Source organism: Miniopterus natalensis, chromosome 5, assembly GCF_054644295.1.
Source record: "Miniopterus natalensis isolate mMinNat1 chromosome 5, mMinNat1.hap1, whole genome shotgun sequence".
Taxonomy (NCBI): Eukaryota; Metazoa; Chordata; class Mammalia; order Chiroptera; family Miniopteridae; genus Miniopterus; species Miniopterus natalensis.
The window spans coordinates 21888195-22381925 of NC_142085.1; the positions used below are offsets into that span (position 1 = coordinate 21888195).

At 39.6% G+C, this 493731-nt stretch overlaps 1 protein-coding gene and 1 pseudogene across 1 annotated transcript; one reads left to right on the plus strand and one right to left on the minus strand.

The window, feature by feature from the left end:
- Positions 1-90345: 90345 nt before the first annotated feature.
- On the minus strand, positions 90346-467684 carry PKHD1 (PKHD1 ciliary IPT domain containing fibrocystin/polyductin). Its single transcript, XM_087817135.1, is given in 70 exon segments — positions 90346-90800; positions 102600-102722; positions 104788-104946; positions 112123-112230; positions 116707-116794; positions 118033-118168; positions 128598-129612; positions 192790-192947; positions 194499-194667; positions 195371-196249; positions 200329-200481; positions 201839-201993; positions 215015-215102; positions 217787-217900; positions 231484-231621; positions 256645-256773; positions 263676-263741; positions 275225-275420; positions 276760-276937; positions 287888-288134; positions 290460-290595; positions 296221-296355; positions 301422-301527; positions 302817-302929; positions 309573-309703; positions 309967-310023; positions 312206-312331; positions 314378-314569; positions 316822-316979; positions 317387-317597; positions 331030-331085; positions 331087-331147; positions 337539-337751; positions 355386-355542; positions 396727-396877; positions 402254-402473; positions 407585-407728; positions 409486-411093; positions 412494-412561; positions 413260-413455; positions 417474-417609; positions 419549-419679; positions 425878-426153; positions 426652-426757; positions 428307-428429; positions 429338-429522; positions 431823-431950; positions 433905-434043; positions 436736-436911; positions 437663-437793; positions 439251-439393; positions 440815-440905; positions 440999-441088; positions 442091-442369; positions 443340-443454; positions 446445-446586; positions 448863-448958; positions 449797-449898; positions 451932-452002; positions 452861-452900; positions 453407-453471; positions 454461-454535; positions 455681-455759; positions 459032-459089; positions 461562-461672; positions 461761-461769; positions 462765-462873; positions 465270-465414; positions 465978-466055; positions 467609-467684. Coding segments are annotated over 70 exon segments (12483 nt in total). The 5' UTR covers positions 467670-467684.
- A 9650-nt stretch (positions 467685-477334) lies between these two features.
- On the plus strand, positions 477335-477670 carry LOC107534650 (type III endosome membrane protein TEMP pseudogene; annotated as a pseudogene).
- Positions 477671-493731: the final 16061 nt, after the last annotated feature.

A 493731-nucleotide genomic window follows, 5' to 3' on the forward strand; every position in this document is an offset into this window, starting at 1 on the left:
GATATATCTGAGCTCCCTAAGCCTGTGCTTCCGTCTGGATCTGGGCTAGGGGGACTGCCATGAAATCGGAGCTCAAAGGCGTGGGCCTGTATCCATCGAGAGGCCGCCGTGGGCAAAGCTCTGCTAGGTGCCTGGTGAGGAGAGAGGAGACAGTCTGTCCTTGTCTTTAAAAAGCTGTCCTGAAAGAGACTTTGCAGAGTGAGGTTTGGCCTTTAAGAATCGGCTCTTCTAGCTGGAGAGATAAAACATGACCACATGAAGAGGAACTAAATTATAAATTTCAGCTGAAACGACAGCATCAGCAGAGGAAAGGTGAATTTCCAAGCTGGAAAGCGCCCGGAAACCCTGAATGAGGGAGTGGGCTTGCTGTGAGCCCCAGAGGACTGGCGTGGTTGACACAAACGGAGTGGACAGGGGAACAGTTGTCTCAACAGCAAGGCAGGACTAAGAAAGCATAGGATGCGGTTCACTGGGCAGTCGCTGTGCGGGGGTGACTGGTACCGGGAGGCGAGCTGGTGGCAAATTTAGGAAATTCAGCTCGGGGGAGGGGGTTCCAGAGACCTTCGTTTTCTCCTGAGACTGCTGTAAAGGGTCATTGCCAGCTATGGACTGTTTCTAAGATGAGATAGGAACACTTCCTTCTAGCCTTTCCCGATGGTGGGAGATGCTGTTTGTAAAGCACTTAAAATAGGCAGCCCATTCAAAATGGCCCTGGCCAGTGTTGCTCAGTGGTTAGAGCACCATCCCCTGCATCTAAAGGTCATGTGTTCCATTCCTTGCTCAGGGCATGTACCCAGGTTTCAGGTTAGATCCCCAGTCAGGGTGTGTGCCTGAGGCAACCGATAGCTGTGTTTCCCTCTCTCTCCCTCTCCTCTCTCTCTTTAGAATCAATGAAAAGCGTATCCTCAGGTGAAGATTAAAAAGCAACAACAACAAAAAATAAGAAAGATACTGTCTTATTATTTTAAACCGAGCCAGCTCTGTTTAATGAAGCAGTTTCTCACCTAAGCTGCTCCCTGGTGTTCACCAGACAGTTTAGGAAGCAGCATGAAGTCTCTGCCGGGCCCAAGGCGATTACTGAGCACAGTGAAGCAACAACTTCTGGAATGGTCCCCCAGTGGCCCTCCAGGGTCCTGTATTCCACGCGGTGTCCATTGTCTCCCAGGGAAAGGGCTGCATCAACAGTCATAATCAGCACACCCAGCGTACGAGAGTTGCTGAACATCACAATGCTTAACACAGCCCCTTTAGACTTTCTGGAATGGAAAGCAGGCAGGTGAGGAGGGGCAAGCTGCTGGGATCCAGAGGGCTCGGTGCTGGGGTGCCTCTGGCACAGGAAACCTCACAATGTGAAGTCAATGTGCCTAATACTACTTCAGTCAACTACTGTGCATCTCAGTTTTGACCCCTCCTTGTGTCATGTCGCTGGTATGAGGGTCATACTTCAGGAAAAGGAGCTGCAGGTGTCATGTTTGAGATGACTGCATATACATTCACCAGCTGCCTTGTGTGCGCTCAGTGTGAGGCCATAGGCTCATCTGAGCATCGCAACCAAGGCAAAGCGATCATACGCATTTACTATTTAATTTTTTCCCCCTTTTTATTGAATTTATTGGAGTGATACTGGTTAACAAAATTATACAGGTTTCAGCTCCACATTTCTACAATACATCATCCGCACACTCTATTGTGGGTTCACCCCCCCAAGTCAAGTCTCTGTCACCTTTTATCCCTCCTATACCCTCCTCTACCTCCCCCTTCTTCCTCCCCTCAGCAATCACCACACTGTGACCCATGTCCATGAGTTTTTTCTCTCTTTATTGTCTTTTTTGCTCAATCCCTCCACACCCCCATGGAGTCCCTCTCCAACGGCTGTCAGCCTGCTCTCTCTATGAGTCTGTCCCTATTTTGCTTGTTAGTTCATTAGTTTCCACATATGAGTGAAATCATATGGCACTTGTCTTTTTATCTTTTAAAAAGAAACACATCTTCAAATGTGTTTTATGAGGTCATTTTCTCAACTTTACCATCCCATCTTATTCCAGAAACCATCACCATTTGAATGGTTTGCCTGGGAATAAAAGCCCAGTTTCAAGGAGGCCTGTTTTGCAGACATGAGCATGCTGCTCTGCAAGTCCACATATCAGAGCCGGTACTGAGTCGCTTGTTCTACCTTTAGATCAGGGAAATGTGAGTTGGCAGGGAGAGTTTCCTGTGGAAACAACTAAAAGAATGAATAAAGTACCTGTAGAGAGCTGCAGAGAATATTTCAGATAAAGACAATAGGCAATTGTTAGGTAACTGAGCCCAGTTTCTCCAACCAGCGGTCCAGGGAGGGCAGGCCCAGGACCCTGCAGGCCTCCGGGGCAGAACCCCTTCCTCTTCCGTGGAGACAGCAAGGCTCATCCTAAGCCGATGGGGAGAACCCCACCCCTGACACACACTGACCTTAGGATGTGTAAGTCTTAGCTCAGGTTACTGGGAAGAAGATGAGGGGGAAATGATGGAAATCATTGTACCATACAAGCTTCAAAATGATGAGACTCCTTTAGCTGCTTCCCTCCTCGTGACTGGGCCAAAACGGAGAAATGCAGAGTCCCAGAAATCCATGGAGGGGGTAGTTATTCAGAGATCTTACTGGCCTTCTCTCCCATCCCATTTCCCCACCACCCACAGCCCTAGAGAGAGAACTATACAACTAATAAGCCCCTTTGTTCATTTCTCAGGTGGAGAGAAACCTCCCTGTTGACAGTGCCAATGCTTTCAAAGGTGAGGACAAGTGTCAGGCAAGGTGGAGTGGTCGGGTAGCATTCTTCACCAGCCTCGGTTCCACCTTTCCTTCCCGTTCCCTCGCTTTCTCTCAGCAGTGGATTGCCAAATGAGGACACTCTTCTAAAAAGCCACAGTGCCACCTGGCCTGATGCTCCAGCGTCTGAAATGGGGCTGGAGGCAGACTGAAGCCATATCTCTGGTGGGTTATCTTCTCAGGGTCCTTGAAGAAAAACTTTTCGAGGCCATTAGCAGTTTCTCAGAATTTCCATAGTCTTCACTTGCTCTGAGGTATCTTGAAATCTCATGGCTTCTCTTTAGGTAGTGCTTTTGAAACAGCAGTGACAACTCATCAACCCGTCCTGATTAGCAATAAAAAAAAAACCCAAAAACCAAAAACACAGGGATGGAGGGAGGAAGGGAGGGGTCGACAATAAGGAGAAGAAAAACAACACAGTATAGAAAAAATATATCAGAATATATGACATATAAAGTGGGTGGCTATTGCTCAGTGAAACTGTGTTTTGTTCCACAGACATACAAACACACACATGTGAAGATGCGTGTTTATGGGGGGAGGCACTGGATCATTCTTTAAAATTCTGTTTATTACTGAAAGTCTCACTCAAAATGTTTGAAAGACACAACTCGGGTAAATAAAATGTTCCCAGGGAATCATGACATATAAACAGGCCCCTAGCTCAGCGACACATTTCTATTGAGCCTCAGGGTACAATCTTTACTTTCTCTGACTTTATTCAACAAATGGTACCCCGATGCCCCCTAAACTTAATGGCCGGACGATTTAATCATGTGTACTATAGTCACATTGACTCATGCCTAAATCAAGTGTACTCACTTCTACTAAGATTCCATAAATGGGAAGGAAACCAGTCCACATTTAATAATGTTGCTTTTTAAAGAGTTTAATATTCCTTGTGATTGAAATATTTGCACCAGGCTAGAGCATTGCCTAAGTACTTGCCCTGGGCTAAGCATATTTAGATGTGCCAGGTCGCTTTATTTCATGTCTGTCTAAGACAGGAGCTGCGGTGTGAGCCTAAATGCACCAGTTCTGATCTGCCCAGCAGGCTTGGTGAGGGGGCAGGGCCCAGCCACTAGATACTAATTGACGTAGAGGGCTGAGAAAACATCTGCGAAAGAACACAGCCCCAGAAATAAAGGACCTTGTCAAGACAAACATGACCGAGACACAAAGCTCTAGTCATCTGAGTACATTGTCCTTCCGCCTTGCCTCTTGGCCAGAAGAGCAACTGAGTCATATTTGAATCCTATGAAGCCCTAGTGCTACGGGAGGAAGCAGGAAAAATAACAGTGAGCAAGAACAAATTTCGTTTAATTAAAAGTTTATGCAAAGCAGCAGTGCCCTGGCATCCTCTTAGCAGGGCATGCCATGGATAAAGACACAAGTCGCATTTCCCCCATCTCCTAGCAGGTGCTCACGTGGCTGTGACACCATTACAGTGCCCGTGCTTTGGCATCAGTGCCAAGCAGGAATCTGTGGTGTCCAGAGGAAAACAACTGTGTGCAGTGGCCAAGGTCATACCAACAAAAAGTGTCAGTGGTACCCAGCAGAAGCAGTGGGTGACAACTGATTGAATATTCAAGAGCATATGTGAAACACCCTCTTTAAACTCCCAAGTTTAATTTAAAAATGGGGCTTTGGAACAGTCTGGTGTCCTACATGGAATGGTGAGAGAAACAGCCAAAGACATACAGGCTACTCATATTTTCTAGAGGAAGATTAAATGACAAAAAACACCTATAAATTAAATGTTTCCTTCAAGTGCCCTTTGGAGAATACAACCTATCATAGTTTCACTACTTGTTTTCCTACACTACTAATAAGGACTACACAGCATGTACAAGGAGACACTCTACATAATTGGAAGCTACATACAGACATACAGATCAGAGAATCTGGGTCACAAAGGAGGAAAAGCTTCAGACTTCCCTGGACATGCACTAAGGAGAAAACATTGCTTCAGGCAAGCTCCGATAAGTTACTAGGGGAAGAAATATGAATTGATTATTTCCAGATTCATTAGTTTACAGCTGACTCCAAAGGTGCAAAGAGGTGTCAGAGCATTTGAAAATTAAAATGATCGAATATTAGTTTCTTAAGCTCTGGCTGCAAGGAATTTCAGCAATATTAGATATCAAAGTGAGATATCTAGTTCACTTGCTGGAGTGTTCTCTGTTTATCTCCCAACAAGGTAATATCTTGATAGTAGATAATGTAACGTTTTAAGTCATTTTTTTCCTAGTTTTACCTTTGTGTCACTTCCCAATTTTGAGTGAGAACTACTTTAATCTCATTGGGGAGGGGGAGGCAAAAGGCTCTGATTGTTTTTATTTTTGCACATCTTTTTGTATGCTATGATCTTGTGACCTGAAATTATCAACCAGTAGGGCAGTTGAGGCCAATGGCACCTGAGTATTAAGCTCGTTCCCTCCTGTTACACTCTGGGTCTTGATACATTACACACATGTTGAGCAAAAGCTACCAAAGAGGGATGGACATCAAAATAAGCATGGCCCCCTGATCTTTCAGGTTGGAGAATGCATTTAGTAAACTGAAGGAGAGAATTACTCTACTGGGTTACACATACAATAAGTGCAGCCAAAATTTTAAAAGCATGCAGGCGAGCCTCTTAAATATGGAATGCATCCTTGTTCAACATCATTTGTTAAGTGCCTACCATATGCAAAGCACTGTGCTGACTATAAAATAGACAAATCTGGGTCAATAGAGCTGTGTTCTTGGGCACTTGTGATGAGTAGAGACCAAGTAAAAATACCAGCCATGACAATTAGGCAAATTATGATAAATTATACAAAAATTTGACAAGGGCTTTGTAAAGAGGTAGGAAAAGACCAGGATAGTAGAGAATCCCAAAGAGTAAAAGAGTCAACGGAGGAGCCTGTGATCCAAATAATTAAATGCTTCAGAGTTTAACTTAAAGGAAAATAAAGAAAGATTGTTATTTTGAGTTGTACTCCATCCACTTTTTACAAATGAGGTAACTGAGATGTAAAGAATTTAAATAGTTTGCTTAGGTTCCAATTGCCAGAAAATAGCAGACCCAGAACTGAAACGTGTCTATTTGACTATAAAGTGTGAATCTTTAAGAAATATTGAGAATTCTGCTGAAGTTAACCAGCAAAAACTGCAGAGGACCAAATCAGTATATATATTTTTTAACTTTCTGCAATAACTTGTAGTAGCCTGGAAACTAGAGCAGAGGAAGTAATTAGGGGATTTACCCAGCATTGAAAAAAAGCGTAAGTTTAGGAATTGAGAAATCTAATGGTGGAATTGGTTTGTGGGGCTGAATCCTGGTTGCAAAATGAAAGAATAGCAGGAAAAGGTGAGCTGACAAAATTGAGTGAATGTGGTTGGATCTTATGGAAGGTGAAGAACACGGCTAATAGGAGCGAGAGAGTGGAGCAGGTATATTCAGAGAGAGCTATTCCAGAGTTTAAGATCACACAGGTGGAGCAGTTGCAAAGTGACGATGTCTGAAATGTAGACATTCAGGCTGGTGTCTGCGGAAAGAGGAAAATATGAGGTCATTGAGTCTAAAAACTGAAGTCAGGGCAATAGAAGTGATGCAGTGAAAATCCACAGGAACCATTTAGAGATGGAGGTTAGACATTACTCTTGCACTCGACAAGCCAGAAAGGCTCTTATTTTTGCTTGGAGCAAGCATTAGGGTAGGCTTGGGATGCAAATTGGACGTAGGAAACTCTCTTTTTTATAGTGTTAGCCTATAAACCTTATGATTGGATTGGGGGAATTGGGGGGGGAAACACACCCATATTCATCTTGTTAGTCACTACCGTTCAATTCTTAATGACCTGCTCCACCATTTTCACTCACTAGGTCATTTTGTTTTCCATGAATATACAGGTATCCCCCTCCTTTGGAAAGTTTACTTCACTTTTACGAAAGACCTACATTAATACCTGTTTCTGCTCACTGAAAGAAGTCCAAAGAGGATTTTTGCTTTTACCAAAAAATATGGTGAAGTCAGTCTGGCCAGCATGGCTCAGCGGTTTAGCATCGACCTAGGATCCAGGAGATCGGGGTTCGATTCCCAGTCAGGGCACATGTCCGGGCTATGGGCTCGATCCCCGGTCGGGGGCATGCAGGAGGCAGCCAATCAACGGCTCTCATCATTGATGTTTCTATCTCTCTCTCCCTCTCTCTTCCTCTCTCTGAAATCAATAAAGATATATTAAAAAAATATACATTGAAGTCAACGTGTTTGTCTTGCAGCAGCCTTTATAGAGGCAGTGGGCATCCAGGCAGTGAGGGTGGCCCCGCCAAGTCCTTCCCAGGAACTACACTCAGCATCAAGCCACCGGAGCTTTGAGCTTGTCTGTAAGCATCTGTGCTTCATCTCAATCTGTTTTGTGTCACCTTTAGCAAGAAATGTCTTAAGATAATTGCTTCTTTGCTTTACACTCTTTGGATTTACCAACAATTTCATAGGAGTGCTCTACTTTTGGATAGTCGGGGACACCTGTATAAGAGAAACTCAGACACAAAGAAATTGTCACAGAGGGCGAGCTGCACCTCTTTACAAGAAGCTTAAGCCCAATTTCAAACATGACGCCATAGCTCCTGGACCTATCATTAAAGCAAAATTCTTAGAACTATATTCCAACTCAGAGAAAAAAATATTGAGCACTTTCTTCGTGCTAACTACTGTGCTACTACTTTACATAGTGTGGGAGAGAGCTTCCAAACCAGCTGCCAATGATTTCTGCCTCCTGGTAGTAGTGGCCACGTTCAATTTTCTTTGACTTGAGAATGGGCTGGATCTAGTGATCCACTTCTAATAAGTACAATATGGCAAAAGTGATGCGATGGCATTTCTGAGGTTAGGTTACAAAAGATTGTGACTTCTGTCTTGCTTGCACTGTCTTTTTTTGCCTCTCACTTGCTCATACTGATGAACTGACCTGCCACTTTGGGAAGACCCTATGGAGACAAACACTGCCAAGCAAGCAATGGGAGGTGGCCTCTGACCACCAGCCAGCGAGTAATGAAGGCCATCAGGCCAACAACCCTGCCAACAGCTGTGTGAGTGAGATTAGAAGTAGACCCTTCTCCCGTTCAGCCTTGAGGGGACCACTGCCCCAGTCAACGCTTAGATTCTGAGTGAAGACGCTCAGAGAGAAACTGTGATGTAATAAATGTTGTTTTTAAGACACAAAATTGTGAAGGATGAGGTAATTTGTTACGCAGACAGATAACTAATTAACATGGAGCATTTTGGTTAACAATAACACTATGTGGTGAGTATCATTAAGTCTATGTTCTTGGTGAGAACACCGAGGTTTACAGGTATTAAGTGATTGCCCAAGATTATATAGTTGGTGGTAGAGCTGAGATATTAACCAAAATATGTGGTTTTTCTCTCTAACACAGTGCTGCATGTAACACAGCTAGCAATAGGCAGCATGGTCATAAAATGTACACTTGTAGCAAATCATTTTCCTGATTTTATGTTATTGTGTAGTCAGTGCCCCAACAGGATTGAAGTCATTCATCTTAAGACAAACTATCACAGTGCAAAGTTTTATGGTCCCCAAAAGTCTTCATCTCCATTAAACCTATTTTGGGGACTAAACTGCAATTTCTTTAAAAAGCCCAGAGGGTGTGGTAACCTTTCATTTCAAAAAGTAGTGGGAAATATGTCACCTGATCATTCAATGACCTCTGGTGGAGAATCTGATGACAATAAATGCAGCTCAGTGCAAAATGTTTTCTAGAGTTTTGTCCTATACTTAATCTTTTTAACCTCAAAAACTCAACCCAAAATATTGCCTCTTTTTCTGGTAATTCTTGAGATTCTGTGTATGGTATAAATCTACATATAGTAAAAAAAAGACAGATTTGAATTCTCTGTGTGTTCAGACAAGGTTAAGTGTGCTGGAACCCACTTCTTTCTTTTAACCTCTGCCTTGAAATGTGCTTTTTAAATCTACCACTTTCTAAAAGTTACTGGCATGAAAAATGGTGGGATTTTTTATAATTTCTAAAAAAAATTTTGTTTACTAAGAAAGTAAAACATAACTTACTATTAGAAGCAGCTCCTTGGATGCTGGTGTCTGATGGTCATAATATTAAAATTTCTTCAGTAGGTAATAAATGTTGGTGATAAACATGGAGTGTGTGTTTGTGTGTATGTGTGTGTGTGTAACTCAGGTGCCTGTGAATACCTATGATTATATGTGCTGTCTTTGTAGTTTTTTTTACTATCTCTTATAATCACTTCTGACCGAGTAAGTTTCCCTAAAACCTTCTCTAATTCTTTACACTTCTTTCCGTTTCCACTACAAAATTATAAGAAAAATTCAAAGCTGTAAGGTAGATAAACTGTTCTCCCAAAACTCCACTTTTAAAAACATTAACGAGGCTCAGAAAGGACAGGCTAGCTCTAGGTCAGGGACCAGAAGTAGTTTCTGTCACTTATTGAGACAGGCACTGTCTTAAAAGCTTAGCTTGCATAAAATCACGGGCTTATCCAGACAGTAGCACCTGGAGGCACTATTAGTATCCCCACTTTGTACATGAGGAAACTGAGGACAGAAGAGTTAAGTAACTTGTAAAAAGTCACAAGGGATGGAGCCAGGATTACTAATCCTATGGTCATAACTTCTCCACTCAGAAATCAGCATTTTTTTTTTACAACCCCTTTCGTGTAAATCTAGACCTATCTGTACTTTTTAGTCCCAGATATTGACTACATGTGCTTAATCTTGAGGAGGATTCTGAAACTGTCAACTACCTCTTTTCTATCCTAACGGTTGTATTTTATGTGTTCACAATAGCATATTATAGATATAAGAGCTTTTGTACAACACCAGCTAAGATGTCAATCTTAATACTTAACTCTAACCCACATTGTATAAGCATAACTTATGTGTTTCCACCAAAGATATATACAGCTTTACTTGTGATACATAAACCACGATCTACAAAGTCTGAGATTATATCATAAATGCCTTTGTCTGGCAATAAACACAAGCATATGTGTGTAACTCACCACTTTGAAACCTCCATATATAGCTTTTCAAAAGTCTGACAACAATAAACATTTGGAGAAAAAAAGGTAATTTAAGTATGATGAAAGTAACTCCATTCCATCAACAAACAATATGCACATGCAATATGCACATATCATTAACTCTTTTATTTGTGTTCCCAAAACTAACCCTTCTTCACATCTTCTAGAATCCGTCATATCTAGGCTAGGATGTCCTAAAGACAAATTTGTTATTGGAGTTTTTAATAGTTTTTATTACTGTCGTCTTGCCACTCAACTTCTATGTCACAGAATTAAATATGAGACAATTAAATTTTTTCTGAAAACTTTGGATGAGGGGGCAAAGAGAGGGTGTATCCTTGCCTTAGGTCTGGTTCACTACGCAATCATTTCAACACGTATGCAAAAAGTTCTTAAATTGTGTAAGGCATTTTGTGGAATTAAAGAGAAAAGGTAAGACAACTTGACCACATTCAATAATTTTATAATTTTTTGGGATGGGATATTTTTATGATATATTGGGTAAAGAATTAGGCACCGAGCAATTGTGAGATCACATGCAAAACAAGAGGGCTTATGTTATTTATACTTTCCTGAATAGACTGCTGTAAGATCATGGATCTAAAAAATGGCTGAGGACCTCAAGAGAGCTAATTCTCCATTCAGTTAGCCATTTATCATATACTGTGAAATGCTTGTGTACCAGACACTTTGGAGGAGTCAAGGAGACATGGATGAAAGCCTGACGGTGTAGCAAAATATAGGCATATCAACAATCAAAGCTGGATAATTTCCTTCCCCCATATGCATTCTCTTCCTAACCCAGCTCTGCTCTCATCTGTGCTGGCATCACTGCACATAGAAGTGATGACACTTAATCTTTACCTACCCACATTTTGAAATTAGAAGCTATTTTTCTGGAAATGCGGATCCTTTAACTATTCTTGTTTTTTTGTTTGTTTGTTTGGTTGGTTTGGTTTTGTTTTGTTTTTTTAGTGAAATCATTTACTAATCAATGGGGATCAGAATCTCTAAACTTTGCCTTCATGTTCAACCCCATGTGCCTGTCCCCTTGCTTCTAACTCTGCATAAAGAGATGAATGTTGAATTGCCAATATCCGTAATGCTCCCTGGGTTGGCTGAAGGGTGACCGGTACTACCCCAAAATTCCCATTATACACACTTGTTTCACACTTAGTTTGAATTTTAAGCCTGTGGTTTAAGAGAAAATATGTCTGTACACTTCTGATTACATCTCATTCATTTTTAGTGCCAAAGAGTGACACTTTAATGTCATAGGAGAAAAAAATGTAAGCTGGAGTCAGGCATAAAAGATGCAAACTGTAAGAAATAACCAGTCCATTTTCTGGATATTAAAGCTAAACCCTTTCCCACTTTTTCCTCCTGAAATCTGAGCAGAGGCCAGTTTGTCAGCATCCCTCAGAGCCAATGCACAAACTAAAAGACAATCTGGCTAACTCTGCCTACCCATTAAACGAGGTGTGTTCATTTTTTAGCTTGAAAGTTAGGAAAAGATGCTACAAAGTTCTAAAAACTCTCTTCCAACCTTCCATCTACAACCTCATGTCAGGGAGAGGGAGAAGAGAGAAAGATTGCCACCAGCCTACCTCAAACAGGCAGAAAACCCAGAAACTCTGGTTTTCGGCTATAAATCTCACTTCCACAAAGGCCTTGGAGCAGGACTTCACCTCTGCCTGAGATCCCGACCCCACCACCATCTCAACTACCCCAAAGATATGTAAGGGAGGTGAAGTCAGTGCTCACTCCCTCAGTACTATTTTCTCCTTTTATGACCTCTTTTGAAAGTGTGGCCTCCTTTTCTTGGGTCATGGAGGCCGTTTTCTTTTGCTTCTTTAGTCTCTTTCTGAGTGTGTGAGGGTCAATGAACGTCAGGAAGCACGTGGAAGAGTGTGGAGGCAGAAAATCGCAAGCCCACCTCATTTCAAATCCTTACTCTGACCACATTGCCTTGGAGTGTGGCACATGTGAAAGAATGTAAAAATGAAGGACATTTATAAAAACCTGGACTCGAGTTTGTCTGATCAAAATGCTGAATGAATGCTGACTGACTAGAAAACAGAAGCGTTTAGAGTGGTTTTCACTTTGGGTCATTCTCAGCGTATGTCATTTGCTGTAAAGAAGGGCAGCCCAAGTTGAATAGAATCAGATGGTGATTTAATTCCAATCTCTAAGAAGAAAGAAGGGTTAGAGTGAGATGGTTTTTGTTTTTGTTTTCTTGTTTCAGTTTCTGAAACTCCTGTAATTATGTGCAATTACCTGTTATGTCGGAAATTGGTTCTCAAAGATGTAGAACCTACTTTGTGTTCTTTAAAAAAAAAACCTGTACAAAATATGCAATTTAAGAAGGAAACAGTTTGAGTGTGGAGAAAAATGAGGCTACAGCTGTAGGATTTTGTTATGCTTTTAGTACCAAATCACAAAACCCATTAAATTATTTATCCTACAGGCAGGCGTTGTACTGCAAACGTTGAATACAATTGCAGATTCCAGGAAAAGAAATGCGTGCATTTTAATTGCCTCTGATTTAAACACCCCCTAATTTCATTAGCCTTAATTTTTTTCTTCTTCAAGAAATAAAAGAGTTTATTTTTGGTACTAGGACACAAATGACTAATATTTTTCCTTTTCTTAGAGAAGCAGGCTATTGCAGATCAAGTCTGTATAGAGGAGCACATGTCCACATGTGCACACAAGGAAGCTGCATACACATGCATGGCACGTTCCCCCGTATATACAATCTGCAAATGCCCCCAAAGAATTCACGGGGCACCTATCATATTCTGAGCTCCTCATACATGCATATAGATTGGTTTACTGTATTTCACTTCCATTGTTTCTCCTGCTGCTATGTTACAAATGAAGGTATCCTCCAGGAGTCCTGTTTAACAAGCAGATTATTGTCCCCAGATGAAGAAAATGTAAATTTATCAAACGTTGGGTAGCATGGGATGGGAGGGGGGCTCTCTCCAGTCATACTTTTGGGTTCATTTGAAAAATCTTGGCTTTGCCCTCCTCTGTAATTAAAACTCTTCTGTCTTAAGATTTATCGGTGCAGTAGTGAGCACATTTTCAAAATGTTTCTTTACAGCAGCTATTGGAAATCTCTTAACTCTGCCTCGGGCAGGATGCCTTGGCGGCTGTACTTTTTGGGGTCTATTCTGCCCATGATAAATGAGCTTAACTTCAAAGATAAGTTACAATAACTCTTGGAGGGGAAACCCTTATTACTGTTAATATACATTACTTTCTATCACCGCTTTTCAAATACTGTCGCTCGGAAAAGAAACCACGTAAGACCGCTTACCTCTTCCCCTGTCAACAGAGTCAAGGTATGCATATGTGAAATTTAATTGAAAAATTCGGTAATTACTCCCCAAGTCACAGCTACTTTCTTTGTGTGCAGGGAGATGGGTGTATTGAATAATATTCAGTCCAGTGATGCCACCTACACATATGCATGAGCAAAACCCAAAGTCAGATAATATCTGTGTAGTTTACTATCTGATTCCATCAGTACTGTGCGAACTTGACCCAACTCCGAGACTCCTTGAAGTGAGAGTTTTCATGTCAGTCGAATGGTACAGGATCTCTAAAAAGATACGTGTTTTTAATGTGATTTTGCTCATTTCATAGTATATTTCTTCCTTTCGGAGCCCATCTTGTTTCCAGAAATTTTGTGCTCCAGCCCTTTCTCTAAAAGTACGCTTCCTGGCATTGTTTACAAAGGAGAATCTCGAGGGAAAAGGAAACAGGTTTCTGTGGCCTGGGTCTGCCGCGCTAGTGCATGTCCCTTCCCTGGCCATCCCTCGGTGCCCCTAGTTCTCCTGGCTCATGACTGTGTGCAGCCCTCCCCGGGCTGTCAGCAAGGCGACGCGTAAATGGATGGGGGCTGCAGATCGGAGCCTGGCCTTTCTCCTTCCAAAGGGTTAAAGTGAAAAGGGGGCTTGTTGAAACTGGGGAGTCCGTACGGTGGGGGCATGAGGGAAGGGAGAAAGGAAAAAGAAAAGGTTAGTGTTTTCTGTCTGTTAAAGGGAGAATTCTGCTCTGAAACCAAATTGGTCATGCATTCCAGAAGCGTTTCCTGGCTGAGGGAGGCTGCCCCGAGCACCTGCCTGGCCTTTGTGCTGGGCCTGCCCTGCTCTGCTCCGGCCCTTTCTTTACGCTGGGCGGATCTGTCCCTTATTAGGGACCGGCTGCTCCCGGGCCCAGGCTGTGCGCCTCGGAGGGCATGGGGGACACACGCAGCCTGCGTCTCCACCCAGCGCATCCTGCACACACAGCTTTGTTTTTGATCTCTGAGCTCTTCAGAAAAAATGATGTGAATTCCTAATGACATCATGTTGAAGTCCACCAAACAAATGAGACCATCTGAACCCAGGGTACAGATGGGTTAACATCCCAAGCTGAAGAGTAAGAAATACAAAGAAAGGGTGGGAGCTAGGGGCTCGACGTTTCAGAAGCCTGGGAGGAAAAGGGGAGCAGAGCCGGCGGGCTGCAGGTGAAATCTATTAGCTCCCCAACACTGCGGGGAAGTAATCGGACGTGCTCTGTGGGCCCGGGAGCAACCCCCCGTGTCCCAGCTGTGCTTCTCTCTACCGCACAGAGCACCTCCGTGGGTTTATGCCCTGGACAGCCTCAGCACTGAGGAAGGACACCTTCTGCAGAAATGATGCCATAGCCTTGCTACCGCATGCTTCAACTCGTTTTTTTATTTTAAAGGCATGTTGCTTAAGAGGCAAATGCATCGTGAACAGTTTTTTAAGTGCATACTTTAAGGGATTAATCCGTTTCTCTTTCATCTGGTCATTTTGTTTTCTGCTTCATTCAAAAAATCTGTAATGCACAGAAGGGAAAAAAAACACCAGAAGTTTTTTTACTGCATTTTTTAAACTGTGTGTACATCCAAGGGAACCTCGCTGTGATAAAATCCAGTTGTGGGGGATTCACATTGCCCTGTGGCTATCTGTTCAGATGAATGAAAGGTGGCCTTTGTAACCAAATCCCTCAACCCTGGGGTCACCCTCTCTGGCCCTCCAGAACTGTCCTACTGAGCATTAGGCAGACAGACAGGCTTTAAATATGTTGGATTTGACATTTTTGCTGATGCATCTGAATAGATGTTAATTATAAGAAAAATTAGAAAAGTAATCATGTATTTGGTGCAGAAGATATTTATTAAATTTCAGTGTTTATTGCATCTTTTAGTCAAAAGGTTTGGTTAGGAAGAGCACATGACAAAGACTTACACAGAGCACCCCTACCCCCTTGTGGCACAATGGGACTTGTAAAATGGGAATTTCAATCTTTTTTCGGACTGTTGAGACTTTTGAACTCAGATGCACCTTGATTAGACTTGCAGCACTGTTAGTTCTGTTAAAGATCAGAGCAGGTAAAAAGACAACTGCTCCCCTCTCTGAGAGAAGGGAAAGTGTCTGACAGATTTTGCTTCTAGACTATTTCTGTTTTATTTTGGTTCTAGGTTAGAGTACATTAAAATTTATGTGGCCTATTTAACCATCAGGCATCCTGGCTAAAGATACAGACCTCATCATTTATTTAATAACACATATTTTTTTATCCCAATCAAAATAAATAAAAATGTCATAGTTTCTAAAAAGTCTCTTACAACTATTAATTAATTCGATGCTCCTAATCACTCCAGGTGGTAGTTTGTAGCTGTTCTCATTTTGCAGGTGAGGAAACTGGCACTTGGAAATTTTAAAAGCCTTGACTAAAATGGCATCATGCTCAACAGAACTATTTCAGGGTAATACAGTTGGACAGGAAGAAGTCAAAACTTGAACCTAGGTTTTCAAAAACTAAGACTGAGACTCTGTGGTATACCACCCTGTACCTCATATTTTTAAAATTTCTCATCCATTTATCACCTGAACTATATAATTTAGCACATTGAGCTCTCATGCACAGTCCTCACTACCTTCCTCATCTCCAAGGTCTTCGTGTGCTTTTTTGCCCAAACTTCTGCTTATTCTTGGAAACTCTGAAATGTCACCTTTGTGAAGACATTTCTGATTTCCACAAGCAGCCATTCATTTCCCCTATTTTCTCTCTGCATTTCATTCATTCCCTATTTTAGCAGTTACCATGTTGCATTGGCATTATCATTATATTCATCTATATCTCCCCCTAGATGTGAGTGCCCTCAGGGAGAGATCTTGTCTCATGCATGTCTGTGTCCCAGAATTCACTATACTATCTGTTGGGAGATGCTTAGGGCTCCATGTGATAAGCTGAGTCACCCTTACTGACAAGTAAGCCCCTTGTCTGTAGTGTTGGTATATGGGAACTCTAAAAGAGGCCTCTGTGCATAAGTTCCAGGATTGTTTCTCATACTCCACCTGGTTCCCTTATGCTTTCTTATCTTTAATGTAGCAGACATCAGTTACCCAGGATGGCTCTAACTTCAGTTCATTCACCCATTCATTCACTCACTTACATGTTTCAACAAATACTGAGTACTTCTTCCAGGGTAGGTGCTATGCTAAGTGCTAGGCCTACAGAGGCCAAGAAGATAAAATTAAAATTAAAATAGCTTCTGACCTTGAGAAACTGAAAGGATAGTAGAAAGGCAGCAAACACATACATATGATCAAGAGTATAACCTAGGCAATATTTTCTATGGAAAGAGAAATCTATCATGTTTTCTGGAAGAAATTATATCTAAGTAGTATTCTGATACATGAGTAGGCATCAGCTGGACAGAGGGCAAGGGCACAACAAGGGGAGATGTGGAAACAGCTCTGTAATCAGAAGGATGAGAGTGGGAAGACATACAGAAGCTCTCAGAAAATACAGCACAGTCAAGGTATTGCAAGAAGTTCATATGGCAGTTATGATCTTAAGGAGGAAGACAGTGAATGATGAAGTTGTTAAAGATGCCAGAAAACCCATCGTGAAATACTTTGTGAGTCATACAAAAAATATTATTCTGAAAATAATATTTATTAAATGAAAACAATGAGGAGCCAATGAAGGATATTAAGGAGGAATTGCAATCATAATTTCTTTTTTTAGAACATTCACTTGGATAAAATTGTGTAGCACACCAGAAAGGTCAGACTTGTCAGAAGACTATTTGGTGGGAAAGCAAAAAATTGAAGGCCAGGAAACAATTGGGATGTTATACCAACCTGGGTAACAATTCAGGTGATAATTGATGAGAGAAAGAACTAAGAGCATGGGAGCTCCAAAACATATTTATAAAATTTAATTTATTTAGGGAGCAAAGAGAAGTTCCTGGGGAAAACAAACAAACAAACAAACAAACAAACAAAAACATACATGCTGGCAGAAGAAATAAGTGAAGGGGGAAAAGAGAGAAAACAATAGAAGACCCACTCGAAATAAGCCTGAAAACCAAAGTTGCAAAACATGAAAAATCAAATGCTAAAAAACAGAAAAATTAAAGCCAGCTAAATTCATTTGAGATAGCATTCTGAAAAAGGCTTCGAACTATGTGTGTCTGAGATTTTCAAAGAGATAAATTTTAAAAAATAGAAATGAAAAATAGGTAGAACTTAAAGCAAAACAAATATGAAAAAGGTCATTTAAAGCCTGGATGGCATGGCTCAGCAGTTGAGCAGTTGACCTATGATGCAGAAGGTTGAGGTTTGATTCCTGGTCAGGGCACATGCTGGGGTTGAGGGCTCGATCCCCAGCACAGGGCATGCAGGAGGCAGCTGATCAATGACTCATCATTGATGTTTCTATATCTCTCTCCCTCCCTCCTCCTCTCCCTGAAATCAATTTAAAAAAAGGCCATTTAGAAATTTTACAAATGAAATATATTGTCATTTCAGTAAAAAAAAAAATTAATAAATGAAATAAACTCTGGACTTGAATATTAAGGAAAGAATAACTGTACTAAAGTAGTAACACAGAACTCAGCGCCAAGAGATAAGAAGATAAAAATATAAAATAGCCGTTACAGTTTACTGAGGAAAGATTGAGTGGCTCTGTTGTGTCTAATCATACTTCCCATAGAAGAAAATGCTGAGAATAGCAGAGAAGTAATAAATACCACAGAATATTCCAAAATTTAAAAAAAATCTAAATCACCAAGTAAGATAAATAACAATAAATCTACATCTATACACATTATAGTGAAAATTTAGTATATCAAAGACAAAGAAAACTGAAAAACTGTTCAGAAGAAAAAAATATATTATTATAAAATGAATAAAAATTAGGTTGACTGAAGACTTCCTATAAGCAGCAATAAATGCCAAAGCCAATGGAATAGTACCTTCAACGCACTGAAGGAAAATAATTACCAACCTAGAGTTTTATATCCAGGGGTATTATAATTCAAGCTTGCAGACTGAAAAAGAAAAATATTTTAAACATACAAAACTAGGAGAGTTTACCCCCAAATCCCCCAAACCACCATTAAGTGATGTTCTTAAGCAAGAATAGTGACTTAAGGTGGAAAGCAAGGGAAAATAAAAATAACAGCTTATAATTACTGAATATTTATTCTCTGCTGAGCACATTCTGAGTGATTACATTATTAGCTGAATGAAATCTTATAAAAATCCAATAAGATAGGCACTATTATTATCCCCATTCTATAATTGAGAAAACCGAGTCACAAAAAGATATATAACTTTCCCACAACTAAGAACAGACAACCTCAGCAGACTGGCTCTAGGAGACACATGCTTAACTACTGTACACACTTCTGTAAGCAGAAGATAAAGAGGAACATAGAAATTGATGGGGCATATTGCTAACTGTAATTACTAGATATAAAAATAACTTTTTTAAGCTTGTAAAAATATTGATAGAAGGCAATGAAGTGGAGACAAGTTGAAGACAACTATTGCTGCATAGGACAGTAGTTAGAGGGAGATGTGGATCAGGAGCATTGAAAATGGGGGGATAGATGTTTGAAATGTTGAAGACAGTGGGTAAGGGGCAAAGTGTCAGAGCCAGCAGGAGGAACTGAGGCCCAAGGCATAGGAAGCCTTCCTTGACTATTCCTCCACTTTTTGATCTCTCCTCCTTGGATTCCTATGAACTTTAGGATCTTAATTACCCTCATTAGCAGGTAATTATAGATTGAAGGCTTCTTGTTTTTATTATCATAATACTATCACCTTGTTATCCTCAAATAAACTGTAAGGTCTCTGAGGCTACTGGCTAAAGTGATACCAAATAATTAATTTTTTGTTGTTTTTCTCTAAAGTTCCAACAACTTACTACACTGCATGGTGTTTTTCGCTGCCTTGTATCTGCTTAGAGTTACTCAGCTCACAGGAACCCCCCTGATCATCTCTGGTCTCCTTGTCTGAAAGGCCCTAAGCAATGGCTAGGAAACTGGTTCCCTAGTTTCCTCCAAACTCCTCTGTTGGCACTCTAATATGACCTACCAAATGAGTTCAGGTGGGGCATCAGGGGTTAAAAGGAAGCACCCATAAGGTCCCTCAGAACTAAAAAGTTTTATCTGCACAACGCACAAGCATCTCCAAGAATGCCCTACAGCTTCCAAGAACACTTGAGAGATCCACGGGCACAGCTGGTGAAGTGTCCTGTAGGATCCGCTTGCACTTCCTGAGACCCATCGGTGAGTATGCCACTGACCTCATGCTCTTGGAAACAATCCACTAATCCCATCTAGATGCCTGGTGGACTCCACTAGCACCTCCCAAAAGTGTCCTGTGTGTTCTTCAGGCTTTTTTTTTTCCAGAAGGGCATTGTGCTTCATCAACTATCCTGCCATTGTGCCAGTTTGTCAGGAGCTCAGTGAAGCTGGAAAGGGCTGAGCTGCCAGGTGTCAGAGTAGCTGACTAACACAAAAAGTCAAAATGAAAGTAACAACAAAGCCTTTAATCACTGACTACTATAGCATAAACAAGAAGCTGAACCAGACAATACCGACTCCACCTTCTTCCATTTCCCCCACTGAATGGCACTGGTTGAAGATCAGGTGGATCAACACAGACATGGGTTAGTCTCACAGCCAAAGGAGCCTTAAACAAAAGGCTCCTGCAGTTTCATGGGCTTGGGATAGAATAAAGGAATGAAGGTATGCCTAAGAGCCTGGCCAGCCAGGGGAGCCTGAGTCCTTGACTATAACTTCTTCACATTGCAGTGCATTGGCTGTGCACCAAATCTGGTGTTGGGGGTGGGAGGACAGCTTTCCAATGGGGTGTGCCAGGTAAAGCCTTTGTAATTGTGTTTAGTCAGGCCTAAAAATCCACATATGGGTTTTGGCTAGGAGCTAGACTCCTTACCTAGCACAGGATCTTTTTTTTTTTTTTTTTTTAATACATGTCTTTATTGATTTTGGAGAGGAAGGGAGAGGGAGAAAGAGAGATAGAAATATCAATGATGAGAGAGTCATTGATTGACTGTCTCCTGCACGCCCCCCACTGGGGATCCAGCCTGAAACCGTGACCGGGAATTGACCTCAATCTCCTGGATCATAGGTTGATGCTCAACTGCTGGCTGGGCTAGCACATGATCTTTTGGGGGAACCCCTCTCCTCTCCATGTGGCCCTGGTGAATTTGTCAATCACCATCCATCATCTCCTCTCCCTGACCTCCACTTCCACAACTGGCCAACGCTAGACCAATTATAGTACCTTATTTCCCAGAATGCAGTGGCTGGTCTGAAGGATGGGAGTGGAATCTAAGCTCAGCAAATGGGAGTCTTTGCCCAAAACTGTCAAAATGTTGTGTTGGAGAAAGTAGTTAACTCTTCAACTCGGGTCACGAGCTCTTGGTGTTGCCAGAGCCATCATCCCTGCCAGAGCAGAGAGCTCGCCTGACAACACAACCAACACACAGTGAGAAGACAAGCCAAGTGATGGAGAGAGAGCTAAAACTCTGGTTAGAATGGCCCTTGAATAATCCAGATATACCAACTCATAAACTCCTTTTGTTTTTTGTTGAAGGAGGGTGAGTTTCTATCACTTAAAACTAACTAGACTTGACTAATACTTCTTTCAGTAGTCCCTTCGACTATCAATGCCTCCTTCACACCCCACTCCAACCTCCCTTCCAACCATCACCACACACTCCATTCTCTCAATTCATTCTAAACAACAGTCCTGTATCCAAGTATCCTAGTCTGCCATCAACCAATACAGTCAAAGGCATACACTCCTCTTATTAAATATCAACTACAAATTCCAGATGAATATAGACTCAACTAAGCTTCTGGATTGGGAAGATGATTTTGAAGTGAAATCTCTTCCTGGTGTTTCTTAAAATAATAAGAGGTTGAAGACTGTAATTTTTTTTGGAGGGGGGGAACAGTTTTCTATCAATGGTTTTGGTTTTCATAAATAGCGCTGTGAGTTAGGTCTTAAAATGTGATCCAAAAGGGAATTACCACATATAATTAGGCATTCTGTCAGAGTAAGTGCACAACTACCCAACAAATCACTGACAAGATTAACTTGCATATTATTTCATTAAATCAGAGGACTATTACATATTAACATAGATTAAACCATGAAGATGTGCAGATTATATGGATATTATAATCTACATTGGAAAACACTAGGTTTCTTTTTAAATGAAAAGTTACTTATAGATTTAAGTTTTCCGCCTAATACGTTCTGCTGGATTATTCAAGAATAATAATTTTTAAAACAAATTTAATGTCTTTTGTATAGTTTTTGAGCAAATCTTTCATTGATTTTTCCATCTCTCTAGGGATAGATAGCCTTTTAAATTAAGGAATGCCTTTATTAGCCCCATGATGTGTAGTAAACTATGCAGAAAATTTTAAAATGTCATATGTGCTGCTGATAAAGTTGATATCCACCACCATTGAGATAGTGGGAAGTATATTCTTCTGATTTAAGTGATGAAATGCCATTTATTAATAAGAGGAGTCTAGGGGCATTCATAGGAGTCATTGTAGGTCAGGGACAGTTTAGGACACCAGAGTTGATGGGCCCATCTCTTTCTCTTGCTTTCTGACTCACTTGCTCACCAAAAGCAGTTTCCATCTGGCTAAAGGCAATTGGGGGGTCCCTTTATATGACTATGATGCTAAACCCTAGAGCCACTTCCCCTGAGTCATAAAGCTCTGTGACTAAAAGTATGGTAACTGTATTTTCTAAACACCTACTTGGAAATCTGTTCTGACAAGTTTAATTATCAGACAAGAAGTTTAGAAACTGCACCTGAAATTTGTGGTTGTAGGACTACTAACATTTATTTTATCTATGAATTATGGGTATTAATTTAATGTACTGCTCATCAAATTTATTTTGAGTCCTGAATTGTTTTCTGTAACACAGGTTGCTATGCTATGGATCTAGTGGAGAGTGGAAAAGAGCCTGCTTTGGTGTATGTGATAATAAATGATCTCTACAGGCTACTATGTCTGATGCTTTTTCTTATTTAGTTGCCGCAGCAATCATACAAGGTCATTACTCTCATTACACTGATTTTACAACTGAAGGAACTAAGGCATAAGGAGCTGTGATACAGTGCAAGGTCACACAGCTAGTACATGGCAGGCTTGGCTGCAGACCAGAAAGCCTGACTCTACGGATCGCATTTTTAATTACTGTACTATATGGCCTCTATTTAACATTTCCTGAACGCTGGTTGTGTGTTGAATACTCACCATGATGACCCACATATAAATGCTTGAATATAAATCACTGCACAGTGTTGGAAATTTTTGCAGAGCTGATGCCCTTCTACGGAGCTCATAGGCCGGGCCATCGCTAAATTGCGGTGTGACTCCAGGTATCATCAGGTCAGTATCCTGTTCTATGAATCGGCCACAGAGAGAAGACGCAGTCCCTCACAGAGAGGTTAATGGCACAGTCAATCAGGTTAGCTGGCCTCATAAGCTCTTCCCTGGGAATAAGCCAGGTGCTTGAGGAAGCTGAATGCTTCTTTCAGCCGATTACAGCAATTTGGGGCAAATTCACTCCTATGACCTAAATGTTCACATAGCAGACTAAAAACCCCGACACCTGCCCATCGCAGGTAGCACTCCACGCATCCCGCCCCTCTAGCCCCCTGTGGTTCATCGTGGTGAGATAACGGTTCCAGCAAGAGAGCTCGCTCCTAATAAGGTTGTGCGTTTTGATTTTTTTTTCTGTAACTTCCCTGAAAGCTAAAAACAGTCTAACAGTAAAGCAAGTCCGTGCTACGATCAACGTTTTTCACTCTGATTCTAACTTGCAGTTTTTAATATTGCAGCATGTTTTACATTTTGTTCACCCACTCATTCACAAAATATGTACTGAGAATACATCATATGCATGGAACTGTGGCAGCTAATGTGAGAGATTGCAACCTCTGCTTCGTGGAATGGTCAGGAAGGGAAAACCTAATGATCTGCTCTTGGGCAGAAGTTATTAAACATCCAGTACACATTTTAACTTGTTTTTAGTCAGAGAGAAGGAAACATGCAGTTCTATTTTTTAAAAAAAGGGACCATGTGTTAGGCATTGTGATAAGTTCTTTACATGTAGCTGATCTTCACTTCAATATTATGAAATTGATACTATTTTTCATTATTATAGTTTACAAATAAGAAAATGAAAGCTCAGAAATTGAGAAGGCAGGTCCAGTTCAAGTTCACACAGCTAAGGGGGGGTGAGCAGTCTGGCTCCAGAGCTCGTGTTCTTGTTGATAACTAGAATCTCCTCTTCATTCTAGCAATGCTGGGAATAGATTGTTTGTAAAAATTGTCAGAAAGAGCCACTGAAAAAGTAATAATCTTGAACCCTAATTTATTAAACCTGATTGTTAGGGAGAAACTTTAAGAGAATGGACTGTGGAGCAGCCATGTTTTAATTCCCTCATAGACAGTGCATTTATTAGGAGTTAGCATATAATGTCTGAATTCTTTCCCCAGTCAGAATTCAAAGATAGGGGATGGCCAGATAGATAGATAGATAGATAGATAGATAGATAGATAGATAGATAAATTATAGATAGATAGATGATAGATAGATAGATAGATAGATAGATAGATAGATGATAGATAGATAGATAGTATTTAGTTAGTTTAGAAAGATAGATAAAAGATGATAGATAGATGATAGATAGATGATAGATAGATGATAGATAGATGATAGATAGATGATAGATAGGTATAGATAGATAGATAGATGAATAGATAGATAGATAGATAGATAGATAGATAGATAGATAGATAGATGATAGATAGATAGATAGATAGATAATAGATAGATGATAGATAAATTATATTAAAAAGAAAGGAAGGCAATGGGAGGAAAAGGTCATAATTACATTTAGGAAAATAATTGGATATTTAAACCTAGAAGTGCCATGGGGTTTGCTCACTGGATCTTATTGAAGGTAACACTATTGTCCAGAACATGGCAGCCCAGGGATGAAAATAGTAATTTTTATCTCTCTGGTTACCGCTCGCATTTGATACAGGGAAATCACCAGCTCCACTGTTTCTGGAAGCTATAAAGATATCTCACCCTTAGTAACAGAAGTCCTCTTTGAGGACTTTCAGCCTTCACTGAGTCCGAGGAGTCTACACACTAACTCCACGAGGAGAGGGTCTGTGTCTGATCCTGGTGTTTGTGTACCCAGGACCCAGCGCCTAGTCATAGTATGTGCCCAATATATGTTAAGCAGAATTGAATTTTCCGTAAGATACTTTCTCTGAAGCCTGCTTTGCTTGTCAGTCATCAGCAGTGTCTGCCTAATCTGCAATAATATTCCTCTTGATTTCCATAGCGATGAGTAGGGGTCTCCTTTTCATCATTTGGTGGACGATTTCCCAAAGCCTCTTGCTCATGTTTCCTACAGCATCCAGATCTCAGGGTACCTTTTTGGAACTTTTGCCTCATGGCACCATGAGGGGCTGATACAATCCAGAGGGAGGAACAGAAGGGGAACTGCGTGTGCATGCTCAGTCCACCATCCCCCAAATTCTTCACCCCAAGACCCCAAGTCACGTGAGGATAAAAATGGGAAAGAGACATGGTATAGGCCACATAATGACTTTGTGAATGCTCTAAGAGAAAAGATCACCTAAGAAAGAAACAAAAAGCCAGCAGCCCTGCAGGGAGGTTTTGAATTACCAAGCTCATGGACAAAACACCTTTTATAGGATGACATGTCATCCCCTCCTTCTTTATGGTCAATAATTGGTTATAAATAAGTGGAAAATACAAGTCTTGATATCTGAACACAAGGGCTTGGCTCTCCCAGCTTCCTTTGCCACTACATCTAGAAAGCTGACATATGTGTATGTGTGTGTGTGTGTGTATAGAGTGTCCTCAAAAAATGTATACACACACTTTGAATAATTATTAAGGCAGTGTTTATTAAAATATATTTCATTTTCAAAATTGAGCCATCAGCTGTTAGTGTGTATACATTTTGGGGGGACACCCTGATATAGGGTGGCTGCAAACAGCCCTACAAGTTGTGCCTGGATGGTTACAGGAGGCAGTGCTTGATTCTAATGTTTGCTACAGTTCTCCTGGGTTCTAGGTTCTTTTCACAGCTCTGGGCCACTGGGAATCCCCAATATTGCCTTAGTTAAACTGGTAGCGGAGCTCTCTATTTCTAAACTAGCCTGGTTAATACTTGACAGGTGGCAGTGTTTGAAGACTGCCTTCTGAGAGTGAGTTTACAAGAGCACCCCAGGCACCCTCTGCAGAAGTATTCGTGCTAAATTCACAATCACTTTATTATTTTTTTTTTCTTTAGAGTCTGGTGTAGTTTACATCTGTTTGCCCCATGAGTCCGCTCATAAAACAAGAGCAGAATTAACAGTTTGTGAGGATTCTTAGGGACTTTATATGTTTGTGAAAATGAAACTAATTCAGCCTAACTCCAATATAAATGCCGCTGCTTGCTGCGCACAGTGCCCTGCGACCCAGTGGGTTCCCGCTAACGGTTGTTGACTGACTGACAAACAAGTTCCAGGGTTCTAATTGGCCAAGGCCTCCCTGGCTGCTCTGATGATTTATCTATTGCTTTGGGTGGAAGATCCGGCCTATATCACTCAGAAACAAGCAAAAAATAAAACCACAAAAAAGATTGTGTTGTACGGATAAAATATCTGGAATATTTAAGCCTGCACCAGCTCCTGACCCCTTCCTTCCTGGGCAGTCCTGGGCCCAAGGCTGAGGCCTTCAGACCCACTGAGGATGTGTCAACAACGTGAGCCCAGTGGAAGTACCTGGAGCCACCTGGGCATCAAGAGGGGGCAAATTCAGTTCAGTGCAAGGGCAAGCACTCCAACTCCAAAAACCTTCATCCAGCAATATCCTGCCAGGCCAGACACTGGAGAGGCAGCAAAGCGAAGCAAACTTTTTACTTTCCAGAAGCTCCTAGTCCAGTGGGATAATGGAACAATACAGGGTGTCCCCCCAAAATGTACGCACACTTTAACAGCTGATTCCATTCCATTTTGAAAATGAAATGTATTTTCATAAACATTGCCTTTATGTTATTCAAAGTCTGTATATGTTTTTTGGGGACACCCTGTATATGATGATGAGACTGCTCCGAGAGCTATTTGAGAGGTTACCTACTGGGAAACAGCTCGGAGGGTCACCGAGTACACTGGGTGGTGGCGGGAGGGAGGGGAACTCAGGAAAGCTTTCCTGAGCTGAGATGAGATTTGAAGGAGGAATAGAAAAGATCCCGGTGAAGATGCCAGGGGGGTTTCCTAGCAAGAGGGCAAGTGGGTGGGCACGGGGGAGGGCCAGGCGGGTGAGAATGCTCATTACCACCGGCTTATCCAGTTTATAAAGGGCCTCTGTACGCTGCTCAGCCTCTCCCAGTATAGAACAGCCTGTGCCACTCGCCTTGAAACTCTTTCGTCTCCTGGCCTGTGCAGCACCTGCTCTTCCCAGGCGCCCCCCCTCTGCGAGTTTGCTGTCTTGTCTTCTCTGTGGGCTGACTAATTACGCCCCAGAACTCTCAGGGTTGGGGCAGCCCCACGCATCTGTTCAAGCCCCTCTCTATCAGCTTCTTGTCCCAGGTGATCTCAGTCAGAGCACTGGCTTTTCAGGCTATCTTTATGTTGATGAATTCTAAGTCTGTGTCTACATTTCCAGCCTCACTTCTCCCTGAATCCCATGTTTTTATATCCTACTGCAGACTTCACATCTCTACTCAGACCTCAAGCCTAACGTGGCCAAAACAAAATATTTATTGCCGTTCACTCTCCAGTCTGTGCTTCTCCAAGTCTTCCCATTTCCATAGGTAGCACTACTACTAACTCCTTAACTGCTTAGAGGAAAATCCTAGGAGCCATCTGGATTTCCTTCTTTCCCTCCTATTCCACATCCAAGATGATTTCCCTTGGCTCGCCCCCAAAATAAATCCTCATTTTGATTACTTCTTACCATGGCCACTTCTCAAACTCTAGCTGAGGGACCACTGTCTCTTGTGAACCACGGCAATAGCTCCCCAGCAGGTTTATGCATTCCTGATCCTTAGGATCTTTTCCCACATTTTATTCATCTTTTTAAGCAAAGTCAAATAAAAATGTTCCCTTCTTAAACCACTCAATGGCTATACATTACAATGCGAATAAAATCCAAACTCCTTTTCATAGTCTGAAAGCCCTTCCCACCTCTCTGCTTGATCCCCCTCACCCTTCCCTCAGTTTCTAACATCCCAGACCCTCTGACCTTCCTTCTGTCCTTCAGCCCCACTGAGCACTTTCCATCGCAGGGCCTCTGTTCTTTTTGCTTAAAATGCCCTTCTCCAGAACCCTGAAATACTGCCTCCCCTTCTTCAAGTTTTAGATCAATTGTCTTCTCCCCAGAGAGCTCCTTTCTGATCATTTGAGGCTCTGTGGTTGCCACCAAACTTATTCTCCTCTCTAGTCTATATTTTCCTCATGTTTGGTCACCAAAATTCCATGTCTGACCCCATATAGCCCTAACATTGTTTAAAGATTCCCCTAGTAAGATAGATTATCCCTTTCATCACACTAAGCTGTAAAATATGGAGTGCAGAAAGTCAAAGGATTTGTTCCCAGGTATCCCTCACCCCATTAGTTTTTGAGAGTCACAGGCAAAATATTTGGGAACCTCAATGACATGTTTCCAAGTATCCACCACTGACTTTGAAGGATTATATTCCAAGCTCACTTCTGCTTTCTGCTGTTTGGCAGGACCAATGGTCCCCAGAGATGGGCATCCCGCCCAGTACAGCATCTGGAGAGTTCCCCTTTGCAAGTCTTTGAACATGTAGACATATACTCCCGGGAAATTTCCACCAGCAAACCATCACATGCCAACCTGTGGAGGGCCAAAGTAGGGCCTGTCACCAGAGAGTCCTGCACTAGACAGGAGACATAGCAGTGATGGATCTGGATACTCTCTGTTTCTCCTGAGACCTAAGCAAGAAGAAATGGGCTTGCCAGGGCAGAGCAAAAATGCAGGCTACACTCTCAGGCTCACTTCCTTATTGAGGGCTATGTAAGAACTAGGTAAGGCTATGTAAGAACTTTTTATGTATAAGTTAGACTACCCATGAAACTATTTTGAAACCATAGCATCTAAATCTGAAAGAAACCAGTCTAGTTTTAAAAGAACAATAGGCAGTACAACAATACAAATAGTAATTTTTTAAAAGATGTGATATGGGCCTTAGTGCATTGAATTGTGCTTCCAGTTAATGGTACTATCAGCTGTATCAGATTCTGTTGTTGGTAAGTGTTTTTACTGCCTTGAAGGCTTTCAAACTAGTTTATAAATATAATGGGTACTGTTCTACCTGGACAGTTTGGGGTGCTATCTTGGGGTATTTCTCATTCTGGGTTTCTTTCCAGACCTCTATGAAACCATAGAATTGAAAATAAAAGCAAAATAAAAATCCCAAATCACATACATCCCATTAACATATACTGATCAAGTGCCTCCAAGAAATCGGCCCAAAAAGAAGCCAAAGGTAAGTGCCCCCACCTTAACATCCTTGCCCCAACCCCTCGACCTGTATAAAGAATAATAAAGTCTTCCAAGTGAGCCCAGAGTGGGGACCATGAATGCTGCGCAGTAGTCATTCAGTGAAAAACCAAATTAACACTAATTATATTCTGGCTTGCTGTGGTGCAGCCAGTGTGACTTCACAAGGGAAAATGGCATCAGTGGCACTAGGTGGCATCATTCTGACACGTTTACAGACCATTAGCCAGCGCTAATATCATTTCCAAGGGCTGGTGTCAAAGTGGGGAGGGCGCCCTAGGATTGCTACTTAGCCCTGTGTGATCTGTGAGTGAAACTTGGGGCTCCCAGTGGAAAGAACGAGCTTGCACTAGGGTTGGGGGTCCCTTCCTAACTCACCTCCCTCCCTCCATGTAGGTCATTCAGGTCAGGCTGTGTCCTGAGGCATGTAAAAAACTTCTAGAATTTTCTTTTTTGGTGGAGAGTGGGGAGTCTTGTCAGGAAATCCCTTTGCCTTATTAACTCATAGAAAGATCTAAGTGCTTCCTCAGTGTCTGAGACTAGTAGCCGTGTGAGCCAGACACTTCCTGGGTCAAAGCAGTAGTTTGTTTCTGTAATTGGAGTTTCAGAGTTAGGCTCCTTAGCCTCGCAGGCTTCTATCAGAAGGAGGTGGGCAGGATGATTGTGGACTAAAGGAGATGTTTGACTAGTGGAGAATTTTTTTAAAAATTCATGGACTCAGAAAACTAAGGTAGAAAAACCTGCTACTCCAAGTATGGTCCCTGGAGGAGCAGCTCAGGCATCCCTGGGGAGTTGTTAGGAATCCAGAATCCCAGGCGCCACCCTAGCTCTCCTAAGTCAGAATCTACATCTTAATAAGATCCCCAGATGATTCCATTAATGTTTGAAAAGCACTGGTCTGATCTGTACTCCTCACTGAAAGGATGCTTTTGAAGAGAAAGAGGTTTTTTTCTTTAATGAATTTCTACAGTCAAAGCTCTTTCCTGGACTCAGGGCCAGCCCTCTACCAAATCTCTTCTCGTATCTGTCTCATCTCCTCTTTGGCCACTCTTATCCCTCTACCTTCTTCAATACACCTAGTTTGTACATTCTGCCCTCAAGTCCAGGTGGATCCTGCTCAGAGAATGCCTATTCTGAAATGAAAGCAGTTGAAAAATTATAAAAAGACACTCAACTTAGATCCTAAGAATTGAATACAAGCTTTGGTTCTGCAGAATCCTGAAAGGAAATCTGTTTATTTTCCTAATGACACTCATTTTTCTGGATGCAGAGGTGAAATAAAATAGTGTTTGTAAAAAAACTTTATGAGCTATAAAGCATGAAAAATATGCCTGAGGTCTTGTTCCCCAAGGGGCTACTTTTGAACACATGCTATTGATAAAGGGGACTGTATTATGTGAAGGTTGAGAGCAGGGGCTCAGGGCAGATTGCTGGGGTTTAAGTCCTAAAGCTGAGACTTCCTGGGTTGACCGAATTAGACTCACTTTCCTCACTGTAATAGTATCTACCTACTATCATGGTGGGACTGCCATAAGGAGTGAAAAAAATGTCCATGATCTCCATAAACATCAGCTGTGATGACTACTAAGTGCAGGTAACTTTACACCTGGGAACTTTATATACATAGTCTGTAAGGGAAACACAGAGCCATGGGCTAGATGAATTAAGGAACAAACCCAGAGGCATTTGAGGTGGGCAAAAGAATAGGAGAAAGAGAGAAACAGACAGAGATCCAGAGGTCCCAAGACATAGAACAAGAAGTGAGCATAGCGACAAGCAACCCTGGGAAGATATATGAGGAGACTTTATATTATTCCTGAAAACTAAGCATTTGGTGGGGGGAGTGGGAAGTTCACAACAAGCAAATTATTATTTGTCACAGACCAAAGTCAACATAGACGATAAGCCCTGAGTTGGGTGGTTGGACACCTTCACAGACAGAATTGCCATTATTGAGCATGGAAACTAATTGTACATATTATATGAGTAAGTCATCATACCAGGACCTTAAATAAACAAACCTGTGTTAATAAGAACATGGTTTTATGCAAGACAATAAAATTATGAAAATGCATTGAAATAAACTTACCTTCGATCTCCTGAAAGATCTCTGTAGGACTACATTTCATGCCGTTGCTCTTCTCTCTATGGAAGTTTTGCTTTCAGTCACTAGCCAGAGTCTTGACCTTAACAGTTCCTTTCCTGGCCACATAGGAGACCACAGGATTCTGTAAAATCCAGCTGTGGTGCTTTTCTTGTGGCTCTGGGAATCCCCAAGCCAGCCATTGTTCCGGGCCCATTTCCCATTCTGCCCACTGCTCACAGCTGCTTGCATATGCTTTTACTCATGGTCCTCTTTCCTGGGATTTCCTTCTGTCAACTGTCCTTTGAGAGAGTGTTTGCTGTCTCCCTGTGTTATGATTTCCCAGGCAGAGGACAACCTCTGCTTTCTCACTCCCTTTGCAATGTGTACTTGTACCCCAGCCTAGTGTATCCAGCTCTAAGCTTCTGCCTTTGGGGGCAGCTCCCCCTGAGGCAGCCTTGTGCACAGGCCCTGTGTTCCTGGCCATCGGATTAAAAACTGTGGTCTTGAAAGATGGCAGAACCCTGCCACTTCATTCATATGCCAATGTCCTCATTCTTTCCTATGTGGAGCACAGCATTCCACCATGATAGCCTATTCTAGTCATCATTGGTCTGCTTTGGTAGCTAAAATTCCACATTATGTATCCATTTCTTTCTTATGTCTCTCAGAGGAGTATCAGTAATTAACCATTAATGAACATAAGGGGAGGTTAATGAAGAGGGACCGAACACCTTCAAGTGTTTAAGATTTGCCTGGATGGAACAAAATTGTACAGTGTGTGGAAGTTATTGGAAGAAATGTCACCCTGTCATGAATAAAGATAAGTGGTCTACCTCATCACGCCTCAGTCCTTAGAAGGCTGCATTTTTGCAATAAATAAGGCTCCTGCCTAAGTTATTCTCAGGTGTTAGTTATACCAGCAAGACCGTTTCCTGAGTTCTCTAAAATAATTATACATGCAAAATTCCATGAATTTGTGTTTGAAGCATTTAAATCTTTCTTGAGTCCGAAGGACTCTGGAGCTCCCTTGAGCATTTCAGTTGTCAGCCTTGCCCAGGATACCAGGGTACTGGGTCAAGTGGTACTAAAACCACTTTGATAAAGAATAATTTAGAAACATTGGCAGACACTCCTGCCACAGAAGTTCTGGGAGACAACTGTGCATCTGCTGGTCTAGCATGCGCAGTACTGTGCCCAGAGGGAGCCTAAAGCAGTCAACAGATAAAAATGACTGGGATAAATAATTGTTTCTCTTTCTGCCATTCATGAAAATCCTTCCTGAGTGGACTCTGTGTGTTTAGAGTGTGGATTCATGAGCAAGAAGGAAGGAACAGAGGCTGAAACTCTGATGACTGGCCTCTCCTTTGATTCTTAAACAATCTCCAATATCCAATGACTACAAACAGGTTCGCACAGACATTGCAAGGTATCAATGTGTTTTTTAATTCAGTTCAGGTGTGTGCCTTCTCTGTCTTTGTGTTACTCACTTCCCTAACTCTGACTCTTGAATTATTTAATGTTTTCCTCCAGTTCATCTAAATTAGAGTCGTTTTTTTTTTAAAGGGGGGGGGGTGGAAGGAAACTAAAAATAATCACTGAGGCAGGATATATTACACCAACTGCTTTTGCCTCTGGTGGTAGCTGGAGTTTCCTTTGTTGTCTTGTTTGATTGTTTCATTTATATGGCAGGTTAGACAGCAACAGACTTCTGTTATTGCCTTTTCTCAGTGGTGGATTTTTTAGACTCAGCTCCCCCTGAGGCAGCCACTCCCCATCCGCAGCTGGTGACAAGAGGTGCTGTTGCTCTCAATACTTAACACCTACTGGAGAAAGATCAGCAGAGATGCTATTAAGTGGAGGAGGGTGTCTCCATTTTTAACTGCTCAGGCCTTTGTTGAGAGACGGGGAGAGAGAGGGGCTGGGCTGGGGGGCTGGAAAAGGGGATGAGAGAGAGAGATGCGTGTTTCTCCCTCTCGATTTTGTATGTGCTACTTTTGCAGATGCGAGATCGCACTTGTTTGTAACTTCCCACCACCAGCTCCCATCCTCTCCTTTAAGGCCGTTCCGATTTTTGCTGCTATTTTTTTAATAATCAGAAATAATGTTTTCATCAAATTGCAATAGAAATGTGTTAAGGAGAAGACATCTGTAGGGGGCAGGATTTTTGCAACAGAGCGAGAGTATGAGGATCAGAAATTCAATCCCCAGGGCAGTTTTGTAAGTTCTCCCGGGAAACTTTGGGTCATTAGTTACTTTCGAACTTTCCATTACTCTTTTAGTTAATGCAGCCGCAGAGCGTCATCCTTGGCATAAAACTGGGAACGGGGAGATTTATGGAGGGAAAGGAAGTGAAACTTTGTGAAATTAAACAGATTAGATGGCTCTGGTAATACTTCAGGCGACAAATTAGCACAGCACATGGAGAGGGGACCCCCAAGAGTACTGGTCATTAGGAGAGGGGTTCTGCCTTCAATCTCGTTTCCTTCAGGCTTCCCGGCTGCCTTTTATTTCCTTTAAGTACATAGAGCAGCAAGCCAGGGAAGAGTTGAATATTCAGTTAAGTATGTTGATTTTGTTTGTTTGTTAAGGGCACCAAAAGCAAGGTGAGGAGAGGTGAGGTTAAGCAATCTCACCTAGTCTTTGAAGCAACTGAAGACCAAGGAGCTTGGGCACCTCCGTGCACAGCGCCGAGGCCTGCGCTCCCATACCCCAAAGGAACATTTACGAAATTGTTTGAAGGGGAGGCCTGGAGCCAGGTACCTGAATTTAAAATCATACCGTGGAGGGCGACAAAGGTCTTTAAGGAGATTACAAGAGAGAGGCAGGAGAGACTTTTGTAATAACAATGCAAGTCACCCAGGGACTATCCGCCCACACTAATTCCTGAAGATCCAGGGGCAGAGTCCTTAGGAGGAGCCTGGGTGTGGAGATATTGGGAAACTGAAAAATGGGTACGATCTGGATAAGCATTACAGAGAGAAGAAGGCATTTTAAAACGTCTGCCTCCTCCTGAAACCGCAAACTGCCGTCTAAAATTGGCTCCACCTTTTAGAAAACGCCCGAAGTTCTCCCTGGCTGTTTTCTTTTTCTGTAAACCTGATGGGCAACAATAAATACTCTGAGCTCTCCCTTGAGCAAACAGTGAGAACGGAGCGATGTCTCACCAAAGGAGAAGCAGCGTGAGGAAGGCCTCAGCACTGACTTCAGCCTCATCTTTACTCCTCAGTCTGTAGTAGGACGTTGAGAACCCCTTGCGCTATTTATAAATCATTTCATCCATGTTACATGGACAGGGTAAGGAAATTTTAAAAATAAAATATACTTTATTTTCAGACACTATGGAATTTAAATATGTCTACGAAAGGACATCCCAATATAAATTTTAAAATATTTTGTGACATATAAAAATAATTTTTCATTTTTTCCTATTTAACAAGTATGTGCTGTTTAAATTACTATTTAATTATGTAAGAAAAAGCATATTTGCATATATATAATTTTTAAAATATGTTAAATTTGGTTTGGGGGCATATGTACTAATATGTGAATTAAAAATTAACCATATTTTACAACATCAAAATATTTTTTAAAATACTATTATAACTTCTTGTTTGGAATTTTTGCACTTTCCACTAAGGTAATGACTTTTTTTAAAAACATTTTTTTACCGATAATAGAGAAGCCTTTGAGCTGCTATTTGCATTGTGTCTTTGTAAATAACACATCTTAGATATGGATATTTATTACCAACAAATAAGCAGCCAAACTGGCCACAATAAGTTGTGCTATGTTTCCAGTAGGGCTTGTTTTAAAGGACTGGAGACAAGGTGATGTGAAAACTCTGGTCAGATGAATGCACCGTGTGGGTCTAGGAAGCCTCTGCAGAGAGCTGACACAGGTGTGATGTTAGTAGGCAGGGGAACCCTGAAACCAGGCACCTGAATTTAAATCCACCTTCCCCACTTTATAGCTGTGTGACCTTGAGCAAGTGACTTAATCTCTCTGTGCCTTAAATTCCTCATCTGCAAAATTGAGCTAATAGTGCCCACCCCATGAGATTGTTAGGGTTGAATAAATTAGTATTTTTAAAGCAATTAGAATAGTGCTTAGCGAAAGTTAAGTGCATACTATACAGATATTAAATAATCATATGTATTGTTCTCACTAATCTGTACTAAAGTTAAAACACCAACATTCTTTATATCCATTACTTATATAAATTGTATACTTATGTCTAGGAATAAAAATGATTTTTAAATGTGTAATGGTTAAAATTACAATTGGTGTTTTCTGCTGGATGGCCAAACCCCACCTGCCAAATCACATTCATGCTCAGAAAATCTATCAGCCAGCATGCAAATTCCATCCTTATTTGCATATATTCAAGCTCCTCCTTCTTTAAAGGGAAACATTTAGGTAATTATTTTTTAATTGAAATTGGAACTGATATTATTACTGCCTTTTGAAACATATCCCTGTGAACTCCATGATTTGGAAAAGCAGGCTAACAATATCTTTAGATCTGAAGGTGTCTCTAGATCTGAAAGAGTGATCTCATACACTCTTTAGTTTGATTTGATTTTGACTTGATACAGGGAAAAACCTTTCCTTTTCTCTCAATCTTACACACTCTCGGGGTTGCTTTGTATAGCTGGGCACATCTCCAGGGCTCTAGAGCTATTTGCTGGGTGAATGCTGCCACCAGAATCGTACACTGGGCCGGCCCTGAACACACCATCCCCTGGGTAATCCCATGGGACATTAGGGCACATCTCATCCCTCTGCCACATGCCAGTCTTTTCAAATACTTAAGAGATGGTGATCATGTATTCCTAGTCTTCTCTTTTCCAAGTAAAACATCTTAATTTTCATCAGTCTACCTCATGTGGCATGCTTCAAATCCAAAATTTGTTCATTCAGCATTTATTGAGTTTCGCCTTCACATCAGATGGTATGCTAGGCTGTGGTGACAACTGAATAAGGCATGACCCCTGCCTTCAAAGACCGTATGTTCTGTGCCCCCTGGTTGGCTTTCCCTTATATTCTGCCTGGGACTCAGCAACATGCTTAGCTGATGAAGTCTGAATTGCATCTAGCCTTCTCGATTGCCACAGCCCAGTGCCAAGTTGTGAGTGCCTAAACTCGCACAATCCGTGTTTAGCCACTTCTCAGTCTGCTCAGGCTTTGGTGGTTTGGTTTGTAAAGCTTACATGTGTTCCTGCTGAATTTGATCTCTTAAGATTTAGTCTATCAGGTATCCATATTTAAAAAATATTCAATATATTCACTGTTATTCCAAATGATAAAAACAAACAAACCAAAACAAAACAAAAAAATAGACTCACTTGGCTGGGCCCGGCTCAGCGGTTGAGCATTGACCTAGGATCCAGGAGATGGCAGTTCGATTCCCAGTCAGGGCACATTCCCAGACTGCAGGCTCGATCCCCAGTCAGGGGTGTGCAAGAGGCGCCGATCAATGACTCTCTCTCATCATTGATGTTTCTATCTCTCTCTCTCTCTCTCTCTCCCCCTCTCCCTTCCTCTCTCTGAAATCAATAAAGATATTTTTTAAAAAGTAAAAGAAAAACAGACTCATAGAAACAGAGGTCAAATTATGGTTGCCAGAGAGGACAGGGATGGGGTGGATTAAAAAGGTGAAGGGGAATATAGTCAATAATATTGTGATAACTTTGTAAGGCGACAGATGGTTACTAGACTTAGTGTGATGATCAGATCATAAGGTATATCAATGTTCAATCACTATATCATACACCTGAATCTAGTGTAATATTGTATGTCAACTAGACTTAAATAAAAATAAGTAAATTAAAAAAAAAAAAAAAAAGATGTTGAATAAGGCAGGCTCCAGGATGGAGCCCGGCCACCCAGAGCTATTCCTGTCTGGCACCCAGGGCCTTGTGCCTTCTGCTATTTGCACACTGACCATTCAGGCTTATATAATCGGTGGTCCTAAAACTTGTCCCTGAGGCTCTCATGAGAGGCTTTTCAAATGTTTTCCCAAAGTTTCACTTCTATGTCTATTACATATCCCTAATTCTTGGTTTAAGGATCCTATCAAGGGAAGAATGAGAGCCTGAAGAAATTACTTGTTTTGGGTGACTTCATCTTGGTTCTTAACTGTCACTAGTACACTCTCCAGGGATTATAAAGCCAGTCCTTTAATAAAAAGTCCTGATTATTTTGGGGGGGAGAAGTGCTAGAATGAGCTGCCCAAGTGGGTTGTTTGTAAAATTTCCCTTGATTCCTCTTAAAAGCACCCTTGCACCTCCAAGTCATCAGTTCTCCTGGCCTCCCTCTTGCTCTCTGAGATTTCTCTAAGATCAAGAATGATAGCTCAGGTATCTTCATTGAAAATCTTCTGCAGATAAAGGCCTGTGGAGAACTCTCCAAAGCTAGCAGGATACATCCCTTGCTACTGACAGGATCATCCTAATTAATAATAATCACAATAATATTGTGCTTTGCATTTCATCCAGGGACACCTGAACAGCCGAATGCTTTATGAACATTATTTAATTAAGCCTTATGACAATCCCGTGAGGGGAACCGGGAAACCGAAAGATTGGCTTAATCTCTGTGTAGGTAAGGGGGCCTTGCAAGGAGAAGGGCAATAGTGCAGGAGCGGACCGGTGGGGAGGTGATATAGAGAAAGGACATCGATGACACCTGTGCACTGAACCAGCCACCAGCTATGCACCTGGAGGAAATGCTCTTCTCTGAATCCTTCTGAAATGCTCCTGTGGAGTTTTATGTTTGTCACTCCAAAATTATAACAACGTTGTATGTGATTCAGTATTCTAATATTGAATATTCTGATCAATATTCTGATGAAACCATGTGTGCATTTCCCCTCTCTTACTGCCCATCCACCTCTCTCCTTGGCCACCTATCGGGCTCAGATCTGTCAGCCACGGACAGCCTGAGGCACAGTCAAGTAAAGCAAATGACCATGTTCATTGTCAGTGCCAAGCCCAGGCCCTATTCCTTCATTCTCCAGTGGTCTGAGCCTCAAGGTCAGGCCAACAGAAAGCTATTGTGGAGTCACCTAGAGCAGCTCTGCTCTTGCCCAAGAGGTACATGCCTGTGTAGGGATGTCCTGCCTGGTGCACGGCCTGGTGTCTGCTCTGTCCTGGGAAGTCAGGCTCTCTAAAGGGCCTCTAATCACCTAAGACAAAAACAGGATAAACAGTTTAATTCTTCCTTGTGAAGCTCTCTTAAAGCAAAATAGAGACAGACTCGTAGATAAAGAGCAGGCAGACAGCTCTTTAGGGGTTTGTTGCCTGGTGTGTGTGGGGGAGGCATGGGGGGGACATGGAGGGTGGAGGGATTGAGCAATAAAGAAAAAAAGAGAAAGAACTCATGGAGACTGGCAGCAGGGTGGTGACTGCAGAGGGCAGGGTGGGGAGGGGGTGGAAGAGGGTATATGGGGGGCAAATGGTGATGGAAAATAAATAATTAAAAGAAGTAAACTCTGTGTGATACTGGATCATGGAAAAAATAATGTGAAACTTGCTGTACTTGACTTAACTATAACACGTAGAAACTGTTTCTTTTTAATCGTGGGGACTTTTGAAATAAAGCTTTTACCTCCCTGAGAAGTGTTTGCTAAGCTAAATTATCTTAACTTAGCACCCAACCACCAAATCAAGGTGTGTTGGGTTGAATGAAAGTAAATGTAAAGGTGTGTTTACTGCCCGGCATAGGCTTCCCTCTCCTTGGGCAGCTCCTGTGGATCCCCCTGGGCCAAGGGAAGGACAGGAAGAAATCCTGAGAGTGAGCAACTGGTTACTGAGATAAACATCAACAATTAGCTCGTCAGGTTACTCTGCGTCCCCGTCGAAACTCAGTCCGGGTGTCATTACTTGCACTTTGTGGAAATTGCCATCATTTTTATTCATGCTTTTGTAGCAAGGTATAAAGCCATATAGCAGCCATCACTGGATTGAGCATGTTTAGAATTGCTCATGCCTGTTTCCTTCTATGAAATTCTCATACATACATTCATGTGGAGGGCGAAAATGGGCATACCTTAAATATGCACATATAGGAGATATTCAGACAGATAGAGATCATATATATATATGTATATTCACTCCCCATGCAGTCACTGCCAACACCAATTACTTCAGAGATGAGGAAATGAAATGCTATTTTTGGAGAAAAGGCTGATCTTTCATACGGATTGTTCAGAAAATGACCCAGCCTGCCACCCATTCAGACCTCAAGGCATTCAAGTGCTGCTTTGTTTCGATGCTCACTTCTATTCAAAGTTCATCCTCTGAGATTGAATGAGCCTCCCTCAGCCCACAGAGCAGGCTCCACCAGCCTTGATGCCCGGGCACCCTCCCTGTGTCTGCCGACAGGGCACAGGACACGAGCGAAGGAATTAACTTGGGCTTTTCAAAACTGGCTGGCCAATTATATTTTTAAAAAGATGTTTTGCTGACATCTAGAGGCATTTGGGTAATAACACTTATTAATAATGCTGCTTCGCACGGATAGGGTGTCTTGCATTGCATGATACCCCAGCTCTTTACACACATTAATTAATTACCCATCAAGCACCCCTGTGAGGTAGTGTAGGTAAGCATTATTATGTGCAAAGGATTTATTGATTTTTCAAAGCAATATATAGCTGAGGCACAGAGGGGAAAACCATAGGAGCATGAATTAAGCAAGAAAGGGGATACAGTGAATGTAAAAGAAAACAAATAAAACTAAGAGTTACCCCCACTGTGCTCTTTAGAAAGGAATGATTACTTCATAAGTTCCAAGGGCCTGAACTTTAACTAATTTGATTGTTAGCAGCTTATGCAAAGGCACCTGGGAAATTAGAAGGAGGGAGCCATCAATAAAAATTCCAAGTCTTCTTTTCAACCCCATCTGCAATGCTCCCTGCTGTGGGTGTTCCATCACCTGGGTATTCCCGGTAGTTGTAAGGGGCTGGGACAGTGGGACAGCCCTTGGATTTATGATGGAGGCATTTTGTTTATGGTGGGGTGGGGACCTAGGATGGGATGTGCAGAAAAGGAGGGAAGAAGAAAGAAACTATAGGTAAGTTTATTTGAAAAAAATATGCTTGGAGGTTGTGGAATTTATGCCACCGAGTGCAGCTATATAAATTGACTATCTTTTGGAATTCTTATAGTCTAGTTTTATGGTAGTGGCTCAGCTGCTTTTTTAAAAGAAATTTTTAAGTGCTAACTATTCTAGGTTTTTCTTTTAGGCATGATTCTTATTTATTTCCATGGAGCTAAAACTTCTGGGGCTTACTATTCATTTCTAAGCTGAAAGGGAATATTCTACTTAAAAAGAAAAGTGTCATAAAATCAGTAGCTTGCAGACACCAAGACATGATAGAAGACTTGAGAAATGCTTTATAGTCTTCATGTAAGTTATTGTCATGCTTTGTTTTTATGAGGATAACAAGAAGTTGCTTTTAAAACAACTTATTTTGCTCAAAACTCACACTCATTGTGTTTGAAAAAAAATTAACAACAAAGTAAAGTGAGCATGAGTGAGTATAAATGGCCTTTGGGGACTTGGGTGCTTTTTTTTGGAGTTGACATCAAAATTAAAAAGTGCCACTTTGTGCTCCACTTCCTCAGCCACTATTACTTTTTTCTCCATATGCCCAGGCACATCAGAACCCAGGTTTGTCACCATAAACACTGCCACCTCCATTGCATCTTTTGGAAAATTAAACCTTAGACCAAGGCTCAAAATCAGTGAAAGAAAATGCTGAGCAAAGCTGGGCTAATTTTGTTATATGAGAGCTGCCTGGGCACCAGGCACCCTTCCTGCTGGGCTTCCTTCTTCCACTCTCTACTAATGTGTATGTGTGTTTATTTTCACTTCATATTGTCATAGGGACAGAAATCCTACCATTCTAAATTTATTAGTAAACATCTATATTCCCTTTTTTATACTTGATATATGATGGGTTAATCAGTCATTCACTCACTGGAATGAAGTCATTTGATGAGTTTTCTTCCCAACTTGTAGCTCCAATCAGATGTCCTGAAGACAGTGGAATTTTGTTTGAGGTGAAGGTGAGATGAGTCATTTGGAATTGTGGCTCCCTCTGGGCAGGAGCAGCCCAGAGAGTCCATGATGCTGGGCTTAAGACCCCTGGAGCCTTGGGAAGAAGGCTCTTGGTTAGAGGGGAGGAGGTGTCTACTGAAAGAAAGATGACAAATACCTGATACTCCATCAGCCTCTAAATGTTGCCTGGGTCTGCCTCAATGACCCTGCCACCTGCCCTTTGTGTGACCTGCTGTTCCCAGACATCACATCTTCACTGCAATCCAGCTATACTCTGGGTTAAGGAGGCTTCAGGAGTTTACCTGGGAACCCAAACATCGTCAATAATCTTGCTTCTCAGGGAAAATGACTTTAAAGCTCCAAATTATAGAATAACAAGATGATTTTGAAAAACATCCAGTTCAAAAATTGGAAACTGCTTCATCGTCAAACAAGTGTGCCATGTCCTCCTGCGCAGCACTGGTTTCTTTCCGTTTCAGGACCTGGTTCAGTTCATGGGTATTGCAGTTTATACCTGCTGTGACTTAAGGAAATAATTGACTATCAAACTTTCTGTGTACTGTCTTTTCCTACAAATAGATATGCAGCCACTTGCCAAAGATAGCAGTTTATACCAGGTGAATATTAACGAATATGCATTTCACTTCTTTTTTATGGTCCTATGCCCCCAAGTGAAGAGCAGGCTGGACAGTTAAAACTTTATCATGTACTAGTAATATATGCCCATTTGCAAAGCAACTAGGGGTATAAAAAATGTGTAGGTCCTAAAATTCAAGGGATTTGCTAATAAAAACTTATTTGGGGGACTTGCAGCTTTGGAGGATCAGTATTTCAATAAAATGTTTGGAATTAGTGGAATCAGTGAATGGAGACTAAAGGGACTCTTGCTGCTTGGTTTCACCTGCTTTTCTAGGGTGACTTAAGGACAGAGTTGGGAGATATGGAGAGGGGATGTGCTGTTGGTTTACGTGTACATCAGCGCTGAACACAGATCAGTGAGGTTTCTCCCTCATAAATGCTGCCTCTCATCATACTTAGGACACTCACTGTCTTTTCATGACCCTAGCAGCAACCAGTTGCTTCTCTCATCTGATCACGCACTAGTTGCTGGTTCAAAAAATTAAAAGACACTCTTAATATAAGAGTCTCTTCTTTGTCCCAAACCCTCTAATAACTTCTCACCTCACAAAGAGTAAAAGCCAAAGTCTAACCACAGCTGACATGTTCCTAGCCGGCCTGTCTCCCTTACCCTTTTGACCTCAGCTCCTAAGCTTCCCCATTCATTTACTCCACTCAGGCTTCCTCGCTGTTCCCGAGGCACTTTAGAAACACTCCTGCCTCAGGGCCTTTGCATTTGCCATTTAGAAGATATCTGCATGGCTCCCTCTCTCACTTCCTTCGGGTCTTGACTTATGTGTCACCTTCTCAGGGAGGTCTTCCCTGGCCTTCATCTAATTTTTAACACTCTTTTCCCTTCCCAAACCCAGCATGCATTTTTCTTTGGCATTTATATAAACATAATATTGTTTATATTTTACATCTTTATCTTGTTTTTCATTGGTATCCCTCAAGTATAACAAAAGCGTAAGGTCAGGAATTATTGCCGTGCTTACTGCTGTGTCCTCAGGACCTAGAACACTATTTCGCACTTAGTAGGTACTCTATAGATCATGTGTTAAATGGATGTTGGGGAAAGTCCTGTGGATCAAAGGCAGAAATTGTTCATTGAAATCTGATATGTAAATGTGGGAGCACCAGGCAGTAAGTTTAAGCATGCAGAGAAATTAACTTTCTTTAAAGCGGCCAGTTGAACAAATTGAAATCACAAACCAAATTATGCCAACAAGCCTTTAATGAAACTGCCACCAGTTCATTCAAGGCCGCCCAGACGATTTCAAGAGCAATGTGGCTGTGTGTCTATTTCCAAGTGATAAATGCGTGCTCACTGCTAATGCTTCTTTCAGAAATCTTGTGTAGCTTCACTGAAGCTAATTTATAAACCTTAACTACTGTAGCTAATTTAACTCGCTAATTTTAGACATTGGGCTGAATTAAAATCTGCATTTTATCGGGTATCATTTTGTCTACAGCTAACATTAATACACATTTTGTAATGTGTGACTACAAATGTTTTAAACACATATGCTTTGAGAAGCACTTGTGTTAAGATTTTTTTTCCTTTTGTACCTTTTAGAGGCTGTCTCTTAAAATCATACATCTACCAGGCAATTTCTCATGCTTAAGGCCTGCATGGAGCAGGTCAGGAAAGACACTAGACCTCATGGGCTAATTCAGTAAATGAATTTCTTTTCTCTCTTACTAGAATAGCAAGACAGTGAGTTTTGGAGAAGTATACGGAAAATATTAGCAACTGGTATCTACATGTGACCCCCTCTGGCTAATGAGATGAGCTCATAAAACAGGGTGTGTTGGGGGGAAAAAAGGGTCAAATTGACAAATGGTCTCAAGTCAATCAAATCAATGTAACTTAGCTGGTTTGTAAGCATTTTGAATAGTAAATATGTATTATAATATTTTTTCCTACTCTCATTTAAATTGGATGACTGTCCTCAATCCTATCTATATTGATCAAATGTTTTAAAATTTCTACCTGTGTCCAATGTATGTACCTTTTTGTCTTCCTTGGGTGCTTCTCAAATACAGGTTGCAACTTTGTCTATGATTCTTGCCTCCTTCTACTACCCCCCAGACATATCTTCCCTCCTCATCTTGAAACCTGCTGGTGCATAAAACAATGCTATGTGTGTAAAAATAACCTCATCTCAATAAATCATTGTTTACAAAAACAAAGGAATCTTAGATTTATGTATATGTGTGTATGCACCTCCTGGACCCTATATGGAGAAATAGTTATACTCATATCACTAAAAGGTTGCCACATCCCCAGAGAGGATCTTAACTGTTGTTTTTCAGGCTGCTTCTACAAATATTCAACTACCTACTTCTTCAGACAAGGGCCATACCTTTTCACAACTTATTCTCCCCAGTTGTGGGACTGTACGTATGCACTCAATGCCTATTAGTTGTAAGGACTCAGGTTATATGATCCACAGACAGAAAAGACTCTTAGAATAAGCACTGGGAAAAAGTGGCTCTGCTATTTGCAGGGAAATGTAGCTCCTCATTTTAATTTTTATTTTGTTAATCTTCACTTGAGGATACTTCCTCCATTGATTTTTTGAGAAAGTGAAAGGGAGGGAGGGGAGGAGAGAGAAAGAGAGAGAGAAACATCAGTGCGAGAGAGATGCATGGATTGGTTGCCTTCTGCACAGGAACAGCAACCCAGGTTTGAGCCCTTGACTGGGAGTTGAACCCGCAACACTTTGGTGTGCAGGCTGAAGCTCTACTCCCTGAGCAACACTAGTTAGGGTCGTTCCTCATTTTTTAAGCACAATTAGGATAAAGCATAATATTCTCTTTCCCTCTTCACTTAATCATAACTGGCATTTTCTTTGAGTTAATTTCCATAAACTACTTTTGAGAGATTGGTCCAAGTTTTCATAAAAGTAATGTATATAGAAGAAAAAATAAATAAAAGATATGATTCACCGTAGCCTTGGCTAGAAGCAGCAAGGGGTAATGGAAACAGCATGACATTTGGTAATAAAAGTATGGGTTTGAATCCTAGGTCCACCAATTATGAACTATGTGGCATCGTTAGTAAATGAATACTCTAACTTTCACATGAGTACTACCAGACTCCTTTTATAGAGAAAGAAAGAAAGGCTCAGAGGGTTTACACAAAAGCCATGTAAATAAAGTGCTTAACACACAGTAGAAACTCGACAAATGTTAACTCTCTAAAAATAGTAATAAAAATGTTACCTGCATTTATGAAGCTTTTGCCATGTTCTCAGCACTGTGTGGAGTGTTATCTGTGTTGTCTCATCTAATCATCACAACAACTTGATGCACCTTTCTTCAGTTGGGGAAACTAAGTCACGGGAGGCTAACGCACCTCCGAGCACCATGCGTCTCCCTGGGAAAGGCCGCAGCAGCCCAGCATCTGTCAATGACTTTGTTGCGGTGCCAACACTGAGAGTCTTCCTGATTTTTTTATCCCAGTACAAGCTCAAACCCTTAAGCTCTCCTTACACTACAAAGGGTAATGACACATTGAGTCATCTTCTCAGATATTTTGAAATAAATCCCACATTTTCCTGAGCAATCGAAACTCAGCCAGGTGCACTTTGTTTTGGAGAATGTGATCATAGGTGGTTCCCTAGATGTGCAGGTTTGTTTGCTGCAGCCAAGGACATTTTCCCTAAATCTTGTCTCTCCTTAAATAGTAGAAGACTAAGGCAACTTGGCTTTGTGGAACTGAACCATTTAGGTGGTGAACCTATTTTTTACGTTTGGCTAAGACCACCTAGGTGACCCCCGTGCCCTCTATGAACAACGTCCGGTGCCCCTGTCCAAATATCCGCTTCTGATTATAGCAGTGCTGATATCCTTGTACCTCCAAGTCATCATGTGGCAAAGAGACTGGAATAAATGAGCGGTGCCTTTGGAGGGCTTCCTGGTCAGGACTGGGGCATTGAGAATGACACTAGGATATCATGGGGATTGAGGAGTTAGAAGCCTTATATCTCCCTGAGGAAGGAAGCAGCCCCAAAATGCCTCACAGGTCACCACAGTGTCAAGGTCACATTATGCATGTTTACCAGTAGGAAAATGAAGACATGGGACTAAATGGGGCTGTGAGTGACTGGGGGGGGAGGGGGGGAACGAGGTTTAACGTGGGGATAGTAGAGGGGCAAATTCTATTTCAATTAGATGTAAAATAGCATTTTTTTCTAAAAAGCATCACATTAGAATCAACATGCTTCTCATTAGAACAAAAGGGAGAGTTATAATGGCCATTATGATTTTTTCATTGTTAATTCACACTGAAGGATATTTTTCCCATTGATTTTTAGACAGAGTGGAAGAGAGAGAGAGGGGGAGGGAGAGAGAGGGAGAAACATTGAAGTGCCCTTGACTGGGAATGGAACTCCCGACCCTTCAGTGAGCAGGCCGACGCTCTGACCACTGAGCCACACAGGCCAGGGTGGTTACTATGATTTTGATAGCAGCTAACAGTTGTTTGGTGCTCTATTGTTGGCATAGTGTTTTTTCAATTAATTATCACTTTGAGCCTCACAAAAGCCCAGGGAGATATTAGGGATCATTGTCGTAGTTCACAGATGAGGAGACTGAAAGCTCAGAGTTAGGGGAATCCATGGGAAGGTTGGTGCCCCAAGCAGGCACTCTGCAAGCCCCACCTCCACCTTTTGCAAGGTCAGATTTATAACCCCCATTTTATCAATAAGGACAGAGAAGCTAAGGAAACAGACTGACAATGGAGCTGGTGAATGACAGAATTGGAGTCTGAGCTCTGCACCACCCGGCTCCAAGGCCATTGCTTGATGACCATGACCTTCTGCCTTCCCCAGGCCTTTCCTTTCCTTCTTTATGGTCTGTTCCGCTGCTGTGCACCGTAAGCCAATCCCAACAGAGCTTTGTGAGGATCATAAGCAGGAATAGGTAATTTAAGGTCCTTAGATAGATATCAAGTTGGGTTCCGAGAAGGGTGAAAAATGTGCAGAGGGAAAGAATCGGCGCAGCTCCCTGTGAGCAATTTCTCATGGAGAAAATAAAGGAGAATCTGTCTGCAACACATGATAAAAGTTCATAGAATTCAAAGGCATGGTGCAAAGAGATATACAACCTTATAAAAACTGTCAGCAAGACCAAGAATGCACATATGTCAGAAGAGCTTTGGACCGGCAGCCTCAGATGACCCCTATACTATTCTGTGCTTTGTGATTTCCTCTGATCCTCATGTAAAATTCAGGCCTCTGCTCACATCCGAACAACAGGTGTTTATTGAGAATCTACTATGTATAAGGTATATGAAAATTAAGGTATGACCCTTAAGAAAAAATTATGGTTTTCGGCTCCCCTTGAATCTCATCAATGACCTCAAATTACTTTGAAGCATATTTTGCTCCATTTTTATGAGGCTTTCTAATTTAATGAAGAAATATCATGCAAATGAACACAGGCTTGTCAAGACCCTTGCCCCATGAAGTGAAGTGGAGTGTGGATATCTATCCACCTATGTATCTGTCAGTGCATGTTTATGTCCCTATGTATCTACCTATATACACACATATACATATATATGTATAATTAATAACGGCCTCCACAAAAGTCACTGTTTTGCAGAGAGCTAGGAAAACATCCTTACAAGCCAAAGGTTTAATTTAATTGTATCAAAAATAGTCACGGGGCTGTAATAGGGAATATAGTCAATGATATTGTAGTAACTGTGTGTGGTGTCAGACGGGTCCTAGACTTATGGTGTAATCACTTCATAAATTATATAAATATCTAATCACAATGTTGTACACCCGAAACAGATATAATATTGTGATCAATTGTAATGAAAAAATTAAAACAATTATTTTTAAAAATTTAATTGTATCAGAAAAAGTCAAGGCTGCACATACACAAATAATTCTGGAGTCCCCTTTCTCACCCTCTGTGTGCTCGGCCTCACACAGCTCTCCCTTGTATTTCTGGGCTCTTCCTCTCCCAAGCCTCTCCCCTTTTGCCTTTATTAGGCAGGCTTTGTCCGCTAGCCTGAAGCAAGCCCCCAGGCCATCCCTGTGTTCTAATAAAGCAGCCCTTTTGTCAATGGCGGTAATGATTACCTCTTTTGCAGCTGCCCCTGGTGTTGCATTTTGTAACACGATTTGGCCTCTTTGGGCTCTGGTTAGTCCTATTTAACGTACTGCAGGGGTTCCCTGTTTGATCTCTAATTGATATAATTGACTGGGAATAATCGGGAAGGCTTTATAGATGCTTATTGATAGCTAATTTTCCTTCATCCATTGTTTAATTCGATAAGAGCATAACCTAATTTATTGTCACTCCAATAGGGATCCATTATCCTTTTGATAAATGCTTCTGGGGCCCACTTGTCAGTAACTGATTTCAAAGAGCTGTTTAGCCCACAGAGTCCATCATTCGTTAATGGCAGTTTAGAAAGCTAATGATGTTATAAATTACAATCAATAAGAACATGGAAATTACAGTTGTTGAGCAAGATAATACCATATTATTAAACCAACACTCAACCATACCTTTGCTTACTATATGTGTGGAGGGTTTGTGAATCTATTTAATGATTTTCATGATTAGCCCAGAAATCCATGGATCCGGGGGGAAATTGTGGGAATTACTCATACTTAAAGCATATTTCAGAAGAATAGAGGAATTATGCTATGTTAATGGAAGGCATCCAAGAGAACAGCATACAAACACAAGCATGTTCCCAGCTCTCTAGCTTGTCAGTCTTCAATCTGATCCTATCACACTTTCTCACCATTCGTAACAGCAAAATTACACTTTTGGATTTATCAAAACACAGCTTAATCCCTGGAATTTCCAGATATTATCATCTAATTTATTCAAAGTGTCCTGTTGGTAAGCAGCAATTTTCTACTTTTTAGAAAACTTCACTGTAGTGTTTCATGCAGCTGTGCCAAAATACTTTACTATATATGTGGGGATGTGCACACAACACACACACACACACACACACAGAGCACACCCTATACATACATTTAATTTCTTCCATAAATAGCACCATCAATCAATCGTCTAGAACTTTTGCTGCTCAAGGTTGCAAACTAGCATGGAGCCAGAATTAATTCAGGATATCACCTGTATGTCCATCCTTCCTGGCGTGGTGGCCAGGTCTTCCTTATGGAGTTCTCAATGGTTGAGACTGGTCTTTTTTAAATTTCAATTGACATAGAACCTAATCATTGACAGAGTCTTTCCATTTTATTTTCTGAGTCTTATGTGCTTCTGAAAGTCACTTATAGCTCTTGACCACTCATCTGAGTAATAGAGGAATAGATGCTGGTTCTTCCAATTATGCATTACACTTTCTGTGTATAAACAACAGATTTCCCATTAATTCTCCTTTGAGAAAAAAATATATATTTCTCATCATTTCTCTTGTTCTCAACTAAGAATGCAGAGGGCATAGTGAGCCCAAGACAAGGATTGAGTCATCAGCAGAAAGTACTTTGAGGGACAAATGCTTTACTTGCTTTACTTTTCCAGTGTTTTTTTTAAGCCTTAAATGTAGAGCATGAAGCTGGAAAAACTAGGAAGGCATTATAGGTGGATAAGACTCGGTTCAAAATGGAATAGTCAAGTTGGAAAAAAAATTAAAATACACATTCTGAAAAGTGCTTCTCAATAATCAGATAAGATAAAGGATAAAACCTTTCTCCTAATAAGAGATTCCTTACCAGAAGAATTAGAGCAGGATAAATTAGTGCAACTTGGGGGTACGTCGTACTTTGTACATCTTTATTTACCAAGAATCTATGAAACCTGAAGCTGTAAATTTCTGCCTTTGGAAGCTCTCTTATAACTCATTGAAGTAAGTGAAAAAAGAATGTACTAAATATAGAAAATGCCTTCTACTTCTCTTGTGCGAGTTGTTTTTATCTCTATATAATCATTCTTATTTTTACAACATGCAGTAATAATTCTTTTGTAAGGAAGTATACAATTTTCAACTAAATAAAAATTAATCTTCATTGATATGCTGTTTAGATCTCGGTAAATCATAAACACTCATTGTAAATGTTACCAATGTTTCAATGATTAAAAGTCATATTTTCTGGAGGGGAGAGATGGGGCATTACTGTTGAATGGGTACAGAGTTTCAGATTGGTATGAAGAAAAAATTATGACGATGGTGGTGATCGCACAAAAGTGTGCATGTACCTAATGCCATTGAACTGTACACTTAAAAATTGCTAAAATGGAAAACTTTATTTTATGTGTATTTTGCCACCATACAAAAGTAATACTTTCTAAAACAATAGTTTTGATATATTAACATTCAATTATCAGAAATTTAATGTGGACAAAAAACATAAAAAAAATCCCTATTGTTTGGAGAAGACTTTAAAATGCAGGTGATTCTGTGTCTGTTCACCTATCCCATCCATATTGGATACTCCAAAGAATTTAACAAATAACATGGCTCTTCCTTTCACTTTTGGTTCTAAAGTAGAAATGAGAAGGTAAAAAGCAGGACTAAGACATCGTTGGTGTAGATAGAATGATGTCATTTAATGGACACCTTCCACAAGAAATTTTCAAAAAGGACCCAAACTTTAGGACTTCATTCATCCATCTGTTCATTCGTTTAATAAGAACTTATTGAGTGGTTATCATAGGCACAGTAATAGAGCAAGCACTATGGATAACACAAAAATATTTCTTATGATATCAAATTCTGGTGGTTGGGGAGAGAAAACACAAGGTGTAAAACACGTGTGAAAAAAATTGAGCTAATGATATCAATGAAAGTGTGGGATTGTCCCAAGCAGAACTTGATTATCTGTTGGATGAGCTACAAATCTAGAGCAATGAGAAGTTATCTGGTGCTCGGGTCAGAGACGCCTTTGTACAGAAGGCAGTGCACTGAGTGAGAGCTGAGGTGTGAGTAAAGAGGGGAGGAGCAGAGAAGGGAGAGAGCCTGAGCAAAGGTAAAGAAGTAGCAATGGACACAGACCATCCAGCAGGCCGTGGGGTCACTCCTCTAGCCAGGATGGACTCAAGGAGACACCCAGTCAGACCGCAGCAACTGTCCACATCTCAGGCGGTAAGTGCATGAAAGCAGATGGCATTAGAATGGGAAGGGGCTCTCAGCAGCATTCAGTGTGGAAGAGTCAGACAGAACGTGGATGGGGTGGGGTAAAGGAAGCATGCATGCAGCACTGACATTTGAGGGCCCTTTGTTAACTATGAGAGTATATATATATGTGTGTGAATATGTGTGTGTGTGTATACACCTATACACACATACACATACATATATATAATATCATATTCTTATATGTTCATCTAAAAGTATTATTTCACATATATGCATATATATAATTTCTTAAACCTAGTGCTGCACTAAAGAAGTTGAAATGGAAATATATTATTGGCTCCAAGAGAGAAGTTAGACATTAAACATAGGGGTTTATATAAAAATATAACAAAATACTACCCATGATTTGAAACATCTTATTTTATCCACTCACTAAAAATGCAAACTTTGCAAAGGTAAGAGTTTTTGTCTGTCTGTTGTATCCTCAGCACTTGGAAGACTACCTAGCACATAATAGATGCTCATAGATAATTGTTGATAATTCTTGGCCATATGCGTTAAGTGATTTCTTTGGCAGCAATATTGATTCAAAGCACTCTTCTGCACTCTCTATTTATACAGGGCTTTATAATTTAATTTTTCATTCATTTATTCAATACTTATCTACTTAATGCATAGTATGTGCTCAATGAGGATACAATGGTAAGAAAGCCTGAAACAATCTGTGCTCTAATGGAGACCATAGTCTAAGTAGGGAAAGAGATACTAAGGAAGTAATCAAACAAATAAAATATAATGGCAAACTATGTTGTAAAAACTATGGAAGGAGAGTGCAAGGTTCTGTGGAAGTGCAGTAAGGGGCAGGTCACTAAGGAACTAAAAGAATCTTAATTATCTTAAAATTTTAAAAGCAAAACATTTATTTTGTGTTTTGGCACAACTTTTAGCTTAGGATGTTGTACAGAGTGACTGATCAATAGGTACGTATTGATGGAGTTATTTTCAAATTCGTAGTCAAAATATTTCACTCACTGATAAAAATAGCCAATTACCATATCACTAATAATTCTAGATAAACAGGTACTTACTCTCATTTACTTTTTTTGGGGGGGGGGGAAGATAGATCAGATACACTATTTTCTTCATTATATAACTTTGCTTGGGGTAAAGTTAAATTCATTTCAAAGAGTATAGAAGTCAGTTATTTCCTGATCATGTTGACTTATTCTTTAATACACCAATTTAACCAATGCTATTTCCGGGACAGGATGAGGGGACTGTCCAATGATCATATGTAAAGTGTGTATAATGTCTACCATTTCTAAACCTTAGGTTTCACTGTATCAAAGAAATTCTTTTTAACACCATTTTGTTGCTCAAAGCATGACTATACTATTGTGCATATTTGATATTTCCCTAAGGCTTTACATTGAGCCATATCTCACAGAATCTCCATTTGGGGGCAGAAGGAGGAGTATTGGGAGGCAGAGGGGTTTCCCACCAAAGATGCGTCTCCCCCTCCCTCTGTGGTTCTCTTAGCCTCTCTATGGCGTCACCGGTAGCATCAAAGTCATTTTCATAGAAACCATTTGTAATCTTGCAAAGATGGATTGTGATATTGGGGTGGGGGTAAACAGCAGAGGCAATGAAATTTTAAAAAATAAATGAAATATTCTACGTGCAGACATTGGTCGTTCACAATAAACAAAGGAAAGATGCCATGGGTGCGAGTCCGAGGGAGGGAGCGGATCCCAGGCCCACATCCGTCTTCTGGGAGCCGTTGGCTGCCCTTCCACTGCGCTCTGTCTGCTGCTTTGAAGACCCAGCAGAGGCGAGCAAGTGGAGGGAGCTGCCTGCAGATTGATTTCCTTGCTTCAGTAGCTACTCGACATGGCAAAGTTTGGCTCCATTCTGCTTTCAGATTGAAAATTTATACAGAAATGAGAAAAACCACCACACCCAACAATGAATTAATAATAGCTGCCAACTAGCTACAAGAGCCATTCTATTCACAATGCTCCCCCATTCTGTTCTCATCGCCTGCGAAAGGGAATTTGTCCTTAAACTGCTTATTTCCAAACTACATGTGAAGACAACAAATTGTATGGCATGCTTATCCAATAAGGCATAGCAAGGAAACTAAAGAATCAGATGGGAGGGAGTGAAAAGAAATCGAAATTTAACAGCTAGCTGGCCTGAAATAAAGCAAGAGAGATTACGAGACACATGCACAATTCTCCACGGTCCCTAAAGTCTCTAGCGAAAAGGTAGAAATGAACTAATTTATTAGTAAAATCACATCAGGGGCAGTAATTTCATGTTAGTGAATTTACATGTAATAACATTAGGCTCCCCACCTCCATTTCACCAGTGTGGCCCTATCCGATGATGAATTAGGTGCCTAAAGAAAGATGATAGTTTGATTGTTTTCACAGCAAACAGATCAGCATTTTAATTTCTTGCCTCTGTGTTTATTGCTTATTTGGCCCCTTGCTCGGCTTGTACAAACTTGGCTAAATGGAAATGAATAAATGTAATTACTGCGGGTGACAGTGGTAATCTGTGTGGGTTTTTCATATTGGCTTTGCCAGCGTTAATCTAATCACCGGAGAATATGTGTCACTGTGCAAATGCACTGACAGAAAGCAGAGTTCTCAGTCAGTGCCAAATGCACACAGGCTGGGAAGCAGAGAGGCTGGCGGCTGTTCTGCACCCGCAGCTTGTCCCCCCTCTGCTTCAGCCACAGACGCTACCCAAGGGCCCTGAAAGGTGGATGTGTGGGTACAAATGTCTCTAGTTTGGGGGAACCTGGAAGGAGGCTCACGGATGACCCTGAGGCCAAGACAAATGATAATCAGTGTTTTCCCCAATGTGGGGATAAGGTGTCCCAGGGCACAGGGCTAGTGAAGACTGAAATTTTCCATTTCTCACCAGTACTAAATGGCTGGGAGGGCTGGTTAATAAGCGGCTTCACCTTCCAGGGTTTTGTTTTCCATCTATAAGAGGGACATGGGACAAGTCAGATTGCTTGATATTTGCATTGCAGGAGGAGCAGCAGGGGGTGAACCAGGCAATCAGTGTGGGGTAGAAAGGATGAAGTCACATAATGTATGTTAAAGTGTCTTGTGAACTACAAAGCAAAGCTAAATGGAGCAGAAGAGAGTCCTCCCTATGCAGACTTTATTATATATAAGATTTATTTTATCAAAGCAGCAGGGAAGCAAAGGATTATTCAGTAAATGGTAGTTGAATGGCTGGTTAGCATTTTGGAAAAAATAATAAATCAAGCCTTCCTTGTAACTCTGAATAGTGGTCCAAAGCAATCCCAGATGGATCAAATAATTAAATATGAAAATAAAATGTTAGGGAAGCCAGATGAGGAATTTAATATTCAATGGATTTGGGGGATTTGAGAGAGGACTCTCTATACTAAAAAATAGTAAAAGAAATCATAAAGGAAGAATAAACAGATTTGGTGACATTAAAGTTATAAACGTCTTCAGTCAAAATAAGGTAGCCCAAATGGGAAAGCAAATAATGTTTTCAGCAAGTAAGTCAAGGGCCAATAACTACATTATATGAAAAGCTCCCACATATTTATTTAAGTAAAATAAGGCCCCATAAACAGTTTACAGAAAGGAAATGATGAGAAACATCCAAAGAGAAACTCAATTAGTAAATGTGTGAGGAAAAACTGTTCAAACTTGCCAAGAGTCAAAGAAAAGCAAATTCAGACAAATTAGCAAATATGGATAATGCCTGGTACTTTCAAAGGTGTGAACAGACTGAAAATTTCTAAACTGCCAATGGCAACTTTTTGGAAACCAAGACACATAAAAGTTGTCTAGTTTTTACCTAATAATTCCACTCTGGGAATAAATACAATTTGAATAATATTTTCAAAGAAGGAAGTGACTAAATCTCTAAAAATATGTATGTCCATAAAAAATTAGAAATAATTAAGTGGTGCAGCTTACTGCTCAACATTTAAATAATCAAGCAAATTAGCTACTCTTCCTGTATAAATACATTTTTGTAAATAAAAATTATGAAGACTTTAGCAATGTGAAATTCTTTAACAGAGAGCTAAGTGAAAAAAAAAAATCTGCAAAACTGTGCTTTCCCAAAAGCTCCCATTATACTTCTCAAATTTCATAGGCCAGCATTCGTCATGGGTCCTTCTCTAAACCAATCATTGGCAAGAAAAATGAAATAACCGTGATTGATTTAGAACAATATTTGGTAACTGGATACTGGGTAACACTAAAGAGAACACAAAAATGAAGGCCACCAAATGATATTCTTAGGGACAGGGGAAGAAGGACATGGTACATCACAAGGGACAAGGCAAATAAAAATTGTGTATTTAAAAAATTGAAGAATTAGGGGAATAACTCTGGTTTCTTAACTGAAATACAAAAAATAATATTTGTCCCAAATTTCATAAAGAGAGAAAGATAAAAGAAAATGAGGTGAACCAAAATAAAGGAATAAAGAGAGAAAACCACTTCCACAGAGCACCAATCCTTGGAAAGAAACCCTAGTATCTAAGCCTTTCTATGTTAAGCAAAGACTTTTTATCTTACTTTTAACCTGCTGATGGTACCAGGACTACAAGGCCTCAGGCAACTTGCTAGAAGGTGGCTGAAAAGCTTAGAACTTTCTTGTGAGGCCTAAAAAGCATGACAAAACCAAAGTGAGACCCTCTCTGAGGATAGCAGTACAAGGTCTAATCTGACCCAAACGATAGTAGGTAGACCTCTACTCTTTTAAGATGCAGTGTGTGAAATTCGCCGTGGTAAGAGCCAGGAGCCTGGAAAGGTAGAGCAGTCAGCAAGACTTCTCAACAAAGAGCATCTTCGCTCTGGAGAGTATAACTTAAAAAGAAAAACAAAAAAGAAACATCAGGTCAAAGCAGCTAACCTCCAGGGCTGGGACGGAAGAGACCTGGGCAGACGTGTTGTCTATGAAGTGCCTCTTGGCAATTTATTTGCAGACGATGCAATGACTAATGCATTTTCCAATTTTTCTGCTAGCCCACACCTCCTAACTGTGCTGCGATGAGTTTAAATAAGAAAGCACTACATGTTTGATAATCACTGGGAGAAGAGTCTAGGTCTAGGAGTAGGCATAAAAGCTTGTTTCTTGGCTTCAAGGAGTCTGTGGAGTCATCTTTCCTGGAAGAGAGGTTACAACGATTTTTATAAAACATCTACACAGTTCTTTCCAGATCAGAAAAATTAATTCATCGAGCCTCCCAGAAATTGGATGCTCTGGTTCTTTTAAGGCACTGATTTCAATGACAGATAGTTTGTCTCCATTGACACACAGGATGTGGGGACCAGTGACCCCTGGGCAGAGATTTCAGGGCTCTCTCTGCACATCCCCAGCCTCCCTGTTTCACTGCCAGTGAGTGGAAATCAAGTCAATTTGCTGACTCTGGTTTTGAATGTGAGAACCAAAGTACAAACACAGTACTTTCACTTGACAAAAAATAAAAATGGGGAAAAGTTTCTTTTATGTTTCAGGAAATTATTACATTTTGGTGAAGTGCTTAGAGGTATAATATGAGCTGGATAATTTTCACAGCATTTGATGTAGCGAATGTTGTGGGGCTTTTCCATGACACATAATCAGTATTAAGCCAACATTTATAAAATAAAAAATGAAACCAAGTTTCTCACCAGGAAAATTGGTTTCCGTTCAACAAGATGTCCTACGGCATCTTTATAATTTTTAGGTTTCAGCTTTCAGTACTCACTTTTTACCACAAGGAATGACATTTAGAAAATAAAGAATCCTAGGTGTCCCCTAAAAGGAAGTGTACCAAAATATTAGGAGAGTATCTGACCCCAAGAAAATCAATATTTAATTATAACCATTGGTTTGGACCTTCTTGCCCTGTTTCTATTATAAAAACCCAAATATTTCTGTTATTTTAATTTTTACCTTTTGAATAACTTTACAGATCAACCTTCTTTCTGATGTTATACTGAGTATAAAATATAGATTTTGACATGTCTAAGAACTACATAAATTAGTGCTATTAAAATTATTTAAATTTAAGAAATTGAGTGAAATAAAAAGCAGTATAAAATATAAGTCCTGCTCTTTAATAGCATAAAATTGAACAAGGGAAACCAAACATACACATTTATAAAAGTAACAAATATAAAAAATGTTATGTTGAAACTTCTCAAAATATGATCTAGCCCCAGCTGGTGTGGCTCAGCTGGCTGAGTGTCCTCCTGTGCACTGAAAGGTCCCCAGTGTGATTCCCAAACAGAGCACATACCCAAGTTGGATGTTATTATGAGCCAGGCCCTGTTGTAGGTGTTTTTCATGCGTTAACACATTTAATTGGCAAAATAAAGCTGGGAGGTGGCTCTAATAATTATCCTCCTTTTACAGATATGAAGTTAAGTGGTTTTCCCCGGCTAGTGCAGCTCAGTTGGTTGGAGCTTCATCCTCTGCACCGAAAGGTAGCAGGTTCAATTCCTGATCAGGGCACATACCCAGGTTGCTGATTCAATCTGCAGTTGTGCTACATATAGGAGGCAACTGATTGATATTTCTCTCTCACATTGATGATATTTCTCTCTCTCTCCCTCTCCATTCCCCTCTCTCTCTCTAAAAAGAGAAAAAAAGAAGTTAAATGATTATACAACTGGAAAGGGGTAAAGCAATAATTTTAAACCCTATGCTCACAGTCCTTAAATTCTAATAACTTTAAATGTTCTTTTATTATTTTAAAAATTATAAGTGGAATATATGTGCCCATATATCCCTAACTCACAAGCAACACATGTTTAGAACTTTGATTTGTGCAAAATAAGCAATGTTTGTATGTCCAAATGAAAGGTTTTTAAAAAGCAAACCAACATTCACAGTCATGAGGGACTTAACAATAAAGACTCAGAGGTCCTGAGTGCTAAAGGAGTGACAATGGGACTAAAATGAACCAACAGAAAGGGTGAAAGACCACATTATTTTCAGCAGCTCTTGTCTGGCTGGGTGCTCTGGTGGTTCATCATGTAAGCAAATTCCTTGAATTGGAAAATTAGAATTCCGGAGTCCACTTCATAAAGTGGATACAAGCTGGCAAGTCTTTCCTGGTTGAAATGCCTAAGAAAGGCCCATTGAGAAAGGCTGGTTGCTGGGGTCCCTGGAGCCAGAAGTGAGGCTGAAGTGTCTTCTGGAGCCTTCTATTCATTAGGGCAGATCACTTCCTGCCCACACCCCCTGCCTTGGGTGGAGGTGCAAGGATAAACTCTGGCATTCGTATTCTACGCCCATGGGCAATCATCTCAAGTCTTTCTCCCTAAGGTTTCATTTACAGAAGATAGTGTTAACTTTTCATAGGTTTCAATTTAACATCTGTTCCTGCCAGGTTTATTTCATCTGGCCTGGGAGAAATAACAGAACACTTCCCCTCTGTCCTGCTCTGCCTGATGAAATGGGATATAAAACACAGAAGGGTGGCAAAGAGGGAAACACATTGGAGTTCCTCTACCTTTGCTGCGTTAGGTCTTCAGAGATCAAGCACAGTACTAACAAAGGCTTTTAATTAGGAGGGAGAAAAGAAGATATCAGATTCATTTTTCCGCTCTGATGGGCTAGAGAAATGGCTTATATGTCATATGTAACTATCATTAACCCCCAAACTTATAACTGGACTATAAAGACTACATGAAGAAGGCTCGAAACAAGAAATAAAAATAGTAACTAAGAATAATACTAGAGCCCCGTTTGGCATGGCTCAGTTGGTTGGGTGTCGTCCTGTGCACTGAAAGGTTGCAGGCGTGATTCCCGGTCAGGAATTCCCGCAACATGCCTGGGTTGCGGGCTCTATCCCTGGTAGGGCGTGTGCAGGAGGCAGCCGATCAATGTTCCTCTCACATCAATCTTTCTCTCTCCCTGTCCCTTTCTCTCTCTAAAAAAAAAATCAATAAAAAATATTTTAAAAAGGAGTAATATTAAATGCAAAAAAATTGTACATGAAAAAGCAGAGATGATAATATTTCATTAATCTTCATTTCTATTTCTAACACATGTGATAGGAAGTTTCAATATGCATCCTTGGAGATACAGGGGGCAGCCCCATGGATGTTAGACAGAAGTGCATAGACGGGACTCTGGCTGATTTTCTGTCTAGACTAAGGCTTATTTTGATTAGTTTATATAAAAATAATGAAAGAACTGGCCAAAAAAAGAGAATTAGCTAAAGAAAGGCTTCTGGACCCAAGTGCAATTCAAATGCCTGTATATCTGGGAAGAGAAGAGAAGGGGTCATTATTTCTTTAATTTTTTGTTGCCTGCCCATAAGTCATAGAAGACAGTTTGGGCCCATTCTTTGAGTTTAAATCATCAAGGTTTCCCCCAAATGTTATTTCTGAAATTGTACTTATTGAGACAACAAAAAAATTCTAGGCTATCTATTTTCCTTTGCTAGGGTATGGCTGAAAGAATAGAAAGAAAAAAAAGCAGAAGCAGTAAATTAAAACAGGACAGTTGACATTCTCTAGAAAATTTACCAGTTGGATCTTTTTTAAAATCCTCTTTTAAAAAATGTGAGGAACAGTAAAATTTTAGGTTAAGGAAGAGCTTAACATTTTAAAGAAATGATCATTTTCATCAAGTCTGGACTCATTCCCTACAATTAAAATGTCAAACCAGAAAAATCACACTCTCTTGTGAAATTCAAGTGCATTCCCTCTTAAGGAGAGGATACAATAAATGTAATTAAATGAGACACGGACTTAAACAAATTGTTATGTAGGCTGCAATAAAAATATAAACATGACCCCAATGAATTAATTCACTCTAGTTGTTTAAATATATCAGTAATAGGTCCTATATGTCACTATATGGGACATCCACATCAAATTTGGTTCTAAGTAGGGATGTTGTCCCCACACAATGAAAACAGACTATGTTGTGAATGATTACATTGGTGAAACACACTCGGGATAAAAACAAAACTCTGATACCTAGTATTAGTAAGATGATAAACCTAAGGAATATTGCCCATGGAATGGGAGAGAACCTAATACTATACTGAACATTATTTTTAAGGTAGGCAATAAATATATAAAACTATAACAAAGTAAAACCTGATTACTTTCTGTATAATCAAGAGATCATAAGCGATATATTGATTTTTCACACCCAAAATAGAATCGGTCTCATGCTAGATACAGTCCTGGACCACGTAATGATATTTCAGTCAATGACAGACCACATATATGGTAGTGGTCCCATAAAATTATAATGGAGGTGAAAAATTCCTGTTGCCTAGTGACGTCGTAGCCATTGTAACACCACAGTGCAACGCTGATGTAAACAAACCTACTGTGCTGCCAGTTGTATGAAAGTATAGCATATAGACTTCTGTATAGTACATAATACCTGATAATGATAATAAATGGCTATGTTACTGGTTTATGTATTTACTATACTATACCTTTAATCATTTTTTTAGAAAGTACTCTTTCTACTTAAAATAAAAGTTTGCTATAAAAACATATGCTGTGTTATGCTGGCCGCAGCCTCATACATGTGTTTACAGCGTCTCTCGATTGCTTAATTTAATCTCATGTTGTTTCGTATAGTAACATGCTGCACAGCTCGAATCCTAGGAGCAACAGGCTAGACCATATAGCCCAGATGTGCAGCTCGTTGTGCCATTTAGCTTTGTGTAATCGCGAAGGACGAAACCACCTAATGACGCATTTCTCAGACAGTGTCCCCGTCTCTAAGTGGTGCCTGACCGTAATGACATTTCTCTAGATCAGCAACAGTTGGAAAATGTAATTAAAAATGATATCATTTATAATGGTATTCCAAAAATAACATGTCTAGGAATAAATCTATAAAAATATGTGTTAGACATTTATGGAGAATGTTATAAACTTTATTGAAAAAAAATTTTTAAACCTAAAAAAATGGAGACAGACTATGTTCATGAATAAAGCGGCTCAATATGATGAAGTCAAATTTTCTCCGATTTGATGTACAAATTCAGTGACATTGCAGTCACAGTGCAGTCTGATGTGGCAGAGGTTTTTTTAAATGAGCATTCACTAGATGTTTCCAAAATTTAATAGAAGAGCAAAGCATTTTTAAAAAGCCAAGCACTCCTGATGAAGAGCAGACAGAACTAACAGAGTGACAAAAGTTCCTTACCCCCCACCTCCACGTGGGGAATCACTGGCCCACTCCATACTTCAAATGAGACCATGATTTTAAATTTGTATCCTTGCATCCTTATACGTTCTTATAACTGAGTTTCTCACAGCAGTTTGTCTTACTAAGCTCTGTGCCTCTGGAGTTCACACCAAATTTCCATGTAGCAGGTGCTTATTAATATTGAAAGTCTAAGTAAATGTGCACAGAGACACATCTGCAGAGATATACTTATGACTGTAGCTATGAGAAGAAATACAAAATTTCATCCTTTTTAGATCTGAAGGAAAGCCCTTTTACTTTTTAAATTTCCATCTCGAAAAAATTAGACCAAATAAATCTAAATCAATTCAAATGACTTTAGACAATATGAAGGCAAAACTGAGGCATAAAAAGTGATGGCTGATGCATACATTAGATAAATTGATAGCTCTGTCACTTCTTGATTATTGATTTATATGGCAGTGATCATTTTCATACCAATCTGGAGGTGTTTGCTTTCATGTCTGTATCTATGGCACCCCGTTAATTGATTCAAGGTGTCTTATAATTTGTTAAACTGCAAATTGGAAAATGTACCTCCATGATGATCCATGGAAGGGGAATTTATCTGGAATTGATAACATAGTTTTTTACTTATTTAAAAAAATAGCACCTATTTAATACCAGGAACTACACTAGATATAGGTAAAAATGTGATGAAGATATTTCAGGATTAATTCAGTGCTGTTTAGGCAACAGTTCAATCTCCACGCAAGGAAAATAGATTGATCTGGCTAGTTTTGCTATGTAACAAAAAGCTGCCTTCTCGGGGAATTACAATAGCACACTTGTGTTCGGGAGCCTAGAGGAAAAGAGACGTTTAAATCTGTCTGTGATCTCCTTATACACTTTGCTTAATTAAGACTTGTGTTGCCATTAAAAACAGAGGAAGATTACTCTCTTTTCTAGTCTTCACACAGGACCAGTTTCATCTCATCAAAAGGAGAAGAAAACTGAGAAAGATCTCAGGCTTACTGGCAGTACTTTTATGCAGTGATGTCTCTTCATCTGACGTGTCTCCAATGTTTTATCTACATTTCTACTTTATTAGTATACACACACGTCAGAGTTTTCCCCAGGAGTCAGGGAGATAACCTTTTTATCAGAGGCTTTTAAAATAACAATAATTACCTTTATTTCATCACAAACACGGATCAATGTATGCACCTCATTCATAAATGCAACACTGTGGATGAATGTTTGTGAAGAGAGAGGTGTTATCTGCTTCACAGACCCATAGTTTAATAACAATCTTATTATTAGCAACATGAATACTCTTTCTTCCCCCTTAAAGTCTCAGACTCAGAAAGCGAGATAGCTTCCTCACTTTCCCAGTCTTCTAAAGATTATAGACATGATTTTAATGTCAGAAATGATCATGGCTCTTCATTGATAATAATTGTACTTGAAGTGTATCTATGAGTTAGGCAAACATAATTTTTAAAGCTATAGTTCTATGAATGAAGTAATGATTTAAATAAATTTATATTTCATTTATCCTAACATCTACATATATTTGAATAACAGTAACTATACATGAGACACATTATTTAGCTCATAGAAAATGCAAAAAGAGCTCATAAGCCCCCAGGTACCCACTATTTGTAACCTAGATGTCAGCCAGAGTCTTCTTGCCCTCTGAGAACTAGCTAAACTTGGTTCCAACATCATACTTTTGCCCTGTGGAAGTTCAAAACCTCAGAGAGGGTTCTGTAACTTCTTATTGAATTTAATTATTTTTCCCAGATTTAGCTGCATGTGTGTGTGTGCGTGCATGAGCTCATGTGTCCATGCACACTTGCAATCTTGCTATTCTGTGCTACAGCAAATTCTCTAGGTTTTACAAAACATCCATACAACATACACATGGATATAATAAGCTTTTATAAGCAAGAAGTACAGGTGTGGAGAGAGAATAGGGTAGGGGTTCTATCATAACTGTAAATAACCACAAATGGAATATTAGGCATCGTTGTCCTTATAATGTCCTTTGGTGATCCCATTATCAGGGAATTTTCAATGGCCCTTCTCTGTCGCCTTCCCGGCTTTTTTCGATTTGTGAATTCTTGGATCCAATGACAGGTTAATGAAAGAGAATTGAAAACCAGCCTCCTTATCTGGCTCGGTCAAGTCTGCAAGGCCATCTCAGCTTCAGAGTTCCCGTGAATTGCCTGTGCCCACCACTGTGGTTTTGCCTGCACCACAGCCCAACTTCTCTCCCCACCCTTGCTGCCTTCCCTTCTCCCTCAGGTGTTCATCCTGTGAGCACCTAATAAACATCCTATAGACAAATTTCCTTCACAGTCTGCTGTCCCTTCCCAGGAAACCTGACTGGTTGGTACCAGGAGTCTGAGGAAGCAGAGAACATGGGATTCTGGAATTCGCTCACCCGTAAGTCAATGGGCATGAGCTCCCCATCACTGATGGAAGGCAAAGCATGGACAACCTGGCACAAAGAGGCAGTGCCATTGCTAAAACGTTCACTTGGGGTGAATTGGGATGGTATACTGGTGGAAGAAAATACACTATTGGGCATGATGTAGTAGGTGATCGAGAAATTCAGAGAAAACTAATTAGAAGAATGAAGGAATTTGAGTAGGCTTTGCTGGGAATATTTGATTCTTTGGAAAACAAATAATGAAAGGTTGAGGGTGATTAATCTGAAATTAAAGCCTAGGTGTGAAAACCAGAAGACCCTTCCTTGGCAACATATAAAGATACATCTATTTCTTACAGTTTAAAGGCAGAGCACATTGAGGACCACCCCAGGATTTAATCGTAAGAATAGCAGAACCCAAGGGAGCCTGAGTTGGTCTGCTCTGCTAAGTTCAGGGGTCTCATTAAGAAGGAAATGGGACCCTGAGATAAGTGATAGAGATATCAAATATTATGTGTTGAAAATCATGAATCCCTCAACTCTCCTAAACCAGGATTTCTCAGCCTCTGCACTATTGGCAGTTGGGCCAGATATTTCTTTGTTGGGAGGTAGAGGGTTGTCCTGTGCGTTGTAAGGTGTTTAGTAGCATCTCTGCCCTCTACCCACTAGATGCCAGCAGTCTGTAGCCCCTTTCCTCCATTTGTGACAATAAAAAAATGTTGGCATACATTGCCAAATGTCCCCTGGAGGCCAAGCCTCCCCAGGTTGGGAACCGGTGCTATAAACCCTGTGTACTGGCCGGAGTGGCCCAGTCCTCCCTATTAGAGATTAGCATGTCCCCTTTGCTTGAAGACAGTGCAGAGATCTCTACTTTTCAAATCAAGAAGTGCTCCTGAGTGGGATGTACTGACACTTCCCCTCATGGCCTCCAAACCAATTATTAAGTTTAAGTCACATTCAAACCCATCTGGGAAATGTTGATCTTCCTAAGGGAAGTAAAGGGCTATCCTGCAAAGCTACAGGACCCAGCCATCCTGCACCAGCAAGACCCTGGAGAGCTCATGTGAAACTGGGCCCTGAGACTGCTGGATTAAAGCTGGCAGAACCTGAAGTTGATAAGGGGGAGTTAATCGGTATGAGAACACTCTCTCACTACATAGGTATTAATATCCTGGCAAGGACCCCAGAAGATTGTACCAATGTGCCGCGAGAACAGCATATAGTAGCATCATAGGTCAGGTATAAGTGCTATATTTTCATAGTTGATGGTGGAAGAAGAAATAAAAAAGCTGAGAGAAGTAAGCATGCTAGAGTAGATATACCATGTAAGGTCACAAAATGTACTAGGTAATTAAGATCCCACAGGAGGGGTAAAGGGATAGTTAATTTGCCAAAATAATAAAAAATGTGGTGATGAGATGGACATAGCATCATCAGGGTCCGTAGAGTAGTAGATGGGGGATGCTGCTCTAGACCTGGGCTCAGTGATAGCAATGGAGATGATTGGCTCCAGCATTAATAAAGACCAGGTGGTGACACAGTTATCAGAACGAAACTGGGATCACCTGGATATTCCACAGAACATCACATGGTTCACTCCATGGATGGCATCCTGCTAATTTCATTGTATGAGCAGGAAATGGCACACGGGTACTCCAGGAAGGGAGAGATAAAGCCTGAGCATGCAGGGCCCACTGCCTCCATGCAATGTTTAGGGATGCACTGATTTGGAACATGTAGGAACATCTCATCTAAAGTGAAGCACAAATTACTGCATTTCACAGCTCCCACCATGAAAAACAAAACAGAATGCCTGGCAGGCCTCACTGGGATTTAGGGGCAGCATGTTCCATTCTTGCTTGTATACTGAGGACATGGTGTGAAAGGACACTGAACAGAAATGTCTCTGCAAGTGGCCCTGCTGCTTGGGTCACAAGGTGGCAAAGAGGCAATGTAAAATTTAAAGCAAGCCTAATGGCATCAATATCCAGGGTTCTGAAACAAGGCAATGCCATCTGCGTTGGAGAATTATACACTTTTCAAAACTCAGCTCCTGGTGTGCTGCTGGAGCCTGGTTAAGAAGGAGCACATGACCCATGGAATACCAAGTGACCACGCAGACAAAATTGCCCATCATGGGATTGAGTCAGAAACACAAAGTCAAATGGTTATCTAGGCCCAGCAGCGATCTAGAATAATGTGAGTGGTACATCCAGGATCAAACATAAGCAGAACCAAAGGGTACAAGTGAGCTGCACAAGCGGGCAGTCCAGGCTCTCTTGCTATCTATTACTATTACATCACATTTCTCCCCTGGCTCACCTGTGGCCACATGGGGTATGACCAGCTGAAGGAGGAAAGAAAAAGCCAAGCTTGGTTCATGGGTGAATTGGCCTGGTGTGCCGATGCAAACTGAAAATGGGCTGCCCTACACTATAGCCCAATAGACACCTATTGGATAGTCCACTGGCCATCGACTTTTTGTGGAATTCTATGGGAGCAGAGATCTTGTTTGCCTCCTTCAGCTCTGTATTCTGAGTTTCTAGAAGGCTACTCACAGAGAAAGAGCTACTCAAATATTTGTTGAATGAATGAGTCAATTCACTAATACTTATTGAGCACATGCTCTGTCCCAGGAACATAATAAATATTTGGTGGCTTATTAAGACTCTCATTAATGTTGTGCCTGGCACAGTGGTGTGCCAAGGCAGAAACTTAGAAATGTCGTGCAAAATCAGTTTTTTAAAAAGTGCGATGGGTAAATCTTTTTTTTGACACTGACCTTTTTATTTTATTTTATTTTATTTTATTTTATTTTATTTTATTTTATTTTATTTTATTTTATTTTATTTTTTATTTTAATTTTTTAAAATCCTCATCCCAGGATATGCTTTTCATTGACTAGAGAAAGAGGAGGGGAGAGGGAGAGAGAGTAACATTGATGTGAGAGAGAAACATCGATCGTTGCCTCACTCATGTGCCCCAATTGGGAATCGAACCCACAACCTGGGTGTGTGCTCTGACCTGCACTCAAACCTGCAACCCTTCAGTGCATGGGAAGACACTCTAACCAACTAACCACACCAGCCAAGGCTGCAATGGATAAATATTGTGTGTTTTTTAACCTCAAGCGGGTCTATGCACGAATAGACAAGACTGGGGAGGAAGCACAGTTAATGTATCCAGAGAGAGAAACAGGAGGAAACAAGTGGCTATCACCTGACACTATTTTCCACTCATGTTTACATAATTCAAAACATTAAAAACATTTAATTTATTTTGAGCTAGATGCATACATTGCCCTCACATTTCTTTTGGAAGGAATATTACTTTCCCCAGTCATTATTTCAGTATACATCTTAAATAACATAAGCATTTACAGCTTTTAGACAAAATGAATTGAACACATGGTGCTCTGAAACTATTTGATACCACTGCAGTACATGAGCACAGACCTGACAACCTAAACTTGCAAAAAAGTTTAGGATGTGCAAAAAAGACAATACAACATGTAACTTCAATCAGGTAACAGTCTAGGGACTGGTGGAATCAAATTAGATTAGTTTATTTGTGGCAAAGCTCTGCAATCGTTTATACCCTTCCTATAGACTATAATATGGATAATGTAAAATGCCTCATGTATAACTTTTATTTAAAATTCCATATGTAGAAATAAGACTGTGATCCAGCAATCATGTGTGTGCTGCTGTTTGTTCATTTTTTTCACTAATAGCTGCAGCCAGCACTGGTGGTTGCTGCCTCGGTGTCTACTCTCTGTATATGCTTCCCTTCCTCATTGTGGACAGAGCTTCGGTTTTGTTCAGAGGGGCAGTATGTCCTGCTTTCCCAGGTGCCTTTGGGACTAGACAGCTGCGTAACATTGTCCAAGATAATGAGATGTAAGCAGAAGTAGAAGTCACGGGATCATGACCTCAGGAAGCTATTAATGAAACAGACTCTGATGGTGTGAACTTTTTTCCTTTCTGCTAGAATACAGGCACCATGCTTGAAGATGGATTAACTATCTGTCGGCCAAGAGGATGAGAGCCACATATTAGAGCAGAAAACTAGAGAATTACTGGTACTTTACCAACCCAGGACTGCCTATCTCTGCACTCCTTATTATATGGAAGAATTTCAAAAGTAAGCCAAAATAGTTGGGTTTCTCTGCCATACAGCCAACACAACCCTTAATTAATTAATACAACATCTACTGGGTCTTTCTTTCTGGGTATATGGACATGGCCACTAGAGAAAGAAGGCTGCCCACATATTTTCAGTTTAGATTATCTCAGTGGATGCTGATGGTCCACAGTGAACTAGAATCTCTCAGGCTTAAGGTGAACTTCACTAGAGAAAGAATCTGATTATCCTGGCTGGTTCAAGCAACTATGTTCATGGACAAGATAACATACAGATATGGCTGCCAGGGAACTAGCTCATGGGATCTCAGAAAACAAGGGTTCATCGTGAACAGGCAAGACAGCCTGAGAATGTGAATTGTGATCATGTTACTTAGGCACAGAGAATTCAACTGAGGCACCTGACTCTCCCAATCGCTTCTAAAATACAGGCACAGATACAATGGTGCCTGGTGATTTAAGTTCTCCGGAGCAGGGAACATTTGTGAGTGGAAAGAGCTTTTTTTAGAAACTGAGTTGAGATAAAATATGCAAATAGATGTTTTAATATCACGTATTTATATATGTGAAAGCTAAATTCAGACAGGATACTGCTTAGATTATCTACCCTTCAAATGTACACCACTGTATGCCAGGATTAGAAGATGCTAGCAACATGGGACATGGTGCCTGCCCTTTGGCACTTACAATTTACCTAGGAGGCTGGCCATAGATGTAAAAGTAATTAATAATGTAAAGTTCCAGTTTCTCTGCCCCAAATATGTGATTTAGATCATTGTTCTTATAAGAGATCAGAGGGGGGGAAGATAGCCTCTTCATTAAAATTAGTTAGAAAAATGACAAGAAAACTTTGTTCCCAAGGTTAAGCATATATTTATAGTAGGCAAAAGAAAACTAAATGTGAAATTTATCCACTCAGCTGCAGAGTGAGTGTCTGACAGGGCACATTTAAACACAGATGCAAGAAGGAGTAACTCACCAAAATTGTTAGTAATACAGAGTGAAAGGCACCTGTGCTCTGTAACTATTTAATATCACTAGAGTGCATGAGCACAGATCTGACAACTTAAACTTGCTAACCGACTACAAGCGTTTAAGTGAAATAATGTCACATGTCAGATGCACTTCACAACATCAAAGTCTATGGGATTATTCTGTAAGATGCATTTTCTATCATTGGTGTTTGCAGAAACATTACAGTGGTGGCCACTAGACACTTCTTTTGCATATATTTTAAAGACACCTTTTTGTAGAATCCAAAGACAATGAGCCTAGTATTGTCGTTTTTCTTTAATCACAATTTTGATAGAGATCCTGTAAGAATCATCATCTAAAATTTATATGATCTTTCTCAGTAAAATCTCCAGTCATTCAGTCATATTTTATTCACACATTCAGTAATATTTATTGAGTGCTTAATAAATATCAAGCACAGTCCTAGGCACCAGGAATAAGATAGTAAATAAGGTAAACAAGGTTTCTCACTTTATGAGATCAATGGGGAAGATTGATCAGTAATTACAAATGTGGAAAATGCTATTAAAGACAATATATACAGACTAGGATAGCTTGACCTAAAGCTGGTCTTGTGGGAGGGGACTAGTACTAAATATTTACACCCTTTCCCCATAATTCAAATTTGAAGTGTGAGGTTATCAACCTTTGAAACTACCCCTGGCTAGAATGAGATCAGAAAATGCTAAGTTCCTGGAGCATTTCCATTTTTTGGAATGGTAACTAGGGCCTTTGCCAACATCACACTCAAAATAAAAAAATAAGCAACGGGACCCATCTATATGCAGCTGTATTGAAAATTGTATTCCATATGTGACAACATATTATTAAAACAACAAAATCATAGCTCCCATCTGCCTGTTGAGATGCACAGCGTCACTCTTTTCCCTGTAATGTTAGACTTTATTGTGTTTGTCGGCGGCATATTCCATTTTAATATTTGATACATAGATATGGGAAGAATTGTTTCAAGCTACAACCCTGTACCGCTTCATCTGTTCACCTCTTTTCTGAAGCAAACTCTCTATCCTCAAACTAATATCTCCCCCAAAGAAAAATCAATTTAAAGTGACTGTGCAAATGTGTTTATTTTTCTACCCTCAGGATTAAAAAGCTGAGGAGTGATTAATAATAATTTGTCTAGAAAGATAATACAGGCATTTTAGGGTGGTAGTGATTTTGCATCTTTAATTTTCATCCGTTCTAACGTTTTATCATTAAAACTGCATGAATATCTACAGAGAGAGATAAAAGAAGACGAGAGAGGTGGTAATACCTCATATCTCTTAGGCGGCGTTTCTTATGTTGCAGATCTCTACGTCGTCTGACCCCATTTCAGGCAATTTTCCATAGCCTGCCTGCCTCACATCGGCTGAGGGAACACACGGGTGCTGTGTTTATGCTAATTTTATGCTCTCTGAGTTGTGTCTGTTATCCAAAGCAGTTGAAGCAGTTATTGCCAGTAATCTTATTCTGTGGGAGCCCCAGGGCAGACGAGGCCTCCAAATCAGGCCTGCAGACCGAGGCAAAGCCATCGCAGCCTGCTGGGAAATGGCAGTTCCTTCCCTCCGAATCTGATATCAGTTACTTCGCAAACACAGTAATAAAATGAAACAAATCAGATTTTCAAGTAAATAAACCAGACTTCAGTGGGAAGCAACAATGGTCAGGGCAACAGGAGTTTAATAAGTAATACATAGGGGAAAGACAAAAGCACCAGGGCCGGGGCCTCGGCCCTCCTTATTTCAAAACCCCCTAACACACCCAAAAAAGAAGGTGGTTTAAAGCCAACAGCAAGAAAAGGGAGGAAAGTCGGGTAGCACTAGCAGCAAAGTTGATGCTGACTCGCTCTTATCTAAAATCCAGCAACAGTGCTGAAAATTGTGTTATTTGCTGTTGAAGAGTGGCCAGGGAGGCATAAACAAAAGACTCACAAAGACAAATGGACTTGTCCAGTCTCCTCACTCGTAAACGCTGACAGCCTCTAAAAAATCAGCAACATGGAAACAGAGTGAACCAGTGCAATTTCCTGTGAAGGGACATTTGTTCTCCAGTTACACAAGGTGACTCCGGGGCTTTGATGCAGCAAGAGCTGTGGCCAAGTTCTTTTTGCCGGATCAAAGAATCGTGGACTCAGGAGATGAGTCATTTATGGCAACTCCTTGTTCTCCATTGTGTTTCTCAGCTCCCTCCTTTCTAAGCTACTCCCCCACCCACCCTTCCATTGTTATCACTCATTGTTGTAAGCAATTCCAAGGGCTGAGCAACAATAAACAATAAAAGGAGGAGTGTCTGAAGCTGACTGAGCAGGGTGATTGAACTCTCCTAGAAACCAATGGTATAGATCTTTGATGAATTTGGAGTCAGTGTTACACTGAGAGAGTTAGACCTGCATTGTTTTTCTTTAATCTACAGCCACTTGTCCCAGTCCTGCCTAAGTTTCTGTGAAAGGAACTGGGGTAGAAACAAGGACCATAGACTCAGATTCCAGAGGGGAAGGAATTATGCAGTGTTGTAACTCTGCTTATTTACGTAACTGGTATGAGTGAGGCATGTAGAACACACTGTGAGGACACACAGAAGCCCTGGTGGCCGAAGATAGGCTCTCTGAGAAGGTGACTTCCGAGTTGAATCTTAGAGGAACAGAAAAAAATTCTAGTTTTAATTAAAAGAATAGAAATATACAGGTGATGGAAGAAAAAGAAAAGTATTTTCTAGGTAGAGAACAGAATGAGTTCATTTGGAGAATACCATTGGGATCAGCGTGACTGGAGTGGGCCTCAAGTAAATGACAAGACAAAAGTCTTGGAAACTAGATTCATGAAAGACTCAGTATGTCAGTTATAAAATTTCTCCTGCTAGTGCACTTAAGAGATTTTTGTGTGGTTTTTTAAAAATATATCTTTACTGATTTCAGAGAGAGGAAGGGAGAGGGGGAGACAGAGAGAAACATCAATGCATGGCCCCGACTGCGGATCAAGTCAGCAACCCGGGCATGTGCCCTGACTGGGAATTGAACCACATTCCTCTGGATCCTAGGTTGATGCTCAACCGCTGAGCTACGCCCAGCTGGGTTACACTTAAGAGCTTTAATCAGGGTAGGGTCATTTTCAGAATTTGGTTTTATAAAGATCACTTTTCCAAGCAGCATGGAAGACAGAAAGGAGAGGCTTCAGCTGGAAACAGAGGCTGGTGGAAAACAAAAGGTGGAGAATGAAACAATGGATTCAGAGGAAAGAGGCAAAGGGATGAGACAGTTATGGTGAAGAGTCTTCTTCACATGGCATATTGAGCACACGATTTTATCTCTATTTCTTCCAGATAAACAAACAAATATTAAAATGGCAGTAAAAGAAGAAAACATTTAATCTCCTACCTAAACAAAGATAGCAGAAAAAGGTATGATAACAGATTCAAAGTGTTGAGAAGATGTTGAAGTGGAAAGCTGATGTACGTGTATAAGTGATTCAGGGGAGCAAAGAAAGCTAAAAACTGACGTCTATGGGGCAGTCAGCGGATTTGCCACCTGTGCCAAAACCCCAAAGGGGCACCAGCATCTCTAAAAGATGAACTGTGACATGTAGTTAAAAATGAGGAGGGTTTCTTGATAGTGTATAAAGAAACAGTCATGCCCTTAGATTATTTTCCCGATACCAACAGAAAACAGGAGTTTACTCTCTAGAGAGGTTGAATAAGAGAAAGTTTGGATTCAGGCATACAAGTGGACAAAGTAAAAAGCTGCATCCTAGCCCTGGCTGGGTAGCTCAGTTGTTTGGAGCATCGTCCCAAAAAATGAAAGGTTGTGGGTTCAATTCCCAGTCAAGGCACATACCTGGGTTGCCGGTTTGATCCCTGAGGGCATCTACAGGAGACAACCAATCCATGATTCTCATTTCTCTCTCTCTCTCTCTCTTTCTCTCTCTCTCTCTCTTTCTCTCGTCAATAAAACACATCCTTGGGTGAGGATTTTAAAAAACGGCTGCATCCCAGAGGCTGAGAATTTCTATGCCTTCTTTTCCTGTTCAGCTCCTAGAACAATAGCATCTATGAAGATTAGTAGGATTTTTTTTTTAACTTTTTTAGAGAAACTGGCCCCATTCAAAAGGGAAAAACAAATTTAAAAAACCTGCAGAGACTACCAGGTTAAGGTCTACAATACAATAGTTAAGTCACAGAATAGACTCATTAACCTGTAGTGAGCCCCACTAAGCTCACCGGTGCACACAGGGTTTCCAGTCACCTTTTTGGGGCCTCACTTTACATGTAAACGTACAGGCAAAGATTACCAGCATTTTAAGGTAGACCCCTAGCATACCAAAATAAACTAAAAATAAAAAATAGAAGTGGAGGGAAAGGAAACTAAAGAAACCTGTGTGTACGTGTGTGTATCCTAGGAATTACAGAGAAGAAGACATTAATTACTCTTAGGACTTCATGAAATAAGAACAGGATGCTATAAGTAGGAATACTCTAAGAATAAGAAAGAGGTTTTAGAAATTAAAAATATGAGAGCAGAATTTATAAAAAGTTAATAATAGAGGGGCTGAATGGTATCATAGAGGAATGCTCTCAGAAAGTAGAAAAAAAGAAAAAATTAATTGTTTGCTTAGTTTCCTATATTCATATCACCAACCCAGCCCTAAACTTTCTAGTAAAACCGTAAAGTACCTTTACTTTGGCTAGTCAGGTGTCTTCCATTTCCACATTATTTGAAACCATACTTTGTGAATCTTTGTTCCCTTTTGGAATCTGAATTATTCTATAGACCTGCACAGCCATAGTCCTTGGGTCCAATCCAAGCAAAAGATTCAGAGAGCAGAAGGTTCAAAGGTGAGACCAGGGGAAGAACTTGGAGTGATCCCCTGAGCTACAGAAGTTCCTCTTCTTGATAGCTGCAGAGTCTTGGCACAGTCTGGGTGGGGAATCCTGATCAGGATACAATAATGTAGGTCCTTGAGACCCCAAGGGTGAGTGTTGAAGTGATGGTGGCTTGCAGAGACAAGAGGTAGGAAAGCCAAGGAATTTTCTGTTGTCTTCTTCAGATTTTGTTCTGGTATGAAACCTATAGAGATAAAGAGCCATGGTCCCGGTCTCTGAAAACAGAAACCACTGTCTGAGGTTAACAACACACACTTAGCACACTTAGACATCCTTCACCCTGTTCAGACAGGCAGAAGATGGTGCACAGAGCATGGCACTGCAGCGCTCACCTGCAGTGGGCACAGTGATGTAGCTAAGAGGCCAGCGGGCAAGTCGGTGGCTGACCAACACCTGAGCAGCCCCGGCTGCAGACAGCAGAGGGCTTAGAGTCTGGGGCCAGGATTCCCGCTGAGTGCTGTCACTTACTGTGTGATTTGGGGCAAATTAATTTAAATTATTTGATCTTTAATTTATTCAGCTTAAAAAAAGACAGCAATATATACCAAAAAGGATTGTTGGAATATCAAAAAAGCATTATGTGTAAAACACTAAGCTATAATACTACTGAATGCCTTGTATTTGCTAGACATTGGGAATAGAAAATTAAGATCCAATCCTTGCTCTGGAGGAGTTCACAATCTAATGATATGTAAAGATTGGTTATCTTTATTATTCTAAGCCCCCTTCATTTCTAATTATCCTTCTCACCCATCCATTTGGATATAGTCTAAGTTTGGGTTTCCTCAAAAGCAAATCCTGAGACAAAGATTTGAGTGCAAAGGTTAATAAAAAAATAAATTGAATTAAAGTACATAATAATTTTATTAGAAAAATTATGCCAAGTTACAATTAGTCCATTCATTATTATAAGGATTAGTGCACTATTGCAATTATAACATATTTTGTGATTTATAAGATAAACATTTTCATAAAATAATGACTCCATTTACTTAGTCCTAAATTAACTAAGCCAACTTAAGTCCTATGTTAACTTAGCAAAATCAAATTTACCTCTACACTCACATTTATTCTGCCAGATTGGTAGATTCCATGTATCTTTTTTTAAACACAAATACAGTCAGTCACGCATCACATAATGACATTTTGCTCTACAATAAATTGCATATACAAGGGTGGTCCTGTAAGATTATAATGGAGCTGAAAAATTACCGTCACCTAGTGACATCATCATAAGGTCTTTGCACAATGCATTACTGTTTTGTGCTGGTCTCAGTCCTTCTAGCCTGTCTATAGTAATGTTAACTGGAAATGCTTGGGAGCATTCACCTGGGCTCTTAGCTTCCCATAGACAACTCCCCTTTCCAAACCAATGTTACAACTGCACTGGCCCTTGTGGTTCTTACTGCTATGATTGCAAGACACTCTTTATCAATAACCATTAGGAAACTTTGAAGAAAAAAGAGAGCTTATTACTTCCAAGCCCTGGAAAGTATAATGCAAATCAGGGGGCACACAGCAGAGGCTGTGGGTAGAGAGAGAGGGAGAGAGCACAGGCCTAGGGTTCTGATTTTGTTGGGGTCTAGAGTGGAGGTAGAGTTTTGAGAATTCCCTCTTCTATTGGTGAATTTAAAATCTAAGAGCTCAAATTTAAAGCTGGGTCAAGAGAAAACAACAAGTAGTCCAAATGGTCAATTATTGAAATCAACTAATATCTCTAAAACAAAGGATCTTCAGTGGGGGGAAGCCTGGCTCTTCGGCCAGTCCTGTGGCTGGCAGTGTGTTTATTTGAGATAGGCTTCCTTGAAGGGGATGCCTCTTTGACATGGATGCTTTGGTAATCCAAGCTTAAGTCAGGGCTTGGACTACAATTACTCACATGTTTGTGGTGATATTGCTGTAAACAAAGCTGCTTTGCTGCCGGTCATATAAAAGTAAAGCACAGATAATAACAGTAACACGTTACACCATCTAGGTTTCTGTAAGTGCACTCTGTGAAGTTTGCACAACAATGAAATGATCTAATGACGTGTTTCTCAGAACGTATCCCTGTTAAGCGGCATATGACTCCTTCAGTCTTGGGGACATTAGTCCTTTAAAACCAAGAGAGTCTTAGAATAGATGCAGGCTAAGCTTGAAGACATATGGTGCTAAAGGCTCATCCCTGGTTCCCACACCCAAGCAAGGTGAAATAAAAACTATCATGCATATGTGCTGAGTGTTCAATAATGCTCAGTGCTAAGCCAAGTGTATTATATTCATTGCCTTTGTAAATGGATTGTGCTTTAAATGGCATGTCTAAGAAATTTTCCTCTAATTTAGGTTGCAAAGATTTCTTTTAAGTTTTATTCTAAAATTATCATAGTTTTAAATTTCACTTTGAGATCTATAATCCATTTTGAATTACTTATATAAGGTACAAGCTTTAGGTCAAAGTTTACTTTTTTAAAACTATGGATGCCTAATTATGCCAACATAATTTGTTGAAAACTATTATTTCTTGATTGACTTGTCTTTTTTTATGTTTGACAAAAGCAAATGATTATATTTCTGTGGATCTACTCCTGGATTAGATTCTAGATAATCTAACTTGAACAACTGAGAGAATTAAATTGATTCATTGAGTACTGTGATTTCTGTAACGTTATTCTTCTTTTACAAACTGTTTTAACTATTCCATTTCTTTTGCCCTTCCATATAAGTTTTAGAATCATCTTGCCTATATCTATATAAAAAGTTCTTCTGAAAATTTTGATTGATATTATCAATTTTATTGATCTTTTCAATAAACTAGTTTTTGCTTTCATTGATTTTTCTCTGTTTTCCAACTTTTTTGCCATCTGCTGTCTTTTTTTAACTATTTTCTTTCTACTATTTGATTTGGGTTGAGCCTCTTTTTCTTTTTCTAATGTTTTGAGATGGAAGTTTAGATTACTGACTTGAGACTTTTCCCCATTCTAATGTAAGCATCTAACACTATAAATTTCCCTCTAACCATTGCTTTAGCTATACCTCAGAAATTTTAATAAATTTTATATTTTTTTTTTCCAGTTTAAAATATTTTATAATTTCCTTTGAGACTTTCTTCTTTGGCCCATGGATTATTTGTGTCATTTAATATCCAAGTGTTTGGAGATGTTCCTGTTATATTTGTATTTCTACTTCCAAGTTAATTTTATTGTTATTAGAGAATCATACTTTGTTTGATTTCAATACTTCTAAGTTTAAAATTTGTTTTATTACCCATCTTGGTGACTATTCCACGTGTACTTTAAAAAGAATGTATGTTCTGCTGTTGCTGAATTCAGTGTTTCATAAATATCAGTTAGAGCCCACTAGTTGATGACATTGTTCAATTCTATATCCTGTCCAATTTTCCATCTATAAGTTCTGTTATCGAGAGAGGAATGTTGATTTTTTCTAATACAATGGTGAATTTATATATTTCCTTTTTTAGTATGTCAATTTTTGCTTTGTCCATTTTAAAGTTCTGTTGTTAGGTACATAAACATTTAGGATTGCTATGTCTTCTTGATGAATTAATACTTTATCAATAAGTAATGTCTCTCTGTCTCTTTTTTTTTAGAGAGAGAGAGAGAGGAGGGGAGGGAGAGAGAGAGAACATTCATCGATGTGAGAGAAACATCTACAATTGGCCACCTTCTGTAAGCACCCCGACCAGGGATCCAACCTGAAGCCTGGATATGTGCCCTGACTGGGAATCAAACCAGTGACCTTCTGTGCATAGGAAAAGACTCAATCAACTGAACCACACTGGCCAAGGCTGTCTCTTTTTCCACTGGGTAATATTTTTGCTCCAAAATCTAGTTTGTCTTATTTTAAGATAGCCATTTCAGCTCTCTTTTGTTTAGTGTTTGCATTTTATTTTTTTTCACACCCTTTTTCTATACTATACTTCTATTCAAAGTAAGTTTGCTTTAGACAGCATGTAGTTTTGTCAGGCTCTGTTTATTTTTTCCCCAATATTTTTCTCTCTCTTGCTTAGTAGACAATTTTTATTTATCTGTCTTCAAGTTCCCTGACTCCTCTGCAATCTCCATTGTGATCTGGAGCCCTCTGAGTGAGTTTATCTTGGTTATTTTATTTTTCAGTTTGAAAATTTCAGTAGAGTTGTTCCTTTTTATCTCTATTTGTTTGCTGATACTTAAAATTGTAATATTTAATTCAAGTGTTTGAAATTGCTCATTTGAATATTTTTAAGAGTCGCTTTAAAGTCTGTCAGAAACATTTCAACATCTGTATTATCTCATTGCCTGCTGATTATGTTTTCCCAAGCTCATTGTGATTGGTTCTTTGTAGGTTGGCTGTGTAATTATTTTTGTGTGTAAACTGGACGTTGTGAATATTACATTATGAGATTCTGAGTGTTTTGTAAACCTGACGGAGAATGTTGATGTTTTAATTTTTGTAGCACTTGACTTGGTTGGGTTTAGACCACCTGCTAACCATGGGCTGTGGTTCTAATGTCTGGTCCATTATCAATGCTTTTGCAACATTCTTCAGATTACTTACTCCTGTGCATGTACGAATATTGGACTTAGGCAAAGGTTTCCTCATAAACTCAATTCTCAAAGTCTTCATTATGTTAGTTAGGATCAGATCCAGCGTGTGGTGCAGGTTGTGGATGAGGTCTTGAGTTCATGAACTACTTTATGGGGTTCCTTTTCTAAGCTCTTCCCTATTTCTATGTACCAGTACTTCCCAGTTCCCTGGGCCTCCCTTTTATTTTTGGTCCTCTGGCAAGAAACTACTGATTTCCCTGATTGCACCATGTCTGATGTCAATCTGTAGGAGAACACACAGAAAAAACTCCACATAAAATGACTATCATTTATTGAATGAGTTAATATTTGTAGAAATAACAATACTGTTACAGGGCCTATTACATACAGACCTCTTGTTTTATTTTCACCCAAGGCATTAATATGATCAACATAAGATCCTAGGTTGAATGTGAGGCATTTACCCACATGTAGAATTTACAAATAAAATGTATCATAACTAGTTTCATGACTTTTGGACTCCTCTACCAGAAACCCATTGCTCACAAGAAAATGAAAGGATAGGGAGAGATGTGTGCATATTTTGCTTTAGAGGAAACTATTGCCATTCATGAGGCCAAATTTAGTGAGGGATGTGTTTGCTAACTGTGAAAGTGGCTTTTATGGGACCACTTGGAGAGCTTGAAATATATGCCCTTTAGGGTACTATGGAGGATTGTAGCCTGATTCATGCCTAGGATAGTTAAAGCAGAATATGTCAACATTAGAACTGGCTTGTATTTTCAAAGTTTGACAATCTAAGCATTAGTATTTCGTGTGCACCAGATGTTGGCCACATGGGAGAGAGAGCCAACTTGGAGATTTTTAGTTTTATTCTTCCAAGAGTGAATACGTTTTAACAGGGAGAGTATGTGTAGCATGAATTTATGAAAAATTAGGTATTGAATGGGGATTAGAGAATCACAGGGACTACATTACCCATGAGACCAGAAATGTAGTATAGAGGTTTCCCAAAAGAGAGGGCTCTGAGGTTACAAAAAACATCCCCTTGTTAAGAATTCTAAATGACCTGAGATTTTACCCTTTTACAAGCTAGTGAGTTTGTTTTCCACAGTTTCATGGATGCTGGCAAAAGACACAAGATTCCTGGACCAGAAACCAAGGATTTTATTACTCACATTAATAACAATACCCAGAAAATCAGCATTTTCTTGCACTAGTTTCAAGCCCCAGTTTCCACAGGGAATTGCAAAAGGGGTCAGATGACAGCTACATGAGCAATGGGTTGCATCACAAAAGAGGAACTCTGAGCTTAGGGAAGTCTAAATCTTTTTTCTTGAACAGTAAATATGCCTATTGTTTTATCTAGAGAGAGACATCATTCCTATCTTCTGAGGCTGTTCATTATATAAGCAACTTTGAAAAGATAGTCTAGAGCAAAGGCAGCCAGTGCCTCTGCTCATGAGAAGCTCAGAAACAGGAGACCTGTGAAGAATTGTCTTCCAACACCACAAAAATTAGTTTAAAAATCTGCCAAAGGAGACTGGCCCAGGGAGAATAAAAGTCAACTTCCAATAGAATTGAAAGCTGTCATTTGACCAATGGATACTTTCCTGTCTCCCTTTAAAGTGTCACTTTGGCCCCAGACCCTCCTTGGTGGAGTAAGGGGTGAGCAAGGTAAGAAATCAGGAGCCAACTACATAAGGTGTACTGCCCCCCAATGCAAGCTAGCTAGAGGTGGAAGACTTGCTTTTCAACAAAGCTGAGCTGCTGACTGGTACCTTGAATGGGACCCCTTTATTTTTTGAATAAAGACTATGTTTCTGGCCCTGGCCAGTGTGACTCAGCTGGTTGGAGTGTCATCCCATACAATGAAAGGTTACAGGTTGGATTCCTGCCCAGGGTACATACCTAGATTGTGTGTTCGATCCCCAGTCAAGGCTCATGAGAGAGGCAACCGATCAATGTTTCTCTCTCACATCAATGTTTCTCTCTCCCTTCCCTTCTCTCTAAAATCAATAAGCATGTTCTTGGGTGAGGATTTAAAAAAAAAGACTATGTTCCTATATCATAAAGAGAGCACAGAACTATTTAATACTCTGGAAAGACAGAAAAATCATGTAGTCTGCCAATTTTTCATCTCGTAGGAGGGAAAGTTTTTCTCCTATATCTATCTATCTATCATCTATCTATCTATCTATCTATCTATCTATCTATCTATCTATCTATCTATCTATCTATCTATCTATCTATCTATCATCTATCATCTATCTATCTATCATCTATCATCTATCTATTCTATCATCTATCTCTATTATCTATCTATCTATCATCTATCATCTACCATCATATTTCATCTGTCTATCTATCATCTAGTGTTTGCAATAAAGACCTCACATTGTATAACATAGGATTAACAATAGGCACTCTGTTAAATGGGTATGGTATTCACAGTGGATTAGCTTTGATATAGTGATTTACAAAACTTTTAAAAGTCATTATTATAATTATTCCTCATTATAGAATATAAAATTGTACTGTACTACATAAGAACCTACTTTCCTGCGGCTATTTGTATGGCACTCTATATTCAATCAAAATGCCTGTACTTAAAAGAAAGTAGAAACTATCCAGTATCCTATTGAAAAGGCAGCAAAGTGAGTATCAGGCAACATTATCATCATAATTTTGTTTGTAAGGTGAACGACACTGAGTTAATTCTACTACCTGTTCATACGAACAAGTGGAATCAAACTATTTCATTACTATATTTTTCTCATCAGAAAATATTTGTATCACTACAAGCTATAGTTATTATTTTTATAATTATTAATTCAAAGAATTTTTTTCAAGAAAACTATGATCTCATTAATTTCCCTTTAACTTGCATATTCTGTTTCAAGAAACTTGATAAGTTTTTCAGTATTTGTAGAAACATTTAGAAAGAGTAACAAGAAAATAAATTCACAGGGCCATCTAATTATCGCCAGCAGCTGTAACCTGTTGCACCCAGTGCTGGCACTACAATGGAGGCTGCTTTAACCACATGTTCAAGCATTTAAAGAGCTTCTTTTATCTTTTCTTGTGATTCAAAAGGAAATTACAGAGTAAGAGCACTACATAGGATATGAATGTGTTTTCCTACCACATAGAAAAGATCTTCTTAACCCATTTCCAGTTAGTTTTAACACTTTCGAATTATGAGGTCGCTCACCAATCAAAAACTGAATTTCATCTCCTAGAGATGTCAAGCATTTCATACCATGTGGTTTTCTTTTCTCTGCTCTATTATATATCAGTTTTAAGAATGTATCATTGCAGGCTGCCTTACCGTACAAGGATTGGAATAAACTGCTATGATGTTTCATGAGAGAATGATCTCATTTAACCCAACGTGATCAATGAAAAATTCAGATTTGGGCTGATTATGTGTTTAAAATTAAAATTCATAATTTTTTTATTTGAAAAACATAATTTCAAATGGCAAGTTGTCATAATACATTTCGATGGCTTGATTTCTATACACGTTGTGCTTCTTATAATGATTATTGTATGAAGTGAGAGATCCTTTCATGCAAGGGAAATCAAGTTCTGTTTCCTTCCCGGGTTGCAACAGGTTGTGTCTTTCCCCCCAAATACATCACCTTCTACAAGCTGACTTACTGCACACAAGCGCTAAATGAGCACAGCTTCTTACAAAAGGTTCTGTGGGTTATGCACGACGCTCCACTTGCTTTAGTAAGAGTTTCCTTCATTCATACAATGGGAAAGGGGTGAGAGTGAAAAGAGATTAGAAAGTGAGGTGTAAGGCGAGAAGGGCAGGAGAGACAAAAATAGTTAGGCTTCCCCAGGTCATGATCTTCTAGATAATGCAAACATAAGAAAAATCATAAGAAAACTTGTCTTCCTTTGTCTTAATTGAAATTGTGATTTCTTTTTCTTTGAGTGGGAGGACCTTAATGATTTGTTTTACAGATTTTGAGAAGTGATATTGTTCCTTTCTGGTTCCCTAGAACTTCGTCAAGAGCGTGATAATGCAAGTGTTTTGTATGGCGACATTTTTTGTCCTCTCCCTCCTTCCTTAAAATAAACTTTGCCTTTCCTAAGCATATAAAGTAGAAAAACATGTATTACAGAATTTACTTATATTTTTCAAATAAGACACCCTATTTGTTGAGTGTGCAAACATTTCTCCCCTCACATGGGGAAGAAGTTAGTGCTTGGGAGGAATTTAGTGCTAAACAAATGCTGCCTCAGACCCGGCGAGATAAAACATAAATTATTGCACTAAAACCTCTAACAAGTCTATCTGCTTTCTGAAATGACCGGGAGATGAAAGCGAGGAGTCTCATTTAAGGAGGCTCAGCGGCTCAGTTCTGCATTGATATAGCTGCTATGAAGAGCAATTCATTCGGAGATCAAATAGGCTGACAGAAGGACAGGCAGGGGGTCGCCACTGCCTTCAGGCAGGGCCAGGCCCGCCCCCCAGCACCCCACTAATACTGAGCCTAGCCAGGCTCCTGTTTGCTTCGGCTCCCCCCCAGCTGCACGTGAACACCATCCTCCAGCCCTTGTCAGCAGCTGCTGTAAGGACAGGAGTGACAAGGACGGTTCCTCAGCTGCATCTGGCGGGGGAAACCCTCTGCTGGACCGCCGTGAGCAGACTACGTTCAGTGAAGTTTTGGACAAGGGTGACGATGGAGAGGAAGAATAAAAGCAGAAATGCCCTGGCCGGTGTGGCTCAGTAGGTTGCATGTCATCCGGTGCCACAAAAGGTTGCCAGTTTGATGCCCGGTCAGGGCACATGCCCGGGTTGCAGGCTGGATCCCAGTGTGGGGCCTATGGTCCAGGTGTCGCTCTCATATTGGTGCTTCTCTCTCCCTCTCCCTCCTCTCTCTCGGAAAATCAATAAAAAACTATTAAAAAGAAAAAGGGGAGGTGGGGCTATAAGCAGGAAATAAGAGGCTTGCAAGGGGCCTTGGGCTCCATGACCTCCTCCCGGTTGGCATGCTCTCCAGGACATCTTCATGCTGAGAGAGAGAAATATTGATGTGAGAGAGACACACCCACTGATTGGTTGCCCCCCCACGCACCCCTACCAGGGCTGGGGGTCAAACCTGCAACCCAGGTATGGGCCCTTGCCTGGGAATCGAACCTGTGACCCTTCCATGTGCCGGCTGACACTCGAACCACAGAGCACACGGGCCAGGGCTGTCCACTTTTAAATAGAACTTACTATATTTTTATTTGATTAAAGGTAACTTGTTAAGTGTTGAAAGTCTGAATAAAACAAAAACAAAGAAGACAATGAAAAATAAAAATAAAACCATCTTTCAGAGATTGCCCTGTTAAGAAGTACACACATATAAATCTGGGCACAAATATACACACACAAATTTATGTGAGCTAATGCTCTATTTGCATCCTATACTTTAACTTAATACTTAAAAATAAGGACTTCTTAAGTATTATCATTTGACATTGTAATTTTTAATGAATCTTTAATTTCCAATCTTGATTTAAATATTTCTCCTTTGTCAATAGTTTAGGGACTTTGTTGTTCTTAATATTTCTTTTAAATCCCACCCTCCCCCCCCCCAAGGATATGCTTATTGATTTTAGAGAGCAGGAAAGGGATAGAGAGAAACATTGATGTGAGAGAAACACTGTTCAGTTGCCTCCCATACGTGCCCCAACCAGGGATCAAAACCCGAAACCTGGGTATGTGCCCCGACAGGGAATCAAATCCACAGCCTTTTTGGTATACGGGACAATGCTCCAACCAGCTGAGCACCCGGTCAGGGCTAGCTCAAAGTTTTTTAAGCTTAACCACAAGTCATGGAAAGGAGAGAGTAAGAATGCCATTTTCTCAGACAGCAATAGTAAGGCTTGGGTTGCATCCTCACATATTTTGGAAGCCTGAACTCTGCTGGCCAAGTTTCACCAAACCAAGGAGATCACATCCAGATACAGCTATTAAGCTCAAGACCATTGTCCAAAAATGAAGTCTACAATACAAATAATTTATTGGCGTATGAGGGATTGCTGTTTTATATTATCTATAGTGGTAGTATGTTAGGGTGACTAATGCTCCTGGTTTGACTAGAACTTTCTGGGACTTGCTGGGTTGGACACTGACAGTCCCAAGTCCTGGGAAACCCCCAGCCTCAGGCAAATCAGAACAGGTGGCCTAAACAAACACATTCCTGACAAACTGCCATTTCCAAAATGGCTTTACCCACTTACAATGGGCAAATTAAAAATGTGGGTTAAATGAACTGCATTCTTTTTTAACATGAAACCGTATTTAGTTTTCGTTTAAACATGTTAAGTGGAATATGGATAAATGTAGTATATATTTTAAGTAGTAGTGTTATTTTCAATCCTCATTATTGGTTCAAATTTTAATTGGTTCTATTTTTACCTTAATGTGCAAGCAATATGTGCTTTTTTCATATTTAAGTTAATCGTGTTTTTCAGGCCCCCAATTGAGATGTCCTGTACCCACAGACACCACCAGTCAGAGCCCCATATAGCCCAGGGAATGGTACACATATTCACACCCAGAATGAAGCGTCTATAGTGCTAATGCTATTTCAAGGCAGTGTATCAGATTTAAGATCTTTGTTATCTCTGAGACAGGACAGCATGTAGATAAATGTCCTGATGGTCCAAGCTTTCAAAGAATGTCTCCATTTATTCTGCGGATACACGTCCCTGCACAGCCACCAGTCGGGACTGCACAGGACACAGCTAAAGATGATTCTGTTTCCCATCCCCCTTCTCCTTCCCACTGGCCCCCGGATCTTCCCTCTTCTCTTTTTTGCTCCCTCCTTCAAATGTTCATTTTGAAGATATACTTTTCGCTGGGATTAAAACAGGGTTTGCACTTGAAATTTTCATTTACCAAACAGAAGAATATTTTACTAGAAGGGAATGGTATTAAGGAGAAATGATCTTCTGTGTGCCCCGAGGCCTGGCATAGAAAGGATTTGATTTGCTGTGTTAGGCTGGAATCTGGATTGATACGCGGAGATGAGAGGGGGTGTTTAATAAAATTTACATTTCATTTTCTCACTTGACACTAGTCTCCTGTCACTCATGGGACTGATGGGAACGCTGCAAATAACTTTTGTCAGAATCTAGTTGGGGAAACAGACTGGGAAATGAGAAGACAGAAGAGAGAGGGGGAAAAAAGAACAGTCAGGCTTGTTTTCATCTTGTGGTTCCTGTTTTGGAAACAGGTCCACTGTGGCTGGGGGACCTGAGAGCTGGCAGCCCGTACCCTGGAAGGGGCGAGCGTGCAGGTAGGGGGGAGACCTGGGGAAGGCACCTGGGAACTGATGTGACCCAGCTGCCCACAGGGAGCTGTCGTGCTGCCCAAGGGGAATCTGGATTGAATGAGGAGTTTAAGCTTCTAGGAGACTGGGAGTGATTCGCGTTCAAAGACAGGAGCAAAGACACGAGAAAAGGACTGAGCTCCCTCAACGCTCCCCCCTTTCCCCCCCAGTGAAACCAGAGTGTCTATATTGGTTTTCTATTGCTGATTAACAAATTACCAGAAACTCAGTGACTTAAAACAGTATCCATAATGGAATATTATTTAATCTTAAAAAAGCAGGAAATCCTGCCATGTTCAACAATAAGGATGGACCTGGAGAATATTATCTAAGTGAAATAAGCCAAACATAGACAAATTATGTATGCTCTCACTTATATGTGGATCTGAAATAGTCATAATCATAGAAACAGAGAGTAGAATGGTGATTGCCAGAGGCTGAGGGGAGGAGAAGGTGAGGAGATGACAGTGAAAGGGTACAAAGTTTCAGGTATGCAAGATAAAAAGTTGGGAAAGTCTACTGTATAGCATAGTGCTTATAGCTAACAATACTGCATTGTATACTTAAAATTTTCTAAGAGGGTCTATCTTATGTTGGTTAGGTGTTCTTACCACCACCACCACCACTACTGCTACTACTAATGAGGAGCAGGAGGTGGGAGGAGACTTTTGGAAGTGATGGATATGTCTTCTGTCTTCATGGTAGTAATAGTTTCATGGGTGTATACGTATCCATTAAATATATACAGCTTTTCACATGTCAGTTTCACCACAACAAATTAGGGAAAAACAACAACAATACACCACCTATTTGTGAGCTTTCAGTTCTCTAGGTCAAAAGTCTGGGAAAGCTCAACTGGATTTTCTTCTTCGGGTCTCACAAGATTTTGGGTAAGAGGCTAAAACCTACTCCTTTACTGCCTATTGAGAAGGTGTATCCAGTGACGTAAGAGGAGATTAAGGAGATAAGTCCTCACAAAAGCCTAGAGAAAAAAGTGGTCCAAAAAGAGGAAGAGAAAGTCTGGACTAGACACCCCAAAGATGTCATGTAACATGAGAACAGAGAATTTTTCTTTAGCAATGGAAAATGGAAGTCACTGGTGATCGCCATAAGCACAGTTTCTGTTCCGTGGAAGGGTTAGAGGCATACTGAAGTGTGTTGTAGAGTGAGTGAAAACCGAAGAAGTTATGAAATGCTTGGATAAGTCTTTCAAACAATTTTGTTGGAAGGTGAGTAGAAAAATGGGGAGAGATCTGAAGGAGCCTATATAGAATTAAAGAATCAAGCTTTCAAATCCAAGTGAATTCTAGAAAGTCCTACAAATGCATTAAATGAATCTTCTTTCTCAATACACACCAGATTGATGGGCAGAATCTACTTTTTCCTTGAATTGCTCCAAGCAAAGAAATCCCAGTCTTTTTTGAAGTCTATAAGTAACAAATGCTAATCTGTGTATTTTACCACTTAAATGTCATTTAACTTTATAAAAACGTTTTGTTTTTTTTTAACAAGTTACATTCTGGAAATGTGACTTGTCTCTCAAATATATCTGTAATCAGTCACATTGCTACAGTGTAAGTTGAAATCCACTGTTCTACACTCAGTAGAATAATTCCTTCTACTTATAGCTCTTTCAAAGTTGACATTGATGCATTATAAATTCTGGAAACAAAATACAGGATAAATGCATGAGTGTTAAAGACAGAATTAATTAAAATCCTTTACTGTTATTGACATATACAATTTTATGGAAGCTTGATTGAATAATATTTACATGTGATTTACATTCAATTTCCCCATAGTCATTTTTGCATAGAGTTTGCATACATTTCAATGTATAGTAATTTTGTATATTTGGAGTCAGATTGAAAGACAGAAGGGAGTCAGTCATTCAACTAAATAATCATTGAAAGGACTGGGCCCTGAGGGAGCTAGAGGCCTCTTGGTACTCAGGAGCCCCATTGGGCAATAATATAGGCAAGCCTACTGCAGGACACAACCCAGTCAGATTGGCTCAGTCGTTCAATCTGAGAGAGACATGAAGTTCAAAGTCTGGTACCTTCCCTGAACACAATCCCCAAACCCAAGAGATGGCGGAAACTATCCTAGTTCCCTTCATTATTCTTCTCTCAATTTTAACATCTATAAACATTTACAATTCTTTTTAACTCTAGAATTTTAGTTTGTTCAGAATCTTGCGGTAAGGCAGTTCACCATACAGGGAAAATGAGAAATGGGAGACAGAAAGAGATTCTTTGGAATAACATAGGACAAGATATTTTTCAATTATGTATTTGAATAAAGGGTTGTTACCGCTGTGAAATACTTGCCAGGTTACCCATATTAATGGTTTTAATAAGTTTAGGGTTGGCCTACAGTGGTGCTTTATCTAATCAGCTTATCTCCAGACATGAACGAACCAAGAGCTGCTCTATTTGCTTCCAGCATTCACCAATTCTCTCCTTTTTTGAGAAGGAAAAAGAGAATGGTCTTAGCTAGGGTTGGGGAGATTCTGGCCAGACTCTGAAATTCCATGCCACGTGCGAGAGCCCTGCAAGTTACTCTGGATGTTTCCGGCTGCTGTTCAGGCCCAAAGAGTCTATTCTGACCACAGGGGTCCCAGGATTGACTGGAGATAGAATTAATAGGTGAATTATACTTGTTCCTAAGCAGAGGGATAGAATCACACTTGCCTTCCAGGAAGGTGAGTCTTTTGGCACTTGGAAGGTGGATAAGAAAATAGCAAAAATTGGGAGAAAGGTAAAGAAGGAGTGGAAAATACAGAACTGGCAGCTGACCCTTTAGGGGGTAAGATAGGACATGGAGTCATGATCCGTTTCTAGATTTGTGGTCTGAGTGCAGGGATGTGGTGTGTTGTACTAGGGAAAACATGAGGAGGAGCAGGCTTTAAGGCTGTGATAAGTCATAGTGGCTGTGGGATACCCCAGTGGTGAGTTCTCAGAGGGCAGCTAAATATATGGTACAGAGCTCAGGAAAGAAATCTAGGCTGGAATTTAAGGTGGTGAAAAAAGTCTCCAGAGTGAAAGCGAGAATGTGTAGACAAAGCCTCAGTAGGTAGCGCTGAAATGGCTACCATTGTATAACTCTCAAAAGCATTAACTTCTTTTTTTAAAAAATTTGTAAATGATTTCAAAGAGGGAGGAAGGGAGAGGGAGGGAGGAAAGGAGAGAGATCTGTTGTTCCACTTGTTATGCATTCATTGGTTGATTCTTGTGTGTGCCCTGACCAGGGATCAAACCTAAAGCAGGACAACACTCTAACCAACTGAGCTACTTGGCCAGAGCAAAGGCCTTAACTTCTGAAATGTTTTTGTACAAAAAGATCACAGCCCTTCTAGGACCTAATATATGCGCTAAAGATTGCAAACAAAATTACTTCATAGACGGGGAAGCTACAAGAATGAGATCAAGAGCAGATCACAGCAGGCACTAATTAAACTAGAGAAGGCAGAGTCTGCCTAGGCCACTCAAGTTATTTTTTCTGTTGTTATGCTTTTAAATACTGTTAATGCCAAACAAAGTCTATCTGCAAAGGGATTTACCCTCCAGGAAGCCATTTCCTACCTCCAGGGTAAATGTCTGTAGGACAGATTGCCTGTCCTTGCCCTCCTTATCACAGACAGTCTGGATTCAACTCTCTTGAAGTACATCTAATTGTACCTCCCTCAGTATTCAACACTGTGTCACAGAGAAGGCAGCCTGTCTCTTTTGGGGGCAGCTTGAAAGTTTGAGATGTCACAGGATACAAAAATAATGGGCAAAGAGGCTGGGAAAGTTCCCACCAATTCATGGCAAGCTGGGACATCATTTACCTGAGATGATGACTTTTTGCCAGTATCTTCTATGGGGTTAATTCTAGTGCATCGTTGCTTAAAATTTTGCAGTAGGAGGCTGTGTCTCCTTCCTCTGTTCTAATTCAAACAGGACAGCCCCTTAACGTTTCAGAGACTGGGAAATCCTGGTTTATATTTAGGCAAAAGGTGAGAGGAAGTTCTTTCTGGAAATTCTCCTCATCTCTGCTGTCTTTGCTTTACTCTTTTGGGCCATAAGGCCTTCTGGACCCAGAGCAGAGGACACAGGCTCCTTAAAGTATCCTGTAGTTTGAACACTGATAGGCCCTGTGCAAATGTATGAATTAGGTGAGATTGGCATCAGCATCCTTTCCCAGCTTAACACCTGTTGACCCTCTACCCTGGCCTCCATGAGAGCCTCCAGCACAGCCTAGAAATGCTGCAAATGATATAATCTCTTTCCCACTTCATTTGGCAGCTCCATGAATTATCTTCTCCCAAAAGCAGGTCTCTGATAAACGAGTTAGCTGATAGCCCACTTGCCCACTTGGTTATCTCTGGTCTCCCAGTACAGGTTTTTTGTTTTTAATTCTGGTTACAGATTTAACACAAATACTAACACAAAGAATTATTAAGAAATAAATTTGATGTATGAACAATTTCTTTCCCCAAACTGGCTGTTTTTACATCTTTGTCCTTTACTAAAAATATCAGCAAATCCCATGAGAATATCAGTTTTCATGTATTAATACTCATTAGGTGCAAAATTGATACGTTTGCTCTACTGTAGGCTCCCAATAATGATTGCATTTGAGCCACGAAATGAAATCAGCTTGTAAAAAACTAGGAAGTTGTCTTGTAATTGAAAGAGAAGTTCTAATAGATCCTCTCTTATCATTCAAATGTTCCTATAGGATAAAAAAAAAAAAATGTTTGCTCTGACACTACAGATAAAATTGTAGCGGTTAGACCTTTTCATGATCCCTTAATAAGAAAAGCCCAACGCACTGGGGTGGTCACCCTAGAGGAAGCTTAATAACAACCTGTACTAGTATAAATAAGTCTTAGTTATACCATTATTAAGATGGTGAAATCAGGCTTAAGTTAACAAGTAAAAAATTAAATGTTCAGGAACCTATTATTTGACTGGCATTGGGCTATGTTCCATGATAAATACGAAAGATATATCTGACATTGTTTCAATGACAAGCCTTTATATGGCTGTCTTCCATTTTAAAGTTGAAGAAAAGAGATTTTAGAGTCCATATTCCCCTTCTTAGTGTCCAAACAGGTCAGGCCTCCTCTCCCCGGCTCATTTTCCAGAAATATGTCGAGCATCCTGACTTTCAGCCCAAACGCCCACACCACGCTTTGGTCACAGCTGTTCGGGAATAGCTTCTGGATGTACGGAATGAAGGCAGAAGGCCTCGCTGGCACCACAGGACGCCTTCTTCTCTTGGGAACACCCTGAGCCGCCACTGTCCTTGCCCAGCCGCCTCTGTTCCTTCAGTTGCTGCCTCGCTTGTCTGAGGGCTGGACAGAGCAGCAGCAGCTGATCTTGACCTGCCAGCTGGTATCTCAGCAACTGCTCTTGGGCCTCCTTCCAGTTTCCAGTGTCCTGCATGTACATCGGCTGAGCTGGAGGGCCCGCAGCACAGGTGTGCCCCTGGGATGTGACACCTGTAATACTGGGAGTGGATCCAGCAGCCTCGTCTCGGCCGCCCCCCTCCTCTGCGACAGCATGGCGGCTAGCCTTCCTTCTGGACACCCCATTTACCGACTGGGGGGGGAGCTGGTTCAGCTTGCCCAGCATGACCTTCATCCTCATATCTGTGGAGAAAAGAAGTAGGGGAAGAAATAAACTAAGTTTCCAATCAACTGATTACACATGTTGCATACTTAGTGTCCCTGAAATAATATTGCCAAATAAAGATTGAGTTTTATCAGCTTATCAATTTCCAAGTAATTTTGGAAATATATTTTTCCTAAAAAGAGCCACTGTATCCCGTGCCTGATTTATAATGAATATTAATTACCTAATCAAAGTTTGGTAATAAATTCTTCCCAGAGAAACACTTTTATGCCTTTTCTAACACTTTGGCTTTCATGCCAAATCGATCATTTAAATATCTTTGATTTGATAAAAATGTGAATTTAGACATATGTTGAGATAACACAGATTTATAAACATGTATCCATATGAGTGTGTACACATGTGACTGTGTGACAGTGTAAAGGGGAACTGGACTGGAGTAAAAATTAGGGTTCAGGCTCCCTTTCCCCTGCTACCTGGCTCTGTGATATTCATCTAGTCACTGAGCCTCTCTGGGCTTCAGTTGTATAATTTTATATTACTCTCAGGTGCTACTTAACAAGTTACTAACATGTATTTCATTTTTTAAAATTTTTATTGAGTTTTGAGAGACAGACATCAATTCGTTGTTCCACTCATTCATGCATTCATTGGTTGCTTCTTGTATGTGCCCTGACTGAATGTTGAACCCGAGACCTTGGCACATCCAGGATGACACTCTAACCAACTGAGCTACCCTGCTAGGGCCTGTATTTCATTTTAACAGTCATGTTTTAAGTATTTATTTTCCTTTGACATTTTATTTGTATCTTATTTTCCTAACCAACAGAATTAATATTCAATTCAGAAGAGTACAACATTGGTATTGACTTTGATAGACAGGTGATCTGGGTGTTTTTGACCTTATCTGTCCCAATTCCTTGAGTGATGTAAATAGAAGCAATAATACTGCTAGGGCTGAAAAAACCTGGGTCATGCCAGATGTTAATGACTCACTAACCTATCCTGTTACTTGAACAATAAATGGTGACAAACTAGAAATATATAGAATTTTACTGGTACAACTGAGTCAAACCTACTAAAACAGTAGTTTATGGTATTAAATATGTGAAAGATGGTCCCTCGAAGTGAGATGGCACAGCAGCTAAGGATACAGGCTTAAAATCAAACCAGCATGGTTAGGTGTGCTGCTTGATTCCTTACTGACTGAATAAATGCATAAAATTTACCCACCCTCTGAAACTGCTTCAGTTTCCTCATCTGTAAAACACTAACAATGGCGGCAGCTACCTTATAGGATTGTTTGCGGGTTAAAAAGATGAATCATACGCAGTACTGCCCAGAGCCTGGGATGATATGGTAAGAACTGGATAAATAATAAACATCATAATTCAAATCCCTGATGCTCAGATAGCACTTAACCCTGCCAGGCACTGTTCTCAATGCCTTCCATCCATCCATTCATTTAATCCTCATAGCTACCTGTGATATTATGATTTATAATAAAAAAAAAAAAAATCCCTTTCTAGCTTTTAAACTCCTTGGAATTCCCTAAGTGATAAAAGTAGTAAAATGCCTTTTGTTATGTTAACAAGGTGACTTTTGGACCCCACCTGGGATGAGGGCTGGTTGCCAGGAGAATCAATCACATGACTAAAGGTTTGAATGGCCTTTCAGCAGAGTACCCAAATTCATTTCCTTTAAAGTATTTTATATCTACATAGTGCTTTAGTCTCCAGTTGCATCCTGCTCTAAACCCAAATGTTTTATTTCCCATAATTACCTCATTTCCTATTTGTAAAAATTATCTTAAACACACCCTAGTTCTTCCCTGCATGGTTCGCTCAGTTGGTTGGAGCATCCTCCGGTACACCAAACAGTTGCAAGCTCTATTCCCTGTCAAGGCGCATGCCCAGGTGGCGGGGTTTGATCCCTGGTCTGGGAGTGTACGGGAGGCAGCCAGTAGATGTTTCTCTCTCACATAAGTTTTTATCTCTATCTCTATCTCTATCTCTATCTCTATCATCTCTGTCTCTGTCTCTGTCTCTATCTCTATCCCTATCTCTCTCTCTCTCTCTCTCTCTATATATATATATATATATAATCTCTATCTATCATCTATCTATCTATCATTATCTCTATCTCTATCTCTATCTCTATCTATCTCTATCTCTATCTCTATCTCTATCTCTATCATCTCTGTATCTGTCTCTATCCCTCTCTCTCTCTCTCTCTATATATATATATATAATCTCTATCTATCATCTATCTATCTATCATCTATCTATCTATCTATCTATCTATCTATCTATCTATCTATCTATCATCATCATCATCTATCATCTATCTATCTATCATCTATCTATCTCTATCATCTCTGTCTCTGTATCTGTCTCTGTCTCTATCTCTATCCTTATCTCTCTCTCTCTCTCTCTCTCTCTCTCTCTATATATATATATATATATATATATATATATAATCTCTATCTATCATCTGTCTATCTATCATTATCTCTATCTCTATCTCTATCTCTATCTCTATCTCTATCTCTATCTCTATCTCTATCATCTCTGTATCTGTCTCTATCCCTCTCTCTCTCTCTCTCTATATATATATATTATATATATATAATCTCTATCATCTATCTATCTATCTATCTATCTATCTATCTATCTATCTATCTATCATCATCATCTATCTATCATCTATCTATCTATCATCTATCTATCTCTATCATCTCTATCTCTATCTCTATCTCTATCTCTATCTCTATCTCTATCTCTATCTCTATCTATCTCTATCTCTATCTTTTACTCTCCCTCTTCCATCTCTATTCAGTAAGCATATCCTTGGGTGAGAATAAAAATTTTAAAAAATAAAATAAAAATATACCCTAGTTCTGAATTTTTTTTATCCTGTCTTCTACAACTCTCTGCTTTCTTTCATTCATCTCCCTAAATACTTCCTTCAGAGAGAATTTCCTAACTCATTCGTTTTTTATTTTCATGTTACATTGAATGTTGAAGGACGTATCAATTTATTTGTTATAAACAATATGATATTATAGTTTAATTTTAAAAACAGTTTTATTCAATTAGGATTTTTTTAAACAAAATAAAGGAGACTCAAGAGTAGTCTATGTTAATGGCTATGTTAACAGTTGTATTCCAAAGTACTTTTTGAAGAGAGAAAGGCTAATAATAATTTAAAGTAATACACAGCAATTGTAGCAATTAACGCATGTTGGGTATATAATTTAATCCTTACAACAATCCCCTGAAGTAAATGCTATTATTATCTCTGTTTTAGAAGGAAGTCACTGAGGTGCAGAGAGATTAAGTAACTCCCCCAGACCATGTAAAAAGTAGTGACAGATCTCACTTACTTTTTCAGAATTGAAGATTTTTGGCTCCAGAGTCTATATTCTAAGGACCAGTCAATATTATGTAAAGTTAAAGACAGCAATGGGGAGTTAAGAAGACTGTTTGGTTGAGTACATGCATGGGAGGATCGCATACATGTGAATGTTAACTTTTATGCACTTAACAGTTAAAAAAAGATTGAGAACTATCCTAAACCCCTGAAAGGGTAGGTGGCAATGCCAACATTGACATTTCTCATCCTTGCTTTTTTCACATCTCATCACCAAATTCATCAACCAGTGTTTTATATACTAAGGGAATGATGGTTTTTTAACCTGTGTATTATGTTCCTCATTCAATTTACTGAGACCGGCCTTGGTTTGTGTTAGAAGACAGTAATCATGTCTATATCATACTATACAGCACATTATTGGGGCAAAGTGTACTAATACCCTATTCAACTTAATCTACCAATGAATAGGAACCGAGGTGAGAAAGAGAAGATAATAGTAAGAATATAAATATATGTGATGCCCTTTGATATAAAGCAATAAGATGAGACAGAGTATCTTGTTTATATTGTTTCCAGGATGCATCAATTAATATTCTGCTAAACCCAAGCTACTCATATCTTCCCTCTTCTTTTCCACAGTCCCTTGCTTAGCATGTATCTGCTACAGCCACCTAACTATGGTATTATTCTCTTGCTTAGATCGATGGCAACCTTCAGGTTATACTAGTTTCCCTATGGGATCTCAGCTCCTTCCAGAACTGTTTCTTGACAACTCACATGACACTGATTTACACCTCAATACTTGTTAACTAGAGGTTTTCATTTGACTTTTGTCACTGCTTCTATTATTGGTCAACTTTCCTTATATGACAGTCTCGTCTTCCTCTTTGCATGTTGAGTTCCTTCAGGGAAGGAACCTTTTGTGCCATCAACCTTGTCTCCTGATTATGCCCAGCTCTATGCCAGGTACTGAGCTTGGTGTCATTTCCATCCCTACTGCTCCCACCAGGAGGAAAAGGCATAGTTTATTGAGATCAGCAAATAACCAAAGAACAAGAATAATAAGTTGTCACATAGAAGCAAACTTAAAGAAGGAAAAAGGCTTTGAATTTATATTCCTTGGTAAAACCAATACCACTTTATATAAGGGGACTCAAACACCGCATGTCACCTATTTTCAACCCATTGAAGATATTGTGATCCTTCTTTTGAGAGCTTGTCATTGGAATCTGGTACCCCCTGTTCTTCAAGTCTGCATCTGTTCATAAAAGACTAACAAGAGCACAGCTTCCCTTTGCAGGCCCCCAAACATTTAAAAATATCCCATGAATTATTTACATGGCAGCCCCAATCAGCAACATACCTGCCAGACTCCCCAGCCGAAATGAAAGTGCACTGAGTAAAGGTGCCCAGGGAGGCTGGCTGCCTCCCACTGTGAGGTTATAGACAGAACTAAGTCAGCACACATTATATGTCAGCGCCGACATCAGAAGGAATCAGATCCTTTGATCTCGGACCTCCACAGGAAGCTTAGATCTCAGACAAATTAGATAAAAAATGAATTTATAGCAGATATGTTTCCTAAGGCATTCAGCTGAATGTTTGGGTTTTAGGGAAGGAAGAGTATTGAGTATCAAAACATATGAATTGGTGTGCCTCTTTTCCACCTCCGCCTTGGTGAGTTCCCAGGAAAATGGAAAGACGGGATTTCAAATTGCCCCTCCGTCCCTTTTAGAGTCCCATGGTTTTGCTCAAGTTTTAGTAAGAATGGCATAAATTGTGAGAACACATATCTCGTCTTTATGAAAAGAAGGACTCAGTGATTTGGGGGTCTACCCATGTTCACCCATAGTCAGCTGTAACTTTTTCAGCTATCCTTACCCTCTTTTGTCTTGCAAAATTTTCTTGGGCAACACATAAATCCTGTGCCTGTTTTGTTTAATTTGTGTGGATACTAGTTACTGGCTTCTTTTGCAATGGAGACATTAACAATGGCTCTCCCTTCAGCTCCCATCCCAATCCCATATTCATATTTTCCTAGCCCAATCTGTGAGTGCTGCACTCAGTGTTGGATGGCCTGGATTCAGTGCACGAGCCCAATATGATCACCTGCATCTTGGAACCTAAAAGCAATCTAAAGCAGAGGGATGAACCACTGATCATCTAACATAAAGAATGTATTCTAGCCCTGGCCAGGTGGCTCAGTTGGTTCCCGGTTCAATTCCCAGTCAAGGCACATATCTAGGTTTTGGGCTCAATCCCAGTCCGGGCAGGTATGGGAGGCAACCAATCAATGTTTCTCTCAATCAATGAAAGCATATCCTAGAGTGAGGATTAAAAATAATGATAATAATAATAATAACAACATTTTACTCCAATTTGGTTTCTCATTTGTCAATAAGGGCAACACTTACACCCACATATTGAAGAAGGTATAAGCAATGGTTAACAAATAATATTAAACTATTAATTATAATTAATTATTTGATAAACATTAGTTAATAAATAGCAGATCTATGTCTTTTCCAGGTTATTTTATCAAGTGAAAAACTATCATTAAATTATCATTTATTTTTAATAAGCACTACATGACAAATCAGGAAGGTATGAAAATTTTAAAAAGACAAAGAATGAAGAAATGCTTTTGGTCTCATATCATAAATGATCTCTATTTTATTGTTTTTGTAATACTCTAGCAATGAAAATGTTTTAGTAAACCTAATTTAACTCATTAATCCATTTGAGTTTACTTTTTGGTGTCTTTTTTGAAGTGTAAATTTAGATTGATAAATGTCCTAAATAGTCAAATATCCTTGCTCTATATATAGATTAATGCTTCTGTTTCTCTTTATTTTTATCTCCTTGATCATTTATTACATTTCTTGATCAAATATTTATATCTATATCTAATTGAGGTTATTTTCACTAATGTGCCAATATTTTCTTGTGTCAGTATCACATTGTCTTAAGAACAGTAACATAAATATGCTCTTTGTTTGAGCTACCCTTTTCCACTGCTATAAAATCTATTTCTTATAAGAAATAACTTGGTATCATGGATCTATATTTTCTGAAGAATATTAAGTCATCTTATGTTGTTCTACACTGTATAAAATAATTAAAACTGAGATAAACCAAAGTTAATTTAGAAATAACTGAGGTTTTTGCAATATTAGTCAATCTAATTAGAAACATGCTATAATTTCCTATGCATTCAAGTCTTCTCTTTAAGTTATTCAATAAAATATAGTATATTTTATATATGTCTAATATATCTTTTTTAATTGTTTTTTTCCCCAAGGCAGCATATTCTTTGTTAACTATTATGTATTTTATTATGTTCCCTAACTGTATATAAATGACTTATATATTATTTTTGCATAGATTGACATTATATTTAAATAAGCTACTCAAGTTATTTATAAATTATAACAATTAATAGTCTTTTAAGTTATTATTAAATAATTATATCATCTGCAAATCATCATGTATTTTATCCAATACTGTCTCTTCATTTGCCTTATATCTGACTGTGTGTTTTAACATTCCAAAATGCATGTTACGATATTATGGTAAGAATGAATCATGTGTTTTGTCCTCATTTGAGGAGGAATTCTTCTAATTCCATTGTTGGATGTGATATTGGATCTTGGTTGTAAATAGCATTGGAATTCTCCATGTTATTTAGCCGGCAAGCTCTTATTCTTGGTTATTTCAAAAAAGTTTTCTTAAGGAATTAAGTGCTAGATTTTATTCATGTTCTTAAATTAAGAGATTTATATTTTATTATATAATATGAACATGCTATTTATTAATAATTTCCAAATACAATTTTATTTTCCTGGGAGCTTATGACAATTTCTAGTCCTGAGATGTTTTGCTCTTTCCTGATTCCAGACATCTTGAGGTCACCCCTTTCCTCCCCTGTCCTTGTCATTCTCATAGATTTGTACTTACAAAAGTGCACTGACAGTCCTTTTCATTTTATATTCATAAAACACACTGTATATAGTCAATAGGACTCTAAAGTGGTAGAGCTAAATCCCTGAAGTTGATGGCCATAGTCGCACATGCATAATTTCTTGCCATTCTTGTATGTCAGTTTTCCATTCCCATGGATTTCATACACATGAAAAAAGGACCAGTGGCCAAAGGTCAGCGTGTGATTTGGAGAAGGCAGCACTGAGGTCTGCAGCAGTCTCTGTCCTGCAGAGACAAAGGCAGAAGTGGTGACAAGCAAGCTGGGAGACGCAACTAAGGCTCCCAACAGGCGGCCAGCAGAAAGCACTGCCTGGAAGCAGGAAGTGACTGGTGGCCCATTGTTAGGACCCAAAAGATGTGCAGTCATTATCTTGTTATTAATTTTGTGAACCTGAATAAATGTTTTACCTCTCTTTTAGAAAAGATAAGGTTTTATTTTTTTCCAGCAATTGAAAGAACTGCTGGAATCCAAAGTTCTCTGGAAAGGGAAAGAGAAAGAAGGGGGCCCATTTCATGTCTCCCTTCATCATTCACTCAACAGTAGTCATCAGTGGTCTGATATTGTAACGCCTTATGGTCAAGTGATGTGGGGATTAGGATAGATACAGAATTTATATGAAAGGATCTGGACAACATGAACACAGAGAATTATATTATATATTAAAGGTATTAAGTGAACAAGAGGCAAGTGTTATAAAAGGAGACAGGAGACTATTCCTTTGACATAAGATAATTTTAAAAAGAGAAAAAAAAATTTGACCTGTGATTGGAATGAATGGGGTGGTTTTAGATATGTGAATATATGGGGTGTCACGATAATAGACTATAGACAGCTATTGTTGAGCGAATGATGAAGATGTGAATTTTGAAAGTGAGAGGCTTGTGTTGTGTTTGGGGTGTACTCTCCTGGAGAAAAAAGAGATAGGGCATGGAGGAGCGGATGTCTGTAAGGAGTGTATTAACACAGACTGAGCCAAAGCCCTTGGCAAATGAGATTTGAAACAGTGCAATGTGATTTAGGAGCTAGAGGAACTAAACATGTAACTTAGGATAATGATATATTTTATTTCACTTAGTTTTTTCTCTCATCTTTAAATTCCTCAAATATACTTATGGTTATGATTGCATTGCACTTAGTTGTTTATTGCTTGGAATTATTCTTTCATTTTCCCTAACATTATACTTGCATCTCAACCATATTTGAAACTTATAAAGGACAGATGGCCTGATATCACCTCTTTGTAACTGTACGGAGAGGACCTTATCAGGTACTAAACAAATATCAGGAGGTAAATAAATACTTATGTAATATTTATTGGTAGAGAAAATCTTATTGCATCCGCTGTCTTCCCAGTAGTCTCTCATCTAAATGTTACAAAGAGGAGTAATAACTTTTGCCAGGGTTTCCCAATGTTGGTATTATTGACAATTTTAAGTCAAGTAATCTTTCTTGTGTGGGTGGTCCTGTGCATTGTAAGATGTTTGCAGTATCCCTGATCTCACCAAATGCTGGTAGTATCCCCTTACCCCAGGCTGTGACACAAAAATGTCTTCAGATATTGCAAGTGTCCTCTGAAGGTAGAAGGACCAACTGTCCCAATTTGCCTGGGACTGAGGGAGTTCTTAGGACACAGGCTTTGAAGTTTAAAACTGAGAAAGTTCTGGGAAAACCAGGATGTACTGGCCATCCTACTTGGGGAACAAAATTGCCCCTCATTGAGAACCATTGGCCTGGGGGAACAGAGAACCATCTATGTACAATGAATTCCAAAAATTATAAATACTATTGTGGAGTCACACCTTTATAATTCTTGTAATTCAAAGAGAAAATACTCAATTTCATTAAGGTGGAAGGGATCGGGGAAGACTTTATGGGGGAAAAAAAGGCATTTCAAGTGGTGCATAGAAACTTGAGGTTTTAAGAGAAGACAAACAATCCAATTGGAAGCAACTGTGCATTTAATGGGTGGGAAGGTGTTAGACAAATCATGGGATGAGTGAGCTAGTGTGGTGAGTGTAAGCAGGGTGCAGGAAGGTGAAATCCAAAATAAGATTAGAAAGATAGGATGAAGTCAGGTCTTGAAGGGCTTTGAGTCTTAAATAACAAGAAAAAACAACAATAAATAACACATATAAGACACCAGAAAATTTTCTGCATTCTTTCCTGACACTGACTCATATAATCGTAACAACAACCCTAAATGTGGGCAGTATTGTGTCAGCTTTACCAATGAGAAAACCAAAGGGCACAGAGAGGATAGTTGATTTACCTGAGCCCACAAAGAAAGTCAACAGGAGAGTCAGGGTGAAGCCCAGTCTGTCTGACTGCTGAGTTTCCTGTCCTGAATGGTCACATTCTCCTGCCTCTCCAATCAATCAGAGGAATTCATTAAATCTTCTGAGTAGCCGAGTGACAACAACAGATATGAATTTTAAAAGCCAGCTCAGATGGCTCTATAATGTCAAAACCCCTGGCTGGTAAGAGTAAAATATGAGGGATATACGTTTACTTCCTTCTTCCCACTCTGCAACCCTTTACCTCCCACCCTTCACCACTGCATCTACGGAATTTTTGGCAAAAGCCATAACATGGTGAGTTGACAGTCTAAACCTACTGGACAGCAGAAGTAATTCCATCAGCTAAATAATTTTAGAGCTGTGGTAGTGCTTAGTGAATGCAAAGGGTTTATGAAAGAGCCAATCGCTTTATCAGCAAATGTCGAAAGTTTAAAAACACAGAAGGAAAAGGGAGACTAAAGTGCTATGGTAATAATGAAATAACATCACACTTATTTAAAGCTAACAATAATTAGGTGCTATGTAGCTGGTAATAATTTCCAAAGGAAAACAGGAGATGCCTCATTACTTGCCTTGGAAACAATGCCCTTTAGCTTTGGACAAACCTTCAAAGATGAGGAAACAAATCTGCTTTGATTCCCCCAAGGGAGGGCTCATATAACACATCTTTCTACTTTTAACTTGGATGCCCTAATAAAACGGCCTCTCTGATACTCCCATCTCTTCCATCTAAACTCTTCCACAGAAGCCCTGTCCCTTGTCTCATTCCTGATAATTTATTAATAAGCCACCACATAAAAAATGTTCCCTAATAAAATACCCGGGCACTGTGGACTGTCTAATGTAGTTAATTTGAGCAGGGCAACTGAGATTCGTGTCGAGATGGCCATATTAGATTAGTGGAGAGATTAGCATCACTCCCGCGGCTCCCTGAAGAATGCGGCTAAGTGCGCAGTTCCTCATTCGCAGTGCTGAGTTCCGATGACCGCTTTCAAACACCGGCCCTGAACCGGCCTGCAATACTATGGACTTCTAGAAACCAAAGTTAAAGCGGTATTCGATGGACTCTAGAAAGAATTCCTGCCCCCTTCTCTCTGTCTCCTCACCTCTCACCTCCACTCACTGCAAAACCCCTACCACCTTTTGGAGCAGGTCCAGGAGCTGGAGTATAACTGCCTAATTTGTTGAGGGGGAAAAATAACCTCATTTTCTCCATGGGAAAAAATACAAACAGGCAAACAAACTGATACACACACACACACACACACACACACACACACACACACTCACCAGAGTTCACTGAACCAGTTAGATAGAGGCAGGACATTGAACTGCTATTTTTTGGTTAAGTATGCACTCAAAACCATTAAGATTCATACTCCTTTTCAAACAGAAAATATCATGCTAATTCGCTGTTACTTAGAAAAAATAGAAATCTTCCCTTCAGAGCATATGTTTCAGTGTTTCAGATCCATGGAAATTATATGAATATTTCTCACACGCCACACCCATGCTTGGCAAATCCATCTGAGTTCTGCCCACTCTCTTTCTCTTTTCTGCGTCCTTAGAAAGGCAAGGACAAAGCATTGGTTTTAGGCAAATACCCACCTTTTCTCTGCTTGGCACCAATTCTAATGGCAACTTAATGTAACAAACAAAATCGATGGCATAATGCACAACGTAAACAAATAACACATTTTCCTAAAAGAACAACTAAGCAACAAAGCAGAGCTTGACAAAGCTGACTTATTTCTTGAGGGTTCTATAGTCAATCTAATTTGCACAGTTGGTATTTGGCAGCTACACTCTCCTTCCCCAAATTCAATAATGTTGCCAAACTGGCAGCTTTGAGTAGCTGAGGGAAAGATTATATGCCTATACTCTGGTTTTCCCTTCCTCGGTGTAACAAATTCAAATATTAAGCCAATAATCTTCTACTAGGTAAGAAAATATAAATATTAACTTGAATAATTGGTTAATAGATGAGTGATCAGCTGGACTTGTGTGTTCTTATGCTGGGGGTATAATTTCCTTGAGAAGTAACTAAGACTAAAGGAAAGAACTATAAACTAACTTGATTCAGAGACTGACAGCCGGGAGACGCTGTAGTTCATCCCCGCTTTGTCTCTCCGGTGGGGATCGTCCCAGTTGCCCGAGCTTACCTTCTCCCACTATGGGATCTTCTTTTCCAGTCTCTACCTGTGATCCTTGGTGTTTGGATGAGACATGGACATGATTCTTTCGATCATTAGTCTGGGATGCGGAAATATCTTCACTTTTTATTTCTAAATTAATAAGAAAAATAAGAAGAGTGTGTTTCTTGTTCTTTTTTGGAATAAAATAACATTTTTTATTTGTAAATAAGCCCTAAGTGTTAAGGTGTTTTCCTTGTATGCCCCCACCAAATGATTGTGAGATAAATGCAACAGAATGCATATAATAAACCCAGAGTTTAAGGAAAGATGAGACAGAATCCCACATACTGACCACCAACTTTAAGGTATAAAAACTGTACTGGCCAATACCATATGTGGCTACTGAACATGGGAAATGTGACTACTTCGAGTGGAGATGTGCTATAAGTGTATAATATACACCGAATTTGGAAGAAAAATGTAAAATATGTAATATTTTCATATTCATTACACGTTGCAATATTTTTTGATATATTAGGTTAAGAGGATTCTATAAAATTACATTATGTTCTTCATATTTGTGGCTCATGTTATATGTTTATTGGACAGAGCTGGCATAGAAAGTGGCTAATATTTTTAACCTTTTATTCTGAAATAATTATAGATTCACAGGGAGTTGCAAATAAACGTGCAGGGAGAACAATATTTTTATTCTAAAGTAAAGAATATTGATCTCAGAGTAGCAATTTGAAAAGTACAGAAAAATATAAAGCACAGAAAAGTGAAAAATACAGAAAAATACAAATTACCCATACAGAGCTGATTACTTACACATTTTCCCCCATAAAGTGCCTCCTTATCTCTTTACATTTTTATTTTATAGAAAGTTAGCAGTCTGTGTTCAGACAGGAAAATATGAGAATGTGACACAGAGAAATGTGTCCACAGATATGGAAAATTTCAAAGAACAAAAAGAGGACACTGGGGTAGCTGATATGTTAGCAACTGCGGGGAGAAGCTCCCTCTAGATCTGGGGGAACAAAAGGGAAGAAATGGAGTGAACAGGGCTCAGTGGGCGGCGCCTCCAAGGCTGGGGGCTTAGTTTGGGGGGCTATGAGAATTAAATTACTGCACAGAATCGTGTGAGATCAAAAATCATGAAAGGTCTTTGCTTTCAAACAGGAAGGCAATACACACACACACACACACACACAGTGAACTTCCGATTTGAAGAACAAAGACCAAAACCTGTAGTTCAAAAAATCACAGGCAGCAGCCCAGGGTGAGGGGACCTCGTTGTTCCTGAGAAACACAAGGAATCTGAGGCCTCCTTGCAGTTTGTCCAGACGGGGGTGACTGTGGATCCCCCTGGCAGCTCTATGCTTCTTTCTCCTTTATTTGGACATCTCTCTTCGCCTCTCCTCATTTTGCCTCTATATATACTCACTTTTATCCCTTGGGTTTCCCACTATCTCCAGCATCACACGGGTTCCCTCCACTCATTTGATGGGGCACGTAGGGTGGGTGGACAAAGGAATGTGCTTCTCTCTCTCTCACATTCTAAGAATTTAGTAAAAGGAAGGGAAGAAACCTGTTTTACAGAACCTCTTCCCTCTGTGATTTTCCATGTCACCAGGTTATAAAACAAGATCTTCTTCTGAAAAAGTGTCTAAGAACATAATTTCTATGCTCCTGGAGAAAAAACAAACACCAAGCACTCTCTTCCTTCTTCTGCAGTTCTGGAAAGAGAGGAGAACATTTCCCCCCAATTTTGAGCTCACCGTTTGGAGCGTTCCTGAGCACAGAGGAGTTTCAGAGAGTGAGATCTGGAGCCAAACTGCCTGGCCTCTCCCTGCCTGTGTAACCTTGGCGCAAGTCACTTAGCTTCTCTGTGCCTCCATAATATAGGCGTCAGCCTTTAACACCTGCTTCACAGGGCTGTTGTGAAGATCAGGTAAATTCGTGTATCTAAAGTACTTAGAACCTGGTCTACAGTGCGTGTTCAATAAATCTGAGCCTTTATTATTATTGCTATTATTATTTAAGATTAGGCAATTCTTGTCTCTGCTGTATGAATTAAACAGTTTAGCTCCATGTGGTTTAATATGTTCCACGAGTTCATAAAAATTTCTCTTTGGGGGAAGTAAAAGAAACATTCATCTATTATACGTGATAGCACTTCTCCAATATTTTCATTCAAAAAATATATACATACTTCTGCTCTTGCTTTTCTTAAACCAACAGCACACCAGGCAGCACAGAGCCAGCCACGAGACCGCTGAGCACAGGGAGGCGGACAGGAGGATGGTGGACCTCTCCGACCTGGCCACAGGGAAGATGGAGAATGGCCTGGATCGAGCCGTAAAATTGGTGCCTGGTTAAAAAAAAGTCTCAATGATAACTATGCGAACATTACATTGTGGAAAATATGCTTATAACACTTTGTAGGTTTAATAAGTATTTATTGAATTAAATGATTAAATAAATGAAGCAAAAATGAATTCAAGATTTGTATTGCTGAAGAACCATAGGAATCCAATTCCAACAGTAACACAGGGTTTCTTCCAATTTGTTCAATACTGATGAGTTCTTCCCATTCTCCCCTTTTATTTTCAGACTTACCTTCTCCACCAATGCAAAATTTCTGTTTCATTCTTATATTCTACTTATTAGAACAAAAATGCCCTCAGTTCCAGAATGTGTGAAACTACTTGCTGTGACATATGTATCGTATTTAAAACATGGTATGTACCAACAAAACAGGGCACAGAGACTCCTATTACAGAGCCAAGTGAACTTCTAATGTCCACCCAATTTTTGCTATCTGGAAAACTGGGTGGGTCGAGCATGGTAGATAGATAGAGCCACTTGGCTATGAAAGATGGAACAAAATGGGTGACTTTCTTCACAGAGAGCACCTTTCTAAGAATGCACCTCAAACTCCTCCACTTTTAGTAGACTAAACATTTTGGCCACTTGCTCCATTATTATTTTTGAAACAAGGCATAAAAGAATCTAAAGAAAACCTTGTCTATACACACAAAAACCTGTACACAAATATTTATAACATCTCTATTCATAATCACCCAAACCCAGAAACAACCAAATGTTCTTCAACAGGGGAATGAAAAACTCAACTGTGGTTTATCCAGATGATGAAATACTACTTGGCCAAGAAAAAGAAAAGAGAAGTGAAGGAAGAGAGAGATAAAAAGGAGGAGGGGGAAGGAACTATTGACAATGTGAAACAACTGGCAGGGGCGAGAGAAGCCCACATCTGAATGGTACATACTGTATGATTCCATTTATATAACATTCTAGAAAAGTCAAAACTATAGTGATGGAGACCAGATCAGTGGTTGCCAGGGATTAACGGTAGTGGGGAGGGGAGAATGTGAGGTCAGAGGAAAGCATAAGTAAGATTTTTGGAGGAAATTTTCTGTATCCTGATGTGGTGGTGGTTACATGAATCTATACACGTATTTGAATTCATAAAAAAGATACACCAAAAATATAAATTTTACTGTATATCTTTTTTTAAGTACAAAAATTTTAAATTTGCCTATAATTTGGAAGGTGGTAAATATGTTCACTATCTTAATTGTGGGGAGGGTTTCCTGGGAGTATATATTCATCAAAACTTATCAAATGGCATTCTTTAAGTATGAGTTTATCACGTCATTTATACCTCACAAAAATAAAATGTTAAAAGAAAAAGCTTGTCTATGAACATGAGTTAGCCGCAGCCAACATTTTAAAAGTAGTATGTTCAAAACAAACAAATCAATCCCAAGTCTCTGCCTTCATCTGAGTCACTCAGGCAATAGTAATTTTTATTTTCTCTAGTCAAGGAAATGCCATGTTTTCTTTGCTGTGCTTTTCTTGGGTTGAACCTGACAATTTGATTGATAGCCACAGTCAGATCTTTAGTCTCTTGACTCCTGGCTGACTCAGTCCCAAAGCTAACACAACCAAATTAGCTAGACATGGTTCTATTTGAGACAAACTTGGCTTGCTTCTTATCAATTAGTTTCTTTTTATGGGCATCTGAATAAAATAAATCTAGCCTGAATATAGAGGAATGGATTTTACTAGGGATTTGCACAAGTAAAAACAAAATTCCTTATTCTTTTATCCATTTTCCAACAATTGCTCAGTGATTATTTGCTTTACTCAGTGTAGAAGTTATTCTTCTCATTCTTAAAATGTCTAAGAGCTAGTAAATGAAATGAGTTACACATTCAAATGTTTGTAATACAAAACAGAATGTGACACATACCAACAGAATAATGTAAATCAATTACTATGGAAGGATATTTTCCATTGATATGATCAGAAAAAGCACACAGAAGAGGGGATGTATCTAAGTGGGACTTTGAAGGCTGAGCAAGTAAAGACAGAAACAGGAAAAGATCAATTGATGTTTAGGAAATGAATGCTGGGAAATACTGGGAATCATTGCTGGAAACCATTTTAGGCAAATTTTGCTGGGCATTAAATGTCACTCAAATGGGCAAAGGACATGAATAGACACTTCTCCAAAGAGGACATAGAGATGGCCAAGAGACATATGATAAAATGCTCAATGTCGCTAATCATCAGAGAGATGTGAATTAAAACCACAATGAGGTATCACTTCACACCTGTCAGAATGGCTGCCATCAATAAATCAACAAATGACATGCGCTCGTGAGGGTGTGGAGAAAGGGGAACCCTGGTACACTGCTGGTGGGAATGCAGCCTGGTGCAGCCACTGTGGAAAACAGTATGGAGGTTCCTCAAAACATTAAAAATGGAGCTGCCTTTTGACACAGGGATCCCACTTGTAGGAATATATCCTAAGAATCCTGAAACACTAATCAGAAAGAATATATGCACCTCTATGTTCATAGCAGCACAATTTACAATAGCTAAGATCTGGAAACAGCCCAAGTGCCCATCAGTAGATGAGTGGATAAAAAAGCTGTGGTACATTTACACCATGGAATACTACACAGCTGTAAAGAAGAGGGATCTCGTACCATTTGGGACAGTATGGATGGACCTGGAGAATATTATGCTAAGCAAAATAAGCCAGGCAGAGAAAGATAAACATCACATGATTTCACTTATATGTGGAATCTAAAGAACTTAATAAACTGATGAACAGAATAGATTCAATGATATGGAAGCATGGATCAGACTTACGAATCTCAGAGAGATGGGGAAAAATTCTGAGGGCCTGAAGTCAGGGAGACCAGTATATAAGTCTAGAGCAGTAACCTGGGTCTAAGAATGGAGACCATAAGTTGTCAAATATTTTTAGTAGCAGAACATATTTTTAAAATGCAATCTTAGACATAATCTCAATACACATATTCATAAACAAATATTCATGCCTCTGATGTGTGACATTTTAGTACACCCTGAGAATATAATGCTGAACTCATCAGGATTTCTGTGTCCTTTGGAACAGGTTCTAATGGGCACAGTGCACACAAGTAGTAGACAAACAAGCAAACCCAGGGATACTCTGATGGTAAGGGGTAAGTGCCATGGGGACTAAAGTGAGTTTGGAGGACAGAATGACTGGAGGTGGGAGCAGGGTTGGAGATGGTGTGGTAGAATACATGAGGCAGAATAGGCCTCTCTGAGGAGGTGGCACTGGAAGAAACCTGAGTGAAATGATGAGTGGGTCATGTGAATTTCTGGAAGAAGAGTATTTCAGACATGGACATGGCAACTGCAGTGGAGTTTTTCTGGATTCGATGGCGGGGAGCATCCTTAGTTTCCTCACTCTCTTCTCAGCCCAGAAGCTCCTGAGAACCCCCCAAGAATTCTATAGCTCCAAGAAATGGTTAGAAAAAATACAGCTTAGACCCTGGCAATGATAGTGAATGTGAAAAGGCTGGGTGGAAAGTCAGTAGGATAAACTCACAGAAGCCTTCTCTCTTAATGGTATCTTAGGAAGTTCAGAAATTATTAAGTGAGCTGGCTTAGTCAACATATTAGAAAGACTTCTGAAGATTCTACACACACTGGATCAGAACCATTTAACTTCTCATTTCCTTAATATCTGTATTTCTAAAACAGGAATAATGATTTCCTCCTCTCTTTATTTGTTTCTCTTAGAGAGAAGAAGAAAAGTAATAAAAATTATTGCCAGTTTTGTGCTTGATTCATAGATGAGTGAAACAATAACAACAACGTAAATCAATGCTTGTTACATCTATGACTTTGGAGCTTGTTAGAAATGAAAAAGTTTCATTGATTGGCCTATCAATGTGGGAATGAGAGTTGCTTTCCCAAACTATTCTAGCACTAGAAATTGATATACTTGGAAACAAGGAGTTACTCTAAGTATCTGTATTGTTAACCAACATGATGTCAGATTAAACCACAATGAGATATCACCTTCCACCTGTCAGAATGGCTATCATCAATAAATCAACAAACAAGTGCCGACAAGGATGTGGAGAAAGGGGAACCCTACTACACTGTTGGTGGGATTATAAATTAGTGCAGGCACTACAGAAAACAGTATAAAATTTCCTCAAAAAATTAACAGATGAGCTGCCATATAATCCAGCAATTCCACTCCTGGGTATTTATCTGAAGAAAACAAAAACACTAATTTGAAAAGATAGATTCACCTCTATGTTCATTGCCGCATTATTGACAATAGCCAAGATATAGCAGTAACCTAAATGAATATGTGTGTGTGTGTGTGTGTGTGTGTGTGTGTGTGTGTGTGTGTGTGTGTGTATAATGGAATATTATTCAGCAATAAAAAAGAATTACTCTACCCAGCAAAGTTATCATTTAGAACTGAAGGTCAGATAAAGAGCTTCACAAGTAAGCAAAATCTAAAGGAGTTCATCACTACCAAACCCATATTACATAAAATGTTGAAGAGTCTTCTTCAAGAAGAAGCTAATGAACAAAAGAAACCGACAAACAAAATAGACCCAGAGACACTGAAGCATGCCACAGAAGGTCATATTTCAGAGGGAAGAGAGAAGGAAGGGTGGGTGGTAGGAAGAGATTAACCAAAGGACTAATATGCATATATGCATAACCCATGGGCACAGACAATAATGGGGTGAAGGCCTGGGGATGGGGCAGAAGCAGGGTGGAAGGGGTCAAGGGAGGGGGAAAATGGGACACCTGTAATACTTTCAATAAAAAGATAAATTTTTTTTAAAAATGAATGAAATCTTGCCATTGGCAACACCATGGATAGACCTAGAGGGTGTTACGCTAACTGAACTAAGTCAGACAGGGAAAGACAAATACCATATGATTTCCCTTATGTGTGGAATCTAAAAACACAAAACAAATGAGTAAGCTAAAAAAACAACAGAGACATATCTATAGATACAGAGAACAACTGATGGTTGCCAAAGGACAGGGGCTTGGGGATAAAATTTAAACAAAGCAAAACATGATGACAGCAAGAAGTCACAGAAACATGGGCCTTTTAATGCTTTCTTTTTATCATCCATCTATTCTCTTCTAATTTGAACTTTTGTAATCAAAGTCTGGCAGAGCCCCACCTCACAGATTTGGTCTGGAAAACTATGAAGAGCAATTTAAGGAAAATGGCTAAAGAAAACCTACAATTGGTCAGCAGTCGTCGTCTACTTTACAGGTCATAGGCGGAACCTGAGATAAAGCAGTGGTCTAGTCAGTGTGAACTCCGAGCAAAACTCCAAACCACAAGTGTTACTGAGAAGTTCTGTCTACACCACATTTTACATTTGGCTTTGTAAATTATGTCTTAAAATAACCTTGATCAAGTATCCAGTCTTAGCTAATCACTGAGGAAAGTAAAGGACAAAAGTCTCTAGGACAAAAATATCCTTCACAATATATCCTTGGGAATCAACATGGTCAAGGACACTGAACATGTTTCTCCATGAACCTGTACTTAAATTAGGAAACCTTTATAGATAATGAAAGAATATCTGCCCAATGCAATTAATAATAATATTATCTGACCACAGGAGATATTCCTTTTGTGAAGAAAATGGTCTAAAACTTAGAATTAAGGGGAAAACATGATTTCATATCCTATCAATGTCATCCTGGAGCATTTTCAAATAAGCCCATCCAAGGTTTATAAAATTCTCTGGAACATACTTTTTTTCAAACTTAATATTTAATTAATTGAGGATCAGGCTTAATTAATACAAGATTGATAAGCCGCAAATGATTTTTGCCCAGCAAAGATGCAAAGGATATCTGTAGACATCTAACTTCAAAGGTTACAGTTTTATTGCCCTGTATCCAATTTAACAGACTTCTGTCAGCAGCTCCTTCCTGGCTGATCTACATCCCTCCCATGTTCTTTAACAGCTTTGCCTGCCTCCTGGTTCTTTCATTATGAGTTCAATAACTTGTTGACAAGTGCTCTTTATGTATTTTTATGAAAGCCACATTTTTTAACCTTTTTAAAAGTGTGCTATGACAGTTTGAATTTAAGTTTCATGAGGGAAGACTAATATCTGGCTTTAATTAAACATTTGTTGTTGGGTTTCAGATGCTTCATATCAAAACATTTGATTTCCTTTGTCATTTCCAACATCTGAGGGGTTTTTATGCAGTAATGATTGTTCTAATGCATTTTATAAAACTTTGCATTATCACACCTGTAGATGAACTGCTTTCCACAGTTGTATGTCTTAAGTGTCAGACTACCTTTCCTGACCGACATTAATAATTGATTGTAAGTTTCTACTTTTCATTTCAAATGCAAGGTTAGTATTTTAAAAATTCTTTTAGGTGGAGTTTTTTCTGGTAAATCAAAATAATGCATGCAATATTTAAATTCTTTTTTTCAAGTGGATAGCTTTGTGTTTCTATCAGAGTTCAATCCTTTAAAAAGACGATGGCAGAAACTGGACTCTCAGCTCTACCCTTCATGGAAATGAGAGGGGGTATTTTACATAGGCTCATCTGGCTTTGAAGTTTAATTAACATGTTACCTACTATAAACCTGTTGAATAGCATTACCCTCTAACAAATTCAAAATTGTCAAGAATACTTTAGAAGGGAAATTTCTTTTTAATGTTTTTTCAAGAAGAACTGGATCGTATAAGCAATTTACACACACTTTAGGCCTATATTTTTAAAGTACCAGGATTTTAAATGGGTACAGTTGCCATTTATGGGGTGAGGGGCAGTGGATGAGGGCAGGAATGGAAGATAAGAATTCATAATACTCTATATCCCAGGACTCTCTTTTCTGTAAATTAAATTTGTCAAATTAATATCCAACCAAATGCTATGAAATGTCATAGAAAAATTTTTTATAAAGTAGAAAATTCAAAGTAAATTTTAACAACTAGAGGAAAATGTACATTTGGGTTCTTGCTTACCAGGATTCTCCTGAGCCTTAATTTCTACATATGCTCTTGCTTCTCAAGACTTAATAATGCAATCAAGAGATGTTTTTTTCTCTAAACTTAGATGACTCCTAATTCATGATAAGAGTGATTCCCATTATGAAGGAGAAGGGGCTATTTTTTTAATAGAAGAAACATAATAAAACACATTGTGCTGAAATTACCTGGAGGGGAAGTGACAGTAAAAATAAAGTGCCAATTTGACCCAGAGATCAAAACTGCCAAGTTGGAGAAGCTCACATAACCATCTTGAGTTTCTGCCTGAGTACACCCTAAACACGAGCACAAAAACAAAAGGTAAATGTTAGTTACCCACACAAGAACAATTTCTTCAAGTTTTCTTTATAGAGAGGCAATTGCACAACAAAAGGAACATATTTTTTAAATTAAAGATGTTACTAAATCCATCAGGGTTTTCTTAGACAAGTCCTGGAACCAAATAATCCAAGACAGAATAATAACAACGGCTAACATATATTGAAAGTTTAACCAGACACTGTGCTTTATATACATTATAAATACATTATAAATAAACTGCATAAAATTATATAAACTATGTTATTATCTATATTATTTAGAGATTAGGAAATAAACTCATAAAATGTTAAATTACTTGGTGCTGGGGTTATAGCCCAAATTCGCCTAATTTCGAAGTTAGCATTCTTAACCACTACTGTATTTCCACTATTTTATTATTAAGCGTCTCTCAAGAAGGAGAGGTGGTCTTTCTAGGTGGTCAGCTTTTAGTCTCTGTCTCTCTTCTATAAAAAGTTATGTAGTTTCTGTGGGGGCAGAGTTAGGTCAACTGATCGAGACTTCAGCAATCAAATCATGATTGATAACAATTCAGCAACTTGAGTTGCCTGGGCTACGGTTTCCTTGATAAAATACAAAAAAGAAAGCTTACATCTTCTAAAAATAGGCCGTTCATTTATAAAGTGAAAGAAGACAACTCCAGGCAGGCTCACACTTACAATGCCATTAATTAGTCTTCTGACTCCACTATCTTCAAATTACTTTACTAATTAACAGCTGCTACATTTCACTCTGGGAAAGTCACTCTGATTGATATGATGGACAACCAGTTCAGAGAGTGCTCTTAAAGTTTATAAATCGGTTGGAGATCTTTAAGGCTGAAAGGTATCGTAAAGATGTAATATGCTTAGTGTTACATTTTTCAATTCAATTGCTCAATCTTTTTTTGTGAAAACATTGTCTTTCCTCATCAATTTTGCAGAGCTCACTAAACTTCCTTTTTTGGAAACATCTTTTCCTTCATCTTGTCAGAGTCCCAAAATAAATAAAATGCCCAGAAAAATGGAAATAAATAAGCCAGGACTAAAATAAATGATAGGAAACCAAGATGAATGCAGTTTATACTCTTTAAAACCTATATGCATCAAAATTATGGTCAATAAACTCTTGCAAACAATGAACTGCAGAGTACAGATGTTCCGCATGAAATTGTTTGCTGCAGTTTTTCCTTTGACAAATGTCCTTATTGTTCCCATCTTTGGAGGAATACAAAGCAGCATTTAATCGAAATGTGTCCGTGGAGCACAGTGAGTCTGCCTCGTAGAACAGCCGCCAAACTGCCTAATGGAAAGTGCTTTAGCTCCAAATGGGTTTGCTTTTGTGTTAAATACCAGCTTGCCTCAGAGATCTCTACACAGATTCCCATATATATCTATGATATTCTCAGATTTGAAGCATATGCACAAAAGCTGAGGCATTTGCTGCCAAGTACAGTGTATTACTCCAGGGTTCATCATATCTCTGGAATGGTAATTGTAAAATATACAAATGCCATTGACAGGCTTCCTGATCAAGCTGGTATAAACCAGGTACTGGCTGAGGGAACTTGGATGAGATGGGGTGTTGGGCTTGTGCAAAACTGAAACTGATTGCATGACTTCCCAGGGAATGCTACCTGAGTATATTTCCGCAGGACATGTGGTGTCTAAAATACTTTTCCAGTCCAAATTCTCCACCATGCTCTCTCTCTCACCCCTAGTTATACACAAACTATTACACCATTAATGTTGAGACTATTTTTTTTAATTATTAAGAATTTATTTTTCCTATAACTAGGATTTATAATTATCAAAGGATCTGAAGGGTCCTTAAATAATAGTCTTTCTCTATATAAATCTGCTTTTTGATTAATAATCTTTTTTTTATTATTATTCAGGAAGATCTACTGAGACAAAAGAACATGAAGTTAAACTGAAGAATGAAAGATATATAGGTACGGTTTTGTTGCTGTTATTTTGCTTTTCTCCAGGAAATACTTAGAATAAGTTATATAATCCATCTCAAATGGATTTGGTTCCATTCTCTCTGAAGTTAAGGAGAAGTATTTCATGATGGTTTTAAAAGGTGCTTTCAATCCTATGAAATAAGCTGTTTTGGTGAGGCGGGCATTCTAAAAACAGAAAACTGCACACAATTTTTTCTCCCTACATTGCGTGCACTCACACACACTCACACACGCACACACAAATATGTGCAAAGAAGAAAACCTCAGCCTGTTCCTCATGGTTTCCCACTGAATCTCCCAAGGAGGACAATGGTGACGATACTAATCCAGGTGAGTCACCCCTCCCTTAGCTTGAGTTGGTTTTAATAGAATAAAATAGTGGACAGTTTCATGCTTCACTCGTTTTGCATGATCACATATATTTCTGAGCTGGTCGGTGATCAGATCCTGGGGATAACTAAGAGAAAGATAATGAAGTGTTTGGGTGGGGTGAGTGTCAGGAGCACAGCATGTAGTCTGCGGAAGGTGCGGTGTAAGCGTCAGGTATGGACTCTGAGTGAGGCGTGGAGCGTGAGCAAGCTGCTGGGAAGGGGCAACGCAGAAGGGACTGTGAGGTGTGGGACATGGCCAAGGTGTAGAGTGTGAGAAGGTACAAAGTGTGAGTAAGGCATGAAGGCTAGGGAAAAATATGGGCAACTGACCTGTACATGTGAAATGGTTCAAATCGTTTTGTATTTGGTGTATTTTACCACAATATACTTTTTAAAAGAATATGGGTAAGGCATGGAGTATGACTAAGGCAATGGAGTAGGAGTAGGCAGGGAGTATCAATGAGGCACTGGATATGGGTAGTTATCAAGTATAGGTAAAGGTATTGCTGTGGACTGAATGTTTGCATCCCTCCAAAATTCAAATGTTGGAACCAAATCTCCCATGTGATAGTATTTGGGGGTGGGGCCTTTGGGAAGTGATTAGGTCACCAGGGCAGACACTTTATTAATGCAATTAGTACCCTTATGTTATTGGGATTTTTTGATAGTGATCACATTGAATCTGTAGATCGTTTTGGGGCAGTATGGCCATCTTAAATAAAATTAGACAAGTGGGATAGGATCAAACTAAATATCTTCTATGTAGCAAAGCGAACAATAAACAGATTGAAAAGGCAAACTACTGAATGGGAGAAAATATTCACAAGCTATATTTCTGATAAAGGTTAATTTCCAAAATATATAAAGAACTCCTAAAATTAATAACAAAAACAACCAAACAAATGATAACCTGATTAAAAACAGGCTAAAGATTTGAATAAACATTTCTCCAAATAAGACCTATGAATGTCTAATAAGTATATGAAAAGATGCTCAACATCACTAATCATCAGGGAAATGCAAATCAAAATCACAATGAGATTTTATTTTACACCTATTAAGGTGGCTATTATGAAAGTACCAAAAGGCAGTAAGTGTTGGTGAGGGTGTAGAGAAACTGGAACTCTTGTGCATTGTTTTTGGGAATGCAAAATGGTGCAGCTGCTATGGAAAACACTGTGGAGGCTTCTCACAAAATTAAAAATAAAAATATCATCCAGCAGGCCCACTTCTGAGTACTTATGCAAAAGAATTGAAATTGAGATCTCAAAGAGATAGCTGCAGCCATGTTCATTGCAGTGTTAGCCCTTGCCAAGATACGGAATCAATCTAAATATCAATTGGTAGATGAATAGATGAAGAAAATATGGGATACACATACAATGGAATATTATTCAGCCTTTTAAAAAAAAGGAAATTCTAAACTATGTGGCAACTTGGATGAACCTTGAGGACATTATGCCAAGGAAATAAGCCAGGTACAGAGGGATAAATACTGTATGATTTCATCTATATGAAGTATCTAAAATATTCCAACTCATAGAAGCAAAATATAAATTGATATGTTTTTAATTTAATCTTCACATGCACATGGTACAGGGAAAGTAAATGAAGTAAGCAATGGCACTGGGAGTGCACAGGAAGGTAACAGAAGACAAAGAAAGGTGGAGAGGGAAGAATGAACTTGAGGGTCTGCTCGGGCAGGTGCTTTGCATTTGCAATGGCATTTATTCTTCCTACCAAGAGCCAGTGTTTCTCCATAGAAACTACCTGTATGGGTGACTTGCTCCTTGGTCCAGTACATGATACTGTACCAAAGAATCATTTGTCTTAGGGGACATGCTCTTCTCTTTACACCATATTGGGGATATGGGTGTGACAAAAATGCTCCTCCATCATGCAAAGGAAGGGAGACGAAGAGGTGGTTCCTCAAGGATTTACTGCCAACCAAGACTTACTTTCACAGACACTGCATTGTAGACTGGGGATGAAGGATGTTTCCTTCAAATTACCGAAGATACTGAGTATTACTGACCTTGAAATGAATCCCTAATGGTTACAAACTTTATCTGTGCAGATGCAGTAGTAACATGTCTCTGAATGTCACAGATACCTACCTTTCAGCACTGAGTCTGATGTCCCTTCCAGGGAAACAGAAATGGCCCAAGGCTCTGATGGCAGCCCCAAGGACTCTACACTCCGATTCTGAAAATAGAAAAGAAAAAAAAGGAAAAGTTAGATTTAGAAGAGAATTTTGTGAGTTTATCTAAAATAGAAGAGAATTCAGAATAGAATCTTTTATAAAGCACGAATTCAGCACAAATAAGCAAAGATAGGAAAATAATAAAAAAGCATTTTCTTTCTCATGTTGAGAATATATCATGGCCCTAGCCAGTTTGGCTCAGTGGTCACAGGGTCGGCCTGGGGACTGAAGGGTCCCAGGTTTGATTCCAGCTAAGGGCATGTACCTCGGTTGCAGGCTTGATCTCCAGTTAGGGTGCGTGCGGGAGGCAACCAATCGATGCGTTACTCACGATGTTTCTCTCCCTCTCTCTCTCTCTGTCTCCCTCCGTCCCTCCCTCACTTCCACTCTCTCTGAAAAGCAATGGAAAAACTATTCTCAGGTGAGGATTTTAAAAGAAAGAATATATCATGATTAGTATATTGATTGAAGATAAGGGACATTATTTCGGGAAAAGCTGGGGCAGGGCAGTGAAGAGGAGACAGGAAAGCCAAGTTTATAGAGGAAGAGATTGGCTTTGTGTGCTGACGGTTAATAAGGAAGGTAAGACCAAGAGAAGAAAGCGGGAGAGAATTAGGTGAGTGCCAGGCTAGACCAAAAGTGGCAGGTTTCCCAATGTGGATTTCAGTCTCATGGCTCTGTCCCTCGGCAAACATGTCAGGGGGTGCATTTTAAAAATAAAGAGTGAAAAGCAGATTTCTTTATCGGATTCCACTTTGTTACCTTCCATGACTTTAGTAAATACAGAAAAGATAAAATGGAATCGGAGGGCATGGCCAGTGAAATTAGAATTAATCACTGAACCCTCTTGTTGATGATTTACTTAACCACATATAAGAGAAATCATTTAAAATAACATAAAATGATAATCAGATGTGATGGCCCAAATTCCTTCATTAGCATGTGAAATTACTTCTTTAGATATAGATAGATTCATTGAGAAGGCTAGATTTCCAAGAAGATACAGGAGTCCTACTTCAAGAATCGGCTTGGGGAGGAAAAATATCCAGATTATATTTTTAGCCTTAATCAAATTCTGGACATCCACAAAAAGGAAGGAAAGCAGGCTGTGAGATGGAAGGACAGTGACAGAAGTCGTGAGAAGTTCTCAGTGCAGCAAATGTCCAGGGGGCACTCTGTTGGAATCTTCACTGAGCACATGCTCCCCAGCTTTAAAGATTGTTACCTGTGACCCAGTTACCTGCTTATCCAGGAAAACGAGTTGTGGTTGTACTGGAAGTTCTTTTCCCACTTCTCCATCTGAAGGCTGGACTAAGACTGAAAGGGTATAGGGCCGAATATATATGGAGTTCCCAGTTTTAAAATTGCTTGCATTTCTGGCACATGTAAAACAAAATAGAACACATCCATGAGATTACAAGCATCACTGCAGTAGCCATTTGCCATAATACCTTATCACCTGTGAAAATATTTGCTTTTGCATCTAGAAACTTAATAATACACTTTGTACTGAACATCACCTTAGAACTGAAAAATAATTATATCTTTATTTTATGTTTGCTGAGCCATAGTAAAAAGTGTGAGGAGATGGGGCAGAAGTACAAATTATGAACTTAGATTTTTATCACAGTATATTAATATCAGACCCCAAAAAGCCTCAGTGAGTGAACTTATCAGACTATAATACTTAGACTGTGGGTATGTGTTCTGTACTATGCTAGTAAGCCAGCTCTCCCTCCAAAGACCCTGATTTGTAGTGTTTTCCAGCTTCCATTGTATGAATACTTTCTCCATGGCTGATTCTGGTACTTTTTTAAAGTAGTGTATCCTGCCATCAATTAAATGCTTGAGTCAAATACTTTATTATTATTTTTTTATGTGAGGAGAAAATATTTATTTAACATGGAAGGAGTATGTCAATTAAAGGTGACAATTAGTCCTAAAAAGAGGAAATACAATGGATCAGGAACTATGACGTTTCTGTAGGAAGCAATTTCCATGACATGACTGAGAGCTGGGAGGAGGCGCCTGAGAGCAAAGCCTCAGCACAGTGTGTGTGACATGGAATAGCTCACTTAATCCTCAGAACAACCCTTCTATATTTATACTCTCCACAGTGTGCGTGCACTTAATAGATTCGGTAATTGTGGAATTTTGATTGATTGATTGGAATTTTTAGTTGAATGAAGCCCTTAGAATAATACTCATAATTAATACATGCAGAGTACTAACTGTGAACCTGGTACTATTCTGAGCTTTCCTTGTATAAATTCATTGCATCTTTAAAATGACATTATGAGGTAGATATTCTTATTTTTACATGAAGAAATGGAGGTCCCAAAAGGCTAAAGTCACCTGCCAAAGGTCTTACAAATAGTGAGTGCATGACCAAGGTCTAGAGCAGTTAGCCAGTGAGCTATGCTGTTTTCACCCCTTTCAAGTACCTTAATTGCTGATGTGACTTAGCAATAAAATGGAATAAATAATAAAATAATAAAATTAAAATAAAAATAGTTATATAATTCATGATACCTTAAAACATGTTTTCCCAGAGCGCCGATATTTTTTTTAATGTATCTTATATTGATTTCAGAGAGAGGAAGGGAGAGGGAGAGAGATATAGAAACATCAATGATGAGAGTCATTGATCGACTGCCTCCTGCACGCCCCCTACTGGGCATCAAGCCTGCAACCCGGGCATGTGCCCTGACCGGGAATTGAAGCTCAATCTCCTGGATCTCAGGTCAATGCTCAACCTCTGAGCCATGCCTGGCCAGGCCAGAGCTTTGGTATTTTTGATGACCGAGATAGCTTCATTAAAAGAACATTATAGATTATGTATCTATTGATCCATTAAACCTATTATGTATTATGCATCATAAGCATGTAACAGATTTTTAGTAATTAAATGGAAATATACAGCTAGACATCATATATCACATATATTACCCTAATACAGAGCATCCTGTGGTGACTTATCCTTAATACAACTTAGGTCAGGCCTAACAAAAAATGATTTGATTTTTTTTTAAAAGTAGTGTATCCTGCCATCAATTAAATGCTTGAGTCAAATACTTTATTCCCAACCTTTTATTTATTTATTTTTTTTATGTGAGGGGAAAATACTTATTTAACATGGAAGGAGTATGTCAGTTAAAGGTGACAATTAGTCCTAAAAAGAGGAAATACAATGGATCAGGAACTATGAAGTTTCTGTAGGAAGCAATTTCCCTCTCCCCCGAGAGTCCTGGGAAATGGGGCAGAGTAGTTCTAAGAGCCCTTTTCCGTCATCTACCAGTTAAGGCTCTGACCTCAGCAATAATTGCTCACTGAGAATTCAACATACAATAGTCCAATCATCATTTATTAGTTTGCTTAACCTGAGTGGGCAAGACCCCCTTTTAATTTTTTTAAAGGGAATAATTTAAAACAGATTGTTTTAAATCTATGCTATTAATTCTATTCTTTTATGGGTCCGAGTTTATTGGAAAATTCTAACATTGTTACCAGATCCTATTTCTCCCCTAACCTAGGTCTTAAATGCTGTCCGATTCAGGACAGGACTCAGGCCAGCAGTGTGGGCGAAAGAAACTGAGAGGCTCCCTCAAAGATCCTGACATAAGTACCTTGATGTCTAGAGATGAAGGGATGGGAACCAACTGCCTGAACACCCGCTGAAAGGCCTGCCCCTGACACACTTTAAAGTTTATTGTGAGCAAACATCTCTTATTAAATGTAAACAGCATCTCACTGGAGGTCAGAGACTTGCTGCTACAGCATATCCCAAGGTAATACCACTTTAAGCTCCACATAAACTCTTAAGCAGTTTCTATCCTAAAACCTGACCGTAGGTGGTACAGTTTTTTACGATATGTTATAATAGTGCAATAAATCTGTTAGCTTAAAATCGAATCTCCGTGGCCTTTTAGAGAAATCATCATTAAATGCAGGGTCCTGTTAATGATGCCATCCAAGTGAAATTGTTTAATCCGCTAAGGGGGTGAAAGGTCACCAAATGAATTTTTTATAATACATCAACTTGACACGCAATAGGGAAAACTGTAATAGATAAAAGCAAAGGAAAAGGGCACTGTCTTCTTCTGATAGGTCAATAGCAGCCAAGAGAGTCACTCATCCACTTTCCTTTCACGATGGGGCTCCTTTTGCATTTAATATGGACACGCAATTAATACCTCCGCACCACAGACAACCTCATTTTAGGTGACTTATAGCAATTTCTCCCCCTTCCCTGAAATGAAAGTGATCACAATACATCATAGCATTGTGCGAATTAACGTTAATTGATTCAAGTTACCAAGCAATGATGGGCCACTTATATAATCTAGGCGTTATTGGGTGCTGGGAGGGATGGAGGGAAGATTAGATTCCAGTGTCCGTTGCTGTGACGACGGGAGTCACCTGACGCCTTGTTAGACAGTTGTAAGGTTCTATTGCTGGCCCCAGTGGGGTCGTCAGTAAACTGGAGTGATGTCCAAACATCATTATACGCTGCTCCGATATTAAAGCAAAGGGATTAGCAACTTATTGCAAGCAACCTGGATTTGTCACTGTGCTGCCCTTATCCAATTTCCAGCCACTAATGTGACTGTGGCCTGCGGGCAGAGAGACCTACAGCCAAACTTTAAAAAATGGGGGAGGAGAGTTCCCTCCAATGCTCCCAGTTCTAACCACTACTTAACAGCTTCCAATACCCAGTCGGGCATGTGGAAGAATTTTTTTCCCCCCTTCAATGCTAAGTGCAAATAAAAGAAAAGTGAAAGAGATTACAGAAATGTCCCAGTTCAGAAATCGCCACTATTCACGTCAATCCTTGCTTTTCAATTGGCCAGATCCAAACCGCTTGCCCCATAAAGGGGGGAATTATTTCTACGTTCATAGCAAACCCTGTAAACAAATAAACAAGTAAATCCTATTATTGGTGGAAGGTGACTCTGGGCAAGACCTATGGTTGGGGGGTGTGGATGGGGGGTTAGAGGTACTTCCTCACTCCCTTTGCCTCCTCAAAGTTACTAAGTCAGGTTCCTATAAAAAGCTCCATGTTTTAATTAAGTGTTTCAGTGTGTCCTGAGCATTTTCAACCATTTTTTAATGTAAATAGGCTAGATAGGGCAGAACCTGTATTTGCCAGGAGGGGACTTGAATTCCAAAGGAGTTCGCAAGATGCCCTAGTAAGTTCTCTAGTCAATTCAGTTTAACAAACATATGTTCACTCTTCTACTATGTACAGACATTGTTCTAGGCACTGTGAGATATGCAAAGATAAATAAACACCATGAGCTCTGTCCTTCAGGAATGTTCTTTCAGAGTTTGTAAGGCATGAATGACTCCACTGGCAAACTTTTAGAATTGACATATACTGTTTTTCTTATACAGCAGTCCCCCCTTATCCACAGGGGATACGTCCCAAGACCCCCAGTGGATAGTACCAAACTGAACACACACTATGTTGTATATATCTATATATGATATGTATACCTTTTCACTTAAAGGAAGCACTTTACAGCTTCTCTTCAGCATATCTGAGTTGACATCATTATTGCCTTGCACTTTTTGCATTATTAAGTAAAATAAGGGTTACTTGAAAACAAACAAACATTGTGATACCAAAACTGTCAATCTGATAACCTAGAAGGCTACTAAGTTACTAACAGGCTGGTAGTGTGCACAGCATGGTTACGCTAGACAAAGGGGTGATTCACGCCCTGGGTGGGATAAGGTGGGGCTGTGCGAGATTCCATTATACTACTAAAACTCCCACACAATTTAAAATTTTTGAATTGTTTATTTCTGGAATTTTCTATTAAATACGTTTGGACCATGATTGGCTGCAGGTAAATGAAACCTCAGAAAACAAAACTGTGAATGAGAGGGGGCAACTGTATTTCATAGTGCTTATGCTCCCGATCAAGCCTAGCCAGATGCCCTTAGCTGCTGTGAGCTCTAAGACAGAAGAAATGTCTCAGGGCCCCACTGTTTCCTCCCTGCACTATGACATAGTGGCTCCAGGCCTGGCACACGGCAAGCATCCAACACATATTACCATAGTAACACTGAAACAGCATGGTACCCACCATGCACTGCTCTGCTCTTAGGTCATTCAGCGCCTTCAGAAGGCCACCACCTATCTCGGCCCGGCCAACTCCAAGTGTTGGGACACCCGTCAGTTGGTGTGCTTACTGCTATGCTCTAACCCTTATTGTTAAGCTCTCGAGGTTCTTTGGAATTATTCAATTCAAAGTGAGATTTGAGTAACCCTGGGTGTAGGCTGTGGTGTGCTAGTATGTACGTTCACAGAGTAAACACAGCACATCTTCCCACAAAGTAAATTCAGAGGTCAAAACCTAAGCATTTTAGTTGCTACATCACTTAAAATAATATTTTACAGTAAATCTAGCATAAATATCTTACCTGGAATAATGAAAACTTTGAACACATTTTTAAGATCATGCACAAAATATTCAAAATGTTTCTTTTGTATTGGGATGCTGTAGCAATGTCTGACCAGGAAAACAGAAATCACCCAAGATTTTTCCAATGAATGAGATTTAATACACTATATTGGTTACCCAGGAGTATTAGAATGGCAGAGAAGCCAAGTAGATTACATTTCAATATTTGCAACTCGTGCCTAATTATCCTTTATTGTGCATGGCACTGTGCTTCACTGCTCTTGGGAATATATTAATATTATTATAATAATAGTAACTTGAAGCCTTGACCACTTAATAAATATTATAAAGAAAAAAATATACACAAGTCAATTTTACAAAATACTAAATTAATGGTTAAGCAAGTTAATATTGAATCAGTGATATCTTTGTAACAGATATAGAATAATGAGATTTAGTACAACATTCTTATAAAATAGTTGCATAAATGTTTTTTTGCCTATCCATTAATTTGAAAATCTCTAGATTTTCATATGAGCCAAATAAATTTTGGACATAATAGCTATTCAATTAATATTTGGGAAATATAAAACATTGAAATGTAAGGTTTCATAAGTCTCTATTATACTTACCTACAACTTCACCATCTGTACAAATAAATATAAATTACTTGATTTTAAGTAATGTGGTTCAATTTTGGAATTAGAACTACACATGCACGTGGGTGGGAAACTAAACTGCTGGACACAGATATGTTAACAGCAGCAATGGATTACAATTAACATTCCATTTATAAGGAAAATAGCAGAAAAAATATGCAGTAGAATCAAAGATTTACTGGTCTGGGGTCATTTAGTATATAAACAATGGTCCCTAAGGGCATCACTGCAGAAACAGGGCTGAAGAATAAATGATAGCTTTGAAAATGGCCATGAATCATCAATAAAAATGTGAATGATGTACATTATTTCCCATTTAATGAGGCTGGATAATATGTGTGTTTTTTTTTTTTTAAGTTTAAGAGATGAAACTTTATAAAAATGTAGTGATAAAAGAAGCATTTCTTAATTAAATGGAAATTTTGCTTATTAGAGCATCTCATTTGACCACAAAGTCACCTATGTGGAATATTGTTATGACAATTTGTATTGTACTGAAAAGGAGAAATGGTGCAGAAACATTCTTCAACAGCAAAGCCCTGGTTTTGCCACGAGGGAGGAAAGAGGCAAGCTGGCCAGTGTAGGAATCTCTTCCCCGATGAGGATTCTGCCAGCCTTGGGAAGAATATCCTCCCTTGTTAAGAGAAAGGGTTTGATTTTGCAAACTCCAAATAGCTGTTTCCTAGAAAGCAGGTGCCCAGGGGGCAAGGAGAGGTTACTTGAGAGAAGATGCTAAACAAGAGTGAGGGCCAATAGACTCGTCTCACCGATTGTCTCTCCTAATTTTCTTCTCTGTTCCAAGCCAGCTTCATAGGATGCTCCTTACACAGAACAAGGGAGCCCAAAAGGCTATTCATATGATGGGTACAAAAACATACAGATACACTCCCGAAGTGTCATGTTCACCCTCAGCAGATCTGCTTTCAGGGCCCAAGGTCGTGGCAATGCCATAGAGAAGGAGCACTATGTGAGACAGCATTTTAGATTTCCATTGCTGTGTAACAAATGACCACAAACTCAGTGGCCTGAAATAACACAGATGTGTTATCTCCGGGTTGTGGGTTAAGAGTCCAGACAGGCTTGGCCAAGTTCATTGCTTAGGTGGAGGCTTTGGGGAAGAACCTACTTCTGAATGCACTCGGGTTGTTGTAGAGTTTATTTCCTGGTGGCTGTGGAATTGAGGTCCCTATTCCCATGCTGGTTGTTAGCAGATGTCAACTCTGTATTCTCTGACTCCACTCGCTTTTTTCTCATGTGGTCTCTCCCATCTTAAAAGTAGTGACTGTTCAAGTCCTCTAACACAGCAACTCTCTCTGCCCTTCCTCTTCTGTCTTCTTATTTCTCCACAGTGGAAGAAAGTGCTCTGCTTTTAAGGGTTCATGTGCTTAACTGGATCCACCTACAGAATCCTGGATATTATCTCTATCTTACGGTATATGCCATGTAACACAGTGTTCATAGAACTGCCATCTGATCGTATTCATAGGTTCCTGGACAGGGCAGCACAGCACTGGGAGGCTGCTTTAGAAATTCTGCCTACCACTGATAGCTATGGCATTTCAGTAGTTAAATTTCCATTAAAAATAGATATATTTAGCCTGGCCGGTGTGGTTCAGCAGTTGAACATCAACCTAGGATCCAGGAGATCGTGGTTCGATTCCCAGTTAGGCTGCATGCCTAGGTTGTGGGCTCAGTCCCCCAGTCGGAGGCATGCAGGAGGCAGCCAATCAATGATTCTCTCTCATCGTTGATGTTTCTATCTCTCTCTCTTCCCCTTCCTCTCTCTGAAATCAATAAATATATTTTAAAAAATAGATATATTTAATTTTACTGTATGACAAATAATACTATTATTATTTTAATGGAGCAGGAGAAGTTGGGGGGCAGGAGAAGAGAAAGGAGGAAAAGAAATTTGACAGCAAAATTCTAGGTTCTACTGGAAGAAAGGGAAGCAACATAAAATGTGTCCTGCCAGGATTCCGGATAAAAGACAGAATATAGAACTAAGACCCCCATGGGAAAACCCTAGTTTAAATAGGACAGATCAAACATAGGTTTATCTCTGTTCTCTCTACTCCACTGAAATTATTTAAAAGAATAAACATGAATAAAAATAGTGTAAATCAACAAGGATAAAGTATCCAGGAGAAAACTGAGCAAAGGACAACAGAGGTCAACAAAGTTTTGAAAGATAGAAACAGGTTCAGGGGACTGACTTAGCCAAGGGAGGGCACTTCAATCCAGAGGCCTCTAGAGGAGGGTAAGGATCAGGGGAGCCCAATTCGCTGTGCCTTACATAATTAAAAAGTAGAGAGCCCTCCACTTCTCTCCACAAGTAAATGTTGGTAGCTTTTTGAAAACAGGAGATCCTCCCCCTGAAAAGTAGATATTCAATAGGACCTCAATGTGTTGAAATGCATACAATCCCTTAAATTAACAAGAGTGAACCTCTCAAGAACATCCTTGGTGCTTTTCACTGAAAGCCCTGTGTCCCTAGACTAATTTCTGCTGTCTGGAGGTCAATTCATTAGATTGTTAATGTCTGATCAAAGTTCAAAGAACAGGACTGGCTTTGGGGCCTGCACAGGGCTTCAGGGTTGTTTACCATTCTGTGCAATTCTTAGGACCATGGGAAACCTTGCTAATTCTCATTCAGTCCCTTAGGACGTGGCATTTCTCATTCTGCAGAGACTTATTCAGATGTACTTACAAGGCAGTTTTTCTTATCTTCAGATTATTTGCTTTTCTGCATTATATCTAGAAAATTTTCCTTAAAATACTAGAGAAATAGAGAGAAATGGGAGATGTAATACACCCTAACAGGAAATCAATGCAATAATATACATGGTTTCTTATTAAATCAGAAATACCTAAGTCAAAAGTGAAAACAGGGTGACTAGGACAGATGGTGGGCAATAAAGGTAATCTTTTTTGTGAAGCCATCTCACAGCCTTATGACAATGATATCCACACACACGTGTGCATGTACCTAAACTTGTGCTCAGTCTCCTCTCTTTGCTGGGTTTCATCTGTCATATCTCCATTGCTTCTACTCTTTGACTTTTCCCTCCTAGTTAAAAGCTAAATATTCACTGAGACTTTTTTATATATAATATAAAAATCAGTCATTTTAAAGCAACATCCTGGTAGGAAAGCTCAGTACTGTAAAATCTAAATAAAATTTAGCAATGGGCCAGCTCTTTTTCTCCCTAGTCACCCATACATATAATATATGAACCAAGTGGAATCTAAATGAAATTGGACTAAAGAAAAGAAACCATACTTAAACTTAAGCTAACATGCATTAGCATATTTTTTCAGGTTCCTGATTCATATATTATGATGCATAATATCATAACAACATCAATAACATGGTGAAGGTTTGGTGGTAGGTAAAAATATCCAAGATTTAATAAATTTTACACAATCATGCAACCAGGAGTGGTTGTACAGAAGTTACTAAAACCTATTAAATATTAATTGCTTATTTATTAACATTACCACATATAAGATGAAAAAGTAGTAATAACAGAATAATCTAAAAGAATATGAATGTTCTAAAATCTCATTGAGTAATATAGCTTAGAATCCAAATAAGTTTACCAATTTTAGGGACCTAACATTATGTGAAAATGCACATGGGTTTGACCTTATATTTCCAGTAGCAAGTTTATAGGGACTATCCGTGTTGTTCATGGTGAGCCTTCTATAACCAAGCAGCATGCATTTATGAGATGGTTAGTTTTATATATGTTTTCTAAGCATTATGACAAATTCATATTGTCTCTCTGAGGTATCATTTTTGGTTCTTTTGTATCTGCTAAAAATTGGATCTTGGGACTCTAACAGTCTTGACCTCATGGCAGAATAAACTTGGGCTTTGTTCCTTGGCTAACATAGTCTACAATATTGAGAGTAACCTACCCTTGCCTTTCCTCAATGTGTGCCTCACAGACTTCATTTACTAAACTCAGGGAAACATTCAGGTAAATTTACTTCTGAAATGTGTATTGAACAGAAATCTAGTAGAGAACTTCAAAATAAAAGCTTGTAGAGTCAGAATAACATAGCACAAAGGATATCACAGACCTTACACAGGTCTGTGCCAGAAACATGTTTGACATCAGAGATGCTCCTCCCTCACACAATTTGAAAAAGGTATTCTTTCAGAGCTTTATAATCCTAGATTAAATAAAGCCCAATCAGGGCCACTGCTTCAGCCTAGTAAACTCCTGGTTTTCCCTCCAACATTTTCCAAACTATAAGTCCTTCCCCAGTCCCTATAGGCAGAAATATTAACATCCTCCTCAGTACTGAAGTTTTAGCTCATAGCTCCATGGAATTGTGATTAGGTCATGTTTTTGTTCATATGTTTCACCATATCAACCCCAGAATCTAGTCCACTGCTTAAATAGAATTACATGAATAAATGAATGCTCAAACTAATTGAAAATAAGTTGTTTTAAAAAAATCTCGTCTTACATGCTTTTCACTTTAAGTTACCAAAATATAATTTCTTTGACCACCTAGGGAATACAACAATCACAAAAGATATATAGATTTAATAAAGAATTTTTAAATTGAGAATTTAAGTCTATATATGGTTACTTAAACTTTTATTCTTACCTTACTTAAGAAGCAGAAAGATTATATGATTCAGTATAAGTAGATTGACATTTGCAATATGCACCCAAGAAATCAGCCCTAATTTAAATGTTATTAGAATTGGTACTTACCCATGGCCAATGACTCCCTCTGAGTGAGTCACCAGTAAGGCCCCAATAGTCATATTGAGAATATTCTCTAGTACTCCAGTCTGTTGAGCAGTGATAACCTGGTGAGCCAGATCCTGCAATCTGTTGCTTGATAGGGGTGGAATCAGTCCAGTGCTCCTTACTGTTGGTAGATCACCAATTTCAATGACCATCACTTTTGAGATAGCTTCCATGGTGGTTGTTGGTGGGACCCTATATGAGCTCATTTCCATCATAAGAGGTCTACGTTGACCAACTCTATAATGACTGGCACAAGGCACAGTTGGGCAATTGCGCTTTCTTTTTGCTCTACGGTCAGCAATGGCCTTTAAAGTTGCTTCATTGCCAGGCATGTTGTAAATAATTCTAATTTGGTGTTGGCTAACCTGAAAGAAGCCAGTTAGTCTTTCAAGGATCATGATTTCCCAGCCTTTATCTAGATCTGAAAACATCACAGTGAAGGCCAAATGAATTGAAACACCTGAGTGTATTTCAATGGCCTCCTCTCCTTGTAGAACAACATACAAGAGGTTATCCATGATGCTGAAATAGTTGGAACCAATAGGCTCATCCAGCAATGAAGAAGTTGACTGAACCAGAGTAGGTGGAATGAAACTTTCCCCTAAGAAAACATGGGGACTCTGGAGTTCATGGTAGAATACTGCCAACAGAAGCTTGGAGGTAATTTTATTCCCCAATAGAAAAAAACGCAAAACTTGAGGTGTCTGATCAGCAAAGCAGATCTTGGTGGTTTCCCTGGTGGGTAAAATGGAATAGAAAGTAGATACAGACTCTGAAGTAGAGCAGGGAGTATTGGCATTTGCACTACTGAAGGTGTCAACAAAACCACTAGTCACAGATACAACAGGATATAACTTCCTCATTGCCCAAGTGGCATTAGCATGGCCCAGAATTAAGATCACTTGGTCAGTCTGTTTGCAGATGTAGCCTTGTATCAGGGATCGGTAAGTGCATTTCTGTTCTTGTCTAAATGTACCTATAAAATAAAGAAGAATAAACAGGTGACATATGAACCACAATCTGCCAAAGATAACTTGCAGTCCATCACTTTCATCATCATCTGTGACCTCATGAAATATTTATTGAACACTTAGGTGGGCTAGATGCTGAGAATGCAAAGAAATCTTGGGTAAAATATGAAAGATACATACATTAAATAACAACTATTTAATATAATTTAAAAGTATATGTTGTATAATATATGTAATTTAAAGTTAATAATGGTTGCAATCACTTAAGTGTAAAAACAGAGAATAAATAAAATAAGAAAAAAAGGAATAATCACTAAGGTCTCCATAATGGAAAAAAATAGGATAGAATGGGGGAATATCTGAGTCAATGGGTAAAGAAGTAAATTAAGGAAGCTGGAACAGAAAACGTATAGAGGTATATTAAAAATGAAGAAGTATATCCTGACCAGATTGTGAAAGAGTTTGGATGTCTGGCTAAATAATTTTCTCATACTTTATTTTTCTCTAAATGAAGAGTAAAAAAATACAAGAAGAAGTAAATAAGTAATAATTTGGGGAGAGTTGGGGATAATCAGGGCTAATGAAATCATTTTAAAAAACAGCATTATCCATTAATGCCACCATTCCTAATCCTCCTGTCTATGAACCTACAGTAGTTCTTGTTCTGATTCCACAGAGATATTTTCTTCCAATAAGAATTTCTTTGATATAAAATTGATATTCACAAAATTGTCTTGTACTTTTTTCTAGATATTTAAACTTATGTTATCACAAGTTCATCAAAATTGCCTAAGGACTGGAAGCACACAAAAAACCCTCAAATTATCACTACTATAGGATTTACTAAATTTGAGCATGATCTCTTCTCCTACATCCTTTGTTCCACATATGATTAGAAATCTGTGCCAAAGTTGACTCTAGATCAATAAATTTAATTACCAAAACATGGCTTTAAGAGCAGGGCACATGGTGTGCTCATGCCTCACAATAATAGCAAAAATAGTCAAAATTACAAGGAAAATTATAAGATATTTTAAACTAAATGATAATAAAGGTTTAGCATATCAAAATTTGTGGGATGCAATGAGAACAGTACTTTGAAGAAAATTTATAATGTTAAATGCTTGTTATATAAAAAAATTGTCTAAAAACAGTGTCTTATATCACTACCTTAAAATTTTTTTAAAGAGCAAAGCAAACCCAAAGTGAGTAATAGTAAAGTAAGTAATAACTTTAACAGTGGAAATCAATGAAATAGAAAACAAACAAACAAACAAAACAAAAAACCAACAAAGGAGAATGTGAGCAAGCTAAAATTTGCTTCTTGGAAAATCTCCCCAAGTTGAATAACCCCTCACTAGGACTGCTCAAGATAAAAAGAAAAAGCACAAATTGCCATTTCCAGAATGAAAAGATTAATAGTACAGAGTTTATGGACAAAAGCTAAGAGATTATTACAAATGTTATGCCAACGAATTCAGCAACTTGGACGAAATAGACAAATTTCTTGAAAACTGACAGAAGATAAAACATAAAATTGAATCGTTCTATGTTTCTTAAAGAAATCGAATTCACTAAATTGAATGCTAAATTATTAATTTAAACAGGGATTTAATGATCAAATATTTAAAAATGGTCACTTTTACACAGTGTGTTTTGTCCCTAAGGTCCTATAACATGGAAATGCTGATGTTACACCCAGCCCTGTCTTCTAAAGCATGGAATCAGTACGAAGGGAATTAACAGCGTGACCTTCATAGCACAATAGCTGTTGTGCTTTGAGACCCTAACGGGCCAGCCTCTACCACCAGTAGCACACCCTTTTCAACTGAGATAGTTCCCCTTTTCTAAACTCTACAGATCGCGCTCCCTTGCACACTTTTTTTTTTTCCCCAGCCATGTTGACACCATTGATCAATCATATACATTCCGCCTGGTTTTATAAACTTCTGACTGGTTCTTCCTGCTTTCATCCAAAAGGTGTGCCTTTTAAAGGGACCTTTACAGGTTGCTAAATTCTTGGAACCATCCCTAAATAAAATAATTATTTTCTTAGTTAATATGATTCTCAGTTTTTCTCTGATACTAACTCTATGTACTTTAATAAATTACATAAACTTAGTGGGCATCAGTGTCCTTACGGGGTTATTTCTCAGAGTCAGGGAATACATCTCATATTTAAATTACTATACGGCTTAACACACTACCACAAACACAATAGATGCTCCTTAATATGTATTAATTGATATGTAACGTCCTTTTCAAAACTCCTATTCTTCGGATAATTTTTTATCTATTCTTGCCAGGTAATATTTGCAAATAACTAATTATAATGAAGCACAGCACGCTTCAGCTGCATAAAGAAGGGAATAAAAAAAGGGGGGCTGATGTATGTCGAATAAAGGCACGTGGCAGTGGATTTACTATCACAAGAAAAGGGCTCTTGAGCAAGTGAGCTGGAAAGATATGAATCAAAGAGTAGGACACCTGAGCTTGTGATTTTGAAAGTTAATGGTGATGACAATGTCAATGCTACCTATGACTGTGTCAAGGAGTGGTAAGGTAGAAAGGAAAAAAAAATACTTAAAAAATATAACACCAACTAACATTCTTTCTCTGTGTCAGGTATTTTCCTAGAGTGGCTTTGAAGAGGAGTTAAAGAGTAAGAGTATGAACATGCAAATAGACAATGGCTAGGACCATACATAAAAATAAAACTCTGACCCACAGTCTGCAGTGGACAGTCCAAGAAGCCAGCCCATCATCAGTAGCAACCCGACCAGGATCACCAAACAATAACCCCAGAAATAATCAGCATAAAATAGCCAGTACTTAATTAATAACTGCCAGCTTCACTAATTTTTCCCTCCCTCCCTCCCTCCCTCCCTCCCTCCCTCCCTCCCTCCCTCCCTCCCTCCCTCCCTCCCTCCCTCCCTCCCTCCTTCCCTCCCTTCCTTCCTTCCCTATTATCTTTTACCTAAAAGTTCTTAATGGCAAGCTCAATTATCCTTAGTTCATAGATAGAGAAAAATTGACTCACAGAAATTTAGACTCACTTAGTAATCGTATGAGGAAGAGATGGAAAAGACTAAGTAATGACTCATTTAGTAATAGTAATTACTTAGTAACAGTAATGAGGAAGAGATGGAAAAGAAAAGCATACTTCTAAACTTCTATTTATTCCTCTGGCAAAATGAAATGTAATCTGAATGACTTTATTTGGGGTTATATTTAGATGTGGGGTCAGCTGTAGTGATTAATATTGTGAGAGGGGTACTGTGATAATCAGTTCTCGCTCCACAACTCATTGAAAGGAACTCACAGACCAATTTTAGTTATTAGGCTAATCCCATTTTTGGCGAGATTCCGTTGGCTTTTTTTTATATGACCATTTGGCCTTTTTAATATTTTAGCATACTATCCCAGAAGAATGAACATACAGCCACAAAGTTAACAAAGCCAATAGCCTATGGATTATCAGCAAGCAACATTAATTATTTAGTTTTATAGACAAATTCAGAGTCCTGGTGTTCACATATAAGAGATTTTACTTTTGTTTCCATAGAATTTACCAATGACTGAGACGAGGTTGTTTATCAGCATCTTACCATCCACTTTCCTATTTCATCTTCAGAGTCTAATCAAACCTAGTATGTTAATTTTGATGTGAAGCAAAAATAAAACCCACCATGTAAGCAATGCTTTGGGGTTCCAGAGTTGCTAATTGGCTGTATTATTAATTGTGGGAGAGAATACATGTCAACTACTTAAGAGAGGGCTGTGCATGCAGCCAGACAGGTGTCGCGGGGTCACTGTCCCAGCCACAGGGGGCGGAGGCCACAGGGACAGTCTGCTTTCCCTTCTAAATGGAGCTCTGTTTTCTCTTCCTGTGGATTTCTTTCCTCCTTGCTTCTCTCAGTTGGGGAAGGTTTTGTTTTGAGTAATGATTATCTTTCTTACTTGTTTCTGCTTTTCCTTTTCCCATTTCTCCAAATGGCCTTATCTGCCAGTCACAATTTTTGTGGTCTGCAATTCTGATCACTTTTAAATGAAACCCATGCTGACTTTGGTAATCATAATGTCATTTACAATTTACCACTAAACACGTTTATTCAGTTAGTAGCACACTGGAGAAAGAGAACTCCATATGAACTCACCGTGAAAAGCCTAATCTGATTATTTCCTCATGAAAATCCAGGCAGGGGTGCTTGTAAGAGGGGCTGAGAGAAGAAGGGGGGGAAAGAAAGCAAAGTCTGGCCGCAGCTGACTTTCATAATCGATGTGAATAGATAAGTGACACAGCCTGTCGGGGGCAGCCGCCCAGTCACCCCAGGGCATTCCTCCCAAAAAGGCAAGAGTGGACAGGACTTAATAAATGCTGAGTGACCGGTGAGTATTGGCTCGGCCTATGCTACCGCATTCAAGATGGGCAAGAACAGTGATAAAGTCCAGAAGCTCTTCCTAAGTGGGGGAAATTAGATTAAGCAGGTTGTATTTGTGAGTCCATGTGTGCACATGAACACTTGCTTTGTGTGTACTTTAACATCCTAAAACAGCCTAGACATACAATATACCACGCCCGCCTTTTCCTAGATTGGAAGCCACAGACCCGAACACCAAGAAAGGAGGCGAGCTAGGTGCGTCTGATGGGGGAGGAGAGAGGAGACGGGGCCCATGCATGTGAGTGTGGACGCCTGTGTTCTCAGGTTGCTTGCAGGGTTCTAACACATATTAACTTTGTGTCAATATTTGTCCTTCCTGTCGTGAAATGAGGATTTTCCACCTCATTTCACGTTTGAAAAGAAAATATGCCAAAGGGGCTGTCTTTGCTAGGAAAAAAAAAATTAAAAGAAAAGAAAAATAGAAACAACTTCTATCCTTTATTTAGAAAAATGGATCACAAGGAAAGAAAAAAAGTATTTTTAAAATTAATGTTTTGACTCAAAGGCACATAGAATCCTTCCATCTTCCCCTGTGCAACAGGAGGGAAAAATTTATATGTTTAAAATTGAATGAAACACATCAACATTAATGATTTTTTTCCTTGAGGTTAACACCATCATTTCCCACAATAATTTTTTTAGCCAGTTTGTGATGATTTCACAATTCATGGTACAGTAAAGTATAGGAGATTTTGACAAAAACAAAATATATAATCATTCTCTTATTTTCAAGAAATGAAAAGAAATCTTTTACAATTATTTTCTATCAAACAACATTTATCTCTCATTATTTCTAATTATCAAATATAAATGGCCACAGGTCAAATAAAGTGAAGGAAGGTTGAATTTATCCCCATTCATATATGTTGTCATAGACCCTCAGGGTATGAGGAGTGAAACTCCAAAAGCTTGAAGCTATGTTCCTAAATACACAATACACAAAGGGAGTAACTGAAGTCTTGGGATAAATATTAAAGAAAATATATTTTGGTCATATTCTTTTTTTTTAAATTCTCACACAAGGATATTTTTTGCATTGCTTTTAAGAGAAGAGAGAGGGGAGGGAGGGAGGGAGGGAGGGAGGGAGGGAGGGAGGGAGGGAGGGAGGGAGGGAGGGAGACATCGATGTACCAGAGACACATCAATTAGTTGCCTCCAGGGATTAAACCTGCAACCGAGTATGTGCCCTTGACCACAATCTAACCCAGACCCTTTAGTCCAAGGGCTGTCATTCTAACCACTGAGCAAAATAAGCTAGGGTGGTCTACTTTTTTAGAATGAGGAATTCTAGCTAAAATTAATTTTTTAAACTCCAAAAATAAGAGCCATGTGTTATGTTATGTAAGGTGAAGGTAAATTGAAAGTGATGTTCTGAAGCATGATAGGTTCAATATATATGACAGAAAATACCACCATGTTGAGTTGGAGTCTAGAATTATGGGTCTTTAAAGTCTATTTAATGGCCATAGTATGGTAGTTCTATTCATTTTAAGAGAAATGAGGTACATATATTTGAACATATACCTGTATACACATATAGCAGTATTGTAAGAAAATATAATTTAACAAACTTAAAGTTCACCCAGCTGAAAAACAACAACATAGGTTCAAAGAGTAGGTCCTGGAGCTGCAGAGTGAGGGCATTTCCAGGTGGGGTTTCATAATTTGCTAGACAGTGGCCTGGGGAGAAGGGTCTCCTCTGGCATCATTCTTACTCAGGAAGACAGCACTCAGAAAGCTGGCGACTGGGGTGGTGAAGTAACTCCCAACTCTTGAGAGTCAAGAAAAGGTAGAAAAGAGGTCATCAAGTGTGAAGACAGCTCTCAAGGACCGAGGATACTGCACGGGACCAGGAACACACACACCTGCAGACGTAAAGGGCGATGGACTTCGGGAGCAACGGATTAGGGAATGTGTCCCAACCTTCTGAACAGCCTCACCAATGTTCTTGTACTTGGGCCTATTTTCCAAGATACATAATATCTTGGAAAGGTAATAATGAAATTAATTTGGAATACATTTCCAAAATAATCTGAGAAAGACGAAAAATCACGTAAAACCACCCACTCCATGAAACAAGGATGTCTGTAAGGCCTTAAGTTCTCTGGGTGTTTTAAAATACGTTTTCCCTTTATCAGGAGATGAAAAGAAGTGATAAAATACAGTGAAGATTGGTGTGTGGGGGAGGGTAGGACCAGATATGTATCAAATAAACCCTTCTTCTGAATCAATCATTTTTTTTCTTTTTCCTTTTTTTAATTTAAAAAACTTATTTTTATTGATGAAAGTTCATTCATCAATAAAAGTTTGTTTATCTATGAAAGTTCCAGAGACTATATTTTTTTTACTACGTTGATATTTCAGCATCTATATTTTTCTTGAAATAAGTGGCTTATAAAGTGTTTTGATATTTTTGTTATTTTGTTGTATTATGTGACCTGCAAACATCAGTGGGCATGGTCTCAATTATGATTTCTATTCCCTGAACACTGCCTTGAAAACAGCCAAAGCAAATGCAAGCCCAGGAAGTATAGCTTAGGGGGTGAGAGATCAAGTTTTCCAGTCAGAAAAACTTGCATTTCTTCCTGGCTCTGCCACTTTCTAGCTGTAAAACCATAGGCAAATTATTTATCCTGTTTTTGACTCAGTTCACCCATTTATAAAAAAGATTGAGAACAATGCCCAGTTCATAGGCCAAAGAACAGCATTAAATGAGATGATGTATATGCAGAGCTGAGAACAAACACGCGCTAATAAATATAAGCTGTAACATTCGCCGTAATTTAAGAAAGAGTATTTTTAAGAATATTCACACTCTCATTTTGCCGTTTTTGGCACCAGCCCCATCTCAAACTAACAATACTTGCCATGGAGTCAGAAACGGCACCTGTAAGTATTGCAAGCAGACATATGAACAATGTTGAAAGAAACAGGCTACAGGGGAAGGAATTCTAACATGTGCACATAAGACCTCTGTTTTTTTGGAAATACGGGCAAGAAATACATACATACATACATACATACATACATAGGTACATGCACATGTATTCCCATATATCTATAAGCAGTATATTTAATTTTTTCCACTAATCAAAAAACCAAATAAATAGATAACTGCAAGATTCAAGATGGTTTCCCTTATCATCTAATTTTCATTTTTACCTTTATTGCTTTTGTAATACTCTCCACCCCTACCCTACTCTTTCTCTCCATTCTCCTCTTTCCTTTCCGCTGGCAAACCTTGCCTGCCAGATTTAAAGAAAGTGATGTTCATGGCTTCGATTAAAGGCAGGGGAGCCAGCAGCATTCCTTACAAATACAATTCGGTGCACTCTTTCCCCAGGATGATAAACTGATCCTCTCTCCAGCCCTCGGTTTGACGCTGCAGCAGTAATTCTGCAGGTTGCCAAAACTAAAATGAATGTGACTGTGCCCTGCCCAGCTCTGAGCTGTGGCTGTAATGAGATCTGAATGGGAAGCCCCGGACACAATAAATCTGCGCCATATGTGACCATTTCCTGTGTCAGTTCCTTTCTCATAACCAGTGGAGACTTTTTTTTTCCCTCTCATGACCCCACACCATGACTCTGAAATCTTTCATGGCTGCTTATGGGCCTCGGGCTTTTTACAGCAGTTGTATAAATAAATGAATTTGACAGCAAACATCATAACAGTTAGCAGTAATGTGTGTTTGCCACAAGTGCCTATACGACTCACTGGAGAAATGGCAGAGGAAACAGCTTGTTTTGTTACCTAAACAAAAGTAGTTTCATTTGACAAGTGGTGAAAGAATTAGTCAAATAAACTTGAAATCCACTAGGACTATTTTTGCCAAGTCTCCCTGCCAGTGAAATGTTCCCAGCTCCTCAATGCCCATAACTCACAAAAGATAAATTTCCCCTTTTAATTCTGTGATAAAGATCTAGGCTGGGAATATAAAACCTTTGACTGATTTTGTAATATTCTTCTTCTTTTCAAGGCAACACTGTCCCGTATAGGAACCCAGATCCAGCAAAGCATTTCCAAGGGAGCTCGTGGCAGACAAGCCAAGAAGGGTAGTTCAGGTGGGAACGACCCGACTCACTGATTACCTGTTGAAAGCTTATGAGTGCTTCCTTTTCTTTCACATTTTCTTTAATTCAAGAAAGAAAAATCTCTACACCAGTTACGGAAAGATAGGGAGTTAACATTTCCCCTATATTTCCACAGGCCCAGGTAAAATTAAATTAAGCTGCCTATATTCGGTGAATTTGTGGTGAATTTCACATAAGCCCAAAAAGAGCACAAGTTGTCCTTAATTATATAGTTCAGTTGTTTTTTAAGTTCTTACATTTTTCTGTTCCTCTACTGTCATCTCACTGCCAATCCCATTGTCCTAGACGTGAACGATGTTATGCACAGTGGCTGTTCTTATGGACTGGTTATTTACATAGACTCTGGTGCAAAGAGCCCAGGTTCAAATCCTGGCTCTGCTAGTTACTCTGTGACCTTAGGCAAGTAACTTAACTGTATTGTGCCTCAGTTTCCTCCTTTGCAAAGTGGAAAGAAAAATGGTATTGTATCAAGCTCATAAGGTGGTTGTGACAATGAAATGTATTTTGAAAGGCTCGGAACAGTGCCTGGGACATAATCAGTGTTATTATTATTATACCAAACAAAGAAACTTGGATAATAATAGTCCCTTTAGAAACAACGGAGCTCTTCTCTATGATAGCTTGATATTGGCAGCTAATCTGGGAAATGGTGTTAAAAACTTTTGAGGGAAAACTATAATAGCACCTTCATTTAAGCCAATTACAATTAATTTCAAGGCACTACCTTAAATAAAAATATCATCTATACCTTGAAAATACTTTTTTAGATGTAATATTTTTAAAGTGGCCTTCTTTGTCATGGCTGAGTACTCACTGCCTCTAGAATCTTCTCATGTTCAACAGAAATATCACTGATTCAGAAGAATGAAAGTTGAGAGCTATCACCAACTAATGGCTCTTAGTCCAGGTATATGTTCTGTTCTCCGTTTTTATCTTTTTCAATTTAATTACAGGCACACCTCGTTTTATTGAGCTCCACTCTATCACACTTCATAAATGTTGCATTTTTTTTACAAATTGAAGGCAAGACCCTCCACCAGCCAAAAGATTACGACTTGTTTTATTGCGATGGTCTGGAATGAACCTGCAATATCTCTGAGGTATGCCTGTATTAAAATGGTTGACTAAAGTGCTTTGTTTCCGTGATAATATGTAAGAAAGTACCTTAAAACTTTTGAAGGTATGAATTATAATTAATATGAACAGATGTTACAATTGATAAACAACCTATTACCTACATAATAGATTCCTAGTGTCTCTCTTTTAACTAATTGATAAGTTCACTTAAACATACGTTTCTCTACATTTAGTCAAACTATTCCTATGGAGAAAATCAGAAATATTAATGAGTTGCACTATGTAAAAATAAGTGGACTATTTAAGTTTTGCTCTTAGAGTGATACCAATAAAACTTGAAAAAGGTGTGTCAACTGAAGGTAAGGAACCATTTGACTTTATAAAACAATGATCGACCAGGAAGGGGCAAAATGGGGTTGGTTGTAATTAGAGGGAGGGGTGGAATTTGCTAGAAAACCAAAAATATGAAATGACATCATCCTATGGTAGAACAGGTGTAAGTGAGACTCCATTTAGAATAAAATGAACTGAAAACCCCATCTTGTCATTGCTCCCAACTGCACAGCTACATCTAGGAAACTTCTCAGATTGGTTTGTGAAAAAATGATTTTGTCCCGCAGGCAATTTCACTGTTGAGAAATGTCATCTGACAATATGCTCTCCTTGCTACTTCCAAATTCTTTCCCAAGATCTGTTTAAGATTCATATCCCGACTCAGGATTCCCAAAGGCAGAGATTGCAAAGAGATAAATAACTCCAGCTATTCACACCAGACATGGTAACCAAGACCAATACACAGAGCTGAGCAATGTCTTCTTTGATGGACCAGCCACTTCTACTGCCTCTTAAATAGCAAATGAATACTGACTGCCACCTTGTAAAGTCTGTTTTCCTGAGTTAAAGAGAAAACTGAGGGGGTGGAAAAGCCCTAAAAGATCAGTAAGCTTAATCAAGCATTGCAGCTGTAAAAATAACTGCTCAGGGATCTCTTTATTATTTTTAGGGAATGTGTGTGAACACATATAAGGCTATAGAAGGCTAGGCTTACCTGAGGAAGTGACAGGCTTGTACTTCCCCATCTTCTCATGGTTGAGTAGAATTATTAGTTAGTAACTAATCATTGAGCAGAGGTAGCAACTGTCCTTTTAGGGCCATACAACTCAATGGAAAGAGCTGGGAAACTATGAGCCATAGGCCAAAACCAGCTATTGTTGTAAATAAAGTTTTATTGAAACATAGCCCATATTCATTTGTTTACATATTGTGAACTATTGTAAATTCTGGTTTGGCACTGCAATAGCAGAGTAGACTAATTGTGGAAGAAACGCTATTGCCTGCCGGGTTGAAAATATTTACTATCTGGCCTTGTATGTAAAATGTCAAATCTAAAAGTGTTAAGTTTGTCTCTGAGACAGTGACCAGCAATTTGCAAGGTAGAGGCTGATCCCTACCCATAAGAAATAAACCTCAGCAGTTTTTTGCTGTTGAGATCCACAGGTTGTGTGTTACGGCATCCTAACCTAGCCCACCCTGAAGGATACAGCATCTTTGCCAATCTCAGATGTAGCCTTTTCTCTGAACATATATAATATATCCTGCTTCAGGGAAAGGAACAAAGACCTTCCAGGACTCTTTTTTGGTCTCAGGAGACGGAATGAGAACAGGAAATAATTGAGTTCTCGGTCAACATTTAGACTGGAACTTTCACTCCCTAACATAAATATTTCTTACATAATTTATCCCAATATTTGCTTCATCTAACACCTGAGAACCAATCTTCTCTGTTAAAGCTTTTGAAAAACAAATCCCATGAACCTCTGCAAATCTGCCTTTCTTGCTACTGTGATGTAAAGATGAAATTTCCTCAGTATACCGAGCACAGAAGGTTGTTGAAGTGATTAGGAGAAAACATTTCAATCTGCCCGGAATTGGCATTCTGAAGTCTTTCTGAGTGAGTTCTTGCATTTGGGTTTTGGCAGTTTTAATATGGGTAAAAAATGCATACAGCTGGCTCTACTTGCTTATTTTGCTATGCCCACATCTTCTCCTTTGGAGGAAAAATAAACAGGTCCACTTTCTGGCTGAAAATAACATGGTCACCCTTACAGAAGGGCACAGTGAGTGGACAGCCTGTCCCTGCTGCTCTCTGGAAATAGAAAGTGATGGAGATCGTAATGAGAGCACCGGGTTCCTGGTGTCAGCTATGGAAGGAAGAGCCAATGGGAATCTTGCCAAGACAAGTGCTGTGATCTGATGGATAGAGACATTAGTTTGATGATGTCAATTCTAATTTATTTTCTTCCTATTTCTGGTGACCTTTGATAACAGAAGACTATCATGCACCTCAGTTTCTTTATCACACATACAAAGCAATATACATGCATATTTATCTACAGGGATATTGCATAAAAGTTCATTGCACTAATGTCTAGGAAACAAGGCAGAAGAAAATGGGTTGAAAGATGAGACAGCCACCCAAACAATCTGCTCACTGAAGGTAATAAATATGAGTCAGGAGGGTGAGTTGTTGGGAATCATGATCAGGTTAACCAGATACTATTCAGTTATTTGAACAAATAATTTGTTAGGATTCTTAAAAATAAGATCCTGGGCCAGGGGCTCCCAGGTAAGCTATATCCAAGGCATTTTTAAGTTCAATGGCTCCACATGAAAACAGGTGCAACACAATTCAGTAAGGTGAAGGGAATTTTGGAATTCAATTTTGAGCAAGAAAACATAGCTAAGTTACTGAGATGCACGACTGGCACCAGACATTCAGACAGAATGGCTTATTTATAGCACAGGCTTTATACAAATTGGGAGACAAAGTAGTGGCTGAAGCTGTAAGAACAAGTACTGTTCTTATATCTACAGATGCCAACAAATACTATATAAAGACTCAATATGAAAAAGAATAATTGATAAAGCAAAATTTTAGCTACTCAACCATATATACAATTTAAAAATTATAAGCATTTGTGTACTATGGTTTGCATATAAAGCTGATCTCTTCTAGTTGGATGAAATCTGGAGTAGAATCAGGAAATCAATAGTCATCTTAGGCAGTAGCTGATCATCTCAGATTTTGTCAGTCCTCAAGCAGGGTGGGTGATGGGGAGAGAAAACAGAAAAAGAACCTCCTTTCTAATTCCTTCATTGTATAGTTCTGACATTTTAAGCTTTGATTTAACACTATTTATTGAGCATTTATCCTTATCCTGACAATGACCTAGACTCTGGGAAGATGATAGTGAAAAATAAAGGAGAGGCACAGTGTTTGCCTTCAGGAAATTAGTGTTATGTCTCTAGTAACAAATTTGCCTTCTCTTTTAGAGACAGTGAGCTCATGAACTATTTGAGTACAGATACTGGCCTTACCCATCTTGGCCTGTCTCTCTCCTCTCCCATACACTAGCACCAAGGTCTGATACACTCTGTCAGAGGGAAGAAACATCAACATTTCCTGAGTGTGTACTATGTGCCAGGTACTGTGAGAGTCATTAGACATGTCTTATTTTATTTAATCATCATGACAAACTGAGGGGTAAGTTTTTATTGTTTCCTTTTCCCAAATACGGAAACTGGTATTGCACCTCGACTTAAAGGATTCCAAAATGGAAAACCAGACTTCAGAAGCAGCCTAGATCCCTGAGTCACCACCGGGAGCACAGCTGCCAAAGGAGCAACTTAGTCTTCTTTAGGCTCTGATGAAGGTGAAAGAAAAAATTTCATTTTCTTAAGCAATTGACACTTGGGGGGTTATCTGTTAACTGGTGTAAATTACTATGCCTCACACAATATTCATATTTTACATAAGTAAATGAAATAAATTTAAAAAATGAATAAGTAAAGAGAGGCAAAGAACAAACAAGACTAAAGAGCCAGTTGGTTTAGAAGCAAGATTGAGAGGAAAGGCCAAATGCCCAGACTTTATGACCTAGACTTCATCCACCACTTTAGGAGGCTCTACTTAATGAAGTTATTGTTGCTCTTATTATGCTCTTGAGAACTGGCTACAGATGAGTTCTACCCACCTAGTGATCTTCACTTTGTGGCCAGCTCAAAACTAATTTGAGAGCCCTAAAGACAGCTAAGGATTCAGAGTTTCACTAGGTCTGGAATATAAGAGCTCAAGCAGAATGCTGCATACTAAGAAAGGAAGTCAAAAGCTACAAACAGTTGGTTGAAAATTTGAAAAAAAGTTTGGCAAAAGGGAAAGAACATATTTCTAATTCTTAAGGGACAGCTCATGTGCTTTCCATTGGGCCTGCCCTGTGTCAAAGGCCATTTCTATCCATTATGATACACTAAGTTAGTTAGATGAATATTAAGTTTAGAGAAATTCACTCACTGGGTCAAAAGCAAAATTAGACCATGTCCATTATTGAGCAGTTTATCATTTCACCAACTACAAAATTGTTTTTGTTTGGATTCAAGGCTGATTTCCCCTGAAATACAAGATTTTCCAAATAAAACTACCCACTGCTCTTTCAAGAATGGTTTTCCAAGTTACTAGGAACTGTCTTCTGGGAAAATATTATACACCATAATGTATTTTACCAATTTTTTTGTGCCATTCAAATTGTTCGGGGGTACGAGTGGGAGAATTCCTTCCTGTCCTCTGAGACACTCATTTTATGCCCTAAAGCTTCAACCTCATTATTCTTATCTTAGGGCATAAGTACAATGTTATTATTGGTCATAGAATTAACCAGATTTTCCTCTCTTTTTCTTTTTCTCTTCAGCATTTGACTCCTTGACCTTCCTCAACAGAAAAGTCTATGGACTGATTACCCTAAGTATAGAAGTATTTCCTTTTATTTATTTTGAATTTTCCCACTGTTAATTTCATTGAGAACATACTTGTTCTCATATTATGAAATGGGGTAAAGGAGAAAATAGAAGAAAAAATTTTGCTACTCCTATGAAATGGGAAATTTTTTACTCTTGTCTTCCAATGCTTCTAAGACTGTTCACTTTTACTGTTTCACCATCTAATGCATAGACCTTCCTCTGCATTTTCTCAACCTGTAGGTGCATGGTTCACCCAATAACCCAAGATCCTTTGTCAATTGCTCCCACATATTCTGTGTAAACTTCACATCACTCTTTCCCAAAGCAACTTCTTTGTTCTAACTGACTCAAAATAGGGGAAAAAAAAGGTTTCACGTCAAGGGCTGGTGCTCATCTGTGGCAGTGGTGCCCAAGTATTGTCTTAGGAAGGATTACAAGGCCATCTACAGACTCAGCTGGAAAAGTATGCTGATAGATCAGCAATCTACTAAGGTGAGACATGGTCTATACAGTAGAGCTTCAACAAAACTTGCTGTCAGGACAAACACCACTACATCTGCTATGCAAATACCTTGCTCAATAGCGCTTATGTGAGCTTTCCATCTCCTCATAACCAGAATGCCATCCATATTCCATTTTCCAGAATTCTATCCAAATTCTATTCCACCAATCCACACCTAATACTCTTCAAGGTTCTAAGAAGATTTTTAGAACACTCTTTCTGTGTTGATCATTGGCTGGCAAATGCATTCCATAATTTACTCTAAAGTTGAAAATTATAATCACTGGCTGACAAGAATCATTATATAATTTACTCTAAAGTTGTCCCAGATGGATGGCAGCATTGGCTGACAACACCTGAATCTTAGCTAGCATGAATGGAGAAAGGCACTAGAGAGTCCAGGTGAAAAGCCTTTAGAACCATTGATTAGGCTCCTCTTGTAAAGATGGATGATTTCTCTTCAACTTTATATGTTAAGAGAGTTGGACTTGGTGACCTTTAGAACCACACCAAAAGCTGGGGTTTTTGCAAAGAACCAGGAAGCTTTACCTCTGACTTCATCTTCTGCTACTTCTCCTCTGGGTCACTGTGCTTGGGTCACTCACCCCATTTGGGGCCTTACCCAAGGCAGAACTCACTACTCAACTCCAAGATATTCAAGTGGCTCATTTACATACTTTTTCCACTCTCATGTTTCCTCCTCATTGAGGCTCAACTTGATCAGCCTATCCACACACGTGCTCTAGATTTAAAAATTTTGTCCATAGCACTTATCTCTTTCTAACCTAGTAGATAATCAACCTATTTTAATGTCCCTCTCCTCTAGAAAGTAAGCTCCAAGAGGCCAAGGATCTTTGTCTGATTTTTACACTTACATCAGCAGTTAGAAAAGTACCAGAAACACAGTAGACACTCAGTAAATATGTATTAAATCAAATAAAAACACATCCATTTATTTCAATGAATAACTCTAATGTGTTTTTTTTATTCAGACTGAATGTTCATGTTCTACTCATTTGTAACTAACTTTCTTTTAAGCATGGAATGTATAAATTTGAAATGTACAAGAAAATTTTTCTGAAATTTTTTTCCAAGAAGGACTGGGTACCAAGGTTACCTAATATGTCTCTCAGAGGTCAGGTATAAACTTATATTTTCTCGAATACTCCATTCTCCCTTGTTTTTCAGAAAAGCTGATGTTCTTGGCCTCCTGAAGTCCTAATACCACAAGTGAGAATGTAAAATATCTCATTGCAAAAAGTGAATGAGACAAAGGAAGGTGGGGTAACAGGAGCAGGGGAAAGATAAAAAATAGATGGTAGTATTTCTAGTACTTCTCCCTCCACAGAGAGGAATGAATTAAACACAAGGCAAGAAGGTCACTAATGTAGGTGTACGAATTTCATCAGATTGCCTGAAATGCAAAAGATTTCAACAAGAACTGGAAGAAAAAAGGGGAAAAAGAGAACTTTATATCACATCTTTTAATATCCAAATCATTTTAAATCCTGCTATTGTATGTTAATAATAGATCCTTTTATGTGACAGATATATTGTATTCATCATATATAGATGTCAACCACAACATGAAGGATACTGCTTTATATTTTAAAGATGATGAAACTGATGCTCAGGGAGGTTAAAGAACCATAGATGCCCATCTGTTCAGTGGCAGACTCACATCTGCAGCCGTATTTTACCCACCATTCCATGTCCTTTGCCACGATCTCACCTGCTATTATTTGCCTTTCACAGTAACTAGAAAGGCAGGTATGAGAGGTTGTATTTACATTTGTCTGAGAAAATTGAGCTTCAGATGGTTCAGTACGTGCTCAAAGACAGAGTGAATTGATCAAAAATAGTATTCTCCTGATATCTTAGTCCAGCGCTCATGCGATAAAATGATGTTCTTTGTGTTGGCTATAAAACTATTGTTTCTCAAATAGTAAGTGGGCTTATGAATGAATACATCAGTCAAAGCTTAACTCATTAATCTCCAAAATGACCCTGAAATTATTTTCATCTTTTCAAATCATGTGGATTAACACTCAAAATATTTCTAATTATAACATGGAGGGTAACTAAACTATCAAGCTGAATTCTACAAATGGCATTGCCTTGAGGTCCATCCACTTGAATTACCCAAAAAAGTATCCCTCATTAGCTAGACTTAAGCAAGGGCTGGTGCTAGGCAATGTGACCTTTTTATGTCACATGTCACCCAGATTACATTTTCTCTGTGATATACAAGTCATTGGACTGCCAGGGTTTGACACCATCGATTTATTTGATGAAGTGTGCACAAAAAGATTGAATTGTTAATTTCTAAGTACAATCTTATATCATTTTATGATAGTGTTTCTACCTTCACTGAGCAAATCAATACACCAGTGTTTCAATTATAAGTGCGGTTCATTAAACACAGTCTTCACACGGGGAAAAAGAAGGCCTGTGTTCTACTATCACTTTTGCTAAAATTTGATGTTCTTAAATAAGTTGGCTTAGCTCTCAGAACTTTAAACTCACTTTCTTAAAACTGAGATTAGGCTAAATAATTTGTCATTGAGATCCCTTTCAACATTCACTGCACAAAAGATTTTATCACTTTAGAGTTCACCATGCTAGTATCCACTCCATTGGCCGTTCCCTGGCCTTTTTTAATCCCCAGAACCCCTCCATCTCTGTAATCTTAAAATGAAAACTCATCTTTCCAACCAAACTTCCTGGGTTTTTTTGTGTGTTTTTTTAAAATAATCTCTTTGTATTTATATTCCTGCTGTACCTATTTCTTCACCTCACTGAAATGCTAGCCCTGGTTCTTCAGCACTCGCCTGACTTCCCTTCCATACCCCATGGCCACTTCCTGCTTTGTCTTTCCTTGACCCGCTCGTCAGCATCCTCAGTCTGCTCAGTTTCTCATTCCCTCATTTCCTCCTCTGTCCGCTTATAAAATCCCTGTCCTTGACAAAGCTATCACCTTCCATCACTTTTACTCCTGAGAAATTAAAAGATTATATAGAAAATAACGTCATTAAAAAGAATAAATCACACATAAAAGAACTGTGTCATTTGGTGCTAGTACAAATATGTCTATCTCCAACCTTGATTGAGCCTTAAACAACAATCAACCCATCCTCCACTCACCTCTAGCTGAAGTTCTCCTCTGTTCAAGGCTTTCGCTCTTCCTGCGCTTCTATCTCCATGCCCAAGTCACTGACATTACACATAGAATTGGGGACAAAAGGCATTAACTCTCCCACTTTTACCCCTAACATTTTCGAATATTTGCTCTTCCTTATATCCCCCTCACCGGATTCAAAGAAATGGATGTCTTTCCTCTTTCCCAAGCTAACGTCTACTCTGGTGACTTCACCCTTGTCTCCTTTCTTTGAATGTCACAAATTAACTTAATCAATTATTGCCCTTTTCTTAGATCTTCAAACTTCTTTCCATCAGTTGGAAGTATGTGTAAGTTTCCCATATGATAAATAAATACTGCCCTTCCTTCCTTCCTTCCTTCCTTCCTTCCTTCCTTCCTTCCTTCCTTCCTTCCTTCCTTCCTTCCTTCCTTCCTTCCCTCCTCCCTTCCTTCCTTCCTTCCTTCCTTCTTTTCTTTCTTTCTTTTTCTTTCTTTCTTTCTTTCTTTCTTTCTTTCTTTCTTTCTTTCTTTCTTTCTTTCTTTCTTTCTTTCTTTCTTTCTCTTTCTTTTTCTTCCCTCCTCCCTTCCTTCCTTCCTTCCTTCCTTCCTTCCTTCCTTCCTTCCTTCCTTCCTTCCTTCCTTCCTTCCTTCCTTCCTTCCTTCCTTCCTTCCTTCCTTCCTTCCTTCCCTGCTTTCCTTCCTTCCTTCTTTCTTTCCATCTATTCTCAAATTGATGACAAGATGTTTTCTCTTTCTTTCATTTTCTGTTTTTTTATTATTTCTCACCATTTAGACAGATCTTATCCACGGAAATCTACAGTTTGCCCTAATCACTCTATAAATACTATTCTCAGTGGTGTTTTTAGAAGCCTAAGCTTCAGTTCCAGTTCTAAGACCTAGTTCTTTTGACTTTTCTGATTTGATTGCATTTAACTTCTTTGTAGCATTGGTTGTTGATGTTCTTGGAATGCTCTTTTGCCTTGATTCCTAGGGCATCATTATCATCCGTTGTTTTGTTGTTATTGTTATTTGGGGGACCCCCCTTCACCCAGCCCTTTAAGGAAAGGTGTTGATCAGGGTTCAGTTCTTTGACTTCTTCTCATAACACATGTGCCCCCTGGAAAAGCATGCACATGAGAGATGTGCTAACTGGCCCCAAACTCATCATCTCTCCTGAATGACAGAACTGAAGTATCAGCTACCCTCTCCTCCTTTCAAGGCATTTCTCACACTTCTCAAACATGCCCACTTTCCCGCAGCCCCTCCACAACTCAATAGGAACTACATGCTATTACCTACTACTTAATAATCAGTAGATTTGAGACCCAGGAAGTCAATAGTTTACTTACCTCTTATCATATATGCAAGTTTACGGGGAGAAGTTCTACAGAACAACTTCTAACATTTAAGAGCCAACAGTATGCCTGAGACAAGGATTGCAGCAAGTCTAATCATCACAACAAGCCTAAAATGCCTCTGCTATTTTTAATCTCCATCTAAAGACTAAAGAGAAGTTCAGAGATTTACCAAACAAATAAGTGACGGAGACTGGAACCCTCCCCCCCGCCCGGCCAGCCCAGCTAGTTGCAGGGTTATTCAGTGTGTGATGTTGCCTCCAGGACACACATGGGCAGCTTTATCTAAGACACTGGATGACAGTGTAGCCCTAACCTCCTTTGCTCATTGGAAACAATAACAGCAATAGAAATAATGCCAGACTACAGTATGTGCATTGAGTATACTTACAATGTGACAAATATTATTTTAAATGCTGTTTAAACATTAACTCATTTAATAACCCTATGACATAGGTACTACTGTTATCCCCATTTTACGGATGAGGAAAATGAGACACAGGGCTTAAGCATCTTTTTCATTTTCAAATGGCTCCAGGAAAATGAACTCTAAGTAGTCCGTTCCAAAGTCCATGTCCTTGACCTCGCTACTATACTCTCTTATTTAAGCACTTTGTTCTGCTTCTTAAAGTAGCAGCAGGTGCTGGTTCCTACATCCCTTCCTGCGAGCACCACCACCGCACCACCTGGCTTTGTCCCAATAACTGACACTCCTGCTGTTACGATGCTGATTCTTTTCCTTTGCTACTCCTCCCTGTTTTTCCTTGTTAGTTTACAACAAGGGATTCAAATATTTTCTTTCTCAGTTCCCCCCAAATCCTACCACATGCTGTTTCATCTGGATAACCTCATTTACTGATATTTTTCAAAAGCCACACATTCCCACTATGATCACAAGAAACAACCACTTGGTAGCACTACCATTCTCTCCACATAGCCTTCTAAGTTTAGGGTGACCATAGAATTCATTGCTTAAACCAAGACACTTCTGAGAGGGGTGTATTATAAGAATGCTGGGATAGCAAGCACGAACTTGCGTTGTCCTAGGCAAACCAGGAAGTGTGGTCACATCACTTGTGACCCACGGAAGACCACGCAGCTGCACAGCCACATTGCTGATGGAGAGATTTCCCAGCTAAGAGTTTCTCCCCGACAGTGACATCACGGCTTCTCCCAACAGCACTGACTGCAGCAGAGCTGGTATTCTGCTGCGACCTTCCAATAACAACAGGCACAAAGAAAATGATCTGGCCAAAACTTTAAAACAGAAAATGAGTAAAAGGATAAGATTTTAGCTTCTAAGTCCATTATAACCAATGGCAAGTAGACAGAACTGAATAAAAATGGACTTAAAAGTATTTGGTAATATTTCTTTAAATCAGCAGGGTTTAAAGAACAGAGACCTTACTTCTTAAAGTCTCTCCAATAAAATCCTCAGTTTAATCTCATTGAAAACACTCATTTCTTGTTAAATAAACATTATCTAATGAACAAAGGATTTTTACAAAATCCTTTCATATCTTGTTATTCTCAAGTATAAATTAAAGCTTTTAACTTGTCTTTATAATGCAACCTCAGTATCAACCCTCTAACCTTTCTCCATAGCATTTAATACTGTTATTTCTGAAACATAAAGAAAGACCAACCTGCCAAAAAACGAAGACTATAAAATGAAATTCTGAAGCTCATAACATGAAATTGGTAGTGATCAAGAAATAACTCTCCTCTGCAACTTATTTTTAAGGTTAATTTCTATAGTTCTTTAGTTGAAATAATATTGCATTTACCTGAGTCTCAGAAACTGATACTTGAGAACATTTTTTTCCCCAAAGGTTGTGAAACTAGTAACTAATGACTACTTAATATCTATCATTGGTTTAAAATAATAACAATATGGGTATATGTGAATATCTCTGGAAAGTATATTAGTTATACATTTCTAGGTTTTGTAAAGGCTATAACATGTATAAAGTTCTATTACATAATAGTAAATTCTAGAATGGAAATCTTAACCCCTTCTCTTCCTTGCCCTACTTTCTTATATCTATCATACAACTAGATGTGAGGAGCAGAAAAAAAATAATAGCACAAGACCAAAGTAAAATTTTAAAGTAGGAAAAGTTTTGCCATAATGGCCTTTTGGGTTCTTGGAAAAACCACCTCTCCCACTTTGGAGCTCTCAAAACTCTTCTCTCTGTTCCTACAGAAGAAAGAAGGTGCTATTCTTATTTGAATTTCGGTGGAAGCTTGTTCTAATAGGCTAGCACTGCCGGTTTGCATTTAGAAGTTTGAAGTTTTAAATTCTCTAGTGGATTTAAAGCCTGCCTTCATAGAAAGGAATTGTAAGCACCAGGTTTCAAGCAGTACTGTGATTGTTAGAAAGAGGTCTCCCCTGGTCTACAAACCCTTAGCTCTCTGAAGGCTGGTCTACAGGCAGTCCTGCTTTCAGGATTAGGCAGTGATGGCCAGCCGCTAAGTTAGACAAGAATGGTGGCTGACAAATGCATTACTCATCCCCAGAAAAGGGGAAAATGGGGCTGAAGACTAGAAGTCTAATTCTCAGGAGCAGCACAGCAAGATTCATGAAAGCCCTAATGAGTACCACAGAGCTAAGCAAAGACCTGCCCAAATGTCCAGGAAGGGTCTTTCTTCAGTCCAAAACCAAGGGCTGAGATACCTGACCCTGTCCCCCTGGGAGCTCTTCCCTGGACAACTCTATGCATATAATCATCTGCTGGTCCAAATACCCTACTATTTACTATTTAATTGTAAAGAGTTTATTTTCAAGATCCAGAATTCAGAAAGAGTGAGACAAATTAACAGGACCTATTTGCTCCAAAATCTTCCAAGTTTAAAGATCAAATATCCAAAGAGAAGGTAAGCAAACTTGAAGATCAGAGCAAGAAAACCCCAGCTGGTGGGACATGAGCTCCAGAAACAGTGTGCCATGGACAGTGTAAAGACCAGGAAAAACTGATCCTTGAAAACTAACAGAAAAGAGAGGAAAGCAGCGCTCAGTCTCATAGGTTAAAAACTGATACTAGTAACAGTCCTCTAATGAGCTGTTTTGCATGTGTGCCTAACCAACCGTGCTGTGAAATAAGCATAATGCATATCATGAAATTTGTGTTAGACTAACACTGCTTTGTAATTTACTTGATTATAATAATAAATACTCTCCCTCTACACCTTGAGTCTGATTTGAGAATTCTCTTGTGAAAATTCTGTTAATATATATTCTACACCTACCATGTTCAAGGCACTGTGCTCAACTTATTTCCTTCACTTTCTAGAGTGGGGAATTTCTCATCCTTGTCATCGTTGACAAGTTGAATTGGATAATTCTTTGTTGTAGGGGATGTCCTGTACATTGTAGGATGTTTAGCAGCAACACTGGCTTCTACCCACTCAATGCCAGCGAGTACACCCCCTAGCTCCCAGTTATAACAACCCAAAATGTCCCCAGATACTGTCAAATGTCCCGAGGGACAAAACCATCCCAGTTGAGAATCCAGTGCCTTAGAAGGATTCTCTACATACACTGTCCTTAGGTTACTTACAGCTCACATGGCACAGTTGCTTTCCTACCAATTAGAAGCCTCAGTTAGACTCTGCTTTTAAACAACAGCAAATATCTCATTGAGTAAGGATGCTTGAATTCCAACTCCTGCAAAAGAGTTTGTCTCTCACTTGGCACTCATAAAAAAACACAAACAAACAACAACAACAACAAACACCTTTATTAAGAAGTAGTAAGTGTTAAAAAAAGTTGCTGTTGGCCCCCAAACAATGCCTAGACATTTAACATCAACCTAAGAGATAAGAAGGGGGGAAAAGATCACATTATATTAGCCAATTAAACTGTACCATTCTCAAAGATTCAAAGCAACATATTAGAAATAAAAAATGGTAAAAAGTAACTGTTACAGAGTTACCAGTTATCAATTATTTGGGAATAATTATCTCTGCCATCCCAGCACATAAGGCATTGAACAGTCTTATTTCAAGTATGGTGAGGCTTACTGCTTTTCTTCCAATAAAATACAGTACTTCTGGGAGTATAAAGTCTTTAGATTAGATGGGATTTTTATCTAGTGATTCTTTGCAGCCTCATAGTAGAGTATCAAATTCTTGAGAATTAGGTCAAGCATATCACAACATTCCTTATCATTTGGGATCTAACAGGTATCATCAGAATAAAATAAGATTTTAAAAATACCAAAGAACTTAGTTGTGCTACATTGTCCATCTTCAGCCCCGGTTTCTCATCTACATCTCAAAAACAAAGTCAACACTATGAAACAATGGTCAAATGCTTTGTAAGGAAGATTTAAATGTCCCTCAAAAGCCCTAAGCCAGGAGCATGATGTTAGACTAGGCAAACTAATGATCTGATCTAGTCTGGCAATCCCCATGGTTTCTAAGGGGCACTAACATCAATCATTCAATAAATATGCATTTTCCATCGGACTCCAGACTGGGTGAAAAAATCCCAGCAGTGAGAAAATTGCCCAAGTTTCCCTGGCATATCAATATGCATGTCCCTTAAAGCAAGGCTATTTCTAACATGACACATTTCTAATCTTTCTTTCAAATTCTGTTTACATGAATTAATGCCCAAATAAGCACCCAGAGGAGGGAATCTACATCACTGGACAATAAAGTGATGACTTCAAACAAGATCCCACAACTCTACTTTTTGAGTAATTATAGGAGATTTTCTTTTTTGATAAAACTTTTATTTCTTTTTAAAAAATAATACTATAGCTGACTTTTCTAACCTTTCCACCACTCTGACAACTATAGCATGGCTGTCAAAACCCTGGTCTCCAGCTGTGATGTGCCTGAGACAATACCACCTGAGTGTAAGTCTTAATTGATTAAACAGCCATCTAAGTCATATATGCTGTAGCCTTTCAAATGGCTTCTCTCACCCCCACATGTTTTTGAGAATCATTCCTTTTGCATAAATCAGTATCAATATGTATCAATATGTTCCTTTTACTTCTGAGTAGTCTTCCACTGCACAGATATACCATAGCTTGTTTATCTACACCCCTGTTGAAAGGTATTGGGTTTTCAGCTTTTGACTATAACACAGAAATGCTCAGAACTGAAAACACTCAGAGCATTTTTCTAAAGGTTTTAGTATGAGCATAACTTTTCATTTCTCTAGGGTGAATAAGCAGGCGCAGGGTTGCCGAGGCATGTAAGTATACGTATAACTTTATAAGAAATTGCTTTCCAAAGTACCTGCACACTCCTTCCATCAATGGATGAGAGTTCCAGTTGCTGTATATCCATCCTCACCAGCACTTAGTACTATGGGCTGACAGTTTTAAACTAAGAATGCTAGAATGACTTTATTAAAAAATATCTTTATCAACTGTTATGGTTCATGCTTAGTATAAAGCAGCTAGCACTCCAATTGGGAAATGGCATTATTTTCCAATAAGGTCCTTTGTAGAAAGTACTTTGGTAGCAAATATTTGAAATCATAATAATATATTTTATTTGATAATATAAGATCCTCTAAAATGCATTATATATTTTGTCAGGGAAGCTGTAATGACCTTGAACTACTTGTTTAATTCTTTTTGTACCTATGATAACTGTAAAAATGTGCTCCATGCTTTTTGGGCTGCTACAAGGACCAGAATCACATTCATTAGTTTAAAAAATATTTGGTGAGAGCTATTACACTAGGAATAATCATAAATAGGACACATTTTACTTCTGTCCTTATGAGGTATATATACAATAATTGATTGTATACACACAGATATAGACAATGATAATCAATTGCATGAGTAATTATTCAATCTAAAGATGTGCATAGGATATACAGCCGAGATGTTTTAGTAGAAGTTGGCCTTAGATTAATCAACAAGTATTCATTCATAGACAGCATAAATAGAGAACACTAACTGCGCTTTAATTCTGATTTCATAGCAAGTCACAAAATTACTAAGTGTATCTGAATAATTTGTACAAATTAGAAACTAAAATATAATAAAAATTGTGAATAAAATTCTCAAATTCCAAGATTTTGGAAAAAAGCAGATCTAGAATGCAAATAGAAAGAAAACTATGAATGGTACCTTATAACGTCCGACCTCCTTGAATAAATGGAAAGAGCATTTGAATGCCATCCTAGCTAAAACTCATTCCTCCTCTCTGGCTGTGGAATGTCACCAGGCCCCATCTCCTCATCCCTTTCTTTCTTTGAATGCTCTCTATTGTCCAGATTCCCAGTTTTCCATTTCATTATTAAGGATCGCATCAGGGTTCTTATTCTCTAAGTCCTCTGGATTGCTATCTGTGAATCATTATCTGCAGCTACCCAGTGGAAGACAAGAGTCCGTGAGGAACTGAATTTGTCCCCATCTCAGACTCCTAATTCACTGCACCTCAGCCCCTGTGCTGGGTCATCCAGAGAGGGAATCAGATATTAACAGCTCATTTGTGATTCACTAAGGAAAGTGAATCATTCATTTTGCATGAATCAATATCAATATGTATCAACGTTTGTTCCTTTGCATGCACTTAACATTGTTTCCTTTGGTAAAATGTTGTCTGTTATCTGAAAACCCTGTGAAATCTGCAGGGAACTGAAAACCACATGCTTATACAAAAGGCTGGGTTGTTTTTTTTAAGAGTTAGGCAAATAACTAGAGATTTCAACTGCTAACAAGATTCTTCAGAAATGAAGCTGACTGAACATAATCAGTTCACCCTAATTGACTGCATACAGTTTTATTACATAACCAATAGTTTTAAGCCCCACCCCCAGCCAATTAGTTTGCTAAACAGTTCAAATTCTTGACTGGTTTATTCAAACTAAATTTAGGCAGGATTTACAATACAACCCGTACTTTATCCAGGCAGCTGAAAATGCACTTTTTTTTTTTTTAACACATGAAATTAGTAAGGACTTCCCTGTAAACCAAAAGGAAAAAAGAGACATTTTAGTAGAATGCTAATCTTAACTAACCAAGGCATCTACTCTGGGTTTTAGTTTACCTGATGCAATTCTTTTTCTATGCAGTTACTTAATTTTGAGATCTTTTAAAATACTTTTATGGCTGGTGTCACTGTAATGCTGCCTTACAAATTATTAAATTAAGCAAAATATCAGTCTATTTGGCCTGATGCATTAATTCAGAGAAATCCCTTAGGTTGTCAGAGTTCCCACTTCTAGTCCGACACAGATTTCACCAACTTCTAGGGTTTGGCAGAGAGTCAAGTCTAAAGATTCTAGCTCAGTCATTTAAAATAATTCTCATTATAAATGTTGTGTTACATTGCATGTTTAGGTTTCCATTAGTTAAAATTCTAATGGAATAAGGCAGACTCTTTTCCTAAAACTGAGCAGCAAGATAATTAAATCAATGCCCCCCTTTCTCCTAAGCACCCTTGTGTGTTCAGCCCTGTGACAAGTAAAATCAGGTAAAAGGAGAGTGGGACATAGATACAGGTGAGAAGTGGAATTTATAATTTCAATGTCCAGGCCAGTGTTAAAATGTCATGTGAGGAAATTTTTACAAACTAATTGTTTCTTATATGAAGGATTTTACAGAGCAGAGGTTGGCAAACTTTGCTGTAAGAGACCAGGTAATAAGTGATTTAAAGTTTGTAGGCAAAGAAGCAAAATAGAGGATATCATGCACATACTTATATAATAAGAGAGAAAACAAATTTCCATCATTTTCAGTTGATGAAATTCAAAACTGTATCAGATTGACCATATATCTCAGACAATGTAATTAGCAGAAGTAATTGCTATATATTTTTATCTTCTAAGACCTCAATAAAAAATAGAGAATTCAAATGTACTGAATTTTCTCTGGGACTCAGAATTATCAGAAATTCATTTATGGCTTGGAGTTGCTTTTAATTAATAGGTATCGATTATTTGCTGTAATCCTTCTGGCATTTGGGCTGGGTGATAAGAACACAAAGAGAAATGGGCCTCTGCCTTCAACGCTTGAAAATTCAAGAGGAGACAAAGTACAGTAATGGCATGTACTGTGTACAGCAATAAAAGTAGGCATACAGTGCTTCCCAAACATTTGTATAAAGTGCTACATAAACACAGATGGAGGACTGTGAAAATACTGTTCAAAGTTTTTCTAAAATGTGAATTTCTCCCCTTACGGTTCTAGTAATAAGAACATTGGACCTTCAGAATATTTAATTGATTAAGAATCTCTATTAATCTCAGAGGGAAGGCAGGAGTGGTGGGTGGGGAGGGATTAATCTAAGAATTTATATGCATATAGGCCCATGACACAGACAATAGTGTGGTGAAGTCCTGGGGGGAGGGGTGCAGGGGAGAGGGGATCTATGAAGGGGCGAGGTGACATCTGTAATACTTTGAACAATAAAGATAAATTTACAAAAAGAATCTCTGTTGCTTCTGAATAACTATACTGATCCATTTTCGCTGTATAGCTTTACAGAGGTGGGCATTTGTCAGAATTGAAAGAGACAATGAGAATGTACATAGTCAAGAAGTGTGCTATTTGTATGTTTTTACTATATCTATTGCAATAAATTTTCTTTTAACCTGACAACCAAGATTCTGATTATTTGAGGGCTCTAATTAATGGTGAATTTCCCCCTAGAAGTCTTAAGAATAAAAATAAGGATTTATAAGAACAACCAAGAATATAGATTATTCAATACAAATCCAAGCCAAAAGAAAGAGGGGAGAAAACTTTATATTTTTTTAATCTTTCAAACTAGTATACCATACAATAGACAATAAACCACCAAAGTCACATGCTTATTTTATAAATTCAGAAAGAAACAAAAGTCTCCTGTGTCTTCTCTCTCAAGGAAAGGGAGGGAGGGGGGAGAGTCTGGAAGAGAGGTAGATTTTGGGACCTGGGAATCAAAGGCTAGGGCATTGGTAAGATCAGGAGGGGAAAGAAGAGGTGGTTAATGACAAAAATTTAGAGGTCACTAATGCTGGAGGCATGGGTAGAAGATTCAGAAGGGGACTATGAAGAGGGGGCTAGGGCTGGGGGGGGGGCAGCTCTAAAATTTCTGATTTGAAAGGACTCAGAGCAGCAACTAGGTCAGAACAGGGCTTGCGCATTTGTTTGCATGTCACTTGACATAAGAATTGAGGAAATTAAACTATTTCAAAGAATGGGGGGTGCTGCTGGACATCCCATTCTCCTCGCAGACCCACCTTTCAGTTACTCTGGCACTGAGAGGAGGGAGAACCAGGGCAGCACATGGCCTTGGAAACGAAAGGAGGTCGGGATGTTAAGGATCAGGGGGCAGATGCAGGGTCCAGTTCGGCAGAGCCCACACAGATAAGGAGAGAACCTTCGGCCGGTTTAGAATTGCTGACGTTTTCCAGGGCAGTTTCAGTGAAGTTACCGGGGAAGAAAACGCAGTGCCGCGCAGAGAGGTGGAATGACAAGGGCCCAGGAGGGCAGAGTTTCCTTTAAAGGAGTTTGGCTATGAAGAGATGAAGGGGGATGCAGGGCCCAAGGGCCTCAAGAATAGTTTGAAGACACAGGTAGAGACCCCGTCTCAGTTACTCCTCAGAACCTCGTGTGATAGACCAGCAATGCCCGCAGTGCAAACTGATGGCTGCCCTTCTCCAGAGAACGTCTCTCCCATAGGGCTCCATTTCCATCTAAAAGTCCACTGTGAAAGACTCATTTAGTTGGGCCTTAAAGGCTTTCACTAGCAGCAGCCTTCTATTAAAATGCAAATACCCGAGTAACAAGTGGAAATGAAGCCAGGATAGATGCTTGAAGGAAAAAGTGAGATGGCAAATGCCAAAGAAAATCTTTGCCTGCCTCACAGTTTTGCCAAGTTGGCCCTCAACTTAAACATTAGTAAAAACAGAAAGTTATCTCTGTTCTGTATTGTGCAGAGAAACAAATTCATCACTGGTACTATTTTGCTGAAGAAACGCCCTACATAGAGAATTATCATCGCACATAGGTTATCAATCTCTAGGAATAAAATTCAGCTTAATAAATGTAATACTAATTTGGATCAAAATTAATTCTATTAGGCAATACAGATGGCACTAAAAAATGTTAAATGCCTAGGGTTAAACTTAAAAGGATCAATTGTAATTTTTCCTAGTTACAATCAGTTGTGGAGTAAGGATGTGGGGAAACCTAAGTCTGACAGCGGTTACTAGGTGACTTCTGAAAGGGAGCAGAATATGCCTCTCCAGAAAACTTCACTTTGGCATATGGATTATTCTGAGCTGAAGACAATTGAGAAGTGGCAGATACAAGGAAAGCTTTCAACCACCCCTACTTGTCAAAAAACAGTACATAAATTTGTAAATATGTCTTCCCTTCACTCTCTACCATGAAAGAGTGAAGTTAATCATCTGAGACTCTAGACCCCTGTCAGCCCGGAGATGGTACCAGAGGGACCTATATAACAAACTTTGCTATGTAACCCTATCTACTATTAGTTTCTACTATATATTAGTTTCTACTATATTTACCTTCCCACAATTTGCCATCCTTGGAAGCTTAAAGTTCCTTCCTTGTGCCTTGTTATTTTTCTGTATAATTATTATTCTTTGCTAAGATGCTATACAAGCTCAAGTTTTAACTACCCCTTCGAGTTACGTACTTGTCACTGATTACCCCCATGTGTGTGCATGTTGTACACATTAATAAACTTCTGTTGTTTTTCTCTTGTTAATCGGTCTTTTGTTGGTCTAATTTGTAGAACTCCAGACAAGAACCTATGAAGAGTAGAATGTTTTCCTCCTCTACACACAGATATGATGTGATATTTCTTCACCAATTGGAACAACTCACTGCTGTTTGTATTTGTGTGTCTGCCTCTGTTCCCATCCCAAGTTTTTCTTTGGATCATAGATTCACAGGATCATACTGTTCTCTTACCTATTGAAAGCAGGTCATTCACAATTTACGTATGTCTAACCTATACATATCCTTATGTTCACATGAGAAACTTGAAAAAAGTACTTTTAACCTATATAAGAGGTACTGCAATCCAAGAAGGAGCTTCCTTTCTATTTGCAACTGCATGTCCTTTCCCATCCTTATCAAGGACAAGGTCACACACCATCTGTAATTCTCACTTCACCCCAGGACTGGTCAATCTTGGTAGAAAATGCATAGCATACTGACTAAAAGAGGGAGAAGAAAGCAGAAGAGGAGAAGCAGGCAGAGGAGGAACAAGTGGAATAGGTGGAAGGTGGGTCACTAAACACCAGAAAACATTTTCTATTCAGTCACTGACACTCCTCTCCAGCCCCCGAACTCTGTCCCATTTCATCACTTATTCATTCATGCCCTTTCCCTATAGTCCCATGCCATGTCAAACTCCTATAACGAAATGCCTAAAAAATGTGAATTTCATTCTCCACTGAAATAAAAATAAAATTTACTTCAATTCATTGAAAGTCAAGGAAGTACTTTTTTAAAAAATATATCTTTATTGATTTCAGAGAGAGGAAGGGTGAGAGAGATAGAAACATCAATGATGAGAGAGTCATTGATCAGCTGCCTCCTGCCCATCCCAGACTGGGATTGGAGCCCGCAACCCGGGCATGTGCCCTGACCGGGAATTGAACCCAGATCTCCTGGATCCTAGGTCAATGCTCAACCGTTGAGCCATGCCTGGCTGAGCAGGAGGTACTTTAAGATTTTATATGTTATGTTGCTTTTCCTGAAAGCAATAGTTGAGCCCAGGATCCTGGCTTGTGGTTCTGAGATGTGGATGAGTTGCTATAAATTCAACCCTCAAAATTATTGTAAAGGATCTGAGGATTCACATGCTAACCAAGCATTGTGTAGATTGGAAAAATAGTATCTGGCACATAGAGTCCTATCTTTTTTTTATTTCCATAGCTGCCTGGTGATTACTAAAACATGTTCATTTAAAAGTCTTGCTGAATATATGGTAGCCTTATGTGGCCATGTATTTTCCCAATATTGATAGATAATTAAGAAATTATTACTACTGTGACAGTCTGATACGTTTTTTGACATTACAAGGGTAGAGTGTCTCCCAATTAAAAAGATTGAGAATCACTCTAAGGAAGAATGCTGAACTGAAAACGGTGTCTGAAAAGAAATCGACCAGCATTTTTACTCATTTGTTCTTCCTTTTGTCTCACTTGAGATGCTCTTAATCCTATATAAGGCCACCTCTAGCCCAAAAGGTACCTTTCTGCAGGTGAGAAAAGGAGCCTCTTTCTACACGTGAGAACAAGGAACTGCAGTATGATGCGGTCCCAAGCCAGCAAGCATGTCTTAGAGAGCAGAGCACGGGCTGGGTGCCGGGTAGCAGCCCTGGTTAGCCTCACTGGCAAACTTGTATTATTTCACCTGTATTCTGAATCCTACATCCCCTTGGTTTCTCAAGTAACCTTGCTCATATATCTTTACTTTATGTCTGTTGACTTCTTCTCATGAGCATTCAAAGATGTTCAAGACCTTCCTCTCTTAGCAAATCCCTTCCCCATTCCCATAGCCAGCTCTGGCTATCATCCCGTTTTCCTCTTTTTCCTTCAACATTTCATACTTGCTAGACTTTTCGATAAAAGATTTTACTTTACCATCTCTATATACTCTCACTCCTCAACCCATTGCTGTCTGACTCCCAGTCCTACCATCTCACTGAAACTGCTTGTATCAAGGTCATCAATTAAGTCTGTGTTCCTAGATCCATCATTTCTTCTCAAGCTTTATTTTGCTATCCTTAGTTGCAGTATTTAATACTGGTATCATCCTACACATCTTGAAATGCTTTCATTCCTTGCATTTAGTGACTCTGCAGTTTCCCAAAGTTCTTCTTCTAGGACTATCTATTCCTTCTCACATGCTTTGTAAGATCCTGCTTGTCTAGCCATTCCTTCAACACTGACAGGCTCCTCATTCTATGGTGATCCAAACTTTGACCTCTCATATGAACTACAGACCTGAACATCTAACTCCTTATTGAGCATCACCACTAGGATATCCAGCATGTACCTCATATTTATCATGTCTAATGCTGAAATCTTCTCCAAACCTCCTCCTTCTCCAGGGTTCTTCCCCAGTCAATGGCACCATCAACTACGTGGTTATTTAAGGAAGAACCTGGAATCCTTGCCTCCTTTAGTTGCCTCATTCTCTACATCTAATCAATCAACAAGTTGAGCCAATTTCACCTCACAAACCTCATTGAATCCATATGTTTCTCATGTCACCATCCTGGTCTATGTTGCCTCATTATCGCCTTTGGATTTTTGCCAAAGGAGAAAATCTATTGGACTCCCTGCTACCACTCTTGTCCTTATTTAATCTACTCCCCACAGGAAAGTCAGAATAATTTTTTAAACATTTAGATGTGATGATAATACTCCATCTTTTTACAATCTTTTATGAATGTATCTTGACACAGGATAAAATCCAACTCAACACAGATTATAAGACATTCTGAGAACAGATCTCTCACATCTCAAAGGAACCTTGGGGCATTCTTGGCCAGACTGAATTTCTTTTGATGCTTTAAAGATACAATTCAGTCTCTGCTCTTTGTGTTTGTGTACATATTATCTTTCCATCTCATATTCTTTTTCTTACAACTCTTTACCTGGCTTAGTCACTCATTTTTCAAATCTCAGGGTCATTCCAAGAAGCTTTCCCTGACCTCCTAGGTCAAGGGTTGACAAGCTATGGCCCATGTGACAAAATTACCAAAATTGCCTGTTTGGGTACAGCCCTCAAGCTAAGAATGGTTTAAAAACTTTTAAAGAAGTTTAAAAGAAGAAAAAGAGAATGAAGAAGACAAGAAAGAAAAGGTGAAACAGAGACCATATATGGTCCTAAAAGCTAAAATAGTGAAAACCTAGAATACTTACTCCTTGGCCCTTTACAGAAAAGTTCACTAACCCCTGCCTGAGATCATCAGCTTAGGGTCCCCTACTGTGCACATCAGCCCTGAAATCCTCAGTTATCACACTCATGCGTCATTACAATTAGTTATTTAATGTCTCCATTTCACACTAGACTCCAAGCTCTGCAGATTTAGGTACCATATACATCTTTACCATACTCTATTCCCAGTATTCAGTACATGACAGATTCTCGTACGCATTTGTTGAATTAACCACAGTGAAAATAAAAACAAATGACAGCTTCCATATTGCTGCATTCACTGATGGGCCATGAAATCACCTTCAGGAGCATATGGCTAGGACAACTTTATTGCTCTCAGGACAATGATGACTTATGCTTGTCATCCCAGCAACACTATCTTTCCCTCTGAAAAGTGTCCTACTCTGGAGGAAGTTAGGATACTTAGAAAAAGTTCATAGGCCCTACTCCCTGGGAGAAGAGAGACTTCTTAAGACCACTGGAGCAGAAACCTCAGTGGCCTTTGTACTAAAAGGCAGAACTCTTCCAATGGGGAAAAGAACCATTTAACACAGTGTTCAGAATCCAGAAAAATACTAGTAAATGCGGTGGTTGGGGTGGGGTGTGTAAAGGGTGAAGGGGGCCAAACATATGGTGATGGAAGACGATTTCACTGTGGGTGGTGGGTACACAATGCAACATACAGATCATGTATCATAGAAACATACACTTGAAACCTATATGATTTTATTAGTCAATGTCACCCCATCATGATTAAAATAGCCTTTTCTTCACTGACCTGGAAAAATATTCCTACTATTTTTAACACAGTCATTATATGAAAACACATCCCATATTGTAAATAACCAAATTTTGGAAATCAATCCATCTTGAATTGGGAAGTATAAATTATATTTAATAAATACATTTATAATAAGCTCTTTTTGTGTGTGTGCATGACATATACAGGTGACTACTCTTTTTTCTTTTGGCATGACTGGGAAATAAGACATTCTATCTAACTTGTATTCAGGGATGATAAAATAAGTTATTTTGGGATACAAAACTTAAGATCTAAAATTCAGAAATCATCTAGTCCAACACCCTTATTTTATGGATATGGGTAGAGGGCAAGGGTGACAAATGTTCCTGCAGTTTGTAAAGGCTCCTTTGGAATCAGTGATTAGCCTGTTTAAATTTTTTCCATAAATTTAAATAAAATTAAATATACTTAATAAAAAAATAATATATTTGTATTGTATTCCTTTTAAATGATTTTTAAATCACGTTGGAATCTCCATGCCTGAAATTCATCTTAAATTCAGAGTCTATATTGCACTTTATGTGCACATGAATCTTACTATCCAATGAAAGGTATAAAGCCTACATCTTTTTCAAATGTCCTTTTAACCTCTTCTCTAAATAGTGTTTTGCCACCACTGGTCTGAGCTAAAAGTCAGTTGAAAATTTCTAATTTCAAATATATGCCTAATATTAATACTATTAATAACAATGATAATATTTATAGAATATGTACAATGTACTAGGCACTAAGCTTATGTGATTGATTCATTTACTCATCACAACAACCAGATGAGAAATACCATTAATTAAAAAGTGAGAAAACTGCCCTGGCCAACATGGCTCAGTTGGTTGAGCATTGTCCCATTCACCAAAAGGTTGCAGGTTCGATTCCTGGTCAGGGCACATGTCCGGGGCTCGATCCCCAGTAGGGGTGTGCAGGGCAGCTGATTTTATGTTTCCCTCAAATCAATGCTTCTCCTCTCTCTCTCCCTCTCTCTTCCTCCCTCTCTAAAATCAATAAAAACATATTTTTAAAAAAATGAGAAATGTGGAGCTGGAGCAAATGACTCACTTGGTATATGCAGCCAGTAAACAATACAGATGAGACCTCTATGCATACCTTTCTGAGTTGACTGTGAACCCCCACCCTATAGCCACTTCTTAAGGAGGTTGTGTTGGGCACTTCAGTGTGCCACTTCAAATCCTGACAGTCTCATCTCTTACTCCAGCCACTGCTGTGGCTCCCAGTTCCATGCTGGAGGAATCTGACAGTCTTGCCCCCGGCCTCTACAATGCAACCACCTTGCATTTCTACTTGTGCAAGCAGGAAGTGTTGGACTTAGGGCTAACTTTGACCATGAACCCGTGTCTCCTTGTGCCTAGGGGCAGTGTTGAGATACACTTCATAAGTGTCCTCAGAAGGCCTCAGAGGATAAGCAAGCATCTCCTGTAGGTGTTTTTAGTTGCTTTCCCTCCTTTGTTTCACTACTGCTACCTCCCACTCCTGCTCTGTGGGATCCCCTCCCAAATAAATAACCTACGTGCAAGTGCAAGCCTGTGTCTCAGGCTCTGCTTTCAGGGGCGTCCAGGAGAAGAAGAGGCCATTTCACCCACCATCGGAAACCATCTTGTCTCTACTCCTGAGCTTTATATCACTAATATGCAACAGCTAACATACTTTATCTGAAGAGGAAATCCCTGTCTCTGATGGACTTGACTTCTTCATTTCCTGTGAATTGCAGAGCTATCTACATCTGCAAGGTCTCAGGACAGCACTGAGAATATTTGTCTACCTCTGCTAGAAACCCTTCTGATTAGTCAGGCTCCTTGAGTTGGAAACATAAGGATTTATAATGAAAAAGAATCACACAGTAAAAACAGAAAGAATGAAAAGAAAACAAACCAATAAAGAACCTATCCTATCAAAACATTTGAAGTTCTGGTATTTGCTGGCTTTGGAGGGAGTTCAAAATAAATGAAAGAAATGTGTATTTTATTAAATGCTAATATTTAGAAGATGTTGGAGGGGGAGAAAAGATAAATGCTTCCGATCATATTTGCAAATATGAGGCATCTCATAGCCCCTTCAAAATGGTTAGATGTTTTCCTTGCATTTGAGCCACCTACTCAGTTTTGGAAGTAACACCTGGGACCAACCAGAAAATTGTGCGAGGAAAAGCAAAGTTGCATGCACGTGGATCCAACCAACAGCGATGGGCAGCACCCTGTGCTCTCAGGCTGGACTGTAACAATAACGACTCATTTCTAGCCAAGTTGCAGCTGCCCATCCGGCTTCCTCCGCAGGAAGAGCCTATTGCTTCTGACCCCACATAGAGCTGCCTATAATAAACTCTATCTTTCCCTTGCAACATCTGCTATTGTTAACATGATCTCTGTTTGTCTTAAAGTATAAATAGGCTCCAAATTTCAAGGGTTCAGGCTACACTGAACCGTAACAGCCTAGCTTCTTCCTTTTCTTAGAGCCTTACCTCCTTCTTGGGTTTTGGAATTCATTCTAAGAACAACAATGACATAAAGTGGAGAGGAAGGAGCTTTGAGAGGATCAGCAATGCTCCAGGGGTCCAGAAATGAAGAGTTGCCCCTTGCTTTTGTTTTTCCCATATTTGCAGTAATACACGTCGACTGTCACTTTGAGCCATTTTCTGTATTCTCTTTTCTCCATGCTAAAGTTAAGACTTTGGGTCAAGAGAAAAAACTAATTTTATTATTAATTAGTATCCAGAGTTTTGCCATGTTCACATTTACTAACTTAGTATTTTGCTTGAGCAAGGCACTTTCTTGTTTCTTATCATTGATGTAGTTGTTTTCAAGAAGAGAACACAGGTGAGCATCAGTCCTTTCTTCGGATGGAGAGTTACGCTGAGCCTGACAGCCCTGCACCCCCAGCCTACACCTGCCATTAGGTGAACTGACTTCACTCCTCTGAATCTTAGTTTACTCATCTCTAACACGGATGAAATGAGTAATTATTTCACATACTATTAAAGTAGTAAATGAAATAATGCACATGAAATGCTTACGTGTGTTTAATAAATATTACATGATAATGATTTTCAGTAGGTGTGATTTTTATCTTTCAGGGCAACTCAGAAACCTTAGAATCCACTAACTAAACTCCTTCAGATAGGGAGGAATCCACTACATAGGTATCTGCAGCTGAGGGGTTAAAGCAGATAAAATGCTTACAAGAGTGTCTAGAAGGCTATAAACACTTGATAAATGTTAGCTATTCATCACCATCATTATTAATGTATCATTAATAATGTATTATTATCTTTATTATTGTAATCAGTTTACTGAATGAGCTGGACTCAGCAGGTGCAAGAGAGGAAATTTAGGCTTTCTAACCAAGTCTCATTTCAACTCATGCTGTCAAATGATTTTTCTCAAATCCTGATCCTGGATGAAAGCCCAGGTAGATGACACAGCTTTTCTGAGTACTTTCACACATGGAAAATTCCAGTCCAGCCCAATGCAATCCCAAACCCCTTTGAAAACCACTTTCTTCCCTCAGCTCCGGTCTGCCACCAGCGGTGAAATCCGGGATGGGGAAAAGTATGGTTGTCTTTGCACCATTTCCCCACCTAGATTCCTCTCCCTCCCTTCATTTGGAAGCCTCTGATTCTCTAGGGTTGAATATGGGGCCTGATGTTCAGAGAAGGGAGAGCATATAGGGCAGCAAGCACTGTCTTAAGGAAGAAGGTCTGTAATCCAACACTGATGGTCTCTGAGTACTGTGCATGGCTAAACCTGACTCTTTTTTAGTTAGGTCCTCCTGTGGGTTCCACAGAGACTTACACTATGAATCTGCAGGCACCTGCTTGACATGACTGATGCCTGTTCTGCTGGCTGCTCAAGACATATCTGGCAGCCCTGCTGTCCAGTTTCTCCCTCTCACTTGAGGTCACCTCGCACTTCCTGGGTGGGTCCCTGTTAAAAGGCTGCATGATATGCTCCCCTAACAGGCCGGGCATTTTTGCTCAGCAAGCTGGGAAGTGGCGCCCTCTTCAGTACAAGTTACTTCAGCCAGTGTCTTCCCTGTGGACTTTTCTTTAACCTGCCTGTAAACGCCTCCTTCAAAAGTGCTGCCTTCAAAACCAATGCATTTGGCCCTGGCCAGTGTGGCTCAGTTGGTTAGGCATCATCCCATGCACTGAAGGGTTGCTGGTTTGATTCCCAGTCAGGGCACATTCCAGGGTTGCAGGCTCAATCCCCCATGGGGGGCTTGCCGGAGGCAGCCGGTGGATGATGTTACATTCTCACATTGATGTTTATCTCTTCTCCTTTCCTCTCTCTCTAAAAATCAATAAACTATTCTTAAAAAAAAATATCAATGTACTTGGAGAGAGATACAAGGGCTAGCACTATGCTCTGCCCCCACTGTGAGAAGAGATGGAGAATTCATAGCACATTAAAAATGTTCTACAATAAGATTCTTAGAACAGCCTTATTCCACCTTCCAATGAATTCTCATCTCTTACATACCCTGGGTGTTGGCGAATGGCTAGATAGGCAGAGGCTGCACTAGGTCTTAGCTCCTCCCGTTGTAAGATCACAGATTGTCTCAGTCTTCACTATTCAGCACCATAACCACTCACCACATGTGCCTATGTAAGTTTAAATTATAATTAATCACAAAAAAGTAAAATTCAGTCTCTAAATCTTGCTAGTCACATTCCAAGTGCTCCATACCCACATGTGGTAGTGGTTACCATATTGGACAACAGAGACATAGAAAAATTTCCATCACTGCAGGAAGTTCCATGGACCAAGCTGGAACTCTGGAACCTCACTTTCGAAGGTGAAGTTTTGTCATCTAGTATTTTGGTTTCAGGCCTTGGAGCCTCTTCTGAAGCTACTGTACAGAAGAAAACTCACAGTTTACAGGTTTTTACATAATCAGTAAGTAAACAGATTTTGACATCTGGGTTAGGGACTAAGGATGTGTCAAAGCAAATGAGCACTTTTCACAATGCTAAAATCTTAGATAAAATGAAAATAATTAGAGTTCTTATGATTGAGCCTCAAGCCTAAAAAATACCCGTTCAGGCAGAATAAGCAACTCCATCATTTCTGCCCTCGTGATGGGACACAGGACAGTGTCCATCAAAGCTATTACCCTTTGTATTTATGGTTTATATTTATATTTATGGTTTATGAGCCACATGAACTACGTCATTTTTTTTTTTCTAAAAACAAGTCTGAAAAATAGGCAGAATAGGTACTATTGTACATATTTTACAGATGTAGAAATAGGCTAAGGGAGCATAAATGACTTGTCCAAGACCACAGAGACAGTAACCTGGAGAGCCAAGAATACTTCAATATGCTTTATCCAGAAAGGCAGGAAAAATTCTAAGAACCAATGTTTACTAACATATAGAGAAGGCAGAAATATAGAACTGAACTACTTAAAAGATCTCCACAATTTTGATTTATCAACCATGTGTGTTCTCCCAGCACCTACAATGCCTAGAATTAAAGGTAATTCCATTAGCAGGATGTTGAGAAACGCCTGGTGTGAGGAGGAATGTGAGGACACACTGGAGGTATTCCATTCCCTCCACATGACTGGGAACTGAGCTGTTTTTCTTGAGTACATTCCCACCTTGCCTCTTCCCAGCTTCTTGTCATTTACTCAACAATACTAATAGAGCTGATGCTAATCCCTGGGTAGGACATGAGGAGAAATGCATAATCTAACGTGGAGAGACAAGCGAACGCAGGCGAAGGTGATAAACATCCCTGACAGTGGCATACTGCTAGATGAGTAGAAGCCCGTTTATTCATGTTTTTTGTAACCAGACCTAACAAAGAAAAAAAATATGAAAAAAATGCATAGTAATAAGGGTCACCAAATCCAAGATAGTTTTCTCTGAAAGAGGGCAGAGAACAGAATTCAGTTGGAACTGGGGAGGCACCTAAAGGGGCTTCAACTATTTTGTAAATTCGGTGTTTTACTTCTAAAGATGAATGGCGGGTACATGAGTATTCATTACGCTATTTTTTATATCATTATACAAAAAAATTCTTCAAAATCAATTTTTAATATAATAGAAAAGTTATTAAAGGCCCATTTGCTGGAACACAAATTATTTTTATAGGCCCCTTGTTTTTAAGTTTTTGAATTATGCTCACATTGTTTTATTTTTATATAACAAGGGCAACAGAAGGCAGAAAACTAAAATGTTCTTTGAATAAGGTTGGTTTTGTCCAAATGGGCTGACAAAACGGGGTATGGAATTGAGATGACTTTCTTTTCATTTAGCTCGAACATGTTCTTCATTACCGGTCACTAACATACTCCTGAATCGAGGTGGAGGAGCTAAAGGGAGATGAATCAGTTACTGGAAAATATTCCAAAAGCATCATCAACTCCAGCATCCTTGCGTTATAAATAGATGTAAATACACAAATATAACACAGTAAGTGGTTCAGGTTTATCGATGGGCAGAGGCACAAGGGATGCATGCCCATTCCCAACACACAGGGCCAGGAAAACGTCACAAAGTGCCTCTTTAGACGGGCCTCAAGAGCTGAGCACAATACATTACACAGCACCTGCCTGGCTGCCCATCATGTCTTTGCTCTTATCCAGATTATGGATTTTTACCTCCAGCCACAACAGTGGATCCATAATTGAGCTCTGGCCAATCATATTCCCCCATCCCTTTGGATCCAATATAGTCCAGAAAGAGGAATAAAGGTCAAACAGGTATTATCAGTATTTTCCTAGGCCTGATATACAGGCATTGGGAGGAAAGCATTTTCTTTCTCATCTGGGATTACTAAACAGGGATTAGTGAGGCAATATTTCCCTCTAGATAGAAAAGGTCTGGCAGCAGGAGGGAATGAAACTAAGAGTCATGGGCAGAGACAAGCGGAAAGAACAAAGAATGGCTGACAGCATTGGATTCTGATCCTTAATTCCTAGTAGTCTCAAGTCCTGGGTTCTTCTAAGTCTTTCTTCAGTTCTCTTAGGATTGCAATATCCTCCCTGGAGGCAAAAGCCAAATATTTATATGCTGCTTAAGGTTCTTGGAGCAGTGATTCACTTGCTTTCCCTGATTAGTATTTTGAGTAAACAATCACCCAATAGACCGGGCTGAGAAGTGGATTCTGAGAAGAGAGTGGAAGGGACATGGGCATGAAATCGTGAGCAACATTAGAGAAGAAAGTAGCCTGGGTTCAAGGTTACTGCACCTGTTAGGAAATAAAGCCAATGCTGTAGGCAAAGGTCAGACCAGGAAGACCTGCATATGCTCACTACAAGTACCTCACTACAAGTACCTACCATGTGCATCTTATGCCAAAGGTCAAAATACATCAGCAAGGTATTCCAGTAGTGAAACCTTGGGTTAAATGAAACCTTGCTGAGTAGGTTTTTGTTACTGGTTGAAAATTTCTGCCTTATGCCAGAGCACTAACATTTTAATAGTGACCTACCCCAGACAAAAAAAGTCTTCATTATACTCAGTCAGTGGTCAATCTTTTCAATGGGAACTTAAGGCCCGAGGGCAGGCAGGTTGAAGAGAAGTTGTAGGAGGAAGAACTACTTCCCACAAATTGTGCCATGTGGACCACTGTCTACTGGGCTACGTGTCAATCATACTCTCTCTAACTGTGCTTTTCCACTGTGCACACACACCTCGCACACTTCCTCTGGAAATGGAAAATGGTGAAAAAGTTGTCTTTACACAATTGAATCATGAAATATTGTCACTGATGTTCTTAGTGTATAAATATGGGTCTAGTCACTGTTACTTAGGAGGTAAAATTTCTAACGGATACATAGAAATATTAAAAACTCCCTTTCAGATTATCGACTTGGAGTTTAAGCAATAAAGTGATTACTGGTGGAATTTGAAATTGAGCGTGAAAAGAAGATGATGCTGTGTCAGGATCATTAAATAACATTTATTATCTGCCATGTGATCTATAAATAAATAGAGATGGTCTCAGTGAAAGTGATGTATGATATTTCCAGCTTCTTTCACATAAAATGAGAACAAGTATAAATGGAGATGTAATCAAATAAAAAAGCACGGAAACAGCATTTAAAGTTGATAATGCAGTTCAATGTGATAATGCAAGCACAAATACTGTATAAGACAAAGGGAAATACAAATGCAATGCTCAAGTGTGTGGACTTCATTTCTTATTTATGTTTTGGGAAATTATCAGTTAAGTACTCATAATATGGCATGGGGGTTATACTTTATTTTGGTGCATAAGCTATTCAGATATTTCATAGCTTTATTTAATTCAGTCAATAGATGGCATAGGCTTGTGAATACTCTATGTGGCTTGAATGACCAGGTCTTAATATACTGGTATAGTTGCTTCATAGACATGGGCAAGAAACAGCCAGTTTAACTATGTATATGAACACAGATTTAACTTAAATATCAGTCAGATACTAAAAGCTTCTGAGACAGGTAATGCAGTGTAACAGAGAATGTGTCCAATTAGGAGTTAGAATACATTCTAGGCATTTTTTCTTACAGGTGAAAAAAAAAACTAAGTCAGAGCAGAGTTATTCACCCTCAACATTATTTGTTGTGGGGGGCTGTACTGTGCATTGTAGGATGAATAATGACCTCTCTGGTCTCCACTAGATGCCATTAGCACTCTTCCAGTTGAGACAACGAAAAATGTCTTCAGACATGGCCAAATGTCTCCTGGGGGCAAAATTAATCACCTCATTGCAAACCCCAGATTTGGAGGATTGTTGTGAGAATCAAAAGAGATAATAATTGTTACTATCTTTATAAAGTGGAAATTACCTTATGAATATTGTATCTCTTTATATAATAGTAGAACTAATTTTCCAATCTTTTAATTGGACTAATTATACTATATAATAAATGGCATTGCTCTCTAGTGGGAAAACTCAGAAACAAAGCAAGGTCTGGCAGCTCTTCAAGAGCAGGATCACTCTTTATTCACAGCGTCATCCACATTGCCTGACACATGTCATCTCTCCATAAATCTTCTGTGAGTGAAAAGAGTCTTAAAAGGGATCTTACTGTATTTTTAAGAATGTTTTAATTTTAGTGAATCTCAATGAATTACATGTATTTGGCATTCCCAACATTAGGAAAGTTTTTGGGGTAAGGAGGGCATAGCCAAAAGAACAGAACATTCTTAATCAATACTATTATTTACCATATTTCTGTATCTTCTATTAAATGTTTTCCAAATTGTCAGAAAAGAAGCAGATTTCTGCTGCTACAAGAGTAATCCATGTCTCCTCCTTTTCTCACCTGGGTCATGGCAATGGAATTGCTAATTCATCTCTCTCTTATCCATTCTTGCAAACCTCCATTTATTCTTCCAGAATTTTAAAAATCAAAGCAAATTATATCAGTCCCCATTGCAAGTGGAATAAAATTTCATATTCTTAAAATGTCTCACAAGGCTCTTCAGTATCTGGCTCCAGATCACTTGTCCAACCTCATCACTGGCTACTTGTTTGCTTGCACACTTTCAAACAAAGGCTCTCCTCAGTGCCTTCCACCCCCCAAAGTTCTAACTTCAGTTCATTTTCTTTCTCCCTTCTTTAGCAATCTTGTTGACCTTATTGTTTTACCTGTTACCTTTATTGCAGATAATTTTTTATTTTATTTCTAACTAATTTATCTCCCAATCTCTAATTGCAGAGATTCCAACCACCAGCTGAATCTATGATTAGCTCCTCTCCCATATACTGGTCATCTCAAACTTACTTACTAAAGGCAAAGCTTAGGCAGTCATCTTCTATTTTCTTACATCTCCCTGTCTGCTATTGGAACCTCTATCCCTCAAGTTATCCTCACTATGGACAAAGGAGTCACTGTTGCCTTCTCATCAGGCCTAGGCAAACCCTTTCTATTTTCTCTCTTTTGTATTTCTTTGATCTATACCATTCTCTTCATTCTGATTGCCATCAATCTCCTCCAGATCCTCAATGCATTTCCTCTAAATCTAAACAAATGGCACAGTGTCCTAACAAGTCTTCCCATTTGGTGTATGCTCCAACCCATTCTTCACCCTGCTTCCTGCTGTCTCAATAATCTTTCTAAAATTCAGCTTCCTACAGGCTTCTCCTCTATTCTAAAAGCTTCAAAGGCCCCCCAGTAGCTACTTAAGTAAATAGAAGTGCTTTAGTCTGGCATTCAAGGCTCTCCAAAAAATATGGTTCCACTCTCTTTTCCACACTGCAGTCTATTTCCCACACTGCAGCCAAATGAAAATGCACTGCACCTGTGACATCTGCATTTTTTATTCAGGCCTCAATATGGAAAGTCATCTCCTTCTGTCAAAATTCCTCCCATGCTGTCCATTTAGAGTATTATTGATATATTTGCAACTGTTTATCTTATATTGCTTCATATTATAGTTGGGTACTTGGATTATTTAATAAATCATTAGCTCCTTGAGGGTCAGAGATGAATCTCATATAATCCCCAGGAAAGCCTATAGGAAAGGTCATGGACATTAAGAAAAAGCATGGGCACTGAATTCAGACAGACTTGGACACAAATCCTCGCTTTACCACTTGATATATCATCTTAAACAAAATCCCTAAACTCAGTTGGGCTCAGTTTTGTCATATTTAGAATGATGAAAATTAGGCTTACTTCCTAAGTTATTATAAAGATGATATATAAAGCACCTAACAGAATGTCTGGCATATAAGAGGTACTCAATAAATGGAAGCCACTGTAATGGTAGTAGCTATTATTACATTGAAAGAAAGAATCAATTCATGTTGGTTAAACTAAACTAAAATTAGCATAATAAATCTTTCTTGCCCTCCAGGAAGTTATAATCAAATTGGGAAAAGATGTCACCACCACATGCTAACATAATTAACCATTCTAAGCAAAAAGTAACATGACTGATAATGTCCCAGTAAGTTCCAAGGTTGTCTGAAGAGTAAGACTTCACTTCTTTCCAGTGAAGGGAGCATCCCCTTGCGAGACACACAGGCCCTCCGGAAACTTTTGCAACACGGAACAGGAATAAGCTTGCTCTGAAGAGTAAAGGGTTGTTCTCATTTGTTTTTCTCTTTTAAAAAGGTTAAGCTTATTTTAAACATGCTATTCATCATTTATTTACATCACTAACTACTGATTTTTTAAATTAAGTTTTGATTAAAAGGCATTCTAATATGGGGGGAAGGATACTGGCTTGAAAGGGAATAAAAGTCTGGTCTGGTAGGCTATATGAAAGCTCTTTCCTCCTCCTGTCAAAATCCCACCATCCAGTCCACTCAGAGGGCTATTTATGTCCTTGCAAGTGCTTATATTATAATGTTTATAAAGGAGTCATTCTTACTCCAGGACCTCTGTGACACCAGCTGCAAAGAGTAAATTCTGGATATGTTTTCAACAGAAACCTTCCAGGAAAGAGTGAGGTGATAAACCCCGTTTTACAACAGATTCAAAAGCAGACTCATATGGTAAGTCTAAATGGACTTTCTCTGTATCATAAACAGATAAAATCTTTTTTAATGCTCAACCTCCTACACCATCCATTCCCCAGCATGCGTGGCCCTGATTGGAGGGGGAGATACGGGGAATTTACTAGTCTTTCTAATTACCAGAAACTATCAGAAAGGCCAGTGCAGAGCTTATAGCTATAAAACTACTGACTCCAGAACAGTTCAAGTCCGAGTGGAACAATTTTGAGAGAGATGGGAAAACCAGTTCTTAATCATTTCAAATGGTGTTAAACCTACCTCCAAACTGAATGTAAAAACAAGAAAGAATATTTTAAAAAGTCAATGGTGAGGTATTATTTTGGATCTGTTGCGATATGTGTGTGATCAAGAATGATTTAAGTGATTCAGGATATTTTCTTTCCCCTTTCTCTTTCTTCTCAAGAAGGGAAAGAGAAAAGAAAACACCCTAAATTGCCAAATATGGATTAATTTCAGAATCTTGGAATCACCAAGTATCTTAGTCTGAATAATGACCTCAAGAAGTCCATGTCATAATCAGAATCTGTGAAGGTTCTCTCATATGACCAAAGGGACTTTGCACATGTGATTAAAGACGCAGAGATGGGGAAAGTAGCTGGGATTCTCCAGGTGGGGTCTAAATATCATCACAAGTGTCCTCATCAGAAGGAGGCAGAGGAAGATTCAACTATAGAAGAGAAAGCAGTGTGACCGTGGAGGCAGAAATTAAAGTGATGCAGTGGCCGTGCAAACAGCACAAGGCAACATGGGTAGTGAAACATGCCAATCACTCATCCAAGGAAATTAAGACAACCCCCAGCTGTGAGGTTGTGGGGAGAAAAGGACCAGACAGAAGAAATGCTCAGAGCACCTCTCATGCCCTGTGACTCAGCACTTCTTGGTGTGGACTTTCTTACAGAGAAGTTAGAGCAGGTCCACGGTGAAGGGGAAGCAGTTCAAAACTAGTCAGCTCCTGGAGCAGGGCGGGTGGGTGGAGGGGGAGAGAGTAGCCAAAGAATTTATATGCATATATGCACAACCCAAGGACACGCACAATGGTGGGGAGAGGGGCTGAGGAGGGGGGTGAGATGGGGTGGGGTGGAATGGGTCATTGGGGAGATAAAGGGACATTTGTAATATTTTAAACAGAAAAATAAAAAAAAATAAAGTGATACTGATATAGTTGTACTAATATCTACTATATTTAAAAAACAAACAAAAAACTAGTCAGCTCCTGGACAATAGAGGGCCTTCCTGTGACCAGGGAGTTCCTGCTGCAGGAAGGAGCCCTTCCCAGGCCTATGAAGGGACTCCACGCACTCACAGGGTGGCTTCCCAACAGGGGATATTAGGGAGCCAGTGTGGATGGTGAGCGCCTCCACATCTGGAATGCGCACCTGGATCTTTCTAAAACGAGGCTAAACAACTGCTCCTTGTTTTTTAAAGCTTTCCTGTTTCTGTAGCTATTTTCATGTCCAAGGCGAACGGACAGCCAGGTGAAGGCTCAGCAATTGGAACCTTGCCCCTGTTACAGAAGCAATGTAAATCAGCATGTCCCTCAGAGGAATTTCTCACCGTGTAGTCCATTATGACCATATATCATTTGGAGAAAAGAAGGGAGGGAGGAAGAGAAGGGAAGATACAAAGAAAAAGAAGAAAAATAAAACAGGAGAGTGAGGGCAAGAAAGTCCCAGAAAGAAAGAGAGACACCATCGGGGCTTGTGCGTGACTCTCTTTCATATGGAATTAATGGTGGTTTAATGGGGTATGAAAGGATGTTTTACTGGAAACAATGAGGAACAATTGTCTAGCTCACGTTTCATTTCACAGGTCATTATTGCATTAAGAAGTAAATCGACCAAGTCCGGTAAATAACAGTCTGCGTATCGCCGAGAGCTTCAAACCAACAATTTTAGCCACCACCCACTAATATCTCTGTCACTTTAACCCTTGCAGGGGAGTGCTAGGGGCTAAACAATTACAGTCTTCGCCCAGCTCTAGCAGGTGAGCATAATTCATTGCCCTTCTAGTCCCTTCTTTTGCAAAACCCAAGAGGCCATATTTTAGCATTGCTATTTTGCTGTGAGCCAGCCTGAGCCCACTGCAGCTCTGGTGGCCTTGAACAGCCCAAACCCCCAGTTAAGACTGCAGGCGTCTTTAAACAGACTGCTTCCTCTGCAAAACTAATTGCTGCCGAATGCTGTGTTCCTTCATCGAAGCTTCTGCAAGCTCATACTGAGCTATTTGGGCAGGCTATAGAGGTGTCTGAGAGGCCAGGGAAAAGGAGAAGCTTTCCTTTATTATAGAAGTTCACATGGGTGTCGCTGAGCGTCACCAGGCACTGGACATCCAGGAGTTTCTAACGCCTAAATGCTGTTTCACTGAACTCAAGGGTGATTGGTGGGTGAGGCAAATGCTGGCTGTATTTAGAAGCACTAGTATAGTAAATAAATAGATTAAAGGTTGTACACATTACACAATCATCTTTAAAATACAGGGTAGGGCTGAAGTAGGTTTACTGTTGTGAACACAGAGTTGCTTCTTGTATTATTATTTATTGATTACTGTATTATTTTCCAAACAACTGTAAACCTACTTTTGTCCCATCCCATATATGTAGTAACATATATATTTCATTGCATATCAAAATAAAATATTTTTTTGCTTCAACTTTAACAAAAATGAGACAAAAATCAGGTTAAGAATCATAATGTTACATAATCGCACCAAATCAACCAGGTTATAGTGATAATTTTTCTATCGAAACCTGATGTCCTGCCTGCAGAGCTCATACGGAATCCTCCACACTTCTACGATAACTCTGAAACAAGATAAACAAAGTCTAGCTTGTTTCCTGCGAGAGGAGAAATCTTTCAGTGATAGCATCAGTATTCCAATTTAGTATTTCTTATTTCACATTCTTTCACCTTCTGCAACTAAAACTAAAGCTTTACAAAGGGCTGTGGTAGGATGGATAACCTCCCAAAGACGTTCATGCCCTAATGCTGACCATGTGAACAAGGCAAAGGACTATGCAGATGTGATCAAGGCTATAGGTCTTAAAGTGGAGAGATCATCTGGGTGGGCCTTCTCTAATACCATAGACCTTTAAAAAGCAAAGAATTTTCTTAGCCTGGAATCACAGACATGTGGTGGGAAAGAAGGCAGGAGAGGTTCAAAGGATGAAAGGGACACAATCTAGGTTGCTTCCTTTGAAGATGAAGGGGGCCAGAAGTTGGGGAATATAGGCAGCCTTAGAAGCTGAGCATGATCCCCAGACTACAACAAGCAAGGAAATGAGAACCTTAGTCCTACAATCACATGGAACTGAATGCAGGGGGTAAAAAACAAGTGAGATTGGGAGTGGATTCATCCATGAAGACTCCAGAAAGGAATATAGCCTGCCAACACCCTAATGTTGGCCTTGGGAGACTCAAAGCATTGAAACCAACCACATATACTAGACTTCAGAACTGTGAGATAACACATGGATGTTGTTTTAAGCTACTACATTCGTTATAGAAGCAACAGAAAACTAGTACAAGAACCAGCTAAGATACGATGCTCAAATATTCAATCATCACCCCAAACAGAGCCATGATAAGTGGTGGCAGTAAACTAATGGTCACTGGTACTTTATTCAGAGCTTACCCTGAGCCAGGCGTGGAGCTAAGTACTTCACAGGCATTATGTCTTTCATAGTTCTAGGATCTGCTCCTTTGCCTCTAAAGTGTGTGGGCAGAGAGAATATGGCCTAGATGTAGAGAGACGCTGGTTTCCACATGGGCGATGCTCAAGGAAGGGTGTGTCAATATCACCCAAAAGGAAGAGGTTATCACCCTCAGCCACATTTTAAAAAATCAGCTTTGACTCCCTTTCTCCATGGCAATTACTTTCAGGAACTTATATTCAATTTTTATTAATATTTCTCCTCTGAGGGAGCTAAGCAAATTGGAATTGGGTCCTACTGGGAGTCCCTAATTCTGTAGTAGAAATATTGGCTTCTAGGTCTAGGGAAATTTCTTTTCTTCTGTCTCTCTTTTATTGACATGCTTTACATAATAACCAACTCATTTTTTTCAGGATTCCCATTGGTTACATAAATGAGTTTTACTATCATCATTCTTATTAAAATAATAAGCAAAAGATATACATGATTTTTTAAACTGGTAACTTCCTAGTTGATCCCTCTGAGCAGTGGTACTGAAGATCAGGATGGTAGAGGGGTACAAGGCAGAGTCTTTTCTTTTTCATTGTGTGTGTTCCACCGTTTCATTTATTCATTCAACAAAAATCTTGAGGATAATTTCTTAAAAATAAAGTTCATGAGTCACAGGTATAGGCCTTTAGATGGCTGCCAGATGCCAAGAGGCTACATCAAATGACCTTTTAGAACCGGGTTTGAGAACGGTTTCCCCATACTTCCCGCCCACCCTGAGATTATCACACTTTCTAATAATTGTCAATATAATTGGTAAAACAATGCTATTAATAATAATTATGCTAGTAGTGGTAATCACTGTCTTTGTAGTAGCAGTGGACACTTTTGTTGAGCTTATCTCTTTTAATCTTTACAATAACTACTTGAGTATATAATATTAATATCTTCACTTTCTAAATGAGGAAACTGAGGCTCAGACAGGATAAAAAAACTTGCTTAGAATTGCACATCGAAGAAGAAGACACAATCTAGGCAGCACGACTCAACGTAAGAGCTCTAACCTGTTCTTTGACTATGAGAGAAACTGGGTTATGTATATATTTATTAAAATTGTATTTGTCTTTTGTGAAATGCATTTTAAACTCCTTTGAATATTTTTCAATCAGTTTACTTCTTTTTAGTCTTAAATATTAGTAAGAATATTTTTTGTATATTAAGGAAATTAGTCCTTTTTGATATGAGTTGCAAGATTTTTCTTAGTTTTTTAGCTTACTGCTTTTTTAAAAATTTATCTTTATTGTTGAAAGTATACAGATGTTCCCTTTTTTCCCCATTGACCCCCCTGCCCCCTTTCCTACTCCCCAGGCCTTCACTGCACTATTGCCTGTGTCTATGGGTTATGCATCAATGCATATAAATTCTGTGGTTAATCTTTTCATGCACCCTCCCTGCTTCCCTCTGAGCTTCATCATCTGCCGCATGCTTCTATGTCTTTGGATCTATTTTGTTCATTGGTTTATTTTGTTCATTAGATTCCACATATGAATGAGATCATGCGGTACTTGTTTTTCTCTGCCTGGCTTATTTCACTCAGCATAATACTCTCTAGGTCCCTCCATGCTGTCGCAAAGGGTAAGAGATCCCTCTCTCACAGCTGCATAGTACTCCACGGTGTGAATGTCCCATAGCTTTTTTAGCCACTCATCTACTGATGGGCACTTGGGCTCTTTCCAGATCTTAGCTATTGTGAATAATGCTCTTATGAACATAAGGGTGCATATATTATTTCTGATTGGTGTTTTGGGATTCTTTAGATATATTACATTGCTGGTGAGAATGCAGATTTGTGCAGCCACTGTGGAAAACAGTATGGAGTTTCCTCAAAAAATTAAAAGTAGAATTGCCATTTGACTCAGGGGTTCCATTTCTCAGAATATATCCTAAGAATCCTAGTTTTTTAGTTTAGATTTTAATATTCTTTTCAAACATTTTAAATTCTTATATTCAAATTTTCAAATCTTTACAAATGTTTTCTAGATTTTGATGTATGTTAAGAAAGATCTCCACAACTCTAAGAGTACATAACTTCATTAATATTTTCTGGTAATTCTAAGTATTCTTTTTTTTCTCCCATCTTTAAGCCATTTGGAATTTATTTTTGAAAAGAGAAAGATATAAATTTCTAATTTTCTTTCCCTAAGTGATTAGTCAAATGCTTCAACTTCATTAATCGAATAATTTCTATTTTCCCATTATTTAAAATATCATCTTTGTTATAAATTAAGTTCTCAAATACATTTAGATTTATTTCTGACCCTTAAAAATATTTTGTTCCATCGATATATCATCTATTTATAGAATATGTCTTAATGATTGCATTAGTTTTTTTATCTAGTGAGTATGCAAATATATGATGATAAACCGAAAACTAGATCAAACAATCTTTCAAATCCATAAAAATGAAATGAGGAGGTTTCATGAACTCGTTTAACACCTATCAGTCAGGCATAGTTTATTTATTGGTGAGGCTGCTTACGTATTCCCTTCCATTAAAATGCACACACACAGAGTACACACACACACACACACATACACATATAAAATATTCAAACAGACAAACAATATCCATCTGTCTTAGGTATAAAATGGGCTGAAGTTTGAGCTTCTGCCTTCTAAATCTTTCATTACTATTGTACCAAAAGAACAAAAGCAGGCTTCCCCTATTATTAAAATTTGAAGAATGGAAACACATGAAGTCCCAAAAATAATAAGGTGGAAAATTTTTAAAAAAGAAAGAAAAAGAAAAAAAAAAAGAAAAAAAAGAAAAGAGAGAACTAGTACATATCAGTATATTAACATGGCAAAAATAAAGTAATTCCATTTAGTTACAGGTGTTCAAAAATAGCCCCTCTTGTGCAATACTCATAATACTGTTTCTCATACAACAAAGTATAGAAATTCAAATAGATCTCAATAAAGGGTCATTAACTTGAGTAATAAATTCAAAGTCTCAAAACACCTTGATGCTTTGTTTGGAGGACTGGGTATTTACACAGTAGTTCCTCCTAATGGTAGAAAATCCAGGACTAGGTAAGCTTCTTTCTTTTAATGAATTATATGCCCAGAACTAATTAGGTGATGTTTAGAATGGTTTCTAATTCTGAGGTGAGTTTCTAATCCTAGAAATCCAAGATGCATCTGATGACTTATAAAAATGGAATTTAACAGGGATGAAGAGTCTCCCACATAGGTTTAAAAAAAAAGCAATTCTCTTTAATATTTGTCACTCCAGAACAAGGAGAGATACTCATATGGTAACCATAGCTACATGTAGCTATTTAGCCCTTGAAATATGACTAGGGCAACTGAGAAACTAAATTATAAATTGTGTATAATTTTAATTAATTATAATGTAAAGTGCAAAACTGATTTGTTATTGAAAATGTTTAAGTATATTGGAAACAATTTGTTCATGTAAATCTACTTTTTCGATTGTAAAGTTTGTGAAATCTAGATACAAATCAAATATTTTTACCCAAAATGTAGGTTCCAAATTGAAATATGCTGTAACTGTAAAACACAAACAAAATTTCAAAGCCATAATATAAATAGAAAATATGTTAATAACTTTATTAGGTTAATCTTAAAATAATATTTTGAATATTGAATTAAAGTATGTTATTAATTTAATTTTATCTGTTTCTTTTTATCATTTGTAACCTGTCCACTAGAAAGTTGAAATTACACTTTTGTCTTGCATTGTTATTTCCATTGGAGAATGCTATACTGGATAGGTAAATGTTCTGGTTTCTACATTTTGGAAAAATCACTGACAAATTAAAGAACATAAAAAATAAGCCAGTCTAGAAAGCAAAGATCTAAAAACAATTTGTCCTATATGAACTAGCAGATGAAATTTAGAATTTTTATTCCTGAAAGAGACATATTGAGTTATTTATAAGATCACTGTTTTACTATCTTTAAATATGTAAAAGGCAGCCATATGGAAACAATTAGACTTATAATGCGTCACCTCACGAGGAAAACTAGCTCACTGGGTGGAAATCATAGAAAGAAGATCTTAACACGTAAAATTATTCAAAATATATTAGGAAGCCTTGTATAGGAGTAAATGCCCACTTCTTGGGAAAAGTAAAAGTAGAAGCCATCTATACATTGAATGAGAAGTGGGATAGATTGATCTTCAAGGAACCATCCAAATTGAAGATGCTATAAATTTTTTTTCCAACTGGCATGTATTCCTGCCAACTAATATAAGGTAATATTTCCCAAAATTTATTCTGAAAAAATACACTAATTCCAAGGGCCACTAATGTGCAGTATGAACAAGCATTCTCTAGTTAAAATGTTTGAGAAATACTGAACACTAATTTAAACATTATTTTTAAATTTTAATTGTAGCACTTATCAGAACCTTCACTATTTTAATGCATCTGATGAATCTTCAAAATGGCAACAGAATTTTCAAAATTTATTTGGCCATGGACCACATTTCTCACAATCTCCTCAGATTAATGAATAGGGAACATTCTTTTAAAATGCTCCAAAAAAATTATACATTAAGTAAATCTATAAAATTTACTTTGTGAAACAGTTCACTGGCAAACTAAATTTGAATTTTTGACATTTTCTCATTTATTCAGGCATTTATCCATTTATTCCCTCATTCGACAAATATTCACTAAACATATTATGTTCCAGGGATTATACTAAAATTTAAAAGATTTTTGTCTTCAATGAATGCACAGTCCAATGAGAAGGCAGGGCTTGTAAAGTGATGTCAGTAGAGCTTGAGACGCGTTGTAATGGAACTGAGTGATAGGTGAAGTAAGGCCATAAGGAGGCAGGGAGCACTCCAGGGGGAGCTTCTAGGCTGCAATGCAGAGGACAGCCCTGTGTCTGCCACTTCCTAACACAACTCTTCTACTTTCCACTTCCATATGTGCCTTTTTAAGCTTTAACCAATGGTCTAGGCTCATAGAAAATTCGATTTCCTTCCTAGAGCCTTTGTCTATATCCGCAACTACATGTGCTCTCTCCAATGTACTTCGTGCCAATTTTATAGCAACTACTTTTCTCCATCACATAGCCTGGCCCCCTTGTCCCCATGCATGAGGGCAGGAAGGGTTTTGTACCTACCTTGATGTCCCTTCTAGGATACCCCAAAAGTACATAGTGTTTTGCTCTCACTAGGCACTCGGTAAACATTTGTCTAAGTAGGAAAACAAAAACACAAAAGAAGCTATGAACTCACTGGGGGAAAAGGGAAGCTACAGAAAAATTACCATAATAAATTTTTGATCTCATGACCAAAGCTCACACTACCCTACTGTCATCGCACTACCAGGTTAACACTGGCAAAATGACTTTCTTGGATGTGAAAGAGATTAGTCTCTACATGAAACATGGTTAAATATATATGGCTTTTCTGTGGTTGCTATTACACTGCCTTTCAAAAATGTTACAATAATTGACAGTTATTTTTTTTTAACTATAAAATCAACTTGCTACCATGTAAAATGGAATATATGTGAGTCATCCAATTAAATATATCTCAGGATAGCACCCCACTATGTGATTCAGGCCACATGATGATAATTATCTAGAAGTGGTTTCGAGCCCAGACTTTGGAGTCGGACAAATATAGATATAAATCTTAGTTCTGCACATTCTACTGTGGGACCATGAAAAATCAGTTAAGTTTTCTAAATCCTTATTTCTTTAAATGCTGAAAGGACATAGCAATCCCTACTTGTTAAGGTTGTTGAAAGGATGAATGGGAATGCTTATAAACCACTTACCATAATGTCTGGCACATGGAATCTGCTAGATAAATGGCAACTGCTATTATTGCTAGTCGGGAGGGATAATTGCTGGAATAATTGCACAGTCTCAATTGGCTTTGTTCTGTGTAGACAGAACTTTCTGTGTGAGAAAACCAATAGATTTAAGAGAGCTGATGCTAGAGAATGCACAGGAAGAAGGAAGAAAACCTAGAAGAAGGGTACTGTGTACAGTACAGCACAGAGTTAAAAACACAGCTTTTGTCCTGAATCTTCTATTAATTAGTTGTATGACTTGGACAAGTTACCTAACGCCTCTACATCAATTTCCACATCGACAAATGGAGGAAATACGTATTTCATAAAGTAGATCCTCTTGATGGCATTAAATTAAATGAGATAATTCATCCGAAGGTCTTTTCACAGCATCAGAAGCATGGCGATACTTCACAAGTATTAGTGGTTAATAGATTTGAGGATCAAGACGATTTCAAGGATAATGCTTCTAGATTGAATAAAGAGAAAAGGAAACTATTCCCATGGATCATATGCCTTCTCACATCATCTTTTAAAAATCACACATGAAAAACCATTCCAGCGCACAGCATGAACGTTTTCAAAATGCAATTAGAAATTGCTATGCCATTCACTGCCTGGAGACTAGGCAAGTCCTGGGGAGCGAGAGAATAAGGGGAAGGAAAGGTGCTCTTTGGGTCTCGCAAAGGATCACTGGAAGCTCTACCCTCCTCTGCTTGGGGTAAGAATCCCTGCAGCCACGTATCCCAAAGATTCTCATATTTTCTAAGACTCCACTGTGCCTTTATATTTTAATACCCTGACATCTGGAATCCTAAAAGTCTAATGTTTAACCATAAATATCTGCTGAGATTAAAGAGCTATATACCAAGTTTCAATCTTTGGGGCCTATAATTGCTTGGGAAAAGAGAATGGTATTTCCCCCTCTAGCTAGAAGAAAAAGACCTCTGCGAGCACAGATATTTGCAGACGAATTTTCTAACAACCGTTTCCTCTCTCCATTCTGTCTTCTCATTTCTCCCTCCCTCTCCCTTCTCCCATTTTATAATACCATCTTGCTGTCATTCCCAGGACAAATGGCAAGAACGGGAAGCCTAGAAAGCTGAACGAAAAGACACATTTCAAGTTCTGTCAACAAAGAGTTGAGAAAATGCCAGCCACCGTGCCTGTGAGGCCGCCCGGCCGCGTCTCCACGTCACCGAGCGTCCCCACTGTTCAGCTGGGAGCCTCTTCATCACTCCGCGAGCTGACAGTCAAATGCCAGCTTTATTTTCTTTTTTATCCACCTAATCTTTTATTTTTGATTTGAGGCCAGTCACTTTCAAGGTCTCCACAATGGTGTATAACTTTCTTTCTCAAGAGGCGCCCAAGAAGTAACACTATTTGAAAAATGTTTCTCCCCCTCTCGTGGTAGAGAATAGAAACTCTCACCCGCCCGGGGGGTAAGTTTGGGGGGTCGGAAACCCTGGACAGACCACAGCACTTGGCTGGGAAGTATGTCAAGCGGAGTGTGGGAAAAGCTTATCACAAATTTTGGTTTTAAACATAATGATTCAATGTAGAATTTAAAAAATAAACTTAGCATTGTACCCATTTTTATGCAGTGATGAAAGTGACATTTCGAGGTCACTCAACTCACTTCAATAGTAGGAAAAATAATTTATATTTTAAAAAGTTTCGATATTTTCTTATGTTTCAAAGACTTAATTCAGATTGCAAATACTCTTGTATTTTTTATTTTTATTTTTTAGTTAATACTCTTTTCCCTTTTGTAAAGATATCCGTGTGTACATAAGTGAGTATATTTATGTCTGTTGGTATTTGGCACAGAAAGCTATTCTTCATTTTTCATGAGAAACTGGAACTGCCCACTTTTTAAATTAAAAGTATTATTTGTCTTCCTAAATTCCTGTCTATTTAATTCAAAGGGAACATATAACTCTAGTAGTGATTCTCAAACCTTAGCACAATGGAATCACTTGGGGAGGTTGTGTGTGTGTGGTTTTAAACACAATCACCTAGTGACTCAAAATCCCCGCAATATGCAAATGAATGTTTAATGTCCTAGATGCTTCAGATGATAAGCCAGCTTTGGAGCCACTTTCCTAAGTGCGTGAAATGCATCTCCTGAACTGGAGAAAGTTTGGCAGAACAGGGGTTTTTTGTTTGTTCGTTATAAAATTTCCAGTCCTTTGAGGACCAATACTTTTAGAAATACAGTATGACTCATCAGACAAATTAGACATACAAAATAAAAGCCCAAGTTTTATTTATTAGATTCAATAGACATGAAATTGCTCTGTCAGATTATGTTTCTAAATGATAGATTTCTGTAATTATCTCTCTGTGGACCGGCGCGAGAGCTTGGGCCTCTCATGGAGTAGCGCATCCCCCGGCCCCTTAAGTTCAGTTACCTCGCTGGGCCGCCTGCTCCCAGCCCTGCTCCCACCCATGATCCGTTCACTCCATAGCAGCTTGTGTGATCTTTTCAGAGAGTGAATAAAATCCTATCAGCACCTTTCTTAAAACCCTCCAACATCACCTGATTGAATTACCCTGGCCTATAAAGGAGCTGGCTCCTGGCTAGCTCCTACTATTCCTCCTCTCAGTCACTACATACCAGCGGCGCTGGCCTTTCCACCCACCCCTCAGACACGTTGAGGCCATTCGCTTCTTAGGGCTCTTGCTCTGGCTGGACCTTCTCCCTAGAAGGCTCCTCCCTCTGTTCAGAGCAGTGTGACTCCAGCAACTTCCTTACACACACACCCCCCTCAAACTACCTCTCTAACCCAAAACCTATTTCATTTTTTTACGATTCTCATAGTTATTGGAAGATTTTTATTTATTTGTTCATGAGCTTATTTATTTGAACATAAGTTTGATGAAAGTAGGAACGTTATCTTGTTCACAACTATAGTTTCATCCTTGCAAAGGTGCTGGGAGAGTGTGGGTGGCATTTGCTGACAAATGAAAATGCCACCTTCAGCGCTTAGCACACTAAATGTGCTCAGTGCACGTCAGCTTCCACCTCATCTCCCTCTACTGTCCTCATCATGTCTGAGAAATTGTAAAATGCCATTGAAACAAAAGCTCTGTTTTTTTTTTCAGTCATCTGCTAACAACAGCAGTGTTCCTCGCATGTGAACTGGTCTGAGAAGTGATGCCATCCACTTGTCTTCTGGGACAGACAGGAAGTGAGTAAGCAGCAAAGTGGAAAGCCCTGACATCTAGTTAGTCTTACCTAAACGGGATATGAATTTCGAGATTTTGTTTTTCTAAGTGAGTTTGGTTTTTCAGATGGTCAGATGCCTCCATAATCAAAATAAATCCTTTCTAGAATAAAGTGCAAATGGTTTTTGCATTCTTTGTCATGCATGTTTCAAAGCTGGCTGCAAATGCAGACTTACAGATAAGTACAAACCAAAATTAGCAGCTCACTTTTCCCTGGCTACACACCCTGCATTGCATAGATAAAAAACCCACTGGCATGGTATTCCTCAGAGGTGATCCACATGGATAATTTTTGTTCCTAATGCTGGAGTATAAGACAATATGTGGGGACATGTGGATATCTGCCTGAGCGGGTGGTTTTGCATGTGAACTTATATGCGCAAATAAAACTTGCTTTTTTTCAAGTTAAAACTAAACCTCAAAGACAACGGATTCTAAACCTTGTTTCAATTAAAACAAGAAAGAACATAAGGGTGTGTTAAACTTAATGCCATGTGGGATACATGTGAGAGTTGGTTGCAGTGGTCTTCATTTTCACCTTTGCTGCACCACTCTCGCAGTTTTATAGAAGATCATAGGTTCTTGTCTTAAAGAAGGGAAATACAAAGTTGACATTCTCTCGAGATTAAATTTGTGCTTTTCTCATCCACAAGACTGTGAATAGGAACTGGAAAGTGGCATAGAAGAAAATGGTTTAAAAAATAAAAATGGACTTGAATTAGGGAAGGAAGGGTCTATTCATATTTGGAAGTTGAAGGAAAACACAACAGTTCTGTTAGCAGCCGGAAGGCACCGTTTACCATGTGCTATCTCCTTCATTGCAAGAGGACACAGACTGTATTTTTAGTGCAGTAAATAGATTCTACTGTGGGAATCCACGCAACTGAAACCTATAGCAACTTCATTTGAAATGTTATAAAGCTTTAAAATATCAGGACTTTAAGGCAGTCAGTCATATATACCTCCCTGTATACATTCAGCCCCCCACACGCTCATGCTTGTCCACACACTGATAGTAAATGACACATAACAGTATAATACCTGCTGGAGTTTTATCATCAATGAATCATGTTTCACATCCAAGACAGAGAGTGACGAAAATAAAACATACAGCATTGCAACTGGGAGCAAGAGCATGTTGGCGCCTAAATAGTGTATTTTCACCACATGTTAGCAACCACCTAAGAGTTCATGGAAAGAACGTTATTATCCACACGTGGAGGATTTGACGGGCATCTTAGAGGTCCCGTTTGTAACAGACATTTTCAGAGCCACACCCACATGGTTTTGGCACTCACCTTCACCAACACAAGACTGCTACTACACAGATTAATGGTTCCCTGATGGGAAAGGTTTTTTCTGGCCCCGGGAAAGAGCACAGTTGGCCTGTGTTCAGGGAAAGCCAAAGGGCTAGAGAGTTAATGTCCCCAGTAGCATCCCTCAGCTGGGACGAATAGGGATTTGAAGTATAAATACCTTAGCTTCCTTGTGACTTGGCTGGGACAATTCTGGGTCATACTCCCACAGTCTCCTGGAGTGCCCCGCCAGGCCTGAGCTCCAGCTGTCCACAGTGGTCACCAGTTTGACAGCACACTCCTCGACGGCCTCATTCCTTTCCCCGGCTCATTTCCCTCCTTCTCTAAGCCCTCACCCCCCGGCCCCCCGCACATAAACTACAGTGGTGCCTCGGTTTCCCAATGTGCTCCATTCCAGAAGCCCGATCGAGCTCGGAAACCCTCAAAACCGGAGGGATCCACAGCCGACAGCTGGGCCTTGGGATCTTGCCCTCAGCAGAAGGCGCCTGGCGTGTTCAACTTGCGAGGCGTGTTTGAAAACCGAAGCATTTCCTTCCCAGTTTACAGCGTTTGTAAACCGAAATGTTCGTCCACAGAGACGTTCCAAGACCGAGGTACCACTGTACTTGGATTCTAAGCTTTGAGCCAGGGCCTGCTTCTGGGGAAACCCAAATTAGGTGCTCTCTTCAGTCCTTATTTTTCTGTGAACTGTGATTTTCATTAAATACTCTGGAATGTGTATCCCTTGATACTGATTTCACAGAAATGAGATCCTCACCAAAACCCACAAGTTTAGAAAAAACTCATAATTATTCATGCATTTATTTTAAAGTATAAGGATATTTTCTCGATTGTATAATACCTGTAACAGTGGAATGATTCTTAAAACCAATGAAACCACCTACTACAGAAGCTATTTGAAGCCCTGGCCGGGTGCTTATGTGGTTAGGGCATTGTGCTAATATGCCAAGGCTGCGGGTGTGAGCTCTGGTCAGGGCACATACAAGAAGCAACCAGTGAATGTATAAATAAGTGGAATAACATGCCTGGCTGGGCGTGGCTCAGCAGTTGAGTGTCGACCTAGGATCCAGGGGATTAGGGTTCGATTCCCGGTCAGGGCACATGCCCGGGGTTGTGGGCTTGATCCCCAGCAGGGGCCATGCAGGAGGCAGCCGATCAGTGGCTCTGTCATCATTGATGTTTCTCTCTCTCTCTCCTTTCCTCTCTCTGAAATCCATAAAGATATATTTAAAAATAAATAAATAAGTGGAACAACAAATCCATGTTTCTTTCTCTCTCCCTTCCCCTCTCCCTAAAATCAATAAATTATTTTTTTTAAAAAGCCATTTGAATAGAACTAGTGATAAATAGGAAACTAGCTACCTATCTTTTTTTCCCCCCCCATTTACTACTCTGCACATATTTTCTCAATATGGATGTTTCCCTGGGTATCCTTCATCTGTGCAAAACTGTATTTGCTGGTTATATTCAACAGATATAACCAACATGTCAAAATGAATATTTACTCAGCATGTTTCATGCACTCAGCAATGACTTTTTCAAACCTACACCGTAATCCCCACTGCTTGTCACTCTGTTGCAAAGATAAGCTTTCAACCAGTGAAAAGATTTGAGAGAAATATTTAAAGTGTTGAAGTATGAAATTGTATAGTAATTAAAGAATTATGTAAAGCTTCTTTAAAAGACAAATGCTATAAAGTAGTAGAAGTTCAAATGGAAGAAATGAAAACAAGTAAAAAGATACCCGGAAACTTCTTGGTTCCATATTATAAATAAATCCTTAAACAAATGACCGGAAGGCCTCAATTTCTTCTGTATGTTCTTGAATGGTTTGGGGAAAACAGCATTAATAGTTTCCTCAGTTATCAATAACTCATTCACTTGATCAGTTCATCAATTAATATTTGTGGAGCATCCTCCAATGTATAACAGTGAACAGGACAAAATTCTTGCCCTCATCAAGTTTGTACTTTAAAATAGCAAACAGTAAATCAACAAGTAAGCAGGTATATTTTTAATATAATTTCAAGTAATGGAACTCTGACAAAAAATAGGCAAGCATAGAGGGCTAGAGAATAGCAGAGGAAGGTTTACTTTAGATAGAGTGGTCAGGAATGGTTTCTCTGTGGAGTTATTGTTTGAACAGAAGGAGCCAGCTCTGCAAAGAAGTGAGAACAGGATTTTTCTGGCAGAATAAACAGCCAATGCAAAGGCCCTGAGGTAGGAATACATTTATAATGTTGAAAAACAATAAGACGGTGAGTAAGTGAAATGGGTGTCACAGAAAATGAAGTGAGAGAGATGGGCAAGAACCAGATACTACAAGGCTTGTAGTTTGGATTTCATTCTGAGGGGGATAGAAAATTATTGGAAAGTTGAATGATCTCTCTATCATTGAAAAATAGACTATAAGATAGAGGAGCATAAGAAAGAAGACCAGTTAGAAAGCTATTCCCTTGCAAGTGGGAGATGTTGATGGTTAGAAATGGAAAACCTTGGGTTAGGGAAAAAAAAGAATAAATGATTGCTTCTAGATATTTTACTTAAATAACCTCATAAATGATGGTACCAATTACTGAGGAAGAGTCAGCTAGGTAAGAAGCAGGTTGTGAGTAGGGGCAGAGATGAAGAATCCCATTTGGGGCATGTTAAGTCTCAGATGCCAGTAATATTTCCCAGTAGAGTGAGGTAGATATACCAGGCTAAAGTTCAGGGTCAAGTCTGGGCTGGAGAGGTACATTGGAAGTCATCAATATTAAATACTATTTCAACCTTGGACTTGGGAGCACAATTAGGAAGAGAGGAAAAACAGATCTGAGGATACAGTCCTGGGACATTCACACATTAAGAACTTAAAAAAAGGAAATAAAAGCTAGAAGAGAAGTCTGAAGCATCAGCCACTAAAGTAGGAAAAAGCAGGGAAAATTCTTTAAATTTACCTGCAGCAGGTTCCACCTGAAACTCAAATGAAAACACAGAGTTTCATTGTCTGTGGAAGTAGAAGGACAATGATCCTTCTAGGGGTCCAGTTATAGAAACTAAAAATGGGCTTTGGTTGTAATAGCAAGAAGAAGACAGAATTTGATCATAGACACCACACACACACACACACACAAACACACACCTCCCAGAGACGATTAGAAAATGGAGAAAAGGAAGGCAAACTGCATGCCATCTACTCCACCACCCTCTCCAGATTGAGAGCCCTTAAGTTCTGATGAAAGAGAAAAGGAGAGTCAGAAGCCAGAGGAGCTGGCTCTGCCGCTGACATTGTAAAGCGCTGAGCACTATGAACGATGCTTCAGGCCCAGGTGGCCAAGCCAGTGAGTGTATCGGTCTCCTCACCTGTGCCCAGAGCTGGTGTTGGGACACAGGCACAGGCAATCTCATGGAGGCCACACAGTGACCACAACATCTCTTATTCACCCTACATTCCTGGGATGCAGGTGAGCTGAGCAGCGCGCTAGCACAGGCTTCATCCCCAGAACTCAGTTCCACTCCAGGGTATTTTGTTCCCACTAGACAACACGGCTGAGCCAGCCCCTTCACATGCATGCCCGCCTTACTGGAGGCATCGAGTTCCATTATAACCAACCTGTGTTGAAGAAGGATCCAGTCCATTCTGCCTCGGTTTTAGGAAACACAGAAACTGGGGGAGGTAGACCCAGGGCTCTCCCATCCAGATCCTTAAAGAGATATTTTCTTGGACTTTCACAATCTGATTCAGGGCAAACCAGTGTTCCTAAATCTTCCCTGTAAAGAAAGACAGAAAGTAACTCTCATTTCATGATAAGCAACAAAAAGAAAATATATTGCTATTATTGATCTGATGAAAAATAAATTCAACAGGATTTATTATTAATAATGTGTTACATAGATATTAAATAAAACTCTATATAGAATGTTATTTCCTAGTCATATAGTCAAGAAGAAAGACATTATTATCCAAATACTCTGGATATATAACCTTTACATAGATTGCTAACTTTCTAAGCAGTAAGATACAATAAAATGCTCCTAACTCTAATATCTAATGAAAATAATGCAATGATTTCTTTATGGAACTTTGGTAACTTGCAGTATTATAAGATTATCATTATAAATATCAATTATATTTGTGCTATATGCAAATAAGGTAAAATAGATATTCTCATTTGACAACTATCTACTGAAAACCTATTACTTACAGGTTGGGGCATACGGTTGTGGTAAAGATAGGCATGATTCCTATACTTTCAGAATTTAGAGTCAGGAGGGGTATGTAAACAAATAACAGGCAATTATAACACTGAATTATAGAGAACTTATTTGATTTCTTCTGGTCTAATACTTTTAGATACCGTCAGTAGCAATGTTAAATATTTAGTGCCTGCCAACCATGTGTTAAGTATCAATAGTACAAAAAATCAGACGCTAGTATCACTTAGCTTTATAAATATTTCATCCCATAGGTAATACATGAACACAAGGTAAATTGAACAGTAGAATAAAAATGACAGAATAACCCAAACTGCATGCTTAATAATGCTTAGGTACTAAAAGTAGCTCAGAAATGGTCATCTTAAAGAGATAGGTGTTGGGCCAAAAACATAAACTTTCCAATTAGGGTGATTTTTCTTGATTTTTTTCTTCCAACTATAGGAATTTTCCCCAATATTGTGGGGAAGAAAAAGTAGCCAATTTTCCTTGCTCCTGATAGTCCCACTCCCTTTAATGGCAAAAATAATGCCTTATCTAGTTTTCAGATTCTTGAATAAAACTCGTAGATCACATGGTCAAGAATAGTGGTTATACCTAGTCTGTGGGTTTGAGCACAAGTATCTGTCTCAGCCACATTATTTGGTTCAGTAATTCCTGACAATAGACACAACCTCCTCCCCACCAATCCCTGCACAAGGGCTCCCAAGCTTCCTTCTGAAGACTAGTGACACCATACTCTATAGAATATTCAATAATTAGGGTAAATTTTTCCAGTGATTGAAAACACCCCAAAGAAATCTCTCTAATAAAGACAAAACAATAAAACGATGCCAATAAAAATTGCACTGCATCATGGCTGAGCCCAGATTCAAGAGAGAGAAATCACCTCTGCCTCTTTAGTGAGAGAGATGGCAAAAATCATATATCAAAGCACATGAACGTAAGAGGAGTAAAGAAGGGCCATTCAATTAATCTAACATACTTTCCCAGAAGGACTTATTTTTATTTCCATTGATGATTTTTCTTTTTTAAAACACATTAAGGATTTGAAAAATTACCAAAAACTTCATAGGTATGGCTTATTATAAATACTAAAACTGGTACCTGGTCTGTAAAGGAGAAAAGTAGAACTTGTTTTTATCTTTGATCTTTAGCATTTTGGTCCTCTCTGCTGTTATGGGATGAATGATTCCAGTGTTCTCTGCATTGGGCAGAATGCAGACATCTAGGTCATTGCTATAGCAACTCTTCACAAAACTAGAAAAGGTGACATCTGAAAAAAATTTTAAACATATCATAACACTAGATCATGTAAACTACCAACCACAGATACAGATTACACAACTAAACAATCTTTGCTACTATATGTCTAGGAGTTAATTTGAGCTGTCCAGGCTAGTTCCAGGAGTTTACATAAATCTTGACTTAAATATCTTTAATTCCTCAAGACATGAGTATTGTTTGCAAAATAGAAGAAAGATATTCCAACACATGAATGCCTTAAGAGCAATACCTTTTATCACAGGTTAGATCAAAATCCAATGGGGAGTGGGTACAATATTACAAAAGAGATCTAATAGCAGATTAACAGCATAGGTACTGGTTCAGCTTTGGTTTTGTTCCTGGCTACCCCACCAACTAGTAAACAAGCTCAGTTAGACACAATTCTGCATCTATGTTTTCTCCTTTGTATAATAGGAAAAATAACACCAACTTAAGAGGATTTACCTATAATTAAATTAAATAATTGCTGTGGAAGTTCAACAGGTTTAAAGCAGTAATTTTCTAAAGCAATCACTCGCTGCCATTATATTATAAACCATCACCATAGTTATCAATACCCAGCAGGTGGTCAGTTGTATAACAAGCACTAGACTACACTGTACCCTTTTGTTGACAGAATTTCTGAATGCTATTAGAAATTCTATGCACAGATATATGAAACTATGCTGCTCAGATAAGCCCAAACATCCTACCTTGAAGTTTCATGATTCCTGAAATTGCATGACCATTTCTCACTTTGTGCCATGGTTCCTGAGGCCACCGATTTGGTTCTGAGGTGAACACAGGCCACAGAATTCCAACTCGACCTCCTCTTGGGTTGGAAGGAGCTCGGTCCTTTAATGTCAAGTTGGCAGAGCAAGGCTTAACCCTGTCCTGGATGCAGTCAAAAGAGGAGCTAGTGCCTACAAGGACTGAATTCCTAAGCACAATCTGCACATTTCCGATGGAACCTTGTGAAATGGAAGACACATACACTGTTGCCAAAAGACCAATAGTATTGTCCACCAGAGTGAGGTTCTCTATCTCCACGCTGTTCTCCACATGCAACATGGCACCGTAGTCAAAGTTCTTGAAAGCCAAAAAGCCAGAGATTCTAGTACAGTTGTCAAGTCCACTTTCCTTATAGAGATGAAGACCATGAAGGCTTGAGTGGGCCACATTGTCAGACCAAAGAGCTTCAAGAGGGGAACAGCTCTGGCCTCGGATGTGAAAGCCAAGTCTCTCCGATCCTGCCACAACATTACCATGGAGGTTGATATCCTTTGCCTGGTTCACTTTGATTCCTGCCACCCAAATGGTGGATTGTGCTGACTGTGTCATCAAAACCACAAGGTTATTAGAGAGAGAATAAGCTTGACCCTCCAAATCAATGCCATGGCCAACTGTGTTAAACACTATATTGTCATTTAACATGATCCCATGACTGGCAATTGCATGAATTCCCCCACCGCAGCTTTGGTGCAGAGTTGAAGATATTATCCAGGATCCTGCCGACACATTCGTAAATTCAATGGATGAGAACACTGGTGACCCAAAGTTCTGAATTTCTACATTTAAAAGTTGAAGGACACCTGCAAACACAATGTATATCATCAGGTACTTTTTTCTTCCCCACAGAAGGCAGAGGATAGTCCATTTATTGGCACAAGAATATGTAGATTTTTCTTTAAAACTTAATAGTTTATTCTCAGCACCAGCACAATATTTCATGCCAGTGAGTCTCACTAACAAAATATGAATCTTTAGAAGATGATATTAATACCTAAAAAGATTTCATGTGCAGCCTGAAGAGTCTGGTGATAAGATGGGGAACAAGGAAAGGAAAGAGAGAAAGGAGATGGACAGACCCAGCTTAAAGACTCCAGGCATCTGCCTGTGGGCTGCAGCAGCAATGGGGTAAGGAGGAGGGGAAGGCGGGTTCCTGGGACCCACCTCACAGTCCTGTCTCCCTCTCTGTGTCTCAGTGACCCCATGTGAAAAGGCCACAGCCATCCCCGCAAAGATGCTGTATGAAGAATATAATGGCCAACTCTATAAACATTTTTAACATTTCTTAAGAATATGACATAAGTGAAAATTTTACCTGTGTTCAGTATATATCCCCAACTAGGACATTCAATACATGCTTCTTGATTAAGACACGATGAAGGAAATACCATATTTTTTAAATCATTTTAAAATTCTATAAAATTCTCTATTTTTACCTTAGCTATATTACATTCTCTTCTTTAATTTTCATTATTAGTGTTTTTAATAGCATATTTGGATAGTTATAATTAATAGTTTTAAATTGTATAAGACTAGAAACTAATTAATAGTACATACTTAAAATGTCTTACTCATTTCAACAGAGAATTAGGCAATGATTTTGTTCACAACTATTTTCCTGTTTGTCCTTTTGAAAATCACAATTCTGGCCCGGCCGGGCGTGGCTCAGCAATTGAGCATCAACCTAGGATCCAGGCGATTGGGGTTCGATTCCCGGTCAGGGCACATGCCTGGTTGCGGGTTCAATCAATGACTCTCCCATCATTGATGTTTCTATCTCTCTCTCCCCCTCTCCTTTCCTCTCTCTGAAATCAATAAAGATATATTTAGAAAAAGAAAAGAAAAGAAAAAAAATCACAATTCTGAGTATAAGTTGCTGGATACGTCTGGTCTGAAGGAGGAGACTGACAGAGGTCTCCAATTTAAAAGTAGGGATTCTAAGTTCCGGCCTGCTTTTCTGCCCCATAACCATTGAAAACCCAGGCTGGCACTCTTGACCTACACCTGCAGATCCCACCCATACCCCTGCAGATCCCACCCAATCCAAACTTTGGAGTGTGTTACAGAAAAATATGAAGGTTCTTCTTTTCTTTTCTTTTTTTAAACATGTATTTAGCACATTTAATTCTGATAACAGCCCTGTGAAGGAAGTTCCATCATTATTCTCATTTTACAGTTGATGAGAGTGAGACCCAGAAGGATTTAGTGATTTATCTTAAGTCACATAGTTAATCACAAATCAGAATTCAAACCTGAACAGTTTGGCTCACAATCTATGCATTTAGCCACTCCACAAAACCATACAACCCTGTGATATCCTTGTTTTAACTGATAATAAAACTGAGGCTCAGAGGGATTAAGAAACTTATTCACAGTCACACAGCTAGCAAGTGGTAGAGCCAAAATTTGATCCCAATCAACTGGATTTCACAGACTCTTACCACAGTCCAGCTGTGAGTTCAACCCTGAGGAGGCCAAACACAAGGCTTTAGAAGCTCCCCACCGCTCAGAGCCAAGGGCAAGAGGGTGGCAATTGATGATTTATAAACAGGCTCACTCCTATGACTGATTTCTTCTGCGTTTGCTTCTTTATAGCATAACAGAAGAGTAGGGGGTTTAGGTTTGAACATGAGTTTTGCCTCTTTTCCTTTTGCAAGTTACTAAACCTCTTCAAGCCTCTCCTTCCCAATTCTAAAACAGAGGTAAGAATAGTGTTTTCATGGGGATTAAAACATAGCCCAGTATCTGGCACAGAATAAGGGCTTAATAATTGAGTATTAGTGATTATCGTCTTAGGTGGTTGCCAAAAAACTTGTAAATAAACTGAATCTTGAAGCCCTATATAATTAATCTTTTAAAAGATGTCAAAGCAAATCTCACATTAAAATTTGCATAGGGAATTCTGTATCTGATAGATTAATACGTTCTTAGGCAAAAACCTCCTGAGACCTTTTGTAGTTCCTGAAATGCAAAGGCTCTTAATACAATGTGGGAACCTGGATTGGCTTCTGAGACAGGAAAAGTGCATTAGTGGAAAAGCTGGTGGAATCTGAATGTGTTGAGTTCAGTTAATGGTAATGCACCAATGATAATTTTTTGGTTTTGACAAATGCACCAGAATTATGTCAGATGTTAACAGTTGGAGAAACTGGATGAAAAATATATAGGAACTCTCCATACTATCTTTGCAACTTTTCTATAAATCCAAAATGCTTACAAAATTAAAAGTTATTTAACAAGGGCTTCAGAATCAAGATTGAATTTGAATATTACTTCTGCCACTTTCTAGCTGGATGACTTTCCTTACTCTTCATTTATTTTATAAATTCACATTTATTGAACACCTAATACACAAGAGTAACCATATTGGGAAAACCCAACCTATCCTCGAGGCAAGGAGTTTACAAGCTCATGACAGAATTTTACAAATAAGCAGGCAATTTTATTACAGATTCTGTTTCCTCTTCCATAAAAATGTCTATCTCACAGGGATGTTAGGATTAACTGAGATAAAATAGGCATGAAAACCAGCATAGTTCTTGCTCCATAAGAAGCATTCAGTATAGGTTCTCTCTCCTTTTCCCTGGGGATGATTTTAAAAACCCTGGATCAGTCATTAATGTCAGAAGTCCAGGGCCAACTCAGTCTTGCTGTTGGTTCACCTCCTTATCTTTGTTCAACTATAAGACCAAGTCTCTGTGCTGCTCCTGTGACCATGCTCCAGCTTGGCCAGCAGTTTAAGTTAAAAGAGACCCTGCCTTGCTCTCCTTCCTTCATTCTCCATATTCATAAACTTCAGGATAGTCTCATTTCTGAAGACCAGGACTCAGCTTTTGTCTCACTCTTCTTGAGTGGAATTTTCCACCTCAACACTATTGACATTTGGGGCCATCCTTTCTTGTGGGGGGCTGTCCTATACACAGTGTAGGATATTCAGCATTTGCCCACTGGATGCCTGGAGCACCCCCTTCCAACCAAAGTTCTGACAAGCAAAAATGTCTCCAAATATCACCACATGTCCTTTGAGGTTGTGGAGAGGAGCAAATTCACTTATGTTGAGAACTGATGGAGTGAGAGCTTATGGAGAGAAAGCTTGTTCTGTGGACCAGAAATCCCAAACTTTTGAGTTAAGGTCCAAACACCGCCCTTTATCATACTGGTGAAACAGATGTGCCAACAAAAAGTGTCCCATGCTCAATATTTGGGAAATGCTTAGATCCTTTATTCCAGGCTTTCTCAGAGTCCATACTGTATTCCTGTACAGTTCACACGGTGACTTTCTAAGACAGAGCTACGGTGATTTAATTTAATCTCTCAAATTTATTTGACTGCCGAACAACTTTGGAATAATATTTAAGGAATACAAGTTGAAGAAATGAGGTGCTACTCAAATAATTTTGCAGCATTCCAAGAGCTAAAGCTTGAAATAAATGAGAGAGAAGAACTGATCCTTAAAGCAGTCTAGAATATGGAAATCATTTTTATTTAAATGTATGCTATTACTTTATAGCATGAGCTGAGGCCTGCCATCAGATATGCATGCTACTGGGAAAGAGTAATAGAAATTCAGGAAAGAGATAAAATTCAACTGGTCATTAAATCATCTATAATTTCAAAGCAGAGGAAATTTCACATCTGTTGAAGATGTTTTCTTTGAGGTAAAAATGTGCATGTGTGCCGATTGCTAGTATATTATTTTAACATCACACTGATAATTAAGCACAGATTAAGACTGAAAATTCATAGCTTCTCAGAGCATAGAGGAGCCATCTAACTTGAACATTTTGTTTTATAAAGGAAAACTCTCACGGTTGGAATTTCTGAGTGCCCCAGATGAATAGGTTCCCATTGGTAATGCTTAGTCACTTAAAATTTCGTTTACCTGAAAACTCTTCTCTGCTGGACTTCCTGAAGGACCCCACAAGAACTCTCCCCCTACAGGATGTATCGGGTTGGATTTGTATATTTCGGGTCAAAAGTCCAACCTCAGCAGCCAAACGAATGTATCGGCCATCCTCCATGACATGTATGCTTCCTGGGGGAAAGGAGTTGGGGAAGAAAACCTTTAAAAACCTATTTCAGGCATCGCCAGCTCAGGACCCTGGGAACCTGCCAAATGAAAACACTCCTTTCCCCTCAGAAGTCCCACCAGCATTAAGGTCCACTTTTCCTCGGGCATTCTCCACAAATGTTAGCTGAGAAATGAAAACCCACTTTTGCTTGGGTCTCTATGGGATCAGAGTGACAATGTTTGAGCAAGAATTCATTTCTCCTCAATAACTGTGGGTACTGGGACCGGTTACTGGTGCAGGGATGGCAGGGCGAACCTGTGCAATTAGTGGGGGTCCCCAACCTCCTTCCTCAGATTCATCAGTGTGAGGCTCAGCGTCTGGTTGGACATTGTCTGTGGACTTCTTTCATGAGAGTGAGGAATCCCAGAGCAACCGAGGCAGTGACAGAACTGAAGCGGGAAAGTATGAGAGTAAAGGGACAAGAGGCAGCAGCCCCGGCCTTCCACGGCCTGAAGGGGCCTCCTCAGAGGTGGGAGCCTGAGAGCCAAGTGCTGGTTTCTGTCACTACCCTCCACTTAGAGCAACTTACTGACAAATATCACGGAGGATTTCTCTCTTCTTGGCCACATTTTTAAAAAAGAAATCATCCTTGGAACTATGATTTAAATGTAGCTTCAGATATAGTCCTGTTGAAAACATGTATTTTCCTCTCACAAATCAAAGACAGAAGTATATTCCCTAACCCCTGTACCTCCATATTTCATTACTTATTTACTATATCTCTTGTGTTAGATGCATTTATTACACTGAAGCAGGAAACTTATGATTGTGGTTATTTATTAGGTCTGAGCAATACATTTTAACTGTGTATAGTATATAAAAATATTCAGCACTTTTTTTTTTTTTGAGAAAAGGCATTTGGGATTTTTTGGTAGCAGTAGTAGTCAATACATAAAATGAATTTTATGTCAGGGGGGCACATTCCTAAGCATGGAAAAAGAAGTCATTATTTACGATAACTACCACATTCTAAGTAACTGTGTAATTCACAGTGCCACTGAATGAACTGGAAACTCAGCTCCCATGAGATTTATTCTGGCCTAGACATGAAAATGGCCAGTGACCTTGAACAAGAGTCATAACCCTTCTGCTTGCTTCTAGACTTGCCATTATAAATAAAAGTTGAAAAATTTCCACACATCAAAACATTTTTTAATTGGGCAATAAACTTAATGAAGGGATCGAGATAAAGCCTTCTAGGATGAGTCTAGGACAGCAGCAGGCACTGTCCATCTCTCAATGGTGACAGGGCCCAAGGCCCCAGGCCGGAGAGCTCTTCCCCGCTCGTTCACTTCCCGTAGCCAACAAGGCAAACCTTACCCACGTGCCGGTGTCTGAGCCGCTCCTGGGTCCTAACATGCTGGCCCTTGACTTCTCTCACAGTGAGGACCTCTGCTTCGCGAGGCTCATAAGAAGAGGCGCTAAGGACAATTTTGTCATGGGGTCGCCAATCCACTGCGTCCTCTACTATAATTCTGTAACAGCATAAAGATATATCAGGTATACTGACAATGCAACACGGATCACCCACTTCACTCCAGATCGAAAAGGAAAAGCACTACAACCAACAATTCCCACCAGGGAGATGAAACGAGAAATTCCAAATCAAGACAGAGACAAATGGCGTTTGCAAAAAGTTTAATGCCAATGGAGTCAATCTTCTGGCTTACATATATACATGTTTAATACATGCTGTCTACACATCACTTCCTAAAATGGAAATCTCTCTCCTTGATTGGCAAACAGTTAAATAATAAAGGTATTTCAGAAAGAATTGTTTCTTAAATTTTCTGAAGACCTGTAACACAATTTTAAGACAATTTATCATCATCCATTAAGTCTCATACTTTATGGTCAGACAGATACAAGATGAATCCTAGAGGTGCCACTTACGAGCTGTGTGACCTTGAGAAGTCACTTAAACTTTTCTGAGTGTCCTGTCTTCACTGGAAAAGTGACAATATTTAAAGGTTCCCTCCAACATTCCAATGTTATTGTAGGGAAAAGGTATCCACTCCTCCAGTGTGCTATGTTCCAAACATTGTGTTTTCACACACTATGAAAAATGAGGGTCTTGTTCATTTTTGTTTTTATAACATATTTAATAAAAATTTTGTTCAGTCTTTCACTGCCGCCTAGCTTTTCCTAGTGAATATGTCTGTTTTATTCTCAATTCACATTCCTTACTAACTTCAGTGGCACATGTTTAATTACCTGCCTCTTTTGTTAATGTCTACAATTTAGCAAGTTTCCACAGTGGATTCTCCTCTATCAGTAAATGTTTATTCAGGCAACAGGTCCATGCGACCTCCATTCAATTGTGCAGCGTATACTGATTGAGCAACTCGTGTGCTCCAGATACTATAGTAGGTGCTAGAAACATAATGGTAAATAAAACATATGTCATTTGCATTAAAAAAATTACAACTTCGATTTTGACTAGTAGGCATCCTTAAAGAGTCTACTGTGTGAGTGGGGACTTCACAGATGTCGAGTATATAGTATTGACACTAAAAACAGAAAGAAATTTAAAAGGGTCACCTGTGGGCCAATGGATTGAATCTGTTATGAACCAAAGATGGTAATTAATTCAAATCTGTGCACTTTAGTTGAAAAAAAGAAGGTCAGAGAGAGAAAAAGACTTGTCAATTGATGTGATAATTTTAATGAAAAAATTTAGTCTTACCTTTGTTCCTGCTTTGCTCTGACAGCCTAGGAAATTCACAGTTGCAGAATACTAGAGCAACTACTACTTTTAAAGGCAAGGAAACTAAGATCCAGAGAAATTAAATGACAAAACTCAAGAACAGACCAAAGAATAGAGGTAGAGGTTAAATTAAGACAAAAGAAAGACTCCTGATCAAGTGCAAATGCTTTTCATTAAATGACGTCACTCCACCTGTCTGACTCTTAGTTCTTCCCCTGCTGCATAATAAAAAGCAATTCTACCACATTCCATGATATCATGAGAGTCCATGAAATTATGTAAAGTCTATAAGCATAGAGTGTAAAAAGTACATTGTACCAGGACACTGAATTACAAGGAATTCTGCTCATTATGTACTGATTGAAAAAAGCAGGATTTACACCTTTTTTTTTTTTTTAATATCTTTATTGATTTCAGAGAGAAGAAAGGAGAGGGAGAGAGAGATAGAAACATCAATGATGAGAGAGTCATTGATCGAGCCCACAACCCGGGCATGTGCCCTGACCAGGAATTGAACCCTGATCGCCTGGATCCTAGGTCGACGCTCAACTGCTGAGCCACGCCTGGCTGGGCCACCATTTATTTTTAACTAAAATAATATATGCACAAAAAAACAGAAGACAGAAAGATACTCATTGAAATGTCAGTTCACCTACAGACAGTGAGTTTATTACTAATTTTCACTTAAATCTAAATTTTCCAACTTACCAGGTAGTATATTGCAGTAAATTACATATTTTTTAAAAAGAAAATAGGCTATGGGTTTAAAGTAACACCAAAGTCAAATTAGCAGTATAATTAAAATCAATCCTTTCCTTCAGTAATATCAGGATAATCTTTTTATTATTCTTTATATTGCTGAAGGAAGTTTTTCATACACTAGGTCACCATAATGTTATGAAAAGGTCCTTGTAAATATTAGATTAAAATTCATTCAGCTCTGGTCGGCCTGCTCCAATGATTGGAGCGTTGTCCCAGTACAAAGGTTGTGGGTTCAATCCCTGGTCAGGGCACAAACAAGAATCAACAAATGAATGAATAAGTAAGTGGAACAGCAAAGTAATGTTTCTCTCGTTTCTCTCTCTCTCTCTCTGTCTCTCTCTCTCTCTCTCCCTCCCTCCCTTAATTTCTCTCTCTAAAAATCAAAAAAACATAAACAAATTTAATTCCTTGTGAAGCACAGGGGACTTTTAGGGCTGTTGAAACTATTCTGTAAGAGTCTATAAATATGGATAAATGTCATATACATTTACATAGAATATACAACCACCAAAATCTTTACTATAATCTAAAAAATAATAACACCTCATCCTCTAACTCTCTTGTACAAGTCCTCTGCTCCAGCCAAAGAAAAGTGTTCACTCTACCAAGAAAGAGCTATGTGATTCTCAGCTTTCACATAAAATATCATTGTCTTTACTCTGCCCTCCAGTCTATTCATTCTTAAAAACTGATTGAAATTCCTTTGCCTTCAAGAAGTCATCCCATGGGAGTCTCTTCTCCACTGAATGCCAAACCCTGGTTTCTGTTTCAACATTGATTTGACATAATAGATACTACTGCCTTGTAACTGATTTTGTACTCTTGTCTTCTTTGACTTTGATATTAATATTTAATGAAATATGACTACCTAGCTATGTAAACCCCAAAGCACCTAGCAATTTTCTTGGCATAGAAAAACAAGAATTATTGAAATTATTAGTTCAAATTTTATATTAAAAATATAATTGAACTTAAGCTGATCTTTTCCATTAAGTCTTCTAAAACCTTATAAACTCATGATAATTTATCTCTTCTCTAAATTCCTGAAGCCTTGGAATTATGTAATTCTTAAGGGCATGCTCCCTTGCCCTACCCAAATGGCAAGGGAGCATGGGCCTTTCCACTTTTATGTCCACATAGCAACAGTAGTAACTTTAGAGAAAATTATGGTCCCAGAATCACTAACATAGATGGCTCTACTTGTCAAGTATCAGTTTCCTCAAATTCCAATATCCACTTTTCTTACATGTGGTCTTCTACCCTTATGGTTACCTTTCCACCATTTGAAGAAACACTAGCTTAAGGATTGCTTGAATCCCAGCTGTATTCCATCTGTGTTATTAATACTAATGAGTCCCATAGCTACAGGGGAGAGGAGAGACCTGCTTGCTGTTCTGAGCAAAACACACCTAAAACAATAAATAAACAAAAAAATTAAAAGAGTTTTTTGGAACGCATTGGAACTAAATAAAAACTGTATGAGAAGAGAGGGGAAACAGAATAATCACTGCAGAAGTCTTCTGAAAGATAACTTTTTAAAAACATAAATAAAATATCAGCATGGTTTTCTTTATTTTGACCTTAACATTTTGCCTAGTTTAGAAAAAATATAATACTTCTGGTCAAAAACATAATTACAAAAAATAAAAAAACATACTTCTGAATTTGATTTTAGGGTTCTCAAAACCATGTATAAGGCATTCATATACAAACATCTACAACTTAAATGAATTTGTTAACTAAACTTTGAGGAGGTCTTAATGATAATAGCTGCATTTGACCACATGCTCAGAGTGTCCAGATGCCAGAATATTTTTACCAGAGGAAGAGAAATGATCATAGACTTCTGAACTCTATTTTTGTTTTTTAAGCTCCAATTTAATTTCTTTTTTTTTTTCTTTTTTGTTTTGGTCAGTGTCATTGAAATGTACAGAGGATTCTCCGACTGCATTGGACTGCGTGAAATATTGATGAACTCGAATCCTATAGTGATGATGATAGTGATGATGACAACAAGGATAGCTATCGTGTATGTCAATTATTTGTCTGCCTGACACTATAATCTAATACTTGAACTAAACTGTTATAGTATAATAATGGGTGTCAGATAATACGCAAAATAAATTATAGTTCTGTGTGTTTTTTTAAATATGTTTTTTATTGATTTCTGAGAGAGGAAGGGAGAGGGAGAGAGAGATAGAAACACCAATGATGAGAGTCATTGACTGGCTGCCTCCTGCACGCCCCCTACTGGGGATCAAGCCCAAAACCTGAGCATGTGTCCTGACTGGGAACTGAACCAGGATTTTCTGGTTCATGGGTGGATGCTTAACCACTGAGCTCATAGTTGTTTTTGAAATTAAATTCAATATTCTCATTTATTAGGCAATATGCCATTGAGCTAAAAGGCTCAAAGTTCTGATTTCCAGAAGACATATCAATTCAATGTAGGAGACATTCATTGGAAGTCTTCTCTGTACTCTGCAGTACTAGATGCTAAGTAATATACCAAGTCAATAAAAACAGCATTTTCCCTCTCCTGTATTAGCCACCTGGAAGATTAGGACCTATATACCTTAAGCAGCTTAGTAGCAATCACTAGGAAGCAGATTGTTATTAAAATTATAAATTATTTTTAAAATTTATCTTTATTGTTGAAAGTATTACAGATATCCCCTTTTTAAAAAAAAATTATAAATTAGAAAATCACATGCTATAGAGGCTCAGATGGGGGAGAAATCAGTGCATGCTGGAGGAGAGACCGAAAGCCTTGGGGCCGATACGATGGAATCTTTAAGGAGAAGTAGGAAGTGTAAAGGTAAAGAGGAGACACGGTACTTCTGACCTCTTAGGCCATTAGGGAGCCAGGACAAAAGCTCTTACAGAGAGCCATGTATAAAGAGCTGATGTGAGACTAAGCAGAAAGGGCAGAAAAAAGAAATATTCCAAACAAAGCATGTTCAAAGAATAGCAGCACTAATTTGACGTAGGAGATAACAGAACAGATAACATTCGATGATGTTAGAATTAAAGGCCTGGATACTAAGAAAGGTTGAGCTAACACATGGTTCCTTCTTCAGTTCAGAATTGCTTCCTTATAAATAACAGAGTAAGTTAATAAATTACTTAAGAAACAAAAATAACAGGACAAAGAGATTAGATAATGCTTTACATATTTTCTTTTAAAAAATGATAACAGGGGGAAAAATGGGAATCCTTCTTCCAGTTTTCCAGTTCTCAGGAAGTGACACCACTCCTCGCCCGCGCAGGTCAAAAGGTTCACGGTAACCTTTGACTCCCCCTCTTTCTCTTTTACCTAATCCACTGGCAAATTATGCTGCCTTTGTCTTCAGCACGGGCTTAACCACCCCTTTCCTCCCGCATCTAAGCTAAGCCATCAGCATGTGTCACCTGAAGGATCACAAAATTACTGCAATGTTTTAACGTTAGTCTCCCTGCTTCCACCCTTGTTGCCCCCAACAGTTAATTCTCCACACAGCCTAAGTCAGATTAAAACATAAATCAGACCCTTTGCCCTGATTTAAATCTTCCAACAACCAGGATAAAAATCTAAAACCTTAATTGTAGGATTAACTGATAAAGTAACTATTTAATTTCAAAGAACACACCGTCACCTTAAAAGACTCACTGTAAAATGTATACTTAATTCTTGCAATGGGTAAAAACATTTTTTTAATCTAAGTATAACCTCTCTTATTTAAAATTCAAAAACATTAAGATTTTTGTTCATTAATCTCCCCGAAAGTCAACTGACACAAGCAACAGAGGAGTAATTTAATTCAGAGATAAATGTATCTAATAACATAGCAAAACAAATTTTTTTTTTAAATATCTGATTAAGCTTGCTTCAGTTGATAGTGTAAGAAATGAGTTTGGGTTTATAAAGTTGACATGAAATTTTTTCTCTGAACATTTCATTTCAATGTTCTTCATAAGATAAATCAATTGTATTCAAGTAAATTTAGATCACTAATTCTGTTGGTAAAAGTTCATAAAGGTATCCAAGTCAAATCTGTTCCCATAACAATAGATTGAAAGACTTACTAAACTGACTTTTAACATAAAGAAGATTGTAGATTAATGTTTAGAGAAATTACTTGACTATTCTGTAGTTCAGTTAAGACTGTACTAATATCAACTTGCTGGGTATGATAGTATTTTATGGTTATATAAGATACTATCAGGGAACACAGAGTAAAAGATATGTGTGAACTCTACTATTTTTATAACTTTTTGTGAGTCTTAAATTATTTCACAATGTTTAAAGGTTAAAAAAATGCTATCTATAAAATGAATGTACTATGATAATTACACATTATTCACATAAACTCATTAAAGTGCTCCTCTGCGGGACTGACGCTAAGAAACGCCATTTTTGATATTTTGATATAATATGTAGAACACAAGCAATAGAATCAGACAAACCAGGGTAAAAATCCACCCTCAGGAACTCAGAGCTTTATGAACTTGGAAAATTTACTTAACTTCTCTAGCCTCAGTTTTCATGCCTGTAAAATGCAGATAATAATACTTAATTTACAGCATTGAAAGATTTAAATGAGATAATGTATGTAAAATACTTGGTAGAGGCCTGACATATAGTCAGCCCTCATGATAAGAACTCAATAAACGGTAGCTAGTTAATTACCATGGATAGTTTTAATTAATAAAATTGAGTTTCTTTCAAAACAGCCTGTAGCTCAGACTCTGAAGGAGGTTTTTAACACATTCTTATAAGAAAAATCCATTCATATCATTCCTGCCAAACTCCAACTTGCTAACCTTGTAATAACTGAAGTTTCTTATTGATCCCTATTTTCCTACCTCACAGAGCCTCTTGGGCATGATAAAGGCACTTCAAACTAAATAAGACCAAATCTGAACTCATAACCTCTCCCCCCAGAGTTAGCCCTCTCCTAGTTAATGGCACCACCATCCTACACAAGCCAGAAACCAAGCTAGCGCCTCATACCCAGCACATCTGTAGATTTTGTCTCCTGCCTCTAAATTCACTCATTTCTTCCCTTTGCCACGTCAGCTCCTGACAAGCTGCGCTTTCTATTGATTGGACCCCTAAGTGGTGGCCCTAGATCTATTGTTGACCCCTCCTGTTGTCGGAATTGTATCTAGAATGATTTTTTAAAGATATAGAAACATGATTGTAAGTGCTACCTCCCACCCATACTATCCTCTTAGAAACCTCCAACAGCTGCAGGTGCTCTTAGGAGGGTAAACACTAAAACTGTTGCTATTACCAGTGAACCTGGCCCTGGTCCCTAACCACTCCCTGGAGCCCTATTGTGCTAGGTCTTTGTTCTCCATATGAGCCACCTGGCATTCCTCCGAGTCCCTCCTGTTCATCCTTCCTCCCATCACAAATTCTCCTCTCGGGCCTCTGCTTCTCAGTCTCCTGCCATTGGACACCTCTGCTATCAACTTCTTAAAAATCAGGCTATCCCCAATGTCATTCCCAGGCTCCGATGTTCTCCTCTACCTATGTCTTCCTGATTAGAAGCATCAGCCTCTTCCAGGATGACTCCCTGTCTTTTTCTCCCCCAGCCCTACATTACATATGTAATTGTCTTCTTGACAACTCCACTTGGTGTCTCACGCTTAGCATATCCCTGCCAGCTGTCACCCTGACAAATCTGTTCTTCTCCCAGTCGTCCCAACTCAATGTGTGTTTCTACTGTCCACCTGGTTGCTCAATCTAAAAGCCTGAAGCACTCCCATCACCTCAGCATTCAACTCATTGGCATGCTCGGACATCACCATCTCTTCTCTCAATCTCTACTGCTTCTCCACAGTCCTAGCCACTATGATTTAGCTTCAACTGGCCTCCTAATCAATACCCCAACTTCTACTCCTGTCCCCATAATCCATCACCAATATAGCAGCCAAAGTCACTTTGAAACAAATCAGATTCCATTAATTTTGCTGCATAAAACACTTCAGTGACTTTCCCTTTAACTTCTCACAGTTAAACAAGTTACCGTGTGACTTGGCATCTGCCATGTCCTACAGCTCTCACCTCTGCTCACTCTGCTCCAGCTATTGTGACCTCCTGTCTGGCCCCCTGTCCCAAAGGCCACCTCAGGGACAATGTTGAATATCTCTCCTTCATTAAGTACTCTTGCTCATTTCATTGGATCTCTCTTAGCATTCAAATCTCAACTCAAATTTCTTTTCTCCAGAGAGATCTACTCTGTCCATTCAATCTAAAAGGGACTACTCTGTAAAGAATATTATTTTCTAACAACTTTACTGTACATCTGACAGATCTTTCCTCATTTATTACCTAATATTTACTTAAATGGTCTTTAAATAATTTTATGGTTTCACTCTTTTTATATGTAGTTTTTTAACCTATCTATAATTTATTTAAGCATAACATGAAAACTTAATTTTATATTTTTCCAAAGCATTGACCAATTATTCTAGTTCAAGTTTTCAACTAAATTGAAATTCTAATATTCAAATTCTAGGTAATAATACTTACCTGGTCTATTGTTAGACACTGTCTTCTATTCTGATGTTAGTAACAATAAAGTAATTGTTATATTAAAGGTATATATTTATATAAAATAACTGATACTGTTTGGTTATCTTCAAGTGTCTATTGTTTTAAAAGACTTAGAATTAATGAGATTCCAAAAGCATATATTTGGTTTGTGATTAAAGTTTCCTTAGATTTGACATCTTTAAAATATTGAGCTTTTCCATTTACATTATGCATCACCATTTATTCTAATCTCCTTTCATGCTTCTTACTAGTGTTTTATAATTTTGCTTTTATGGCTCCTATAATTTTTCTTAAGCTTATTTCTAGCACTTTAAATTGAAATTTTAAATGGGATTTTACATTATAATTTAAAATTTTACTGCTCATATCTTAAAAAGCTATTGATTTGTACACTTATTGAATTCAACTGACAGTTTTTTAAGTGGTTCTCTACTTTTCTAGGACAAAATGTATATAATCCACATACAAAAATGATAACGGATTTCCTTCAATAGTTACAACTAATGCACTTTTTTAATGCAATACATTGGCTAAAACTTTAATAATAATATTTAATGACTATTGTAATATACTAACTTTTAATGTTAGTTTTCCCATAAAATAGAAAATTTCTGTTTCAGAGGGATTTTTAATAATATATTTTGTGTAATTATGTAAAGCAGTGATTCTCAACTAACAGCTAAATGTTCCAATAAAAACCATTCATTTAAAGAAAGTTATTTGTAGTCCTAATTTACTGTTTATTTAAAAAATGCAAGCTGAATTTTATTAAGTTATTTTTATTTTGTACCAAAATTATGATATTCTTAATCTTTATACCTATTGTTTAGATAAATTATATTAATTAATTATTTCAATTTGAACCATCTCTCTTTACTTGAATGACTTATACTCAGTCATGATTTTATTTTCTTCTAATAAATTACTGGGTTTCATTTGTTGTTACTTAGGATTTTTGTATTTTACTTACACTTGGTTATTGCCTCAGATTTTGCCTTAGTTGTTTTGTGTGTTTTTTTGAATTATCTTTAGCAGCTGTTTTAAAAATTATTTTATGCTTGCCTCCTGAAATTGATTGGAAAGCTTCACATATTTTCCTGTGCTATGGAATAGATTATATAACATAAAAAGTGATAGTTGAGCCCAGCCAGTGTGGCTTAGCAGTTGAGCATCAATCTATATGATCCAGAAAATTGAGGTTTGATTCCCAGTCAAGGCACATGCTTGGGTCTCGGGTGCAATCCCCAGTAGGCAGTGTGCAGGAGGCAAATGATCAATGACTCTCTCATTATTGATGTTTCTATGTTCTCTCTCCCTCTTCCTCTCTCTGAAATCGATAAAGATATATTAAAAAAAAAAAAAAAAGATAGTTGAATGACTGGAAAAACGTCATACATTTATTCGAACCAAATGTATTCTTGGAAATAAATCTTGGATAACTTCCTGTCTTTAACTATTATTGGTTTTTCCCATTTTATTCTTCTTTAACCAATTATAAAAAATTATATATCTATATTTAACTTTTAAATTTCAAAATGACACTAGATAGATAGCAGATTTTACATTACAATTTTAATCTCTTTGGTATGCTATCTTTGAATTCTCATTTCTGATTTTACATAATTTTGTATGATTAAAGTTATTAGAGATTAAACCAGTATATCTAAAAATAAAAAATCTAAGTTTACTAATTTTCTGCTCTCTAATTCACCAATTTGTGTCTTTATCTTGCACCAAGTGATTTCATTAGATTTATTAGTCATCTTTTTTCAAGTTTCTCATATTGACAGCTTAATTTGTTTATTTCTGTATTTTCTTATTCAACAATAATAGCATTTAATGTGATAGCATGCTTGCCTATGTCTCATGCAACACTTTCAATATTGCTTCTTCCCAAATATCCTATTGATAAAGCTGTGGTCTCCTCTTTGATACAAAAGTTATTTAGAAAACAAATTTTTCCCTATTTTTCCATCTTACAAGAGATTAAGATTTTTGGTTAAGATAGTGTTTTTATCTTTATATATACTTTATTATAATCATTTTCTATATCGTATCTGTTTGTTAAAATTTATTAAGGTTTTTATTATACATATATTCTGGAGTAAGGATATATATGTATATATACATACAAATCAAATTTCCTTTATTATTTTATTCATATTTCTTCATATTTTGTTTATTTTTACCCTATATTAAAGATTAAAAACTGAAAGAGGTATGTAAATGTCTTTCATTACTATTTTTGTTTCTGTTATGCTTAGAAATATATTCTCCTTATTTCTATATTGTTATCTGGTGTAAAACTTTCTTGATATTGGGGTCTTACTGTAGATTGAAGTCTTTATTAATATAAAATGTATTTATTTGACAAATTGTATATATTTAATTTGATTTTTATTTTTCCTGTGAATAATTTTTAGGCTCTTGCTTTCATTTTTTATTTTAATGATCCATTTTATTCAATATTTAATTTTTTTCCTGAATTCATTTTAAGAGTTTATCTGATAAAAAATGTTATGATTGTATTTTTATTTAGTATCCAGTTTTTTCTATATAGTGTCATTTTTAACAAGTATATTTTCTTTTTATAACTGGCATATTTATTACTTTTTTACTTTTGTTGTCTTTTAATGATTTTTTGTTGCTTTTGTTCCCTTACTATTTTATTTTCTTCTCTTTTTGTATTTTGTAATGTATTTTATGATTACTTTCATTCTTTTTTTCCTCTCTGGTCATTTGGAAGGTCTATGTCCTACTTAAATTCTCCTGGAACAAATTCCATTATATTTACTTCCTAAGCATGATTGTGTCCCATATCCAGTCTCCTATGGCTGTAGTCGCAGATTTTAAACACAGATTTTTATCTGAGAATTATGACGGTTATTTTATGTGTCCATTTGGGTAGACTATCATATCCAGCTCTTCAAACACTATAATGTAACTGTTGCTGCAAAGTTATTTCATAAATGTGGTTAACGTCCACAATCAGTTGATTTAAGTGAAGGAGATTACCCTCGAAAATGTTGGTGGGCCTGATGAATCAGCTGGAGGCCTTAAAAGCAAAATTGAAGTTTTACTGAAGAAGAAATTTTGGCTCAGGACCCTGTTCAAGGCTTTGCAGCCTGCTGACCTGCCCTGCAAATTTCAACTTACCAGCCCTTGAAATGCCAATTCCTTGAAATGCATTTCTTAATATACATTACATATACATATATATTATTATATATAACCAGTATCGTACACACACACCATACTATATATGTATATATATATTTATATATGTATACATTTATTCATTTACATATACAGAACCCTGACTAACACATTAACAAATTTCAAATTTACAAGAACAATTAGAATTTGCCTTATTTTAACAACCATATTTACAGTATTAAATTTAATTTATTTCAATGCTTACCTTAAATGTATAAACTTTATATACTTTTATATAGTTTTTAAATTTTATTCTTATTCTTGAATTTTAGGTTCAGTTTAATCACTTTATTAATTTCTTTTGCCCATTTCTTTTGATTTCTTGCAAAGCAAAGGATATCTTTTTTTTTTCCTCTTTGCTTTCACATGTGAATAGCATCTTACAGAGTGTCCAATTTTTTGGTCATAATCTTTTTTACCTTAAACATGTATTAGTTTTCTACCACTATCTTCTCACCTTTAATGATGTAAAAAGTTCTAAGATCAACAAGCTTTATGCCCTCTTCTGTTTTTCTTTTAATTTTTTCTTATACTATGAGGATATATAGAAATCATTGTTCTTGATGTTGATCTGTTCCAATTAAATGTAACTATTCCCAAGTCTGCTATGTGTATTTCAGTTATAACTTTCCCTATTCTTCCCCCTGTAGTTATTCTGGGCTCTTATTAAAGAGAGCAATTATTTGCATATGCTTTCTAATTTCTGTTTTCTATATCTAATACCTTCTCTTTTTATTATTTTTATCACCTGATCTTTTATTCTGCATTCAAGTAGATTCCACCAGTTTGTTCTTCATATTACCTATTCAGTTTGAGACAGTGATAATTTCATTCTTTATTCCTCCAATATTTTATTAAATTCTTCTATTACCGTCTAAATTCCATAGAGTTCTTCATATACTTCATCTCACTCATCTATCTCTTAACCAGCTATCATTTCAACTGAGACTATTATGGTCTCACCTTATACTTCATCTTTTAACTCATGGAATTCATATATTTAAAGATTTATTGATAGCCATAAACATGCATTATCTAAAATTTACTCCTTAAATAAACTATGTTTCTCCCCTGCCTTTTACTTGTTTTATTCTTTACCTATTATGTTTCAGAGATTTCTAAAACCCCTGTGGGTCCCTTATTTATTCATTTATTTATCCTTGAATTATAATTATTAATCTAAAATTTAATTTTATGTCATTAGGAAACACCAAACAGAAGCAAACTAAACCAAGAAATGTATCCGTAACTGACTCTCATTCCTTACCTCTCATTGCCTGAGGCGATGTCAGCCCCAAGCCGTGTCCAGGATTTGTTAGGATAAGCACTGTGAAGCTGAACTTTCCCATAAACCCCTGAAAATAAAACAAGCAACATTCGGATAGAAAAATCCTTCAGAGGAATTAAGGAGACATGAGTAAAACTCGTTAGAGAGGCTATTGTGCAAGATATGTGATATAGACACTACGTATAAGGATGTCCACTTCATCAGAAAAAGAATATTAAGTGCTCTATTTTCAGCAGGTCAAATATATCTCACATGGACATAAAACTTACTCTCTCAAAAGCTGTAGAAAAGTGCATGCTATACCACATCTAGTAATCCAACAGTTGGAAAATAGACCACTTTGATGGCTGAGTAGTTAGATTTCCACCATTAAGTGACTCCACACCATTTGCAATTCTGTTGGAAGTTAACAGGTTTTGATATTTTATGTTATACATTAGATTTTCCAAAAAGCAAGTGTAATTTTATTTCCTGAAGAAAGAGATTTGGTGTTATTAGCTTTGTTTTCAGTGGTTAGACCTCTTTTTTATATTATTACAGATATCAAAGGATGGATCTCTAGCTCCTTCGTTTCAAAATATAATTTATTTCAGACTCATAAATTAAAGTCTTGCCAAGGACATACTTGATGCAGTCCAGTTTTATACCTTCAGGTCTTTCCTCTTACATGTTTTGCTACGTTTTAAAATCACATGAAGCTCAATTCCTCGTATCCTAGTGGTCTAAAAATGTTTTAGGCATGAAGCCAAGCAGTAACAAAATTGTGGTTGTGGGCTCCTAATACACTCATATGAGTATCATCGTATATATTTAAATAGAAATATTAATATTTTCTTCCTGAATTCAAATGATTATCTGCATACCCTTGGATTGGTGTACTCTATTTTGTTGCAAATCATGAATCTTGAACTCTAAAGATTTTATAATTTTTAGCAGAAAACTTTGAATAAAAGAAACAAACACCAGTAGTTTCAAATAACATGCTTTGACTTTTCATCTTATGTGAACCAAAGATATCTCAATTAACTGAAACCTAACCAACAGTTTATGTCTCCGTCCATAATTTTTTTCCATACTCCAATTCAAAGAAAAGTCAGAAAATAATAAAACTAAAATTAGAATTAATGGAAATGTAAAAAATACTCTGACATTCAGGACATGTCCTGGAATCAGTATTTCATAATAGTATTCATATATATATATCTGTTTTAGAAAATATCATCATCACCATTATCATCATTTTAAAATTCCATCTTTTTCACTATTGGTTAAGTAGGGTAGTCAGAACAAGGAACATGAAGCAACTGAGATAAATTTCCAACAACAAAAGATTTTAACAACAAAAAAGTTTATTTCCTTAAACTTGAGTTATCTAGAAGATTCATTTGACCAGAAAAGCAGATTTCTTGATCATTCCCAATCATCAAAGGTTTACTGTACAATGACACCATTTCTTATTTGTTTCAAGGAAATTATTATACTTAAAAAGGTTAAAATCTATCATTTACTTATGAGATCACATAATTTTAAGCATTTAGTGAAAAGTCCTTTCATTCCTTATTCAATTTAGTATTAGAAAAAATTTCAAACACACTGGTTTGGCCATGTGGCCAGAGTTGGGGATCAAGACTGGCACCCTTGCATACCTCCTAACACAATGTTTTATCCAATGTGGCGCTGCACAGAACAGAGTGGACGCCACAGACAAAAAGAGATTGAATGTTCCTATTATGATCCATCTAGTTTATCAACTTAAAAAAACTAAAATATCCTTGAACCTCACATTCTTTAAAAGATAAATAAAAAACATGCATGAAAAATCCTTTGGAAATAATAAAGCACTATCAAAGTATTATGGAACTAAGCTACCAAATTTCATACTATCCTAACATGTTTGGTTCCATTTTACTGAGTCACTGATATCTTATGCAATTAGCAAGTGAGAAAATACTAGAAATATGATAAACAGCCTCTTATATCTATCCCTTAAAACTGAGTTATTGTGTGGCTCTTACACCGTGATTATACGAGGCCAGTCAGCCACAGTTTCTGTGCTCTCCTATAGACTAATTTTAAAGTAAGATTTGGTATTATGGTAGTATCAGATGAAGAAACTGTCAATAGTAAATCTTTCATCTTCTATCACCCTATATTTGATCCCCTTTACCCTTTATTACCCCCCACTCCCATTCCTTCTGGTAACCACCATACTGTTGACTGTGTCTGGGGTTTTTGTTTGTTTTTTTTGTTTGTTCATTTGTTGTTTTCAGTTTTATATTTTACATATAAGTGAAATCATATGGTTCTTAGCCTGCAATATACAGATCATGTGTCATAGAAATGCACACTTGAAACCTATATAATCTTTTTAACCAATGTCTCCCCAACAAATCTAATAAAAACAATTTTCAAATTTAAAAATGTAATAAAAATACATCCATAATTACATAGTATCTACAGTTAATAATGTAGACTCTTAGTCTAGATTTTGGTGCCTGGCCAACCTGCACATGAATCTTAACTTCTGACATTGTACAGCTGTGTGGCCTTTTCATATTGTTCATCTTCTCTGAGTCTTAGTTTTGACATCTGTAAAACAGGCACTGCTTACAGGAGAGCTGATAAATAAAATAATAAATACAAATATTCTAAAAGAGTGCCTGAAATTTAGTAGATGTTCTATGAATGGTACTTTATCACACACATACAAACACACATTTCAGTTTTAATAAAGACTAATTTTGCTCTTACCAATTGCTCCTGGGTCAATATGAATTCCATTTAAACGGTTGCAAAAGACTCCCTCTGAGGCTCTAAGGAGAATCAGAAGCTTTTGTTCTTTTTGTAAGGGATTTTCCAAAGTACCTATTTACAGAGAAAACATATCTTTTAAATGAATTTGAAATTAAAAGAGAGAGAGTAAAGTTGTGATTTAATTTCAGAAACGCAAATTAGATGCTAGAGAGTAGACTATGTGGAGAAGAGCCAATGGTCACATAGATGAAATAAAAAGAGAGGGGAAAATGAGATGCAGTAAACTCTGAAGGGATTTGGATAACCGTTCAGCAAATACTCTTTTTTTTCCCATTAGGGCAGAGTATACCTTCCTGACCTATTAGTATTTAGCCTGATCATGTGACTTGTTTTAGCCAATCAAATTTGGGTAGAAGTGATAGCAATGCCAGTTCTGAGTTGATGCTTTAAGTTGCCTGGCAAGTTTTCATCATATCACTTGCAATGATGTATTCTGCCACGAAGGGAGCATTCCTTACCTCTAGTGCCTGGCTGAAGAAACAATCCGAGCAGATCTGAAGAGATCCGCTGGAAGCAATTCCAACTAAGTCTGGAAGCAATTCCAACTAAGTCTAACATAAATATTTGCTGTGGTATGCCTCCAAGGTTTGCAGATTATTTGTTACACACTATTACTACAGCAAGACCTGGCTGATGCATGTCTATGGCTATATCCCCAAAGAGCTTTATATGCCTTTTAGCATGTAATCTTCACAACAAACCTAAAAAGTATGATTCTTATCTCAATTTTAAATATTCATATATAATGCAGCTTAGAGGCTAAGAGACTTGTCCAAATTTATCCAACTAGTAAGTAACAGAGTCTGAATTTGAACCATAGTCTGTTTATGCTAAGCAGTTCATTAAGCAAGTAATTAGCTATTTTCTAAGCCAAAATCTTTTCGCAGCACAAGGCTACAATAGACATGAGTTGGGAACTACTTCTGACATTTTTCCCTTGATGTAACCAGCAGAGTTTGATCACTTTTATAGTATGAGAATTCTTTGGGGGATTTGCTGAAATCGTGGTACTGAGTATAGACCCAAGAAAGGTTATTTTCTTCAAAAAACATATCTTACAGTACAGAAAATATACAAAAAGTCAGTTTTTTTCAAGAAGCAACTGGTGAAAAGATAGTCTCCAAACTACACACTGGATCAAACAGGTTCACAAAAGACATCTGCTATCAAACAAGACTTTCCAGTTAGAAATTCTTGAAAACAACCAAAAATGAGGTTGCCCAGCTGTCACTGTGGTTGAGTGGCCTTTCAGGGGGGCATAAAATCATCCTCCCCAGTTGGCACTTCACATATGTGTGTTTAACCAAAGGCTCAATGTGAGTTTGCAGTTTGCTATGTAGCCATTAATCTGCGAGGGACTCCTGAAGTTAAGGCCCAGAGAGGTAAGTAAATCTGCTTAGAGATATACAGTATGTCCAGGGGCAAGCAAGAGTTCGACTCCACAGCCTATGCTCCCAACGAGATGCCAAGGCAGCTGCTGTTTCAGGCAGGCAACACCAACCCTCAGCCCAGCGCCCAACATATCCTCTGAGTCACAGCCAATCTGTGCCAGAGCAGAGAGAAAGAAAGCAGGGGAAGAGGGAAGGACATTAAGAAAATGTGTGTGCTGTAGCTCTTATCTTGTGGCTGTAAGTCTGTCCAGTAAGCCGGTTTCCAACTGTGACTTCATTTCTTTCACGGAGGGTAGTTTAGATTCTTAGGGGGAAAATGGCCTAGCACTAAACAGATACCAGAGAGAAAGAAATAGGACAGTTTTTGCCCTAGAGAAATGTATGTAGCATCCCACAAAAGGAGTTCAGCGTTCCTCTAAAATCAGAGATTGAATCAATTATGCAACCCAAAACTGCAGCACATGTGCAGCTTGCACAGAAAGTCTGGGTGAAATTAGTCAGCCCCCCCACACACCTATTCCGCCTCCACTCCCCCCCCCCCCCCGCCGTGATCTTGTGTACCTCAAATCACCAGAGTTTGGATTTGTTCTGTGATGTGGGGGACGGGAAAGATGCAGGATGGGACTGAGCAGAAAGAAGGCAAGAGTCACCTAAGAGAAGGGAATGCTATTTACGCCGCTGTAGCATTAAAATGAAGCGCATCTTAGCTTTGTAAAAGCTGGGAGTGGGAAGCCCTGGGGCTGGGCTCCTCGTTTCATTCTCAACTCCAGGGATCAGAGCAAGGGGGGCTCTCTCACCAGGTGGGCTTTGCTCCTAAATGAGAGTAGCCCCGGCACAGGAGGCTCTCGGGGGACTACTGCTCGTCTCTGCTTTTCCTTTTCGAAGCTGCTTCGAACTGCTGGAGACTGTAGCAAAGGCATTTTCAACCTGGACGAACTGAGATGCGCACAATGGAAGGGAAATCGTTGTCACTGTGCTGCTAGGACGTGCCAGGTGTTGACGCATGCAGGATGTCGTTTACCTCTCACAGCCCCTGTGTGGGTATTGCTGAGGTTCTCATGTGGAAACTGAGGCAAAGGGAGGTTAAGTGACTTATCAGAAATGACGTCGCTAATAAGTGGCGAAGCTGGGCTTAGGCTTAGTCAGTACCGTGTTCGGACATGTGCGCACACACGAACAGGAAAGAAGTAAAGGGGAGTTGGCCTTACTTAGTGCGACGGTGGGCAACGGAGGGAAACAGAATATGTTCCAGATGCCAAAGTCACCTGGGGAGGGGCGAGAAAATAAGCTCTGGTATAGATAGGGCAGATAACCATTACAATGATCTGAGAAATACGGTACAGATGGATTCCATGAACTTCAAGGGTAAGGAAAGGGAGAGGGGTCTTATATTATTCTATTAACTACACTTCTCTGATGAAATCAAGCATAAACCTAGTTTACACTTAAGCCCACTCCGTCAACATGACTCCCTCCGCCTTGTAACTAAGCCATTCACACTGAAGCACTCACTGTGCCCTCCACTCTCTCCTCTGTGCCCGTGACATGCCCCAGGCTTTGAGGTCCCCTCACCTTTGTCATGTCTAAATCTTCATCACCCCTCAAAACTTACCCCTGCTGTAATTTATTTCCAAAAGCCTTCTAGGATATTGAATCGCATGCCCCCTTTTGTGCATAAACATGCCCGTGTCCCTTGCTGCAGTCATCTTCCTTCAAGCAGCTTGTCCTAAAGAAACAGTGTGGAATGTGGGCAGATGAAGGCCCGAAGTTCCTCACTGTGGTATCATCTATTTATGATGACACACGTTTGAAAACGCTTTGAAACAGCACACAACTGGAAACAAGTTTGTCTACTTAAAATCGTCTTCTTTTCTCCTAGTTTCCCTGACATGCTCAATAGCTGAGCCACCTAAGTCCCTAAACAAGCCCAAACCCACTTCAGACGCCACTCCCTCTGGGACCCTTCCTTGTCAGCTACGTGTGGGTTCAGTGGTCCTCTACGGGCCATCACAGCATATTATGCTTTACCCCAATATTTCTACACTGCACCCTGAGTGCCTTTCACCAACTGCCTCCTTCTCTTTACAGTGAGCTAACGGGACACAGACTGTGTATTGGCAGCAGGGTTCATTCATTTTTGTCCCAGAAATGGTGAACTAGGTAATTTTAACCAATCCTCTCCCAGAAAACAATCAGGAAATGAAGAGGAAAACTGAACGTAAAAAAAGACTCATTTCACCAATCTTATAATAATTAATGGACATGCTGAGCGTCACAGCTTCCAAATAAATAAAGCAAAAATTGACAGCAATGAAGACATGGATATATCTGTAATAACCGTGGCAAATTAAACACAACTGCTTAAAACATTTTTATAAAACCTTTCTGTACATGTGTATCCTATTTCACAATAAATAAAAATTTGTTAACTGATTATTATGTTCCAAGGACACAAAAGATCAAAAGAATGGAAACTGACCAAAATTATATTTGTTTTTCTGCTTCTCCATGCCATTAAATTTGTTTACAGCTTTATCAATTGACATAAGAAAAAGTGCCTAGCCTGGCCGCGTGAGGCTCAGCTGTTGAGCATCGACCTAGGATCCAGGCGATCGAGGTTCGATTCCCGGTCAGGGCACATGCCCGGGTTGCGGGCTCGATCCCCAGTCGGGGGCATGCAGGAGGCAGCCGATCAGTGACTCTCTCATCATTGATGTTTCTGTCTCTCTCCCCCTCCTTTCTTCTCTCTGAAATCAATAAAGATATGTCTAAAAAAAAAGGAAAGTGCCTATATTTAATGTAAACTGACCACAATTTTAGACACATCTCCCTAATAAACTTTTTTGCAGGTCCTGTTCACTAAATCCAAAGCAATAAATCGTATTTCTCAATAATTTGTATTTCTGTCCAAGTTAACCTTGAAATTTAATAAATACTGTATCATGATTGCACATGAATGTTAGATTAAGAAATTACCCTCCCCCCTCAAAATTATTTTTACACATTTCTCCTGTCCTCAGGAGTAGGTTATACGGTAATGATTTTGGTAGGTTGAGCTTCTAACTGGAACATAATTATTTTTCCCATGTGTTGCTCTAGCAATTTTCTTCAGAGCCAAGAATCCAGAACATTCTTTCTTATCAGAACTAAACTGGAAAACAGTGCTGAACCAATGAAATTTTGAAACATATTTTATTCTGAATTAGCTTTATTCCCAGCGTGTTTCTGACTCACTTATTCCTAAAACAACCCTCCTCAAAAGAATCTATCACATGTGAAAAAAATACAAAAGAAAAAGAATGGAAGGGCTTCTACCCCAATGAACTAAGACTCTGTTACACTAATGTCCAATTCAGGCTGACAAATGTTCATCATCAATGAGGCCTCTCAATTTTTCAACAATTGATAGACTATGAAGTAAAAGTTAACATAATTTATTAATTCACATACTTTCAAAATGTATAAAAATCCTTAAAACTTCTTAAGTAAGGTTGAGAGAATACGTTTCTGTAAAACCTTGGTTTCTGCCACTATAAAACAGGCACAATAGTAGCATCCTTTTTTGTGTGAGAGTTAAATAATTTTGTGCCTGTTAATGATACATGGCACAGTGTCTGCATATAATAACTTGCTTTTCAAAATGTTGACTCTTAGTTGTAATAACACTAAAGAAGTTAGTACAGGTAACATTGGAAAAATAAAAATTAAAATTAAATTTTAATTTGGAAATAAATAAAGCAAGCTCTTTTGAGCAAGTGATGTCCTGTTCTTAAAATGCTAGAAACTAGACTTTTCAAAGGAGAAATATTAGGTGATTGCTTATTTGAATGTCCAGTCCAAGGAACAGCAGAGAAGACAAATTCTTCTCAAACTCAAACACTCTTACAAGAGTTTAATAACCAACAAAACAAATCATTCATTCATCTATCCACCTGTTTGCTTACAATTATTTAGTTTCTTCATGCAAAAATAACTAAAGTTAACAATTATTTGTTATATATTTAAGCATTCAGTAATTTAAAATAAACAAATTTCTAAGAAAGTTTTATGTTACTGTGACACAAGCCCAAAATGCAGTTTGGAAACACTAATTTAGAAAATATTAAAACATTAAAGTAAAGATGACTAGTGTAAATGTGCTTAGTTAGACTAACTGATAGTCTAACAAGACAGAAGAATTATTACTTGTATCAGTGTTTGGCTTTATATATAGAGAGAGAGAGATGGATAATATGTTTGTCTATCAGAGAACTAATATCTGTAGGAAAATAAACAGACATTTCTATGCTTAATCTTATTTTTGAAATATGTAGTATGTGATTGTTGGATGCCGGTCTTCTTGGGGACTCACAGAAATGGAACTTAGTGTTTCCTGAACTTGTAAAAACAAAGCTTTTACATTTTTTCATTTATCATTAGATAAGTATGATATTTAAAAGTCATATGCCTTTGATGTCAACTTTTTATTTTCTTGGCTAACTAGTAATTTGATTAGAGAACTGTCAGTACATATGGAAACTAATTTGTTGACTGATGATCTATATCGGCTATTTATAAACCATTTATTTTGCAAATATCTATGTACACTTGTATTTACACATTAAATGTGTGGGTATTTTCTAATTGTTGTTAAACTTGAAAGATATCTTTTTTTATTTTTTTAACTTAATACATTATTTTCAAACAAACATCACTACAATATACAAGATGCTCTCTGGCTACTCAATAAGTCTGACTACTGGGGATTGTGGCTTTAGGCTGGAGGTTATATTTTAATCTACACTTTTCTGTGGTTTGTCTCCTTATTACTTAATCATCCAATGAGTTTTACAGAACTGTCAGTTTGGAAGGCAATAAACTGTGTATGGATTTTTCCTCTTCTTTAGGATTGAGAAAGTCCCAGTCATGGAAGCAATGAAAGAAACTTCCATATAGGTAGTACTTCATTTCCTGACAATCAAAGTCATGTGCTAATGATGACCTTAGGCTCCTAGCTACAGATGTGAAACAGACTGACAAATACCCATCATTGGCTCTGCAAAACAATATGTGACAAGTTTTAGGATAAAAACCCAGTCCCTAGCCTAATTACTGAGAGACTGGGTAGCACGTCAAGTGACCTGGTTGGAACAGGCTACAGGAACAGGGAGCTGCTGAGTTCTCAGGGACATTGAATTGTGGGGCATGTCCTTGCTTATTTAGGGATTGAGGAGGGTTCTATTAAGTTCTAAAGACACAAATTAATTATTAGTGGTTATCTTTTTCTGAAACCCTCCTGCAAACTATCACAAGAGAATCTTCTATTTGTAATTTTAAAAGTTTGAGATTACAATACTCTCCAAACTAAACATTTAGATTAGTAACATGTTAACGTTATTGATATCGAAGATAACAAGGAACACATATTAAAGCACATAAATGATGTCATATCTGAGAAGAGACAGTGATGAAAAAGATGAGGTCAGACAGCTATTCATGAACAAAGAAATATAAACATCTAATAACAAACCAACATCTATTCTACAGGCTTTAAGTCAGGCATTTTTATCTGTTTTTCTCTCCTAGAGAGATTAAAAATTGAAAATACTTTGGATTTGTACAAAATCACTAACTTTTCCAATATGTTTTTTTTTTAAAGGTTGTAATTCCACTGGGACCCTCCTTTTGTTCATTTCCTATAGGGGCAAAAACACTGTAGTCATTTATATATTAACGCTATATAATTCTTTCCTCACAGATGTTGACATTTAAGTATAGGGAAACTGAATGTGTTGAAAAAAGGAGTTGAGCTGAAAGACATGCATATATGACCACTCATTTATGTATACACTAATAAGTCACGCAGCATATTATCAGAAGCCTACTATGCGCTAATTAGTTACTAGGGTTATAAAATGTTCTAACGAAGCCTATTATCTAATATAGAGAGAATATTCATGAGAACATAACAATAAAATAAATTTTATAACAATAAAATAAATGCAAAAATGATGATATGAATGAATAGAATGAACCAGAAGAAAAAATACACTGGAGCCTGCTGAATGGAGACAGAAAAGGCTCATAGTAAAGCCAGTCCTTGGGCAAAGGCTTAAAGGGTGAGTATCTAAGGTAACTAAAATAGTCTCCAATTCTGGTTGTGTTCTTTACCAACTATGAGACCTTGAGACAAATCAATAATCTCTTTGAATTTCAGTTTCCTTATCCATACAAATAGACAGATGATTCACACAATCTCTGAGGTCTGTGATAACACAGTTATAAACTGACTACTGGGAATTTTCCAGAAGTTGTATGATGAGTTGCTAAACTGAAATTACAATCCAGGTTAGAAATTCTGTATTTACAAAGGTCCTGAACTAATTCCTGTCTTGTTAAACTCATACTTGTGAGATTATCAAAAAGTAGCCATTTTCAGCATTATTTGTACTCATTTGTGTTCCTCAATGCTTTAGAGAGCAACAATGCATAGCTTAAAGCCCAGCCTACATCGTCTACTGTTTGCTATTCTCAAGCTACTGTGGCTGCCTTTCTGCTTCACAACTATGCAAAACACATTCCTTCTGCCACCTCGGGACTTTGGCATTTCCTCTTCCTTCTGGCTGAAACCCTCCTGCCCAAATTTTTGCAAGTCTAGCTCTTTTTTGTCTCTATGGCCTGAGGTCACATTGACTCTTCAGAAAGATTTCTACTAACTAACTAATCTATGGTGCCAACATCCACACTCCTTTTTAGTTTCCTTCAGAGCATGCATTGCCTGCTAAATTTATCTTGCAGATTTATTTTATTATTTCATTGTTAGTTTTCCCCAACAAGAGAATGCAAGCAAGACTCTCATCTGTCTTGCTCGTTTCTGAGTGCTCAAGTCTCAGGAAGAATGCTTGACACTGAGTTAGTATTCAATGAAAGAGAAAGTGAGAGAAAGGGGCAGAGATAGGGACAAATCTGTCCATAAAACTTTGGAAAATCATCATATCAGAGGAATTATTTTCTCCTTAACATGCACGTATTTGCTCCATTTTAGCAGCCAAAAGAAAGTTTGTTACTTATGAAAACATATAAAGGTTTTATGATATCATTTTATATTCATTTTCAAACACCAAATATAATCATGTAACTTCCCTGTTTAAAACTACTCAGTGGCTACCCACTGTGATCATGATAAAATTCAAACTCCTTAACACAATATATAAGATCAAGAAGCTTCCTGGGCTACCACTATTCTATAAATCCTACAATCCAGACATACCCATTCCCTACCATTTCATGAAGGTATAACGCTCATCCACAAATATGTGCCTTTTCAGATTTATTCCTTTATCTTTAAGCCCCCTCCAGGTCGGAAGTGATGATGCTTCCAATTATGTTTAAACTTGTTTGTCTCCACTTCTTTATCGAGACATCTCTTCAAAGCTAGGTTCATGACTTCTGTTTCTATACATTCAACTTCTCCCACAGCACCTGGCTCGTGGTAGGCAAGGAGCAAACAGATGATGAATGAAAAAATGGGCACACAAGTGAAATACTTTAAGCTTATCTTGTGTTTTATTAGACTAAAGAGATAACCACTGAACAAAGAATGATATTGAGTTTGGCGTTTGTGATGCAGCTGTAGCCCTCTAAGCAAAGCTTTGATCTTAAACTTCCCTTCTCATGCCAGCATTATCATTATAGTCAACTAAAAGACAATTGATACCTTTTGCCAGCACCAGCTGCCTTAAAAGCAGGACCACCAAGAAATAAAATTCCACAATGTTGGGACTTGGATCAAAATGCATCAGATAGTAGACATGCTCTGGCAATGTCCACATCTATTAAGTTTATTTACTAACTAGTGTTATCATCTATCTCATGTTGGGATTTCTTTGGGGTGTGGTAGAATTGGACAGATGGGTTGAAAGTCTTCCTTCAGGCATAATACACATAGAATTGAGCAGATGGGTTCCAATAATCAAACTATAGGCCTGACAAAGCAGGGAGAAAAAGAATACAGCATTGTCTAATAATAGATAAAAATGTAGTCCTGAATGAACAAATTTAAAAATAAGATTTGAAATGTATAAATCAAAACTGGGCAGTGACACAGTGGCACTTCCCTTCAAAGGTACATATTTTCAGGCAACAAGGTTTTGTTATAGTAATAAGTAACATCAAAAATGAAAAAGGAACAATCGTAACAATGGAAAATGTGAACTTAAAGTAAGTTTTCTAGTAACAAAAAAAAGCTCAGTTTTATTTAATACTTCTATCAGTTAACTGGATTAGGATTTTATAGAATATTAAATGAGTAAATGGTATTAATCTGGGAGGAAGAGATCAGAATGCAAAAAGATTTTCCCAATGTGGAAAGATGGATGAAATAATAAAATAAAGGGATATGTAAAAAATATTGTAATTAGATTCCCTAAAGCCCAAGGGAAAACCAAATAATTCCTACATGAGCGTACAATGTAGAGATATGTATTTGAGGTGGTACATAGAAAAAATGTAGAAATTAGAGTTGACAATATAGTTGGAAGGACAAGCTGCATGACACGTCTGGACAAAGAAGTTAGTTTCATCTTCGACTGAATTAATAGAAGAATTGTATCTGTCATGGTAGCTGGAAGCTGACTGTGCTGAAAGCATTCATTTCCAAACCCTGCCCTTCCTTCACTCTGCGCAGCGCCCCAGGCCGCTGCTGACCTGTAAGCACTACAGCAGTGAGTCCTTTACTTGGAGTTCCAGTTAGGTTTGGCCAAAATGGTAGCAGGAACAGGAACAAAGGAGGAAAGAGAGTGAGACCAGGGGATTTACTCCCATAGGGCCTTCCCAGTAATGAGTCTCAGCCACACGAAAGATTGTGCTGGTGTTTATCAACCATCTCCACTCTTCCCCCTTCATCCGGGATCCCAGCATTGAATTCCTTTTCTCAGTCTTTTAGGACAAAGGGTGCTAAGGATGCTCTGAAGTTACTAGCCCTAGGGTATGCCCCAGGCCACTTGGATTTTTGTAAATGGTTTATCAAAATCTATTTAAATTGTCCAATGCAATAAGACATCTATTTCCTGCAGGTACCCTGACAAGCTAACCTTTATTAAACACCTATTATATGCCAACCACTTAGTAGGAGCTGTTATGTTTAGTGGTTTCAGCACCTCTTCGAGGTAGGTTGTATTGTTGATATATACTTTAACAGATGAAGGAATGGAGGTGTTCAGGGGTTGGCTGGCTTTAGGTGAAATAGCAAATAGATGACCAAGGTGGATGTGATCCCAAGCTGTCTGACTTAGAGTCCATGCTTTTAACAGCTTTACTTGTTTCATCCTGTTCAGAATAAGTCAGGTCTGGTTCTCATATTCCTATTCGGGGCAGCATAGTCTCCCCACCAGCTTCATGCTCTCAGAGTAATTAAACAAAACAAGTAGTTTAGTGACAATGTTAGGAACTGTAAGGAGATCTCGTAACTCTGAGAAATGTGGAGGGAATGCAAATATATAAAATCTTTCCTAAAAGCAATTTAACATATGTATCAAGGACCTTAAAACATGCACTTATCCTTAGAGCCATTAGTTCCACTTATAAAAGTCTGTCCCAAGGAAATAATCAGAGATTTGAATAATGACTTAGTGCTAAGATGTTCATTACAGAGTAAGTTACAAGGACCAAAAACAAAACAAAACCCTGAAACAACCTTGATGTTCAATAATAAGAAAATGCTTAACTAAATTATTATACATGTATGTATTTGTATGTATTCACATAGACATGGAATGCTAAAGCTATTACAATATGTCTTGGAGGGAACATTTGTATACTTCTGGTGGGAGTGTGACTTGATACAGCCACTATGGGAAACAGTATGAGGATTCCTCAGGAAACTAAGAAAAATGCTACCATATGACCCAGCAATCCCTTTTCTGGGTATCTACCTGAAAATTTTGAAAACACTTATTTGTAAAGATATATATACCCCTTTGTTCATTGGAGCATTATTTACAATAGTCAAGATATAGGAAGAACACGAGTGTTCTTCACTGGATGACTGGACAAAGAAGATGTAGGACATGAACGCAGTGGAATGCTCCAGCCATAATCAAGGATGGAACACTGCCATCTGCGACAACATGGACGGACCCTGAGACCATCACGCTCAATGAAATAAGTCAGGTGGAAAAGGAAAAGGAACCATATGATTTCACTCACATGTGGTGTAGTAAACAAAAAGCAATAACTGAACAAACAAACCAAACCAAAGCCCAAACTCACAGATACAAACAACGGAATGGTGGTTACCAGAGAGAAAGGGGGCTGGGGGGAGTATGGAAGGATAAGGGGGTCAAATACAAGGTAACAAGGAGATTTGGCTTCAGGAGGTGGGCACATAATAGAGGATACAGTTGCATTATAAAATTGTACTATAAAGGTGTACACCTGAAATTCATATAATGTTATTGACCAATATTACCCCAATACATTTAATAAAAAATATGTCTTAGAAATAGAATAAGTTGGGGAAATTTTTGCATTGTTAACATAGGTTTCAAAATATTAACAAACTCTATAACCTACATGTTAAAATGTGTGTGTGCTTCTATTTGTGCATGTGTAGTAAAAAAAAGATTAAGACAAGATTGCAAAATGTTCACTGTGATTATCATTTGGGACTGTGAGTGATTACTTGATTTCTTCTATATAATTTTATGTTGCTTTTCTGTATTTTTCAGTTTTGTACAATAGACTGAAAAAATAAAAATTATCTTAAAACACTGTAACTATATAATAATAATAATAATAATTTAAAGTAACTATTATTTAACCATGATTAAAATAATAGAAACTGCATAACCTGAAAAAGAGAAGACTCAAGGAGATGTGAATGAAGAACTGTCAGAGGGAAGGGTGACACTCATCTTACATGGATCGAAGGATTACTTGAACCAACAGAAATTAGAGGAAGACAGAATTTGGCTTAATAGAAGGAAAACAATTCTAATGGGATTTTTAAAAGTCGGAACAGGTTTTCTCAGAAGGTTTCTATTCTATTTCTTTTTTGCCACTGGAACTATTCAGAAAGAGGTTTGACAACAAATTTTCAGGAATCTTCTTACCGTGATTAAGCTTTGGACAGTTAGTTAAGTCTAGAAATTTCTCCCACCAGAAATTTTAAAATTTGGATGTTACCAAACAACATATCTAAATACTTCCTCACCATCAAAGACTTATTTCTCTGGGGCAAGGTATTATTGTTTCTGGGAATTCTCTTTTAATCTCCTTTTGGAGAGCAAAGTAGAATCCCTCACCAAGTTCAAAAATAGTTCCTTTGGGGGCAGAGCACATGTCTTTTCATCACTGTACCCTTAATGCCTACAACAATTCCAAGTGCACAGTCTACCTATAGTAACTCATGTTTTTTGTTTGTTTGTTTGAAAAAAGCCAATTTACCAGTCCTGGTTAATACACTACCCCAGGCCCACTCCATGGTCTCAACAACATGCCTCACTTCTCAGCTAAAGGAGCTCCCAGCACCCACTGAGTCTCTGGCTCTCCATTAGCTGCATAGGGAGCCAAAAAACATAGCAAAAAAAAAACAGAGGAGTTCACTGTTTTGGGGGTGGACCATATGCATTATTTGCCTTTTCCTCAGCTTTCTTCCCTATTGTCCCAAGATGTGGTGGTTCAATGGAGGCTTCTCTCAAGGCATCTCACACAGCCAAGCAAATAGTCATGTTTCCTTGAGAAGCTGCGGCCACCTTGTGCTTGTTTTCCCTCTTTTCTCCTTCACTCTTTCCCTTCACCCCCATGCCACGGCTCTTTGCCCCAATAAAGCTTTAGCACATAAGCTTGTTTTCAGGTCTGTTTTCCCAAGGATCTGCACTAGGGGAGCAATTGATATTTTATTGCGATTTGAGCAGAGGATAACAAACCCATCCTATGAGATCTTCTGAAAAAGTGAGCTACAGGTAAATTCTCCTACAAAGAACTAAAGGGGGAATCGATCTGTGGCTTGGAGGAGGTAAAAAGAGCCCTGGAATGAGCAGCAGCATGAGCACTCTGGGGCCAGAAACATGGTTTGATGTCAGAGGGTGGACATGAGAATATGACCAACAAAAGTCACAGAAAAGCTTTACTGGTAAAATCACTCCTTGCCTTAGCTGTCCCCAAACTCCATTAAGCAACCTGCGGTATGACACCATCATTTCCCAAGGCCTTTCTCACAGAGCTAATTCCCACTGTGCCCCAACCCTCGTGCCTTTTACTCACCGGCTTTCAGCTCCCCGCCGGCAATGACCATGCAGGCCACACTCAGAACGTTGCTTCTGTCCACAGGGAACTCTAAAGTCCCCATCACATAGAGGCCTTTGAGGAATGGAAGATCTGTATCCACAAGGACAGTCCTGTCTGCAGAAGGACAAGAAATTGCTCAGACATGGAACCAAAACAAGCAATTGCCTTCTCTTCCCCCGTGATTCCCTCTGCAGTTCTCCAGGAAAGTCAGGAGCTGCTTAAATTGTTACCTACGCCAGGACAGGTACAGCATCAGGGGGAACAAATAGTTTGCCAAGGACTAGGCCTTCATAAGGAGGAAGGGGAAGAAAAGAGGAAGGAGTCACTAAGTTCTGCCACTGCTTAACAAACCAGGTGTTATGGCCAAAAGGCATTGCTTACATCCCAAACAGCGCCCCAAGCCTACTTTCGTGCAAATGTACAGATGAGGTCCCTACACTTTGTCCCTGCCCCTTAACTTTGGTTCTAGTTTCAGAGAGGTCGAGAGAATCACAGACAGGATGTTGGCCTCTGAAGTCAGACTTTGGATATGAATCCCAGCTCTGCTACTTACTGGCTCTATGGACCAACAACTTTACCTCTTTTAGCCTCAGTTGTCTAATCGGTGAAATTGGGATAATAATAAAACTACCTGGTTTTGTGGGTGGTTAAATGAATAAATAGATCTGAACTGCTTAATCAGTACTAGTCAGCCATTCTCAATGCCCTAATTCCCACCATGTGAAGCACAGTGTCTGGTATGTGCTCAATAAATGCTGAATATTTTTATTATTGGTACTGTTGTCCATTAGCTTGGCATGCCTGTAGAACTCATCAGACAACTGAAAACCATTATTCTTGATTTTTCCTTTCATAAAAAGTTTCCTGACAACTTCAGAGGAAAGAATCACTCATTTTTACTAAAATAACAATAGAGTAAAAAGTGAATAAAAATTCTCATTTAAAACAGTAAATATTTTACCTATGCCAAAGTATTGTGTTACTTTCTGAGGCTTAGTAGTAATTCGACACAAATTAAATATATCAAATAAATATTTCTGCTTCAATTTCAAGTACCATAATCAGTGACACGTGTAATTTTTAAGGAATTTTGTTAACACAAGCTCGTGTTTTATTTCAGGAAACAATGCATGCTGCTGTTCTTAAGGATGCGATCCCCCAGATTAGCCTCTCAAGAATTGTCTTTTCTAGTTCCTGCTTACTTCCCTAGCTACAAGGCAGCCACACCATCCTGTGGCAGCGACTGAAAGGTTGTAAAGCCAATCATTTCCCTTCTACTCCTGGGTTCAGAGTCAGGCCACCTTTTCCAGCTTCCTTTCCAGTTAGATGAAGCCAAGTGACTGAGTCTTAGTCAATGAAATGCAGGCAGAATTGAAGTGTGACACCTCTAGGCCTGTCCCATAGATTCTCCTATATATGTTTTCTCTTTTCCTTCGTCTTTTAGCTGGACAGAGCAGTGCTTCTCAAGGTATGGTCGTGATCCAGCAGCATCAGAACCATCCACTCATCTGTCAGAATCAACCTCAGCTTTAGCTCTGCTAACAAGCCATTCTCAGTCCTACCATTGGATCCACCACTCCCCCTGTGGAAATCTCTGTCTCTTTCACTCTCCAATGATAACCCTGTATATTCTTATAACAGAGCACTAAAACACATTATTATAATTGCATACATATTATTGCATGTAAGGAGGCAACTATCACTGGGCTGGTTTCAGTGTAATTATGTTTTTCTCTACCATTATCACTTCCTTAAGTGAAGAGGCCATTTTTTATTTTTTTTTAATCACTAGTACTTATTGCGACATCAAAGACAAAGATGTTAAATAAATGTTGCCCAGATCTGTTGAGTTTAGTTTCCTACACACCTTAAATTCAGGATTTTATTAGTGACTGATACAAAATGAATGATCAGGCTAAACAGATGAAAATAAATGTATATATTTCAATTTCATCTCTAGTACTTTATAAACATTCAAAAAAGAGTGAAATATCTAGAGAATGTTCTAAGTTTAACATACACTTTATGGGTTCATGACTTTATTATGACTTTAAAAGCAAGATAGAAATTATTTCAAGCAAGCACCTTTGAGTTCTATACAAATGCCTTTCATGTCTTCCAGCCTATGGCCTATTCTACTAATGTTTGGCTGTTGAGTCTGATTGTACAAAACAATTAAATTGCTTCAATAAATGCTTTCACTCATCCACATAGTACTCATAGACACATAAAAGCATGATATTAGCCCTCTTTTGAATAAACTTTTCAGTTAAATTCTGAAAATTACATGGGATTTAAAATTTCCCTTTGGTCTTTATCACATACCCTCTTAGAATAAATTTTTCTTTTAATTACCTCACTCACTCCAAATATACCCCAACACATTTCTCACAAATCACAGATAGCCTAACTATTATAAGCTCTATTAGAATGGAGACTATGACTGTCATTCTCACTTTTACTTGCTTACCACCTTGAACAATACCTATCGTAGAGTAAGTGCACACGCATGTGTATACACACCCGCCATATGTCAAACCCAAGAGCCATCAGAGGAAAAGAATACAGTGAAGAAAAGAGTAGAAATATTGCTCTTTCCTTCAGCGCCACCTTCCCCTTTAAAATTTCCTGGCTCTGCCTATTCACTTTTCTTTTTCCCCTTTTCTTTCCCTGCCATGTGTCATATCTTGTTGGGTGGTGGGCATTCAAAGACAAGTAAGACATGTTTCCCATAATCAAATGAAGACAAGCAAATAAATACAATGCAATGCAAAACATCTGAAATGATAATATACTTTTTCATTATGTGGAGGTTGACCTTCCCTTCATTCCTATCTACTTCAAAATGCCAAGTCTGTTCCTCTTACAGCAAAATTCTGCTAAAATAATAAAATAAAACAAACATAGTGCCCTTAAAAGATTTTTATGAAGGAAGTCTCCTTTTATCAGTATAACAAAGATTATACCTATCATTGCAAGGAGCAAAAGATTGCATCATAATGTACTCCCCAGAGAGATGGGCTGCAGGTTCAAATTGACTAACCCTCAGCTATAATGACAGGTGTTAGAGAATTTCTCTCTGTGCCAGGTGTAGAAAGTTAGAATCTATATGCCACATTCTCTAGAAGTAGCATTCTTTCCATGAAATTACTCGAGACATTTCAGAAAAATCACTCAGAAAGTTACTTATACAACCCACTTAAAAATATGAATTGTAGACCAGCTCTAATTTAACTGTGGCCCACTGCTTTTCACCTTGTCTTGACTTGGCCAAGGCTACTCCATCCTACTCTGTCAGTGACCAATCCATCCTACTTAAGAGAACGAGCACTGGCATATGGAGCGAACCATCTGGAATTTCTGTGCTCGATGGGAGGCTGATGGGGGAACAGATCTGGAAAGAGACTCCAAAAAGAATTAATGAGTACCAGATGTAATTAAAGACTGCTCCCCCCCCCCCCCCCCAAGGACCTCAGGACCAGCCATGGACTGATGCCTCTTGGTTCCGAATTACACCATCTTTCCACTTGTTCATCCATCAAGCACTAAACATCCCACAAAATGATTTTAGTATTGTTTTTGGAAAACTGTTTTGTTTTGTTTACAGAAAGGGTGGTATTTTGACAATTAGAAAGATAAAACTTTAGAAATAAAATCTCAAAAGTTAACACTAAGGAGGAATCACCTGACTGTCCTCATGTATCAAATGCAACAACAAAAACAACAACAGAGAGGCTTTAGTCTTTATAATTGCATTATCTATCCTTAAGACCAGAAAGCCTGAGCCAAACCTAAAAGTAGATATCTCTGACAGAGGGCTAGGGCTTCCTTTGTATCAGGAATAGTCTGACTCCCATAGTTACAAAGCATTCCACATAACTTCAGCACTAGATTTAAACTCACATTTTTCCCCAGCAAAATCAGGGAATCAAGGTCACTATTGTGCGGCATTCCAAGGGTCTGACACTTGTCTAAATCCTGTAGAAATGAGATCAAGGGCAAAGGGCACAGATCTTGGGAGTAATGATGGGGTCACATGAACAGGCATAACTTAGGGCAGGCAGATCCACTGCTTGTATGGTGTTCACTGTATCAGGCCCCATAACTTAGGAGGTGAAGACAGTTGCCACTACAACCCTGCTATTGTCAGGAACACAGCCTGCACCAACTCTTGACTTAGCTCAGACTTCTGAGGGACAGTGGTGGCAAGGGCAGAGCAGGACATGCAAGGACTATTTGTAGACTTGTTATATCCCATTATGTGCCTTTCATGATAAACTGGTTTGTTTCTACATTTAGTCTTGGCCCTAATACTTTTCCACTAATACGTGAACCAAAAGTAAGTTTTAATGCCATTAGCAATTTAAAATGTTTCTATTGTGGAAATTATGCATGTCTTTATGTGATTGGAAAACACACACAGAAAGCAAGACCCAATCTTGCTTTTTTTAAAAAAGAATAAGTTTAGCTCTAAAGTAACTACTCTAACTACATATTTACAATAATAGTAGGTGGTGTTTGTTTGTTTGTTTCCGTTATCAGTCTCGTTTAACTTTTGGCGAGTTGAACAATTTATCCAAATAGTCTATCACAATTTACGAGAAGGACTGGCATATCCAAAAAGAGAACTCCTGAAAAACAATGGAGGTTCCCATACACAAATCATTCACAGGTATGAAAGGTTTGCATGACTGCAAATTAGTGCTAAGTAGACTAACTGGCAGAGTTGATGGTATTTGTTTATCAAGGATTCATTCTCTAGTAGAAAAGGCACAACAAAGAAGTGCTGGAAGATAAGCGTGCATTCTTTCCAGAACCACAGCCCGTCCGGAGCGCTCCCTTCACAGCCGCCTTCTCAGCAGATGCATGCAAGGCGGGCGCTTTATTCTAATCGGCCTCTGTTTTTGTTCTTTTTTCAACCTGATCTTAAAAATAGGCAGAAGAGGCAGTTTTCAAAGTGCCCAGAGGCACATGATTCAAGACTGAATGAAGAAAACCTTGAAGAAAAACCAGCTGCCTGCCTGGTGTGTGTGTGTGCATGTGTGTGCATGTGTGCACGTGTAGAAGAGGGTGAGGGAGGAAGGGGGTGAAGGAAAAAAGCACTCTTCATCCTCACCTTATGGGAAGAGTACAGTTTAAATTCTAGATAATAAATTGTCATCCCACTCCCCACATACACTCTCTCTGTGTGTTTTCCAATCACATAGAGACATGCATAATTTCCATAACAGAAACATTTTAAATTATGATATTTTAATTGATCAATAAAATATTTAACATACAGTGTTTATCTCTTCCTCTAGTCTATACCATCTGTTCTTCAAGAATATTTGAATCTATTTAATAGGAAGGTCTTTAAGTAAAATTCCCAACTATATCCGATCAATCCTCTGAATCCCAAATTCTGAAAGGAAGAGACCAGAAGGTGCTGCTGTTTTCATAAAAATAGAAAAGAACCTGTGCCTCCTTTCATTCCAGCCTCTCTTTGTTCTGTTTTCTAATCTTGAGATGGTATTACATTATGCTGCTGGAAGGAAGAAGTAGACCTGTGTCTTTTTTAGTATTTGCCTCTGACACTCACCCAAATAACCAAAAGCAAAGGCGATATTTTAAAGTAAGGAAGACAGTATCTGTTCCCTCCTTCCTTCTAGTGCCCATCCATCTAGGAGAACCCAGTGCCCTCATTTGCTCCTAACTCCCTAGTGACCAGAATCCCACTGGTGCTCCACCTACCTACGCTCCACAGAGTCAGGGTCTACGTAGTTCTACAGTTCCAGTTGCTTCTCAACTGTGTCCCCATTCTCCCCAGGCTGCATTCACTGATACCTGACAAAGAATTCGTGTAGGGCAAACCCACTAGCTAATACTCTTATTACTATTTGTCCAAGAAGCAGTTCGGTGCAATAGAGTGCTCGCCAATTAGAATTCCGACAAATCTAAGTTTGAATCCCAAATAAGACATTCTTTGAGAAAATTACTTAGCTTCTCTGGTTTTCTGTTCCCCAAGTGCAAAATAAGAGAAATAATACTTCATGAAGGTGATACTAAAAATTTGGTACAATACCACATAAAAAGTACTGCAGTGCCTGGCACCTAAGAAGCGTAGAAGAGCTCTGGAGTCAGACTATTGGGTCTAAATCTTGTCTTTCTACCAATGAGCTTTATGATCCCTAAGTCCCAGTTTCTTCAGCTGATCAGGAAGGGCAATGCTGCCTCACAAGGTGGTTACAAGGATAACAAAATAAATTCCCCTAACATGTTTATGATGGAGCCTGATATAAAGTGTTCAATTAATTGACATTTTGAAAAGCTACACATCAAGAAGCAAATACACACATTAAAAAAAAAAAACCCAAAACAATGTAATCCTAACTGAGAATAGCAGTTATTCAAAGAAGGGCAAGAAGAAAGGATTAAAAGATTCTTTGCTATTTTGCTTTGTATATCTTTATATTATTTTAGACAAGAAAGATCTCAGGTATTCTTCAAACATTTTAAAACAGAATAAAGTTCCAAAAACCTGGTGTTAATTGTAAGGATGCCCAATAGTGGATGAAATTGGATGTATAAGGCAAGTGAGGAAAGCAATAACCCTCCTTCATCCAGGTACAAAGCATCATGAAAGAAAGTGTGGGCAGCAGGAATGAGACAGGTCCGGATTCAAATCCTGACTGTCTTTACTGGCTGTGTGACCTGGAGAGTGTTACTCTACGCCAACGTTTTTCAACGTCATGGCCCATGGACGCCCTATTTCAGTACAAACTGCAGAATGGTTTCAAAATGCAGACCACTAGTGTTTTAAAGTCATCTCAATTTATTCTTATGCACCTGCTAAAGTTTAAGAACTTCTCTCAATTTCAGTTTTCATGTTTCAGTTCAGAAACATGGTGCCAGTGTCATAGCATTTTTATGAAACTTCAGTGAGGTAAAATAAAAATTAACACAATGCCTGACACATAAAAAAAGAACAGGATTCATATTATCTTATTATACTAATAGGCATATTAGTAGTAGTAACGCTACTGTTAAGGCCATAGTGTAATCACTGTTCCTATTATTAAATGAAGAATCTAACTGTGCTCAATGTGCCACGTCAAAAAATGAAATTTGAATAACTGTGCTATTTTCTACATCACTTCTTGCTGCTACTATTTCATGGCCTTCAGATTTTAACCCAGCCTCTCTAATCAACAGTATTCAAATAATCTGGGATCTTGAAAAGGCAAGTTCAGCACTTGGTACTAAAAGTCTGGCCATGGTCCTTATTAATGCGATGTGATTTGTGCTTGCCTGTGATGGGTCATCATGGAATTAGGATGGGAAAAGTGAAGATACTAAAATAGTGGAGTTTATAAAAATAGTGGTTAAGTTTTCCTCTCTGAGTAAGGATTAAACTGAGCATGGTGTGGCAAAAACTGTGTTCTCAATATCTTCTATTTTCTGACTATCCACCAGTCTCTCCCTTCTCTTCGTTATCTGAAAATCCTTGGGATGAAGCTACATGTCCCTTTGGTCCTAGTGCTCCTTTTCCCCGGGAGGAGGGAGTGGGGTGGGGGGGAGTGTGGGTGGTATAGGGTCTGGTGCACATTTCTTACACTGCTTTTGGGAAGAGTCTCAACCATAGTTAATGTATAAAAGTTGTGATTTTCATGCAAACTGCTGCTTTCCCAGAAAGATGCAAAAGTCCTCTTTAGCAGTTTAAAATCCTTTAACTCTTTCCTTCCCTTTCCACTTGAACTACAGGATCAGCTTGCTCTGCCCAAAGCCTTGTCTGGAGTGATACTTCCAGATGAATACAATAATTTAAAGAGTGTTGGAAGCCTTTTTAATTCATTCAGACTCATAAGATATTAAATACACACCAAGTGACACTCTAGGAGCCTAAAAGGTTTACTGCACCTTTCCTGCTCCTTCAGTTACAAATAATGTCCTCGCCAGTGCCATGATTTAGGCCTTAACTCTTACAAATAGCAAAACCTGGCCCCCTCGCAGTAGCCAATGTCACAGCTCTCAGCAGACACCAATATTTTCTCATTTATGCTCTTCCTTTTATTGTTTCCCAAAAAAAGAAAACAAACAAAAACAGGTGCATCCACACTATGCAAATGAGAAAGGGTAACCTGTGAAACAATTTCACAGCAAACAGAAGATCCTCAAGCTGCTCGCTAGCTAAAACCGCAGGAGGTGTACCAACCCTGGATGCTGAGCCATGGGAGGCCTGGGGCTGGGAAGGCAGTAAATCCCCAGAGAGCTCTAAACTCCTGATTGGTAAGCCGCACCAGGCCCAGCCATTCCTCAGGTGCTGAGCCACAGGAGGCCCATCAACTGCTCAGGTGGAAGGTGCAGGGAGGAGGGAGGAGGCAAGCTGTGTGGAAGAGTAGCTTGAATGCAAGGCCACCAGCTCACCAGGGGAGAAGGGAAATGAGAGGCACCGCCTGGGAGTGCTAGAGTTCAGAGAACTCCATTAAGGGAAAGAATGAGCCCGCTCTCTCTTGCATAGAGTATCTTCTTACCTGTGGGAGTCCCAATTCACAGAGTAAGTTTCTGGCCCAAGGATTCTAAAGAAGTGCTGGTGTTGAATGATTCCCAGGCCACCAGAGCTTCCCAACAAAATCAGCACCTGCTGGTCAGTTGCTAAGATTCTTAGGGACTCACCATCCTCCACCCCTCCCTTGTTTGCAGAGATTCTCAGCATAACTGACACCTCTCCCTTTGGTTTCTGAAATCCCCAGGCTCACTGCAGCAGGGACGGTGGGGCAGTACCTGCATCACGCTTTCATTCACCCACCGGGCACTCACTGGGTATCTGCAACCTGCCAAATCCTGTGCTTTCCACTGGGGATATAAAAAGCCAGATAAAGTATGGCCTCTGCCCTCAAGGTGATATCAAAGTAAATAATAATTACAGAATAAAGGTATAGAATAGAAAAATGCCCAAGGTGTTGCAGGAACACAGGGGAAGGGAAATGACATCAAATGGAATTCAGGGACACTTTCTAGGAGAGGTGACACTAAATTGAGTGTTGAAGGATGGAAAGGAGTAACTAGAAGAGAGTGTTAGGATGGGAGAGGGGAGAGGAACAGGGAGAATTGGGGGCAAGTTATCATTAGGCAGAGAGAATAGAAACTCTGAATGACTGGGAAGGAGCAACAGTTGATTCCATCCAAGAGCAGTAAGTAGAACAGTAAGTGAGACTGGGGAATGAGACGAGACGCACAGGAAGGTGGTGGACAGTGAGGCCAGATCACAAAGGACTCTGTGGTCCAAACTCAGGAGTCTGAGATTTATCCTGAAAGCGTTGGGAAGCCCCTGAAATATTTTACAATATTGATACATAAGACCAAGGCCTTAGGAAAATTAAAACTTGCTGCTGTTGCATGTAAGGATTTTCAGGTTTACATAAAGGTTAACCTATTTTCAAATTAAAATATGTTACTGAAGTCAGTTTTCTAATTTTATATTTTGTCACTTAATTTAAACAACTTGTATAAGCCATATACATATAGAATGATATGTACCATATATAGCATGTATTTTATTAGCAAATGCTTTTGTAGGAGACTTATTATAGTTAATAAATACTAATATGGTATTAAAATTCAAATGAATGACAAACAGTTCTTCTCTGGATGAGTATAATTTTAATCATATATTCTCAATGTTACTTACTTATAAATTTACTGATAAATTACATATACACACCACAATACTAATGTAATAAATACATAATAAAACACAGGCAAAAAACACTTTCAAAGGATCGGCTAGAAATAAATAAAAATAAAGATTCTAGTATTCTTTATCTGCTCCTCAATGGGTTATCTTTCATTTTGGAAGCCATTGGATTAGACATCTTACAAACACCTAGACCCACCTCTCCTACATTCTTAAGTACGTGCATGCAGAGAAAGATCAATATGCCAAATCAACCAAATTTAAAAAAGAAAACCAGAGGCTAGAGAGCAATCAAGGATTGTGATGACATAACATGCTCAAGCCCAGTACTTGCTGTGTAGCTGATGCGAGAAGAAGCCAATAGATCATGACTTGACTACCAACACCCGTCCCTCAGCTCCGCGGGGTCCCCATGAGAGTTAAGGATGACAAGTTGTGAAGCAAGGTCTTGATCCCCTCTAGGACATGAGAGAAGCAGCTGGGGAAGCTGGAGTAGTGCAGGCAGGATATTTCAGCTGAGGAGTGGGGGGGAGCCGTGGGACTTCCAGGATAGCCTCTGCATTACCAGAACTCGGGGGATCAGAAACCAAATTGCATTTCTAGGAGCCAATTGTCCAGTGGTCCCCCGGGAGGGTTTAGGAGTCAGCAATTGGGGAACTGCTGTATATCCGAGGTATGTGTCTGCATTTAAGACTTGTTAAGCTTAAATCCTATTTCTAAGATTTGTGCCATTGTGGGACCCTGCCCATTTCCCTTTCCACAGGATTTTCGTAAAAACTGCCCCTGTGGTGAGGATTGGAGTTACAAACACCTGAACCTGTGGGAGGAAACTCTGCTCTAGACACTCATTCCCCTAGATCTCTCAGAAAGAAAGTGCTTCTATACTTTAGCTCCTGCCCTACAGTGGGCTAAGGGGACAGGGAGGAGGCCTGGTCTGTCAGCAAGAATGCTCTGACTCAGAACTAGAGCCAGGTCCCCAGAGCAACCACCCCAAGGCATCTGGCCTCACTATGCCAACAACAACCATTCCTGCTGATCTATCACAGGTCCAGCAATTACACCATCAATAGGAATGGAAGAGAGGAGCTGGGATTTAATTAGCTTTCCATTCAATGCACCATTCATATATTCATTCATTCACCCACTCACCCACTCACTTATTTAACAAATATGCAAAGAGCATCTACTCTGTTCTGAGGCTACACTGAACACTGGGAGCATAGAGATGAGAAGATCCCTTTGGTACCAGTAACGTGCTAGAAGCCAGCAGTGTGATGCCTGCCATGTGCACTGCTGAGCGCAGCCCGGCCAGGCCTGGCACCGTGCAGTAAGCTCACCACCTTTGTGCCAACCCTCTGCTTGGGCTTTGCAGACACCATCTCCCCACTGCGAAGTGCAGTCGGTGTGGTTAGCCCGTTGCTGTTAAACCAGACAAAACCCCAGCTCAATCTAGGTAAGAGCAATCTTTTTTATCTAGACACTCAATTGCCATCAGGTGATGCTATCATGTAAATAAAGTGAGGCAAACAGATGGCTTCAGAAGGGATTCAGGGCGTGCAAAGCATCACTGATGTTACAGTGAGGAAAAGCGAGGAGATGCTGTTAGACACAGAGCAGGCCCTGGAGAGCACAGCAGCCTGACAGCAGAGTCCTGGTCTAAATAATGTGCACCTCGCAAAAAGCAGTCACACATGACTGCCAGCGTTTTGTTAATCAAATGCTATTAATTTCCAAAAATGGTGATACACCTCCAAGAAATATATTCCTACCTTCCTCTTGAAACATATTTTACGATGGTGTTATCTGTGCATATCACCAGGCCCCTTTATATCACATGTTTACGTAGGGATCCTGCAATGACCTAGAGAGGCTCAGGAATGTGCAGGTTTGAATTTGAATCTTTGCTGTCTCTGTGATCTCTGGGCTCTTACCTGGCCTTCCTTTTTTGGCCCCAATTTCCTCAGCTGGAAAATAAAAGATAGCTGTGGCAGGGGCCATTAGTTGCCTCTCAGTGTTTTTTCTCTCTTTCCTTAGTAACAAGAACTTCAATTTTTAGCTGAATATATTGGCACCCAGCCAAAAGACTACATTTCCCAGCCTCCTTTCCAGTTAGATATGGACATTCAGCTAAGTTTTGTCCAATAAAAGGCAAGGAGACCTGTCATGTGGGACTTACAGGAAGAATCCTTTCTGTTCCCTGCTGCCTAGAATGTGGTTGCAGTGGCTTGAGCTCCAGCACACATAGTGGACCAGGGTGACTGGACCAGAGTGACTTTGGGAATGGAAACAGCACATGGTAGTACAAAGAGATGAATGGACTCCAAGTCCCTGACACCATAGAGCGGACTTCTTTTATATAAGAGAGAATATAAACTTCTGTTTTTTAGGTCTTTGTTATTCACAGAAGATCTAATCTTACCTAATGCAACAGGATGCCTAACCTCATGGTGTGGTTGCAAGAATGAGACTATGGGGGGAGGCAGGAGAGGGTAAAGGGGGGATAAATGGTAATGGAAAGAGACATAACTTGGGGTGGTGAACACAATACAATATACAGGTGCTGTGGTATAGAACTGTATACCTTCAACTTATATAATTTTATTAACCAATGTCACCCCAATAAATTCAATATTTTAAAAAAGAAAGGAAGGAAGGAACACAGATTAATTTGAAAGCCTAGTTTGGGAAGTAAGAATGAAGAAAGATAGCTTTTGCTGAATGCTCTGGAAAGTATACTGTGCAATAAATTGTTAGGCATAAAAAAAAAAAAAAAAAAAAAAAAAAAGAATAAGACTAAGTGTGAGAATACTTTGTGCTCAGAGTGTTTCCCAAAACCCTGACATCATGAGCTTCTCTGTGAATAAAAGAATTTCCATGGTCAAATGTCCCTGAGGAACAATCCATACTGAATCCCCCTCTGGAAAGTATGCCATGCATATTATCACAGGAAAGGCTTTGCAAAGACCAGATGCAAAGAAACTTATTTATCTGTGTTTAGTCCAGAATGTCCCAAACTCATTTGACTTTGTTGTCTTACTTCCAAGTGATACTTATAAAGAGCTGGTTTCATTGGAAACAGTCTGAGAAATTCTGGGTAAATTTATTATTAGTTAATATCTAAATGGTGGTTTCTGCCTTACAACATGGTTTATCTAACTGAATCCATTTTCATTCCAGTCTGGACCCTCATAGTATATGCTTTCATAACTCTCTAAATTTTTTCTACAGCACATTTGTTAATTTTACTAGTTTATAATTATATTTGTGATTACATGTATGTCTCCCTTACTAGGCAGTAAATTCCAGGTAGGCACTGGAATTGTTTTGCTCACTGTTTTACCCCAACATGGGGCAAAGTGTCTGGCATATAATAAATCATGTGCCCAGTAGTTGTTCAATTTATGCATGATTTCTGCTTTAATAGCAGGTGCATTGTGCAAATGGCAGTGATGAAACAAAGGTCAATCAATTTTTGAAGAGAAGAGACAAAGCTCACTTTGAGGAGGAGTCTTAATCCCATGTAGACTCCTCATAAACTGAATGTTGGAATGCCCCTTCTAAGAGAGCATCATTTAATACACACAAAAACTCCTGAGTAATGTTGACCTAAAGATAAAATAGGAGATTTCTCATGTGTTTACAAATAACCAAAAAAATCTCAGAGATGTCAGCAAGGCCCCATTACAGGCATACTTTGGAGATATTTCGGATTTGGTTCCAGACCATTGCAATAAAGAAGCTAGCAGTTCAACAAAGTGAGTCCCAATCTTTTTGCTGGTGGTGGGTAAAGCAATATCAGCGAAGTGCAATAAAACATAGCACAATAAAACAAGCTCAACTGGCCTGGAAGTTGATGTTGGCTACTAGCTAAAGCTTATCTGTGGATGGTGTGAAAATGTGGTTTCTCCATGTGATTTGAGATTCCTGTAGCCTGAGGGCTCTGTTCCAAAGAGAATATTCCAATAGCAAGTAAGACATCCAAGTCAATACTTTCAACAAAAACAAACAAACAAACAAACAAACAAAGGTTTTCCTATGCAAAGGTTTTTATGACCTAGTCCTGGAAATCCCAGCACATTACTTCTACTACATTCTATGGTCAAGCAAGTCACTAAGACACCAGCCCAGATTCAAAGAAAGGAGAGCAATCCCCGCACTTTTCCAGGGGGAGAAACAGCCTACATTTACAGGGAAGAAAAAAATTTATAGCAGCACTGTCTGAAAAATATCTACAGCATCATTTAAACTATGATAGTAATTAGAACCAGCACTACACAGTGTTGTTTAATGCTCTAATAAAGCAGATATATATTATTATATCACAAAGTGATTTTTAATATTTTGATAGTTGCATCAAAGTACGGGTTCCTATTATAGTCCTATTTTATTTATGTACTTAAAAACTGTGAGAGTGGATCTAGGCTTCACCAGACTGCCACAGGGAACCAAGGCAAATGAGAAGTTAAGAGCCCCTGGATTTATGTAAAAGTGTGGTGACTAAAGGGATGACAATGAGCCACCTATTCTATTCTGCCCCTGCTAGTCAGGCTGCACCTCTGATCACCTGCTTACTGAGCAAACTTCCCATCTTTAAAGCTCTGTCTACAAAGAGATTCAGCTCCCTCCAGAAAGCATAACCAATTCAAGGAATGGCAACTATATCTAAAACAATAATTGGGAAATCATATATTATTTAATTCTACATTCCAAAAATACCTACATAGAAAACAGGCCATAAAGTATAGAAAAAATTAAATACGTAATTCAATTATAGCAAGTGCAAATGCCCAGCTCTATGTTAAGGGCCCCAAGAGCACCTGTTCCTTACTTAGCTCATACTTCCCCGGCCCCAACCAGGAGGGCAAAATACATATGCAATCACTCAGTTTCCCTTCTTTTGTAAGAAATGCCTGTGTCTCCTCAAAAAATATTAATTCTATCAGACAAATTTCTTGAGGGAAGGAAACTAGGTAAAATATAAGTTTATGCATTTAAAGCAAGGAAATTTTTCATTAATTCTCAGAAAATTTGTAACAGTTCACATCTTAGAATCTGGGATTGGTAAGAACTTAAAAGTGATTTCTTAGTAGGATGACTAACTCATCCTGGTTTGCCATAGACTTTCTAGGCTTTTATTACTAAAAGCCCTGTGTTCCAGGAAATCCTTCAGTCCTAGATAAACAAGAGTAGCTGGTCCCTCTATTTACCAATGATTTTAATAAAGAGATTAGTTCCTAATATCAGCATCCCAAAAATAAATAGCAATGGATGCTGGTTTCAGTATTTCAAAGTTGAAAGGAATTAACCAATGTACTCTGATGGACTATTGCTGCTTATTTTAAATAGGACCTTCAATTCTTACCTCCAAAATGGAACTCATTGTAAGAATTACATGCAATCCTCTAAATCTTTTTTTAATATATATTATGCTGCTTTATATTTTTGTAATGTTGTATTTCTTTAGGAAATGACAGGGATATCTTGGATAATATAGCCTCTTCTATTTTCCCAAACTGATTGAGCTGTACAAAGTGACCAGTTCCGTTGGGATTAACCTATCATACGAGCCTCTGTATTTAGAACACTGGGCAGTATTCTAACCAGACAGTGACCGGGGACAACCTGGCTGCCACTCTAGAAGCGCTGCTGTCTCATCAGGGAGTAATTACTTTTAATTTGAACAATTCGGGAACCCCACACGGGTTTTCCTAGAGATCCAATGCAGAAGTGTGGAACTGGAAGACAAGGCAAGCATTGCATTTTGCATTTGCTTTGTAGGAGCCTCCAGAGAGTACACAGCTTATTCTCAGACAATTTCTAAATTACCGTCTTCCTAGGCCTTCTTGGAACATTTACTGTCAGCCACAGCCACCGTCTTGGTTTGGCTCCTTTCCTAATTCTCCTGGTTTCGTGGTAGCTCCTCCTCTGGTTTCTCTTCCTGCCACTTGTATTAGAATGTCCCCCAAGGTGCTCTCTCCTACCGTCCCCTCTCCTGGTATCTCTGTGATGGTTCTCATGTTGGCTGTAAACTGGGTCAATCCCGGAGGCCTCCTTAGTCCGCTGTGCTGAGGATTACCAAATCCAAATGCAGGCTCCTAGCTGGCCCCCCTCCAAAATCCTGCTCCACACCTCTTGTTACCATCTAAGCATCAGCACAGGGATGTCTGTCGTGGAATTTATCAGCCCCCCGTTCAACCTATTGCCTCCCCTGCAGCCTCTGTTTCCACAGGTGGCACTCCTGCCATTCACTGAGGCACGAAACGTTCTGAGTCATCTTTTCAACCTCATTCTTTTTACTCTCTCTACAATTAATAACATGCCAGCCCTGGCCAGTTTGGCTGTGGTTAGAGCGTCGGCCTGTGGACTGAAGGGTCCCAGGTTCGATTCTGACAGAGGGCACGTACTTCGGTTGCAGGCTTGGTCCCCAGCCCCGGTCAGGGCCCAATCGGAAGGCAACCAGTCGCTATGTCTCTCTCACATCGATGTTTTGCTCTCTCTCTCTCTTTATCTCTCTCCCTTCCACTCTCTCTGAAAAGCAATGGAAAAAAAATATCCTTGGGTGATGATAAAAAAAAATTTAAAAAAAAGAAAAAAGAAATAATTAATAAAATGCCACATCCTGCCTATTCTGGTTTCCTGTCAAGTTTATGATACATATTTACATTTTTCCATAGTAACCACCAATGCATCTACTGCTACTATGAAGCTGGTAGTTTATACTGTTAAAGACAAAGTACAATTAAAAGTCCTGAGGAAAATAATGCATAGTTCCTTTAAAAAGTAGTTTTAAACTGTGCATGAAAGTTTGCAAGGGTTATGTGGGAGAAAGAAGTTGTTATAGCAGCAAAGAAGCCACACCTATTGCACCTGAAGAACAGCACCATAGGTGTTTTATGTGTACACTTGTTAGGCTCCTCTAGGGGTTATCACACAGGTGCCCAGAAGGGTCACACTTCTGGGATACTGGAGTCAGAAATCTGTAAAGTTAGAAAGGTGATGATCCTCTAGGTGGGCCTAAGTACCAAAATAAACCCTGGGTCTCTTACATATTTCACACTTGCCAATATCCGCCCCCAACCCAAATTATGATCTGTGAATCCTGGGGAAATATGTCCCCTCCTAGAAAATGACTATGATACTAATGGACCATGACAATGAGTGTTTCTCAGGTGAGTGATGACAGAAAAGGATTTGGAAAACCACTGAATTAGAGTAAACTCTAATTAGTTCCAGCAAGTTAGCAAGCCATAAAAAGTGTCAGGGCCAACATGACTCTTGGTCTCAAGAGAAGAGCCTAAGTGAGTTCTAATTAGCCCAGAAACAAACACCATGATTGAGTCAAGCAGAGACTGACAAATTGAGATTCGAGAAAGGGTATCGATTTATTTTAACATATTTTAAAAATTATGTTCCTTTTGTCATTTATAGAAGATAAAAATCTCTGCTCTTACTTTAATTGAAACAATTTTTATGGATAAAATATATATAATTATAAAAATACTCTTTTAAAAACAGTTTCAACTCTTGGTTACCCACTCTAGCAAGGCTACTTTGCTGCAGGCCTTGATCAGTGGTTAGGGTATACTGCTATTAATTTATAAGAAGCCATCTGAATCATGGTCATTGCAACTAGAAGGAACTTTCTAACCTCCAAGAGTGTCTTGCAAACGTAATCCTATTTCAGGGACATAATTCTAAAGCAATAAATCAATAGTATTCCTTCTTATATAGTTTAGGAGGCAATTTGCAATGCTGAGCTGAGAACAAGGAGATAAATTCTGTTCTTATTCATGGTATGAAACATAATCAAATTCTGGGGAATAATATTAATGCATTTCATAGCATTTTACAAATTCTAAAACACTTGCATTGCCTTAGCTCGTTTTAGTGAGGCTAGATAGCCATGAAGTTCTCTACCTGCTGTGTATCTATCTTTTTACAACTATATTAATATTTACTTAATACAAATAAATATATGTGTATAAAAACATTCCAAAATAAAACAACCAAATTACTAGGTGATCATTCAACTCATCAAAGGACTCCACATTGCAAAGGATTTTGCACTTAAATTGCTTTAAATAGTGAGCTTGTATAGCATCTTTGCAGCCTGTAGAAATGCCTGTTCCATGGAGCCTGAGATTCTGACTTTTCCTTCTTGTGGGAAGGACATGGCCCTAACACCCTTTACCATTAAGCTAAGTTCACAGACATCTATGTTCTCCTCTAAGAAACTGCCTAAAAGGGAGGAGATTTATATAGTATCTAAAGATCCTTTGATCTTTGGTTTTAGATTTTCTTTTTATTTGTTTATTTTTATTTGATAATAATGCTGATTAAAGTTTGTGTCAAAAGTACCTCTTAAAAATCATATTTGTCTGTTCTTTCCAATAAATTATTTTTAAAAAGCTTTCCCATGTATATTCTAAATAAGATTAAAGAAAACTTTGACTGTTGTTTCCTGAAAGAAACAAAACTGCTCAAAATATTTGTGCTCCATTCCTCCCCTCAACCCACCACACTCTTTTCTCCCAAGAAGGGGTTTCTGGTCACGGATGGAGAGATTTGGGCAGCCAAACACTGTCATCCATCCCATTTCAGAGTGAGCAATACCAGACTGGGGCCTCAGTTATGTTTGGAGGGTTTAAGAATCCCATTTCCAGGCAGTTAAGAGGCAATACAGTACCACCAAGCATTATCGGTACTAAAGAATATAGAAACTGAAATCCTTTGACCAGCCTGTCTCCTGGTGCTCTTCAATTTCTGACTCATGTAAGCCAACGGAATCTAACGCCTGCCCAGAGAGGGGAGACAGAACAAATTCACCAGGCCCTGAAACACTCAAAACTTTTGAATTGTCAAGCACATCTGCTCTTAATTACACGTGTGCACACACACTCACACACATAAACACGTACATAGCGGTAGATTAGAGACAGCTGCAAGCTCTTTGCTGTCCTTCCCATTGAGAGTGGAGCCTAACTCTCCTCCCTTGTCTCTGAGCTGGCGTTAGTGCCCTGCTTGACCAAGACCGTGTGATGGTCACGATGTTCTGATGCAGCTAATGCTGGCCCAGAAGGCACGCAGCGTCGGCCCAAGTCTCTTGGACGGCTCACCCTGGGGATCCCTTAGGCTCTTTCTTCTTGGAACCCAGCTACCACACTGTGAGAAAGCCCAAGAAGACCCACCGAGAAGCCCACGTGGAGAGCAACGGAGGCCTCTTAGCTGACTTCCTGACGGAGCTCCCAGCAAAAACCAGCGTCAACTACAGTCCCGGGACTGAACCGTCTTAGACCCTGCAGCCAAGTCGAGCCCTTAGATGACTGCCACCCAGCCACCGCCTGACTGCAATGCATGGAAGGCCTCGATAAGAATGCCCCAGCCTAGCCTTACCTCACATAATTGTGAACAAAATAAAATGCAAGTATGTTTTAAGCTGCTAAGTGTCTAGGGGGTTGTTACGTAGTGATAGATTTCTAGAACACACACACCAACAGTCACCATTCTGATGTTATGCATCATACAAAGAACCCCGGTAACTCAAGCTTAAACTTCTCCCCATCCCAATTGCTAGTGATCCAGAATAAATAGGGTAATGGTTTATATGGCTTTTTCGGTCCCATTTAAATGGGATAACACAAAAATTTTGAAAACTACTTAAGCTACAGAGAGAACACTAATGTTTGCAACACTTGGTTTCTAATTGATGTTGCAGACTTAAATTTCTGCCTTATGTGTATTTTACCCTAAATTAGTTATAATCTCAGGCTTTAATAAAGCTAATAATGCTACAGTTGTGGAAATTTCTTCCCCAAAATATTACTTCCTGATTTATGATCATCTTTCCTTATATCACCAACTTTAAGGCTTTGAAACTTCATAAGGAAAGTGTTAAATATTGCCATCTTCGAACATCATATGACTTTGAGAACCTCTCTGCTATTTAAAGTACCCGAGTATTGAAAATCAGAACAAACAGAAGAACTATTATGAAAGAAAAACAGGGTTCTCCCATTCATCTTCAAATGAGGATAGTTCAAAGTAATACAGAAAATGGAACACAGAGAATTCTAACACACACACACACACACACACATGCACAAACATGCTGGAGGCTATGTGATATCATATCTGCACCCTTCGAAACAGAATGCTATCATTTGGAATCATAACACATTTTCCTTTCATTAGTCCGGCCTGTGTGAAAAGGGTGTCATTCTGTTATGGCTGATACTCTTTCAGAGAGAGCCCTGGAAACAGCTCACACAAACCCTCTTAGACCAGTTCAGGGCAACACAGAAAGTGCAAGCTAGCAGGGTCATTTTGCCCATTGACCAGCTATTTTGGAAAAGGTTTGAGGGTTTCAAACTTGAGAAACTTGTTCCCGCTTTATAAGATGACCCGAATGTGTTTAGATCATTTCTCCCAATATTTAGGAGGGAAAGACAATCAGACATCCTTGTTTGTGCAAAGCTCAGTTATCATAAACTGAACTACAAGAGCAAATTCTTCCTGATTACCTCAGCTTACTCCATATAATTCCACCGAGAAGAATTTACAGCTCTTTCGAAATCCTATGTCTATAAAGACAGAACGCCTCAAAGGAAAATGGTGCCATACTTAAGATAGTGATGTCTTTTATTAGTACAGTTAAGTCCTATTTTTATCGAATAGGATGGGTCTGAGGTCATTCCATAAAATTGATTTCCCAGAAAATGGAAATAGGCAATTTACACTAAGAATTTTATTGAAAAATTATGCTATTCTATTTGAATAATGATGGGGATGTTCTACACATTTCCTTTATTAATGAATTAAAATACACAAAACACCATAAAATTATATTAGGGGTTCAAAAGTATCACTTAAATCTTCTTTACCAGTCACTTTCATTTTATAAAATCAGCAGTTCCATTAAAATCGTATTATGTAAAAATGGATTTTTACTGTAATAATAGTTATTACCTATTTAGCTCCCAAAGATGTTGTGAAAATTAAATAATAAGCCATTGGAAAGCAAATACAAGGTGTTGCTAATAACAGAGGCCAAGAGGGGCAGCCAGATGGAAAAATGAAGGAACAGAGCACCTGATACATTAAAAATCGCAGCTTTCATCCATAATTCCATTACTACCAACACTCTGTGCGGTGGTCATGTGTGCTGACATTATCTCACTCAATCTTCTCAACATTATGATATATTAATTTTAGCCCTCCTGTTATAGATGGTCAGAAAGGTTTAAAATTTTTTCAATGTCACCCAGTTGGTAAATGTCAGAATCCAAATGGGAACCCAGGGCCATCCTAGTGGACAGCCCTCCCTTATCTCCTGAAGCATCACTACCTCCCCAATATGCCCTGGTGCCTCATTCTGTCCCTCAGGCTCTCAGCCCATCTTTCAGGGTCCACGTCACATGCCTCTCTTCTACTTGAGTAAGACACTGTGATTCTAAACACTTCTATTTTGAGAATAGATATTTGTTATATTATGTATTGTGTGTTTTATAAACCCAGCTTGGATCAGTAGCTGTTCTGAGGTCACAGCTGTATCTGACTTGCCTTTGGAGCCTCAGGTCAGGAGCACCTGGTTCAGTGCCTTGAATACAGCGAGTGTTCAGTAAATGTTGGTTAAACTGAATTGGAAAGCAGTGTTAACTTAAATTACAGCTACATTTGCTACCAGATGCACAGCAAGTGCTTTTTACCAATGGCTCGTTACAATAGATATTTCTCTGGGAAGTTTCTCCAGTTTTTCCACGTGTGTGCACCTAATGGGGATGTGGTAAGATCAGATTTCTCGAGGAGAGTAAATAATAAAGTTATCTTCATTTTAACTCAGCATGAAGGGAACAGTGCAAACAGCCAGCAGAGAAGTATGAATTCGGTATAAAGTGTAGTCTGATTTGAATGAAAAAGAACAGGCAGGATGGTGAGTTTTTAAAATAATATGATAAAGAATTAGGGCATTGGACTTAAACTGTCTGACTTCCTGCCCCAGCCTCTTTACTGACTAGCTGGATGAAACTTGGGCAAGCTACATAATCTCTCTGTGTCCAGATTTCTCATCTATAAGATGAAGATGATAACAGCATCCCTCACATAAAGTAGTTGTGAGAATTAACTGAGAAAATCCATGTAGAACACATGACACAGTGCATGGCACACACCAAGCGCTCAAGTTATACTGGCTGCTATCACCATCACAAAAATCTTAGCTATTAGGAATCTGTTCAAAGGAGGAGACATTATTTTCCCCAGACCTGTAAAATCTTATAGTTGTACTGTGTCAAACTCAAAGATTTATTTCTGGTATTAAATTATGGATGACGGCGTTGATGTGTGCACTTCCTTCAAGCCATACTTACTGAATGTCTGTTTCGTGCCAGACTTGTGTGAACAAATGTACTTAATTCAAAGAAGGCTAGGAATGGAAGAAACCAGGAGAGCCAGGGAAAGGTTAAGAATGCACACCACAAGTAGAAAGAGGGGGCAAATTAAACCCAAAGGTCCATCAGAGGTCAAAATATCAAGGTTTGCGAAAAATCAGAAGAGGAAACAGCCAGAACAGCTCCTATGTAAGGCCCCAAACTGAACAGAACAGTGAATTAAAACGCTGGCCACTATAAGATGAGTTCAAAGACGGCTTATTAGAGGAGAGCAGCAACAGGAAAAGAGTAAGGACTTCATTTATTATATATTACATGTCTGCTTTCATTCACTTAACTTTACATCTGAAAGCTACAAATAAACAACAATAATTGTTTTGAAAATCATAACTTCTCTGGTTCTCACAATAACACTAAAAGACCAATTAAAGATACTTTATACATCCAATGCTTATGCCCTCCCCCCCTTTTCCCAAAGCACTGATCTGTGCTATTTAAGAGCAATTTCACATGGAATTCAGGTCCATCTTACAAGCTGACCATAAGGGAGAGGGTGAAGATGCGGAATGCCCGGGGCCCAGGCCGCCAGGGCACGCGGATACAGGCAACTGCGATGCCAAGCAAGATCGCTGAGATCGCTCCTCACTCAGCGTAAAGGTCCCAGTGGAAATTAAAAGCTTGGCAACCTTCAAAAGCTTCTCTTGCTTCCTGCTCTGGGTGGGAGAAACAGCTTGCTCAGTGCGAAAAACCATAGCCCAGGGCCAATCCGCTGACCAGACTCATCAAAGAGATGGCTGGGACAGAACAGACCTTTCCTTCTCTATAGGAATGCCCATGAGCTTGTTTGTTCAAAAAGTTACTTCCTCCCTGCACGGGGAGAGGGGGAAGACAGGGGAGCTGGATGATGATGGTGATGATGATGATAATAATAATAATAGTTCCAGTTCCTATTGACCAGCCCACTCCCTCCGGCCCCTCATCTCTCTGTGCAGTTCCAGGCACACCACCATCGCCAGAAGGTAGTCAGTATGTTTTTGTTGTTTCCTCTCTATTTTATTTTATTATTTCATTTTATTTTATTTTGCTGCCTTCATTTTTCATCATTAATAAAGCAAACACAGCGACTCTCTTTTGTTTGCTCTCAGCCCTTCTAGAGGAAGAACACACCTGATGGGTTAAGAATACAGACTTGGCCCGGCCGGGCGGAGCTCAGCGGCTGAGCGTCAGCCTAGGATCCAGGCGATTGGGGTTCGATTCCCGGTCAGGGCACATGCCCGGGTGTGGGATCGATCAATGACTTTCTCATCATTGATGTTTCTACTCTCTCTCTCCATCTCCCTTCCTCTCTCTGAAATCAATAAAGATGTATTTAAAAAAAAAAAGAATATGGACTTGGAGTAAGACAGTCTGAGTTAAAATTCTGACTCTGCTGATCTGCAAACTGTGTGACGCTGAGCAATTTTTTAACTGCCCCAGGCCTCTGTTTCTGTCACTAAGAGTGGGGATAATGATGTTACTTATATCACAGAGTTATTGTGAGGATTAAATTAGTTAATATATGGGGAATAATTCCCACCATGTGGTTAGCTGTCAACAAATGTTTAATATTATCATTATTATTACTTCACAGATGACCAGATGCCCCTCTCCCAGTACTGATCTTCCTCTATTCAATATTAACTCTAGTTCAAATCAAACCATACATGTAATTTGGTCTTTTAGGGGAAATATATTTGTTCTATGAAAAATAGTTTCTTCTTAGGCTGGAGAGATTTTTCTGGGAGTTTCAAAAACTCTTTCTCAAAAAAAAAAAGAACTTTGTAAGTATGGGGGGGTGTTTCAGTATATCTGAGGAGTTAGCCTTCTCTTATATGTTTGCAAACAGGGAGAAAGTTATAGATAGATGATAGATAGATGATGATAGATAGATAGATGATAGATAGATAGATAGATAGATAGATAGATAGATAGATAGATAGATAGATAGATAGATAGATAGATGATAGATGATAGATAGATGATGATAGATAGATGATAGATAGATATAGATAGATAGATGATAGATAGATAGATGATAGATAGATGATAGATAGATAGATGATAGATGATAGATGATAGATAGATAGATAGATAGATGATAGATAGATAGATAGATAGATAGATAGATAGATAGATAGATAGATAGATAGATGATAGATAGATGATAGATGATAGATAGATAGATAGATAGATAGATAGATAGATAGATAGATAGATATAGAAATGATAGATAGATGATAGATAGATAGATAGATAGATAGATAGATAGATAGATAGATAGATAAATGGATAGATGATAGATAGATAGATAGATGATGATAGATAGATAGATAGATAGATAGATAGATAGATAGATAGATAGATAGATAGATAGATAGATAGATGATAGATGATGATAGATAGATAGATAGATAGATAGATAGATAGATAGATAGATAGATGATAGATAGATAGATAGATAGATAGATAGATAGATAGATAGATAGATAGATAGATAGATAGATGATAGATAGATAGATGATAGATAGATAGATAGATAGATAGATAGATAGATAGATAGATAGATAGATAGGTATGTGATAGATAGATGATAAATAGATGGATTTTCTATTTTATTTATCTGCTCCTTTTCTAGCACCTTTGGGAAATTATGGTAACAGAAGAGCTTATTTGTCGTTTTTTTCTGTCCTATCTGTAAAAGCTTCACACAGCAAAAGATTAACAGCCAGTTTTTAAATTGTTTCTTTCCATATACTCTGTCTTTCAAACATAAGCTGTAAATCTGTTCTCTAACACATAAAAAAATTATCTAGTTAGTTGATAATTGTAAGTCCTCTTGGCATTGTGACTACTTATTCCACCTTTAATGAAGGTAGGTTGAGCTATTTTATCTGGATTTCACTTATAAGTGCCTACTTATTTCCACATTCTTTACTGTGTTGTACAATAAATTTAAATGACAGATAAGACTGCCCAGCTGGACTGGCCTGGTTCAGTCTGTCTGTGGTTTTGTAATTCATGGATTGTTTTACTCACTTGGTAAAATCAGGACGTCATCCCCAGGGCCTGGAATGGTCCCGTTGTTTCCTCCCCAGCCCTCTTCAACACCTATCCATGCTTCAGGGCGGGACCATTTTAAAGGTGATTCAGGTGCAGAGGTGGAAGCTAGAAAACAACAGGGAAGTAGAAAAGAGTAACTAAAAATATGATTCACTGTGATAATTAGCAAATTCTATTATTATTTTAGAATGTTGGTGATATTTTTACCTCCAAAAGTAGTTGCTTTTTAATATTTTATAACCTTCCAAAAATGTATCAGGTACAAAACAAGTAATTATCCATTCCTTTGATAGCCTTTGCTTCTAGGGAAAATATATTCTACTTTTGTTATTAAACAGTTGTGTTTTGCCTTCTTCTAATTATTATAGGTGCTTTTCATGAAACATTTGAAATACAGAAAGAAAAAGAAAAAATAATAATTGCTTATAACCTCACTACCTAGAGATAACAGCCATTAGCCTTCTGTTTGTATTTCCTTCCAGAACTTCTCAGCATTTTTATATAATTGAGATTATATTATATATGCAATTTTACATCAAGTTCTTGCTTTACTTAGTTTACTAGTTTCTTATATGCATTTTCTAATATCACTAAATCTTCTTGTAAACATAATTTTAATGGCTACATAATATTCTATATGAAAAGTCCATAATTTACTTAATCCCTAATGTTTGGTATTTAGGATCTTTCCACTTTCTTTTCTAAAATTATAAATAACTCTATACAAATTTGCCAATAATCCTGATTTCTTCTTAAGATAGAATCTTAGCAATGGAACCACTGAGTCAAAAGGTATGATCTTCTCACAGCTCTTAATGAATATTAAAGGCAGGATAATAATCTGGACAGCTCTCGTTGCAATAATTTACATATATTATATGTTCCAAATGGTTTTTATTGATTCTGCCATTGGTGATCAAATGGCATTTTCTTTTCAACCATCCTCCTACCCTCTTCATCAGGGAGTTGAAACATAAATCTACTAATTCCCAGTAGGAATGCCCAGCATCACGTCATGTACACCATGATGATCTGCACCCACATGTTTCCTTCTGGAATGTGATCCCTGCTACAGAGTCACGGGGCAGAGAGATTGTCTCAAAAGAGAAAGGAAAGATTCACAGATGACTAAACATTCTCCTTCCAGTACAGATCTTCTTTTATTCAGTAATACTTTAAGTAGTTCAAATTAAACCACAAATGAAATTACGTTTTGTAGGGGGAATATATTTGTTCTATGAAAAATATTTTCTTCTCACGCTAGAAAAATTTCCTAGGAGTTTCAAGAACTCATATGATAGGGGATCTCACATGATTGATGGGAAGAACAGATCTCATCCATTACTTGCTAAATCCACAGGCATAAATAATCAGTGCCTTCACTATCAGAATTGTCCTAAACATGGAGGAATACAAAAAGAAATAAAATGCTACCTTTTTCTCCAAGGAGCTAACAGCACTGTGTAAGCTGTGTAAGTAAATACTGGGAGGAAAGAACTCTAAAGGGGGTTCTCTTTAGTGGCACCTGAGCAGGGGAGGAAGTGAGATCTTGCCAGGGCAGGCTTCCTGGGGAGGGGGCAGCTGGGCTGCATTTGAAAGGCTTGGGATCTGCAAAGGTAAAGGGGAAGCGGGATATGGCAAGGGTATGTGGTAAGAGCTTGCACTCTAGCCAGAGGGATGAGCATGAGCAATGGCAAGAAATAAGAGATCAAGTGGAGGAACGATGGGCAGTTTTGGATGCTGAGCCACAGAGCTGGAAGGAGGCGAAGGATGGGGCTGCAGAAACAATCAGAGGTCAACATGAGAAGGGTAATAAAGACGCAAGAATCGAGAATGACCTCTGGGCTCCCATTATGGATGGTGATGTGCAGAGAGAGGGATGCCAGTTAGGACATATATTGATGAATTCAATTTGGGCCATATAGAGTTTGGGGTGTCCACGAGGCCTCCAGGTAAAAATATACAGCAAGCAGGGAATGGATATGAATCTGACAGATGGAAAAGGCTCTGAGTCAGAGAGATGGATTTTGGCATCATCAGCCCAAGAGGTTGTATTTGAAACTGAGGGTGTTTGTGATAGTTCCAGAGGACTGAGGTGTGAAAAGAGAAAAGCCTGCGGTCAGAACCATAGGAACACCCAGTTATTTCATTTACCTGAACCCAACTTCCCAGTAAGTCATGGTTTAATTAGGGGCCCGGGATAATTAAAATGCATATATGTCATTTTATATCTGTGTAGTGGTCAAGTAGAAATCCTAGATAATTTAATTAGCAAAAAATATGCCCCACATCCTGGGAATACGGGAATCAGAAAAATGTCTAGAAACAAGCCTCACTCAGAAAGAAGCTTTGTATATATTTTATAAAACCCAATACTATAATACCTTTCTAAGTTTCCTCCCAACTTTGACTCCTTTCCAAAACTATGCCCTAAGTATTCAGGCGGGGATGGGATGGGCACATTTGTTGAAATGGCCACTAACTAGCGCCATGAGTGACAGAAGAAGTTATCCTGAAGCCTTATTTCCAGTGATATTTTATTTTTATTTTTATTTTTTTAAATATATCTTTATTGATTTCAGTGAAAGGATAGGAGAGGGAGAGAGAGAGAGAGAAACATCAATGATGAGAGAGTCATTGATCGAACCTGCAACCCAGGCATGTGCCCTGACCGGGAATCGAACCCCAATCGCCTGGATCCTAGGTCGACACTCAACCGCTGAGCCATGCCGGGCCGGGCTCCAGTGATATTTTAAAAGGGCAATGACTAGGTTCTTCAAAACCTTGTGCCAAGCCTCAAAAGCCCAGAATGACTTCAGTTTTACACTGCAGGTGTGGGAAACGAACATGCTTCACATTAGTCATCTTCACTGTCATTTATACAAGGGCTAAAAATGCCTTCAATTGAACAAAATAGATCTTAAAGCAGCTGCCCTAAGGGACGTTATCATGAATGAATTTTATCCTTCTGTACAATCCTGAATACAGTCCTGTATACAATGGATAAATTAACACATTTCCACCTCCTGCACAGTTGCTAGATTTCTATATAGTTACTCTCTGGTTTCTATATGACTGCTATCAATATAGAAAGGTGAGATAAGAAAAAGAACCTACGACAGTGAAAGACTCAGTCAGAGATATTCAAAGAGAACCGTAAGAGAGGAATGTCTTAGAAGCTTAAGAAATACATGTCCAAAGGGAAAAAGAGATCTTGTTAATAGCTAATTTTTGGTAAGAGAAGGACCAAGAGGTGGCTATTGAATTGGCAACTAATGTAAGAGTGGTCAGGATGGGAGCAGCCCCGGTGGAGCGCTCAAGGGGGAAACACTGTGGGTCACAGTGGATTGAGGAATGCAGTGGAGAGAAGGAAGGGAAAACATCGGGTCAAAATATCCACAAAGCTCACTGAGGGACTTTTAAATGTTGAGACTCTCAGCCTTTGACCTGCCTTCCCAAGCTTTAGATAAGTTAGACTTATCTTGAAACTGGAGTCCATAAATTTTGGTCAGAACCAACATCTGTAATGAAGCCTCACCCTGCTTTCCTCTACGGATGTGTCACTCAACGACAACTGAGATTTGAGATGGTTCAACCTTCTTCTCTGAGCTAAATATTGCCCTATCTACCTTAACCCTTCACCAACCCCAGCTTTTTATGGCTCAGTGTGAAGAGGAAGCTAGTATTTAGAGAAGTTTGCAGAAGAGATACCAACTGGAGACGGATTAGGTAGGCATTCATAAATTTTGTTTTGTTTTCATCGTGAAGCAATAAATGAAAGGAGCCAGTAAAGAAGGACAGGTTAACTACACAAGACAAAGAGTTATTTGCTGGTGGGACAAAGCTCAGAAGATGCTGGAAGGAATGGGCTGACCCTACACAGGAGAAGGGGTGACAGATTCTCAGAAACCAGAAGAATGGAAATAAACTTAGATCTCCGGGGAAAGGACTGGCAAATTTAGGAAGAGAATATATGATCATCTCAATGCTCTCCTATCACTGTGGACAGCATTTGAAATTAGCTCCCACTGAAAAGACAACATGGTTGAGAGAAAGTCTCTCCAGAAATATTTTTATCTTCCATCAAAGTGGTTGCTTCCACCATCCCCTCCTTCCCATCTTTCACAAATCATAGTGGGCATTGAGAGGAAGCTAACAAAGCCACAATGTTGGGGGAGCATGAAAGACCTGCATTGGGGTATTCAGAAAGCTAGGCACCATCTTGACCCAAATTCACATAAATCCATACCCCAACCCACTAAGTGCCCATACAACAATTTACATCACACCACCTCCTCTGCCTCTCCCCTTAATTGGCCCATATGTCCCCCAACTTCTGCTGTCTCAGGAGTTTTCTTGTCCATGGTTTTCCACAGTGACCAGCACAGTCCTGTACACAGGATAAGTCCTCAATTAACTGAGTGAGCCACGAGGCTCCCTGCAGCAGGAAGCCTTAACCCAAAATGTTTCATCTGCATTACACACTCATATTGAATCTCCTAATAGGTTAGCATATAGATAGAACTCCATAAATTATTCCCTTTCTGTTTTGTCAAAGGATTTTTGATACTGAAATAATTTTACTATTTTTCAAAGAGCTATTCATTAAGCAAAATACACACCCTTATTTATTTAAATTTTTACATTCACACATATACCCTACACTATGGGAATGAGGCAACATCTAAAAACCATATTAATATTTGAATTTCTTTCTAAAGAATGATAATATACTCTGAAAATCCCTGCATTTTATTTATTTATTTATTTATTTTATATGTTTTTATTGATTCCAGAGAGAGGAAGGGAGAGGGAGAGAAATAGAAACATCCATGATGACAGAGTCATTGATTGGCTGCCTCCTGCATGCCCCCCCCCCCCCCGCCGGGGGATGGAGCCTGCAACCTGAGCCTGTGCCTTGACTGGGAATCAAACTGTGACCTCCCGGTTCACAGGTCGATGCTCAACTATTGAGCCATGCTGGCCAGGCTAACTCTCAGCATTTTAGAATCGTTTTCTGACCCAAACTATATAGGCTAGGAAAACTGGCTATATGTAATTGATTTTAATCTAACTCATAAATTCACACATGCCATAAAAGGGAATTTAAGCACTTTAGGAAGGATATGGTATAGCAGAAAGAACACTGGAATGAGCTGGGAAACTGAGCTCTCATCCAGGCTAACCACTGACTACTGATGTGAGCAAGTAAACTTGAATCTCTAGGCTCCCATGCTCTCATTTATAAAATGAGGCAACTGGTAGGATAGCCTGTGATGTTTCTTCCCTTCTTAAAAATCTACAGTTCCACAAAGCATTGGCTTTCTACTTATTCAGCATGTTGTAACTGACAGACCAAATGAGGCATCTCTTGGTTAGACTGACCCTTGCTGAAAAGTTCTTGGATGCTGGCCACCCACAGTGTCCTTCCAAAGAGTCCTTAACCCAGAAATCTTTATATTAAGGCCAATCTGACTACAGCTAGTTGAACCAGGAATGGCCACCATAAATGGTCCAATATCCTCTGAAGGGTCCTGGCATGAGAGCTTCTCCAGTAGCTAGATTCTCTACAACATGGGGACTGACCTAACCGATCTAATCTCTTCTTGGGGGCTTTGAACACAGAACTTTCAGAGAGGAGAGAACTGTAAGATATTTTTCCTTGGTAAAAGTTATTTTAAAGGAAATCTAGTTAGTCATTTGATTGACATCCCAGGTGACCTTAAGAGCCCATAAAGCCAGACTACTGTCCATCGCCGTATCCTCTTATGCCTCCCCTGAGAGGCACTCAATTATTAGGGCTTTCAGAGCCACCTAAAACAAAACAGAAACAAACCCAGAGAATAAACTCAGGGTCGCCAGGTGGAAGAGGTGTTGGAAAGATGGTAGAAAAAGGTTATTAAGAAGTACAAATTGTCTGTTATAAAAATAATCATGGGGATGTAAAGTACGAAATAGAGACTATAATCAATGATATTGTGATACCTATGTCTGGTATCGGATGGATACTAGATTCATTGGGGAGTCACTGCAGAAGACAAGTAAATGTCTAATCACTATGTTGTACACCTGAAAGTAATGTAATATTGTCCATCAACTATAACTGAAAAATAAATTTTTAAAAATTTAAAAATAAAAAAGTCATTTCACGTTGAGAATGAATAAAGTCTCTTAGTTATTTAAAAAAGAAAGAAAGAAAAGAAAGGTCAGGGGTCATAAAAGCAAAATGCTATGGTAGCTCAGAAACAGTTGTGAAAACAAAGAATCACATTCTTTCCAGTCCGATAAGCATGGAGTAGTAACCAACAGTACTGCTACTTTATAGTTTTAGTTCAGTACCTTTGCTTCAGTGAGTTATTCATTTCAATGGAGGAATTACCATTTTCTGATTAACAAGGGTTCTACTCTGACATACGACAAAAATGCCACTGGAAATCAAAGGAAAACTCAGCCTTTGAAAAGATTTATCCCTGCTGCAAATGTACAGTTAAATTGACTCATAATAAACAAAAACAAACAATGAAATACATTAGAAGGTGCTTATGAGTCATTTTGTCTTTGAAAATTTGGCTTTTATGAGTTAGAAGGATTTCAGAGAACCATCTGACTTTGGGGGATGCTTTGTTTACCGTGATTTTCTGAAATTACTGGGAACAATTAAAGTTTTGAGATACCCTGAATTTTTCTTTCCGTTTGGTGAGGGCCTAATGGCCCATGTGCAGATCTGGACTCCTGTGTGCACATATGGTCCATAATTTATAAAATGTGCTTATTTACATGTTTTCATTCTTACTTTCCAATGTTTTGAAACGTGTTCTTATATCTTTCTTCGACATACAGACACATTTTAGCTATAAGGCTGGCACAATAGAGAGCTGTTAGGCATAAAACCATTAGGACTGAGACCTGCTTGTTTATCAACAATGTGATGGGAAGAAATTTGTAGAACTATTATTGGAGGACATTCTGTTGTACCTGGCACTTCTGTTTTGTGAGTTAATACGCACCTGAAATAGTTGGGGGCACACCTTCCTTCACCTGGAGAATCACTTGGACTTGGCCTTCACCTGAAACTGAACACAAAAAGCCAGTTTGGATGTGATGCAAAGATTATCTTAATACGAAAGACATTCATATGTGAGAAAGGTGGCTTTATGTTATCTTCTCCCCATAACTAAATTTTCAAAATAAAAAAAAATAAAGTCCTTGTTGTTAATGATTTCCAGCATTTGGTTTTCATTGCTCTTATTTGATTAAACTTAATTGCAGTGAGGTCTCCCAGAGAATTGGCACATAGATAATGACGGGATAAAAACCTTTAGCCATATGTTCTTTGGAGGCCAGTGCTGGTCAGCAGGGCACAGCTCATACCCTATTTCTTCTCCATCATTTTGAAAGCTTAGCTTGTACAATTCATGTTTTTCACCAACAGAGTTCAGATCAGCCATGAAATGTATTTGCTTTACCTTTATCCAAACAAATTGTCCTTTTAATGAAGGCTCTTCTCCACCCTACCCCCCTTTCCCCTTCCATCTTCCAAACCAACTGAGCACATTTAAAAGGCCTGGGGTTCATTAATTTTAAGTGTTCAATAAATTAGTGGAAATAATCAAAAGGCCTGATTCTTTCTGATAATGACAATTTGATGTCAGTATAAACCAGTAGATTAAGCTGGGAACATATGCTCCTTTGCCAAGAGAGGCTGCTATAATTAAATAGTGAATGCATCTACAAGGTGCTCTCACGCCTGATTAATTAGTAATCAGGTGCACGAACTCCACTTTTCAGTAACACCTTGTCTCTTATTGGTTAATTACCTTCCTGCATTATCGGATGTCATGGGAGCCAGCGCCTCCCACCCCTGGAAGGCCCGGTGCTGCTGAAGGCTGCAGCCTTGGCCAAACCCATGCTCTCCATGGGCCTTTCCCTGGAATCCTGAGCCCCTTCCTCCACCGCAGAGTGAAACAGACCAAGGATCATGCTTTCCAATTACAAAGCATAAGCTTCAGAACATCACAAAGAAAATCATCCCCGAAGGAATCCACAAGGAGATCTCTCCTTTTTTCTATTCACATTTTGGTCATTGTTCTCACTTAAATGTCTTCCTGTTGTAAAAAGCATAAATCTGTGGCCTTCTCCTAACACTGTACACATTCTGAGACCAGGTACAATGGCCAACATTTTCTTTTACATGCTCTACTTCATAGCTACTTCCAAGACCTCACTTATATCTTTATCCTATTGCACAGTTCACCCACTTTTCTGTCTTTAATAATAATAATAATAATAATAATAATAATAATAATAATATAAAGCCACTAGCCCAGCATCCTTTCTCTTTTTTATTTTAGTGTCTAATTTATCCATTTCTGCTCATACTGATCTGTGCATATTCTAAAGCTGAAAAGTGCTTGAAAATCATACTGTGGCATTCCTCCTAAGTTAGCTCTCAATTTAGCAAATATTTACCCAGCATCAACTGTGGTTAATTTAGAATTTGCATCCATTGTTAGTTAGCTTTGCCTTTAAATCTTTGAGGGAGAGATTTTTCTCATGTACCTTAGGACATTAAACATTGCTGGACACTTAATTTTCATGGACCAACCTCTAAATCCTAAGTTTACAGTGCTCTACTCTGAATGCCCAGGACTTAACTGAAATTTTCAACAAATTAAACAAAGGCAGGAAATAATCCTTTTAAAGGAACCAAAAGATAAAATGGTAAAAAAGTTAGGCTCAGTCAGATAGAAAAGTGAAAGAGTATGAACGAGTTGATATCTAAACCCATGCAAAGGCTGTAACAATAGAATACCTTTCTGCAAAAGAAAGGAATTGAAATATTATAACAGAATCGAGCTCTGAGAAAGGCAGATGAGAAAAAATTCCAGGGATCATTTGGAAAGGAAAACCAGTTCATTTAAAGATATTATAAAAAATCATCCTTGTTAACAGTTTCTAAGAAGTTGTAGATATCAGTCCATCCGTGCCGTCTTTCTTAAGACACAGCCACTTAGGGAAGGAAAGCAAAAATGCAGTTACATGTAAAGGTCTTTTTCAAAGACACTCTAGTAATTTTATGGTTTAATTCAACCCCAAATAAAGATAATTTATACTTAAAAGAGGAATGGGTTGGAGGAAGGGGCAGAATAGAAACATCATTTTCCCCACTAGGTACATGATGAAATCTGAAGTAAAAGGAAATAATCAATATGTCCAGAATCCCCTGGGTGGAAAAGACACTGTCCATACCACACATTATAGCTATCATTGTGCCGAGTAACCCTAACCCTGAGAAGGCTAACCCTCAGTGTATCTGGCTCCCACTAGAGGCTGTTCCACTTGTCCTTTCATTCACTAAGTCACTTGCCCAGGTCCTGTCCTTGGTCAACCAAGGCTTCCTGGCTTGGAGAGCTCTCACGTCTGTCGCTCTGCCCCAACGGCTTCTGCAGGAGCACAGACGGTTCCCACCTCCTGAGGACCCTCTGCCTCCAAACGGACATGGACACGGAAAGGTACACTGAGAAGTTATTGCTCACTTTATTCCAGCGAGCGTGTGAAGATCATTCAATCTGAGAAAAGTAGTGTCAGTACCAGAGGAAATGGAGAAAAAGTTACCCAAAGTAGAAAAGGTTAGAAAAGTCTGATTTCCTACCCCAGCACTAACGGTACACGCCCTTCTGCGGGCGTTCAGAGCCTGTGAGCGTGGCTGAGAGGGCCACTGCTTCCCGGGCACCTTCTCTGCGTCCCGAGAGTGGTGCCATAGAGGGGGTGAGGGAGAATGTGGGTGCTGGAGTCCAACAGCCTAAATTTGAACCCTGGGTCTTTTGGTTCCTAAATGTGGGCAGCTGACGAGTTATTCACCATTCTGAACCTCAGTCGCTTCATCTGAAAAATGGGAATGATCCTATTATCTACTGCATAGGGTTATTGGGAAGGAAAGATGAAATCATCTATGTAGTATGTTCAGTGCACTGCCTGGCACATAATGGAGGAAAAAGTTAGCTGTTATCACCACTCTTTTTTTTTTTTTTTTTAAACATATCTTTATTGATTTCAGAGAGAGGAAAGGAGAGGGAGAGAGTGAGACAGAAACATCAATGATGAGAGAGTCATTGATTGGCTGCAGCCCGCAACCCGGGCATGTGTCCTGAGCAGGAATCGAACCCTGATTGCCTGGATCCTAGGTCGATGCTCAACCGCTGAGCCAGGCCCGGCTGGGCTATCTTATTATGACATGCTGATGCTTAGAAATATGCTTTTATCCTTTTGGCTCTTTTTACAGCTGCGCCTAATCATGATGAGCTGTGGTATTCAGAGCTGTAAGCAACTTAACCGGCTCTGCTAAAATTTGTTAAGTGCTTTGACTCTATAAAAGACAGGGCGAATGTTAAGTTGTCGTTTCCAATGTGGATGAATACGAAGAGAAATGAAAATCATTTGAGAATAAAGGTAGTGTCTTGGGGAGAGTTTAAAAGCCTCCTACAAGCTGTGATACTGTACATATGTTTTCTCAGTGCTTATGATTTCTGATTCCGTGCTTGTAACATGAGAATGGTTAATCCGCTTTGTTTATAAACGAGCCTTATTGCAGTTGAGCCTTCCCAGATTGTAAGAATATCTGGTTGGTCCTCGAAAAGAAAAGAAGTCTATGGGTCAGTTATTGCCAAATTATTCTGACAGGTGTTATATGATCTGAGCCTGCTATAAACACAGACATCCAGGAGGAAGAGAGAAATGTGCTAGGGAAATAGCTCCCGGTAAGAGGAAAGAGAACTGCTCGGCTGGGATTGATACCGGTGCCTACCAGGGCTGTGTGCTGTGCCTGCCAAGTTTTGACCTCACTAGGGCACTAGGGAAGAGGAAAATGAATAATTCTCTCTTGGAATTTTGGAGAGATAAATAGGTGCCTATATAGAAAGAAAAAACACATGGCACCTCCGCAGGTTGTAGACTCCCTTCGTATTTTATTCTTCATGTATAACCCCATTCTCACTGGGCCACTGAGGTTTAGGCACATGTGAGGGCCTCTCGTTCAGCCCACATTTATACAGCACGTCAGCCACTGACTACACATGGGGAGAACACAAAACAGCAAGTGTGGTCTGTGGCTACAGACTTCACCCACTCTCAGCCTGGCCCATGCCTCCTCTCTCTGTCTCTGTCTGCCCTGGACCCAGACTCCAGCTCTGTCTTCATGAGCCAGCTGGTGGCTGTGGTCCTCCGCCTGCATTTTCAGCTTAGCTTGCCCTGTCCTCTACCTCCACCTCTTTTCCTGGATCTGCCTCACACACCCACACTCCTGCTCTGCTTCCCCCTACCTGTTCAGTGAACTTGACCTTGCTCCCCAGACATCCAGCCTCTTTCCCTTAGCCACAAAGAAGGCTTACTTGTCGATTGGTCCGTGGGCAGCTAATGTTTGGTTCTCAAGACCACATTCCTGTCTGATTCCAGCCTCAGAGAGACAGTCACAGGGTCACCTTCGCCCTCATAACACTGGATATTTTAAAAACCTTCACAGAAACATTATATGAAAATCCCGTGATCCCCTTTGAGTCTTCTATTATCCCCACTGACATGCATTCTTGAAAGAGTTAATTTTTTTAAGTATCAGAGTAAAAGAACTTGATGGAGACACCAACAAATAGATACATCTGCATTAACCACAGTCCTGAGAGTTAGCTCAATTAAATCTCCTTAATTAACTCAAAGAACAATAACGATTGTCATTTCAACTTAAAGCGATGTTTGCACGCATGGGGCATTCGTGGTTTCCTGGGCCCTGTGCAGATAGACCTGCAGAACCAGAACTTAGGGAGGGGCCTGGTAGCAAGCATTTCAGCTGTCTGCCTGTGAGGCATGTTTAGAAAGCACCAAATTGAGGGGTTTTACAACTCCTCTCATACCCTACTTTCAAAAATGTGGTTTGTTCTCAGAAGCAGGTATTCTTAATAAGTGAAGAGGTCCAGGTAAAAAAAAAAAAAAAAAGGAACCCTTGTGTTCACCCTTCTCCCTTTTAATCAATTATACCAAAAGCTTGCAAACCACATTTTATTCCCAAAATATAGAATGTGAGGTGGTCATTTTAGTGGCATAAAAGTTTTATCTTAATAGCTATGAACACTAAAGTAGTTTTTTCAAAGTACTAGGTCATCAAACCCATGGTTTCAAACAGGTTAGGTTTTTAAAATAATTCAGTGTGGGCATTGATTTAAGAAAAACCTTAAGTAAATAATAGTATAAGTGCCATAAGGATGTGATAAATTGTGAAGGTGGCACTCAAGTATCTTAAGTTTAAGCAGAATAGAGTCAATCGATAAGTACAGGTGACGGAAACAAAACCCACTAGTATACTAGAATAATTAAGGAAACTGAGTCAGAAGGACTGAGTTTGACTACGGGTTGTTGCCACCTGTGCCCCGCCCTGTATGAATTAGGGGCAGCTGCCAGGATCACAGAGCATTAGCCCCTAATCTGAGTAATCCCCAAAAGAGTCTTTGATTCTAACTTCTTAGTTTTTCTTCCTTCCTTATTTCTGTCCATTTCTCCCATTCTTCCTTCCTTTTCTTTTTGAAGAAGTTGCTTGTAATCAAGAGGCAAAATCCCTGCTCACATTTCCAGCTCCTGTTCCATCCTCTGCATTTTTGCCATGAAGTGCAGTGTATTTCCCCGAAGTCAACCCTCTATATTACTGGTAAAAATCCTTGGGGATCTTTGGGGAATGAGTTTTCTATAAGAATGTAAATTAATTTATTAACTAGAAGGCTATAGATTGCCTTAGAGGGACACAGCATGGCATGTCTGCAGAGTTTCGAAGAATTATGATTCTGCTCTGCTTATAAAAACCCTCCTAAAGAGATCTGGGGAGCCAGTTGAGTCTGCTCTCCACCTTAGATCCTAGCAGAAGTCCATCTCGAGGAGCTGCAGAGGGTCTTCTAGACCAGCCGAAGAACAGAAGGGTCTAGCCCAGGGCCCTCAGCGCTTTGAGAAAAGAGAAACCTAAGCGGTACCCATGATCTCCCAGGCACAAACTTAGGAAAACATTCCATATTTTCAGGAGCTCCCAAGTTAGAAGCATCTTTTCTGAGCCTTCTGTGACTCGAGCTCTTCAGGGCACCTGGTGCAGATAATAAAGTCCATCTGTCTCTCTATCTCCAGCTCTCTTGCCCTCATGGACAACAGCCCCGGCTTCATGCCAAACAGCCTGCCTTTATCTTGGCGAGGGGGAGACTTGGAGACAAGCATTGGCCAGCCCGGCTACACATGCCTCTTTTCAGCCCGATCGGAGAAAGGTGGTAGGCAGGAGCTCCTGAGCCTAGCGGGCGGACTGTCTCAGCTGCCGCCCCACGCATTGTCCCAGCCCGGTGGCATCGCCGTGCGGGAGAGGGGGCTGTGTGAACTCGGGAGGGCCGGGGAGAAAGGCTCAGCATCTGATATGAATTTATCAGCGGCTGCTGGTTGGGGGGGGATAAAGCAAGCTGAAGGGCCTGTGAGTGTTTAATGCACCCCGCCGCAACCCGACAGTTTGCCCTAAAGAGCCTTTTACCAATATGAAAAGACAGGGTCAAAAGTAAGTTGACCCCTGACAGAATGTACAATTATTAGGGGAAGGCTGCGCGCGAGCAGCTGCTGGAACCCCACTGGCTCCGCATGGGGCTTCCAGGAGTCCGAGCAGGAGTAATCAACTCAAGAGTGTTTTCTCCCCCCCCTTCCCCCGCCCCCGCCCCCCAGCCTTGTCCCCTGTTCTGAGCAAGGCCTATTCTCTTTCTCCAGGAAGAAGCATGGCCCTCCCCAGCAGCTGCAATAATTGTGTTCCTATTTGAGGAAGACCTCCTCCTGGCCACCCCCTTACAAGTGGTCATTGTCGGTGGAGAGTCAGTGATTACACGCTCCGCCTGATGCTCTGGGGGACCCAGCTGCCTAAGTGCTGACACACGAGCGTGCGGAAGGCCAGGAAGGGGCTGGTGGAGGTGGAGGCAAGAGGTGGGGGGCTGCCACGTCTGCGTGATGGGACCCTGACATACCAGACCTTTTGCATAAGTCAAGCCCAGAACAAATGAGGCTTTATCAGGCCCCAGCGATGAGGGGTCTCATCTCCTTTGAAGTGGAGCTGAGCATGGAGTCTAGCAGCTTTTCCTCCTTTGGATCAAGCAAACATCCTTCTTTTGATATGCTACATGCCCATTATCTCCGTCCCATTTAATGATTTTTGATTGAAGGGTGGCGGCTGGGATCCCGAGAAGATCTCAGAGAGGCTCCGTCCAGCCAAGCCCGCAAGAAAGGCCCTCCTTGTGCCCGGGCCTAAATTTGGAATTTCTTAACAGTGTGCACTTGTTCTTAGAGGCAGATAAGGGCTGAGCGTGAAATTCTTAATTAAGCAATAAATAGAGAGTGGGGTGTCAGCAGATGTAGCCAGTAGCCATGGCAACGGGAGTCACATGGGCAAGAGAGCTGAGACTAGATGTAGGCCTCGGGCCTGGGCCTGACTGACAGCTGAAGAATCCTACAAAGCTTGTAAACCAGATTAATTAGCTGACTAATTATTTCATAGCGTTAATGTAACTAAAAAATAAAAACAGTTCACCATGAACTGAAACATCCCTGGAAAACAACAGCGGGGAAAGAGGCAGTGGGAAGCTGGCTGGGGGAGGCAGAGCCACGAGCTGCCAGTGAATCAAATCATATAAACGGGAAAATGGGTTTGCTGGATTTGGGTCTGACTTTGAAAATAAGAAACAACGCTTGTTCTACAGTCATACCCGCTCCCAAGCATGTTACAGACGTTACAGACAAGAACCGCAGTTCATAATAGTTTATCCCATCAAATGTCACCCCTCCTGGGTCCTAGCACAACCACGGCACACAAGTACTTCACTCGTGGTCTGTTTTGTTCGTGGCTCCTTGGGCAGAATTCTCAGAGATTTCAGAAAGACAACCAGAACCAATCTCCTTAAAAGATCTTTTTAAATGAGCGACGTTATTTCATTCTGTGGGTAGCAATTGCTTAAGTGGTATTAACTTTCAATCATGGGAGCAATATATCACTTATGTCATGTTATCACGAATCTCAGTTATCTAACAAAATCTAGTCAAGGAAAATAAAATGAGACCCTTTCAAACAGGGGATGGTGAGTTCGAGGCTTGTGACATTGTTAATCTTCAGGGGAAATAAGAAAATTCTAGAGAAATAATCTACTGGGAAAATTCGTAGTAAAGTAACATAGCACACTGATCACACTTGAAGATGTTTGGGTGTTTTGTACCACAATTCCAAGAGACAAGTCAGTGTTCTTAACCTCACTGTGTAGATGAAGCTACTGAGGCATGGAGCATTTATAATTCCATGCCCCAGGTAAAATAGCCAGCCAGCCACTGATTAAAACCTTAAGCCCTGAGCTCTGGCCATGAGCTTCCCAAAGAACCTGCATTCCATAAAGATGTTTGCTGAACAAAGACAAAACTTGCCTCAGTAGAGACAGAAATGCAAGGGTCAAAGATATTATACGTGCAGGATTTTTCTTCTTTGTCACTGAGGATCAGCAAAAAGCCTTCTCCCGTGACCCTTCCTAGCACCACCGCCCCCACCCTTTCTGGTCAATGATCAATGATTATCTGGCAGGCAGCACACTCTAGTGGAGGGATCCATAGCCAGGAGCTAGAATGCCTGGGTTCTGATTTTCCCCATTCTCAGCCGGGTCTAATATTAGTCAGGTATCTTAAATCACACACATGAAGTAGCCAAATGAAGGAAATGAAAATAATTGTGATTTTTTTTTTTAAAGTTTCTCTCCTGGGGGATGTGGTAAGGTCAAAAGCAAACAATACAAAAAATGATCCACTTAGAAGTGGTCAAGAAATGAGTGGAACACAGCCAGTTGTCAGGGAGGCAGCGCTCTGAGTGAAAGTCAGCCAAGGGAAGGAGCTGGACCCGCTCCACCGCCCTGAAAGTCTGACCGGAAACTCAGGGGGCCTGAAGCAGGTCAAGCAGTTTCCCTACAATGAAATGAAACTCGTACACACAACTTTCCCCATGTTTTTTCATTCCAGAAATATATCCACATAGACTGTGAGATCTTGACTTAGACTTTCTTCTTAGATTATGTATATTTTATGTAAAATAGCCCAGTCACAGACCTATAAACTCACATGATCCAAAAAAAAAAAAACAACACACACACACAAAAAACAATTTAGTGAAACCAAACTAAATTGGAACAGGTACCAGCTATGACTACCTCACTGCCATTTAGGCATGATAGCATCATTAGCCCTCCCAAAGATGCTGTAAATTTTATACAAACGAGATCCAAACTCATAACCAAATCCACACAACCCAACGCAGCCACATGGGACACCAGCAAGGAGAGGCAGCAACAGCCTCGGTTCCCCCGAGTCCTCATGTCCTCACTGTGCCAGCCCAGAAATGGGAACAGAAGTGTCTCTAACCTCCTACCTACCTCATATGCTCAGAAAATAAAAGAGGCACAAATGACCCTGAAAGCCACTGCTTGGAACACTGGGAATCTTCAAGCAACAAGGGTCTCCAAGTCCGTTAAACATTCAACCAGCCCTCTGTGACTCCCCGCTCCTCTTCCAACTCATATTAATCAAGGTGGAAATTTAATTATAACTAATGAAAATGTTTTATACTAAAATATTCATCCACATCATATATATGCAATATGTGCATGCAGAGGTGCAACTACATATAAATATATATACTTACACAGATGCGTATTTATATGTAGGATAATAGCCTAACTTGCTATTAATTCAATAAGTAATACTATCAAAGGGGAAGAAAATATGTAACTGCATGATTTTATTTTATTTTTTTCTTTAAGCCCCAAATGTTTCTTCATCATTTTGGCTTATGTGAGCATTCAAATTATTTTGCAGTTCATGAACAGAATCTGGCCAATGGACGTGCTTCTGAAGAGCACAGTAAGTAATAGAATGAGAACAATTTGAAACTAAATTTTGCTCCAGAATATATATCAAGTGAATAGTCATAGTTACAGTTGATGGCAACGATTTGCTCTTGTTAATGGTATTCAACTCTAGTGGTAAACCAGTCACAGGCTCCCTGTCCCTCCTGAGTTTCTATAGTTTTAGGTTACATTTATGAATGGTTTAGATCAGAAATAACATTTGAATGGTGCAATTTGGTGCACGTAAAATATACAACAATCCGTTTGGCAAAGATAAAAAATACCAGGGAAGTACCATACTCTCCTCTCTGGTGCTATTAAAATGTAATCATCCCAGGGCTCAAGTGCAGCTCAGATTCAGTGGATATATAGCTAAGCACAAGTGAGAGGGAGAATGACTCAGGACAATTGCCCAGCCCTCTACATCCTTAGGGACAAGTCTAGCTTGTGGCAGGAGCTGGGACTCGAGGTGCTATGAGTTCTCCTGGATGTGACCAATTTATAACAAAACTGTCACTCGAGAGACCCATTTGGACAGATTCTCCTTACAGACCACACTGAGCTGAGGTTGGTATAAGTGGGCATCGCGGTGCTCAGTGACCAACACTGACACGGTGTAGAAAAGAATATGAAGTCTAAAGAAATCTCCTGTGAAACACACACAATAAGGAGACAAGGAAATCCTTCAGCCATCTGTTGCTCTACAATCACAGAAGGGTTTCTGGTCCTATAAAATGAGGCTCCTGGGTCCTTCTGTTTTTTATAATCCTCGCCTGAGGATATGTTTATTGATTTTAGAGGTCAAGAAGGGGGGCGGGGGGGGAGAGAGAGAGAGAGAGAGAGAGAGAGAGAGAGAGAGAGAGAGAGAGAGAGACATCAATCCATTGCCTCCTGTGTGTGCCTTAACTGGAGATTGAACCCGTAACCTTTTAAGTGCACAAGATGACACTCCAACCAACTGAGCCACCTAGCCAGGGCCTGGCTCCTTCATCTTGATGCTACATCCTGAGACAAGACAGAAACAGCCACCCCCAGTCCTCAGATCAGCCCTCTACACAGTCTCATCTTCTGGACCTTGGATTCCCTTCCTGACCTTGGATTTCCTTCTCACCTTTCAAATTACCTTCACTCTTCACTCTTCCTCTCTCTATATCTGTCACCTTGTCCCCTCTGCTGCTCCTAGCATCTGTGGCCATAACCAGCCACCTTGTCTTTCCTGTGCACTTGATCTTTCCACAAATACAGCAGTGTCTTAAAGTGAATTGAAAATATTATAACAATGTTTATTAAGCACTTGCTATGGATTAGGGACTCTGATAAAAAGTTTCCCATGTTATCTTTTATTCAACTTCCTGTCCTTTGAGCTAGGTCCTATTATTATCTCATTTTACAGGGGAGGAGGCTGAGCTTCAGAGAGAAAGAACAGTGGTTCAGTGTCCAATAGCTGGTAAGTTTTGGAGCTGGGGTTTAAACTCAGGCAGTCTGGTCTCAAAGCCCACCCACTTAACCATAGCACACAGCTGTGCCCCTCAGTTCCTCATCGTTTCATAGCACAAATGTCTGAAATTCAGGAGTGAATGGTGGTTTCTGACTACGTGCCCTCAAAATGCTTATCCAATTATACTTACCCAGATAGGTGAGTTGCCGAAACTGGCTGTTGAAGAACCAGTCACAGCTTTGGTCTTTGCCAGGTGATGGAAGAGATGGCAGGGACCGCCCCAAGTGACTCCCGCATCTTATGAGGATGTCAGGGTAAGACCATGGGACTGTGTGTACCAGCCGGAGGTAATTCCCAGGAGCAAAGTTGCCAAATGTTGCTGAGTACTTGAAGTGAGAGAAAAGTACAATAGAGCTCATTTAGTAAGGAAGGCTCCCCTCCAAAAAGAGCTACAAAGAACACCGAGTAGTTTAGAAATAGGATAGTTCACACCCTACTTTTCTTATGGGGAATGGGCTTATTTAAATCCACTCCATAATAAACTCATAACTAGAGCTACAAAATCATGTAATGTGAGGACTGAAAGACTTAATAAGTTCCTTTTTGTTTAACGAACCAGGGCCCAGACAAGTGAATTGACTTGTCCCAGGTCAAACAGGTAGGTGAGACAGAGGCAGGTCTGGCATTCCTTTAACTTACAGAGGCAGACAATGATAGGAATATCATCCATTTATAACGGTAATTGCTGACACCATCGGAGCATATGCTACATGCTCAAGTACGACTCACAGAAAGTCATTCAATCCTTGGAAAATCCCCTGCGATTGTTCCTATTACTGCCAATTTTACAGATGAGGAGAGGGAGGCAGGCAGAGGTTCAGAAAACTTGCCCCATATCACAGAATGGGAGAGTGCTGAGCCAGGAGAGAAACCAGAGTCACCAATCTGCTGCCTTCACCTATGAAAATTCCACGAAATGTTCTCATGGGAGTCTCCAGGGAATGAAAGAGCTCTGTTCTCAGAGAGCTGATGAGAGATAGAGAGATAGAGAGAGATTCTGCTTTGAATTCCTCAGAACTATGGCACACCTAATGCAGCTTCTAGTTCCCTAAAGCTGCTCCCATGGTTTTTAGGAAAACTATGTAGGATGAGACAGGAAGAAAGAAATGTGTTCAAAGGAAGAAAAGAAGCTTGAGGGAATCCACCTCATTCCTGCTTTTTTCCCAGAAAATGCACCCACTTCCTACATCACTATTCCTGTCCTTACTCCCCCACTAACCATTTGGACTCCAACTCAACCCAAATGAAAGTCTAGACCTTCGTGTGCAAGTTAACCTTTGACCACAAGGTGGCAGTATGCAACATAAAAATGCTTTGTTAAGGCATTTTTCTCTGGCTACAAAGACTTATTTCTGGGTTAAGTTGGTTCTTAACCCATAACATAAGAATACAATTCTACAGAATGCTTAAAAGCTGTTTTTCATTATATTAATGGAGTTAAAAATTCAGGTAGAACCATTCTGCATTCAAGGTGAGATTTAAACAGATTATATAACATTTTCAAGTTTAAAAGAAAATCTCATATTCAGATTACATTCATCTGGCCAAAATGCTGCTGCAGTTTTCTTTATCAACACCAGAAGATGCTAATACCTGGAAACTATTATTTCACAAAAGGAAACATAATAAGCCCTTGGAAATGGAACACAGCATCAAATAAATTACCTGCAGAGATCTGTTGGTCCAAGGAGTCTCAAATTGCAACGAGTAGGTCTCTTGATCCAAGAGCAGAGCCATCCAGCCATAGGGGTTAGACAACGTGTCACGCACGTAATTGACACTGGTTGTCTTATTTCTGCTGTCAGTCATGGTTAAATCATAGGGAACATCTGGAGCGTTAGTTCTAGTGTGAATTTAAAAAGGAAAGAATGGATTTTAAGTTATTTGTTCATTCTAAATCTAATGTACTCCTCTTCCATCAGTTACAACTCATCCTCTATTCTCTCCAGGTGTGTTGTAGGCCCCTTCTTGTCTGTGTGTCTGTGGAGGTTTCAGTATTCACTGCTCGGGTCAAAACAGCCCAGAGGGAAGCTGTCATTGGCTCAACTGTGCATATCACTGGTCTGGTGGGCCGGAGGTAGTAATGTTCAGAACGGATGCCTCTAAAATGCTGTCTTAATGAATTCACATATTCAGGACTATATACTATTATTTTAACAAAGAAATGGCCATGGCCAGAATTTTGCTGTAGACCAGGTTTATCCACAATAGAAAATATATTTATTATCTAGTTATTAGCTCTTCCTATTGGGAGTAATGACTGAGACCCAGGACCCGATGTGCCTAGACTCTCAGGAGCCCACCTCCCACTGCTCAGCAGGAATGGTTCCAGTAGCTTCCCCTAGAATGAAGAGGAAGCCTGGCTCTTGGCTTGTGGGCTTGCACAATGCCCAGTGCTCACACCACTACAGCACCTCAGTGTTGTTGGTTTGCCTTTGTGCTTGTTAGCATAGGTTGTGACATCCTTAAGTTAGAGATGTTTTCCTCTTATTGGCACCCTGGTACAGGACCCTTCACGCAACAGGCACTCAAATCCTGTTTGATATATGAAGAAAGAATGCATGGAAGAGCTCTCCCAAAATCTGGTGCCAATTTCCTAAAGGGTGTCTAGAAGAACTGTATTTTACCAAATAAAGAAACTGAAGCAGAGTATGGCTAAAATGTTACGTAAATGTCACAGGTAGCATTGCAGGTTATTCTACACAGCCCATCCCAGACAGTGATTTTTTAAGACTTCACTGGAACATAAATAGATTTAACCACATGTTAAGACCCTGAAAGAAAGTCAAAGTGGACAGAGAAAACAAAGAAAAAAAACCCAAAAACAATCAATTCACATTATGACTGTCCTTCCCCCTTTGGTTTAGTTTTCATGAGAACATTTAACTGTGGCATTTTGCTGCAGGCAGATAATTAAATTCTCAAAGAGGAGGGAAATGAGATGAAGGATGTTGGGTTTTCAAAGTGAGGTGTGGCTTGAGCATATCCAAAGCCAATTTACAATCCAGCAGCAGCATATTATAAAAGGAAACTGTTTTTAGTGTTAAATGCTCGGGGACTATGGTCAAATGGTGTAAACTGGAAATCTACATCTTGTATGCACTAGGTAGGTGTATGAACTTGGGCAAATTACTGACCCTCTTCAAGCATTAATTTCTTTTTATTTTTTCAGTGGAGGCAACAGTAGTATGTATCTCATACAGCTACCGTGAAACTTAACAGAGATCATCTACGCAAAGTATTCATGAACCATTGCCAAGCCCAACATCTACCTTCGGCTCATTTAAGAACCTCAGATGAGCCAGGTTTGCCATCCTGTGCTACTTATTTTAATGTCTAGAGGTTTATTTGGTCATTAAAAAAAACACACTAGCCCAGCTGGCATGGCTCGGCAGTTGAGCATTGACCTAGGATCCAGGAGATCGAGGTTCGATTCCGGGTCAGGGCACAGGCCCAGGTTGTGGGCTTGATCCCCGGTAGGGGGTGTGCAGGAGGCAGCCGATCAAGAACTCTCAACACTGATGTTCCTATCTCTCTCTCCCTCTCCCTCCCTCTCTATGAAATCAATTAAAGAAAAAATTTTAAAACAAAACCAAAAAAACACACTAAACACCTTTGGTGGTACAGAGCCTTGATATGTGTATCTTGGAAGATTAAATGTGTTTGTTTCATCTGTTAGTTAACTAAAGGGATGAAAAATGATTGGAGCATTGGTAATAAAAGAACTATTCTTCCCCAGGGTTCCCTATGCAGCATTAAGTAAATATTTAGACATTTGGGGGTAGGAGGATTTTTCCTCTCTTTGGGGCTTGGGATCCTTAGCTTTTTTCACATGTATATCAGAATTTAAGTTGGAACTAAAGAGCAATCTTCAACCCATATTCTTAGGATCAGAAAGGACATAAAGGTCTGCTCAGACTTCTAATCCATTGCAGGAACTTCCTCCATATTTTATCCTGTCTCTTCTCCCAGTCATGGGGTATTCACATCCTAAAATTCCTCCTCCACTTACGACATTTATTATTAAGTTTTAATCTTTAAGCAAGCATTAGAAAGCTTAAACTTCTTTCTTGTATCTTCTACCTGTTTGTCCTCAATCATCATGGCTCTCACTTCCCCTGTTTGAAACCATGAGCCCCAGAGTCCCGGGAGATCATCCAGCACAATTTGGCCCAACTGATACATTTAATGAATGAAAACAGGCTACTGAGAAATACATGCAAAACAAATGTGATAAGAAGAGTTGAGTTTGGGCCAGAAAATACCAAAGGGGTAGATGAGTTGTAGGTGCCATGGTCAGAATATGAAGTGGGACTCCCCACAGTGCAGGAATGATTCTGAGTGTTTCAGGTTCTGAAACGGTATCCTTTCAGCTTTCACAGGGACATATGGGCTCTGGAAAATGAATCACAAGACCTAAATCCAGGAGAGACTAGTTGATAAATCAGAATTTTCATTGACTAATTCACAGTAAGAAATAAAACTGTCTTTCACATAGTGGGTACTCAATAAATATGTGTTGAATGAACAAAGAAGTGTTAAATCCACGAGAGCACTCCAGCTGGTCACTTAGTGATGTTTCTCCCCAACAGGGAAGTTTACCAAGAAAACCACATGAGTGTCAGGAGATTCCTTGTAAACTTATTAATCAAAGGAGATCCGCACTTTGATCCTAAGTTATTAGAGCTTGATATGCTCAACTTCCATATCAATAGGATAGTTGCCAAGAGGACTTAAACGCTTATGTTCGGTGGTCAGAAAACCTCTCCTGGGCACCTATAAGCAATCTACACTAACAGTGAGCCCCAGTTTAGGAAAATGCTAAGGTTTCTTATGAACATAAATTTCTTATTTTTACAGTCTAGTGCATTCAATTAAACCACTTTTACGAGTAGTTTTATAAACTATAGGCCGAAAGAAGAATTCTATTTCTTTATCTAGCTATCTGTTTACACGTAATTTCTTTAATCTACATTTTGTCACTCTTTTCTTAAGATATCATGCATAACATCTTGAAAATTATGAAAATATTACCTTGATATGTTATAATATAATCTATTGGGTAGATATTTCCAGAAATGCTTCTCAATCCCAGCAATGTTGCCTCAAGAATCCTCCTGGTCACTTTGACTAGACTTAATTATTTCTCAGTTTCCATCAGCCTCACATTTATAAATCAATTCTCAGGATGTCATTTCTCCTGATTCAGTTTCTATAAGTTGTAACTTCAATTATTGAAGGAGCCATTTTCCAGACCGTACTCCCCAGTTTCAGAAGGCCCTTGTACAACTGACCCCCTCTTCAAATACTGCAAAGCAACTAAATTCTAACATTAACTCAGTTCTACTTGTCTTTAAAACTCTTGCACCTTCCTTCTGGTGCCGCTTCCTTCCACCCAGCATCTAGTAATCTGAGGCTAAGCCCTTGATCAACCAGAGACCCACCTAGCACATTGCAGTCCCAAAACACCTTTCTGTCTTGCTTCTTTATGCATTGCTCTGATCATATGGAGACGCCCCATCCATCTCCTCCAAGGTTTACTTGGGAAGCAATTTCACAAGTACGCACATACATCACCAGCTTTCTGTGATGCAATCCAGGTAGAGGAGGTAAAAGTTATCAAATATACCTTTATCACAGCCAGAAGTGGACAGAATCATATGATACATTCTAAAAAGCAGCCCAAAATGTAAAAGACCCATTATTGCTCAATAGGCAAGGTGCTTTGTGTTGACCATCACCGGAGGCCAAAAATTCAAATAGCTCCTATCCTTCTAGGACAAATGCCAGCAGTGACAGTGGTGGGCTCTTCTGAAAAGCACCAAAGGAGCATCAAGAGTTGAAGAACACCACAAAGAGAATTTACCAACCATAATTACTACGATTTTCGCTTGCCCTAAATAGCCACCAATCTCCCCGTGCCCTAAATAGCCACCAATCTCCCTCTCTTTACTGTTAATGAAGCAAAAGAGCACAGAAGTATTTCTAATTTGGAGGAGCCAAGGGAGTCTGCATGGGCCATTAGCAGCAGAGAGCTTCATTACTAGGGGAAAAAGTCTCTCCCTGAACTTCTCGTGGCTTTATGTGCAAGAAATCAGGAGGCAACTAGTCCATTTTAAATGTTAACCCTTACCTCTGCGTCAGCAAAATCTCCTGTATACAACCAAAACGACAGAAGGACTACAAGCCTTTCCTTTTCTTTTCCTGTTCAATGGGGTTCCTTAATTTTTGTTCTTTTTTTTAAATAACCAAACTTGTTTTTAATTAAGCAATATTTTTCTTTAAAAATACAGCACTATCACTTGACAAAACTTCCAGCCTACAATACTAGTTGCATAAACAGTCATGCAATTTGGTGCCCATATACTGTGTGGAACTGTTGAATGTATACTGCCCACAAAGGATTTGTCAGGCAATCAACAATACCAATGAGAACAAATATTAACACCCTGGTTCGTGTTTACCATTAGCTTACTTTTCCTGAGGGTCCATATCCCTGCGTATTAAGACAAACATTGTGCTGAGCTCTAAACGCTCTCAACTCGGAACAATTGTGAAATAAACACTTTCTAATTACACATCTCCTAAGCCAGACACATCATAATAACCAGCCTCAAATGGTGCTGCTAGCATCTCCTGCATATTAGTGCTTGCTGCTGATGCTTTCATCTTTTACTTCACAAAGAACACAAAATTGAAATTTGGAGCACAGCCAACAAATTTTTGTGGCACAGTCTGGCTTGAGTACCCTTTAAAAATACACTAGACTCATAACAAGTCCTTGTCAGAAAACTATGATCCAACCTGCAGACCTGCCACCATCCAGGACCACTTTATATGTATCAATTAGCTTGTTTTATATATCCTTATTGATTGAGGCACATTTAAATATTTCTCCTTCTAAATAAGAAGCCTAGAAAGAGGAAAGAGGCCACAACATTCAGTCTTTCCCTTAAACTTTTAACACTCCTTAAATTGACATGAAAATACAGGACTAGTAGGCAGAGAGGTAAAAGCCATATGATTTCATAATCCTTGTGTTTCTGGCAGGCACACCCTAAGATCACCCCTCCACGACTTGTAGGTGTATATTTCTGTCTATTATTTTTCAGAGTTGGCAAAAGAAATAGTAATTTATTGTAGAGAAGCCTGAGAATCCACCTATCACCTCCTCAGAGGTAGTGTCTACAGGTTTGGCAACACACTTAGGAAAACACTTCTTGCTTTTTCTCTCTTAATCCATGAAGAGAAGCAACAGATGTCTATCCTCCTACCTAACACAATCCTCCATATACGATCGCATCTCCTCTCTTGACCTGTTGACTCTCGCTCAAATGGCAGCCTCAGAACATGAGAAGACCACTATTGAAGCTACACAACCAGAAGGCAGACAGCTGCTTGTCAGGGATACTGAAAAGCAATTTTATACATCAGGTAGGGAGTTAGACTAAGAAGCTTGTCCTCCCATACACACACACACACACACACACTGCATACACACGCCTTGGGCTACGGTGGAGCTGGCAGGCACCAGCTCACAAGCTCATTGTCAGCACCTCTTTCCAGTGCCATGTTCAGTGATATAATTTGAGGATGTTCCTCAGTCTGAGGGTTCATTATGATTTTTAGATATTTTTTTCTATTTTGCTTTTTAACTCCTGCTGCCAAGAGAGGATAATGCATCTTGGAATTTTTCTGCCTCACATGGGTATTTGTTTGTTTGGTTTTGAGTCTGAGGACTGAAAGGATACCATTAGTTATGCTATACCTGTTTATCCCTAGGAAGGAGAGTTAGGCGACTATTAAATGAAAAGGTAGGCCAGAGTTTCCATCTGAACTCTTCTTTACTTTTGCATCACAGAGGCAGGGGGTGCCACATACTTTGAACACTGATTCATTAAGAGCAGTTGCGTAGATAAAAACTGAACGCAAGCACTACAGGAGAGGATATTAAGCAAGATCCAAGAATCAAGGTGATCAACAGGAACATTAACCTTTTCTTCCCTTTTCCAGGAGAAGCGTGAAAGAAGAAACAAAAAATATTGGGCAATAATGAATCAAAGACTGTGTCCTGAATGATTCCAGATTCTATGACCACCTGGGAGGTTTTGCTGGATTAGTACAACATCATGTAACTATTGGAAAGGATTCCGTATCTTTTAAGAATTGGATGAAGTTACAGTTGAGCAAACTTAATTCCCTTGACAGGCATTTGTTTCTCAGAAACATAATAATCTATAGTATTTTTTTTCCAGTTAGTAGCATGTTTATATGTTGTTCTGTAAATCACCAAAGTAAAATAGAGGTGTCTTAAAGACAGCATGTATTGAGCACTTACTGCATGCCAGGCAATTACTCTGTGAGATAAATACCATTATGCCCCTTTTACTGATATAAGAACTGAAGCAAAGAGAGGTACGGTTTGCCCTAGCCAGTTTGCTCAGTGGTTAGGGCATCGGCCTGCAGGCTGAAGGGTCTCAGGTTCAATTCTGGTCAAGGGCACATACCTTTGGTTTCAGCCCTGGTCAGGGCACGTGCAAGAGGCAACCAATCGATGTGTCTTTCTCATTTCGATGTTTTTTTTTCTCTCTCTCTCCCTTCCACTCTTTCTGAAAATCAGTGGGGGGAAAAATATCCTTGGGTGAGGGTCAAAAAAAAATGAGGTGCTGTAACTTGTCCAAAGTAATACACTTAGTAAGTTAGAAGGGGGAGTTATGTCTACAAATGATTCTTAATTTCCTCTCTATTTTTCAGATTAAAAAATAATTTTAAATATATGCAAATGCCCTAACTTTATTTTATGAACATCCTATGTATCAATACTTCTAAGGTATGAGAACAATTGCAAATGTAAGCAAACTGCTGATCCAACAGGGGTTGGGTAAGCGCAGAGTGGAGAATCAGCTGTTGAAATAAATCATGTTGTCAACTAATAATCCCAGGAAAGAAAAAGCTCAGAGATGTTATGAAAGGCCATTCTTAAGTACTAGATGTTCCTAGGAATTTTAGAAATAAAGTCTGGGGATAGCATTTTAATACTGGGCCTTTTGAAGAAAAGTTGAGAACCATCACTCATCATAAACATGTCCTAAGAGAGAAATGAGCAGTAAGGGCCCTAGAGGAAGATTTTGGGGAGTCTATACTTTTTTTCTTTTATTCGTTTATTCAATACTAATTTTATTGTGTCATTATGTTTCAGCATGGTATTAGGCACTATAATACAAACACGCACACACACACAAACCCACCCCTATTCTTGCCCTATGTACCATCTACAAGAAGAGATGGACAATTTTTAAAGCTATGTAGGAGCTATGAGTATTGGTTAGTGCAAGTATATTTAGTGCAAGTAATAACATATTTAACACAATGTATCCAAATGTTATCATTTCAACATAATCAATGTAAACAAATTATTGAGATCGTTTACATTTGTTTTTCATACAAAGTCTTAGAAATAAAGCATAATTTATAATTGCACCACACCTCAATTGTGGATGAGCTGTACTTCAAGTGTTTAGTAGCCATATGTGGCTAGTAGCTATAATACTGGACAGTGCAGATCCTAGGGGCAGTTGGATAAATGGATTCAGAGCTCAATATAGCTGTGTTTACTGAAGGAAGAAAATCTGGAAGCATCAGAGAATGTTAACTAAAGTGGTAAAATAACCCAGGTCACCTGGGAAGAGTATAACTTGAGAGAAAGGAAAGCTCCTCACAGAACCCTAAGCAACACTAACACTTAAGGGACAAGGAGAGGAGCTTACAAAGGAGGTCTGGAAGGAACACACAAAAATGTATTGGGAGTATCAGGCTTGTTGCAGGTAATTATCCCTACACAGAAGAAAACATTTATCTAAGTTTGAGGATAAGCCCAAGCACTATGTCAGGTATCCCATCATTATGGGACCTCTGGAGAAAACGAGTCACTGATTTATTTTTCTGAAATGAAGTCCTGCCTCCATTGGTAGCACTAACACTACCCCTACTTATCCAGAAGGGTGGACTTGGTAGATGAGACTGGTAAAAAGAGAAGCCGGGAAGAGAGCACTACCCAGAATGACTGTGACTCCTACAGAAAGCCTGTTTTAGGACTGGGGAGGGAGGGAGAAAACAACGTAACCAGCTCTCATGAAGGTCAAGCATGTTGTCATTGTGATTAAACATAAAACTAGACTCTGCCTTGTAGAGGTTGGAAATTTTTTCTTCACCTAAATATTAAATATCATTAACAACTTCAAATATTTGCATACCTGTCAACCCAACTGTTAGGGTGGAGGCAGAGGAAGCTATAGGACAGGAAGCGCCACAAATGTGGGTGCCCATCAAACTTAAAAAAGGTAGTGAGGGACAGGGACAGAAGGTTGCCAATGTCAAACAAAGAACTCATAGTGAAACTGGACCATAGAGGGGGACTTCCAAGGAAGAAATTCCACCCAACCATTTGCTTGTTAGCAAAAGTTAAATGTGGTGCCTTGTTTAAGCAGCTATGCAAGGCCACAGGCCCAGCCCTGTGGCACCTCTTGGTGAGGGAGGGGGCTAAGACTTGAAAGTGAAGACAGCAGGGTGTTTGTGCCATTTCAGATCTCCATCAACATACAACCCCAAAAGATCATGACTGTGAGAGCTTTGTAAATCAACTCTTAGGGTGCTTGCTCCAGGGGAAATAGCACAACAAATTAATCCTTCCTCCCTGAAATGCAGCAAAGTTTGTATCTATGCTGAATTCAAATTGCTCATTAGCTCTGACATGTTCCTAATGAGGTTATAATGCTCTGGGACAAAGATCGAGTCACTCAGCACAAATAGCTATGGATAGAATCATAGAGCCATAAAGTTAGAAGGACCTTAGAACAATGCTTCTCAACTTGAATATAAACCACCTGGGGATCTGGATTCAGGACGTCTGGAGTGGAGTCCTCGATTCCCCCTTTCTAACAATACCTCACGTGATGCTGGTGCACTTTGACTAGCAAGTCCCTAGAGACCTTATACTAGAGGTGAGGGCTCTAGGACCAAGAGACTTATCACCGGGAGCATGCTGAGACTTCCCTGGGGCTAACTTGGGATAGTTGGGCATTTTTCCATAGGCCTGTGAGTCAACCTGAACATTTTTAAGTAGAAGCATAGAGAGTAGAGTGACAGGCCATCCTGGTTTTCTCCACTAAAGGGGTTTCTGGGACATGAGATTTTCTATTTTAAAACCAGGAAAATTCTAGACAAACCAAGACAAGTTTTTGACCCTTGTAGGAGCCTTTTGAATCTACTTAGAATATCATTTTAAGATTATTATTTTTTTTGACCTTATCAGTCCCTAAGTTCTGGGACTATGACCTACTGTTCAAGTAAGCACCTAAGTATCCTGTCCTAAAGATCCACAAGGACAGATGCTCAGACAAGATTATTTCTATAGAGCCTTCTACCATCACCATTAAGTGCCTTTCGAAGAGACAGTCTCCTAATAGGTCTCAAAACAAAGTATAAAAAAAGAAGTATAAAGAACACAGAGAAATAAATATCAAAGAAGCACATAATGTTCTTTTTAACTACAGAAATCTATTTTAACTTTCCTTATTTGAAAAAATGCATATAAGAGATAAATCACTAACTTAGAAATCTGAAAATACTCATTAAAACACCTTTGGTAAAAAATCACAAAAATAACAATAATAATCAGGATGCATCTGTGAGAATTTTTTAAAAGTCATGCTCTGGACAATCAAAATGATTAAAAATGAAAATATATCTCTCCACATTGCTATTTTACTCACTGGAACTGGGCTCGTTAACATTAGATAGAATAATAAACAGTCTGGACAACAAAAGTGAAAAAATTTCAGACTATTTGATGCTAACGGTGTGTTACTAAGGCTTTTATACAGAATGTCAAAATACTGATTCCACGTGCATGCAAAATGCAGACTTCCTGCAACCCTGACCCCATTGCCTCACTCTCTGGAGTTTACTGGCTTACAAAAGATGCCAACATGCTCGAGCTGAATCACTTGACTTAGTATTCCTGCAGCTAAGACACTTAAAACAAAGGCAGGAAAGAAGTGTGGCTAAATATATACAATGCATTTGAAACAGGTAAAAGATAGAACCCCAGATACTCAGCAATCATTACCTGGAAATTAAAGAGGGCAGAAGCAATCTTATTATGCATTATAAACAGCCCAGCTGCTGACTTAATGGTAGTTTGACTAGCATAACCAAGGTGTCTTTGCTCCAATATTAATAGGAAATGTATTGTACGAATCCAATAGTTCATGAAATTAACAAGGAAAATGAACTGGAGTGAAGCAACTTTACAAGTAATAGGAAGGCATCGGCAATTGCTTCCCTGGAGCATATTGAACACTTAAAAAGAGCTTGGGGAGAGTAAATGTATATAAATGAGAATGGACATTATTGGAATTTTTAATAATACTTTTAATTTAAATACATTTCAAATTATCTGTTGGTTGCAAGTCTTAAAAAGGAAGTTATTAGCTCATAATGTCAATAAGAGGTCATGGACTATGAGTTCTGGTCCAGTGATATTGAAAGTTAGCTGCCATTTGAATCAGCCTAAAAGCACTATAAACTTACAATTTGACAGCTGTCAAAATTATTCCACATCACTTGTGTAGAACTAAATACTTCAAATAGAATCTAGAAAACAGTTTCCCTTTTATAAACCTCAACATCGCTTCTCCCCCTTTCGGCTAAGATCAAGTCTATAAACTTCAACAGCCTGAATGATATATTCATGCTCACTGGCAAACTGAAAAGTAAAGTTAATTCAACTTACAATCCAACAGACATACGATGAAAGGGAGCGTCATCCCCGCAGACACTGCCAGGGACGATCTGACTGAATTTGGCATTGACCAAGCAAGAAGCTGATAGGGTTTCCATAGAAGGAAGAATGTGACTTCCATTTTTCCCAGACAGGGACCCATCCAAGTCTTCCAAAATTGCTGCGTGAGGAAATGGAAATGCTACTCTGTTGGGAGAGTTTGTAAACTTCAACTGGTTGGTCTTCACCGTAAATCCACCTATAAAATGGAAGATGGACTGTTAAACATGGCACAAAAGACTATTATAACAAATGGCAGCTGAATTCAGTGGGATACTTTTAATACTTTAAATTGCATATTTATACAGTCTTGTACCTCACTCACTTATTCAAAGAAAATAATCATGAGTGCTTACTCTATGCCAGGCTCCCTGGTACGTACTGGAGACACAGTGGGGAAAAAGGAGTAGTATTGGCACTGCCTGCATTCGGCCTGTATTCTTGGGCAGAGATTCTCAGCCAGGGTTTGTTTTGCCCTCCAGGGGACATTTGGCTCTATTTGGAGTCATTTGGGGCTATCAAAACTGGATGGATGGCAGTGCTTTTGACATTTGGTGGGTGGAGGTAAGAATGTTGATTAACGTGCCCAGTGCACAAGACAGTCTCCACAACAAAAAACTATCCTGCCCAAACTACTAATAGTGTCAAGGGTGAGAAACTGCTCTAGTGGAGAATAGAGACACAGAACACTAACTTGCTAATTACTAAGTACTAAAGGTGTCTTGGTTTAGTCTTTTAATCGGTCTGCTCCAGTTCTTCTGTGGCGCGTCTAACCCCACCTCTTATGAAGTTAATACTTGAAAGATTTATCATCAAAAGCAACATTCAATCATGTGGACGAATAGTAATAGTAACACACTTTTTAAGTGTTAGCTCTAGGGTTATGCTTCTTAGCAGCCTGTCCCTCAAAACCACCTCCGTGTGGCTCGTCAGAGCTGCTGCTAGTCAGCTGCCCAGGAAGGAACTATGGCTGTGGTCTTTTAACTCACACACCCTTGTCATTAAAATTTTTCATTTGAGTACATATCTCTCCATGCATATTATATACATTATAAAATACACAAAAAGGAAAATAAAAAATAATAAGATACAAATAAATAGAAGCCCTGATGTTTTCATTCTGCATCCCAGTAGAGTCCATGCAGTGAATTAAGTCAGACATTCAAGGCTCCATGATTAACCTCTTCCAACTTCTATAGTTCATCCAATACCGCAACCACCTGAAACTCTACAATTCAGTCCTGTTGAGATTTTAATTTTTTGCACATGCTATCCCTAATTCTTAGAAACTTTTCTCTGCACGTTCTCCCTTGCAAATGTCCATGCACCTTTCAAAACCCTGCTTAAGAGTCACCTCTATGAAATCTCACCTGACCTCCTTTCTTGCTCCTTTCCCTGACCTTGTTCAGTTTTCTAAGATTGGACCCATCGCACTCTAGCGGAGACTGGATTAAACATTTACATTTGTGCCTAGATCAAGAGCTCCTGGAACACAATAACTGTGTGTCTTTCATCTTTGTACGCCTCAGTTCCTTAAACAGAACTTGGGCTAGACAGTTATTAAACAAATAAAGTTTATTTGGCCAATATTATCCAGTGAGAAGGAATTAGAGCTAATAAGGAGCAGAGTGCCTTTTTCAGTGTCTTATGAGTGATATAAAAGAGGGAAGATTTACAGAACTGAGGAGGTATGATTTGAAGTGAATGCCATAAGTTATTTTGTATTCCTATTATTGTTTCTACAATTTTAAACTCAGGTGCGACCCAAATAAAAAACAGTCTTTGGCTCTGCCCATACAGAAAAAAAAAAAGAAAAAAAAGTAAAGTAGAGACTTGCTGATTATTCATTTAATTAAAAAAACAAACAATTATCTAAATTGGTGATTCAAACCACAAGAGCATATTTAGTTGAATTACTTGGTTTGGCTGTTTACAATGATCAAATCAACTAGATTGCTCTCTACTTCTTTTCACCTTAACCCATGAGTCCTCCAAGGTATTTCTCACCACCTCTGAGATGTGGTTAACAAGTGAATAAAAATTCCTATGGTTCTCTTTGTGCATGCAGCAAACCCTGGGCTGCTAAAAACATAAAGAACTAAATTCTGGCTCTTTTGTAAGGATTGCCTGTGTGCTAATTTATATTCATATGTCTATCCATTCAACTGCATTAATTTAATCAATGAACTTATTAAGCACCAGGCTACTAGGTCCTAATGATAAAAGTGTAAGCAGAAGAGAAAAAATCCCTGCCTTTGTGCAGCTCAGAGTCCAGCAGAGACATGGCATCGTAAAGATGGTGCGATAGATGCCATCACAGGAAAAGAATGGGAGCCGCAGGAGCCACAGGGAGGACACCTGGCCTCCACTAGGATTTCTTTTAGGCGATCTGAGCAGCAGTTTCTACTGACCAATTTTATAACTGAAAGAAATAATGAATCACAAAAGCCTTTGTCAATATTTATCATATTTACTTGAGTGTTGGCCTTATTTACAGTCTGTTTTATCTATTCAATCAACTCACCCTGTCCTCGGGAACAGCCCGAACAGGTTCTGATGGACACGCAGTCAGTGCGATCAAAATTAACAAAAGTTGTGTTAGATACCATCAGTTCCCACCTTTTGGGAGTTTTGATCCCAGCTGACATACACAGGTTTCCCTGGGATTCACAAGGGGAAAAAGAAGGTAAGAAAAATAAGAGAACTGGCTACATGAAGTACAATTTGTAATGCACAAATGAAAACGATTAAGAGAATAAAAAGACCAACTGGGAGAAAATATTTACAAATCACATACATGACAAAGGATCATGATAAAATATACTATACTTTTATGAGACCAATAAGTAAAAAACTGTGATGATACCAAATGTTGGTGATGATCGGGAACAACTAAAACTCTCATATACTGCTAGTGGGAATGCAAAATAGCACAGCCACTGTGGGAAACAGTTGGGCAGTTTCTGATAAAGTTAAACATACCTTTATCATATGACCTAGTAATTCAACTCCTAGGTATTTACCTTAGAGAAATGACATATGGTCACAACAGTTTCATTTGTAATCACAAAATCTGGAAACTACTCAAATGTCCTTCACAAATGCATGGACAAACAAACTGTGGTATATCCTTATAGAAAAATACTACCCAACAATCATATGGAATAAAATACTATTTCTTGCAACAAGTTAGATAAATTCCCTAATGCATCTGGGAACGAGAGAAGCCAGTGCCAAAAGGTTACACACTATGTGATTCCATTTATATGATTGTTGAAAAGACAGAGGAGATGAGTGATTCCCAGGGGTTGATGTGAGAGGGGGTTGTGGCTACAAAGATGGAGCTCAAGGGAGCTTATAAATTTGATGCAACTGTTCTGTATTTTGATTTGGTTACACAAGTCTATACCTATGTTAAAAATCAGACACTGTACATCAAAAAAGTCAGTTTTATTGTATGTCAATATAAAAATAAACATTAAAAAAATCTAAAAAAATATTGCTTCCAGGGTTTACCACAAAATATCTTCAACAAACTTCACCTAATCAAGTTGTTAATGCTCCACAGTCCCACATTTAAAAATAATTGTACATCTGAGGGTCACCAGAAATTTTCAGTTACCTCCAACAGGAAAGAGTGATAGAGAGAAACAAAAAGGAGAAACCCAGTGAAGACATAGCCAGTATAGAAACCAGAAGAAAACTTAAACATTATCATTAATAGCCTCAGAGAAATAAGTATGTTATATCCATGGAATAAGAAGAAGAAGCCTGAAAAAAAGAATTTTTCAGAAATAGAAAGAGAACAAAAACAGGAGAGCAGAAATAACAAATTAAATAGGAAAAAAAAAATGACAAGATAGTCTAGAAAATAGAATAAAAATACAGTTGGGAAATCAGAGATAAAATTAAGAAGATTAGAAAAACAATTTCCAAATAATAATAATTTTCAAAAATAAAAATAAAAGGAAAAAAAATGGTGGTACAGTCATAAAGTAGAATACTGCATAACAATTGGAAGAATGAATTATTGTAACATAAAAACACACAAATGAATCTCACAGACATAATAACATGCTGAAGAAGCCAGGCACCAAAGAGCTACGTGCTCTATGATTTCATTTATATAAAGTTCAAAGACAGATTTGAAACTAGTCTATGTCTATAGAGTCTGAATAATGTTTCCCTCTGGTTGAGGTCTGGGGGTTGGGTTAAATGAGAAGAGACCCAGGGGGCTTCAGAGTATGAAGCAATGTTCTATTTCTTGACTGGGTGCTATGTACATGTGTGGGGTTTTTTGCTTTTTAAAAAATCTGTTGAACTCTTTGCTTGTGATTTGTGCACTTTTCTCCAGTAATGTTATATTTTCATAAAATGTTTACTTTTAAAAGGGGAAGAAATACTGGAGAAAAGTAATATACATGATGGGAAGGTGAAGAAAGAAGTTAAAAGAGTTTAAGGTCCTTGCATTGCTCAGGTAAAATTTAACAGTGCTGATGTAATTTAGACTTTAAGACAAGCAGGTATGTTAAAAATTTAAACCCGATCATGTAAATAGTCCCACAGAATGAATAACTTTAAAATGAGTAAATATTTTAAAGATACTACTCAATGCAAGACAAATCAAGTTCAGAAAGTAGGAGAAAAAAAAGAAAACATTGCAAACTGAAAGCACAAAATGAGATGGTAGAAATAAATGCAAATATATGGAGACATCAGCGCGTGGATGGTAATTGAAACCACTAGAGAAAATGAGATTTCTCCCAGGGAGAGCAAGTATATTGAGAAGAGAAGGGGCCCTAGAACAGAATTTAGAGAAACAAAAAAAATATGAAAGGTCTAAATTGAGGAAGACAAATCCATCAGTGAAAATGGGAAGGAACCCCTAGAGAAATAGGAGGAAAAATGAACTAAACCCATCAGCATCTGTCTGAATAATATATTTTTTAAAGTAGTATCATCTGCTCAAATTAATTACAATAACGACCAAAAGGCAAACATCCTACAGACACTTCCTAAGGAGGGTGAGCATAATTTACATCCAGAGCAGAACATGGAGAGTCTGAAAGAGGATGCTAGTTGGATAAATGCTTTGGACAACCAGGCTAAGCAAACTGCACGACCAAACTAGGATGGACAGGATAGTCACGGTAAAGTGCACCTCTTTGTCTTGTATATTAAAGACATCCTCGCTGGAAATCATTCTACCCATCTCAATATAAAGGTAACATTGGATGTGAGTGTACCAACATATATACAAATATGCTAGTTAGAGGTAAAAAATCCTTTCCAGCCCGGCCGGGTGTGGCTCAGCTGTTGAGTATTGACCCAGGATCCAGGCGCTCAGGGTTCGATTCCCGGTCAGGGCACATGCCCGGGTTGCAAGCTCGATCCCCTAGTCAGGGGCATGCAGGAGGCAGCCGATCAATGACTCTCTCATCATTGATGTTTCTCTCTTTCTCTCTCCCTCTCCCTTCCTCTCTCTGAAATCAATAAAGACATTAAAAAAAAAAAAAAAAAAATCCTTTCCAATAACATGGTCTTCCAGAAACCAGTGTTTGTTTTAGAATATGACTCACTGATCATTGTGTGCCACCAATTATATGTGGGTGGAAAGTCTAAGAATGATAAGAAGCCAAATTCTCTGAAAATCTTAATACCTAAAGAAATAGCAGGCACAAAACATGGAAGCTAAAATCAGTTCCACAACCACAGAGTTCAGGTGTGTGTTTGTGTGTTTTTTAACAACTCACACAGTTTCTTATGTGAATAAAGTTTCCCAAATACCCCTAAGCAACCCTGTGTTAAGTAAAGATTCAGAGATATTTTGCTTGTTTATTTTTCACCCTAGGAATCTGCAGAGCCTTTAATGTGTTAAAATGGGATGTGAATTTCAGGGGATGGGAGCTGTGATAAACAGCATATCCTAAATGGAATTAACCTAAGATTTTCCTTTTCCTAGACCCTCTCTTGAGGCTAGCCTTCCATTGAAAACACATCAGGAAATACTGGAATAGGTACTCATAAAAGCTCATTGCCAAAGCTATTCTCCATGTGTAACTGAGAAAATATTTGGCCAGGAGTGGGAGGATATCCAGGTGGTCCCACCTCCACACTACTAGGCATGGATCGTGGGCTACCATTTGACTTCCTAAAGCCTCCATTTCTTCACCTGTAAATTCAGGACTTCTAACTAGACTAACTCTTAGGTAATATTTAGCTGTGAAATCACATGTTTTTTTTATTTGGATGCCTAACCAGGATCTAGATCTCCCCTAGAACAAACTGTTTGACATTTTCCATCCAGGGCCTTTTCTCCTGCACTTGCTTGTTAAGAGGCTAAGGAGGCCCTTAGCTGCATTGCATTCCTGGTGAATCCCATCCCAGGGCTGTGATTATTTTTTTATTATCTCACAATAACCACCCTTTTGTCAAAATTTATATCTTAATTTATGTCACTCTCCTATTAATTACGATGTCTATTTGGCATCAATTAAGATGGTGTGACATTAATTTACCAAGACAGTTACTCAGTTTGATGGGCATTTTGTTTTTAGCATCTCCTCGAAGGTTATTCCAGAGAAATTTAAGGGCCTTTGGTCTACAGTATCACAGAATCTAAATCTGGGTCTCATCCTCTCTTGGAAACTGTGTAGTCTTAGAAGAATCATCTCTCAAGGTAGTAATCCCTTCAGAGAAAATGAAAAACTGGTACATATGTCCCTCCTGGAAAGGATGGTTCAAAAGAGATTTAACTAAGTAAGTCTGAGAATTAAACATAGGAAAATGTAGCTTAGTAACCAAAGGAATTTTTTAATCTTAGTGTTTATATCTAGAGCTATGAAATAATCTCCAAGAGAAATACAACAGTAAATAATTATCATTTAAATTTCAATTTGCCAAAGCATTCAGCAACAAACTAAACAGAATGCTCTTTCCTTGGTTCTCAGAAATACTGTCGTTTTCTTCCATCTATGAGTATTATGACAGTGTGTTAATAATATGCATGTCCCTCTTTCAAAACGAGAACTGAGGGGACCCATTATACGTCTGAAGCCTACTGAGATCAATGGCAACCATGGGCTTCCCTGGAGGAGAAGAGGTACTTCTCTTCTGGGAGGTCCTCTTTGCCTCATCTACAGTCTGGGAACCTGGCCTTGCAGTGGCACAGAAGTCATCTGTAGTCTGATGTTTATCATATAGAAATCCATAGTTAAAAAAAGAGGCAACAGGCCAAAACGGAGTCATTTTTTCTTAAGCAAGTCACCAAACCAAAACTTCATAACTAACCTAACTGCAGTTTCTGCCTCTCCCAGGAATGGAATATTAAACCAATCAGTCTGAAATTTCCTGACCAACACTGGTAAGGTAAAATCTGCTTGATGAAACCCCTGCCCTTCCCTCCCCCAAAATGACCTGGTCTAAAAATAATCCTTTCTTTTCATTTGCTAAGAGTGTCCCTGAGCAGGCAAACAGCTAGAGAGGTGAAAAGGTTGAGAGGAAACAAAAGACAAAGACCTAGTGGACCAGGGCAACAGTGTGGGGATCGTAGGAAAGGAGGAGAGGGATGGAGGTGGAAGGGAGTGTAATAAATGGTGATGGGGAAAAATAAATAAATTAAATAAAGGAACAAAAAAAAAGAACTCCCCTGCCACACTCTTTAGCTTCTAAAAGCCTTCTGTTTTGTACAACCCCTCAGAGCTTTAGATGGGATGCTTCCCTATTCATGAATCACTTAATAAAGCCAATTAGCTCTTCAAACTTACTCGGATGAATTTTGTACTTTAACACCACACTTAAGGAAGTATTAGGGAATCACATAAGTCATAGCATACTGTAGTAAACAATGTAAATTTATATTACCTATTTTTTGGGGGGGCACCCTAAGTAGAGTAAGGACCCTATGAACAAAATGTTGCTGCAGAAACTTGGCAAACCACAATGCAGAGAGACAACATGGAATCATGCTATTCTATAATTATTGTGAGGTTAGAGTAAACTAGCCTAAAATTATTAGATATATTATTTAATTGGTATGGGTAATAATGCTAAATTGCAACAAAATAAAAATTTATTGACTTATAACATCGAATCCTTGGGTATATTTGAATTTTATTATAAATATCACCACTGTTACAAATAAAAAGTTCCTCTAACTTTTACCAATTAAATACAAGATTCACTGAAGAATGCTATTAAAATTACATATCCTGGGTCACCAGGGAGCCCAGCACACATGATTCTGTTTTGATGGACAGCCTAAAACAACCACATAAGGTACTTACCTTGTGGGCAAAATGACCAAGTAATAAGCTGTCAGTAACTACAGTATTTGCATCACTTTCCAAGATGTCAATTCCAAAATCTCTGCATGAATAAACTTGGAAGTTTTTCAAGTAAAGATTGCTACTTCTAAAAATCTATATATAAAAAAAACACACACACAAAACAAACAAACAAACAAAAAAACAGCATACGTTTATGTCAAAGGTCTGAGCTTGGCTTTTCTTGCAGACTTCCTGTAACTTCTTTAATTATTGATTAAGTATAAATAGCAAGCTATACCATATTTAAGCAGCTTTTGTCCATCAATATCTATACACACATCCCAAAGTTGCCATGAGGTCAGCATGAACTAGTCTCCTTTAGTAACATCCCCTCTGTTCTTTTCATTTCTCCAAATAACTGATATATTAAAAGGATCAATGTGAATCCTCCACGTACCTAAATTAAACTTGCCATCTCCAAATCACACAAAATTAGTAGAGAAAAACATATCACACAAGCTCTGCAGTGCTTAACATTTTCCTCAGTGTAGTATATATTAACTAATACTGTCAGAAAATTGCAAATGTGAAATAAGTAATTGAGCATGACTGCAGACTCCAAGTACATTATGCGAACATATATTTATGGCCACTCCTGTTAGCAGGTCCAAACAGGGGTCAATTATTAACAAAATTAGCTTAATAGAGTTGAAAGAATACCACTGGCTTGGGGGACAGAACCCTTCATTTTCACCTATCACTGATACTAACTAACTAGGTGATCTTAAAAAGACACCTAACTTCTCCTTCGGCCACATTCAACCATCTTTACAACCAGGGTGGAGGTCAGCACTAGCAATTGACTTAACACAGTCACTTCTTATTCATTAAATAGGGTCATGGTTGCCTTCATATCTTAAAGTGGAAGTTTCCTAATAATTAAGCCAAGGTAGCCTTGATTTACCATAGTATCCTGCTTCTTCTCCCTGTCAATCAGTCTTTGGGCTTGAGTTTTCAAGAATTAAATAGCTCGCATTTCTCGTTTTGTATGCACCAATAGCTTTTCTAAAATGATAGATCTTTGAAGATACAAAGGTTTATTTAAACAAAATAGGTATGATCTTGACACAGTTGTTACCCAATTACAGGCATGTCAAGTTCTGGCAAATAACTCATTCAAAAACAGCTAACATTCAGCATTAACTAGAGAACCTGGTAATTTCTAAAGGAAACACACACACAATAGCAAAAAGTCCGTTTGTGGTATAAATACAGCTTTACTAATGTGTTCTCATCTCACTTTCCCTCTTCTAAAAGAATCACTGCATTTATGAGACATGGTGAGGAGTGGGGATTTTTCTCAACTTTTACTAACACATACAAGAGGGTCAGATTGCCTGAGTTGGAATCCAGCAATCCTTAGCCTGTGACATGAGCAAGAGTTTCACCCCTAACGCAGAGAGTTTTCTTATCTACATAAGGAGGAAATAATGATGCTCTCCCAAAAGTTAAGATGAGTAAATGAGAAAATATACAAAAATATTAGCTATCAATATCATCAAATAGGTATAAATTTATATTTATACGCAGTAGAATTTTTACCCGCTGAATATTATGTTTAAATATCTACATACATGACACTTATGTCTAATGACCAGGACACAGTCAGACATCTAATAATGAAAGTTTATGAATTTAAATGCAACGTTCTTCTTACGTCATGAAGGAACTTCTCAGTGTTCCCATTCCCAGGAATGTTATTATCAACTCACTCTATCACCATCCAACTCTGTTTACTAACAAAGGTAATAACTACAGCTGTTATTATACAGTTTACATGCAGGCACTCATCTAACTCACAAAACAAACTTATAATTTAGGTACTATTACTATTTCCATTTTACAAATGAGATAGATAGAAAGAAACAGGGAATTTGCCACAGATAGGAAGAGGGAACATTTGAAAGTTTGCTTGGGTATATACCAAAGAAGTTAGGGGTTTTTTTGTTTGTTTTCGGGTTTGGTTTGGTTTGGTTTGGTTTTTCTAAGAGCTTTATTTAGATTTACACACCATACAATTCACCTACTTAAAGTGTACCACTGAAAGGTTTTAGTATATTCACAGACATGTGTAACCATCACCACAGTCAATTTTAGAACGTTTTTACTTCTAGAAGAAACACCATATCCTTTAGCCCTAAGCAGCCATTACTCCCCTTTCTGTCTCTATAGATTTTCCTGTTTGGGTTTTTTCATATGTGTGGAATCGTATCGTATGTGGTGTTTGTGCTGGCTTCTTTCACTTGCACAATGTTTGCAAGGTTGGCCCATGTTGCAGCATGGCACTTCACTCATTTTATGGCTGAAGAGCATTCCATCGTCTTGATGTGCCACACTGTACTGGCCCATTTGTCCGCTGATGGATATTGAGGTTGCTTCTACCTTTTGGTTATTATAAATAGTGCTGCTATAAACATGTGTGTATACATCTCTGTGGGAATATGTGTTTTTTATTTCTCTGATACAGACCAAGGAATAAAATTGACGGATCAAAAGGGTTTTTTTTTTAATATATCTTTATTGATTTCAGAGAGAGGAAAGGAGAGGGAGAGAGAGAGAGAGAAACATCAATGATGAAAGAGTCATTGATCAAGCCCACAACCAGGCATGTGCCCTGACCGGGAATCAAACCCCGATCGCCTAGATCCTAGGTCGACGCTCAACCTCTGAGCCACGCCCAGCCGGGCTCAAATGGTGTCTTTATGTTCAATCATTTCAGGAACTGCCAGACTGTTCTGAAGCAGCTGGACCATTTTAAATTCCCACCAGCAGTGTATGAGGGTTCCAGTTTCTCTACATCTTCGCCAGTATTTAGTATCAGATTGAGTCTAGCCATCCTACAGGGTATAAAGTAGTCATATCTCCCCGTGATTTTGATTTGCATCTCTCTAATAACTCATCACATCGAACATATTTTCATATACTTATTGTTCATTTGTGAATCTTCTTTGGAAAAATATCTAATCAGATCCTTTGCTTGTTTTTTATTGGATTATTGATCTTTTCATTGCTGAGTTATAGGAGTTCTCTGTGTATTCTAGATATAAGCCATTTTCATATATGATTTGCAGATATTGTCTCCCATTCTGTAGGTTGTGTTTTCACTTCTTTATGAGATCCTTTGAAACATTAAAATTTTTAATTTTGATAAAGTTAAACTTACCCATCTTTTTTTGTTGCTTGTTTTTTTTCATGTCATATCCAAGGGTTATTGGCTTAATCCAAGATAATAAAGACTTTCTCTTTTGTTTTCTTTTAAGAGTTTTATAATTTTTGTTCTAACATTTAGGTTTTGAAAGGATTTCGAGTTAATTTTTGTAAATAGTATGAGGAAAAGATCCAATTTCATCCCTTTGCATGTGGCTTTCTAGTTGCTCCAGCACCATTTGTTAGAAAGACTATTATTTCCTCCAATGAATGGTCTTGGCATCCTTGTCAAAAGTCAGTTGGCCAGCCCGGCGGGGCGTGGCTCAGCGGTTGAGCGTCGACCTAGGATCCAGGAGATCGGGGTTCGATTCCCCATCAGGGCACATGCCCGGGTTGTGGGCTCGATCCCTAGCAGGGGGCGTACAGGAGGCAGCCGATCAATGACTCTCTCATCGTTGATGTTTCTATCTCTCTCTCTCCCTCTCTTTTCCTCTCTCTGAAATCAATAAAGATATACTTTTAAAAAAAGTCAGTTGACCATAATATGGGTTTATTTCTGGACTCAATTCAATTCTATTGATCTATATTTCTATCTTTGCTCCCATACCACACTGTGTAAATGTACTATTGCCTTGTAGTATGTTTTGAAATAAGGAAGTGTAAATCCTCTAATTTTATTATTTTTTTCAGATTGTTTTAGAGGAAGTTACTTTTTAAATTCCCTGCTATCATGTTAATTACTCTCCTTTACTTTTCTCATAAAAGTGAAGTTCCCAAAACATTCTCATTATTTGGACTTACAAGAGTTCAATCTTTAAAAATAATTTTTTTTCATGAATTCAGCACTTCTAGTTGCAGAACTTGAGAGGGCTGACTTTAATGATCATCTTTTATTATTTTTGTTTTGTTTTGTTTTGTTTTATTAGGTTATTTCCTCTAGAACAAGGTTATTCAAGAGCATGGAGACAGAATTTAAGGCTCTGCAAGACATGATTGCTTAGGGCACTCAACAAATGTTTCTACTAGATTCTCACCCCTATATTTTTAGTGCTTATGGGAAACAAAGTATGTTATAAAATTAAATGAGAACAAAATACTAAATACAATTGGCTATCCTCTGGTTAGCTATCCTAATTATGTGTTTTGGGTCTTTTTTCATCCACAATTGTCTTCCTCTTGTTGGATATATAAAATAAATGTCTAACTTTCTTATTGTGACTTAATTTTATGTTTTTATTCTTTTTACTGAATGCCCTGTAAACATATTTCTTCATCGATATATGTATCCCAGGCTCCGGATTTCTAAGTGGCAGAGACCAAGTGTACATAATTTTATCTGTATAACACGAAAGAGTGACCCTGAATAATTTGTATATATTGCTGTTAACAGTGAGCATACAAAGGTTCCCTGGAAGAAATCACTGTGATAATGAAAAGTAAATGATTGAACATGAACTTTTCTCCCTTTCCAACAAAATAGAAGAAAATTTGGCTCATTGATAAAGGTAAGAATAGCACCTTGAGCTGGAATTTTTGTGTTCCAATGATGAATGGCACTTTTTCTTATCAATGAAGCATGTATTAGTCAAGATATAAGGGTATCAAATGCACAACATTTGGAGTTTGGATTCTGTACCTGGTTGTGCTACCATGTGACTTCGAGCAAATCCCTTTGCTTTCTCAGCTTTAATTTTTAATCTCTAAATAGGCACGGTATGGGAGAAATGGAAGACCTCTATGATTTTTTTGGTTGTAAATCTCTATAGTAATTCTGCTGTTCTCTAGTAGAGCTGCTTATGTCACCATAAAGGAAGTCAACTAGCCCTGGCTTAGTAACTAGGAATTTGTCCATTCAACAACTATTCCACACACACCTGTGATGCTGTTGGTTCCTTAAAACTATAATGATATTACAATGCTCCCCTCAGCAGCAACTCATCTTCCTTTAAATTGTAATGTATAATAAATCACAATGAGAAAAAAAGTTTTAATAAAAAACTAAAGAAACGTACCTGTGCACCGCCTGCACTTCCCCAAACCGAGAAGTTTTGGAACAGGGTGGGGCCAGTGTCATTGTCCCAAGGTGGCTGAAACTCAGGGTATACGAAGAGCCCACATCTAGAAAGTGAAACAAAGAGTGAAATTTAGTCAGCTTCTATGTTCAAACATCCTATGTTTTTCTCACTGGAAAATAGTAAGGTAAAAGTAATGAATGGAGATGAAACCCTTGACTCTTGTCTCTGACTGTCATTGCCCATCCCTCAGCCTTTCTTCTCCATTACCCTCCATGAACTGCTCCTGGATGGGAACAAGATGCAGATGGCCATGATCCCATTCTATCCTATCAGACCTTCTCTAGGTTCACACCCTTACTAAGAATTTAGATACCTTTTCTTAGCCCTTCAGAATATGATCCCTAATACCCTATCAGTCCCCTTCGAGACTCACCCCCTTGCCAGGAAAGTGAGTACTCTCCAACTTTTGTTCCTCTCCCTGAAGTGCCTTGTCATTTCAGGGTTCTGAATACCTCCTTCCTTCACACCCCAGGATGTGGAGAGCTGCTCGATAAAAACTTCCTAATTGTAATGATAATTCCATGACTCCTGTACTAATCCTAGCCTCAGCTGGCACTTCAACAGGGCATAACAATTGTTCTTAGTTCTTACCATTTTCCATTGTAGCAGTATTCCTATACTATCATTATCATAGGCATTCAGAGCTATCAATTATTGAGTTTCTACTGTATTCCAGGTGTTCTCTCAGGTGCATTGCAAAAGCTTTAATTTTGACGTCCAACTTTCAAGGTAGATGTTCCCATTTTACACATAAGGGGTCTAACTAAAAAAATAAGTAAGTAATTCAGTAAGAGTAAAGTCAGGATTTGAACCAGGGCCTGACTGATTGAAGCCCGTATTTTTCCCATGCTTCTCGAATTCCCTATACTGCCTTGCTTTCCCAGGCCCTTGACCTTAGCAGATGACATTACCCTCTACATAACAAAGACTTTGGACAGTCCCCTCTCATCTCACCGTGTGAAAGTAACAAGGGAAGAACCTCTTCTCCAAAGCTCATCTCTCCACTCAGTTACTGAGCCCAGACACTCAAGCCTCCTAGGGGCTCCGTATTACCAGTTTCTCCAGACCTCTTGGAAGTTTAATTGCTCTCGCTATTGAATTCTCCTCTGGCCACAAAAGGTGCATTTTGCCTTGCTGCCCTCTTAAGTGAATTTCCTCTCCCTCTCCCTTCCCTTCACCATCAAACTTTTTATGATCCAAAATGGTTCCACTGGTGCATCATCAAATCTCACATGGATGTCAAGTTATACTGTCTTTGTTGGTGTTGTACCAAAAAAAATGTCAAACCACAAGCCTTATACCCAAAATATAGATTAATTTCCCCAAAGTTACCTTGTACAAGACTGTGCAATGTTCCCAGTGAAGGAGAGAAGTGGAGCTTGTGATGTCTGGTTGGTCACAAGATGAAAAAAGTAGCCAAAACCAGCAGCACACACCCTGTTTCCCTAGAGAAATTAAGGATATTTGAATAATAGTTACTACATGTATAAATAATAAAATTACTGGAAAGACTCATATACGTGTTCATCCTAGTTTTTCATTCACTTCCTGTCATGATATATTGACACTTTATGGACTCATTTACTCTTTTACCCACCCATCCCCCACACTGACCCAGGAACCAAAAATGCTCTCATTCCTCTTCCTCCAGGCATTTCAACTAGACTGTAATTTACCCACCTCAAGAACTGGCCTCTTACGTTAAAGTGTCCTTGTAAAGGTCCACAGTGAGTTTATTTGCATCACCTAACCCAAGCTCTTCGGTATATGCAAGCATACACAGTGGCAAAGGCACACCTTAAAGCCTAGGCTGCTCAAAGTGTTCTCTCTGCCCCCTTGAACAAATCAATGGTTTGACAATGGGCTGAAAGCCAGTGATTACATTGGCCACGCCTGCATTCTGAGACACAGTGGCTGACTTCAAATACAATTCAGATCTCCTCAACGCATGTTTATCCTGATTAGATCATTTAAGTCATCTTAATATTTCTTTATAGGATTTACTATCTAAATAGTGTGGACGAAAAGGGGCCACGTGCTAACCTGACCAGCTCAGGAAAGGCCCACATGGAGGCCTTGCAAACTCATAGACCTAAAGCAATCACAAAGAATGGTCTGAAATGAAAACTTTTTAAACTAAAAAGTAGTTTATAGTGGGTAGTCATGTCCTAGGTTGATATTTTCCCTGTTTACCTTAACTGAGCTTTTCTGCTATCTTTTTGCATCTACAATAACAAGTCGTTGAAATGTCTAAGTAATTTTCCTTTTCCTCGACCCCCTCAAAACACAGGCACCACTCTGCGGAGACCACAAATCCCCTCATTGTTAGTGAGTTAATTGTTGACTGTTAATTGTCCTGCACCCACCTAAGTAAAAGAAGTGTGTGTCTATCATTTTACTTTTAGTCCAATCCCAGAGTTTTCCCTGCTTTGCTTTCTTTCTCCCACCTCCCTCATCTATCACCAGTGGATTTCATGTAACCCACTTACGTCTCCTCTTTTGATTGTAATGTATATAAGGTGCAAAACTGCCATTCTCAGGAGCATTATCTCAATCCATTGAGATTCTGCTTCCCAGCAATTGTCATCAGTTTGGCTCAAATAAACTCACAAAAATTCTTCACAGGTTAGAATGTTTCTTACATTGACAATAGTTTAATATCTTTTATATCTTCTTATAAACCTAAATTCTCCATTAGACCATGTGAATTTAGGGCCTTAATTCTGATCGAACTGAACACAATGAGATATTCTTTATAAATTCAATGAAATACCTACAACATATTCATCACTATGAAATATATTTTAAGATAGTATTGAAAACTAGCTTCCTAAAGAGTGTAATAGTGTAGACAGAGGTGTTTTGCTTGGCCTACCCACTGTTTAAAAAATGTTTTATTCTGTTTTCATCGTTTTAAAATCAAGAGAGCTGATACAAAAATTCAGACTTTCTGTTTTTATAGAAATACTGAGCCCAAATTCCCTATGGGATAGCTGAAGCTGAAAAGGGTCTGCCTCTTAGATTATGTATTATTTTGCCATAGTCCCCACCCTTCCTGCTTCACTTATTTATGAAACCCTCCTAGTCCCTGCAGGCATTTGAATTTGCAACCTCTTAACTCCAGGCAGTAAAGTAAATGACACATTGGCTGCTTTGTGTTTTTAGCAGGAGGAATGAAAGGCCAATAGATCTTTTCAAACAATCAAATCCAGCATAAGGCATTCCCAAAAAGAACACTAATTAGCATTGAATCAGCTATCTCAATTCTTCTCTCATTTTAGAAAATCAGACATACAATCCAGATTCTTGGCTTTAGGAAGTCTTGCTGTCACTGGGTTGGCAAATCCGAGTGCCCAATATATCTCTTCAGCCCTCATAGGTGCGCAGGAAGTAACATAGCTGTTGATTTTCAGTTACGATTACACAACTGGCAGCTCCCTCATGGAATTACATATGAAACTCCACCTTCCACGTAACCAGTGTTGAGTGGCTGTGGCTCTGCCTCACCTATGCGCCCTGGGAAAGGCCATGAGTATATAAGAACTGAGGGTTAGGAAATGGGGGCTTCTTAAACGCTACCTTCTCTACAAGTAAACCAGCAATGAGACAGGCGCACTAGAGGCTGGAAGTGATTGTCTCGCTTGGGCATATACCTCCCTCTATTTCATTACCAGTGAAATGCTAGCTCACTGTCCACTCTAACCAGGTAGTGCAAGGTTCAAACATTTAGACTAGAGTGCAAGGGCCACACCCTCAGTCAGCACCTTCTCCAGACAGGTGCTCAAAGGCACGTAAGGAATAGATCTGTTGCATCATCTGCCCCCGTGTCGTTAGTATTTACGAAGCATCTGGGTGATCATATATAAGTGTTTTCCAAGTGTGCCTATAGATGGGCAGGATATTCCAACTTTGGTCTTCTGTTGGCCGATAAAGAGCGGTTTTCTTATAAAAGAAGACTTGAACAGTCGGGTCACGTTGCTTCCCAGCCCTTTTCACCCTCCGTTGCAATTGGGTATGCTACAAATGATTCATGAGGAAAATCCACATATTTATGCAGGCAGCCGGCGGCATGTGGGGAAGGGTTTAAGGCAAGCAGGGAATTTTGTGTGGAAATCAATTTTTTGCGGAAGTCACTGTATTATGGACATTCAAGCAAGAGAAATTCCAGAGAGAAATTAACTGCTCAAGTAAGCCAGCTCCTTGAGGTGTGATCTATAGTTACCAGGGACAAAAATATGAGTTAACCCTTCAGGCAGCTCTTAAATATACATTAGCTATTGAGTGGGGAGAGCAAGAGAACTGAAACTGGGCCTTTAAACACAGAATTCCTTACAAAATTGATTCACAAACCAGAACAAATTCCCCTCAGATTAAATGGGTGTTTCCAAAGGGTTTGTCTTCAGGATTTTCCCGTGGGCTATCCTAAACAAGACTCTGGTCATAGGAAATTTCCAACACTGCCATAAACATGAGGTACCCTGGAGCTCTGGAGGTGAGCAGGCCCTTGCTGTCTGAGAGCGAAGACTCTCCAGCCTGAGGTTGATACAGCTTATGTGGACTGCAGAGGTGCAGCCTCTGGGCAGATAACTAGGAATCCCTAGAAGGAATCAGAGATGCAGACGCTGGAGCTGCCAAGGGAAGGCAGCTGGAAACAGTGCTCCAGGAGCTACAGGTGATGCATGTGGAACCACCACCAAATCTTTTTTGGAAAGCACAACAAAGGCATGGCTAGGGAGGGTACAGATGAATATCAAGTCCCCTGGAAACTCAGGAATATCACACTTGAGTCTTCACTAGCAAGAAAGCACAAAGCTTAGGTTTTGCTTCTCCCTGGACTTGGCTCAGCTGCAGCCTGGGTAGGGAAGCAGGCAGACCACTTGTGGCTATGAAAACTAAAAAGGAACATCATACTTGAAATCCCCTTGTACCACACAGGGCTAAAGGTGAGTCACTGTAAAGATGACTGACTGGCAGTCAAGGAAAATCCCGTGCGTTGTGGCTACGAGTTTAGTCCTAGGCTTAGGGAATGATATCTGACCACAAACCACTGCAGAGGCTTAAGGATCAACTCTGTTTGGTCACTGCCTGCCCGCCAAGCCAGAGATTTCAAGGTCAGACTCATGTATGTGGGAAAAAGAATTTAGGCTTTCATGATTGGTTGCCCAGGCATTAGGATTAAGTCGTCTTCTTCAAGAGTAAATAAGGGCTTTAGTTTAGTTAATAGTATTGTCCCGATGTCAGTTTCTTGATTTTGCTATTGCTCTGTGGCATGGTAATAGGAGATTTCAAATGTGATGTTTCTTTTTACATTATCATTGGGGGTATATTTCACACAGGAATGCTGTGTTATATTTTTACACCTTTCTCTGTGTCTAAAATTATTTCAAAATTGGAAGTTTAAAAAAGAAAAATCCTAATTAATGACAGTAATACAGTGGTTTTTAAGAAACATTTTGCCAGACTCTAAGAAAACTGAAAAGCAAGGAAGGAGAAAGGGTGAAATAAAACTGAGCACATGCAAAACTTGACTATATTCCCTTAAGGGTCATTTGACTCTAAACCCCTCACATAAAAGAACATAAAAGTCACCACCCCTAAAACAACTCCTCGGAACAAGGAATGCCTCCCTCACTCCTGAATATCAGAACAGCCTTGGACGAAGGTAGTATTTTTCTACCACATCTCTTTCTGTTCCACATATCTCACTCTCTCTCTTTCTCTCTCTCTTTCTCTCTCTCTCTCTCACACACACACACACACACCACATATCACTGTTATTGTAGCCTTCTTATTACCTCTTTGGAATAAAGGTGTATTTCTAAAATATGTTTTCAAAGATCTCTCTGTATTGTCCACATAGGACACACTTAATAAACAATAACTTACTATTTGCTCAATAACTGATATGACCTTCAGTGGTCTTAAAGGTCAACAGAAGTTCATAATTTTCAGGTGTTGCCACGCATGCCCAGTTACCAACTGTGTCCTTGGAAATAGCACATTCCAGACGACAGAATCCAAAGAAGACAGCACAGCAGTGAGCCAGTGGCACAGCTGAGAAACTAGAGTGGACTGCGCAGGATTTCACACTGAGAGATGAGTCCCACAGGGCTTAAATGCTGCCACAGATTAAACAGTCTGTTTTTTCAGACATCAAAATGATTGTGAGATCTTGGAACCTATTCTTTCTTCCCTCTTCATTCTTTGATTATGTTATTCAATTAATTTGTATTGAGAAACTATTGTGTTTCAGACTTTGTATTAGGGTCTAAAAGCTAATAAGCTACTGAAAAGAGAACTACAGAATTTTAAGGTCATTAAAGAACATGTCAGGAATACACCCAATGACTATACTTAATAAATCTACACTAGTGGCTTAAACTGAAACCTCATTCTCAAATACGTGCATTGTACTTTTTAAAAAAATTTGTAACATGGCCGGGTGTGGCTCAGCGGTTGAGCATCGACTTGGGATCCAGGCGATCAGGGTTCGATTCCCGGTCAGGACACATGCCCGGGTTGCGGACTCGATCCCCAGTTGAGGGTGTGCAGGGGGCAGCCGATCAATGACTCTCATCATTGATGTTTCCATCTCTCTCTCCCTCTCCTTTCCTCTCTCTGAAATCAATAAAGATATATTTAAAAATAAAATAAAATAATAAAAATAAAAATTTTGTAACGTGAACGTAAAAGGAAGAAATTAAAAGAATGAAAATGGAAGTCATTTCGTGGGGAACAAACAGCTTGTGTTGACTCAATTTTTCTATTGAGGACTGAGCATTGTTTCACAGGGCAGATCACAAATGCTCAGGTCACCTATCAGCTTTCTAGATGGCCCTCTGGCTCTCTGCACCTACAGACCAACAGCCAGCCCAATTCTTCTTGTGACTGACTATTGGCCAAGACACATGCCCAGGAAACCACAGGCTATTCAGTGAAGCAAAGTCAAATGGACAGCACCCCTGGCATTCAATATGGGATTTGGATACATTTCAGCCTCACACAGGAAGATGATTTGCGCAACCTTAAGGGTCTATTTACCTTTGGTTATTTCAATGTAGTCAAGATACTGTTACCCAAGAATGTATGCAGAGACATAGTTGTTTAGGCCCCAAAGCTTGCTGGCATGGCTGCTCAACCAGCCCTGTAGCCACCAAGTTAAATGCCGCTCTAACTGTTCTGGGTCTAGAGTTTGGTTTCCTTCAACCCATGCAGTTCTGCCTCCTTTCCCACTGGCATATTAGCTGCCCCCAATAGGCACCTAAAATGCTGTGTAGGTGCTGCGCTTGGAAAAAATGTAATTAAGAGTCTAGAAGAGGGTTGTGGAGGTTACTATGACTTTTATTAAGGGTTACTCAGCTAAAAGTAATTGAAAACAGATGATCAGAGAGAGATAGAGATGTTCATTCTCTCAGTTCCTCAGAAATCTGGCATAATTGTGACGACACAGTAGATGCTCAGAGAAGTGTCTCAGAAGAGTGGGATACTCATGGGATAAAATAATTGTAAAAAGGGAAACTAAATGGCCTCCCCACTATGCTGATACAATTCCTCATTCACAGACCTATGGCTGAACTGCACCAAAAAGTTAATTTCTTAAAATGCTTAGAGAGAAATTTACCAGGAAAAATAATGTTAAGTTGTACTAAATAATGGGATAAAAAAATCAAGTCCATCCAAGTACACTTCATTCATCCTGGAATCCGATATGCCTCCTGCACCTCCTGACTTCACTGGCCCTCAGTTTTGAACATTCTTAAAAGACAACAGTAGGACACATTCATATAGTAAGATGGTAAGGATTTTATAGGCAATTAATATTGAAATTGAGACAAAAATTGGCACCACAGTGGATAGCTCAGGAAGACATTTTAGTTTGCATTAATTTAAGTAACAGGAAAAGAATCAGCATCTACTTTGTTTGCACCATAGAGATACTGCTTCGAAGAGCATTCACAGGAACGCTGAGAAATGATTATATTTATCCCAAAGCACTTGTTTAAACAAAATCATAGTTTCTCAATACAAATGTGCAGCAAGTAAACATTTTGCACCATATCACTGATGCTGCCACTCCAAGTAACTTACTTCTACAACATTGGTGGGGCTGCGGATATAGACACCAGAGGGTGTCAGCATTTCAGGGCTGGAGAGTCCCTCGGCACCAGAAACACGGATGATCACATTGTTTCTTACTATATTTCCTTGTCCTGACCTGTCTAATTTAAGAAAAGATAAATTAAAGCCAAGAGATTCACAAACATAATTAAAATTTATGCAACTCAACACTCATATTTCTACTAATACACATTATAATTCACATAATGCATACATATGTATATATACTCATATATATGTATACAAAACATTCATTATATTCAACAAACTTAAGATATCTAACACTCTTCCATCAGGCCTGTCTATAAAATATATGACAACTTAAATGGATTGCAATAGATTTAAAACCAATTTACATATTTACCATTTTGTCTTCCAGGAATAGCCTCCCAAGGGATATATCTTGTCTCCATGTGTGTACCTGAGAACAAAAGATCATGTTACTTCAGCACATTTCAGGCCACCAAGGAAAACAAGGGACAACGCAATGCTATTTCTTCCTTGGGGTGTGGCTTGTTTTGATTTTGGTTTTTGTGTTTTTATCTATGAACCAAAGAGATACAGATTATATGTACTTTTTAGTTCTAAAGTATCATGTATTAGAAGTTCATTTTAAATTTTAAAAAACAAAGAAATAGATCTACTATTTTACTTCTTAGCAAGAATCTAAGTGACTGTCTCCACAGTTAAAAGCCACACACCCTAGTGTCAGCCCCAGGCCCATCTCTAGCTGTTCAAATGGGCCACTGGCTATCCACATGCCCCTCCCTTCCCCTGGAAGATCTGAAATGTCCTGGAGGAAAAGGCTGGCGACCACCTGGGACCCTCATTTCCAAATGCAAAGATTTGGAATAGAAGAAAATAAAACATGGGCCATGCTACGGAGAGAAAGAGATTAGCCACTTATATGGCATCAATAAAAAGCAGCCCCACAGCCGCCCAGCCTCATAGACCCTCTCTTTTCTGGGTCTTTAAGTATCTGGGCTTCCCATGTCATTTCATGAGTCTAGGTTTGCAAATCCTTTTTGCATGAATTGAGTACTTTACCTATAAGGCACTAATCAACAAATATTCTAATTCCATCACCTGCACTACAATAGATGTCAAGGGCAGCCAATTCACAATATCCAAGTGCTTGAAGCTAAACCCCTCCTGCAGGTTTTCTTCCTTGCCTAGTTAATGTCTACTCCATATAAGTGTTTTCTCCAGAGGTAATCCTGCTAGGGTTCCTTCCTGAATTACTGCTCCAGGTTTCCACAAACTTTTTCCTTACTTGGATAAAAGTAAGAATAAACAAAATTAACCCTCCATCTGTTGGTTTGTCCCATAGCTGTCATTTTTCAATCAATACATTTTCTTTTAGTGATCACTATCTTGGTCCAAAGTTCGTTGCCTTTTAGAGCTGGAATGTATCTTAAAGCAAGTTTATGTGATCCATATTTTCTCACTAAACAGTTTCCTTCTCAGGATTAGATCTTTTATAGCTTTTATCTTTAACAGATTGTTAAATGAAGTTTACATATTCCCACTAATGATATCATAGATTTAATTTAAATACAAAACATTATTTAACAAATACAGTTATAGTCTTACTTTCAGTGAAAACCTCTGATTTGCTTTTTTATTCTGATATAACCAAGATCCTTTGTTCATTAATTCACTCATTTCTTTCAACAAATATAGCTACAGTGCACTAGCTACTGTGCTAAATGCTAAGGAAACAATGCTCACATGAAATCTAGTGGCAAAAATCTAGTGGCAATCTGATGCTCTGAAACACGATATATAATTTTTAATCTGTAAATAAAAGATTTTAAACAGAGAATCTTGCAAAAGAACAAATGGTATGAACAGAGGAGAAAAACTTGTGCAAAGGCCCTGAGGCAGCAGAAAGTGTGGCCTTTTGAAAGAATTAAAATAAAATAGCTCAGTGTAGCTAGAGAAGAGAGAGAGAGAGAGGAAGACAAATTTACAGAGGTTAATAGAGGCAAAATCAGGGAGGGAGTCCTTTAAGCTAGGTGAAGGATTTTGGGTTGTACTCTAAGGGCAATAAGAAACTCCTGAAGGGTTTTAAGGAAAGAAGTGATATAATGCAATATGAGATTTTTAAGCATAATTATGGGTTGTGCAAGGGGAATGAATTTAAGGAGAAAAAAATGTGGATACCGGTGACCAGTTAGAAGGTTCTGAAACATGGGTTTTTTTCAGCAAGCCACAGGAGCAGCTAAGAACAGAATTCAAGATTTTTAACTCCTTGTCCAACATCCAGTCTTGACATTTCATGAGATGGTACAAAAATATGTTTATGTGACTTTGAATTTATTATGAAAATTGCTGACAGTAAATTTTAAAACCACCCATTGTGTATTTATTAATCTGAACTAAAATGTCACCTTTAAATGATCAGTTTTCTATTGGTAAAGCTTAGTTAGCCAATCACTGATAACTAAATTTAGATTTAGAATGTTTAATTATGGCTTATTTCTAATAAGCAAAGGCTAAAGTTTTAATAAATTGGAAATTCAAATTTGGGGATAATTCTTTTTGAAAAATTGTGTGTCTCACTCAAGAATATCCAAATTAAACAAGCTCAGTTCACTTACCCACCAGCAGGGCATGGCCTAAAATATCATAGAACACATTACTGTCCACCATCAGGCCCAGGGTCCCGGACATGCTGAGGCCTCTGCTGAAGGAGCCCCGCACTGTGCAGCCCTGTATGTAGGAATCTGAACAGGAAACAGTAAGGTGAAAATTAGAAGGCAATTTTGAAGGCTCCTCAGATTCTGATCTCTTTAGAGATCATCTCCAAAGCAAGCTATAATATAACTAAGAACATCCTCCTATTCTATGATGAAACTCAGGAAATGAGGAGTTGGAATCCCAAAGAAAATTTAAGAAATTTGGTCTCCACCTTCCCTTTGAGCTCAGCTCCCCTAGTTAATACAATCTTACCCACTTATGCAGAAAAACTCTGCCTCCTGCAGGCTTTCCCTGTCTCCAAATCACCATAGTATCACTACATGTGTACAACCAGTAAGTACGGATGTGTTATAGAGGTATTATGGGTTACATTTAGGGATTGGTAAACCTTTAAAAGTAGCCAGCATGCCAAGATTCCAGCAGCTTCTAACTCTAGTGACTGGGGGCAATTGGTCAATGAGTCATGAGGGCCTTCAGGACATGAAACAATAAAAGATGGTTGGCAAACATGCCAGAAGTTTATAACTTCTGGGTTAATATGTTGTCGCCTCCTAGGAAACACATTTGCATTTTAACAGAGACCTACAGGGAATAATACATCAACCTAGTGGTTTTCAAACTTTTTTTTAATCACTGAACCCATTTTCGAATAAAACCTAGTACGTATATAATAATATGTTCCTGAGCAGCTACTCTGAAGCAGAGGTTAGAGAAGGCAGATTAAGTAAATATTTTAGCAAGGGAGGGTTTTAATTATGTCCAATTGATAACTCATATGTGACTGCTATCCTCGTTTTTACTGGAGCTGGCCCCACATCATATGTTCTGTATCATTATAAGCACCAGGAGACAAAACAAACAAACAAACAAACAACAACAACAAAAACAGAGAAGGGCACTAAGATATTGATTGTTCGAATTAACTGTACTAGGAAAACAGCCATGTTAGGAACCATAGCCCTAAATGAATGTCAAAAATAAATAAATAAGGTGGAAGGGACAATGGAACATTAGAATAAGGAGATGTTCTTGGCATACAATTGATTTGAAATGAGAAGAAAAAAAAATGCTGCATTTGACCGCCAAGATTCTGCCTTCGATGACCTCAAAGATTCCTCTGTCATTGTCTGTTGAAATTTTAGCATTTCTCAAGGCACCTGAACCACTAAGTGTGTCCTGATGTCCTTTGTCAGGCACCACCCAGGAGTATCTCCCTTTCCAAGGAAGGCAAAGCTTGAATGTGTGGGTCTTGCTGGTCCTGAGGGTCGGAGAGGGAAAACTCAGAAATGACGCTTCCATTCTCATTACTTGGCATCTGTACCCCAATTCATGCCTCTCTGCAAGTCAGCTTCTGGCATTGGGATTTTGACTGGATGTTCCTATGACCCTCCAACTTTGGTTTCAGAACTTTTATCAGTCCATGTGGTCATATGCTTCTTCTCTGATTCTAATCTTGTTTTCCTCCTAGTGATTCCCACCTTCATCTGATGTTTCCTGCTCCCTTTCTATCTCTTCAGCTCTGGCCGAGATCTGCACACTTTGCCTGCTTGACATTCGAGGCAAAGTGCCTGGTTCTCAGCCCATCCTCCCCCATTTTTCTAGTCGAGAGATCCCTCTGAGTTAGGACAACTTCACAGGGAATTGCTCTCTGCTGTGCTGGGCTGCCATAGCATCGATGATTCACACTAGTCAATGTCAACTTGCCTGTAGTTGCAGGATTACAATGTGGATCATGGGGTTCATTCCACATCTGTTGTACCCATAGTGATGTTTCTCAAATTATATTCCTTGGACCACTTGTTCTAGAATCATAAGGCTTGCTTATTAAAAATTCAGATCCCTAGGCCCACCTTAGACCAGAATTTGTCTTGGCAGGGTCCATAACTCTGAACTTTAATAAGTTCCTCATTTTTTGAAGTCATACTAAAGTTTAAGAACCACAGATCTAGAGTATAATTATCCACCTCTGACACCCTCACATCCACATATCACCTGTCATGACCCTTGGAATGTAGTGCCTTGAACATGGGAGAAGATAGGAAAATGAGAAGTCATAGGCATGGACCCCTTACCTCTCATAGCTCCCACCAGAGCCAGGGAGCTCAGATGCTTATGGAAGGCTTGCCCCAAGTCCCGGAACTGCACTCCCTGCCACTGCACCTGGCTCGGCTCCTCTGGGAAGGACTGAATGAGGACTCTGGCTCCCAGATCCCTGGATCCCAGCATCTTCTCACTCTTGGAATACAAGCAGTGCTGCAAATTACCTGAAATGCAGAATGCAGTCAGGGGACCTGAGTCATATATGACACCCCTCTAGGACTTTCCTCCAGTTTGAAAGGCACTGACAGCAATAAAGACAAAGCATTACCGTTTATTTCATTTAATAGTCTTATTTTCCTTTTACTTTGATTCTCCTTTTTTGATTATTAATTAAAACATCCAATAGCTAGGACATGATGTTGCTTTCACTCTATTGTTTTCAGAAGCCACCCCCCCCCCCCAATTAATAATCTTCATCACTGTCACAAAGAGGCTGACTGTAACCCACAAACTCAACCTAAAGAGATGTTTATTGCAAACCAAAAGATCCCCTGGAGAGAGTGTGCGGTAAAATGACCTTCTCGTGGTTGATAATTGTAGGGAACGAGATGTGAGTGCTGAATGTAATCGTGGCTCTTTTTAGTCTTAAACTGTCCAATGGGCTTCCCCTTTACTTTGCTGCTTTCTAGTTTGGAGACCACAATAATGCCACTGCAGAAGTGGCAGAGAGCTCTAGCCCCGACACGGACTCCTCGTTCACAGTGACAGCAAATTGCATAAATGCAGTACACACAGATCCCCTTGCTGCAAAGTGTTGCCACCTCAGGATCCAGGGCTCCTTCTGTTGACACATGGCATGTGGTGGTGTGAACTAAGAAATCATCTCCTGGATTGATTCTTTGTTATCTGTGTTAACAAACCAAGTAAGTGCCACTACTACAAAATGATGTACCATTCTACGGTAAATAATCTGTAGTAAATTACAAAATCCAGTTGTTTGTTACCACCCAGAGAATGAATATATAAGAAGTGAATGAAGAGATGTTTTATATGCTTATGATTTAGCACATTTTTTATTATTTATGTCAGTGGTCCATAAAAGTTTAAGTGGTCGGCCTTGCATTATTGTGTTTAGCTATCTCGTTCCCACAGATCAGCTCCACACAAAGAAGAGGTGAGTGACATATGTTTTTAGTGCAGGTATGAATTCTGTTTTACTTTGAGAATTTTGTAGTAATGTTAAAGAGTTGTGTCAAAATCAGGGATTTTTTTTTCCGTTCGAAGCTAACAGATTTATCATGGCCTGAACCCAGATGCACAGTCTCACTTGCAACGTGATCAAGTGCAATGGTTTGCACAATTTGACCTGAGAATACCTGTATGAGAAATCCCAAAGTGTTTGAGATTCAGATCTCAGTTCAGCAGGATTGTTAAAGTTGGCAGTCACTGGGTTCTAATCCACTGCATCCAAACATTGTTCAGAATCACACATTGTGAGTTAGAAGACTGAGGTGGTAGGGAGGTGGGTTCGACGTCCCTCTCTCCCAACCACATCCTAATATTGTATCCACATGTGTTTATATGTAGATGTGACTCAAACCTTTAACTTCATCCAACATTTCTTCCAGACCCTAAACACTACCAGACATCTCAACTCAGATGCTGGCCTGGCATCTCATTCTCGACATGTACAAAATTAAACTCATGGTTTCCACCCTCCCACCCAAATAACTGTTCTTCTTCCCATCTCAACAAATAGCCTCATCATCCATCCAGAGCTCATGCCTGGGAGTCATCCTTGACACCCACACCGTCCTGAACCAAAGTTGACAAATGATGTCTTCACAACACGTGAAAGCCTCATAATCTACAGCCTGAGAAACTAAAACATAACCTACTAAACTAACCATCCCTGAAATAGATGTTTAATAGGCACATCAGTGTGATCCAGTGCCTGCTATTCTTCTGGAAGATAAATTGACTTTTTCAGCCACTTAGTTAAAGTATGTGGGAGTTCACTCAGGAAACAAACTCCAAAAGTGGGGGTGGAGGGGAGGGAAGGGAAAGACAAGCCTAATCAGTGAGAACGTGCTGCCTGCATTCATGACTCTGGCACTGAAGAGGTTTCCTGAGAAGTTTAGGAAGGACTTGGAATAAGAGTTAAGACTACATTATAACCTCAAGCCTGGAAATTTGATTCAACTCTCCAGATTTAATTCTTTAACAAAATTTTATTTTCTAAAAGAAATAATGAATTTCTCAAGTGGACACAGCTGTCTACCTCATTCACAAGATTGTCGAGGGCAGGAGATGACATGACAATTTATCAAGAGCATTCCAAAAACTACAGAATATTATACACATGCAAAGGTTAAGGGCTTATTCTATTTTGAAAGAAGTCAACAGCGCCACGTGTCATTCAACAGTAAGAACATTCTTTTCCACTTATTGGACTTCTCAACAAAATGCTCTCTACCTTCTGAAGAGTTAGCCTCCTGGCAAGAAGCAAGGAACTTTGTTCTCTCATTGGTGAGATTTCCTCGGATGGTAACCCTCCTGCTGAGCAGGGCCACTGTGGCCTTTAAAATATGGTGTTCACCAGCCACCCAATTTTCTGTGAAGTTGTGAGAGTATCTAAATAAAAAAGAAAAGAAAAAGACACATCTATAGACACCACTCTGAATCTTACTAGGAATAGTAAGCCATTATATTTGCATAATAATCTATCTGGGGATCGATTTCTTGGGAAGCTCAAATGAAAAAGAGCAAACTATGGGCACAAGTATGTGAAAATTTAGTAACTATACTGACTACTGCACTGACCACCTACTATAATATGGAAGTTCTAGAGTCTTACAAGAGAAACTTATTTAAGAAGTATAAATACTCAAAACATTGCATGCTTTAAAATTTTCTTGTCAAAACATCTACCATTATTTAATTAAAGATACATTATTGAAGGACAAAAAAAAAGTCCAGACACCAGCATGGTTAAGCCTCATCTTCTTCCATCTAAACAGACCCAAGCTGCCACTCAGTACCTCAAGGGTGATCTCAGATGGAGGTCTGCATTGTGCACAGTTTCCACAATGACAATCTCTTCTATGGAGTTGGCACCTTCAACTCCCATTCCACTGATGATGACAACTTCATCCCCAGAGTGCCAGTCCACAACATCTTCTAGAGCCAACACTGTGTCACGGACAGAGGCAGCTGCTCGAAGATGGGTGACAATCACTTGTGGTAGTGAACCTAAAGCAGTAGGAGAAAAATTTGCCTTCAGACATTTGAATAGTTAATACAAACGTGGTGTTACCCAGCCAAAGAATCCTGTGAACAAAGAACCTGGGAAAGCTAGTTTCAGGCTCGATAAGCACCAATGCCTTCACTTTGAGGGGTATTTTTATTTTAATCTGTTACGTGGTAGCAATAAAAGTAATCCAGGATTCAGAGTGGCATGGTACAAAAAAGCACAGGAATTGGAGTCAGACTAAACTTACAACTGAATCACAGTATCATCAAATTCTAACCATGTACCTTCGGGTAATGAACTCAAGAGTGGGCTTCAGTTTCCTCGGTTAAAAAGCAGAAGTAGCAAGGCCTTCCCTCATAGCGTTTTAGGGAGATTAAATAAAATAACATCTATGAAACATGTCGTTTGGACCTTGTCACATAATAGACCCTCAATATCTGTCTTTTTTCTTCCTTCCCTACACCACTCTGTGTTTTGAGTATGTCATTTGCCACCTCTTTTTTTAATTCAAATAAAAACAAAGAGCTACTAGAAGTCCATAATGAATTTCAAATCTGAAGACTTCAACTCACTTTACAAATAGTCTCAGTAGAAAACAAAATGAAAATTGCCTCAGAATGGTTGTCCTGAACCATGGTGTATTAATTGACCCTTTCAAACTCTAAAACCAGGTGGATTCAACATAGGATTGCTCTGCAAAACTGATGGGTACCGTGTGTCTCTGTACACCTTGGTTTCTGTTAGAATCCACAGCATCCATCTGACCCTCCCATGCCAGTATACTCTCCTTCCCTGTCAAAGATTCAAGAAGGTAGTCTGTCTCCCAGTTTACTCTGGCCTTCTCCAGCAAGGGGCAAAGCAAAGATTTTTTCAAGACATTAACTGAAGCAATACTTCAGAAAACACATGGCTTACTCCCAACTCCTTCCTCTTTTCTCAGTACATTTCCTTCCTCTTTTGCAATAGATCATCATTTACCTTTAGCCCACAGCAACTTACTGTCCTCCCTTGTTGCACTAAAGTAATATAATAATACTTGAATCTCTAACTACAGGGATGGCCGACAATAAATCATTTTCAAATTATTTTAAACTTTCCTCTTTATTTATTTGTCTGTGTGTGTATGGGCACTTGCACCAATAATGTTGTTCTAGGCTTAGAAAGGTCTCTGGGTTAATGATGTAATTTCTGAAGTTTACTTGGGCGATAATTTTATCTTAAAAAACATTCACAAAGTTCAAAATTTCTAATTATAGGGCAGGTAAAAATTAAGACATAAATCATCCCAAAAGAAAATAATTTTAATTTTATTCCTTGTTTGTTCTAACCTTTGGGAAAAATAAAATGAAATAAAGTTTATTTATATGTATATGCATATATATGTGAATTTCTATGATTGGTTATTCAACGGCTGCACAGGAAAATCTGTAAAGAGCATACAAAACATTTATCAAAGACAAAATACTATTAAAACCTGTGATCAATTATTCACAATATTCAATATGCAACAAACCACCTACTATGCACCTACCAACATGCATGCTACTCACAAAAGAACCAAGAATAAGAACAACAAAGTTATATTTCAACTAATCACTTATAATCAAATGAACTGAAAAAATTGGAGAATCTTTGAAGTGCATTTTAATTAATAACATAAACTTATGTACTTTCAAATGTTGCCAGAGCCTCTATAAAGCAGTAAAATTATCTCATAATTCACTCTCATTGCAAAAATATGACTAAAACATTGAACCTGCATGTTTCATGGGTGTCAGCTTTGTATTTCTAGCTATGTAGTAGATAGCGACATTTGGACGAGTTATCATCATCTCAAATTCAAGAATGTCAAAATAATTATAATATTCAACTGAGCTAGATTCTCTGCATCTAGTTTTTATTCTTCTGTCTATTCTCCATTGTTATTTTTTACACTTTGCCAAGGTATTTTAATTACATCCCTTCTTTGTTGCTTAACCTGCAGTATTTGCCTACGGTACTCAGGAACAAAGTACCAAATTCCCTTCTGATTTTTAAGACTCTCCATAATTTGACTCTACTATATGGTCTCTGACTCCTTAATAAACTCGCCATTCCAGGAAGCCCAATCTTGTTACCTCTTCTCATTTAACAGAATCAGTCTACCTCTATCCCTTTGCCCATTCTGTCCCTTCCACCTGTGTGCCCAACCTTCTACATGTCACCTAGTCTTCCAAAACACAGCTCAAGCCCCACCTCTCCCACTGGATTTCAGGCAGCACTTCAGCCCAGGCTGATGTCCACCCCCTCCTACGAACATTTCAGTGACTGTGGGATTTTACTTACGAAACAGGTTTGCATACATGAGATTTAGGCATGTCTAAGCATGTCTGACTAGTTTATAAGTCATTCGTGTGAGTTGCTTTAACATGGGAGAAGAAGCTTAAGTGAGGAGCAGCTGAGAAAAAAAGACTGCAGAGACAGAGTGGGATCTGTCTCAGATATGGGTTCTCTCTCTTGACCACATGGACGACTGAACCTGAAGGAACTCTCCAGATGGATTTTACACCTGAGTTGGGAATCCCTCTGTTGCAATTTTCTCACCAACTCACTTTGCCTCATTTTTCAGAATGGTGTTAAACTTGATTCCTCAGAAAAGCCTCTGAGACCTCCTCACTAGGTCAGACTCTCCCATCACCATGTTCCTCTCCTTTCCAGCACTTAACACACTGCAGTGTGACCTCTATTAGTGTAATTCTCTGATTGCCTCCCTTATTAAACAGGTATAACCTCCAGGTGTTATACCTATATTTGCTCACCATGATAGCCCCAATGCCTATCACAGTGTCTAGCATATAATAGGTGTGTAATAAATATGTATTGAGTGAGGGAAATCATGACCCAGTCATGGAGAAACCAGCACTCCAAAATTTTGGTGTCCAGGTGATTAGGTAGGACCCTTCGTGGCAGAGAGAGGAGGTCATATAGCACACTGCTACACCTTGGGTTTTGATCACCTGGGCAGCAATGAAAGCCTGTGCCCTTAGCACTCATGTGTTCAGTACTCTAATGGCAGGTATTAGCAACAGGGGCAGGGATGAGGCAGCCTCCAGCACCTTCCTAAATGGAGGGCAATGACCAAGAAACCCAAAACAGAAGGAAAAGTGCACGAAAGATGCCTCATGGTAACTACAGCAGACTAGTTGATGAACTCACGCGAAATTTGTCTTGAAAATAACTATAACAAGCACGCAGGAATGTCACAAAAGGCTGGGGGTTCTGTGAGAGTTGAGGGAGGCAGGTAGTAACAATTTTGTGATCATTACTGAAATATCCCAAGCTAAGCAGGCTCAAAGAGGTCTGGGGGGATTCAAATTATATAACCCGTAGTCAGTGACATATATTTCAATACTAAATTTTTCTGTAATTATCACAGTGCATGTGTCTTATCTTCCCACATAGACAGCTAGTACTTTGATATATGGCCACTGCCTTCTGTTTCTTTTACATATGTCATAATTCCTAACATGGTCCTAGACTCATAGTTAGCATTCAACTCAAAGGGATTTAAATGAAATATTTTGAATATTGCCTTCTGGGCATTTATTTGCAAATCTCCATCAGATATATACCTAAATGAGTATATAATATCTAATATGTAAAAATTACCACAAGAAAAACACAAACATTTATTAAGAACTTAGAACAACCAACCGATGCTAAATAGTTTTACTCTAAAGTAAGAATTGTTTCTGTTGTTTTTCTTTTAACAGATCATACAGATTAGAAAGATAAGATGCTTCAAGGACAAGATTACACAGCAATGAGATGTCAGCACCAAGTTCTGAAACTGGGACTTCTGAGTCCAGAACGAAAGAACTGGACACATAATGGAATTCCTGGCCCCTGGAAATATCTATAAATTAACTGTATCTCATCATCTTTGGTACTCAAAACATCATATTTCTACTTCATAAATGTTATTTAAATACCACACAAGGTGGACTGGGCGCCCTCTGGTGAAAAAGGCATTGCACACATTTTAAATGAGTCATTTCACTTCACAGAATTCTTAAGAGACACAAGTTGGGGGGCTGCCTTCCTTTCCCTACCACAAATCAAAAAACATAAAAATACAGTCTAAAAAACTCACCAATTTATGAATATGCTTAAATGAAAAAGAGTTATGCTCCTAACTTGTAATTTAATACAAAGTTTAACCACTTTGGGCTTTCAACATTGACCTGTTAACCAACAAAGTATTCATTTACTCCCACTAATAACTTCTACTCATAATTGTATTTCCTACAAATTATTGTTCAAGCATTTCAGTGCCATTCATCCATAATTACACAGTCCCAGAGAATCATCTTACCAAATGGGCATGAAGAGAAAGAACATAATCTTTGTGGATTAACACACTTTAAAATAACTAATTGTCCTCTGTTTATTTTGTAGGCCCTCAGTCTTTATTCCAAATGAATAACTGCCAAATCACTTAGGAAAGAGAAAGAATCATTTCATTAACATAATGTTTGTATCAGAATAGAAATATAAAGGAATTCACACAAAAAAACTAGAGATATTTTTCTCAAATATATGCCAATTATTTCCCCCTTATTTCTGCATGCATCTTCGCTGTTATCCATAATAAAACAATGAAAGTTACATTTTCTTCTGTATAGATAAATATCTATCAAGAACTGGAAAGACAGACATAGAGAGAACAGAGTCCCTGTCCTTCAGGTCCATGACCAGTACAGGAAATAGACAGATGTCACAAATGTACCATGTTAAGTGTTAAGACAGAAGATTACCCAGGTTCTGCTGCTACACAGACATAGAGCACCTCACTCATGCAAAAGAAGGGTTGTTTCTGGGAATGATATCCAGAAGAGATGGTAACTGAGCTGGGTCTTGAAGAATAATCCATAGTGGACCAGGTGACAAAATTGGCAGAGTACTCTAGGCAAAGGCAGTGGTGTATTCAATGGTTTGGGACAACATGACACATTTGAATAGCTGCTATATATGTGGCATGGCCCGATTGCAAGTACAGGGAAAGGATGGGGACCTGATGAGAGTCAGCAAAGGTACACCTGGAAAGGTGAGCAGGACCCATCCGGAAAGGGCCTCACAGGTTCTCCCAAAGAACTTAGAGTTTATTCCAAATGTGATTTGGAAACCACCAAAGAAATATGTGAGATGATAAATAAGAAAGTATACTGTTGTGAGACTAGTGATATTTTAAGACTGGTGAGATCAAATTATAAATAGAGATTACTCCATGGGAATGAATGGGATTACTTGGGAGAAGTATACAGTCATAAATGAAGAGTGCCTGAGACCAAGTCCATGGGAACGTGGCCATTCGAAGATTGGGTAGATGAGAAAAAAAAATCCGAAGAAGAGTAGTAAAAGGGAAAAAAAACAAAAGATGAAGTAATACACTTACCCATAATTAAACAAAAGAATGCAACTGCTTGGGGGCTCATTCTTCACCATCTCTTTATTACTTTTTGTTATTGTTAGGCTCTGGGCACCCTGTCCAGCATCTCTTGCACATGAGACCTATTCCTCACTGTTCATTTCAACCCTCTGCCAAAGAAGGTAAGATGCACAGTAGCAGAATATGAGCTTTGAGGGTAAAGAGATGGAGAGAAAATCCTGCCCTTCCACTAGTTTTCATTGCCCTCTTCCTCCAACACTTGGCCCAGATTCTGGGGTCATATACTATCTCTAACAATAGTGGGAGGTGATAAGTAGCCAGTGAACATAGACAAAGGTTGTCTACTGCTGATTACTCCACTGGCATCTAAGCTGACTCTCTCTGCTCCCAGAGCCCACACTGTTCCAGAGCCTATGATAGGCCACAAAAGCCACCTGCAAGGCAGAGGTACTGAGAACACCCTCTACTACTATTGCCCAATAAAAAATAAATTGAGATAGTAGAGACCAAATGGAGAATGATGTGTCCCTGGAATCTCATGTTGGAAATAGACCTACCTCCCCAAACAATTTGTCTAATACTCATTGGTCAGCTGCTCTACCCCCATTCGCATCATACAGCAAGGAGATGTAGGTGAAATAGACTTTTGAGGGCTCATTTACTTCCTTAACCACAAGGTTTATCAGCATTTCTTTGAGAAAAAAAATTTGTTCCAAACAACCAACTTACAAGGAAATTCTCTGAACTCAAGCCATTTGTGAATTGGAAATCCGTACTTCAGAAGAGAAGACTGACATTAACATCAATAGAAGACTATCTGTCAGACCAAAGAGATGGAACAGGGGCATTTTTCACATACCATTTCCCTCTGCCCTTGAGAACCACTTGCTGTGAAAGCTCCCTTGGATGAAAAGAAAACCTTTTGCATCATTGCTGGGTAATCTCTGGTGGTACCGTCTGAGCGGGGAGCATGTGCCTGCAGGAGGGAGAAGGCAGGGACCAGAGCAACCCTCTAAATGTGCAGATGAGCTGGCTGCAGCCACAGTTGAGAAGCAAACATTTCTACACTGAGATGAAAAGGAACTGGGCACAAAGTCTGTTTCCAGTGCTGAGAAGTTTACCATTCTTCGAGCATAAAGGTTTGGACAAAGTGCACGGAGGCTATTTGGGTGGTGCAATGAGCCATACTTTCGCTGAAGGCCTTTTCTAGAGGAATGAAAGGAAGGCTAACTTTTGTTTCTACCCAATCTGAGCTTTACTGTTGCTACTGTGACAGAAGGTAAGTGACTGAGAAGAATCAAAATATAAAGCTCAAAATAACAAGGAAACAATACATTGTAAGTTAAATAAAACATCTGAAACAGGGATCCTGGCTCCTGTGAGGATTTCAGGACAAGTCAACAAATGCCATTTGTCGGCCCTACAGAACTGTGGTAGAAAATCCTTTACTTAGAGGTGCAAGATCCACTTGGTCAGGGCTCCAGTCTTCTATAGAATGCCCTTAATATCCACCTTTATTCACTGTACAAAAAATATATAAAAATTCGTATATATGCCTGATAAGATAATCATTTTGATAATCATGATCTATGTTTTGGAGTGGAGGTGACAGTGAGGAGAAAACAGGCTAATATTTATTAGCATACTTCTTTTTAGAAAAGCAATAAATGTATAATGTTTAAAATAAAAATGTAAACAATCAAAAAGAAGACAATAAAAAGCATCCACAATCTTAATATAACACATTAATATAAGTAGTTGCTCTCCTTTTCTTATGTTTATATGTTGGTAAAATTTCATATATAAACAACGTTATAATTCTGTACATACCATTTTTATAAATTCTCTTTACTTAATATAGTAAAAACATCCTTCAGCTGTATTATATATTATTTAACATCATGGTGGTATCATATTTAAAATGTATATTTTATATACTAATCCCATATTTATTCATATTCTGTTTTTTTCCTATTATTTTGCTCTTATGAACAGTGGAAATGTGAACATACTTGAGCATAATTTGTACGCATACTCATGACCATCTCCTTAGAATAAATTCCTGGGAGTGGCATTGCTATATCTGGGCGTACACCTAAGTTTTAAGCCTTTTGATATAATTAGCAAATGTTCTCACAGGAAGACTGAATGTACTCCTACACTCACTAGCAGCATATTTTAGTGCCAGTCTCTTAGACTTTCTACTGCTTTTTTAAGTTTTGGTTAATCAGATTGTTAAGGAAAAAAATTACTTTTGTTTTAATTTGCATTTCTTTAATTCTTAATGAGGAGAACCTAGCAGAAAACTCATGAAAACAAAAAACAATCCCTCACTGGGGACACAGAATATTCCCAAACCCTGTCCTGGTGCAGTCACATTGACTGGCCATTTGCATTAATTATACTGATAAGTCTATTTACATCCTTTGCCAGATTTTCAATTTGTCCTAAAAATCCTTCTGATAAGGACCCAGGTGATTACACTGGGTCCACCTGGATAATCTAGGATAATCTCCCCACTTCAAGATCTTTCATTTAATCACAACTGCAAAGTCCCTTTTGCTAACTAAGGTAAACTTCTTGGGCTCCAGGAATTGAGAGATGAACGTATTTGGGGGCCATTTTTAAGGCTATCACAATTGCATTGTTGAATAATTAGTGCTGAGAAAATTGACTAGTCATCTGGGGGGAAAAATAGATAACTAACTTACCCACTATATCAAAATAAATCCTAGATAGATTAAAGTAGGGCTTGGCAAACTTTTTCTGTAAGAGCTGGATAGTGAATAGTTTTTGAGTTAGCAGGCCAGGTGGTCTCTGTTACAAGTACTCAGCTCTGCCATGACTGAATGAAGCTACCATAAATAACACCATAGATAATACCTAACAAATGATTATGGCTCGACTTCAATAAAACTTGGTTTACAAAAATTGGTAATAGGTCAGATTTGTCCCATGGGCAATCAATTTAATCATTAATTAAAGGCATTAATGTGAAATTGAAAAGAGAGAGAAACAATAAAAGTATCAGAAAACAAACAGGTAAATTTTTATATAGTTGTTATATGAAAGAGTTTTCTAATTGTGAAATCAAAGGCAGAAACATAAGGAAAATATTTGTAGATTTGCCCTCATAGAGATGGGAAAACGCCATAAAAATACGGAAGGTAAATAGCTAACTGGGAAAGAAACAGGCTCCTTATGCCCCGTCAAAAATGTTGCAAAGGGAGCCATACAGAATGAAGCCCCACCTGGGATCCCAAAATAACCTGAAAAAGTTAAAGTTGAGAAGATTTCCAAAAACATGAAAAAAGTATCTTCTGTATGCCTTTCTGTCACAAGTAAATACTATGTGTACACAAAGTAGAAACAAGCCTGCATGCATTTAAAACCTATGATGAGGATGGGATGAATATTAGTTACCCCTCCTTCTGGGCCCCAGTCTCTACATCTATAAGATGAAAGAAATCATCCCAGTCTTTCCTACTTCACAGAGTTGTTGTGGGTGAAATGAGAAAAAAGAATGGGAAGCAGCTTTGAAAATTATAAAGTGCCAGGATCTGGGTAAAATTCAATTTTAACAAATACAGACTATAATACCTAATTCAATGATACCCTTTCTCCATGACCAGGCTGAAAGCAATACTATTAATAGTATTGCTTTGATGATACATATGGAAGAATTCTCTTTGAAGGAAAAATCACAAGCTCCTGCCTATGTGGCAGTCCATTCACTTTACAAAGTTGAATTTCTTTTGGTACTCAAAAGTGTAAAAAAATGTAAAATCTAGACTGTATTAACCATTTAATAAACTAAAAGAAGGTTACTGAGACCTGGAGCATCTCAATAGAGGGAGGTATATAATAAGGCAGGAGGTATAGGCAGAGACCTACTTCAGATAGGAGATTATAATTATGTTAGAAACTTTAAACTTTATCCTAGGGACAGTCAGAAGCTACTGAAAAGTTTTGAGCAGTGGCATGATATGAATAGATCTGTGTTTTTCAAAGATCACTTTACCTACAGGGTAGAGAATGAATTGGAGAGGAACAAAAAAGGCAACTATAGTCCTAGCCGGCTTGGCTCAGTGGTTAGAGTGTGGGCCCATGGACTGAAGGGTCTCAGGTTCAATTCTGGTCAAGAGCACATACCTTGGTTGCAGACCCGATCTTGTCCCCTGACCGTGAGGGAGGCAACCAATCGATGTGTCTCTCTCACATTGATCTCTCTCTCTCTCTCTCTCTCTCTCTCTCTCTCCCATTTCCTTCTCTCTGAAAAGCAATGGAAAAATATCCCCAGGTGAGAATTTAAAAAAAAGTCAACTATAAAAGATAAATAGAAAGTTTAAACAACAGTCAGAAGTTGATGGCATCATGAACTAAGATGATGGTAATGGAGGTGGAGAGCAGTAAATGGGCTCATGACTCATCCAAGAATAAAATCAAGACTTGGTGATGGACACAATACAGGAAACAATGAAGGATATGAAAACTGACAGCTAGGTTTCTGGCTGACAGATATACTGGAAAATAATACATACCATCCATCTCTAGAATAATATTGAGGCAGCTTCATCAAATCAAAATTGTAAGCATAGAGTAACAACATGACAATACCTAACATTTATTGAGTAATTGTTTCATGCCTGTCATGTGCTGAGTGCTTTACATGTTTTATTTTATTTAAACCACATAACAACTCCATAAGAAATGTTTTTTGAATCAGCTCCATGTTATGGATATGGAAACTGAAGCACTGAGGAGTAGACCTTTTCAAGGTCCACTAGCTAGTTAGCAGTAGAAATGGTATTTGCACCCAGCAGCCTACACCAGAGGAGGGTGAGTGAGTGAAGGCTCTGTGACTGAGCAGGGTCAAGCTCATCTGGAGAAGATGCAGAATGTGAGCCAAGATCCTCATGCCTTAGCAGGAAAGTAAACTACAGAAATCTTGAGAGGAAGAGATGAATCTTGGAGCTAATTATTTCTCCTTGGGAAACTTGGTGTCAAGACAAGATACTTGATCTCTTCCTAGATTATGTGTCCAAGACGTGATACAGAGTCAGTTATAGAAAACAGGATCCACGTTAGTAACTGTGATGGTTTATTTTATGTGTCAACTTCACTAGGCTACAGGGTGCCCAGATGTTGGGCAAACATTATTCTGGGTGTGCCTGTGAAGGCGTTTCTGGATGAGATTAACATTTGAATCCATAGACTAGGTTAAGTAGATTGTCCTTCCTTAGTGGGTGGACCTCGTGAAATCCATTGAAGACCCGAAGTACAAAGAGCTGAGTGTGAGGGAACTCCTGCCTGAGAAACTTCCTTGACCACAGTAGTGGTTTCAGTGATGAGCTTTATTACCCAAACAGGGCCGAAGTTAACCCTGAGGCTTTTACTCAAGTTTTTCATATAGTTATTCACACAACAAATACAGGGTATCCCAAAAAATGTATGCATACTTTGGATAATTATTAATTCCAATGGGTTAAATCTGAAAAGATAGAAACATCAACTTAGCTACCAGCTGTCGAAGTGTGTATACATTTTTTGGGACACCGTGTATTTCTTAAAAGCCTACTATGAGTCTAAGCATTGTTGTAGGATGTTGTAAGTGAAAAATAGGAATATCTCTGCCCTCATGATGTATGCATTCTACTGGAGGACATACTAGAATATGTACAATAACTATGATAAATAAGCTTATATAATATGTTATTGTTAAAAGTTAGTTAAGAGACTACAACAAAGGAGGGATATGAAATGTTAACGGAAGGAATGTTGAAATTTGCTCAGATCGAATAGCCATTGGAAAAGAGTCATCTTTCACCTGGAGCTGTTAAGGACCCATTTCTGCCTATATGAGGAGAGAAGCTTGATTGAAAATGAAGCCAAGTCAGGGGAAAACAGAACCAAGAGTTGCAGGGAAATGAAGTCCTAATGACTTCATCAGAGCACCTGCGCTCAGTTGTGCCTCAAGTTTTTTTAGATATATGAGGCAATAAATGCCCTTACTTTTTGTTTGAATTGGGTTTTCTGTCACTTGCAACCAAAAAAGACCCGACGAATGCCCACACTTTCAGGTATATATAGTAACTTAAAGTATCTAACAATGTGTTTCTAAGTGGAGTTCCTGCTGTACTTGGGTACTGAATAGCTAGAACTCATTTCTAATTAGCAGAATACATTTACATGTAAACACCTAATATCCTAAAGACCTTAAAAACAGTATGTTCACTTTAACATGTTTAAACGTTAGCCTGGTTTAGACTTTTAATTTAAGGACCCTCTCTTATAGATCATTCCAAGGTCACTCTTGTCCAGATTAAGCAATTACAAACTCTAAGTTATCTTGCTTAAAAATCAATGAGATTTTACCAGATACATTTCTGCCATTGTGCATAGTATAGTTTTATTTTGGATTTCTTTGAAGCATTATTAGACAGAACAGAGAACATTTCCACCTTAGTTTTTGTTGGTATTGCTGGTTATGTTTGGGGTTATGTTGGTGTAGTTAAGGACTGATCCTCATCTTCTCTGAATTGAGAACCATAAATGCAGTCACTGGCCATCATGCCATGCTGAGGGTTCCAAGCACACTAGAACCATACACACTAATGCTAACTTGGCTGCTTATTTAGGATCTGCCACAACATACCCGCTGAACAGAAATCCGGTGCTGAACTGAAGACTGTTTGAATTCAAGATTACAGAAAACAATGAATGGATTTTGAATTTTCCCTACCCTTCTTCCTCTATTCTTCCCTTTGATTTGATCTTCCTCCCTACCCCTAAGTCAACATGAAATAAAACAAAACAAAACAAACAAAATCAACAGCTGCTCTCCCTTTCAACACAACATTCACATATGCAGCAAACTGTCTAGCAGAACTTCTTCCCCCAAACCAACCAAGAGGGCCCAAGGAGGGAGCAAAGAGATAATAAGCGCCCTTCCTCATAAATGAGCCATGAATAGCTAGAGAGGAGACATTTCCTTGGGGTTTATTGAAAGAAGGTGAATCTAACGCTGCCATCGAACCATCATCCCTGGATAGACAGACCCCCACCTCAGGCTATATGAGTGACAGAGAGGGGATTCGCAGGGATTCTCAGAGATGGGGGTGAATCATCAGCCTAGGGGACCTGGCCTTTCTCACAGAGGAATATCTGAGAGTACTTCTCTCCACTTAAGCAAAGAAAAAGGGCTTCGAAAGTACCCATCATAAAGTTTCCTGCAAGAAGGGGAGGCTGGCTTCTTTCTCCCAGGTTGAATGTCTGTGTATGCAGCCTATCTGCTAGGCCACCCATGCAGGTCTGAGCAGGGGGAAGGAGAATTACAGAGAAAGCAGAGCAGTGAAAGGGATACTGAGTGGAACGTCTTTGGTGTGAAAAGATTTATAAGTTCCCTCTGGATCAAGTGGATTCTGGGGAAGGCAGCTTGGCCTGAGTGACTTTCTGATACTCCACCCAAAACAGGCCCCAAGGTGAAAGCTAAGGGGATTTGGGACCGAGGTGACGCTTCCACACTGGGACAGTTGGAAGGTCTCCTACAGGGCTCCAGTGATCTCAGGCAAGAATCTTCAGAGAGGCAACAATGCCAGCAGAGGTTATAGCTGCACAGTTCAGTAAAAATCTTGTTAACCTTCTTCCCCTCACCTTTTCTACCTGCCCCAACACGGAGAGAATGTAAAATAAAAAGATGAGAGTAGGAGTGAAGGAGAGCCCATGCCCCTGATGTTCCCAGTGCCTCAGGCTGGAGCCTCGATTGGGAGGAAGGAAAGAAACTTTAAATGAGTAGGAGAGTTTTCAACTAGATGAATTAGGACTGGTCTTTTTAATATCTAACATCAACTGGGAACCTGTGGTGCCCGAGGTATAGTTAAAGGACAGGGCAAAAAGATCCATCAGAATATGGATTAAGAGAGTGATGACAGAAAAATAAAGTCTGTTCTGAGTCAGATTCTGTCTAGAAGGTTTGAGTCTCTCAAACACCCCTAGAAATGTACCCCTTTCATTTGCATAGCCTTGTGGCCAACTCGCACACCATTTCCCATGAAATTTATGTGGCGAAAAGTGCTGGGGGAAGGCAAAGAAGCTCTTCAATATTGAGGAGATATAAGATTCCTGAAAAGGAAAATCATAGCATATACTAGAAAATTAGATTCCATAAGATCCTGGGATAGTTTTTAAATTTGGGGTTGCATTGAGAAGAGATGTCCAAACAGAGCAAAAGCTTTCAACCACATATATATATTTGCTTCTTCCACTATTTGATGAGACCCTTCTAGGTTATGAGCTCTATGCTAGGAACTTAACAAGCTTTTTGTTTGCCTGATTTCACCCACTTGTTGTATTCAGCCTAAATGCAACCTAAAGGAAAAATGACTTCAACTTTATATATCGAGTCTATAAGACACTAAATATTGTACTAGTATATTTGAATATTTCTGTCCATCAGTTTCAGTCCCCTTGGGATCTCAGAGACTAAACTAGAAGTCAAAAGTCTATGAATTTGGTTTAATTAGCTTAGAGGACACCTATGGTTTTATCAACCCATCAACACTCCTTTATGAGATGGCTACCATCCTCTCTTTTGGTAAACAGCTTCCCAAAACAAATATTCATGCAAGCACACAAATACATAAGCACACTACACCTCCACCCTGGCCTCCCTGGTCAGAGCAGAGTTGTATCTCCTCACATGGCCTGGTCTCCCTGGCCTTGCAGATTGGTAACGTGACTTGAGCTGAAACAATCACAGTGCCCCATGTCCATGGACACCAAGTGTAGTCCTAAGCCTTGTAGGTAAATCAAGCTAGACTTGTGAGGCCTTCCCTGGTTACCTTTGGCACTAATGAGAGAGCACAGAGCTCTGTTCACTGGTGGTGGAAAACCAAAGTCTACATGAAACCAGGAAATGCACCAAGGAAATGACCATATGGAACAAGTTGTTAAGGAATAGGAGCCAGTGAAGCCAATATATGCAGTGAGATCCAGAAGTGAGAGACAGAGTCCTAATGCCATTTGGTCCCCTGGAAAGAGCCATGCCAGAGGCCAGTGGCCTTCTCACCCATCCTGCATTTTGATCAAGAGCTCATAAATTTTGGGTTTTGTCTAAGTTTGTTTGCATTGGGTTTCCATCCCTTAAAATCAAATAATTTAAGAGTAGTAAAGCCACCTATAAAAATGCCATACCACAGATGTGGTTTATATTTTAGTCCAAATGAATGAGAGACAGAAAGAAAGGACGATTCGTGGTGTAGAAGAAATGGGTCAAGAGGAGCAGCAAGAGGAGATGTTCTGAATATAAAAGAGACAGGACTAGAAATGACTGACAGGTGGCAAAGAGCAGAGATCTGAAGATATATTGTCAAATATAGAGGAACGGTTCCAAGATGAAAACGGGCTCTGGAAATTTTCATCCCACACCAAGAACAGAAGATAGGAAATGTCCTCAAAGTCCACGACCCTTCAGGAAATAAGGAATCACACAAAAAGAGACCCTGATCTCCTTAAAGTGCCTACATACTGCAGTTGAACAGGATGAGTTAGTAGAGTTGCTTTTAATCACTATTTTATCAGTGGAACTATTTTCTTCTAATGAAATAGTATGTTGAACACAAATATAGACTAGAAATAACAGCAATAAATTGATTACTTGAGCCATTTAAACCTTGATTGCTTGACCCCAATGTAGTTTATTGTTTGTGAAACCTCTGAAGCTTCCCTCGGAAACCTTTGGATTTTGGGGAGCACTGTATGGAAATCACTGACCAGTCACACCCTTCTACACATGTATCTAAGCCGTGCACACGACACTGTGCTTCAAGACAGCCTAGGACCCGTTGGCAACTATAATAACAGTGCCCAGGTACACAGTAATTTTAAAAAGCATGGAATTTGAATACAGATACTTGGTACTTTTAAAAGAAAAATAAATCATATTCAAACTTATTTCTTTAGACTCTTTTTTCTTATTCACTCCTACCAAATTCTCTTGTTTGTAATAATTGCACTAGTGTTTTCCTCAATCATGCCCCCACATACTAGCTTTTCTCAGAAACTTCCATTTATATTTAATGCCCGTATCTTGTAAATTTCTTTAAAAGGACAAAGACAGAAGTCCATTCAAGGCCGTAAGACTGCTTTCGCTCCTAAGAAACTGTCAGCCAAATTTCTCAGGGAGGAACTAGAAATGAAGTGAGAGACATTGATAAATTTCCCTGCTGAACAATCAATAAAAGCCCCGCCACCCTGTTCAGACTCCCACTGTGGAAGCAAGAGCCGTAATTACATTGTCAAAAATTCAACTTGCCCAGGCTGACAGCAACCCCCTTGAAAAGTGACATGTGATTGGCACTCGGGTTGGGGTGGTGAACCTGGATTGGCAGACAGGGTGGGGAAAGCAAAAGGCAAGAGTGAAATTTCCTTATTGACTACAACTACCCGAACCCCAGACTGCCCCTCTGGAGGGACCCTGTGACCCCTTAGTCATATTAAGTATCCAAGTGGGTAAGGGACAGGACAGAATTTCCTCAGCCATCTGCACTCCACAAGAGATTCAGAACACACCCTGCCCCAGTCCACTCCCAAACCCAGAGATAGAGACAGCGCTGCATGTGGGTATGTGTTCATGCAGGTGTGTGCGTGTGTGCGTATGTGTGTGTGCGGGCGTGCATGCATTTTTCTACATTAAAAGCAGAACATGAAACGTGCTTTCAACTCCATCTTCTCTCGTGACAGCTGAACAGCTGAAGCCTGTTTGCTTAGCGATTTTAATCTATGATAAAAATCAGCCTGAGCAGAGGTGTGCAGGGGTGGCAATGAAGAATGAGATGGGAGGGAGAGGGTGAGGGAAGCTATTTGTGTGGGGAGATCCACAGACCCATTTGTGTGATCTCTAGGACCTGAACTGGAGTTAAATTGCTTTCCATCAGTCAGTCCTCTTACTGTTGCGCATTAGGAGTAAAATGCCTTCAAAAAGCCTCACTTGCTCAGCAGTGCTCTGCTTCTGGTGAAACTGGGGAGCATGAAAATGATTTCCAAGAAGGCTTTATTGTAGCCACACCCAGGAATGGTGGTTATTCACTGCTGGGAAGCAGCTGCACCACGAGAGATTAAAATCAAAAGGTGTTGTTCACTAGCTGCTGGGAACAGAGCAGAAGCTGCCTGGGAACGTGGCTGCCTCATGATCTCCAAACCCACAATCCCTCTCTTGCTTTTCAAAGAAGTAGATGGAAATTAACATGGAGAGAAATCACTAGGCAGAACTGGCCCCACACGAAATTTTGAAAGCAAGTCCCCTGAGATCATCCCCATTGGGTACTCAGTGCTTCGAGAGAAAAAAAGAATATAATCAAAATAGGCATGACTAACACTGCTTGAGTGTTACCCTGTACCAGATGCTTCGGAGCAGCTCACAGGTAGTACGTCTATGAGGTGAAGATTGTGTTTTCCTGGTTTTATAGAAATTACTTTGCCCAAGGTCATAGCTGATAATGGCAGACCTGCACTGATTTGTGATTCCAGAACAATTAACCACTAAAAACAGCTCCTCTCCAAGAGCAGTCAGTGGGCTTCTCCAATCAAATCCCCTGAGGGCTCCATTGAACCGCACATTCCTGGGTCCACCTCCAGCCATGGAGTCAGACTCTGGGGGGGAGACCCAGAAATCTGCATTGTAAAAGTCTTCTAGGCACGAAAGTTGGTCAGTCTCCTCACTGCGCCACCCTGGAAGCTGAGTGAACGCTGGGTCATTAGGGGCCTTCTGGATGCAAGGCAGTGAATCACTGTTTTGCATACTTGACAGCCAAAGAAAATTAGTTTTTCCCTATAGCCCCAGTGTCAGCAGACCCACCTCTAGCCCTGGGAAAAGGCCAGCAAAATTACGTAACGATTTTAACTATGATGCACCCCCGTGCCCGTGCCTGGGGGAAACCCGTTTGAGACCTCAGGTGGTGGGGGGGGGAGGGAGAGGATTGATGAGCCGCTGGCTGTGCCTGGGCTCCTGAGCCACATCACATTTCTTTGGAGTGAGTGAGATGCGGCAGTGTCACATCAGAGCGCAAAACAGCTTGACTTCACCTGTGTTCATGTGCAAGCTGCAGTTCGGGAAAGATCCCCGTACCTCCTATATTAGTGGGGCTTTGGGGAAGACAGTTGTGATGACAACCTAACCCCAGGAATACAGGGAAGGGGAGAGAGATGGGAGAGGTGGAAGAGCAGGGGAGAAGATAAAAATGGGGGAGCAGAGGAAGAAGAAGTGTCTACACTCTCAAGGGCCAGTATCATCACAAGGCTCAAGTAGCAACATTTTTTTCTAACTTTCAGAATTCTCAAAACATATTAAAAGCATGTACTTTGCTTTCATTGCCCCCTATTGATTGTAAGCAATGACACTGGATTCTCTTAACCTGACACCCATTTAAACACAGGATACATTTAAAATACAGGCACAAAAAGATTTATGAATCCTTTCACTGGCCCTTCCTAATATCATGTGAAAATGAGAATGGTTGGAGTGAAAAGAGTAGAGTAAAAGAACTAGGAGAGTTTTCACTCTTCTTCATTCGAATTTCCATTTCTAGCAAGAATTCTGTCATCTGTGTCATAAAGGACAGTGACTCTCAAACCAGGGCTGTCCCGATTAAGATTCAGGGTCCTCCGGATGGTTACGGGCTGGTGGAAACATTGATCTGTGCCCTATTCTTCCCCAGCTATTTTTTTCTCAGTGGCAAACAGCAAAACATTGGGTGAGTGGCCTAAATAGCTGTTGGACGAAAGCAAACATTTGAAGACCATGGCTGATGTGTGACTAGACAGAAGACTCTCATGGTCCCCGGGCCACAAGATTAATGTACGCGCTTGCTGATAGAGACAGGAGAAGGAAGTCCTTCTTATTTTGAATGTCTATCCAGATAGCTATGGGTTTTTCAAACCTGGTAAAATTTATCCCCAGTGCCTAGCACTCTGGCTGGTCCATAGTCAACACTTACTAAATACTTATTAGAAAGATTTTGCTTCCTCTCAAAGGAAGTCAAAAGAAGCAGAGTGCATTTAGTAGACAGTGGTTGAGGCTCACAGTTTGTAACAGACAGGCTTGACAGAACAAAAAGACAGACTCCTTAGCATAGCTGAATGCCCATGTCTAGAATTATTCTGATAGGTGGTGGGGATTTATTTGGTTACACCAGTACAGAAATGCCAGTGTAGACAAGATCATGTTTCCTGGAGATTGGCCACTATCTGGAGACCATGTTTTTTGTCTGCCTTTGTCTCATGCTGTGTAACCCAAAGTATATAAGTATCCACTGCAAGGTACTTAAAGCTCATCATTTTACATTTATATTTTCCAGTTGATATTAAGAATTTTCCTGGCACAGTTAGTAATTTCCTGACTCTCAAGGAAAATAGAAATGTTTGTTTTTTAAAGTACAGTTGTGTAATCAGAAGGCAAATAAAATAAGAGCAGTAACACATTGTAGCCTAATCCCTATTTTCTCCCCCAAGACCCATAAATACCCAACCCATTTGAACCAGAAACTAAGAGGAACTCTAGCTGAACCCTGCACATAGGAGCGGAGTACAGCCACAATGCCAAAATGAAGTGGTTCCCATTTGGGTTGTGAGGCCATCAGTGTACACAGCCATCAGCATATGTGACGTGATCGTGTCAGTTGATTTTCACTACATTATGCTGCAGTTACAAACACAAATCTCAGTGGCTCATGATAACAAAGGTTTGTTCCTCACTCACGTATGTGAGAGCAGTAGGTCGGCTGCAGCTGTGCCCTGGTTATAACTCTTCAGTATTCAGGATCCTAGCTGAGGGAGCTGCCCCTATCCGGGATAGGCTATTCTCAAGCAGAGAGAAAAGGGAAAAGTATTGCAACGGCTCTTAAAACTTCTACTTGGCCCAGCCGGCCAAGTTGAGTATCACACTATGATCAGGAGATCGTGATTTGATTCCCGGTCAGGGCACATGCCCAGGTTGTGGGCTCGATCCCCAGTTGGGGGGTGTGCAGAAGGCACCCGATCAATGACTCTCTCATCATTGATGTTTCCATCTCTCTCTCTCCCTCTCCTTTCCTTTCTCTGAAATCAATAAATACAGATTTTGATTTAAAAAAACAAAAACCTTCTACTTGGTCACCGCAATACATCATTTCTGCTCACATTCTATTGACCAAATCAGGTCCAGGGCTAAGGCCACTCTCATTGGGACAGGGAAGTGTGCTCCACACACAGGAAGGCACTGAAAGCCATCTGGCCATGGGAAGAGGTGTATATCTTCTTACAGAAAGGGGAGCAAATAATGGAGAGCTATAGTGTCCTCTGCCATGGGAATCATCACAGTTAATATTTCTCCTTTAAGGAAATGGTGCCCGCACTCTAACTTTGTTGCCTCGGCAGCTAACAGGCAAGCATTATAAGTAGTCTGGTCATTTTCCCCGCTGCCCCCACACTGGCTGGTCATAGCCCTACCTCATGTCCTCTGGCCAGTTGCCCCACTCACCATGCAGGGCAAGAGTTCCATTCCTCACAGCCAGGAACTTAATTCCATATGGGAAAAAGGGGGTAGAGTGGGAGCTCCCGTAAAGAGTGATCTCCGCTTTGCCTTGGAAGGGCTTGTCCTCGGATCCAATCCGGAGCTCTCCACCATCAGAAACGAGGATGGAGTGCGCCCTGAGCTCAATGCTTCCTGCATCCATGAAAATCAGCTTGCCTCCTAGTGGCCAAAAAGAAGGTTGTCAGTCCTTTTGACAGTTCTAATGTCTGATGAAATCATCTTTGTTTATATTCTCCTGTAGAAACAAAATAGAGTGGATAAAGCACCCAGGAGCACAAGCACTGCATTACCAAGCCAGCTTAGGTTAGTTATCACTATTCATGGTTGCCTTTTTTTGTATTATTTTTAATGGCAATAGCCTAAATGTCTAGCAATTTAGAACTGGTTAAATACATCATGAAAAAGTCATTTTTACCATTTAGCAGCAGATAAAAGCATCAGTAAATATTAAGTTAAAAAAAAAAAAAAAGGCAACAAGTGAGCAGGAAATAGGAATAGAAGAAAATGTGCCAAAATTATAAGAACTGTGGTAAAAGGAAGTGTAATTAGGACTACCATCATAACGTGTAGCATTTTAGCTGACCGACATCCATTGTACTTTTCAGAGACTCTAATTTCCTGAAGGAATTGCTGTGCTCCACTGAAAAGAGTTGAGTGAGACTGTCAGTCACAGTGCCTTATCCTACCATAACTGGACTAATGTACCTAGACTTCAAAAGGAAATCTGGAGCCAAAGGGAAGAGAAGACTGGAAATGTTTAGATCTCAGTAATTCTAGTGGTGGCACCTTAATGAGCCTGAAGAGAGTTCCTATTTCTGAGCCCCCACCTGCCAAACCCCCCTCCAAAAGGCCCTGAGTGTTATCACTTCTACACCTGAGTTTCCACACTTTCCGTCAGTTTTGTAAAAATCAGTTTGTTCTCTGTATCTACAAGTTCATTTCTGTTTTATTTTGTTTGATTGTGTTGCTTTTTAGATTCCACATATAAGTAAAATTATATGATAGTTATCCTTTTTTAAAAGAAAGTTGGTTTCTCTTATTTGAAATCAAATAACTTTAACTGATACAGATACTGTTTTGCTCTAATATCCAAATTTTCTGTAAAGTAGAAATATTTATTTTATAATAAAATCACATTATATTGTGAGAACAAGTACTTAGGATATTAAAATATACTTTCATTATTTTAATATTTTTCTTTAAAAGGATTTAGAATATTTGTGTTTTAAGGAGAATTTTCTCAATATTGACAAAATAATTAAAGCATCTCATATAATAAACACTTTAACATGAATGAGCTATTAACCCTATCTCCCTCCTCTAAGTGGTTTGTAAAAGCACTGGACTATACTCTTCTATCATCTAACAAAGTGGTCAGGGTTGAGACATTATATTAGAAACAGCAGAGTCCTCTTTTCTGAATGCCACAGTAACTTCCCATCTCACTCAGAATAAGTCAGGCCCCTTATGATTTGCCACCCCATCTCCAATACCCCTGCAACATCATCTTCTAAAACTCACTTTTTCACTCACCTGCTCCAAAAACACTGGCCTGCTTGTTGGTTCTCAGACAGGTCAGAGCCTGTGCATATGTTCTTCCTGCACCTGGAATGTGCTTCTGCAGACACCCATGTGCCTCACTCCCCCTTGTCTCTATTCAAATGTTAACTTCTCACTAAGGCGTTCCTCTCCAGTCTTTATAAAATAGCATGCCCTCGTCTCTGACCCAAATAGATTTTTCTTCATAACACTTAATATCAGGCATATATATTTACATGTTCATCATCTGCCCTCTCCCCACTACAATACATGCTTCATGAGAACACTTGTCTGCTTTGTTCATATCTATGCTCTTAGAATCTAGAACAATGACCCATAGGTAATTAGCACTTAATGTATAATTATTGAGTAAATTAATAAATGGTTATATCTTTTTTAGATCATCTGGTTTAAGTACCTGAATTTATTCTTTTGTGGACAAACACACACAGAGACACATACACTCGCTCCCATTTTCTCAGAAAGAATGTTATTATGTTTAATTTATAAGTCCACATATTGTCTTAATGAGCTAATAGGCAAAGGATGTGGGGAGGGCTGGGTGTCAGAAATGGCTCAAAAAGTGGATTCTACTATAACGAGTGAGGCCCAGTGAAGGGTACACACTCTCCATCTACTAAATTTAGTCCTATCTCCAAAGTGCCGAATTATTGAGTTAGGTTGCTGTTGTTCCCCAGACATGTACTGGAGGAATGAGAGGAAGAGATGAGTAAGACTAAGATGCCTGCAGTCATTTACCCCCTAATGTTTACTCCCATTAGTGCAGAGATAGTGGTCAATAGACATTTGACCCAATAGTCAAATGTAGGGCCCTTTCTTCTCCAAATTCTGTCTACCATTCGTCTTCAGCTTCCCTCGGGCTTCTTCACCAGCCCTAAAGCTCATGCCATACTCCATCAGTAACAGTCTCCAGATGTTTGTTTGGACTCAGCCTCTTAAAGTGCTCCTTCCTTTCAGCCATGATTTAGAACCCACCCCACGTAGGTGTCCAGTTTCTCTCTCTGTAAAGTGTATGTGGTTAGAGTTCTTCCCTCAGAGAATTATGGTGAGATTTCTTGAAATGATGCTTGCGGGTCCCTAGCCTTGACTCTGATCCTATTAGATAATGCATTGGTGTCTACTGCTATCATCACAAGCATCTTAACTTCCCCAACTATTGCTGTTACTGCTCTATTTCCACAGTTGCTCCATCACGCTAGTGCTACTAGACCACATCCTTCCAACATCTCACTGCTGGCAACCCTGACTTTCCCTTTTAAATATGGAACATAGAGCATACATACCCTAAGGTAAACTATCCAAGAGGCAAGAAACTACCCTTTGGCGATCTGCAGGCTTGATACTAGAGTGGTACCACCCTGCTTCCCAGACTTTTGAAGGGCCAACGTGGAATTTTGACTTTAATTTTCCCTCTCATTGTCATTACAGTGACAAGAATAATCATCAGAAATGCAGTAATAATGATGAATCCTGCTGGGAACAAGAGGGGAAAAATGTGACCTGTGCTACAGGTCATGTTCTTATGTTTACTAAAATCTCGTTCGCTCACAGACACATTTGATTAATGTTCCAACTAATTATCTTTAACTAGTAGACCAAGGATTTGCACTGCAGGCCTCTTTCATTATAAATAGTCAGGAAATCTGAACTGAACTTGATGAGCAAGTGTTGGAGGCAGGGTATGGAATCGAGGTTCCTCTCCTGACTCTGCTGTTGGCCTCTGAATGACCCTCAGTGAGCCCCATAAAATTGCTGGGCCTCAGATTACTTGGTTCCCAAATCTGTCCTACTCAGTGCCTAAGGATGGTCCCTTTTCTCATTGGTAAAGTGAGAGTAGATTCATGCATTCACTGAGGCTCCTGCTATCTCTGGAACATCTGACATCTACATCTTTGAAGATGCAGCCAGGTGTGTGTTTGACATTGATAGAAACATAAAACTCATGTTTTCCTGATACCACTCTGCTGTAGTGAACTTTGAATTTTGATTGAAAGAGATAATACATGCACAGTCAGGGATTCAAATAAGACCACGAGGGGAAAACGGAGCTAACATTTATCAAGCATCTATCATGCGCCAAAATCTTTAGGTATGTTGTTTGAAATGACCTTTAAAACAAGACTATGAGGTCAATACCACCCTCCACATTTCATAAAACAGAGAGTGCGCTGCAAGAAGAGGCTAGAATTCCTTCTTCAGCCCAGAAAATGCAGAGGAAGCTTTAGCATCCAGGATAGGACCACCTGACAGAGAAACTCCTATCCTATCTAATTCCACAAACACTCCCAGGTAGCTCTTTCATTAATTAGGTTTGTTATCATGGTTACACTTAAGGAAAAACATGTGTTAACCTAAGTAAATTTGCCTATGGCTTGTTTATATATGATTTATTTTAATTTTGTTAATGTAGATATACCTTGCCTCATTACAAAAGGGATTTGAGACAGATTACAAGGATTAATGGGTAAATATAAAACCTGGGTTTTATCCCTTGTACCATCAAGCGAAATATTAAATATGCCGAAACAAATTGATAGAAATTTTAAAATGTCACAGGAATTAAGAGTAATGTTAATGAAGGGAGAAAAGCTCAGCCCAAAGAAAGTGAATGATTGGTGTTGGCAACAGTACTATAAACAGGACTAATTAATTAATGTGATAATTGTTATTCTGCACTGAAAAGCATTCCCTCCTCACTTTATCAGCGGCGAGTATAAAGAAATCGAGGTAAATTAAGAAGAGAGTTTGACAAGGAATTCAGCTATTTTTGATTAAAATAATTACAAGTGATAACCAAGGTGCCATCTCCTTGGTGTGAAAGAATGCAAAGTTTACACTTCATCTAGCGCTGTGCCAAGGCCCCAGGTGTGTCATCATCATATTTCATTAGCTTAAACCAAATATGCAGGGGCTGCTTTAGAGGAGAGCCCCTGGCGGGCAGGAGGGCAGCGGGAGGACTTGGGTCTCCACTTCCTAGGGCCTGGCTCCCTTTCTGAAAGCCGAACTGAAGAGTGGGGCTGAGCCAGCCTTTGGCTGTACCCCTCAAATTGCTTGTGATGATTGTTCATGAAAGCTAAGTACGTCCCACGAGTGACCTCGGGTAATTTTATAAAAATCAATCAACCATCATTATTGTTACTTCCCCTCTAAAATAAATAAATGCTCACAACTTTTTACATGTAATCACTTCTGTCCATTAAACATCTTTTTTATTTCTTTTAAAGGGAAGTGAAGGAGACTTTTAGCAGCTAGCTAAATGTTTGCAACTTACATCAAAACCTGCTTTTGGCTAACCCTGCAATTAGCCATCCTCCATAATAACCACAAAATTTGTTGTTTGTTTTTTTAAGAAAAATAAATAACACCGTTTTAGCTATTTTCTCCCTTACAGAAAAATGTAGGGTAGAAATATTTTTTCCATACAATAATACTCTTCAAAAGAGATGGCTATGCTTTCTCTCTTCCAGGCTCTTGAGAGCTCCCCAGTTTGGGCCTTGCCTGGCCACTCCTCCAGCACCGCAGCCTGTTGCTGAGTCCAAAGCTCGACGCTCAGGCCTCACGGCTCCTGAGTGGCCAGCATGGCCACGCTGGGTCACGCCTTCTTTCTTGATAGTCCTTCCCCTCACTTGCCTCGCACTGGGCCTCCAGGTTTTCTTCCTGCCTCCCAAGCCTCCCCTGCCGGCCTCCTCTACCTGATTCTTCTTGATTACCCCAGCTACTGACACTTGAAGTTCCCCATGACTCAGTCCCTCGACTATCTTTCTTATTCAATGAACACTGCCTTGGTTGTCTGATCTTGTCTTAAGGTTTTAAATATCATCACATGCTCATTGCTGCCAACTCCCAAATCTATATTCCCAAAGCCCACCTATGCCCTCAGATCCAGACGCACATACCCAGCTGCCTACTCCAGGTCTCTACTTAGATGTCGTACAGGCTTCTCAGCTTAGCATATCCAAACATGAACTCCTCACCTTGCCACACAGGTCTGCTCACGGTCCTTACCATCTGCAGAAATGGCAACTCCATCCGTCCAGCTGCTCAGTCTGAAAACTCTAGATTCAACTTCCCTTCCCTCTCCCTCCACAACCAATCTTTCACAAAGTAGTATACATTCTTTCTTCAACATATCTCCCTGATCCAACCACTTCTCAGCACTTCCATGTCTGTGTCTGGGATCTGAGTCACTCTTATCTCATCCCTGGAGTATTATAACAGCCTCCTCACTCAGCTCCCTGCTTCTGCCCTTCCCCCCACCCCAGGGTCTGCTCTCAAGTCAGCACCCAGTATGATTTTTATTTTGTGGAAATCTTACCACGTCACCACTTTGCTCAAAGTCTCCAATGCTCCCAGCACACTCAGAATCAAAGCCTCCCCAGCCCCGTGGGGCTGGTTCTCTCTGGCCCACTTTGTCTCTGCTCTCCCCGGCTCACATCCTCTTGCCCCACTGACCTTCTAGCCCCCCATCCCTCACTGTGTGCAAGTCCCCCAACCACCACCAAACTACCTCTCCACATTTCCTGCTGCATGTTTCCCATACTGTCCAGCAAATCAAACAAACAAAAAAAATCACTTGTTTACTTGACTGTTTTCCTTATGGAAATAAACACTATAAGAGCAAGATTTTGGCCTTTTTTGTTCACAGCCATAGCCCCTGTACCTGGAAAAGTGCCTGGCATATGGGGAACTTGGTAAGTGCTCACTAAATCCTTGTGCAATGATAGGAGTTGAAGTTATAGACATGAGTGAGGTCTCCCCAGGAGAACACGTAGAGTGAGAACAGAACAGAAGTAAGGGGAACAAGTCATCAAATATTAATATTTAAAGACTGGAATAAAGGAAGGAAGTGGCAGGATTCTTGACTGTGAGTCAAAGAGTTGGGTGAATTAGAAGAATCGAATCGAAAGGTAGTACAGACAGACAGTGGGAAGAAATTTAAGAACCAAGGAGATAACGGACAAAGATGGCAAACACTTAATGTCATTTTTAGGAGGCTCAGGAGAGCAAGGGTGCACAGCAAGAGTGTGCCTTATGAGGACAGGAAGGCCAGGTGATAAAATGAACCAGGGAGAGGGGCTTCAACTGCAAACAAAGGGAAAGCCGGAGGTTGATGAAGGCAAGAGCCAGGGAGGGCTTTGAGGACCCCAATTAATTAGATCAATCTTTATCCCAAACTAGATATTTCATTTGCTCAAAGCCGAATGTACCTACATTTTAGATGTAAATTATCTGATTAATCTCCATTCAGCTTTTTGTTTTAATCCTAAATAATTCCTTAAAGAGTTTAACTGCCCATATCTGGTTACCTTGCTGGTAATTAATAGCCTAATAGAAAGGGGAGCATGTGGAATTCCCCTTTTCTGGAGGATTATAGATCACTATTCATTCAGGGTGGCTGGACCCTCATCTGCCTGGACAAGAAGGATTGGCTGAGTGACCTGGGCACAGTTGGGGTACACTGCCGTACCCTAGTGCATGGTGCTGCTGCAGAGGTGAGCATCAGGGGGAGGTGAGGGAGAGGGGAGGAGACTGGCATTTAGGGAAGGCAGCCACAGCCTAAAGCCTGCATCGTGATGGGGATGCACACAGCTTCCTTTGTTGGCAAGACCCGGATTAGACTTGTGCCTGATCCACTGGAGCAGAGCCTGGAAGCCTTCGAGGTGGGCTTGTCCCCGGCCAGAGAGCCGGAAAATCAATTTGGCTGGCAAACGAGAGCCCCCAAGAGCTCAGTGCACGCTCCATAATCCTATCCACTAGCAGCTCAGGAAATAGATGCCTGAGCCCTCACATATTCATGGGGGATGTGAGGCATAAATCAGGCTTTAAGGATTGGGGGCAAAGGGAATGGACTCTGTGGCTGGCTACTAATTAATCAAGCACAGAACACCTAAACCTACCAACCTGGGAGCCACACACACAGGCACCGGCTGCTGCTGCTACTGCTGCTTTTCCTGATTATTTTCTTCATTTCAATTAAAATAGATATCAAATGAAATTTCCCCCTTTAGCTGACGCTGCTTGTGCATCCCCCTGTTCTTCCTTTAATTAAAAAACATGCTTATTGCAATACTTGCCAGAATCACTTTAACGGTATTTTAATTGTAATGTCTCTGCCTGATTAAAAAAAGAAAATATGAACTAGAAAGTGTTTGCAAAAATGTTCTCAGAGTGCAGGAAAGGAATTGCACACCTCCCAGAATGGATGCCACATGCTAATTCCTTAATTAGCCTGGCACTGCAGTCAGATGGGCAATGTAGAGGAAAAACATATCTGAAATAAAAGCACTGACTCAGAGCCGCAAACAATAGCGGCTGGGAGAACCATTTTCGTCAGCTCAGATTTCCCTGGCAGGAGAGAGAACTGCTGCTAACTGAAAATGCCATGCTCAGGATGGGCCCATCCAGTGTCTCCAGCCAGGTTTCCACTGTTCTTTGCAAAGGGTCGCATAGCCTTGGGAGAAAGTGTAGCTGAGCCGGGTTAATTGGCTTCCAGTTCCTTTTATTGTTTTAGGCTAGTGGGGTCTCAGACTTGAGCATGCATCTACATCACCTCAAGGTCTTAAAACACAGATTGGTGGGCTTCACCCCCAGAGAGGTTTACTGTGGGGCCCAAAGTGGGCCTTTCTTGCAAGTTCTCAGGTGCTGCTGCTGCTGCTGCTATCAGGGACCACACTTTGAGAACCACGGCTCTGTGTAAATTAAATGACTGCTCTAGGCGTCCATCATGGGAACTTTGCTGCCATCTAACAGGTTGAGAAACACAAGGCTGGAATGACAGATTAATTCACTCCATCATTCAAGCAATGTTTACTGTTATTTTCCAGCTCTTCTGCTAGGTGCCAACATAAAAACATAAAAAATGCAGTCTCCACTTCCAGAAGGTCACTGTGAAGTTTAATTGTTCCCGGTTAATAGAAATTCCCTGGTTTTAGTGAATTAGTGAGCTTTACAATAACTGAGAAAGAAGATGAAGGTTATGACTCAGCCTTTCATTTTTTCTATAAAGCATAAGACTCAATAAGTTAAACTTATAAAGGAATTAACTCTATTATCAATTACAAAGTATAAACGTATTTGTGGAAGAGAAACTATATAGAAGTGTTTAAAGGAACTCAAATGCTGAGATATAAACAAATGCCTTTGTCATTATAACTACTGTTATCAGTCCCTGCTTAACTAAACCTTCATTTCCTCTCCACCTCCAGAAAACCGTTACTTCCTTTTACAGACAAAGCTTCTTGCATTTAACTGCTCAAGGCCCTCAGTTGTTCCATGGATTCCTAGAAAGTCACTTAAGACCTCAGAAAGACAGCCAGTATTTGTAAGGAGAAGAAGAAAAGACAAAAAACTAAAAAACAACAGAATTCCATCTTTTCCCCAGTGTCTGTATCTGACAGGTAGAAATCTCCCTAGCTCCCAAGTTTCTCATCCATTCAAATAATCTCCTTCATTTCCTTTATCCAAGTTCAATTAGCATTGATCCAATCACATTTTGACCAGCCCTACAATTTAATATACTTCTCTGAGGAATCCGTTTATTCGAAAGGTTCCAAATATAATTATTCTCAGAATATTGTAAACGTGATTTTGCTAATAGCATAATGTTTTAGAAATGCAAGATAACAGTTGTGTCCTCATAGTATTTATTTATTTAGAAAATGAGAATGCCTCCTACCCCCCAAATATTATAGTACATGAGAAATAATAGTAACAAAATGCTCAGTCTCTGATATACTTTAATCTGCACAAGAACCCCAGATACATAAGCATTCCAGATTTCTAGCGCCCTCCCAGTCTGGATAAACAGGATGTGGGAATCATTAATCAACAAATGAGGTAGAGAGGTAAGGAGAGGCCAAGTTCTGAAGGACCTGTAAGCCATATTAAGGAGCTTAGACTTGATCTGAAAGGCTAATGGAAAGCCAGTGAAGGTTTTTAAGTAAGGAAGTTTGAAACATTTATCTTTCATTATTGAAAATATTATAGCTTCTGTGCTAGGAAGATCCCTCTTGTTAGCATTTTTCATGTTACAATATCGAAGTTGTCAAGACATAAAACTGTAAATTGTCTAATATCTAAATTGTTTAATGTCTGTCTGCCCATCTATTGAAAGCATGTTCCTTCTCACAGCAATGGCTTATCTTTCATTTAAGGCTAATCAAGTGTGTCTGGGACTGTTCTCTGGAGGTAACTAATGGAAGTCATTGCCCAATTGGGAAAAATAAGGGGTTTCAGAGCCAAGTGTCCTCAACATTATAAAGCCTTTGTCTCTGATCTCCTGATACACAAATAGTAAATGAAATTGGTCACTGTCTGAACCAATCCACTAACATTTGAGGAAACCAGGAAGGACTCTGATCACAGAGAAATTTACAGCTAACATTAACCTGCCTCTTCAGGTCAGAAATTCATTCATTAGTTTATTCATTCAACAATCATTTGAATACCTGCCATGTGCCTCCAGATATAATGGCCCTGGCAATGGAAAGGTAAGCAAAAACAGACCTGGTTCCTGCCTTCTCAAGCTCGTAGCCTAGATTGCACCTTGCCAAAAAAGGTAGAGTGAAGAAAAAAGCATATACCCTAATATTAAATTTGTAAAGAATGACATAAAAACAATTCAAGTTCTTAGCTGATTAAAAATTCTATCAATGATACACTTAGCTTTGGATATAGGCAAAAATGACCTCTCATAAAATAATTAACAGCAACTTGTCAGTAAGAAGAAAAGGTTGACACACAGAGACACAAGGTAAAAGGAGTTAAGGGTGGATTTCAAAAAGCTCTTTCTGATGCTAACTTCTTGACAGGCTTCTTTAGATTACTGCCCAGCCCCTTCTCAGCACCAGGCTTGAGAACATGAGAAGGAAGTGTACTACCTCCTTTACTGCCCTTCCTCCAGGGTTGCACAAGCAACATTAACATCCATAGAGGTTCATGCAAGCCACCTTCCTCCTACAAAGGAGTCACCATCATTTCCACTGGGTACATTGATTTGAGGACCAGAGCACCACCCAAAGTCACAGCAAAGTCTGTGGCTGCCTCAAATTTGAACTCAGGTCCCAAGTTCACTGACCAAACTGAAATGAATCAACGTTGCATTGTCTATATATAATCATCCCATCTCCTGCCTTGAAGGGTAGCTGTGGTTCAACTGAGAGAGGAGGTAATTCAATTTCCTTTTATAGCCCACTTGCAGATAAATTATTTTAACTTACCTATTTGTGACAAATTTTACCAGCTTCCAAAACATGTAGACCAAGAAAGACATTATATAGTTATGAGAGAAATATTAATGTAGAATATTTCATTTTTATCAAAACTCCAGCCTGTCTTTAGATGGGTTTTCTTTAAATCCACACTGGCATCTGTGAAGTCTTACAACTGGAGGCATAGGGTAATCTGCCCAGAGACTCACACAGACGTAAAGCACAGAGCAACCACACGTAATGTCCCAGGAAAGTCCTGTCTCACAGCGCACCCAGTTTATTGCAAGGTGAAGCACCCACCTACTGAAACTGCGGCCGACTCAGTGCCGACTAGAAGGGACCATGTGTATAATCCATGGAATAAAAAAGGCCGTGCTGCCCTGACTGGAGTGGCTCAGTTGGTTGAACTCGTCTCATCTACCGAAAAGTTGCCAGTTCGATCCCCAGTCAGGGCACATGCCTGGGGATAGAGTCTCAATCCCTGGGCGGCAGCAGACCCATGTTGCAATCTTGCAACAATGTTTCTTTCTCTCTCCTTCTCCCTTTCTCTCTCCCCTCCAAAAAAACCAATAAAAGCATAAAATACACAAACACACAAAAAGTAAAAACGACCCTGTTGGGTACAGCACTTAATACCTCATTCTGAAATCTTCTAACCCTTTCCAAGGATGAAGAAATTCTACATGGAACTTGGAAGTGGGTCAAGAGAAGATACCTCATCTCAACAAGCCAAGAATATGCATTTGTATGTCACTGAAATTCCAAATAGAATAGACTAACAAGACCTGAGTGTCCCGTAAACTGGGGGGGAAAAATTGGAGAAAATGAGACTATATTCCAAACAGGACCAGGGAAACACATTTCCATGGAGAAATGTGTTTGAAGGCAAGCAAATGGATAGACCTCTGCCTCCTTCCCTCTCTCTTGCCACAGAAAGAAAAAACTTCAATATGCATTTTGGAGATAACAGAGGCAAAAGCAATCCAAAAACTTCATTAGCCAGCTAATTCTTTCAGTAACCCAGTTAGCTTTGTATATAGAAGTAGCCACTATCTGTAAATAAAATTGCAACTTAGGTCTGATATTCAGCCATCTCTTCTGTTGTCCCCATCAGTCAAAAAAAAAAAAAAAAAAAACTAACATAAATTAAGTGCTTATTCTGGACCAGGTCCTATGCTAAGAGCTTTACAAATATTTCCTCATTTAATACTCAAAACATTCATATGAGTTGAACAATACATTGTAATCTTGCCACCCAATAGCAAACAATAAATGTTAGCCATCTGGGTTAGTGTTGCTATCATTATAAGAGGCATGGCCTTCATGAGGAAGAATCCGAGGCTTATGGGGGTCATGCCCCTTGCCCAAGGTCACAGAGATGGTAAGAAAGAGAGCCCAGATTCAGACTCAGTTCTTTCTGACTCAGAAGTCTGTCAAGCTTTTTTGTTTTTTAACTTATCTTTATTGATTTCAGAGAGAGGAAGGGAGAGAGAGAGAGAGAGAGATAGAAACATCAATGATGAGAGAGTTGTCCTGCATGCCCCCCACCAGGGATGGAGCCCGCAACCTGGGCATGTGCCCTGACCGGGAATTGAACCTCGATCTCCTGCATCATAGGTTGACGCTCAACTGCTGAGCCACACCCAGCCCGGCAAAAGCCTGCCAAGCTTTTAACTGCTTTGGTTTACACCAGTAGACCAAGACATAGAAAATCGCATTGAAGGAAACCAGTACAGCAATAGAGACTGGAAACAAGTTTCTGTGAAGCATTTTAAAGTGGTGACATTGTAAGTTGTAAGAAACTATAAAATGTCTTCCTTTTAAAAGCCCAGCACCAAGTGGAGGGTGGTTTCTAGGTTTGCGCTCCCCTCATTGCCCTTTCTTAATCATCTCTAGATCACTTCATGTCAGGCTGCTTGACCACCAGGATAGAGAGATTCACTGCTTCATTTAGAAAATACGAATGTTTCCCCAACTGCAGCCACAAGCCCGGGATGCGTAATGTCTCTGACATGAGGGTAGGATTCTTTCTTTGTTATTATGGCTCATCATAATTACTTGGAATAAAATAATAAATTTTAATTCAGCAATGCCTATGGCCGTTGGGCATCTTAACATAAAAGAACAAAAAATATAATTAACTAAATCAAGGCAATATGCCTATTTCCATCCCAGCTCATTAGTATTAATTGATTGGGTTAATTCTCTTTTGTGTTTAACAGCACCCCCTAAAAAACAACTTTAAAAAAAAGGAGGGAGGAGGAATGGCGGGAAGAGGTAGAAGTGGTAAGTAAATTAAAGTTCATGATATTTTGCTAATTAGGGCAAAATAATAAATATAGTTGAAGCTTTTATTATGATTACAAAATAATCTGCCATTTTTCAATACAATTCAGGCAACACTATATGTAGCATCATAAATAATGGAGAAAACGTTGTCTCTGGTGCCATCTCCCAACAGCCTCAAAGAAATTTATAATTTTCCTTTCTACTACATAAGCTGTACTTGTAAGACAAAAAGTCAATTCTATTTTACAGATGGGAATATAAGTACTGCACAGAGTGTTCAAGACTCTTGAGGGACATATGTGCAAGTGACACAAGTGCTGACCTTCCCGGTGTAGGATGTGGGTTCCATGAATGGAAAAATGATATAGAGGATGCCTATTTTCCTGAAGTAAATGTAGAAATGCAGTTCTTAGGTGATCTAGTGTCACTTCTATGTAGCACTAATATTTTCAAAGTGTGTACATACTTCATTTAGAAAGCATTCTGCGTAAGATTGTGAAAATGACTGAAAGTACTTCCACTATAGCACTTTTGATATTACGTTTGTTACAATTTTTTGAAGAAACTGTTTTTTGGCTTGAAATTTTTTCATGCCTTCACTCAGCCTACATAGGGTGTCAGAAACATAAAGAAAATTCCACTCAGCTATTTTTCTGATACCAGGAATGGGCATGAATAGGAGAGGCAGACACTGAGAGAGCGACTTGCTGTTGATGACGGGGATAATGATTTAATCTTATCTTTGAATAGCTTTTGATTGTCCTTCAAGTATTTTCACACATATTATAGACCAAGAGAAGACATTAGAGGTTTAGGGCTATGCTGTATCAACAAAATATTAGAGAGTTGGTGTCTCTCACCGGTTTCAAATGCCTTTTAGAAACAGAAAAACAACTTGTCAATGGATTTTATATTCCTAACAACTCATAGTGACATACATTTATACATAGGTATATGTATGTGTATTATGTAAATATATATGTAAATATGTGTGTGTATATATTATATATATATATATCAGTAAGAACAATTAAGGACAGTGAAAATAAATTAGTTAGGAAAAGTGATATTTAAGAGAGCAAGAGTTTAAAAATTATACATCTTAAATTTCATCCAAGACCTGCACCATTTTATTTGTCCATTTATTCAATTATTAACACATATTCTTGGAGTCCTCATTATATGTCAGGCACTGTCCTAGACACTGAAGAGCCAGTAGTGAATAAATTGGTCAAGTCCTTTGCCTTTTTTAGCTGGTTCTAGCCAAGGAAACAGATTGTAAACAAGAAAATTTAGACTATGTCATGTGGTGATGAGTACTATTAAGAAAAGTAAAGAGCCCAGCCGGGCATGGCTCAGCGATTGAGCATCGGCCTAGGATCCAGGCGATCAGGGTTCGATTCCCGGTCAGGGCACATGCCCCGGTTGGGGCTGCAGCAGATCAATGACTCTCTCATCATTGATGTTTCTGTCTCTCTCTCTCCCTTCCTCTCTCTGAAATCAATAAAGATATATTTAAAAAAAAAAAAAGAAAGAAAGAAAAGTAAAGAAAAATAAAAAATAGAGAATAGGAAGTGGTTTTAATTTTAGAAAAGATGGCCAAGCAAGATCTCTCTGATAAGCTGACATTTTCTCAAAGAGCGAATGAAATAGGTGAGCCAGCCACATGAGTATTTGTAGGAAGAATATTCCAGGCATAAGATATTGTGTGCAAAGGCCCTGAAGCAGTTGTGTTCCTGGTATATTCACAGAAGAGCTGGAGCAGAGTGAATGAGGAAGATACGGCCAACCAAGGGATCAGAGATTTGATAATGGTGAGGGCTTCAGATTTTCTTTCTAGTGAGATGAGAAGCTATGGGGTAGGGATGGTGTTGAGGAAAGAAGTAACAGGATCTGACCTATTTTTAAAGGACATGGAAAATAAACTATTGGAAGATATTTTAGCATATAGAATAAAAGTCAAATACTAATGACTTAAACACATGAAGGCTTGTTTTTCTATTGAAAAAGGTAACTTCAGAGGCAAGCAGTCCCACTTGCCATGACACTATGACAACTCCAAAGTCATCAGGACCTTGATTTCTTCCATTCTTCTACTTTCCCATTCTTAACAAGTCACTTTATGGTCAGAGATGGCAACTAAAAATGTAGCTATCACAGTTACATTCCAGGAAGCAAAGAAGAGGCAGAATGAAGGACAAATAGAACATGCCTCCTATTAGATCAGTTCTACTTTAGGAAATTTCCAGGATGTCCTGGACCACACTTCCCCTTGCATCTCATTGGCCAGCTCTCAACCACAAAGGAGGCCAGGAATATATAGCATTTGAGCTGGGTACATCGCTGCCCCAAGTAAAAACTGGGGCTCTGCTACTAAGAAAGACAAAGAATTAGAAACATGGGAATCAATTAAGAGGCCATTTGAAATGATCCTGGCCAAAAAATGTGTTGATTAGAACTAATGGCACCAACTGAAGTGTTGATATATGCAACACATAGTGAAGATCCGGCCAACAAGATTCTCTGATGAATTGGTCATGGGATATGAGAAGAAGCCTAGGATGCCGCCAAGGTTTTTGGCTTAGCCACTAGACCTGTGCAGTTCCAATAAGTAAGATGGGCAAGTTCCTCAAACTTATACTCTGTGTATATATTGATATTTACATGATCAAAACTTGTCTCAGACCCAAATGATATGCTCTTTACCCTCTCTCCACCACCCAACTCTAATCTTACATCCTTGACACCCTCATTACTCGGGATTGCATTGTGTTACTGCCTGCATCACATATTTTAGAACTAGAAATTTTATGCTTTTATATTTGCCCCTTAATTATTTTTTCTTTAGTGATAATACACACTACTGACATTAAGTATTATTTTTCATTTTTTTCTGTATCTTACACAGATTTTGTAGGCCATTTAACAAGCATTCACAAGTCATCTGTTAAATTAAATTTGATCTGTGTGTCCTTTCCCTGTTCTCATTCTCTCTAGAAGCTATAACCCATATCTCTATAATAAAAATCTCAGAGTTGTATTCTAGGCAGCCCTGGTCCTTGCCAACACCTCCTGTATCTTATTTGTACAGAAACATGGGAATCAACATGTTTACCCTCATGTTCCTACCAATGGTTCTACTTCCTAAGAGAGAGAGAGGATCCCTCAGATAACGGAAGTCCCTTCTCCAAAGGATGAGGTTCTGCCGTTCCAAACCTGATTCACTTATTCCAAATAACATGGGAGTGAAATGCTGCCTGAACCAGGAATATTAAGGAAAATCATTCTTGGAAGGTGACAGGTTGGGGCAAGTATTTGGGTTGCTCAGATCTTGAAATCTCTGACAGTGAGAAGCCAAGTTATTCTCCACATATCCCTGCCTTTCTCTTACCCTTTACTGTTCCTCTGACATCTCTTCTCCACCTTCAGTTCTTGGGCCTATCAGCACCATTTCTTGATTGAACATTTACCTGGGACTGATGGGACACCCAGAGACTCAGTTAGGCTGAGTCTGGGGAGTTTTGGTAGGAAAACTTCTCCCAAACGGTATCAATACAAAGCAAGAACCCTTGAGTACCTGACGGGCATCTCATCTCCAGCAGATTTGACTCCTAACAGCATCTTCTCTCTGAGCTGAGGCTTTAAGTCTGTAATTTTCCTTTGTCATTGTTAGTCTGTAGACCACTGATGGCTGTCAATAAGCCAACACTCCCCATGACCACTGGTTACACACACGCGCGCACACATAGACGCACACACACACCCCTCCCCCCCCCACAAAGATAAGCCAAGGGTCTAAGCTGACACACCATTTTTCCTAAAGGGTACTAATTAAGTGACTGGCCTGAAAACTTCTCTTTGCTACAAAAATAAAAGGAAACAGCTTCCAGATTGGATCAGAATATAATATTATATCCCTTCAAAATAATATATTTTTTCTCATGTAGCCATGCTCTTGCTTTAACAAGAACAAATCCTCCTGTGTCTGTTAAATATATTTCTAATGGAAAATAGTGTTTTAGGGAAGAGTTTATAGATATCTATAACTAATCACATCTCCCAAGTAATTTTTATTCACCAAGAAACAGTCACTTTGAGAACCATTTGTTATTAGCAGCCAATGAAACAGGCAATACTTTTTATTCTCATTCAACAGATAAGTAAACAAAGAGGTGAAATCACTGGCTTAGTCACTTGGTGATGTGGCAAAGGAACTGAAATTTGAATTCTTAGACTGTTCCAACTTCCCAGACCCTAGAGCTATGTGGCTGGTTTTGCAATAAGGAAGCCTATTTATATGAATTTCCATGGGACCAGGAAGTCAAAACCACAACAGGGTAAAAGCAGGAAAACATCGCTTTCTTGGCAGGGGATTTCAAAGGCAGCCGCGTTAACCGATTTCAGAGCGTTTGGCTATCTTGTGGGGGCTGCCCCGAACAAGCATGACTACAAAGTGCTTGGATAAAAAAAGCATATTTTTTGAGAACACTGGTAACTTCCTTGCATTTAAAAAATTAAAATAATCAAGCTCTGTGCTTTTAAGAATCAAAAGAAAGGGCGTGCATTTTGAATCCTATGATCACTTCTCCCTTTCGTAGTAAAATCTCAATTTGGTCCAAGAATAAATTGTCAGTGAGTTCTAGAATTTACCCAAAAAATTACCCTCCCTCCTTTCCCCTAAAAGTGATGGGATTATATACACTCATGTCATCACCGATCGCCAGACTCCACACACCTTTAACGTGCAGTAGGTTGAGGATGCTTGTATTGGTGTCTAGCAGGAGCAGGTGGCCGTCCTCCACTGTGACGTTGTCGCCATCTCGTGGCACTCTCTCAGGAAACCAGCTGTAAGCCCTTGACCACCTCCGGCAGAAACGAAAGGAAACGTTGCCCTGAAAAAGAGTTTTGTGGTTTTGTTTTATTTTACAGCAGGATAGTATGGGTGATCAATCAATCAAAATAGAAACTCCTTACACTAAAATGAATTTAAATATAATTTTAAATGTCTCAATAAAATTAGCCACCCTCTCTTCCTCATACAACTAATTCAAAAGGGGAAAAATAGGGAAGGGACTGTTATGCTTGAAAGTGCCTCTGTACCCTGCCTCTGGAATTCTCCAGTGACAGGCTTGTAATATTGTAATATTTCCTTTCCTTTTTTTCCCAGCACGAGCCCCCTTCTACCTAACAGATGGGGTAGATTCCATTTTTTATTTTTACAGACATGTACTGAGTCTTGGACAAAAAGTCACAAATAGCCTGAAATAGAGAGAATTAAAATGTTCTGCATGATGGGTGGCATTTTGCTTTATGGAATTGGTATCATTTTTCACCGGCCGTGCTGCCAAGTGTCTCTTTCTTATAGGAAATTCTTTTTCCTAAGTGCCCAGCTCTGTCCTCCCATACTCTACCTGTTTTGATATCACTATATTGCTGCGTTTCCCTCTGTGCCTGGTGCATCGGTGCTGAAAAGGCCCAGGCCCAGGTGAAAGGCCAACTGACCTCAGATAATACCTGGAGCCTTTGAGTGAAGGGCAGGGAGCGGACAGAGAGGAGCCCAGAGGAGGGGCGCCCCCTCCCCACCCACCCGGCCTTCAGGCTCCCTCTCAGAACTTTGGGCTTTCCTATTTATGGTTACACTGAAGTCATGTATTTTTCCAAAGAAGAACGTTAAAGTCACAGCCAGCAGTGTTTGGCTCATGCAAGAGGCCAAGGATATGTCTAACTGTCTTGTGCAGTTTGGACCCATAATGATGATAAATATAATGAAATTAAAAGAGAGAGGTGATTCCCTCAAGGTAATACACACAGCATGTGCAGTCTTTCTCCCCACACAGATTCCAACCAAATGTGAAGCCCAAGTTCCTATAAAATAGCTGCCTAGAAGGTCCTCTCATGAGGTGTTAGAGGCAGATGGGAGAAGATCATTAAGAAGGGAAGGCATGTTTATAATACCAATAACTACACCTACACAGCAAATAGTGCCCTGGAGTATTTCTGAAAGAGAAAAATGGAAAAATGTGTTGCCAGGAGAGCCAGTAGCTTTTCCAGGAGTGTGTACTAACACCCAGCTCAATAGTCACAGGTTGTATACTCAACCCAGTCCCCAACAAGGCTTTGGAATAAGGAAAAGCTGGATCTTTTCATGTTTTACACCTACGAGGGAGGAAAATGTCAGTGAGTGGTCCCAACGTAAGAGAGAGAAACATGAGATGGAGTGATGACCAGCCCAGCACCACGAAGGAGAAACGTGTGGTGCTCACTGTGAGCGTCATGAGGAGCTGTGTGGACCATGTCCCCACGATGCCACCCATAGACTCAAAAAGGAGAGTTTTAGCTCTCTGCTGATTTTACACTGATGCCAGGTACAAGGAGGTAAAATTACAGCAAGTGTTCCTTAAAAGGCTCTATATTAGACATTCTTATCATCTTAATTCACTCCCATGGACCCCATAGAGGGTAAGGGAGGCAAATAGGTGGAAACTGGAGTGGAGCAGAGTGGTAAGTGCAAAAGAATGACCCAGATCGAGATGGTAAAGTCGCCTGCAGAGAAGGGTGGACCACAGCATGTGTAACGTCAGCCCCGAGTTCACCATAAAAGGACATTTGAAAAAGCTTGGATATCTATATAGTCAGAGACAGAAAGGATCCTGGAGAAATCACATCCTTTCATTTCAAAGATGATGTTGACAGTGTCTCTCAGCCCAGAGCGGTTTAAGGGGCAGGCTTCCTCCCTGCCACTGTGATGGTCAATGCTATGTTCCTAACCCCCTAAAAAGTGTTGGGCACATAATAGGTGCATAATAAAAATCAACAATGTAATTTCTTAAATGAGTCATTTACCTGCTAATCCCATGCACACATTTATAGATATCACACAAAATGACATATGTCTAAGCACCTTCATGATACAATAGATAGACAAATAAGTGATAAGGCCTATAATACTTAAAAATGCTATATCCCCTAGGTCTCCTTATCTATTGGACTTAGCCCACATCTTTTCACATTTCTTTCTGTGTTTTTAAATTCTACTTAAATTAACACCAAATTATGATGAGCGTGTCTAAATTAAAACCCAAGACTCAGATTCAGTTTCCCTATGAAATCTCCTACCGATTATTTTTTCACCTTGACTTTCTCTATTCAGTGTAGTAGATTCCAAAAAAATATAAATGTTAAGCATTAAATTCCAAGAGACTTAAGCTTTCCTGTGCCCAGACTTCTTAGTATAATAAAGGTATCTTGAAATGTATACATTTTTATTGATGATTCATGCTTTAGGACATGATTGACTAAATAATAAAAGTCCTAGAAAATTTATGCATCCTCAACTATTTAACAGCTCCGTGGGAAAGTAGAAGAGCAACTTTTCTCCAAGATTGCAAGTTGTCAGTGAATCCATAATACATGTATGTGCCATAAGAATTTTAGCTCTGCTACATTTTTAGTTGACACACTGATAGTATCATTGCCTACATAGAGCAATGCCCCATGAGACAGTGGGGATGGCTCACTTCCAACATCTTTACCCTCTAACCCCTACCACTTTGACCCAATCAAGCAAAAATGAATGCCGACAGCACTGGCAAAAGACATCAATATATTTGAAAGCCTCTCAGTTGATACCAATATGATGTTTTTGGTAAAAGCCACACTCTGTGTCGTCAACCCAGCTCACATGCCAATGTAGGTTTCACTTCCACCAAATATTCTTTAAGCTCTTTCCACTCTAATTCTCAAGGCGCTCAGCCTTTAGCTTTAGTTTTCTTATTTGAGATAAATGAATCACTCACTACCATTCTGCAGATGAAGAGAATTATTTCCCCACAGGCATATGGAGGTGGGTTTGGAAATAGAGATTTGAGAATTATCCAGACCATGCCCTCGTCTTTACCTCAGTATATGCAGCCCCAAATAAACCAAAAAAGAAAAAAGAAAAGAACACAAGCAAACACTTTCCTGCCTCAGCTAGGAGCTTATGCAATTTGTTTCCTTCTTACAGCATGTCAGCACTTCTCTGAACTTTAGGGAATGTGCAGTGTCTGCAGATCTCACATGTCACCTTAAATGCATTAGCAACACAACCAGAGTTATCTTGAAAGAAGTCATTGATCAGCAAGTTGCAACAACCAGGCAAAGCAAAGACCTTTTTGTGAGCACATGTGTCAAGCTGGTGTGGTGGAGGGGGTAGAATATGGGAATCTCTCTAGTCACAGTGTCTTCTGGATGACAAAGACAAGGAAGAACTGGTTTGACACCTCACCAGAAAGCCTTCTTCTTTGGTCTTGGAAATAGGAAAAAAACAGGTCCCTATAACCAAAATTCTCTGCTCTCCTTACCCTGCTCTGTTTTCTCCAAAGCACTTATCATTACTGAAACATGGTGCACAGTTACTTGTTTATAGTCAGTCAACTCCTTGTAGAAGGTGAGTTTCATGAGAGCTTCTTGGTTTTATGTTGTATCCTCAGCACATACAACAATGTCCAGTAGGCAGTAAGTACCCCAAAAATATGTTCAAGTGAATGAATGGTAAGCTCTTACTTGGGCTCATAATCACTATGCCATAATTTAAAATACCATTTTAATAACTAAAATAATTTGATATGAACCTGAAAATTGTTCTTTTCAGTTTCCTCAGTGCTCTTTTACATAAAAATGTTTTTAAGTTTTATGAAATCAAACATATTTATCTTTTTTGTGACATCCTCTATTGTTCTATGCATAGGGCACCCCTTTTTCATTCTTATATAAACCTCACTTTTATATTCTTCTTGATTTGTAGGTTTTATATTTGTATGTTAATCCTCACCTAATTAAGAATTTATGTTGGTGGAAAGTTTTCCATTTTTGTTTTTAGCTTTTGCTTTTCTTCTACAAATAGTTAACTGTCTTCACACCATTTATTAGATAACCTTTGCTCTCCCAACTAATAGTCTTGGCTATTTTAATAATAGTATTACAATGTTGAGTGATGTTAAAGTTGTTGGCCAATTAAAATCTCAAACCTTTTACTTCTGAACTAATATAAAGGCATCTCTCTCTCAGATACATGTGACCTTAACCTTGTTCTTAAGGTGCTCATATTATCATTGAGAAAAAGACAAATATCCAGATAATTAATGTAAAGGGTGATGAATTTAATAATTAAAGGCATAACCAAAGTGCTATGGGAGTTTGGAAGTTTGGATGGCGGACCCTGGTAGAGACTGCCTTACAGGTGAAATACAATGCATTAATCACCTTGTCTTTTTAAATCTGGACACTACAGATAAATTAACACAGGCTGAGATTATTTTAACTGATTATAAAACCAAAAAAAAAAAATGCTTATTGTAGAAAAGTCAAACATCTACAAATCCAAGATTACAAATAGAGCCCCTGACCTATAATCTAATAACTCCTTAGGGAACAAAAAGTAAATTCAATTAGTTTGGAATAATTTGTTCCTACTGAGCTCATGCTGGCTCTAAGTGATCACTTTCTTTTTTCGGTGCTTATAAACCCTTCACGATCATGAGATAATGTGAGAAGGTCCTTCCATATCGCCCAGCATGATGACTACTCAAAGAAATGTCAACAATGTCTTTTGCAAGAGACTTGTGCCCAATTCAAATTTACACTTTGTCCCCATCAGAAAACTGGGCGATTCACTAGCTTATCTCTCAATTCTATATACATCTTATACTCTGTGATTTCTCAAAGAATATTTACATGAGCTCAGTGTCTCCTACATGGAAGCTATTTTAGCACTCTTGAGCTTTAGGAGACTGCTACAGTCTGCAAACAGAACAAATTTACAGAGCCTTTCTTTATCTTCTCTCCCATTTGAGTCTTCAAATCTCTTCTAACAATTGTCTCTTCTGAATTATAAGCCTGTCTATTATTTCATCTATTGGAGAAAATAATAATGATTATGGCAGTTAGACATTTTACTTATGGCATCACTAGTACTCAGAACTGAAAATCATACCTATTACCCTCTCCACTTTCAAATTTAAATGTGTTTTTTAAAATATGAATAATAATGGCGAACATTTTTGAGTGCACCGAACTCAAAGTGAGGTATTATCTCACTTAACAATCACAAACTCTTTTCTTGCCTGGAACTAGGGAGCAAATGGGTCTCTGAATTCAACAAGTATTTATTGAGGAACCACTACCCACTAGGCATTGGTCTAGGCACAAAACAAAACAAATCCTTGACCCCATGGAGCTTATATTTTAGAGAGGTAACAGTTCAATACCTAAAACAAGCAATGTGCTCTTGAAAAAAACATAGCAGAGTGGATCACAAGTGCCAGGGTGAGAGGAGCTATTTGTATCGAGTGATCAGGGACTGCACTTCCAGTAAAGGACTGGAGCGGAGACTAGAGTGTGAGCCAGAGGCTGTCCTGGGAAGAGCCTGAGGATGAAGCCCGCTTGCTGTGTGTGCTGGGTCAGCGAAGAGACAGACATGGTGGCAGGCATGAGGAAAGGAACACTGCCCAACCCTGTAGCCTCCCTGCTGATGCAGTGGGACATTTATTTTATCCCACTGCATAAAGGCCTCAAGTTCTTCATATGTCATAGAGAAAAGAATCATGTAAAATGTTCAATAGTATATATCAGGGTCAGCAAACTACAGCCTAAACCTGGCCCATCCAATGTTTTGATAAATAAAGTTTTATTGGAACATGGCTTTGTCCATTCATTTACATATTCTTTATAGCTGCTTTCAGTTTGTGACATAGACTCTATTGCCTGCAAAACCTAAAATATTTACTATCTGGATCTTTATAGGAAAAGTCTGCTGGCTCCTGATATATTCCAGTTCATACTATCAGTAAGAATTGATATTGTCCAATTACCTATAATTTGCTGAGCACACTACATCTACACTCCATCAACACTGAAATATGTTCAAAATGAAACTTTCTGAAAATAGATCATTCTAATGCAGCTAGATTGAGGACTGGCAAGCAAAAACATCTTAGCAAAGGATACACATTGAAATACTGGAAACTGGTTCAATTCTCCTCATTTTCCAGTGAACAATAAAGCAGGTCTCTGAAGGCTACATAAAGACAAGTGGAGATGTGTGTGTGTGTGTGTGTGTGTGTGTGTGTGTGTGTGTGTGTGTGTGTGTGTGCGCCACACAGAGGGGCGAGCACACGTACGCACAGAGCCAAACCAGAAGATTGACAGATACATGCTAGCCTTTTCCACAGAGCTGACAGACTGCCATTTAACCAGCGAGCACAGAGCATGTGTTTCTGCTCCCAGTCCCTAGTAAGAGACAAGGTTAACATTTTAAGTGATGGATACAGCGTGTTATTTCCCCATGCAGTGGCCCCGCGACTGCGCCGCCTTTGAGGACACTTAATTTTAGTGATTGACTACACGGGAGCGCACTCCCCCTGCCATGAACCTTTGACAGCGCCTCAGTTCCATACACTAGGGGAACCTTTTCCCTCTTTCTCTTTTCCCCTCCTCTTTATACCCAAAGAGAGGCACAGAGAATATGCGGTTGCACAGAGAAGGCGGCAGCCCAGGGAATGAAAACCAGTTTACAAGCATCAGTGTATTTTACAGTAGAAGTATTCACTGCCATCTGCTCTAGTGACTTTTAATATTTGGGCCACCACCTTCATACAATAGAAATAATGATCTCCTCGAGGGCAAAAAAAAAAGATTTGTTTTTTTTACAAAAACAAACAAAGGTTTATTACATTTAGCTCCCAGGCTAAAGAAGCATCAAGCTACTTTGTAGTGAACTATCAATTAGGAAAGGGGGTAGGTCTCTGATTAACCCCAACAAATCAGGTTCCCCTTAGTGGTTCCCTCGCCCTTTCTCCTTTCCCTGCCTGTTTGAAGGAATTGTGCCCACAGCTCACAGAGGCAGGAAGCTGACCAGACACTTTTCTGTGTTGGAGGTGAATCCACACCAATTCCTCACATTTGCATCCAAACCAAACAAAGCCAACTTTTCTCCCAGTCTTTGCGTTGGCATCAGCCATGCTTCAGTTTTGAGAAATACTAAATATAGAGATGGGTATTCTACCAAGAGTATAGATCCCCTCATGGGTGAGCTCCCCAGGGGCCACCCCAAGCCTGAACCCCTAAAACTAACAGCCTAATTAAAGCCTCTAGGAACAGAACTGACTCAGAGTGTGTCCATTCCTTGGTTCTCCACGAAAGCCCAGGACTAAGTAAAATATGTAGAATCCAGGAAGGCATGGACAGATCATGGCAATGCCAACAGAACCCTGACTTTCACAAAGGCTGTGTCTAGAGACCTTCACAAATCCCCAAATGTAAGCATACTACTGGTATTAAGCATAATTCTGAGATACCCCCAGGACTCCTGCCACCTGGTGTTCACGCCCTGCACAATCCCCTTCCCTTTAGTGGGAGCAGAGCCAGTGAACAGCATGGGAAATCACTCCATTACTAGGTTACATTATAGTATGGCAATGGTGAAGGAATTTTGCAGGTGTAATTAAGGTCAGAAATCAGTTGACTTTGGGTTAACCAACAGGAAGATGGACTTTGCCTATTCAGATGAGCCTTTAAAGGAGAGATACTACCACTGGCCTTCAAAGGAGCAAACTGCCATGTCATGTGGACGACCAGGTGTCTAGGACCCAAGAGCAGCCTCTAGGAGCTAAAAATGGTCCCCAATCAATAGTCAACAAGAAAATGAGGATCTCAGTTCTAGAGCTAAAAGGAACTGGCTTCTAAATGAGCTTTAAAGAAGATCTTGAACTCAAAATAGCTATCAAAGCCCTGGCCAGTGTGGCTCAGTAGGTTGGGCGTCATCTGGTGCATCACAATGTTGCTGGTTCAATTCCCCTCAGGGCACATGCCTGGGTTTTGGGCTTGATCCCCAGTAGGGAGCGTGCAGGAGGCAACCAATCGATACTCTGCTCCACATTGATGTTTCTCTTTCTCTCTCCCTTCCTCTCTCTCTAAAAATCAATAAAAATACATGTATTTTTAAATGTCGCCATCAAGGTATCAGCCATGTGAGATCTTGACCAAGGAACCCAGCTACTTTGTACCCTGACTTTTGACCCATAGAAACTGTGAGATAATGAACATCGTTTTAAGTCACTAAGATTGTGATTACTTGTTATGCAGCAGTAGAAAATAAATATGACACCATAATGGCCTTCTTTGGGGAGTAATTTTTATAGTGAATATTTTTTTCTCTCCCTTCATTGAAATTACTGCTCAAAAGGAGAGAAAACAACAAGCTGGGAAGGGGCGATGCTGCACAGAAAGCCTGGGTGGTTCTCTCACTACAGAAGGGAATCCCCACCCACAGGTCATGCAGCATAGAATTTTTAAATTTATGATGCCAAGAAGTTTAAATAAAGACCTGAAACATACCTTTAATTTACTCAGGAAGAGCTAAGCCTCTTGAAGATAAACAGCAAATGTGATAGGACTGCTATGTCTTCACAACCTCTCTCTATTTAGGCTGAAGAAATGCAAAGCCTTCCTGGTCCCGAGCACAGCCACGACATGTGTCCTTTGGGAGCTACTAAGAACTTTTCAAAGCCCACATTCTGACTCCACTTCTGAGAATGGTTATTTAAATATAATTGGTTTTAATAGCACTGCTCTTTTGCTTGCATTGCTTCTGGAGGAGAAAAGGAGATCTAGCTTTTTATTCCCTCACGCAAACGAAGGGCAATGCTACTGTGTAAAAATACCAGAAAATTCACCCTGTGCCCAGCACCTCCACTGGCCTTAACGAAATAACTCTTCCCTCACTTCTTAAGTTTCAGAGTAGAGATCGATATACTTTTTAAATCTTCTGATATCAAAGCAGCAGCATGTTTTATCAGGAAACATTCACACAGGTATTTGGTGATGCCATAGGTTATTTGTTTTAAGGCTAACATCACAAAATTAGCATTCCTATGTGAGGAATGAGAGAACCCGGGGAGATTAAATGATGTGTTTCAGAGCTGAGAGGAAATCTCAAGAATCATAATTTGGGGGACTCGCCTGTCCACTGCAGTGAGGAGCCCTTCTCGTATACACAGGCTGTGCTGATTAAAGTCACCACCATCATCTCTGTGAACATCCACTGGGTGCTCACCATGGGCCAGGCATTGTGGTACCCAGCCCTGCACCATGAATGCATAATTGAGTTTCTAAGCTCTTAGAGCCCAGTTTCAAAGGCATTGTTCCCTTTACTCCGAATGCATCTGCCACACATTGTCCTTTTTCTGCCAAACCCCGTTTATAGGTTCCAGATGCAATGAATCATCTACTGACTTGAGTGACATTAGAGGTAAACACCAAGGTTAAAATGTAGAGATAATTGAATAACACCAACTACCAGTAACAGCAGTCCAGGCAAAGGAGGAAATAGGCCCAGAGATTTCAGATAGGGCAGTCTGATGGAAACCCTCCACTCTCAGGATCAAAACCACATGCCATTTTCACATGATGGAAAATATATGTTCTATTTTTCCAAATTTTCATATGCCTGTTAGTATGGGTAGGAGTGACAAGCAGGTGTTGATATAATTTAAATATCCCCATGATTTTAAAAAAAATCCAAAAATCAACTGCCATTTATTTAGTATATCAAAGCAGTATGCTTTAAGCTGTTTTTAAAATATGTATATATCTAATTTATTGTTTTGACTGCTGATAAATAAGATTTATGGAAAATATGCATTTTCCTTTTTAGTAAACTCTTCTTCAGAGAAAACCTCATAAAGCAAAAATTTTCCAAAGCCCTTCCAAAAATTCATAAAGCTCAATATAATTTCCAGATACCAGAACGTACTTTAATCATCTGCTTTGCGGTCACCTGGAATCCATTGTATAAAATACACATAATGTATAAACATATGTATATAACATATACACATAGTTTATACAAACACTTGAAAAACTGTCCTTATTATGTGTCTTTAAAGGCAGAAAACTCCGAACCCTTGGTGAATGCTAAACAATCCACAGGCATAGTTATCACCCAGGAGGCCCAGGTTTGGAAATTTAAAAGCCGGAAAGACTCCTATGTAACAAGCCTTAAAGCAACAGTAATCAACTATGCAGGAACTCAAGACTGGATTAATTCAATAGGTAATATCGGAGATTTATCAGAGGACACAACACCTCTCAGAACACAAGCAAAATGCCTTCCTGCAGAATTCTCCCAACGTTGGGGAATTATTCCTTTTCTGGAAATCAGTTCCTCAACTTGCTAAGAATTAATTCTTCATGTGGCTCTGTTTTGCCTTAAAAAAATAGAAACTTATTTTCTCATTTTCCCACTGAGACGAAGTATAATTCCCAACAAGTCCCCTTATTCACTAGGGTCTAACGAAAGCTTAGATACCTGTTCCAATATCTCACTTCAAAGGTGTGAATTTCAGTAGCTACTACAAGATTATTCGACATTCATTCTGGTGGGTGTGAGCCACATCAGTAGATCTCATGAAAAACTCTCCAGCTTATGGCACAGCTTTCTATCACCCCCAATTCTTACTAGGCATCTTTCGGGCATCCCCTTCTCTAGATGAAGTTTCCCTTGTCTGGAAAGTTTTTGGTTTTGTTTTAAAAAATTGAGAGAAAAAAGCACTTTGTCTATCAATCACATGAAGCAAAAACAACTTTTTTCTTGCTCACTCCTCCTTCCCATTATACTCAACTAATTGGAGTGGAATCTAGTTTTCAATCTGCAAGTCTTTAAGTTTCTCATGTGGGAAGACCAAAACAAACCTAAACTTTATTTCCTTTAAAACATTTTTTAAAAATCTTTTAAATATACTGAGAACATTTAAAGACGATGTAGTGGGCATACACAATCAACCCCTTTCCTGGTTCTGTAAGCAACCTAGACGGTAAGAAGGCACTCAGAGAAGGGTTAGAGGTTAGGAGGCAAAACAGGAAATAAATGAAACTTAATTACATCCTGCAGAATTAGCAAGAGATTTGGATTTTAAAGGTAGAACTTAGGCAAACATAATTTATGTAAAAAATATTTCTTTGCTTTTATATAAAGAAAATCTTTATGACATTGGATTTGGCAATGATTTCTTGGATGTGAAACTAAAACAGAGCAACAAAAGAAAAAATAGGTAAAGTGGACTTCATCAAATTATAAACTTTTGTGTATCAAAAGACACTATCAATAGAGTGAAAGGGTAACACATAGAATGAAAGAAAATATTTGCAAATCATATATCTGATAAGGGGCTAATATCCAGACTATATAAAGAACTTCTATAATTCAACAACAACAGCAAACCCTATTAAAAAAATGAGCAGAGGACTAGAATACATAGACATTTCCCCAAAGAAAGTATACAAATGGCTAACAGACTTATGAAAAGATATTCAACGTCACTATTAGGAAAATGAAAATCAAAACCACAATGAGATACAACTTCACACCTATTAAGATGGCTATTATTTTTTTGTTTACGTTTTAAAAAAGACAGAAAATAACAAGTTTTGGTGAAAATGTGGAGAAATTGGAACACTTGTGCATTGCTGGTAGGAATGCGAAATGGTGCAGCCACCTTAGAAACGATATAGCAGCTCCTCAAAATTTAAATATACAATTACCATATGATTCAACCATTCCACTTCTGGGTATATGCCCCAAGAAATTGAAAGCAGCACCCTGGCTGGTGTGTCTCAGTTAGCTGGGAGTTTTCCCATGTGCAGAAAGGTTGGTGATTCGATTCGGGTCAGTGCACGTGCCCAGGTTGCGGGCTCTATCCTGGTCAGGAGGCAGCTGACTGATGTTTCACTTTCACACTGATGTTTCTCTCTCTCCCTCTCCCTTCCTCTTTCTCTACAAATCAGTAAAAAACCTTTTTAAAAATTGAAAGCAGAGACTGGAAAAGATGTTTGTACTCCCATGTTCATAGCAGCATTATGGACAACAGTCAAAAGGCAGAAGTCGCTCAAGCATCCATCACAGATGAGTGGATAAAATGTGGTATATCCATGCAATGAAGTATTGTTCAGCCTTAAAAGGGAAGGAAATTCTGACATTTGCTACAACATGGATGAACCCCAAAGACATTATGCTAAGAGATATTAGTCAGTAACAAAAAGACAAATAGTATACAATTCCACTTAGATGAAGTACCTATGTAGTCAAATTCATAGAAACAGAAAGAATGGTGGTTGCCAGGGGCTGGGGGCAGAAGAATGGGGAGGTGTTATTTAATAGGTATAAAGTTTCAGTTTGAGAATATGAAAATGTTCTAAAGATTAGGCAGCGGTCATGGTTGCACAATGTAAATGTATTTAATGCCACTAAACTGTACAATTAACCATAGTTAAAATGGCAAATTTTATGTCATGCATATTTTCCCACAATTTAAAAACTGGAAAACAGAAGATGTTTCTTTGTTTTTACTTAAATCACTAACCTTCTTGGGATCCCTAATTCTCTAGATTAAACCAGCAGATTAAAAATTAAACTTACCCATTTGGTTCAGTGCTTCTCTGGAGCCTCATTTGGAATTGAGGCATTTTACAGCATCCAGTCTCCTCATTTTTCAGGTAAAAGCACTGGAGCCCAGAGAGGTTAAGTGGATTTTTCAAGGTCCTATGACCAGATAAAGAAAGGAAAACCAAAAAAGAAGACAATCTTCTTCTTATATGCTCACCTTGTTATTCTGTGGAGTGTGGGTTTGTACACTTGGAGTGTGTGTGTGTGTGTGTGTGTGTGTGTGTGTGTGTGTGTGTGTCCACAGCTCACTGTGCTCTGGTCTCTGTTCACCTCTCTACTCTACTCATCTACTCCTCAAGTGATATCAGACAGAAGCCACCCATCATCGCCCAGACCCACTCTGCCACTTCACATCTCCATGCCTTCATTCGTGGAAGTTATCTCCAGTACCTCCATCTAGAGGTACCACCACTATCTATCAAGTTTATGGAGTTACCCAACTCCAAAAATATGATCACCATCACCTACCTTCCTCCTGTCCTTCACCCCTGACAGCAAGCAGGTCACTAAACCATGTCCATTTACCTCCTAAATGCCTCTTAGTTCATTTTTTCTTCTCCTTCTGTGAGGCTGCAGGAGGTATCCTCTCACTAGGGTCTTCTTAACTAGAGGCTTCGTAAGGGCAGAGAGCAGGTCTACTCACACATCTAGACTTCAACACTGTACTTGGACAGTTTGTTTCTAATGACTACGTATTGAATGAATGACTGTTAAATGAATGGCCGACGATTGCAACAGTCTATCTGGCCTCTCTGCTTGCACTTTGCACACATCCTTCATTTTCCTCTCCTCTCTCTCTTTCCACCCCGCTCTCCCCCACCACCACACACACAGACACTTAGAATACACAGGTATGGAAATCAGAAGAGAACTGATTCTCCATGCCTAGAAAATAAAGTCCAAATTCAAATAAGCACATACCCCACCCCAGAATCGGTCTCCCAGCCTCATCTCCCACTCCTCCCCACGCCTCCGCTAGGACAGGCACCACCATCAAGCTCTACCCAAGGCCACACTGTCTCTGACACATGCCACCCCGTACTTATGCACATCCCCCTTCTCTCCCGGGCAATGCAGCCATCTTTCAAGGTCTAACTCCATTTTACATCTCCCTGTGGTAACTTCCTCAGGTCCCTGAGGAGCTGTTCCTTCCTCACTGCCTGCCTTGCACTCTGCTCTTGCTGCTTTTGTGATCCATATTTATATTGATGTTTCCCCCGCTAGCCTGTGAGTTCGACAAGGGCAGGGACTAGACCGTAATCACCCGTGTATCACAAGTCGCTGGCACAGCACCTGGCACGTGGTGGGCACTTACAAGTTAATCAGGCCAAATTAATGAATTAGACCAGCCATGAGGGACAGGCAGCCAACAAACAGTGGCACCATAAAGGTATCCCTTGCCTGAAATTTTAACAATTTTTTTTATCTCTGTTAAAATTATTTAGTGTGTCTGAAAAGATTGCAGAATATATTTATCAAGGCATAACGCAAACCCTTGGCACTGTATCTGCCAGCAGAGTGCCTCCACAGCTGCTTCGACAAATTGACAGCACTCATTCATAATTTGCAGCTCCATTTGCATACCAACGGTTAATGTATTAGAATCTATAAAATTGATTTTTCTCCTAAGCTAAATATTCCACCTGCAATTGTGTTTGTGTATCAATTAATGAAGTTTTACTATATTCAACCATTAAACATTCACTGAGCCAGGTACTGTGCTAGGCCCCGAGGATAAAGTGATAAGTAACATAATTCCTTTCCTCAGGAAGCTCACGGTAACCAGAAGAAACCAACGTACCAGCCAATTCTTACAATGCCACACATGCTTGTTTCTTTTCTGAGAAGGCAAAATCTGGTTGTTTGCAAGAGAAGGTAGAGGAGATAAAAGTTAATCCCAGATTATGTTTCTACCCGCAGAAACATATAATCACTTGGCTTTAAAAAAAAAAAAAATCATTCAAACTTTTAACACTCTGACCAATACAGTCTACTCAACATAATCCCATATTGTTAAAACCTTTATCTGTGAGCCAAAACTGAACTCGCATCCATTTCAAGGCTGTAATGAGATTCCTTTTCACTTCAAGATGGTGGGAAGTTCACAATTAATGATCTTTGTCTCTAGCATAGCAGCATTGGCCCAAATCAGTCAGCCTCTTTACAAATCAAACAAACCATTAGAGAGGGGAAAAGTAAAATTCCCTTATTTCAGTGAAAAAAATGGAAGAAAGCCTCAGGGCTTGTAAACCTCTGCTTGGGACCCATGCTTGACCCCATGAGGGAATGGCCACAAATCCTCAGAAGACACCCTACAACTCTGTCCCCTGACACCCACTCACCCTAAATAATTTTCCCACTACCCTCCACCTCTACAATGATTGGAGTCACACAAAAATTTCAGTGCAATCTAAGCCCGAATTCCTCAAGAAAATTGTGGCCACAGAGCCCAGGAAGAGAGGCTCTGAGATACCCACCCCCTGACCACCTTGGAGGCATTCACCTGGTCCTCTAAGCCTTTTGCACATGTGCCAGAATCCTGGGCATCACTTACTCGGTGCCCAGGGAGTCTTTGCAAGATTCAGGAAGGGAGTGCAGTGAAGTGTGCTGCTAGCAAAACCCCAAATCAAGAGGGAGGCCAAGTGGATGTTGAACTTGTAATTGGTAGCTCAATTATTAATTAGTTTGTCATAGAATTTCACACAGAGGCCAACCCACAGTCATAACTGCACAAGTAAACTCAGACCAGGTTAAAAAAAAAAGTGTGTTTTCATTTAATTTTCCAGGTAACCACAGTGGTAAGAACTGAGCAGACAACAAATAATTGGGGTGCTGACTGGTATTAATATTTTAATTTGAAACACCCTTATTGTGGAGACGGAGTCTCCTTTTACATTTGTATTCAGACAAGGCTGGAAGCAGCATCTGAACCCATAATCATATCACAGTGCGTTTCTCTCGCTCAAAAGCTGAACGTTCTACCTTCACACTTTCACAGACTCCTCCAGGCCCGCTTCAAACAGACACAGCGCTCCTCCTAAAACTCAAAGAAACATCGCAACACCTTTGTAATAGGCTTGTTTCCCAAGGGGGGGATAAAAGGACAAGGCAAATTAAGGGAAATGCTGAGCATAAACTTGAAACCTACTGTCAATAAAACGAAAAACAAACTCGAAGCGGAGGTGAAGAAAGCAGGGGGAGGAAAAGCAATGTTAAATGGTCATCTTTCTTCTCATTTTATTTGAGGAAGTTAAGTTTGCACAGCTCCTTACAAGCTGTCTTTGGCTAAAATCACTATTAATGAGCTTTGACATGTGAAATTTAACTGAGCATGAGCTAACAGCTTCCAGCGCTGCACCACCCATGAAGGCAACTGGAAATATTTTGCTAGGGCCTTACAGTGTGTTTATTGAAAAGACACAGCTTTCAAGAGAAAGTGTTTATAGCAACCACTTTACCTGCTATCCCTGCCCTGTGATGTCTGCTTGGTTTCAAGGTTTGGGGGGTCCTCTTTAACTCCTTTTCGTCACTGCTCTAATTGTTTTCAAGTCTGGCAGGAAAATGTTAATAGAGTTCTTTGCTCTACAGCAAACTGAGTTATGAGGACAGATTTGAAAACTTTGAGTTATGACAAAGGAGCAGGACAGAAAGAAAAAGAAATAAGCCCATTCAGCTCATAAGAAAGGCAAGATGAAAATACATATGGGGGGTTGGGGGCAATGCCATTAAAATGATCTTTTCCAAATGAGAACACAGTGGATAGATCAATGAGGCTAGGAAGATGGCATGGATCCTTCTTAGCTAAAATTCTCGTTCATTGAATGGAAGTGAATTCATCATTAACTAAATAGGTTCCCCAAGAGAATGGCCTAGAAGCAAGTTATTGACTTTACGCCTCGCCCAAGAAAGCTTTAGGTACGCTGAGTTGCTGAAGAAAGAAATGCACTGAAAGAGAGGGAATGAGCTTGAAATGAAAGGATGCTCCCACACACCCTGTTCATGCACAGCTTGCGTGCTGTCAGTCTCCACCTCGACGATATAATCAACCAAAACGGGAGCGTCCTTCTGAACCTCATGCCACAGTTCTACAGGCAATGCTCTGTGCTCGGTGATCCTGTACAGAATCTTAAACATGCCTGGATGCCAGGATCAGTATGAAGTTCAGAACCACCGTCCATTCCCTGAAGCCAGCTTTGTGCTGGAGAATTTAGGGGTATCCTTTGCCTGAGGCGCTCCTGGACAGAGGAGAAGTAAAAGCAGAAAGTATAACCTAAAAGGGAGTGCCTCTGAGGAGTGCAGGCGAAGGCTCAGTTACGGGGCAAGGGAAGTTTGGAATCGGTGAACTAGAAATCACCTATAATTCCAAGGTTTTTACTTACCAAACCAAGGTTGGGCTACCACTAAAACACAAAGGAAGAAGTGCTCAAGGGTGATACGAAATTATGAAGATAATTCACAGGTTGTAACTAGGAAAGTGAGGACAAAGAGGTGGGCTCTTTATCCAAAGATATTTCTGTCATTACTAGATATTTTTTCCATAGAAAAGTCAAATATTTATGGATTATAATTTCAAATATGTTCTCTTATTCTCACATGTTACATGACTACTAAATTATTTCTAAAAGTTATACAATAGACAGTATTATTTTGAAAACTAATTTATACCCCTGCTGGTGTGGCTCAGCAATTGAGAGTCAACCCAGGAACCAAGAGGTCACCGGTTCAATTCCCAGTCAATGCACATGCCTGGGTTTCAGGCTCAATTCCCAGTAGGAGGCATGCAGGAGGCAGTCAATCGATGATGTTTCTCTCTCATGGATGTTTCTGTCTCTCTACTGCTCTCCTTCCCCCTCTCTCTAAAACAAAAAAAAAAATCAATAAAAACATATTTAAAATAATAATTAATTATAGGAGCCATTAATGGATCGAAGTGTACTTTTAATAGTGATGACTTAACAAATGGCACAGGTCACATTAAGAATTTATTTTTCATCTTAGCATATGTCCAATTATAAAAGTGAGAGAGTGAAGTAAAAATTTAATGATAAACAGGCATAATTCTGCTTGGGGGATCTGTGTCGCTATAATTATCATGTGTCTTAAGTTTGAAAAATAAAACAAATGTAAGGAATATATAGCATTTGGCTCTAGTCTTATAAGAACACAACAGGGTGTCTCAAAAACTGTCTACACACATTTTGAATAATTATAAAGGCAGTTTATTAAAATATATTTCATTATCAAAACTGAGCTATCAGTTGTTAATGAGTGTATGTATTTTGGGGGGATACCCTGTATATTAGATCTTGTTGGTGGAGAGGTACGTAGCTGCTCTCTCACAGTCTCAGTCATGACAATGACTAATGAAAGATGAAATGGGGGAGGGGAATGTGTCACAATGTCCACTCACTAAACATGTACTCCTTAAGATGTGTGCATCAAGGTGTTCCTCAGAATTTTTCACTCTCATTGTGTGTGTGTATATATATGTGTGTATATATATATATATATATATATATATATATATATATACACTTTGTTGTCTTATCAGTTGGTGAAGAAGAGAACAGAAAGATTTATTAGAAGTTAGTGGAGGCTGCTGACAGCAACCAGACATGAGACCTGCAGCCTGAAAGCAAAGGAAGGGATGGAACATATCAATACATTCACGGGCCATCTAGCAAGAAGCACACCTTTCTGCAATTTCAATACTACCTAGTATTTTAAAAAGTAAAACTGCTGAAGTTTGTGCAAAAGATTCAGAAGCATCAAGAAGACATTTGTAGATTATTATGCTGAGCAAAATAAGCCAGCCAGGGAGAGACAAGTATCACATGATCTCACGTATACATGGAATCGAATGAAAAAATAAACTAAAGAACAAAATAGCTCTAGAGACATGGAGGCATGGAACAGACTGAGGACTCTCAGAGGGAAGGGGGAGGAGAAAGATTAAGCAAAGAACTTATCTGCATATTTGCACAGCCCACGGACACAGACAATAGTGAGGTGAAGGCCTGGGGTGGGGTGGGAGCTGGGTGGAGGGGGCAAAGGGGGTGAAATGGGGGACTTCTGTAATACTCTCAACAATAAAAACAATTTTTTTTAAAAAAGGTATTTGATTCCATTGCCTATACTCAGTCAAAAAGGCAGAAAAGCCTTTGCTCTGTTTTCAAAAATAATATCCAAAATAAACATGGCTTGGCATTTTAAGGAAAATTTTTTGGTTGCCCAGAAAAATTGACTCCTACATTATCCCCCATTCCCCAAGAAGTTGGTCGGGGAATGAAATTTGGAAACGTCGTTTATTCAACAAATAGCGTTGCAGCACATACTATAAACCCCAGGCACAGTGCTAGGTTCTCGGATGACCTCCCAGGGGCACACAGCCTAGCAGGAAACAAGTGAAATAGCAGGTAATAGGTACAGCAGTGGGTACACAGGGCAGGGGCCGCCGTGACAGAGCACTCACTGGGGACAATGCAGGTGCAGGGCACAGTCTTAGATTCCAATTGTTTTCTCACTCCGATTTTCCCGACTTTGGTAGCACATTAAATTTATCTGAATTTGTAAAACACCAAAATAAAAACCCAAACAATTAAAATTCTCAAGGCTGAAGGTTTGAAGCTGGGAGGAATGATAACAATAATGGGAAACAATGATTGAGCATTTGTTAGTCACCAGACACTGTGCTAAGGCCTTCCCTTCCGTAACTCTATTTAAACCTCACAACAGTCTGGTGAAGGATCTATGTTATTGGCCCTACTTACAGATGAGAAAAGTGAGGCTTGCAGAGGCGGAGCAATGCGTAAGGACAAAATGCTGGGAAGTGGTAGAGCCAGGACTTCAGAGCTCTGTTTTCAGATGCTAGGAGCCTATGCCCTAAAGAGCAACCTAGACCAATATAAAAACAAGTCTCAACAGTGGTAAAGTTTTCAGAAATCTGAAATGAGGCAAATAGAGCCCAGAAATAGAAAGATCTCACGTTAGACTGAATCACCAACCAAAAGTTGTACCCATAAAATTTCCTCCTCTCACGGGAGAGAAGTTCTTTTTCTTCAGGTCTTTTTTTTTTTTTTTAATGTGAATTTTCAGATCTCAGGTCCCCAAATCATAGCAATTGTTTTATTTTACCAGTTGAAGAAAATGGGCTTTACACTCCTTAAAATCTCAACTTCACCACTTAGTCTCTAAGTGACCTCTATACTCACCAAATTTCCTTGAAGTTCATTTCCTCATTCATAAAATGGAGATTTTTCAAGGGCCTTTATAAGGAGTTAACTAATATGCATGAAGACTAACTCAGTGCCTGACAAATAATAGACGCTTAGTTACTGTCACTGCCCATTCCTTGCCTTTCTCATAGTTTTCCTTAAACAAAAACAAGGAAAAGATAGCATTTCTTAGATTCAGTTGTTGCATCACCATTTATGGCAATAAATAAATAAAAAATTAAAGCAAAATCAACTTTCTTGGTTGATAAATTGTTCAATATCTTGATTTTTGAGTGCGGGCTTCACAGTCTTACACATGACAATGAATTACATATAGGGTGTCCCCAAAAGCTCTATACACAGCTGATAGCTCAATTTTGAAAATGAAATGTATTTTAATAAACAATAACTGTATAATTATTCAAAGTATGTGTATACATTTTTAGGGGACACCCCTATATACTTAATATCTATATTTTTTTGTTATATGTAATTTATACCTCAATAAAAGAAACAAATTCTTGACAAAATAAACTTTAATTCTAAATTGAGCATCTCAAACATTATTTTTATGAGCAAACAAAATTACACAGCATATATTTTATATTGCCATACTAAAAATTATTAAAAGCACAAAAAATACACACTATATATTTTTCATCTAGCCCTAAAATTTCATTCCTCCACCCTGCTCCCACTTTCAACAATTCTGTGAAAATTTCCAAGAACCACTGTTTCATTCCTTTACTCTGCAAGTACCACAGTTTCCAATGCAGACATTTGGCCACATTACTGCCACCTACCACCACCACATGCCACTGGAATCCAAGTTGATATGAGAACTGAGAGTTAAATAGTGCTTTAGTGCCTTCAGAGAGTTTTCACATCTGCAGACTCATTTACATCTCAAAAACACTGCAGGAAGGTATTGTGACACACTGCTGCCATGAGATGCATGAGGGAAGTTATGGTTCTGAGAAATCAAGCCATGAACCCAGGGTCCCTTAGTAAGATGGTGTTGGCAGGGACTAAAACCTGCATCTTCCAGCTTCAAGACTCATGCTTTTTCCATTGCTCTGATGCCTGTGACAGAGGAAGCGATGGTAAAGCAAGTCTTCTAACTTGTGCCAACTAAAGGTGACCCTGCACAGCACTGACCAGTGAGAGGGCCCGGGAGTCACATTGTAAAGTACCCTGGCCTTAGAAAAGTGTGAACTCTGCCCAAAATAACTGCCTCTACTCTTTCCAGAGCTGCTTTTGGGGACCAATATTTTTTATATCCAACACGATTCTTCTCAAGGAAAGCATTAGTGCCATGGATCCACTTCTGCCCTCAGGCCCCTTGCCCTGGAACCAACATTGTACCTTCAACAAAAACTCCATGCTGGGGGGAAAACAGCTAAATTTTTCCAGGTCAATTAAAAAGAAAAAAATCATACTAATTAAAGCCATACCCTTTTAAACAAACAAAATGAAATACAAAACAAAAGAACTATATCAGTTTTCCCTTCATTTTTTCCCCCTGCAAAACTCGTTTCAAGGCTAAAAAGAGCCAATTTAAGTTTCTATTAACATGAAACAGAATTCTGTTGGTGCAGCAATACTGAGTAAAAGCAATTTTATCCCTGCCTTTCCAAAACTGTGTATAGGTGCTTATGAAAATAACTATGCATGTGGGCACACCTGTGTGTGTGTGTGTGTGTGTGTGTGTGTGTGTGTGTGTGTGTGTGTGTGCGCATGCGCACGGGGAGAAAGACAGGACACTTATTACAGAACTGAATTCACATATCCACCACAAATAAATTAATAATAGCATATTATAAAGGCATATTTTCCCCATTACCTAGAGGACTTCTGTTTTGTTTTGTATCTTTCACTCTTGAATTATCATTATTTTGCAGACAGACTGGGGTGCTAATTAAGGCCTCTAATATTACCTCTTCTACAGATTTTTGTTTGAAGTCTTAACAATCCCAATCCAACCATTAAAGAAAAGTCCAAGGAAGTAACGAAGAATCTATAGCTACCTCAGCTAAATTCCCCAGCATAGTGTGGGTGTGGGGGGGGGGGTTGAGGACAGACGAAAGGGAAAGGGAAACAGCAATTTTACTTCTCCCATCCGTGCCCCAGCAGCTGCTTTTATTATTATTTATTCATTTCCCCCTCTTTTCAGCTAGATCCCTTTTTCTCATTTAGTCCGACAGAGACTGTCCTCCTGGAGTGACCTTTTATTCTTCCCTTTTCCTTCACCCCTCCGGGCTATTGCCCTTGTGCCAGTAACTAGATAACACACTCTATCAAAGGTTTTTTTTAAAAAAAATCATTGGGAAGGCACTGGGGCTGATAGTGGCATCAATCGTAGCCTGACACGGGCTGGGGTCAACCATTTATCTCTTCACATAGCCTGTGGTTACTGCAGAGGCCGTCTTGACGGCTACATCTTAACAGCCCGGCGCAGGGGTCGCCTCTCCTGGCGCTGCCAGCATCTGCTCCCGAGCCCTGCCCGGCCCTGTCTGGCCGATTCCTGCTTGTTCCAGGGGACATCTTTTCCTACAAAAGCAGGCGAGGGACCCGGGAAGCCCTCTCTTCTCTCAGGGCCCTTCCACATCCAGGGCCTGAGATACAGTCATAGGCTATGAAAAGCATCTTGGTTTTCAAAATAAAACGGAAACACTTTTGTTCCTTAGTAAAATGCAGCTGTGTCCTTGACGTTATACCAAACTCACTTAGAATGGCTCTAATGTCACTAGTTTTGAGATTTTATTGAAAGATGTCTCTTAATGAACTGAAATTTATTTACTGTACTATGTTTTTCTTTTCCCAGCTCATCTCCTCCCCACCCCCGACATACCATTTGCTATTATTTTTTTGGTTACTTCCTCAGCAGGCAGCAACATGATTAAGGGAAAGTTTAGCATTAGCCAGAGTACATTTCAAGATCCCGGCTCCAACACTATGAGTTGTGGGACTGTGGGCAAGTCTTTCTACCTCCAGAAGTGTCCATTTCCTTCCCTGCAAAATGGAGCTAATAATATCTACTCCACAGTGCTGCAAAAAACAATGGCACAAGAGAGCTATATGCCATGTGCCCATCACATATAAATGGTCAATATACTATTTATTGCCTCAAACTTAATGAATAGTCAGTTGCTCAGGCAACAGAATTTAATGAAGTACCAAGCACAGCCCAACCCATATGCAAAAACTTGCCTTTATCCTTAAAATTCTCATTTGCAGAGGTAATTTTCGAAGGTAACACATATGAAATAGTCTTCAATTAAAACTTTTTAAAAAAAGTAAATAACTTGATAGCTGTCGAAGGTGGGTGGTGAGTACATAGGGTTGATCATGCTATTCTATTTTCATATGTTTGAAATTATTTAATACATTTTTAAAAAAATAGACAACAATAAATATATTACCTTAAATAGGCCAACTGCACTGTTCCTCCAATTGTACCACAGAAGTGTGTGATATCCCAATAAAGAACAGAGCCAATTTTCCATGATCCTGAACAAGATGGTTTCTTAAGATAGAAGTCTTAAATTTGTCTTACTGGCCAATTTTATGAATAGATATATAGTGATAGACATAGATATATCACCTCATACATTGCCAGCATTAAACTTATGACACTTCAAATTTATTCACTCAACATACAGAGACTGTCCTTTAATTACTTTACCAAATTGCCCTATTTCTGCACCCAATGCCTGTAGACTTTGAAATGAGGAGTTGCCATCTCTAAACTCTCCAGCTTGGTTACAGGGTGAAGGTGCCAAGGAAGCCTGGCATGGTTCAGGACCTCACTGGCCAACATTTTCCTGGCAAGGATCAAAGCAACTGGATGCTGAACTTATGGAGGGTCTGTGTGTGTGTGTGTGTGTTTCCATTACCTCTTTTTAAGTTTTCTATTTTAAGCACATGTCACTTAAAAGGTGTTTTGTCTTGATTTCTTTTGTATGTTAAAGCATTTAAGTGACTTTGTGAAGAGGCTAAGTAGACAGAGAGAAGCTGAAATTACAGGGCAATTTAATATTGGCAAACACTTAAATATTATGAAACTTCTGAATCTCCCACACCAGCAACCCTCGTCTCTCCCTACCTTATGAGATGTGTCGCCTCATTCTCCAGAAAATTTAAAAAGGATCATTAAACTGAACATTTTGGAACTACAAATCTGATCCCCCATTACTTCACTAAAATAATACAGCAAAGTAAATAATGAGGCTCTTGCTTACTGCATACTAAGTAATTTCTACTAAATATTACCTACATTGTTCAGACTTAGTGAAAGAGTTCAGGAAGACACCATGAAAATCAGTTGTGTCAAGCACACCTCCACCTCTGCAACCTGCAGGAAAACCCAGGTGGCAAAGGCCTTCCTTTGAAATGTTAAAGCCTTTCTGGATAAGCCACCTTTTTTACAACTTATTTATCCCGTAGGAGTAGGATTCCTTTGTATTTCCCAGTGCATACAGTCTCAACAACAGTTTCTAAAAGAATCATAATGTAAGTTTTCAGAACTGATTTCGATCTAATGATCCTCAATTTTAATTATGTTTATTCATGTGTTTACACCACAAACCTTTACCCTTGCAGTAGTTACAGAGAAGATATAAATGCCAGGCCCCATGCTGCACATGACAAACGTGCCCACACATACACACACATTCACACACACTCACACACAGACACTTCCACTCAAATCACTGTCAGAGCAGAAGGGTAGAGGAAGCAAAACTTCTCACTGGAAGGATCCTGGCAGCTCACAGGTGCTAGGACAATGCCCAGGAAAGGCAGGAGCTGGCGGGGGCCCATGGCAGATGAGAGGGGCCGGAGCTAGACCCAGGCTCACAGCTGAGGTGAAAGCTCAAGAGATAAATTTTAATACACGTGCACTTTCTCCATTACCCGGGGATCTACTTCACAAATTTATATTGTAATTTCAGGTATTGATCTTGGGAAATGTTTATAAAAGAGAACAGATTTTCTTTTTTCTTTTTTGAAAAAAAAATTTTCAAAAGAAAACTAGCAGTAATAACACAGGCTCTAGGATTCTTCTGTCTCTGAGTTCCTGCTCTGCCACTTCCCAGCTGTTGGTCCTGAAACAAGCTACTAAACTTCTCTGAGCAATTTAATCTGTAAACTGGAGATGATAATGGTAATCACTTCAAAGCTTCAGTCTGAGAGTTAATGGGTAGTTCAAGTACAGGGCTTCATTCGGTTCCTCACAAGAAGTACCTCTTTCTCTGAGTAGTACCCATAGTGTTTCTTCACCTATTAAAATACAAAATTTACCTCTCTAGATGACGTCATACATAGACTGAAATACCCTACTATGTCTTTCCTTTCATTTTTCTCAATCTTCCCCAGACAGCAATTATATACTAGGTTGTTTCATTTTAATGTTTAAAAACTATTGACTTATCCAGGTGACATGATAAATTCTGTGAGCAGAAAGGATTTGGCAGAGGAATGAAGAATCGCCCTCTTTTGCAGCGGTCCCTAGATTAGATGGGGTACAGCGTGAAGATGAATTTGAGTTCTGGAATGGCTCTCAAGAGATCTCACAGTCTCCTTTTTGAGAAGCTAGCAGTAGAGAAGTTTTAGGACAATTTTACTGAGACGAAGAGCTGGGAGCTGTTCCCCATGTGTTTTCACGGCTCCCCTCAGGCATGGGCACCAGGAGCTCCAATCAGTGTGATGCCAGAGGACTCGAACTGTAGCCCCAGTTGCACACCACATGGCAGAGTGCAGCTTCTTCCAGGAGCAGCGCATTGTTAGCAAGGAAGAAACATGAATAAATTCCTACGTCAATGTGCAGAGGCCTTGCACAGAGAAGCAAGCTCGGGTTAAGAAGGCACAACTTTCAGTGCCGCGGGTACAAGGGCCCCAGTTGAAACTTTCAGTCCCTACCCCCATTAAAATTTAAAACCAGATTCAGCCCATCATGGAGTGGCACCGGAGGATTGCAGCTTCATCCAGCACGATTTTTATTAGCCTTGCAATTTCTTAATGGGCTCCCCTGAGGGCCGGCTGGTAGAATCCTGCACTACCAGCCCCGATTTGCTACAGGCAGCTTAATAAACATGGCATCTGCCCCATGACAATTGTCATAACATCCGCCCAGGGTGTAGAAGGCAGAGCTAAAGGTTAACAAAACTACCACTGGGGTGGCAGGGAGGTGAGCGGGGACAATGTTGGAAATTGGAATCTGAAGGAAAAGGCTACTGGCCAGGTCCATGGTCCTTCCAGCCCGGCCAGAGTTCCCAGGAGCTGAGCAGACTGCCTGCTGCCTCCTGCAATCAGCATGTTTTACACATCTCATCAGTGTCACCACTCCTGACATCTCATTATGCACCAGAGGTGGAAGTGGACAGGTACGGAGCACCCGAACTTTTCCTTTCCTTATTATTTCTGTGTTGCACCATGAAGCTGGGAGTTAATTGAGTCCTGTGGGACAGGCAATCAGTGTCTTTTTTGCTAAGTTAAATTACATTATATACAGATGCAAAAAAGGAGAAGAAAAAAAATAATCCCTCAGCTCTTTCCTGGTTAATAGAGCACATTAGAAATAGGATGGTGCTGAAGTTGAGAGCTCCTTAGCATAGGCGGTTTCTAATGAAGCCATATGACGAATCCACCAGGGATTCCTGCCTCAGAGATCTCAAAGCGCCTTTAAAAAAAACTTTTAAAGACCTTCTTGCCTCAACTCTGAGAGAAAGTTGATCATAGTCAAGCCTGTATTATAGGTAGGAAAACTCGCTCAACCAGACCGGAGGAGCAGATTTCCTCTGGATTTATAAAATCCTAGACTGAGAAGAAACCTTCAGGGGTGACCCAGGGAGAATGTGAGAGTGGGGCTTCTCCCTTAAAATAATCCAATACAAACTGTCCAAAGTGGTCCACAGGGAGCCCGTGGGTATTACATGGAAGGAAAATGAATAAATAAGATTCTTATGACCGGAGAAGTTTGGGAAAGGCTGAGTTCAGCAGAGGAAAAGAACTTAGAGATGTGAACGTGTTACTGGACGGCGTGACTCCCAGAGTGGAACCGAGGCTGCAGCATTTCCCAAACTTATTTGACAACAGACCTTTATTTTCCATTGGGACATTCTGCTAATCGTCTACAGAACTCACAATGGAAAATGCTAATTTAGTCCACTTTCTCATTGCAGATAAGGAAACTGATTTTTCTGAGGACTTGCCTATCATCACACTCATGATTGCCTAATCAATTCCGAGCCTGGGTGACAGGACCCAGATCAGCCACTCTAGGACCACTATGTCACACTCCCTCTCCCTGCAGCCCACCAGGAATCCGAAACACCAGGGAGAACCACCTGTGCTCTCTGTCTCCAAGTCATCTGGTGCTTCTCCATATTATGCACTCCTATCCTCAGTCCTCTCAGCTGCAGGTTGAAGAAACGTCATTTCCTTATGCTCTTGCATCAGCACTGACTTTCATCCACTTGGATCTGAGCCCCAAGAAAACAGCAGCTACACGTGTTAGGACCAACTGGTGTCAGGCCACACTTGAGCCAGACTAGTATTTTGACTCTGATATGAGCTCTAAGGGATATTTCATAAGACAAAGTGGTAGCTATGAAATTTATAAAGCCTCTAAAGCTCTACATTTCATCCTGGGTTAAATCCACACTTCTTAGTTTGATGCTCAAGACCACTCAGGTTCTCTAACCTTTGTTTCCAGTTTCCAGTTACTCTATTCCCCATTATTTCCTTTCATTCGTACACTCCAGCCAAATATAATTACTTACCTATAAACCATGTTTTCCCACCTCTGGGACTCTAATACTCATCTCTTCACTAGTGTACCTTTGCTCCTTACCTCCCTTATCTTTATAATCCTCATAAATTCAGGCCCAGACAAAATGCCACAATCTCCAGGAAATTCTCAGGTGATTATTTTTCCATCTAGGAGATTTCTTGGCCTTCCCTGATTTTCCACAGTCAACTACAAATACCTTTATTACATTTTGCTTAGAGTACAGTTATTGGGTTTTTACACTGTTCTTTATTGAACAGCTCATTCCACAAAACAAGAGTTGTATCTTATTTATCTGTAAAATTAACGCAACACTTTCAAAGTTGAACACATCATTTTATCCAGTTCCTTCATAGCTTTACAGTCTTCTGTCATCTCTCAAAGTAACCATCTGAAAATCCCATATAGGGACTAATATAATGCCTAGTGCCCTGTGAGGGATCTGTAAATAATATTTGAGAAGGATTGAAGGATAATAATTTCATTTTCTTAGTGCAGGAGCATCATGCCCTTTCTGCTGGTCACATTGCTCCCTTCTTTCAATGTCTTCGTAAAGTCATCAGATAGCGTCCTTCAAACTCAAATTCATCTGTTCCAGGCAGCAACAGAACAAAATATATTTGCTTCTGCTTGGCTGTGCATACTTTTCCCCTCTGGGAAGGGAAAGAAGTTAAATGGCAATGCTCTCGGGTAACTGGTACTACAGCTATAAGTCAAACAGTCGAGGTCCTTGCTTTTGACATTAATTCATAGAGGGGCCTTGGTCAGTTGGCTCTGTCTACCCCATGCCATAAAAATAGATATTCATCACACAGGGATGCTGGGAGGTTTAATTAATATTTGTAAAGTGTTTGGGAAGATCTATTATAAGAAACGAGCACTATAACAGACCATTTATTTCCCTAGATTGCTCTTTTTCCTTATTATTAGAGGACGGTGGTCTTGCATATAACTGAATGATGAACCATTCCCGTACAACTACAGTCATTTTGAATCAGGAAGACGCACATCACACAAAAAACACATAACTGATTTTGAGGTCCTGCAGGCTACTGAAGGTATGTGTGTTTTATGTAGTCATTATGGTTTCTCGCCTGATATTTGTTTGTTAAAAGCAAATGCTCTACTGAATTCTAAGGAAGTTTACCAAATCCTTTGTTTCCTTTTCACTTAGTCAACTTCCTTATACAGAAAATGTGCCTTATTTTTACTGCTGTCAAATTTCATGCATTGGCAATGACTCTCCTGTCTTAATTTATCAAAAAGAACTAGTGAGAAGGAACAGAGGAGAGGCCTTAGTTTATAGCCATAAAGAGGAAAGTGAGGCCATGCCATTGTGGTCAAGTACTGGCTGACCCCCAATGTCTACTCTCCAGCTTTCCTTCATCAACAGCCTGAAGACTTCATTCAAGCATCACAACTCTCATATTCTTAGCCAGGTATTGGGGGTATGACTAGCTCTATTCTAAGGTTCAAAGTGGACACTAATTGGCCCAAAACAACCAGCAAAATGTATCACCCTGTGCATAGTAGGGCAGTGTGGTCAAGGAACTCAGTTTGGACCAATGAGTCATGAGGAGACATTTCTTGGGGGCTTCTGGGAAAGAAACTTCCTACTTTCAAGAGCATACCCATAAAAGACCTTTCATTCTCATGCAGTGTAAATAGGGGAACAAGTAGCCTAGAGGGTATTGGCCATGGCTAAAGCAGCCTTAGGTTGCATCTGACCCTATGGAAGGAAGGGCAGAGACATGGAAAGAGCTCTCTCATTCATTAGTGAGCACTGAGCTGCTGAATCAAGCCATGGCTATGACTCCTGAGCTTTCTCACTCTGAGTCTCTATCATTTAAGTTATTTTGAATTGTGTTCTTTCCCTTGTGATTGAGGGATTTTCATAACAAAAATTTTTAATATTTTATTTTATTTATTTTTAAATCTTTATTGATTTCAGAGAGAGGAAAGGAGAGGGAGAGAGAGAGAGAGAAACATCAGTGAGAGTTGATTGGCTGCCTCCTGCATGCCCCCTGCTGGGGATCCAGCTTGAAACTTGGGCATGTGCCCTGATTGGGAATCGAACCACAATCTCCTGGATCATAGGTCAATGCTCATCCGCTGAAGCACGTCAGCCAGGCCATAACAAAATTTAAAAATTTTAAATTTTTTTAAATGCATGAAAAATATCAAGAAATAGATTATACAGAGCTATGGATACAGATACAGACTATAAGTATAAATATATGATCCAACTGAACAAATTTTCCTTATGCATATGTTCCAAGGTGACTTTTAGAAGAAAATAAACAGAGTTAGCATGGGCAGAAATGCCAGAAATAGTCATGTCTCCCTACAAACTCCCACAGTATGCAACAACACTGCAAAAGAAGGCGATTTAATTTCTCAACACTAGAAAATTCCAAAGGATCTACAGGGCATAAGGACTGTGAGAGAGGATGGAAGCACACTACCAGTGAAAGTGGAGAGAAATGGGAACCCAGAGTTTAAAATGAGGCTGATTTTACTCCTCCTAAATTCCATTAGTCCATAACTTCTGCCTAACAGTCCCATCGCATAGTCCAGCTTGTCATAGCTGCCACCAAAAACATAAAGAGGTCATGATTCCAGGTGGGGTAGAATTCTTCCATCAACACTTTGCCAGTGGCCTACCATCAGTTAACTTCAGCCAAGAACAACAAGGGGCCAGAAGAGATCTTTTCTAACCATCCTAACGGTAGTCAAAGTAATCTAGGAAGACCACAGAAAGACAATAACAGAATGAGCCAGCAAGCAGAGTAGGTAGGCATATGTAGCCTCCCTTGATCTGCCCAATGTTACTAGTTCAGTCCCCTCAAAGCTATAATTAACCAATAGGGAAAGAAGCAAGAATTCCAAAAATTGTGCAGAAAAGCCTATGCCTGAGACAACCATTTTATAGACTCAATAATAAGCTAACATCAGTCCACCCACACAAATGATAATGCCATAAAGAGACTCTCCATCTCTAAGAGCGTTTATCAAAAACCAATTCAACACTCTCTTTTTTTATGTTTTTATTAACTCAACTGGGGTGATATTGGTTAATAGGATTATAAAGGTTTCCTTTCCAGTGTGGATTTCTATGTCAACACTCTCTTAATTCTACCCAACACCTCTGTTTCTCTCCTTTTCATTCCTTCTCTTCTCCTCTAAAACAACCCCCCCGAGGAAAGAGAGTTCTTTCTCGCTGAGCTGAAAATTCAATTTGATGAAGTCAGTTTCCATAATTCTATCAATGTTTGAACAACCACACCCTCCTTCCTCCCAAATGAGATGTTCTTTTTTACTCACTTTTACCCAAATTTCTTCACCCTCAGGGCTCCAGCCTCTACTGCAGCTATGTAGTCAAGGCTCCCAGGCTTCTCTCACAAAGATGTACATTTTACAGGCAATACTGTGGCTCTTTGAAGAGAGCACAGACTTCAGCCTAGTGGAACTAATAGCAAGGACCTTGGACAGGAAGATGATTGGCTGAGCAAACAAGATTTAAAAGAGGACACCACTGGGGAGAAAACCCAAGTTTTTCCAAATTAACTGAATTGCCTGTTGTATTTCAAGATGGAGATGGTTCTTTGCTGTTTCAAATAGAAATGCTATATGTATTAGACTCAAAAAAATGTTTAACATGTCTAGTAAGAAACCATATATCCAAACACTTATGAAACTCATACTGCTCCTTCTCCCAGCACAAATACAACCACACCATTACCACCACCACCACCACCACACCACACACACACACACACACACACACACACACACAGTAGAACTACATCTAATTTCTGAGCCCATTTAACAACTATCTGAGACCCTTTATGCCTGGGAAGGGAGCCTACTCAAAGTAAGGTGCTTTTAATTCTCCATCAGGTATTGGGGAGGTTATTTACTATAATGTCTCTGGGAAATGAGCTAATGGACCTCTGAAAAGCAAGTTTTTCTCTCACATAAAGAATTAAATATATTGGTAATGAACATACTCATATACACAGTTTCCACATTCCATTGCTAAAGATTTTCACAAAATCCTTCCATGTCACTGATAGAGAAACTGAGACATGAGATTACACAATTTAGTTGTCCAAAGTCACCGAGGAGTCAAAAAGCAAACTAACCAGAACATTTCTGGTTCTTCATTCACCAAGAATCACTGTTCTTAAAGCATCCAAAGAACCCTACTATGGTTCCACCACCCAAAGCGATCTCATAGCACTCATGCTTATCTGGGGGCTAGCTAAAGTCTCATATTTGGAAAGGATCAGAACAAATCTGATCATTACATCCCAACAATCAGACCGAAAATGCACCCACGTATTTCTGCATAGTATTAGCTTTCATTGAAGAAATTCCAAATAGCCTAGCCATAGTAACTAGATTGGTTGAGTGTTGCCCTGTGTACTGAAAAGTTGCCAGATTGATGCCTGATCAGAGCACATACCTGGGTTGCAGGTTTGGTCCCTGGTCAGGGCAAGTATGGAAGGCAACCAATCCATGTCCTCAGGTGAGCATTTAAAAAAAAAAAAAAAAAATCCACACAGTATTTATTTAGACCAGGATGGCTTCAATTTATAAAGCTGTACTTTTGAAGGAAATAATCATGTCATGTCCCAATGGGGCTGCCCTCTGCCTATCATTAATAGAGTTGTTCTCACAGGGCTAATACAGCTCACTGTTTTCTATTAGAACAGAAACTGTTATTTTAAGTTAAAAAATAAAATCAGTTTACATGAGATGACTCAAACTCATCGATGAGTTTGAGTAATAATTACTCAGAGTAATCAGCATAATAATTACTCTGATTTTATAACAATGAGAAATAATAAGGACCTTTTTTTGGCCAAAACATGACAAAGAGTCTGAATCCATACCCTCATTTGCTGTTCACATACCTTGGTATAAGAGGATCAGGCTGATATCATGGACTCATTTAATACAGAGTCCCTGAGAAACAGAGAGGCATAATTAATTTGTGCAGCTGAATTTAAGCCTGCATTCAGGCTAAGTATTGCCTGAATTTCCCTTTTAAAGGGAGAGAAGTGGTCGTCTTAGGTTCAAAAATGGCAAAGTCTCTTTACACAGCAGGTTCTGGTTATGATGACACAAAATAAAACAATGCCATCAATTTTACATCTGAACTTTGCATAACTTTGCAGAGCACTTACACATTTATTAACTTTCTTCATTGTATAATCCCTAAGTTAGAGAATAAATAGGAGAATCAGCCTCAAATCCAGGTTTATCCCAGAGCACCAGCTCTTAGCTACTCTGTCATAAAGCCTTTGTTGAACTTTTGGGTTCCTACAACCATTCACTTTTATTTGTATTGTCTTCCTCTTGCCCAAAGTGGGGAGTCAAGTAGCACTAACCGTAATCAACTGAAAGTTTAAGTGACTTGCAGCACACTGGACGTCACACAGGGTCATTGCTAGAACTGGAAGCCAGGCCCCAGGAATCCTGTTCGCCATGTATCCTATGTGTGTCTCCTACCTGCCTAATTACCCTAAGGAGGTAAAGTCCCTTTCAGATATGAAATCACCTGACTCCTCGGCTCCCTCTTGCCCTCACAGTAGGTAACTGATATACTTTAGGAGCCTCAATTCACACAGAAAATGCAGGCACAGGGACTCAGTAAGTTTCCTGGAGGCCAAGGGGTAATGGCTGAGTTCCTATGTCATAGGTCCCTGGCCTGCCAACCAGCTCAACCCTGCTTTCAACGGCACCTCCTCCACAGGCACACAACACTGGAGATCCACACTGAACAAAAAAGGTGGTTTAAAGGGAAGGGAAGGAATGGAAAAGGGAAGAGAAGAGAAGAAAGGGGGGAAAGGAGAAAAAAAAAAAAAAAAAGGAAGGAAAGGAGAAGAAAGTGAAAAAGTGATTTTAGATTTCAGTAATCAAAGGAACAAAATCAATTAGAGAATGGAAAGTAGTTTCAAATTAGCCTCTAACTAGCTATACACATTATAAAGACAATGTGAAATTCTTCACATCGCTGTACTGCACCAATTTTCTAGGAGAATCTCCTTAAACAAAAAGCAGGGATTAAACTAAGCAGTGCGGTTTTGCTTTTGGTAAGTCATTCAGGCACTGGAGAGCCAAAGTGAATTTGAAAATATAAGTATTTCTAAAATAAATGGTGATGATTTAAGCAGCATTGTCTGAAAGTCATTTTGTAGTCATAGGAGAAGGAATGGGGTGAGAGACCTGTGGAGTCTCCCTCTTGCCGAATCAGGTAACACACTGGTAGACCACAGCTTTAATCGAAGCACCTTTAATTTAAGAAACCACCCCTTGCCCTGAAGATAGTCAGCATGAGTCCGAGGAGGGGCTGCCCAACCACAATTCTGACTGCATCCTTTCTTTCTCTTCCGACTGTGATCTATACCAGCTGCCTGCATTTACTTGCCACTCAATTCTTAACCCCATAACATCTGGTTTTTCTTCTAATACTGTCCTGCAGCCTAAATATCACCAAGAACCTCCTGATAGCAGCCCCATTTGCGATGGCTCATCACACTTTCCTTCCATCTCTTTCCTCCCCTGGGTTCCAGAATACTGCACCAAGTTTTCAGACTTTTAGCAGTAGAATCCTTCCTTCAAACAAGATCTTGCCTAGAACTCCTCTTGATTACCATAGCTTTATAGTGAAACTTGACATCAGTCCACAAAATTTGTTCTTTTTCAGGGTAGTTTTAGCTGCATTTCCATATTTCATTGCTTTTCCATATTTTTTAATTAGCCTGGAAAATTTTACCAAAGACAAATAAACAAATAAAGCTGTTGTTTTTTTAAAAAAAAAAAATGCATTGACTCTAAATATTAATGTAGACGTGGCATCCTAACTGGCAAAACTGACACCTTAACATTATTGACAACTCCGGTAGTGGATCTCTTGATATTTCCTCTGATTTGGATTCATTCAGCTTCTTAGATCTGTGGGCTTGTAGTTTTCATCATATTTGGAATAATTTTGGCCATTTTCTGTTAGATATTTTTCTATTTCTCCTACCTCTACCCCGTCTTTCATACCTCCTACCTACATGAGCAGCCCTGAACTCCACCCAGTGGGACTGTTGCTCTCGGCTTGGACTCTCTTTCCCTGTGCTTGTTTGGAACAGTGCTCCCCGACAGAGAGCCATTTTCCTGTATGCTTCCCTTCTTTCAAGGATAACAGCATTGTGCTATCTGTTACCTAACGTCTGAAATATGTTTTGACTAGTTTTATAGTTATGTACGGAAAGAGGGTAAGCCTAAAACTCATTACCCTCTCATGGCCAAAACCAAAAGTCTGTTCATTCACATTTAAGAGCAATGTAGTAAAAATCTAAGTGGACCATCTAAGTGGGACTTCATGAGGCTTACAAATGTCAAAATCTGCGAGTCTATTCTGGTTTAATTTCTCCATAAAAGTACCTTCCAGTCTCCTTCTGAAGAATAGATCTTGAGTTGCCAAGATTCTGGAGTTGAGCAGAGGGAAAATTTTTATTTTTTTTTTCATCCAAGGATATTTTTTCCACTGATTTTTTTTTTTTTTTTTTTTTAGAGAGAGTGGAAGCAAGGGAGAGGAGAGAGAAACACCGATGTGGTAAAGATGCATCAGTTGGTTGCCTCCCGCTCCCATCCAGATGGGGCCGGGAATCAAACCTGAAACCGAGGCACATGTCCTTGACTAGGAATCGAACCTGAGACCCTTCGGTCCATGAGCCGATACTCTTACCAGTGAGCCAAACTGGCCAGGGCCAGAGGAAAAGTTTTAATGAGGATGGGAATTGGGGGAAAGCCGATGACTCTTTAAAGAGTAAGCAGATATTTACAGATATTTACATTCATCCTCCTGATTTCAAGTGTATTCGTCACTCCTTTCTCCTCTGTGCTTGCTTCCAGGCACCTAATCGATATCTCACTAATTCAACTTGTACAGAAATTGTGTCTCTGCTTCTTTGGAGGGAGGGGTAGGAATAGATGACTGATTGGGGAAACCAAAAATAGTGTCCTGGAGATCTAGCTGCTCTTCACGGAGGAATTCAAATGACCCCCTCCTTTTAGTACCCTGCCTGATATGCATGTCCTAGTACCTAAACTTCTCTAAATCCAAAGCTTTTCTAGGACTCTAAGGAGCAAATGTCTTGCTATTTTATCTCAATTTTTCTTCGCAGGAGCTTAATTTTGATTTTCGTCCACCCCATTCATTCATTTGGCACTCTCCCATTTACTTTCCACTCACATGTTTGTGTTTGTATTACAAATGTCCCCTCATTTTACCAAAGATGGGTCTATAACCGTTTCATGTTCTTCTTTTATTAATACCTACGTGAAACAGAAGGTTGCTACCTCTATTTGGTTAAGAATCCATCCTTAGCTATACTAAGCATTATGGCCATATTTTCAACAATTCTTTCTTTGTTATTGCTGTTTTTGGGGTTCTTTGTTCATTACCACTTCTTGTGTCCCATTTCATCTTCATTCCTGGATTCACTTTACAGTTCTCCAGAGGACATCATTTTCCAGAGAGTTCTCAAGAGTGATAAACTTTCTGAATTTTTCCATCAATAGACAATTAGATAAAAAAGCTGTGGTACATATATACAATGAAATATTACTTGGCCATAAAAAAGAATAAAATCTTACTATTTTCGACAACATGGATGGACCTAGAAGGTACTATACTAAATGAAGTAAGTCAGACAGAAAAAGACCAATATCATATGAGTTCATTTATATGTGGAATCTAAAAAAAATAAACAAGACAGAAACCAACTCATACAGAGAACAATTGATGGTTGCCAGCTAGTAGGGGGGCTAGAGGACTGGGTGTCTAATACCTAGTAGGTATAATCAATGTCTTCTGAAGAAAAGAAAAATGGCATGCCTTAAACAAAAAGATGGCCATGATGCATTCATTCATTTATAAATCCATTCACTCAGTCTTTTTAATTGAGATCTGCTGTGAACTGGACATTGTTCTAAGCACTGAGAAAGAGTAAGCGTTTCTCTTTTCAAGGAGCTTATGTGGTGGAGCACCATTAGGCTTTATAAAAAACACAAGATGAAAAGCAATATAAATAACACAATAACATCTTTGTGTGCAAATGGATGTGTGTACACCTGTGTGTGTGTGTGTGTATGTGTGTGTGTATCCTTTCAGATATGATTTCCAGAGTGTGGAATTGGAGAATCAATACATGAGAAGGCTTGTTTTAACTGCTTTTATTCATTTGTGTATTATTGATCATTAGCACAGTTAATTCAGGCTCTGTTCTAGGCACTTGGGATACACCAATGAACAAAGCAGGCAAACATTTCTGCCTTCCTGGAGATCATGTTTAATCAAGCAAAGGCAGACACTAAACAATAAACACAACAAATTAGGACCTTATGTAGTGTATTAGCAGGCACGAAGGGCTATGGGAAAATAGAGCAGAGCAGGGGAAATTGCAAGTATGATCTATGGAATGAAAAGCACTGGGTTGCAACTTTTAATAGGGTGGTAAGTGTAGGCTTTATTGAGGAAGTAACATTTCAGCAAAAACTTAAGGTGAGAATTATTTGTAAAAGGAGGAGAAAGAGGATTCTAAGCAGAAGGAACAACAAATGCCACGGTTTCATTGTGGGAGCAAGCCTGGCATGTTCCAGAACCAGCAAGCAGGCAGTAGGCCTGGAACAGAACACGAAAAGGAGGCAGAGTGAGAGGTAGAGCTGGAGAGGAATTGGAGGAGGGTAGTTGATACAGAGACTGGCCCTTTTGATCAGTGCAAGGATTGGCTTTTATTGTGAGAGAATTTGGGAGCCACTGGAAATTTTTTGAGAAGAGTGAAATTGTCTGACATATCTTGAGTGGATCACTGGGCTTCCTTATAGTATACTGAAGGGAGGCAAGGGTGGCAGCAGGGATTCTGATGGTGTGAGCCTTGTAATAATCAATAAAAAGTGGTGGCGGTGGTGGCAGCAGCCGACTTGCCACAAAGTGGTTAGATTAAAGTCACAGCCTACAGAATCTCCTGATGCATGTGATGTGGGATTTGGAAGATCAGGGATGCCTGCATTTATGGCCTGAGCAACTGAAAAGATACAGCTGCCATCGACTCAGATCAAGACTGGTGGGGGTGCGGGAAGAAGCAGTGGAAATCAGGAGATCAATTTAGAATCTGTTGGATCAGAGATGTAATTTCAACATCTAAGTGAAGATACCAGCAGGACATGAGGTTCAGGAATCTGAAGGGTCAGGAGAGCTCTAGGCTGAGAATTATAATTTGGGAGTTATGAGCATGAAGATATTATTTTCAAAACTTGAAAAGTCAGCACATAGTTTTCTTACCTACACATCTAATTTTTCATATCTTTGAACACTTTGTCTAACACAGTTGCCAGGTGTTAACTGTTTTGTGTGTCCCCTCTTCCCCATTCCCTCTGCCACCTCCCTAGTTCAATTACCTCTTGCCTGATTGAAATGTTGCTACCTCCCTTGGGTTTCCCAAGGCATCCCCACCCAGGCACCAGATCCATGTGACTCAAGCACACTTGTGATCATGCAGTGGCTCCTCAAGGATGACTTGTCACCCAATGAATCAAAGGACCAAACACTTAACCTGCCATCAGAATCCTGTCCCAGCCTACGTTCCCAAACCTGCAACTCACACATCCCTTCACATACACCATGTTCTTTGCACTATTCCTATGGGCTCTTGCACCAGTGTCTTGTCCATACTGGTTCCTCTATCAGAAACCCCTTTCCTCTACACCCCTGGAATGCCTGGGCGCCGCTCATCTTCATAACATGATACAGCCATCTGCTTCAGTAGAATTCAGTGACTGCCCCGCCTGAAGATGACCTTTCCCACCTCTGACCCCCCACTTTCAGGTAGGGAGAAGAGCATGGCATGGGCAACATTTCCCAAAGTGGGGGCAGCAGAACAGATACAAGCCCCAGGAGAGATTCTTGGGATAAAGAGTTCCACGGACAAATTTGGGTAATGCTCCACATCACAGCCCTGTCTTAGAAATTCACATTATGTGGTCACATACTGAATGTTCTCAAAAGTCCTTTGGTGAAAAAATATATAACTTTGTTTAACGCAGCTCTCACAGATGTATTTGATTTGGAACCCTTTTATCACAAAATACTTACATCCCATGAAACCACTATTCCAAGGTTCTCACATAATACTTGGAGCTGGATACCTGAATTCTAGTTTCCATTAAGCACCTGTCAGTGCTGGTTTTCCCCAGGCCCAGGTCAGGCCCAGGCCCAGATTAGGCAACTGTGTACCCTAACACAGGTGATATGTCCGCAGGCCCAAGCAGAAAAAGCAGATACCCTAGATCTATAGGGTAACAAGACACCCCAGGACTAGAGTCTCTAGCCTAGAAGGTTTTTACAGACATGTCCCTCTGGTTCCTAAAGATTAAATGGCTTATTTCCCCCACAATGCTTATGACCACATGGGTTATGATGCTAAATTACTAGCTGTGACCTTTTTCAGGCCATGTTTCCGTATGGACCTCAGTTAACTCATCTCTCCAACGAGTGGCCTGGTCCAGATGGCATCCAACATTCCATCCAACCATGAAGTCCTTCTTTGAAGCGTATCTGCTTGCATACATGGCCTCTCTTCCTACTATCCCGTAAAGGTGGGGTCTCTTTCCACATCATTTTTTATCTCCTTCAGAGCAAGGCATGGGACCTTAAACATGGTTAGAACTCAATAAATGCATACTGCATAAATACGTAAAGATGACTGAGGCGATTAAGGCTCAAAAAATTCAAAGTTAGTCTTTGAGGAAATGAGAAATTAGCTAAAATCTAAGAAGTGAAGTGATCTGGGTAAAACAGCAAGCATGGCAGAGAAACAATTCTGTATCATTTCCTAGAACTGCTTCTAGCAAACTAGCACTGCCAATAATGGCTATGGTTAGACATTTAAATTGTGTTCAGTGCAATTCTCAGTGGCCCCTGTGTTAGAATCCTCACACCAACCCTATTAAGGTGGGTCCTATTCTTACCCCACTTTACAGATGAGAAAACTGAAGCACAGAGGGGTTAAGTAACTTACCCGAAGTCCTTCAGATAACAAGTGATATATTCAGACCCCAGCAGTCTCATTCCAAAGCCCACACTTAACTGCTGTGCAAGTGCCTCTTCCCCCCTTTCGCCAGCATTTGCTGATGTGAGCACCCCAACAATACAAGGCTAGAACCAGGAGGAAACTGGGACCCCACAAGGCTGAGAGCTGGCTCAGTGTTCCACAGCTCATTCTCTTTCCAGAACACAACCCTGACCCAGCAGCCCCTCTCACTCCAATCAACCTTTGAGCCATCCCTGACAGCCGCCTGCCGAGAAAGGGGCACAGGGGTGAAGTGGAGGCTGCGATTGGGGGACTATCGTGCTGGAGATGAAGAATTAAAATCAGCAACGAATTGAAAGGAAGAGGTGTACTGGGGGTGGGGGCACAGGAAATAGTGACAGCCCTGTGCACCCTGCAAGGAAGGTAAAGGGGCACGAGAAACCCAGGAAGGTGACCAAATGGACAGAGAGACTCCAGAGAGATGTGAAGGTAGACAGGAGTCGTTTAGAACAGACAGAAAAATTACTTGTAATTGCATACTTTTTCAGCACCAGTCCAAAAGCTATAGGAAAACATGCCTTCCGAACTCAAGAAGTATAGGTTGGCATTTGGAAGGTCTAACTGAAGCAACTTTCATAAGAGAATCTGGTATAATATGTGGCACATAATAGGCACTCAATAAATGTTTGTTCCAAATAAAAGAGACAAAAAGAGAAAAATATGGGAATTGCTTTCATAAAGAGAAAGGCACCTAAGGGAGTAGGTGCCCGAGAAATATTATTTTTTATATGTGTGCTGTGAGAAGCCTGGAGAGCTGTGAAAGCTTATCGGATGTATTTCCAAAGAGCCCTTAGTTTCTGATTTCAATTCATGAAAATCCCTGGGGAGGCTGTGAGAATCCCTCACTGGGGACTTTTAAGAAAGCGTCTTAGAGAGCCACTTGAAGGGGGTGGTTTAGATGATTTCAAAAAGGGTAAACTGAGGCAGAGAGGACAGAGCAAATCACCCAGCAGAACTTTTCAGTTTTTAATTGTCATGTAATTTCCTCAGAAGCTGAAGTTTCCACTCCGCTCTCCACAGAGCAGAGATGAACTGGATGGACCAGTCAACACTGCCATCTGACCAACTGAGGATGGCCGAGTAATTTGGAAACCTTCCAGAAGCACTTGGTTAAATTGTAGGCCATTTATTTCATGAAGAAATAAACGACAAAGTCCCTTTTAAACAAGCACGCAGAAAGCAGGACAAAAAGCTGAGATTATCTGTTCAAAATTTGCTTTAAAAGAGCCCAGGCAGCACTCATTTATTTTTGAGAAAATATATGATTAACTATAGTTAGCTATGAATTCAGATGTTGTGCATTAGAGCAGCTCCTCAAAGTTTGAGAGCATTTAATATTATATATCGCTGCCATTTGGACTAAATTGTTTTTTTAATGTACACAATATTACAAATTTAATTTGAGCTGTTTGAATCAGTCTGTAAAAGAGATTTGATTATACCTGAGTGTTCTGGCCCCGGCTTTTCCGTATCTCAGTAATCTTGGCGGTAATTGGCTGATTAGGCGTCTCACACTCCATCTTTGCCTCAGTTTCCATGGTAATGTTACAGGAGCTATTATAGATGAGAACTTCATCTCTTTCCACTTTAGGGCTGAAACGAGAGGGGAGGTTAAATGGGGTGTCATCAATCTTAATGAAATGCAATTATTTTTACTCTTATTAATCATTGCAAGCCATTAGCTTGTGGCAACTACAGGCCGCCATTTGTCAAATTTTGCAAATTTCTGTAATTTTGTTTCCATTATTTTATTGTTTATTTGTTTTCCCTTTATCTGCACACCCTGCAATGAAAATGCACATGGTAAGTATCTTTCACTGAGGCTTTTCTCTTTTCCAAACCTACCAGGAACATTAGTAAAAGCTTCTCCAAGCCCAACTTAACAAGCAATGTGCAAACAATGCTTCCAGTTCCAAAAATGGAAGCAAATGTTAGGGAGTTGTTTTTTCTTGTTTTTTCTTTTCCCCTTCCCTCTTCCTGCTCTTACTCACACTTAGTGTTGGGGGAGTGAATTGCCTGAATCCCCCCGGGGCAGATGGAGAAATTGGAAAACCCACACAACTGGCTAACTGGTCCCTAATTCCAACTGTGAAAAAATGAGCTCATTTAGGCTTTCAATTCCCTCTCCCCAGCTGATGGCAATGAGGCTCTGTTGCTAGCAGTGGAACATTAACTTAGTAAATTAATTAAACTTACTTAACAGCCCAGACTAAGGAGATTCGATATATGTGCCAGTTATACTACCAGCCACTTGCTTTAAAAGTCCTCTTGCTTTAAGGAGAGAAACCAGACTACATTTAAAATGAAAAATAGCATTACAGAAAGTCTAAAAATATGCACTCTAAGGGAGATGAGAGCATGGATATTGCAGAATATTGTCCCCAACAGGTGTGATATTTATTCAACAATAATCCTGACTTTAGGCATTGTTACAACTAACTCAAAGATTATTAATGCATGATATTTTAAACTTTTCAACAATTTCATATGTATGATCTCATTTCAGCAAGTAAAGTATGTAGAGGTGTAAAAATATGTAACCCAAAATATCAGGGGATTTGCATACAGTCAAATTTTTGCATAAAAGTCAAAATCAGAAATTTGCAGCTCTGAGATTAGAGCCCAGGTGTCCTGTCTCCTAGAGCAGTGTTCTCAGGTTTTGAAATGCTGACTGAACATCAGCCACAAAGATGACAGATCGTATGGAAAGACCAGGAATAGCAGTAGAAAGGGCAAAAGGTCGCTGCTTGAGAAACTAAATCATGTCAAACTAGAGCATCTTTTTTCAAATCGATGTCAAAATGGTTGCTCACACAATTTGCTAACTACCATGTCTATTAATCTACTTAACCTCCTTTTCTTTCTGCTAACATTCCCAGCTTTGTATCCCCACAAGACATGACTTCCATGCCCACTCTCCGCTCGCCTACTGCAGACTGTCAGTATTTTAACATCGTGGGGCCCAGAGCTGAATGCACATGGTTTGTGCTGACCACTGGGACTGTGGTCTCCCTTCATCTGAGTCCTCCGTCTCTTAGCACCTAACACTATATTGGTTTGGTAGCACCTGGGCCTAAATTAAGACAGTGCTAAACTCAAAGTCTCAGAGCTGCAACTGCCTGAGGATTTCACCAGGCTGTACTGGTTCACCTGATTTTCTGAGAAACATTAGCATGCAGGGGTTAAGCTTGGAAGCAGTCCAGCCACATTTGAATCCCCAAGCAAATACTTACCATCTATATGACACTGTGAAGACATGATCCTCTAAGCTTTGGTTTCCATGTGTATAAAATGGAGTTACTAATTACTGAGTGCCTATTTCATAAAAGTGTTGATAGAATGGAGCAAAATGACACCTACAGAATGATTTCACAGAATCTGGCTTACGTTGAATGTCAGATAAGGCTGCTCTTACTATAGTTGGTGGTGGTAGTGGTGTTGGTGGCAGTCTTGTTAAAATGTAAATGTGTGAATTTACATTCATTATTGTTACATGTCATCTCCTTTATTTGGACCCATTGCTCAAATATGTTTTGAATCTGGATCCTATAATGTAGGTACAAATCCATTTATCTGAGCCATCACCCAGGGTTAGACAAAGCCACAGGATAAACACAGCATTTGCTCCTGGAGTATCGGTTGTACTCAAAGAATCAGAGAGAAAAAGCAAGGTGATTTAACTTTTAAATTAAAATGTAGTGATATTTAGATGAATATGGAAATAGGATAGAACAGAATGCAAAATTCAGATGGACAATTCAAATAAAACACCTAACTCCAAACCAACTGGATGCTTGTGTCCAGCCACGTTGGGTTTATGGCTAGAACCTCTCCTTTGCTACTGGGGGTAGGGAAGGTATTTGGAACAGTTTGAGAAGAAATAATGTTGATCTACCACACCATCGCGTTCCTTGTGATTGATTCCCAGACAGCTACTTCCCTTTCTGAAGGTCACAAACCATCTGATGATTAATTCATTCTAGAAACTGGTCAGGGATAACACAGCTTAGTTGTCTAAATGTCCAGAATTCCCCTTTTTCTTTTTATAGGCAAATTAAAGAATATTTGCCCATGGCCTCTCTGTGTTGGGTGCCCTCCTCTCACATTCATTAGCAATCACATGAGCTAGGTTTTTGTACTCAGTATAGGAATGATCTGGGATACTGACATGAACTCCAGGAAAGGAGTGACCAACTTCTTTCACAACCTTTCTTGGACTTGGGCTCCTACCCTCCCAATGAGGTTTCTTCTGCCCTTTCTCGGCTCTTCGTCAGCACAGCTTAGAGTAAAATGGGGTAAGTCACTTCTCCCTACTTTCGTTCGCCTGTAGCTACGCACAGTCTTCCCTGATCATGTTCTTGCTCCAAGAGTTAAAACCCTTTTCTGTTAGCTTAAACTTTTTTACAAGCTTTAGCTCATATTTCTTTTTGTATTTGTTCCTGATGATGTCACTAGAGATTTTTTTTTCATTAAAATGCCATCATCAAAATTAGCAGAAACTATATATCAAAAATAGTTTAACATCTACAAAATTTCTGTTTTTTCATAGCTACTATTCCATATTTTCTTCCACAATAATCCTGTGAATTAAGTAGTACAATTGTATAGGTTTAAATATAAATATAAATATGTGTATATAGAGAGATCCATGGATATAGATTATATAGACATGCAGGCACACACACACACACACGCACATATATTTATTGTGAGGGAAAATTTTTGGTCCAAATAATAGCCAAGAGAGTTCTAGAACCTAAGTTTCCTGATCACTAATCTATTCCTCTTTCAGTTAGTCTAATCAGATCCAAAAGTAAGCCAGTTATCCTCTTGTACATGCTCTCCAGGATAGGCGACAGAAACACTTATGTCATCCTGTCTTCCTCACTTAGCCTGAAATTGCTCCCTGTGGCTCTGAACCCTCACTGAGCCCACACGGTGCAGCCAAGGCTCTCGTCGCTGACGCTGGCAGCAGGACCTTGTGCTAAGCACACCGTGAGTCAGGAGCCTTGGGTTCCGGTCCTGCCACCGCCCAGGCTTGTCTCTGTGACTTTGGAAAGATGCTTAATCTGTTCTTAGGATAGACTCTAAACTCCTCACCATGGCCTTCAAGGCCTTACACACCTCCCGGAGCCTATCTAGAGCCACTTTGCTTCCTCCTCACGGCACTGCCCTCTGGCCTCTGACAGGTCATAAGCCTTGATGGGTCCTTTGCCTTTGCCACCCCCACTGTCTGACTCTCCATAATGACACCTACTTCTCCTCAGCTCAGCATTCAAGGCACTTCTTCAGAGAAGCGTCCTCTGAGCAGTTTATAAAGTAGCCTCCATCGTCTGCCATCACTGCATTGTCCTTATCACAAGACGGGATCATCTCGTTTATTGTCTGGCTTCCTCCTGTACCGCTAAGGGCAGGGACTTTGCTGCCTTGCTCACCATGGAGTCACCAGCTGCTGACACAGTACCTAAAATGTAGTAGAAACTTGATAAAAGGGCGGCGGGATGGCTGAATGGATGGAAGGCAGGGCATAGTTTTTCATAAATGTTACATATTTCTAACTGCTTTCTTAAAATACAGTCCAAGAAGTGAAATTGCCGAGTCTCCAGATATGAAGAATTTTAAGGTTATTGGTGCATATTGTCCAAGCGACCTCTGCAGATCTAATTCTCCTTCTCATGGAAGTGAAGAGCAGTGCTGGCCCCCCTCACCCTCAACACTAAGTATACACGTTGTTTGTTTAACTCAGAGGGCACACTTATTTTCGTTCTTACTCAAGAAAACACACCCACTGTTGCTTGCTGCAATATCCAGAACTTTGAGCAGCACTTTCGAAACGATATTCATAGATAAGGGCATAACTTTTAATGGGGTCTGAGGTTCAGTAGCATTATCCACCTGCTAGGGTGGAGGAAAGACATAGAATAACTCCAAAGGGATCTAAGTCAAGTCCACCAATTCTGTGGAGCCAGGGACGGTGACATGTCCATGTTGGTGCCAAGCAGCAGTGAGCTCTAAAATCCAGTCTCACCCGAGTATAGCCTCCAGGACCCCATTTCCTATGTGACCAGAGTTCTTCAAGCCCTTCTAAAAAGCAACCAGCCAACTCCTTGACTAACCACAAACCTCTGGTGGCAAATTCATACTAAAACACAGACAGTCTCAGGACATGGAAAAGTCGGACTGCCATAAAAAGAACCGGTCATCTCTCTCATTCTGGGTAATTGGTCTTGTTTATTTTTACTTTTTTTAATGGGAAAATAGGCCTTCATTAACTAATTAGATGTAAGCACTCCATCCAGATAAGAAGTCGAGAAAGATGCAGGGCCACGCTCAGCAATGAAACATCACACTGCACAGGAAAGGAACTACCTGTGGAAATTAAGGCCGTCCAGAGTTACCAACATGGTCACACTTTTTTATTACATTTCTTTAAAGAATGTTTACCTGGTAAGTTGTGGTATGTGTTTATTTGTTTGTTTGTTAAGTTCAAAACATCCTAATAAACTATGGCTTCCAAATCCTAGATCTACAGTAATTCAGCCTGTGTATCCCCCTTGCTTTTGAATAAATATTGTACAATCTGCTGGATTTCTCTATGACATTTTTTCATATTTGTGAATCTGTTTGGAAAGAAAAGAAAAAGGAAAGGGGAAAAGAGCCTTCTGTTTTTCATAATGTCTAATCTTTTTCCCCATTGGCATTCACCAGATGTTGCTTTGGATCGGAAGATAAATATTAAAATCTAAGCAAGAACAAAGCAGGCTGTTTACTGGGCAGATTTTTCAGATGTTCCCTTGAACACTTGAAAAGACAGAAGATGCTTTGATATGCAGCCTGGCTGGAATCCACAATGGAACGGTTCCCCCAACAAAAGTGGAGGGGCCACATCCACCCAGCCTCCTGATGCCTCCATCAGCCCATCGGCCTTGCATCCGTGGGGAAGGTCAGGGAGGGAGGGCCCAGGGTTACCTGATGAAGAGGCCTGAGAACGATGGAAAGACTGACTCTGTCCAGCAACCTGGTGCAAAGAGGCATTGGGGACTTTCTTCACAAATGTAAAGGTAAGGCCATGATCCGGGCAGTCTTTCTGTCCCCACAGTGACAGTCAAATCACAGCGCACATAGGTGCAGCTGGCCGCGGCACAGCTCTCCTCCTCGTGCTTCAGGTCACACAGAGAAGCCAAGGACCCTGCAAGAAATGGTCACCATTAGGTTAGGTAACAGCCAGGGAAAGACCTGAAGGCCTCACATTGTTACATCAATGAAGTTCATGTGTTGTCCTTTAACTAACAGGAAAACAATCAGTTTGTTTTCCTAAAAAATGTATTATGTGTATATAATAAATACAGAAGAATATCAGTAACGTCTTTTGTAAAGTATGAACCATCATAACAAGAAAACTTTATGTAACTCTCCCAGCCAACACAAAGTCTGAAAGAGTCGTGAGGCTCGAATCTGGATGCTCCTCCCCAAGTCCAAGCCCTTCCCCTCATTCTCAGAAACAACCCCTTGCATTTTAAAAACAGTTCTCACATGGCTTTTTATTCCTAAACAAAATATTGTTGAGTTTTAGTTGTTTTTGAAGTTTATAAAATAGATTATAGGACATAATAGTCCGGGATCTGATTTTTTTCACTCAGTATTATACTTCCAAGATTTATTTATATTTTCACATGCAAATGTTGTCCACACATCTTCACTGCTGTTCAATACTGTCCTGTGTGAACATATAACAATATATTTTTCTTTCCTCTTACCAGTAGACTTTTGGGTATTTCCTAGTTTTTGTGTATATAAAAAACTACACATACAAAATTTTCTGTGGAGCAAATGCCTTAAAACTGCTTGTTTATAGGGTAGGTACAAGTTCAACTTTACAAGACAGAGCCATATTGTTTCCAAAGTGGTTGTGTTATGTTACGTTTCTACCAGCTATATTTTTGAGTTCCCATTACTCCACATAATTTTCAGCACTTGGCATTATCAGACTCTTAGTTTTGGCCAGTCCAGTGAGTGTACCTCATTGCAGCCTTAAACTGCATTTTCATCATTAATTGATCAAATAACTTTTTATGTGTTTAGTAATAACATGTTTTCTCTTCTATGAAATTCCTATTTCTGCCCTTTGCCCTTTTTTCTATTGAAATGTTTATCTTCTCTTATTGATTTATGTTCTTTATATATCCTGGGTACTAAACCTATGGAGGTTATATGGTTACTGATACCTTCTCCAGGTTTATAGCTAAAATTTTCATTCTCTTTAAGGGATCTCTTGATTAAAAGAAGTTCTTGATTTTCATATAATTATGACTATTACCTTTTGTAAAGAAGAAAAGCAATTATTTGGAGCCCTTTGACACAGACCGTTCCTGGGTTATGCAACACATGGTAAAAACAAGGCAGACTGGCAACAACATTTAACAGGAAGATAAATCTCTATGTGAGATGGTTTTGGAGCAGCTCTGTCTGAAAGTCTGAATAAAATAAAAAAGAAATAAAAAATATTTTCCCTAGCTTTCTATCTCTGCAGCTAGCCTGTCCACACAGGTACATGACAAATGTTATTAAGAACTGTGGGCTTGAACCTGAGCCCTGCCTCCCTCACACTGATGCATGCAACAGGGATAAATGAGATAAGTCCACGTGAGAGGGTTTGCACTTAATCACATACACATATTATTATTGTTGCTGTTACATTTCAAAGCATCTGCCACATAGCAGGTTCTCTGTGAACGTGTCCTGAATGAATCATGGCCATTAAAATGGTTGACAAGCAAGACTCCTATGGGTAGACGAAACATGAGAACTTCCAGTTAGGAAGCCCTCGGGCAAATAAAACAGGCTCAACACCTATAAAATAATGAACTCATTATGGGTGATTAGGTGGATGCAAATTGACAGGGTAGATTATGAAAAGTACCCAGAGCTGGGATCAGAATCCATGGATTTCACTCAAGGTTCTGCCACTAAATACCTGTGTGACCATAATCACTTTAGCTTTTCCTGCCTCGTGGAAAAGTTTGTTTCCATGAAAAAATCATGTGGTATAATTCAAGGTGTAAGTGAAAAAAAATCCAAAGATCAAAGATCTTGCTGATTTTATAAATACAAAATACTAGTTCTATCTGACAAGATGTTTTAGCAACCCATCACCTGAGAAAAATAAAATCCTTTTTATGTTAGAAACACAATTTGGGAGAAAGATAGAGATAATACCAAAAGCAGGGGGAAAAATGAAAAAGAACCTTTTTAGAGCTGCACCTTTAACGCTCCCTGATCCCCTGATGAAAAGAAAACACATTTGTACTGTGGTATCGGCATAAGCAAAACAATAATTAGGAAAGTTGGGTTCTAAGCCATCATCTGCATCCCGGAATGGGAAACATCGCTTTCTTCATCATGCGAAGTCAAACTAAGAAATAAAACTCAAAGCAAGGGTCAGAATTCAAAGTGACCTTAGCAAATTAGAGAAGTTAAGAGAAATAAACAAAAAGACTAAAGGAAAATAGTAAGGCAGTAAACCACAGAAGAAAAAAAGGAATTATATAAATATAAGATGAGGAAATTCCAGCTGTGCACAGTTATGTTAGAAAGAAAGAAAAAAAACACCTTGGAATAATAGTAACAGAGAGATTATAAACCAGCAAAGCAGCAGTGTAATTTTAAAAACAAATATGAGACCAGATTATATGCAGGCATCTTATGATGCTGCCCAATATGGTCAGAACTTGCTTACACAGAGGAGCTACCTAGTTTGGGGCTTCGAATTAGGAAAGAATTCAGAATTCAAAGGGGGCTCAGAATACCAAATATTATGAAATACCAAAATATTTACTTGTTGGAATGTTTCCAATCTAGTAGGTCCCATGAATTTGCATTTCTAACAAATTCCCAAGTGATGTTGCTGTTACTGCTCTAGCAAAAATAATAACAATAATATTATATTCTCAGTAATTCTCAACAGTATCACTGAGAACCATTACATTAGAAGGACTGAGATTATTCAGCTTTCTGACGGGCTGCCAGCTGATTAGGGTTGAAAAAAAATAGAGTTGGGAGAAGTATTAGTTAGGCAAGAGAATGAATTTCTCTGAGAATGGCAATTGGGAAATACTTATAAGGGTTACTGCTTATGAAATTGTCCTCTTAAAAAAATATCTTAAAATATAACAAATCTATATGACAAATATAAATTGATCAATAACATGCAATCTTATCTGAAAGTAGATAAATTATTAGTAGTTTCTCATAATTTGTGAGACACACTCCCTTTGGCCATTCGATGTCCATTACAGACCTACTTTGTAGGAAAAAACACACACAGTCATATACTCAAAATGTTTTATTTAGTTTCAGGGAGTTGATAGAATCCCCCAATACCATCCTGGATCATAAGTAAGAAACCAATGGAGTTTTTACCAATTCCTCTCCACCTTTGGATACTATAATTAAGAGTCTTTTTAGCCCAGAGGACATGGCTCAGCAGTTGAGCATCGACCTAGGATCCAGATCTCGGTCCCAAACCCAGTCAGGGCACAAGCCCGGGATGCGGGCTCCATTTACCACTGATGCTTCAACTCTCTCTCTCTCCCTCTCCCTTCCTCTCTCTGAATCAATAAGGATATATATATATATATTTTTTAAGTCTTTTTAAAAGGACTTTTTTTTCTTTTCTTTCTTTTTTTAAATGAAAGAGGGGGAAAATCAACTTATCCATTTTCCTAAATGAGTCGCTCTTACACAATCAATGAGTGTTTGGTGACACCTAGTGACAATAATAAGAGTTACAGCTTCCAACTCCTTTTCCTCTTAAAAATCACAGTTTTGAGAAGTCCTTTTCTAAAACTTAATCAAATCTTTTAAAGTAAAATCATTTATATTATTTCTCTCCTAGGAGTTGTAAACGTCCAATACTTCAATTTACCTGACCCTGTAACCTCAGTGGTTTTTATCTTGGACTTTCAGCTGAAATCAAATGTCTTGAAATAATACCAATAAGCTTTAAAAAGTTAATTAATTTAAGAAGTGTATATATGAAAGGCTTTTTAAATAAAACTGTGGCAGTATTAAATATTAAAACCTAGAAATGTGAAGCCTTGTTTTTCCGTTTCCATGGTTTCCTTTAGCAAGCATTGATTTTGCACACTGTTCCAGTGCTGCCCTATGCACAGGAAGCAGAATGAAAAATGAAACAGGCAACGTCTCAACTTAAATCTTTTCCTGTATCTTAAGTTTCCTATTGTGGAATTAAATTAAATTTATTGGATTTCCTACTGTAGAATTTTAAGTGGAATAGGTCTCTCTTCCACAACGTTCTACTTATACATGGTGATAATAGAAAACTCAATTTCTAGTACTTTAAACAAGAATTGTTTCCCTTCTTTTCATGCTCTCACTCTTCCTCCTCTTTGTTGTCTAAGACAATCCAATGCAAACCACCATCACAATAGTATTATCCATCATGGAATTTTTGCCCAAGCTCAGATGACGTGATGCTTTAAATCTTCCACCCACGTTCAAGCTGCAGACGGGTTAGGAAGACAACTTAAAGCACTATACAGAGAGCGTGTGTGCAAGTGATCTTTAAGTGCACAGGTACAATATCTATGATTATGCAAACAAGATAATCACCTGGCTAAGTGGCTCCTGGAGGGACAATGGCAATTTCTTCCCTTTGGCTTTTTTTCTGAAACTCAGTGGATAAATACCCTGTGTTGTGAAGCTCTGTCATGGGACTATCAAAGCTTTGCACTTTCCAAGTGGTGAGAGAGCACGGGGTGTTACTGAGTAAGGGCCCAAGTAATTACCTGGACCTGGCAGAACAAGATGTTAATGTTGGCTCTTTTGCCTATAAGAATTCAAGAACTGAGCCATTAGGCAAATATGCAAGAGATAGTTGGCTTGGTGATCTAATCCCTTCACGGGTACCTGGAGTAAGCAGATGTTTTCAACAGCCCCACCCCACACAGAGACCAAGAGATTGTTTTCTCCATGATGCCTAAAGCTGCATTGAAACCATTATTTAGAACTCAGGATTACTTTCCCCATCATCGTATGACTGCAACCGAGAACATAGGTGATCAACTTTTGTTGCCAGTAATATGACAAAAGCTATTACGAATCATTTTAATACAAGGTCCTTGACTCTGACTATCACTTTAGATGGGGAGTAGAGAAATTCTTTCCCCAGGAACACAGAAAAATGAAGGGTCTGCATAGCACTAGTCACAAAAACGGAGCTAACCAAAGAATCTCATTCTCATATATACTCTTTTAAATACATATGCCATTTTTACTGACCATCCAGAGGGAGAACCAAGCAGCTGAAGGCAGACACTGTAGCATTAGCCAGGACTTGGCAGGGGGCACCACACACAGCAGCTGAGATGTTCCCTGGAGAAAATCCTGCTCCGAACACATGAACAAGCCGTCCACCCAGGCAGCCTTCAAAACAAAGTCACAAATGCACCATCAGAGAGGCAAATCTCTCTTTACTTAACTCAAAATTCAAATTCATGCATTCTTGCTGCCCACCATTCTTTCTACACCACCCTCTAGAATGCACACAGCTCTATTCAACAACCTATAAAAATGCAATAATTTTTATATAGAAAAGTAATGGTTATTTGTAGTTCTTAAATTTTTATGCAAAAAAAGTATAAAATGAAAGTAAAATTTTTCCTAATCACCTATCTCCCTCCCCAGAGGTCGCCATGTATGAAGTTTCTTACAAACTTTTCCAGAATTTTCTAAGCATACATATTTTTTATACAAAGGATCTTTCTAAATATATTCTTACACAACTTGTTTTCTTAAAGGTATAGCATAGACATTTTTCCAAGTCTATAGCTATAGACCTAACTCATCACACTAATAGCTACTTAGAATTTCATTGTATGGTTATGCCATAATTTATTTAGCAATTTTCCTATTGATTGATACTTCTATTATGTATCCCCGCTTGCTATAATTTATGGTGCTGCAATGAACAGTATACTTATTTGAATAAAATTGTTGCAAAGTCTTAGAAATGCAATCTCTAGGTCAAAGGAAAGGTAAATTTTTAGTTTTGATGGATACTCCATATTTCTGTCCAAAATAATGTTGTATGAGTTTACAGTCCTATCAGCATTGCATGAGAGTGTCTATCTCTGATGGGTAAAAGTATGTTCCTAACAGACACATTTTGCTTCAATCTGAATAAAGCTAAATGTCCCCAGGACCCTCAGACATATGCAACCTCTAGTCCACACTGAGATAGAGTTCCAGTTTCTACCACCTTCATAGCAAGTCTAGGTTGCATTTACACAGCCACCTAAAAAACTCAAGAACAACACTTTGCTTAGCATGCATTTCATACCTCTGCCTTTTCGCCATAAAAATCATGGAATCTTAGAGAGTAGAAAGGGGAACTAGGGAGCATCCAGCCCAAACCCCTTTATCAAATAAGGAAGCTGAGGTTTACAAAGTAACCCAGCTAACTCACTGGCGTACTAGGGATCAGAATCCCAATCCCCATAGAGTCCCAACCAGCTAAAGTGGACAAATTTGTTCTAAGAAAAGGCTTGGCTAGTACTTCATCAGTCTAAGATTCAGCTCCCACAATTTCCTCTATACTTTCTGCATCCCAGTTGAAATCGAGCTATCTCAAGGACAGTAAGGCTTTAGGTGCACAGAAACTAAAACCACCTTGGAAGAAAAGGCAAGGCAAACTTCATTCTATCTAAAAGGAGAAAAAGTTCAACCAATGCAATCATAGTAAGTTGGTCTATTATTAGTGGAGTATGAATTCATCTGTAAAATATTATAAAATGATAAAAATTAATCACATTTAGTAAGTTTAAAATAATTCAAATTGACACATGGGTATAAAAATAGGTGAAGGCATTTATGTTCTACTTAAATGATCAAATTATGAGCTCTTATAAATGGTATTATTTAATTTAAAACACAAATTCAATCATGCAAAAGTATCCAATTAAAATACAGTCACATGCTTAGAGAATATGCACAATTTCTTTGATGAAAAATAAAGCCTCATACATGGAACATTAGGAGGAGACTGGGACTGTAAGAAGCCAATCAGGCTTCTTGCTTGTCTGTCATTCAGATTGATGTTATCTGCTGCCTCTTAGAGTAGTGAGCGCAGTGATTAACCCATTTACATATAGAAAACACTCTGTCTTATTTGCTTGGCTTACCGAAGTTCTCAGTCACTGCCGTGATAGTAACGCTCGACGTGAACACCAAGATGGATGAGGCCCACCCTCGTGTGTGGTCATAACCTCTGACTTGGTACTCCCCGGCAGGAAGGACTGGGACCACACACTGGAGAACCGTGCGGTTGCCAGAGACACCCACACAAGGTGACATCCCGATAAAAATGTCAACGTTCTCAGCTCCTGAGATCTGGGCCACCACAAAGGTTAAGACATCACCAATGTGAGAAACAGAGAGCAATTCTGGGGTGAAGGTGTCACTATAACCAACGACTCCCATATGGTATGAATGTCCATCTACCTCTATGTCCAGGACAGCAGAGCCATTCCCCGCAGGAACAATGCACTGGACGAGCTTGGCACTGACGTTCACCGTCAGGCAGGCCCGCTGGCCAATGTAGACCAATGAGCTGTTCTGCCCTCTCAGGGCTGTGCCCTCTATGGTCAAGAGGCCTCCGCCATGCATGCTGAAATTTTGGGGGAAATAATGAAACACCTGAGGCAAAATGGAGAAGTGTCTGGAAATGTTAACGGAACAAGCATACCCATTTCTTGAGTGAAAAACTGATAGGTAGTGGAGTCCGGGGGTCAAGTCACTTATCCAGCATGCCACGTGGCTTGCATTGAAGAAAGTTACAACGCAAGGAAGGTGACCATCCAAGTACACCGTTGGCTCATCCGCTGTGGTGCCTAACCTCTGACCTCTAATCAGCACTGAAGTTAGAGACCCATTGATGCTAGTGGTCAAGGCGTCCACGACAGGAGTTGTCTCCTCCCTCAAGAAAAGAGTGCAATTACCCTGGCACTCACTGGGTAGCCCATTGACCAGGACTGTGACGTTCAGGCTGAAGGAAGCACCAGGCACTGAGTCACCCACCAGGTTAACTTGGCAGAGGATTGTCTGGTCCCCCAGGCTCAAAATTGCACAGGTAAAAGGACCGGAAAGATCAACCTGAACCGATTTCCTCCTGGAGTTGAGAGCCAACCCCTTCACCGTGAGTATTATCCCACCACAGGCAGACCCATTGGCCGGGGAGATGGACATTATCCGAGGTGTCACCACAAATTCCTGGGGTACCGCAGACATGTTCGCAAAGCCCATCTGCTTGTGGCATACATGAAGTGGATAGACACCCGCCTCCAAGCTGTGGAGAGGAAAGGAGCACCCAGACAGGCTCATGTTGCTCCCCGAAGACTGTGTCTCAAGATCGCAGTTCAGGTCCCCCAGAAGAATCACTGAGTTGGAGAGGTTATGTCCTTCCACGTAAAGCCTCAGGCTGTTGTTCGTGAATTCTCCTCGCAAGGCAGTGACCACTGGTGTTGCTGCCACTTCATAGATGAAGGTAAAACCCTTCCCCACCAGGCTTGGTGCAGGTCCCGGGGTGAAGGACATGTTGCCAGCCCAGACCTCCACGGGGGCTGGGACAAGGAGGACGTCTGCCTCAGGCAGCAGGAGGGCAGGTGAGGTCTCACACCACACGTTTGTCTCTGTTAACTTCACAATGTCACAGGATTGATTGCCCACAAGCACCCAAATTAAAGCTGGGTTCCTGCTGAACCCTGCTCCTGAGATGCTGAGAATGGTCCCACCTAAAGCATAAGTACCAAAAACAAAGCATTAATGCCAATAGTCAGAACTAGGCGCCCACAACACCCAGGTAAGCCCCAGAGCAATTAAGTGGAGGGTGGGGAAATGTTGGTGAAACCTCTATTATATCACCTCACCCATCAATGTTAAATTTGTGATCATTTCCACAGGAGCCAGATGGGCTGAAATTCACACACAGTAAAACAATATAAATTGTTATCTAGGAAGAATGTTCTAATATTTGAGACAGAATTTTCAATATACTGATAGATTCTAGAAGCCAGCACTTCCATCAACTTATACACTACTAAAAGAATCAAATTTCTTAAAGTGTTCTTGTCATCTGCTACCTTCTCCAACATGTAAGTCTATATTATTATATATATTATTATGTAGAGAGAGTATATGTATATTTTACACAAACATACATACAATTTATATATTAATGAAAAATCAAATTCCGTAGCCTTATCATCTTACATATTATCTGACATATTATTTCATATTATTCTATATGTTATTATGTGAAGTATATGTATATTGTTCTATATATTTAACTAACACACTAATGAAAAACTTGTTCGTCTTCTACTTACCTTCTACATTATTCTATATTATATTTCAATATTCCACATATTATGTAGCCATGTGTATATATGTAGTCATGTGTGTATATGTATATATGACATACCAAGAGCCACTGACACATGCTTGTGAATTTACCGCTACATCCATAGACTCTGCCTTGCACTCCAGCTGAGGGACAATCAAACAAACCATCTTCAGGACAGAGGTTGGAGCAACATACCCCATATCATTACCAACTCAGCGGTGGAGCCAAGCAGCTTTTCAAAGGATTTTACTACACTCTAAAAGGATACTGTGTTATTTCATACACTATCACAATGATTATTCACATACATGAGTAAAGCTTTCAATTGTTTTCTGAATACTTTTCTAGATTTCTCTATTTGCCTTGTCCTCATATCTCACACATTGGCATTTGTGTTTCTGCCCACTTCTGGGTCTTTCACCCGCTTCCATAGAGAAAAGTGAAGACACAGAACCTCATTTCTCTCCTTACAATGTGCGGGATCTAAAAGGCAAACGCAGGAAGCACTTCCCTTATTTTTCTAATATCCACTCAAGGTGTGCTACCCTTGAGATGTTTCATCCACTTTCTATCAGAAAAAGAAAACCAGGCACATCTCCTTTTCATAAAAATTCTTTCATTTCCTGAGCTTACTGAGTTTTCACAGCCTTCGTTTCCTGGAGCACAGGGAAAACTCTCCCTGTTGCCCATTTCTGATCTGACTGGTCAATGAATCCAGGAACAAACTCTGAGTATGCAGTGAGTTATACATGCGGGATAGATGACACCAGTCACGTCACAGCCACTCACCCAGAAGGGACCCACAGCAAGGCTCAATGCTGAGAACTTCTGTGATGTACTGGATGTGAAGATCGACCCTACAGAAGAAAATGGGGAGATTCCTATGAAATAACTGAGAGACTTGGAAGAAGACTTAGGAAAAAAGGAGTAGGACAGAAGAGATATATGTATTTTGGAGAGAAGAGAGCAGTTATGGAGAGCAAAGTGTGAATAATTGCCTAACAGTGAAGAAAAGAAATGGTCGGGAAAAGATTTTGGGTGAGACATTTTCCTGGGCCAGTACCATGTGGTGGCACTAATCCCATGTAGTTTAGCTAACTTCCTGGAATGAGGAGACAGAACTTCTAGAGAAATACTGGGCAGAGGGACTTCAGGGCAAAGAAGTTATGAATATTGCTTGTATAATAATTATAAGCCATTTATTCAAAGCCCAAGACACAATCTTATTAAAGGTCTTATTTAAATACATACTCTTATTAAAGCTGAGAGTCTTCCCTCTTCGCATATAGATGCCCACCCCACTCAAGCACCATGATGTCTTAATTCCAGAAAGTTCTCTGTTCCCCAACTAATAAGCCAAAAATTTCCTCTGGATCGGCCTTTGAGAGCAAACTCCCCTGTAGGGTTTCTAAGATTTGTTCACATTTTATGATTACCATGTGTTTATTCCCTAACTTCGAAGAAGAAAAATTAAAGTCCTAACTCAAAACTAGAATTCAACTGAATCACTAGACCATCAAAGAGACCTAAAACTAATGGCAAATGTCCACCTCACCCTTGTGAGCGAATGCTGACCCCGTTGATGGAGACGGAGATTCTGTGGAGGCCAGCAGGCAGCGGGGGCAGCACCACCTCCAGGCCCTGGGCAGTCTTCTCATGAACCCGAGCCAGGGAGTCCTGGATGTGGACTTCCACGTCCAAGCCTGTGTAGTCCACCAGCAGCACCATCCCAATGAAAAGGCTCTCACCTCCTGTGTGGAAAAGCATTCCTTAGCCTCTGTGCTATGGGTTTGTGTCCTCAACCACCTCTCCAATTCTAAAACTGTCTTTTATTATTAAATACATGGTCATCCCTGTGCATAGTACTGCAATTAAGAGTTTTAATGCCAACCTAATTTTTTTCATGAAACTTCTAACAATTCTTTTAATAGAGCTAGAGCCTATAACCTCATGAGCATAAAAAGTAAATTTGTCAGGACAATTGTACTCAAGAAGCAAACTAATCTATCTTCATGAAGAGGCAAATTGAGAAGTAGTTTGGAGGGCTGATGACCTTCGTAACCAGCAAATAGCACCCCATGTCCTTTTTTTTAACTTCCATTTTTCTACTGATAGAAGTCTAAAGCTATATCTTCAGTGTGCACTGGACCCCATAATAATGCTGTATGTGAGTATAGTACTTACAGTTTACAGAGCACTTTGGTCCTTACACTATCCTGATGAGATCTATGGAGCCATTAGTAGGACTGGCATTTAGCTTTTGAGGAAACTAAGGTTCGGCAGCCAAGGTTTCATAGCTAATTAATGGAAATGTCAAGGCCTGAGCCAAGTCTTCTCTTACACTTAGATACATTTTTAATTTAATTAGCAACTCTACTAAAATGCTCTGTATACTATAGACACTCTAATTCAATTCCTTTTACCTCAAATAGTACTGACCTCCAAGAGTAATATATCATAAAGGGCATAAAAATAAGTTGCAAATAGACCCTGCCCTCAAAAAGACCTCAAAAGTGGGAAAATAGGTGCCAAAATAGCTTCAGTTATAAAACCTACCATAAGAGAGGTGGCAATTATGCAGTGGGTCGTTCAAGTCAGAGCAATGTTCAAAATATCAAGAAAGGCCTTATGGGCAAGATGGTGCTTGAAATTCAACCTGAAAGCTAAACCCCAAGAGGCCAATATAAACAAGAAGGGGTTGACAATTCAATTCTGAAAACTTTACAGTTTTACCCAAAGTGTTTGTAGCACTTTCTCATTTCATCATCCAGTGGGTCTGAGAGAAGGAACGAGATGTGGGTGACTTTCTGGAAGACCAGATACACGTACATGCAGTTAGGGACTCTATTAGAGTAGGCTGAGCTGATGGTGGTTCTATGGCTAAAGACCAAGAAAGCCAATCCTGAGAGGTCTCTACTTAATTCAGCAGGCAGTAGAGGCCTCCAAAGTTTTCTACACAAAGAAAGGATATGATTAAAGCTATCATTCCAATTTATAAGATCAATTGAAGAGACAGGGGAGGGGAAATCCACTCTGCAGACAACTGGAGTCTTAAGAGCTAGAAATCAAGTATGCAATGGCAAGAGGGGAAATAAATAAATATGCCTTTCCTGCATCTTGGTGTGTCCATAGAGACACAGCTTAAGCTAAAGCTCCTTTAGTTGCTAATGTTTGAGAACTGCTACAGGGCTGGCATCTGTAGGACACCATAGCCAACTAGATGAGGAGAAGAGGCTGCCTGAAAGAGAAATGTCAAAGAGGAGGGCTTGTGGGTTGTTGAGATGACCGAATTGACATTTAAAGCCTTGTTCTGCCATTTAACTGCCTGTGTGCCTCACTCTGGGCTCTCGAAGCCTTGGATGTTTCTTCAGTGAGACAGTAACAGAGCGCAGCCCATGTGATTTGTTGTGAGGATTAAGTTAGGCATCCCAGGAAAGCCTCTTGTGCAGACGAGCATTCAAAAGCCCTCGATTAGCTTCATCTATATTCTCTTTTCTTCTTCAGGTCCTCCCAACCTTGCTTTTACTGTGAAGCCTGAAGCCTCCACATAGTGAGTTCAAGGAATTTCAGGGTTGGGAAAGAAAACAGCAGACATGACCACATGGTGGCAGAGCACACAAAAAAAAAATTTTTTAAATGAGCTTTATGTGGGTCGTGCTTTGTCAGGTTCACATAGATGCAGAAATCTCAGAGTCAACAATAAGTGACCACCACCCAGAAGGGCAGGAAAACAAGGAAAGTCCTGGTGGAGAAGGGCATTAGAGAGGAGCTTACGAATCTACATGATGCCACTCAGCAGTGCAGTAGGTAGTCTTTGGTCAGAGGGCTGCTAAGGGCATCAGTGACTTGGAGTTCTTTAAAGCCCCTAGGTTTATCATATCTACGTCTAGCAGAGGTTGTGTGCAGTTTTACAGGGTATGCAAAGCATGCAGGCTCTAAAAGGCTAAAAATATACTTTGGGGGACTATATTGAAAATAATTAGATATATGAAAATTTGAGTTTGGCATTGGCAGGCTTGAGCTAATGGCTCCCAGCCTGCTGTGAAAGGGTAAACAACATAGGGCAATAGGCACAGGCCATCTTTGGCTCATTAATATAATACAGTATCTGGTGGGATGATGGCATTCACTTCAACACAGCACTTATTGAGTAGGTACTTTTACGTTCTTCATCTCCACTCTTCACAATACCCTTGAGAGAACTATTCCCACCTAACAGTTAAAGGAACTAAAGGTAAAGGAAGTTAAATATCTTGCCCAAGGAGTGGCTGAGCTGGGATTCATTCATATCTAGAGCTGACTGATTAAAAAACCACTCTAATGGTCCTGTACATCAAATTATCTGCCCCTCCTTCCCACCCTTCCTCTTCTCTTTCTTTGATTACATCTTGGCTTCAAAGTCACCATCAACATAATCATCTCCTGGATGGAGATATGCCACACTCCAACCTTCAAAGAGACTTTCCCCATAGGTTACCACTCTTTGTGGGTTTTATAACATGTTCTTTATTCTGCCTGTAGAAAGATTTAAATGCAAGTGTAAATTCTGCAAATAATGCATCATGTTGTATATATCAATAACATGAACTCCCTGGGTTCCTGGTCAATTGTCAAGCTAATCCTAGATGCCTGTGAGGCACTGATGCAATGTATTTATTCTTTTTATTATAGGTAGAAAATTTTATTAAAAGCCCAAATCACTGAAATCTGAATGGAACACAAAGCTCCCTCCTCCCTTTTCGACCTCCTTGGGAAGAATCTATACCACTAAGGAATTTTACGCACTCTGGTGGCCTAAGGCAGCAAATTCTTCTTCTGCACTATCTGAGCTGAATAATATTGAGAGCTAAAGGACACTTCCCTTTATTTATGTACTCTTGAGCAATGGTAAATGAAAATAGTCCCAGAAAATTGATTTCAGACTTTATTTTTTTTGCGGGGGGGGGGGTATATTGGATGGTCTTTTATAATAAACAGATATGGCTGCCATAAACCCTCTGTTATCTGGCATTTAATTAATCAGAAAGGTGTGTTACCCGGTACTTTTCCAAATCTATATGGTCTGACATGATGATAAATTATTATATTTCCATCCTATCATATCACCTGAATTATCCTAGAAAGATTAAATTGCTTATCATTGTTGTGTACTAAAGAATTCATTCTTTTTATACCCAGTATGTCTCAAGGAACAAGAATTCTTGGCTAATCAGAACACCCTATTCTCTAATCATATCAAATAACTGCTATAATAGACTATGAGGCCCAAAACAGTATTTTATAGTAAGCTATATAAGTGGATAACTGCTTAGACTCTGCAACCAGATAGCTTGATTCAAATCCTAGCTCTGTTACTTACTGAAGGTAACACCTTAGACACGTTACTTCTTCTTTTGTTCCTTAGTTTCCTTACCTATAAATGGGGACTAATAATTGTGTAAATTAGTGATAATAATTAAAGTCTACTATATGTCTGTGCTATTGACACATAGTAGGTGCTCAATAAATATTTGTTGAATTGTTACCTTTAAATTCCCATGTCATTATCATGATGGAAATAGTCACAATTTTACAGAGTGAAAATAGATATAAGGAGATTTATTCAGTGATGACTAAAATGAGAATACCAGTCTCCTGAGTTTCTGAAAAATAACTTTCATCCCAAATATAACACTAAATAAAGCTCAATAAAATGTATAAGCCATTGTTTTCCTTTTTGTTGGATTAAAGATCTAAAAATAAAAGATTCTTCCATATCATGCATTTTACCTGCTATGCTACTTCTGTTTCTGCTCAGAGACATGATCACTGGATTTAAAGAAGAGACATATGTAAATGCCATAGAAAGAACTGCAGAATGGTCCCCTCTGATCACAGTCACATTCACAATGGGTCCATCTTTCCCCTGAAAAATCAATTTTTAAAATTGAACCTCTGTAAATAAGATTGACTTGAGAGAAGTCCATGTAGAATTAATTTAAAAGGTTAATTTCATGAAAATTGTTCTTAAAGAGTATATTTGCTACTTTCAGGTCTCTCACACACATGCATACAGTAGCAAATGTTTATAATAGGCAAGTGCAGCATCCAACTAATTAAGAAGTAAATAAGAATTATCTTCAATTAACACACCAATTTGTTCTGCAAGAAAAATGGCAATTTCAAATAAACATCCATACCTAGCTAAACTATCCATCAAGTGTGAGAATACTTTCAGACATATAAGTACTCAGAAAACTTCCCTCTGATATGTTCTTTCTTGGGATGTTTCTTATGTCTATGGCTTCATAGAATAAACAATAGCCAATAAAGAGAAAGATACGTACTCCAAGAAATGACTCTACACAAGAGAGCAATCCAGGAAAGTGCTAGGATAAAATCTGTAGAATAAATCTAAACAACATCAAGTTCAATCGAAGCAGAAAAGAGAGAGCTTCAAGGAAAAAGAGCAACTGATATGACAGAATTTTTTTCTTAAAATAGAGAATTTTTATTATAAAGAAGGCATGTTTTTAAAAACTAAAAAATCAACTAAAATATATATTTTTTTCTGATTCTAACAGCATCATTTAAATAGTTATAATAATGTAAGCATAGTTTATTGATTTAAAAAATACTGGTATTATAACTATATTCAAAAGAATTAAAAGTGGTTGTTTCAGAAAGGGGGGACTTGAAGCAGGGAGGGGTAGGAGAGCATGATTGCTTTACTATTCTCCTTTTAAACTTTGCATGTATTACTTTGATCAAAATTAAAAAGGTTTTTTTTAGTGTTTATTCTCTTTTGTGAAAGAAATCCAAACAGTACAAAATTTAGCCATTAAAATGTAAATATATATTAAAGTGATAATACCAGTGTTGGCCAAACACCAGAAATCAGACACTTGTACAGTGATAGTAAGAGTATAAATTAAAAAGGAATTTCAGACAACTGGATACTACATATCTTGAGAAAAGTAAATATGACCAAAACTATAGTTAATGGAATGATGAAAGCTCTGTTGTTTGAAATAGGAAATCTTGGAAATTATCTTAATGTCCGTTAATAAGGAACTATTAAACAAATTATAAAACAACCATGTATTGAAATTGCAAGCAGTTTATATATAAAAGCTAACATTTCATAATATTTGAGTAATAGGATAAGATAAAAATGTGGGACCACAGATCAAAGATTATTCTGAACCCTCTCTTCCAGAGGTCTTTATTTGTTCAGTACACAATCATCTTTTGGGGTCATGGATGTGCTAGGAATGTTGATGACACTGATGTCAACTCTGAATAGAAAACTCAGTCTCAGCTGTGAGCGTGACCCTTACTAACAGCACCAGGGAAGGACCTGGACTCAGATGTCTTGGTAGGTTATGAGAGAGTATTAACTGAAGAAAAATAAAAGAGGACAGCTAAGGAATTTGCTTTTAAGGGGAAAAGGAAACAGTAGGAAATAACTAAGAAGATGTCTTATAGGAACAAAATAGGCTAGAAGAGTCTAAGTTTCACCATTCACATCCATTCCAGAAAACAAACTTGCTGGAGAAAACTAAGTTATTTGTTGTTTACTTAAGAGAGTGGTGAGATTACAAGATATGTAAGGTTTACAAACCAACACCTAGAATGTTCACCAGATAAACTTATTTATCACATGGCACTAATACTCACTGAGCATGGGACTTCCTTCTTTGTCTTCTTTTAAAGAAAATTTGATGATGTTAATTACAAGCCCCACTGGGGGAGTCAGCTTCCCACTTCATAGCAGAACAGGCAATATAAACAACATAAGCATTCTCTCATGATGAAAAGGTCACCCACACAGAGAAAAGGAGATGCCAAAGGTTTCCACTTACTCTGGCTGGAACTTGGCACTGAATTCTTCGTGAATTGCTTGCGGTGACATTGATGGCACAAGACTGCGATCCAAATAACACCAAGCTAACATCTTCCAAACCAGAGCCTCGGATGGTGGCCCAGAGCCCTCCTATAACAAAAACAGCATTTTCAGGTGGGATAGACAGCCATACAGGCAGACAAAATTATTCACAAGAGAGATAAAATGAAATTAAAATATGAAGCTCCTTATTCAAAATACAAGGCATGCTCTAACTGCAGAAAAAGAGTGAAGTTAAATACATAACCTACTATATAGAGAAGTAGCAATGGTGACTAGAGGGCAGAGAGAAATATTGATGCATCCTGGAGTTATTTACAAATAAAACATAGACATACAACACTGCCATAAGGCAGAGAAATAAAGTAGATGGTCTCTGAAAAACCCTTCCTGCCTTAGATTTTTAAATATTGTTTCTGCCAATCCTATAAAACGTATTTGTTTCTGGAAATATCAAGCATAAGGGGGCATCAGAGCCACAGGTTGCTCTGCCACCTAAAGCAGATCACTTGTAGTATTGCCCCTGCATTCACTGGTTCTCACTTCCCTCATCTTTAAAAAACAGCCCTTCCAGCTTTTGTGATTTGATACTACAAATACTAGGTTCTAGTCTCCATGATGGTGTAGATGTCGCTGACATCATAACCCACTGCCATCAAGATTTCTTTCCTTATGACTTCAGGGCAACCACAGAAACCCCTGTCCCCCCACTGCAGAGGTGGGTGAGAGGACGCATGGCACCAATCATGCCTATATCATGGCATATGTTCCCATTTGGAAGAGCAGCCCTTGATCTAACTGGTAAACAGAAATACCACTTATTATTGATGAGGGCAATGATGCTGGTCTGCCAGATGCTTGTAACCCAGAAGGGGATACAAGAGTGGCAGTGAGGCCACCAGATAAGGACATGCACCCCTTGGGAGTAGGAAGTGGGTGCAGAAGTAAGGTTATCTTCTCCAAGCATGTCAGTGTGAGAAAGGGAAACATACAACCTGAAGAAAACCTTTTAGGAGAATGTGACTTTGTGAAATAACACCCTGACTTTAAATATATAAACTTGCCCTAACGAGTCTGCGCAAGACTACAATAGACTTCAAAGTTAGAGAATAAAATTGAAGAAAAAATAATTTAAAATAACATGAAAGATAGAATATTTGGAAACAATCTTGACAAGAAAATTTCAAGATAATGAAGAAAGTTGAAGAAAATGTTGAAATGCTCCTGAGAAGCATAACAGATAGATTAAAACTTAAATAATAAAACTAAAATAAATGGATAGAAAGAGCGATCATCAGAATGGATGCAGATCTTTCTAAATTAAATCGAAGCATCAATGCAATTCCAATAGTTACAAACAGGATTTTCTATTTGAATTAGACAAACTGATTTTTAAAATTCAATAAAAAATAAACAACAATAACCAGAATACAAAATTTTTAAGTTAAGAGTAAAGAAGTCTTCTGTCAGACATCAAAATGCCTTATTTTAAAACTATAATTAAAATGCAATAATAAAGCATGAAAAATCAATGAAACAGAATAAGAAGTTCAAAATAAACCCAGAGAAGCCTGGCCGGGTGGCTCAGTGGTTGAGCATCGAGGTCTGATTCCCGGTCAGGGCACATGCCCAGGTTTCGGACTCAGTCCTCAGTAGGGGGCGTGCAGGAGGCAGCCGATAATGACTCTTACATCAATGATGTTTCTATCTCTCTCCCTCTCCCTTCCTCTCTCTGAAATCAACAAAGACATAAAAAAAATTCTTAAAGATAAACCCAGAGAAGTATAAGACTATAGAAAATTATAAATATGGCATTTTACATAAGAGAAAATAGATTATTTATTTAGTAAATGAAGTAAGTGAATAGTATTGAAAAAATTAAATCTGAATTCCTACCTCCCATCCTTACCAAAATAAATCCCAAAATGATGAAATATTTAACCATAAAAATAAAACATTAAAAAACTAGAATAAAACATGGCAGAATTTTTATTTTTACATAATTTTAGAGAAGGAAAGCTCCCTCTAAGTATTTTTAAAACCCTGAAGCTATAAAATGTTGATACATTTACTGCATAAAAAGTTAAAATATTTATGAATTACAAAAATAGTAAACAAAGAGACAAAAATAAACATATAAGGTCTAATTCCTTAATATAGAAAAAGCTCTTTAAAATAAAATAAAAAAGGACAATAACCAAACTGGGGGGAAAAGTGAGTCAAGGGGGTAAATAGTTCACTGAGAAGTAAATACAATGCCTCTTAAATACATGAAAAGGTATACAATTTCTCTCTACAGAATAAATGCAAAGTAAAGGTACAATTAAATACTATTTTTCTTCTATAAGACTGGCAAATATCAAAAAGTTTGGTAACATGCTGTGTTAATAAGATGTAAATACATTGCTGTATAGAGAATAAATTATACAACCTCTAAAGAGAATATTTTGGTATTTTCAAAATATTAAATGTATATTAGCTCTTGATGTAGAAATTCCACTTCTAAGAAGTTACACTACTATTTTCAAACATATGCAAAATAGAAGAACTGTACATCCATGTACAAAGGAATGAAGTTGGACCCTGTTTTGGATTCAATTGTGTCCCCTACAAATCATATGTTGAAGTCCTCCTTGCCAGTACCTCAGAATGTGACCTTGTTTGGGAATAGGTTCATAACAGATGTAATTAGTTAATATAAAATAAAGTCATACTGGAGTAGAATGGGCCCCTAACTCAATATGACTGGTATCTTATTATAAGGGAAATTTGGAGCACAGAAAAGACACAGCAAGAACACCATATAAAGATGAAGCCAGAGGTCAGGTGATGGTTCTATAGCCAAGGAGTGCCAAAGATTGCCAGTGAACCACCAGAAGCTAGGGGATAGGCATGAAACTGCTTGGTCCAGAAGGAATCAACTCTGCTGATGGCTTGATCCATAACTTCTAGCCTCCAGAACAATAGGACACTGAAGTTCTGTTGTTTAAGCCATCCAGTTTGTGGGATCTGGATAAGCAGCCCTAGAAAACTAATCAGACCCCTGCCTCCACCATATGCAAAAGTTGACTCAAGATTAATCAGATATCTAAATGCAACAGCTAAAACTGCAAAACTCTTTGTGGAAAAAAAGATGCACAGATTTTAGTGACATGGGAATAGGGAATTATTCCTTAGCTATGACGCCAAAGCACAAGCAAAAACAGCAATAATACAGAAACTGGACTTGATTAAAATTTAAAACTTTTGAGCTTCAAAGACTACTATCAAGAAAATAAAAAGTCTACCCACGGGCAGGAGAAAATATTTGCAAATCATATATCTGACTCATTCAGACTATCTAAAGACCGCTTACAACTCAACAATAAAAGGACAAATAACCCAATTTTTTAAATGGGCAAAGGATTTGGATAGGCATTTTTCCAAAGAAGATATACAAATGGCCATTTGTGACCTCTCTGGTGTTCTTGGAACAAGCCAAACTCATTCTGACTCAAGACTTTACCATTTGATGTTCCCTCCACCTAGAACTCTCTTCTCCAAGATTTCCCCAGGACTCATTCCTTCACCTCATCTCTGTCTCCCTTCTCCAGTGCCATTCACATCAACCCTCCAGTGCCAATGGCCTTCTGATGTTAATAATTAAAAGTTGCAGAGGTGGTGACACTGTGCGATTTTCATTTGAAAGTTCAGGTGCCTCACAAGGTCCTATAACTAAAATGAAGGCAACTCTATCTCAGCAAGAAATGGTGAGAAGGAAATATATACTCCAAAGCCAAGAGTTTCCTTTAAAACCCTTTGGAGGGTGCATCTGCATACGAGGAAGTGGTGATTTAGAATATTATTTATCACGTTATTATATGTATTCCTTACATACTGGATTATTCTGTAAATTCCTTGCTGGCAGGACTCAGCCTGGTTCTTTTAAATCCTCTAATGCAACATTGCTTAAACTGTACTACTTGTCAAAATGGCCTGAGGATCCTGTTAAAATGCAGATTGATCAGGGGGTCTGGGATGGGGCCGGAAACTCTGCATTTCTAACAAACTCCCAACTGATGCAGATGCCACTAGTCCAGGGCCACACTGTGAGTGGCAATGTCTTCATCACCCAGCACAGGGCTTTACACGGGGTGTCTCCATTAGCATTGAGTGAGTGAGGGAGTGACCGAGGTTGGTTGATAGTAAGTAGGTAGCAGAGCGAAGGGAAAGTTTAAATCCAGTAATAAGGATAGTAGCAAGTAGAGCCTCTCCCTCTCTCCTTCCCTTTTCCTTTAGTCTTTACTAAAAGTTAATTTGCATCCATCCAACATTATTCCTTCTCTAAGTTTTTCATCTTTTGCTAAAATATAGAGAGATGATGTACAATCCTCCCAGACAAATCACTCCACTACATATTGTTGGTACAGCATGACTTGACTGGGTGATAGGATGAGGGACCAACTTATTTCTGTGCCTGGGACTTTCTAAGTTTTAACATTAAGAGTTCCCATGACTCGGTGTTAGAACTGAAAGTCTTACATCCTGGGAAAGCCCTCAGTCCCAGGAAAACTAGAACAGTTGACCACCCAGCCTGGGCAAGGCACTCTGTCTAGAGGAAACAAAGGTGACTGAGTCACCTGTCTGCCTGTTTGCAATCTACTGGGGGCAGCTAAAGAAGGTTTGTGTGCTTTGAATTGCAAAGGTAACTTCATAAGACCAAAGTCCCTTATAAATCTACTGGGAAGACTATTACATGCCTTAAACTCAAACTAATAATTATTGAGTTAATATGGAGTATGATATTTCACTGTGAGCACCACATATCCTCTGGCTCTTTCCTTAAATCACTGAGAAATAAGAGAAAGCTTCCTCTATTTTATTCACTCTTCTAGGCAAAGTCAAGTCAGAGACAAGCTGTTCCTTGGAAAAATGCATTTGTGGCCAGGAGATACTGCTTCAAAAAATGTTCTAAGCCACAGGTCTTTGTCCAGCAAAATAAACAATGACAAAAATCCAAGGTAATAAAGGAGTTTTATACTCCAAAAATCATACATATATAAGCATGTGTATTGCTAAGATTCTTGCAGTCTGGCTGGATTGTTTTTAATTGATTATGTCCCTCAGAAAGCACCAAGAAATCCTTGTTCCATGTCACTAAGGTCCAATCCATGGGGCAGACATTGACAAGACCCACTGCCCTCTGTACACTCCACTACTCCAATGGTAGTTGGCTTTGTAGGCTTTGCATGCTAGCCACATACCCAAGTGTATGTCAGTTTACAAACATTTGTGAACACCCATTGGTGCAAGGCTTCTAGTGGGCAAGATCTGTATGTCACACACGCAAATGCTTTTCCTTTGCAAGGGACTTTCCCACCTGTTGACTCATTTTAATCTCATACAAAACTAGGAGGCCTGTAAATTAAGCACCATTAGGCCCATTGTATAACTAAGACAGCAAGGCAGCAGAGCAGCAGGAGCCTTGGCATCTGACAATCCCAGTTTGCATTCTAAATACACCTCCTTCCATTGGAAAGCCTGGGGCAAGTCCTTGTTCTCTCAGAACCACCAATATCTCGTCTGAGCAATGTGTAGAATACAGTGATGCATCGGTTTTCGAATGTGCTCCGTTCTAGAAGCCCATTCGAGTTCTGAAACGTTCGAAAACCGAGGGATCCACAGCCAACAGCTGGACCTCAGGATCTTGCCCTCAGCAGAAGCCACATGGCATGTTTGACATCCAAGGCCTATTCGAAAACTGAAGCATTTCCTCCCGGGTTTACAGCGTTCGTAAACCAAAGTGTTCGTCAACGGAGATGTTGGAAAACCAAGGTACCACTGTATCTCCATCTTCCAGGCAGCTGTAAGCATTTAGGGTATGTGACTACCTAGAAGAGATACTGAGTAAGGGACAGGATGCCTATCATCATCATTATTAGTTACACTAAGTGCCCTAAAAGTAACTGACATTTCTAAGGTCACGCATCTGACTTTGGCATCACGGAAACTCAGGCACATATGTCCTAACACCCAATCTAGTGTTGTTTCCACTGAACTAAATTGTCCCAGTGACTCAGTGACTGACCCAATTATGCCCAATACCATCAGCCAAACTATGTAGCAAGTGAGTTTATTTAAGGGCTCAAATGTCTGTTGCTCATTAGAAGAAATGCTGATGGCAGAAAACAAAAAGCTGTGAATCATAACAGTACACAATTTATTTCAAGGCAAGACTAGATTCCTGCACATCAGCAAGAATGCTACTCTCAGAGGATCAGATGCAGTGTGGGGTCCTCCCCAGATTACCAATATCTGCAGCTCTTGAGGGCTCCACAGCGTCCAGTCTGGGTTCCACGTTCAGGAAGAGGCCACCTCCACTGGCATTGATGGCACGACCAGAGGGTCTCACCACCATTGAGATCCTGTGCACTCCAACAGGTGGCAGGTCTGTCTGGCAGATCACATTCGTCTGGTTTGAGAAAATAACTTTGCAACTTGTTTTGTTCACTGTAATGTGCAAGGTCTGGGAGTCACCTGAGAAACTGGTTCCAGCAATATAAAGCAGTAGATCTGTGTCACCATCTTAAAAAAGGAAATAAATTAAAAGAACTGAATCATCTCTTGGTGATATCACTCCATTTAAGAGAACTCTCTCTAACCTCAGATGTTGTTTCCTCTCATCGTCCCCGCATAAAATGCAAGGAGTTGAGTGCTGACTCAAATATTGGACATTGGCATTTACCACTGCAGCACACAGCCCCCATCTTAAATGGTCTCAAAGGAGTAATGAGAAAAGACTAGTCAGTAAAAATGGGGAGGGGGAGATCAAAGTAAAGAATATTTTAAAACAGGGGACAAAAAGAATAAAGCATTTAAGTCATCAAAAATCCACTTGTCTCCACCTCCAATAACAACCATATCAGTTACACTGGCCAAAAAATACACTTTCGGTTGCATCAGTAAATATCCACTCCATAAACTGAGGCACCTTCTATCCACCAATCACCAAGTACATGGCCTCTAGCAAATCACTCTGAGCCTAAAGTTCATGACACCTCAATACCAAGTCCCAAATCTTACCAAGGGAATACCACACAGAGTGCACCCGGGGAGTCGACCCTTCAAGGTACTGGAAAGAACAGGAACCTGCGCAATGAGCTAGTATGTCATTCACTCGCACAACCACCTGGAAAAAGGCAAAATGATTAAACCCAAATGTATGCATTTCATGTACTCAAGAGTATTCATAAGGTACTTATAAAATTTGTCCAAATTAAAATGTGTTAATGATTCACTTACTTTCTTTTCTTCTGTTTCCCAGTAATAAACCCTAAATTGTAATGACTGGCTCAATATATGTCAGACACTTAAAGTGATGGCAAGAGTGCTAAACCCTCACATTTCTACAATTAAACGTGCTAACTCTTGAATAAATATCCTCTCTGTCATATAAAACTAAATTTAATAGAATTCAAAGTGCACATGGACTTTGTATTTTCAACTAGGTAGCTATTTCCTGTGAAAAGCCCTTTCTTCGCTCGTAAATGCCAATGAAGTAGGCACCTTCCTTCCACCAACACAATCTCGGTATATAACTGAAGATTAGAGTATTAGGACACTGGCTTGGGGTCTTTTTGTCCTAGAATGGTAGGGCCCCAAGAAGAGACTACAGGTGGCCCTTGAACAATATGAGTTTGAACTGCATGGGTCCACTTTTACACAGATTAATTTTTATATATATCATAAATGTATTTTCTCTTCCTTGTGGCTTTCTTAACAATATTTTCTTTTCTCTAACTTACTTTATTTTATACAGTATATAATGCATATGACATACAAAATATGTATTAATTCACTGTTTATGTCATCAGGGAGGCTTCCAGTCAACAGCAGGCTACTAGTAGTTAAGATTTTGGGGGGTCAAAACTTACACAGAGACTTTTTACTAGGGGGAGTCAGTGCCTCTAACCCCTGCATTGTTCAAGAGTCAATTTGTACATGTCTTTTCCTCCTACTGGAACTAATGTTAACCTAATAGAACTCTACAATACTTGGAGATGAGGAAGGTGAAAGGATATGCTCAGTGGACCCTCTACATATGAAATATGGATTACAAGTGCACACACTATATTTATAATACGGTTTGTTTATATGAGAAAGGGGTTTTGGGATGGCATGAAGGCATAGTTGATAAAGAACACTTTGATTTTATCTACATTTTATTTTATTCATAAAGACAAAAAAAGATTAAATATATCAACATGCTGACAATTATTATTCCTCAGTTTAGGTACCTGGGTGTTGGTTATATTATTCTTTATAGTTTTTTATTTTAATTTTTTCTCAAATAAAAAGCAGATGACTTATAACAGGAGTATGGGCAGATGGGAAAGAGAAAAAGACATTTTAAAGAGAAAAGGAGTTGACTTAGCTCATTTTCTTCTCAATACCACTGTGTGGAGGTATAAACCATATGTAGTTACAGAGGTTCTCTATTTTTTATACCATAATAATAACATTAGTAATTATAATAACAGGATGTTGTGCTTACAAAGCAGTTACATTTTCAGAGTACTTTCCATACTCTATGGAATTAGAAAGAGGATAGCCATAACTGTCTCTGTGCTATGGGTTGGAAAACTGATCCTTGGGATTGGTCCACATTACAAATCAAGGAGGGACTGAGATAGACATAAAACTAGTACTTGCATCGTGGGTGGTCCATCTACTCTCACCTGAGTGCGCTGGTTGGCAGTAACCAACATGTCTCCAAATATGGGTGCAAGGAAAACTCCACCATCAAATACCACATGAGTGGTTGCAGTAGGGTTCACTCCAGTTAGATTTTCATCAGAGACCTGAGACAATTACATTTCTGGTGAATTCTGTCATGGGACAGCAGTCTAATCTTGATTTAAACAAATAATAAAGGGTCTTTCACATTCTAAGATAATCAGATAACTAGAAAGTGGAAATGAAATGACAGGGGGTTGAAAACAAGAAACCTAACATAAGTAATGGCCAATGAAAGCCCCAGTAGATTAGAGGAATATTTATTTGCAAGTAGAGTTGCAAAAAAAGTCACACAAAAATTAATCATTTCGCTAAGTCTTGAGATATTTTTGTTTCTATGTGCTTTTCTATTTTGTATGTTTGCAATCCAAAATCTTACAATAAAATCTTACAATAAAACAAGTGCTATGAGATGACTCCTCTCCCTTCTCCATCTCCACCCAAGTATTTTGTGTGAAAACCAGATGACCCACAATACCAAATAACAGAGATCAAATTTCATCTTGGATTTCATTTTATAATAACCAAATGCTAGATGATCATTAGATTATTTTTTAAAACCCTAAATATGCAAGAGCATCTGGTTTTGTCATTACCCAAAGACAGCAAATCCTTTTCTAAACTTCCTTCTGCTGCACCATCTGCCTCCCTCATAACCTAAGTCAATCACATCTGCTTAAATTATCCAATAACAGATGCAGAATTACTGTATGGTGGACACTGACCAACAGCATCTCTACCTACGCTGAGTTAGGAAAAGAGATGTTGGGTTCAAATTGCTTTATCAGAGATAAGAGACACAAAATACATCTTGAAAGCTTCCAGAAAGAAAGATCATTAAACCCCTTTACTTGAATATTCCAATAAAATTAATAATTCATGGAAGTTTTCATTTATATCATTCTGATATTCTTCTTTACAAAATTGTTCCAGGACATAAAATCCATACCACCAAAAGGGATACCATACATACCCTGATGAAATTGGGCAAATCCCCAACCTGGGTGGACCAAGAGAGGGTCCATACACGTTCGTAGCAAGACTTCAGATCCTCCGTCACAGTGAAGTCACTGACATTGAGGTACCTGGATGTGAAGTCATCAGCATTGTTCTGTAAGAGCTTGCGAAGGTGACTAGCTGATATATGTACAGGAACATCTGTGGGAAAAGGTTTTGATATAGAAAATACAAGACACTAATTACTCTACCTCAGAGGGTCTCATCATGACGATAACAGAAAATAAATGTCAAGATACCTACTAAATATGCAGGAGACCCTCATGTCCAAAATATAGCTTCAAGAGAAGCCCCAGCCCAGTTAAACCATTTTTTCCCCAAGGCAAATAGGAGTAGATGCCCATTTTTTAAGAGCACAGTCACATCAGACAAAACTGTCTCAACTGTCAACTCAAAATATAAACTCCAGACACCCTGGTAATGCCTGAAAGTCTAATTAAATGTTGGGTTCTCCCTGGAAAAAAGTGTAGCTGGTTCTGTGAACAGAGAAAAGTTGGCCACATTTCACAGGGAGTGGGGGAGGTGCACAGCAGCTGACACCCATAAAAACTTAGCCAACCCAGCTGAGGAATGCTGGCATTGAACTTCGGTTTCTCTATTAGAATTTTCTTTAAGCCCAACCACCTGCTTCCCCATTCCACATCCCCATCGAGAAATAACACTCAGTGTTTAAGTCCTGCTTGGGTCTGAACTGTTTCATGCTTTACCAAAAGTTTCCATTTCATTAGCTGCTCCCAGAAGTCCTGGGGGGTGGGTCATTTGGGTACTCTAATGCCTCCTTAAGAGATGAAGGAAATGAAACCCAAGGAGATTCAGAAGCTTGCCAACCAAGTGAGATAGGTTTTGATTAAAATCCAGGTTGCCTTCTACCTACTCAAGAGCATTGCTCTGAAATCACACACTGCCTTGGAGTGTTAATAAAATGCCACTATATTTCTAAAGTGCAAATGAAATTCTCATCCTTTTAAAAAAGATTGTTCTACATTTACATAACTTGGGGCCATCACCATTTCAAAAGACCTGAAGGCTGGCTTCCCCTGTTTTTCTGGAGGCAATGATGTGCGGAACATCAGCACTAGAAGGTAGTGGCAGGAAGTTTCTCTACATACAGGCTGCATCTGTCTCATTTGTGATAAGGGAAACAGCACAGTGATGGACTTCACAGAGGCAGGGCGCTGTTGGCACTGACTCACCCACTTATCAGACTCCAGTAGCAATAGACTCCAATAGCCTAGGGACCTTCAACTTTTCCTAAGCTGCCCTTTCAAAGTAAAAACACCACTCCATTCCTCTCACTCAAGACCAGCATCTTTCTGCCTGGGAGAGCAAAAGACTTTTGGACCATATGCCAATTTTTATATAGCCATTCCTGAGCTCTCCCAAGCCTCCTTTCTGATTCCCCTATGTTTATACCAACTAAATAATGTATTATAATCATTTCTAATCCTTATTCTTTGTGAAATGTGTATGTTATTGAAAATTTAGAAACTACTCCACTCTCATCACATTTGGAAGTTCCTTCTACCTTTGTTATGACCCCTACAATCCACAACAGCAACTGGTGTCACCATGGAGTTTAATTTGGAAGAACCATGGCTACCATGGATCTTGGCCCAGGAAACTCTAGAGAGAAGAGGACTGGCCAGTGTAGTAGGCTGAAAGGTGGCCCTCAAAAAGACCTGAGTTCACACCTGAACCCTGCCATCAACTATTTGCATGATCTTTGGGCAAACCTCAGTGTAGTAGGCTGAATGGTGGCCCTCAAAAAGATATGTCAATGCCCTCATCCCCAGAACCTATGAATATTACCTTATAAAGTCAAAGAGCTAATATTATCTTATATATAGTAGAAAGGGTGGTTAAGTCAAGTATTTTGAGAAAAGTTCATCTGGGATTGTCAGGGTGGGCCCTGAATGCAATCATATGCATCCTTATGAGAGAGGTAGAGGGAGTTCTGAGACAGAAGAGGAGGAGAGAGTGTGACCATGGAGGCAGGGCTGGGTGATGTGGCCATAGCCAAGGAGTGCCGGCAGTCACTAGGTGTCAGAAGAGGCAGGGAATAGATTCTCCCCATGAGCCTTCAAATAAAGTGCAGCCCCAACTTGACTTTGTACTTCTGGCCTCCAGACTATGAGAGAATAAATTTATGTTGTTTTAAGCCAATAAGTTTGTGGTCATTTGTCATGACAGCCCCAGGCAGCTAATCCACTCAGTTTCCAAGTCTATAAAATTAAAAGGTTGGGATTATACTAACAATGATATGTTACTGTTATTGTCTAGATCTTTAATTTTAATAAGATCATTTTCAGACCCTGGAAAATACACAAAATAACTATAAGACTGTCACCCTGCCTGACAATCTCATAGGATGCTGCTTGCCTAGGAATGCCCCAAAAGTGTCAATGAGAAATGTTGCACCCTCCCACCATTTACCCCCTTACCAGGAATCACTGTATTAGAAAGGTGGATGCAAAAGTGTCCTCCTAAAGGTGGACTTGTTCTCTGAAGTCTCTGTGTCGTCACCTGGACCATCGCAGATTCTTCTTCTGCTCCTTCAGTTGGCACAGAGCTGTGGCATATCAAACACTGAGAATTAAGCACAGTGACTTTCCAGAATGCCGCTCCAGGCAGGACATAGCTCCTCCTCAAAGACCCACTAGTCTCCCATGGTTCCAGACTACACTGAGCTCAAGCTCCCAAATATCGGGGGCTCCTCTCCCATCACAACAGAAAAGCGTGCTGTGGATATTAGGATTCCTTAAGAGTGTTCCGTCCTTCCCCTTCCTTGGGCACCAGAGTGAAGACCGATGATGCTGGCCTCCACGGCTCTGGTCCCGAGCACTGAGTGGAAGGAGAACTTGGTATTCTTAACCACATTTGCATAGTCCAATGAAGAGTCAGTGACAGAAGCGTCCCCATTCAGTATCTGCAGGTGAAACACAGGCCACTCCAGCTGGCCAAGTTCTTCTAATACCTGTGCACAAATGCACAGACTGCCTGATTCTGCTCTTAACACAATAAATGGGTCAAACAAATCGTGACATATCATGAGATGGAATACTATCCACCCATTAAAAGCTATATTTTAGAGGAATGTTTAAGGAAATGGGGAAAATTTCAGTTTATACCATTAAGTGAAAAAGAACATGTTACAAATATAGTACGTTATTTTTGGTCCCATCAAGAGGTTTAAAAGTAAATATATACATGTATATATGCATACAAAAGCTGCTTGGGGGAAAAGGGCTGCCAGAACATGGATACAATATGTTAACAGAAGTTATATCTGAGCAGACAAATGGAGTGATTTTTATTTTCTAAGTGTTTTTCTATATTTTCCCAATTTTCAAGAATGACCATACCTAATTTCTGTCAATAACATTATTCAGTACGGCATACTGATGTGCGTACATATAACCAGGCAGAAGCAAACAGAGTGATACTATGGGTGTGTGTTGGGGGGGGGGGTGACTCCAAGAGAGCCCTGTCTCACTTAGGATGGAGGCTTCCAGAAGGAGCTAAGGGAATTGAGGAAAATCAGAAAGCAAGGTTGTGAGGAGTACTCTAAGTGTGGACCTCTTCAAAATAACCTAAATTAACCTCTATTATTTCGGAGTTAATAGCTTTGACATTTGGAGCACAGGACTGTGGGTTGGCTGAGGCAGCAGCTCTCTCCCCACCCACTGTGGCTCTCCCACTCTTTTCATTCTATTGATGGATTTCATTTCTTTTCTGCCCAGAGGATCATGTCAAGGAAAGTGGGGCACAAAGTTAAGCTTTATGCACCTGTCTTAAGCTTGGTGTAAGTGTGAGAACTAATTTTGGAACGTATTAGAAAGAAGTGGGGGGGGGGGGGGATTATAAAAGCAGAGCATCTCAATTCTTCCCATCCTACTGAAGTTTTGAAACCTCTATGGTTTTATGAGCCAATGTTACCCTGATAAATTCAATAGAATTAATTAATTAATGTTCCTGGAGCTTAGAGGAGGACCCTGATCTTTAGTTACTGCTTTGTAAATTTGGCTAGAAAGTCTATTTAAAGGACAAGTAATGCTTATGGGGCTCTAGTGCCATCTGGTGGTAGATTCTTAGAAAAAGTTGGTTTTGTTCTTTAGACTTTCATTTAGCCTCAAAATATTCTAATAAGATTAATACACGAGGAATGGAAGGAGGGGCGTGAGCAGAAATGGTGGCAACATGAGCCTCTGAACAGCATAAATATACACTGACTTTTAAACAAATTCACTAGGAACTAGTTCTTGAAGTGTAGTCCCCAGCCCAGTAAAATCAGCATTGACAGGGAATCCATCAAGAATGAAAATTCACTGCCCGAAACCCAGTGAATTAAAGATGGCGTGGTTAGGGCCCAGAGATTTATGCTTTAACAAGACCTCCAGGTGCCTGATACTGCATTCGTAAGGAACTAGACAGGTGGCTTTTCTTAATAAAACTCCCACCTTTGTGTCCTCCAGAGTCAACTAGCAATCCTAAGGAGGGACAAGTGAGTAAAGACAGCTCCCTACCTTGCGGTGATGAGTGGGAGCTCCGAGCCACACCCCACCAACCAGGAGGTTACATTGTAGACTGGAGGGGATCCCACCACTGAGAGCAATTCCACCAGATTGCCCCCTGGGCGAGCTGTCCCAGAATCAGCCTGAGAAACTGGAGAGCAATGATGCAGTTATTATCAAATAACTCAAGATGGAAGACCAGCTGTGAGGAAAGTCCTGGCTGGAGATGCTGAGTTACTTAGATCTCAGCACACACTAAAAGCTGAGTCCCCACCATCTGCTGGATGCAGAGCACAGTGAGTGGAGGCAGGAGTTTAGTACCAACGAAAAAATGTGAGGTCATGGCGTAAGGAGACAAAGTCTAATTTCACAGCAAGGTTCAGTAAGCCCTAAACCAGACAAACGCCACTCCTTATGCCACAGGAGGACCCCTTACACAGACTACCTATTCCAGTGCGGATGGCCACCCTTTCCTGCTTTCTTTTCCAAGGCCCCTGGCAACTCCAGGAATGTCCAACTGACCCTCCTTAGGAACACTGAACACACGAGGCATGTACAGGGAGTACTTACTAAACAGCGTAGAGTCAGCACATGAGCAGAAAAAGTGCAAGCTTTAGGACGGACCACTGTTGAGATCCTGATTTTCTACTTCTTTTGTATTACCATTTGGCTAATCAACCTAACCTCTCTAAGACATTTCCTCATTTGTAAAATGGGAATCACTGACATATACCAGTTTGCATGGCAGGTGAATTTTGTGAGATGCAGATTTAAGTGACCAGCACAATGCAATTTGACACTTTTCCCCTTCACTTAGACACTATGTAAAAGATAGCTTCTTCCCCAAGACAGTCCAACTGAGACAGTAAACAGTTTAAAGGCAGCATCTTTGCATACCCAATGCCTAGCACAACACTGGCACAGAGCAGGTGCTCAATAAATATTTATTCACTCAGCTGGGTATGGGGTCATTGATTTTTTTCACTTTGGTATCAGTGATCTCTGGGTTCCAGCTGTGGGATTTGGGGCAAGACACTCAGCCCCTCTTAGCTTTGGTTTCCTCACCTATAAGGTGGGGATACTAGGCCCATCTCATGGGGTTCTAAGAAGTAAATGAGAAATAAATGGTAGCTACCACTAGATGAAAAGAACTTTTCAGAGAGGACATTTAGATGGGAGAATAGAATCAAGTATTAAGTTGATCAGATAAATGTCAGACAGTTCACTACGAATATTGAGCCAGTTTGTATAGAGCTTCTGTTGCCATTAAATATTCCTCAAAGCAAAGTCATTGGCAGCAGAGTAACAAGCCAAAGCAGGAAACATGGTTTTACCGAAGCCACTCCAGTCTCTTTTCCTGTCTCTGCCTTCCCCCTCTCTGCTTCCCTCCTAACTTCACTCCTAGATGGTTCCAGATACCAGAGCATTTGCTGGCAAAGAAGTGGGGACAGTGAGAAAGCATCCTGGATCTTGTACTTTGAGGATTTGTAGGTGTAAGATGGCATTTAAGAGAGAAAAGAGAGGGAAATAGCAACTATTATCTAGTCCTCAGTTTCCCAGTTGGTGAGTTTAAGTATATGAAATATTGATACCTCAGTCCTCCAGGAATCTGGGTAGCACATGAGGGTAACCAAAGGCCCCAGCCCGGTGTCTCGGGCACCAAGAACTCAGGTGGGTACCCAGCACACCATCTGAATATTATTTTCTGTGTGCCAGAACATAAGCAGAGTTCAAATAAGCAGTGACTCAGTCTGACCCAGACGCCCTCAAAACACTTAAACCACTGAAACAGATAAGAGACAGAATTTTGATGAGTATGATATCATTTCAGGGCTAAAAGAGAGTCTTCTTGCCACCTACCCCCAAGCGCCCCTGCCCTCAGCTCTGCAATTTTATAGGGAAAAAGCTATGACTGCTTCTTCTTCTCCTGGGGCTACTTAAAGCAGGAAAGCTGAGCCCCAAATTCACAGGGATCTGATGGGAAAGGGAAAGTAAACAGAACTTGGAAGCCTGGAGGCCCTCGGAGCAAACGGCACCATCTGCCTGGGCTGTGGCCTTCCCTTCCCCTGGGCGTGAGTCATCCATGGCCAGTCTCAGGGCCCCTGATGAGCACTTTGTCCCTAAAACCTGTGGACATGAAAAGCCCAGTGAAGTCACTGTGCCTTAGGGAGGTCAAGGGGCTTGGTGGAGAAAGAGGCCAGGCCCGAGCCCTAAATGACAAGTGAGAGGACTCTGGATGGGCAGAAAGGACAAAGCTATTCTCCTGAGGGTGTGGTAACCCTCTAACTCTCACTGAGTCTGTTGTAAATCAGACCTTTAGTCCATTTATATGGCCAAATATTGCTGTGTTCTTCCAGCACTTTGTATGGTAGATATTAACTGATGGAGAGATGGAGAAATCCTGCTGGCCAACAGTAATAACATGTTAATAGTAATAATAATTGCTCATGTTTATTGAGCACTTGCTGTGGTCAGGACCTGTGACCAGTGCTTTATATTATATTTCAGTTAATCTTTGCAGTAACCCAATGAGGCAAGGACCTCAGTGTGCCCATTTTATGCATGAGGAAACTAAGGCTTCTCAGCAAGGAAGTAGTAAAATCGGGGCAACAGCACTAGTACAGGAGCAAGAGCAAGCATTGCCGTGAATAGGAAAAAAGAGGAACTAGCTAGAAAAAAATATAGGGACCAATACCAACCCCATCTTCTTTCTAGAACCAAGGCAGGCAAGATGAAGAACCACCTGTTCCCTCTTCGTTAAAAGAACAGCAGCCCCTAGCAGAAAAGTTTAAGGCAGGCATTTGAAGGACAGGTCCGTGGAGAAGAGTGGATTCGGTGATCACCTGTTAGGTTTGTGTCTGCAATAATAATTTCATCCACACAGAACACGCCTGTCTCCCGAGCCAAAGGGAAGAGGTCGATTCGATGAACCAGCACTGGGGACTTTGCCAGAGGCCCCTGGAGATGCATGGAGGGATGCATGCAAGCCTTCCAGAGGTCAGTGCACAAGAACCGCCAGCTGAAAAACAAGCGCACAGCGGAAATGGGCCTGCCCCTGTGCATCCATGGTCCTCTCCTGTTAGAGCCCTAGTACTCGATCTTGGGGGCCTTAGGGCTGTGTAGCCAGGAGAGGAACCCCTTGAACCTCGGCACCCAAACGGTCCTGTGTGCCATGGGTACAAACATCCAAGACAGGCTCAGCTCAGCTTGTGATATCACATTAGTGATTCACATTTCAAGGCAGTCATTCATTCATGACACTCGATGTCAGCAGCTTCTTCAAATTACAATATAATTGTGTATCTCAACCAGATCATATGTTAGGCTCTAATGACAAAGAAGATTAATACTCCTGGACATTACAGGACTATTTAGGTTTAAAACCACTTATAAAACCCTTAAGAGGTGCTTGGAAAGAACACTGAATAAAGGGATCGAGATGCTTGAATTTTATCCCAGAGTCTTGTTCACTGTTTGAATGAATTTTGGTGAATCACCAATTCTTTGGGCCCCCATTTTCCTCATCTGTAATGTCAAGGAATAGTCTCTAAAATTTCTTCCAAATACTATGCTCTATAACTCTACAAAAAATGTCAGACTCCCTCTAGGAAGTATTATATTCCTAACAACTAACTGTTCTTAAATCAAACTTCTCTGGGCTTAGTACCTGAGGCTCAAACATAAGAGACGGTACCTCAGGTGCTGTCCCTGAGAGAGCTAATCATTCCAGTTGGCAGAATTCCCACCACACCTCCCCACAGATTATCTACCTTTCGGGACTGGTGCCCATGAGACTCCAGTCACAGGTGATGTTCTTCTTAATGATGTTTTGAAGATCAATTGTGAAAGACACTGTCACCTTCAGGGTCTTATTCATGTGGCCTTTGTACGCAAGGCACAGCTGTGGACACCAAATAAGTGTATCAGCTCTATTAGTGCAAGCAGCAGCCATTCAAACAATGTGTAGTGAGGAGAGCCCACCTCCCTAAAGCCCTGCCTCATGTTGTGAGTCAGCCCAGTTCCTGCCCTCCTGGAGCTTACCAGGCTGACTGGAAAGCCAAATCATTTAGACTAAATTGTTACTAGTCCAATGGAATTATTAAATGCCTAGCACTGTGCTTGGCAATGACAATTTTAGAGGATCTCAGTTAGAAAACCCCTGCTCTGACCCAGATACCTGTGCAACTTTGAGCAAGTCACTTAACCTCTCTGAGCTTCAGTTCCTTAACTCTAACTCCCCAGCAACTTTGGTTCCTAACTCTAAGTTAAGGAAAATTGTCTGGTTCAAAGAGTCTTTAGAGCAGAACTTTTTTGAGTTCAGCACTACTGACATTTGAGATTGGATTTTTTTTTTTCTGTGAGGGGCTATTCTGTGAATTGTAGATGTTTAGCAACATCCCTGGAACCTACTCCGTGGATGCCAGTAGCACTTACCCAGTTGTGACAACCAAAAATGTCTCCATAAATTGCCAACTCTCCTCTCGGAGGAGGTAAAAACATGATCACTGGGAGCCTCTGCTGTACAGGGAAGACTGAGAGATGGGTGGCGCCTCGACCTGAACCATTCAGTCCCCACTCCCACTGCCGTTCAACTAGGCTGGGACTTGAAGCCACTGCCATGAGCTCACCTACCCCAGGAAGGCTCACTCTGGTTCCCTCAGGGCAAAGGAGCTACACTCTGTCATGAATGATGGCAGAGCCATTGACACAAAGGGTGTAAGGGGGATTCAAGAAATGTGTCAGTCAATCCATCACTAATAACGATAACTGTAATAACAATAGCTAGCCCTAGCTGAGTCCTAACCAGTGCACAAGTGCTTCAGTGGGTTATCTCATTTAATCTTCACCTAAAGCCCTGAGAGACAGACAACATTATTACCCATTGTTCATATGAGTAAACTAAAGTAGGAAGCTGAAGGCACACAGGGTGTAGAGTCAGAATTCAAAACCAGAAAGTCTGACTATAGAATCTGCACCCATACCTACCGAGCAAAAAAAATATGGGAAGAGAGGAGAGGGCAAAAGTAGGCTTACAGTTGTTGGTATAGAAACTAATACAGTAATCAATAAATAATAAGACAAGAATAAACTCTGTGTTTGGGTACTCACGACTGTAAACCTACTTTTTCCCATAGCAAATACAAAGACATTTCTATGTAACAAGTAGTGGAGGACTGGAGGGGTCTGTTCACACCTGAAAGAGCATTTAAGAAGCATAGACCTCAGCCTAAAACGCTTTGGGCACATCCCAGCAATTCCTCATTTGTGCCTCTATTTCTTCGTTTTGACCCCCAAGCCCGAGAGTAACACCGATCCCTCCCTCCCACCTCACCTGGAAGTGTGAGTGTTGCTACTTACATGTGTGTACTGATCCAGCCGGTAGCCCTGCTGGGCAGCTGGGGGTATTAGGACAAGGTGTCGAGGCCGACAGAGGCTGAACCTCCCACAGAAGGGCTCTGTCCCACTGGTAAGGTCTCCACCAAAGCTGGAACCTTCCAGGCCTGAATGCAGTTCAAATAAAATTAAAAGACAGGATAAATGTGAAAAAAGACAGAGCTTCCCAACATGTGTGCAGGGGATGAGTTACAGGTTCACCATGATATTGGGCCTCCCACCCTTGGGCAAGCTGGGCAGGGCTTAGGGTGCTCGGCAGCACCCCCATTTGAAGGCTCCAGCTATGAAAAACCCTAGATCATCGGAAATATACAGGGGTCCCCCCCTTACTGTGGTTTCACTTTCCACAGTTTCAGTTACTGGCAGTCAACCGTGGTACAAAAATATTAAATGGAAAATTCCAGAAATAAATAACTCATAGGTTTTAAATTGCACACCACTCTGAGTAGCGTGATGAAACCTCGAGCCACCCCTGGGAGAGGGTGCCCATCCCTTTGCCCAGCGCCTCCACGCTGTAGATGTTCTGCACCCTGGCAATCCCTTAGTAGCCCTCTGGGTTCTCAGGTCCACTGTCATGGTATCACAGCGCTTGCACTCAAGCCACCTCTATTTTACTTAATAATCGCCCCAAAGTGCAAGAGTAGTGATGCTGGTGGTTCGGTTATGCCGCAGAGAGGAGGTAAAGTGCTTGTTAGGTGTCAATACGGGCAATAGTAGCCAACGTTATGCCATAACGGGGTCATTATTCACCTCACTTCATCTCATCACGTTTTATCATCTTGCGTCATCACAAAAAGAGTAAGTGTGAGCACAGTGTAATAAGGTATTTTGAGAGAGAGACACCACTTTCACACAGCTTTTATTACAGTGTTTTATAATTGTTCTATTTTATCATTAGTGGTTGTTCATCTCTTCCTCGATTAATTTCTAAATAAACTTTATCGTAGGTATGTATGTGTAGGAGAAAACGTGATACATCCAAGGTTCCATGCATTCACTGGGGGTTTGGGGTAAGGGGGGACTACTGTATTTCCACTTCCTATGTGTACCGTGACAGGAAAAATGTCAACTATAGCTTAGTTCACCTTAGTATTTTAAAAATACACCCTCTCGTTTTTATAAGTTAAGACTATTGTTTTATGTAATAATTTCTTTTCTCGAGATGCAACTTAAACAAGATTTGTACTTCCCACCTCTATCTTTTGCTCTTTCCCTGTGTGGCCTGAGATACAGTTCCTTAACTCTAACTGCTCAGCATCCCTGGGTTCTAACCTGACAGCTCAGGATGGATGCCACACCAAGCAGCTCCCTCCCAAGCAAGTAGCCACTCCTTTGGCCACTCACTGTCCAAATCCAGTTTCTGGATCTTCATTGACTCTCTTAGCACCTTGGAGAGGAAATGAAGATTGTTCCCATTTTACATAAGAGAGAGACAGAGGCAGGGACAGAGACAGAGACAGAGACAGAGAGACAGAGACAGAGACAATAATGGAGAAGAGGAGCAGAATTTGACAAGCTGGGACAGCACCTTGTTCAAATCCAAGTCGGAGTAGGATGTTAGCCGAAAGGGTGTCCAGCTGGCACTTGACTGCAAGTAACTCTTCAATGGCTGTTTGAATCTGTTGAAAAGAAAAACTACCAGGAGTTCATACCATGGGCATAAAGACCATCCCTAGTTCCCCCACCTCTCATTATTTGAAGGAAGCTCCCACCTGATGGGCTGTGGCATTTGCAGGGATCGGCTGGCTAGAGACATTGTCCCAAGTAAGGAACAAGTTCCCTCTTCCAGACACAGTTAGCATCTAAAAAGTCAAGAGTAACAGGAACTAAATGACGTGTGTTAATTAAGCCAGAGAGATCATATAAAAACATACTTCTTGGCTTGCTGTTTTCTTTTTATTATAATTTCAAAATGTTAAACTATTATCTAGAAATGTCTAGAGAACACAAGTGCTGTCTCCTAATGAAAACTTGTCTTGGAATAATGTACATGTCTGTCTCCCTATTTATCTATGCTAAGCCCACCCCCTTTTCTTTAGAGTGTGAGACTTAAACGGCCCACTTTCCTCTCTTCTCCCAGGGGTGGCCTGGTAGGCAGAAGCAGCCACGTGGCATGTCATACTCTCAGAGGCTTATTCAGTCTCTGCTTTGCTTCCAATACATTTCGTACCAGGCACCTTACACTTTCATTATGGAGTGAGACCTATCATCTTACATCACTTGTTATTTTTATTTTTCCTGTGGCTATTTATAGACATGTCTTTCTGTTGGACTGTAAGCTTAAAAGCCAGAGTCCGTATTGGTTCATCCTTGTTTGCCAAAAAGTGAACAGCAAAAATACACCAAAACTGTTCAACAAAAGTATGGGGCACAACTGAGAGACCCAAAGGCCTTGACCTTTACAAAGTTGACTTTAAAAACACAGCCTATAGGAAGATAGGACCTGAATCACTCAAAGGGCTAGGAAATCTCCTGCGTACGCGCTTTAGCATGCACACGTGGCTGTGGGTGTCCGGAGGTCCTTATCTCTTCTCTAGGTAGTAAGTTTCCAAAAGAATATTTACCTGGACCTTAAATTCCTGAAACTAAGTCCATGTATAAAGTCATCCCAATAATAAGACTTTGCATTTTTTAAAACATCCTCATACGACTATTGGATACATATCCTATTTCTTTAGCAGCAGAGTGATAACTACAACTCAAATTTTTGGACTCTCAGGTAGTGATCTTTCCACTAGGCAACATTATATCCCTTCCAGAATTCAGCCCCTGAACCGAAGCCCATGGGGCTAAGAGACGCAGACCTGGATCTCCGGAAGTCTCTGAGCACGGATTCGGATCTGGTGCTTCTCCCGGAGGTAAGTGCTGACCACTTCGGGGTTCAGCCAGGTGTTGTGGATCTGAACACCAATTCTCAGGCCCCCGCTGGGGGCTCTCCCACGATGCTCTGCCTCCAGGTAGTACCTAGCTCCCCCGAACAGCTCCAACTTGGGACTCTTCTGTTGCCAGGTCCCTTCATTCCCATTCTGCTCCCAGGAGTCAAACCAGTCAGCAGTGCCCACGCTGATGGAGGCCACCTTCACCTATGCCCCCCAAAACATATCATAATCAACACTGTGAAGCTTCTGAGCATTTCATTCTCAAACAGCAAGTGTCTGGACAGCTACTAACAAGGGATCTGAGGGTCCCTTCCAACAAGTTAGTCCAGTCATACTAGGACCTATAATTGTTTAAGCTTCTCCACCTTCTCTCCCTTTTTCTCAACTGAACAGCAGTCAAATAAGGCTGCATGGGCCACATTTAGAGCAAGAACAGCCAGCCCGAAACCCTAGGTTTACATGATGCTGTGCATAAAGGAATATCAAGCCCTCCAGGAAATGTAGAATGACTGATCACATCGAAATCTATAATGTTTCTCTAGCCAACTACCAAAACCATTTAATAGGAGCATATTAATAATTTCAAAAAAGAGATTTTGGTTCTTTCTCAATAGCACTAGTGAATTTGGCTGTTTGTTAAAACCACCTTTTCTTATCCTTCAAAACTTATTGGGAAGCTCCTACAGAAGACTGACCACACCCCTACCCAAAATTAGAGGACAGGGCACAAGCTTTGGAGTCAGGCAAACCTGGGTTTGAATCCTAGATATATCTCTTATTATCCAAGTGGCCCTGGATGGGCCCTTTCTAAACCCCAATCTTCTTGTCTGGGAAATAGAGATAAATATACATAGTTCACAAAAATGCTGTGAAAATTAGAGACAAGTATAAAATTTAAAAAAATGTAGCATAATGCCGGCCTACAGTAAGTACTCAATAAACAGTAGGTGTCAACGCTTTCAACCAAATTCTTTTTCAACAATTGAAAGCACGCCAATTCTATCTCAACTAAAAAAAAATTTTTAACAAATTCCTTCCCCCACCAAAAAGAATATACATTAAAATTCTTGATTGCCTAATAGTGCGTAAAAATTGTTAGTAGAACATGAGAGTTTTAGCTTTGATTTTTTTATGAGTGAAGGACTGGGCACAGGGAAAATGAGAAGGTAAATACCTTGGTCCTGGGATCCTCTGACCGACTGAAACACAGGGAAGCTTGGCTGTCTGCCTGGATCCAGAAAGTGTAATTATTTGTCTCTGGGGCCACGAAGAACCCACTGAGCCGTGCCCTGTAATGCAGAGGAACAGAGTCAAGCGAGAGCAGCCAAGGCCTGAATCACCGTACTTTGTTTTCTTTATGGTAATGAAGAAAAAAACTTCACTTTTGTGCCACGTGATTGGCCAGAGTACTCTGGAATCAGCTGTGGTGCCCAACTAGTCGCAGTATCTCAACCCATCTCTTTGCACCAGCCACAGCGCCCCCTGCAGTCACCTCCCCTTTGGGAATGTTGTAGCCCCAGCATGGGGCTGTCAGGAGGCTTAGCTGAGAACCTGCTTCGCACAGCCAGTGCAGGGTCTGGTCCATGGTAGGAACTCAATCAACAGTAAATATGATTCTTATTATTCTAAATAAGGAGCAATCACTGATCAGAAATGGCTCTAGCTTGATTCCAAACCCTTGTTCCTGTCTCCTTCTCTAACACATTTATACATCACAAGCTATATTAGATCACCCCTCTGGCTGATGTCAGACATTAGCCACTCTACAGTCAGCCTGTGTGGCTGCCCATGTCTGTGGACAATCATATATCAGCCAGTATGTTTCCTGCCAAATAATCTTACTTGACTTCTAGACAACTGTGCAGTGCTTTATGGAAGTAAAATGATAGACCTGAAATGGCCCCAAATGATATCAAGAGAGGCTTCTCTCCATTTCCTCTCCCTCATGCAGATATTAACTCCATAGAAACAGATGTTTGTTTGTGCGAGGTTTGAGATGCTGGTATGTTCTCTTTAAAATACCATATCCCCATGGGGAAAGAAGGACATATGCCAGAATGTGGCATAGAAAGGTGGACTTAGGGAGAAATCACAAGCCTTGAAGGCAGAAAACTTCAGAGCTTGGTTCTGCCACTTGATAACAGTAAATATTAGACAAACCACTTTACCTACTGGAGACTATGGTTCCTCATCTGCAAATTTGGTCTATAAATATTTCCTCAGTTATTGTGTCTCATGAAGTAACTGATCTTAGAAGGCCTGGGACATAGTCATAACTCAATATGTATCAACTCAACTGAATATGAAGATCAGGAGACACGCTTGGACACACTGAGGAATTTCAGCACATGCTGTCTTGCCTTGCTCTGTGGCTGTACATGTGCATGACAGGGGTGGTCACTCTTCCAGTATAATGACCTACTCTAGGCCGTCTGACCCTCACAGTACTGAACACAATGTTGTATTTAATGTAGGTGGTCAGTAAATCATTTTTAATTGTTTGAAGATTTACTAATTACATAATATTTCCCACATACACAAAATATATTAGCTCTTTTTTTTCCAATTAAAAAGATTATGGTCCACAGAGAAAAGTCAATTGAACATGTTAACAATTTCAAATTAAAATACATTTGATTGCAGGTAACATTACAATGTTTAATATAAGTTCTAATGACCTAGTATTAGAGACAGGTATGGCTAAGAAAATTATTAAAATACCCTAATAAATATCAAGAATATTTTCTGGAATACTTTTTAAAATAACTGTTTTAAAGGTCCATCAATATAATTAATTTATCAACTAATAAATATTCCAATATTTAATTTAATTAATTTTTAATTTTCAAGAAATGAATGACAGAGAATGGAAAGAGTTACTCTTTGGTTTATGGCTTTTCAAAATAGCAGTTAAAGAGACATACCCTACAGGTCATACCATACAGTCAAAATGCTCTTTTGTCTTTTGAGGTGGTCTGACTCTTTCCTTAACACCCCCATATGCTGAATATTGCTAAAAGGTTTTCCTTTGAACATTACTGATGGTTCTCAAAAACTATGATAAAGATACATTAGGTAATATAAGGAACCACAAATTATTGTCACTTTAAAACCATAGGTGTGGCTCAGTGGTTGAGCATCAACTTATGAACCAGGCAGTCACAGTTCGATTCCCGGTCACGACACATGCCCTGGTTGTGGGCTCGATCCCCAGTAAGGGGAAAACAGGAGGCAGCTGATCAATGACTCTCTCTCATCACTGATGTTTCTATATCTTTCTCTCCCTCTTCCTTCCTCTCTGAAATAAATAAAAACATATTTTTTAAAAAAACAAAAACATGTATTGGTGGTTAAATACCTCGTTAGGATTTTCGGAACAACAGAAACTCTATTCTGTTCACAGATGTCCTTCTCTACTTGGCTTATTCAATGTCTGAAATTCCCTGAACAGGGAACAAAGTCTTTCATTCCACAACTGAAGTAAAATCGAATATGACCAAATCCTTGGAGGAGCTCACAGAATGGCTAGAATTCACACTCAGGGATCATGACCAACCTCTCTCAAAGGAGTAAAGGATCACACAGTCAGGATCTATGCCTCTCTATATACACTGGACTACATTAAGGAAATAGTGGTCTAAGCAATTCTCAAGTTTTTATACTTTTAAGCCCACTTTAGAGAACTAGGAATTTTGGCAATATCCTTGCAGGTATTAAAAAGACTCAAAGCCACATAATCACATTGCAGTCACTACTACTGAAAACAATGTCTCACAGAGCCCCCTGTTATACGCCAGCTATTGGGTTGACTTTAGATACTGAGTGGTTATTCCAACAGAACTGTTTGCTGCCCAGCCTTTGTTCCCTCATGTGACCAATGGGCAAATGCTTACAACCTTTCATTGGTATCATCCTGGTGTGAGTTTCATCTCTTAACCAGTACCTTCAGCAAGCTTTACCCTGCTCTCTTTTAAGTCTCTTAGCCTGCTCAGCTCAATATTCTAATTAATAATCATCTCCAAATCAGATTGTAAACTAAGATGTATAAAATATGAAATTTACCTATTGATCAAAATTTAACATGCACCTATAAAGGTCCTGTGGTACACTAGCATGACCAACACCAGTGGAGATCAGTGATCAAACTCTGTTGTTGTGAAATTGGTGGACATTATAGATTTTATCCTGGAAATCTCACTGCTTCCTTACCTGTCTCCTAGCCTCACCTAGGCCACAAAAGATGCTTTTGATATGGACTCTCACTTTTCCAACAACATACCTGAAAGGTGTTCCTTCCTTTGACCAAAATCCAAATGGAGAACTGGCATTGGGGACAATCTGCCATCTGTAGCCAGGGGTGGCCTCAGTCAGGTCCAAACCCTCAGCAGCATCTCCAACTTCAAAAAGAAGCCCCCGGTTGCCTATAAGACATGTATCCTTCATAAACACCAGAGAACATTCTTCTCCAAATTGAGGAACCACTTTACTTCAGATAACAGAGTAAAGATGATCCAGGTACTAGCTTGAAAGGTAAGTCAACTGAGACCCAGATGGAAAAGTCATGTAAGCAGTTCTATAGGTAACACAAATGTTCTGCAAACAGAAAATACTGCTTGGTGTGGGATTTGCCTCTTGGAAAAAGAGGCTGGATGAGGAATGATAAGGGGAAATATTTTCCGAGGACCAGAGAAGAGTAGGGAGTGTCTGGAGAAGAGAACCAAGTCCTGGTGAAAATGCGAGTGATCAAACAAATGCTGTGGTTGAGTAAAGGAAGTGATGTGATCATGTGCTTAGGACTTGATTGTTGAGGAGTGGATTTCAGTATCTTTTAAGGTCCAGTTCACGCAGGAAGTTCTGTTTCCAAGACCCTTTCATTCCCCAGAAAATTGGGAATCCTTACATTTTTTACGATGTCATGGCCTCAGTTTGTGGATCTGCACATAGAATAAATTGTGACATGCAGCTATTACATAGCATTTTCAATGATGTTGTACCTATTAATCTGTGTTTTCTATTAAGCAAACCCTGAGACCAAAGGCACATGTGCAATCAGTATTGGATACAAACTTGGATTGAGGATAAAAGCTCTGGAATCATACATTTGTGGGTTCAGATTCCAGCTCTTCCACTTACTAAATGTGTAGCTTTGAGGGAACTGCTTAAAGCCTTCATTTTCTCGTGTGTGAGACCAATAATAAAGAGAGATGATTCAGAAAAGAGCAAAGGAGCTTGAGTTATATGTCAATTATATCTCAACAAAGCTGGGAGAAAATTGGGTCAATTTGACAATTCTGGCAAAAGACTAAAGAAGCTTGAACAATATACACAAAGAGCCTAAAATATACTAAATATTCAATAAAGGACAATGAGGGTAATTATTATTATTTTAAACTACTACTATTACTACTCATTAATCCTTAAAAGGGGAAATAGATAAAAATAAGCAGAAAAATAAGAGCATATTTTAATACATTACTAGAGGTTTCTCAACCTCAGCACTGTTGACATTTGGGGCTAAATAACTGTGGTGAAGGCTGTCCTGTACATTGAAGGACGTTTAGTGGCACCTCTGGACTCCAGCCACTAGAGGTCAATAGCACCACCAAGGTTGCTGAATGTCCCCTGGGGACCACTGAGAACCGCTGCTCTACCTCTGTAGAAGAAATTTCCAAGCATCTTCATTAAGGGCATTGTTAACCCTCAAGAACAGCTGCATTCAAGAAGTTATTCTAGCACTACCTAAGTAGCTAATGCAGGAACTCCCCAAAGAGGGAACAATTCTCCATTTCCTGACACAGGAAACACACATTCTCTCCAACACCTGCTTTGGTAGTTTCCTTGGATGGGAGCTTTCCCCGAGTAAAAACTGCAGACCTGGAGCCTGGAGAAGGCCCAAGCCAAAGCTTTGCCTGCATTTTCACACCCAAGTGGCCTTTCTTTAGACAGGTTTCTCCACCCTCTCGGTTACTGTCCTTCTAAGTGCTGAGTTCCTAGAGTTGAGTTACTCCCTGTAGTTTAACCATGAAATCAGCCCTTGTGCGGCAGGTGAGAAATATAGACATGCAGCTGTGGTTCCAGGCTACATAACACACCACCTGCCCTCATTCCTAACTACACTTGAGCCTCCAGTTCTCATGCTCAAAAGAAAAGCACTCCAGTGGTGCACTTTCCATGTGCAGCCATGAGATGGAAGCTTTAAAACAGAGAAGCACAGGTGGAAACTTGCCTTCTCCATTTCTGCCCACTTCAGCCATAAACTGCTGGCAACAGCACAATACAGCCCTACTTTTCAAAGCAGCAGGCAGGTGCCGCAGAGAGAAGTAGCAATGTTTAAGTGCATCCCACTGTGCCCCCCCCCCCCCCCCCCCGGCCTTGTCCGATGCTGTCATCATGAGCACTCTCTAATGCTCCCTTATGGCAATGTCTTGACTGCAGTTGTTTCCTGGATCACGGTCTCTACTGAAACCCATTGGCCATTCATCTGGCTGGGGCTAGAACTGCAGTGTCAATAAGCATCTGAATAAAGCTAAGAGCCACTCTGAAAAGAAAGCCCTGACAGCAGTAGCACGGACCCAGAGCTCAATGAGCTAACCAGTCAAAAGCTGGGACAGAATGCAAATACTTTCATTTCTACTTCCAAGCCTGTCTTGGTTAAAATGTAACCAGAGGTCACTGAACAGCCTGGTGGCTTCCTTACCTGCCTGAGGAGCAGTGAGCCTGGCACCCTCTCCCAGAGCCCTAGTGGTGCACACAATCTTCCTGGGAGACACGTGTCTAACGTCGCATGGAATGCCTGGGGAATTTAAAATTAGATAGGTATAGAGATAGATATAGACAATATAGATATAGGTATAGATATAGGTTTATAGATCTGATGGCAAGACAACAGGACCACACTGAAGTAGACAGGCTCCTATTCTAAGGCAAAGGGCTGAATGTGAGTAGTATAGTTAAAGTTGTCACCCAACTGAAGGAGGCCAGGAAAAAGAGGGGACAGAGCAGAAGAGCTTAGGGCAGCTTATAAAATCTGAAAGCAATGCAATGCCATCCACTGAGGGTGTACTGAGCCCCTCAGCTGAGCTTGGGAGGGTATGTGTGATGTGAGAGTGCGAGGACATTTTCCTGCATCCCTGGTGTCACCAATTAGAGGAGCATCCAGCTGACAGGACCAAAGGTTCTAGAGAGGTTCCACGAAAGGGTTTGCCATGGGGGCATCCCAGAAGAATCTGCAGAGCAATTGCCCGCCCACTGCAGCCTGTCCATACAGCGAGGGCTAAGGGGAGAGAAGGGAGAGAGGGGCTGCCTGTTAGTAGGAGCAGACTTTTGTAAAGAGGCAACTGTACTTTTCCCTTCTCTTCACTCCCAAGATGGGGACAGCTGAGGAAATTGCCCATGAACTGTGAGTGTGTCTGAAGGACATCCTATTCCTGTTACATGTCCTCAGAGCTGGAGGAGTACATTTCCACCTGGTCTCAACCAAACACAGAGAAAAATACCTGAGAGCAGGGTGGCAAGATGAGTCAGAAGAGACAAAGATTGCTTCCCCCAATCTCCTCCACACCCTAAGAGATACCTTATCTCCTACCACTTTCAAAACTGTGAACTATTTTCAGGCATTTCAACTTAGTTACCTGCAACGGTAACCTGGGCAGGGATGTCGAAGAAGTCTCCTGTAATTGTGATGTCTGTTCTTCCCCCAAGGCTCCCAGTTTCTGGAAACACAGACAGTATTTCTGCAAGAGAAGAAAAAAAGACAAGCTTCCGAATATAAACCAGAATGTGACCCAGATAATAATATAATAATAGAAACTATCAATAATTTATTTCTTGCCTTAGCTTTCTAAGACTAAGCGACAGTTGAAACTTCTTCTAATAATAGTCATTTAAAAATGCATATAATAAAAAAGGACTCACATATAACAATATGTATAGTAACATATATTATACAGGATCCTTATTTAAAAGAAAAAGGAAATGCAGCCACTAGGGATGTCAGCAAAAACACCTACATACCATGACGCTTTCTTAGGAAATCTGCCTCCTGACCTCAAGGACTCTGTTTACACGTCACAGAACAGGAGGTTATATTTTATGGAGGAATCACCTTTGGATGCACCAGGCAAGGCCTCAGTTTATCCACATAGGTCTGCAATTTGCTCTCAGCAGAAGAATGGATCACACTGTCTTCGTTCAGTATCCTTGCAGTCCTCCCCGCCCTGTATGCTCCCCACCCCCATCCCTACACTCACCACCTCACACCCAGTTCTTTCATGTTGCCTCCTAATTGCTTCAGAACCCTATAAGAATATGTCACATATCCCTAGGAGTTTAACTTTTTCTGATCCTTTCCTTTCTATGGTCAAACTTGGACAGTTCTAAATTTTATTCCCTCAAGGGGAAAAAGGAATCATAAATTGAAGGTACCACTTCCAAATATGAATTTTTTTCAGGGCCTTTGTTAGATAACACTTTTGTCCATGAGACAAAGCCAAGGAGATGTATGGGAGCAAAGATGGATCCCCACTCTCAAATATCAAAATTCAACACTAATAATAATAATCCCCTTCTTTTCATCTACTATTTTATAATTCTTTCCAACATTCACAGAGCACCTATTATGTGGCACAAGGGATATAAAGATGAATACAAAATAGTTCCCATCCTCAAGGAGATCAGAACGATAAGAAAGGGCAGGTACAGGAAAGTATAATTATCATATATTGGGCTAGTGAAATTAGAGAGAGAATGCCAAAGTGCTGAGGAGAGGTTTAAGCGGGGGGGGGGGGGGGGGGGTATGGTGCAATAGAAAGAAATTTCTAAAAACGACATCTGAGCTGAATGTTAAAGAATGAATTAGAACTAGCTAAGTGAAAGGGAGGAAGAAGGGAGAGGACATTTATAGGGAGTGATAGCCCGAGTGCGGAGAGAAGGAATTGTACAGTGCATGGGAGAGTTGCTGGAATACAAAAGAGAGAGATGGAGCTGGAGAAGCAGACAGGAGGAGATCAGAACTTGAACCATTCCCTGCCTGGGGCGGGGAGGGGATGATAAACAGGGGAGAGGTATCAGATGTGTGAATCGTGGTGGCTACGTAGAACATGGATCAGCAGGGACAAATGGCAGGTCGGGGCTCCTTAGGAACTATTGCAGCATGTCAGGCAAGAAATGGTGGTGTTCTGAATTAAGGCAATGGTTGCAGAGAAATGTATGGAAGATAAAATTGGTGGAAATTGGTGATTGAATTGATGTGGAGATGAGGGAAGAGAATTCCAAGATTCTTGCTCATCTGCTTCTTTCAACAGAAGTACTTGGAGTTAGAAGTACAAACCCCATTTTGTCCACTTTATAGATGTTTGTCTGGGGTTCAGAAAGGCTAAATGGCTTAACCAAACTCAACTAGTAATTAAATGCCAGTGCCTGAGGAGCTCAGCGTTGGGCTCTGTGCCATTGTCCACGCCCCTCTCCCCACAGCCTCCTCTGCTCTGGAGAAGTTCTGGCCTGAGAGTCCACATTCCAAGAAGACATGGGTGCTGGAAATATGGAATAGCTGTGTGATCAGAGATGTTTGCCAGCCTTTCTGAGATCTGGGGTTCAATATTGAAAGGCAGATTCACAAAAAATCTTGGGGTGGATGGCAAGGAGAGTATACTTCCCATAGTATATTTATTATGTGCATAAGATTTAGGATTAGATATGCACTTTCTAGCATTATGAACTTTGGAAAAAGGGTCCACCTTCAGTGAGGTGTGAGAGAAGGGACCAGTACCTGAGTATGTCTGGTACAAGAAAAGATCCTGTTTGGCACTGATCAGCCATGCATTCTTGTGTACCACTGACCTTCAAAAAAGACAAAATTATGTTTTGGATGAACACAGCATCTGAAATGGCATTTTTTAAAAATTGGTTGCCTAAACTAACCTCCAATAATCTTTAGAACAGTTTAAATATCAACTCTTTTTGATGACTAGAGAATGATACCAATGGACCAAAGTGTATTTTGATCTAGAAAATGAGTGTATGAGAATACTAATACCTATTTCACAGAGTATCAAAAGTATGAAATGGAATAATGAATTAAAAGGGCCTGATATGGAGCTGACCTATAGTAGATACTCAATAGATATTAGTTTTATTCCTTCCTAACAGCGAGAGGGAGAGACAGATAGAGAGAGACTACCCATACTTGGACAGTGTAGCTGTGAGTAACATGTCACCATCAACACAATGAAATCAATATTACCTAGACTGTGCACTTTCAAGGAGAATACCTGACAACTTATATAATGACAGAGCATGAGGTAAGTCATACAGAAAGAAATTTAAAATTCTTATTTATCTCTCCATAGCTCTATGAAATTTGCACCTTTCCATGATGAAAGTCCTGGAATGGTACAATGTATTTCATGAAACTGTAGGCTGTTTTAAGTATGCTGTGTTAGGAGATTAAGCATGAGATAATTCCCATAATTCTGTACCATCACCACATTAAAATAGTTACATTGCCTCAAGATGAGTGCATAGGAATCAATTACATTCACCCAAATAAAAAAGATCAAGTGGGTACACAGGGTTTTATTATTCTACTCTGTTCGCGAATGTTTGAAATTTCTTATTATACAGGGTCAAAGAAAGTAAGTAAGGCAAGAGAGAGATAATACAAGATGAAGATAAATTTGGCTACTTCCAGTTACTTACTTTCCTTTGTTAAATACTGAGAAACTAATATTCTGGGAACCTGTAACAAAAAGAAACAGACATTAATACAGGAATCTGCGTGAATCACATGGGCCAGGCCATTGTTACCATTAACCCAAGGACTCCAGATATCATCAAGCTATGACCCAAACCTGTAAGTTCCTCAATGGTGCCCAAAATAAACACCTCCTAGACCTGCACCATGGCAATGTCTATATCCAACAATAAAAGAAGAAATGTAGTAATGGATGGCAGGTAACAGCTCAGGCTTAGAGTTAGACCAACTGAGGAATCCTGCTCCCCTGGTTACTCGCTTCAGTTTCATCACCTGTAAAGTGAAGATAACTCCACCAACCTCACAGGTTTATTGTGAGGATTACATTAGTTTATATTGAACCTGCTTTATATAGAGTTTTTCAAGGAGATCTCAACAAATGGTAGTTACTATTATCATCCTCATGAGAATTAATTCTCGATACAGTTTTTTTTTCCAGACACAGAGAAAGAAATGGATAAGACTTTAAAATTGATACCTCTCAAACATACCGATATAGTTGCCTTCTACACGGCACTGCAGAGTTCCAAGACCATGGTCCTCATGAATGGGATAGCTACAGAAAGAAGCAAAAGCCCGAGGTGACAATCACCAAACAACACAGAAGTTCTAACTCTTTAGCCATAGAAGTATTATAATAATAACAATAATAAAATGCAAATTAGCCAGGGAAAATTGGTAGATACCGAAAGTATAATGAGGTTACTGGGGCAGGTGCCTAGGGCAGAACTAAGGTTGCCACCAGTCAAAAACACAGTGTGAGAGACAGCATTTTATTTCCTTCTAGCCTCCAGTCAGCCCTGTCTTTCCAAAAAGGATATGACAAGGATAGCAAAATCATTATAAAAAAAATATCTGTTAGCAAGTGTGAACCCAAAAAAAGGGCAATCCTGGTTAAGCAAGCTTAAGACACCAGGAAGAAACCACATCATAGAATTTGACTCTATTAAATGCTAGTCATAAAAAGCTAAGCCATAGAGTATAATTCTTGTGATAACCTCAAAGGTAGGTCAATCCACTTCATCCAGAGTAAAATGAAAATCCAGCAAAAATGTTGTTTATCTGAACTGTAAGCATATAGACACATATTTCAAAAACTGTCATTGAAATAAGTAAATAAATATTTAGTTGCTTTTTTTCTTTAGCTAGTCTTTATAGTATAGCAGTTAAGAGCATGAACTATGGAGACTGGTTAGTCAGCTAGAGTTCAAATCCTATCTCTGCCACTTTCTCTTTGTGAGACATTATGCCTCAGTTTCCTTACCTGCAAAGTGAGACTAATAACTAAATGTACTCATGAGGTTATTGAGCAGGGCTTGGCTTACTGTAAGCACTTAAGCAGCAGCTATTGTTTTAAAGAAACATTTCAGAATCCACTTCAGTTTGCATTTTGAATCCATTATTATGTCTTTCCCAGTAAGTTTAAAGATAAAGTATTCAACATTCAATTAAAGTATGGATAATTTATATTTTAAAAATGTCTGTGTGTGTTCTACCCAGGCATTAGAACCTAGAAGCATATATGTTGGCAAGAAAAACACTCACCTGCTTCCTGTCTGCCTGTTTACAAGAGAGCAAGGGGTGACCCATTTGTCTCCTTGAGCTTCCAAGATCAGTGGGCTGGAATAAAAAATGGGGGGGGAGGAGACAAGAGACAATAATAATGCAATGCTTCCAGCAAACGTTCCGGGCAAAACTCAGAGGAAACGTGATGAACACTCTCCTCTGGATTTATGGGGCATTACTGCAGGTGGGTGAAGTCTGTGCCCTGAGGAGGTGTTGAATCAAATTCTCAGCCTGAGGGTAGGGGTGCACAACACTGTTCCATGGCTCATCCTTTCATACTGCAGAGGGAGCGTCTCCTCTCTCCCAAAAAACCTTCATCGCCTGCACATTGACTATAGTGGGTCTACACAAAGCTATAGCAGACTTTATGCCTGATCTTGAGAGCAGTCAAATTCTGTTCTCTTCACCTAGGGAAGAATCAGAGAGGAAGCAGCAGAGAGGAAGATGCCCCAGCCTGTCCAGGGGTGAAGGGAAAATTAGACATAGTATATAGAGTCTACCCAGCCAAGCATATAATAAGATTATGTTTCTCCTACTTTATAAGTTCTCACTGTAATTGCTTCATAGGTTAAATAACCACGGTTGCTTAGAGCTTCCCACAAACATCCCAACTTCAACACCACCACCCCCCCCCCCCCATTCTCCTCTCTTCCTGGCACGGATGATGTAGGAGCATCACACTCCATTTTTTAAAACCTCCAAAGAAAAAAGTCATGGTGACACTCTAATCACTCCCAGAAAACATTAAAGACTCAATGGCTTTCAGGGCCTCCTTCCATGTTTCCTCTGATCACACTAATAGAATTTCTAAATGCACAAATGGGTGACAACCAACCAAGAAAATTAATGGTTTTTGGGGTTCACACATCATTTTATAAAGAATTTATTTCATCCTGAGAAACAGAAAGGGGAAGGGGAAGAGTCAAAAAGGGAAATCCACAAATGCAATTACAGTACAGTTCACACTGAGCCCACAGTAACTAGTTGTCAGTAAATAAATGGACAAACTTAATCGACCAGTAGCAATTACATTAACAAAGTTTGCTGAAGCCCAGCTCACCAGGGACCATAAACTGCAAAGAGGAAAACAGCAATTCTGTGCCAACTGCTTACAATTTATTGCTATCGCGGAAGCTGGCCCCAGGAAGCAATACAGCATATTTGTAACTAGTTCTACATCAAAACAAACATACGCTTACCTATCAATGTACTCGGCACCAAAATCAAAGGTTTCCAATCTTCTGGTGATAATCCAGCCATACACACGTATTAGTTGTCCTATTTTGAGAAGATTTTTAAAAATTTAATACACTTAGCTCCAACTCTAAATGTATAACATAAACTGTATTTCTTTTTGTACATCTACTCAATATGGTCACGTAGGTCATGACTCAGAACATTTACTTTTTAATAAACTATACAGCAGGAAAGATCACAAAATATGATCCAGTGATTGACATCACAGATTAGAAAGGCTAAAATAGCCAGTTATTGCAACTATAGATTTAATGGTCTATGTATGGGGCATAGAAGGAATAATGGGTCTTCCTCACAGGCCCATGAAGCAATGGGGCTTTCAGGAGGAAGAGGCCAGTTTCTGTGCACTGCCCCTTTCCATTCGCCTGCCTGTGTAGACCATCCGCCCAGTGTGGGATTGAAGCACATTATGCCTTGAGGTGCCTCATGCTTCATGAGACTCCTCTGGACACTTGCTAATATGAACACCTGTGATATGAGGTGGCTCATATCCCATGATCTGCATGGGTATTCAGGGATGCTAAACTTTTTTTCCATATCTCACAGTACAAAAGATAAATATCATGTTTGACCCAAATGGACAGGAACGAAGAGAGAGAGAGCATGAGATAGCCGCAGAATTGTGGGCAATTGCATGTCCTGTTCATTTCATGAATGTGCTCATGTTCAAAGGCAGGGCCATTTGGAGAGCCACAAACAGCTGGTGTGTGCCTTGCCGGCTGAAACATGGATGACTTCTGCTGGGTTTCCTCTGTGTGACTTGCAGGGCTTTCCACTGGGTATTAAGTTTTTCCTTATTGCTCCCCTCTGCTGAGTTCATAAGATGAAAGGAGTTACAGGCATCAATGATCTCTTTGAGCAGGGTGCACCTCAGTGCTACCCTAGCCTCTCTGTTTATAGGAGTTGGGGAAGAAACCTAAAATAGCCCCTTCTCAGAAAGAGTTTGGGGGCCCTCCAAGAGCTGATCACTTCCATAGTTGAAAAACACCTAAACTCAGTTCTATGGAACTGCATGAGGCTAGTTTGTAAGCAAATCACAGCGAGGTGATGTGGTTCAAGGTCACTACACAACCCCCCAACCTGGAAGGATGTGCCTTCCAAAGAATTACAGAATTTTACCATCTACGCTGTAACCTTTCAGCATCATGTACAATGTTTAGAGATGAGAGGCATGTTGGTTTAAGAGGTAAAACTTCAAAAATAGAAAAGAAAAGGGCACCTGTGGGATTCATGAGGTCACTGAATTCAGAGGACTTTGAGTCTCTTCATGGCCACAGGCAAGGCCATGAAAGAACATTACCAGGAAATTCACAGTAGATGACTGGCACTGAAACAATGGGAACCTTCCAGAAGTATTACCGCCACTTCACAGGTGAATGAGTAGAAAAAGAGGGAACCTGATAACTTAGACAAAGGTCATAGAATTGGCAAAAGCCTGTTGTTTGAAAGTCTCTGCTGCTGTCAACAATTAACAAAATAATTCTCCTTCATTTGAGTAGGGCTAAATTATTGATTTCCTGACTTTGATGGACATGATTTCTAGCTTTGACTAGCATAATTTTGGAAACTATTAACAGGTTATAGAAATTAAGAATTCTTGTGAGTTTCTGTTTTGCTTTAAAAAAAAAAAAAAGAGAAAGAGAGAGAGACCAACAGAATCCGACAAATGGCTAAGCCAGACCTTGAGACTGGAGGATTCTGCGTCACAGTGGACAACTGTTAACCACATATAGAAATTCAACTGCTCATAAAACTCCATCTCTCCTGTCCCCACCACCTCCCCCATCTCCCTGGCTGCCACTCTGGGCAGGCTTCCCAAATGAAATGAGAGTAATCGTCTGGAAAGTGATTACAAAGATGCAGCCGGGTGGATCCTGCCTAGAGGGGCCACTCCAAGCAGGCCAGCCACCAATTGTTCCCCCAGAAGGTGGAAGAAACAGTGTGTGGAAGTCAAACTCAGTAGGAGAAATGGGCTTGACAGATCTGGGTACCAGCTGACATCCCATTTCACACTTCTAAGGGCTGGCTCCTCCCTCATCCCTCACCCTAACAAGACGTCTGCCATCTAAGCAGGAGCTTTCTAACACCAGAGCAGCAGGGATCCAAATGTCTGCATGTGATTTTCATAGAAAATCTCTTTTTAATAAAACATTGTCATGTCTTGATTATTTAGACAAATGGAAAGAAGCAGATCTGTGAATAACCCACATTAATAAGATAAAGCTCAATTTATATTCCTTAGGATATAACTTAAATACACACATACATACTCTGTGTCTATAAACACACACACACAAATGTACAAACACTTTTTAGTAACTCATATACTCATTTTGACATTTTCGAGGAGTCAAGCCATTCAAAACAACTAGTCAGTTTATGCATTTAGACAAGACCACATATAAAAATTTGGCAATTTGTAGTCCCATATTTGTACCATCTGGAAACCCAGAACAAATGAAAAACCTAAAATAGATGTAAGAATTTGCCAAGAACCAGACAGTAAATTATATATAATCCTAGCTGTGTTTACAACTTTGTTTTAAAGCTGGTTTAGCGGTTCCCAAATCCCTTAGTTGCAATCCCTTCTTTAAGTAAATCCCCCAGCTTTTTCCTCTCCTCTTCTTTTCCCCTGGCCTTTGCATATCTGTGAGCTAAGTAATGAACAAACCCCCAGGATAAGGGTCAGGGTTAATGGTCTTCATGTGGCATCCACCACCGCTCAACACAGGCAAAATGCTGGGCATATGGGCCCGCTCTGGTTTCTATCTAGGTCCAAATCTCAGCTGTACATTTATTAGCGGTACGACTTTAGGCAAGTTATTTAACCTCTTGGTATCTCATTTTCTCATTTGCAAAATGGGAATAATAACAGTTCCTCTATCATCAGGCTCTGTGAGGATATGAGAATATAACATATGCCAAAAGCTTGAACAGAACCTGGCTCACGGTAAGTTTCCATAAAGCTTTGCTGTTATGTGAATGATTGTAAAGTCACGAGCAATGATGGTTTCTATCGCCTCTCTTCTCCGGCAGCACCTGGTTTGACTTTGCCGCTCTTTTCATGTTTGGATTCCTTTTGTTATCAGTGAACCAATGGAGCAAAAACGCCCAGAGGTGAAACCAAACCGGGTTAAAAATAAACCAGAGACTGACACTTATTTTCAAAACAGCATCAGAGAAGAAGCTGAAATTTCCCACTTATGGAGATGACTCACCTGGGTAGGAGAGTTTGCAACAGGCTTTTGCAAAGGGATTCACAACTATTCCTATTTTAATAGGAGATTTCTTACCTGGAACTCCACTTGGTGGATTCACTTGGTAAATAATGGGTGTCTGTGACCTGGAAAACTGTTTAGAAAATATAATCACACGTGAGCGTTTCATTAGACTCTCAACCACAAACACAGGAAGGACAAGTCATTCCTCACAGAGCACTCAGCTAAGGTAGTAAATGATATGTTTCCTCAAACCACCTTAAATCTATGTCTGTTTAACTTCATAATATTTCTGTGAAGTAGAGACAGCAGATATTATTACAGCTCTTCCATAGTTGAGGTAAAGGAATTAGATAAAGGTCATATAAAGCTCGCTCTTGTACCACGTGGCCCAAACCTTGGCAAGCCTGTTTCTAGCGGTCAGACGCAGGGACACGTTTTACCAGAAGGAAAGCTGGGCAGCCCACGCTTTAAAATACCAACCTTTTAATTCCATTATTGTAACTTGGTGTCTTAGGGTCTTGAAATTTGTTTTTCGACACAATAATTTGTTTATTTAAACTGAAAGGATTGCAACTTAAACTATTAGCAGCCAGCGTGACGGTAGGGATTAGCAAACTATGAGCAACTGGAAGTGGGAGAGGCACACAAGTGAGGTGGCTATGGGGGTAACGGGAGGTGCTTGTGGGGAGCAAAAGAATTCACATGATTCAAGGATGGGGAAGCAGCATTACTCTTCCAGAAGGAGGGGGAAAGCAGTGATGGAGAGGCGGGAGCCTGATAAAGCCGGGTCATGGCGCTCCAAGTCAGCTAGCAGTGCCCCTCGCTCCAAAGAGCTTCATCTGCCCACCATAAACTTCGAAGCCAGGTTCAACGCCTGCCTCAGTCATTGTTGCATCCCTGTGCACAGCCTCGTAGGTAGAAGACATTCCAATTTTTGTGAGTGAATGGAGCAGCCCCTCCTGAGATGATGGGTGTACTGTCTAAGCAGAGAGAAAGAGAAAATTCCAGGAATTCTATCCTGCCTATAGGCATCTGGGTTAGTCCCAGGTCAGGGCGGTTCACAGTCAGGGCCAGTGTGAGGAAACAAAGCATAAACATGGGCCGACCAGGCCAAAGAGTGGCCCATGAGCTAATGACTCTCCCAGGAAGAGAACAGGTCTCCCAAACTCCTCTAGCGGCCTAAACCACCACCGCCATTCCCCACAACCTGCAGTGCTTCCCATTTGCAAAATGAAGACAGCGAATTGTTTTGGCTGGTGTGCTGCCAGCACCCCAGGAGTCCATCTTCCCAGGGAAAATATTACCAAAGAATAACTCCCTGTTAATCAACAGCCCTAATCAAACATCAAGAGCCAGCAGACATTTCCACAAAGCTGATGAGGGCTTGGCAAGAGCAGTTTTCCAGTATTGATCCACATAGCTGTGCCATCTGCCACCAAGACTAAATTTCCTCCCTTTCTAAAGGAAAGGGTTAGAACATAGTTCACAGAAAATATGTAGAGTCAGGGGTCAAAATAAGAATGCTGGGACCTCACTGGTTGGGAGCTGGCTCCATCTCACCAAAAGATAAATATTCATGCAATTCCACACATGCCAAGCACACAATCCCCACTGCGGCCTCCCAGGCTCTTCCTGCACCCAGGCCTTCATCTCCCGCTGGTTTTCCCTTCATACCATGATCACTCCCATTGGAATTATATCACAGGGGCCTCATGAAATAGACTGATGGTTATTGCTCCTTCTCACGGATGTTAGAAACCGAGGCAGATGGAACAACTGAGTCCAAATCAGCTAAGGAAACATACCTCTTGATTTCCAACTGGAGATATAAAATCTACCACTCAGTCTATAAGCCTTCCACCAGAAAAGGGGGGACAGCATATAGCGATTCCTTTATCACTCCCAATTTCTCAGAGCCTGGTGGGGCAGGCTCCAAGTTCAGCCTCAAAAAAGGCTTCACTTGTGATTCTCTCTGAGCTGACACAACATAAAATGTTACATTTCTAAGAGAAACAAGCCCCTGGTCACCCATCAAGCTAGAGACATGACAAAGTGAAAAATTAATGAGCTTCCAAATCAAGCTTCCCGCCCGCTGATCCTTGAGACTAAGTCGAAGTTGGAGCAGCAGCAGTAAGATGCAGGGGTGGGGTAGGGGGAAGCAGGGGGTTAGAATGAACTGCTTGATAAACCTTCTGTGAGTTGTTGAACTTGTCAGTGCCTGCAGCAGACTTTGGAGTGGATCTGCGAGATGGAATTAAATTTTTTTAAAAATACATCTTTATTGATTTCAGAGAGAGGAAAGAAGAGGGAGAGAGAGATAGAAACATCAATGATGAGAGAGTCATTGATAGGCTGCCTCCTGCAGGCCCCCGACTGGGGATCGAGCCCGCAATCCAGGCATGTGCCCTGGCTGGGAATTGAACCGCGACCTCCTAGACCATAGGTTGATGCTCAACTGCTGAGCCACGCAGGGCTGGGCAGAATTAATTTTTAATACTCATTGGTTCCCCCAGTCCCAGTCCCAAAACAAAGAGACAACCAGTGTTTTATTTAGCTTGGAATGCCTCTCATTAACTGCATCCCCTGGTGATTTTTCATCAGCATCCAAGCTGGTTGAACCACTGAAAGACTTGTTTTCTTTAATGTGCAATTTTAGGAACTGTTTCTCTTCTTTCCCCTCTCTCTCCTTTCCAAGCTTTAATAAGGAAGAAAACTACAATCTGGGGTGGAAGGGCATCAAAACCCAAAGCAGCCTGGTGATTGAGGGGCATGCTAGGCCATCTCTCTTCTGTTACATTCACTGAGACAGTCTATGTGCAAAAATTCTGGAAAAGAAAATTATCTTGGAGTGAGAAACAAGTTGGAAAATGTGAATTGACAGCACATTCCAAAATTGAGAAATGAATTGCCTATATAAAATGTGGATCAGATTAGAGATGAATTTAGAAGATGAGGTCTTGTTGTAAAGAAACACTAATTAATGACTGAATTGTACTTTCATAAACAGGGGCATCCTATGAGAAGTATCACATGTCAAAGGAACACTGTCAAACCTCTGCCTTGTATGAGAAGTCTGGTACCCACACTCTCAGACATTATTTTGGAATAAAACTAATCTGAAACAGACAGTACACTGAGCCAAACAGAACATGGAGCCTCAGTATGCATACTGAGTCCCTAAAATAAGTCAGATATTAGCTCATAACTCTCTCTCTCTTTCTCTCTCTCTCTCCCTCCCTCCCTCTCTCTCCTTGAAGGGGAATTCCACCAGCAAGTGCCCTTTCACTCTAGGGTTAGAAAGAGCGTAGAAATCAACCATCAAGTAGAGAGGAAGGTGGAAGTTGGATCCCTGAGTCCCTTCACCAGGCTGAGACTCAGTATGATGGCAGCTGTAAAACAAAATACATATGCACACTGGTGATTTTTGTGGCTCCTCTGAGCTTCAGATTAGGATCAGAGTTAGATGCAGGTTCAAATCCTAGTTCTGCCATTTAATACCTGGGCAAGTTTTTTATGATGTGGGCAAATTATTTTATCTCCCTGAACCTCAGATTACTCATGTATAAAAACAGGATAATAAATAGCTACCCTGTAAATTTGTTGTGATTATTAAATTAACATGCATAAAACACAAGCACTCAATACTTACCTTCCATTAACTCAGTCTCAGAAACCTCATAACTGTCATCCACCTTCCCTCTTACCCTGGCAAAACAGACCCCCTGCCTTCTTTATAACTTGCTTGTCGCTAGCACAAGCACATGCTCAGACCAGGCAAACACATTCTTCCATCCTTAGAACCCACCTTGAAAGTACAGCTGTCAGGTAGTCCTGGAGATGGGCTGCCTACCGTTTTTCCCCCAGCGTGCACTTCCAGGTGGTACGTGCCCTCATGTGCTTCTGATAGCAGAGGCCTGAAGGCAGAAAGTGGAAATCCTTAAGAATCAAAAACTGAATTGCCAAAGCTAGCAGCCCCACCTGACCACTTCAAATTTCCTCCCTGCACCTGTGCAGCAGAACTAACCAAGGATCCCTATATTTCATTTTTTACCTCTTAGATTCACTCATCCGGTAGACTTTAAAGGTTGTATCCTTTAGCAAAAGAAGTTATAATTTTTTTTTTAATTAAAAATCTCTAAAATAAAATTTTAAATGTCCTGTTTCTTGGAATCGTAGGTTCATAGGACTTTAAAAGTTGGAAGGGACATTGATAGATAATCTAATCCTAGTTTCTATTTAAAAAAATGACAGTTCCAATGAGATAAACAGATTTATGTGTGTGAACACGGCAAGTTAAGGACAAAGTGGGGCTTGAGTCCTAGTCTCTTTCTGATAAAAGGCATTGATTTTACTTGTTGCCAAAAGAGCTCTAAACGTCTTAATCATCTAAGCAGTCCATAAACACTTCACATATCCATTGAGAGAATCCCAGACCTTCTCTCTTCTTTCCATGAACAGCACAGCATTTCTTTGCCTCTTTGACACTGCCATTTATGTTGATTTTTATAAGGGGAAATATGATGAATAAGAGACTAGATTTGAGAAGTGTCTCCCTTCAAAATCTTCTCACCAAAGTCTTTAGTATAACCTTAAACCTTTAAATCTGCGCTGTCCAATGTGTTGGCCACTAGCCATAGGGGTTTATTGAGCACTTAAATTGTGGCTAGTCCCAACTAAGATGTGCTCTACATATAAATTACACACTGGATTTTAAAGATTTCATACGCAAAATGAAAAAAGGCTATACAGTATCTTATTAATAATTTTTATATTGACTACATATGAAATGATAACATTTTGGATATGTTGAGTTACTAAAATTAGTTTCACTTGTTTCTTTTGACTTTTTTATGTGGCTACCAGAAAGTTTTACATTACATTTGTGTCTCATGTTACGTATTGATTGGGCAGTGCTGATTTAGATGCTGCAGTGCCTGTTTTTGTGAAAGCAGATATTACAGTATTTCATTGATGATACATTATACATTTTTTACACTTGAATGTTAATTGAACTCCATAGCCATCTTCCAATGAATGAGTACATTGAAAAAACTAGTACTTCTTTTTCTCTAAAAAGATGATATAAAATCAAAATCAATGGTGCATCTTAAAATTATTTGTATGTTGGGACCCCAAGATAAAACAAGTGACTCTTTAGAGCTTTGATTTATTTCACAGCAAGCTCTTGCAAGGATACACGTGCCCAAATATAGCATAAAACCTAGGGAAAATGTAAAGCACAGTGTTAAAACCAATAGTAGTGTTATATGGACGTTCAGTTCAATAAACATCTATTGAGCATCTTCAACTTGCAAGGTATTGTGCTAAGCATCAGAAGGGCTCCAAGGGTGGGGTTGAGCACATCCCCTGTCCTCAAAGCACTTGATTCTATAAGAATGAATCTGACAAGTGGGCGACTGACATAAATATAATGAGAAACATAGGGCTGAGGAAACAGGGTCACTAGGGTACACATGCTATGCTTTTGTGTAAATTATAAAAAGATCTCCCTTCACATAATAAACTGCACACACACACACACACACACACACTCACCACCCCTTGTGGATGAATTACTAAAAGATGCTCCTTCCTCAAAGCTGTTGCAACCATAGCCTGGATTTCAGCCTGTACTTGTCCCTCTTTCAAAGAAAGGAAAAATTACAGTCAATTGGATTTTCAGGGGAGTATGGTTGACTAAGATTTCAATAGGGAGAGATGGAAGAAGGGGAAGAAATAGAAGGTGAAAGGAAATGACAATGTTTTTTTCTCTCAACCAGTGACTCACTTTCATGCAGCATCTCTAGGATAAGAGTAGCGAAAGAATGAACTAGTGTAAACTTCATAGATCAACACAAGCCTGAGTAGAACAATAGATTACCTGGAATGCTAATCAATCATATCAAACTCAGCAAACACACTGAGGACTCAAGCAAATTGTTTTTCTAGCTGGTTTTGGGTTTGTGCACAATCGTTACAATTATGCCTACTTCAAAAGATGAGTTCTTTAGATGGCAAAATGACACCATATATTGAAATCGTAATAGCTATAGAGCTCCTTGCAAAAAAAAGGAAACCCAGTCTAGCCCCTCCTTATAAATATATCAAAATCCTCAAACTTCTTCTTCCTCCCTTGAACTCTAGGGCCCTGGTAGGAACCCTTTAAGAAGCACATTCACATGGAACATTTTAAAAGACTATAGCGAATAATTGCAGCCACAGCAGGAGTGGCTTAATTTGCCACCAAAACACTCCTGAGACAAGCAAAGCACTTGTCCTGTCTGATCTTCTCATTTTGGGACAGGTATACCTGGTCCTGCACACCACCACCGGCAAATCCGAGAAGACAGGGGAGATGTCACAGGGGATGCTCGGCAGTGAAGGCTCAGCCACGTTCACCAGGTGTATTTCCAGCTGAGAGCCATTGGCGGGATATAGGAGGCTGGACTCCAAATCTGAACAAAAGAAAAAGGGGAATCTCAGACTGAGCAGAGCTGTAACCCAAACAAGAGAATATAAAAACATGGCCACCAGGGGGCAATGTGAGACATTGAGTTTGCCTAAGGATTAAATTAATTTCTCATTTCCAAAGGCATTTATGTACAAAGTTTTATCTCTTCAAGTCCATCCACTTAAATCCAGGAAAAAATATTTCAACCCTCAAAATTACTCTCTACTGTGGTAGAGATGGGTGCCCTGAGCCATGGTTTAGAAGCTCCCATGTTTTGAATTATCCAAAAGGGAGAAAACTAAGATTCCGGGGGAACACATTGCCAAGTACTATGCATAGCACATCCATAGCTCACTTAGGGTTCCTAGAGTCCCATCCCACAGCTAAGAATGTGGGACTATAATGTGCTCTGCTTCTGTGACATTAGCAAGTGAGCACCTGGAAACACAGAAGTAGGTCAGTTGACCCATTTCCCTTCAGGCCCTCCTTTACACCTGTCCTTAGACAAGGAAGAAAAACACAGATTCATATTTCTTAGGAGTCTTTAGATTAATGACACAAACCTACCATCAAAAATAACTGTAATCCATGTTCCTCCTGCAAGACTACCTTCTTCAGGCTCAATGTGGAAACTCAGGCAAGGCACTGTAAAAAAGTGAGAAAAACACTGCTTTTGAAGGTCAGACTCTATCCACCAGCTTCCTGAGTGTTATGAAACAAAATTTAGCATTCATCAGAATCTCCAGAAGGGCTTGACAGAGCACAGATAGCAGGGCCCCACCACCAGAGTTTCTGATTCTGTATGTCTGAGATAGGGCCCAAGATTTACATTTCTGACCAAGTGCTGTTGGTTTAGGGACCACATGGACCACACCTTTAAAACTCCTACTTGAAGGAAAGTTCTGACTGATTCTCTCATCTTAGACATCCAAAAACCCAGTGTTCACCAGAACAATCCTGAATTTGTACTTACTCTGAAAAGAGCCTCAAGGACACCTTTAGTACCTAATTCAACCCATAACACCTCTTCTCTCTCTTTCTCACTCTTTAATAAGGTAGTCATATTTAATTGCAAAGTCACCACTTATTCCTCGTGTTTTCACTTCCCAGAAAAGAGGAGAAGCTTCTAGAAGCTGTCCTTATTTCAATCCTCCTCCTCAGTATGCCATCCTTTGCTTTACCCCTAGTTTTGGATACATGATCAGAATGACTCTCCAAATAGACACAAAATTCTGTAGATTTTTGCTTTGCCTGTACAGAGAGGGGCATGGATCCGTGCTGGAATTTCCTTAAAATAAAAATTTTTAAATTTTTAAAAAGCACTGTAGACTTCACATGCTGGGATAGTGTGAGTTTTCCCATAGAGACCTTTGGCTGATCGTGACCTTATTAATTTCTCATCTTTGAAGACGCTCCTGAAAATATTTTGGCCAACATGAAGCCAATTCAAGAAAGCCAATAAAAGTCAGTCAGCTACTCCATGAGATCATAGATAGGAAAAGTGTTATCTGCAGAACACTTTTCAGTTTCTATGTCAAAAATGTTAAATGATATCCCAGGCCGCCCTAACTCTGGCTAGCCTAGGGCTCCCATGTATAGCTAGCTATACAGGTGGTACACTGCACAACCAAAGGTGATGGAACCTTTCACATCAAAACAATCATTCATGGCAACCCTGGCAAGACCAGTCCATGCTTACACCTCAAAGGTGCATTAGATAGTTCTACCTAAAGAAAACCAAAAACAAATGCCACAAAATGATATAGAAGATAACCAGATTCACAGAGAAAATCAGAAACATAATTTGAAAACAGGAAATTTTAATACAAATAGTCATTAATCACTAAGACAAGATAAGTTGCTCCCTTTGGGAATATTAAACAATAAAACCTAAAAGAATTACATCATATGACCCAAAAAGGAATTAGAAAAAGAAAGTTATAAGTTATTATTAAAAGCTCTAGACTATAAAAGTAACCTCCACTGGTCATTAAAAATTGAAGTATATATTTACAACTATTTAATATATAAACTCAACTACTAAGCAGAAAAAAATAATTATTAAGCAGAGAAAATTTAAACCCAAGGCAAATACTTCAATACTTCCCCCAAAAATAACATTTTAAGTATCCATAACTAGTTCTGAAGGGAACCTGTCATGTTCTATCTATAATTCCTTCAAAACCTATCCTACTTACCTGCCAAAAGTAGCATTTCAATACTTCTCAGGGAGATCAGACAAGCAATCATCTCATCCATTTGAGTCAATCCTCTCAAAATTGCTCAGACATGAAAAGCATTTTCAATTTTGATTGGAGCAGCATAGCTTTTGAGCCTTATAAAAATAAAATTAAAAATCACTATAATTTTTTTCAGCTTAAATACTATTACTGTGCTATGTTAAAACTTGGGAAATTAAGAAAGTGATACCAAAATGACCCTAGAGTATTCAAAGGGACTCACCATATTCCAAAGCTCTAGTGAAAAAGACAATCTATGAATTTTATATAAAATCATCACTATTTCACCCCATCCCCTTGTCCCACCAACTTATTTTATGCATGTTTAATTTGGGTAAATAACAACCTCTCTTTTTAATTCATTATTGGACAAAAGCTTAATTTTAAAATAAATTAATTCTAGATATCTATTACATCTAGATATAAAATAAATAAATTCTAATTAATGATGTCTTGGAGGGAAAGCATTTTTTGTTTGTTTTGCTTTTGTTTTTTGGAGGAGTCTCAGTCCTTCGGGAAACAATCAACACAAAAAAGTGAAGAGATTAACAAAGTAAATGTGAAATAACACGCTGAAAAAAATGGTATTAATGGGAATTGGGGGGAAATTGTGTGATCCTCACAGTAGAAAAATAAGGGAGAAAAGAAACAGAGGGAGGAAAAGCCAGACCTTCGGAACCAGACCTCACGGCCCAGCGTCTGTTCCCATTCCGCAGCGCCCAGTATGCCAGGCCTCCCTTCCTTAAGCACTGCCTTCATCGCTCTGTTCTGCATAAAGCTTTTAGTTCAATGCAAAGCCTCTATCATTTGTAAAATGATTGGAAGAATACTTCTTAGGATTTGTTTCAAGATTAACTGAAGTGATCTAGACAAAGAAATTGACACAGAGCCTGGCACAAACGAGCCGCCCAACAAGTTAGCTTTTCTTCCACGGGTCTCGTATTTCCACTGGAAACCCTCTCTCGGCCTTTCCAGCCTTGCCACCCCCGGCCCCACTACCTTTCCAACTTTCCCTCATATTGCTCCCCAGTGTGAACCGAGCACTGCAGCCAGGATGTTGTCCCCACCATCTCTCAGACAAGCCTTCCACATGCCAGCCTCTGCCTTGGCTCCTGCTAGTTGCTTCCTAGATTCCCCAAACTCTCTTGTGGCCTCATGACATCCCGGCGCTCCTTCATGGCCCAGTTCAGGAGCCGCTTTGTCCATGGAATCCATGCCCAGTATTGGTTCAGAAAGTGGCCCCCAAACACAGAGGGCAAGGAGAGATGGAAGAAACAGACAGGCCACTCCAGATTGGTAGGTGGCCGGTTTAATAAGCAAGGGAGCTTACATACGAGGCTTGTCTTGGTGGCAGCAACAAGAGTAGATCTCCACACCCACCCACCAGAATCTTAAAAGTTTATATAATACAGAGACTTTAACTGGGTTCACTCACATATACTGTCCAGATGGTTTCAACAACATCTTACTCTCTGAAGGCTGTCCTTGAAAACGGTCGCCACTGTGGCAACACGGGGCAGAACGCACATTTCAAGGACAGGGGAAGGGCCTGCACTAACCAAATGTGGATGCTTTCCTTGCGCTCTTGCTGGAACTTGGTAGCTATATCAATAAGCTCCGCAGGCACATATTCTCTCATTACGCACATTTCCTGAACTGGGGGCTGCCCACATGACTGGGGTTGTTGCTGCTGTGCTTTGCTTTCCCTTGCACTGGAGGTCGGACAGCATGGGCCATTTCTCCCGTTTTACTGGCAATCACCACAACATCCTCCCCTCATTCTCCTCAGTTTCTCAGGGATTCTGCATCTTAGCATCCCAATCAGGCTTTGTCAGAGCTCAGATCCTAATTCAAGGCAGCATGCATCCTCCTAGCTTTGCAAAATGGCATGCTAAGCTCTCCAACTTATCCTGCTCGCACACCTTGTCTGCTAGCCCCAAGGTGGACAGCCACAGGTCCTTCTCTAACAGCTTTTCTTCCACCTTTCTGACTTCAGTTTCAGTCTCTAGTTGGGCATCGGTGGCCTGCTGAACTGCCCCACAGTACATTCCAAGGACAGGTGAAAAGCCTCAGATTGCCAGGCCCAGCTCTGTGGTCAATAAGCAGTCACATCCTTCCGCAACACCCAGCCATCCCAGCTCTCATCGCCCTTTCCTCCCTGACGTCTAGCTTGTGTCCCACACAGCCTGCACCAGATGGTGCAGTGCCACACATATATGCCTATTCTTCTAGCTTGTCCACTCCTCAGACAGGACTTCTATTCCACAACCCTTACTGCACAGGTGCCACATAGCACTCGGTAAATTCTGATTGGTGAATTCGTGGTTTTTTTTAAATATGTTCTTATTGGTTTCAAACAGAGGAAGGGAGAGGGAGGGAGAGAGACAGAAATAACAATGATGACAGTCATTGATCCGCTGCCTCCAGCCGGGGATCGAGTCCAAAACCAGGGCATGGTGAATACATATTTAAATAATCCAAGCCTGGGTTCACCTAATCTGGAAGAAATAATTTACACACATGTGGAATGGGCAGAATTCATGGAAGCCTGGCTGAAAAGCTGTGTACCTTAGATAACACCCTGATGCCAGCTCTGGAAGGGCTACTGAGCTACTACCTGGCACCCCAAGCCAGAGGGCAACAATATAATACTATGAAAAATAATGGCTCTAAAACTTTCTGAAAGTTAAAAAAATTACAGAATTAAATACATACACATATCACTAAAGCCCAACTTTAATTTTTAAGGAAACACTGAGACTAGCAAAAATAGTTATTCCAATTCAGAAAATATAAAAGCCATAATAAATGCCCAGAAAAAATGTTTGAGGAAAAAACACACCTTAGAATTAACTTATAAAAATGTCCTGATTAAGATAGCCCAATACTATATAAAGTCATCTACATTTAATTAAAATCCACAAACATTTATTATATGCCAAATATATGCTAGGCACTGTGCTAGGAGCTAGGAAAACTGAGACAAATAATCTGGGTACCTGCCCTCAGTCCCCTAGCTTATGGGGTAGGAATGGAGGCTACCTGCATTTATGAAATGAGTTCTAAAACTTCCAAATAGATTCAGGAGCTGTTCCTTTACGTTGCAATATTCCTTAAATTTTTACATCTATTTGGAATATAATTCATTTTTAAAACATTGAATTTTCAGAAATACACCTACTGCATAGAGAAAGGTGCCCAGGAGTATTTGCTACTTAGTCCAAAAGCACCGGATCTAACTTGCTTGTTACACCCAACGGAATATCCCCAGCATGGGAGAGTCTATTTTCAATCTGTATGATTTTAACATTTCATTTGAGCAATTTCTCCCAAGCTTAGAACAATGGAAGTAGATATCCACACACTGGTTTTCTTAAAGCCTTATGTTCAGACTTGCATCTTTTCCTCCAGAATAGAGCAATCAAATCAATAGGGAATGTCATTTTTCTTAATATGGTTAATCCACAAATTCTTCTGAAGGATAAACTCAGCCTCCATTTAATTCTTTTAACCAGAACACTTTCTATCAGAGGAGAGCTGAGAGCATTTGGCCTAGCATTCTCAATCTCTCTCTCTCTCTCTTCTCTCTCTCTCTCTCTCTCTCTCTCTCTCTCTCTCTCTCATCTCTTCTCTCTCTGCTCTTCTTCGCTCTTCTTCTCCTGCTCTTCTTTCCCTCCCTCCCCTTTTACTCTCTCTTTTGGGACTTTGGGAAACAGAGCTGCAAGGTTGCTACTAGAGATGCCCATTTCCTTTTGTTCGCCACGACACTGGCAAGAGATGCAATACCTAGAAAACAGAGAGCAGAGACCTTTTTGATCAAACAGTACCTTTTTTCTGTTTCTTTCTCGCTGTGACTCAAGGGCGAAATTATCTTTCCTTTCCAAATGATCTTGCTCCTCTCCGCCAAGCAAAGGTGGCCGTGTTATTTGGTTAGAGCCCAGCCCACAGCTACCGCGCAAGTAACTCACTCATGCTGGACGGTAACTCACCTAACTTGTTTGTCCTGGTCAAGTGTGTGCTAAAGTAGAAGTTCAGAGCTGACCCTAGGGCAAGTTTAATGATTAACACAAGCTATGTAGGATTTTTCTTCAGGGTCTTTTACAAATGACCCAAGAAAGAGTGTCTTACATTTTTCTTCACTTACCGCATGTGCCCCAGACAAGAGTTTTAAGTAAAAGTTCAGCCAGTAAGGCAAACAGGTATTCAATGATTGAAAGAATTTGCCAGTAAATCAGTGACCAAACACAGGACCCAGGAAAAAGGACCAGCTTCCTGATCATATCAGTCCATGCCCAGTGGTTCCTAACTAGAAGAAATTCTCATCTCCTTTCCTTTGAGAGAGGAGCCTTTTCAGTCGAATTTGATTGCCCTGAGTTTCCACCTCAAAGGACCATCAGTAGACCTGGAAAGCATCCCCAGCAAGCCAGATTTAATCTATGGAAATACAGCACAACTCTAATGAGAGTAGTGGAACTATCTTGTAGAAAGTATGGGAATTTACACAGAATCTGCTGTATATCACAGTGTGGCAACCAGTGACAGGCAGAATGATTTTCCTAGCTGTAGCCAGTAGTGTAGAGAAAGGGTGCCTGGCCAACTTGGGCAGGTAGGATGCCAATCACCCTGCCACTCTGCCTACCTACTGAAACAAACTTCACTCTAGATCCCTCCAATGCAGGTCAACAAACATCAGTTGAGCCACATTTGTGTGCCTAGCACACAAGTAATGGAAAAGAGGGACAGACTAGGTTTGAGATTTCAGAATTATTGGCAATTTTTTTTTGTAAAGGAAATCATATTCATGAGTTACTTAAATGATTCAAAATTATTTTTTGAATATATATTTAAGGAATATAACACAGTTTCTGCCTTCAAAGTGCTTGCTGTCTGGCAAGAGACAGACTCATGATCAGATTAGTTACCTATATTGTAGTTGAATCTCCTGATAAAGACTTAACTCGTGTTTTATTTCCTGCTACTGTAGGGAAAAGTTTCCAAAAATTAACCTCATCTATCTTTGGGTAAGTAGCCAATAGTGGATATTTATAATTATTTTTGGTAGCTTAACCTCTCTCCTTTTTTTAAATAATACCTCAGGCAAATCTCATAACTTGCAGCTTACTTCTATTTGCTAAAACAAATTCAGTCCCAATGAAATGTAAGTAACGTATGCAGTTGAGTTAGTAGCATTACATCATTGTCAATTTCCTGGTTTTATAAGTCACTGTGGCTGTGTAAGCTGTGGCCTTAGGGGAAGCTGGATGAAGCGTGCACAGGAACACTGGTTTTTGTAATTTCTTGCATTTTAAACCATTTTAAAATAAACGCACATTTTTAAAATATATAGTTTATCTTAATGTGTTCCAGCTTAATATTTCCAGCTCCCACCTGCCCCTGCCTGCACAGGGGCCTCAGGGCCCTAGGGGCCTCACAGAGAGGAGATGTGGTCTTTGCTTTTACTCCTCTCGCCCTTCTCTGAGACCCTTTCTGGGACCTCTGCAGTGTCAGGGTGAGGAAGAGGTTGAGGACAAGGGCTCACATATGTCTTTTTCACTTGGCTGAACTTCCTCTTAGAATCCTCACTGGCTCTGGCTACTTCTTGGACTGTCACTGAGTGGCCTTTGCTATCCTTTGAAAGACTTGAACAAGGAAGATATGAGTTCTTCCAGAGTCTTGGATGGGATCTCCCACTGCAGTCCCCCGGCCTGGGCATCTGTCCCCCAACCTGCTGTTCTAGCTCATCCCAGTCCTTTGTTCCTGGCACTTCCTTCCAAGGCTCTTCCTACTGGGCTCCCCCTGCCCCACACAGAAAAGAGAAAAATGCCCAGTGACAGCTCAGGCCACCAATGCAAAGAATCTTCCTCCCCTTTTGTCATTTGCCTATATAGAGGCTGCCAAGAAGTTGGGCTATCAAGGCCTATTCAGCCATCCTTAATTAAGCCTGAGGAGCTGCAAGACCCCACTTGGGGAAGGGGTCCCTTGGAAATGTTGACTGTTTCCCTTCTTTTTGTCCTTAGTTCTCAGTCACAGTAGCCAAACACTGGGCAATAAGAACCTCATTCGCTGTCCTGTTATATATCACCTTATTTGTTTAGAATCTGCCTCCCCCATTGTACTGCAGACTCCATCAGAACAGGGACAGTGCCCATCTTGTTCATGGGGACTAGCACATAGTAGGTACTTCGTAAATGTCTGTGGAATGATTTAGTTAATGAATAAACCAGTGTGCACTTGTGTTCGATATTTAACACTAATGATTAAAAATAGTTGGCCTCTACTGAGCTCTCTTAACTTTTTTCTGGACTACTTCATTTGGTCCTCACAACCACTCTACCAGATGGGCTTTACCATGATCCCCATTCTCCACATGGGGAAAACGGAGCACAGAGAAGTTATGAAAGGTGTCCAAGGTCACCGGGCAAGTGAGGAGTTGAGCTGGGCTTAGAAACCAGATCTCTCTGATTCCATTCCCCTAAGACACCTTTTTATGGAGAAGTTTGCATCAGGCATGTAAGCTGGGTGTCCTTAAACATTTGAATCCTATAACCAACACCCTGTTCTGATTCCATGCCACAAAGCCAGCATCTTATTACAGTGTGGCTTTTAGTACAGATGTAGAAAGAGCTACTCCAGCCAGGATTCCCCAGATCACAGACAAATCAATGAGTATTGGAGGGCAACATAGCAGTCCCTTAGGATTTGGTGAAGGAGAACTCACCAGAGAGCCAGAACTCCATGGGTATGCTGGCCAATCAGGTTTCTGAGCCATACTTGAACCTGGAGTTGGGTAATTTGCCTGGGAGAGTGCTGCCACTCATGAGGATTTGTCTGAATGCCAGCCAGTCTTCCCTAGGTGGGAAGGACATCCAGTGTCACCATATGGTAAGTGAACTGTTTTCTTTTGGTACAACATATCTGGTACATTATAGATATTCAACAAAAGAAATAATGAATGGATGGATGGATGGATGGATGGATGGATGGATGGATGGATGGATAAATTAATAACATTCTAAACCATGAAAAAAATTATAGCAACCCATTTGGTATGTTGACTATGTTTGAGACACTGAGACACCATGCTGGAAATATTTACATCTTAAATTAATACCTGATATTTGATTTTTAATTTTCAAGATTTTCTCTTTTTGTACACATTAGCTCATGTAATCTTTATTACAGTCTTCTGGGTTATTGTACCCATTTATTGTGACACCCATAAATATCAATCAACTCTTCTAAAGTGACAGCTAATTAATGTGGAGTCAGGACTAGAAACCAAATCCCTGGATCACAAACCCAAATGTGTTTTGTCAGCTGTGACCAGTACACGCATCCTGCTGTGTGAACTGAATGGGCACCAATACCTAAGGGATCTCTGGGGATGGCCCAGAGAAGTGAGATGCACTTAGGGAGAAACCTCTCCCTCAGCCCCACGAATATCCCCAGCGCAGGTGGACTCAGCAACAGTCCTAAAGAACTGACCCTACAACTAAATGTGCCGTCACTAATTGCATTCATTAATTTATCACTTAATGAAAAAACTGACTTAGGAGATGGGAAATCAAAACTCTTGATTCTAATTTGATCCAACTAAGCAAGAAAGCAAGTATTGACTGAATACCTGTGATGTTGTGCTGGCTGCTGTAAGGGCCACATGTAACTTCTGCCCTCCAGAAGCTTTCAGTCTAGTTGAAAATATGGAATATTTACAAACAAAGCAACACAAGGCAGGACTTAGGAAGTACCACAGAAGAGGAACAAATGAGAAATGCAGAGAAAGGGATAATTACTTCATCCTGGTATCATCAGGCTGACAGACATCCAAGTGGGATGTTGAAGGGTGGGTGAGATTTCCATAGATGGAAAGAGAAGAAAGACTATTTTTTAAAAAAGGAATGGAAATACAAAAGTACAATTGAAAACTACATACTAGGAAACAGAATAAAATAAACCTATGGAACTAGGGTAGGGTGAGCTGGCCCAAGGCCATAATGTGAGGTTTAAGGGTGTGGAAGTTGAAGCTTGTTGAAGTGGTCCTGAGGTCCACACCATAGCCCTGTGCTTCACCAGAGATTCCTGTGGTCAAATCCAATAACTAAACTGCCATGAACATCACAGCTGTATGTGCAGCCAAAAGACAAAAAAACATATTTGTTTATGTGAAAAATTAACATACTACATTTCTAAATAGTAGGTTGATATATACGAAGAAAGATCATTTTAAAAAATAGGTTCAATTTAACCCAATTCAGTCCTCAACCTAAGGCAAAGGCTACAGGTCCCCTCAGTTAAAGCTTTCCAGATTCTGCCTCCTTAGTCTTCTTAATTCTCTTTGTCCCGCTGCCTCTGGTTGCAGACTTAACTCAGACCTGGTTTCTACTCCCTGGCCACTCCAGAGTAACCCTGCATTTGGATGGCTTGCTGGATCCACACTTTGGGCAGCATCTTCCCACTTGCTTCTTAGAGTCACACCCTGTGTCCCTCAGCCAGGCTCACCCACTCCTGACCAAAGCACCAGGGAAATAGTTCTACTTGGTTCCGTATTTTGTTATTGCCTGACTACCAATATGGATTTCTCCATATCTTTCCAGTTTAGATATTGATACACCCATTTGGATCCCCCAAGTAATTTGAACAAAATGAGTTCATTGTGGGGTGGAAACAGAGCCTGAGTAGATTCAAAATAGGCAAGATTCTGATCACTATAGAAAAACCTCCAAACTTCCAAACTTCTAATACTTAAAAAGCAAATAAACTTTAACCAGGTAAGATATTCACTAGGTTAATTTTAAGTTAAAACAAGTGGGACTTAAGAGAAAGTAGAGTCCATCTATGATAACATGTTTCAAACCCAGAATTGAAAGCAGAGCTCTCAGCCGCAGTATCTTGGGTTCAGACAGTTCCTCAGAAGCTAGTATTAAAAAAAAAAAAAAAAAGGAACCTGGGATCAAGAATCAGAGAGACATGGACTCAGATCTATAACTTGCTAGTCTTATAGTCTTGGACAAGTTTGGTTGTGCTGAGGTCTCACCCTCTTCAGCAGACAGGTAAGTGGTACCTGGGGAAACAGGAGACCAAGGCCCATCACCTCTACCTTGCGCAGCTCTACCAGTTTATTTCGGGATAAAGTTCAAATATTATTTTCTTTTCTTTTTTTTTCTTTTTTTTTAATATATCTTTATTGATTTCAGAGAAAGGGAAGGAGAGGGAGAGAGAGAGATAGAAACACCAATGATGAGTCACTGATCGAGCCCACAACCCAGGCATGTGCCCTGACCGGGAACCGATCCCCGATCGCCTGGATCCCAGGTCAATGCTCAACCGCTGAGCCACGCCCGGCTGGGCTCAAATATTATTTTCTATGTATGCCTAGAAGAGAAAATTTAGGGAAAGTACTGCTTAACTTCTCTACTGCCCTTGTTCCCCCTCTGTGAAATGGGAATTCTTATGCTCCATCCCCAGGGAGCAGTCATGAGGATGAGATGAGATGACCTAATGCAGTAGAGTTAAGAATAAGCCCCAATGGCTCCCTCTGAGAGCACAGGTGAATAGACAGAGATGTGCCTGAAGGGCTAAGGGTAAAGGACCTGTGCCCCAGGACTCCCTGGCACCTGGCGAGCTTCTTGGAGCCAGGGCTCTTTTGGCCAAGGCCGAGGCTCATGGGTGTCTTCCAGCCACTCCATGGGTGACACAAACCAAACCACTGTGGGGTACTCGGAGTTCCCCATGGCATCAGCCATATCCCCTGGGCCAGGCACTGGGGCCTAGACATGGCCTGTGCTGGTGAGTGTTGTGCTGGGAGCTGTGGTCCTTTGTCTCCTCATTGCACTTGCTGCCAGATGCCACCTCGGCCTCAAATCCCTCATCAGCTACCAGCACTGCCAGCTGCCCAGGACAAGGAAGATCTGTCCTGAGGTAGGTGAAGATAAGAATGATGATGGCTTCATTGAGGACAATTACATTCAGCCTGGGGCTAGCAGGCTGGGGACAGAAGGTGGCAGGCACTTCTCCCTCTGAGCCCCGATCTTTGGATACCCCTTGCCCCTCATGCCTGACAGCTAAAGATCGTGACTACTACATGGGAGCCATAAACCTCAGGAAAGGAGGTGGCTAGGGTTTAAGGGCTGACCAGGGGTTGAGAAATTTTTGCTTTCCTGACACTGGCCACCAAAGTGACAATGACCCTCTCTTGCTCAATAACTCTCAGTGGCTCCCTGCTAGTCTCAGGATAAAGCCTACCAAGGACCTAACTATGGAAATAGGGCCTCTGTCAGCCTCTTGGCTTCTTTTCTTGCCTTTCCCTACTATTCTCCCTACTTAATTAGTTGTTATTGTATACCAGATGACAACATTTTAGCAGATAGAAATCAATGTGCCAAGTTTCTAATTGAAATTTTTTCTATCAATAGTCATCTAAATAGTTATAATATATTCCATTTTTCACAGGTATTAATCTATTTTTATTTCAAATTTTTAAAAAAAGAATAGATCCCAATAAATGTAGTTATCATTAGTGTTACCACCCGGGGGATGTCCAGGAGATATTGCTGCTCAGGGAAAGTCTGAAATAATGTGGGCTCCTGGGCTCTTATCCAAATGCTCATTTCTTTCTTCTTCCTTCTTGTTAAAGGGAAGCAAGAAAGAGTTTGTTTAGTGTGACACAGCTTTAATTATTTTCTCTGGGGCCTTCAGGTATTTTTCACATGAAGTTGGAGGTGGGGGGATAGAGGAGAGCTGAGGAAAAAGAATGAAACCAGGATGTGTCCCTAACATTGTCCTGAACTTTCTGTGTTCTTGTAAGTGCCCTTCATCTGAGAACTTCGATGGCACTGGGCATGCTTTATTTATAGACAACAACTGCTACAGGACTTCAAAAGGGCACATAGCCAAGCCAGAGACATGGAGGGAACACTTTGAAGGGCTATGTTCTCAAATGCAGAATGGAAAGGAAGGGTACATGACAGCTTCTGGGATCTAGCTCCGAACCATGCCAAGAATGCCCAATTGTCCCCAGTGCAGTAGGTGGTCAAAGCCCTCTACATCAATCCCAGAAGTGCAGCTTTGCAGCTTTCAGCCAAGACAGATGATCCAAGTGGGCTTTATTTGACTTTCTGCCACTATCTGACAAACTCTAACTTTTACCAGATTAATCCATGGCCTTTAATTACCGTGACTTCCAGAAAATAAACACTTAATGCTCACCTAAAATTCTTTAAAGAGAAAGAAGAAAAAGAAAGAAGGAAAGAAAGAAAGAAAGAAAGAAAGAAAGAAAGAAAGAAAGAAAGAAAGAAAGAAAGAAAGAAAGAAAGAAAGAAAGAAAGAACAAGCCAGTACAGTAGACTAAATAACAGCCCTCCCAAAAACCCCTAATCCCCCGAATTGTAAATATGTTACCTTACATGGTAAAAGGGATTTACTTTTGCAGATGTGATTGAATTATGCATTCTGAGATGGAGAGATTATTCTGGGTTATCTAGGTGGTCCCAGTGTAAGCAAAAGGGTCTTAATGAGCTGGAGGCAGAAAGATCAGGGTCAGTAGTAGATGTAATGACAGAAGCCAAAGTCTGATGTGATATGAAAAAGGGGCCGCAAGCCAAGGAATGCAAGTGGCCTTGAGAAGCTGAAAAAGGCAAGAAAAAGAGATTTTCCCTTCAGAACCTGCACTATGAATCAGCACTGGTAACACCTTGACATTAGCCTGTGAGACTGATTTTGGACTTCTGATCCCCAGAACTGTAAGACAAGAAATTCAGGTTGTTGAAACCACTAGGTTTGTAGTGCAGCAGCCACAGACTAACACAGCCAGGAAAGGCTGTCATTTGGTGCCATTAAAGTGCATATGTTCCTCCTGGAAGGCATTGGTGCAATGAACCACGAAACACAGTGGGTTACTAAGTTCCTAAGTTACCCCTCTAATAATACTTTACCTTCTCTCTTGCCTCCTTCCAAGGGACCAGAAATACTCAAGAAGGTTCTTAACTGAGGTTCAAATGAGATGGACCAAGGGGAAAAAAAGGCTGTAAAAAATTTTTTAGGATCAGGGAGGTATCAACTTTTATGTACATGTGTAAATAAAAAAGACTGAAAGTATATACATGTTGAAATTGTACTAGTTAACTGCTGAGCAGTAACATTATGTGTTATTTTTTATTTTCTTTATTTTGCTTATTTTCTTACTCTAAAACAAACACATATTATTGTGCCCTAAATGTTTTTCAGTGATATCATGTGTGATAATGTTTATAATATTTGTAACTTTAAAGAGTTTTATTTTGTAGAAACTGCCAAGGTCATCTCCCAGGATTAGGATAATTGCACAGAAAATTCAGGATCTGACTGGACCCACTGGGGGGCAATGTTGAGCCATTGAAGGTAAACACAGAACCAGACTGCTGTAATCAAATACTAATTAGGAGAAAATAGGCACCCATAATGTAAAATTGCAGGCACCTCAGTGCCCAACCTGGCCCAAAATATCTCCCCACAATCACCTTCACAGAGTAGCATTAAAACAACCTCTTTCATTTGAACAGGTTTTTAAAAATATATTCTGTGCAACTCAATCATTTAGAAAGACATTTCATGAAAAAACAAGTTCTATGGCCAAATAAAGTTTGAAAATGCTTAGAGCTATTCCTTTCCTTAAAGACTTATGAAGCATACTGGTTTATTAAAGCGTCTCTCTGAAAAGCCCTGCAGAAAGGAATCCTATTTTAGTGTGTTGAAGTATTTTCCCAAACACTCCACCACAGATCCATCAGTTTGATTGAAAATAGTGTTTCTGAACATTCTTTGCAAAATTCTGTTGTTATATTGTGATTTGTAATAAGAAATATATATTTGGTCTTTATACTATTTCTGGCATTGAGCTCCAAAAACACTTAGAATTTCCTAAGTGATAAGAGCACTAAAGGTGAATTTTGATATTAATAATAAACCTCTTTCAACTGCACTTGAGTTTATGTTAAGGGGTTAACTTTTAGAAAGCCCCTAATGATGGGTGCTAGTTACAAGGGGAACCAACCAGGTGATTTGAGCATTGGGACTTTCAGCCCCACCCACCCAACCTCCTGAAGGGGGAGAGGGGCTGGAGGTTGAGTTCAATCACAATGGTCAATGATTTAATCAGTGTGCCTATGGAATAAAGTCTCCATAAAAGCCCTGAGGAGCAACATATTCCATAAAAACCAGTTGGCATTTCAGAAATTGATTTTTGAAATAGTTTGGTCAACTTCCATCATTTTCAGAGGAACTAGCTACCTGGGCCATAAAGTTTACCCTTTTGGCTGCTGATGTTATCCTTTATTTACCAAAGAATTTGTGAGATGGGTTTTTAGGAGCAGAGAGATTTGATTTTAAAAGTTCAGGCATGTAGGACCAATGAAAGAGCTTAGAGACACTCTGAGAAGTAAGCAAGGCCACTGTTGCTTCCTACAAATAGGTCTCTTCTCAGGGAACTCTGAACTAGGGGCACCCCACATGTTTTAACAGGCTGTACAAAGAGGAGATCAGATAAAGGTGTGTGTGTGTCCACTCCAACTGGTGTTTTCAGATGGTCTTTCCCAGTCACAAGGGGGAAACTGAGGCATCTTAGCAAAGTCATGACCACCAGCGAGCCCATTAGCAGGATCCATTTCCTGAGGATATGGGGCATCAGAATGAAGGGGGTTAGGTCTGGAAGAGGACCAGTGTGTAGCTGGGTAGATCTACACTGGTGGGGGGTAGGAGGGAAAGGAAGCCTGGGAAGGGGGAATGGGGTTTGCAAAGCAAAATGGAATCAAGAGTCTTTAAAAGCAGAGAGGTGACCTCTGATTGCTCCATGTCCTTGCTGATCTCCTGGGTTGGGAGGCCTTACATTGTGCATCAGAAGTTAGAATTATCCACCTATCAATACCAATATTATCAATATCAATCACCTAGTCCAATCCCCTCGTTTTAACAATGAGGAAACTAGGCCTAGAGTTAGAAAAGGACTTGCACCAGATCACAGAGCTGACTGGGGCAGAGCGGGGCCCAGCCCCCAGCCCCCAGCCTCCAGCCCCCAGCCCCAAGGCTTTCCCATTGCACATTGACTTTACCTTCAATGGGCCTCCTTTCCTATCAAGGCACTTGACAATGGAAAACTCTGAGGCACAATATATGTGAGTTTCCTTTCCTCTTTGTACAAACCTAAGCCTCTGTTTATCCCATGTTTTAAGCATAAGCCCTTTCCCTAGGGACAATGAGAGTTAATTCTAGTAGTTCATATATCAGGACAGAGAGCAGACTGTGATGAAACCAAAGCCCCTCACCTCATACCCAGCTATACCCCGAGGGATGGAGTCCAGCTGAGGCTGGCCGCCTTGAATAGAGGGCAAGGCCCAGGACAAGTCAGTCTCTTAGTTTTGCCCTCGTTACCCCCAAAGTCTCACTAACAACTTGTTCATGCAGGTGAAATATGAATAAGATGAGTTCCAATCACTAACTTAAATACCTCAAAGCACACAATAGCCCTCAGGGGGAAGGGGTGGAAACGGAAAGCAGCCCTCTCACCTGGTGTTTTACCCTGATGACGAGGGCTTCACAGAGTGAGGAAGGGAAGAGGAGTTGTAGGTGTGGAATATTTATATCATTCCCCAGGGTTTGTTGCTGGTGTGTTCTGTTGTTAAGCTCTAGCCCGCTGCCTCCATGAATCCCTGGACATCCCCTTAGTCACCAAATCAAAGCACCCTCCCCTCCCCCACAGCTAAGGGATCTAAGAAAGTCATTGGAGGGGAGTGACTGTCACAGAGTGAGGAGTCCACAGAGCCTCCTGGGCAGTGATTGAAGATCACTGAACTAAACTGGGAGCTAGACTAGATTTGCTTTCTGACCTCCCACCTGCAGGCAGCCCACCTCTCTCTTCCTCCATCTCTCTTGGCCCACACTTGCTCTAGAAAAATCTACCAGCAGAGGCTATTCTCCCTGGGGCCTTTCAAAAGACAGGCAGGTATGTGCCGTTAGCTGAAACCCTTCTAGTAAAAGACCTCCTTTTGCTCTGTCCCACTGTCTCTGTGACCCCCTCGGGGGTCTGGTCCTCTGCTCTGTACACGCCACACATGGAAGTGGGGAAGCTAATTAGAGATCACAGAAGACCCTCCTTTGACTCCTGCTTCAGCATGAACATAGGCAAGTCCATCAATCTCTGTCTCTCAGATTCCTCCTCTGCCAGGTGAAGAGGTAATTTTTCTGTTTCTTTTGAAAATTAGATGAGAGAATAATTGTGACTACGCCTTGTAAACTGTAAATTACCCTCAAATGCAAAACAGTGGTGTTATTTGAATATTTTACTAAGATGTATTCATGCATAACATGTGTGACTTAAAAAATAGAGGTGGATGGTGCTAGGAATGAGGTATTAATGATATGTTTCAAAGTCAAATGGCAATAAGAGAAGATGAGGCTACAGTAATATTATTGTGTGTTCGATAAATTTCAATAAACTGTTAAATTTAAATAGATTTTATAACTGAAATTATGAAATAATTCCACAATTATTTTATTTTTAAACTTAGGAAGTATTATTTATGTTATACTTTATAATTTAAATAGATCCCATATATGTTTAATTGGATTGGAAACTAAATTGTAATGAAATGAAAAAGTTACAATGGGAGTTACAGTGGGAGTTACTTTGATTTTGATAATTCAGTTCTATGACAAGATGAAGTGAAAGATGACTGCCCTCCACCTCCCACTCCCCACCCCTCCCCTTTTCACCTTGTTGCTCTTGCTCCATTGCCTCATGACTCATCGCCTCTCTATGGAGCCTTCCTACCCCCTACAGCACACTTGACAGCCATCCACACGGATTCTCAAGGGCAACAGGAGATTCCTGAAACACGATCCCGGCTGGCTGTCCTGAGGACAGTTGTTCACAGTGGAAAAATCCTCCGGTGGTATCCAGCCTGATTGGCAGCCTCTGCTGAGGAAGGGGAAATCTGCAAGGGATTTAGTGGCATGTGGCCTCTTGCCCCACCTGCTCCCTCTTCTCCCAAAGGGAGGCAGCTGCGTGTCCTCAGAGCACGACATCTCCTGCCCAAGGGTTAAAAGATCTGACTCTACTCCCAGGTGCTTTGCAGTCAAAAGCTGCCTGGACAAGCCAAATAGAAGACCCCAGCACAAGCCAGATATTCATTCATGACAAACAGCTGCTACGAGGAAACCTGAGTGGACGGAACAAGAATGAATCATGCTAAGTGGCTGAACCCAACCAAATTTGAATGTAAAACAAAATTGAACAGGATAATCAATTAAACCAGTTTAAAAAAAGAAAAGAAAAAATGGAGAGAAGGAAAAGAACCTGTGTTTTTCACTTACACCCCTCTACACTCAACTGTACAATGAATATATAATTTTTTTAAATAGATATTAAATAAAGAGGAACAAACAAGCCAAAAATAAATGCAGGATTTCCTACAACTATTAATTCAAAATAAAAGGAAGATACAAAGTTATTCAAAATATTCATGGAACTATGCCAAGGTCTTTGTTCAATTTAAGGCACTTCTAGTCCTTTACTTTTAATTTCTTTTTCTAAAATTTTTATTTATTGATTTAAGAGAGAAAGAGAGAGATTTGTTGTTCCATTCATTCATGGACTCACTGTTGATTTTTGTATGTGGCCTGACCAGGGGAGATCAAACCCGGAACCTTGGCATATTGGGATGACGTCTACCCGGCCAGGGTCTCTTCATTTCTTGGGCTACCTTTCCCCCTGATCCCATGTTACACTGAATGAGCATGGTCTGAGCACAAGTCCAAAAGCTTCAGGAAAAAATTGCTCTCCTTTGAAGCTGGCTTAAATGATTGTCACCATCCCCTCACACCTCCTTCACAGCCAGGTCAGCTGGGGAAGACTCAGGGGTGAGGTGCAGAAAGGAAACCCAAAAACAGAACAGAGTCAAAAGACAGAATTGCAATAATGTCCAGAATAACCTCGATGGGAGGGTTGCATGTTGGACTCAACAGAACGTTGAAGGTTCCACTTGGAGACTGTGAGTACTCTCACACCCAACATAGGAGTTATTTAGCAAATGAGTCTTCCCAGAGAGAAACAACCATGTTAGAAACCATTAAAATGATGGTTTTGCTCTCACAGGTGCAACCTGATACCTTTTTTTTTTTTTAACCATCTGCTTCCTTGGCCTCATGCACTCTCTATGTGTCTATGATTCTAATCTTCTGAGCTCCTGACCTGAATATCCAACTGCCAACACAGTGTTTCCACTCAGCTATCTCTCAGACACTCTAAACTCAGCAAGTTCAAAGACTTGGAGCCCTTGATCTTCTGCCTGAGATCTCTTCTTCATCCAGTGTTTTCTATCCCCAGGAATAGAACATAATAGAACATAATAGAGGTATGCACACTAGAAACCCCAGATTCATTCCTCACACAGCTTAGCTTCCCATTTCCAATCAATCACAAATCTTACACATTCAGCCTCTTAACTGTCTCAAATCCACCCCCACTGCCACATCCCTAATCAAGGATACCACTCTCTCTCCCAAACTATCAGAAGATCCCCCTGTGGCTATTGCTACTCAATATCCACACTTACTCTCCTAATCTATTTGTCCCAAGTCTCCAAAGCTATCTTTTTTTCAGTGGAAAACCGACTGACACTTTTCTCCTTGAATTCATTCAATGGCTTCCTAATAAAGTTCAGAACATGTAATGGGACCTACCAGGCTCTCAAATTTTCATTTATTCAATAAATGTTTACTGAAAACCACTGTGTACCAGGCATTATTCATGCACTGAAATATATTAGTGAATAAAACAGATTTTTTTTAAAACCCACGCTCATAGAACCCTCATAGTCTAGTGAGAGAGAGGGAAATTAAACAAGAAAATTAAGTAAAACATATAACAAGTTAGGTTGCACTAAGTGCCAAGGAAAAATGAAGGAAGGAAGGAAATGTCAGGGTGGGAACTAAAATTTGTGATAAGGAAGTGAGGAAGGTCCTCAGATGAAAATATGAAAGAATGAAGTACAAGCCCACAGACAGATCAGGTGAGAGAGTTCCAGGCAGAGGGACAGAAAGTGCGAAGCCCTGAGTGGGGCATCTGCTTGGCATGGTCAACATTTACTGAGCAGGCCAGTGTAACCAGAGTGGAGTAGAAGGAGGGTGAGCTCAGAGAGGGGGTGGTCTGGCCCAGGGAGTTGTAGCAGATTGGACAGGATCTTGTAGGTCATCAAAATTACAAGACCTTGACTAAAATGGGAAGAGGTTAAGGGTCATTAGTGGAGGAGTGACTTGTGAGGACCTCCTATGAGCACTGGGAATTAAGCATTAAATAGGCAGTTAAAACCTGTGTTCCCATGAATCTTATATTCTAGTAGAGAAAGACAAGCAATGTACAAGTAAACAATAAATGGAAAAAATTATTTCAGATAGTGAGAAACACCAATAAAATATAAAGAAGATGATGTAATGGGGTGACAAGGTTGCCTCGCATTTCTAGATGTTCAAGGAAAGCCATTCTGAGGCAATGATGTGTCAGCTGAGACCAAATGTTTAGAAGGAGATAGCCGTGTGAATGTCTGGGGGCAGAGGATTCCACACAAGGGAACAGCAAGTGCAGACAGCCTAAAGTGGGCATGGGCAGGAGTGTGTAATGAACAGGAGGGAGGTCACTGTGGCTGGAGAATAGTGCATTCACGGAAGTGACAGGGGTTGACATGAAAGCAGCTGACAGGGTTCACATAGCTTATGGAGGAGGTCGTGGTGAGGCTTTTAGGTTTTATTTTAAATAAAATGGATATCTACTAGAGGGTTTTAAACCATAAAATAAAATGATTTGTGTTTTTGAAACTCTTATGGCTAATCAGGTACAAATTGATCAGAAGCAAGGGTGGTCATGGCCCAGATAAGAAATATTGGTGGCTTAGAATAAAGTGGTGATGGGCTGGAGGAGACAAATACAAAATATATTTGGGAGGATTTGCTGAAAGATCGAATGTGCAGAGTGAAGTAAACGAGCAATCAAAGATGACATATACCGGGAAGGGAGGGAGGGAGGGAGGGAGGGAGGGAGGGAGGGAGGGAGGGAGGGAGGGAGGGAGGGAGGGAGGGAGGGAGGAGGGAAGGGGAGACACAAGGAGTTATGTAAGGTGTTATGTAAGATGTAAGGTTGCTGCCTTTATCATAGTTCTAATGACCAGTGTGAGTTTCTGCATGTCTTCTTTCTTTAAAACTCTTCAGTAGCAGGAAGTAAGTTAAAGCACTGTTAAAATTCAAATTTATTAATAACCCACCACTTCTCACTCACACACACTACTAACACAAAACACATGATTTATGTATGGTGTATGGCCCTCTCCTGTAGACAGGCAGGGGACCCCCACTTGATTGGTCAAGGTTTATATTTGCATTCCCCAAGGGGAAAAAAGGAGGTAGAGACAAACTCACAGGACCGCTTTCCCTCGTGTGTAAAAACACATGTACGATGCCATAAAGACCAGCATGATGGGAAGACTCTGGGAAGCCTAGGGAAGGATGCTTGGTTATTGACCTCACAAGGGGGAGATTCTTCAAGGATCACTTGAGATGGGAGTTTGCCCAGTGATAGAGCCACCCATCCTAGTGCTGGAGCTTGCCTGCCCCTCCCTAACTAAGGGAATCTAAAGGAAAATACAGCCCATGGATTTTTGTCTGCAAAAAAGAACCTGGAATCCTGCAGCTCAGAGCTGAATGAACAAGCTGAAGGGAATCTATCTCGACTTAGCTGCTCCTGTTTCACTCCCTCCCTTTAGAAAGCCACTGGGTCTGTTTCATTGAGCAATTTATGGCTCACGCAGCTGCTTTGACAACTGGTTTGGGGCTTCTTTGGTTTCAGCCAACAGCTCAGCCCGGTGCTGCCCTCCTATATCTGTGGGGGCTTAGGAGGTGTGCTACCAGCCACCTTCATCATAGGGCAACAGATGTTCTGCCTGTAGGAGGGCTGAAACTAATGAGTCTCCCCCTCTCTCCCCTTGCCATCCAACTAGCATGGAGAATCTAACTTTCTGCAGGGATGGTCAGAAATAAGCTAGGAAACGGACTTACAACACTCAGCAGCATATATAGTGCTCCTCACACTTTTGTTTATTCTATAACACAGATATATGGAAAAAGAGAGGACCAGCCAACTTCTCTGTCTTGTTTGAAAGCAAAGATGTTGCTGATTTCTAAATATTTATCTTCAATCAAACTCCCTGTGTGTGTGTGTCATAATTCAGGTCATTTATCAAGTACCCTACTGGATATCATCACAACATGCTAAAACTGAACCTATAATCTATCATCACAACCCCCCACCCCTCACCAAATGGACACCTTCCTAAACCCACCCCCCCCCCAATGTCCCCATAGTACCCAAGTCTGTGAAGTCCTCTTCATTGCCTCTCAAATCCACCTACCTTCTCAGGTACCATCACCTTTTGCCTGAATTACCTTCTCTGTCTCCTAACTGGTCTCACTTCCTCAAGCCTTGTCTCCTTTCAATACTTCTCACCCTGCAAGTAGCAGGGTCTTTTTAAAACACAGATAAGATCTTGGCTCCCACAGCTCCAACCCTTCAACAGCTCCCCAGAGCCCTCAGGCAGAAGTCCAGTTCTTTCCAAAATGGCACGTTTGCATTCCCCATTGGGCTTTCCCTGCACTTTCTGTCTGGAACTCTTATCTTCCCATTCTCTTTTCTGTCACTGGCTAATTTCTACTTATCTTTTAGTTCTCTGCTTAGCTATCACTTTCCTGTCCTTCTGAGGCCTAACAGCCCTTCTTCATTCACCCTTAGTGTTCTCCACTCCTACTGTCTCTGCCCTTTCCAGACTCTATTACAATCTCTCATTTACCTGTCTATAGACTCAGCAACCAGCACAGAGCAAAATGGACACATATTTCTCAAATGAATGAATGAATGAACTAGTATACCTATTCTCCAAAACCAGAGAGCCAGCAAAACATGCTCATCTATTCTGTCCACCACCTTTCTGATCAAAACTTGGCAAGAACACACAAGAATACAGAAATATAGGAATATCAGAGACCTGAAAACACCTTCATAAAGCCCCAAAGCGACATGCTATCTTCTACCTGTGCTCTTAATCCCACAGGCTCCCACCTCCTCATAAAGACTATTCTATCAATTCAAAATACAGTACTGTTTGCTTCAGTAGAGTCCTCCATCGCCTCCTCTCCTCCAGATCACAGGCTGAATGTCAAACATTTACTTGGTTCTCTTCTTTGTTGCCCACATTAACCAAAATTCCAAAACATTCTTCCAGTGTAGTTAGGGCTGGTTAATGATTGCCTTATCACAAAAAAGCTGAGAGGATGGATGGTCCTTCTCAGAAACCACTCGGAATGACTCCTCCACTGAACACCCAGCTGTCCTGTAGACCCACCTCACTGCCAACCTGTGGCGGGTTTGGTTCAAAGGACTCAAGGCCCTCTTCTGAGCACATTGGTGTTCAAAGTTCACTAATCTTAGTGTCCCCTCATCTTGCCCTAAAATTTAAGGCTCTTCATCAACACCTTTGTCCCCCATCCTAAATTTTTTTTTTTTTTAAACATTTATTTATTTATTTATTTTATTTATTTATTTTAAATATATCTTTATTGATCTCAGAGAGAGGAAAGGAGAGGGAGAGAGAGAGAGAAATGCCAATGATGAGAGAGCCATTGGTCAAGCCCGCAACCTGGGCATGTGCCCTGACCAGGAATCGAACCCTGATCGCCTGGATCCCAGGTCGACTCTCAACCGCTGAGCCATGCCTGGCTGGGCCCCCATCCTAAATTCTAATAATATTCTTCCCTGAGGAGCTGAAATGCTGTCTCACCAAATATCATTTGAGATCATACATCTAGCATTCCCTGCCCAGGAGAGATTTCCGAGGGGGTTTTGGCATGAAGGTTTTTTGTGCTGTGGGGATTTCTTTCTGTTCATCAGGTTTTTGTTTTAAACATTAACTAGGCAACTTGCCAGCCTCGGGCTTGGAGGGCAGGGCTAAGCCAGGGAACAGGTGGGAGAGCGGGTTTCGGGGGTGGAGAGAAGCCTGACAGTTTGTACTTATCATTACCTTGTCACCACTGTGAGGACCACCCTCTCATTTCCCCTTCAGATGGTTCCCGGATGCCTGGGAATCTGTCTCGGCTAGTCCATCGGAGGGCTCGGACAGGAGATTCCAGGTTTTGCTTTGGAAAAAAGAAAGACTTACTTCAACCAGAATCGTGCAAAAATAGCCTAGCCTTTTGTGAAAAGGGGGAGGGGTGCAGGGGGTTGTAATTCAGAGGCAGCTGGCAAGGAAGAGTATCACTGGTCACTACTCAAAAAGCACTAAGGTTTTTATATGTAACCTGAGTTTCCACTGGACCCTCTCAGACATTGGAATGTGGTGACAAATGGGGTGTCATTAACCCAAATGTCATGGCACTTGCCCTTACCTAAGTGCTCAGCAGGAGTTTAGCTTCCTACAATTCTCCTCCACATATGTCAGAATTTCTGAGACTCTTTAGGGAGGTTTTTATTTACTCACAAATAAGTACCCCAGCTACCAAAGACCTCTGGTAGGTATGACTGACACTTAATTGGTTGCTGCAGATCACATGATTGATGTCATACTACTTCCAATGTCACATAATTACACACACCCTCTGACTAAACCATTCTCCAAACTCAATTTTTATCTCTTATATACATTAAATATTAATAAAATATTTTAACACATACACAGAAACGTGGATTGTTTATCCTTGCATGATAAGTCTCCCAGTTGGAATTAGTGATATGTGAAACTATCAGGCCATTACTAAAAGAAAGTGTAATTCGAAACAATGGAATCCAACCTGCTGTTTGAATAAAGTAATTTTTTTGTTGTGAATGAAAAATGTAAAAGGCAGTCACCTGGACTCTGTCTCCAGTTGAGTTCTCTGTGTGCTTGTGTACCCTTAGACATTTTCTACTGGAGTGCACTTATTTCACCATTTTCCATGCAACTACATGGAATGGTATAGAATCTGTGACTCTCGAACTTCATGGGCTCTGAGATCAATACTTTTTTCATTTAGCTCCATGAGATAGTAGTATGAGTCTTTAACATGAAAGAAGTCAGCCCAGAATACTATGAAAGGAGCCCTTGGTTCCTAACCCCTTCTCTGCCCCACTCCAACCAGAAGCAAGCACTCCTCAGTTGATTTGAGACATCTGCTGGAAATGTGCAGATATTCAGCAGGCAGGTGAACATGTGGTACGGGAATTTAGGAAACAGCATTCCTGCAATTAAACTGGTTCTCTTTTCAGATATCCTGGTACTTCCCTAAAACCCATTCAGCAGATTGTGGTTAGTAGACAAAATATTTGCCTTACTGATTGATGAATGAAGGGGTATTTCCAACCATTCCCAATCAATAATTTATATCCACCATTGCTGCACTGAAAATACTATTGCTGTTAAAAAAAAAAAAAAAATTATAGCATGCAAAGACTTTCCTAGTTTTATAACTGGGAAAGTGACTTTCAAATGTTCCTATGTGTGTGTTGAGTGGGCTTTGTTTGGGGCAAGTGAAGAAGGATGTCTATCTATGGAGCGGCTGCAATGCCTGGGCACGGGAAGGGCTTCTTTGCTCAGATTTATGCTTTCAGCCTTAAAAAAAATCCTGTTTTATTCAAGAACAAGCTTGAGTTTCCAAAAGATTGAGTCTGAATTGGCACAGAACATTGGATGTTGCCTTTAAGACGGCAAATATTATGAAGTTAGGGGGCACTGAATTCCATTGTTTTGAGATGTTTGGGGTAATACCCATTTATTGCTGCATTCAGAAATAAAATGGGATGTCTAAGAAAGGCATAGTGACATGTTTGTTTGGACTGAAGAAAATAAAGACAGATATGTGGCATCAAATATGTTTATTTTGACTGATTGGTTTGACTATAAAGACTGGCTTTGCCAATCAGGTTATAATGGCAGATACTCCCCAAACTTGAATGAACTTAATCTACAGCTCCAAATATTTGATGAACATGTATTTAAAGTACACGGTAAGATTTACAAAGTGTATTTGAAAAATATCACATTGACAAGAGTGGATGTCTTGAGAGAGACAATATTTAGATTTTCCCAACACTTTGATTGCATTATAGTGAACAGGGTGCCCCCAGGTTGCAGGCCAACTGCTACAATTAATAGTCATCCAGTGGGCCATGGTAATGCCTTCTTGGTATTCTTCCCAGAAATTAGAAATATAAATATGTCAGGTTCTGTGAAGGATCTGGGATTTTACCCTACTTAAAATTTAATAAACTAGTCTTTTTAATGGATGCAGACAAAAGACATGAAATTCATGGGCCAGAGATTATGACCTTTATTATTCTTATACCGCAAGAAGCACGAGCATGAAGCTGGTTTGCATTGGTTTCCTATGTCCTCCAAGTCCCATGGGGGCAATGCAAATAGATACATGGACATACAGATACCATGTACATTGTGGGTTTATATCACACTGAGCTTGGGGGATTCAACACTCTTATAGCAAGCAGAAGCAAGCCTAGTCTTTGTCTGCGGAGAGAGCTTACCTCATCTCAAGAATGCTTACTGCTTTGAGAAATGGCCCAGATAAAAAGCAGTATGAGCTTTTCATTATTGGAATGCTCAGCAAGAATGTGCAGACATTCAGGGTCCAGGAGGGTGGGTTGCCTCTCCCAACAAAATACTCTCATAACTGGGTAGCAAGTTCTTCTGCAAGTCATGTAGTCCTCATTTCTTAGCCTTCAATAAAATTGAAGAAGAACCTCATCAAGTTGTTTAATTGAGGATGATAAATACTTTCTTCACTGAGGCCATGAAATTTGGTTGTCATACATCATTACTAATAATTTTGATAACAGAATACTATATCATTTCTGGCATAAAATTCAGATGTGGACCAAAGAATTTTGAGAAATTGCCACCATAAAATTCCTTCCATTCCCATATTCTTGTTTATTGTGAACAAGTGCTCTCAGTGGTCATATCTATAAATGGAAAAAAGAAGAGTCAATGCCAAACCTCCCCCCTTACAATTAGTAATATCCATCCATGGATCTATGAACTCATGGAAAAAATTGTAAAGTCCTATCAGTTTCATAAGAGTTATGCTTCCAATAAATGTTAATTTTTATATTGAGCAATTATTATTTGCAACATATTTATGCTATTTTGAGTAAATGTGTATTAGTAATAATTGTAATAATAATTCAATTCAAAAAATTTTAATACTTGGCTCTGTAGTCACAAGAAATCAGAACAATTTTTACTTTTATTTTTAATTAGAAAGTTTTTATCTTTAATTCCAACCTTTGTACATTCATTTGTTGTAGTGAAATCTGATAAGGCAATAAGTAAACCTTTCAAATATAAAGCACTCATTAGGATAAATTTTTTTGTGTGAAATAAAATGGAGTAACACAGGTTCCGAGAAAGAAAAGGGAGCATTACAAAATCCCAGCTGTTTAGAAGAACTCGCTTCCGTATCCCTTCAATGACAAATGATGGGTGTCAGACTGCTATAGTTACGTTCCATTAAATGCATTTAGAAGAATGGTATAATATTAAACTTAAAGTGACAATGTATAGAACATACCTAAAATTGTGTTTCAAATAATTATAACTTAAAAACCCAAATATAAATGTGTTAGAGAATATGCCCTTTTCCAAAACCATGAGTGATGCACAGACAGAAGTATAGGCTACATTTTTTAAAAATAATAATCTAAATGCAGAATGTCATCACAAAATATTTAAAAACAAAGGACAACTTCTGCCTTTATGGAGTTTAGCATCTACTGGAGCAAACAGCAGTTTGGGGAGGATTAAATGAGAACTTGTGGGTGAAAGCATGGAGCTGCCCCAGGCCAGGGGACTGATTAAACTCGTATGTCCCCTTATTACAGAACAGGGAGAAAAACCACACGGCTGACAATCAGCTTTTATTTACTATCTCTTCATAAGCTAGAGAGTTAAATCACCTTTTTAGTTTCTTTTAAATTCTGAACCAGTTTCAAATGTTAATTTAAAAAAAGAACAAGAAAAGGAGGA